Genomic DNA, 569,760 nt, shown 5'->3' on the forward strand with positions numbered 1-569,760 from the left:
TTTGTATTTTTTTCCTTTTTTCTGGTTCCCTCGTCTCAGAGTTTTGGTAGTTTTTTTAGTTAAAAATCTGAAATAAGCTGAAGCTGAAGATATTTACACATTTTGTTTCCCTCGTCTTTATGTATGAGTGTTGTTTTCATAGGTTATCGGTTAAATGAATGAAATAAGGTCTGTGTTTACCAGTTTTACAAGTGTCTAAATGAGACTACAGAGGTCGTCGGGGACATTAAACGTGTCGTGGTTAACAAGGTCACTGAAGGACTCGCCGTCGAAGACCACAAAGGCCTTCAGAGGAGGCAGAAACATCCTAAAAAAAATTGGAGGTTTCAAGCCATCGAGTTACAGAAACGTTGCGGTTAGCAGGGACTGAAGGTTACACACCTACACGAGTGAATCCCAGTACAACGCTACAAGATGCTGCACATACAATCCTAAAAACTGGCATGGCAAATATTTTATCGGAGGAAGGAAACACACTGTGCAGGTTTCTGAGCGAGCAAACAACAAACGCAGGAAAAGCGTTGAAACATCGTTCACAACCAAAAGAGTCAGAACAACAGTCAGTAGACAAATTCAGCTTTATTAACAAGTACAGTAGTGTTGATTGATACAAGGCAGGAGCTAGGGGGAAGCTCAAAACAGTGCATAACTCAGATACAAAAAACCGTAATAGAGTAGTTTTTTTTTCCTACTGGATTTGTATTTTGGATAACCCTTTAAGTTTTTCCTTTTGAAAAGATGGAATAAAAAGTTTAGTTAAAAATGGAGCAGACTCAAGCCCCCCTGATGAGAGCGAACATGTAAACCCAGTTGTTGTTGTTGTTGTTGTTTTTTTTTGTTCGTTTTGTGTTTTTTAAACTTTTACTTCATATACAGTACAAAACATGCATCCCATGTTAATCCACAACTATCAGTCTTACGATGTACATCGATTGCACACAACCAATAAAAATCATAAAAACAAAATAACACACAAACTTTATACATCTGTCACTGACGCTAACACGCAAGACATACTTGGCTATTCCTATTTTTCTCCGACACTGAAAAAAAAAATGCCGATTTCAAGCTACCATTTAATTTATACACCACATAGTACTGTGCTCTGACTACTGGGCTGCTCTCAGAACAGCCTGAGGTAAGCTTTAGCACATGAGACAGAGCTCAATTTCAAAAGGCTAAAAAGATTTGAATTAAAATGTGACATAATGCCAGAAATCCTTCAACATCAACTTTCACAAAGAAGACAAAAGATTTTTTTCCCTAAAACGAAAATAAAAATAAATAAACAACAAAAACCAAAAAAAAAACCAGCCAATGTTGCGCGTTGTTCCTCCGATTATTAAGTTGTAAACAAATTCATCAACAAAGTGCCAAAGTACTTCTGATCCCTTTAGCTGGCCGAATTTCGACTTGAGTAACCGTTACGTAGTGCAACACAACTTCCAACAAATGAAATGATTACAATGACAGAGAAATAAAAAGGCAAAAACCCAGAAAAAGGCAAGAAAGGGGTACAAAGACCGCTCAGTGTTCCCTTTTCTGCTTCCGGCCGATGTCGACCTCGTCCAGGCCCGTGGCCGATCTGGACTGCTGCATTTCCCGGAGCTGAGCGTGCGTGCGAGGCGCCTGCTTCTTCAGCTTCTCCAGGTGAACGTCAATGGGGTCCAGTTCCGGCTCGGCGGCGGGGACGGGCAGGTAACCGCCGTCCCTCGGCAGGCACATACACCAGCCGGCGCCGGCCAGGTCCAGCTCGCTGTAATCGACCTCCGCCTTCTTCAGCTTGAAGTCCACCATGTCCGCCGACTCGCTCATGTCCACCAGCAGGTTCCAGAAGACGCAGCTCAGGATGATGCCCAGCAGCTGCAGGGAGACGTCGGGCCTCGTTAATACAAATACTCCGAGTTCAGATCTTTTCATTATTGATATTTTTTGATTACTTGCTTAATTTTTCCATCAACATGCCATCCTGTCTTTACTGAACTCGGCTGTTCGGTCTATTTCAGCCTGTTGCAGCAGAACCACCCTAAAGTTAGCGAGATAATTAGCTCGTCTTCGCTCTGTCAGAAGGAAAATGTGTGTAAAATTATTGAACCTCTTCACATTTGAGAGTTTATTTTGTTCATTCATTAGACTTATACAGCACACATCTCCCAACACACACCTGATATCTCTCTGCTCTCTTAATCATCAGCACAGAACTGTGTAAAAACACTCAGATAGCAACACAAAGTCGCTCTCAGCAGATAAAATTAAGATAATTACGCCTGTATACACTGAATGTTGGTGTTTTTCTGCTGATCTGCTCGCTACTGTTCTGCATGTGTGTCCATCCTGGGAGAGAGATTCATTTTATGTTGCTCTTCTTGGTCAAAAAAATCCAAATCAAACTTTAAATGAAACTTGAAAATGTGATTCTGCATCGTGGGCTTGCAGAGTACGAAACAACCCAACAAACAAACAAACAAACAAACAAACAAACATCTCCACCACGCCGATAAAAGACTTTCTACCTGGGGGAGTTTTTCATATCTGTCCTCTGAGTGTGATGACAGGAGGTGTGTTACACCGACATGATGCGCTCTCATTTGAGGGGAGGGTGGCTGGACCTGGTACCCTGACCTCCTGTCACAGCCAGTGGAATGAAAACTCAGGCTGGAGTCACTCTGGAGCGATGGAACTGCCTGATCCGAGGTGTAATTCAAGCTTTTTCTATATCTCCACTAACCAGGCTGCTGTTGTGTATAGAAACTAGTTTGTTTAGGGGTTTGAATCAAAGAATAACTCAACCACACCTCAACAAATTATATTAGATTATCGTTCCACCACAAGGATTTATTCCAGGAGTAGTGACTAAAGCTCAAACTGTCACTGAAACGATAATCGAAAAGAACCAAAAGAAATTAAACCTAAAGTCTGAAAGCCAGTTTAACAAGTTTATTTACAACAAAAACTCAAATGAAAGGCTGTTAGCCAGGTGATGATGTGGATTAGCAGAGAATAAAAACAGGACACTGTGGTGTCAGGACGCCTTTAACTGCAGGATGGGTGTTTATTCTTCTTAACTGGATTACATTTCCTGCACCTCGTGTGAGCTACATTTAATCCTAAAGCAGTGACGCCAGAAAGAACCAGTTTTGTTTTTCTGTTGTTTTTTTTTGTTTTTATTTATGCAGCTGTTTTAGAAAAGTAATTATTGTAATTACTCTCCTCTCTGTGGAGGCTGCGACAAGTCTGAATGTATGCATGAGAAGATTTGTGGACACTGCGGTGCGGAGGATTCAGATTTACTGCAAAAAATAAAAAAAAGGTGTAAAATACTGAAAGTTAAAGTAAAAACTGCAGTCAGCTCAGTTTGTTTTGAAGAATTCTGGCAGGTTTTAACGTGAATCATTTGGGGGGGAAAATGAAAATGTGAATTAACTTTCAGAAACTTTCACAGGAAGTCTACAGTTCAATCAGCACTAGGAGTCGGAGAGGTGCATTTGGCTGGAAAAAGGGCTTTAAAGCCAGTTCGGTTTCAGTGAGTCGGCGCTGTGAGTTTTCAATTACCTGAGGCAGCCCGATGGCGCAGCAGAGTGCGATGGTTATTCCAATGTTGTCACTCATCCAGAGGTTGACTGCATGGATGCAGCCTCGCACGTGGATCGTATCGTGCAGGGTTTCACGCTGATACACAGACCGGGAGGAGGACGACAAGAGGAAAGTCTCAGTTTTAAACTCAAAACAAAAAAACAATAGTCTCTCTAAAAATGTTGACGCTGGAGGATGTAAAAACGGGCAGAAATAGTCAATGAGCATCACAGAATCTGCAACAACACAGCAGGGCTGTAAAGGTTTGAGGATCAAAACTCTGTGAATTAGATCGTTTGGATTAATTCTCTTGAGAGAGGAAAACGTGAGGTCAGGGCAGGAAACGGGATAATAGAAAAACTTCAACTTCAACTGTGATCATCAGCTGTGAACTGTAGTCTTTATATTCCTTTACTGCCAATAACACAATGAAAACATCAGCATCACAGAGCAGTGACGCTACTGTCAAACAGATCAATTAATCCCTGAAGATTAATTACCATACACCGAGAAGTCTGTTTATGTCAGTATTTGATTAACACAGAGACACAAAGACTGTTGCATTATGGGTTGTGTGTAGCCTTGATGTTGCTACGCTGGCGAGTTTCCAGTCGGTTTAAAGTGTTACCTCGTGCCCTGATGGCTGAAAATGAGCTAAAAGCCTCGTGTGTCATCTTGACTGTAAAAAAAAAAAACAAAAAAAAAACAGACCGGGTGCGAATCAGCTGTCAAGCTGCCAACAAATAATGGTGTCACTGAATGTCATGAAGAGGAGCTCAGACAGTCTGACAAGCCAGAGAAAATCATTATGACTATTCAAAAAAAAAAAAAAGGCGTGATGGGAGAGTGAGTGAATATGTGACAGACGGATAAACTGCACGAATATTAAATTAACGTTCTGCTTCAATAAAAAAAATGTATTTCTTGTTTTAACAAAAGCCTTCAGGAGACCGAGACTCTCCTCTCTTTGTGTCTTTAGTCGGTTCAGTGGAGAGAGTGACTTCCTTTTCATTCCCCGTTTAAGTCCCATTAATCTTTATTTTAGAAATACAGTCACTCTGTGTTTTTATAGGACTTTGCTTTGCATCAGTGAAACTAATGTGCTTTCATTTGTCAGACATTTCACTGACTGGATTAGCAAGAAACATCCCATCTGGTTATTTGATCTTCGAAGACTTCAGGAATTAGAATTTGCAAGAATTAAAATCCCGTGTGATGCGTTCGAGGCCGTGTGAGGAGTCTGGAGACTAAAATGTGTCTTGTTGTTCGTCTTACCTCTTTTTCCAGAGTCTTGTAACCGCACAGAGTGTTGACGACCTCTCCCACCTGCGCAAAGAGTCGAGATTCAGAGAGTCAGAGATGAGATTGTTAACCGAGCTGAGGTGAACGCCGCCTGCACCGTGGGGACGTGTGTGACACTCCTGACAGGGGGGTGTGTTCCTGTCCGCTGCCCGCCGGAGCGTGAACTTACAGGCACTTACAAAATGGCTGCAGCCCTGACAGGTGGACAGTGATAACAGCAGGCGCCCAGCAAATGCTCAACTTTTTTCTAATCAACTCCTCCATCTCTGGTGTGTGTCTGAGTGTGAGTGCTGGAGGATGCTGCCATAAATTCTTCCTCCAGCTCAGCTCCACTGCTTCCAGGAACAGCCTCAGTGCTTTGAGCTGGGGGGGGTGACGCCATGAGGGAACAGCATTTAATTTGAAGAGAGAAACCTTTCAGAGATCATGTACTTCTGAATCACAACATATCTTCTGCTAGCAGGACGAGACACTTCTCTCACACGATCAGTTTATGTCTCTGGTGCAGAGAGAGTCGCTGTCTTTTCACTCCATAATTAAGAGGGAGGCATCACAAAGTCTGCGGATGGCTGTTGGATCGGACCCATCGATCACCAGGGACAAGAATCATTAAACAAGATGGCCGTCTACAGGCAGCAGGCCCAGTTCTGGATCAAGTGGTACCAATACTTGCCAAGTAACTTTAAGAACTGAACTCTGAAAAGAGCCTAATGGAGCAGAAAGTACAAACAGAGGCAGGAAAATTTAATCTATTTACAGAATTAAACATTTAAAATGTTCTTAGTTGAGACGTCAGTTTATGTTTCATGACGTTTAACGTTTTTATCTGCTTTAGTCGTTTCAGGTGGTTTCTCCTGTTTGTAACTCTGGTGTGTTTTCCTGTTTGGTTCGGCTCAATTAGACTCGATGTTAAGCAACATCGAGGAAAACAAACTCTGGTGTTGTGCAGAATTTAATTCTCCTGTTTTGTCTGAATGATGGCAGTGAATTTAGCACCTGTCTAGAGTTTGTAGTCAAGAATAAAAACCTTGTGACAGAACAACGAGTACCAACAGATCACAGCAAAGTAAGGCAGGAGCCGGCACTCACCTTGCGACGGACACAACAGGTATATGGAACCCCGCAGGCTAGTGGACCAGTACCATTGCAAAAATGGTACTGGTTGACACCCCAGTCCTTGTACTCGTCCCCTCCACAACATGAAAACTGGAAAACGAAAGACAGCAAAGCAGGGTCATCTCAAAATGTGAAACAACGACACACGACAAGTTCAAACTAAGCTACAGCTTCTGCAGCGCGACTCACACCTCTGTGCTGTCACCATCACACCACACTCAACGTGGGATGTCATGTCTCCACATGCGAGCATGTGGAGACTGCAGAGTTTCTGACAATCAATTAAAGGCTCACATTTCAATGTACCGCACAGAGAAAATTCAATATAAGGTCCAGTGTGCTGAGACCTTTCCGACACCTCGTGGGACACCTGTGCCTCTCGTGATCACCTGACTTAAGCTGCATGCTGTGGGGGGAGAAAACAAACAAAAGACCGGCCACAAGATGAGAAAAGGATTTATTGCCCTCCCCATTGGTGGAGGTGATGGAGACACAGCGGGTGTCCCCTCGAAGAAAAAGGCTTCAAGCTGTGAGAATTGTAGGCGAGAGGCTGGACTGTGTTCTGAGCTCGTGGTCGAAGGTTACTGTAAACACACATTACTGCAAATTTGTTTTCTAGTTCGAGTTCGAAGGCACTGAACCCAGTCAGCGCTCGCCGCAGTGGAGCTGAACTGATGTCAGTTCTGCTGCTTCCTATTCAGATAAAATATGTGTCTGAAAGAGTGAGACATTTCCAAACTACCCACCTGCAGCATTAATCTATTATTCATTTCTTCTCCTAATAGATTCAGAAGCTTCAGCAAACTACTTTTTAAAACTGAGACTGACCGGAGAGAACGTAATACAGAGGGCAACTTGTTAATCATTAAACGCAGACTGACTAACCCAACAATGAAACTGAGAATTAAAGTAAATAAAAGTGAAATCAGGAATCTTGTCAGCTGTGAGATGCAACGAGCAGCGTGGTATTTTAACCTACTGGATTAAAATGCAGGAAAACAAACCTGTGTGACCAACAGAGAAAAACAAATAACAGTAAAGCTCTGAATAAATACAACATATCAAACAACCGTCACATGCATACCGTCTAATATTTTCTAGATCATTTCTCACGATACCTTTTGTTGCACGTAGTCCAGGATATTTTTGAAGTCCAGGTCGTCGTAGTAGTGTTTGATTCCTTCTCGTATACTGCTCTGAAACAAGGCCGACGTCTGGGGAGGATAGCGAGAGGAAGAAAAGACAGGTGAGAGGTGCGTCGCTGTTATCATACAGGTGTGCGCGTGACCCGAAATATCACAAACGTACCTTCTTTTCAAAGATGAGAGCCAAGGTGAGGGCGATCGCCTGGAGAAGCAGCAGCACGCAGAGAACACAGAGGAACTGCAGGTGGAGGAAGATGGAGGATTAAAACATTGCTGTGTAAACGGTAAGTGGTGCAACAACAGCAACAACAACTGAAGACTGATTTCTAGGGCCAGAATGTTTTTCATGGATCAGTTTCGGTTAAAATAAACCCAATCAAACGCTGATCGTTTCGTTACTGCACTGTAAAACTGTAGTCTACAGTGGGATGTGAAGTTTTGCTGCATATGCAAGAGAAATGATGAGATATTCCTCTTTACTCCCTGAGGATAAAACATCCTACGTGATCACTGACTTCAGTGTTTTATGATCCGCTGCTGCTGAACACATATTTCTCAGGTTTGACGTGTATAATTTGTAAACCAGTGTGACCAGTGCCTGCTGGTTCTAAATGTGGGCAGTGCTGTGTGGTCAGATTGCCGAGTTGCAGCTCGTTGGAGTTGTTTGGTTGCGCCAGTCGAGCCTCACCACTCAGAACGAAGATGCAAATCTGTTCTGCCACCGGAAAGAAATGCTTAATTCGTTCCTTCGCTTGCATAGATGTGAAACCGTGCGATTATTCAACATTACTCTCTCATTTGTAACATCTTACATTGTGCAAAACTGGGAAACTATAATATACAAAACACACAACATGCACCGACATCCTCTCCTCCTCCTCTTCTTCTTCGTCCATTCTCACCATGTGCAGCAGGGTCTTGTTGTCCCGGAGGGATCCGACCATGCCCACCACTGACACTGTAAACATCACCAGGCCCAGCAGGATGAGCACCACAGCAGGAGCCAGGAAAAGGCCCTCCAGGGTTCGATTCTTCTGCCTCTCCACTTCGGCATACACCCCGACACACAGCACACACAGACCCATCAGCTGCAGGTGGAAAGATTAAGACAGAGAGAAAATTCATGAGACAAAAACCTCCAAAAGTCTCTGAATGAAGTACAAAAAAATGGTGTTGAGAAATTGTGTTTTGGTGTCGTGGAGTTCTTCTTCTCCTGCTGCTGCTTCCTGCTTTATGAATGATAAGTATGATCCCGTCAGTTCGTCTCTCTCCCGTTTGAAAATGAAACTTCAAATCTCATAGATGCATCTGGTTCAATAAATACTGCTAAATAAAATGGAACAGCTGGTTTCAGGAGGAAATGAACAGACTTTAAAGGGTTTGGATGTAGCTGATAAGATTTCCTAATCTACAATCAGATTAGCAGCCAAACAACGGTGCGACAAACAAGCTTTAAAAGCTGATACGGTGAGTTTTATTTTGAAGATAAAAGCCAAAACATAACCTTCAATACAGGTTTTGGTTTCCCCTCAGAAATGTATCTTTATCAGTGTGGAAAAGTCTCAAAAAGAAAAGATAAGACATCAAAATGCTTCATTAAAATCCAGACTAATGAGATTCTTTTAAGTGGATTTGCTGCGTCTTAAAGCAGCATGAGACTTCGGTCCAAATGAACCGCGACTACGTCCACTTAGTGAAATTACATAATGGATGAAGAGGACGGGGCCGGCTCTCCCTCATGGTGGGATGGAGACGGTGCAAGTCTAAAGATGCCTGACTGGATGTGGCACAGGATTTTAATATCATTTATTTATGATATCAGTTTTTCTGAGAAGTGGGAGGAATGTTTAATAAAAAGCAGCGATGAGTTAAAGACTGTTGCTTAATCGTCGCTTCTCGACTTTACGCCTGGTGTGTTTGGTTCAACGACATCAGCATTCAGACGTGGAAGGCAAAGACGTCAGCACATCATACACAGACTTTCTGTTTCTTCTGTCATTCTTTTATCAGTTTAAACCAACACAGAAGAATTGTTCTGTCTGGTTATTTTGGGTCCTCATTATTATCCAAAACTTCTGACCATGCGCTGACCGTACAGCTAATATCCTGCCTCGTTCGAGCAATGATTATTATCATTCTCACCACGTCACAGCTTCTTTCCACAAGAATTCCTGAAATAAGGGACATTTTGCTCCCGGGGTCACAATCCTCACATCACCCACAAGCTGCCCTGAGTGCTCACACCGCGTCGCGTAAAGCCTGCAAAATGCGAAAAGGTGACCGGGGCACAGGAACAGAAATATATGTGTTGTTGGTGTAATGTGATCGGATCGTAAACAACCGTGATCAGCTCCAAAGTGCCCGCAGTGCAAAGCATCAATCATCTAACACACAGAGGAAGAAATACTCAGATGATTATTATTATCATTATTGTTATTATATAACAACGCTATTAGATTGTTAATATTAAGGCTGCTCTCTACAAGTTGCCGTCTCCCATCATCAGTCTTAGATGTTCCTGATTCGAATCCAGGCACTTTTGTTGTTTTAGCTGCGTCATGTCCACAGAACAATGCAGAAACAGCAGCATGACAGCCTGTAAACTTCACAGATCGAGTGTCAAAATGAGCGCAGAGCACAAACTGTGATGTGGCAGCAGAGAACGGTAAAACACACGGAGGGCGGCATGAAGCAGGGCAGCGTGACTCCGGTCTGCCTGGATGCTCTCTGCTCCGGTGACGACTGTCAGAGAAGTTGACCGAACTACTTTTTTTTTTTTAGAAACCAGGCAGTGGTACAACTTCTTCTTCTTGTCGTCCGCTGTGATCGACTCCTCGGCTGACAGGCGCCTGGCAGCAGAGACACTCTGAGGACCGCCGGGATTTTCTGAGCAGGACACACTTTTTACTTTCTCTGTCTGGAAATCTGATGTCTTGTCTGTCACCATGATGAGGAAAAGGCATTAAAACGAGTCTTTACAAATAAAACACGACACTCCTGAAGACTCCTGTTGATTATAAGAGAGTTTCTATGAAACAGTCTTTCACTTGGATACCAGCATTGGATGATGCCTTTCGAACTGACATGATAATATCCACATTGAAGCTTTAGGGAGCGTTATTAAATTAAATGTATTCAATTTTAGATGATAATATTACAACCATAACTTCATTCTGTGGACATTTCAATTTAGAGGAGCTTTCATTTTAGTGCCTTGAAGTTCAATTCACTGATATTTTTTTATTTAAAAGGCTTTTGGTTTAAGTCAGTCAATCAAAAACTCTTTCTCGAGTCCCCTCTTTTCTTTCTTTCTTCTTTCTTTGGTTCAGCCATTTCATCACCAACTTCACTCTTGGGATTGTTTTACCCGAGAACTCAACTGTGTAGATTTCAAATAAGGGCGATTTACTAAAATCGATTGCAGAAATTGAAGCGGACCGCAGCTCGACAATCAGCACAGAGCAGATCGAGTACTTGACTACAGGACTTGAGTAAATGTACTTGGTTACTTTCCACCCCTGCATCTAGCTGTGCAGTGTTTTATACTCACAGTGAATTACTGTCATGAAGAACATTATGTTAAAATGATTAGCGAGACTAACGGAGTGAAGCCCTCAGTGCCCGCAGCAAGCTGTAAAATAACTTCAGAGCACCTCATCAGATTTGTGAAAGGCAGCGTGTCGCCCACATTTACATCTAACTAATGCATATGCCAAAAAAAAAAACACGAGAGAGACGTTACGCACAGCGTTTGCCTCCCTCTTATTGATTTTCAATTGGGAAACGGAGGCAATCTACCTTAAGAGCAGGGTCCATCTACTTCCAACTCCATTTACCGCTCACAACCCTCCATAAAGCATTGGCAGATACATTTGGCTTGGTTCCCACATCCAATGTCAGCCTTTTCTACCCACCCTGCTGCAGTCATGAAGATAAGAATGAGTAACACACTTTGTAGAGAGGGATCTGATATCATCACGGAGGGAATAAAAAAAAAGATAGACAATAGCTGGAATTGCTAGCAGGATATCAGTCATCGCAGGATATTGGAAAAGGACGGGATGCTTTGCAGACAAGTGGTCTGAAAGATACCGAAGAGTTCTGACAAACGGTACTGAACGGTGATAAAAACCTTGAACTATTATTGTTAAAGTCTATAAACGTCAGCTGCAACCGCACAACTGCTCAATGAATTCTTTATAAAGCATTTCATAAATTGTTAACAGCTAAATAACGATTAACTTGAGCTACATTAACGCTCTAAACCGTATCATTTATTTATGACAGTTATTATAAAGTATCGTGGGACAGTTCTGGTGTGATTGTAACTAACCTTGAGTAACACGTACTAAATAAAAACCAGACATGCTCATATTCACTGGATGAGGAAGGAGTAATCCCCACTGGACTCCTGCAATCATGAGAATGCAGCTTAAATTGCATTAGCAAAGCTAATATTACAACTACAAGGAGAAAACTTTAATTAAGTTTAAGCGTTCAGCTTTGGGCTAAAAGAGCTTTTGTCTGCCGAGCCGAGCCAACACTGTCCTAAATCACAGCAGTAAAAGAGAGAAATGGTAGCGGGGACAGACGGATCATATGAAAAGGGACTCTGGAGCGCTAATGGAATCAAACTACTGATGTTTTGGAGTCATATTCAATAACGTGCCTCAGGGTGTTTAACTACAACAAACACAAACAGCCGGGCAGAATGGCGACGGTGTTGGTGGTGGTGCAATCTGAACATCATTCTGCAAATTTACCTCGAAATGAAAGTGATGTTAGGGTCAGATGGAGGAAGCATGAATCCAGACTCAAAACACAAGGGATTGTAGGCATTATTTCAGGGTTTTTTTAATATGTGTCTGGCATGCAAAATATTCTTGTTTAGGCCTGCATTTTAAATGATATTTATATATAAATAAGAACCACATTTGTGCAATGACTCTGCATTATTTTGCATGTGACATAACCCAGAATGCACTTAACCTGCCAGGTGTGTCTTCAAACTGAGTGTTGGAATAATAATCTCTCTTTACAAGGAAGCTTAATCTGTTTACAATGGGTAAGATAGCATTTCAGAGAGGTATAACAACACGAACTGTCAAAACACAGCTGACCTTACGTACATTGTTTATTTAAAACCATAATATGAATGTAATTAGGTTGTATGTTCAATAAAACCGCCTCTCAAGGATGCTCCTATTTTCTGTCGCCGACACTATTTACCCCCACCAGCGTCCCTTTAACTGGATCCAACGCCCTGCACCACCGAGCTGTTTGCTAGCCGGTGATGGCTCTGCATTGTTTCACTATCACATGTTATTATTAATACTTCTGTATATAATAATTATTTCTAAATGGCCCACAATATATAATTTTTTTTGTATTAACGATATATTAACATGTAGCTGGACGCGAGGTGTCTGAAATAGCTAGCATCGATCTTGTAAGCTAACCATTCAGCAGCTAGCTAGGAATTCCACACCGAATCCCGTTAGGAAATATGGCAATTCAATATGGCATTGTTCAACAACATATACACGTAGTTATCATCCAATGTATAATTACTTTTCAGGTTATTATATCCTTCTAAAGAATTCGGCAAATGTCCCATCAAACACACGGCGATTTATTTCAATTAAATCTCACATATACCCCGCTTCATGATGTAACGGTATTCAGATGGAGGTTCACGAGAATTTGACACGTATCCGTGTTTAAAAATGAAACTGTTATAACAACAGGTCCGGTAGTTGTTTCGGGTGTATGCCGAATTGTACTACAAGTTGTACAGATTCGTAATAGCCCTTCAATTGTGTTTTATAAAGCGTATATTTATGTACATATGTTTGTAGATGCTACATGCAGGTGTTCCTAATGGAGTTCGGAGTGAGCCCCGCAGATGCTACTGAGTGTTTCGAGCCTACTACAATTAGCTGAAACTGTCGCTGCTCGGGCGAGTTTACGATGGCACACGGGATGCCGATTTCATTAAAAGGACCAGAAACTTACCGAGAAGAGCATTGAGTAGATATTTAGGGTAAATTTGATGAAGTAGTAGAAGTGGTTGGTTCTCCTCAGCTCAGAGTAGGGCGGCATGGCTGCGAAGCTAGCTAACAAGCTAGCTAGCTATCCCTTCGTTTGGTTCTGGCGATATGAAAATAATACGGATGAATAATAAGATATTCGTCATGAAATTAAAAATGCTTTTAAGAGAGCCAGCTCAATTTTAAACACGTAGCAGCCCTCATTTCTCACATTACTATTGTGGGTAGCCACCGAAACAGAACCACTTCCGTGCGGCCGGTCCACGCTTTGTTTTGACTACATTCTTAAAGGGACAGTACACAAAGTCTTCATTAGCTAATTGGATTAATCTGCTACATTTAATGTTTGACATCATTCTGTGTTGAGTTTACACTATTACGTCATGTGTTACAATCATTTTTTCAACGGTTATATTACTGAAATAATGAATGTAAATAACAGTTTGGCAGTAAAAACAAACGTAAACATTAAATTGTGGTCGATATTTTGACATTTTGACAAAAATCTACCTATTAAAAACGAAAAAAAATGTTTATTTTTTTTATAAACAACATGGGTTGGAAGTAAAATGAACCCCATAAGTAAAAAATAAAAAAGAATATGTGCCAGTGATGCTTGTTAAAGTAATATAAGTGAATTGACTGTTAAAAAGAGGTTAAAAATGACTTCTACCAGATTATTTACAGAAGTAAAAACATTCTTAATGGTAGAAAATCATGCAAAGTAAATATACATATGTGTTGCTCAGAGTTACTGTGATGCACGACTTCTGCACTGAGGACAGAGTTAATCCCTCTTGCTTCAAGTTGCATCAGTTGTTGCCGCCACTCGTTGGATATATTTGGCGCTGACCCTACTGATGCATTCACAAATAGGTTTATGTACTTGCAAAGCTGGCCATGTGTTCGCTCAGGTGATTATCAGCAGAGGTGTTTACTCGTCTGTCGTTGCCAACATCGCAAGATGGTTTGTGATGTTATTTTTTTTTTATTATTATTTATTATTTGTGTGAAATCAGTCATTTCACTTCCTCTTGGTTTGTTCAGGCCCGGGTAGAGGACGAACACGAGTAAGCTGTGAGTCATCGGGTTACATTTAATCAATTCCTGGAGTCCTTCAACCAGCGTTACGCAAACATACACATTTATTACGTCTCCTCGAGGAACATACTGTTTGTTGACCTCTGACTTTAACAATGGAGTATGAAGAAGTGAATTTTCCCATCAAGGATCAATTTCATGTTATCTTGCACTGCGTTCTGAACGAAGGCGAGTGTTTATCTGATTGACCCTGGGACTGCAAACGAGTCCCATATGACCATTAACAGGAATACATGTGCAAACAAGGAAATGAATGATAATGCACTGCGATGAAAGATCTGCGTGGAAAAAAGCTAATCTTTCCCAAGGCTGTACGGAATCATCAACATACGCATTGATCGTTGCAGAAATGAATTCAATCGTCAGACCTCGTGCACTCGCTCAAGGTCATCAGATTGGCAGCAGCTCGTCAGTGGCGACACGCAAAGTCTCACGTTTTTGACAAATAATTGATTCAGATTTTTCAGTGGGTGGTGAAGGAACATTCAGGTCAGGAAGTCAGTCAATCAAAAGGTCAGAGATAACAGTTAGAATTTAAAAAATGTTTTAATGTCCCTGAGCACAAACATGTCTGCAAGACGTCAATTCAACGTCTTTCACGATGGAGAAAGTCTTTCTGACGTTCAGTATCGATGTCAAAGTGACACAGGTGCACAGATGTTCAAAATGAAAGATTTTACCATCAAGCTTTTTACCATCAGCTTTGTGTCTGTAACCCCAAATCACAATCACATCGCCTCAGTGGGCTTCACAAACTCTACAGTCAAAGGACTTCCTCTGTCGTTACAGACGTCTGAAGGACGATGTTTTTATGACGGCCAAATTTGACTTATTTTACAATAACTGAAACTACAGGGACAATCTGAACACCAGGCCTCGACTTCAGTAACCTGCGTAAGTGAAAAGAAAAAACTTTAACCGCAAGAATTTCTTTTATACGTCTGTAACTGAAGTTGAAAAGGTGTCATGACTGAATGTTGACAGGAAAACTTTCACTCTGTCTGTTTTAAAGTCTTTTCCATGTCGTCACGGACGCTGAATTCACCTTTTCCGGATATATTTTTTGCTCGATGGGTCCCGTGGGATCAAGGACTCGACCTGGAGACAGTTTGCATGAAATGAATGGAGTTTAAATTCAGAAACTCAGCTCATTTCTTGTGTTAAGTCATCTGAATCCGGCTTTTCCTCCTGCCAGAATCCTCCACACTGCAAACCACACACACACACAGAACCACAGTTATTTATGTACACCATAAGCTGTGAGGGACATTTCTAATTTCTACTGAAGTCTCATTAAAACCATTTGAGCACTAACGAGTATATTTCTTCTGTTTTAGAGTGGTGGATCTCTTTTTCACGGTCACAGACAGCCGTGTGGAAACGTTCACCACCCTGTGATGACTCCTGTCCGTCATGACTTACGATCTGTGAGATGAATTTTCATCCCCACCTGAGATGAGATGCACGTAATTCACTGCAGTTGTGGGAAAGTGCCAAAAAAACATATCTGGGGGGAGTTTTTTACAGGCCAGAGTGGCACCGACAGTCAATTATTCACTGGTCGCAGGAGAGCTGCTGCTGACGTAGTTTATTACTCATCTCCTAAATTGTTTCAGTGCGTACGATTGCTTTTTTTATCTACTCTTTAAACATACACTACAGTCATGTCTCACAGAGATGATAGTGGAGATGATCAGACAGTCTGCGGCCGCTCTCAGCAGCCGCCAGGTTGGACTAGGTGGTATTTTTTGGGGGGGTGTTTTTCAGCCATCATGATGCTCTGCAGGACGAGCGCCCAGCAGGGCCTCTAAAAGTCTCATCTTTACTGGTATGTGGTGACCCATCCACCCCTCAGAGTGTTGCAAAACTAACAAAATATACCTGAAAAAGTCAAAAGTGAAGATGTTGTGTTCAAGTATTTTTTTTGGGGTGACAGCGAAAGTCATTCAAACGAATAAAAGTCTAAAAGTGTCTGAAATTAAATCTACTTACCTGTGAAAAGCAATGTTCTGGCAAAACTAAAAAAGAATAGAAAGTTTAAATAACATTAAATAATATGTATATTTTTACTGTGGGTTGACAGATTATTAACTACTCAGCATTTTCTGCATTTTCTTTTGTTTCATGTTTTTATTTTTCATTTGATTGCTGATAAAATAAATGTATGTGAGCTGAAAAGTGCGTTATAACTAAGGAAATCAAATAAATGTGTCTTAAGAAGCACAACATTTAAACATTAAACAGAGAAGAGAAGAGAAAACCGGTTGACACATATTCCTCTGCTTCATTCACATATTTAATTCTGCTAACCGCTGTCATTAGCCCTTTTTGTTGCTGTTGTTAGTTTCTGCCCTCATTTGTTTATGATATAATTTTGCACCTCGGCAGCACATTTTAAATGTAACGCCACTGAACTGAACCGATATAAACTAACGGGGAGCCACAGTCCTCGAAAAGCCTGAAATTAAAAGCCGAGTTCAGTCTGTAATTTTCACATTAGCCTCAGTTATACTGTCAAGTGGATACAGGCTGCAAATAAACATTTTGACAGACAATTAATTCACAATATTTGAGCTGGAGATGGTTCAGTCCACTCCTGCAGGGGCTGATCACATCCTGTAGTGTGAGGCTGAATACATACAAACCATACAATACATACAATAATACAATACATACAATAATACAATGCATACAATTCACAGTGATGATTCTTAGTGATGAAACACAATGACTGACGGCCATTTTGCAGCAACAGCATCGTCATTATGAGCTAAAGCGCAGCAGAGCGATGATGCATTTTTTTTAAGCATCTTACTACTTACTGTGGGACATTTAATGATGGAGAACAAAACATGTAAATACCTGCAGCCTGCGGTGAGAGAGGTATCAGTCACACTCGTCTATAAACAGACTTTTCTTTTCTTTAACTTTATATTATTTATATTATAAATGGCTGCATCCCTCTCAGCGGTCTGAGCGTCGGCTGATTGGGTTGGATTACATCATCAGGAAAGGTGAAGTAAACAACTTCTCATCACGGTAATCATTCTCGTATCCATCACCTCAGACTGACTTGTTTTTCTGTTGGCTGTGATTGGATCTTTTCAAACCCATTAAAGTGACGGGAATCATCACGCAGCAGCGATAAAGCTCTCGAAAAATCAGATTAATATCATAATATCATACTTTGCATGTAATTTGTATTCAACTCATCTTAGATAATATAATATATTCGCATGCATTCAAGCCCCAATAATCTAAATGTGTTTGTTTTAATTGTATATCTCCATTTCTATCTTAAATACTCTGCAGCCAAACATGAAAATGAAAGGAAAATGAAACCTGGACCGCCGATCATGTCCAGACATGTAGCACCAATCTGACTGAGATGATTCCAATTAAATAACTGATACAGTGTGTCAATATGCGGCCGTTTGCAGGAGATGGGACGTAGAATTGATTTGACCTCAGTATAATTTGGTCTCACTCGCGCCGACCTTGCAGGAAAAGATTGCTGTGTTTGCAGTTAATACATGTGACGGATAACAGACGGATTGCGAGTGGCGTGTTGATCGAGTGAGGAGAAGATGGACGTCTTGTTTGGGCAGTTTGAGAGAGGAGAGGAAGCAAATACATCGTCTGATACGCAGATAGTTATTTAAAGAATAACGTAACCAAGTTTGTTTTTTAAGGTAGTTGTCTCTGAGGAGAACTGTGCATGACGGCCGTCTTGTCCTGGTCTGACGCGCAGGCTTCACCCGGTAACCACCTGAGATCCTGTGAATGAATCTGGGAAGGTTATATCATGTCAAGTCTCTCTTGATCCAGCTTGTTTCGCCTGTCGTCACTGTCTAACAAAGACAGCAACACTTCTCTCAATCAGATGTCAGTCGAGAGAGAAACTCTCTCTTCGTGTCGGCCTTCCTGTAGACCGGGACAAGGTTCATTCATTTATGATTTTACAACACAGGGTTGTGAAAACAACATGCCAGCCGTCCCTCAGTGCTGCTCACAAACAAAAATCATTTAACAAAGCTGCTCTGTAGCCGATACTTCAGTATTTTTAGCCAAACGGCAGCAGGGTGAACAGACTGTGGCTGGGTGGGAGATCACTGATGCTCTGTTGACTGATTCCAGTGATGCTCTGGGTTGTTTAAAGGTTTATTTTGTGAGGAAAAGTTGATTTAATTTAACTCAAACATTGACGACCGACTCAACCTTAAATCCCAAAGCATCAGTATTTGACATCCTCGCCCTCAGATGTCCCTTCTCCTTTGGTGACGTTATGATCTCGGAGAAAGTAGGCAGGAAGAGAAGGAACACGGATCGTCCATTAAGTGCAACAGCTTCATCTTGGATGTTGTGATGTCGCCACGTCTCTGTAACAGGCTCTGATTTCCTCTTACTAGATTTTGTTTCAGCCATTTTTTCCCCCTCCTCTCTTATTTGCGGGATCTCGGTGCTCGCAGTGGTGTTCGGTCTTGTTGTGCTGCATTTAATCTGATATCTCCTGAATCATGATAAACCTTGATGATCCCCTCACTTTTCATATCCGCCATCACCTGCTCAAGACTTTTTTATCAGCCCAGCACTCTGGTTCATGTTTACCTGCAAAACAAACGACTGAATGTTTACATGCTAACGAGCTTAATCAAGTAAAACATTGCAAACATTATATCTGAGAACACTGGCATGTTAACATGGCTGCACAAGGAACAGCTACAACTGAATCCATTTTGTGGTGAGAGTGTATTTCAATGCACTCTGTGAGCAAATGTAGTGGAATCAGCGTCTCATGATGCCTGGATAGCATCGACGTGTGCGGGTAATGTGGATGACCCGGTCATTTCACGGCTCGAGCTGTGCAGTGCAGCGGGGACTCTGCTGGAAATAGGATGAAATGAGTGGGAATGTCTGTTTATGTGAGGCTGGAGGAGGCCGGTGTCACTCACCTCTTTTAGTTTCACCCTCCAAGCAGCGTGGACGCCAGCATGAGGCTCTGACAGACGTGATGGAGGGGATGGACGGACCGGAGTGGATCGAAGCAGCTCCCAGGAGAGAAGAAGTGTCCTTGTGCTGCAGGAACGTGACTGGACACCGTCTATAATTTAATTATCTCTTGGAAGGGGGGGCAACATTTTTTTTTTGGGTGAATGTGTTGCTGAAGAACCTGACGAGCCATTTCACCAAGGACAAGGAGACATTTGCATGAAATTACAGGCCGACAGTTTCTTAAGATGGGTGAAACTGTTGTCTCGGCGCAGAAGCCTCCTGACACTTTGTTCACACAGCCACAGAAATGTCTGCCAGACTCGTGAGCACATGCTATAATTACAGAGGGTTCGGTGGGTTAGACTGAAAACCGCAGAGTTCATGGACGATTTTCAACGAGGTTTTATCTGGTAGAATTGTCAGTAGATTCACCAAGGGGTCATTTCGAAGGGAAAAAATGGAAATTACATGAAATTTCACAGCAATCTGGTGAAGAGATGTCCAGATATTTTTCTCTGGCCCACAGCGTTCGACAGACGGAGGGAAGGAAGGATCAGCCGCAGTAATCACACATAAAATTGCATGTCTTTCATTCTTCATGTCGCCTTGGTCAGAACGTCGACCTACAAAGTGTCTTCCGAGACGTTCACGATGTTCCGGGTACTTAACGAGTCAGCGTGAAAGCAGAAGCCTGCAGTGCAACAAACAAAAGAGCTGTGACGAGAGGAAGAGAATACTTTACTCGCATAATTGCATGTTTTTTTTTCTGCACTCTGTGAGTTTGATGTTATAAATGACGGCATGACAAAAAGCCTCTGTTCTTCTATTCCAACAGAGAAAGTGTGTGATTACAGCGCAGCTGCAGTGAATCTATAGTGACCTTCTCTCCTCTGTGTGGGTTTTATTAGTTGTTATGGCTCTGTAACCTTGTAATGTAGCAACCTCATTAATATATTCATGAGAATATGTTTCTGCTGAGATCGGGGAAGAAAACTCAGCTCTAAATGATGAATAGAGACTTTTTACATCTGGAAGACAACCACATTTTGCCCTCGTGATGCAGGAAAGTCATTATCATATACAGCTCATGAGTATCTCACAGAGTGAGAGACTGACCATCTGCTGAAGACTGAAGCCTCATTCAGGGAAAAAGAAAACATACAACAATCTATATTTTATTCAAAGCATGCAAAAAAATAAAGACTTAATATTCAGTGTGGCGATCTAGACGGGAGTGATGACATCTAGTTAGTTAAAGTGTGAGACGTAAATTTTAAGCTGGTGATGGAGCAAGATTAAAAGTCAGGGGTCACATTACAGTTGATCCTGAGGAGGGACATTTATATACTCTGTTAGAGGAAACCTCAGGGGAACAGTAAAGTCCAAAGGATTCATCCTCTGGGGAGCGTGAATGTCTGTACAAGATTTACTGCAAATCCATCGGCTAGATGTCCTGGTGTCAGTACACGAGAAATCAGATCACCAAAGTCTGAATTCATCCTGTGTCAAAGTCAGTGAAGATCTTATTAATCAGTTGTTGATTAATCAGATATGAATAACAATGATGCCAAACAACATGAAACCTGTCGCTGTAAACTGCACTGACAGGAGAGTTCTAGTCTTTCGGTGGTGTTGACGGTCCAGCGGCGAGCCTGGAAGCCCGTTTAATGACCTCATCCATCCTCTAACACACTACTCTCCTGGGCAGAGCCAAACACACACACACACACACACACACACACACACACACGAAGAACTGGAGGCTGGAACAAAAAGGTCTGACAGAACAAACAGAGCTCGGTGCTGTAAACAATAAGAGCGTCGCCTCCTGAGGAAAATATCCTGTTGTTCAGTCTTATCACTTCAAACCAGCTCACTGCATCATATCATGATGTCATTGTTATTTAAATATTGCATCACTGGGTGTGAAGGTATGAGGACTTTTACTGTGAAGCATGTTATACACACACACACACACACACACACACACACACACACACACACACACACACACACACACACACACACACACACACGGTCCAGACTTTGACTCCACAAGAGGGGGGCAGTGAGTGGAGAGTCATCAGTCAGCGGGACACCTCCACACATTACACATTCAGGTGCATCTGGAGATTAATTATTAAAACGGGCATCAACAACCCCACTGCTGCTACACACCACCACACAACCTAAATATATGATCCTTTAACAGTTTATGTACCACCATCATCATTAATATCACCATCGTTATGTCTGACTTCCATTCATTCTCCTGCTCTCCATGTTTGTGTTTGTTTACAAGAGGAATTACGAGCAAATGAAATCAGATCAGAGGTGTTCAGGCATGAGGATCCTGTTGCCTCCTCCCGTGCTCGCCGCGGTATGAGCCGGATGGAATGAATCACTTACCTGGACTCATCCATAGTCATAATTATAGAGGCTGCCTATTGGATACGGGTGCGCAGAGGCTCGCTCCACATGCTGCCGTACAGCCGCTCAGTTTGAGCAGAGGAGCGCTGGAGGAGAGAGAGAGAGAGAGAGAGAGAGAGAGAGAGAGAGAGAGGGAGAGACAGAGAGGAGCAGACAGAGGAGCAGAGAGCTCAGATACGTGTGAGCTGTGCCGGGAGCGCAGACCCGTTCCGTTTCTAGCTGCGCGTAAAAGGCGCGTTCTCGTTTTTACGCACAGCGAAAAGTGCCAACGGACGAACAGCAAGTAATCGACTGTCATCAGAATATCCACGTGAATTCTGAGACTGAATTTCTGAGATCAAACATCCCAAATACAGCGGAGTGTCTGACTGCACGTCCCGCAGACAAAACGTGCGGTAGTGTGCGTGTGCTGTGCCGTGGGGACGCGTTTCTTAAACTTTTGTCTACTTTGCATTCGGCACCAGTATCTTTAACTTTGTCATGTGTTGAGTTAAGCTTTACGTGTCGTTTTACAGTCTTGAACAGCAGAATGGATCCTTTATTCAACACCACCGACGTGCCAAATTTGACCACCGGCTCCAACAACAGTATCAACGACACGCTGCAGTGGAACCAGTTCGTGCAGCCGGTCTGGAGAATCGTCCTCTGGGCGATCGCGTACAGCGGTATAGTTGTCGTGTCCGTGGTGGGCAACATTACGGTGATCTGGATTATCATGGCGCATAAACGCATGAGGACCGTCACCAACTATTTTCTCCTCAACCTGGCGTTCGCGGAAGCCTCGATGTCCGCCTTCAACACGGTGATCAACTTCATCTACGCCGTGCACAACGAGTGGTACTTCGGACTGGTGTACTGCCGCTTCCACAACTTCTTTCCCATCGCGGCTGTCTTCGCCAGCATCTACTCGATGACTGCCATCGCTCTGGACAGGTGAGCTTTTAGGAACAAGCGCGCAGTAAACCAATATAGAGAGGCTATATATTGAGCCAATAAACGGATATTATGTTATGGCGCTGCCGCCGAATATAAAACAATCTGATGTGAGACTTAAAAAACCTGTTGAATTCCCTCTTTGCCCGCTCACAAGGTCCCTGAGCAATATTTTTTTCTGAAAACGATACTGATATCTCAGAGGAGTTTGGTGCTGGCTGCCTCTTAATTCCCTGCAGGTGATGTCGAACAGGCGGCGATATTAGATTTCTTCTCTGGTTTATTGAGGCTCTTGAGTCTTTACGCATTTCTCCATGCTGAGCTGACAGTTCCAGTCGAGTAAGTGTTATTCACTGAAGCCCAACATCACACGGATCAGCACTGATCACACTCCCTGGTTGAGAAATCACTCCATGAATTTTTGCTCCATGGTTTCATCCACACTGACCTCTGGTTGTCTGGAAAAGTGGCCTCGGCATTGAGCAACAAACAAAGGACATGGTTAAAGGTTAAAACGACTGAATTCTCACTGACGCTGACTTTAGTTATTTATTTAAAAAAAAAAAAAAAAATGGAGGTGAAGAAGATGGTTCACACTCTGTGACCCATCACACCCCTGCATTAATATCCCGCTTCCTAATTTTCATTCAGCAGGCGAATAGGGGCAAAACTGCAGGATGTGTTCAGGGGTGACGCAGCTTCTCTCTATCGGAAGACGTCTTGTTATGTTGAAGGACGCTGTGTGTAGTGGAACAAACACAGGCACATCCTGTGAGAGATAAAACCAATGACTGTGACATTTGGTTTTATTGGCTCGTTGTGGTGCCTGCTGGGAAAAAAAAAAAAAAAGAAAGGTGGTGTTTGGGAGATTTATCTGTTTGTATTGACGACTCCTCCCACTGTCAATGAACCCTTCATCAGCGGTGTGACTGAGGCTGGAAATGGAAATCAGGTGCAGAGAAATGTGTGTGTGTGTGTGTGTGTGTGTGTGTGTGTGTGTGAGGTGTGAGGTCATGTGTGTCTCCATGCACATTTGCACAGCGCAGTGTGTACGAGTGTGTGCATGTATGTTTATTTTACGTGTGTGTGCATGTCTGTGAGTATGTGCATTGTTTTATTTATAAGATGTGTTTGCATAAGTTATCATTATTCTGTGTGTGTGTGTGTGTGTGTGTGTGTCCAGTGCGACTCTACAACCACTTCATCAAACAGGTGATAATTACATTAATGAAAACGATCCATCCCGACCAGCTGACCAGCCCTTTTTTTAAATTCTCAATTTCCTCTCGGTCAGCGCTCATTTTTCTCTCGCTGGTGTTGTGATTTGTGTTTTTTTTTTTCCTGCGGCTGGTTTGTAAAACAGCTGGCGGAGCTGTTGTGAAGTCTGCAGTGTCTTTGGGCAAACTGTCTGGGTGGTGGCCACAGCGGTCCGCTCTACCTGACGAGCCCGGAGACACTCCTGCAGCCAAGAGTAGATCCAGAGGACGAGTGACACCGAGTGGAGCTGGACCCGGGCTGAAGGAGTCGGCTGCAGCTCGTAGGCCACCGTATCAGAGTAACAAACATCACCGCTGCGTGAGTTAATAGTTTTACAGGCGGAGCACGACTGGTCTCGTCTGTCACGTGATGATGGTGCAACCAAAATACACACCTGATGAATGATCGGTTGTTCACTAGTCCCTCGTGGGGTCAAGGGATCTGAAAGTAGGCGTGAGATGTTTCCCCATCTGGGTCATAAAACAATATGTGACCACAGGAGGAGGGATATCAGAAGCAGAGAGGGAGAAATCCTCCTCATACACCTCCGACATTTTGCACCCAGGCTGGATCCATCCGGCCAGAACCTTCTCACAACCGCACCGAGAGAGCGAACTGCTTGTTATTCCTCTGTGCAGTCGCTCTTTCAGCAGGAGAGCCATGAACTCGTCCTCTTTCCAATATGAACCTCACGACACAAATCCACTCCGCTCATTGTGAGTTTGCTATTCACGCCTTTCATACTGTAAACGGCGGCAGTAAGAAGAGGTTTTTTTTTTTTAGTTATTCCTGGAAAATGCGGAGACCCACTGTGACCCATCACGCGGCGACATTTCACTTCTTAATTTTTCATTCGCCACCTCCTGCGCGAGCTGAGGAGTTTCCATTAGTTGCCAGACGTGATATAATTTTAGGCAAATAGGGCAAAACTGCAGGATCTCCTCGGGGGGGATGGAGCAAAGTGCTGCAGTTGATAAGACCCTTTTTTTCTTTTCATTTTTAATCATTGCTTCAATCCTTCCTGCGGCGTCCAGCCATAGATCAAGAGCTCAGCTGAACTTTGATGCCAGTGTGATGCTGTTTGTTAGAAAGAAGTTGAGAAGCATCCAAGCTCATCAGGTCGCTGCTGATTGAGATCATTTTAATATTTCTTTCCCCCTCGGATTTTAATTTTAACAAGATTTGGGTTTTTATTGAACCGCTCGCTTGTCTTTTTCTTGCATAAAATCCCTGTCAAACGTAGCAGAGAAAAGATTTAACAGAGCAACAAAGTGAAAAAAAGTTGTTTCATTAATTAAGATAATCAGATCCTCTAGCCTCAGGGTGATTATAGCGCTCGTTTGTTCTCGACTTACCATAGTTTCACTCCTTTTTTTATGAAGAGGAAATGTGAAGATCGCCAAAATAAAGCTGCTTAGTATGAGCTTGATCTTGCTAATACGATTAAGAGTATAACAATCGATTCTGATTGGCAGCAGGGCGTCATTCTCTTCTGAAGAAATGGACACCTTCGGAACTAACTAGCCTTATAGTTATTATTTACAACACAGACTGAAATCCTCCAATCGTCTAATTACAACACGTAACTAGCCCACGTAGCTAAATTACGCATTATTTTGTTAAATGTAATTGATTATTATTAATCCGATGTTTGTGTGTGAGGTCAGACGTGGCGACTAAAAAATACTCTGACATATTTAAAATGGATTTGCTGTCTAAGAATGGCAGCTGGTTCGCTCCGTCGACAGTGCTGCCGACTGAACAGCTGGTAAAACCTGAGACAGGAGCTCTTGCTGCGTCTTCCTCGGGTGACTCGAGTGAAATGAAAAGCTCTGAATTGCTCGTACAGCGCGCGATCGTCCAGAATGACAGAATGTGTTGTACCTGCGATCGACCGCTCACCCGTATGTTTCCCGTACGTCTCACCTGAAGCATCCGATGAAAATCTCCAAAACAGAGTGACAGACAGTGTATCAGTAAGATACACTGTGTGACAGACAGTGTATCAGTGTGCTCGCTGCAGTGTGCAAGATGCGACTGGATTTTGCATCCGTCTCATGCAGTGAGAATTATTTCCCCTCCATTTAGTTCTGGTTTTCCATTTGGCTGCCGCTGGTTCGCTGTGAATCACTGGTGATCATTTTCCCTCATGGGTCAGGGTTTTTTTTTAGCAGCGCTTGAATTAATCAATTTCTGGTCTACTCACAGGCGAAGCTCTGAAAATTACAGGTACTGATCATTTAAAAATGAGCCTGTTGGGGAGGTAGAAGAGTGCATGTTTCAAGTGGCAATCTGTGTAAATCTACTCTTGATGAGGCTGATTGGACTGAATGAGACAAATGCAGATCAGCGTATCTCATGTACTGCCTATGCAGTGCAGGGACATTTTAGCATAATGTTCTCCAGTCTTAAAAACAGCAACGTTTGGATTAGTTAAAAGTTATTCAGTGGAATGAGTCGACAGCGCTGCTCCAGGCTCATATATCCTGCAGCTCCGGTTGGTTCTGTAGTTTGTGTTCAAGGTTTTCATTCAAGTGTGAAAAGGCAGCAGGAAAGTTTGTTAAGTTCGTGGTTGATGGAGGAGACCCAGAGTTTGCTTTAACACGTACAAGAAAGTCACAACACCGCAGGGTAAAAAGAAGTCAGCCAAAACCTAAATGACATAAAAAAAAAAAAAATAATAATCCCATCAGATTAAAGCTCGTCTTTGAAGATGTTCCCGTTCAACTTACACGTCAGCAAGAACCGGCGGTGGCTGTTATGTCCTTTCAAAGGATGCTTGAGGGAAGCTGTGTAAGCCACCACAGTTTTGACAGACCGTAGAAATGAAAAGTTACTGCGCAACAATCAAACCCCTGTTGGCATTTGCTGGATTTTCCAACTGCAGCAATAAAATACGCCGACATAATCACAGCTTCAAAACGAGGCGCCACGCTGAGTCAGGCAGCGATGTCCTGTCATTTCATTTGCCTGTTTTCTAGGTTTTCCTCTGCTCCTCACCGCCCTTGTGTCTGTTTTATTAACCCAACACATAAGGAAGTCACTAGAGAAGACAACAGGGTACATCACCGCGTACCAAAGGCTTAAAACACCGACACACTGACGAGGGGACGAGGGACAGGTGAGGAGAGAGAGGAGCGAAGAGGACAGGTGAGATAATGAGGGCACAGAGGAGAAAGCATGGAGGAAACAATACCGACAGACAGAGGGAGACAAACATGCAAAGAGGAAGAGGAAAAGACAGAGAGGAGAACAGAGGAGACACTGAAAAGACACAAGACAAAACACAAAGACGCCACGAGAAGACATGGATCCTGAATCACGACCACATATCTACCTGTGTGAACTTCATGCCTCCGGAAAATGGAAGAAAACACCTCAGAGAGAAGCAACTGATTTGTAAGTGCAGTGTCATCAGCGTAAGTGAGTCGGAGCTGCTGCGTCTGATCAGGATGTTATCAGCCCCGTCAGTCATCTGGGTTGGAGATCAGTGGTGGAGCTGCTCATCAGCAGTCAAACAGTGTCGATATGTCTCTGACCTCCTGTGTCCCAGCATGATTCAGGACCTGATATAGTAACGAATGAAAGAGTGATTGGCTGAGACTTAAGTTTATTCCAGTGCTGGACCATTTATATTCACCTACTGTAGCTGTAGTGCAGCTTAGCACAATCAGACTTGGGTCACGGCAGCAGATGGGCTTTCTGCGCAGCATATGAATGAGAGCTTACTGTACCGTCTCCAGCCTTCCTCCAATTTCCACTTCCTCCTCCTCTTCCTCCCTTCTCCTGTCTGATGTCCCCAGAGGGGTCATCATTGGCTTTGCTTCTGTCTGGATCTATTTGTGATTCATGCTCTGTGCATGGAAAAAAGGATTAGGTGACAGGAATATGTGGACTTCCAGTCAGACCAGGAACATTTCTGCTGTGAGGGAGATTCTCAGTTTCAGCTTTCAGGTTTTCCTCAGTTAACCTCCAAATCATAAACATTTTAATTCTGTATGTGTGTAATAAGTTTGCAACTAACGAACCTGAGCGTTGTTCCCGTGAGAGTTAAAGATGATCGACAAATGTTCAAAATCAATAAAGCAAAAACCCAGAGATATCTGTCTTTATATTCCACGCAGTCGTCTTTATCTTTCAAAAACTGTTGCCTACATTACCCACGATGCAAGTTAGACACTAATGTTGTGTTCAGCTCAAACACAAGGCAAATTATTTGTGCGTCTATTAAACTCAAGCGAGGATTCAACATGGCGCTGTGTCATGAAAGCCAAACGTCGTCATGGCGTTAACGTCGCCGATGTCCGTCTGCAGACACCCAGAGCTGCACGACAACACGTCCACTCGTAGCGAGAAAAGTGACAGAAGAAGGAGCCGACATGGAGGAAAGTGGGCGAGGAAGTCTGGCTACCTGTCACGGAGAGACGCCTCAGCACAGATCGATCCAAACTCCCTTCAGAGAACAAGCATTTTGAAAGTTGTCTGCTTGTCGTCTAGCCGACAGACCCGACGAATCACGAGTTCAGGCTGACAGGCGCCCGGCGGCCTCAGGTGGCGCTGGACGCTGCAGCTCGGTCGCAGCTCCAGAAGGTCCCGGGTTCGATAAATGTTGTTGAGACATAACAACATGTGGTTCAGTGTCTGTTTGGTGTGTCACTGCACAAACAGCACACGAGGAGTTACGTTAGGACTTATCGCCCTGAAGCGAGCAGGAACGCATCGGAAATCACACCAATAATTCCACTCCGAGGCTTTTTTTTTTGGAAAAAGACGGCAGCGGTGCTTCTATAAATCCACATCCATTAGAGTAAGTGTCACACACTTAGATAATTTTGAAGCGCAGCCTCGGAGCGACGCTCACCCCTGAATGAATAAACAACACTCCAATCAACACTTGTCGTCTCCTGTCAGCGAAAAATCAACTCCGATTAGAGCTTGAAAAAACGGCTTTCAGGGCCTCTTCTATCTTGGTTAAAGGCACTTATCAGACTGGTGGACATGTGACAGACAACACAGTGTCATGTGGCGGACCCTGCCACCTTTCTAGCTTCAAACAGCGCTCTGGGACCTTATTTTCCTCTGAGAACAGCTTGTTTATTCACCTCTGGAAACCTAATGTTCACATAATGTTATGCAGCATCTGAATTATGCATTCAAGAGTGTTAAAAGTCTGATCCCATATTTACACGTGTCATCTAAATGATGATTAACTACGTATCGGATACGTTGACGGCATTAATCTGCACAGGTGCTGGTTCAGAGCTATTAGGGCTGAATTATTAATGTGATATGAATCAAGTGACTCAGCTAGAAGAGAAGAAACGTCACTGTGTTGATTTCTTAAACCTTTAGCAGAGTCCAGACAGCAGAGAGGACAAACAGCAGCCAGCAGCCGAGTCTGATTTCGTCCCGTCGTCAAAGGACTAACGTTACCGAGCGACTGGTGATACGAACATTTTACATATTTTAACTGTTGTAGGCGTCAATCAGTGCCAACTTAACACAAGAAGCACTTCTTCTTCTTCTCCTTTTTCTTCGTCCTTCTTCTTCTTCTTCTTCTTCCTCTCAGGCCCAGACTGTTTCTGCCTCTGTTTGATTTCACTCCAGAACATCTCCAGGTGGGAGTCAAAATGGCTGGCTACACATTTATTTTAATTCATATGAAAAATATGCATACATACATATAATAAGTGTGACGCCCTCAGTAGCACAGCTCCATCCTCAGCAGGGGGGATGGATGGAGGGGGAGAGAGTAGGTGGACGGACAGACAGACACTGAGTGAACCCAGTTTGTCAGGGTTCTGATGGAGTTCTGGAGCAGAACCTATAGCAGCGGGGCTGTTTTGTACCTTACAGTCGGGCGTGACCGCTACATCAACACCTCTTGTTTAACGTCGTCCTTCTTCTTCTTCCTCTTCCTCCTCCTCATCCTTCTTCCTTTGTCCTTCTTCGTCTTCTTCTTCTCGAGCACAGACAGTTTCTACCTCAAGATTAGCCTTCTTCTTCTGTGTACACACAATCTGTACCAAAAGAATTTCTATATCTATACATAACACACACACACACACACACACAATGTCAGGCAGGAGGTGAAGCAGGCGTGTGCAGGTGGATATTGGTTTTGTACAGGACATAGGAGTGTTTTCTGGTTGCCGTTGAGACTGAGGCGGCTCAAGGACTTTTATGCATGTGGACAATAATGGAAACCACAGTGACAATCCATCACTCTCTCACACACACACACACACACACACACACACACACACACACACACACCAGCCTATCTCCTCTCCTCCGCTGCTGATGGAGTTGAACGTCACCTTCCCTCAAAACAACAACAACAACGCCCCGAGAGACCGATAAACCAGATGAAACAAATTCTTGATCAAATTACCACAACCTGCTTTCAAATACGATTTGAGGAGGGAAAAAAAAAAAAAAAAAAAAAAAAAAGTCACCAGCATGCTTGAAGGCAGGCAATTTCATCTGTCGCTTCGGCTGCTTCCTTCTTAATCACTTATGTCTCCTCTGGAAAACACTGCAGCAGCCTCATGGTGTTTATATCGAACCGCAGCATTGCCGTGGCAGTTTAGCTGCTCGTTGTGGATAATTGGAGGTGTATGTCACCCATGCAATCCAGTGCCGGCTGCCAACGCTGTGAGAAGGTATCCCGCCGAGCCAAATCAGATATCGCCAACATATTTGGAGTTCAGTCTCAAAGGTGGAATAAAGGGCAGGAGAACAGCGGCGAGCAGAGCTCCACTGATAAATCCATAAAAATGAAATAGCTCTCAGCTGCAGCCGGGCCTGTTGGGGCACTGCAGCGCAGACGCTGACGTTTTTTTTGTTTTTTGATTGAGGCGAATGAAACATTAAATAAAAAGATGATCATACTGAGCAACACTGGAGGAGCAAGACTATAAATTATACTCTATTTGCAGGCAGAAGAGCTAATCAAACTGAACTAATGGACTCAGTGGGGAAGAGTTTGAATGTGCACAGCAGACGTCAGACACAAAGCGTTTGGAATAATAATACCAAGTGTTTGTTACGGCGAACTGAAAGCTTTTGTGAGCTGGGGATGAGTTCCCACTGTCCTCAGCCCTCAGGCACTAAAAAGTTCAAGTTTCCAGTCCAATTGGGCCGAACAACACTTAACAGAGAGAGGGAAGACTCTGATGACAGTGAACTGGTTTGTTTGCTTCGTTGTTTCGAGTCCCCGGCTGCTTCAGTTGTCTCGGAGAACGTGAGAAGATAGTGACGGGATTTATTACTTTATTCCCCAAACGTGACGTCGAGGCTCCAACGTTTCAGAAGCAGAGCATCTGTTCCTCAGCAGCCACATTACTTACGTAGTTTAGAGTTGATTTGCCCGATTTCTGCATGTGTTACGAGAATAAATACACATTTACAGCTCACTGAGATCCAGTAACAGGCGCTCTGTGACTGTACTTGCATGGTAACCCCATGTTGCTCCTAACTGCAACCGACTGTTCGACATATTATGAATTTCTTCTGAATCTCGTGTGTCTGCAGTGACATTACCGACCGTATTTCCAGAAGCACAGACGCCCTCAGCGATGCGATCGTGAAATCCGATGACGGTGCTTTCATGCGTGCCAGCAGGCGTGATGACGGGCCGGGGCATGTGGAGCGAGGGCGCCGCTGTCCTCTGCAGGTGTGTGTTTGATTCTGACATCAACAACACGACTGTGACTCACCTGCACCAAGAAGAAGAAGGAAAAAAAAAAAAGCCACACGGCTGCCAGCGGCGTTTGAAGCACAGCCAAAGTAAAGCCGAGGCTGTGATCTCCCATTTTTTTCCTCGGCGGACCACTGGGAGCGTTTGATTTTCAAAGACCTCCTCTTGCCACTGATATAATTAGAGGGAGAGCATCCATTTAGCAGATTCATTTAGGTTATTAGCGGGATTAAGCCTTTAATTAGGCCTCTTTGTGCTGAGGAAGGCATTCCACCGGAGAGCTTTGCTTTAAGAGGGAGCCAAAAAAATATAATCACGCCGATGTTAATTATTTGTAGACATCAGAGTGATGGTTCGGGTCTTTAGTGTTACCTGTCGCCGGCCCGGTTCTGCTTTGCATTTCCACCACGACTGAGCTTGACGGTGCAGCACTCGTCTGTTTTCAGCAGCAGATGTTTGAGAGAACAAACCGGACGAGAGACGCTGAAGAGATTCAGTCTGAAGCTGCAGAAACACTGAGAGCGTTTAGAAACGTCTTCTCTCGGGTTTCCTGCACGGACACGAGTTCAGTATCGGTCGCAGTCGTCGTCGCCACAGTTTGCTCGCATAGTGTCACGATGTTGTTTCAGACATTATGTGACTGTAGCTTCACTTTACGGTCGGACCATCCAGTTTGCTGATTCTACCTCGGAAGTCGCTGTTGTGTCTCAGTGTGACCTCGGTGTAATGTGGTTGTGGTTTTTCTATTAAAGCTGCTGTCAGACTGAAGTTTAAATGCTTTATAATAACCACGTCAGAGTCATGAGACTTTAGTAAGAACAACTAATGTTTGAGGGATTTAAATGAAAGTGAATCAGCGGAGAGAAGCAAATGATTTTCTGCACACACCCTGATGTATTGTATTCTGACCGAGGGGAAATGGATCCTGCCTGCAAAAGTCTTTTAAACCAATTTCCTGCGGAGGCTCAGTGTTAACGATGCACAAGGTCATTTTAAGTTATTCATGCGCTGCGTCGTACTCTCTGATTAGGAGCGTGATTATGACAATGTGGAATGATTACTCCGCCGCCGAGGAGGGAATCGTTCGACTAGGATCTGACATCAGCGGCAGACAGACGGTCTCCATGATGTGTTTCTGTTGTTGGCTTTCTCCCATCATCCATCTTTTAAAAACCAGTATGACTTTTGTCTCTCTTGTGTTGTTTGACCCGAGCTCGTCTAATCCTCCTGAATGTGTCACATGCCGCTGCGTGGGCGAGTGTGTGTGTGTGTGTGTGAATAACGACTTCCTGCAGCTCGTAGTTTGTTTTCAGCCTTCACAAACTCTATTTTGAGTTCGTGACTCCGACACAAAGGAGCATTTCTGACACTTAAGGACCGAAATAACCTGCGATCACACACTGAACACTGAATCCATCTGTGCAACTCCTGACATTTTCCATTTTCTGCCACCGTCTCCGTCCACTCCTCCACGTTTTAAAGATAAATGTCCTTTTTTATCTGCTGCTGTCACGTCACGTCTGAACTTCAGGTCATGTTTCACTGTGCTGTCCAGCTCTCATCTTGTCTCAGATGTCTTTACTGTCCTCGTGATCGTCTGCTCCTCCCTGATATGTCTCCCGTGTGTCTAATTATCCCTCCATTGTCTTCTCCTCTAGTTCGTCTTCGCCCTTCGTCGGTCCGGCGTTTTCCTCACAACCCTGTTTTTGGACCTGACTTCCGTCTCTGCCTGATCCCTTCTTGTGCTTGTTTGCCACGTTGGCTGCCTTGTTTTAGTTTTTTGTAAAAACCTGTGTATTTGCGTCTACTGTCTGTTGTGTCTGATCTTGTCAACAAGTATTTTTTTCTGTGGCCTTTTTATTTGATAGGACGTCTCGATGATAAAGCAGGAAACGGGATGACATGCAGCGAATGGCTAAAAGGATAAAATCTGCATATTTTTCTGGTCTTTTTTTTCCCCCTCAGCTGAAGCGCCATTATCATACCGCTCATGGTTTGTGCCCTCTCCCCTGCAGGTACATGGCCATCATCCACCCTCTGAAGCAGCGCATGTCGTCGACGGAGACCAAGGTGGTGGTGGGGGTGATCTGGGTTCTGGCTCTGCTCCTGGCCTTCCCTCAGTACTACTACTCCACCACGGACCAGCTCCCCGACCGGGTGGTGTGCTACATCGACTGGCCCGATTACGAAGTGTGCGACTTCAAAAAGATGTGAGTGTCTCTGCGGAGAAAAAACAAAAACAAAACAGCTATTCCAAAAACAGTCAACAAGCGCCGTTAATTACTTTTGAATTGACGGCAGATGCAGGAATGAGGAGGCTGGTTATCGGGTGTAGATGAGCGAGCGCGGAGGGAAAGCACGGACGCTTCTCTGTGCTTTGTAGTGACTAAATTGAAGGAACATCACAGGGGATTTATGTTCTTTCTCTCACCAAGAGGAAGCGAATGGAGTCGGACTGAAGAAAAGAAATTTGATTTGATTAAAGCCACCGTTTGTTTCCCATTAATGATTCCACTCAGCTACCTTCACCAGCCGCTAACAGTGGATCCACCTCGGCCCATTTACATAACAACTACGATTCTGAGTTATTCAGCCTCTCTTCACTCGTGTCCATGGCCTTCACTCTCGCACATCGCAAGCTGAATAAATGTAATTTCTATGAAAAGGACAGAGACCTTTGGCCGACTTCAGTTGTTTGTCAAACTCACAGCAGATTAGAGATGTGTGCTCGACTTCATCAATCAAAGAACCTCTTTCACAATCCCCTCGAAAAGTCAAAAGCGATCTTGTGCTTTGTGTCGCAGGTTTGGAGAGCTCTGCACAGAATGCAGATGTCTAATCTATACGAAGCTTTCACAGGGTTTTTAAAGCCTGAGGCGACCGAGCGAGTCGTGGAGGTCAGACTCCGATCTGCTCCTGCTTACTGTTCGATTTCTTCTTTTGTTTTTGTTTTTTCCTCATGCAGCAAAGCCTGTATTTCTATGATCCGTCTTCTTTATGGGCCTTTTAGAAGAAACATCTGAAGCAACACAGTACAGAACAATATTATAATTATAATTTCAGGTATGTTTTGCCTTGAGAGAAGAGAAGAGAAGCGTCCAGACATCACAAGTCTTCAGAGCTTCCCTCCAGAGTTGGTGTGATTTATATCACCATGTGTTTTTTTCCCCACAAAATCGAAGAAAAAGCTAATTTTGTCTTTCCAAAAGTGAGTTTAAAGAGTTCAGGCTGCAGATTTACTTATCTTTAAAGGGACTTTGAAGGGTTTATCTTATATTATAATACCTGGTTATGTCACATCAAACCTTTGTGGAAACGTCCCGCAGGCTCGTGACAACTGTCCAGTGATGTAGCCACAAACACAGCTGGAAACTGTCCAGATGTTTCATTAACAGCAGCGGCTTGGCAGCTTTGTCGCCCAGCAGGAACACCAACGTGATCCGCCTTGCGTCCTGATACTAAAACTATGCACTATGTAGCTCTGGAGAAGAAATTCAAACTCCAAATTTCAATATTTACAGTATTAATGAGGTAATAAAACAAACTTTTGTTCTCCATCAGTGAATAAACAAGCTGTTCTCGGAGGAAGATGGACAGGTGGCAGGGTCCGCCACATCTAAACAAAGTAAAACTGTATGAAATTGTGTCTTTTATTCAGTTTTATTCAGTCGTGAAAACAAAGAGGGACAATTTCTTCCCCCCAAAACTACGTATTCAGGGTGCGTGTGAGTGCTGCCTCTCATATCCTGCGTCTGTTTGAAGCATCTGTTGTGCACGTTTCTCAAAAATTAACATTTCACGTACACAAGATGCGATATGTTCATGGACCACCAGGGTCAGGACGTCGAGCTAACGTGTGAACATGTTCATTAAGCAGCCGGTTGTCTGCGTGTACGTGCGAGTGAATCTCCAGCCTGAGTTGAGCGAAGAGAAACTTTCCTCCTTCAGACAAGAAAAGCTGAAAACCAGCCTCTCCTGTCAAACCCTGCACAGGTATTATTCTGCACAGTGGAGCTGAACATCCACTCTGCATATCGTTTTAATCTGTTAGTGCCGCTGAGGTTTGGCGAGAGGCTTCCCTGACACCGCATGAATAACTGTGATGCTGCAGGGTTAAAAACAAGCACCGAGAATGATTTGCAGGCATTAAATCACGCTGCTGCTCCGGGTGCTTGGTGACAGTCAGGGTCGACTACAGTCACCTCTCCTCCAGATATCATCTTTCCTCCAGCTGCTAAAATAGAACGGGAGGCTTTTCATATCACATCACAGCAGTGACGTTACATTAATGTGATTTATTTGATTGTATTTTGTATAGTTTGCTTGAGCAGACGGGGAAATAGCTAAAAGCTGTCCTTGCTGCCAAAGAGCACCAATTTCATCCTCCCTTCTCTGATCTACAATCAAAGCGAAGGCGCGTAATGTCGCGCACGTGGTTAATCTTCCCCGTGCACACACAAACTTCTGAGGAGCACAATAAGCGTCGCACCACCCCAGTGACCTTCCATTTCTTACATTTTGTTCCCCTTTGTAATCCCACTGGCAAGAACTGGGCGACACACATGACGGCACAAACAAACAAACACAGGTACACGCTGCCACAAATGCACACACAATGCTGGAGTACGCCCACGCAGGCACACGGAGCGCGGCTCTGCTGATGGCAACCTTTCAGCTCATCAGCCGCAGTGTTTACCCCGCTGCCTCTGCCAACACGCCGCCGCCGCCGCCGCCACCGCCCCCCCGCTGCCTCTGTCACATTTCTCCATGGAAATATAGTTTGTTATGAACAGAGCAGCGGCAATTTAATTCTTCATGAGGTGACGCCTGCTGCACTTATTACTCTTTTATTTAAATGAAACTGGAGTCAGTGACACATCAGAGCCGAGCGAGAGACGCCGGAATCTTTCAGATCAGCTGCTGAAGCTGTAAATGACACGTGTGATTAAGGCTGACCCCGGGTCAGTTCCCACATGCCCCTTTGTTTCCGGGCGCCGCCACCGCTGCCACAGTCTACACCCCGTCTGCTGCCTTCACAGTCAGTGGGAATTAGTCAGCGAGGTCTCATAGGAGAGTATTAATAGATGACAGTGGCTGTGAATGCTGCTTACATGGATAGCTGTTCTATGTTTACACACACACACACACACACACACACACACACACACACACCTACACAGCGAGCAGAGGTGTCACCTTCAGCAGCGACTTCATTTCCACATTTGATCTTTTGCATGTAAGCTGATTACTTAGACGGATGTAATATTATTTTTGAAAATGACATGATCACAGGTTTGATCACAGCCAAAGAGTCGCTGCGCTGTGTGTGTGTGTGTGTGTGTGGAAGGAAGCTCTTCTTAGACAAACATGTGAGACGCTGGGAGAAGTAATCAGCCATCAGCAGCAACACAGCGCCGTCCGGTTGTGAAGATCGGCTGCTGGTTTCACCGCACGATGGACATTTCAGCCCTTTGTGGTTTTTTAGGACGTAACATTCAAATCCGGAACATGAGAGTGTTTTGGAAAACCGTCACGAATCACACACGAGATGTTTGTCAGTGTAAAAGATCGTTTTCAAAGTCAATAAAGTTTGTTGTAATTTAAGTAAAATCTCATGTAGTTTTGTGTTTAACCGCTCAGTGAACATCATCGTCTCGCTCAACACCAACACGAAGCCAACTGAGCTCAGAAAAAAAAACTTAAAAAAGGTGAAAATCACAATAAATCTGCTCTTACTAACGATATATATGTCGGTTCTGGTTCAGTTCTGTGAGCTGCTGATATACAGAAGCAAGAGACGACGTCACTAACAACACTGTCGGCTGCGTCGCCTTTATAATGACGAACTTTCAGGCTGATATTTCATTAGTTTGATGACAAACTGAGATTTTATTGGATTGGAAATTATATTTTTTAACTGACGAACATCGTGTGTGTGACTCACAACTCAACTCAAACCGGGTCGATTAAATATTTGTCTCTCTTTGTTCATTACCTGCTTGACTAGAAATTAAATGATTTAATCTCGCGGCTCTTCTAGACGTTCCCAGTTTTATTGGACCGAATGGCGACAGTCCAACGAGTCGTTCTGTGGTGGGTTGTGACGCAAAAAAAAAAAAAAAAAAAAAGTTGTCCACCATTTTACAGCCGCTTCTTTTTAAATGTTAGCTCACAGAAAAGTCTAACCCTGGCGCTCTTCCTGAGGGTTTGTTTTAACTCCCATCCTGACCTGCAACCGTCATCCAAACTCCAGTTTTAACAGTGAACCAGTGAAATCAGTGAGAATCAACAAAACAAACTCATGTCACCATCTCCTCCTCCTCTCCTCTCCCTCCGACAAGAACAGAAACACCTGAACACCGTGTTCTCTCTGACGACTCTACACTTAATTAGGCTTTGCACAGCCGTGAGATCGGAGCCGGTGAGGCGGCGTGGAGCGAGGCGTCCCGTTACCGCCGCCGTTCTCCTGCTTCTGCTGGCAGGCGAAGTCAGACGAACAGCTGCCCTCCCTCCCAACACACACACACACACACACACACGCTCATTAATAATGAATGCTGATACAAACACCCACATGTTTGAATAACAGGCTGCATATATTGATAGAGTAAATCTGAGTGTGTGACGCTGAGCTGAGTGTGAGTTCAGCCTGTGTTTGTTGCCACACGTTAAATATTTGCTTGACATGCTCGCTCGCTTCTGTATTCACACACACACACACACACACACACACACACAGAGTCTGTGCAGTGAGGTTTTATTAATCCAGCCCATACGACAGCGAGCTGACACAGACCAGCTTCTATCAGTCCATCAGTGGGAGCTAAGGGGTCCGCCGGAGGCCCTGAGAAATGGATCGCAACCTTTTTACTCGAGTACTGCACCACGTCCTGCTTTTAACCACCTTACCTCTGCAATAGTTTCTATTCAAAACATTTCCGTGTCTCATCAGTCTTCAGGTCATGCTTTTTTGGCTTTTAGTCATCTCCTGTTTTTTTTATTTTGGTGTTTAAATTTGTCTCCAAATGCCCGGTGCTTCGCCACACTTGCAGACTCTGCGGATGCGTATCGAGGAAGTTTCGATCGATCCATCGGGGCTCTCAGGCGGACAAGAGTCCACTTGTGCTGCAGACTTCAGTGATTTACTTTCCCACAGTTCATTGCGATAAGGACCAGATGTCACATCATGATACAGAAACATGTAGAAGTAAAGGTTATCAAATTGATTTTATGACTGTAGTCTTCAGGGGTTTGTATCAGCGGCTTATATTTGCCGTATACCGTCTCACGACTTGAGGTGATGACAGTGAACACATCACGTTACGTATGAAGTCTGGAGGATGGAGGTTTGGATGCAGCCTCTCATTTCTGCCTCTGTGTGATCGTCCTCCCCTCCTGGATGTGTTACACCTTATTATCTCCTCCTCCCCTGAGTATTTAGTCTGAGTGCTCTCCGTCTTCTCTGACAGCTCATCTTTGTCTCCTCGTAGCGAGCGTCCCAGCGTGCCTCCTCCTGATAGCCTTTCTCGTGATTGGCCCCTGATTTTGCCTCAGCGTGATGCCTTTTATCTACGTTTGCTCCGCTGACTGATCTCATGTGCACCGAGGCTGATTCGAGTGAAGATTTTTACACTAATGCAGACAGGAATCACCTCGTCGCGCCCTCGCAGCTCTTCGTTATATTCAGTATCTTGATTAAATCTCTGTGACATCGCCGCGCTCCTGACGACAAAACCGTGTCGTTCCTCTCCACTTTGTCACCTTTAATGATAAAATACACGTTTAATCTGAATCCCTGAGATTAGATAAAGATCTTGAAATGTGAAAACTGATGCTGCTACTTCACAGATCTTGTTAATTCCAGATCCACGTCAGTTTCTTTTTAGGAAATCACAGGAAGAAATGAAACCAGCAGCATAAAATGATGCGATGAGCTCATCTTCCACCAGCTGCTACGATAAAATGCAGCATTAAGATGTAATAGTAGATGTTTCACTCTCGGGATGCATTTATCTGTAATGATTTGATACTTTAGAAAGTGTCACTGCTACTTTTACAGAAGTAAAGAATATAAATACTTCCTCTCTGGATGTAATAATATATTTTATGTACAATGAATACAAACGCTGCTGCTGTTTTCTTTCTGTTTGGATGTCTGAAGAACAAAATCATTTCATTACAACATGAATCTGATGCAAACAGGATGATGTATTTCAGTAAGATGTTTTCAGGAGCTTCAGTTTGCTCCGGCCAAGTAACAATTAAATCTCCGTCTGTCTGTCCGTCTGCGGCTCGCGGTGCTTCCAGGCTTCGACACCCTGCAGAGATTTTTTTTCGTAAACAAGCAAAGTTTCTGTTGGAGGAACTTTTTCCCACCAGAAACAAAGTGTGAGAGCTCTAACAAACATGCTGAACGCACTGCCCACCTTGTTTACACCCCAGCCTTCTTCTTCCTGGTCTCGGCGGCCATATTGTCTGTCTGCACCTCACCGCTGCCAGACGTCTCAGTGGCGACTTGACGGATGACGTGTGTGAGGGTCACGATCTGTCGATCAGTCTGCATGATGGCTCGTCTAGTTTTACTGTAAGAAGCACAGACACAAACTGAAGACCTGCACGAAGCCAACCTTTCAAAATATGAGATCATATTAAAGGAGCACTCTGTTGTTTTAGGGAAGAATTTTTAATAGGAAGAGAACAAAACGAATCAAAACACCTGCTGAAACAAACTTTCTTTGTTTTCATGACTGGGGTCACGTCGGTGTTTCAGCCGGGTGATGAAGCTGCCACTGTTGGAGACATTTCCAAGAGTGAAACTGATATTTCTCACAAGACGTCGGGACAGTTTCAAGCCATGTTTGTGGCTGCAGCAGTGAAAACCTTCGACAAGCCTTCGGGACATTTCCAGAAAGTTTTGAGGTGACAAAAGCCAAAACAGGATGTTTTCTGAACTCAGTGGGTTTTGTGCTAAACTTAACCAGAGCGTGACCATAAAATTGAAGATTTAAGTGAAAAGAAAGTTTTTAGCAATGTAAAGTTTCTGTGGTTTGCAGAAAAAGCCAAGATTCATTCCGGTGATCGGTTTGTGTTTTCCACGAAACATGAAACATGAAACATGACTGCAGTCGACAGTTTCCACCCTCTCAGAGGTTTTATGGTTAATTGTTATACAACATTGAATCAAAGTAGATTTAATGGGGTTCTGCTCTCAGTCTGTGCTGCACCACCTACAAAGCCACTTTAATCATGCAAATAAGATCTGCAAATGAATCAGTCGACTCTTTTAGCATGATTTACACTCGTGCTTCATGACTCAGTGTCTGGGGAGTCGGCAGGAAGGAGCACTTCAGGACGAGACACCATCTGGAGTCATGAGAGTCATTCACAGCGAGGTGGTCGTGTTTGGTGTCACAGTGACTTCGGAGGTCGCAGAGAAGTGGCTGTTCAGCAGTGTTGACACACAGTGGGAGTCGACCCGACAACATATTTAACCCACAGCCTGATCCACAGTCTGATCCACAGTCTGATCCACAGTCTGATCCACAGTCTGATCCACAGTCAGATCCACAGTCAGATCCACAACCTGATCCACAACCTGATCCACAGTCTGATCCACAGTCAGATCCACAGTCTGATCCACAGTCAGATCCACAGTCTGATTCACAGTCTGATCCACAGTCTGATTCACAGTCTGATCAAGTCTGGCAACCTGATCCTGGCAACCTCACACAGACCGGATGTCTGACTTCTTCAAGGGGAAGGAAGCAGATGTGCAAATTACAAGATGCCCGAGAGCTGAGAAACAACACGGGAGCTGAGAATGGAAGTATGGGGCTGATGGCTTTTCTGCTTCCATATCTTCTTCTATATCTTCTTCTTCTACTTCTTTGTCTTCTTCTTCTGTCTTCTTCTTCATCATTTATGTCTTCTTCTGCCTTCTTCCTCTGTCTTCTTTTTCTTTGTCTTCTTCGTCTTCCTCTATGTCTTCATCATTTTCTTCTTCTACGTCTTCTTCTTCTTCAAACATTACCCAGCCCTCCCTTCTCCTCCTCCACGAGGCAACACATTTATCTCAGGTATCGCTGCTCACTTACACATGTTGACATTCTGCTGCCCTTTATATTGAGCCATGTAAGGGAATTAGCAGGCTGCTAAAAGCAATTTCACACCTCTCTGCCGACAAATCCATTGAAGGGTTTCAAAGACAGGAAGCAAAAGATGAATTCAACATTTGCTTAAAAAACTTCACCGTGACAGATGTGATGTGCAGCGCGTGGTTTACAACACACAAACACACAAACAAGAAGCTTCACTCCAGAGTTTGTCTTTAAGCTCATTACTCCTCTGGGCTCTCCTGCGCCTACAAATCAATTCCTGCTTTCTGCTAATTTCATTGCAGCAGCTTCCGTCTTTTTTTTTTCCCTCTGAATTGATTCCTCCTCAGCCTCGCGGTAAACGAGCGGCGTCTCCTGCACGCGTTGCCTTTGGTTAACACTTTTAATAGCGCTGGTGTGGCAGAATGCTTGACTTCTTGGTTTAATTAAAGACGAGATTAGATTTTTTTTTTTTTTCACTGCATTTCTCCTCAGCGCTCATGTGAGGAAAAGTGGGTGAAAGAAGCGCAGGTGTCACTAATAACATTAGCGACGGCTCGTTCTGCCGAGCCGTGTCAGCGACCGTAGCTGCGTCCCACTTACATGCTAATTAAGCACATTTTGGAGGACACGGTGGAGAAGAGACAAAACTACAACCACTAGAAATGATGAGGTTGCATGTTTAATAAATGTTCTTGCTATTTGAGGCTGCTGCTGAGTCGGTGCACTGAGGAAACAGCTGCAAAACATTCAAAACTGATTGCAAATTGTGGTGAGAAGAAAGATAAAGATGAAATATTTGACTATTTGTGAGGTGTGATTGATGTTCGTGCACATATTGTTCAACTTCCTGCAAGTCAAAATGAAAATGTAGTATAATCATTGCATCCTCATGAGACTAAAGAAGGTTGGTAAACTAGCTCCTGTGATATGATTTATTAAAAACAATTAGCAATAACGCTGCAACTAAGTGCGTCATTTCATGTGACGGTCACAATGTTGAGATCTGTGGGTTTTATTAAACGTTTTTCCATGTTAATGTTTCGTGATTGAGCTCCTGACCCATAATGCATCTTGTAGAGCGACAAAAACAGTTTTTTCCCTCTATATTATATCACACAGTCACCATCAGTAGACTCTCCAAAGACTCTGAGGAGGGACGACCGGGTCGTGGTGACAGTAAACAGCAGCCGCCTGATTCTCAGATTGTAACCAGCACAAACCAGATTATGAGCAGACAACAGACAGACTCTGCATGTTGGACCTCTCTGTGTTACCTGAAGGATTACCTGTAGAGGTGTTCTTGTTTCTCTATCTCATTACTGTGTTTGAAAATCCCTTCAGGCTGAAGACTGAACCTGACGGAGCGCTTCAGGCTCTGAGATGAGCCGTCTACGTTTTGTTTTGGGTTTTTTTCTCCCTGGATGAATGATTTACTTTCTGAGGTGTGTGTGTGTGTGTGTGTGTGTGTGTGTGTGTAGGATTTTCGTTCTAAATGGATTATATCCCACAAGAGGAGAAGTTTCTGAGTTTGGTCAATAAAATGATCCAACAGAAAAGCATAAAGTTAACCTGCAAACTTCTGCAAAAGACCAAGCTAGCAGCCAACTTAAAGTCAAGGGAACCAGGGCAATGCTAACACGCTAACACGCTAGCTTCTCCTCACCTCCCTGTTCGTTTGAGAATTGATTTGAAGATTTTGCTGATTACTTCTCAAGCTCGTCTGGGTCTTTCATGTGAGCCTCTTCGCAGCCTTAGAAACTAAAAGCTGACGGCACTTTTACCGTCCGAGCGCCTCGACGTCGAGCGACCTACCTCAGACTTCTCAAAAACAACTTTTATAGACTTTCATCATTCTTACTCTGTAATCCTTTTACTGCTCTTAATCTGTTTAATTCCTCTCAGTCTTACTGTTTTAATTTGTTTACTCAGAATCTATTTTTCATCCTTTATTCTTCTTACTGCTCTCAATCTTTTTATCCGTTCTTAATTCCTCTGACGTGATGTCGTCTCCTTATCCTCCCTTATTGACTTTGTTTCTTTCTTTCTGTCTTTCTTTGCATAACTTCTCTACTTCTGATTCTTTTACTTGTAATTTCTCACACTGACCTTCTTGTTTTAACTCCAGACTCGGCTTTGTTTTGTTTGGCTTGACGTTATTAGAGTTTCCTGCTTTTGTTTGTTTTAAAGACACTTCGTAGACTCCGTTTTTAAATATGCATAAATCCGTCATCCTTGCGGCGATGACATCATCTTGTCTTTAACGAACCAGGCGTGATGGAAAGTGACGAGCAGCCGAAACACAAAAGGGAAAATGTTCGTTTTGCAGAATATCTACATACGTGTGAACGCAGCCTCGGCGTGTGTGTGTGTGTGTGTGTGTGTGTGTGTGTGTGTGGTCATTTTTCCTCTGATGAAAGCTCGCGTGCTCCTGGGTATTCAATGGGATTAACATAATTGAAGTTAATTGCCGAGGAAATGGCCTGCGAGGCTCGGCAGCGGCGTCCGCCGAGGGGAAAACAGATCGTCCCCTCCGCGGACGCTGGAGTCAGGGGGTCTTCCCTCTCTGAGGACGGTTAAACACAAAACAAACACTCTGCACAGCTCCCAGTGATATAATGGACTTTAATGCACACACACACACACACACACACACACACACACACTAAACAGGGGAATTAACAGGATCACACACTGTGTCTGTGAGAGATTACCAAATCATTAGCTAAATACTGAAACTGTCATATTTAATTATTTCCTCGAGGGTTGAAACTCGTCGGAGCGGAGGTCTGACTGCTGCCCTCCACATCTTTAATTGTGTTAACGAAGCGCAATAATTTCTCCGTCCTCCAGTGATGATTGATTCGGCCACAGGCAGAGTTCACAGGGAGGCAGGACAACAGCTGAGTCCAAGAGATATACATGAGAATATTTACGTGATTCAATGAAATGAGATGTGAGAAATGAATCTGATCTGTGAGTGAGTCTGTTTCAGTTTCAAGAGTACAAGCAACCCGACGGCGTTAATTTGGGCCGAAACAAACTGATATTTCACTTTTAACAAACTTTTACTTCTTAATCGTTGTGTCTTCTTCTTCGTCATCCTTGTGTCTTCTTCCTCTTCTTCATCTTGGTGAACACAGAAGTATGGAATAAACAAGCTGCTCTCAGAGGAAAATAAGGCCCCAGAACACTGTTTGAAGCTAGAGAGGTGGCAGGGTCCGCCACAAGTATGAAACTGTGTCGTCCTTTAAGGTCGGTTTGTTTACTCAGTCAAGAGAGTTTGTTCATTTATTCTGATCATGTTATATCTGTTCATTCTGATTTAAAACGTCTTCCCCAAAACTACATAACGCACCTTTAATTGCACATTTCTACATTAATGCCGAATCACTTCAGAGAGAAAAGTCGTACGTTTTAACCGACAGTGACTGGTTACCTTGGCAACCACCTCTCATCCGTCTTCAGGTCGTGCTTTCCGTATTTTCCTGTCTTATTTTAACAGCTAAGTCCAAAACTGTCCGGACTTCTCTGCCGTCTTCTAACATTTTTCTATATTTTGGGTCAGGAGTAACAGTCTCGATGGTGTCTTGCAGATATTTTGTGTGCGTGGCCGTCCTGCTGTACTTCCTGCCTCTGCTGGTGATGGGTTGTGCTTATCTGGTGGTGGGACTGACGCTCTGGGCCAGCGAGATCCCAGGAGACTCTTCTGACCGCTACAAGGAGCAGCTGACCGCCAAACGCAAGGTAACCTGCACCTGAGACAGCTGTAATCAGATTACTCCGCTGTATTGTTCCCCCTCCTGTGATGGATTTATCGCCACAGCACCATGAACCTGAATCTCAACCTCTCTCCCTCCTTTTCATCTGCTCTTCTTCGGTGTTTTTTCCAGTCCACCTGTCGTCTTCTCCTCCTCCGGTTTCGCTCCTCCTCTACCTGTTTGTTTGTCGTCCTGTCATCTCTCCTGGCCCGTGCTTGTCAGGTGTGTTCACAGCTTCGGTGTTGCATTTCTACAGAGGATACTCTCCTGATGAAGACGGTTGCAGGGACTCGCCTCCCTGAATCTAGAACACGAGATGTGAATCCTTGGAGACTTTGCGCTCACATATTTACTGAGGAGCTGCTGCACGGCTGAGATCTGTCATGTCAGACTGAACATTTAGTTTAGCTGCGTTCCAGCAGCAGGAACTTTCCCCGGGGACGAGGAAACCTTTGGAGGTGTTTCCACTGCAGGGACCCGCGTCTAAATTAAGTTCTGGGTAAATTATTCTACCCCCCATAAAAGTCTCCGCTTGAGGTTTTGCAGCACTGAACATTTTGGTAGTTTGAGTGTAATCAGCAGGTTCAGGGTCTTTTCTTTTAATCGATTTACTCGGCTCGAGGGAAGTTTTATAAATATGTAACCCCCCATCGATCCATAAAAAATCATATTACATTTGCTTTTCATTTTGCAATTTCCACACCAGCGACACGAGGCTGCAGCTGCTCTTCATCCACAGATTCAGAGTCTCACCTCTTTTTTTTTGTGACGTGGCTCTTGGCACAGATAGACCTGGCTTCTCTGCTCATATGCATCCATTCATATCAGTTAATTCAGCCAGTTAATAAAACACCTGCTCTCGGCATTGTATGCTGCTCCAGAGTGCCCAGAATGCACTCTGCTTCTCCGAGACTGTTGTGCTCTGAAGACCACAGGTTATATTCCAGCAGTGGCCCAAAATGTACAGCATGGTCGTGTTTTCTTCTCTTCTCTTGGCCATCGACGACTGTGATGGAGACTTGTACACGGGGAAAAGGGTCATTTATGACATTTCTTGGAGGCTGTGGCGGGTAAATTTCAAAACAACTGCAAAACACCAAGAAGAAGAAGAGGAGGACACGACAAAGATGATAACAAGAAGAAGACACGAAGAAGAAGATGAAGACGATACGAAGAAGATGCAAAGAAGAAGATAAAGAAGAAGACACGAAGAAGAAGAAGAAGAAGCTCTAATTGTCTTTTTCTTGTCTTTAACTTGTCTTCAGCCTCAGTGTTTGCAGACGTTTCTTGATCCGGCCCCTCTGCAGGACGCCGGTCCTCCTCCCACACTAACGATGCAGCCTCGTGGATCTGTTACGCCCGTCTGAGTGTCCGTGCACATTATTTTCAGTTCATTGCCGGGTGAGCGCTGTCTGTTGACAGCGGCTAATGATGTGCCATATGTGCGTTTGATTTACATTTTGGCAGGCAGTGAGCGACTGAGCTTCTTTCCTGGCCTGACAGATTTGTCGCCACTTGTTCGGCCCAGAGAGAAGCTTGTTAGGGAAAGAGGAGGAGGAGGAGGACGCTCGGCGCAGCGTGCCTCATCATCAAAAGATTACAAAAAAGCAAGCGCCAAACAGACGACCTGCGGGGACGGCGTTAGGGTTTGACATGTCACCGCGGCATCTTTATTCAACTGTCACGTGTCCGACAGGTGGTGAAGATGATGATCGTGGTGGTGTGCACGTTTGCCATCTGCTGGCTGCCGTTCCACGTCTACTTCCTGCTGCACCAGTTCTTCCCCGACATGTTCGTGGAGAGGTTCATCCAGCAGGTGTACCTGGCCATCATGTGGCTGGCGATGAGCTCCACCATGTACAACCCCATCATCTACTGCTGCCTCAACGACAGGTGAGTCAGCACACGGTACACGGCCTCACGCTCACCTTAACTGGAGCTGCTGCTCGTCTAACCCTCACAATAACCGGACCCGAGGTAGTCCAAAGCTCTCGAGCAGAACACCATGAGTGGGGCATTTTTTTTTTGTTTAGTGTGTGTTTTACACGTGCCCCACCTTTTGTTTTTGGAATAAAAGTTGTAGATGTAGAAGTTTTGCACACTGTAAGATCAACAGGTGCGTAGAAGTAGAACAAAGGCAGACAAAATCCAGAAAAAGACTCCGGCACACCGTCCACTTCACATGCAGTGAAGTTTAATCCTTAAAACTTAATTGCATGTGAAGTGGACAGTGTGTAAAAAGTCTCTTGTCCTGGAAATGGAAAAAAAAACCAGAATGAGTTCAGACCAGCTAATTTTTAAACATCAATTTGCAAGCAATCACCCTGACAAAAAAAAAAAGAGGTAGCAGTCCAATCTGTTAGTTTGTTCTGGGACAAAATAACTTTCTTTGTGAGGGAAAATGACATCTCTTCAGGGAGGAGAAAGGTTATTTTCTTGTTTACCAGAACTCATATTGTCTTGCACACACACACACACACACACACACACACACACACACACACCTGCAGGTACAATAACAGCATCCCGTCCTCTGCTGAGTGACAGGCAGTTGAAAACCCAGCCGTCGCCGTGGAAAGAGGCTGCTTGTGCTCACGAGAAGCTTCACGATTTCGCACACGGACTGATGTTGAATAAAACTTAAACACGTCTCTTGAAACGAGCTGAATCCCTCCGTGCACATCGACAGCTTTACTCTCCGGACTCTTTGACGTTATCAGAGAGTCTGCCTGTCAAGGAAAAAAATGTGAGTGAATCTAAAAAAGATTGCCGTCGGGTCAAAACGGAGACAGATGGTCGGGTCCGCTCGCCGTCTTTCATCAATCTTCCCGCCCCCATTGTCTTCAGAGCCACCTGCTAATTGTCTCTGTGCTGGCGGAGAAATGAGATTTCACACTTGGCTGTTTTTTCGCCTCTGCTCGGAAGTTCATTAAGTCCTAAAAAATGAAAATATGTGGGTTGGACCGCTCAGTCATTATTATGTACGGGATATCAAGCGGCTTTTGTTTCCATCATCTCTCAGCTCCCAATTTAAATTCAAATGTGTCCCCTTGTTTTCCATCAGTCTCTGCTCATCTCTCTCTCTGGCTCTCTCAGTGATTGGCATTTTCCTTCCTTCATCTCTCTCTCTCTCTCTCTGTTTGGGCTCCGTATGTAAAACGTATGTGTTTGGTCTTATTTCTGTCATTTCTCCTCCTGTGACTTTTGGCATTTGTGTTAAACATTTAAAACTGTTTGTAGAATCAAAAAACGAATATTAAAATGCTTCACTCACACACACACCTTTATTTTTGTGACTGTGCATCTTTTTTTAGTTGATGTGCATCCTAGGAGTAGCAGATTTTCTCCCCTGGATGATTATCGGGGTTATTATATTATCGGCCTCTGAGATCTTTGTCTGAATGTGCATGAACATGGACTAATCAATCAATCAATAACACCGATCTTTGCTTCTCTCACACAGGTTTCGCGCTGGTTTCAAACAAGCCTTCCACTGCTGCCCCTGCATCCCTCGAGGCTCCTACGAGGGCCTGGAACTCAAGTCCACTCGCTACCTTCAGACCCAGACGAGCGTTTACAAGGCCAGCCGGATGGAGACCAGCGTGTCCACCGTCCTCCAGAGTGGGGACGACATGGAGCATCCCAAGGTCAAGGCGACGGCAGGTCCGGGCCCCGGCGGGGCGGCGGTCGGAACCTGCTCCTCCCTGGACCTCACCTCAAACGGATCATCGTCACGGAGCGTCTCCAAGACAGTATCGGAGACGTCCAGCTTCTACTCCAGTAACAACCTGCAGGAATAGGACTCACAGGGACACGGGGGACATTGTGCAGGACGGCTGGAGAGAGAGAGTGAGTTGACTGTTCACATTGCTGCTTTTGCCGCCGTGTATTCGTGCAAAAGAACAGCGTGAATGTGTGAGTTTGTCTGCCGGTGACTGTGGCTGTGGTGAATACATTTCCAGCGTGCCTACTGGAATATTATCATGTGAGCTAATTTGCAAGTGAGACGAAGCCTCTGGTCACTGAGCCGCTGTCTTCACCCACGATGCTCTTTGTGTAAAGTACTCACGCCGCTCACAGTTAATGATCAACTGCCATTACAGAGGCTCGCTCGGCGCCCGAAAAAGTGTTGATGAGCACTTCATACAACACGAGCACATTCCAGTTCAAAAGCCAAACCGAAGCAGACGCTAACGCCTCCGATCCTCGCAGCCTCTGCTTGTCACACCAACACGCTCTCGTTGCAGAATGAAGGATCACACATCCGCAGATCACACAAAGCTGCGTGACTTCACGCCGTCTATTTTGGAGCGGAGTGCTTTAACATGAGACCGGCATGCAGCGAAAAAAAAAAAAACAACAACACACAGCAGCTCCTCGTTTTGACAGGGATTTCTCTTGGAGGTATCAGGCTTTTTGCAGAAAGTTCTCCGCCTGGTTTTTGCAGGAACTCTCTCTCTCCCCAGAAGATACATGTTGAAAACACAGGCAGATGTGTGGTTTCAGCTGAAAGGTTCTCCCTGAAGTGAGCTTATGGAGAGAAGGAAAACAACACAGCACAAACTCTGAACTTGTGTGAGCGAGTGTTTGCATGTGTGTGTCTGTGTTGCAAGCTGATCTGGATGCCAACTCCGTCTCCCTGAGCAGGACTCGAGTGCCTGTCTGGCTGAAGGATCGCTCGAAGCATCTCCTGCAGGTGCTGCTGAGAATTCCTGGCAATCACCTGAAACGCTGGCAAGCATGTAGTTCAGCTTTCATCGTCATCAGCTGGGAGCATCTTCTCTGAAACGGAGAGGTGCTTCAAATGCTGAAGAGGCGAGAGCAAAGCTCAAGTGAAGAGTAAAAACCTAAAACTGCCCAATTATGAGACCTCCATCCCGGATTTAGCTGTCCGTGATTCCACTAAACCCCCCGAAACAACACTGGTGTGTAGCTCAGAGATCAATCTGCAGTGGAAAGAAGACGAAACACTCAAATTTTCTTCATATTTCACCGTAATAGCCGTAATAAACGTCCCCTCAGCATGTCAGTGTAACCTGCTCCCCCTCCTCCAGACTAATGACACCGGCTCACCATCTGAATGCAACGCGCTGCTTTCAAACTGTGAAATATTTATGTAACTCTCATTAGCTGCTCTTCTCGTCCGCCTGCCACTAACATGCACTCTGTGTCTTAATGAGATTTGCGCTGGATTACATTTATACCTCGCCAGTCATACGACATGCGTGTTGTTATCAAGGTTTAAAAAAAAAAAAAAAAGAAAGGGCTCTGTGGACGCCGAAAACCTTCGAATGTGCACAGGCAGCCTCCGTTAGCTGCAGCGACGTGCCTTGCTGCGTAGCATAATGTCTGTAACACGGCGACGGGCGCAGAGACGCTGCTCACTCTGCTGGTTCGGCTGCAGGGGCTACGGAAGCCCGCTGGGACAAACTGTCTTCACCGCTCACAGTTGTAAACACACAACATTATAAGCAACAGGAGGCAAACAGTTTTATTCAACAGATTCCACTTTACATGACGATAATCCGACTTCTTTAAAGATCTTCACTCTCCGAGTTCCAGTTGGACGACTTCACACATTGTTTTATTTATTTATTTTTCCTTTTGTTTTTTCGATGATGAATTTCTTGAAGCGAGTCGAGTCGATTAATGGAAATCCAGAATGTTTTTACTGCAAATATCCTGCAGTGAGCTTAATGACTAAATCCTGAAGATTTACATACATATTTGCCAGGTGCACAAACAAACACACACACACACACACACACACACACACAAACACACACACAGGCGTTAACGACACACATCCACCAAACAGTGCAGCGCATCTTAATCAGTCATAGAAAACACTTGTTGTGCGTTGGAAATCAACACAAAAGTCTCACAATTATCACGTTATCAGTTTGGAAAGAGGATGACTCCTCTGTGAAATCATGTCACGAGATGCAGTGCACCCACACACAAACACAAACACACACAAACACAAACACAAACACACTTCACACACGGAGAGTGATCACCTGTTGACAGCCGTCATTCTGCTTTCACGGCTCCCCGTCCTCGCTGCTGGTTTATTCTCAGCCACACAAAAGCTGTTGTTTTAAATTCCAGAGTCAGCTGACGTGAAACTGAGAAGTGGATGTGAAGCAGCGCGACACACCGGAATCATGATCTGTGTTTATATATATATATATATATATATATATATATATATATATATATATATATATATATATATATATATATAAATCGCCGTGTTCCCCCACGGAGCACAAAGCTAATGAAACAAAGCGTATATGAGACTACGTAAAGAGAGCAAAGAACAAACAGATGTTGGACAAGTATGGTTCCACTTCTCCACTGAGGCCGGAATATAAATGTAAATACTCCTGCAGAGATGAACGTCTCGGCCGGATCATCGGCTCGATGATGAGAACTACAATATCACCTCATTGAATCACATTATGTCTCATTAAGCTTTAAGATTTATTATTGGATATAGATTTTGAATGTCACGCGGTCAACACAGTGATGTCCATGTGTGTGTGTGTGTGTGTTCATGACGGTGAAGCAGCTCCTGTAAACACAAGATGAAGTGTGTGTGTTCGTGTGCACAGAGACTCTTGATCGTTCCGTCTGATCTTCGTGCATTTATAAAGAAAATTTACAATAGACGCACAATCGTCACTCGAGCGGTAATTGCTTGTCGGCCGTCCTTCTCAAATCTACTTTGTATTCTGTCTCAACGTGCAGAAGAAACCTGAAGGAACAACAAGCACCTCCTGTCTGCTCTGGCAGCCATTTAAAAGGGCAAATCCAACACATTAAAAGCTGTTTACAGGTCTGCATGACAACTCAGTGGCTAAGTTGGATTGTGGGTAATGTAGGCAGCAGGGTTTTTTTAAAAAGCACTTTAACACTGTTGGATGTATTATGGACAGTTTAAAAACAAAAGAATAGAGATAGCATGTTTGTTATTCCACGCATTCTTCTTCCTTTATCAAAACCCTCAGCCTACATTACCCACAATGCAACTCAGCCACTGAGAGTCTCATTTTATCAGACTTCCATGCAGCTTCGCCTGGAGCCACAAAAGGCTCTGCGCTTTTAGTTACCCTTTAAAGTTACACATTTAAAATCTTTTAGGATATTCAGCCAAATAAAATGCCAAGAAAAATGTGATTTAAAAAACAAATGTGTCCATAGAGCTCATTTTCTTCATGCAGGCTGCTAGTAAGAGCAAAGTGAGTGAGTTTATACCTGCTTTCCATCTTTCCCAGCGGACGTTTCCACCAGCGACAGCCTGAGAGTAAAGACCTGATAAACACAATCTGACCTCATGCTATTCTCCAGCGTGACTCCGTGAATGCAGGTCTGATGGTTTCTAAAGGAATGCAGTCATGTGTCCAAATATGGGCAACAAGATGCTTCGTCTGTCATCTGTGTGTTAAGAAACAGGACCGGCCTCGCTGACCTGTTATGAAGTCTGGAAAATGCATGGACGCATGCTGAAGTGTTGGCAGTAAGCCCGCTAGCGTCCAACACCAGACTTATTTCCATTAAAAACAGCATATGGTACGTGTCAAAGTGTCGACTCTACCTCAACAGGATCAGGATGTGCGTGCTGCACTCGAGCCTCAATTATTCCAACGTTTCACAGAAGACGTTGTTTTCCTGCAGACCTTGGATTTTTTTTTTAAAATATCCAAAATCCAGTCAAACATCCAGTTGAAAGCATGAAAACAAATGAAATCGTCGCCTCTCCTCACACTCCACTTTGTCCCTTTTTTTGTTTTTCTAAACATTCAGAGATTCATTTCAGCCTCAAACGATATTGATAACGAGACGCTGGGTCGAGACGGAGCCGACCTTCATCACAGTTCAGCCTCAGAGAGCGAGCCGGGAGAGAGCGAGAACATTACGGTTGATGTCATTAGAACGTTGTTATCTGATTACGGTATGAACGAGACCTGCACCCTTGATGCCTCCTGCCCTGATGTGGTGATTTGGAGTCAGTGAGCTGGAGAAAGGGAAATGCTTCATGTCTGCGAGCGCATTAGCTCAAACAGTAAACGTACAGGAGGGTGAACGAGGCTGCGTTTCCTCCCGAGGACCGACAGAGAACAAACCCTGCGCCAGTATTAAAAAACTGATGTGTCACGGCCAATCACAGCAGCAACAGCCTCAGCTACCAGGTGAAGACTGATCACAGCGACCGCCACGAGCTAACACGAACCATCGGCTTCTCACGACGGCTACAGAGTCACAAAACCTTCACGGTCGATGGAAATGGCTGCTGTCGGAGGTTTACCCTGCTGGGGTCTAGTTTCTGATTGGTCAGTTGGGTGATATTCATTTGTTTTCATGTCAGGTGCACAAAGAGGCCGACCCTCGTGGGGTTACAAGAAACCAAAAGAACATTTGCAGAGGTCAAGAAATGTCATTTCAAATGTAAAGGTTATTTTTGCAGGCTCGGTCTTAAAGGGGCCCTGTTACCCCTTTTCAACCAAGGCAGTTCAGGTGCTGGTTCTGAGCCAGTGCCTTTTCTGGAAGCAGTTCTTTGGGTTACAACAGCAAAAGAACTGGAACAACAGAATTCTGCTGGGCTGAGGGCGGGGCTATCGTGACTAAAACCACAGATGAAGCAAGAGCTGTGGCAGGGTCCGCCACATATAAACAAAGTTAAGCAGGATAAACTATGTCGTCCTTAAAGGTCAGTTTGTTTATTCAGTCATGAAAAAAAAGAGAGGTTCATTACTGACAGAAAGGAATCAATCAGTGAGGTTATTTTTCTCTTCTGATTAAATTTTCTTCTCCAAAACTACGGAGTGCTCCTTTAAACAAAATATTCTGTCTTCTCTTTCTCAAGTCTGGCGAACTAAATCTGCTACACAATAAAAAAAAAAAAAAAGGGTCTGAAGCACAACTAAAGCTGTTCATAATGATGCTTTACATGCGTCCTCGTGTAGAGGACAGATCGCACAAAGTCGAATTATAGCTCCTATCGGCTCTTAAACAAAGTGTCGAGAGCGGTGAAGTGTTTTATTTACAGTCAGAAGAGGCACATTTGGTGCGTCCATGGCAACAGTTGTCTTTTAGCCCGTCGACAGAGGCCACGCAGACGTAAGCAAGTGAAAAGAGTCTCGACGAGGTTGAAAGATCCTGTAAAATGTGATTCTCAGCCCGTTATATGTAATTATAGAGGGGGGAAATGACAGCCTGTTATGTAACATATCCAGACTCCGACTCCATCTTTACCTACATCATCATCATCATCATCATCATCCTTGAAACCTTTTTTTCTTATAATTGATTTTTTAATTTGAACACGGTGCCCTAATCCAAAACCCTGCTGTCTGAACACAGAGTACGTTCATGTTCATCCGCCCCGTCACTTGCTCGGGTCAAGTGGAGCTGCTGAACGAGAGGCTGGGGGCTTTAATGAATGTGTAATCAACTTTGTTGAGCGAGTGCTCCTTAAATGAGCGTTCGACACACACACACACACACACACACACACACACACACACACACACACACTCGATGATGAGAGCTGTAGCGTTGGAGACAAAAGATGCTTGGCTTGTTGCCGAGGAGAGGCGCCAGGCAGGCTCCACAGCAGGGTGAATAGCCTCATCAGCACCATCTCTTCCTGTGTTTCTATCCATCCCCTCGCTCTCCAATCATGTTAATTACAGCCGAGACGTGAAGAGGACAACCAGCCCAACATACGCCGGAGCATGCAGGCGCGCACACACACACACACACACACATACACACACGGATGTTTGCGTGCATCCTTGCATGTGTGTGTGTGTGTGTGATTAATCATCAGATCAGTGACCTGAGTAGTTTTGAGAGTGCAACCAGTAGCTCAACATTCACGAGTGCATCAGTGTCTTTTATACAGCAAGAATGTGCACACGGATGATGCTTCATCACTGTGCGCCCATATATATATATATATATATATATATATATATATATATATATATATATATATATATATATATATATATATATACAGATAAATTGTCTCAGCTGCAGGGTCGAACCCACAGCACCCTGCAGAAAACAGCCTCTGCCATGTGAACGGTGATCAGTGTAAAGACGTGCGTTGCTGCAGTTAGACTCGATATTGTTGCTTGTGACTTTCTCTACTCTGTGTTTTTTTTCCTTCCTCGTGCTCAGATGCCAGTGGTCTCCTCTTTGTGAATCTGCTGTATCTTTTTTGAATGTGAGCTGAGCAGAGAACTAACTCTGAGCTGAACCATGATATAGAAGATCGTCTGTATCTGTGTCGTGTTTGTGAATTTAATGAATCCATGGAAAGATGTTACTGTGCAGTATCGCGTGTCGAGTGGACTCGTGGGCGGGGGGGGGGATGCTGACTCTGTGCCATGAAGAGACATCTTCTTACTGTAGTGCCTGTTCTAGTACAAATGATCATGTACCTCTGCTTCATCTTGATCATGGCTGCGTCTGAAAACTGAGCACCGCTGCTTTTACTGACAGGACGATCCTCTTTACTTTCACCGGCCTCTGCATCGATGTACATCAGCCTGACTTTCACCTCGGTGCAGCGGCATTTAGCAGCCAGACTGGCTTCATCATGGTTCGACCTTTCATCGGCATTTATGTTCCTAAATTCAATCAGCAGACTGAGAGTCAAACTGTTTGGTTTTTCGCTCTGTGACCCTGTTAATTCAAGTTAAAGGACGAGGGCTAACGGATCGTCATTGTTTACATTTTCAATCAGCCTGAGATCGTGTTTTTGTTGATTCTAATTTGTTTTGCACTTAAAAATCAGTGTGAGCAACATATAAATAATCATTTTCTATATTTTTATAGCAGTTTTTTATCCATTAAAATGCGTACAGTCGTCAAAGATAAGAGACAAATACATTCTGGATCCTGTATGAATTGTGTCACGAATCACACACGATGTACGAAACGTCGGCACAGAAAAAAAAAGTACTAACAAAAGATGAAAATCACAACAAATCTGCTCATATTAACAACTGCAGCTCTGTAAAGAAGGAGTTTGTGAGCAGCTCGACAACGAGACTGTGTCGTCTTTATAACCGCGTATCTTCACAGTCTGATGATTGACTCGGGAAATCATTCGTGTGATTCATGACGCAACTCTAACAGGATCAATAAATTATCTGTCTGTTATGAAAGAAGGTCGCATGACGGAATCCAGCAGGGGCGTCAGTCCTGCAGACATCATTTTTTTTAGTCGACAGCGAAGCTTTCATGAATAAAATACTGATTTGAGAGTCGTTAACACTGTCGGCCGACTGACTACAATCAGCACAGTTCAGCTGATCTCGTCTCTGTTGCCATTTTTAGTCGATATTCCTCATTAACTGGCTCGACGTGGCGCCCGTCCAATCAAGTCTGTCAGGTTTTCGGTGTTCGAGACTTTTGATTAAAACTTACAGGATCAAATTCGTGTCATTCCAGGTTTCTTGTCACACTCCCCCCCAAAAAAAGAGGAGTTTCTTTAATCCAACCTGAGCATCCAAACTTCAGCCTCCGTGTTTCATTTAAAGTCAAATGAACACTGAACACGATATGAATCTGAATCTTACACTGAGCGGTTATCAGGCACTTTTCAGACACAGCCATGTTTATCTGGCTGCTTTTCTGTATCGATGTTTTACTTGTTTCTTATCACGCTTTATGTGTTCCTGAAGTATTTGAAGATGTTTCTGTTTCTCTTATTCAGTCATGCTTTTTGCCATTTGAAGTGGGGGAAAAAAAAAAGAAGAAGAGGAGTTCATGATGTTCATGATGTGAATCTTTTCAATGCTGCTCTAAAAAAGGTGACTGTGTATCTGTTACTGCCTCCGTTTGTTAAACTGCCATTTGTGGAGTCACATTTACTGTACGGTGGGTGTTTTTATCTGTGCTCTTTGCAGAAAATGTCAATTTTAATGTACTGAAGAAGAAAAAAAAAAAAGGAGTAATTACAGTATTGACAATTCACCACTCTGGCTCTGTGATCATTTCAAGCTACAACAACAGGTGTGTGTGTGTGTGTGTGTGTGTGTGTGTTCCTTCTCTTTTGTCCAGATCAAAGTACAGGTGTGAGAGGTACAGAGTGTCTCCAGTAACAATCAGAGAGAGAGCGGGTCAGAAAACTATTTATTCTGTGTCTGTGCAGCAGCTCTCAGTCAGTCTTTGTGAATCCTGACCTGCGAGTGAGGGCGAGCAGAGATGAGACGGACAGAGGAAGAAGGAGAAGGAGCGAGTGTGATGTTAGAGTAAGATAAAAAAAAATATATATATATAAATAAAAAAAACATGTCCTGTGCCACTGTGATATCACTCATTGTTCCGTGGACGACCTCTTTGAGGTTTGGCATTATGCTCGTCTCCATCTTTTTTTTGTTTGTTTTTTTTTTTGAGCCAGAAGGTTTCGAGTTTAAAAGAAGATCCTGATTGGATCGGACTGACAGCTGAGACTGAGTGGTAGTCGATCATAAAAGACAACACACCCTGCTTTATCGTCTATTTGACTCTGAATTGGACGATGTTTTACAGAATAAACATCGCGCTGTGTTGAAGACGACCAAATACTCAGCAGGAAATCAAGCTGAGATCCAATCGAGTGGCTCCCTGCTGATCATTAGAGAGAGTGGGCTTCATATCTACGTGTTGTGGCGTCTTAATGATTCATACTTAACATCTTTGACTGCGATCGTTGCAACGTAACCCTCTAGGGACAACTCCAACTGTCCACAATTGCTTGTTAACATTATGGAAATTATTCCCTCCTTTTGTTGTTGCATTCGATAAAAAAACAAGTTTCGTTTGATTTGAAATCTCCCTCTGAGATCTCTACAGGTGATTTGTTGCAGGAGTCTGGAGTTTATCTACAGTTGTCTCTTCGGTCTGAAAGGCTGAATATTTAACTGACTCTGCAAATCTAGACGAGGCGACAACCCGAATGACTCACCAGCATTTTGCACCAGTAGTTTTTACACAAATCAGAGTTTTTTAAATGTCAGATTCTTTAGATTTAACAAATAGTTCTCCTCAACATGAAACTGGAGCCAGTAGATGATTAGCTTAGCTTAGCTTAGCTTAGCATAAAGACATCTGCATCTCACCAGTCAACAAGACTCACTGTGGGGCAGCGACGCCTCAAACTGTTTGTCGACGCAGTTAACATCAGTGGCGACTCTGTTTCCCGCCTCTGTTTTGGTCTTTTGGCTAAAAGCGAAAGCTAACAGGCAGGCACTTTAACCGATTAATCATCTCGAGCGTAGCAATCGAAAACACACACTGAAATATCTAAAACTCTGCAGCATTCTTTAAAAACTACTGTCAGCGATCATGGCAGCTGAGCAGCTCAGTAAGTTAAGCTGCTGATTCATTTTATGTTCGTCTGATATGATTTTTAGCTTCTCATCGTGTTGTTATCTGCAGGACAGAAACCAGGTTCAGACGCCCTCAGGACTGCAGGCAGCAGCTCATCAGGACACGATGACGAGACGTTTCTCCTGCAGGTTTTTATGGACAGTAATGATGAGCAGATATGCCCTCTCCTGACCGGTGGATGAGGGAGGAATAAAACACAGCCAGCGTGTGATTTTTATTTATTTATTTTTAATAGAAGGTCGTATTGATCAGGTCGGCCGTCAGCCTGTGGGAAGCTCTGCCCTGCACCGCATCTGCTTCCTGTCATTTTCCAAACCAGTGGAGAGAGATTCAGCGAGCGAGCTCCTGTCAGCCGAGCCAGAACCGCTGGGCAGCACCATCTGTGCTCCTCCTCAAGTCTTCTTACCTCTTCATCCTGAGTCCACATTTAACTCTTTACTCTAGGAGCTGGGGATAATTGGGACCAACGCCAAAGTATGGTGATCACGGTTATCAGTGTTGGATGTTCGATGGGATGTTTAGCCAACAACTGTCATGAGTATTAGTTCATTTTTTGAATGGATGATACTAAAATCCTGCGCACCACTTCAGTACAGCCAGATGAGAGCAAACTGGTACCAAACTGAGACTTTATGTGCTGCTGCCATCATGTAAAGATGATTTCTACCCGTCAGCGATCGATATCCGCTCACATCCGGATCTCTGACGCTCATTTAAATGTATTTTTTACTGCTGTTATCAAAAAGTTACATTCTTCTGTGGTTATCTGGTGAAAAAAAATAGAAAAATGTGTCTGTAAAAATATTAATTACTATCCAAAACCCTTGGAGTAAGTACAGTCGAACACTGTGGACATCACCCGACCCTGCTGCATTCATCAACACTGAACAGCATTTAGACAGAGGACTGACGTCTGTCTGCGGGCGAAGGCTGCAGAGGAAATACACTTGATTCAGACAGAAGGACATCAAAACAAGATGACGGCAGCAGACCCAAACTATTATCAACAACGTGAAGCTCAACAGGAGATCGAAGGACTGAGAGGTGAGAAAAACGGGGGGGATAGTAGAGGAAAAATGACTGGGGGCAAAAAAAGAGAGAGTGGGAGTTGGTTGAAGGGGACATGAGAGAGAAATATTGTGGGAGGAAGATGATAGCTTAGAGAATCGAGACAAAAGGGAAGAAAGAGAGAGAGAGAGAGAGAGAGAGAGAGAGAGACAGAGAGAGACAGAGAGAGAGAGACAGAGAGAGAGACAGAGAGAGAGACAGAGAGAGAGAGAGAGGTGTTGGGAACGAGGGAGGAAGGAAGGGAAGGGGGGAGAAAATGAGCCTGGGGAGGTTTCATGGCTGAGGCTGATTATCACGTCTCAGGTGCTCCATCAGTCCCTGGGGAGCACCTGCAGCCCACCAGCCGATGATAATACCTCCATCAGTCCTCCTCTACACTCGGTAAGGTGTGTCAGAGCGGGGGCAGGTTTGATTGAAGCAGGAAAACAGCCGGCACCTGACCGGCACCGGGAGGACGGATGTGTTTCGCTGCCATTACCTCTGGTCGGCGTGACTCGTCTCACATCTACGAGTCGGTGTCACGTCTCGTCTGAACTTTGCCCGTTTTGTTTTGGAATCTAACCCTCGCCTTGTTTCAGACCTGCCGTCAGTAAAGACTGCCTCCGCGCACACCTGAACTGTCTCATGAGTTGTGCATTTGAGTGTCGACAGCTGCTGCATCAGATTCTTGTCAGGCCTCATTTTCTGCTCTGTGCACATAAAAAATACCTACATCAGTGGAACATTCATGTATAACATTTGCCGAATTTACAAGAAGCCCCAAATGATTAAGAATTAGTCATTGACAGCATTTCATAAATTTTATAAAGTATCTCGTAACTCAACAACTCACTAAGTGTGGCATTTTTTTGAGGGAGTCTGGTGACTTTCTCCAGAAGTAGCCTACTGTTTCGTGTATTTGTAGAATTTGACATGTTTAGCATCAATAAAATGTTGTCTTCTTTCATAAATTGAGTGTAAATGGTGAAATCAGTGTGTTCAAACAGCTGCTAGACACAGAAGCAGACAGCCAGCTACAAACTGAAGCTCTTCACAATAAAAGAAAATATTAACTCCATTTATTTTTTACCCTGAATTTACAAGAAGGCTCCAATATTTCATGATCTGAGTTACAATTTTGCATAACTGAAGTTGCTCCCTCTTTTTCATAGCCTCATGCTGGTCCCTCGAGCCGTCTCTCTTCATTTGTCAGGCATTTTATTTCATGAGTTAAACACTTTAAATATCTTCCGGTGTCACTGAGCGCCGAAGCGACCGGAGCCTGATGGTTCATTCAAACGGGGGACAAGAAATTACAAATCTGTGCACACGCATCCACGTTCACATGAGATCAACAAGTCTGTCAGTGCATTAATGTTTCGGCATGAGTGTGTTAATAACTGTGAGTAAGTGATTGTGTGTGTGTGTGTGTGTGTGAGCAGGTGCTGGAGAGCTGAGCGGAGGCTTGAGTCCTGGGAGGCGACTCTCCAGAGACGAACTGAAGGACTATCATTTCACTCCACTGTCATCAGCATCGCCGCCTCGCACGTCGAGGACATAATAACCAGCCAGGAGCACGAGCACACACACACACACACACACACACACACACACACACACAGTTCCCACAACAATATATCTTCATTTTCACTGATACTATTTTTTTATCCGCCGTCGGCGCTGCCCACCTCGTACATGATGGAAGTTCACTCCAGTCTGACGTGGAGGATTGCACCTCACCGCCTGATGAATCTGCAGTGTCACCTGCCTCACTTCTAATAAATGTGGTGCTTCTTCACTGCTGTGAAATTTAGCACTGACATTCATGAACCCTAGAAGATGAATCCAGCTTTAACGATTCCCTGACTTCACCTCGGTGACGACTGTTAGATGGATTGGTACGAGCTGTGGTACAGAATCATGGTTTGCAGGCGATCATTTTTAATAAAACCTCTCGTATTAAACACACACAACTTCCTGTCTCCTACTAACATGTCACCAAAACAACCAACCAACCAGGAGCCAGCTTTAGGACTCTGTTTAGACACACTCGCTTGTTTTTACGTTGTTATGAATTCATCTACCTGCTCGTCAACGCCAGCGACAGAACAAGTCTGCAGCCTTGCCTTGCTACACGTCTGCCATTTACTCTGCCACCGATGAGCAGATTCAATCAATCCAATCACTGTCACTCAGTAATTCGGCTGCTAAATCTAATTACGTGTGTTCATGCCGGCTGACTCCCGTCAGCTCATTAAGTTAATTGAGACTGTCAGGTACCGGTGATGTAGAAGTGTCAGATAAAACTCCACCAGACGCAGGAGAACACGACAGCAGCGTGCAGTGTAACAACAAATGTATTGCATTAAAAGGACTCAGACATAAAGAACGAATGAATCTGGTCTCAGAACACTGTTTGAAGCTAGAAAAAGGTGGCAGGGTCCGCCACAAAGTATATATGCAGTGGTGCTGGCAGTTAAATACATACAAATCAGCCTGACCCACATAAATACAGAGACAAAAAATGGGGGGATGACAAAAGTCTCTTCAGAGGATAATAATGAAACTGCAACCTGCTTTTATAATCTCTCCAGTCCTCAGTGGAATAAAATGGGAAAAGTGAAGGTGTGTAGAGGGGCTCCGGTTTCAAGAGGTCCAGTTAAGATACTGTCCTGACAGAACCAGTCTGACCCGGGTGCATAGGGCCGTCATCACACCCTGATTGGCTGAGAGGGGAACGAACCAAGCCGCTCTCACTCATTAATTAGGAGCCGGTCTGCACCAGCCTGCACACAGCTGATCTGAATCCACTGTGATCAATACAGAGGGGGTTAAAAAGAGCTCTCTCTTTCTCTACATACTGAACCTTTAACAGAATTTAAACTACCAGTTCAGTCCATGTCCACACGTACCAAAACAATCCTTTTCCCCCCGTCTCCCCTCGGCATCATTTCAAGAATATCTGAGTCCAAACAGATCCAATATACTCAAATAATCCTTTTCTGCTCAGTGTAGTAACAGAGGAGCAGAATATTTTGCCCTACTAACTCTAACAGGCTCAATATCTTCTGCGGCATGAACACAAGCACGTAGTCCACCGTTGTTGTTGTGAGTATGCAGTATTCGCTGTCCACACGAGAACGCAAGGGTGGAGTTTTCACATTTCTCCACCCTGAGACCAGGTTTTAAAAAAGGATCCGTGAAGTCGATCGGCCAACACGATGCAAAACACACTGCGTTTACACACAAAAGTGTTTCCATGTGGATGAACCCTCAGTTCACCCGCGAGCCTCGACGACACGTTTTAACAAATGTCTCAAACACATTATGGTCCATGAGGAGAAGAAGTGTTGGGAGGTAACACAGCTTCTTTTTATTTTGTCCACCAATAAACAGGTGCATCTCAAAAAGTTATATCAGACCGTCATGGAGGCGTGATAGAAGCCCGGGTTGCTTTAATTACAGCCTTCAGCTCGTCCGTACTGTTGGTCTGTGCTCTCTCAGCCTCCTCTGGACAATACTGCATAGATTTTCTATCTAAGTGCACACATGAGGCGCTACTACACGCTGCTAATCACGCAGTATGTTGTCCAGGACTGATCATGATCAAGTCTGCAGTCCGCAGCCTAATGCACACTGGAGTGGATGAGATCTCCGTCCTTCGCTTGGAGACAATCCCATCACGCACCAGCTCTACCTCTCCATGATCTATTGTTTACTACACAAAGAATCCATTAAAGTCCTCGTTATAGAAACAACTGCATGCGTTTAATCATCCACGGTGAAGGTTTTGGTAGGAGGGACGGGGCAAACAGCAGCTGTCCCTCTCGATACCATTATAAATTCATAAAAAAAGTGCAGCGACTGAAGCCGAGCAAATTATATTAATCAGAAGCTTTCAGTGGATTTATGGAAATGCATCGCGCCTGCTGACAGGTGCCGCTGTGACTAATGTGACGCAGCACTTAACTGTGCAGCGCTGCCTGAGAAGAGGTCCATCCACCGCTGCTGTGCCACGCGGAGCCCACGCGCCTCACATTGTGGGTATCCGTTTGTTCATTTGCATCGTAACTCCAGGGGATTACGCGGCGCAGGCCCGCGTGCAAGAGGCCGATCGCAGATGTGTGTTCAGCAGAAGCATTTCTCTTAAAGAAGTCGAACTCCGTGGCTCTTATTAGCTTCTTCACTTTGAGCGTTTAACACTTCGGAGCACTTGGGTGGATTTTAATCTAAACGTATGGCGCGACAGTGAAGGTCAAATCTGGTGCCTCGATCAGGAGAAGCGATAAACCTGCCCACCTCGCCTCCACCGGGCACGTCCGGGGAGGAAGAAGTCCTCCGACTGTGCAGGCAGCCAGGACTTCATCAGTCATTTCACAGCATGTTGCTCATAAAAAAACACTCTTCTCACTGCGTGTGATTTACACTGTCATAACATCAGATTTGTCAGCCGGGCTATAACGTCAAACAAACGGAACGCTCTTAATCCCCTGTTGTAAATATTTAATAAATATTTCTACGCTGGCCTCGGTACAGGCTCTTAGCATTCGCTTCTCTGCTACTGTGAGCCGGAGAGTAATCCAGCAGTAAACATCCCGGCCTGCATGTCAAGATGTGCGACGAACAACAAGAAAAAAACAGGTTTCTCCGTCTGTCGTGATGCCTCTCAAACCTCGTATGGAACCTTTATTGACATGCTTACATGTACCGTATGAAAAAGATTCAGTGTCTTTGTGTTATGTTTTCTGTTTCATTTTGTCTCCGTGCCCCTTACCTGTCGTTTCCCTCCCTCTCTCACCTCACCTGTTCCTGATCCCTCGTTAGTGCGTCTGTATTTAATCTGTTGCTGAGTCTCAGTTCAGGCTCTGCATCCTTCAGAGGAGCATTTGAAGGCCAATTATGTCACAACGCCACGCGAAGGCTGTCCCAATCAGAAGGCTCCTTCTTTCCCTGTTTGTGGAGGAGGATGCACCGCTACAATCCTATGTGGCCTCACATATCCCACGATTCTTTGTGTGCCTAAAAAAGACAAAAGAAAGAGAGAAAATGGCGACATCGCGTGGCGTAGATCGTCACTTTCACAGGCCTGGGCTGCAGAAATCGCGACGTAAGGGTAAAACATCTGGTGACGCAACCAGGAACTGCTCCAAAGGCTCGACCGTCACATTTAACACCGGCTGACGAGGTTAACAAGGTCTCTGAAGGACTCGCCGGGTCCTTCAGAGGATGCAGACCCTGAACTGAGACTCAGCATGTGTTCTCCCTGCACTCCTTGTCATTTTGTCTTGCCCTCCGTGATGTTCCCCGCTACTCCGTCAGTCCGTCTTTTCCTGGTCTTCGTCCCATTTGGGATGTTTTGGTTTCTTTCTTCTCGCTTTGATTTGCACTTTGTCTTTGTTTTTGTTTAGTCTTTTCAGCTGCTACTTTGTATTTAGTCCTTTCTGACTAGTTTTTGTGTCTTGCTGCTGTTTGTTTTTGTACTTTTGTAAGATTAAAGCTCGCTTTTTGTTTTGTTTCCTCACATTTCCTGCCTCCTGTGTATGTGTCTGCAGTTTGGTACTAAAACAAAACCTCACCGTAACATTTTGTTTCTTGAACCAAACCGAACCGTAAAACAGACCTGGGGAAAAAAAAAACAGGAAATAATCAGTCAAAGAAGGACCAAGCATTCTTTTATGTAATTGTTTCTAAGTGTATGTCGCAGAATGAGACCACCTTGTTTTCCTGAAAAACAGGGCATCAGTCTCAACCAGCCCTCTGAATACATACAGGTAACACCAGTGACAGGAGAGCTCAGGACGGTTGATGATCATTCATGTTTTAAATGGAAAATAAATCAATAAATGCATCAGATGTTGGGCAATATTGGCAGCAGCTGGCAGAACTCATCCACCAACTTCCACTTTTTTACTTCTTTTCAAAGTTGCCTCAGACTGAGAAGAATGAAGATGTATTCATGCAGCAGAGCTTTTGGCAGCCGCTCTGTTTGAAGACACGACAGTCTTGGTTTTTGGCGTCCACGCTCTGCTGGGAGAGGGACGGCGGGGGAGTCGCGGGGGCACAAAGCCGAGCAGCCAACTTTTAAAAAAAGGGGAATAACAGAGCGAGAGACGGGGAGAGTGAAGCCACATGGCTGCTGACTCTCACCCATCATACGTCCTCTTGTCGTGTCCTTGTTTTCCAACCACGTCCCTCCATCCGCGAGCTCGGAGGCGAGGGGGCTCTGCCTGCCGCCAGATGCCTGCCAGACAGTGACGGATGCAAATTTTCCTTTCTTTTTGTGAGAAGAAGCCGCTCCAGTAATCTGTGCTCAGATTTTTCCGCACGTCTCCCCCTCTTTTCAGAATTCAGAGAGCATCTGTTGAGAACATGGCGTCTCTTGGCTGCGGAGCGAGTTAAACCTCCCCTGGAAGCCCTGTCAAAACACCAGCTTTCATTGTTTCTCATCGCTTTAAATTTCCCTTTTGTTCCAGTTGCTTCTTCTTTGTCACCAGACGAGCAGCTGCCTCCAAATGTCGAGTGTTTTGTACGATATGATTTGAAATCGACTCCATTCGCAGAGGGAAAGCACACAGTTTGTTAATCAACCCGTTCGAATATTCCAATTGAGATTTCCTGATTTAGAAGCTCAGGTAGGATCATGTCCACGTCGTCGTGAAGTCGTCCAGAACGGACGGATACACTCCGGAGACCGAGGTCATTATTTCTGTCCAGATGAACGCAGGGGTTTTATAATTCATGCATCATTTACACTACATTGATTATTCATATAGTTCAGGCTCAGGGGAGCATCGTGGCCTTTGTTCAAATGATGTGACTAATAGAGAGGCGAAGTCATCAGACTAATGAAATATCATGTCAACGTCACAGCCGACAGTCTCGTTAGTGACGTCGTCTTCTGTTCGTCAGCAGCTCACAGAACTGAACCAGAACCAGCGTCTCCGTCCACGAGCAGACTGACTGTTCACTCTTCTCGGACATGTTGGTGTTGGTGACGTGTGTCGAGTGAAACCAGATGATATTTGACTTTAATGAGGACAAACTGAGACTTGACGGATTATCTTGATTGATCTTAACTGACTGTGTGTAATAAAAGTTGCAGTTTATCATCATTAAAGTAAAATATCATCTAGTTTTATCATCTTTAATGAAGTCATGCTGACAAAGAGCACGTTTACAGACACATTTACATTAATATATACTTATGAAATAATTAAACAGACGTTAATTCATGGTGTGTTGGACTAACGACCGTAGAAATGCAAATAATATACGAGCACGCGTCACCAGATATACTTTAACCTGGAACCTGTTGGACAAGCAGCACCAGCAGCAACATGGATTCTGGAATAAGGTCCCACGAGGGAAACGAGACTTCAGCTGTCTATGAATGTTTAATGATGTGACATGTGGAGCGGTCCAGAACATCAGAATTTCTTCCTGCTGCACTAACCAGATTGTGTGAAACACTTTGTGAGCAGGTGATTGTTGCTTCCCATCACGTATGAAACACACCGGGAACTGGTTTCCAGTCTGGCTCCGTCTGCTTCTGTCTCGGCCAACCTGTTTTCATGCCAAACCAATTAAATCATCAGTGTTTTCTGGAGACAGTTAGACCGTATTAAAACTTAACATTGTTTATCGCCTTTAAGAATCCAACCTTTCTCTCAGTGCTTGAATGACAGCTTTGTTATTAAAGAAACACCTCGGCTCGGGAGTTTCTGTGGCACTGTGCTGTGTCAGGTGAGCCCAAACGTAAGACACGAGCTGGATGAGGAGCGAGCTTTAATAACGAGGCGAAATCCAAAATACAAAGTACAACCAAAGTTACAAATCAGGAAAATAAAAGAATGAAAGCCAGAAACAGAAAGTCCACGAGGAGACACGGGAAGACGCGGAGGAACGAAGCAGGTCTTCGTCGGAGAGCGAACAGATCTTCACACAGGGCTGATTGATTAACGAGATGTTTCTCCTGATCTGTGGAGACTCGCAAACAGGCCCAGTTAGTCATGTGATGTATTCATCTTTGCACAACTGTATCTTCCACACTCTGAATCGCCGTCAAGTCGAGTGAGTTATGAAATGAATTTATTCAAAGTCCGTCTTAAATCAAGACGAACGACCTCATTGAAAATGGATCCTGATCGTGATTTCTCTTCGTCTCGCTCGTTGCGTTCGCATGAAAAGATGGACGTTCCCTCAGTCATTAAAGGACGTTTCCCCGCCAGCGATCAACCTTTCCAATCAAAGCACGAGATGTTTTAGTAGTTGAGCAACAGACATGTAATATTCAGCGTAATGATTTGTGTTAATCTATGGAGCCGAGCAGCCCTCCTGCTGCTGCCGACTCCCCTCTGAGAAACATCCTCCTCAACCTGCCAGCTCAAAGAAGAGTTAATGATTTCAGAGTCACTGAGAAGCCTTTTGTCTGTTTGCCTATTATTAGCGTTTTATCAGCTGCGCATCGAGTGTCGATCTGCTTCAGCACACACGTATCGTCTCATCAGAAAATGAGTTTGGGTTTTTTTTTGTGCGTCTGTGAAAGCTGAACAAGGCCGAGCTTCTGAAGAACGCCGAGACGGATTAAAATAAAGGACTGGGATTAATTAAATCGATCTGGAGTTAGAGAAAGTGAGAGCGGATTTCAGGACTTTCGATTGTTAATTTTGCACAAACGAGATATAAACAAAGATAACAAAGCGTAGTTTGCATTCACGCCTGCACACCTCGCTCAGGAAATCTGCTCAGATGAGCCAAGAAAAGCAATTAATAGCACGTCAGTCGGTCGTCAGCGGCAATTTATTAAGACAATAAAAGTGTTTTCTACAACCTTTCCACCGTTTCAAAACAATGCATTTAATTTATGGATCGAATCTATTCCCCCGCTGAAAACACGTCCACTCAGCTAATTAAGGAGAAACGTTTTAAATTTGCAGCGACTGGAGGGGCGGACGGCTGTTTACATTAGAATAAACATACTATCTTATGCAAATGTGTCTGTAAACACCAGGACATCAATTTGTGGGACTGTGATTGCGACACATTTTATTTTCAGCTGCCATTTCTTCTTTCTCGTTCTCTTGCTGTGGTGCAAACACACACACACACACACACACACACACCATGCAGGCTGCACACATGGACGGAAGACACTTCTATATTCATCCCAGTCGATGAGCTGGTGTCAGTTCAGTCACGTCCGTCTCCATCTCTGACTCACATGTTTGTTGTGAATCTACAAAAACAAAAAGAAGATACAGAGAAGAAAAACAGAGATGGTTTTTTTTGTGGCTTTAAAGAATTTCCAGGGTCCAAATAAGTCAGTATGTGCACGTTAAATGATCGTGTAAATATTTAAATTCAAGGTTACTGATTAGAGGTTTTGGCTTCTGTTTGAAAATCAAAAATCAAAATTATTCATAACGGCCAGAAATCACAATCTCGTCCGTCTCACTGGGCTTCCAAGTGAGGAGGATCCGTCTCGCAGGACGGAGAGACGTGCGATCGATGTCGCATGTAAACAAAGTCACAGCTTACATAATTCATCTAAAGAAGGTCTGATACGAGTGAATCACATGAATTATATCTGAAGAGTGTTGATCCAGGAGGACGAGTGAGCAGGACCGAGGCGTCAGAATGTAAAACAAGATTTGGATTTTACAGACGTACAGATACAACGAGATAAAACTAAAGTCAGGAGACAATTTGCATCCAGTGACAGTGATTCGCATCCTCCGTCCCGGCTGTTTCACCTCCCCGTGTTGATGTTTCTGGCTTTTCGTTTCCTGATTCCTCCACGTTATTCCTGTTTCGTACTTCTGCCTTTTGATTTGTTTCTTTGTTTTTAGCTTCTGTGTTTGGTCCTCGCCTTTTTGTATTTCACGGATTTTGATTTTTCTTATTAAAAGCTCGCTTTTCGTTCAGTTTCTTGTCCCCCTGTGTGTTGTGCACTTGGGTTCCCTGTTTTTGTTATTTCCTTGAGAAATTAATATAAATAACAAAAAAACAAAAACAAAACACAGCGTTAGAGAAAGTGAGGAAACATTCCCTCTCGTCCTGAACCGCACCAGAAGTTAACTGGGTCCATTCTGGGCTGATACATTTAAAGTTTCTGGGAATCTTTTTTAGGATTTTTGTGTAATCCTGTTGACAAACCAACCAACGAACAAACACGAGTGAAAACAAAGAAATTCATGTTGATATGTATCATATCATGACGTTTTAAAAACGTTCTCCTGATCATTATGATTTCGTGCAGCTCCCTGGTTCATTTTCTCCATCTGCCGCTAACGAGACTCAGCTGAAATGCGAGCTGGTATTATTTTTCTCTCGAGTATTGTTCATGCAAAACTGACCTTTGCATATTTCAAGCAGCTGATTATAAAAACAGCAGAATGTGCAACCGACTACGAACGCCACCTCTCAAACTCAGTATTTATGGAACGTCTTGTTTCAAAATATATGTTTTCATGAAGAAGATGTTATAAATGAAACGATCGTGCCGAGCCCGCTGCGCCGGTGTTTTGTATCAACCTGAGTGTTTGGTTTGATGATTGTAAAATCCTGCTGAGTGTATACCAATTATGTAAATGAATTAATTCATGCCATTAAAGGCTTATTGTCTCCTGATCCACTGCAGATGTTCCCAGCTGTCAAAATCAGTTAAGCACACTGTCAGATATCCATACGGCCACCTGAGTCATTCTCCTCTGTTGTGGCTTTTTGGTCACGTCGGCAGCAGAACGAGCTGTAAAAACAACATCGGCAGAGACGATTCTGTGTTAAACTTTCTGCGTATTTACACATCAAGCAGACGCAGACAAACATCAGCTCCCGGCAGACGATATGTTCCAGCCACCTGATGAACGTTAGCAGTATTTACTCTCTCTCAGCTGTTCGTGGTCCATTTTATTCCCGCCACTGTGCCCGTCTGGCCTTCGCTAGCTGGACACGTAGCAGCACCGGCTTGATTCAACATTTGGTTTTGCTGGAGATGGCAGCTGTGTCTGGAAAACTGTACAAGTCACATATAAATGTACGAGCCTATCAAATGTATGATTAGGGTGTCGTTACCAGCAGCCCATTAACGCTGGAGCGGACTAGAGCAATACCATGCTTTGTCCCTTCTGTCTCTAGTGGAGGTTTAATTGTTGGTTGGTGAAGATAATCATTCATCCAACTGCTGCATCGTCTTTCTCGTAGACGCCTCACGTCTCAACTGGAGGGGAGCTGCAGGGTTTTAAACCCGGTGTGAGAGTCCTTGAGGACACGTTTGGGTTGTTGACCCGACCGACCTTCATGTGGGTCATTACAGCTCAGTGGGTCCAGGTGTGAATGGTTGTTCAGGTGTCTGGGGAGAAAACTCAGTGCTACGTTGTAGGCGGGAGATCAATAATGTGTTAGGCCACCTCCTCTGTACAAAGATGGCCGCTCCAGTTTGACATAGATGGATTCTTTTACTCCTCCTTTAAACTGTTGTCCTCAAATGACAGAGTGGTCGTCCTGTGGCAACACACTGAGGAAGAACCTCACGACAAAACTCAGCACACACTGCTGAAACAAAACAGCCTCTCAGGGAACCAGAGTCGAAACGTCAGGAATCTGAGACACGTCCAGCCGCCAACGATATCTCACTAATTGTTTCGCTTACTATGGCTTCAGTTGCAGCGCCAATGCAAACGCTAACGCCGGTCGATAAAAGACACGTGTCAGGTCGCTGCATGTTGTACATTTTTCCTGTTGTGCAGATACTCAGCAGGAGACACGATGACACTGTGCTGGAGTTCGGGTTCATCGGCCTGTCGTTTATCGTTCCACAGACGATCTGAGGAAAGTTTGGGTTCGTTAATCTTTCACTCGAGCACTTCCCCATTTTTCAGGGTTGTCCAGACACAGTTACTGATCTGAGCAATGACAGTTAGCCAAAACATTAACGTTGCCAAAAATAATAACAAGCTGACGGATATTAAAATGGTCTGTGTAACATTTACGGGGTTGTTCTCTGTGGGCTGTGTTTAGTAATTCAACTGTTGTTAAAGGTCTTATAAACATATTTCCTCCATCAACCTCTTCACCAACATATTATCTTCTAAAGTTTACTGTAACTTTTAAGTCTCTCCAGTAATCTGAGCCCCTGCTTAACTTTATATCGCATATTCACACCAAGCCGGAGCCATTTAATCACATTAACCGTTGGCCGCAGACCAGCTTGCACTGTACGAACTGAGGGGGGATAAGCACTCTGCTCAAGGGCACCTTAGCACCATCGCACTCACCCAGAATTCACTCCGGGGATTCAGAAAACATCCGACCATCTTTACATGTGCATTTAACGTTTGACACATTACAAGGAGATGCACTGACATGTGAAATTGCATGTGCAGATGCAGCGGTGCAAAAACAGGAACTCTGGACTTCTTGAAGCCTCCCACACTTGATTTATTCCACCGGGGAACTGACTGAAACACTCTGAAAGCAGCTTCCAGGGAAACATGTCGCTGAGGAGTGAAATGCAACAGGAGGAAAGAGTCACGTACGGACTGTGTTCGCTTGGTCAGGCCGGGAGAGGCGCGTCGTGATTGACTGTGACCTTTTTCCAATCAAGGAAATGCCTCCTGATGTGAAAAGTGACGGAGAGATTTGAATTTCAAAAGACGCTGAACACTAAAAACTGACTTCTTAATAATGATTGTCGATTTTTAATGTGGCAGCAGGCGACTTTCCCAAAGTAGACTGTTGGGCTGCAACGTCAAGAAGTGTCGAGATTAGATCTGGATGAGCCGTGTGGAGCCATGACGCTGCTTAGAGTCTCTATTTTCTCCTGCACGCTGTGAGCAGTTTTTTATTTGACATCTGATTTGTAGGATCGTGAGGATATTGTGTGGTCAGTGATTAGTTTTTGTATTTGTCAATCACGCGGCCTTATAAAGTACCAGTGCCTGCTGTTCTCCTCTCTTTACCTCTCAGCTTCTCGTCTTCTTCGAGCTGTTCAAATATAAGCAATCACAAACCCACAATCTCAAATCAGCGTCGTCTTTCCACTGACTTTACCTCTCTGATCGCACGTTTAGACTCCGACTGACACTCGACATTTGTCTCCTTTCAAACTCCATCTCGACGTTTCATGACATCCACGCTCAGCCAGCGTTGAAGTGGTTTAAAGTTGTTGTTTTTTTTAAATACCTTTTCCTTTTCTTTCATCATAAAAGATAGGAATAAGTGTGTGCTGAATGTTACAGATTGCAGAGTACATACTTGAAAGAATAGACAGTCAGAACACGTGGACAGATTTAAAGTAAAATCTGCAATCAGTACCTGTACAATCAGTCCTGTATCCACTATTAATAATCAGGAGCTGTCACCTCTTTAACATTCATTTCTGTCACCGTATTAGCAGCCAGCCAGCGAGTATTAGCTTTTTTATCGGGGTGTATTAGTACTGAGTGCTGCTTTGCAATCTTCTCCCTCGGTACAAATCAAGCCTGTCAGAAATGAAATGCTGTGGGGCGGCCATCTTTAGCCAGCTCCCCTCCCACCAAACAGCTCTCTCAAGACTTCTTCAGTTATGAGTTATGTGGCTGGTGGAAAAGCAGCGCGATGGGGAAACTCTCAGAGGGACCTGGGCGCATCAAATACTGTTTTTGTGTGAATATGAATGTGAGTCCTTCGAGTGAGAGCCGGCAGAGAAGCATCCTCAGGTCCGATCTCAGCCAAACATGTAAACACGGGGAGCGTAGAGAAGTCTGTGATCAGCTGAGGCCTTCTGCAAAATATCCTGCTCGACTGGTGCAAAGATGGAAGTTAAATATCGGTGGACTTAAAGTTCAGCCAGACATTATCTACTCAACCCCCTGCAGACGGAGAGTCGGCTGAAGTTTCGCAGTCCGCGAGAAATTAATGGAGCGTCACGGAAAACAGCCAAACAGCGATGCAGCATTCTCATGAACAGATTAAGCTGATGGGAACTTGTTTCAAAACATTTAAAAATGCTGAAAAATGTAAAAAATGTGTTTATCTGTCAGGAGTCTGGACAGAAGTCTCAACAAAAACAACTCAAAGGAGCTCATCTTGTGTAATCCAAGTCCCCAGAAGCCCCGAGATCCCCCAGATCTGTTTCCAGGCTTTTGATAGATAAACACATTTTCTTTGGCTGAGGAAACTTTCACACAGCAGCTCAGGCGTCACAGTCATGACGTGACAGATTGTCCTGCAGTTACCTCGTGTTTCTTCTGTGTTTCTGTATAAGAAGTAATGTGATCGCAACATTTGCAGAATAAAAACATGCGCACACAAACAGCCCGGCGACCAAAACAAAGAACGGAGAAGCGTCGATAACAACACACAACAGAAGAGTGACTTTATTCTCTGTCATTACTCTACTATATCTTTGTCGAGGAAATAATTATAAAACTCACGCATTGAAGCTTTTCAGGTGCATTATGTAGTTTTAAAATTCAGAAGAGAAAGATCTTCAATGGATAATTTCTTTATCTGCCTAAACAAACAAAATAATCAAACTCTCTTGATTCTGAATAAACAAGCTGACCTTGAAGAACGACACAGTTTAGACTGTTTTACTTTGTTTGCATGTGGCGGACCCTGCCACCTTTCTAGCTTCAAACTGTGCTCTGGGCTTAGCGTGTTTATTCAGTTATGAATTTAATTATTTTTTTTCTATTATTACCTCATTAATATTGTTCGAATGTCTTTTTCCAAAACATTTCTTTACCCTACATCCATATAATTCATATAACATCTCTTACTCCCTTACAACAGAAGGAAGAAACACATAATTAACCTGTATATGTTGGTCTCAGTCTGTTTCTGGCTGTCTTCCAACGAGAAGGGAAACAAAAGGGGGGGAATGTCCTCTCATCAGCGTTAGTGACATTCTTGCATTGTTCGTCGAGAGTAGCGGCGGATTGTTGTTGGGAAATGGAAAGGATGAAATGTCTCATTGATTTATGTGCAGAGGGCACGTCGCCAACATCATTTCCTGGCAGCGGTGGCCAACAGCTGCACTTTGATGATGAAATTCATGCAAATACGTGTACTGATCAGTACAACAGCAAACACGTGTGGAAGCAGAGCAGCTGTGTGAAGGGTTAGGTGGACAATCAAACTCAAGTGTGCCAAATGGTCAGTATTAATGTATCGTTCTCTCATTATTTACAAATGTTTAAAGATATATCTGACACAGGAAGCAACAGAGACGCTGTTGATGCTAACTGTGACCAGAGGAAAGGTGGAAGTCAGGAAACTATATTCTTAAAATATATTAAATGTTAACAGTGAAGTGCAGGCGGTCAGGATGGAGGAGACAGATGTTTGTTCTCTTTCTCCATCAACCAAAGTCGTATTTTAACCCAAAGCATAAAAAGTGTCTCTTGTCAGTCTTTCATCAGCTCAGCTCAGCTGATATTTGCTGCCAATTTTCAGTCTTTAAAGCTGTTGTCAGGACACCTCAAACTACAAAAAAGAAGGTGCTGGATTTGTAGAACTTCTGCAAAGTCTCGACAAACTAATTATTTTACGTACGGGACATTGTCCAGATGAAAAGTCTGTGAGCGTGCAGGCTGGGTCGAGAGGTGAGACACTAATGTGTACGCACGATGGGGCTGAGGCGAACTGGCAAGAGAGAAAAAGCCTTTTTGGCTCGTGTTCCGCTACTTTGACTGGAATGAATGAGGATCAGACCTTTGAATCTGGTATCTAACACAGAAGCACGAGACTGTTTTATCATCCAGCTCCTTGTGAAGTTTTGATCCCCTTGTATCGTGTTTTTTCATGCCTGGGAGAAGATCACAGCTGGTGAACGATAACCTCACAGCTATGACAAACTCAGACGCTTTCCCTTCAGGTCACGACAGACCAGTCACGTTCACACAGCCTCAAACATGCCTGGAAGACAGAGCAGCCATTTTCCCTTTTTTATTTCTCATCAGAGCTGAATGGAGAACACGCTGCGTAACTATCACCTCCAGTGATATCGTCGTGGCGGGGTTTACTCTCCGTGGCATTCAGTGCACCAGTGATTATGATGACGAGCTGCGTCGGAGGGTAAACAACCTCCGCACGTGCACACGAACCCCCCTGTGACTCGAGATGTCACCAAAGCCCTGCCAGTCATTATCCATCAGCACGCTGAAGTTAATTGCCCCAGCTCTGCAGGCTTCTGCTTAATGAGGGGAGGCTCTCCGGGCCCACATGGAGCACCAGGTCAGCTGACCAGGTGGAGGCAGAGCTTATCAAACAGTGATGGGGATGACAGGGTGGGGGTTGATGCATTTCTTACAGGCATGGTGTCAGAACATGGCTGTGATGCGTACGTGTGTCTGAATTAGACGTGTGTGTCCAGATTCAAAAGGAAAATTGCAGGTTTTTACAGGGACATCGTTCCTGTCAGTTCTGATTAGAGTTTAATCACATCCTTCAAATTATAGTATAATACAGCTCATAGTTTTAAAAAGATTTCAGGTTCAACACGAGACAAATAACACACATCATTTTCAAGCAAGTTAAACCTGCGACAAGTCATTTTCTCTCTCGTGATGTGATGTTTCCCTCTCCATTCAGCAGGCAAATTAAACCTGAAGTAGGCAACATTATGGTGGTTTTCAGCAAGTCGATGTCACAAGGTTGAGGGAAACAGGAGGTGGACCCAAACGCAGTTAGTCTCCGGAGGCAGGATCAGGGGAAACAAAGGACGAGCTTTATTGAAACCAAAGCTGCACTAGTGCAACAAACAAAGGGAGCAAAACTGGAAAAGGACAAGCAAAGTAGCAACAAAGCTAAAACAGCTAAACAAAGTGCAAAGAAAAAAGGCAAAGTACAAATCAGAAAGCAGAGTTAAAATCAAACAATCAAACCAGAAATCTGAATCAGAGAAACACACACCAATGGAGACAGAAGGAAGTCGGGAAGAACATCACACATCAGAAGGAACACGAGACAGAAGCAATGAACTGACAGAGACTGAGGCGGAAACAAAGACTTAAATACAGAGACACACTGATGAGAGGACGAGGAGCAGGTGAGGAGAGAGAGGAGGGAGGAGGCCAGGTGAGGTAACGAGGGGGGAGGAACAGAGGAGAAAACACTGACAGACAGAGGGAGACAAACTGCAACAAGGGGAAAACACAGGAGACACTGAGAGGACAAGAGACGCAACACAAAGACACTGAGCTTTAATAAGATTAACACAATACAGAAATAAAGACAAAACATTTGCATATCAATCTCCAGCTCCGCCCTCTTTTCCAAATATGGTGACTTCTGGTTCTAAAAATCAAGACGGCAGCGCTCGTGATGCCAAAAGCCTTAAAACCGGTCGTCCTCAAACCAACAGATGACGTCACAGTTCACCAAAAACTGGTCTGATGAGTTTTGTTTGTCTGTCACTAGATTTCCTTGTTCCCTCCCCTTCAGATCTACAGTCTGTGGATGGGCGTAACTGAGCTGACAGGTTTCATTCGCTGCACAAACACTTCCTGTTCAGGTCAGAGCTCAGACTAGTTGCAGTTATCAGGAAGTGAAACTCAGACGGTCGTTGACACTGAGAGGTGAAATGGCGCAGAAAGCAGTTCAGCTGGACCAAGAGACTTTCTCTTGTTCCGTCTGTTTGGATCTACTGAAGGATCCGGTGACGACTCCCTGTGGACACAGCTACTGCAAGAACTGTATTAAAGACCACTGGGACACAGAGCATGAGAAGAGGATCTACAGCTGCCCTCAGTGCAGGAAGAGCTTCACACCGAGGCCTGAGCTGCTGACACACACCATGTTAGCAGCTTTAGTGGAGCAGCTGAAGAAGACTGGACTCCAAGCTGCTCCTGCTGATCTCTGCTATGCTGGAGCTGAAGATGTGGCCTGTGATGTCTGCACTGGGAGGAAACTGAGAGCTGTCAAGTCCTGTTTATCCTGTCCAGCCTCTTACTGTGAGAAACACCTCCAGCCTCATTATGAAGCAGCTCCTTTAAAGAAACACAAGCTGGTGGAGCCGTCAGAGAAGCTCCAGGAGAACATCTGCTCTCGTCACGATGAGGTGATGAAGATGTTCTGCCGTACTGATCAGCAGTGTATCTGTATTTTGTGCTCCATGGACGAACATAAAGGCCACGACACAGTGTCAGCTGCAGCAGAGAGGACTGAGAGGCAGAGAGAGCTGGAGGGGAGTCGACACAACATCCAGCAGAGAATCCAGGACAGAGAGGAAGATGTGAAGCTGCTTCAGCAGGAGGTGGAGGCCATCAATGGCTCTGCTGATAAAGCAGTGGAGCACAGTGAGAAGATCTTCACCCAGCTGATCCGTCTCATGGAGGAAAGACGCTCTGATGTGAAGCAGCAGGTCAGATCCCAGCAGGAAACTGAAGTGAGTCGAGTCAAAGAGCTTCAGGAGAAGCTGGAGCAGGAGATCACTGAGCTGAAGAGGAAAGACGCTGAGCTGAAGAAGCTCTCACACACAGAGGATCACAACCAGTTTCTACACAACTACCCCTCACTGTCAGCACTCAGTGAGTCTACACACTCATCCAGCATCAACATCCGTCCTCTCAACTACTTTGAGGATGTGACAGCAGCTGTGTCAGAGCTCAGAGACAAACTACAGGACGTCCTGAGAGACACATGGACCAACATCTCACTGACAGTGATGAAAGTGGATGTTTTACTGTCAAACCCACAACCAGAGCCGAAGACCAGAGCTGACTTCTTAAGATATTCACGTGAAATCACACTGGATCCAAACACAGCATACAGACAGCTGTTATTATCTGAGGGGAACAGAAAAGCAACACACACGAGTCAACAACAGTCTTATTCTGATCATCCAGACAGATTCACTGGGTGGCTTCAGGTCCTGAGTAGAGAGAGTCTGACTGGACGTTGTTACTGGGAGGTGGAGAGGAGAGGAACAGTTTATGTAGCAGTCGCATACAAGAATATCAGCAGAGCAGGGAGGTCAGATGAATGTGGATTTGGATTCAATGACAAATCTTGGATGTTATATTGTTCCACAGACAGTTATAACTTTTATCACAACACAGTCAAAACTCCTGTCTCAGGTCCTCAGTCCTCCAGAGTTGGAGTGTACCTGGATCACAGTGCAGGTATTCTGTCCTTCTACAGCGTCTCTGACACCATGACTCTCCTCCACAGAGTCCAGACCACATTCACTCAGCCGCTCTGTGCTGGAGTTTATGTTTATTCTGAATCCTCTGCTGAGTTCAGTAAACTCAAATAGACTGAAGTCATTTCAGGGTCAGTGGGTTAAATTGTGTGTTTCATTCCTTCAGACTTGTTGTGTTTCCATCATTGTTGCTGAGAGCTGATTGTTGTGGCATTTCTTCACTGCACACAGATCAACCTGTCAATCAAACATTGTGGGCGGTACTTTGACGCCTTCTTGTTGTTCTGTAAATGTTGGACTTTCTTCAGGCGGCGCTCCTTCCTGTGTCTGTTCAGCCACGGAGGCTCTCGCTGCTCCTGATGACTTCACTTCACATGATCATAATCAATAAGGAGATGCTTCATTATTTGCTTGTACATAGCTGAGATTCTGCTCCAACACACTGACTGTGTGGATGAAGTGAATCTGATCATGAAATCACTGAACAAGAGCGGTTTAACAGACTTTACTGACGGGACGTGTGAACAAACTGAAGCTTTAAATCATGAATAAACAAACATGAACAAAGTCTTTTCTCCTCGTCTTCATTCAGGGTTTCATACAGAGCTGACGGAGAACATGTCAAACTAACATGAGAGTTCATAACTAGAAGAATATGTTTTACTCATGATACAAAATGATCCTGACTTCATGTTATAAAACAATAAGAGCAATAAAATATAAGATAAAACATTCAGAAATCAATGATCTGGTTGGACTCGTGCTCCACTAGCTCGTCATTTACATTTTTATTGGCAGCCAGAGAGTCAAAGATAATAAGACACAATCAACTTAATCATAGTTACCAATACATTTTTCAGTTCATATAAAGTAAAAGTGATAAAACAACAACAAAAAAAAAACCTGGCAAAACCTAAATAAACATAAAACAAACACATACAGAGGCGATCAGTCTGGGTTACATATACAATAAATCAATGAATTTAGTGGGGAAGGAAAACGAGAACAAAAAGATGAACAAAAAAAAACAGTGTGGTGATGTACAGAAATCATCTGTATCTCAGCAGCTCAATGGGAGCCGATACAATCTGTAAACAGTTACACAGCAGGCGTGTACAGGCTGACTGAACTCAAACCCAACCAGAAGCTTCAGGATCTTTCAGGGTCGTCTGGAAAGAGGGTAACCTGCGTATCATGTTAATTATTTCTCTCCATAAGAGACAATGTTCCTCATTACACCTTTCCAGAAGATTAGCAGCAGCTCCCTCCATAGCAATTGTCTCTAGGAACGTTTGCAGCCATCTTCCTTTTTCTGGTGGTCCGCGTCCTTCCAGTTAGTAGCCACGAGTCTTTTGGCCGTCATACATCCGGTTATTATAATTTGTTTGTTATATTTGGGCCATGCTCCCTTGTCCATGTAGCTCAGTAGACATCATGTCTACTGGCAGAGAGATGGATATTTTCAAAAGATGGAAAGACAGAAAAGCTGAAGAGGGCTGAAAGAGTTTAACAAGTTGAACATTTTCAAAGCTGAACATGAAGCGGAATGTTTAAAGGAGTTGAAAAGGCAGAAAGATGAACATCTTAAAAGGCTAAAAAGGTCACGAGCAAGAGTGCAGAAAGAGGTTAAAAATGTGAAAAAAGACTGGAACGGTGGAAAGTTAAAAGCAGAAAAGATTAAAAAGGTGAAAAAACACTGAAACAGTTGAAAGTTAAAGGCAGAAAGAGCTTAAAATGGCTGCATCGTCTATGTAAAGTAAAAGATGCTGGATTCAAATCCGGCTGAAGAGAGAATTCTCTCTCCAGTGTTTCAGCTGCTCTCCAATCAGGTGATTGTGTCACTCACTCTAGCTGACGCAATACACACGCATTCTACAGATACACACACTGTCCCCATAAGAATGAATGGGAAAATGCCTCACAAAACCCTGCGATATTACAAAAAACGTTAATAGTTAGGGTCAAAACATCTATATGGTGAGTGAGAGGAGATATTGCTGATCTCGGTCATCTGGTTTTTATTACTGGAAAGTGAGAAATGAGGGCAAGAACGAGAGAGACAAATCAGGTACCGTCTGCTGTCCTCTAGAAATTTAGGCTCCAAATTAACATTGCGGCTTATGGGGCAGCTGCTTCACTTCTTGTTGCTCCAGGGCTTCCACATCCAAAACTGTAACTCGTACATCTAAAATGAGACCATCATCTGAAAGCCAACAAGTTTTCCTACATTTCTATGTATACATTGTCTATGTTGAGTAAAAGGTTTGGGATCTAAATCAAGCTGAAGATAATTTTTTTCTTGAGTGGATCCAGCTGCTCTACACTCTAGCGATGATGTCACGCACTCTAGGCGATGCAATACACACCCATTATAAAGTCAGAAGACGGGCTAAAAGTTCTTCAAACTAAAACTGTGATTAGTCCAAAATCGTACAATATCTTTAAAAACTGAACACAAGCCCAATAGTTCAAGGTTGGGTGACTCTTTTAAAGTTGGAGTGGTGTCTCTAGCTCAAAGCATGAGGGAGAAGAAGAGGTTGAAAGTCGAGGATTTTTGAAGAGGATTTGAAGATTTTCCCATTTGTGGCAATGTTAAATTCCATCCATCCATCCATCATCTGTACATATTCTATGTACGCCGCTTAATCCTCTGCAGGGTCGCGGGGGGGCTGGAGCCTATCCCAGCTGACTTAGGGCGAAGGCAGGGGACACCCTGGACAGGTCGCCAGTCCATCGCAGGGCCACACATAGAGACGAACACTCTCACACACTCTCATTCACACCTACGGACAATTTAGAATGATCAATTAACCTCAGTATGTTTTTGGACTGTGGGAGGAAGCCGGAGTACCCGGTGAAAACCCACGCTTGCACAGGGAGAGCAATGTTAAATTTTTTTCATAAAAAGCTGAATTCATGAAAAAGTTGAAAAGTTGAAAAGCTGAAAAGCACAAGGCTGAAAGAGCTTAAAAAGCTGAACGGTTTCAATAGCTGAACGTATGCTGAAGTTATAGCTGAATGAAATTTGAAAAAATCCCCATAAGGATGAATGGGAAAAATTTTGCATAAAAAGCTTAATATTTCCAAAATTATGAAAGGTAAAAAAAAGAAAAGTACACACGATGATGTCCTAAAAAAGCTGCACAATTTGAAGGTTGAATTTTTTCAATAGCACAAAGTTTGTAGGAGGAGAAGCGTGCCAAAAAGTGTACGGGATGCCTTCGGCATTCACACTAAATACATAAATGAAGACAAAACATTTGCATATCAATCTCCAGCTCCGCCCTCTTTTCCAAATATGGTGACTTCTGGTTCTAAAAATCAAGATGGCAGCGCTCGTGATGCCAAAAGCCTTAAAAACGGTCGTCCTCAAACCAACAGATGACGTCACAGTTCACCAAAAACTGGTCTGATGAGTTTTGTTTCGACACGTCTGAAGCTTGAAATGCTGCTTTGGCTCAGGATGAGATTCTGACGCTCAGCTGTTTTGTCACGAATGCTTCAAAGTTGATCATTAACTGTGTGAGACGACTATTATACAGCAGCTTGAATCTTTATGAGAGTTCAGTTTGATCACTCCCGACTGTCGCTCAGCTGTTTTTAACCAGGAGAAGAAAAGTGAACAGAATCAGAGAAATATCAGCAAAGCCTGAGGAGCCAAGAGATATTTGACAACTACAAACTTTGATGTTTTCAAGAGTGGAGCAGGTTTTAACTGAGGCTCTGTTGTAAAAGAGGAGACAAAGTTCAGGTTGACAGAGCTGCTCCTCGTCCTGGAGGGAGTCACAGCTCCATCAGCCCTCCCTCTTCTTCCTCCTCTCACACAGCAGCTCCACTCTGTCACTAGATTTCCTTGTTCCCTCCCCTTCAGATCTACAGTCTGTGGATGGGCGTAACTGAGCTGACAGGTTTCATTCGCTGCACAAACACTTCCTGTTCAGGTCAGAGTTCAGACTAGTTGCAGTTATCGGGAAGTGAAACTCAGACGGTCGTTGACACTGAGAGGTAAAATGGCGCAGAAAGCAGTTCAGCTGGACCGAGAGACTTTCTCTTGTTCCGTCTGTTTGGATCTACTGAAGGATCCGGTGACGACTCCCTGTGGACACAGCTACTGCAAGAACTGTATTAAAGACCACTGGGACAAAGAGGATGAGAGGAGGATCTACAGCTGCCCTCAGTGCAGGAAGAGCTTCACACCGAGGCCTGAGCTGCTGACAAACACCATGTTAGCAGCTTTAGTGGAGCAGCTGAAGAAGACTGGACTCCAAGCTGCTGCTGCTGATCTCTGCTATGCTGGAGCTGAAGATGTGGCCTGTGATGTCTGCACTGGGAGGAAACTGAGAGCTGTCAAGTCCTGTTTATCCTGTCCAGCCTCTTACTGTGAGAAACACCTCCAGCCTCATTATGAAGCAGTTCCTTTAAAGAAACACAAGCTGATGGAGCCGTCAGAGAAGCTCCAGGAGAACATCTGCTCTCGTCACGATGAGGTGATGAAGATGTTCTGCCGTACTGATCAGCAGTGTATCTGTTATCTCTGCTCCATGGACGAACATAAAGGCCACGACACAGTGTCAGCTGCAGCAGAGAGGACTGAGAGGCAGAGAGAGCTGGAGGGGAGTCGACACAACATCCAGCAGAGAATCCAGGACAGAGAGGAAGAAGTGAAGCTGCTTCAACAGGAGGTGGAGGCCATCAATGGCTCTGCTGATAAAGCAGTGGAGCACAGTGAGAAGATCTTCACCCAGCTGATCCGTCTCATGGAGAAAAGACGCTCTGATGTGAAGCAGCAGGTCAGATCCCAGCAGGAAACTGAAGTGAGTCGAGTCAAAGAGCTTCAGGAGAAGCTGGAGCAGGAGATCACTGAGCTGAAGAGGAAAGACGCTGAGCTGAAGAAGCTCTCACACACAGAGGATCACAACCAGTTTCTACACAACTACCCCTCACTGTCAGCACTCAGTGAGTCTACACACTCATCCAGCATCAACATCCGTCCTCTCAAGTACTTTGAGGATGTGACAGCAGCTGTGTCAGAGCTCAGAGACAAACTACAGGACGTCCTGAGAGACACATGGACCAACATCTCACTGACAGTGATGAAAGTGGATGTTTTACTGTCAAACCCACAACCAGAGCCGAAGACCAGAGCTGACTTCTTAAGATATTCACGTGAAATCACACTGGATCCAAACACAGCATACAGACAGCTGTTATTATCTGAGGGGAACAGAAAAGCAACACACACGAGTCAACAACAGTCTTATTCTGATCATCCAGACAGATTCACCGAGTGGTGGCAGGTCCTGAGTAGAGAGACTCTGACTGGACGTTGTTACTGGGAGGTGGAGTGGAGAGGAGAAGTTGGTGCAGCAGTCGCATACAAGAATATCAGCAGAGCAGGGGACTCAGATGAATGTGGATTTGGATTCAATGACAAATCTTGGATGTTAGATTGTTCCACAGACAGTTATAAGTTTTATCACAACAAAGTCCAAACTCTCGTCTCAGGTCCTCAGTCCTCCAGAGTTGGAGTGTACCTGGATCACAGTGCAGGTATTCTGTCCTTCTACAGCGTCTCTGACACCATGACTCTCCTCCACAGAGTCCAGACCACATTCACTCAGCCGCTCTGTGCTGGAGTTTCGGTTTATTCTGAATCCTCTGCTGAGTTCAGTAAACTCAAATAGTCTGAAGTCATTTCAGGGTCAGTGGGTTAAATTGTGTGTTTCATTCCTTCAGACTTGTTGTGTTTCCATCATTGTTGCTGAGAGCTGATTGTTGTGGCATTTCTTCACTGCACACAGATCAACCTGTCAATCAAACACTGTGGGCGGTACTTTGACGCCTTCTTGTTGTTCTGTAAATGTTGGACTTTGTTCAGGCGGCGCTCCTTCCTGTGTCTGTTCAGCCACGGAGGCTCTCGCTGCTCCTGATGACTTCACTTCACATGATCATAATCAATAAGGAGATGCTTCATTATTTGCTTGTACATAGCTGAGATTCTGCTCCAACACACTGACTGTGTGGATGAAGTGAATCTGATCATGAAATCACTGAACAAGAGCGGTTTAACAGACTTTACTGACGGGACGTGTGAACAAACTGAAGCTTTAAATCATGAATAAACAAACATGAACAAAGTCTTTTCTCCTCGTCTTCATTCAGGGTTTCATACAGAGCTGACGGAGAACATGTCAAACTAACATGAGAGTTCATAACTAGAAGAATATGTTTTACTCATGATACAAAATGATCCTGACTTCATGTTATAAAACAATAAGAGCAATAAAATATAAGATAAAACATTCAGAAATCAATGATCTGGTTCGTCATTTCAATTTTTATTGGCAGCCAGAGAGTCAAAGATAATAAGACACAATCAACTTAATCATAGTTACCAATACATTTTTCAGTTCATATAAAGTAAAAGTGATAAAACAACAACAACAAAAAAACCTGGCAAAACCTAAATAAACATAAAACAAACACATACAGAGGCGATCAGTCTGGGTTACATATACAATAAATCAATGAATTTAGTGGGGAAGGAAAACGAGAACAAAAAGATGAACAAAAAAAAACAGTGTGGTGATGTACAGAAATCATCTGTATCTCAGCAGCTCAATGGGAGCCGATACAATCTGTAAACAGTTACACAGCAGGCGTGTACAGGCTGATTGAACTCAAACCCAACCAGAAGCTTCAGGATCTTTCAGGGTCGTCTGGAAAGAGGGTAACCTGCGTATCATGTTAATTATTTCTCTCCATAAGAGACAATGTTCCTCATTACACCTTTCCAGAGGATTAGCAGCAGCTCCCTCCATAGAAATTGTCTCTAGGAACGTTTGCAGCCATCTTCCTTTTTCTGGTGGTCCGCGTCCTTCCAGTTAGTAGCCACGAGTCTTTTGGCCGTCATACATCCGGTTATTATAATTTGTTTGTTATATTTGGGCCATGCTCCCTTGTCCATGTAGCTCAGTAGACATCATGTCTACTGGCAGAGAGATGGATATTTTCAAAAGATGGAAAGACAGAAAAGCTGAAGAGGGCTGAAAGAGTTTAACAAGTTGAACATTTTCAAAGCTGAACATGAAGCGGAATGTTTAAAGGAGTTGAAAAGGCAGAAAGATGAACATCTTAAAAGGCTAAAAAGGTCACGAGCAAGAGTGCAGAAAGAGGTTAAAAATGTGAAAAAAGACTGGAACGGTGGAAAGTTAAAAGCAGAAAAGATTAAAAAGGTGAAAAAACACTGAAACAGTTGAAAGTTAAAGGCAGAAAGAGCTTAAAATGGCTGCATCGTCTATGTAAAGTAAAAGATGCTGGATTCAAATCCGGCTGAAGAGAATTCTCTCTCCAGTGTTTCAGCTGCTCTCCAATCAGGTGATTGTGTCACTCACTCTAGCTGACGCAATACACACGCATTCTACAGATACACACACTGTCCCCATAAGAATGAATGGGAAAATGCCTCACAAAACCCTGCGATATTACAAAAAACGTTAATAGTTAGGGTCAAAACATCTATATGGTGAGTGAGAGGAGATATTGCTGATCTCGGTCATCTGGTTTTTATTACTGGAAAGTGAGAAATGAGGGCAAGAACGAGAGAGACAAATCAGGTACCGTCTGCTGTCCTCTAGAAATTTAGGCTCCAAATTAACATTGCGGCTTATGGGGCAGCTGCTTCACTTCTTGTTGCTCCAGGGCTTCCACATCCAAAACTGTAACTCGTACATCTAAAATGAGACCATCATCTGAAAGCCAAAAAGTTTTCCTACATTTCTATGTATACATTGTCTATGTTGAGTAAAAGGTTTGGGATCTAAATCAAGCTGAAGATAATTTTTTTCTTGAGTGGATCCAGCTGCTCTACACTCTAGCGATGATGTCACGCACTCTAGGCGATGCAATACACACCCATTATAAAGTCAGAAGACGGGCTAAAAGTTCTTCAAACTAAAACTGTGATTAGTCCAAAATCGTACAATATCTTTAAAAACTGAATACAAGCCCAATAGTTCAAGGTTGGGTGACTCTTTTAAAGTTGGAGTGGTGTCTCTAGCTCAAAGCATGAGGGAGAAGAAGAGGTTGAAAGTCGAGGATTTTTGAAGAGGATTTGAAGATTTTCCCATTTGTGGCAATGTTAAATTCCATCCATCCATCCATCATCTGTACATATTCTATGTACGCCGCTTAATCCTCTGCAGGGTCGCGGGGGGGCTGGAGCCTATCCCAGCTGACTTAGGGCGAAGGCAGGGGACACCCTGGACAGGTCGCCAGTCCATCGCAGGGCCACACATAGAGACAAACACTCTCACACACTCTCATTCACACCTACGGACAATTTAGAATGATCAATTAACCTCAGTATGTTTTTGGACTGTGGGAGGAAGCCGGAGTACCCGGTGAAAACCCACGCTTGCACAGGGAGAGCAATGTTAAATTTTTTTCATAAAAAGCTGAATTCATGAAAAAGTTGAAAAGTTGAAAAGCTGAAAAGCACAAGGCTGAAAGAGCTTAAAAAGCTGAACGGTTTCAATAGCTGAACGTATGCTGAAGTTATAGCTGAATGAAATTTGAAAAAATCCCCATAAGGATGAATGGGAAAAATTTTGCATAAAAAGCTTAATATTTCCAAAATTATGAAAGGTAAAAAAAAGAAAAGTACACACGATGATGTCCTAAAAAAGCTGCACAATTTGATGGTTGAATGATTTCAATAGCACAAAGTTTGTAGGAGGAGAAGCGTGCCAAAAAGTGTACGGGATGCCTTCGGCATTCACACTAAATACATAAATAAAGACAAAACATTTGCATATCAATCTCCAGCTCCGCCCTCTTTTCCAAATATGGTGACTTCTGGTTCTAAAAATCAAGATGGCAGCGCTCGTGATGCCAAAAGCCTTAAAAACGGTCGTCCTCAAACCAACAGATGACGTCACAGTTCACCAAAAACTGGTCTGATGAGCTTTGTTTCGACACGTCTGAAGCTTGAAATGCTGCTTTGGCTCAGGATGAGATTCTGACGCTCAGCTGTTTTGTCACGAATGCTTCAAAGTTGATCATTAACTGTGTGAGACGACTATTATACAGCAGCTTGAATCTTTATGAGAGTTCAGTTTGATCACTCCCGACTGTCGCTCAGCTGTTTTTAACCAGGAGAAGATAAGTGAACAGAATCAGAGAAATATCAGCAAAGCCTGAGGAGCCAAGAGATATTTGACAACTACAAACTTTGATGTTTTCAAGAGTGGAGCAGGTTTTAACTGAGGCTCTGTTGTAAAAGAGGAGACAAAGTTCAGGTTGACAGAGCTGCTCCTCGTCCTGGAGGGAGTCACAGCTCCATCAGCCCTCCCTCTTCTTCCTCCTCTCACACAGCAGCTCCACTCTGTCACTAGATTTCCTTGTTCCCTCCCCTTCAGATCTACAGTCTGTGGATGGGCGTAACTGAGCTGACAGGTTTCATTCGCTGCACAAACACTTCCTGTTCAGGTCAGAGTTCAGACTAGTTGCAGTTATCGGGAAGTGAAACTCAGACGGTCGTTGACACTGAGAGGTAAAATGGCGCAGAAAGCAGTTCAGCTGGACCGAGAGACTTTCTCTTGTTCCGTCTGTTTGGATCTACTGAAGGATCCGGTGACGACTCCCTGTGGACACAGCTACTGCAAGAACTGTATTAAAGACCACTGGGACAAAGAGGATGAGAGGAGGATCTACAGCTGCCCTCAGTGCAGGAAGAGCTTCACACCGAGGCCTGAGCTGCTGAAAAACACCATGTTAGCAGCTTTAGTGGAGCAGCTGAAGAAGCCTGGACTCCAAGCTGCTCCTGCTGATCACTGCTATGCTGGAGCTGAAGATGTGGCCTGTGATGTCTGCACTGGGAGGAAACTGAGAGCAGTCAAGTCCTGTTTATCCTGTCCAGCCTCTTACTGTGAGAAACACCTCCAGCCTCATTATGAAGCAGTTCCTTTAAAGAAACACAAGCTGATGGAGCCGTCAGAGAAGCTCCAGGAGAACATCTGCTCTCGTCACGATGAGGTGATGAAGATGTTCTGCCGTACTGATCAGCAGTGTATCTGTTATCTCTGCTCTGTGGACGAACATAAAGGCCACGACACAGTGTCAGCTGCAGCAGAGAGGACTGAGAGGCAGAGAGAGCTGGAGGGGAGTCGACACAACATCCAGCAGAGAATCCAGGACAGAGAGGAAGATGTGAAGCTGCTTCAACAGGAGGTGGAGGCCATCAATGGCTCTGCTGATAAAGCAGTGGAGCACAGTGAGAAGATCTTCAGAAAGCTGATCCGTCTCATGGAGAAAAGACGCTCTGATGTGAAGCAGCAGGTCAGATCCCAGCAGGAAACTGAAGTGAGTCGAGTCAAAGAGCTTCAGGAGAAGCTGGAGCAGGAGATCACTGAGCTGAAGAGGAAAGACGCTGAGCTGAAGAAGCTCTCACACACAGAGGATCACAACCAGTTTCTACACAACTACCCCTCACTGTCAGCACTCAGTGAGTCTACACACTCATCCAGCATCAACATCCGTCCTCTCAAGAACTTTGAGGATGTGACAGCAGCTGTGTCAGAGCTCAGAGACAAACTACAGGACGTCCTGAGAGACACATGGACCAACATCTCACTGACAGTGATGAAAGTGGATGTTTTACTGTCAAACCCACAACCAGAGCCGAAGACCAGAGCTGACTTCTTAAGATATTCACGTGAAATCACACTGGATCCAAACACAGCATACAGACAGCTGTTATTATCTGAGGGGAACAGAAAAGCAACACACACGAGTCAACAACAGTCTTATTCTGATCATCCAGACAGATTCACCGAGTGGTGGCAGGTCCTGAGTAGAGAGACTCTGACTGGACGTTGTTACTGGGAGGTGGAGTGGAGAGGAGAAGTTGGTGCAGCAGTCGCATACAAGAATATCAGCAGAGCAGGGGACTCAGATGAATGTGGATTTGGATTCAATGACAAATCTTGGATGTTAGATTGTTCCACAGACAGTTATAAGTTTTATCACAACAAAGTCCAAACTCTCGTCTCAGGTCCTCAGTCCTCCAGAGTTGGAGTGTACCTGGATCACAGTGCAGGTATTCTGTCCTTCTACAGCGTCTCTGACACCATGACTCTCCTCCACAGAGTCCAGACCACATTCACTCAGCCGCTCTGTGCTGGAGTTTCGGTTTATTCTGAATCCTCTGCTGAGTTCAGTAAACTCAAATAGTCTGAAGTCATTTCAGGGTCAGTGGGTTAAATTGTGTGTTTCATTCCTTCAGACTTGTTGTGTTTCCATCATTGTTGCTGAGAGCTGATTGTTGTGGCATTTCTTCACTGCACACAGATCAACCTGTCAATCAAACACTGTGGGCGGTACTTTGACGCCTTCTTGTTGTTCTGTAAATGTTGGACTTTGTTCAGGCGGCGCTCCTTCCTGTGTCTGTTCAGCCACGGAGGCTCTCGCTGCTCCTGATGACTTCACTTCACATGATCATAATCAATAAGGAGATGCTTCATTATTTGCTTGTACATAGCTGAGATTCTGCTCCAACACACTGACTGTGTGGATGAAGTGAATCTGATCATGAAATCACTGAACAAGAGCGGTTTAACAGACTTTACTGACGGGACGTGTGAACAAACTGAAGCTTTAAATCATGAATAAACAAACATGAACAAAGTCTTTTCTCCTCGTCTTCATTCAGGGTTTCATACAGAGCTGACGGAGAACATGTCAAACTAACATGAGAGTTCATAACTAGAAGAATATGTTTTACTCATGATACAAAATGATCCTGACTTCATGTTATAAAACAATAAGAGCAATAAAATATAAGATAAAACATTCAGAAATCAATGATCTGGTTCGTCATTTCAATTTTTATTGGCAGCCAGAGAGTCAAAGATAATAAGACACAATCAACTTAATCATAGTTACCAATACATTTTTCAGTTCATATAAAGTAAAAGTGATAAAACAACAACAACAAAAAAACCTGGCAAAACCTAAATAAACATAAAACAAACACATACAGAGGCGATCAGTCTGGGTTACATATACAATAAATCAATGAATTTAGTGGGGAAGGAAAACGAGAACAAAAAGATGAACAAAAAAAAACAGTGTGGTGATGTACAGAAATCATCTGTATCTCAGCAGCTCAATGGGAGCCGATACAATCTGTAAACAGTTACACAGCAGGCGTGTACAGGCTGACTGAACTCAAACCCAACCAGAAGCTTCAGGATCTTTCAGGGTCGTCTGGAAAGAGGGTAACCTGCGTATCATGTTAATTATTTCTCTCCATAAGAGACAATGTTCCTCATTACACCTTTCCAGAGGATTAGCAGCAGCTCCCTCCATAGAAATTGTCTCTAGGAACGTTTGCAGCCATCTTCCTTTTTCTGGTGGTCCGCGTCCTTCCAGTTAGTAGCCACGAGTCTTTTGGCCGTCATACATCCGGTTATTATAATTTGTTTGTTATATTTGGGCCATGCTCCCTTGTCCATGTAGCTCAGTAGACATCATGTCTACTGGCAGAGAGATGGATATTTTCAAAAGATGGAAAGACAGAAAAGCTGAAGAGGGCTGAAAGAGTTTAACAAGTTGAACATTTTCAAAGCTGAACATGAAGCGGAATGTTTAAAGGAGTTGAAAAGGCAGAAAGATGAACATCTTAAAAGGCTAAAAAGGTCACGAGCAAGAGTGCAGAAAGAGGTTAAAAATGTGAAAAAAGACTGGAACGGTGGAAAGTTAAAAGCAGAAAAGATTAAAAAGGTGAAAAAACACTGAAACAGTTGAAAGTTAAAGGCAGAAAGAGCTTAAAATGGCTGCATCGTCTATGTAAAGTAAAAGATGCTGGATTCAAATCCGGCTGAAGAGAATTCTCTCTCCAGTGTTTCAGCTGCTCTCCAATCAGGTGATTGTGTCACTCACTCTAGCTGACGCAATACACACGCATTCTACAGATACACACACTGTCCCCATAAGAATGAATGGGAAAATGCCTCACAAAACCCTGCGATATTACAAAAAACGTTAATAGTTAGGGTCAAAACATCTATATGGTGAGTGAGAGGAGATATTGCTGATCTCGGTCATCTGGTTTTTATTACTGGAAAGTGAGAAATGAGGGCAAGAACGAGAGAGACAAATCAGGTACCGTCTGCTGTCCTCTAGAAATTTAGGCTCCAAATTAACATTGCGGCTTATGGGGCAGCTGCTTCACTTCTTGTTGCTCCAGGGCTTCCACATCCAAAACTGTAACTCGTACATCTAAAATGAGACCATCATCTGAAAGCCAAAAAGTTTTCCTACATTTCTATGTATACATTGTCTATGTTGAGTAAAAGGTTTGGGATCTAAATCAAGCTGAAGATAATTTTTTTCTTGAGTGGATCCAGCTGCTCTACACTCTAGCGATGATGTCACGCACTCTAGGCGATGCAATACACACCCATTATAAAGTCAGAAGACGGGCTAAAAGTTCTTCAAACTAAAACTGTGATTAGTCCAAAATCGTACAATATCTTTAAAAACTGAATACAAGCCCAATAGTTCAAGGTTGGGTGACTCTTTTAAAGTTGGAGTGGTGTCTCTAGCTCAAAGCATGAGGGAGAAGAAGAGGTTGAAAGTCGAGGATTTTTGAAGAGGATTTGAAGATTTTCCCATTTGTGGCAATGTTAAATTCCATCCATCCATCCATCATCTGTACATATTCTATGTACGCCGCTTAATCCTCTGCAGGGTCGCGGGGGGGCTGGAGCCTATCCCAGCTGACTTAGGGCGAAGGCAGGGGACACCCTGGACAGGTCGCCAGTCCATCGCAGGGCCACACATAGAGACAAACACTCTCACACACTCTCATTCACACCTACGGACAATTTAGAATGATCAATTAACCTCAGTATGTTTTTGGACTGTGGGAGGAAGCCGGAGTACCCGGTGAAAACCCACGCTTGCACAGGGAGAGCAATGTTAAATTTTTTTCATAAAAAGCTGAATTCATGAAAAAGTTGAAAAGTTGAAAAGCTGAAAAGCACAAGGCTGAAAGAGCTTAAAAAGCTGAACGGTTTCAATAGCTGAACGTATGCTGAAGTTATAGCTGAATGAAATTTGAAAAAATCCCCATAAGGATGAATGGGAAAAATTTTGCATAAAAAGCTTAATATTTCCAAAATTATGAAAGGTAAAAAAAAGAAAAGTACACACGATGATGTCCTAAAAAAGCTGCACAATTTGATGGTTGAATGATTTCAATAGCACAAAGTTTGTAGGAGGAGAAGCGTGCCAAAAAGTGTACGGGATGCCTTCGGCATTCACACTAAATACATAAATAAAGACAAAACATTTGCATATCAATCTCCAGCTCCGCCCTCTTTTCCAAATATGGTGACTTCTGGTTCTAAAAATCAAGATGGCAGCGCTCGTGATGCCAAAAGCCTTAAAAACGGTCGTCCTCAAACCAACAGATGACGTCACAGTTCACCAAAAACTGGTCTGATGAGCTTTGTTTCGACACGTCTGAAGCTTGAAATGCTGCTTTGGCTCAGGATGAGATTCTGACGCTCAGCTGTTTTGTCACGAATGCTTCAAAGTTGATCATTAACTGTGTGAGACGACTATTATACAGCAGCTTGAATCTTTATGAGAGTTCAGTTTGATCACTCCCGACTGTCGCTCAGCTGTTTTTAACCAGGAGAAGATAAGTGAACAGAATCAGAGAAATATCAGCAAAGCCTGAGGAGCCAAGAGATATTTGACAACTACAAACTTTGATGTTTTCAAGAGTGGAGCAGGTTTTAACTGAGGCTCTGTTGTAAAAGAGGAGACAAAGTTCAGGTTGACAGAGCTGCTCCTCGTCCTGGAGGGAGTCACAGCTCCATCAGCCCTCCCTCTTCTTCCTCCTCTCACACAGCAGCTCCACTCTGTCACTAGATTTCCTTGTTCCCTCCCCTTCAGATCTACAGTCTGTGGATGGGCGTAACTGAGCTGACAGGTTTCATTCGCTGCACAAACACTTCCTGTTCAGGTCAGAGTTCAGACTAGTTGCAGTTATCGGGAAGTGAAACTCAGACGGTCGTTGACACTGAGAGGTAAAATGGCGCAGAAAGCAGTTCAGCTGGACCGAGAGACTTTCTCTTGTTCCGTCTGTTTGGATCTACTGAAGGATCCGGTGACGACTCCCTGTGGACACAGCTACTGCAAGAACTGTATTAAAGACCACTGGGACAAAGAGGATGAGAGGAGGATCTACAGCTGCCCTCAGTGCAGGAAGAGCTTCACACCGAGGCCTGAGCTGCTGAAAAACACCATGTTAGCAGCTTTAGTGGAGCAGCTGAAGAAGCCTGGACTCCAAGCTGCTCCTGCTGATCACTGCTATGCTGGAGCTGAAGATGTGGCCTGTGATGTCTGCACTGGGAGGAAACTGAGAGCAGTCAAGTCCTGTTTATCCTGTCCAGCCTCTTACTGTGAGAAACACCTCCAGCCTCATTATGAAGCAGTTCCTTTAAAGAAACACAAGCTGATGGAGCCGTCAGAGAAGCTCCAGGAGAACATCTGCTCTCGTCACGATGAGGTGATGAAGATGTTCTGCCGTACTGATCAGCAGTGTATCTGTTATCTCTGCTCTGTGGACGAACATAAAGGCCACGACACAGTGTCAGCTGCAGCAGAGAGGACTGAGAGGCAGAGAGAGCTGGAGGGGAGTCGACACAACATCCAGCAGAGAATCCAGGACAGAGAGGAAGATGTGAAGCTGCTTCAACAGGAGGTGGAGGCCATCAATGGCTCTGCTGATAAAGCAGTGGAGCACAGTGAGAAGATCTTCAGAAAGCTGATCCGTCTCATGGAGAAAAGACGCTCTGATGTGAAGCAGCAGGTCAGATCCCAGCAGGAAACTGAAGTGAGTCGAGTCAAAGAGCTTCAGGAGAAGCTGGAGCAGGAGATCACTGAGCTGAAGAGGAAAGACGCTGAGCTGAAGAAGCTCTCACACACAGAGGATCACAACCAGTTTCTACACAACTACCCCTCACTGTCAGCACTCAGTGAGTCTACACACTCATCCAGCATCAACATCCGTCCTCTCAAGAACTTTGAGGATGTGACAGCAGCTGTGTCAGAGCTCAGAGACAAACTACAGGACGTCCTGAGAGACACATGGACCAACATCTCACTGACAGTGATGAAAGTGGATGTTTTACTGTCAAACCCACAACCAGAGCCGAAGACCAGAGCTGACTTCTTAAGATATTCACGTGAAATCACACTGGATCCAAACACAGCATACAGACAGCTGTTATTATCTGAGGGGAACAGAAAAGCAACACACACGAGTCAACAACAGTCTTATTCTGATCATCCAGACAGATTCACCGAGTGGTGGCAGGTCCTGAGTAGAGAGACTCTGACTGGACGTTGTTACTGGGAGGTGGAGTGGAGAGGAGAAGTTGGTGCAGCAGTCGCATACAAGAATATCAGCAGAGCAGGGGACTCAGATGAATGTGGATTTGGATTCAATGACAAATCTTGGATGTTAGATTGTTCCACAGACAGTTATAAGTTTTATCACAACAAAGTCCAAACTCTCGTCTCAGGTCCTCAGTCCTCCAGAGTTGGAGTGTACCTGGATCACAGTGCAGGTATTCTGTCCTTCTACAGCGTCTCTGACACCATGACTCTCCTCCACAGAGTCCAGACCACATTCACTCAGCCGCTCTGTGCTGGAGTTTCGGTTTATTCTGAATCCTCTGCTGAGTTCAGTAAACTCAAATAGTCTGAAGTCATTTCAGGGTCAGTGGGTTAAATTGTGTGTTTCATTCCTTCAGACTTGTTGTGTTTCCATCATTGTTGCTGAGAGCTGATTGTTGTGGCATTTCTTCACTGCACACAGATCAACCTGTCAATCAAACACTGTGGGCGGTACTTTGACGCCTTCTTGTTGTTCGGTAAATGTTGGACTTTGTTCAGGCGGCGCTCCTTCCTGTGTCTGTTCAGCCACGGAGGCTCTCACTGCTCCTGATGACTTCACTTCACATGATCATAATCAATAAGGAGATGCTTCATTATTTGCTTGTACATAGCTGAGATTCTGCTCCAACACACTGACTGTGTGGATGAAGTGAATCTGATCATGAAATCACTGAACAAGAGCGGTTTAACAGACTTTACTGACGGGACGTGTGAACAAACTGAAGCTTTAAATCATGAATAAACAAACATGAACAAAGTCTTTTCTCCTCGTCTTCATTCAGGGTTTCATACAGAGCTGACGGAGAACATGTCAAACTAACATGAGAGTTCATAACTAGAAGAATATGTTTTACTCATGATACAAAATGATCCTGACTTCATGTTATAAAACAATAAGAGCAATAAAATATAAGATAAAACATTCAGAAATCAATGATCTGGTTCGTCATTTCAATTTTTATTGGCAGCCAGAGAGTCAAAGATAATAAGACACAATCAACTTAATCATAGTTACCAATACATTTTTCAGTTCATATAAAGTAAAAGTGATAAAACAACAACAACAAAAAAACCTGGCAAAACCTAAATAAACATAAAACAAACACATACAGAGGCGATCAGTCTGGGTTACATATACAATAAATCAATGAATTTAGTGGGGAAGGAAAACGAGAACAAAAAGATGAACAAAAAAAAACAGTGTGGTGATGTACAGAAATCATCTGTATCTCAGCAGCTCAATGGGAGCCGATACAATCTGTAAACAGTTACACAGCAGGCGTGTACAGGCTGATTGAACTCAAACCCAACCAGAAGCTTCAGGATCTTTCAGGGTCGTCTGGAAAGAGGGTAACCTGCGTATCATGTTAATTATTTCTCTCCATAAGAGACAATGTTCCTCATTACACCTTTCCAGAAGATTAGCAGCAGCTCCCTCCATAGAAATTGTCTCTAGGAACGTTTGCAGCCATCTTCCTTTTTCTGGTGGTCCGCGTCCTTCCAGTTAGTAGCCACGAGTCTTTTGGCCGTCATACATCCGGTTATTATAATTTGTTTGTTATATTTGGGCCATGCTCCCTTGTCCATGTAGCTCAGTAGACATCATGTCTACTGGCAGAGAGATGGATATTTTCAAAAGATGGAAAGACAGAAAAGCTGAAGAGGGCTGAAAGAGTTTAACAAGTTGAACATTTTCAAAGCTGAACATGAAGCGGAATGTTTAAAGGAGTTGAAAAGGCAGAAAGATGAACATCTTAAAAGGCTAAAAAGGTCACGAGCAAGAGTGCAGAAAGAGGTTAAAAATGTGAAAAAAGACTGGAACGGTGGAAAGTTAAAAGCAGAAAAGATTAAAAAGGTGAAAAAACACTGAAACAGTTGAAAGTTAAAGGCAGAAAGAGCTTAAAATGGCTGCATCGTCTATGTAAAGTAAAAGATGCTGGATTCAAATCCAGCTGAAGAGAATTCTCTCTCCAGTGTTTCAGCTGCTCTCCAATCAGGTGATTGTGTCACTCACTCTAGCTGACGCAATACACACGCATTCTACAGATACACACACTGTCCCCATAAGAATGAATGGGAAAATGCCTCACAAACCCCTGCGATATTACAAAAAACGTTAATAGTTAGGGTCAAAACATCTATATGGTGAGTGAGAGGAGATATTGCTGATCTCGGTCATCTGGTTTTTATTACTGGAAAGTGAGAAATGAGGGCAAGAACGAGAGAGACAAATCAGGTACCGTCTGCTGTCCTCTAGAAATTTAGGCTCCAAATTAACATTGCGGCTTATGGGGCAGCTGCTTCACTTCTTGTTGCTCCAGGGCTTCCACATCCAAAACTGTAACTCGTACATCTAAAATGAGACCATCATCTGAAAGCCAACAAGTTTTCCTACATTTCTATGTATACATTGTCTATGTTGAGTAAAAGGTTTGGGATCTAAATCAAGCTGAAGATAATTTTTTTCTTGAGTGGATCCAGCTGCTCTACACTCTAGCGATGATGTCACGCACTCTAGGCGATGCAATACACACCCATTATAAAGTCAGAAGACGGGCTAAAAGTTCTTCAAACTAAAACTGTGATTAGTCCAAAAGCGTACAATATCTTTAAAAACTGAACACAAGCCCAATAGTTCAAGGTTGGGTGACTCTTTTAAAGTTGGAGTGGTGTCTCTAGCTCAAAGCATGAGGGAGAAGAAGAGGTTGAAAGTCGAGGATTTTTGAAGAGGATTTGAAGATTTTCCCATTTGTGGCAATGTTAAATTCCATCCATCCATCCATCATCTGTACATATTCTATGTACGCCGCTTAATCCTCTGCAGGGTCGCGGGGGGGCTGGAGCCTATCCCAGCTGACTTAGGGCGAAGGCAGGGGACACCCTGGACAGGTCGCCAGTCCATCGCAGGGCCACACATAGAGACGAACACTCTCACACACTCTCATTCACACCTACGGACAATTTAGAATGATCAATTAACCTCAGTATGTTTTTGGACTGTGGGAGGAAGCCGGAGTACCCGGTGAAAACCCACGCTTGCACAGGGAGAGCAATGTTAAATTTTTTTCATAAAAAGCTGAATTCATGAAAAAGTTGAAAAGTTGAAAAGCTGAAAAGCACAAGGCTGAAAGAGCTTAAAAAGCTGAACGGTTTCAATAGCTGAACGTATGCTGAAGTTATAGCTGAATGAAATTTGAAAAAATCCCCATAAGGATGAATGGGAAAAATTTTGCATAAAAAGCTTAATATTTCCAAAATTATGAAAGGTAAAAAAAAGAAAAGTACACACGATGATGTCCTAAAAAAGCTGCACAATTTGATGGTTGAATGATTTCAATAGCACAAAGTTTGTAGGAGGAGAAGCGTGCCAAAAAGTGTACGGGATGCCTTCGGCATTCACACTAAATACATAAATAAAGACAAAACATTTGCATATCAATCTCCAGCTCCGCCCTCTTTTCCAAATATGGTGACTTCTGGTTCTAAAAATCAAGATGGCAGCGCTCGTGATGCCAAAAGCCTTAAAAACGGTCGTCCTCAAACCAACAGATGACGTCACAGTTCACCAAAAACTGGTCTGATGAGCTTTGTTTCGACACGTCTGAAGCTTGAAATGCTGCTTTGGCTCAGGATGAGATTCTGACGCTCAGCTGTTTTGTCACGAATGCTTCAAAGTTGATCATTAACTGTGTGAGACGACTATTATACAGCAGCTTGAATCTTTATGAGAGTTCAGTTTGATCACTCCCGACTGTCGCTCAGCTGTTTTTAACCAGGAGAAGATAAGTGAACAGAATCAGAGAAATATCAGCAAAGCCTGAGGAGCCAAGAGATATTTGACAACTACAAACTTTGATGTTTTCAAGAGTGGAGCAGGTTTTAACTGAGGCTCTGTTGTAAAAGAGGAGACAAAGTTCAGGTTGACAGAGCTGCTCCTCATCCTGGAGGGAGTCACAGCTCCATCAGCCCTCCCTCTTCTTCCTCCTCTCACACAGCAGCTCCACTCTGTCACTAGATTTCCTTGTTCCCTCCCCTTCAGATCTACAGTCTGTGGATGGGCGTAACTGAGCTGACAGGTTTCATTCGCTGCACAAACACTTCCTGTTCAGGTCAGAGTTCAGACTAGTTGCAGTTATCGGGAAGTGAAACTCAGACGGTCGTTGACACTGAGAGGTAAAATGGCGCAGAAAGCAGTTCAGCTGGACCGAGAGACTTTCTCTTGTTCCGTCTGTTTGGATCTACTGAAGGATCCGGTGACGACTCCCTGTGGACACAGCTACTGCAAGAACTGTATTAAAGACCACTGGGACAAAGAGGATGAGAGGAGGATCTACAGCTGCCCTCAGTGCAGGAAGAGCTTCACACCGAGGCCTGAGCTGCTGAAAAACACCATGTTAGCAGCTTTAGTGGAGCAGCTGAAGAAGCCTGGACTCCAAGCTGCTGCTGCTGATCTCTGCTATGCTGGAGCTGAAGATGTGGCCTGTGATGTCTGCACTGGGAGGAAACTGAGAGCAGTCAAGTCCTGTTTATCCTGTCCAGCCTCTTACTGTGAGAAACACCTCCAGCCTCATTATGAAGCAGTTCCTTTAAAGAAACACAAGCTGATGGAGCCGTCAGAGAAGCTCCAGGAGAACATCTGCTCTCGTCACGATGAGGTGATGAAGATGTTCTGCCGTACTGATCAGCAGTGTATCTGTTATCTCTGCTCTGTGGACGAACATAAAGGCCACGACACAGTGTCAGCTGCAGCAGAGAGGACTGAGAGGCAGAGAGAGCTGGAGGGGAGTCGACACAACATCCAGCAGAGAATCCAGGACAGAGAGGAAGAAGTGAAGCTGCTTCAACAGGAGGTGGAGGCCATCAATGGCTCTGCTGATAAAGCAGTGGAGCACAGTGAGAAGATCTTCAGAAAGCTGATCCGTCTCATGGAGAAAAGACGCTCTGATGTGAAGCAGCAGGTCAGATCCCAGCAGGAAACTGAAGTGAGTCGAGTCAAAGAGCTTCAGGAGAAGCTGGAGCAGGAGATCACTGAGCTGAAGAGGAAAGACGCTGAGCTGAAGAAGCTCTCACACACAGAGGATCACAACCAGTTTCTACACAACTACCCCTCACTGTCAGCACTCAGTGAGTCTACACACTCATCCAGCATCAACATCCGTCCTCTCAAGAACTTTGAGGATGTGACAGCAGCTGTGTCAGAGCTCAGAGACAAACTACAGGACGTCCTGAGAGACACATGGACCAACATCTCACTGACAGTGATGAAAGTGGATGTTTTACTGTCAAACCCACAACCAGAGCCGAAGACCAGAGCTGACTTCTTAAGATATTCACGTGAAATCACACTGGATCCAAACACAGCAAACACACAGCTGTTATTATCTGAGGGGAACAGAAAAGCAACACACACGAGTCAACAACAGTCTTATTCTGATCATCCAGACAGATTCACCGAGTGGTGGCAGGTCCTGAGTAGAGAGACTCTGACTGGACGTTGTTACTGGGAGGTGGAGTGGAGAGGACAAGTTGGTGTAGCAGTCGCATACAAGAATATCAGCAGAGCAGGGGACTCAGATGAATGTGGATTTGGATTCAATGACAAATCTTGGATGTTAGATTGTTCCACAGACAGTTATAAGTTTTATCACAACAAAGTCCAAACTCCCGTCTCAGGTCCTCAGTCCTCCAGAGTTGGAGTGTACCTGGATCACAGTGCAGGTATTCTGTCCTTCTACAGCGTCTCTGACACCATGACTCTCCTCCACAGAGTCCAGACCACATTCACTCAGCCGCTCTGTGCTGGAGTTTCGGTTTATTCTGAATCCTCTGCTGAGTTCAGTAAACTCAAATAGTCTGAAGTCATTTCAGGGTCAGTGGGTTAAATTGTGTGTTTCATTCCTTCAGACTTGTTGTGTTTCCATCATTGTTGCTGAGAGCTGATTGTTGTGGCATTTCTTCACTGCACACAGATCAACCTGTCAATCAAACACTGTGGGCGGTACTTTGACGCCTTCTTGTTGTTCTGTAAATGTTGGACTTTCTTCAGGCGGCGCTCCTTCCTGTGTCTGTTCAGCCACGGAGGCTCTCGCTGCTCCTGATGACTTCACTTCACATGATCATAATCAATAAGGAGATGCTTCATTATTTGCTTGTACATAGCTGAGATTCTGCTCCAACACACTGACTGTGTGGATGAAGTGAATCTGATCATGAAATCACTGAACAAGAGCGGTTTAACAGACTTTACTGACGGGACGTGTGAACAAACTGAAGCTTTAAATCATGAATAAACAAACATGAACAAAGTCTTTTCTCCTCGTCTTCATTCAGGGTTTCATACAGAGCTGACGGAGAACATGTCAAACTAACATGAGAGTTCATAACTAGAAGAATATGTTTTACTCATGATACAAAATGATCCTGACTTCATGTTATAAAACAATAAGAGCAATAAAATATAAGATAAAACATTCAGAAATCAATGATCTGGTTGGACTCGTGCTCCACTAGCTCATCATTTACATTTTTATTGGCAGCCAGAGAGTCAAAGATAATAAGACACAATCAACTTAATCATAGTTACCAATACATTTTTCAGTTCATATAAAGTAAAAGTGATAGAACAACCACAACAACAAAAAAACATGAAACAAACACATACAGAGGCGATCAGTCTGGGTTACATATACAATAAATCAATGAATTTAGTGGGGAAGGAAAACGAGAACAAAAAAAAAACGTTCATTTTTATAGTCTATTCAACCCCAGATAGTCAGTGGGAGGATTTTACACCTTTCCATATGTACCTTGATGTCATTAATTAGGTTTTTCGAATGATTTCCAAGTTACACCAAGATAACACATTCCCTCAGGAGACCATTTGAATGGCAAACCAATAATCTGTGATTTAAGGCAGCAAACATTTAAAGGTTGCGCTTCAGATTTGTCCCAGTTCACCTTATAACCTGAAATGGAGCCAAAATCTTCCACCGTGTCCAAAATACATCTAAGAGAGGTGGGTGGGTCAGATACTGTCAACAATATGTCATCTGCAAAAACACTTAGATTTAATTCTGTTACGGGGCTGGAACACCTTTAATATTATGGTTATTTCTGATTGAAATGGCCAGAGGTTCTAATAATAAGATAAACAGCAAAGAGCTCAAATTACACCCTTGCTGGGTCCCACGGTTAAGATGAAATTGATTCAAAATTATACTTAATGAAGTCGGGACCAAATCCAAGTTCATACCGTGTTTTGAACAGATAGGGCCATTCAATGTGGTCGAACACTTTTTTGATGTCCAACGATACCACAACAGCTAGAGTGACCGATGAGTTGGCAAAGTACATTATATGAAATAACTCACGCATGGTATCTGCAATTTGCCTTCATTTTACAAATCCAATTTGATCTGTGTGAATAAGTTTAGAAATAATTCCCTTGAACCATAAAGGCTCCTTATTTGTTTCGACACGTCTGAAGCTTGAAATGCTGCTTTGGCTCAGGATGAGATTCTGACGCTCAGCTGTTTTGTCACGAATGCTTCAAAGTTGATCATTAACTGTGTGAGACGACTATTATACAGCAGCTTGAATCTTTATGAGAGTTCAGTTTGATCACTCCCGACTGTCCGTCAGCTGTTTTTAACAGAATCAGAGAAATATCAGCAAAGCCTGAGGAGCCAAGAGATATTTGACAACTACAAACTTTGATGTTTTCAAGAGTGGAGCAGGTTTTAACTGAGGCTCTGTTGTAAAAGAGGAGACAAAGTTCAGGTTGACAGAGCTGCTCCTCGTCCTGGAGGGAGTCACAGCTCCATCAGCCCTCCCTCTTCTTCCTCCTCTCACACAGCAGCTCCACTCTGTCACTAGATTTCCTTGTTCCCTCCCCTTCAGATCTACAGTCTGTGGATGGGCGTAACTGAGCTGACAGGTTTCATTCGCTGCACAAACACTTCCTGTTCAGATCAGAGCTCAGACTAGTTGCAGTTATCAGGAAGTGAAACTCAGACGGTCGTTGACACTGAGAGGTGAAATGGAGCAGAAAGCAGTTCAGCTGGACCGAGAGACTTTCTCTTGTTCCGTCTGTTTGGATCTACTGAAGGATCCGGTGACGACTCCCTGTGGACACAGCTACTGCAAGAACTGTATTAAAGACCACTGGGACACAGAGGATGAGAGGAGGATCTACAGCTGCCCTCAGTGCAGGAAGAGCTTCACACCGAGGCCTGAGCTGCTGAAAAACACCATGTTAGCAGCTTTAGTGGAACAGCTGAAGAAAACTGGACTCCAAGCTGCTGCTGCTGATCTCTGCTATGCTGGAGCTGAAGATGTGGCCTGTGATGTCTGCACTGGGAGGAAACTGAGAGCTGTCAAGTCCTGTCTGTTCTGTATGATTTCTTTCTGTGAGAAACACATCCAGCCTCACTTTGAAATCCCTGCTTATGGAAAACACAAGCTGGTGGAGCCGTCAGAGAAGCTCCAGGAGAACATCTGCTCTCGTCACGATGAGGTGATGAAGATTTTCTGCCGTACTGATCAGCAGTGTATCTGTATTTTGTGCTCCATGGACGAACATAAAGGCCACGACACAGTGTCAGCTGCAGCAGAGAGGACTGAGAGGCAGAGAGAGCTGGAGGGGAGTCGACACAACATCCAGCAGAGAATCCAGGACAGAGAGGAAGATGTGAAGCTGCTTCAACAGGAGGTGGAGGCCATCAATGGCTCTGCTGATAAAGCAGTGGAGCACAGTGAGAAGATCTTCACCCAGCTGATCCGTCTCATGGAGGAAAGACGCTCTGATGTGAAGCAGCAGGTCAGATCCCAGCAGGAAACTGAAGTGAGTCGAGTCAAAGAGCTTCAGGAGAAGCTGGAGCAGGAGATCACTGAGCTGAAGAGGAAAGACGCTGAGCTGAAGAAGCTCTCACACACAGAGGATCACAACCAGTTTCTACACAACTACCCCTCACTGTCAGCACTCAGTGAGTCTACACACTCATCCAGCATCAACATCCGTCCTCTCAAGTACTTTGAGGATGTGACAGCAGCTGTGTCAGAGCTCAGAGACAAACTACAGGACGTCCTGAAAGACACATGGACCAACATCTCACTGACAGTGATGAAAGTGGATGTTTTACTGTCAAACCCACAACCAGAGCCGAAGACCAGAGCTGACTTCTTAAGATATTCACGTGAAATCACACTGGATCCAAACACAGCAAACACACAGCTGTTATTATCTGAGGGGAACAGAAAAGCAACATACACGAGACAACAACAGTCTTATTCTGATCATCCAGACAGATTCACTTGGTGGCTTCAGGTCCTGAGTAGAGAGAGTCTGACTGGACGTTGTTACTGGGAGGTGGAGAGGAGAGGAGAAGTTTATGTAGCAGTCGCATACAAGAATATCAGCAGAGCAGGGGACTCAGATGAATGTAGATTTGGATACAATGACAAATCTTGGAGGTTAGATTGTTACACAGACAGTTATAAGTTTTATCACAACAAAGTCCAAACTCCCGTCTCAGGTCGTCGGTCCTCCAGAGTTGGAGTGTACCTGGATCACAGTGCAGGTATTCTGTCCTTCTACAGCGTCTCTGACACCATGACTCTCCTCCACAGAGTCCAGACCACATTCACTCAGCCGCTCTGTGCTGGACTTCAGTTTGGATGGTTTTCTGAATCCGCTGTGTTCAGTAAACTCAAATAGTCTGAAGTCATTTCAGGGTCAGTGGGTTAAATTGTGTGTTTCATTCCTTCAGACTTGTTGTGTTTCCATCATTGTTGCTGAGAGCTGATTGTTGTGGCATTTCTTCACTGCACACAGATCAACCTGTCAATCAAACACTGTGGGCGGTACTTTGACGCCTTCTTGTTGTTCTGTAAATGTTGGACTTTCTTCAGGCGGCGCTCCTTCCTGTGTCTGTTCAGCCACGGAGGCTCTCGCTGCTCCTGATGACTTCACTTCACATGATCATAATCAATAAGGAGATGCTTCATTATTTGCTTGTACATAGCTGAGATTCTGCTCCAACACACTGACTGTGTGGATGAAGTGAATCTGATCATGAAATCACTGAACAAGAGCGGTTTAACAGACTTTACTGACGGGACGTGTGAACAAACTGAAGCTTTAAATCATGAATAAACAAACATGAACAAAGTCTTTTCTCCTCGTCTTCATTCAGGGTTTCATACAGAGCTGACGGAGAACATGTCAAACTAACATGAGAGTTCATAACTAGAAGAATATGTTTTACTCATGATACAAAATGATCCTGACTTCATGTTATAAAACAATAAGAGCAATAAAATATAAGATAAAACATTCAGAAATCAATGATCTGGTTCGTCATTTCAATTTTTATTGGCAGCCAGAGAGTCAAAGATAATAAGACACAATCAACTTAATCATAGTTACCAATACATTTTTCAGTTCATATAAAGTAAAAGTGATAAAACAACAACAACAAAAAAACCTGGCAAAACCTAAATAAACATAAAACAAACACATACAGAGGCGATCAGTCTGGGTTACATATACAATAAATCAATGAATTTAGTGGGGAAGGAAAACGAGAACAAAAAGATGAACAAAAAAAAACAGTGTGGTGATGTACAGAAATCATCTGTATCTCAGCAGCTCAATGGGAGCCGATACAATCTGTAAACAGTTACACAGCAGGCGTGTACAGGCTGATTGAACTCAAACCCAACCAGAAGCTTCAGGATCTTTCAGGGTCGTCTGGAGAGAGGGTAACCTGCGTATCATGTTAATTATTTCTCTCCATAAGAGACAATGTTCCTCATTACACCTTTCCAGAAGATTAGCAGCAGCTCCCTCCATAGAAATTGTCTCTAGGAACGTTTGCAGCCATCTTCCTTTTTCTGGTGGTCCGCGTCCTTCCAGTTAGTAGCCACGAGTCTTTTGGCCGTCATACATCCGGTTATTATAATTTGTTTGTTATATTTGGGCCATGCTCCCTTGTCCATGTAGCTCAGTAGACATCATGTCTACTGGCAGAGAGATGGATATTTTCAAAAGATGGAAAGACAGAAAAGCTGAAGAGGGCTGAAAGAGTTTAACAAGTTGAACATTTTCAAAGCTGAACATGAAGCGGAATGTTTAAAGGAGTTGAAAAGGCAGAAAGATGAACATCTTAAAAGGCTAAAAAGGTCACGAGCAAGAGTGCAGAAAGAGGTTAAAAATGTGAAAAAAGACTGGAACGGTGGAAAGTTAAAAGCAGAAAAGATTAAAAAGGTGAAAAAACACTGAAACAGTTGAAAGTTAAAGGCAGAAAGAGCTTAAAATGGCTGCATCGTCTATGTAAAGTAAAAGATGCTGGATTCAAATCCGGCTGAAGAGAGAATTCTCTCTCCAGTGTTTCAGCTGCTCTCCAATCAGGTGATTGTGTCACTCACTCTAGCTGACGCAATACACACGCATTCTACAGATACACACACTGTCCCCATAAGAATGAATGGGAAAATGCCTCACAAACCCCTGCGATATTACAAAAAACGTTAATAGTTAGGGTCAAAACATCTATATGGTGAGTGAGAGGAGATATTGCTGATCTCGGTCATCTGGTTTTTATTACTGGAAAGTGAGAAATGAGGGCAAGAACGAGAGAGACAAATCAGGTACCGTCTGCTGTCCTCTAGAAATTTAGGCTCCAAATTAACATTGCGGCTTATGGGGCAGCTGCTTCACTTCTTGTTGCTCCAGGGCTTCCACATCCAAAACTGTAACTCGTACATCTAAAATGAGACCATCATCTGAAAGCCAACAAGTTTTCCTACATTTCTATGTATACATTGTCTATGTTGAGTAAAAGGTTTGGGATCTAAATCAAGCTGAAGATAATTTTTTTCTTGAGTGGATCCAGCTGCTCTACACTCTAGCGATGATGTCACGCACTCTAGGCGATGCAATACACACCCATTATAAAGTCAGAAGACGGGCTAAAAGTTCTTCAAACTAAAACTGTGATTAGTCCAAAATCGTACAATATCTTTAAAAACTGAACACAAGCCCAATAGTTCAAGGTTGGGTGACTCTTTTAAAGTTGGAGTGGTGTCTCTAGCTCAAAGCATGAGGGAGAAGAAGAGGTTGAAAGTCGAGGATTTTTGAAGAGGATTTGAAGATTTTCCCATTTGTGGCAATGTTAAATTTTTTTCATAAAAAGCTGAATTCATGAAAAAGTTGAAAAGTTGAAAAGCTGAAAAGCACAAGGCTGAAAGAGCTTAAAAAGCTGAACGGTTTCAATAGCTGAACGTATGCTGAAGTTATAGCTGAATGAAATTTGAAAAAATCCCCATAAGGATGAATGGGAAAAATTTTGCATAAAAAGCTTAATATTTCCAAAATTGTGAAAGGTAAAAAAAAGAAAAGTACACACGATGATGTCCTAAAAAAGCTGCACAATTTGAAGGTTGAATTTTTTCAATAGCACAAAGTTTGTAGGAGGAGAAGCGTGCCAAAAAGTGTACGGGATGCCTTCGGCATTCACACTAAATACATAAATAAAGACAAAACATTTGCATATCAATCTCCAGCTCCGCCCTCTTTTCCAAATATGGTGACTTCTGGTTCTAAAAATCAAGATGGCAGCGCTCGTGATGCCAAAAGCCTTAAAAACGGTCGTCCTCAAACCAACAGATGACGTCACAGTTCACCAAAAACTGGTCTGATGAGTTTTGTTTCGACACGTCTGAAGCTTGAAATGCTGCTTTGGCTCAGGATGAGATTCTGACGCTCAGCTGTTTTGTCACGAATGCTTCAAAGTTGATCATTAACTGTGTGAGACGACTATTATACAGCAGCTTGAATCTTTATGAGAGTTCAGTTTGATCACTCCCGACTGTCGCTCAGCTGTTTTTAACCAGGAGAAGAAAAGTGAACAGAATCAGAGAAATATCAGCAAAGCCTGAGGAGCCAAGAGATATTTGACAACTACAAACTTTGATGTTTTCAAGAGTGGAGCAGGTTTTAACTGAGGCTCTGTTGTAAAAGAGGAGACAAAGTTCAGGTTGACAGAGCTGCTCCTCGTCCTGGAGGGAGTCACAGCTCCATCAGCCCTCCCTCTTCTTCCTCCTCTCACACAGCAGCTCCACTCTGTCACTAGATTTCCTTGTTCCCTCCCCTTCAGATCTACAGTCTGTGGATGGGCGTAACTGAGCTGACAGGTTTCATTCGCTGCACAAACACTTCCTGTTCAGGTCAGAGTTCAGACTAGTTGCAGTTATCGGGAAGTGAAACTCAGACGGTCGTTGACACTGAGAGGTAAAATGGCGCAGAAAGCAGTTCAGCTGGACCGAGAGACTTTCTCTTGTTCCGTCTGTTTGGATCTACTGAAGGATCCGGTGACGACTCCCTGTGGACACAGCTACTGCAAGAACTGTATTAAAGACCACTGGGACAAAGAGGATGAGAGGAGGATCTACAGCTGCCCTCAGTGCAGGAAGAGCTTCACACCGAGGCCTGAGCTGCTGACAAACACCATGTTAGCAGCTTTAGTGGAGCAGCTGAAGAAGACTGGACTCCAAGCTGCTGCTGCTGATCTCTGCTATGCTGGAGCTGAAGATGTGGCCTGTGATGTCTGCACTGGGAGGAAACTGAGAGCTGTCAAGTCCTGTTTATCCTGTCCAGCCTCTTACTGTGAGAAACACCTCCAGCCTCATTATGAAGCAGTTCCTTTAAAGAAACACAAGCTGATGGAGCCGTCAGAGAAGCTCCAGGAGAACATCTGCTCTCGTCACGATGAGGTGATGAAGATGTTCTGCCGTACTGATCAGCAGTGTATCTGTTATCTCTGCTCCATGGACGAACATAAAGGCCACGACACAGTGTCAGCTGCAGCAGAGAGGACTGAGAGGCAGAGAGAGCTGGAGGGGAGTCGACACAACATCCAGCAGAGAATCCAGGACAGAGAGGAAGAAGTGAAGCTGCTTCAACAGGAGGTGGAGGCCATCAATGGCTCTGCTGATAAAGCAGTGGAGCACAGTGAGAAGATCTTCACCCAGCTGATCCGTCTCATGGAGAAAAGACGCTCTGATGTGAAGCAGCAGGTCAGATCCCAGCAGGAAACTGAAGTGAGTAGAGTCAAAGAGCTTCAGGAGAAGCTGGAGCAGGAGATCACTGAGCTGAAGAGGAAAGACGCTGAGCTGAAGAAGCTCTCACACACAGAGGATCACAACCAGTTTCTACACAACTACCCCTCACTGTCAGCACTCAGTGAGTCTACACACTCATCCAGCATCAACATCCGTCCTCTCAAGTACTTTGAGGATGTGACAGCAGCTGTGTCAGAGCTCAGAGACAAACTACAGGACGTCCTGAGAGACACATGGACCAACATCTCACTGACAGTGATGAAAGTGGATGTTTTACTGTCAAACCCACAACCAGAGCCGAAGACCAGAGCTGACTTCTTAAGATATTCACGTGAAATCACACTGGATCCAAACACAGCATACAGACAGCTGTTATTATCTGAGGGGAACAGAAAAGCAACACACACGAGTCAACAACAGTCTTATTCTGATCATCCAGACAGATTCACCGAGTGGTGGCAGGTCCTGAGTAGAGAGACTCTGACTGGACGTTGTTACTGGGAGGTGGAGTGGAGAGGAGAAGTTGGTGCAGCAGTCGCATACAAGAATATCAGCAGAGCAGGGGACTCAGATGAATGTGGATTTGGATTCAATGACAAATCTTGGATGTTAGATTGTTCCACAGACAGTTATAAGTTTTATCACAACAAAGTCCAAACTCCCGTCTCAGGTCCTCAGTCCTCCAGAGTTGGAGTGTACCTGGATCACAGTGCAGGTATTCTGTCCTTCTACAGCGTCTCTGACACCATGACTCTCCTCCACAGAGTCCAGACCACATTCACTCAGCCGCTCTGTGCTGGAGTTTCGGTTTATTCTGAATCCTCTGCTGAGTTCAGTAAACTCAAATAGTCTGAAGTCATTTCAGGGTCAGTGGGTTAAATTGTGTGTTTCATTCCTTCAGACTTGTTGTGTTTCCATCATTGTTGCTGAGAGCTGATTGTTGTGGCATTTCTTCACTGCACACAGATCCACCTGTCAATCAAACACTGTGGGCGGTACTTTGACGCCTTCTTGTTGTTCTGTAAATGTTGGACTTTGTTCAGGCGGCGCTCCTTCCTGTGTCTGTTCAGCCACGGAGGCTCTCGCTGCTCCTGATGACTTCACTTCACATGATCATAATCAATAAGGAGATGCTTCATTATTTGCTTGTACATAGCTGAGATTCTGCTCCAACACACTGACTGTGTGGATGAAGTGAATCTGATCATGAAATCACTGAACAAGAGCGGTTTAACAGACTTTAGTGACGGGACGTGTGAACAAACTGAAGCTTTAAATCATGAATAAACAAACATGAACAAAGTCTTTTCTCCTCGTCTTCATTCAGGGTTTCATACAGAGCTGACGGAGAACATGTCAAACTAACATGAGAGTTCATAACTAGAAGAATATGTTTTACTCATGATACAAAATGATCCTGACTTCATGTTATAAAACAATAAGAGCAATAAAATATAAGATAAAACATTCAGAAATCAATGATCTGGTTCGTCATTTCAATTTTTATTGGCAGCCAGAGAGTCAAAGATAATAAGACACAATCAACTTAATCATAGTTACCAATACATTTTTCAGTTCATATAAAGTAAAAGTGATAAAACAACAACAACAAAAAAACCTGGCAAAACCTAAATAAACATAAAACAAACCCATACAGAGGCGATCAGTCTGGGTTACATATACAATAAATCAATGAATTTAGTGGGGAAGGAAAACGAGAACAAAAAGATGAACAAAAAAAAACAGTGTGGTGATGTACAGAAATCATCTGTATCTCAGCAGCTCAATGGGAGCCGATACAATCTGTAAACAGTTACACAGCAGGCGTGTACAGGCTGATTGAACTCAAACCCAACCAGAAGCTTCAGGATCTTTCAGGGTCGTCTGGAAAGAGGGTAACCTGCGTATCATGTTAATTATTTCTCTCCATAAGAGACAATGTTCCTCATTACACCTTTCCAGAAGATTAGCAGCAGCTCCCTCCATAGAAATTGTCTCTAGGAACGTTTGCAGCCATCTTCCTTTTTCTGGTGGTCCGCGTCCTTCCAGTTAGTAGCCACGAGTCTTTTGGCCGTCATACATCCGGTTATTATAATTTGTTTGTTATATTTGGGCCATGCTCCCTTGTCCATGTAGCTCAGTAGACATCATGTCTACTGGCAGAGAGATGGATATTTTCAAAAGATGGAAAGACAGAAAAGCTGAAGAGGGCTGAAAGAGTTTAACAAGTTGAACATTTTCAAAGCTGAACATGAAGCGGAATGTTTAAAGGAGTTGAAAAGGCAGAAAGATGAACATCTCAAAAGGCTAAAAAGGTCACGAGCAAGAGTGCAGAAAGAGGTTAAAAATGTGAAAAAAGACTGGAACGGTGGAAAGTTAAAAGCAGAAAAGATTAAAAAGGTGAAAAAACACTGAAACAGTTGAAAGTTAAAGGCAGAAAGAGCTTAAAATGGCTGCATCGTCTATGTAAAGTAAAAGATGCTGGATTCAAATCCGGCTGAAGAGAGAATTCTCTCTCCAGTGTTCCAGCTGCTCTCCAATCAGGTGATTGTGTCACTCACTCTAGCTGACGCAATACACACGCATTCTACAGATACACACACTGTCCCCATAAGAATGAATGGGAAAATGCCTCACAAACCCCTGCGATATTACAAAAAACGTTAATAGTTAGGGTCAAAACATCTATATGGTGAGTGAGAGGAGATATTGCTGATCTCGGTCATCTGGTTTTTATTACTGGAAAGTGAGAAATGAGGGCAAGAACGAGAGAGACAAATCAGGTACCGTCTGCTGTCCTCTAGAAATTTAGGCTCCAAATTAACATTGCGGCTTATGGGGCAGCTGCTTCACTTCTTGTTGCTCCAGGGCTTCCACATCCAAAACTGTAACTCGTACATCTAAAATGAGACCATCATCTGAAAGCCAACAAGTTTTCCTACATTTCTATGTATACATTGTCTATGTTGAGTAAAAGGTTTGGGATCTAAATCAAGCTGAAGATAATTTTTTTCTTGAGTGGATCCAGCTGCTCTACACTCTAGCGATGATGTCACGCACTCTAGGCGATGCAATACACACCCATTATAAAGTCAGAAGACGGGCTAAAAGTTCTTCAAACTAAAACTGTGATTAGTCCAAAAGCGTACAATATCTTTAAAAACTGAACACAAGCCCAATAGTTCAAGGTTGGGTGACTCTTTTAAAGTTGGAGTGGTGTCTCTAGCTCAAAGCATGAGGGAGAAGAAGAGGTTGAAAGTCGAGGATTTTTGAAGAGGATTTGAAGATTTTCCCATTTGTGGCAATGTTAAATTCCATCCATCCATCCATCATCTGTACATATTCTATGTACGCCGCTTAATCCTCTGCAGGGTCGCGGGGGGGCTGGAGCCTATCCCAGCTGACTTAGGGCGAAGGCAGGGGACACCCTGGACAGGTCGCCAGTCCATCGCAGGGCCACACATAGAGACAAACACTCTCACACACTGTCATTCACACCTACGGACAATTTAGAATGATCAATTAACCTCAGTATGTTTTTGGACTGTGGGAGGAAGCCGGAGTACCCGGTGAAAACCCACGCTTGCACAGGGAGAGCAATGTTAAATTTTTTTCATAAAAAGCTGAATTCATGAAAAAGTTGAAAAGTTGAAAAGCTGAAAAGCACAAGGCTGAAAGAGCTTAAAAAACTGAACGGTTTCAATAGCTGAACGTATGCTGAAGTTATAGCTGAATGAAATTTGAAAAAATCCCCATAAGGATGAATGGGAAAAATTTTGCATAAAAAGCTTAATATTTCCAAAATTATGAAAGGTAAAAAAAAGAAAAGTACACACGATGATGTCCTAAAAAAGCTGCACAATTTGATGGTTGAATGATTTCAATAGCACAAAGTTTGTAGGAGGAGAAGCGTGCCAAAAAGTGTACGGGATGCCTTCGGCATTCACACTAAATACATAAATAAAGACAAAACATTTGCATATCAATCTCCAGCTCCGCCCTCTTTTCCAAATATGCTGACTTCTGGTTCTAAAAATCAAGATGGCAGCGCTCGTGATGCCAAAAGCCTTAAAAACGGTCGTCCTCAAACCAACAGATGACGTCACAGTTCACCAAAAACTGGTCTGATGAGTTTTGTTTCGACACGTCTGAAGCTTGAAATGCTGCTTTGGCTCAGGATGAGATTCTGACGCTCAGCTGTTTTGTCACGAATGCTTCAAAGTTGATCATTAACTGTGTGAGACGACTATTATACAGCAGCTTGAATCTTTATGAGAGTTCAGTTTGATCACTCCCGACTGTCGCTCAGCTGTTTTTAACCAGGAGAAGATAAGTGAACAGAATCAGAGAAATATCAGCAAAGCCTGAGGAGCCAAGAGATATTTGACAACTACAAACTTTGATGTTTTCAAGAGTGGAGCAGGTTTTAACTGAGGCTCTGTTGTAAAAGAGGAGACAAAGTTCAGGTTGACAGAGCTGCTCCTCGTCCTGGAGGGAGTCACAGCTCCATCAGCCCTCCCTCTTCTTCCTCCTCTCACACAGCAGCTCCACTCTGTCACTAGATTTCCTTGTTCCCTCCCCTTCAGATCTACAGTCTGTGGATGGGCGTAACTGAGCTGACAGGTTTCATTCGCTGCACAAACACTTCCTGTTCAGGTCAGAGTTCAGACTAGTTGCAGTTATCGGGAAGTGAAACTCAGACGGTCGTTGACACTGAGAGGTAAAATGGCGCAGAAAGCAGTTCAGCTGGACCGAGAGACTTTCTCTTGTTCCGTCTGTTTGGATCTACTGAAGGATCCGGTGACGACTCCCTGTGGACACAGCTACTGCAAGAACTGTATTAAAGACCACTGGGACAAAGAGGATGAGAGGAGGATCTACAGCTGCCCTCAGTGCAGGAAGAGCTTCACACCGAGGCCTGAGCTGCTGAAAAACACCATGTTAGCAGCTTTAGTGGAGCAGCTGAAGAAGACTGGACTCCAAGCTGCTCCTGCTGATCTCTGCTATGCTGGAGCTGAAGATGTGGCCTGTGATGTCTGCACTGGGAGGAAACTGAGAGCTGTCAAGTCCTGTTTATCCTGTCCAGCCTCTTACTGTGAGAAACACCTCCAGCCTCATTATGAAGCAGTTCCTTTAAAGAAACACAAGCTGATGGAGCCGTCAGAGAAGCTCCAGGAGAACATCTGCTCTCGTCACGATGAGGTGATGAAGATGTTCTGCCGTACTGATCAGCAGTGTATCTGTTATCTCTGCTCCGTGGACGAACATAAAGGCCACGACACAGTGTCAGCTGCAGCAGAGAGGACTGAGAGGCAGAGAGAGCTGGAGGGGAGTCGACACAACATCCAGCAGAGAATCCAGGACAGAGAGGAAGATGTGAAGCTGCTTCAACAGGAGGTGGAGGCCATCAATGGCTCTGCTGATAAAGCAGTGGAGCACAGTGAGAAGATCTTCAGAAAGCTGATCCGTCTCATGGAGAAAAGACGCTCTGATGTGAAGCAGCAGGTCAGATCCCAGCAGGAAACTGAAGTGAGTCGAGTCAAAGAGCTTCAGGAGAAGCTGGAGCAGGAGATCACTGAGCTGAAGAGGAAAGACGCTGAGCTGAAGAAGCTCTCACACACAGAGGATCACAACCAGTTTCTACACAACTACCCCTCACTGTCAGCACTCAGTGAGTCTACACACTCATCCAGCATCAACATCCGTCCTCTCAAGAACTTTGAGGATGTGACAGCAGCTGTGTCAGAGCTCAGAGACAAACTACAGGACGTCCTGAGAGACACATGGACCAACATCTCACTGACAGTGATGAAAGTGGATGTTTTACTGTCAAACCCACAACCAGAGCCGAAGACCAGAGCTGACTTCTTAAGATATTCACGTGAAATCACACTGGATCCAAACACAGCAAACACACAGCTGTTATTATCTGAGGGGAACAGAAAAGCAACACGCACGAGTCAACAACAGTCTTATTCTGATCATCCAGACAGATTCACCGAGTGGTGGCAGGTCCTGAGTAGAGAGAGTCTGACTGGACGTTGTTACTGGGAGGTGGAGTGGAGAGGACAAGTTGGTGTAGCAGTCGCATACAAGAATATCAGCAGAGCAGGGGACTCAGATGAATGTGGATTTGGATTCAATGACAAATCTTGGATGTTAGATTGTTCCACAGACAGTTATAAGTTTTATCACAACAAAGTCCAAACTCCCGTCTCAGGTCCTCAGTCCTCCAGAGTTGGAGTGTACCTGGATCACAGTGCAGGTATTCTGTCCTTCTACAGCGTCTCTGACACCATGACTCTCCTCCACAGAGTCCAGACCACATTCACTCAGCCGCTCTGTGCTGGAGTTTCGGTTTATTATGAATCCTCTGCTGAGTTCAGTAAACTCAAATAGTCTGAAGTCATTTCAGGGTCAGTGGGTTAAATTGTGTGTTTCATTCCTTCAGACTTGTTGTGTTTCCATCATTGTTGCTGAGAGCTGATTGTTGTGGCATTTCTTCACTGCACACAGATCAACCTGTCAATCAAACCCTGTGGGCGGTACTTTGACGCCTTCTTGTTGTTCTGTAAATGTTGGACTTTGTTCAGGCGGCGCTCCTTCCTGTGTCTGTTCAGCCACGGAGGCTCTCGCTGCTCCTGATGACTTCACTTCATATGATCATAATCAATAAGGAGATGCTTCATTATTTGCTTGTACATAGCTGAGATTCTGCTCCAACACACTGACTGTGTGGATGAAGTGAATCTGATCATGAAATCACTGAACAAGAGCGGTTTAACAGACTTTACTGACGGGACGTGTGAACAAACTGAAGCTTTAAATCATGAATAAACAAACATGAACAAAGTCTTTTCTCCTCGTCTTCATTCAGGGTTTCATACAGAGCTGACGGAGAACATGTCAAACTAACATGAGAGTTCATAACTAGAAGAATATGTTTTACTCATGATACAAAATGATCCTGACTTCATGTTATAAAACAATAAGAGCAATAAAATATAAGATAAAACATTCAGAAATCAATGATCTGGTTGGACTCGTGCTCCACTAGCTCATCATTTACATTTTTATTGGCAGCCAGAGAGTCAAAGATAATAAGACACAATCAACTTAATCATAGTTACCAATACATTTTTCAGTTCATATAAAGTAAAAGTGATAGAACAACCACAACAACAAAAAAACATGAAACAAACACATACAGAGGCGATCAGTCTGGGTTACATATACAATAAATCAATGAATTTAGTGGGGAAGGAAAACGAGAACAAAAAAAAAACGTTCATTTTTATAGAGTCTATTCAACCCCAGATAGTCAGTGGGAGGATTTTACACCTTTCCATATGTACCTTGATGTCATTAATTAGGTTTTTCAAATGATTTCAAAGTTACACCAAGATAACACATTCCCTCAGGAGACCATTTGAATGGCAAACCAATAATCTGTGATTTAAGGCAGCAAACATTTAAAGGTTGCGCTTCAGATTTGTCCCAGTTCACCTTATAACCTGAAATGGAGCCAAAATCTTCCACCGTGTCCAAAATACATCTAAGAGAGGTGGGTGGGTCAGATACTGTCAACAATATGTCATCTGCAAAAACACTTAGATTTAATTCTGTTACGGGGCTGGAACACCTTTAATATTATGGTTATTTCTGATTGAAATGGCCAGAGGTTCTAATAATAAGATAAACAGCAAAGAGCTCAAATTACACCCTTGCTGGGTCCCACGGTTAAGATGAAATTGATTCGAAATTATACTTAATGAAGTCGGGACCAAATCCAAGTTCATACCGTGTTTTGAACAGATAGGGCCATTCAATGTGGTCGAACACTTTTTTGATGTCCAACGATACCACAACAGCTAGAGTGACCGATGAGTTGGCAAAGTACATTATATGAAATAACTCACGCATGGTATCTGCAATTTGCCTTCATTTTACAAATCCAATTTGATCTGTGTGAATAAGTTTAGAAATAATTCCCTTGAACCATAAAGGCTCCTTATTTGTTTCGACACGTCTGAAGCTTGAAATGCTGCTTTGGCTCAGGATGAGATTCTGACGCTCAGCTGTTTTGTCACGAATGCTTCAAAGTTGATCATTAACTGTGTGAGACGACTATTATACAGCAGCTTGAATCTTTATGAGAGTTCAGTTTGATCACTCCCGACTGTCCGTCAGCTGTTTTTAACAGAATCAGAGAAATATCAGCAAAGCCTGAGGAGCCAAGAGATATTTGACAACTACAAACTTTGATGTTTTCAAGAGTGGAGCAGGTTTTAACTGAGGCTCTGTTGTAAAAGAGGAGACAAAGTTCAGGTTGACAGAGCTGCTCCTCGTCCTGGAGGGAGTCACAGCTCCATCAGCCCTCCCTCTTCTTCCTCCTCTCACACAGCAGCTCCACTCTGTCACTAGATTTCCTTGTTCCCTCCCCTTCAGATCTACAGTCTGTGGATGGGCGTAACTGAGCTGACAGGTTTCATTCGCTGCACAAACACTTCCTGTTCAGATCAGAGCTCAGACTAGTTGCAGTTATCAGGAAGTGAAACTCAGACGGTCGTTGACACTGAGAGGTGAAATGGAGCAGAAAGCAGTTCAGCTGGACCGAGAGACTTTCTCTTGTTCCGTCTGTTTGGATCTACTGAAGGATCCGGTGGCGACTCCCTGTGGACACAGCTACTGCAAGAACTGTATTAAAGACCACTGGGACACAGAGGATGAGAAGAGGATCTACAGCTGCCCTCAGTGCAGGAAGAGCTTCACACCGAGGCCTGAGCTGCTGAAAAACACCATGTTAGCAGCTTTAGTGGAGCAGCTGAAGAAGACTGAACTCCAAGCTGCTGCTGCTGATCTCTGCTATGCTGGAGCTGAAGATGTGGCCTGTGATGTCTGCACTGGGAGGAAACTGAGAGCTGTCAAGTCCTGTCTGTTCTGTATGATTTCCTTCTGTGAGAAACACATCCAGCCTCACTTTGAAATCGCTGCTTATGGAAAACACAAGCTGGTGGAGCCGTCAGAGAAGCTCCAGGAGAACATCTGCTCTCGTCACGATGAGGTGATGAAGATTTTCTGCCGTACTGATCAGCAGTGTATCTGTATTTTGTGCTCCATGGACGAACATAAAGGCCACGACACAGTGTCAGCTGCAGCAGAGAGGACTGAGAGGCAGAGAGAGCTGGAGGGGAGTCAACACAACATCCAGCAGAGAATCCAGGACAGAGAGGAAGATGTGAAGCTGCTTCAACAGGAGGTGGAGGCCATCAATGGCTCTGCTGATAAAGCAGTGGAGCACAGTGAGAAGATCTTCACCCAGCTGATCCGTCTCATGGAGGAAAGACGCTCTGATGTGAAGCAGCAGGTCAGATCCCAGCAGGAAACTGAAGTGAGTCGAGTCAAAGAGCTTCAGGAGAAGCTGGAGCAGGAGATCACTGAGCTGAAGAGGAAAGACGCTGAGCTGAAGAAGCTCTCACACACAGAGGATCACAACCAGTTTCTACACAACTACCCCTCACTGTCAGCACTCAGTGAGTCTACACACTCATCCAGCATCAACATCCGTCCTCTCAAGTACTTTGAGGATGTGACAGCAGCTGTGTCAGAGCTCAGAGACAAACTACAGGACGTCCTGAGAGACACATGGACCAACATCTCACTGACAGTGATGAAAGTGGATGTTTTACTGTCAAACCCACAACCAGAGCCGAAGACCAGAGCTGACTTCTTAAGATATTCACGTGAAATCACACTGGATCCAAACACAGCAAACACACAGCTGTTATTATCTGAGGGGAACAGAAAAGCAACACACACGAGTCAACAACAGTCTTATTCTGATCATCCAGACAGATTCACTGGGTGGTGGCAGGTCCTGAGTAGAGAGAGTCTGACTGGACGTTGTTACTGGGAGGTGGAGAGGAGAGGAACAGTTTATGTAGCAGTCGCATACAAGAATATCAGCAGAGCAGGGGACTCAGATGAATGTGGATTTGGATTCAATGACAAATCTTGGAGGTTAGATTGTTACACAGACAGTTATAACTTTTATCACAACAAAGTCCAAACTCCCGTCTCAGGTCCTCAGTCCTCCAGAGTTGGAGTGTACCTGGATCACAGTGCAGGTATTCTGTCCTTCTACAGCGTCTCTGACACCATGACTCTCCTCCACAGAGTCCAGACCACATTCACTCAGCCGCTCTGTGCTGGACTTCAGTTTGGATGGTTTTCTGAATCCTCTGCTGTGTTCAGTAAACTCAAATAGTCTGAAGTCATTTCAGGGTCAGTGGGTTAAATTGTGTGTTTCATTCCTTCAGACTTGTTGTGTTTCCATCATTGTTGCTGAGAGCTGATTGTTGTGGCATTTCTTCACTGCACACAGATCAACCTGTCAATCAAACACTGTGGGCGGTACTTTGACGCCTTCTTGTTGTTCTGTAAATGTTGGACTTTGTTCAGGCGGCGCTCCTTCCTGTGTCTGTTCAGCCACGGAGGCTCTCGCTGCTCCTGATGACTTCACTTCACATGATCATAATCAATAAGGAGATGCTTCATTATTTGCTTGTACATAGCTGAGATTCTGCTCCAACACACTGACTGTGTGGATGAAGTGAATCTGATCATGAAATCACTGAACAAGAGCGGTTTAACAGACTTTACTGACGGGACGTGTGAACAAACTGAAGCTTTAAATCATGAATAAACAAACATGAACAAAGTCTTTTCTCCTCGTCTTCATTCAGGGTTTCATACAGAGCTGACGGAGAACATGTCAAACTAACATGAGAGTTCATTAGCTGAAGTTTGGGTGCAGTACTTAGTATTTTACTGGAGTATTTCCATTTTCTGCTCTGTTGTACTTCCACTCCACCACATTCTGGGGTCAGATATGGAACCTTTTACCAACTTAAGTTACTAGTTACTTTGCAGATTACATGCAAAAAAGTTGAATGTCGATCATTTTGAGTTGACATTGTTTACATTTACATAGATAGAAATGTTATTTATTTCACTTATATTTTTGATACTTATTTAGTTTAATATCAGACTTTTACTTTAATCTGGCATCTGTAAGTTTGGAAACCCGTCATGTAAACATGCTGTAAAGTCGGACACCTCAGCACAGGTGTTAACAGGATAGTCTTGTTTTTGGAGCCTCATGTGGCCATTTTAGGAACTGCAATAAGGTCGAATTGGATCCTAATGACTTCAGTGATCACCAGACTTTCCTCGACATCCACCAGCTGGTCAACAATTCACTTTTTCTGTTAAGTATTTAAACTCCTCCTGAGCTGAATGTGGTGCTCGAGTGAAATGTCTTAAAATGTGTGGCAGGTGTGACTGTTAGCACCCAGACCAACTGCCTGGTTACCCTGTACAGTATAAGTGGAAATCTTAGGTTTCATAAGTCTATTTCTCTCTTCAGTATCATTTTTGTTTTCGCACATGATAGTTAAAAAAGATTATTTGTTTCCTGTTAGTCGTCTCTCTAAAACTTGTGTAGAAGAGCTCACTTTTGCAGCGCACCTCTCAAGAGCAGGTCGGGCAGGCCATGAAATGAAGTGCCTGTTAATTACATCTTCACTCACCCGAGGCGAGACTGAAGCACACGGAGCCCAGCAAATGTCGATGCAATTGACTTGAGGTCGAGGGGCTAACGCGAGATGAGTGATGGAGCGGCAGGGCCACAATCTACACCGCACAGAAACGCAGCAGCACAAAGATTAACAACACTCGGTCGCTGTGTGGCTGAGGATGGATCTGGTTGTTGAGTCAGTGGGCGGATGTGCTGCATTGTTCGGCCCCGCGAGTCATTTACTGCAGTTCAAAGAGAAATAGGATCGAGGGTGTTTTCAGTTGGGTGCAAGTGTGTGGAGTCTTCTTAAGTGTGGTGTTGTTTGCTGGTTCGTTCATCTTGGAGCAAAAGTTAAAAACTAAGCCTGCGTGACTAACGGAAACATTTAGCCACGCAAGCTCAGCAAGCAGACTGAAGTGTAGAGGAACGACCAAAAACCACAAAATAAGAATCCTTTCTTTGTATATTTAACATGATATTGGCTTATGTTTAAGGTAAACTGATGTATGAACTATTTACTTACTAACTCAGGTATTTCAGCTGCAGCACAGGAAGATATTTGTGCATCAATAACTGTATATATTTCTCTGATTTGTGCAGCAAGGAGCAGTTTACTGGTTTTCCCTCCCCTGTGTCGTGAGTAGATTCATCTCTCACACATCACACAATGCTAAAACAGTGCTGTATTCTGAATATGTTCATGATGTGGTTGAAGGATTTGCTTCCTAGAAGGTGAGAGACGGAGGACGGCTGTCAGTGAACTGGACTGATGGACTCAAGGACAGCTTGACTCGAATCTCGTTGCTTTTGGGAGACGCAGCACAAAGCTGAGCTCCTGTCAAGGACACAGTTCACTGGAGTTTTTACCGGCAAAAGCTCAGGTGGAACCAATAACACTCGTCAAGGTGATGTTATTCTTATCACAAATGTTCCTCGAGGGGCTTTAAAATCTGCACAGCGTACTACCTCCTCTATCCTCAGGCCCTGGATCCAGATAAAGAAACCAACAAACAGAAACCTCTTGAAGGAGGAAAAAAGCTCAGAGAGAGCAGCTGAGGAGGGATTCATCTCCAGAATTAACCCTTGTAGTAAAATTACAGTACGATCGTTCATAGATTTTACACATATTAATCTTGGAGCACTTTAAGCAACAAGTGCCACTAATGACAGCTCAGTTTTAGTCAGATGAGTATTTTTGTAGATACGTCTTCTTTCACAAGGATCACATCATGTCAGTTCGAGTCATTTTAACCAGTCCAACATATAAACTCGCTCACAGAAATGACTCTTCTTTCACATTAAAGCTGTCAGTATGGAGAGATTTGTTGAGACTTTTTCTTTTCCAAGTTGACGCCCACGTTGGTGTTAGTGATGTAAATCTGTTCACCCAAAACTAGATGGTATTTAATATTTTTACAACAAACTCTGACTTTCTTAACTTGCAAAATTACCTCTTATCTGTTGTCACACATATGTGTAAATCATGACACCTTTGAAATGTCATCAAAAATGTGTTTCTCTCACCATTAACAGCCGTACATATTTGTTTTAGTGCTCTCTGTGCCTCAGGGAAAGGTTATCTATTTCTGCTTTAAAGTCAGAATCACATAGATAAAAAAACGACACTATCCTCACAGGAAATTAATGTCCCTTTATAATCCTGTCTGAAGTTTATTCATGCAGTTTAATCACTAATGAAAATCAGTCCGTCAAGGCTTTTCTCTTGAGATTTAAACGTCTTCCCGAGAAACAACAACAACGACTGATTCCTGGAGCTAAATGAATGTATTTAAACTGAAAAAAAAAGTTTGCAATCCAATTTTATTCGTTTAAGGAAGCTAAATGAGAGTGTCATAGATCAGGAAAATGTTATTGAAATGCTCAAACAAACTCAAACACCAGTCAGTCAAAGATGAACATGTGACGACGAAGATGAAGCTACAGCCTGGATCTCAGCGTGGGACGTTATCTGGATCTGAGCTTTATCCTCGCTGGCCGGGCTGTGAGTAGAATCTAGGTGATGAACAGAGACGGAGAGAAATGGACGCCTGGAGATGAATAACGTGACAACCGGCCTTAACATGCTGTAAAATCATTGATAGCTTCACCTGCATATTCAGCTTCCTGGAATTTGTCGTGATGTGAATGAGAGTTTTGAGCGTGATGGTATCGACAAGAACAGTTTTTTGTGAGTACAAAGACGCTAAAAACGATGCTAGCTGGGGCTACATGAAATGTTTCAGCAGCTTCTCAATCGTGTTTAATGCAAAAAAGAAGAATAATTCAGTTTTCTCATCGCGTATCTTGACTGCCACAAATAAAATTACCAGGATTTTCCTTTCATTATATGATTTTTTTTTTAAATAAAGTGTCAATACCAGCCCGATAGGTGATGTATCAGTCTGGCCTATAGCGCGCGGCTGCTGGCCACAGCAAGCTTAAATCCTTCAGAGGAGATCAATGAACATGAGTAGGGGACGCAATTATATGATGCTCCATCATACGAGACACGAGTGGGCTCCTTCATTTCATGGTGGGAGGCCGGTATCTCGCCTGTAACTCAGAGGACGTGATGCGACTGTAAGCCGAGCCTTAAAGAGTTTTCCACTGATAATAAGAAGAAGTCCCAGACAGATGTGCACAATAACAGCATCCCATAAGTGCCGAGGAGAGGCTCGGCGACAAGGAGGGAGGAAAAAAGGAAACCGTGATGGATAACGATTTTGTTTTCTCTAAGCCTGTTTAAATGTCAGAAGGGAGGGGCGCAGTACCCTCCAATTAATAAACTGGAGCACAGTGTGTATCTGCTGAACACTGATAAATGGAGGGAACAGACAGTAAAGAGGCAGTTAAACACCAGGAGGATTACATGGCGAAGAACGTATGAACAACATTTACACTTTCACAGTAATGAAGCCAGTCAGACTCACTGAGAAGACGTTTTTTTATTTTTTTTTATGTTAACTTTACTGCTGCAGGTGGATGGAGAGGGAGCAGCTCCACCGGAGCAGCGAGGTGGTCCGGGCTCCTCGTGGCAATTTTTAGCTGCAGTTGATGAGAAAGTGTGGAGCTCCCGTGGTTCACTTCCAGCCACTTCCAGTCTCCTGTTAATGCTCGGGGTTAATAAGTGTTTGAGAGAGTTTCTTTCAAATATAACAGTCGATGAATATCAAATGCTCTGATGAACCAAAGAGAAAAATAAACCAAGTATCTATCTATTAAAGGCTTTTAATAACCTCATCCAGCCGTCTGATTTGCTAATGTTCGATGTCTTGAGGTGGTGGACTGTGGTAAGCGATGAAGATGATGCTTAAATATGAGTGGTAACAATCGTTCAGGTGCTAACCAAGTAGCACGAAGCACACTGTCCCTGAACCATAGAACGTCTGCAACATCTGCAGCAGCTAGTGTTAGCACAAAGCACGCTGTTGCTTCTTTAACTATTTCGTGGACTAAAAAGCTAAGAGAGCTCATTGAACACAGTCCCAGCTGGCCGGCAAGAGCCACTACAATCTTAATCTGGCATTTAGGCTACTTTTAAAGTGAAACTCTCGTCAAAATGCAACCTAGGCTTTTTTTTTTTTTTTTTAGTGAATGTATATTTGTCAAACCTTTGTGTAAATGCATATTTTCGTTTTCGGGCTAAACTCATTTTCAATGGGAGTGCTATGGGCACTTTTACGATAACAAAAGGTGGAACGCTCCTAAAATTTAGTTCCATATAAATGCGGATAATTTGTTGTTTTGTTGTTAGCAAAAAACAGGATTGACCTTGAAGTTGAAAAAGGGCTACTAAAATCAAAAGCCGGAAAAGTCGTGTGAGATCTGGCGTGGATAGTTGTTGCTGGAAGACAGTAGTTCCACCTTAACTGTCCTCCAGGTTACGTCACATTCAGAGATCGACACTTCTCCACTGGCAGGACGGCGGCGAGCGGAACAAGCTACTGCTAATGTGAGTTTTCACTTCAAGTCTCTCGCTGCTCTCCAATCCTGAGTCCACGCAGGTGTTCAGGTCAGTTTTATGACCTCGCTCTTGCACAGTTGCTCTAAATCTTTAAGTGCATCTCGCTGACTGGCAGATAATTAATCTGCAGTGCCGTCTGGAGGCCTGTTAAAATCCCCTTTCCTTTCGTCTCCTGGCTGCTCACAGAACAATGCGAAACAAAGAGTGACGGCCTGCTATCAAATATAAAGAAGGTCAGCCACTTGCATATTCACCCGCTCCCGCCTGTAATCACTCCACTTGTCTCTGCACCAGTGCTGCTCTTGATTTTTTCATGGTGCTCCCACGGTCCTCTGAGAGCCTGTTAGAGCAGCCGACAGTCTGACAGCCAGTGAGGATTGTTCTCACCTGATTCAGCCCCCAAATGCACCGATGTATCCCAATATATTATTCTCCAAGAGCACTGGAAAGTTTCCTCTCCAGACATCATCAGAAAGTGTGATGGGGTGATCAGATCGATCCCAAAATATCAATAGTACCAATATGATACAAAGGGACGACAACCTCTGTAGTCTCATTCAGACACTTGTTAGCAACTGCTGCCAGACAAAACTGGTAATCACAGACGTTATTTCAGTAATATAACCGACAACCTTTAAAAAAAAACTCTCAGACTTTGAGAGGACAGAACTGACAACACCACACACTCATTTAAAATACATGAAAACACAAGAAAGAGAAACTCGGAGCTGCAGCAAAGAAGAGTGGATGAGGAGGGAAATGTCTCATCAGCATCCAGAGAGAGGCAGAGGATGTACAGTGAAACTGATTCACATACTAATTAGTATTACTTGGTATTATTAAATCAAAATTGATTGACAGATATAACAGTGAGAGTGAGATATGCAGAATATTTTTCCCTCCAATCATCAAAAAACCCTCAAAAGTGCCTCATTCAAGATCCTGAATCTGCAGCTGGAACGTGATGAACATATTATTCTATCAGGTGGTCCTAATTAATTTTATTTGAAATCAATTAAAACGTTCTGGACATGAATGTCTCCGAGGCTTATGACCATATTCTCTTTACATCAGGAAATGTGTTTGCTGCAGTTCTGCTCAAATGGTGACAAAAACCCTGATTAATTCAAAGATTTGATCTTCCACTTTATTTAGAAGCTGTAAAAAGAATCGTTCGACACACAAGAGGACTGATAACTTTCTCATGTCTGTGCGGTAAATATTAAGATGGGGTCAGGGGACTTCTACGTCTACATCGTCTGACTTCTGATGGGGAAAAGCCTCCAGAAAATGAAAGCATGTTGTGACGTCCGACTGATTTATGCTGATGTGACTGCAGATATACTGCAAACAGGAGCCTTTCCTGCACACAAACAACGTGTAGATCAAAATAAATCAGCGGTTGATCTACTCCTTTAAGGCTCCTCTTTCTTTCAGAAGTCGAACCACGTAGATAAGTTGGGTATGAGTGTGTTTCTCCATTTGTCTCCCGTTCACTTCAATATAAATGTCACCACAGTCTGGTAATGACCCTTCCTTCTTGGATGGTTAGCCTAGCTTAGCATAAAGACTGGAAACACAAAGGAAACAGAATCCTTCGATCTTTCAGGCGACACTGCAGCCGTGATTGTTTAAAGGATGTTACTGCATGGACTCAGGAACACGGCTGTCCATAAACGAAGTTCATCACTAATTAAGACTTAATCGCTTAATTAAGACTCTGCCGGGGCGCCGCATAGCTCAGTTGGTAGCGCGCGTGACCCATGTGCCGAAGGCTCTGCAGCGGACCCAGGTTCGACTCCCGGCCCGGGTCCCTTTGCTGCATGTCACTCCCCATCTCTTACCCTGCTTCCTGTCCAAACTCTTCAGCTACTCTGTCAATAAAGCCGAAAAAGGCCAAAAAAATATACTTTAAAAAAATAAAATAAAAAAAAAAAAAAAAAGACTCTGCCAAAGTAAAGAATATGGAGTCAGATATCAACAACATCTAGAGGAGCTGTCGACTTCTTCTTGTCTGGCAAACCACGAGTTATTAGCATCTATCCCGAGTGATCTGATGACACCGCATGAACATACATCTCATGTGCGACACAAACAAATAAAGAAATATATTCATGTAGAACATTTGCTGAATTAACAAGAAGCTCCAAATAGTTCAGAATTTGTTGTAGAAAATGTTTCACAACATTTATAAAGTGTCTCTGAACTCCACAACTCACAAAATTGAGCATTTTTTAAGGGAGTCTGGTGACTTTTTTCACAGACGTTGCCTGTGTTCGTTGCTGTTGACTGCTGTCAGTATATTAAAAACTTGACATGTTTGCCATTGATATAATATCGCCTTCTTCTTTTATGAAATGTGTGTAAATGATCAGTCTAATAGCTCTTCATCAGTCGAAGTGTACCTCAACTTTCAAAACTGGGATTTTAGCTTTACTGCAGAGACTTGACTACTATATGGCACCAACTGCTTAGAAATGAAGCACACATGACACACATATTTATTTAAATAGTAGTGCTGTATTTCATGTTTTATGATAAGACACATTTGCAGAATTGTTGTGAATTTTGCTCAAACGGTTGGATTTATTTTTGCCCTTATCGTCGTCTTTGAAGCTGTTTCATTGTTGAAGGACCAGATAAATGAAATTGCTTTTCATTGCTCTGTTATTTTTTTCCACCCGAGCTTGACAAACAGGTTCAGACACTGACTGAAACTAACATGTCATCATCTAATGACCGTGGCCACACGGGTCCAAAAACAAAACACCACCTTCCCCCCTTTCTCCACCGTACTGGCCTGTCACTGCACCGCTCATGTTCAGCTTCGTCTCTTCGCCGATTATTGTCATTTAATTTATTTCCACTTTTCTCTCCCAGCTGGCCTTGTACTGTGGCTCGTGTTCTCCCTCCTCCCACAATCCTATCTGCCCAAAAAATACCAACATCTGCCCCCTGACAGAGGCCAGATTAGCCCTCTACATCCGTGATTAGAGGGGAACATACAGGGAGACGCAGCCACACCAGTAGAATTAAGTGCACGCTTGGCTTCATCAGCGGATGATGCATTTTTGTGGCGCGGGGGGGGTTGATGTGTGAAGTCTCACCGTGGGTGGTTGCTTTATTCCTGCGGGACAAATCGTGTTGTGGAAGATGAATGGGATAAATGTCCTGAAGAGGTTTCTAACAGCTTCCTGTGGCGAGAGGCTGCACACAAACCCTCTGTTCTGCTCTCTCTCTGCATCATTTCCTCTAAGACACTGGCTGTAGCGCTCCTCTTTATCTCCCTCCTGCTTCTTCTGATGTGAAATTGTGGATGCTTCATCGCCGGCCTATCCTGCACACTCATGGAAATGGGATGGCCTTTATTCATCTTGCTCTGTTGCCTGGGAACTGAATCTTCTAAACCCTCTGTAAGTGTGTCGCATTGACGGAAGACCTCCACAGCAGCTGTAATTTACCTTCTTTTTATTCTTTACGCTTGAGGCCTTTTTCCCTATACCTCCTTTTCAGAGTGACCATAAGTACCTCCTATGATAGAACAAGCCTGATTCACATAATGACAACAAAGCGCGGGGCACATTTCTGAAGCACGAGCCGGGATGGAGGTACTTAGATGTGGAGCACATGCCTTCCATCACACACTCCCGAAGGAAAGACTAATGACATCACCAATAATTTCCATGCAGCATTGGCCCGACGTGCAGAGTTTCATGACGCCCTCAGAGGTGCCACTGATCCTAACGCGATGGCTGTCGTGATAATCGACCGTGCCGACAGTCGGTTCTCCCCGGCGGAGTCGATACAGGAGAAACCTTGAGCTGACAGCAAATGAGTTTCTGTCAGTCTTGCTAATCACATTTTTTTTTTTTAAACCTCTAATCAGTAAATCCAAGAAATCAAATCAATATTTGGACTCCCACCAGCTGCTTTTTCCTCATATGAGCCATCAGTATTCATGGAAACACTTTGGGGTTATTCAGATGTAGGTGATTGAAGTGTAAGGAGCCGTTACAGAGTGGGCTCGATTTATCTCCAACTTCCCTTTGGTGTGCAGCAAAAATATTTGAAAGGATGGTTTGAATCAGGTAGAAGTCATTTAAATTTTTCATGGATTGGGGCTGCCTGCAAGTAAACACTGCGTGAATACTATTAGCAAAATATATCGCACGTGCTGTGAGCACAAATATGTGCCGGAGTCCTGTGGCTCTCTGTGAAAGTGTAAGAGGAAGACAGACGGACAGACAGTTTGTTCTCACTTCTTCTTCTTCTTCATCTCCTCATCGTCATCCACCTCCTTCTTTCTTCTTCTTCTTCTTTGAAGTGTGTCGCTGCTCTTGCCAAGTCAGTGAGGGCAGTTTGACTTTGTGATCTAATATAACTCATAGATAGATAACTGATAATATAAATTTCCCATCATGGGGCCAGTAATTCATCATCTGTACAGATATATAAGATGTATGTTATTCCCTGTGACCATCCCTCGACCTGAGTCTCCAGCTGACGTCTCCGGCATGTTTAAACAAACGGTCAGCGCTCCACACTTTGACCCGGTCTGCTGCTCCAGTCTGTCCTTGTTTTAACAGCCCTGTGTACCCGTTTACAGCACTCCTCTGCTCTGTAATTTCATTAAAAGCACTGGACCGATGCAGTCCATATTTCTCCTTCACTGGCGTGGACCTCGGCCCGTCTTCGCCTCTGCCACAATCCAGCAAAGGCTCTGCCTACTGTCAGAGTGAGCTGAGAGTAAAGTGCCTCGTTAACCGTGAGAACAAGAGCGTAGACCTCCTGAGCTTGTTTACCAGGAGTTAGACCAAGATGAACACGAGCTAATCAAGCTTCATTGTTAAAAAAAAGCTCCAGACAAGAAGTGTTCAGCACTGATAACTAGGAAATGTTATTTTCAGAGAAGCAGATAGGACAGAGAAAGATTGAGTCATTTAATAATCCTCATCATCTCCCGTCAACGACCAGACAGGAGAAATCAATCAGATGGCTACGACTGGTGGAGACGAGCTGAGGTTTCTTCTGCTGAGGAGATAAATGCTTTTCATTTGTTCGGCACCGATGCACTTTAAAATGAATGTGTGTGTGTGTTCTCATGTCTGTAGATATGTGGTTTCAATTCACCCCACACACACAGTGTCTTTTCAGTTTTAATGCCATAACCATGAAGTGCTTTTCTTGAAGTGCATCTGAGATTTTAATCAGACACACGACCTGTGTTTTAGTTCAAACCACAATCCTCGACCGATCACTGCCACCCTCCTCCACCGGCTGATGAAGAGAGTGTGAATCACTTTGTTAAACATACACCAGAGAGGTATTTCTTCCTGCTCTCGCTGCTCAGGAGGAACATAAAGAGCTGCTCACAGTGGCGTCAGAGGATGCACATTCATCACTTCAGTCCCAGGAGCTTTGAAACACAGAGGTCCAGTCGAAGGTCTTCATCGGTCTCTGGCTCCGTGGTGTTAGAAGTCAGATTAAAAACAAATGAAACCAAGTAAAGCTGCAGTTTGTACTCGACAGTGAAGTGGAGAAGATGGTTGAGACTTTTTCAGATGTACGAGAGATTTTATAGTTTATGTGATGATAATTGTCTGGAAGGATGAATATCATGTTTTGTTTGATTTTGCCAAAATCCTTTTTTTCGTTAGTCGTCCATCTCTGTTTAAACATTTAAACACTTCCTGTTATCGCAGACTGATAAACCAAAGATTTTATCTGTGCTAGGAACATGTTGAGTAACGCTGTGCCTGAAAAACGGTCCCTTTTGACAGCGGGTCAGTTTATAGAAAGCACAGATCTTGAAGACATTCTCATTTCTGTTTTTTTTTGGTCTGTGTAGAAGTCATCACCTGGGCTTACAGCCTGGATCCTGACATGACCGAGCCAGACAGCCACCAGGCTGAATCAAAGAGTTCAAAATGGCCCAAACTGTAACCTGTTGGAGTCGGAGTCTTACTGTTTACTGCCATCTAGTGAGCAGATGTCGCCGTTTCATTGATGTCAACTTGTCCTCTGAACTCCACACAGCTGGCACCAGTTTCAGGAAGCTGAGGAACACATTCGTCAGCACAATTTTAACAGATTTTATCCCTAAAACCAAGAAAAAGTAGGACTTCATACTGTCATTTCAGTCTGTAATTATTATTATTATTACTACAACAGTATTCAGAGACGTCATCTTACTACTATTTAGAGAGACTAACATCTGCAGCTGCCATAATCCATTTAAATTGATTAAAGGTGAATGAATCTTGTTAACAGGAACAATCAGTCCCATAAAAGATGCTAGATGAGCCTGTGGTGTGTATTGATGTGTGTATTGATCTAAAAAGAAAACAACCTTAATGAAAGAAAAGTCATTCTGCTTGACATCAGAGTGACAGACGATGCTTACAAAAGCAAATGCAAGTGAACTGTCGGTGGATTTCCATTTTGATATATTCAAAATGACACTGAATGCCAGATGTTTGGTTGTTAGTCTGCTCTGACTCGTCTCGGGGGCAGTTTTGATGAAGCGTGGTGTCTCACTTGTTTGTTCTAGTGTGATATGAACTGCAGCTTTTTTAAGTTTAAAGAAATTCACAGCTAAGTGCCTCCAGTGAGGGAGACAACCGCTCAAACAATCTCTCACTGATCATGAACCGTTTCTTGCTTTTCACTCAAAAGAATCAAGAGGTGAGAGGAAATGTGCACGCAGATTAGGCTGTTGTGTAACAGCGAGACAATGTGAGTATCAAGTGTTCACAAGTGCTATCAACAATTTTGTGCAAGAGCAGCTGCAGCAACAAAACACTGAAGTGTGAGTGTATTTTCAGCCGAGTCACATTCAGCACTGGTGACACCAAAACACTGAGCAGAGTCTAAGGGCCAGTCATTGTGGTTTAAAGGGATAGTTTGGGTTTTTTGAAGTGGGGTCATATAAAGTACACATCTATAGTCGATCTGTTCCCTACCATAATCACCGATCAGCGCAGCCTCAGTTTGGAGAAGCAGAGATCTTTTTCTCCTTCTGTCTTTCAGCTGCTGTGTTAATGTCTTCATGTTTTAGTTTTTATTAATTTCTCTGTCTCTGAATGGTTCTATAGAAATAAACTTGCCTAAGTGAGGTTTTATTTGACTGACGATTTTTAGATCTCAACCTTTAGATCTCTAAACCTTGTTTTAAAACTGAGTTCTTACTAATATAAAATATAAAAAAAAGAACCTGAAATAAATCCAAAAGGCATTTTAGTCAAGTTTATTTTTGCTCCTTCTTGCTCGAGTCATTCCTCTTGGAGTGGGCGTGTCTTGACGTCATGACGTATGTGGGTGTTACGTAAACCGTTCGGCGCAAAAATTCAAACGCTGAGCAGGAAGAATAGCTGCAGCCTGCTCTGTTTCTCTACGGCCATATTACAACTTATAACCGGCCGAAAGACAGCAACTCCAGATTTTAGACCCTGTGAGTACCGGTGAGTGAACAAAGGAAGATTTGTTGTGCAGCTCTTGTGTGTCAGTGTGCCGGCCAGCTAACAGTGATAGTGAAAACACGTTGAGGATAGCTAATGCTAACCGTTGTTATGCTAGGTTGTATGTATACGTAGCGAACGTAGACAGCTCGCTGAGCTCCACAAATGTCTGTCTGTTGGTTTTGTTTGGTTAGCTTGAAAAACAAGCCATGTTAAATTGAGGTTTTACCCTCTCAAGAAGTGCGAGTGTGTTAGCGAGAACTTCAGGTACTTTTTTTAAGCTAATGTAGCTACTTTCTGGTGCGGGATCTCTTGTTTATAACAATGTCGTTCTAGCTAATATTCAGCTAACGTTACCTTAAATCAGAAATTACAAGTGGCTTGAGGTAAAGGAGGTAATATGTTACTGTGTGTGTGTGTGTGTGTAAACAAACTGTAATATGTATTTTACAGGTCACCAGTGAATTTCAGTTTTCGTCTTGTGCATCCTTTCAGTAAGCGGTTTATGGGGTGTATACGTGTTTTTCTTAATGTAGCTTTCATGATAACTTCTTTGAAAGTCATGATTCATCTCATATGAGGGTTTCTTAATTGATTCCTTGTGTTTTCATACTGTGCTGTATGTCAGCTCACTGAGGAGTGAAGGCTGTCAAACTTTAAAGTCCAGATGGAGAGTAAAAGCTAAAAATCTGCAGATTTCTCAGACTAGTTGTCTCTCACACAACAAACAATTTTATACATGCATTCAAAGAACTTTTCATCCTGTTAAGGATGCACGTTATGGATTATTTCAGCTATACCATACCTGACCTATTTGATATTCTATAGCTGTGTGAAATACTGCTACCTTACCCGTTTTCTCTCTTTCTAAACACTGAAACATGATCCCAGATATTTTTTCCTGAGAGTAAAGCTTGGACTTGCGTCAACATGTAGCTTCTGTGTTTGTTTGTGTATTTGTCTCCAGCTAAGATGAGTGCAGCCTCTACTCCGGTCTCCCGGGTACGTCAAGGATGGACGTCATCCTCCTTGAAGAACAAGGGTCTGTCCCCTGCAGCCTGCAGCACCCCGCTCCTGGCAGCCTTCCCCGGCAACGATGATGAGCAGGAGCGACGTCAGCGCCGAAGGTCAAGAGTCATTGACCTTCAAACGGCCACTGACTCATCCTTCAACGACTCTGCATCTCATAGGTAAGCTGTGGAGACAGAGTTTTTAGACTGACTTTGTTGACAGGTTGTTCTGTGAAGCTTTTAGTGCACATTTTAGCTGACAACATTTAAATTGTGGCTCAAACAGACAGTGTTCAATGTGTCCTGCTTGTCGGTAACTTGAAAGCATAAAGATGATCTCATTTTTGTATGCAGTGCTGCAGGGACTCCTGCCGCTGTGCCCAAGCTGTCAAATGCACAGATCTCCGAGCATTACTCCACCTGCATCAAACTCTCCACCGAGAATGTAAGTTCTGAAGTGTCACAATAAAAACCCTGGGAACAGAATGACTTTTCTCTTTGTCTTTTACATTTTCAGCGTATTTAAGATGTTTATCGATCATATTATTAATTCTGTTATGCTTTTTAAATAGAAAGTGTGAAGAGCTAAAAGGAAATTTAATAAATGCTTTCGCTGTTTCTTTTTTGCAGAAAATCACCACCAAAAATGCCTTTGGTCTGCATCTGATTGATTATATGGCTGATATTCTCAAACAGAAGGACTCTGAGCTCACAAACTTCAAGGTTTTTTCTTCCTTCTACGTCTACTGATTATAATTATTTCCCAGATTGTTATTATTCTAAAATGATATAAACAGAGTTGTTCCAGGTCAGTGCAGTATGAAGAAGTCTGATTTATTTTACAGGCAGTGTGTGTATTCTTTGTGTGCGTCCTAAAGGTGGCAGCTGGAACGTTGGATGCGAGTACAAAGATATATGCTGTTAGGGTGGATGCTGTTCATGCTGATGCCTACAGGGTGCTGGGTGGCCTCGGGGCAGAGACCAAACCTGGAGAGGGTGAGCACCTCAGCAGTGTGATTCATTTATTTCATATTTCATATTGGTCTACCTGTATTGTTCCATTATTTTAACATTTTGGGGGGGGTTTTCTGCTTCTTCTTTTCTCTCCCTGTTTTCTACGTGGATCAGGCCACGGAGCAGACCAGCAGGAAGGGGATGGAGGTGCTGGAGACGGTGAAGTGACTGCTAAGCAGCCGAGAAAAAAGAGGCCTCCTAAGAAGACAGTAGAGCAGAACCTGAGTAACATCAACAGTGCTGAGTCGGAGAGGAAGTGCGAGGTACTGGGTCATCCTTTAAAAATAATACAAGTTCAAATGACATAATCTTCTGTGTCATTAAATATTTGTTCCTGAAGGACTCTGGGACTCAACCTGTGTCCCGATCGGACGAACGTGGGAGTAAATTTAGTTCCTGACACAAAGAGTTCCCTTACTTTTGAGTTGCAGAAGCCTCTGTGAGAGAGAGGGATGCTGATTAGAGATCGATGTAAATGAAAAGGAGAAACTTTATTTAATGGTTATGTTGTAATGCAAAAGATTAACCAACAAACACTCAGCAGATTATCAACTCTGTAGGTCAGGAACTCTCGAGTTTCAGTCTCCTTTTCCACTGCTATGTTTTACCTTTTTATCCGTTCATTACATCCTACTCAAACATTCAAGTCATGCAACAACAACAATAATAAATATATTTTTAAATTAGCATATGAACGGCCACCATCATTTCTAAATCATTGCGTGTCTGATTTTCCTGATCCTCACTGTTCTTCAGATGCAGTAGACACGAACAGAATACACAGAAGGTTTATTTACTGAGTTTAGTTTCTCTGGTTACTTTTACTCACTCTCCATTATTACTGCATCTCCTCTCATATCCAGCTGATATAACATTAACATCTTACGCTGAGTTCTGTTTCAGTGAATTGTATAGGTTGTTTTCTTGTTTACCTCTGTGTCATAATAAGTCAGTGAGGATGATCATCTGTTCTCACCCACCCAGGTGGACCCCATGTTTCAGAGGATGGCCTCATCCTTCGATGAGAGCAGCACGGCAGGCGTCTTTCTGTCAGTTCTCTTCAGCGAGGACAGTCGCTGCGAGCTGCTGTTTCCCTCCAACATGACCCTCCTGAAGTCCAGACCGTCTTACTCTCCTCCACCTCCACAGGGAGTCCCTGCTTCCCCATTTATGGGTAAGAGACCTTAGCAAAACCCAAAATAAGTGTTTTGTCATTTACATGAATTGTTATGTGGCCGTGAAACACTGAACCACTGTTCCACCTAGCTGTGTCTCAATACGGATGCTAAACCCAAACTTTCTGTGTTGTGTTTCTGCCAGCTGGACTGCAGCGTTCCCAGGAGAAGAGCTCCATCTGCCCCTCGCTGCAGGACTTCTCCTTCACTAGCTGGAACCCCGAGCAGGTCAGAGAAACCACAAAACCTGATCTCAATGATGAATCTGATGAAATTCTTTAATTTTTTCATTTAAGTATAAAGATTAATGTTGACATAAGATGTATTTTCTCTACATTCACACAGTAATCACTGTAATGATGTGAGTCCTCTCTTATAGTTACCAGTTTTGATATATTTGAGTGGTTCTTTAAGATTATGTGACCATGTTAGCAGCAGCATAGAGTGAAAAATCTGTCGCATTGAAGCATTTTTATATTGTTATTTACAGATCTTCCTGTACTGTACAGTTTAGGATCCACTACCTTATACGTCAGTGGTGGTAAATCATTTATACTTTTTGTCTTCTATCAGACTATGAATCAGCTCCTGGAGAAGATGAAGCAGGGCGAACACGTGTTTGATGTAAACGCTGAGCCCGAGCCCGAACCTGAGGAAGACGACTGCCCTGACTTCGACGCTGACTACGAGGAGGGAATGGGCGAGTGTGAGGAAAGATCCAAGGAGCATAAGGAGGGTTGTGAGGCCTCTGGCTCTGGCAAAGGAAGGTAAGATCGTGGGTTTGAAGGCAGTCGAACCGTGATGTTTGTCTTCTGCGTCGAGGTAGAGAATTTAATCTTTTACCACAGAGTGTCTCTAAAGTCTCAGGGGAAGTTGGCGAGAGTTTCTAGAGAGAGAGAGAGTTTCTTTTTCTCCTTGAACTCTTTAAGTACACTTGAGGCTATTATGATGTAAAACAGCCTCCATTAAGTTCTGTACCTGGAAAATGAATGTTCTTAATGCCTGTGTAAGCTTTCAGTCCATAATGCATTACTTATGTAATCATCTGCTAAGTAATTGCATTGCCTATTATCACCAGGAGAGGTATTGAACTCGTTAGAAAATATTGAATAGGTCTGTCTCTGCCCGTATTAATAAAAGGCTGTTGTGTGTCTGCGTGTGTGCTCGTCTGAATGGTTTCTCATTGCTGGTGTGATGGTGGTACAGGGATGTGATTCCAATTGGAGAGGGAGACATTGCCACCATGTGTCTGCAGCTGTCCTCTGAGCCCAGGGAGTACTCGTACTTCAGCCCCAGGACCATGGCCACATGGGCTGGACCCGGCTACTGGCAGTTCAAGCCGAAGCACAAACGTGAGTGAAATTCACAATTACAGATGAAGATTAGTTAGAGGTTGGAGTACTTTGTACATCATTTTCTATTATGTGTCCCTGTACTTAGATAAATGTAGGCAGACTAATGCAATAACACTGTAACAGAACACATGCTCTTTGTTTATTATGATGAGAGTTTATACAGTCTCAACCAGTCGCAGTTCATCTTTTTGCATAATGTACAAACATTAGGCTCATGTTTGTGTTTGAGGCATTAAGGGGATAATGGTTGTCCTCCCCTGCTGAATGTGTGCAGAGTAACACTCGTCTGTCTGTCTGTTTTCATGGACTTCATCTTCTATAGTGGACCATTTGCCCGACAAGGAGCCACGTAAAAGAAAGCCCAAGAAGACCTTCGAGATAGACTTTGGTGATGATGTCAATTTTGACACATACTTCCGCACCACAAGAGTAAGAACCCTCACTGCTTTTGTTGTTCCATACACGGCATATTCTCTTTTGGATAAATATGTTGTTATCTGGAGTTAATTAGAGCTGCAAAGATTAATTGATTAGTCAGAACTGTTGATTTAATCACCCAAGTATTTCAATAATTGAGTTTCTCTGATTCCAGCGTCTTAAATGTGAATGTTTTCACACCTCTGTTATGGTAAACTTGTTGGTTGTGGACAGAATGAGACATCCGAGAACGTGAAGAGAGAAACACTGATTTACATTTTCTGACAATTTTATAGATAAAACAACGAATCAATGAATCAAGAAAATAACTGACAGATAAATCAGCAAAGAAAATAATCTGTAGTTGCTGCCATAGTACAGCTGTTACCTAATGATTAGTGTTTAAGGAATAGTGCGACATATGGAGAAGCCTACACTGCTTTTATGGATGTTTTGACAGCTTTTAGTAGGCAGAACGAGCAGATAAATATGCTCTGATACGCCAAACTGAGGGTGTTGGAGGGCTTGGTAGCTGCCAGAACTATTCGCATGTGTGTGTATATATGCAAGAGGAGGGAGAGAAAATAGCCCAGAACAAATAAAGGTGCTTTCACATTAGAGACCTGGCCCCAGATTCACTCACCCCCAAGGTCCACTTGGTTGTATTACAGTAAACATCAGTGTTCTGTAGTCGGGCAAAGTTCGTGATCCAGCTGCAGCCCGTCTGTCTACCTAACAAGCTGAAGAATCGGAAAGAGCCTGAAGAGGTCGGTGTGTTTACATCGCAAAACTGCACCTCAAAATCCTCCGAGAACAGACATTTCCAGGGTGCATCCTGTAAAAAGTAGAGTGCGATTCATGACGCAGCTGCTGTTTCTTCTTTTTAGTGTATATTGGTGGATCTCAAATCAACTACATGCATACCTCACCCTCTGTATCTACATATATGCAAAGGATGTTTTACTACGAGCATTAAGGTTTCGGCTCATGTCTGTTAATTGGAAAAGCTGCGGGTGGTAATGACAGTAAATCATCTCCTCAGAATGACTAACAAAAATGGCAGTTAATTCAGTTTCTGAAAGTGTTTTGAAATGCTGTATTTTTTTTATTTTTATTTTTTTAACTTTTATAGAAAGACCAGCCTAAATCCTGCCCGCCTGCAAAAGCCCATTTTACTCAGCACAACGCTGCCCGGGGCTTTGACATCTAACAACAGAGTCAGAGCTGGTCTGTCTCCTGTCGCAGCGTTCGAAATGTGGAGACCTTAAGGCCATAACGTAGCACTTTTTTGGTGCGGTAACCATAGCAACACGGCATACAGCACTCTGGGAAATCTGATCCGACATCCTTTTTCCCTTCACAGGCCGCCACGACCATCACCAAGTCTGCCCTCAGTGCCAGCAATAAGAAAACGACTCTACCAGCAGACTTCCAGTTTCCACCAGAGACGCTCTCGCAGCTCAGCCTCAAACCCTCCAGCTCGGTGAGTCTTCTCACTCCGGTCAGCTGACGGGGTGGGTGGGCGGGAAAAGGGTTCAAAGTAGAGACGTGCAAACACAGACGTAGTATTTGTTTGTGGAATCGGTCAGAGTTCAGTCATTTTTTTCTGGATGTAACTGACACTGTTCCCTTCAGTCCTGTAGAGGTCACACCTAGAAAACAGTTTGGATGACTGATTATTTACAGGTTAGATGTTGTTAGACTGAAGTATCTTCAATCTTTTTCACTACTGAAACCACGTATTAATCAGATGTTGGTTGAAGTGAGACGTCATTATCGATTCAGTCCCCACAAACATCAGAACGTGTTGGCACACTTATAGTGAATTACACTTTCACAGCTGAAGAGCTGCTGCCGTCACCTTTCAATGCACCCTGAGTTTCTATTGTATTATTATTGCTTTTGTTTGTTCTAGCTGAGTCAAGAAGGCCAGAGGAGGCTGTCCGGAGAGCTCGGAGAAGGCATCGGAGACTACGACTACAACAACGCCAACGACACAGCCAACTTCTGTCCTGGTCTTGAGGTCGGTTCTTTTCCTTCTGCATCGTGTTAGATTAACTTCTGTTGATTTTATTTGTATTTTGATAGACTTTCTTTATCTAAAAAGTAGAAATGAGCGATAGAGGCTAAGAATAATATTATGCTGCAGTGTATTCTAGTCAGTGTTGCTCTGACGCTGATCTGTAAGCACTTCATTTTCATCTTTTTAACGTTTTTTTGTCCACCTTCGTCTTCAGGGTGGCGACAGCGACGATGATGCTGAAGGGTTTGCCGGTTCAGATGACACGCAGCCCTCAGGTGATAGTATACCTCCGCCCTCACAAGATCTAGAGGGCATCTCAACATATGGGGAGGATGATCTGGTACCTGAGCCACACAGGGTGAGTGACCCCGGGACTTTTGTTCAAGACGAACTGTACGTGGGTCTGTTCAGGGGCCACATCTCTCCGACACTAGAGTTTTACTTACATGAACTTGCTTTTTTCTGTTTTTGTAGGTCAACAAGATTGAGATCAACTACGCTAAGACGGCAAAGAAAATGGACATGAAGAGACTGAAGACCAGCATGTGGACTCTTCTTACTGAAAGCCCAGAAAAACCCACAGAGGTAAATGACACAGAGAGAAGAGCCACATATCCGCTTTGTTTATGTCCGCAGGTATATAAAGTGGTACATTCGCTCTGGTCTTGGGTCATTAGTGAGCAGACATGCAGCCAGTCAGAGATGTTAGCTGTGTTTATCTGTTATAACACAAGTGTTTGATGATGTTAATGTTCCCTACAGGAGCCGCCGACTGTGGAGAAACCAGAGGTGTGTGGGGAGAAAGTCTTCAGTCAGACCACAAAGACGCTGCTTCAAAGGTACCAGCAGAGCGGACCTCCTGCCATGACACGGCACTAATGAGGATGAATAACGGCTGAAAGGGCAGCGCATGCAAATATATGTGTCTTTGTGTTGGGTTTGACCTGTCTCACAGATATAGAAACCTTCTTTACTAATGCGTCTCTTTTTATATATATTTCAAGTTACATTTTGTCAGTAAAATCATCAATGTTGCAGTGAATCAATGAGCAGAAGAGCTAAAAGCTACTGCTGCTTCTTTAAAGGCTTTAAGATTGAACAGCGTGACCAACTGAATGGAAAAGTAATAGTTTTTGTCCTCTTCTCCTCCTCCAGGTTGCCGAACACGATGGCTCAGAACCTGTCGGTGCCGCTGGCGTTTGTCGCTCTGCTTCATCTCGCCAATGAAAAGGTGAGTTCTGTTTTTAAAATCAGTTGTTTTAAATGAACTTTATGGCAGGAAGAAAAAAAAATATGTACGCATAACAGGGTTTGAAATGTGAAACTAAAACTAATTCAACATTTTGTGAATCGTGTTTAACCATTTTCCATTTTTAAATGGCAACCAAGAGATGAGGAAGGTCTTATTTTTCATATTATCTTGTAATCTGCTCACATGGCCAATAAGAAAAGTGTTATAAACATGAAGTTTGCTACACACGGATACATGAAGCCCCTTAGCAATTTATTTTCTTGCTATTGTGAATCAACTCGTCATCTTATCTAATATCTTTCTCTGTGTTTGACATTTCGATTATACGCTGTTTAGTTATAAAATCAACATAATATCCACCAGAACAGGTCATGTATGATCTGCTGGTTGGTTTGTTTTAAAGTTATGCATTAATATAGATCAAGACAACAGATGAACCACTGATTCAAGACTCTGAATCGTACTTTTAACTGCAGGTTCTTCACCTTTTTAATGTGTCTTTTTTCCCATGGCAGTAATGTAAAACACCTAAAAATGATAATAGAGAGAGGAAGAGTTTACTTACCTCTTAAACCTGGAATGATCTTACTCCAACATGTGACCACACATAGTATTTATGTCTTATTTCTTATGTTTTGTTTTTAACAGAATCTGGAGCTGGTGAAGGTCGACGACATGTCAGACATCATCATACGACAAGGCCTCTGAGGAGAAGTAAAGGACCGGCTGTTTTCTGGAGGATCTGTTATTCTTTCACGCTGTTCTCCAACTTTTTTTCATCTCTTTACTTTGTATAATATCTGATGTTTCTCTCTGTTTAGATTTGATGTTTTTATTTGTTTTCTAGTACACACAGTAATGTAATCTTTCCTGCAAAGTCAAATCTGGCACAACATTTCTCTTTGCTTTTATTCTGAGCTATTGATGCGTATCTGTGTCGATAATTTAACTGCTCCACCTCCGCACAAAAATGTATATTGTCCCAAAAAATAAAAGCTTCTTTTTTTCTAAAAAAAAAAAAAAAAAAGTGTTGTTTAGGTGGTTTCCAAAACATTACCTGTAATTTTCTCCATTATTCCCCATTTCACAGAACGAGACAGACAGTATTTTTAGCACTCTAGCTAATGCCTGCCGGGGAGATCGTTATCTAAAGTGGACATAATAGGCTGGATTATTTTTAGCTGCTTGAGATTGGGAGCCGCCTGAGGCAGCGCTCTGACATGACAGCAGGTAATGATCAGCAGTTAGGCGTCGCCGCTGCCTTCCTAGATAAAGGTGAAACCGGTTGGTCGGGGCTGGTGCTGCTGGCCGGGGCGTGACCCGGTATGACGTCAGTGTGTCACGCAGCTGCAGAGATGGGAGGATACCAAGGGCCCAACAGCTCTGTGGAGCTTCTGGTTGTTGCAGTCGATGCAGAGTTACTGAGTTGTCGTGTTAAGGAACAAGTTGTGACACTTCTCAATCCAGAGGAAGAAGTTAAAGAGTGATTAAGGCTTTTCCCAGTAATGGAAGTCAAGTACATGATGAACCAAACTGCTGCTTCAGAGAGGATTTTTCTTACTGGTGATCAGTGATTAATGATAATTAGATGTACATGATGTAATGTGACTGTTGAAACGTTTAACCACAGGCAGGAGTGAGGCTGTAATGGCCGTCTGGAGACGTGGATGTTGCAGAACACGGTGTGGTTAATTTGTAATGTTTAGCCACGTTAAAGGAGCACTCCGTAGTTTTGGGGAAGAAATGTTAATGAGAAGAGAAAGATTTTCATTGGTGGTGGCGGACCCTGCCACCTTTCTAGCTTCAAACAGCGTTCTGGGGCCTCATTTATTTATTAAAGGATAAAATGAATATTTCTGATGTGTGTTATTACCTCAGTTTGATTTCTTCTCCAAAACTACATTCTGCCACTTTGATTTAAAAAACAAAAAAGCCATAATGAAATCACACGTTCTTGTTATCCTCACTTCTGATTTCTGTTTTGTTGACAACATTCTTGAAAATATGATAAATATTGTATAAATGTGAGCATAAAGCTGGGAATTCAAATGCCAGTGTTGTAAGAAAGAAACTCACTTCCTGTTTCCAATTTAATAACTTTTGTGTTGCTTAAAGGGGCATTAAGTAGTTTAAAACAACAACAAAACTCAATTTTAATATTTATAATTAATGTAGTAATCAGATGAACAGCAATATTTTAACTCAGAAATCTGCTGCTCGCTGGTCGTCAGTAAGATCCCAGAAGACTGTTTGAAGCTGGAGAGGTGGCAGGGTCCGCCACATATAAACAAAGTAAAACACAATGAAATTGTCATTTATTCAGATTTATTCAGTCATGAACACAAAGAGTTGTTATGTATAGTGTGTTTAGGCAGAAATAGATCTTTCTCTTCTGATTAACATTTCATCCCTGAAACTACATAAAGGCCTCTGTCCTTTTGTTTGACCATAAACACGAGAGGTGACAACACCCACCTGAGCTCTGAGCTCAGCTGAGAGGAAAACAATGTGTTGTGAAACTGACTGATGGGTTTATTCAGTGATTCAGTCATGAGGCCCGCAGCCAACATGAACATGATGGAAACACCTCGGTGTGACGCCATCATGAGGACAGAGGAGGGACAGCAGCAGCAGCATGCTTCAGCACACAACGACGAGGAAATCAAGGGGGAGAGCCTTCAAAATAAAAGCATGCAATTGTTTGTCATGATATATATATATATATATATATATATATATATATATATATATATATATATATATATATATATATATATATATATATATATACTTAGATTATTTTTATTATACAAAAAAAACAATATAAGTTATTTGATTTCATTTTTTAAAACTTACAACCAACAGTAAGATTTTAAAAAATAACAGAAAAATAAAAATAAAAACCTAACCAAATTTACCCCATCATGGAAACATTAGTTATACCTGTTATACTTTTACTTCTTATCTAGGGTTAGGGTTATGTCATGATTTTTATGAACCCATTCTGTTTATTCATTTCTTGTATCTGTTTGTTTCCTCTTCTTTGCAATAATGTAAATAAAGACTGAATGAATTGATGACAAAAGTTATTTTATTTTATTTCATTTATATTGAACTTAATATGTTGCTTTACTTACTTTACCAAATTCAAAAATTTAAAAGATTGAAAAAATATAATAAAACTAAAAACTGAAAAAATAGAAAAATTAACAAGTGGGGAAAAAAAATAAAAACAGAAAAATGTAAAAAATGTAAAACCTGACCCAAATATTATTCACAGTGGCAACTTTATTGAGTAGAGATCTTTAAAAAAAATGTTTTACCTATTCTATACCTGATATATTTTTAAACTGCCCATGAAACTGTTGATGAAACTTTGCCAAATGTCCAAGTACTTTGAATTAAGCATTTTATTTTGAAAGGGTAATCCGGAAGCAGTGGTTGTGTAATCACGTACTTGACACCTGAAGCGAAGGAATTCAGTTTGAAGGAAAAAAAACAACAACCAGGAAGTTGAAGCGAGGAGGAAACGAAGTCCGTGTGGAGGAGCATCAAACTCTGAGGAGGTTTTAATCCGCTTATAAAGTCCAGTTCCAGTCCGGAGGAACCAGGTTCGGCGGGTTCGGCTGACAAAGAGGACTGCTTCCAACAAAATGGACATTGATCCGGTAGGTGATCCGGCAGTTCTGTGCGTGTGTGTGTGTGTGTGCGCGCGCGCGCGCGCGTGTGACTCGACGTGCAACAGGTGGATCCGCACACGGAACAAGTTGTATTTAACTGTCGAACCGAGCCTGGACCTGAGCTGCAGGCTGTGTGTGAGGCTTTAACTCCGCTCTGCTGGGAGAGGAAGTCCAACAGGCTCCGAACATAAATGGCCTGAAGTTGTTCTCCCCCGCTGCTGCTGCTCAAAGCATCCGAACAGAGCGGAACCGAACCGAACCGAACAGAACCGGTGTTTTTTCATCAAGATCACGCCATTAACTTTAGATTAAGTGACGTCAGACACCTTATATTTGAGTTTTCAGGGTTTTATTTCAGTTTAAAAGTTGATTCCTGCTGACGCCTCCATTAAAGGGCCAGTCTGTAGTTTTCAGACTCCAGAATTGTAATATTTACATTATTAATGACGTCACAAGACAAACTCAGGTATATCTGTGATTCCTATCAAACATAAAGAAGAACGATAAGGTCCACGGATGGAGGAGCCGACTGACGCGACTCTTTCAGCGCCGAAAGCGTTTTTTTGTTTTTGTTTTTTTTTTAAAGCAACAAGACTGAAAACTGATGTTTGAGATCGATAAAGATTTAGAGACTGATCTGTTGTCAGTAGTCGCTCTGCCTCTGCCTCTACCCGATGCTAGAAAGGTGGCAGGGTCCGCCACGTATAAACAAAGTAAAACAATATGAAATTGCGTGGTCCTTTTTTTAAGGTCAGTTTATTCATTTAGTCGTTAAAACAAAGAGAGTTATTCTCCTCTGATAACGTTTCTTCCCCCAAAACTACAGACTGCTCCTTTAAAAGAGTGACACTAACTGACTTTAACAACTGTTGGAGAAGAAACCCGACCCAGAAAACCACATGGCGTTTAATTAACTGACGCATGTCTCTGTTATGAGCCTTATTAAGCCTCTGGTGGAAAATGTGTGAGTTTACTGCTTGCTAGCTTCCGTTACAGAGGACCGCTGGCCTTATTCTGACACACATAAGGCACAAAATGGAGGTCACACGTCGTATTAACAAATGTGTGTTGAGAGAAGAGAAGTTATAATACGACGCCGTGCTTCATTCATGTTTAAACTGAACTGAAAAGACACTTATGATAACTTACTTTTACACCTGTCAGACATTTTAAATGATGCCTGAGATTGTTGTCTTTGGTGATGTGGCTGAATATTTTTTTAACTTTAGGTCATTCAGAGACTCCCAGGATGTCCCAGGAAAATCTAAAAATACTTAGATTTTATTTATGCAAGAGATGGTACAAGCCTGGAGTCCCGGTTCACAGGACGAGGGTTCCTGGGGTCTGATGTGGATCTGTCAGAGGTCACTGACATGAACATGAACTTTGCTTCCTCTGCTGACCGGTTTTTAAAAAAAAACTGACTTCTGTGGTTTTGAAACTTTCCTTTCCTTCTCTCTGAAACGTTCTCCAGCTTCACCGCCAGGCTAAACCAACAAGCATTGTTTTCCTGCAGCCTGCAGCGTTTCCTCGTGTCACTTTTCACGTCAGCGTTTGTCAGACGGTTCTCTGCTGGTCTGCCATCAGCTCGTGGACTAAAAATCTTCCCATGTGCACTCACAGATTCAGGGATTTTCACATTTGACTAGATAAGGACGAGACCGTGAAGACAAATTAAATCCATCTTTTTGCATTTACAGCAGTGGTTAAACATTTGAATCTCATTTACTATCGAGCGTCCTCTTGTATCAGCTCAATGTTTACAGGATACCTCATCTGACGAGTTTTACAGGACGACTGAAGTCACGCTGCTTTGGTTTGATACAGCCAACAGCGCAGGAACATCTTGTACTTGTCATATTTTGGCCTCTCTCATTCTGCAAGTGTCGATACTTGATATCCGTCAGCCATGAGTGGGTCTAACTGACCTACTAACTACAGGAAAGGCAGGGAGAGTTAAAAACCTGGTTTGATAGCACGTAAACAAAGACGCACGTCAAGACATCTGATGAAACGTGGACGTGTGAGTTAACGTGGAGATAAAGAACAGAACATGTGTGAAATTAAAATGCAACAGTTGCATAAACCGGCAGCTCCAGAGGGAAATATGAAGAGTGAAGGATGACGGAGAAACATGAACCGAGACAACAATAAAGGAAGAAAGATAATGGACAGCAAGACGGGAAACAATGGATGGAAGGCAGGCGGGGATAGAGAGAGAGAGAGAGAGAGAGAGAAAGAAGGGGAGGGAGCATGACGCTGCAGAACCTGCTCTGTTTCCTGGAGACGGTTTTGTTTACAGTCTGGTCCTGACTCATGGGACGTGGGAGTCACCGTACGCAGACTCACACAAACATCACACTGCATTTCACATACATGCGTTTAGAAATCACACCTACAAACAGTCGTTGGACAGCCGGCAGCTGTCGCAGGCAGCAGCCTGAGAGACTGAGAGGACTCTCAGAACCAGCACCAGCTGTCACGCTCATTGTTGTCGACCGAAAACAGATCATTTGAAATCAAGTAGACTGAACTTGGGACCGATATTCATCTGCAGGAAGAGAGGCTTAGTGTCAAAATGTTGTGCAACCCGTGATGAAACAAACTAAAGTACATTTTACTCAAGTACTGTTCAAGTACACTAAAAAGTGTGTTCAGGCGGAAGCTACAGTCTGTACACAGTGTCGACGGCTGGATTAAGAACTGTGCAACATGAGCATTTAATAAAATTACTAATCACGATCACAATAAAACATCATTCTGTCAGCTTAAACTTTTACTTTATTCAAACTAAAGGATAAGTAGGATTGTATTTCCACTGGCATGTCTTGCTCTTCAACTAAATCTCCTGAATTGTTTGTTTTTCTGTCCGGTCTCAGGAGCGAGGAGAGGCGGCGGAGCCGGTGCCGAAGGACAAGGTGCAAACGTTGAGGGATCAGGTAGACGGAGTGAAGAACATCATGACGGAGAACGTGGACCGGATCCTGGCCCGCGGAGAGAGACTGGACGACCTCATGGACAAGTCGGAGGACCTGCAAGCAGGGGTCAGTCTCACCTCAGGGGTCGATCGTTTTACTGGTGTGAAAGTGGGTTGAGATGTTGTGTGATCGACACAGTGTTTTGTGGTTCATGTTTGTTTTTATCTGACACCGGGACATCAGAGTGAGGAAGATGCTGGCGCTCAGGAATAAACGTTATGTGGACTAATGGTTCAGTTTAAACAACTTTTATAAGACATATATTAGGCTGAAAATTACACACAAAAGCATCATTTTACCTGAGACACGCTGCCAGACGGTCTCTGTCACAGTAATCGTTCTCGGTCGAGTGGCACTTTTCTTGCCCGACCTTGAATTAAGCTCTGTTCAGGCAGCTGCGCCTCGATCGCTGATTGAGATCTTTAACCCAACGACCTTTTGTCTGAGGTTCAAACGAATCACTGTGCAGACTTTATAGTTCCTCTTCATGGCAGACATTTTGATTTGTCGGAGCAGGAAAGACACGGGTGGAACTGATGATGTTAACGGAGGCTCTGCTCCACCGATGTGTCCGGGGAAGACGTATTAATCAGCCAGGACTCTGAAACAGGCGAAGATGAGTTGAATGCTGTTATTATTAATGGCTTTAAGCACACCTGTGCTTTATCTGCAGTGATACTGTGGATCAAACCTTCCCTCTCAGTCTGTTTTCATTATCTGAAGCATGACTTCCTCACCTGCTGTATCAAATGACATTCATAATGGCTCCGTTCCATTTAACTGTGCCAGTGAACCAGCAAGTACGACACCTGGCGTGAACAAAGGAGTCATTATCAGTCCACCATGATGGAGCTGGTAGCAAAGACTCACCTCAACCTGCCACACAGAACGTAGCCACCATTAAGCTAACAGCAGCTAACGTAACTCCGTCCAACGAGAACAAAATCAGCTCATCTCCACTGACTTAAAGTGTCCCATCGAGATGTTATATATGAATTAGTCAACTTATTTTGATGTAGTGTATCTTGTTTGTAGATTCTGGTTCAGTGAAAACTGGTCTCAAAGCCTGGCGCTCTTCCTGGGGGCCTGGTGAATATGTCACCTTGGACTGAACCAGTTTAACCATTTCCTGCACTCCCTGTCTTTATGCTAAGCTAAGTTACTAGTCTCGTTCACACTGCTGTTTGGATGCGGGGATCCTGCGCCAATTCTCCACCTCCGTCTCTGTGTGAATCAGGTAGAATCAGAGGTGCAGTATTGGAGAACGGATAAGCCGGCTGTGCGTATCGAGGGCGCTTCGATTGGACAGTCTGACAACTACAGAGGTCCTTCACCAACTAAACAGTGAGAGTGACAATTGATTAGTTTAGAGCAACTAGTGGTTAAAATGCTCATATCCGCTTATTCATACTTTGCTTTTTTAAAGCAAGAATTCACATTGAGAATGAAAAAAAATAACCCTTTGTGGTGTTAGGAAGTAATTTGTGAATTACTTCCTGTTTCTACTTTTTATTCACTTTCAAACCTCTCAGCTCTGCGTCCCTGATTTTCCCACATCCTCTTTTTTGCATGTGTGCAACTTTGGATACAGATTTAAGTGAACGCAGCACATCAGTGTGCCAACTGATGTTCTGAATCAATCATGCAGCTACTATCTAACAATCGTGATGTCTCGGTTGGGTTCTGTCGGATGCTGTTGTGTTTGGCATGAAAGTGCCACCGACTGAATCGAAATAAAGAAACGTTACAGGAACAAACAACAGTAACGTAGTAACTGTAGCTGTCTTTGGCAACTTATATGAGAAAAAAATACCACAGATATACGTGGAGAAGTGTCCGTCCTGCTGTCTGTCCTCCTGTCTGTCCTGCTGTCTGTCCTCCTGTCTGTCCTAACACAGCGTTTGTGTTGAAATAAATCACGGTGATGATCAGCCCTCCAGACTTCACTGAACTTTCCCCCAGTAAACAGCTTCCATCCCCGCGAGTGAGTCAGACAGCATCCAGTTTACTGATGGCGATTATGTAATTATGTAATATAGCACAAAAAACTTAACTTCGTCACTTTTCAGGATGTTTGGTGGAGCAGGATCTCAGTCACAACATATTATAACAGCATCCATATGATTGTAAACTGTCCGCGGGTTTAGATTGACAGGGGGGGAAACACCTTGAAAACACACCGAGGTCATCATCATGACGTGCATCGTCACGCCTCTTTAGGAATTACACAGCGGTTCGTCTTTAAGGCAGAGCTGCTTCGCTCTGTGTGAATGACCAGCGGCGGAGAATTGGCGATAATGCTGCTTCTCTGTGTGAGAGGAGCTTCTGACTGCTAGCTCCAGCTGTATATCTACAGCACAGACAAGAGAGTGAATAATCCTAAAGCACCAAGGCAGTGTCCAAACAACAGGTCTGATCTGAGTTGGACTCACTGATCAGGTCAGATTCTTGTGTCGGGGAATCATCGGCCCGGTGTTGTGAACCACTTTATCAGAAACACACGATCTTGTGGCTGCAGCTGATCGTCTCTTCTCGTCTCGTCTCTCTCCCCACTCAGGCTCAGCACTTCAAGCAGACGTCTCAGAAAGTGGCTCGCTCCTACTGGTGGAAGAACGTCAAGCTGGTCGTGGTCATCGTGGTGGTCGTCCTCATCATCGTCCTCATCATCATCCTGCTGGCCACCGGAGTCATCCCCACCAGCGCCCCTGTGCCTCCTATAGTCCCTCCCACCCCCAAGACTAGTCCATAAACACACACACATGATGCACATATAGACGTAATTAAATCACAAACAAACGCATTCCTTTTTGCACAGAATACAAAGTAATATATAGACTCGAGCATATCACTGCTGTCGGGTGAAACCTCTGTCTTAGTTTATCGGAGGTCAAGGACTTCATGCTTTGGTTGAAGGAACTTTAATAACAATTTTGAAATCATTTTTAAACGCACAAATCAGCGTAGCCATTTTATGATTTGGGTCTGCAGACAGTCTGAGGCGTTCACCTGACAGCAGCATGAAAACACTCACTGTTCATCACGTTGTTTCACCACCAGCGGTTCAGTTCGTCACTTCAGCGTGTGCGTGGATGGAAACGATGAATTTGAATGAGATATGCACCTTTTTTTTTTTTTTTTTTTACCATGGATTGTTTGTGTAGTTAAAAAAAAAAAAAAGAAGAAGGAGAAGAAATTTGTTGCTGACAATGGACGAATCTGTAACAGTTTTTAGGTCACGAGATATTTAACAAAAGATTTGTTACCATTTGTGTCACTTTTCAAAGTGCCTGCAGTTACTTCAAAGAAGACAATCTAGAAAAAAAAATATCATTCTGTTGGATTTTTTGTTTAAATGTCGCTGGTGTTGAGGCCTTGTGTTGTGTTGATGTCGGTACGAAGGTGTTAACGACTCAGCATTTGCAGTTACAGTTTTTTCTACTCGACAACAGAACCGCTTAGTAAAACACAAAATTTGTAGATTTGTACATCTGTGCTGTGCAGCACCATCGATCATGTTCACTTTTCCCTCACTGTGTTGAACTCTTCCGCAGTTTAAATGTGTGTCTTTGGTGTTTTGGATTCAGCTGTTAAAGGTCGCCTGGTGTCGGAGGATCAGACTCTTCCAGCCAACCAGCTGAGAGCGAAATCATTTCCAGCCCCTCCGGTTCCTCCTGCAGGGTTCAGCTCGACCCTCACAGCTTATTCCTAGAAAAAAATGTTCCCCTGTCCACCTTTTCTCTGCTGTTACATTAGCAGTTCAGCTTAAACGGGGTCAAAATCATTCCCATGATGAAATGTAAATACATCCTCTCCTTTGTGTATATTTGCAGCAACCAGCGTGTTGAAGTTCTTTTTAGAGGATATTTATTTAACGCTTAACGTCGGTCCTGTTCTCTTTCTTTCTTTTTTTCTAATCACTCATCCACACTGATTTATTATGAAGAGATGGTACAGATCAATCACTCTGCTGTGAATCATTTTCTAGAAGGACGGTTAGAAAACTGTTCTCTCTCTCACACTGACCTGATCAGTGCAGCGTGAGATGTCTTCAACTCGAATTCCTGCTAATTTCTGATTAACAGAACTCTGGAAGCTTCTTTTTTCCTGATTGTTTTGTGGTATTTAGCGGTTTTAACTGTCTGATATGAAATAAATAGTATTTACCTTCAGCTCTGTTGTGATTTCGCTTCTTTTGTTAAAGTGCCACAAGATGGCGGCAGAGAGGCTTTACCCAGATCAGTCTTAACGTTCAGTTCTCCAACTCAGATCAGTTTATTCACAGTTTCCTAACAAGCAGCTAATCAATAGCAGGAAGTTAAAACACTGTGAGTGTGATAACATCTATTACCTGCCTCTTTATTATGTTTGTACAGAATGCTGCGAGCACCTCAGACACTGAGGATGGACTTCACAGTGAAGAAGAAGACATCTAGTGTATTTATAATGAGGGAGAAGGAGCAGGTGTCATTTTAAGGGCTTTAATGTTTTAGTAATAGAGTAATAAATAGAATTATCATGTATGTGATGTGTTAAACATGTTGAGGGGATCTTTAGATGGGCAGGGTTGTTGAAAGGAGTCTGATGACTACACTGGTTTTGTTACACCTTCCAGGAAAATTGCTTTCCAGGATGTTCAAGTGTACATGTGATGGCAGCTTCAGATGTGTTAGAGTCGTGACAGGTTTGGCACGGACGCAGCAGGAGACGAGACGGACATGGTGAGTTAACAGTCATCTTGTGTTTCTAGGCTTTTATAAAGATTAGAGAGAGACGGATGGAGAGCAAAGGATTGTTGTTGTTTTATTTTGATAGGATGATATTTCAGGTTTAACAAACAGCTCAAACCCTTCAGAGGACACAAGACACTTTATTTGTTATTGTAGACAAACATTAAATTATGTGTATGATAATTCAGAACAGAAGCAACAAAAAAGATTCAGATTTAAAGTAAATGAACAAGATGGATCTGATGAAGCGCCGCACATTTTCACTTGCTTCAGTTCTGCTATAGTTTTTATGTCCTGCAGGGAAGTTTAATCTGTTGCTAACCTATGCACCAAACTTTAAAAGGAAGAAGTAAAATTAAGTACAAATGTAAAAGTAACAAGTAACCACAGCTGTCAGATAAATGTCATGTAATAGAGTAAAAGTATGAAGCAACATTCCAGCACAATAACCCAGAACTTTCCGTCACAGTCTGTAAATTAAATGTTACTCTGAAGTGTAGACGTGCCGCTGGCTGAACCTGACAGTCACTCTTTCATCACTTTAACTTGGTTCTGGTACCCCGGCCCAGGAGCCAGCAGGAGTGGACTCAGAGCCGGCACCACAGAGCAGGATGCAGGAGCTGAACCATCAGATAGATGAAGTCGTGGACACAATGAAGAGGAACGTGATACAAATCTCACAGCGAGGCGATAACCTGGTCAAACTCGAGAACAAGACAGAGAAAATGGAAGAAGGGGTCAGTATCAAAGTGGATTCTTATTCACTTATTCACTCAGAACTGAAATGAACCTGATCTAAACTTTAAGCACGTTTTCATGAAGGCGTTGTTCCAGCTGCGCCTCGTTTGGTGATTAAGCTCATTAACTTTCTGCACAGCTGATGAAGTTCCTGCTTTCTGTCCAACCTGTTGTTCAAGTTTGATTCATTCCGGTAAACTTGACTCTTTCAGTAAAAGCATGTTTTCATCAGGGTTTCATCAGAGGTACTTCCTGCAGAACAACTTCCTGCTAACAGTTTGATTCATCGTAGCAGGAAAACAGGCCACTGATATTAATCATTGTGATGTTCCATTTAACTTTGCAAGTGAGACAACAATCAAGGTTTTAATGGTCGCGTAGTTAGTTAGTTCTCTTCAGGGACATGTTGATGAGTTTGGGGTCTGTTTTCTATGTGTTGCTTCACCAGTTTGTCTCATCGTTCTCAGGCAAAACTGTTCAAAAAGACGTCTCAGACAGTGGCTCGCTCCTACTGGTGGAAGAACGCCAAGCTGATCGTGGTCATCGTGGTGGTCGTCCTCATCGTCGTCCTCATCATCGTCCTGCTGGCCACCGGAGTCATCCCCACCAGCGCCCCCAGGACTCCCATAGCCCCTCTCACCACCGCAACGCCATGAACACACACAAACATACACTTAACGTACATTATATATCACAATGTTAGTTTAAAGTAGATTATAAATCAAACAGGAGCGAGGACAGAACCCTGTGGTTCCCCTCAGTGATTAAAACGCAGATTGATTTGCGACAATTTGGTCTGCAAATGTCAGTAATCCACAAAAAACCCGTATGATTCTAACTGTGGTTCTGTTCTGAGAGCCCACTGGAGGATTAGTGAGCAGCACTGGGTCCAGTTTCTTTAAATAAACATCACGATGATCCAGTTTTCAGACTCCAGCTCGGAGACGGTGTTCCCGCTGCTGTGAAGCTGCTGCGATGGAAAACAAGCGGGACTCTGGGAGGCACAAGACCTTCACACTTTAACATGTGGCTCTGGTTCTTATAATCAATAAACACACGGCCCGGGTCAGCTGGGCCAGGTCAGCTTTCAGGTCCACGTCTGTTCCCACACTTCTTACTCCTCTGGAGGATCAGCTGAGAGAGATCACTGACAGAACCGCTGTGATTCCTGCTGTCGGACCTCAGAGTTACAGATTATAACTAAATATTCAGATTAATTAATGTCACCACCTGCATTCACTCGATCATGATTGGATGACACCTGTCGCCAGGTTTATAAAATGCTTGTTCGATCATTGTCCTCCATTTTGTGTCCTCATAAAGACCTTCAAACCCTCGTTTATTTGGTTTCTTTTATCGTTCTGTATTTTTCTATGTTCTGAATAAATGCTTTTCAATCTGATTCAAGTGTTTTTGTTCCTGCTCCACACACGAGTGCACAATGTTCCTCCTGTGTGTTTATGCTTCTCTACAAGAGTTTGACAATATAAAGACAGTCCTTGAACACACCACTGCCAAGATACTTATTCGACGCAATATTCATGTACTGCTGCAGCAGGTCTCTCCGTGTGTGGAAGGTTTGTTTTGTTTCTGTTCGATTAGCAGAATTTATGAGAGACATGTTCAGTTTTTTAATGTACTTTAATATTTCAGTGCTCCATAAAATAAAAGGTGTTTAGTTTTTCTTCTTTGCTGTTTGTCGAGCTGACACAAGATGGAGACAGAGACACAGACTCTCCTCCTCAGCTCTCCAGGGATTCCCCCTGCAGCTCCTCTGTTCGTTCCTGGTTTCTGTTTTAGTTCAGTCACAGGCGTTAAAGCAATACCAGCACTAAATGCCACAACCACATTTTTGTGTTCACCTCATTGAGAAGGACTTAACCTCGAGAGACACGAAAAACAAAAGTGGGTCACATTAGTTTGAGTACTGTGAAGAATGTGGTGAAAAAAAAGGGGGTATATTACAAATCAGGCCCAGCTGGTGAGGCGAGCTGCCAGAATGCCTTCTTGGTGCGAACATCTGTTGAGGATAGTTGAAACGTTTACCATCTCTTGACTGATTTATCTGTTGTTGGGTTTTTATCAAATATTTCTTCACATTTTTTTTTAAATCTAAGAAATATCCTAACTGCAGCTCCCTCTGAGTGACAATATGGTGAATTATCCCTTTAAATTCATTTTTTTTTTTCCCCCAGTATCTTCAGAGACAAATCACATCAAACATTCCAGACTGCATTCAGACCAAACTGTAACCTGCAGAGGAGCGGCGGTGAGTGAAAAACAGGCTGTTGAACAGGTCGTAACAGGCTCACCTCGCTGTCGACTCAACAGCAGTGAACCTCTTTGTGTCCTGTTGCATTCAATGTGCTGTTGTGTCAACAAGTGGTGACTAAAATATTAATGTTTTACATCCCCGTGACAAAAGTCCTGATGGGTTTTTGGAACAACAGCCTCTTAGAAAAACACAAACAAGAATCCAGTGAAAGCTCATTTGTTAGTGATGGGAAGTGAGCCTGGACTCAGACGGCTGCAGTCATGCGGATGTGAGCCTGCCGTCCATGGACGAGTTGTTGGACGACGAAGTGGAGCGAGGCTGGTCCAGCATGGTCAATGTGCTCTTTGTTTCCGAGCTGCTTTTCCCAGAAGAAGGCTTTTGTGTTGAGCTCTGACCTGACAAAGTCTCATGTGCTGCCTCTGTCACAAAATGACAAATACTCCATGATGACATGCAGATGTGTAACAGGGAGTTATGAGCACTTTGATGATGCAACAGTGAGATGAATGTGAATCTAAAGTAACAGCTGATGAAGGTCAACACTCACTTATCTTATACTATAGTATAGTATGGTATAATATAATATACTGTACTATATTAAATAACATAATATAGTATACTATACTATAATTATATTATTTAGTATGTACACTAGACTATACTATATGATACTATACGATACTATTCTATTCTATGCTATACTGACTATACTTATACTATACTTTAATATGTTATACTATCCTAAACAATTCTATTCTGTACAACACTTTGCTTTACTAATAGTTTCCTAATTAACACTATAGTAACAAAATACTTTACTATCTTATCCTATACTTTACTGTACTTTGCTATGCTATGCTATACTTTCTATACTCCAGTCTACTACACTAAAACTAATACTATCCAATACATAACCAACATTATACTATACTATGATATACTCTCCTATACTATACTATGTTATATTTTGTTATGCTATGCTATGCTATGCTATGCTATGCTATGCTAGGCTATACTTTTCTACGCTATGTTATACTATGACATGCTATGCTATGCTAAATTATACTTTGCTATGTTACACTATACTATGCTATGCTTTGCTGTGCTATGCTTTGCTATGCTATACTATACTTTACAATACTATACTGTATTATACTATGCTATGCCATACTATATTGGATAATTTACTAAGGCATTAAACGATCCTCATGTTACAGCAGTATCAGCAGTTCTAGTCATAATGGTTGTAGAAGTAATAAAAGCAGTGTAAGTGTAATGTGAGTGTGATAAATGATGATGTGTCTTTTTCTGACTTCAGTGAATATGTCATCACTCCAAACTCCCTGATTTTGATACGGCGTCTGTAATCCAAGCTTTGGCTCAGACAGAAACACATGTTGCAGGAAACAGAAGCAGTTAAAGGACCGGGCTCCTTCCTGCTTCCCTTCGATAACAGCACATTATCAGGAGTGTTAAATGTGTTTTTTTAGACAAGTGTGTTTACTCAAGGTTCATTTCGCCTTAGTGGAGCACCACCCTGCTCTTCAACCTTCACCATGAAAGAGCGATATCACCAAACTTCACACAATTAGTGAGTGAATAATATTTACTTTTAATAATACAGGTCGAATAAAAACAGTTGAGAGGAAAATCCACTTTACACATCCAATCACACGCTGTCACCACAGCACTTACATGTCACATAATCTAGTTTTGGATTGGGTTTCATATCCCCGCTGGGCTCACCCCATTCGCTGCCCAGCATCCCAGTGCTCCCAATGGGGTGAAGTTTAACCTCAAAACAACATATGTGGCTAAAACAGTAGAGAGTGGGGGGCAAAGAACATGATTCAAAATCTCCCAAGGACGAGTGAGAATTGATTAGTTTAGAGCAACTAGAGTTTAAAACGCTCATATCCACTTATTCATACTCTGGGGATTTTACTTTTTAAAATGAGAATTCACATTAAGAATTTAAAAAAATAACCCTTTGTAGTGTAAGGAGGTAATTTGTGAATTACTTCCTGTTTCTAGTTTTTATTCACTTTCAAACCTCTCAGCTCTGCATCCCTGATTTTCCCACATCCTCTTTTTTTTGTGCGTGCGTGTGCAACTTTGGATACAGATTCAAGTGAACGCAGCACATCAGTGTGCCAACTGATGTTCTGAATCAATCATGCAGCTACTATCTAATAATCGTGATGTCTCGGTTATGTTCAGGTCTTTTCCTAATCAGAGGCGGTTAATGGGTTCTGTCGGATGGTGTTGGGTTTGGCATGAAAGTGCCACCGAATGAATCGAAACACTGTCGGAAAGAATTTTAATTGCCCCTGCGAGTGACGCAGTTTGAGCCACAATGGAGTTATGTTGTCTGCCTGTCAGCTCCTTATCATAACGCAGCACTCATGATTAAGTCTGCACTGCCGTTCAGTCAAAGTAACTGACGGCCTGCTGTCCTTCAAAAAGAAACCCACTGGTCTCCGTACCTCATTATGTAGAACTGTATCATGAAGGAGTCTGTGGCAAGACAAGGACGCCATTGTTCTGTTTTCAATTAAAGTAAACCACAGTTACAGGATAGGCCTGCGATACAGACATAAAGAATAAAGATTATATGACAGAATTCTGTTGCAGGACAATAAGGTCATTTCACTTTTTAGTGCCACAGACTCACTGTCAGTCCCAGTGAGGATATTATGTGACTATTACACATGTTTCTCACAAGGGTGGACCAGCAGCCACCTTCTTATAATCTCAAGCAGGGAACACCCATCAGTGACCGAACGGCACACATTGCTCTGACTAGAAATGGACCGGTTGAGTGCTCGGGTAGAGCGCAGAGAGAGGATGAGTCCGGAAGTACTTCCAGACTGTCACCATCAGCATAAAGACATCAGGATGTTTGTGATGCGCCTGTTGAGCAGCTCCTTCCACTTTCCCTGCTGGATGAAGGAGATAAGGAAATGTTCACTGGAGGGTCTGAGTGCTGCTGCGTTCAGGGGCCCCTGATAATTTTAACACATATTTTTTTATGATTAAAATATGACACTTAGAACCTAAATTATTATTATTATTATTTTGAGGTTAGTAAGACACTATTTTGAAATAAGTCATTACGTTGATGTACGTTATCGTCTCAGTCAATACAAACATCAGGATAAGTGTTCACAGGGACGTCATGAGAGTTCAAGGGGAAGTTATAGATGTTTATAGGGACGTTATAGATGTTCGTATGGACATCATGAGAGTTCACAGGAACTTTACAGGAGTTCATAGATTTTAAAGATGTTTAAAGAAAATTAAAGGAGTTCATATATACGTTATAGGTGTTTATAGTGGCATTAAAGGTGTTTTTACGGACATTATAGGTGTTTAAGGGGACATTATAGGTGTTCATAGTGCTGTGAAAGGTGTTCACATGGACGTTAAAGGTGTTTATAGTGATGTTAAAGGTGTTTATGGTGACGTTAGGTGTTCACAGGTACGTTATAGGTGTTTATGATGACATTATGTGTGTCTATAGTGACGTTATAGGTGTTCACGGTTCATGGGGACGTTATAGGTGCTCATAGGTATTTTATAGGTGTTCATAGAGACATTAAAGGTGTTCATAGGGACGTTACAGGTGTCCTCTGGGACGGTATAGGTGTTATTTGGGATGTTAACGGTGTTCACGATGTCACGTTGCAAACGGACGTTGTAGGCGTTCACTGTGACGTCAGAAGAGGTCACGGGGAAATGTGCGGACTTTCTGTGAGCCTACACTGTGGTCACGTGCTCACCTTTTTGTAATTGAGAGGTTTCCGGGAATCCCTTGAACGCCTCGCTCGCTCAGAGAGCTCTGTGGATCCAACAGAGAGGGCAGAACCGCTCCAGAGAAGTGAAAGTGACAGGACCGTTCACAGCCGAGCTCACACACTCACACACTCACACACGCAGACACACACACACACACACACAGACAGACACGACGGAACCGCAGAAGTTTGCGGTGGTTTTGTCGCAGCTGTAGCACCGTGGAGCTGCTCTGCTGTGTTTCCTGTTTCTAAAGTTCACTGGAGTCGCTCTATAAATGCATTGGATCCGGTGACAGCCTCGACACGAACAGCACCAGACGACACAGACATGGTGAGTCAATATCAAAGTCCTCCGAACAGATCGATAAGATCAGAGTTACAGAGAGTCTGTGAGGAGCTTGACACTGCGGGGTAAAGTCCCATCTGAAGACTTCTCTGCACCAAGTTTAACATACCAAGTCTGTTTTTATTTAGTTTACAACGAGCTGCTCAGGTGTCAGGAGGAAATACAGCGAGACGACTCTCATATACATGATATAAACTTGTGTAGTTATATTCTAAAACAGAAGCACAAACACAGATAAGTGTTGGAATAGAATGTGTCTAATCATTAGTTATAAGTGTAGTTATTAGTTTGAGATAAGTAAGTTATTATTATGGAATTAATAAGTCGTTACTGTGGGATATGTCAGTGTTTTGGGGATAAGTCATGTGATCATCAAATAAATCATAGAACTGATCAACTTTTGCAGAAGTGTTAGTATGAATATTAATTGTAATATTGTAATAAAATGTTGAGGTTTAAATGTGAGAGCAGCAGGTTAGAGGTGAGAGATGTGTGGAAATAAATTAATAACATAATAATACAAAAAAAAAACCTTAATAAACATAAATATGACAGATGAGCTCTTCTGGCTGCTCTCTGCTCAAGTTTATTCCATTAAGTCACGAATCAAGAATTCATACTTGGCGCTGGACTGCAGCCGACAGCCCTTCGTGCACTTCTTGAACATGAATAAACTCTGTGTGGCGTTTTTTAATTTAAGTATTAAGAGGAAACAGCAGAGTAACACTCGACGCTGAGAGCACCACGCTGCTACATGTGGGTGGGGTTTCCCTGGATGTGCCAGGTACATTAATGCGGGCAGGAGGGAGGGAGGGAGGGAAGGAAGGAAGGAAGCAAGGAGGGGAACTGGAATGGGCAGCATTTCCTGTGTTGAGATGTCGCAGTCGGCTGAATTTTCAACACAGACTATTGTTCACCTACATTTGGCTGGTCCAAAGTGAGAGAACTGGACTCGCAGGGCATCAATAAGTCTGCTCTCCTCAGCCGGCTGAGAGCATGTGTACAGTAAACACGCAGTAACAGGAAGTGACATTGAGTTATAAGATGGAGATACTGAGCGCGACCTTGTTTTGTTCTGTCTGTTGGTTTTCTGTGTCTTGACGACTTCTGAGATGGTTCACTTCCTGTCGCGGCTCAGAGAGTGAAGGTGGAGATGAGAACCTGTCAGGAGACGGATCGCTCTGAGGTCAAACTGGGCTCTCAGCGTTCTGCTGCAGGGTTCTTGTTTACTGTCCCGGCCCAGCTGAGCAGCCACAGAGACGATGGTGTAAACAGCTGCTGCTGGAAAACTTTCTGCATGAAGTGGAAAAACCTGTTTTTAGGACTTCCAAGTAGTTCCTGTTTTCTACGTCAGAGTGAAGTTTCAGTGCTTCGGCCGACTTGAACATGTCAGTAGGATGACTTGTTCTGCTGATACCTGCTCGCAGGACGGTTGTGTTTATAAAACAGTCTCGAACTGTATCAGACAGACACAGTTTGAGCTTTTCTGTCCAGGCAACAAGATCTTTAGAGATATTCTGACAATGGGTCGACTATTATTCTGATGTGATTATTTAAAATCAAGGAGACTGAAAACTGGTATATGAACTGATAAATAAAAACTCCATGAACCCAGTTTTTGAGGCAGGCCTGAGCTGAGATGTTTGTTTTGTTGTCAGACATGATGAAACTCCCTCCAGAGCCTCAGGCGACATCCACGGTGGCGTAGTGGTTAGCGTTCACGTTGATCCTCGAGTCAGCTCCCCTGACCGACAGCGCTGGCTGAGATCTGGAATTGGTCTCCGGGCACGAACGCGACGCCCACTTCTCCCTCGAGATGCAGAGTACCAGTTTCACAATGTTGCATGATGTGTTTGAATAAACAGCAAGTTCACTCTCTCAGAAGGATTCACTGCGTATAGCAGTGGCATTAAATAGGTGGAATTGTGCAGAAAAATCTTCTCAAGCTCAAGAAGAATAAAATATTGCAGCTACTTTAAATCTTTTCCAAAGCAGCCTACAGTCAGTGCATTTGAAGTGCCGTAACCATAATCCTCTGATCAGATATTCAACAGGTCCTACTCTGAAAAATGAGCGTGGTAACTACCTGTGCTCACCCAAAACAAAAAAATGTGTCACTTCCTGTCTCTCTGGATATTTTCCCGAGATATTCCCGAGAAACAAACAGCCGGCACTGGGAGTTTACCACCAGGTTGTCTTTCTTTCTCTAAAGGAAAATTCAAACAATGTGAATATACAAATTCCTGTGAATAATAAAAAAAAAATCCCCAATGACTGGATTTACCCACATCGTGTCTCACTATATTGTTCTGTGTGTTGACTGGACAGGAGAATGGGAAGAGCCGCCTGCAGCAGGCCCAGGAGGACGTGGAGGAGGTGACGATCATCATGGTGGACAACCTGAACAAGGCCGAAGAGAGATCCGGCAAACTGGACGACTTGGAGGACCGAGCAGACGAGCTGCTGGAAAAGGTAACGAACGCTCGCTCTGTGTGGAAGTTTCTGGTGAAAGACCGGGAAGCAAACAGCACACGGACTCTCTTTTCCACAGGCGTCTGGGGATTAAAGCGAGGAAATGTCATATTGATGTCTATAAATACACCTTAGGTGGAGCTGGAGAGAAAAACAAATGTACAATTTACATCCTGATTGTGTTTTATGGTGCTATTTTTAGAGAGGTATTTCCTATTGTTTTCCTAAGATGAATGAAAGGAGCTGGTCTCCCTGGGTACGACAGAGTGAGTCCAGGACGTGCCACGAGGCAAATGTCCGTCCGGGGGTCAACAAGTGGGTCACATCGTTCCCACATTTCCCCCCCGTCTGCCCGTGTTACATCACACAGTTCTCAGAGAGGCGAAGGAGCAAAAAACAGGCGGACGACAAGAAGAAGAAGTGTTTATAGTGAAGTGTTTACAGTGTAGTGTGGTAAGAAGCTTCGAGGTGATGTTGAGTTTAGATTTTGCAATGAGTCGGAATCCTTTTCGGAAGCAGAACCAAATTTCCTGGTTAGATGTCACGACGCAGCACTGTATCGTCTCTACAGCAGCAAGTCTGGACCAGCTAACGTTAACTTCCCAACATCCCCCAAAACATCTGGTCTACTTCAACCGTATGTTAAATATTACAGCCTCATTAGACGACGGATGGGACGGAGACGTCAGTGGAGAAACTGGCTACAAACTGGAGAAGCTTAGTATCATGTAGTGCTGAACAGCTGATCATCTCTGACGGAGATGTGTTTTTCAGCTAGTGTCGTAAATCTGTCACAAAACATTTGGTTTCATTGCTGAAGTCTGTAAAAACACTTTGTGTCCTGCTCACGACGAGCTTTTGGTAGCTTTTGACATTTAAAACATGTTTTACAAGATCAGCTCGTGGACCACAGGCGGGGGAGGTTCTTGTGGACCACTTTGAGAAAGTCTGCTTGGAAGTGTCGCAGCAGTTTGGCTGATGAATCTGTCCGTCTGGGATTTTGACTGTCAAACACTCAAACACAACAACACAGAGTCACATCTCGTCTTTCTCTGTGTTTTCTCCTCCAGAGTAAATCATTTGAAAAAACGGCCAACCAGGTGAAGCAGAAGAAGAGATGGGAGCACAATAAGATGAAGGTGGTGTTCATCGGCGTCGGCGTGGCGGCTGCAGTCATCATCATTATACTTATAATCGTCGCCATCGTCAACAGCAGCGGAGGAGCGTAGCTCCTCGTCCTGATGGAAGGAGAAAAGACATCTGAGAGACACGAAGTGGACGAGGACGAACGATCCAGAAGAAGAAGAAGAGTGCAAAGCTGCTGTCTCTCCTGATCTGCTCAGGCTGTGGTCTTTCTGTGTTTTAGGGATATTTATGGGCCTTCTGGTCTCACTCTTCATTAGTCTTCAGTTGATATGGTACCGTTGATCGCTCAGCTGCTTCACTGCGTTTTTTTGTTTTCTTCTCAAAGGTCATGTCTCCGTCCGGCCTGCGTCAGGACGACACACAACTCTTCATGATGATTAGATGTAAATAAAAAAAAACTATTAATTAATAATTTTAACTAAAACGTCATTAGGCTGCTGCTTTTGTACTATTCGCTTGTACACAGTGGTTCACGTTCAAGAGCAGCACTCAGAGAAAAAAAGCCATCACTGAACTCACGAGAATTAATGTCACTTCAGTTTTGGGTGAGAGTCAGTGAGGAAACAGAAGAGAAACTGGACAATTGTGCAGCTGCATATTGCTTCAAATAGGAAAGAATGAACTGATGTAAATGAGAATGTCATGTGCCAAAAGTGAAACTGCCCCAAAAGTTGTGTTTGAATTAAAATGTGTGTGTTTAAAATGGCCTCTGTATCACCACATGTCTGTACGTCTCTATAAGTTGTGCAAAGAAAAACAGTCGTTTGTTTTGAACTGATCATATTTTGATCATGTTTTACTTGAACAACCAGTCTGAAGATCAGATCCAACACACCAACACATGATACAATCACACGCAGAAGAGTTTTCATTTCATCTACATGGAACCTGAATATTGTCAGTGATCCTTTAGAGGCACAGAGACAGTTCGAGTCTGGAGCTGTGGGCAGTAGATGAACATATTCATATTTAATTGCAGTTAATCTGCTGTTAATGTAAAGAATATTACAGAAAAGTGACCCCTGCTGGCCACAATTATACTTTACATCTGCAGAGGAAAACGTTTAACCAGACATCAGTTTACTTCAGTCAACCGTGGACTCTTAATATCTATTAAAATGCTTAATGACAGTTTGTGAAAGCCTTTAAAATCAGTCTCATTGTGTTGGACTTTCTAGATTTTTTAATTTAGAGTGAATTTTAACCTTCTCTGTATTGATTACTGTGGATTCAGATCAGCTGTGTGCAGACCGGCTCCAGATTAGTGAGTGGAAGCAGCTTCGTTTGTTCCCCTCTCAGCCAATCAGGGTGTGACGACGCCCTTTTTGTGAAAGCTTAAGAGAGGCGGGGACCGACACTCGGGTCAGACTGGTTCTGATTCTGTCCTTGACTCACTGCAGACGTCATCCTAACAGACTGTCAGCCAGAAACTCTGATCTCCTGATCCTGGTAGCTGAGGGAGGTTGTGTGTGTTAAACTAGTCGAGCTGCATCAGTGTCGTGCTGATGTACCAGTGTGTTGCTCACGTTTTGAACAGCCTGCAGGTTTTCTTTTAACCTTATTTTAACTGGACCTCTTGAAGCCCGAGCTCCTCTACACACATTCAGTTGTCCCATTTTATCTCATTGTGGACTTGAGAGGTTGTCAAAGCAGATTGTTAAATGTGACGGTCGAGCCTTTGGAGCATTTCCTGGTTGCGTCACCAGATGTTTTACCCTTACGTCACGATTTCTGTCGTCCAGGCCCACTAAAGTGATGATCTACACCACGCAATGTCGCCATTTTCTCTCTTTCTTTATTCTTTTTCGGCCGCGCAAAGAATTTTGGGATATGTGAGGCCATGGAGGATGGTAGTGGTGCATCTGGAGGAGCCTTCGCGTGGCGTTGTGACATAATTGGCCTTCAAATGCTCCTCTGAAGGATGCAGAGCCTGAACTGAGACACGGCAACAGTTTTTGTTTATATCTTCATGTGGGTTGGAGCTGGTCTCAGGCAGGGTGTAGTAACCACAGAAGAAGAAAAAGTGTCTTTCAGCTGTAAAAACAGAGACTGTAATGCTTCCATCACCCCCCGAATCACATCCTCATGATTTTCATTGTAATTTTTTTTTCCAAATGAAAGTTATGATACAAAAAATATAATTCCTGTTGGTCTTAGAAGTTTTTAGAAAATGTATTATTGGGTGAATATATTAAGGGCCAGTGCACCTAGTAGTAGTCTGTAGGTAGTTTGGAGCCCTGTGAATTAACAGTGCAGCCATCAATCATCTGCTCGCACCTGAAATTTGCACTGAAGAACTTTTTAAAACATGTCTGATGATACAAATGCACCTTTAAACTCATTTAATCTGTTACACATCGTACGTAACGGAATACAATAGCATAAAGATGACTTTGGTGTCCATCCATGTCGAAGCTGTAACAGCTTCACTGATGCTTCTCTCTCCAACAGTTTGCCTGTTTAGTTTTCCAACAGTGTGCTGAGAGAATCGAAAGAGGTCAATGTGTGTGAGCTGCCAGCTGATTCACATGGTCAGCTGGCAAAAACACATCCAGCTTTTCAGACAACAGCTCCCCCTGCTGCCACAGGTTCAGAAAGCCCTGACAGGATGACGTCACATCGAAAGTGTCTCTCTTCACCGAGGTGGTTTTAGGAGCTCCTGCAGATCCCCCTGCGGTGCCAGCTGGTGGGGCAGCTGCAGCCTGTTGTTCAGCTGGCTGCAGAGAGCTGGACATTTCTCCAGGAGCAGCTGACACACCTCCTCATGACCTCGTTCTGCAGCCTGCTCGATTTAACACAGCAACACACCCATGTAAATGATTAGCAGAGTGTCTCTGTGGAGGGTTTGATCATCTTATTGCTGGCAGCTCTGTACCTTATGTAAAGGGGATGAACCGTCGTCGTCACAGAGCGTCGGGTCTGCTCTGTGCTGCAGCAGGAGGCGAACCACGTTCAGATGACCACAGTAAGCAGAGCGATGGAGCGGTGTGGCTCCGCCTGGCGTCTGGGGAGACGCACAAGCGCCGCTCTCAAGAAGAACCCGGCACACGGCCAGATGACCTCCGCGACTTGCATAGTGCTGAGACAAAACACACACACGACACACGACACAGACAGAGGACAGCAAAGACAAGAGACAGGCCGTGTTTAAATGACATGAATGTAACGTTCACTCCTATAGGAACAGTTCATCCCAAAATTAAAGTCCAGTCATCCTGATCCTAACCCTCAGGGAAAGTTTTGTAGTCTGCAAAACATTTCTGGAGCAAAAACCATAAAATGTCTCCTTACAAAAATGATTTCAAGCATTATTTCCATCCACAAACACAAAGTCAAGGTTGTGCACCCCGACACTTTTATCTTAGCAACTACAGTGAAGATTTCAGCTTAACAAAGAGTGTAAATAAGGTAATTACACATCAGTTTGGAATCTCTGGGCCTCTGGAGACTTCAGCTCTTTAGAAGAATGCTGTAAATGTTTTTCTGTGAAGCACCAGAAATGTTCTGTGGACAACGAGACTTTATCAGCACGAGGGGAAGAAATGATGAGTGGATTTTAAACTTCTCCTTTAGGGTCAAACTGTCATATCAGTTTGCATTGCCATGTGTATATTCAAATTACTTGTACTGTACTTAAAAAAAACATTTTCTCATGCCAGAACTATTTTTAATATTTGCAAATATTTGTGTTTTGTGACAAGACACTTTGTGATGTATTCGTGTCCATGTCAGTTCCCAGTAAACTCACCAGAGCTGTGTATCCAGCCGAGTCTCTCAGGTTCGGGTCTGTGCCCTTCTGCAGTAAAGATGTGACTCTCTGCAGGTCTCCATCCATCGCAGCAGACCAGATACCTGCACAGATGGATGACACACAGCATCATCACTGGACCACACTGATATGGATCAGTCAAATCAGGTCGGATAACGACAGAAAAAAACATGCACCATTTTGATTCTGGAGGAGAACTATAAGACTCATAGTTTATGTCTGACACATGAGTGCAAACCTCGTTCAAAATCCATCTCAGTCAGTGTCTGGTGAACACTGGGAGAAGCGGCAGGCAGGGAGCAGCACGCACAGCTGTGTCCGTCAGACGACATTATGTTAAATGGAATAAAAAATATAGATCAATTCCAGTTCCAGTTTGATTCAAAACTCGAGCTGAACACTAGTTGTTATGAATAATCATCATTATCATCCGACACTTCCGTGTTTCTTCTTCTTCGGTGGCAAAAAAGAGTAGTCGACAACTTGGCGGTGCATTCACGTACCACCACCAACAGGACTAACTCAGCACACAAGTTAATAAATAAAGTTAATAAGCTGATGAGTCTTTAACCGAATGTTAAATAATAATTCATGTAAAGGCTTAAATGTCTGAAATGGACGATTTTTCTCAGCTAAACGACAAAACTTCCGGATGGTTAAACCGTTTTTCGCCAGACCTCTTCATTACGTATGCGGCTATACGTGCTTACGTAGGAACGCTTCGACCAATTGCAGAGCTGCTGTCATGAGGCACCATTCAGGGACTGTCAGATTTATGGATTTTATGTCCCAGATTTGTTTGAGGGAAACGAGCGACAGTATATAACTGTGTGCTCTGAGCGGAACATTATTTATAAAAACTGAAATTAGCCTCTGCTGCAACGTATTATTTAATTTACATAAATATATGATATAAAACCTGCTCATCGCTCTCTTTTTTTTCTTTTTTTTAACATATTATTGCTAACCGTTATTTTCACACATTACTATTAGTACACTTATGTAAATGATACGCTGGTGATAGAAATAATTAAAACTGTAATTGTGTTTGTGACCAAAGGGTTAAGATATCACATTTTAAACATACGCACGTGTGTATGCAAGTCAGCATTAACTGTTTTTTCCTGATTGCCACTGAAGGCGTCTTCTCGTCTCGTGTTGTTGTCTGACGCAGCTAGCTAGCTAACGGTAGCCAGCTGGAATCGATAGACGAGTGTTAGCTAGCTGGCAGGCGTCTCTTATTAGTTACTGTAGCAGAGCACTTCCAACCAAAGCGCCTAAAGAATGAGAAGAGTTACCTTATTTATTAACGGGACGTCTAAAAATGGCAAGGTGGGTAAAAAAAAAAAAGAAAGAAAGAAAAAAGAACAAGAAAAGCTGCTCAGTTTGGGAGCCCGGGCCGCAGAATGACTGGATTTTTCCACTGAACATACGTGTTTGATTAAAGCTAACACTAATCCCCCACTGTAGCTGTTACATTACAACCTTTATTATGTTATTAATAATACTGATGTGATGTAAGTGTCAGACTTTGTGGTATTTTTTACACGTTAGCTGGAATGGGCTCATCAATCATGTATGGTTTCAGACTGCAGTGACCTATTTATGTTTCAGGCTGAATCCACTGATGTGCGGTGTTTCCCTCTCTCTCAGGTTGTAGCAGTGTACGGGACCTTGTCAGATTTATTATCTGTAGCGAGCAATAAGTTAGGAATCAAAGCCTCCTGTTTGTACAACGGGAAGGGTGGCCTCATAGATGACATTGCACTTATAAGGTGAGCTCACAGCACAGTCATGAATGTTGGTGGCTGCTGTCATGAAGCCTGTCCTCTCTCATCCTGTGACCTGTTTGTTTGTGCTGTTTCTGCAGAGATGATGACGTGTTGTATGTGTCAGAGGGAGATCCATTCATTGGTGAGTGATGTCATGCAAAGGAAAGTTTTATTTAATACAGAGCGAGGTCACAAAGTCCTCGACAGGGAAAATCAATCATAACATCGACTCCTGCAGGAATATCAGCCTCTGTCATCGCTGACCGCTGTGGTTTTATCAGGACTAATAGCAGCACTGATTATAAGTTATCGAGGAGATCAATACCTGATATACATTTGCAGTAAAACTTATTATATTAGTGTCAAAATTTAGAATAATCAGTAGGATTGTAACGTAGGTTCAGGACAATATTAGATAACATCGAATATCCTGTTACTTTCTGTCACACTGCTGTGATTTAGTTTTTAATTTTAATCAACTACAGAGTTATTTCTCACCTGGCTGAGGACCAGAGACAGACTTGCCGTTGCACCTGATATTGTTGGCTGTCATGTCATGTTTTTAATTCATTCTTTGCAATAGAGTTTCAGTTTAAAGGTTTTATTTAACACAGCAGTTTTCACAGAGTGAGGTAACAAAGTGCTCATCTAGGAAAATCAATTATAACATCGACTCCTGCAGGAATATCAGCTGCTGTGGTTTTATCAGGACTAATACTGATACTGATATTAGATATTATCGAATATTGCGATATTTTCTGTCACACTGTTAACCACAGTGTTATTTCTTACCTATTGTAATATTGTAGTCTGTCATGTTTGCAGTTCTTTCTTTGCACTAAAGTTTCAGTTTACATGTTTTCATTTAATTCTATTTTTGTTGCATACATGTTGTATGTGTTTCTGTAAAGGGAGAAGTTAAGAAACAAACAACACATCAGCCCCTCATCCTTTATTTATTTCTAGTATTCTTACGACTAATCAACATCAAATACAAACTGTATTGAATATTGTATTAATTATGTATTATAATATGTATGTATCTATCTATCGATGGTTAGACATCGGCCAGGATCTGATTATTTCCAGGGTTAATCAATTAATAGTTGACTTTATACAAAGACGACAAACAAATCTTGATATTTGAGAGGCTCCAAACAGCAAGGACATTTGGACATTTTTGTCTAATATAATGTCTGAAACGGTCAAATCAACTAATTATCATCTTTTTTTTTTTTTTTTTACATCACAGACCCTCAGAATGAAGCCAGGGTTACATCCGATCAGCACGGCGCTCACACCGATTGGCTGACCCTCAATATCGGTGGTCGTCCGTTCACCACCACCAGGTATCTGTGGTCCTGAATGAGTAGTTCAGGGGTTTTTAGGCGGGGTTCTGTTAGATTCTTATCCAGAGTCAGTTCAGTGTTGCGGTGGACCAGCAACCTCCGTGTTCTGTGAGGCAAAATGAGTCCGGTGGATTTGAAGAAAGTGGTATAATGGCTGTCAGGCAGCAGCAAGTGGTGAAAATATAGCAAAATTTAAGCAAAATACATTTCTCTGTCCTCAGAAGTAAATTAGTGCTTGATTGAGACTTCGTACTTCATACAGCCCCACTTAAAATACCTGAAGTATCTTTAATTCTGTTTTTTACACTGTCAGCATAGCACAGAAGAAGTTTTAATTTAATCCATCGTCTTCTTTGCTGAATGTGTCTGTTTTTGTGTTCAGGAGCACTTTGGTCAGCAAAGAGCCGGAGAGTATGCTCGCTCACATGTTCAGAGAGAAAGGTGAGTCGTGGCTGCAGAAACAGCAAACAGTCGGGACGCAGTTCCTCATTCTTTCATGTGAGCCGTCGCTCTGAACGGGGTTTGTTATTAACTCCTCATTAACTTCTGCGTTCGCTTCAGATGTGTGGGGGAACAAGCGGGACGAGCACGGAGCTTACCTGATCGATCGCAGCCCCGAATACTTTGAGCCCATCCTCAACTACCTGAGACACGGCCAGCTCATTATCAATGAAGGCATAAATATACGAGGTGAGGAATCCAAAATAGGATCATCTGCGAAGAAGATTAGTAAATAAAATGTCATCAGCATTTGAAAAAACAAAGATTGGTATCGTTGTCCTGAATGTCTTCCAGGTGTCCTCGAGGAAGCTCGGTTCTTTGGAATTGAGCAGCTGGCTGAACAGCTGGAAGTAGCAATCAAGGTAAGATGATTTGTGGAAGGAAAATAGTTTCACTTCCATCAGTTTTGGTCGCACAAAGCACCCAGGAAGAAATAACTGACTGAAAGCATTATTAATATTGCAAGACTGCAGCTCACCGTGAGGTTGCTGTTGCACATGAGACGTACAAACAGCAACACTGTGGCCTGAACAGCATTTTAGACTTAAAGAGTAAAGATACAGCGGCGATAATAAATGAGAATAAGTGTCACATTTTTATTTAACTGACTTAATAAACAGAGAAGTATACAGCACAGCAGTTTGAACAGTTTTTTACTTATTAATCAGGGAAAGCTCCCAGACTGATGTGCAAACATATGACAGGATTTGACATAAATTCACCGCCTGTAAGCAACAGATGGATTATAAGATCTCTTCCTGAGCCTCACAGATCTCTGGTTGCTCTCCAGTCTGGAAGCAGAACGAGACCGACCTTTTCAAGCGGTCTCAGTCCTGTTGTTCGGGCCACACCAGGGTTTGCTTGACATCTTTCACACCAGCCGTTTTAACTGAACTGAGCAGGATTAAGTGTGAACCGCCCGCAGTAATGTGATCAGTTGCTTGACCAGGTTCTTTCTCTGTGAACAGAACTCACAGCCTCCGGAGGACCACTCTCCCATCTCCCGCAAAGAGTTTGTCCGTTTTCTTCTGGCCACACCCACGAAGTCCGAGCTGCGCTGTCAGGTACGTCTGAGTCACAGTGTTTTCATTCACCGTCATCACCCGACCACATTAAATTAAACTTTTCCTCTCTTTCTCTTTGTGACGTCAGGGTCTTAACTTCAGCGGCGCTGATCTGTCCCGCCTTGATTTGCGTTACATCAACTTCAAGATGGCCAATCTGAGCCGCTGCAACCTGACGCACGCCAACCTGTGCTGCTCTAACCTGGAGCGGGCCGATCTCTCCGGAGCCAACCTGGACGTGAGTCTGAAAAACAGTTTTCTTGTCGTCACTTGAGTGATTCATGTGCACGTACAGTATCAGCAGACTGCACTCGACACGTCTCACAGTGGGGAAGTGAACATTTCCTTCTTCTGTTTATATTGTTTGTGGTGTTTTTGTGTTATTTTCCTTCCTGCTGCTGAACAAAAGACTTTTAGATTTAGTGTGTTTTTTTTTTTTGGTCACTTCGCACCAGCTGCCCCCTCAGTTGTGTGGAGGACGGACCCTTCTGTTCTTAAACATGTGTGCCAATCACACACACCTACACTCACTTTCACTCATTAAAGAAATGAACAGGCAGCCTGTTCTTCCCTGAGTTTAGTAACTTTGCATACTTGTCTTGTAGAGTGTCGCTAGATATCCTCATAACTTGCGATCTTTGCGTTATCTCTCGAAGGGTGCAAACCTACAAGGGGTGAAGATGCTCTGCTCCAACGCCGAGGGAGCTTCTCTCAAAGGATGCAACTTTGAAGACCCGTCTGGACTGAAGGCCAACCTGGAAGGTAAATCCATCACACTCGAAGAAGAGGGAGCGTCACCACTTTGTGTGTGTCATGTTGTAACTAAATGTTTGTGTAATCAGGTGCTAATCTGAAAGGCGTTGACATGGAAGGAAGCCAGATGACGGGCATCAACCTGCGTGTGGCCACTCTGAAAAATGCAAAGCTGAAGAATTGTAACCTGCGGGGAGCCACTTTAGCAGGGACGGATCTGGAGGTGAGTCACGGCTGACGGAGGGGATAATCTGCACCAGACAGTCAACAGTCTATTTTTGACTGAAGCACCATCAAGCTGCACAGAGCAGAGAAGTCAGACACAGGAAGGGCATCAAAATAAAACACCCTGATCGTGTGTCACATCAGATCAGATACTGTTTCTCTTTGTCATCCTGCAGTCTCTTTTCTGTACCTCCATGAAGTAAAATACATTTCCCTCCACTCAGAAGTCAAATAAGAGAATTACAGGAAGTTACAGTGGATGTTTTTGCACCTCAGTGGCTCGTTACGCCAGGCGAAAGTGAAAATATATCCAGTTTTTAACCCTCCTCCCGATCTCGCTGACTCCAGTAGCTGCCTGTTAACACTAACAGAGTCGCTCATTTATCCAAAATCCGGCCTCTGTCCTCCTCTGTGGTCTTTAAGTGCAGTTGACTGCACAGAAAGACACATAGATAGAGACAAAAAACATTCATGTTTTGTGGGGATTGACTCCCTTCTGACGCCTCGAGCGACCATTCGAGGAACTGCAGTTTCTCGGTACTTCTGCTTGAGTGGAACGAAGTGGTAATCAGTTCTCCAGGAACCATTTTAACGGACACGTGTCTGACTGTTTTGTCTCTGCTGCAGAACTGTGACCTGTCCGGCTGCGATCTTCAGGAAGCCAACCTGAGAGGCTCCAACGTGAAAGGAGCCATTTTTGAGGAGATGCTGACGCCGCTGCACATGTCGCAGAGCGTCAGATAACTGACCGCACAGCTGCCGGTCCCGTGTGGACCACAGCTGGCTCCTCCATCCTCCAGCCTCTTCTTCCGTATACTCTCCTACTTTCGATCTCTCTTTACCTGTCTGCAGCGCAGGTAGTCGTATGCACATCCCTGGCATTCCACCTGTATTATGTTAGCTTTAAATACCTTGCACTAGAATCTCTTCAGGGTTGTCTCTCTGTGTGTTCGTACGGTAGGATTGATCCTAAATGTTCCGCTGCGTATACCACCAAAACAAAATAATGTTCCTCGTGTTATGTACATGTGTGACTATACTCCATTTCATGTTTGACATAATTTATATTCACTTTATATTACTTGACATGTTAATGGGAGTCAGATAATCAGACGATCTGTGCGCAGTGAAGTTCAGGCGGCTGAGCTTCGCTGGATGCTGCTGTAGCAGAAGTAGAAAGGTCACTTACAGTAACTGTGTTGTTCTATATTCCTCTTTAAATATGTAATTTAAATTTGCTGGATTCAACGTGTTTATAAAGAAGCAATGCAAGCCAAAGCCATAACGATAGCACAGCCTGAAAGGCTAAAAGTGCTGTTAGTGCACCAATAGAACTATGCGACAGGCTAGTTTTAAACACAGCTTGGGTATGCAATACATGATTTACAGCTGTGACGTTTCCTTTTCCTACTTTTGAATTGTCGTGTACGTCAGAAGCTTTCCTTGTGTTGCGCTCTGTGAATCTACCTCTTTTTTTAATCCGGTGTGTGAGTGATCCACGATTGCATGCGTTGGACTGTGGCACTGCATATTGTGATGTTTATGTGTTGTCATTTTATTATTCTACAGATTTCCATCGTGAGAAAAGAATCCAATGTGGTGGTGATGTGCGTTTAAAGGTGCAACATGTGAGAGATGGCCAGATTTTCAGTTTCAGACAGTCAAAGAACAAACGTGTGAAGAAACAAACGTGTTGACTTTAAAGACGTCTGCTGAAGTTAGCGTGCTAACCAGCTAGCTGCGACCCGTCCTGTCTCCTGAAGCCACTTTGTAGCTCAACAGGTGAGGAGTGACGGCCCCGTAGTTTCAGCTGGGAGACGTTAAAGTGCCGAGTTCCTTCTTAGTCTAAGTCAACAAAATAACGTACAAAATGTCAAGAAAGGAAATGATTTCACACCTGTTTTTCTTACTAAACAGAAGAATACAATCATACACCGTCTGAATTCAAGATTGTCTCAAACGTAGCTCATCTTAAAACAAAGTTAATTTAAACTCAACATTAGAGCCCAACAGATATATCATCCTATCACTGAAACATCTGGATTGTGGCGTATTTGTTGTCCGATGTGCCCTGATATAGAAAAACAAGCCCCGGGTAGTTTGTAATTATAAAACTCTAAGTGAAGTTCAATGTTTTTGTGCACTGATGTCAGAACTTCAGGGTGAAGTTCTCTAAAATCTCCTGCCACGGTTACGTACGTAAATCGTATCCTTGTTACAGGTGATTGAAAAAAAAGAATAGATAACAAAATATTTTTACTCCAAAACAGTCTTTGTTTTTCCACAGTCACCTCGTGGTTTTGTCCAAATAATCAAAACAATCTCTTGCCCTGTGTGTCGAGGGTTTACAGAAGTTAAAATACGTTTGACTTTTCTGCACGAGGCGTGTCGTCGCTCAGCTTTTCCCATCAGTTACATCTGATGCCTGGATTCTCACGCAGCTCCACCGGTGCATCGCGCTGCTTTAATAAAAACATGTTTTTCTGAGCTGTTTTTGAAGCGACCGAGTCTGTTCGACGAGCCACTGCGTGATCAGCTGATGTCGTCTCGCTAACTGAGCTACTGCCAAAGATAGCAGCAGAATGAGGTGAGCAGCAGGTAGCGGTGACGCTGCCCCCCTACAGCTCTGGAGCTTTGACTTCTGGCCATGTCTTTACGGATTACACCTTTAACTCGAAGCCACTTTCACGTGTCATTCACGTGGGTTTGCCTGGAAAATACTTTCATGTATCTAAGTATATCACTTAATCATGCTTTGAACTTGTATGCACAATTTATATGTTATCCTGTAAACATGTTGTACCTTTTCACCAAAAAAAAAAAAACTTGTTTGGTGCTTGTGATCTTCTGTAAATCAAATCCGGTTGTTTCCAAAACTACCAAAAGAGTTCCTTGTTAGAGTAGGCCGGTGTCGTCAGCTGTCACCTCTTCTGTCTTTTGCATGTGTGAAGAGTTTCCTCGTCTTCGAACGGTGAAGTTTCTCTAGCTGTAGCTCAAAGCTGCTCTGATGCAATACTATTCAATAGTAGGTACCCAGCCTGTGAGAGTGAATGATGAAGGCAATCATGTTGCGTGTTTTTCCCCCTCGAGGGTGAAAATCAGCAGAAGAGCTCTGGTTATTTATTTTGATACATCTCGCTGAATGCAATATGGCGCAAACGTTGGTTTGTGTCTGAGACGGGGAGTCGTGTCGGTCTCCCTCTCTGTGATTATTGCACTCGACCGTGGAAATTTATTTCCATAAATGACTGTTATAAATAAACTGCTATGAAGAAGAAGAAGAAAAGGTCGTTGTTGTCTTTATTTTTGAATTACAGTACACACAAAATACAACCACCTGGTTAGAAAAAGAACCTGGTTCAGCTTTAAATACTTGTTCTGGTCACCACGATCACAGAACAAGATGGTTCGGCTTAATGTGGAAAATAACTAAATACTAAATCCTTTAAATTGATGCTCCTCACATGTGCAGAACCTGCCTGAGAAACATCATGTTTTAAAGTTTTCTTCAGTGTCACAGTGATCCAGTGACAGTTCTAACTGTTCTAACAGTTCACTGCTAACAGGAAGTGCTAACAGCTAATTCGGCAAAGTTTAAATGTAGTTTCAGAGAATTTTATTACATTTTTTTGGTTGTTCTTCCCTTTTTAAACAAGTCTGCAGCTGATTCAGTTGTTCAGCAGAACGCTGCACCTCTGTTTGACTGTGAAGCTCCAGAAATGTTCTGTGGACGACAACTTTATATCATCAGGAGGAGGAGAGGAGGACTAGATTTTCATTTTGGGGTGATATATTTCAAGTAAATATCATTATTTCTAAAATTGTCAGTGTTTTTTACCATATTTTCAACTCATTTGATGGGTATCTACATGACAGTAAAGGCAGAGTTAGGGTTATATAAAATGATATAACATGGACAGAATTGAATTAAAAAAGTCCCAAAGAAGATCAGAAAAACTCAAAATATGGTAATAATCACTAGTTTGGGTTAACTGTCCTGCTGATCAGTTGTTCTGTGCTGCTTTTGTTACATCTTGAATATGAAAAGGGGTAAAAGGTTGAGAACAGCGACAGAGTCCGTCCACTCTTCTGTCTGACTGGCGGCTTCATAAACTCAAAATACCTTGTTAAAGGAAACAAAACTCCAGGTGTGATCTCTACTCAGCCCTGCAGGTCGCCAGTAAGTGTTTCTTTAATCCCACTTTGTGACCCCCTGTGGTGAAGGAGAGTCGGGACAGAGAGGAGAATCGGCTCAGGCTTATAAAAACCCTGGAAAACCAGCAAGCAGCAGGATTCACAGAGGGACCGCAGGCGAGAAAACACCTGAAACAAACAGGTAAGCTCTTGTTTTAAGTGTGTGAATTGTGAGCCATGACAGTGAAATGTAAAGTAACATTGTTCTAACGTGAAGCTCTCGTTCCCTCAGAATGGCTCCACAGACCTCAAACCTCTGGATGCTGCTGCTGCTGGTGGTGATGATGATGATGATGTCACGGGGCTGCTGTCAGCACTGGTCCTATGGACTGAGTCCAGGAGGGAAGAGAGACCTGGGCAGCCTGTCGGACACGCTGGGCAACGTGAGCATTCTTTTAATTATAAAGCTCAAAAATCACATTTCATCAGTGGAACTGAAAAAGACGCGGGTGCACGAGCATGCTAACACTGTTAGCTCAGCAGCTACAGTGAAGATTTCAGCTTTAAAAAGTGTTTTTTCACACAGATTCACTGAGATGTTTTGTTCCTTCCGCAGATTATCGAGCGTTTTCCTCACGTCGACTCTCCCTGCAGCGTCCTGGGCTGCGCTGAGGAGCCACATTTCCCCAAAATGTACAGAATGAAAGGATTCATTGTAAGTTTCTTTGCTTGTTATGTTTCCATTGATGCATCAGTCCAGTTCATCAGGGTTTTTATTTTTATCTTTAACCTGAAAGTTCTTGTAGAGTTTTAAATTCGAGGTTGAAACTCTTCTTCTCTTTCAGGGCAGCGACCGGGACAACGGACACAGAACGTACAAGAAATGATGATTATCTGATTCTACAATAAATGATTATATTAGCATAATGCACGTTTTGTGGTTTACTGTGTGAGACTTTTTTACTAAATGTTTTTTTTGTTAAAGGTTTAATATCTGGGAGGATTTGAACTCTTAATGGGAGACAGTAGAAATGTTTCCACAGAGCAGGAAAATAAACGTGTCGCCTCTAAAGATCCTTTTCTCTGTCAGTGGTGGAGAAATTAAAATAGTTTAATGTGAGAATGAGAATTAAGGATATTTAAAAGCCACATGTACGACAATGTAGTGAGCAGGGAGTGTATAATAGTGCATTTGAACGTGTAATAATTAGAATTTTATATAATTTAGAGACTAAAACATGATCAGCTTTAAGTTTAAACACTTTGCTGATGGACCTCTGCCACTGTTGTGTTGCTGACACATGATCACTAACAGGCACACAATCAAAAATATACATATTTTTAGTCCTTTTTGCAGTTTAACATCAAGCAGAAAGAAGCTCGTTCACGTTCTTTAATCAAAAGTCGGCTGCTTTAACAATCGATTATCCATTAATCCTTCATTTTTCTTTAGAAAAAGATCTGTGCTTTGTAAAATCACAGTCGGCCACATGAGGAACTAAAAGATAAAAAACAGATAAAGTCAACTTAAAGTTATTAAATGTTAAATTAAATAACACAAAATAATGAATGATTTTAACGATGGAGCGTCTGTCTGTTGCTGTTCAACAACTGAATGGCTGAAATGTCACAATATCACTTCATGTAAAACGTATTTTTTGTAATTTTTTAGATGACAAAATACTTTTGTGTTTTGTTTGGATATATTTTGTAAAATACATTTTTACTGTATCTGTGCTTCTGATCGTCGATTAACACATTTATAATCGGTTAAATTCTTAACAGCTGAAATACTTATTTAAGTTACTCCAGTAAAAGTAACTGAAGTTACAGAAGTAACAAAGTTATTTTAACCCGACGATTTCTTGAATGTGAAATTTTAGATTTTATGTGATTATTATTATTATTATTATTATTTGTTCTGTGTTTCTGTGTCTGCAGTTCAGAGAAAGACCAGATGCATGATGGTCTTAAACGCAACTTGACAATACAGATGATGATGATGATGATGATGATTAATCAATTACATTATTGATTATTGAGCGTTAATGTGCCTTTGAGTAAAAGTTCTATTTACTGGAAATCCACTATGATGAGAAGTTGAGATGCAGCAGCCGGCTGTTGGCAGCAGAACTTTTCTCACAGCCGACCCGTTGTGACTTGTCAGAGCAGGAAATGCTCGGCTGAGACAAATCCAGTTAATGACGGTTCTGTTCGTGTGCCAGTGAGCAGCAGAACGGGCTCAGCTGAATCCAACGCCCCTCGTTATTTTCATGTCGTTTTCCTGCTATGACAGGTCGAAAAGGTCGACTTCAAATATAAAATCAGACTTAATCTGAGATCTTAAATGAGTTTAAGAACTTTGTGTCTCTTTGGGATTAAATGTACATGTTTTCTTTTAGTAGAAGCTGAAAAACATTTGGGTCGTTTTCACCCGGACGGCTCTGATGAGGTGCTCGGTGTTTCTCCACCAGGTGGCCTCAGAACTTTCTTCTCCTCCACCTGCTGCCTGCCTGCCTCCATCAGCCACAACCATCCGTATTTTTAGACTCTGGATAATCTCTGCTGCTCAGATTTTAACAGTAGATTTTCTGTAAGAAAAAAAAAAAGAAGTCCGGATCAGATCCCGTAAATGATTGAGTGTGATTTAGTGTTCTTTATTGTGTTTGTCCAGAACACGAGAACACGTGTCTGAAGCCAATTGTATTCTAATATCTCACCGCTTGCTTGACTTGCTGCCCTCCACAATCTGCCACGGATTATAAAAGGTCTTAATCATGGACGGATAAGCAACATGAACATTATTTGAGCAGGTGTGTGTGTGTGTGTGTGTGTGTGTGTGTGTGTGTGTGTGTGTGTGTGTGTTTGCTGACAGCGTATGGAATTTAAACAGCCTGAATAACAAATCGAAGTTAATTCATCACAGACATCTGACAGCCTGTAATATCCTGCTGACAGCCGTGTGTGTGTGTGTGTGTGTGTGTGTGTGTGTGTGGCTCTTATCTCCAGTGGAAAGTGTGTTTTTGCTGTTACTCAGCAAACACACGGGTCACAGAATCACTTCCGTCGGGTTTCATCTCGTCGACAAGATTGTGGCGACTTGTGTTGAACATCCAGCCGACACCATATGGGTCAAGTATTGTCCTTTATTGGAAGTGATTGATAAGAGGATGGATGTACCGAAAGGGAGCCAGCACAGCAGGAAATAAAATATTTACTCGAGATCAATAACGTGTGAACAATAACGCCCCGTGCTCTTCTACCCTCCATGTCTAAACCGAAGACGTCATCTCTCAGGCATTCGAAGCAGCTCCGACTTAAAGACGAGGAGAGCGGAGCAGCACCGTCATCAAGAAAAGACCCGACACAGATCCTGCTGAGCCGGTCCTCCCACAGCTGCAGGTCCACAGGTTCCTTCTAATTAGTCTCTCTGAGACCGGCCTGAAACTGACTCAACTAATAAAAGTGAACCGGGGGTCTGATGGAGGCCACTGATGGCGCTGGCTGCCATGCAAGGTGCCGACCAGCACATCAGGAGCAGTTCGGGGTTCAGTATCTCGCCCGAGGACACTTCCACACGTGGACCAGGGGAATCAAACCAGCGGCCTTCTGATAACAAGACGCTAGCTCTATCCCAGAGACTCAGGGGTACTTTACATGCTGGTCGAGAGTTGGACAAGTCGATTGTGCAGCTTCGTTAGTGTCATTCTGTCCAAAGGGTTTGCAAGTATTTAATAAAGGTGTTGCACACTGATTCCATTTGCATTTTACTTGTTTGACCTCAGGACGTTTCAGCCCACAGACTTTCCTCAAGACCTGAACCAGTGATCTCTTATCGAAGCTAAGCTAGGCTAACCGTTTGCCCTCATCTTTACATTAAGTGAAGCTAAACGGCTGCAGGCTGGAGCTGCTGTATTCATCTACTCATCTGATTTTCAACAAGAAAATGAAAACCCAAAAAAAAAAAAAATCTGAAAATGTCAAGATCACTTCCTTAGCTGGTTAGCTTAGCATTCAGACTGGAAACAGACAATAAAAGCTACCTGGCTTCATCCAAAAGTAACAGAAACCCACTGAACAGCCTCGTTAAAGCTAAGACAGCATTCACACTGGTACCATTTTAAGTGGGCTGACCTGAACTTTGACCTATGGCGCTTGCAGGCTCTTCTCTGGAGTCGGGTCAGTCATGAGTTTGTGGGGTTAACCCATGAAAATCAACAACAAGCATGTCTCAGAGGTGCCAGTGTGAAGCCGGGCTGAACCAGACAGAGTAATCACACAACAGCAGTGTATGACAACATTAGCCTTTTACCCAGAGCTAACAGAAATACAGCGTGGATCGTTTAGTCTCGGGCTTTGGTCAACAACCCGTGAGTGATCCCGGTCGTCCCAGGATCGACTCTCAGCCTCGAGCGAAGGATAGCTCAGAATATACGCAGCGTGATAAAAGAGCTGACTAATGACGGGGCTTTAGATTTTGTTACGTTCAGACAGCCGCCTCAAACTGTTGACTGTGTTTACACCAAACATTTTACTTATCGAGCCGCCAAAATATAAAGAAAGACATTGTTCGTATAATAATGCACTGAAAAATCAGCCGTCTGTGGAAACACGTCTGCTGCACAGACATCAGAGTGAGACACATCTACAAAGCCTACAAGCTTGTATATGTTTTGTCCTTGTAAGTCATCACAGTGGATCAGCGTGCATGTAAAATGGAGCTCGTTATCAATTAGTTTCCCTCCTAAAAGTCCCAGACAAACCAGGAGGGAAAGTCCCGTACGTGTCACCAGGCGTCCCCCCAGCAATAAATATCACATCTCACTTTCTTTGTTGTCTTTTCTTTCTCATGCAGAGTGAACCATCTGACTGCATCAAACCACGGCGGCATCTCCGCTGTCAGTGTTTAATAAAGTGCCTCTAATAGCTCGGTGCCACGTGTCGGCTCGAAGGAGACCCACTGAAACCCCCGAGGAAACTGTAACCAGGCAACTAAAGCCGGCCGAGGCCTATTTCTTTTTTTTTTTCCTCTTGACCGAAGGAAATGGAAGGTCAGACGCTGAGGCCGCCTCCTAAATTGCCAGGGCGAGATTAAAGACATGAAAGCGTTTCTGTCTCTCTTATCCATCCATCCATCTATTTGTCTCTGTCTGTCTGTCTGAATCTTATTTTCTGATCACATGTCAAGACTGCACATGCACACGACACAAAACCAATCCCCAGGAAAAAGCTGTCACCAATCAAGCGGCTGCGATTCCCGCCTGTCAAGTCTGCTTCTGTTATGCAAGACAAAACAGTGTGTGTGTGTGTGTGTGTGTGTGTGTGTGTGTGTGTGTGTGTGTGTGTGTGTGTGTGTGCATGTGTGTGTGTTATGGATTCTTACAGGAAAAGTAGGCCCAGATATATCTTCCAGTATTCGATGGATGTTTCTCGTCTTAATTCAAAAATATCAGAGAGCTCCGCCGGACTGTTTCTGTGTTTTTGTGTTTCTTTCTTGCTGTTCTGCAGATAAAGCCGTGACACGCTCCCTGAAACAAACCCTCCCTCGCACGTCAGATGATTCAGGAAGCGGCCGATCCGAGGCGGAACCATTAGGGCAATTCAATAGAAAGATAAGAAAACGAGGAATTATTGACGGAGCTCATCTCGTGTTTGACCCTGACATGAGCTACCTGTCGGTTTGGATGCGTCCTGCAGATGTTAGCATGTATAATAACACGGTGATTAGGATTCCAGAGGCAGCGGGCCGACTCCCTCTGACCTTTTCATCTGCCAAAACATAGATTAGTGCCTGTTCACGAGGGAGCAAAGGGGGCACGATGCCCTTTGTCTGACATCGCCGAGTACAAGATTTGCAACTAAAACATGATCGTGCAGCGAGTCTTTATGTTAACATCTTATATAACTGCAGCAGGAGGGAGCAAGAGAAAGCAGCAGCTCAGATCTGGAATAGGTTTTGCTGCATCACATCTGATTGCCTCAGACACAGAGGACATTACAGGCCGACTCTTGTAACTCCCGTGGACGGGTCAGACACAGATCAGAACCATTTCAAACCCAGTCTCCAGAATAAACGCTGGGCCAGTGTTCCCCTCCGGAAACCATCTATGAACCATGAACTTTCTCCTCCTCGCAGCTTCAGAACAGCTTTGTTACTTTAGTTCAATGAATCTGAGCTGAATTCTGGATTCTTGTTATTTCCCAACATCAGCAGACTGATGTGGACCAATCAGACGCAGCGAGACGAGACGAAGACGTAAAAGCCGTAAGAAGCCGTAAACAGACAGAGAGGGAGGCTGGAATGTGGAGAAAAGGCGTGTTAGTGTCTCGTATCTGCAGAGAGTTTCTGATTTTCTCTCTTTGTTGCTGCTCGGGACGCTTTACCAACCCAACATGTGTCTATTTGACGTCCTGGGAATGAGACTCAACAATCAACTGTCTTTGTGGTGCGTTCAGGAACAGCTGGGACAAATCCTACTGATTCTACCTTTAACTTTAATAGTCTGTGAATTCTATTAATATGACGTGAGCTTCAGTTAGCTTTGACTTTGAGACTTTTTACTCTGATACTCTGAGTCCATGTCAGAGCCTGAACTCTGTTACTGTACTGGAGGAAACAAGCTGGATCAGAACTTCTACTGTCACCACAGTCTGTTTTTAAACAAGTCTGCAGCTACTTCAGTTGCTCAGCAAGATTCTGCAGCAATGTTTTACTGCAAAGCTCCAGAAATGTGTTGTGGACTACGAAACGTGTCATTACTAACACTAGAAAACAAAATCAAAATCAAACTTGTTGTGACTTTGAACCTGTCGAACTGTTTTGTCTTTAATGGGATGTGAATGCCCTTTTTCTGGCGGCAGGATCAAGGCAGGAAAAAAAAAAGCCTTCAAACGCTCAGAACGACAGCTTGGGAAACATCCCGGCCAACTATGCAGTTCACGTTGTTCCTGTGATTGCTGTGGTTATATGTGAATCTCTCTAAATTAAAATGCAGAGAGCCGAGATGCTAATCTTTCTGGAACTGCTCCACTGACAAAGCAGAGTCTGGCCCCCGTGTGCTCATTAAGTTTGTCTCCGGCTGAGCTTCGTTTCGTAGTGCAGTAAAGTGCCCGCAGCCCCCCGAACAGCTACTCGGCTAACAACGTAACACGGCATCATTTTAAGTTCCCCTCTCATTGTCGAGAATAGTCGCTGGAGTACGTCAGCACCTCCGGCATCTCGGGTGCTTTATTTCTCTCCAAAAATGAACACTGCAGCTTCATTCAGTGGCGTTTCAGAAAGGTTAGAAGGAGGGAGAAGAGGAGGAGGCAGTCTGAGGAGGTCGGCTCAGGACAAAAACAGTAGAAGCACACAGTCAATTATGTCGCCGAGGACCCCTGAGAGCTGTCTGAAGGGCTCGACAACAGCTTGAGATGCTGCGAGAGTCGAAAAAACAGATTCGACTTCCTTCCTTTGAGGTGTGTGAAAACATCCGACACCTGACCTCCTGACATCATCCTCCCCTGACAGGAACCATCTTTAACCTCCTCACTGATGAGGGACGCCGTTTAACATCCATGCCGACGAACGCGACGCTGATTTATTCAAACGCTACAAGGCGCATCTGAGATGTGCTGTGATCTCAGACTTTCCCCCCTGAATAATGCACACGGAGGCGGCGCACCGAGTTTGACCTCAGACAGAATTTTTTAAACGTCGTCTGTTCTGCAGAAGCTTCTTTTTTTTCCACGTAGTAGAACAAGAGACTGACAAGAGTGTCGACTGACTCATGTGTTGACACTTCATCTGTGGGGAATCAGGATCCCACACGGTTTGGAGACGCTGCAGTCTGGTCTCTCTCTTTCGTTTTGTCTGGAAAAGGTAACATATGTTCACGGATCAACGAATCAGGCTTCCTGAGCAACAAATGTGCAGTTATTTATCCGCTGATCCACGTCACTGATCGCCCGGCTAAAGCAACGGATGCCTGAAGAAGTTTCTGGAGCGTCTTTACAGATCAATTTGGGATCCAGAGACTTCAGAATTCATTCATCACACATTCATCTAAACATTGTTTTGGCACTTTTAAGATACATGACTTTCACTTGTAACAGAGTGTTTCTACTGGGAAAGGTTTGATGTTGCGATATTCACGATAACTCCGACACACGATGATGTCGCGTTTGATTGCAAGCGTTTCTGTCTTCAAGTTTCAATAGATATTACGCTATTATCATCTGAATGATCCAGCAGAGATGTTCGGCCTCGTGCATCTTTTGTTTTACGAGTTCACCTGTTAAAATTTCACAATAAAAGAGACAACACACACAGAAAACACAGCTGAGGACAGACTTGATTGCTGGAGTGGCGCTAGAATCGTTAAAAGCCGAGAGCGACGTGGATGAAACGACCTGCAAAGATGACAGTGAGATACAAATTCTTGACATGAGGTAAAATAGAACAAAACAACAGTGAGAATCTCAACATTAAAGATAATAGTAAATATTTTAATTCAGTTGAATACCACAAGAGAAGTGACCGACAACAGGAGATATCTGCTACGCTACACGGTGCTCGTCGTTCCCGTACACACGCTCATAAACTAATAACTGAGTCACAGGTTTTACAGGCCAGACATGTAGTAAGTAATGTTATATACAGCAGCTGTGAGACCTTTACTGCCACTTTGTTTTATGGCACTTGATATATGGTTATTGTATGGCACATTGAATGAGAAGAAATTCACCCCACACGCACTATATACTGCAGCGTGGACCCTGGCAGGCGGCGTGAAATGTTTACAGCCTCTCGCCAAGGTTGTTCTGTAAAGGATCATTACATCGTTTGTGTTGGATTCAGGTAATAAGAAACACATTATGATGATGCTTCTGAGGGAACGCCTGCAGTCACAGCTGATGCACTAATGTCCTCTCCTTCAGGTTATGTATTAAACTGCTCTGCTTATAATCATTAACACGTCACAGTTCACAATCCGTTTTTTTTTTTTTTAATCATATCTAAGAAAACAATAAAACAGCAACCAGAAACCGTCCGTCCCTCATCGCTCCTCTGCTGCTGCTGCTGCTGCTTCCAAAGGTTAAAAGTATGAAAGCAAAATGTTAAACAGCTCTGAGTCGATCCCGCTGCTTCAGAGAAAACACGACAGGTTATATCAGGTAAATGCTGCCTCTTCATTCGCGACTACAGATGCAAAAAAAAAAAAAAGTGCTCATGTAAAGTGCCTTCAGTTAAACCTGTCCAACCTTTGTCCCATCATCGTGTTATCTACTTCCTCTTACATGTTGAATCGAGGGCACCGTGCCGAGCCCGTTAAGTGTCTTCGGTCGACTCCCTCCGGACTGCTATTGTGAGGTTTATAACATTGTTAACGTCAACCTTGCTTTTAGGACGCAGCCAAGCAAGAAAAGCTCCAAAGGATGACACAGTGAGGCCGGAAGAGGCCCCAGTAGGTTCTTTGTCTCTGACTGAAAAGCCTGGGATCTAAGTATTGATGCTGATGGACCCGTTGCTGAGGATCGACCCCTTGGTGACCTCGGTGCTGACGGTGGACAGCGGGACGGTCTCGTACCTCTCCGCCACCCCCCAGCAGCGACAGCGCAGCAGCGTGGACTTCAGCTGTTTCTGGAAATTGCTGTTGAGGAAGCCGTAGATGATGGGGTTGACGCAGGTGGACGCCATCGCCGTGAGGTGGCAGAATGAGAAGATGACGTCGTGGCCACAGCGCGGGATGGCCTCGTGGTTCCAGTCGAACACCGTGTTGAAGACGTTGAGAGGGAGCCAGGAGATGGCGAACACCACCACTATGGCGATCAGCATGGCGTTGATCCTCGCGGAGCCCTTGTTTTTCTTTTGCGTGGCGTTCCTGCCGCGCTCCACCATGTCCTTCCTCCTCCTGAGGCGCAGGTAGACGTGCAGGTAGCACACCATGATGAGGGCGAGAGGGAGGATGTACTGGAAGACGAGCAGGGAGGTGGTGTAAGCTCGCCGCTCTTCATTAGACGGCCAGTGCTCCATGCAGATAATATGGTCTGGGAAGGGGACGCTCAGGTTCTGGAAAGGCATGGTGAGAACGCTGTAGGACAGGAAAGGCACCGAGATGAGGCAGGCCACGATCCAGGTGACAGCCACGGCCAAGTAGGACTGAGCCACCACTGGCTTCCATCCGGTCGGGTGGACAATGAGCTGGTAGCGCTCCATGGCGATGAGGACGAGGGAGAAGATGGAGACGGTGACAGATATACACATGATGAACGGCGTGAGCTTACAGAGAGCGTCTCCGAGGATCCAGCGGTCCATCAGAGTGTAGATAATCGTGACCGGCAGGCACACGATACACATGAGGATGTCAGAGCAGGACAGGTTGACGATGAAGATGTTGGTGACGTTGTGCATCTCCTTGTGCCGCGTGATCACGAACACGAGGCAGGAGTTCCCGACGAGGCCGACCGCCATCACGGCGCTGTAGGCGATGATGAGGAAAGTGGTGCCGCTCACCGACAGCGAGCACTCCCCCGGGAAGTCCTCCTTCCACATGGCCTGGTTGTAGTTGGTGCTGACCTGCAGCTCCATGATGTTTTTTTTCCTTTTTCTCACTTCAGAGGGACTTAATGAACTAATCTGTCGGGTCACACCTGCTGTAATTACTTCATGAATAATATTTGCATTCACAGCTTTCCCTCGTCCTTAATCTTCCTCACAGCCGTCTTCATTTGCAGCCTGAAAAACAAGAAAAAGGAAAAATTAACAACCGGAGACAAACTTCCACTTCTGAAGAAAGTTTTGAACCATGGAGACATTAGGAGGTTGGTTTGAAGGCGACGTTTTGCATTTTTAACCGGACAACTTGAAAAGCTATTTGGAAATAATTATTCTAGAATGATTGGGGTGAGTGCATGTCGTCAAACAACCAAAATAGGTCGGTAACCGCGTGTTTTCGAGCGCCTCTTTGCCCCTCAGGGCAAAGTTACGAGGGGTTAGTTGTACGACCCTTAATAACCCTCGTACATCATCAGAAGTCATCAATGGCGTTTCTGTATTTAGACGCGGCCGGACAATTTCTGACACGGCTTCTTCAGCTGTGGCGATATCTTGTGATTTTGTGTGACTGTGGCGAGAACAGAGGGCGAGGGCGAAGTGGTCAAGGGGAGGAAACAAGGAGGATTGCAACTAGTGGTTCCCTGTGCATACAGAGCCAAGACCGGGTGAAGTCTCGTAGTCCACAAAACATCTCTGGAGCTTCAAAACAAAATGGAGTTGCAGTAATCTGCAAAACAACTGAGAAAAAACTGCTAAAATCGCTTCATACTGCTTGTTCTACAAAGACAAAATCTTTTCACTGTAGCTCCTAAGCTCACAGTGTTTGTGTGGTCGAGGGTGTAAAAAACATCTTGAGGCTTTAGACATCGATTACAACGTGTAGTCAAGTCTGCAGCTGCTTCAGTTGTTTAGCAAATGCTGCGACGCTGTTTTATTGCAAAGCTCCAGATCTATTTATCCATCTATCTATCCATCTATCTATCCATCCATCTATCTATCTATCTATCCATCCATCTATCCATCTATCTATCTATCTATCTATCTATCCATCTATCTATCCATCTATCTATCCATCTATCTATCTATCTATCTATCTAGCTGGCAGAATTTGCTTGCAGATAAGTCAAAAGAGTTGTGGCATGACCTGACTGAGTCAATCTGCCTCCGACACATCTTGAATGTGACTATTGCAGCTTGCGATGTCGATGCTGAAACAGTTTTCTGTTTTGGCCCTCGGTGGTTTATGGCTCAAATTGAAATGTCGCTCCACTGCAGCATAAAAATAAATGGACCCTCAGCTCGATGTAAAACAGAAGCAGAGACTGAATCTCTTCTGAATTCTCGTCACGCCTGGATGTAATTCCACAGGTGAAGTTTGTGGTCCACTTAACCTTTGCCCACCCTGACGGTGGCTTCACTGCTAGAAAAACATTTTTAGATTCATGAAGGGAATAATTAATGCCGGCGTGCAGAGATCACAAGGCTGATCCTCTGTCTCCTCGAGGACCGGCTGTAAGAATAAATGATACGCTGATGGCACATCATCAAGAGCGCGGCACAGATCCACTCTTCGTGGCATCGCCGTAATGGCATGCTGATTTGAATTTCCATCACAATAACGGCGATAATGACTGCTCCTTCAGAGACAATCATTCCCTCGCACTGTTCTTCTCTCCTTCATGACGGCGGGAACTGATTCTGTTTGTGTCCATAAAGGAGCAGACGCCTCTCGTCATCAGTAAGCAGTCACAAATAGCTCCTGGGAAACCTGAAGCGCATGTGGTCCGGACAAATTCCAACAAATTAATGGTCTGGAAAACAAAACAGAAATGCTATTTTGTTCCACTACGAGCGTATGAATAGTGCACGCGCACGTGTGTGCAGCACTGATTAACCGAGATGCTTCGGCCCGCGGCTCAATCCCAGGGAAATTAGTTTTGGAACAGTCGGCTCCGCGAACAGAATGAAATCTACGGGATTTAAAGGATTCATCTTTTTTAATTGAGGATTCCTTAACGATGATAAACGCCGACACATTAATTGCTTCGGGCTGTCTTTATTATGAGCAGAAAATCCCTGTTATGATGTCTCATCCGTGGTGATTAATAACTAAGACGGAGTATTCATAACACACGTCAACACTTGTAGCTGCAGTACAGTAACATCACTTCAGCCCCTCCGCTGCACCGAGTCGTCTCTGATCGGGATAATCAATCCTGACCGGACACATCGGTCCGACACAAGCTGCGGCCTTGATGCTGATTATTTATGGCACACTTAGAAGTGACGAATAAAACCATTTACAGAGGACATCATTAACCCTTCGATGCATGAACTGATAAACCTCTCACAGACAAACTCGCATTCAGGGTCGATACTAATTCTGATTATTAGAAATTAAGCGGACTGAAAATCCATATTTGGGACCGAGATACATTTACAGTAAAATTCAAACTCTTTGTGTCAAAATTTTTAACAACCAGTGATGAAATAAATCAGAACAATTCACTGACGTACTGTTCTTAACCCGAGGACTTCCTGTGCTTCCTCTCTACTCCACTAGTTACTATGCAGATGCAGATTACTCCGCGTTGATAGGATGCTGACTGTGACGTGTTAACGATCAGATAGCGTTGTGGGCGGGACATTTTTATATCTGCGATTTGATTAACTGATGGTCCAAATACAAGAACTTTGTTTTTGTCCTGAACTCGACGCAGACGCATGAAGATGCTTCAGTTCATTCGTTTATTATCCTGAAAAATTCTCAATGAGGTTTAATGTTTCCTGTCAAACTGTAAAATTTCCTTCCTCCGTCACGTATGTATCTTTCCTCAAAGGTGTTTAATGAACACATCTGAGGCAGTGTTTCCCACACATACACTTCACCTGGGCTGGCCCATTCCTGCATTTTATTGGCTGTTTTTATTGTTTTATTGCGACCGCAATAACAAAACATCCCGTCTGCTGTCAGTCAGCGAGCTCTGCAGACAGACGGAGACGCTCTGCGGTGTTACATCCCTCCTGGAAACACACCGACTGCGACGCGACTGCTCTCTCTACAAACTGTTAAGTGCACCTTGTTGATCGGCTACATAATTAACAAGAAGTTTCCTCCACACACAACAGAATTATGGGTGCTAAGTGGACCCATATTTAGATGTCTGTTTAATCAAACTGCTCAAATGTTAATTATTTTGTAATTTTCAGATGAAATAAAACACAATATGGCAGATCTAATATGAGCTTTAGTAGCGTAACATCCGCTGGACGTGTTTTCAGTGACACACAGCCGATACTGAAGCAAAAACAAAACAATTGATTCATCAGCCAAATCAAATATGTCTATAATCACATATTCTGCAAAACTGTAAACTTAACTAAATAATCCCAGGCTTCTGTTTTCTGCTTTTTAATCGCTAAAAAAAGATCTGACTGGTTTATAACAGGCATAGTATGCGCTGATATCAATAAATCTGTGATGTGCTGATATCAGCCGACTGATTTATCGGTCGAGCTCTAATTGGAACGCTGTGCTTCACCTTAAATGGTGATAAATCTTGCCAGCTGTGCATGACAGTGTTAATATCTGAGAGGAGCCTTAACAATGTCCTGCAGGAATTACATTAAAAAAAAAACACTATAAGAGAAAAACCAGACAAAGATGTGACAGCTCGTCTCACTTCAGTCACTGACACACTTCAACACAAGTCCACATCCACTCATGCACAATGAGGGGATGGAAAGTGTGTGTCCTCACCTCGGTCTCTGCAGCTGCTGTGTGTCTGTCGGACCTCCTCAGCTCCGGACAGGTGGAGCAGATCCTCCGTCCTCCGGTGCAGCAGCGTGTTGTGAGCTCACTGCTCACACTGCTCCGGACGTTCCTCCACCGCCGCGCAGCACTTTCACCTGCAGACACAAGTCAGAAGACCCGACTGTGACTTCCTCCACCACGGCAGCACTTCAAAACACTGACGAGTGAGATCAGGTCATCAAACTCACTGTCCGCACCTGGAGGAGCTTCAGACACTCACACAGGAACAAAATTAAAAAATAAAATAAAAAAAATCGACTTCTCACTTTCAGGAAATCCTCAAAAAAAGAGTTAAGAGCTGTTACATGAAATGTTATAATTCAACCAGCTGTTTTCTCACCGAGATGCTGCCTGCTGCTGGAGTCCGCGCTGCTCCTCATCAGGTGAGACACAGAGTTTTAGGAGCAGGAGGAGGTGGAGGAGGAGGAAGAGGAGGAGGAGGAGGTGGAGGAGGAGGAGGAGGAGGAAGAGGAGGAGGAGGAGGTGGAGGAGGAGGAGGAGGAGGAAGAGGAGGTGGAGGAGGAGGTGGAGGAGGAGGTGGAGGAGGAGGAGGTGGGAGGTGTCCTGCCAGGAGCGCTGACAGCAGCTGAGATATCTCTTAAAGCGACCTTCTGCCTCGGACTCGGGCTGGGATGTGACTGGGAACACGTTACATAATAAAATTCTCCCTCGCCTCGCATGCACGAGTGCACGCGCGCGCGCCTGCTTGAGTGTGTGCGCGCGCAGGCAACGCGTTTCCCCCACAGGAGTTATTTGAATTTTTCTTCTTTGTACACGTGCTGCTTCACCCCACACACACACACACACACACACACACACACACACCACCAGCACCAGATGTGTTCTGACATGACGAGGCTTCACATAATGAAATCTTACAGAAATGTAATATTAGCATGTGATATTATTCTAGTGACATGTTTAAAAATGTACACAGGTTGTATTGAATTATTATATTATATTATATTATATTATATTATATTATATTATATTATATTATATTATATTATATTATATTATATATGCACGTGTTTAAATCAAGCTGCTGTGTAATGTGCAGGTGGTTGAGGCACTCACAGCTTGTACTTAAAGGGTAACTACACCAATTTTCCACATTACAGGTCTCCATAATTATTATTATGGATGATTAGATTTCATCATGTGTAAAGTACATGTTACATACATTTAGTTGTACATATATTCAACAGGTATTGCGATGTAATTCTCGATTATTACGGATGGTTACATTTTACACATTTTATCACTATGTATTTTTACTGTGATTGAAAAACTAGTAAAACCATGATAGTGTGGCAGCTAACATGATTTATTACATGTAGAGAAGAAGCATGGTGGGCCAGACCTTTACAAAATAATTGCTATTTTGATTTTTTGCAACTAATTGCGGAGCCCTACAGCAGATGTGGAAACAGTTGTGTGAAACCTTCTGTGGCTCCAGAGGAAGCTGCATGTAATCTGATAAACTGTAACGTTACTTTTCAAAGTAATTACGCCACAAGATTACTGCCATTAAAAAGTAAATTGTTACTGCGTTATCTTACTGGGAAAAGTAAAGCGTTAGAATGACAAAAGATTATGGTAAAACTCTGCAGACACAATATGACATTTACAGCTCTTTATTTTATCATAACAATCTGACAGTGAGCTGTGCAGAGGCAGACACTTCCAACACAACAAGCACTTATCCTCCAGGCACAACTTGTGCTTCACCGTGATGTTGTTTTTGACCTTTTCAGCCCCAAATTCAAAATAATGGGAATATTTCCACCTCGCTACATTGAATTAACTCGATATGCATGAGCACTGACACACCTGTAGCCATACAAAACAATTTCAGTTTATGATGTGCATTAAAACCACTTGTACCAACTAAAGATACAAAACAATGTGTTTTTAAGTTTTAAAGATTGGTTTCGCCCCCTCCGTTTGCCTCAAAGTGGTTCGTTCCGCTGCCTACCAACCTGCACCTCCACACATTGGCGCAGGTACTTGTGTCTGTGGAGACGTCTCTGGGAGTGTGTTGGTGGTGGAGGCTGACCTGTTACTTTGCAGAAGTTAACTTGAAAGAGAAGCTGAAACTCAACCAGCAGAATAAATTTTGGCACGTTTCTCCATGTTAGAGTTTTGGCAAAAAAACAAAAAACAAAAACCTGTTTTAGCCCCAAAAACTTGGCACTAGTTGTCCTGAATGCACCTTAGAAATATCCAGCGGTGTCACCTTTACAAATGTTGGAACACCCAACATACAGAGTGGGTGATATACAACCGGGTCATTGTTCTGCAGTGTCCTGGTTGACTTCAATGTCTAGACAGGATGGCGCCAGGATCCAGACCCAGGCTGTGGTCCCTCAAATCACCCACTGACTGTTGTCCCTCTTCAAATATAAAGACATGGCTGGTATTTTTATTCACTCATAGCAACTAAATCGAACAAAACACATTTAAAGTATAACCAGGCTGCATTTGGTTCGGTCCATTTCCTCACGGTTGAATCTTGAGCATCAACACAGCCACAGTATTGATACTTATGCAGCTGAATCTATTAACATGCTGGTGCAACTCTGAAGTTATTAAATAGTAGAAACCAGTGTTTCTTTTATAACAGTACATTTGGCAGCAGGAATTGTTTTATTATCCCCCTCAACACTGAAATTAAATATCTGCCCTTTCCCACGAGGCCGACCAACCGGCTCTGATGCAGCATAAAACCTGCAAATAACTTGTTATGGAAATTAGCAAATAAACAATTTTTGCCTCCAAAATTTAGTGGAGAGGAAGAGAAAATGTGTGTTAAAATTGTGCTTTAAGTGCCGCTTAAGTAAATGTACTTAATTACTTTCCTCCCCTGAGGATAAACAGAAACAACGCTGTGCAGAGAACTTCACATATAACAGATTTTGTTATATTCTCGCATCCTGTGAAAGTCTGTGGGCGCACAGCTCATAGTGTGTGTTGACGAAGACAAACACAGACTGTCAGCAACAGAGGACATAAATCATCTTGTGCTCCGTTCATTAATTATATTTTGTCACCCAAAAACACTCCGATGCATAAATCTGAACAAAAAAAAAAAATCCAAAATCGTTTGCTGCTGCCTGAGCTCAATAATAAATATTGATGGATACGAGCGAGCACGCTGACTTCTCTCTCTGCTGTAAAGATCGATACCTTGTCGCTGAGTATTAATGGATCACAGCGATCAGTAACCAAAAACTACACATGTGCCACGTTCTCCGGAGGTGCAGCGTGTTCCTTTCTGCATAATGTTCGTATGGTTCATACGAGCTACAACATCACGATAAACCTCGTCCCGATCACTCCGCAGTTCACACCTCAGACTATTTTAAACCCCGTTTTTGCACCTCTCATGCTCGAGCACCAGATTGTTAGCTGCTTCTTCACACTGTCCCCCACACACTCCTGTTTCGAGTGGAGGCTGCATGAGAGAACAGTAATAGCTGTTTGTCTGAGAGGCAGAGCGGCGCGATGACTTGCCACCAACAACAACGGCTCTGTGGGTGTTTTCGTTGAGACAGGGTGTCAAGTCACTCAAGACACTCTCTGTACATATTCCTCAGAGAAAGGCAGGATTGCTGACAGAGGCTGGTGAACTGTACTGCAGGGTTTGTGAGTCTTTGCCCCTCATGAGGAGCTATATTGAGAGTCAGAGACGCTGAATGGTTGTTGTACCTCTTCCATTCTGCAATCTCCACATCTGTCACTCACATTTTGATTGTTTCTTTCAGCGGGAAGGACAGAGAGAGAGAAAACAATTTTTAAGGGTCAGGCTTAAATGCATTTCCAATTTGAGCCCTAGCCTTTGTTTTTTAAGTGCCTCCTCGCCCCTCAGAGCAGAGTCACAAAGAACTGGCTGTTGAAATCTCCTCCGATGAAGTGAGACAAACCTTCAAGACCCTCGTGCATCTTCAGTAGTCGCTGATGCGTAAACAGACGTGACTGGACATTTCAAATATGTCGTCTACAGCTGCGGTGATTTGTCTTGCATTTCTGTGGAAATCCGGGATTATCGCAATGTAATTTACAATTAATCTGAAGGAGACAGAAAACATGTAGACACTCGCAATTAGTTCACAATTTCTCGTCATCACCTTCTTTACCTGGACACCAGCCATGCTTTCTAGGCTGTTATTAGTATCTGTGTGGTATTAGAGAAGTGACACCAAGTGCAGCAACTTCACTGCAAATCTTAAGGTAAATTTCAGACATCATTTGCCATCAAAATGTGGGAATATGCCAATAAAATACCTAAAAATGCAGCTTACTGTGGCCATTTTTGTGTTTCTTGTTCGACAGCAGCTTCTAGTGGCCGCAGTTATTATTGTGTCAGCAAAGGAGGAAGTCAGGTGAAGTAGTAGAAAGCAGAGGTGGTCCACACATTGTTTCCTCCAGTACAAGTTCAGATACTTGCGTAAAAACACACTTTGGTAAAAGTAGAAGCACCGATTCAGCTTATAATATAAAGTAAAGAAATAGAGTTCAGGCTCTGACATGTACTCAGAGTGTCAGAGTAAAAAGTCTCCCTCTGAAGGACATTTGTGGTCAAAGTTCACTGGAGCTCACGTCATATTAATAGAATTCAAAGACTATTAAAGTTAAAGGTAGAATCAATAGGATTTGTCCCATTTTGTTTTGGAAACAGTGATATATATGTCAACCTGGGAGTCGCTGGCAGTTCAACCTTTCCAGTTGTTTATGAGGATGTGTTGGTCTTACATAAATAAGGAATATGTAATAATGATAGCCCATCACATTGGAGGTGTAGGGCTCAGCTTCAGGGGATACGTTGGCACTCTTAAATGTCTAGACGAGTGGGCACGATGGTGACATGACGGGGAAGGTGGGGGGTTCTTCTTCTGACAGCTTATCAAGCAGTTTATTTGTGATTGATAAGCTACTCGAGGACATTTGGCACCATCGAGTGTGTTCAGAGAAGCTTGTTGAACCCTGTCATGGAAGAAGGAGCACATTTCTGTCACGGAGCTGCACGTACTGTGAATAACCAAACACAGATCAGACGAGTTTCTGTTCCTGTCTTCGGTGATAACGTGGAATGAGACCAGATAACATGTTCCAAAACATTTTCCCAAACATTATCTGGCTGTCACATGAAATATTTGATCGTGCTTTGATCACTTCTTTTATTTAGGACACTCTATCACTTGTTTAGACTCACATCCTGTGTCCATTTACACAATACATAATGTAACCTGATTCAAATATATGACCATATTAGGATTCAGAGACTCAGAGACTCAGAGACTCATGTTATGTGAGACTTTTGCTCTTGTGGGAAAATTGTTCATAGTTTTATGTGTCACTGCCAGAGTAAATCAATATAGTACGGTGCCCCAATTAACAAGGAACTGTTCCCCTGCTGTAAATCCACATATTCATGCATATTTGAAGAGTGAATTTTTTTTTTAAGTGTATGCCCTGTTTCTTTGTGATTGATTCTTGTTGGCACAAAACTCCTTCTTTAACAGACCTTTAGTAACCTCGGCTGTGTGGATCAGCAAAGCAAAACAAAGAAAGAAATCGTGACTTTGTGTGACTTCACACTTTGCTTAGTCGTGTTTCAAAGGACGTGAAGCAGAAAGAAATTGTAAGGAAAATAAAACACGCAAGAAAAACATGTCATGATGTGCCCATGAAACATTTGTGAGATATTTTCAGACTGCAAGAGGAGTTTTAATAATGGGGGGAAAAACAAACACTTGTAAGCGTGTTGTAAATCAATACTTCATGCCGCTGTGAGAGGAGCAGTAATGTTATGTGAAAAAATAGCAATTCGAGTACTCAATGTGTTCTTCATTGAAATAGATAAGGGCAGAACTGAATTTATTCATTGTTCCTTTTGTAAAAGCCTTTTTCACAACATAAAGGAGATTTAAAAGGTATCTGAGGTCTGTGAGGGTTTTCTTTGGCAAAGTCAAAACATTGCGAACGGACCGTGGGCAGCCATCCACATGACCTGAGGAATTTGCTGATCTAAACTTACAACTTGCCAGTGTTGAGTAAATTTCTTGCAGTTTCAGGGTCTGCACATAAATTGTGATGGCAGAAAAGAAAGCAGAAAGAAAAGAGGGAGTCTGTAAAGAGACAAAATTGAAAAAATTCAAGACAGTTTCCCTAAACCACACAACAACAAACACAGACTTTGTAGATAAATTAATAAAAAAAAAAAACGATCAAGTTCGAAGAATTAAACTTATCATGGTGAAGTGTTGATGATGAATTTAGAATTTAATTTATCTTTTCCATAAACAGATATTTACCCCCTTCATTTAAAAAAAAAAATGCTTTTCACACAACCTTTATTTTTCAAAATATTTCCATGCACACGAGAGCACAAAAAACGATTACCAATGCATGCCAGCAGGTGGCGATAAAGTCTACATCGCCAATACATCAAATACCAGAGAACGACATTGTCAACATGTGCTGATTAGTAGCTAACAGCTTTCTGGCACACTGAAGAGGTGCTGCGGGGAAACTGAAAATAAAAGGGGATTCACGAGTCGACAAGTGAGACATCATCATTTCCCTAAACATTTTACTTAAAGAAACACTGAAACCAAAGTAGTTGAAGCACTTTTGAGGACGTTTTAAAGAATCTGAGTTTGATGAACTGAAATGCTGTTTGTGTTTGTGGACGAGAGGCCAAGAAGTTCAGGAAAATGTTGTTTTGCGAAATCTGAGGAAGGCAGCTGCTCTGAAGTGATGAAATGAAATTGCTCTGTTCTGTGACCCTAGAGCTTTTTCTTTTCTTTTCTTTTTGCTGTGGCACAGAGAGAGGTATTGACTTTCTTCTTTCAAAGTTTAAAATGAAAAGTAAACAAACCATTCATGTCCGAGTGTTGATGATGAGTTGAGGAGCGAAGCTTCAGGAGTAAAGCTGCTGTCTAGTCTGGTGGTACGGCAGCAGATACTTGTGTGTCTGTTGTCAGACGGCAGCAGGGTGAACAGACTGTGGATGGGTGGGTGTTAACTTTCAGTATCTTTGTCACTGATGCTCCGTTGATGGTACCAGTGATGTTCTGGGTGGTTTTAATCATGCGTTGTAGAGACTTCCTGTCCTGGGCCGTGATGAACCATGCCACTTTGTCATGTTTCCAGTCAGGATGCTTTCTACTGCTCCTTGGTGAAAGATGATCAGAGTGTTTAGATTTCCATTCAGCTTCATGGCTGAGTTGCATGCTGAGCTGAAGTCAACAAACAGAATCCTGATGTAGCTGTTCTTAATCTCCAGGTGTTTGCAGCCTGAGGAAAGGGCAGTGGATATGGCATCCTCTGTGGGTCTGTTGGTTCTGACAGCATACTGGTGCGGGTCAAAGCCGGCAGGGACGTTGTCTTTGATGTGCCGGAGAACCAGTTTATCAAAGCACTTCATCAGGATGGGGGCGAGAACCACAGAGCTGTAGTCTGTACTACTGCTGCAGTATTAATAAATATGGGCTACAAAGGGAGTTACGTAACATAAAATCTTGTAAAAAGCATCGAAATTACAATTTTTGAGTCCCTACAGCAATCGGTAGTAAGGTAAATCATAACACAGGCTGCCATGTTTGTATGTAAATTCCCCATGCTCCCATATACAGCTACTCTATATATGGTGTCAGTATAGAATACCATAATGAAGAGATTTACAACCTTACACAACCATTATGCTGTTTGAAATATACTACTAAATGGTGCTAGCCATAAATTAGTTACATAAATCCCACATGTCAGGCAGAGATAAGGATCTTTATTCATATATGTGTATATTAAAATGCAGATTGAATAAAGCAGGGAGCAAAGGAAAAGCTGCAGATGTTATGTTTCCTTATACAATACATATACAAGTAACCTTGTACAGGAGCGTTTTGAGACAGGAGAAGCTGATCTTTCTCTTTCTTTTCAATGTTTACTGTTATGTGTAACTGAATGTGTGTGTGATTTATGGCTTTATATGTGATGTTGGTTTTGAATGCAACATGTATTATGTAGTCTTAACATGATGTTTTACGATATACAAAAGAAAAACTCAAAGAACATGATCATTTTTATTCACTTTTGATTCGTCTGCTGTCCACACAGCACTCATATCAGCAGCAAATGTACTCTTCAAGCTAACAATAAAAAAGCTGAACATGTCTAAAGTCTAATTCATCATCTAAATCAAACACAGAATATCGATCATGAGGCTTGATTATTCCCTCCAGGCCGCTGTCATTACAACCCTACAGTAAATCCATATGCATTGTGTGTAGGGGGCTACTCATTGAGCAAAGGACAATCTCCCCTGCAGTGTTATAGCCCCCCTTACAAGAAGCGAGCTGATCCTTGACACCGCTATTGCAACGCACTCCTATAAATCCCCCCGAGGCTTTAAATAACCCCAGCCAAGAACAAATGCCACAATGCCTCAGGTACGTGTGGGTGACCAACAACCCCCATCATCTGCACAGATCACATCTGACACAGAAGCTCACCCCAGTGCTCTTCTGTTTAAACGTGACTTTTGGAAGCGGCACACACTGGTGGGCATTAAAGAAAAGCACGGATCATGTAATCAGTGACAAACCCACAGAGAAATATCAGCCCTCGACTCCATGCAGATTATAACATCTATCTATCAGCTCATTGTATTGGATTTCTGGCTGTGTTTTCACCTGCACTACAGACTGCTGTTTGGTGGTTTGGCAGGCTGGCAGCTAAAACAAGCAACTAGTGGGTGAATGTAGCAGATAAAGAGCCAGATAGTTCCCTCAGGAATTAGTGGAGACAAATAATGGCACTAAAAGGAGAGTTAATATTGAACTAACATTCAATAAACACATGCTCGTGTTGCTCCATAGCTGCTAGATGTGGCGCTAATAGGCCAACTGTCTGCTAACACGTTCTCCTAACAGGCAGGGGATCTCTCAGGCATAACAAAACGATGTTTGCTGAGTGCGGGGAGGGCCGGGTGGAGCAGAGAGGCAGAGGAGGAGGTGCAGAGCCAGACCTCCTGGAGGAATAAACACTAAGAGTCCCATCAGATTCTGCTCGGATCAACTTCTGGGATTTATCTTCACTCCCAGCATGGTTAAGGAGAGTGTCAGGTGCAGAGCTAGACCGCTTGGAGGAATAAACACCCAGAGTCGCGTCAGACTCTGATCCGGAGTGATTATTGACAGAAGAATGTTATGTTACATTTTTAGCTTTTATATTTATACTTTAATATTTTTCTAACATTATTTTTGTGTTTATAATGTTTTAGTTTTTTATTTGACACTCAGTCACTGTTTCCTCAGCTTCTTGTCTCTCTAGCTGCTGTAACAAGTGAATTTCCTTGCACAAGATCAATACATTTTATCTTATCTTATTTTATAACCCTCCAGATTGTCTCCCCATTCGTTACAAATGTGTTTTCCACAAGCAAAATGTAAACCCTTGGACCCTGAAGTCTGCCACAGCCTGGAACGAAGCAAAGCTAAAAATAAACAGATTTCAATTTTTGTACGTGCCGCCTCAAGAAGATCAATTAAGTTAGGTCGAATAAACTGATTTGAAGGAGGGCTAAAGAGAAAAAAGCAATAAAGAGAGAAAGAAGAAAAAGAGAAATTGAGATTGGGGTTTATTAAAACACAATTGCATTAGCAGACCGAAAGGTAGAATCAATCCAGTGTGCATTAGACCTGCTGACCGTCCTCCCTTAATTCATATAAATGTTCTGCATGTCCGTTCTGCTTTTTTAAAGCCACAGAAGTATTCGGCCGAGCTGCAGTCACATCTGTGTGCAGCGCAGACACTGCCTTCTTACCACCTCGCTTTTGTGTCGGCGTATGATTCAGAGTTTACACCAACATTGTCACAGCGAATAAGACGGTGGATGTCACACCCCAAAATAGCCCTTATCCCAACAGCAAGAGGCAGAAAACTGAATTCAGAGGCGGCGTAACGTGATAGAGGGAGGGAGGCAAGCTGCTATTGATCCACTGAAGCCTCGTTCAATATGAGCCCATATCCACTGACACATGGCAGATATGACCAACCGCCCACTCGGGTTCTTGGCCACTGTTTAGATTTATCCCAATTAAAATTTGATCCACCATCAGTCTCATTTGGCATCATCACAAGTGTTGGAAAGATGGACGTTACCAGGGTTACTGTACATGGCCATGTCTCCTGAATCACAGAGGAAGTATACTGATCATGTAAATTAATTGTTTTTTAAAAAAAAAACAAGACACTTAAAGCTTTTTCCTATTATTCCATTAGCATTGTGAGCAAACTGTTCATGACGCAGAGTAAAGCTCTCCTCTGAGAGCAGCTGTCAGCCCACAGTTCAGCTGAGATATCTGCTATCAAGTCTCTGCTTGCTGTCTTGTTGAATACGTTCCCCCGGAGATGCAGCTTCCCTCCGCGAGTGGACGATGCAAGAAAAACATGCCCTGATCCAACCTCTGCCTTTCTGTACAAGTTGTCGTCTTTGTACAGTCTTTAAAGGAGATCTTTTTTTTTCCTTTCCTTCACTGTTTTATATTCTTGTGCAAATAAGAGGTCTGTAACTTCCAGGACTTTTGCCGCTTTACCACCAAAATTAACGGGTCTTCTCTAACAGGGGTCAACCGACCAAAGAATGCCAATTGATCTTATCCCCACTTCCCACAGGCAAGGCCGGGATGTTTATCTGAAGCATTACGTTGTCACGTTACGAGCAGGTAGTATGGAGGCCAGTGATGATGTGGCGTTGATCACCAGTTTGTACACTTTACTTCAGTATCTTTATTTAAGCACAACCAGCAGATGTTGATAACGCGTCATCACATCGCACGGCGGGAAACATGTCAGAATCCCGTGTCTACTGCAGAGTCAAGTGACATCATCCTCCATCGCCATGCCGCGTATTTGTATATTTAACGTTAATGGTTTGTTTATTTTTAGGTTGGAAGAAAGAAGGTATTGATTAGTTTTTAATATATATCTCCAAAGTCACTGGTGGGTGAAATGTGGTCTACATGAGACCCAGTATTGCAATGCACTATCACTATCTTTATTGCTGAATGTCTAAACCCCTCTGGACTGACTGGAGTCGACTCAGATCACCTGGTGTGTGCAGGGTGTGAAGACCGACTCCTAATTAATGATCGAGAGCAGCTTGGATTATTCCCCTCGCAGCCAATCAGGGTGTGATGACGCCTTTTGGTGAAGGCTTAAGAGAGGTGGGGAATGACACCTGAGTGATCGTGATTCTGTCCTTGACTCACCAACACAGACCTCATCCGAACAGATTGTCAGCCAGAGACTCTGCTCTGTTGACATTTCTCTGCTGTCTTATTCTTTCTGATTAAGGGAAGTTTTTAGTATTCTGCATCAGAACCGGGCCGTGCTCAGGTTTCTTTTATCTTCACTGAACCCCTTTATTGTAATTCCTCCCTTGTGATGTCTTTCTGTCTTTTTCTCTCGCCATCCTTTCCTGCTTTTATTCATTATTTTTATCCCGTCTAATCTTTTTATTTGTTCTCATTGCAGTTATTCCTTTTACATGTGATGACTCAGACTTTTTTGTTTCAGCATTTTCTGCCTTCTTGTTTTAACTGACCTTAGACGAGGCTTCCTCGTGTTTGTCTGACTTATGAGTGTTTGTTCTGTAACACTGTCTTCCTGAGTTTCCTGTTTCGTGCTTGTTTGTCAAAGCACTTTAAAATAAAGTTTATTATTATTATGTTGCAGGCCTGTCGTTTGTTTTCCATTTCTTTTCATTGGGCAAACTTTAAAAGATGGAAAAATGAAGTAATGCAGTTTCATGTTCCCCGAAGAGGCATTTTTGTCATTATTACTGAGGTATTGCAAGAGCTGTGACTCCCCATAGATACGTTTCTGTTGTTCTGTTTTTGTTTTATGTAGTTCGGGACAGGTTCTTCGGCGTTTCCCTCCCAGCACCACCACAGGCTGACTTAACTCCACGTTTTCATCTTTATATAACCACCAAGTGACGATCCTTGCATCTTGAGGAGCAGCTCACTCTGTTGGGATGCTTAAATATTTCAGCATCGTGGGGTTTGTTTTCTTTAAGTCTCCAGCGAGCCAAAAGCAATGACTCTGACCTCAAACCCGAGAATGAAAGAGACACTCCTCGAGCTGACTTGGGAATTGCCATCATTGTCGAACAATAAATGTCAGTATTTTCCCATGTAATTTTGATTAGTCTGATCTGACTGGCTGCATAGTAAAACTGCACTTCTTCCCACTGCTGTGCCATTGTAATTTCTAACAAAATGACTCATGATCCCATCAAAATAAACTGAGGCAGATCCGTCCAAATCCTGCAGCAGTGTAAGTGACCCCCCGCTGTGAGGGAAGAGTCAGTTGGCAGGCTTCATCAAACAGCGGCGCGGAAAGTTGTTGTTACAGGATTTTTGGTCTGGAGGAAAATTGATTACTCGCCACACAATCTCGGAGCAGCCTCAGCAAAATTGCACCTGCCAGAGCCGCACCTCCATCACTTTACAACCATCCATTCAGCTTATGGATCGCAGAGCAGGGTGGTGTGTATAATACAGAAGACACAGTTCATTTCACACCTCTCCCATATACTTCACAAACTGTCCAATTTTTTAATTTTGACAGGGCGCACTCCGAGGTCGAGCAAGTAAACAATTTTAGGTTCCTGTGAATCCACGTCACAGAGGAGCTGTTGTGGTCTTCACACATCTCCACCTGGCTGAATAAAGCACAGAAAAAAAACTTTACTTCTCCAGTAAACTTAAGAAGGATAAATTCTGCTCCCAGTTTCTAGTTAACTTTTCCAGAGAATAGAACAGAAAGTATCCAAACTGGAAACATCACAAACTGGCACTCATCGTGGCCCAGGACAGGACGGCTCCACAGCAGGTGATTAAAACCACCCAGAACATCACTGGTACCATCAACAGAGCATCAGTGACAAAGATACTAAAAGACAACATCCACCCAGCCACAGTCTGTTCACGCTGCTGCCATCTGTCAACAGATACAGAAGTATCTGCTGCCATACCACCAGACCAGACAGCAGCTTCACTCCTGAAGCTTTGCTCCACTACTCATCATCAGTGCTCGGACATGATTGGTTTTGTTTTTATTTAACAGAAAAAACTCAATACCTCTTCAAATCACAACGCAAGACGCAAAAAATGTCTGTTTTCCATAATACAGGAAAAAAAGAAGTTATTGGGACACAAAATATGACAAAACAATCACATATAAAAGATACTTTCAACTTATTATTTCATTTTAGTCCCACACCAGGGAAAGCACAATAAAAAATCTGTTGTAAGAACAATATAAAGAATGTAAACAAGACATAAGCAGTGACTGAATTTTCACCATTGCACACAGGATTGTGGAAAGTGTACAGCTGAAAGTTTGCTGGCGGTTCTCATTAACTGCATCTGATGGCACCTTGTTGTTTTCGTGCTGCTCCTGTGTGGTTGGGACTCTGGTACGTAGAAAATTACACCAGCAACGTATTTATAATCTTGTGCTGCGTAATGACAATTAAATTGATCTTGGTTGTTGAACCTCGCTCCTGTTATGTAACATATTGTATTACAGGCTGTAAATAAGATCCCAGCGCTTCACAGATGAGATTTATTCAATTTTTCTTTTATGTATTTTTTTTTTTTCCACACTTTGTCAAATCTCCAGTGTCACAGGAAAGATGGCAGGTAGTTGGCATGGAAACCATCTTAGACGTGGTGCAGGCAGAATAAATGGCACCGGTGGAGCTCTGCTGTCCCAAACTAATCAGTCGTGTTGTCGGCTGCTCTGCCAGTGGCAATGGCTGCTGCTTTTGTTTGTTCCAGCCAACCTGCTGCACTGCACCTTCCCTTGTTAGTGCCTATTGTGTCCAGAGCAAACAGCCCCCCGCCTCCCTTATTCTCCAGTCCCTCACCCCCCTCATCACAATCAGTAATGGCACCATGAAATGATCTCCTTCAGTGATAATCTCAGTGAAGGTTAAGTGATTTGTGTAACAGCTCAAGGTCAGCCTCTTCCATGTCTTAGTCACGGCCGCAGCCAACATTTCTTCTCATAGTCTGATTGTAGTATAAATTGACAGTTAATTCTGTAAAAGCAGCCCACTTTGTTTTCATTTCTTTGTCAGATCTTCGTCCAGCCCTCGGCTCGCCTGCTGCTCAGCCTTTTCCTGATGAGAGAGGACGGTTGGCTGCTAATGTACCGCAATGCCTCTCTTTCAATAATGGCACAACCAGGCAACTCTGTGACCTCCAGGAGGGTCGAGTAAAAAAATAAAAACCATGCTTTTAGTCCCTGACAGTGACTGACATCACAACAAGAGCGCTCGCACAATCCTCTTATTTGCATTAGTGACTGAGTACCTGTGATTATGTCAACCTAATTAGCAAGTAAGGTGTAAAAAATATTTTGAATTAATGCTGAACAGGTGACATCTGCATCTGTGTCTGATGACGAGCCGCCAGCTCAGCCCAGCACTTGATATTCACCTCTGGGTTTATATGGAGGACTGTAGCAGCCAAATCAAAAGTAAATAGATGAAAATGTCATAAAATGTATCAAAGATGATTGTTTTTTCAATTTTTAAAAATGTATTCATTTTTACTTGCTTTTTTCATTTGCTATTTATTGACTCTACTATCTAATTGTAGCTTTTGTAATTTATTCATTTTTCAAATTTATGTCTGGATTCTTTTCCTGCTGCGTTTTCTCGCCTTTAATGCACAAACTTACCACCTCAACAAAGGAGGTTATTTTCAAACTGCGTTCATTGGTTTGTTAGGTTTGTCAGCAGGATTACACAAAAAAAAAACTCTTCGACTGAAATTTGGATAGAGGATGATTCTCAGCCGAGAATAAAGCCTGTTAACTTTTGGTGTGGATCTTGATAAAAAAAGCTGATCTAGGAATATTTTTCTCACTTTCTTTAATATTACAAGATTCAGATGTAGCAACTTTAAATATGTTTTATTCAAAATTGGAAGAGACTTGATTGAATTGAATGGGACTCTTGGACATTGGCGGAGGTATGCGCTCTACAGAGTGCCATTAAAAGTTTTGTTCTGTATTTTCTTTTCACATTTTTTGTGCACGTCTGCGTCACAATGCAAATGAGGGGGCTGATGAATCACAATCATTTATCATTATTGATTTTTGATTTGGACAGTTTCAGCCCTCCATACTGTGACATCTACTGTTCACAGTAGAATCATTTCAAAATAAAGTCATCAGTCATCAGGATTTTTTTTTTCTTGTAAAGAAACAGTAAAAAATGGTTGCCGTTAGCAACCTGAGATGGAACAAACGGTGACATAACCTTCATCATCTGAGGCTAATGAGCGGTGCATTTCTCTGGGCTGTGACACTGTACCCTCGTTTTTCTGTCAGTACAGTGATACATGACCAAGATTGTGACGAGGGTTATGACGATTATTTCATTATGGATTGAACCTTTGAACTCTGCCACAGAAATGGTTCACCTGTGCCTTTATTTGTATTTTCTTTTCTTTCTTTTTTTTTGGCTTATTGTGATGCCATTTGTTATTCTATACATAATGACATCATCATGAGCAGCTGTAGATTTCTGCTGCACGAGAAAGACTCATGCTTTTGGGGTTGTTATATTTTAGACAGATTTTAAAGAAGATACATGCAAAAATAAATCTTGAGGCTGCCGCCAGGAGGTTCATCGTCACTGGGTTCATTTGCTTTATGACTTTTTTCCCCTTTACACTGTCTATAAAATGGCAGAAAGTCGTGGGGAATGTCCAAAACAATTTCCTGAAGCCTCAGGTGATGTCATTACATTGATTGTATTTGTCAAACCAAGCCTCCAAAAGACCTAAATATATCCACTGTGAGGGATGAGACAAATTTTCACTTAAAAATGATGTCACCGATTACTCGATTATCAAAAAAGCCGCAGCTTAATTTCCTGGAGACCAATTAATCAAAGGCGTGATATCTAAGAAAGGGTGTCAGTCACATCATGCATGTTCTCTATCAGCGCTGTGCATGTTTGCTGTCCAGGGAGCTGAAATAGGCTTCATTACTGTCGGGAACTTTCGAAAGGCATTTCCTCAGCCACATGACAGATACAGCCGGGGTGTCAGGGGGAAAAGTTATTGCTATATGAAAAGGGCATTTCTGCACCCAAAGCCAGGGGAGCGCTCTCCCCTGTGCACCCCTGCTGCAATGTATGTGAGACTGGAAAATAAATCAAGTGATGGATTATTCCAACAGGGTTTTTTTTTTCTTTTTTTCTCCCAAGTGGAAAAATCTCTACTCTTCGCGTCAGGAAATGATCTATGCAAATTGAACCCTCTGCAGAAGATGAACGAGGCTGTAAAACCTGAGCAATATGGAAGCCTCAGTTTTTATGAAAAAAAAAAAAAAATAGTAATAATAGAAAAATAAAATGAGTGCGATGACTGGCTGCCTGAGGAAATCTGTGTGGCAGCTCATGCAGTTATCAAACAGCGGAAAAATCAATCTGGAAAGCGTTTGATCAGATGGAGACCAAGCATTGGGGAGGCGAAAAAAATTATAAATACCAGTCAGCGAGAATGACGGAAAATCATATTAGTCTTGGCACATCAAAGACCTTCCTCTTATCATCATGATATTATCTGAGGTTCTTGTGTTATGTAAAAGTGTCATTTAAACACAAAGAAATATTGTGTATTTCTAGTTTAAATAAACTTTTGATAAAAGGGGAGACAGAAAATGATAAATTGAACTCCTTTTACCAGTAAAAGCCCTCTGGTTAAAGGAGCATTGTGTAGTTTTGAGGAGGGAATTTTAATCAGAAGAGAAATATATTCACTGACTGAGTTTTGTTTTTTAAAACAAACTTCATTATCAAACTCTCTCTGTTTTCACAACTTATTGACAGAAAACACAATTTATATTGTTTTACTTAGTTATTTGTGGCGGACCCTGCCACCTTTCAGTGTCCCGGGGACCTTATTTCCCTCTCAGAACAGCTTGTTTGTTCAGTTGTGGGGACAAGTTTGTATTATTATCTCATTAATATCGTAAATACTAAAAGTATGAGTTTGAATTTAGTTTCCAACATGACACAGTGCCTCTTTAAGCTGTTTCTAAATCTTTAAATATCTATGCAGTGATGTGTATGAATTATTTTAATGTAGCTGGTTCAGAAGGCCAAACAATGACACCAGAAGACTTATAATGCATATAATAAGTGACTGCATTAGTACTGACCCATTTTAGAGTGACTGACCTGATTCAACAAGGGTCCAGATGTGCGAGCCTGATTGAGACCTTCCACACAAACTCAGTGCTGTGACTGCAGCTAAAGGTGCATCTACTAAATACTGACTCGAATGGTTATTTTACATGATATAGTCTACATTTGGTGACATCACACTGTTTTCTTTTTTCCCCAGTAAAAATAATCATGATTTTTTAAAAAAAAAAATGTATTGGCTGTGTACCTCACAGCAGGGCGGTTATTAACAGGAAACAGCTCCCTCTTGTGTTCAACCGACAGAGTCACAACATCCAAACATTTGTTTCACTTAAGAATAACCATCAATATAAATAAAATCTCGATTTAAAAAAAAGAATTTCAAGGCAAATCCTGCATAATATAAACGTACTTTTATTTTGAAAGAAAAACACTTTTATTTAACGGCATTAGGACAAACGCCTCTGATTGGATCATTATTAGTCACTGGGCGGGACAATGCGGCAGCAGCGACCAATAGTGTTTGAGCTCACCGCCCCACATCAGAAAGTAAACAGTCTTGTTTTGACCTGTCAAAAAAAAAAAAAAAAAAAAAAAAACACAGCTGACTGAACGGCTCGTTACACCGGCGGTGAGCGAACTGTCCGACACTTTCTGTTTGACGAACATAGACGATACTTTCGCTTTGTCGTTTTGTTTCACTTTACACATATCTTGCTTTCTGGTTGTTTTTTTTTTCATTAGTGCGTTTCATGAGCCAGCAGGCGAACAAGCTGTAAGCTAGCTCGCTAGCTGAGGTTGTTGTTATTTACCGTTTAACTAACTAAACATTAGCTGGCGGGTTTGCAGCGAGGTGGCAGCTTGCAGCGGGTCGACGGTTCGACGAATGTATGTAACTATAAACTTTCACTTGTTTCTATCAGCTGTGTAGATGAAGCTATGGTGTGTGTAACTTACACTGACTGTGCTGTGACATTTCAAGACAACCATAACCACCTTCTGTAGCTTCTAAGCTAGCTGCCCAGCCCATTCCTTCACTTCCTGTCTGTCTCTGCTCGTCTTCTTCCATTGCTGCTGACATTAATAACAAATATGTGAACACTCAGGATGAAATAAAAAAAACAGATCGAGGTGATGAAGCCTGAACGTCAGTGTCCTGCCATGGCTGAGGATGGGGAGGTGAGTCCAGTAGGGGGACGTGCTGGATCATCGGGCCGTCCGGGCCGTCAGACCTACACAAGCTCGGCCCATTTCCGCAGCCTGCTGGACGGACTGCTGGCTCTGCGACAGAGTGGCATCCTGTACGATGTGGTGCTGCTGGTGGAGGGTCGACCCATCCAGGCCCACCGGATACTTCTGGCAGCCTCCTGCGATTACTTCAGGTAAAAATCCCAGCAGGTGTGCAGGATGCTTTACTTCCGGTTTCTCCATTTTTCTTGTAGTTAATTTTGTTTTTGTCACAGCGTCATAATTATCCAACCTGTGCTACTTGTTTTTCCGCCCATGCATGACTCATTGACGCTTTGTATTTTGTGATTATTCATGGTCCCCAAAAATCATGCAACACATTTGTTACATATCCATGTTTTATTTGTGTTTTGTTTACAGACTCATGGCTCAGAGCTTGAATGAATGAATTAATGAGTCGTGTAAAAACCCATCCTGTATGTAGAAGGAGCAGAGCTCAGTGTTCAGGGAGGAGTATCTTGGATATTATCGACTGTGGCCAGATGGCTTGAGTTCTTGTTATTGCAGAACCGGTTGTGTTTCCTACTTACACAATAGCACATTCAGTCCTACCATTGAGGGCGTCTGTCTCTAGATACAATATGTCACAAGACACAGCCAAGACTCGGTGCATACTCCAGTGTAAACAAATGTGTGTCCCCTGCAGCTTATCAGTATCTGTCTTATGATCAGCTGTGGTGTACCCGTTTTAGCTTCACTGTGCAGCGTGTGTTTACTTGTCTGTAGATTGTTTTGTTCTGGCCTACTGCTGCTTTCTCCAGTCTGTCAGATGAGCAGAGCCGTGTTCACGACAACTTTTGTCATTCATAAAAGCGGCATCTTGTGTGTGACGTTCATAAATAACTAATACAACTTTGTAAATACAAAGAAACATTTGTAGAGTCCTGCCGTGGTTTGTATTTTCCAGCTGTGCCTCATCTCTCCTCGCTCATTTTAAGAATTGAGACATGATATCCTTCAGTGTATCAAATCTCATTCACCAGTTGACCCGTTTGACACTGTGTCGCTCCACCAGGGGAATGTTTGCTGGAGGTCTTCGGGAGACGCAACAACAGGAAATCCCAATTCATGGCGTCTCTTACATGGCCATGAAAAAGATCCTCGACTACATCTACACGTCGGAGATCGAGTTAGATCTGGAGTGTGTGCAGGAAGTCCTGACAGCTGCCACGCTAGTACAGGTGAGCTCCTTGTTGTTGTTTTGCTGCGTCGCTCGTGTGTTCATTGTTCTGTTTTCTTTCAGCTCATTCGTGTCCTTTTGTGTTTTAAAGCTTGAGATTGTCATGGGCTTCTGCTGTGATTTCCTTTTCTCCTGGCTGGACGAGAGCAACATCTTAGAGGTGCATCATCTCGCCGACGTCTATGGACTGCAGCAGCTCAACACCCGGGTCCACTCCTACATCCTCAGGAACATCCAGACTCTGTCTCGAACCGATGTGTACCGACAGCTCCCCGAGGAGGAAGTGTTCCGAGCGCTGAGCAGCAACGAGCTGCAGGTGAACAACGAGAACGAGGTGTACGAGGCGGCTCTTCACTACCACTTCAGTCCAGAGCAGGTGGAGACTGACCAGGTGTACTTGCAGGTCAGTCCTAAGGTGTGTCTGCATTTTCATCTCTCCTGCTTCATCACATACACACTAAATACTGAGCAAGAAGAATCATTGAGTCCTGTTCAGACCTGATGTTAACATCCGTCCTGAGTAATAGATCACATATGTTAACAGTGTGTACGTACACGCTAAAGGACTGTCTACTCAGACGTCCTCTGGAGAAGAAGAAGAAGAAGATGAAAGAAGATTTGACTTCCTTTTGAGTTTTCCCCCATGAAAGTCAGAGCCAATAACAGTATTAATGTCACTGGAGATGCATGTCAGTACCAGGTGTGAACAGCCTCTTTATCATTAGCTCCCTGATCAGTTGTACTCACACTTTGTTGAAGCTTTATCCGCCTGAATTGCACTCAACTAATCTTTAACCATTTTAGGACAATCTCAAGATGCTCGACGCCGTCCGTTTCTGTCTGATGGAGAAACAGGTGTTGCAGAGGCTGCACGGCAGACTGAACCAGTGTCCGCTGAAGGACTCTGTGTCCGCCGCCCTGCGGTACCACGAGCAGGAGCTGTGGCAGCCCGTCCAGCAGACTCCTCTCACCCAGCCTCGCTCCACCTTCGACTGTATTCTGGGTTTTGGAGGGATGTTCAGCACCAACTCCCTCGCAGACAGCGAGCAGTTATTTCAGGTGTTCCACCCGACCTGGGGGGAGTGGAGGACTCTGACTGCATCTCACGCCCCCCGAATGTCCAACCAGGGCATCGCCGTGCTCAACAACTTTGTTTATCTTATCGGAGGAGACATGAACAGCAATGGGTTTCGTGCCGAGAGTCGCTGCTGGAGGTGAGATCACATCCCATTTGTTCGGTGTAACAGAGTGCACACCTGGACTTTTAAACTGTGTTCAACTTAAGACAGCAACTTATTTTCTTTAAAGACTAATCTGTTGCTTATTTTTCTCAAATGTTCATTTCAGCTGTAAAAGAAAAACTAAAATGTTAAGTGTTTCCCAAAGCCGAAGGTGACGTCCTCAGGCAAAGTCCACAGTCCACAAAGATATTCAGTGTGACAGATGAGGAAAAAAAACAGAAAATGATTTCAAACGATCTCTGCTCGACAAAGTGTGGCAACTTCCAACATATCTGTGGTATCTCTTGTTCTTTCTTTTGCTGATACAGACGTATTTGCAATAAGCTAATATTAACTGACGTGTAAGACCATGTGACTTTCAGTTTCACATGTTCTGAGATTGTTTGCTTTGTCTGACCAACAGTTCAAACTTGAGGGAATTCAGTTTACGCTGATCCAGCAAAATCCTCATGTTTGAAAAGCTGGAAACGGTTTAAATGTGTGACATGCAGCCTGACGAGGAGAGTTTCATGACAACTCACCCAGAATTCAGACATTTCGACATTCAGTGATTTGTTTAAAATTCCAAAAAGATATGTACGAAAGCTATGAAGGGCAACTGTCCCCAGTGACAATATAATCTTATCTCTACAAGTGTTATTTATCTGTGAAAACACTGTGTATGGATCCAAATGATTTTTCCCCCGCGACAAATGTTTCTTCATGTGTGAAACTGAGTGGAAAGAAAAATGTTTGTTTGTGTAATACTCACTCTGACCACACGAGGGCGACACGCGTCACTACCTCGTGTTCTAAACAGGACTAGAGGCATCCAGAGGTTCCTCCAGAAGAGTTTTGATTTTTAACCAAAAATATATCCTAGAAAAAAAGTGTCACGTGTTTTCAGAAATGGAAAAACTATTTAGACTTCAAAAATTGCTTCTCAGGGCTTCTGTGAATATGTGTGTTGATCTGAGGATCTGGACTCACGGAACAGGACGAGATCATCTAGTGTGTAAGAAAACAAGCTGTGGCTTCAAAAATGTCCTGATCCCAGTGAGAAAAACAGGCGCAGTAGGTATGAAATAAAACCCCTGAATGTCATGTTGCAGCCTGTGGAAATTAAAACTATTAATGAATAAGAGATAAATAATGTCAAAACTTTAGATTTTCTGTAAAACAAACATGAAATTTTAGAAATGACAGAACTGTTTTTATTCTTTTTCTCCAGATACGATCCGCGTCACAACAGCTGGTGCTCCATACAGTCTCTGCAGAAGCGGCACGCTGACCACTGTGTGTGTGTGCTGGGCGGCCATATTTATGCCGTCGGAGGGCGGGACTACAGCAACGAGCTGGACTCGGTGGAGCGCTACGACCCTCAGACCAACACCTGGGAGTTTGTCTCACCCCTGAGGAGAGAGGTGAGATGAGAAGACTGCTTGTAATACTGCGTCCATCCACATGATGGTGCTACCTCCTCACCTGTGTGTTGGTCAGAGTTTTCAGATGTTCACCTTTCGTCGACTTTCCTTTAACCTCCCCTCCAGGTTTACGCTCACGCAGGGACGGTGCTGGATGGGAAGATGTACATCACCTCTGGGCGCAGAGGGGGTGCGTACCTCAGAGAGACCTACTGCTTCGACCCAGCGGCCAATAGTTGGACGGCGTGCGCTGACGGGCCGGTGGAGCGGGCGTGGCACGGCATGGCGGCCGTTAACGGGCGCATTTACGTGATCGGTGGAAGCAACGATAAGGGCAGTTGTCGGAGCGACGTCCTGAAGGTACTCGGTCACAAGTTGGCAGTGGTGTCCAGTGTGACACAAACAGGTTTCAGAGACAAGTGTGTGACGTTCCACGAGCTTCAGAGCAAATCACAGTTTGTCATTATGATGTATCATAAGTTGTCAAAAAGAATAGTCACAGTATAATTTCTTTGTACAGCATTCAGCACCTCTTATGAAACAAGAGTAATTCATATCCCTTTTTTAAATCATTTTTCAGGTGGGTTGTTTCGACCCTGAAGCCAACACGTGGTCTTTGGTGAGCCCCCTCCCCGCTGGACACGGGGAACCAGGCATAGCTGTGCTGGACAGTCGCATCTTCGTGCTGGGAGGACGATCTCACGACAAAGGCAACCGGATGAAATACGTCCACGTGTACAACAGCGACACAGACGAGTGGGAGAGCGGTACGGACTTCAAGGAGCGCGTCTCCGGCCTGGCAGCCTGCGTCGTCCTCATGCCCCTCGCCGTGATGGCCGAGGCCCGGAGCTGGGAGCAGCGCACCAAGGCATCGTGGGAAGAGATGGACATGGACAACTCGGACGACTCTAGCGAGGACTGAAGCAGCCTCGCCGAACTGAATGTGTGAGCACCGGACACCAACGAGCACTTTTCATACGCAGCATGTTGAGATTCGGTACCTTTTTGTTTTTGTTTTATCATGAAAGCATCGCGTTCTTTCTGCACGGCGAACACTTTGAGTGCCTCTGAACCAAAGTGTCATTCGGGAACTGCTTACTTTGAAAATATCATCTTGAGCTCTGATTGGACCTGAGAGGTCGACCACAGGTGAACAGCTCTACAGGTGCAGGTGTGAAGAGGTGGTGCACACTGAGGGACCGAAGAAGAAGAAGAAGAAGAAGAAGAAGAAGACACAACAGGCAGAATGGATCTGGTCTTTGTGTCACTGTGATGTAAATGACATGTCTGCTCTCTCCTCACCTGCAGATGTTCACGGCAGATGTTTGTGAACAACAACTGTAAATGTTGCCATGTTTGGCTGAAACAAATACAGTAAACATTAACCAAAATAGGAAACTTCTCCCTTAAAAAAACGCTCAGTTTTGTGAGTTGCTTTATGAGGAGAAACTTTGTAAACTTTCTGAATCGCTGTCTCTTCATATTTTGTGAATTCTTTCTTTTATTCATAAAAACATCATGTCAGAGCTGACAGACGTAGAGCTGTATACTTGTGATCAGAAGTTTAATGACACCCGCTCCAAACGGCTCCGATTTATAAAATTACTGGTACCTCCGTGATGCCTCTGGAGAAAGTCACCAGACTCCCTTAAAAAATCGCTCAGTTTAGTGAGTTGTTGAGTTTGTAGGAACTTTATCAACTTTGTTAATCACTATCTCTGACAAATTCTTAATTATCTGGGTCTTCTTGTAAATTCGGCAAATAATCTGAATCAAGTTTTTTCTTTTTTGTGTGTGAAAGACATGTCTGGACTGATGGACTCAGAGTGGTCCACCCCAGGATTGGATGATAACACGAGTTCTGGTCAGAGCTGTAGATAATCTCTCTTCTTCCATGAATCGCTGCCTGCTCACATGCTAACGCTACTGTTTCTCAACACTCCCTCATCATTATTTCCTGTCACTGTAGCTGCTCCTGCAACAGAAAGGTGACGAGTCCTGGCTATGCAATAACACTGTAATGTGGAGAGTTCTCTGCTAAATTGTTCACTTTCTTAGAATTAACGCACATCGTTGACTTTTTACTTATAGTTTAAGTTCTCCACCCCAGCGTCATGTCCTTGTTCGGTTTGAAGGTCGTGCCTTGTTTTTGTGGAACCATCCTGAGCTTTTTTTTGCCATGGATTGTGTTTTTATGTTCCAGGTGGAGGTGAGCCTTAGTTATTGTGCCTCTGATGTGAAGTGATGAGGCGCTGGTTCTGCAGGTTGTAGACAGAAGCTCCTGATATTCATGTGGTGAAACTCAAACCGTAGTTCTCGTTCTTTGTGTTCTTTTCTCATCGATCTTTGTTATTATATAAATTATTCCACGGCTTGATCCAAAGAGAATAATGAGAGTAGTGACGGAGGATTTCTGAGCCTTTCTTCCTGCTTCTGCTTGTCGCCTGCGTTCATTGTTCTGCTGCTCAGTAGAAACATTTAAGACGTTTAACGACACCCACTCTCCTGTGTGTCCTTTTTTATTTTCTCTGTGGTTGAAGTCGAGGTTTAAAATGTGCTTTTCTGGTTCATATAATGAGATTTGTGTCTTGCACTGTAGTTGAACACACTGTTACCATAAGATATGCAAATTTAGTCTCCAGTTCATGAGATAAGTTTTGAAATTTAATAAATATAGTAATATCATTCTTCTGTCATGTCTGTTTGTTGGTCCCACTGAGGACGCCGAGGTCACACTGCTGTATTTATCTGTGAACTTAAATGTTTGAGGCCTTTATTGCCTAAATCTTTAAACCTACCGCTGAACCTGATTCTATGGAAGCCCTGAAGGACAAATTTAATCTTCTTCTTTTTTTCAATCTTTGAAAACATGTAAAATAGAGTAATCTGGAGAATTCTTTTTTTTGTTTGTTTTATCTTTGAAAACAGGAAAAATAGAATTATCAGAGATAAAACAGATCAAATAAAATAATTGGGAGAATTTTTTTACATACATTTTTTAAATTTTAGAATGAGTAAAATGGAATTATCAGGAGATTTTTTTACCTGGAAAAATGTAAAATGTAATAATTGGGAGACATTTTTTTTCAAGCTGTGAAAACAAAATAAAATAATTGGGAAATTTTTTTAATCTGCGGAACCAGGTAAAATAATAATCGAGAAAGTTTCAGCAGAAGGAAAACAAAATTTGTGTTTGTTTTTGTAATACTCATTTTGACCACAGGGGGCTGAAGGGAGCCACGACCTCCTGTCACACATCAGACTTCCTCCTTTTCTTCCAGCTGAGTTTTACTGAACATGAGCATCTTGTGTCCAATCAAGCAGGAACATTTAACACAGGAGAGAAAATATTCATTTCAATCTTAAAAAAATTTCCTCTCTTGTCCCTCCGGGCTTCCGTACACATGAGACTCATCTATTATCAAATTTAAAAATTCAAAGACAGAAACTAATAGATAATGTTTGAAATAAGATGATTGATCTCATGTTTTCAGCAAACATTTTACGATCTCGTTGAGCTCAGACGGTTTTCTCCGTGTGACTCTTGACGTTCTTCCTGTGGCTGAACTTCAGGTCGAGAACTTGTTGATGCATTTTTTTCAACACAGTTTTGTAAAAGTGTTGGAAACATCTCAGAATCAGGTTTATTGTTTTATTCACATGGAAGGAATCTGCTTCAGTTTTTGGTGCATTGCAGGAAAGTTCAAACCTGAAGATGTTGAGCATGTTTGAACTTCAGTCTCCTGCAGTTCCTCTCCATTTGTCCCTTCACTCCCACCAGCTTTATGAAGGCCTGACTGCTGCTTTCCTCTTCCAGGCTGTTTCATCTACATCTGTCACCTCCTCTTTGTTTCACACCGCTGTGCCGCCCCCAGTCTGCTGACACCAGCTCTGGACGTCCAGGATCAACAATCTGCTGCTTTATGTTGCTCTCCCCTCTTTTCTCTTTTTCATTCTGCGGCTACAGAATCACCCTGTGGGACACTTGAGACATGTGTCGCCCACTTAAAGGCTCCTGAGTTCGGGTCGAACGGCTGCTCTTAACGCCGCCGTTATCAGAGCAGTTAAAGAAGGCCCAAACCAGCCATTGATGTAGAGCTATGCAGATTAAACCCAGGGGAGCTGTGGATGAGTGTGTCAGGGGATTTTTACTAAGTGCTCACTTTCATTTTTTTTTTTGTTAGAGAGGAGGAGGTCCTCTGCAGTAAAAGTCAATATAGAACAAAGAAATCACCTGCGGATGAGATGTGGACTCAGAGCAGCACTTTGTCTTCAAACCACAGCACATTTTAAAGGGACAGTTCACCCAAAAATCCCACACTGATTCTATCTGACTCCAGAATCAGACGACCTCATGAAACAGATCCGCTCAGTCATCACGAAGAAGCTGTAATTGTATTCTGTAATGTCATATTTTGCAGCATAAACTCTCTGTGATTCACTCTCTCTGTGATTCTCCCTCTGATGCAGCCGCTGACTGTTTGTTTCATCCAAGTTTAACCAACCAGTTTAGTCTGATAATCCGACCAGATTATATATTTTTCTCCCCTCCAGAAAACGGCTGGTATGTTGGAGGAGACTCAGTGATCTGGACCCATCAGCTGATGTTGTTCTCACCGTTTCTGCATCTTTAAGTCAGAATTTAACCTCCAATTGTTCCTGCAACTTAAAATGCATGTTATGATCTTTATTTTGATCTGTTGTGCGCTGACAGATATCTGAGTTCATTCTGCAGGATGAGCTGATAAATCACTCATGTTTTGTTGTGTGTGATCCTCATCGATGTTCTGCTGCTGAAGCTCACACCAGGATTTTATTTTTCTATTTTATGACAATTAATTTATGTTTTCTGGGTTTAATTTAAACCAAACTGTCTCCTGGGAGCAAAGATCTCCTCATATCTGTATCTATATATTTGACCTTCTCAGGCTCACTCCTCATTAAAGGGAGTGAATGAACTCTGAGAAACATCCAGCTGAGGAAGTCTGAGGTTCAAGAAGCCTCTGAGATAATGAATCACACTGAATTAAATCCACACCAGAGCCAGAGAAGCTCCCCCGTCCTCCCTTCCTCCTCCCGCTGGACTTTACAACAGTCATTAGCGGCTCATTTCCACCCCCATGGGTGGAGGCGACGGGTGCAGCCTGTGTTTTTCAGTCATGAAAAGGAGCCAACGGCCCTCGTTGTCGTGCTTCTTAAGGCTCATTGAGCTGGAGAACGAGGGTCGTGCACGTGCTTTATGAACCTCAGCAGGTGAGCTGCAGTCTCAGTAACGCAGCGTCTTTAATGCATGCTGGGCCGTCGAGACAGCAGAGTGCCGCTCATTAGACCCACAAAGAGCAAATCCAAACAAACAGCAGCAGAGGACGAGCCGCTGATCAGAGCAGGACGCTGCAGAGCTGCTGCTGTTCAGACAAACTGATGTTAAACTGATGTCTGCAGAGAGAAATCAGAGCGAAGATACGAGCAGTCTGCTGCTGTCTGACACACAGGTATCCAGACCTCCTTCAGTTCTCTGACCTGTTTGTCTGGACACAGTGTGAATCCCTTCACTGAACATTTACACAGCGTCAAACATCTCTGAACAAATTTCTGACGTCACCTCAGCCAAACTTTTTTGAAAAAGGACTGTTTGATGTCAGAAATGTAGTTCAGTGAAGGGATTCACATCACGTCCAGAAAACAAACCGAACCTTCACAAGATGTAACCTGCACATCTCCAGAGCCCGACGAAAAACAGTCCGGCTCAATATGTATCAGACAGAAACAGCACAAATATCTACTGATGAAATAAAACCACTGAACCAGATTACAGCCAGTGAAAGTCAAACATTAAGCTAAAATAATGATGGAGTGAAAACATCTGTGGACTTTTCATATTAACACACTATCGTCACTTTCATACTTACGTTTTGGAAATGAAAATAATCCATGTTGTAAAATGTGAAGTCAAATTAACTGAAAGTGTTTCAGCTCTGAAGATATTTAACGCGATCTGTGACACTCTGGAGGTGACAGAACAACCGATACCACACAGAACCAGAACTTTTTCAAAAAATGGAAAACTATTGATGATAGGAAGTTCTGACAGAGATTCTTTGTGGTTAAATTATTTCCTGTTAATTTGACTGTAACATTCAGCAACAGCTCTTTAAATAAATGTTCAGAACACATTTCAACCCAGTCAAGAGACAAATGAGTGATTTGAGGTTCAGAACCAATTCAGAACAAAGCTCAGAGACCCAAACTTAAAAAGATCAGAACCTCAAGTATTTAGTAAGGACCCATCAACTTAAAGAAAGTTTACACATTAATTTTCTTTCTCCATTAACTCAGAACTAGATTTTGAGGTGAGTCGATGCAGAATGATCCAGTAAAAAAAACATCCGAACGTGTTGCTTTTGTTTTTTATTTCCAGATCACGTCACAATTCACAGACATTGCACACTTTTATTTAACATTCTTATTCAGCCAGGAACTCTTAATTCTTTCTCTTTTTATACAAAAATAATCTTTTTTTTTCACTTGGAGTCGAGATGAAATACAAAATAAATAGACGATTGGACGATAAAACACGAGGCGGCGTGAAGCGGCGGCTCCTCGGCGGTCATGCATCCTGTCAGCTGCGGCGGAGTTAAAGTCTCAGTCCGTCACGTTCACCAGCAGGAATACGAGAACAGCGGGTACTGGCTCCACTCGGCCACGTTGCCATGGTGATAACCGTGGTGAACAGCTTGTGCGGTGTAGTCGGCGGTCAGGTGGTGAGGAGGCGGGGGGTACTGGGCCGGACCGGGCCCGCTCCACTGACCCAGAGGCTGCTCGGCGCTGTACGGGCTGTAGATGTGGTGGCCGATCACTCCCGGTTTGCCGGCGGGGGCCATGGTCATGTTGAGGACCCCGGTGTAGTCCTGAGGGCCCGGGAGGTGCTGCGGGCCGCAGGAGGACGGGCCGACCTCGTGCGGGCGCTGCTTCGAAGAGTCGTGGTCGGGAACGGTGGCGACGTCGGGGACTCTGGACTCGAAGCTGCTGCGTCCAGATCCACTGTTGGTGCTGCCGATGCTGGAGGACGGGGAGGGAGACTTCCCGTACTCGTGAGCCCTGAAGAGTGAGAAGATGAAGAGTTTTACATTCATCTCATTTATCTTCAGCAGTCCATCTTATAAATGCACACTCAGACTGTAGGAGGACGTCTTTGGTTCTGGTTCATCTCTCACCTGTACGGCTGGTATGAAGCTGCAGCAGGAACCAGCTGCTCTGTGTTGTACAGGTCTCTCGGGTCGGCACCAGCAGGAGACTCGGTCCTCACTCTGTGATCCCGGTCAGCGGCCCACGGGGAGTAACGCTCCTCTTTGACGGAGTCGCCTTCTTTCCTCTTGGGCGGTTCTGCTTCTTCTCCGTCGTAACCTTCATACGACGACCTGCAGAAGTCTGAGAGGACACAAACCATCAGAACAGTGACGTGAAATAAAAACAGCAAATTAAAAACTCTACCTGCAGCGTCTCTGCTCAACTCTGTTTACTTTGATTATTGACCACTAAGAATATGATTTGGATTTCTTTCTGTAAAAAGATTTTTTTTTTCCTTTTGTATTACATGTAAATATTTTAAGAAGCTACCTGGTGGACTGTCCTCCTCAGAGTCTCGGCTCAAAATGTCCGACATCCTGGCTCGTTTCTCCAGACAGGCCGGGTTCTTGTTCGCACGTCTGCAGAGGAACATCAGGGTCATTATTAAACATTTTTTACATTTTGTTTCCCATCTCTGGGCTCAAAATCTCAACATATTAAAACGGCAACATATAAATCATGAAATACAAATTACTTCATAATCATAATGATCATGAAAGGAACACGACACCCCAAAATGAAAAAGTCAGGTGAAGTCTTGTAGTCCACAAAACATTTCTGGAGCTTCACAGCAGAACAGTTGTTCAGGAGCAGTATTCTGCTAAACTGTATAACTTTCCATCAGCATTTAAATGTGTTGGGTCAACTTTTCCTTTAAGGGTTCTTATCACTGGAGGAAATCTGGATGCAAACTAAGAACCTGCGTGCGACACCTACCTCTTTTTATTCGTGCCTTCATCTCGGAAACCTTTTGCGAACGGGTTGTGATCGATCTTCAGCTTTGTGATCTGCAGGAGGAGAAATTAAAATCAGTTAAAATCTCAGTAACGTGGGTAGATTTGGTGTCCTAGCAGCCGTGTGAGGAGACGGAAACCCACCTTGGTGTTCTGGTAGGCTGTGACGGCCGTGAAGGAAGTCTCAGGGAAGGTGAAGGTCTGGAAAACACTCCAGCGGACGCTGAACATGTCGTCAGCCTGGACGATGTGGAAGCGCGGGTGGTAGCGATGCATGGAGTGCAAAATGATCTGCAGGCGGGAGGAGGGAGATTCAGTCAGAAGCTGCTTTTACAAACAGACACTTCTGGGTGAAGTCTGTATTTGTGCATGAAGGACAGTTCTTCTTCTCTACTTACATGTCCGTGCTGGTCCAGCGTGTTGTTGGTGAGCTTGAGCTTGAGGAAGGAGACCGACTGCTTCATCCAGTGGCTCCCCGGGGCCGGAGAGTCGGGGTGCAGGTAGGTCCTGCAGGGCGGCTGGGGCTCCGCTTTGCCGGCCACCTCCCATCTCTCTTTATTCCACTGTAGGAAGGAGACAGACAGTCAGTCAGTCAGTCAGTCAGTCAGTCAGTCACAGAGATTTACAGAATCATCTTCCCACAGTGAGAGTGGACTGACTGCTGGCCTGCACCACCCACAGAGACAGGGGTGCTACAGTGGGCTCCCAGCAGGGGATAGAAAAACAGGAAGAGATAGCAGCCTTTGATGTAGCATGTTGGGAGGTGGTGGGGGGTGATAAACGGGGAGGGGGGGGGGGGTCTGTCTGGAGACACCGGTGAGGACCGAAGACACCAAGAAGAATCAACGCAATCAGATTTTACATCCTAAACTCTGAGCGCCTGGAACTCTTTTTAATGAACCGTTCTGCACACAGACGCTCGACAATAAAAAACATTTCTGTTCTGTGAAATTCATAAAAACAAATCCCAGCTGTCTCACCTTGTACCTGAATCCGTCCTCGGGGACCATGTCCACCAGTAAGATGTACTTGGCACATGGAATCAGACCGGAGAGATTCACTTTGCAGTGTGGAAACATCCGCCTGGAGCACAGAGGGGAACACGAGGACGCGTCAGCAAACACACTCAGAATAAATCAAGTTCTAACTGCACAGAAATGAAAAAATACTTGAGACATGAACTGAAATATGAGATAAATCATCTTGTTTTAAAAGTTAATTACTTGTTTCTATCTTTGAATTCATAAATTGACCGTTAATGTGTCTTTTGTGCTTCAGTCATTCTTTGCATTTGTGTAAAAATGTTAAAAAAAGCACTAATGCTGCAGCACATAAATGCACTGAATATGTATTATTTTTACTTATTATCATTTCAGGTCTTTGACTATCAGAGCTTCTTGTTTCCAGACGGGAAAAAAAAAAATAAGATTTCTTGTCAAGTTAAATTTGAATAATTTGATTGAAAGTATTAAGTTATTCTTTCCTCACATTCAGAGTTTGTTCTTTCTGCTTTATTTCACTTTCCTTTGTCGCAGCGAATGTAAAATCACATTTAATGCAAAGTTTTTCTCACAAATTGAGAAAAGATCTAAATCTATGCAGAGTTACACATTAAACCTTTGTGTCTATTTAGTTATTTCATGTAACATTTATGAATTTTAATGTGTTTTACAACCCCACACAAACTCAAAATCTGAGTATATTCAAAATCTCTTTTTACACTTTATATAAACAAGTGACACAATCATCTAACATCTCATGGAGATACAGAGATGTAATTAAGAAACCTTTGAGCAGAGTTTTTGTTTCTTATCTTTTAAGAGGAATCATTTGAGTGTCAAACGTAAAAGTGATACATTTGAAATAGTTTTTCTGTAATAAATCACACATCCGGTTATTTAGTTCAAACACTAAAAGTTCACTCAAATCAACTGTCTTAGATGCAGAATTAAAAGCGCATGTCTGTCGTCTCACCTGCCCGGCTTGGTGATGATCATCTCTGTTCCTATCCCGTGGAAGGTCTTCCACAGGTCGGGGTCCTCCAGAGTCATCCTGATGTTGCCCTGGAGATACGCGTCAGGGCCGGCAGCCATGGAGGACGGAGGAGGGCCGCTGAAGTTTGGCTTCAAGTCTGGAAGGAAAAAGAAAGTCATCACAGCTGAAGTCAGACGTCAGGAGGGAGGAAAGCGTGGAGGCTGAAAACCTCGTCGGGGACACTCACCTCTGATGGACTGCATGCTTCAGGTTCTGCAGCACAAAGCTTGTTCATACACCGAGGGGCCAATAACAATCCACGAGTGCGAGATATCCTCAGTAGTTTACTCCGGCTTGTTCTCCTGCCTCAGGAGGGATAAAAAGAAGAAATCCAGCAGCTCAGAGAGTCAGAGGGTCAATCAGCCGTGCTGTGGTGGATCACTCAGAGGTCTGGAGTCCTGCAGACGGAGGTGACCGTGACTTTTAAGGGGAGCGGTGGAGTAGGTGGGGTCAGGAGAGCCATTCCCAGGCTTTGAAGTGGCACAATGATGAGTCAGTGACCTGCTGTGATTGGAGGAGGCTGGAAATCAAAGAGACTTAACAGAGCCTTGATACCGTCCCCACAGGAAGAGGGACGGAGGAAACGCATCTTTATTAACTGCTAAGAGACTTTAAAACAAATATGGATGCACTTCCACGCTGCAGCGGCTCCACGACCCGAGCAAATATCACACACACACACACACACCCGCTGCTCAGTGTGTGTGTGTGTGTGTGTGTGTAACCTGGTAAATACTCAAACTGATAGAAATACAGTGAAAAAGTTTATTTCCATCTTCTGCTCCTTCTCACTTCCACTCAAGACAAATATTGTATTTTTACTCGACTACATTTATTTGGTAACTTTAGTTACAACTTACTTTGCAGATTAAGTTATTAATAAAATCAAATAAACTGTGAATCTTTATCTGTAATTTAACATTACAATCATTAACTACCTGCAGATTAACTACACAGACCAGCTTCAACATGACAGTAAAACATCAGTAATTAGGATCCAATCGTCTAACATATTTTTGCAAAATGAGTACTTTTATTTTGGTAGGACACGTCAGCTGCGTCCATGAGCGGTTCTGAATGATTCTGTTGTTTCTGCAGCATAAATCCTCTTTGTAATGAGTTTATCTCAGATATATCAGATAATTAGAGTGATTCTTTTCACACAGCAGACAGGATCAGAATCGTTCATGCTGTCTTTGATCATTCAGTTAAACAAGGGAGAAATACATAAAAAGTGTGTTTTGGTTCATGTTTGTGAAAAACCAGGAAGTCTTTTTTTCATAATGATGTTCCCGACCATCTGTCTTGATTCCATATTCTTTGTCTATATGATGTGACACAAATCTGACCTGCGCTCAGTTTGTATAAATATTCTAGGGTATAAAAATCTGCGTCACTTTGGCTCTGATGCAGCAGGAAATCTGCCAAGTTACTAGAAACCAAGTTATCAAATAAACGTGGTGGAGTAAAAAAAAAGTACAATGTTTCCTTCCAAACTGCAGGAGTGGAAGTACGAAGCAGCAGAACATGCAAATACTCAGGTGAAGTACCTGAGAACTGCTCTGAAGAACTGGACTTGAGTGAATGTTACCTCCCATCAGAGGGCTCAGGTAAGCGTAGGAAGCTGCGTCTGATTGGTGGAGCCAAGTTTAAAGGTTAACATGTGAGTCCTCCATCACAGAGACGAGGCAGTGGGAGGGAAACTGTGTGTAAACCCATAATGACGTGATGACAACATGAACTCTTCCTCCAGGTAACTTCTACCTGAGGGCGTCCTGTGACGCCTGCAGCGCCGGAGGCAGTGGAGGTAGAGGTGAAGGTGGAGGTGGCTGGTGGCTGGTGGGGGTGGGGTTGTGTATTGGGTGTCTAGACAGGCCCACTGCTCTGATAGATAATCTCATTAGGCCAGTTTCCCTTGAAGAGGCGGTTTCTGCATGTGGAGAAAGGCCGGCGGTAAAGGCCGGCAATTAACAGCCAGTTAGCACCACGAGCCCAAGTCAGGCCTGAATGGGGACGAGAGGCTCTGACAATAAAGACCTGCAGACCACAACAACAAGCCGCCGTCCTCCAAACATCCACCTCCAGGAGAAACACTCCTCGTGTCTGCGTTCAGAGCGGCAGCGTTAGCATAGAGGGGCTGCGCTCCGCCGCTGACAGGAGGATTCAAATCGAGGCGACTCTCACGTCTGTTTTCTAACACGCACGCATCACTTCCACCTTCATCCCTCTTTGTATTCTCATGTCTGCTGCTGCATACAGTCACACTCTGCTCACAGTGCTCCTGTCAGCTCAACACCCCAAACACAACTTTGTTTATTAGCTCTCTGAGTAACTGTGTGTGTGAGAGCCAAAGCCAAAGCTAGATACATAGATGTGATTTTACTTTTAGTGAAGATATTTGTACTTTTATTTATTTATATTTATACTATTATTTGTACTATTGCTGTGTTTCAATTCAGGCTCTGCATCCTTCAGAGGCATTTGAAGGCCAATTATGTCACAACGCCACGCGAAGTCTGTCCCAATCTGAAGACTCTTTGTTTTTGGAGGATGCAGCACTACGATCCTTCATGGCCTCACATATCCCAAGATTCTTTGCGGGCCTGAAAAAAACGAAAGAAAAAGAGAAAATGGCGACATTGCATTGCATAGATCGTGACGTAAGAGTAAAACATCTGGTGATGCAACCAGGAAATGCTCCAAAGGCTCGACGGTCACATTTAACAGCTGCTGACGAGGTTAACAAGGTCTCTGAAGGACTCGCCTTCACAGACCACAAAGGCCGAGTCCTTCAGAGGACGCAGACCTGAACTGAGACACAGCAAATATACACACACACAACTTATACGACAGATATTTATAGCTGGACAGATACAACTTCGTACTTCGTCCAGCTCCGTATCATTTTCATGGCGACGTGTAGAAACAGCTTCGGCCTGTGGAATCAGCAGTAACGCGTCCATAAAGAGACGTCGCTTGTTAGAAACTGTGAGAATATTGACGAGCCTCTTTCAGGCTTCTTCGTGCGGTCGATGCAGAATAAAAGCACGATGACACTCAACTTGTAATGATGCACTTAAAGAGACGTTAAACGCTCTGATGCAGGACTCTCAGCACCTCCTCCTCCTCCTCTGTGGATCAACATTGGCCTTAAGGAAGTGCGATGTGGTTTTATCCTCCTTATGTGAAGCCAATTGTTGAGGAGGAGTTATTAATCACAGGTTCAGCGTGGCTCTCCTCACTTCGCACTTAGTCAGCTCCTCCGAGCCGCAACAGGGATTCCCTCAAACTGTTTCACGGGGCGAAGAGGTCACGTGGCTCTGAGGAGGAAAATGTCACGAGAGATCTTGAGATTTTGACGGCAAATTCTCTCCGCAGCAGAGTGTGTGAGTGTTGGAGCTGAGGTGTACAATTCAGCAGCGACAGTGTCAATCCCATTACTCAGTGAGTCTGGAGGTGACAGGCGTGACCGGTGAAGGCCTCAGTACTCGGCCTGGAGGCACGACGGGGAGCTCTGCCTTACGTAACAGCAGCCTGGAGGGCGACACGTCAGGGAGTTCATCTGGAGGAGACGCTGCTCTCCTCCAGTAGAAGTTCAGAAGTGCAAAAACAGAGTCTGGTAAAAGTGGAAGTACTGATCCAGCTTGTTTCCTCCAGTACAGTAACAGAGTTCAGGCTCTGACATGGACTCAGAGTATCAGAGTAAAAAGTCTCCATCTGAAGCTCACGTCATATTAATAGAATTCAAAGACTATTAAAGTTAAAGGTAGAATCAGCAGGATTTGTTCCAGCTGTTCCTGAATGCACCACAAGGACAGTTGACTGTTGAGTTCTCAGGATGTTCGTCTTGAAAATGTGAGGAGGAGAAAGTTCAGATATTTATATTTTACTTGAGTATTTCTTTGACTTTCTCTCTCTACATCTGAACACAGACACCTGAAGAAGCATCTGCACATTGTTTCATTCCGCCTCTGCTTTTACTTTGCTGCTACTTCATTATTCTCCTCCAGGACGTCATCTTGCGGTCGTTGGGAGATTCAGACGAGGTTCCTGCTAATGCTTTTAGTTTATTAGCTACAGTGACGATTTCATGTCTCGTATGGAGCCATTTTAAATGTTTTGGTGGCTGCAGCTTCTTCAGTTGCTTAACAGAATGCTGCAACTCTCTTTTACTGTGAAACTTCACCTGACTTTTCATCATGGTGGAGGTGAACTACTCCTTTAAAACTTCACTTCACATTTTCTGTGCGTCCATCAGAACTGATCCTATGTCCAGCTCCCGTCTGACTCCTCTGTGTTCAGCTCCTGCTGCAGGGCTCTTCCTCCTCCTCCCAGGTGTCAGCCGCTCTTCAGCCATTTGCTTTAACTGCACAGATCCCCTTGTGCTCGACAGTTAACAGCTGCCAATATACAGCCAGGGCCCGGAGGATCAGACGGCTCTCTAGCAGCCCAATAAAGAGCCCCCGGAGTGGACTGACGAGAAATCTCACACCTTTCGCCCACATTAGCCATGCAGCATGCCCTTTTGATGCTTAATTGGCCACTTTGAGGGGTTTGTAGAGAAACAACACGATGCCACAGGAGGCCCGACAGCCTCGCGTGGAGGAAGCATTTACAGAGCAGACGGAGGAGTTAGACCACGATATCGACGAGGACGTTTGATCGGAGGGCTTATTGATTTTAGATGCAGCTGTTTACCAGAACACGATTTCATTCTTATATTTATATTTTACACCTGACACATTTAAACACTTTAAACACTAATAATGCAGTTTTATTGTCAGGCTATTTCTGTAACACGTTTTTTACTAAATTTGTTCTTCTATTATATTTTTTATACTTTACAATGCATTTTGTCATAGTTTATTTAAATATGGCCACATTTTGGTCTCAAAATGACTTCCTGATTAAAATAAAATTGTACTCTAAAGACCTAAAGTTGTAGCGCTCTTCTATAGTTTCTATTTTATTCTACTCGTATTAGTATTTAATGTATTTATAATACAATTATTTTGTAGGTTTCTCTGTTTATCTGAACTTATTCCATTCTTTGTGATTCTTACAAACACATGTTACTTTTGCCTCCAAAGTTTTAGTGTTTGAAGTGACAGAAAATGGAAATACTCAAGTTAAAGTACATCAAACTTGTACTTGAGTAAATGTACAGTTAAGTTTGATCACTGCTGACTGATGAGTCAGATTTATCAGGGTTAAAGGCCAATTTCTCTTTTTCCTGACGCTCTCAAAACAAACTGTGTTCACTGTGAACGAAGGCAGAAAACAGTTTGTTCCTGTCTGACGTCGGCGTCCTAAACTGACGATGGGCCGGCCCGGCTCACATTTGGTCGAGCACATAAGAAAACAAACTTCAGATCGAGCTTGCCTGGCAAAGGGGGCAAATGACAACTTCACAGCACTTCATAAGAAACTCCTGGAAGTTGCTAATGAAGACTAATGACTTCCCTCGTGTCGGAGACTTCACACCAGCGTGTACGAGCCCTTTGACCACAGAGGCAGTGTGGTCAGCGGGGTGGTCCGCTGCCGGCCGAGTCGCAGCTCCTTTACACAAGATAACTTTTCATTTCAGGCTCAGTTTAGATCAGAAAGATCGCAGAAACTCTTAAACCTCTATCATTATAAACCCTGAGAGGAAAAAGCCTTCAATAGAAAAAAAGACGGGCTGGTTGTTGTCATGAACAGATCTGAGGACAACTTGTGATTCATTATTTTAGGCTATATAAATAAAATACACCTAAATTGAGAATCCTGCTGTTTGGTTTTGAAATCACATTATATAAAGTTCATCACCACACACACACACACACAAACACACACAGTGAGAATAAACTTGACTGTCACCATCACTGTTAAAATGTTTTGTGGCCTCGCTGGTGACAGAAGTGACTGCTGTGTGTTTTAGTGAGTCACCGTCACCTTCACGACTTCAGGAGAACGTTGAAGCGACGCGGACGTTGAAGCGACGCGGACGTCTCGGCTCGATCATCCGACAGCTTCCTGACAATGTACATGAAACAAATATAATGATTGTTAAAAACCAAACCTCATCAGGCAGCTTTTATCCTCAGTAGTGAAAATAAAAGGAAGTTGTTTAGCATAAAGGATATCCTGTCAGAGTATTTGTGTGTAAGTGTTGTATTTTTGGTTGTTTTGTGCTGCTTAGATACAGTAAAATTAATCAAATCTATTCAGACTGCATAAAAAGCTACTAAAGCACTAAAAAGTCCTGGTTTATATTAAGACTAAAATGGATTCATTTAATCAAGTTGTGCAGATAAAAACCTGTTTCCCTGTTAATGTTCTTGTTTTGAGTCCTAAAACACACATCGCACTTATGTATATTGTATTGATGCTGTGAATTTGCACATTATACAACTTCTCTTATTTTTAATTGTTTCTTTTATTGTATTTTCAGCTTTATACTTTGGGTTTTATTGTGAAAGGGCATGTTTTTGTTGTTTGTAAGGATGACAGCCCAACGTGTGGAGCTTATAGGAGACCCACTAATATTCAAAATGCATTCATAATTCATTATAACATCACTTCTCGTCTGCTGATGCATTTTATCATCATTCATAACACGAACATGATAAAACTTTGTGTGAATGTTCAATAAACTGCTGATAGAGAGAAAACCTGCAGTGGAGCAGGGATTTTGCTGAAGCTTCAAACATGCCACGAACTTTTATAAAAGCTCGCAGGACGTGTGAATGATGAGTTGTTACTGTACTCACCGAGACAGACGCGTCCTCTAATAAACCTCAGATGTGTTGCTACAGTCGGCGGCTCCTCGGGTACTTGACCTTTATCTCAAAAAGACCAGGAGGCCCGAGCTCTTATCTGATGTGAGGAACCCTGTGGAGGACATTTTTCTGCAGACCTGGACGGTAAATTTGAAGTAGCACACAGAACAAATATGTGTTTCTCAAATATATTTTTGGTTTGACATCTATAATGCATTCAGTCCAGACAGAGAGAACAGTTCCCCTCCAGCAGCCTCTCCGGCTGTGGCACATTCCCCGAAGCTCAGCAGAACAATAGAAAAAAAACTATCTTACAGCAAAAGAAATGAAATACAAAAAACTGTTTTCTTTAATATCAAGGGTGATTGTTTACAATTATTCATTTGTGATTTCTTTTTTTTTAAAAAGTTTTTTTTTTGACAGCTTTCAAGAAACACAATCAGTAAATATCTCTCTGTTTTTTTTATAGAAAACAATCTGTAAAAAACATTCGGTTGTCTTCCTCTGAGTTAAGCTAGAACGGTGACAAATTTACCAAAATGGTTTCACTGGAAAGGCATCTGTATTAGAAAGGCTTCCTCCACGTGTATTTCAACTCCACTCAGCTTGGGAACGATGACGTCTGTTAGCGCCGAGTCGTCTCCTGAGCGAGCCTCACTTTAATGTTTACACTCACGCATGCACACACTTCTCCAGCTTAAAGGGCCGTCCACACCGAGAACATGACTGTAACTGTGATGATAGAGACGGCAGCATCTTACGGATCAAACTGTTCACTCCAGCTCCACTCCAAAATAAAGGGCAGTTCACAGAATTTACAAGAAGGTCCAAATATTTAAGAATGAGTCAGAGACAGAGTTTATAAAATGTCTCCAACTCAACAACTCACTAAACTGAGTGTTTTTTAAAGGGAGTCTGGGCAGCAAAGAAGTCGCCTATATTGTTCCTGTTTAGTGTCTTTGTAACATGTGACATGTTTAGATCAATAACATGTTTCTTCTTTCATAAATGGAGTGTAAATGGTGAAATCAGTGTAAACAGTGTGTTCAAACAGCTGATCAACGTTGGCAGGTAAGACTTTAGCACTTTAGACACAGAAGCAGACAGGCTGGTACAGACATGCTGCCACAAACTGACACTTTTTTGTAGATTCAGCATTAAATCAGAACATGAAGTTGTTCGTCTCCTTGTAAAAAGTGTCAATGATGCAGAATTTCTTGCAGCAGGGGAGCCTGGTGACGCCTGGGTTACTCATTCAGTGAATCTCTTCTTCTCAGACCAACTCTGAATGTTCTCTGAGTGACTGGATGTCAAATATGTCATCAACAACGTGTGTGATTGGATCACTCAGGGTGAATATTGATAATAAGCACTCGTGTCACATTATTTTACAGAATAATCAAGCTAATTGAAGTCTCTGGAAACTTTCAGAGCGATCTGATGAAGGACAGCTGATTAAAATCCAGTTGAATTTACAAATATATATTTTCTGTTTCTACAGTCGTGGAGCGTTTTTAACAACATTGTATTTCAAGTGTTCGTTCTAGGTGAGGACGGCCCTTCACACTCGATGCATTAAAGCCAAACACATTGGAAAGATACTTGGATTGTGACATTATGATATGTACAAAAGCTAATTCATAACAACTGAAACCCCTCATTCAGATCAGTGCTGGTGACAGGACGTCTTCCTGGTTAGAACTGTTCCTCTTAGCTACAAATGCACACCGAAGAAAAAAAAAAAATATATATATATATATATCAGACAAAATATTACAAGAAATACAGTGAGTACAAAAATAGCACACAGTCGAGTGCCAACTGAAAATCATCCCGAATGTTCAGTGTAAACATTTCCAATCTGCTACGGGTTGTGAGGCTGTGTGGCTCCACGGATGAATGCAGCCGATTGTCCTGATCTCACCTTTGTGTTCATTGAAATATATCGTGTACTGATGCGATGCGTCTTCTCATGCCAAAACAGAAATGATCGAGGACAGCAGGTGCAACCTCAGATGGACCGGTTCTCAGGTTTAGCTGCAGCTCGGAGGTACAGGCAGCACACGACATTAAAAATAAAAAAAAAAAATAGATGCATAAACACGAGACTGGAAGGCTGTTGAAGGCTGAAAGTCTTTGTTGCCAGATCCAGAGTGCAGGTGGTTGCAGGAGAGCTCCATAAGCTGAAGTGTGATATGCATAAATGGCACAAAATTTACAGACATGCTGTGAGACTGAAGCCTCCTGTCAAGAGCACCGTCAGTGACGTGACAGACGATGACAATACTGCATTTCTTTCAGTCTGGGAGTGCGTGAGAGGGAAAAGACAGCTGCAGGGACATGTACCATTCATTTTATTTAAGACAGGTGCACAGGTTTGGCAGAGTGAGGCCCTGCTGCGACAGAAGGCCCGGTCTCGTTCAGTCTGAGCGTGCACGCGAGGTCTCAGATGTCCATGTAATCGTCCTCCTCCTCGTCCGACTCGCTCTCCAGTGACGACTCCTGGCTCGATGTCTCCTGCACCTCCAGCGCCGGCTGGCTCAGAGTGTCCTTCTTCACCGTGGCTGCAGACTGAGACGACAGGATGACGTTCTGCACAAGAGGAGACAGCAGGGGGCGCTGTTGAATGTTAGAGTTTGAACAGATACATGTACTTCATGGTTAATGGGCACTCGCACAGACACAGACGCTGTTCAGACCAAGCATTAACAGTGTCTGAGTGACCACTTGTGATTGATTAAATGCAAATAAACTGGGGACAAACAAAATGTTTTTCACTCGAAGAAATAAAGAACTTCATGTTGAGTTTACAAGAAGGACCAAATAATGAAGAACTTTTCAGAATCTCACAAAGTTTATGAAGTTTCTCCTGACTCACAAACTGACAAAATTTAGCGATTTTTCAAGGGAGTCTGGGGACTTTCTACACGAGCAACAATGAGTGTGTCAGTTTGTGGCAGCATGTCTGTACCAGCCTGTCTGCTTCTGTGTCTAAAGTGCTAAAGTCTTACCTGCCAACATTGATCAGCTGTTTGAACACACTGTTTACACTGATTTCACCATTTACACTCCATTTATGAAAGAAGAAACATGTTATTGATCTGAACATGTCACATGTTACAAAGACACTAAACAGGAACAATATAGGCGACTTCTTTGTCTCCGTGGAGAAAGTCCCCAGACTCCCTTAACAAATGTGTCAGTTTAGTGAGTTGTTGAGTTGGAGACACTTTATAAACTCTGTGAAACTGTCTGATAATTCTTCACTATTATGGTCTTCTTGTTAATTCAGCAAATGTTCTACATGAAGATATTTTCTGTCTTTGTGTAAAAAACATCCAGTCTGTTCGTCCGAATGATAAATGTGCACAGGAGTGACATCTGATGACAAGTGATCACTCAGGACGGATGTTAACACGACGTCTGCAAAGCTGCACACTGACAGAATCGTGTATTTAGAGGCAAACTGCACACCTTAAGTCTTTGTTTGGTTTCCTCTGAGATGCTGCCTTTCGGGGAGAGGAGCGTGGGTGTCGGAGGTGTTACTGTGATTTCTGGAGGGAACTTGGTGACGGTTGACGGGATGAAAAGCTTTGGCATGTTGGGCGGGACACGGGAGCGGATCCGGTTGGGGTCTGGAAGCTTTGACTGCTCGTTGCTGGCATACTGCTGCTGGTCTGTGAGACGAGAAGAGGAACGATTCTCAATATTTGAACATTTTCAAGTCAGAAGAAGTCAAAATTCCATCTATGCATCCTGCTGTGACCTTTCCCGTCTCGCCTCGGGTTCAGAGGTTCTGACCTGGGCATGGTTGTGCGGTGCTACATGTGGCAGTTTCCTCCTGGAACCAGCCTGCTGCTGACTCCTGCCCCTGGGAAACTGTGGCGAGTTTCATCTGTTGACAGAGGTGCGACTCCTGCTGTCGGTATGAAAGTCCCTCTGAGGGCTCCTCCCGCTCCTCTGTGGACAAAAACAACACGACAACAAAATTCTATCAGCAGAGTATTTAGAGGTTTTACAATCCTTGAAAGAATAACAGCACAGCTCTAAAAACATGAGCAACACACACAAGAATCAAAAGACACAAAACTCCGACACTCACTGATAACTCTTCACGTTTAAACATGTTTACGTCACCATCAGCAGGATCCAAAACAATATTTCTTCAACCTGATAGTTACGTTTGACTCTCTATTTATGTCCATGCAAACAGAAATCATTCTAAAGTGATTCGGTAAGTGTGTGCCTGCTGTGTGCTGGATATATGACAGAGAAACAGGATGATCGTGTCATGGGAACAATACTTGTTGTTTCAGGTTCAGCAGATTCCAGCGTTGTTGGTTTTTCCAAACACTTGTTGGTCAAAAGACTCAAAACGGGCTGTGCCACAAATTTTTTAAACAAAATATTAATAAGCCTATATGTTTCGACGGCTTCTCCATGAGTTTATAAGTTAATTTCACTTTTTACTCGTCCATAAATCTCCAACAGAAAAGTTGTATCTGTACAGACGAGCTCTGTTTATCCATCTCAAGTGTCTATATGCTTATAAAAGGTGCCGATGTGTTCATATTGAACAGCTCATTAAAGGTTTACTCCACCTCACGATACTTTGCTGCAGGCCAACTGCGATAAGAATCAAGTGTGACTGACTGAGGGAAGAAGACGAGTTGTCTGTGAGAGCTGGAGTTCTGTCTTTTTCAGTTTTATAACATTTGTAGTTAATCAGCACCTCAGTAAGGAGCTAAATTGAATCATTTGCCACCAGCAACTTTATCCCCTTCAACAGGTAGAAAACTCACATTTCTAGACAGTTTATCGTGTTATTTATCGTGGACGCCAGCGAGAATGACTCAACATTAACATTTCTGCGCACGTCGTCTGTAAGATTACGGATAATTCTGTTTGATGAGACTCTGAAGATCCCTGTTGACGTCTCTCTGAAACATGAGAACTATCTGCAGCTCAGACACACAAATGAAAACAAAAAATGATCCAACGCTCTTTTCAGGCTTACCCACTGATGTTGCCTTGGAAACCATTATATAATACACAGTGCTGCAGTGAGGTGTGTGTGTGTGTGTGTGTGTGTGTGTGTGTGTGTGTGTGTGTGTGTGTGTGTGCATGCAAATCTGTGCATGTGTGTTCCAGCAACACCTTCAAAGTTCATCCAACTTTAATAAGTTGAGAAAATCTTTTTTGAAAGATTCACATGAATTGATAAACTGCAGCTGCTGGTTCTAGACGCATGGACTGAGTGATGCAATCAGAGTCCACACAGGAAACATTTTGTCTTCCTGATGACGTGAGGCCGTCAGGTTTTTACCATCGTGTCCATTCAATAGGTGATAAACTCTCTACACATTTAAGGCCTTTCATAACCTCGTTCCTCTGCATCTTCCTGCACACATCGTCCTGCTCGCTCAGATCCACCGCACCATCCGCCCACTTGACTACTGTGCACTCTGCCTCCCACCTTTGGAGCTCTCTCACACAAAAAGTTCACAAAATTGACTCTTCCTCGACCTTTAAACACTTTGTCACACTGGCATGCTCTGATTCTGACTCTACTGGTCAGACTCGCTCAGTTTTGCACTCTTGATTTTATAACTAATTATTGTTATTGTGATTTAAGGATGCACATTAATAATCACCTGCCTCTGACCGTCCATACCGATAAGATTCCTAACCTGTAGTTTATGAACACACTGAGGGTAGAAAAGGCGAAGAAGTAGGAAGCAAAGACGGGTTTAAAGATTCATAACTCGCACCAAGTTAAAACTGGTCACAGCTCTTTGAATCATCACAGAGAAGTGTTGCAATTTACAATTTCTTCCTCTCAAACTGTAAAAAAAAAAAAAAGTGCCACACTGTGTGGCTCTACACAGCTGATTCTTCTCCCTCTCTGTTAATTGGTGGATTGCAAACTTTAAAGAAAGGTGCATACCACAACCTTCTGTATCTGAGTGTGTACCTGATGCGCTTGTTAAGCCAATGACAGCAATCTGGCTTCATTCTTATTGGCTAGAGTTTAACAGATAACATCTAATAGTGGTTAATATAAATGTCCCAATATCAGGCCAGTCATTTCTCAAGATGATATGTATCCTGCATCGCTCCCTTTTAAAAAATTGTATTGATGTTTTTTCTCTAGTATTTCAGGGAGGTTTCCTTTAATTGTTCTGACAGGTGACGTTAAACAACATGTAAACAAATGTATTACGATCAAGTGTGAAGTTTGCTGTCAAGCAACATTGTGGATTTTGAAGACGGGACAAAAACAGATGAATGTCGAGATGCTGCTCTGCCTGACTGGTGTTTAATTGAAAGATTTCACTTGGGGAGGGGGTTCTTACTCACAAATATCCAAGAATAGAATCTGCTCAAAATTCTCACAATGGAAGAAAGAAAGAAAAAAAAAAGGTTTTTGCCTTTTCTCCAGCCTGCAGCCTCGTGTGTAGAAGCAGCCATTAGAATCAGGATCAATTGGCTGCAACCACTAGAACCAAAACTGAGACCAACAGAGGTAGAAACAAAAATCACCTCCTGCCATCACTGCTGCAAAACAATCTCAGAGGAAACACTGACATTTATATAAGTGTGTAACAAAACGAGCTGTTTGAATGAAGGAGAACCATCGAAACAAACAGAGCAGATTTATGAGTGAAGTCCTTCTAATAAAACGTTCTTCAAGGGTTATCTAAAAGTGTGTGAAGTTTGATCTGTGCAGATATCTTGCAGGTAACAAAGAGGTCAAATGAAGCTCAGGTGTCACAGACTGCAGTAATGACCATTAGCTGAAAACGAGTGAAAACAAAAGAGCCGTCTGGATGAGAACCAAATGAGTTAATTAGCACTTTATGACTGAAGACAATCCTCCAGCTTTCATTTATTTTCTGTGTCCCAGAAAGCTGTTTTACTGCCCTTGAATGGCTCTTGGGTTAAAAAACAAGATTACTACATATATGTGATTAATGCTCACAGGTTGAGTTCAGGCTGCAGACCGTGGGTGAAGGAATTACATCTTTCTATAATTATATTAAAACATGAGTTAAATGCAAATGTATCCAGCTGAATATTCATCATGTGGATGAGCGATGATTACGCCAAACCCGCTCCTGAAGCTCATGTAGGCAGACACAGAGTCACAATCTGGAGGACACTGATTTCTAAAACTCTTGTTGGGGGACAGACAAAACCCAGAAGGCAAAATATAACCAGGCCAGAGTTATGTAACAGATCTCTGCAGGTCCACAGGCGCCCCCTGCTGCTCAAACAGACTAAAACACTTTACCTCAGCAGTAGTTTCACACTTCTAGACAACAAGAAAAGGACTTTGTATCGGCACGAGTTATTAAACTTTCTGGTCGTAGGAAAAGTTTAGAGACGTTGTGTAGATATACGGGTGTGATGTGCTGGCGTGCAGCCCGTCGTACCTGTGTGTGGTAAGAAGGCCATGGCTGCTGCAGGGTGGGCGGCCGCTCTCCTGTGCTGCGTCTGATCGTGGAAGCTGGAGGTCTGAGGTCTGGACAGCTTGCTCAGGGGCTCGTACACCACCTTAGCTTGGCCGTCCTGCGTGGACAGCGGGTGGCAGGCGGTGTGGCTGAGCAGGACTGGCGTTGGCAGGGAGGCGGGGAAGAAGAGGTCTCGGTGCTCCTTGGTGTACTTGGGTGTGGTCGGGGCATCGCCTGCAGACTGTTGGAGACAGAAGAAGAGTGGCGGTCGTGAGGAGGAGTGACTGACCTTGGGGATCCATCTGCAGCATTAACCCCTCCTCTGCTTAGGTAGATTTCTGAACATGCTGAAGACAGACTCGGTGCCAGACAAGCAAAAATACTCAGTCGACACCACTGCACTTTTCAAAAACAACACACACCAGCAGTATTAAAGTCTTAAAGTCATGAAATCCTTCAGAGAGCTGCGACGGCGTCCCCCAGGGGTTCAGAGGCTCACCTGGGTGCTGCACTCTGTGCTGGGTGCTCGGCTCTACGTCGCTCTGAATCCCTCTGAGCCACTTTCCTGTGTGTCCTTTTGAGGACCACTTCTAAACACAAGAGCTGCACAAACAACCGGTGACAACAGCCGCCCTGCTCCCACAGCTGCTGTCATGGCAACACAGAGCAGCACAGTCAAAAAGATATGAACACACCTTCCCTAGTTTTTCTATTTAAAATGGATGAAAAGTTAAATGAAATCTAGACTGTAACCCGGCTCCTCAGTCTCCCGTATGAACCGTGGAAAGATTCAACAAGCTGAAGAAAAAGTTCAGTAGACGGCTGCACAGATATGTACTGTGTTAATGATGGAAGCATGTTAGACAGTAAATTACTTTATATTTGAATATTTTATTAAGATATCAATACAGAGAAAGAGCCACATCGCAGAGGACACACTTTTTTGATGCATATCTTGTTCTCCAGATATTTTCTTGCATAATCAAGATTGTTTTTGGGAAATAATTAATATCATGATGCAGAAAGCATCGTCCCACTACACTCCTATCACAGCTGTATAGAGAATGGGAGGGATGACTGGGAGTGACAAAAAGCCTGTGGGACACAATACTTGTTCAAGGATAAGTCTCGCTCTGAAATCTTTTGAGAGGTGAGATGTTGCAGGAACGTGACAGAGAGAGGGATTTAAAGTTTGACTTGAGGAACTATCGACAAGAATTAATTTCCAAAGTTTCTGATAAATCTTTGTGACAAAAACTGCAAGTTAACAACTCACCTCGTGAGATTTCAGAGCGAGACGTCTCCTTGAACGAGACTTGTGTTTCTAGTTGCAAAACTGAACTCATGATTTAACAAAAAAAGGTCTCTGTGGGAAACATTTCTGTAATGAAACCAAGAACGACAACCTCAGCCTGTCGGTGACAAAAACAAGCATTTTTAGCGGATGTAATTTTGACAGTGTGAATCATTTACAAACCAAAACATGTAAATACAGGGCTGCGGTATACTAATGCTGGAATTCCCCTTTAATCACACACCTCGTCTGAGCAATCTAACCAAAAACCCATTCAAAGAAAATCCACTGACTTTGAGAAGAGGGGAACAGGTGGTGCAAAAATGCTTACTCATGTTCAGGTTTTAGGACTCAATCCAGCAGCACTTAGATCTGTCAAAATAACCGCAATATGATTTTAAAAATTTGTTTTACCATATCCAGCAGCTCTACTTCATATCTGCCACACCGAACAGCTTCTGTCTCAGAGGCATCTTTGATTATTAAATGTGTAACGGTTGTCAAGAAGAGCCTGGAGGCAGCGTTCAGGGCCACGCTACGCTGAGTCGTGATGAGCGGGCTTTGACAGATACAGTATGTTAGCACAACATAATTTGGCAATAACAGAATAACAGCGCTCTCATGCCATTTTCTCCAGCTCTCTGTCGGGAGTTGAAGTCAGATTGTCCTCTGAATCAGAGCTGTGTATGATGAAGCTCCCTACGGGATTCACACAGCAGCGCAGAGGCAGTTCAAACAGAGTGGCTCTTCCAAATGCTCAGACGGCAACCTAGAGCTCGCTGCAGCAGCTTCAAGCATGCAGCAGCTCCGTAGCCAGGCTTTGATGATTCATATGTCATGAATTAAACATCGCCAACAAGGACACCAACAAGTCAGCTGGACCGTGAGCATTAGAAAAACACTGTACCTGAGAAAATTGCAGCACGTAGCGTGCAGCCGGGCTGTGGGCTCCTCCAGTGTTTGCTGGGTGGTGAGAGTGGGCTGCTGGCAGCCGAACTGAGGTCCCCACAATTTGAATTGAAAGATGGTTCTTTGCAATTATCGAGATTGGGCTTTAAATCAGATTAGAGCAGCTGTAGATGGTTCGGTCATCTTTCCAACACAATTGAAAGAGCGGCCAACTGAACATTTTAATTAAATTGCCTGCTCAAATGGGACTGACACCGAGGCTCCTTTGTGAAGCAAATGTCCTTATTCTTTGATGAGTAAAACCTCAATATCCTTCCAAAGTGGGGTTGACGGCAGTGTTTTAATTAAGTACAGAGTCTCTTAAAAAGCTGCGCCATCTCCCCGAATAGAGAAGGGTAAAAAACAAAAACATAATGAAAACGTATCATGCATTCGCTGAGCGACAGACACAAAGAGCACAGGTCGTAAAGCCCTGACACGTGTTCCTCAGTGTGGCATCAAACCGGCGGAGCCAACGATACACAGCGCACGACACACAGCCTGTTCTGCAGCTCGGCACTTCACCTCAGATCGTGCTCTGCACTTGTGGGGGCTTGAAGGAATGTGTGAATCTGTGTAAGAAGCAAGAATTTTTCATGTCCTCGAGCTGCGAACTCCGTGGTGCCTACTCACATTCTCCACCACATACAAACGCAAACCACGACGTGAGCTGCTGGCACAACAAACAACCGACTGCAGAACAAGCTAGTTTGTGCAGAATCGTCTTATTTGCATCAACACCACAAACCACAAAACGTGGGCTCAGGATCAGAATATTCACCAGGTTAATCCTGTCACATACAGCTGACAACTCTATACACAGAGCTCAACAATTAATGTAGTCATCATCAAAAACACAATGATTAAGTGCAATATCTGAGGTCCAATGTGTCACAACCTTATCAATTAATTATTATGGTGCCACAGAGATGCTGAGTTCAACAATTTATATCATATTATTCAGATGTCAGGATGTTGAAATGACCACTGCCTCAAAAATCACCCTAAAAAATAATATTGTTCAGCCCTAAATGTACATTTTTAAACTTTATTTAAATATGATATACATCATAGTAACAGCAATGACTCCCTGCAGCCAGAGGTCTATCAAAACAAATCAAAAGATGTTTTGCTGATTGTTGTGCGGGGAGGGTCAGGTGCAGATCCAGACCTTCTGGAGGAATAAACACCCGGAGAGTCAAAACAGATTCGGCTCTGCCGACGGGACGAGAGCTCAGAGATAGCTTTTTAACTTTTGGGATTTAAAAACCGGATTTATTTTGACTCCTGTTCATCAACGTGACATCAGCATTGATCCTGTGTTTAAACTTGCTTAGCTGGTAGCGAACATAACATCAACCAACCACAAATGCTGATTAAAAAAACCCAAATATTTACAGACGAGGATGTTTTTGAAAGTTTTATTCATGAAACGCACCCTCACCTTGAATAAAATCACAGATTTCTCTGGGTTTGGATATCGAGTTGTGTTCTTAAGGTTCCTGTAACGTGTCCTTAAACAAAAAGGTCAAAACTAAAATATAAAGTATAAAATCATTTTATCAATTTTTGATAGCTGATGAGTTTAAAGTTGGCATGTTCCTAATATGCCAGTAATCACAGTAATAGTATTAATAATACAACTTGTATAGCCTTTTTTAGCACCGATGCATAACTAAATCAACAATGCTGCACTGTTTGTTGTGCGTGTTTCTATTCTTACTTATTCCTTGTGGGTTCGTTGTTATCTGGACCGCTCTACCTGCCTCTGCAGATCCCCCTCAGGGACTAACACAAGAGAACTGGATTGAATAATAACTTAATTGACTTCATTTGCAGACATTTCAACTGCAAAGAGGTTCGCTTCAGGCATCTTGTGATTCTTCTTCATTGCCACCAATTTCATGCAAGTTAAACATAATTTAGTTTGATTAATAAAATAAGGTCTACCAATTTTTTTTAAAAAAAACAGGAGTTCAGGATGTGGCATGCTGCAGGATTTCATGTAAAGAAACAAAAGCTAGATTTCATAAAAGGTGCCCACACAGAGTCAAAAGATTCTGATTCCAACCATCTTTTAACACTTTTGAGAAATGATGCTCGTCTCCTCTGCACCATCGTCTCTCTGTCGGGTGTCTATGTGAGCACATTAGTCAAACAAACGCACAGACAAAAATGAACAATGGCAACAAAAAGACTCATGCAGAAAATATGATGATAGGATCAGTGAACTAAGCAAGAAAGAGAGATTTATTTTGCCCACAGCTACTTCTCATGAGCCTGAGGTTTGGGGAACATCACCGTGACAACAGGATGTGGGCAGAGAGACCCTTGTTGACTGTGTGGGCAGGAGGAGGGATGTGAGGAAGAGGGAGTAACCGACACAGGATGAGGCAGAGCAACTAATAATTCGATGAGGAATTTGAGCTCTGAAGACAAAGCTGCCGAGTTAATAGTTGGTTTAGATTTACCACAATTAGACAGACATATTAAATGTAGTCAGACAGTCCTGTCACTTCCCTTGAAAAATCATATGACTGTGCAAATTAGCAACATGCACACCAGAGCTCAGATGAAACCGATGACAAGTTTGGCAGCGACTGTGTGAGGGGACAACAGGGAGCATTCGCGCCACACTTTGGGCTATATTTAGTGTTGGCAGGCTGGAGCAGGAGAGACTCAAATAAGTGTGGGAATTACCAGGCTACTTATCATTTTAGCACATCTTACTACAGATGCCACATTTTACCTCATCGTACATAAGAACAGCAAAATAGCAATCCTTCAAAATTGACACTTTGAGCAAAATAACAGACCAGTGAAATCAGCATTTAAACTGTTTGGATTGGCAGATGGGGAACATCACAACAACTCAGATGGATCATTTTAGCACGGCTGCTGGAGCATACGTTTGGTGGAGGCAGACTAAAATTTTTTGATATGTTGATTCTGAATAGTGGAAACATTTTCCAAAGCGTACATACAGCAGCACCAGGGGTCTTAAAAACACAGCCTCCGAGACCGACTGAGGTCAGGTCAGGACAAGGGGATACAGTACTGAGGTGATTTACAGCGACTCGGATCGGGACTATGACTCCAGGGATGAGGAGTCGAGGCAGGCGGGGACAGGAGGGGGAGAGAGAGTCGGCATGTAGAGCCAGAACATATTTACATCTTACTCTGTGAACTGAGGATTTATTTGGACCAAACCGGAGGTGATTGTGGAGGCAAACTAAGAGAGTTTGTATAACCAGTTTGAATGAGGTGTGTTTCATGATGAGTTAACGAGGCGATTAAGCTCTTCTTGAATTTCTGCGGTGTACGATTGTATTTTTCTGTTGAATTAAGAAATAGGTGTAAATGCTTTTCTGTTCTTGATACTTTTGCGAGTTTATTTTGTTACGTATCAGACAATGTAGTGAACTTGCTAGTATACATCAGCCGATCACTTCCCGAGGTACAAAGTGGTATTAGGGGACAGGACAGGCCGGTGCTAGCTGGTTAGCATGCTAACTTCAGCAGACATCTCTGCAGCACCATACAAAGACGTCTCTGACAACGTTGACACTGTTTTTCAGACTCTGTTGATATGTTAGTTCATTTTCTGAACATTTTGAACATAAAATTCTGGTGATATCTTAAAAATGTTCCAGTTGGCAGAGCCTCCGCAACTGGATTTGGTTACAGCAGTGCTTACAAAACACGAAATGATTTAGCAAAGCGTCTGATGGACTGACACACGGACCTTTGTAAAGGATTTTAAGAACGAGAAAGAAGATGTTTTACCTGTCTTTGGGCAGAAGTGGCCAACTGTATCTGGCAGAACTTCACAGCTTGGTCCAGAGCTACATCCTCATCGACCTGAGAACGGAGAACAGGCAGAACATCAGGGCAGAGCAACGTGTCTTCAGATGCTCAAGGTTATATTCCACACTGTCAAATCTTTTCACACATCTTTCTGCTTAGTAAATCCTCCTCATGCAACACTGGAGCTGTGAGTATACTACTGCAAATTCATTGTGCATTTCCGAGGCGACCTGTCCTTTGTACAGAGCAGGTTAATTACTCTCTCTGTCTACACAACAACAACAAATTCTTCTGATTCAGTCTGTGAGCCGGCAGGATTTCTTCTGAGTAAAGGCTCACATTAAGGTCCAGCACAGCTCACGGATGTGTGGGAGTTGGCAAAGCTTAGCTGCAGCCCAACATCGTACACTTAGCAGTAATCTTGTTCACACAGCTGTTATGTTCCCTCCAGCAGCCCGTTGTACCAAACAGTTCAGGGACACCCAAAAGGAGGGATTTTTTACAGCAGCCTCATTCTGCTTCTCAAACGATGCCAATTGTTAAATGAGCTGAGAGAAGCTTCGGTGCATCACAGAGGACAGGGCCTCTGCTTTCAATTCATGTCTGACTGACAGCAAACCTTCCTTGTGAAACCGCATTCAGCTATTAGCAACGGCTCACCAATATCTGATAAGTGATATCATCTGAACGTGTACAAGTCAACAAGGCATCTATTACATGAATAAAACCCAAGGTGACAATTTCCATACCTGAACATAAATACTTGAGTAAAGGTAATTATTTATATTTTATCTATCTGATGTGTAAGTATATTCATTTTCTGATGGCAGAGAAATGCTTTCTACATGTCTAGAAACATGCGATTCAGAGGTTCTTGGAAATTTACCATCTTACCACTGAACTGAAAGAAAGAAATATATCTGACCGAAATACGTGGAGGTGAAAAGAAAAACCAAAACAAGATGCAAAGTACAGATCTAAACTGTGACTACATGCAGCTGTACCCTGCAGTGCAGCAGACCATAAAACCACAAAGTGCTGCAGTTTGTGCAAGTAGGTGCACAATCAGAAGATGCTTCTGGAAAATGTCCAGGCATAATAATTATATAACTCATTTGGTGACAGGAAACATGCCGCGGCTGGTCGTGGCTACTTTCTCTGATGGGTGTGTCTGAGGAAATATACTCTTCACGGTTTTATAAAGCGCAAAAGGAAAATCGTGCAACACAAGCACCTAAAGAGAAAAGGGAAAAAACAAAACTGCTGAAACTGATTTCTTCATCCGTCCCTCGCCTACTGCCCTCCCACTACAGCTACAGCTCTCTTGCACTACACAGCCAATGACAAGTCTGTTTCTGTAGGGCCAGCATTGATCGTCAGCTCAATATGGCGATACAAGCTGATGTGGGTTGAACTGCTATGACATCATTAATGCCATACAAAGCCCTGAAGCTGGACTAACTTTCAGCACCTGAGGAACACTGGCTGTGGAGAAATGTCTCGCTGCTCTGAGAAATCTCCTGCGCAGGAGAAGTTTGATACATAAATCATAAGGTCTCTGACTCATTAATTATAATAAGACATACTGATTAATAGGAAAAAAAGCCTTGGGCTGCAACTAAATTAGTTTCATTGTCATTTAATTTATCAAGTATTTTCTCAATTGATTGATAGTTGTTTGGTCTATAAATGTCAGAAAATGGTGAAAAATGTTGATCAGAGTTTTCAGAATGTTCCAGATGACATCCTCAGATGTCTTGTTTTGTCCACAACACAAAGATATTCAGTTTACCGTCACAGAGGATGAAAGAAACCAGAAAATATTAACACTTGAGAGGCTGGAATCAGGGAAATTCGACCTTTGATTCTCTTGAAATTAACTTTTGCTTCCTCAATTCATCAAATGTTGTAGTCAGTTTGCCTCTGTGATGGCACTAAGCTACCACACGTTTCCACTTGTTTGCACCATTCATAAACCGGCTTAAAGACAGTAGAAAATCATCAGTGCACAGACAGAAAATTAGTTGCCACAAATTTTGATAGCTGATTCATTGTTAGACATTTTTCAAGCAAAACTGTAAACATTTGCTGGTTCCAGTTTCTTAAATGTGAGAATTTACTGCTTTTCTTTGTCATTTATGAAGTAAAGTAAAAGAACAGTTTCTGTTTTGCTTCTTTCGTCCTTCTTTTGACATTGCTTTGGGCTCTGGGGAATTGTGATGAGAAATTTTAGACATTTCATGAACCAAATGATTCATCAGCTAATCATGAAAATAATTGTTGGTTGAAGTCCTATTGCTTACATCAAAAGTCATAAAATAATAATCTCATAATACAGTCAGACTTGTGTCTGTGCTGTTACTACACATCCATTAAATACAAGTCTTTAACCACTCAGCAGTCGCTGAAGCATAAACTGGACAACAGTAGGAAACAGCTGCACTGACTGCCGGGTTGAAACTTCTTACCAACTGTTTTGATAATATTCATTTATGAGGCAGAAATGTCAAACAGTTGCTGCTTTTCTTTGTCATTTATCAAAGAAAATGAAAAGTCACTTTGGTTTTGGACTGTTGGTTGGACAAAGGGAGGAATAAGAAGCGGTCACTTTGGGCTAAACATTTTTTTGCACCATTTTACACAAAGACAATTAAATCGATAATGAATATAATTGTTGTAACACAAATCCTACATTATTTTCCATTGGTGCTGTGTTTAAATGAAACCTGGGGCCAAACACTGCCACTCAAAAAGTGTGTGATTGCAGTGATTCGATGCATCAACTGAAAAAATAAAAAAAGAAAGAAAATCCCAGCTCCTCTAAAAAAAAAATGCCCCACAGAGCTAATTTTAGAACAGCAACTAGTTTCAGGAGTAGCAGCAGAAAGTTACAAAAGATTGAATTTTGGTAAAAAGACGACCACACTTTGTGAGCTGGATGTGTCGAAGTGTTTGAAATCTGAAAGAGGGAAAGTCCCTCTTCTACAGTGGGCGTTGTGTTACTAGTTCAGTTAGAAGAGGGGTTTCCCAAGGCCACTTTATTTTATCTTTTTAGGGGGTTCCTATGCATGATGCATGAATTTGATAAAAAAAATAAAAAGTGCACACACTCACAACAACAGTGTTATCTAATTGTGCACAGCAGAGGTAATTGTGTGGAGCATCTTGATGAGTATTACCTGTTTCATCAGCATGTAAGTCTCTGACATGATCTTCTCAATGCGTCCCAGGTCGTAGGTCATGACTTTCTGACCTTGCTGCCACACTCTGTAGGCATCAAGCAGTAAGGTTTTCCCCGACTCCACATCCTCGAGGAGCTTCCTCTTCCTGTTTGGCCTCCGTAGTGACCCCTGATCAGTCCCACTGGCTGCCACGGTGACCTTGGGTGCCGCGGCTTGAAGCTGCTGCTGCCTGGAACTGATACTCAGCTCCTCTAGAGACAGCTCTGGTGTCCGGCTGCTGTCAGTCACTTTCTGTTGTGGCTCCACGACACTCAGGGAGGTCTCGGCGTCCTTTTGGTTGACCTGAGATTCTGTGTTAGTAGGAGGCCTCCTCCAGGTGCCAGTTTCAAGCTCCATGGGCTCCTCTGGCCCCGCTTTGTGCTCCTCATTCCCAGGTATCTCCACCTTCCCAGGGAAGCTCTCTTGAACCTTACTCCCTTTATCTATGGATGGCGTTGGTGGGGTGAGTTGAGCCTGTGAGGCTTCCCTGGGCCCTGCATCCGTGGCACAGGCTCCCTCTGTGAGCCCAGACTTCTTAGGCAGCACATGTTTACTGTCCTCTGAACTGGGCCTGTTGGATGCGTCCGTTGTGGTCATCTCACCCATGGAGGGCCCAGGCGCTTTTGGAAGCTGCTCCGACACCTGAAAGAGAGCAGAGCCTGTCAAAACATGAAGCGGGTGCATGCCAGAGGTCTGAAACACCAAGCGTCTCTCAGCTCTTTGTGTGTGTGTGTGTGTGTGTGTGTGTGTGTGTGTGTGTGGTGATTTGTGCTTCCTTACCCCTGTGAGACTGTTCAGATTGTCCTCCAGGACTTTTACAGTTAGGAAAAATGCTCTCTTGGCCAAAACCTGGCGATCAACATCCCGTAAATACTTCCTTCATGGAGGAGAAAGAAGCAAGAAAGGGTGTCATGGAAGAAATAACATAATACAAATCACAAAGAGCGGCATCATTCAAAGAGGGTCCTTACTTTCCCTGGTCAGGGGTTCTCTGCAGCATGAAAGAGACTTTCACCAGAGTGTCGTGATCCTTAAGCTGAGACAGCACCTCCAACAAGAGGACAATGGATCGGTTCATATGAGATGCAAAACTTCCCGGTCGGTCAATCTCATCTACTGGAATACGCCAGATGCCCTGAAGGGAACGAGGAGAGAATAAAAGAGAAGCAGAAGAGTTGAGTTTGACTGTATTGCAACAATAATAAAAAAAAAACATTATGTTTTCAGCCATCTGCCAGTGGAACATGGCACAGACGAACTTATGGACGAGGAGGCCAACTGTTGTCCGGGAGGAGCCGCTTTCACATTTGACTGGACAACAAGCCAGCAGGCTAATTGGAGAAATTCTGAAAGTTTATGTTTTGAGCCTGCTCTCTGCTACGACTCCAGGTTTTCAAAAGCACACGGAAACAATTAAAGACATGGAAAAACTGACAGGAAAGAAAGTTGAAAGTAGAAGAATTAATGGCAGTTAAAACCATGGCATTCAAAGAAGAAAGCCCTAATGAGGGGATGGAAAGGCTGCAGGAGAGATCTTGCGGACTGGCTGGCCATGTAGGAGGTTGGAAGGGAGAGATGGGGGGCTTTCTCTCTGGGCACACATGATAGGAAGCCTCATTAGCGCTCAGCTCTGTCCAAGCAATTCAATTCACTAGCAGACTGGCTGCAAACCAACAAACAGTCCTCCTTTGCAGAAAGCGTGATGATTTATATTTTTCCTTTTTTTGTGATGGACGAGTCCACCTTTTCAGTGAGCACATGTCCTCCCAGCAGGTGAGGCGAGGCAAGGTTCTGCACTCTGAAGCTACTGATGCGAGTGCAGATGGTGGCCTAGGCTGTGCTCAGTCATAAGGACACATGGCACAGAGTCGAGAGCTTCTGGCCTCACAAAATGTGTGCGAGACAAAACAAAGATGACCATATCAGGATGGAACAAAACAAACGAGATGGCTCCATCAGCTGCTGAAGGCACCGGGGAGCGCGGCACTCCTCCTCACAGACAGATTGTCAGATGACATTTTCAAAGCCACCAGAGAGGAACAAGAAAGGAGCGAGAGGCAAATGAACCAAATCACATTCCTGAGGATGGATTTAACGCCTACTCACTGAGGAAGTGTGGCAATCCAAAAATGCAATCTAAATTGACTCGTCAACAATTTAATTAACAATCAACTACTTTGATATTAATTGGTCTGAGTAATTTGAAGTCTGAATTCAATCACCGCTTCTCAAATGTGAATATTTTTTGGTTTCCTCTATGACAGTAAACTGAACATGTTATGGACAAAACAAGACATCTCGAGGACGTTGTGATACACGGATCGACATTTTTCAACATTTCATTAAACAAACGACTAAAAGATTAAATCAAGAAAGCAGACTAATCCACAAAGAAAACAATCATTAGTCACAGCCCTAATTAAACACATCCAAGAGCTGTCAAAAATGTTGATATATTAGCTGCAGAGATTCTGAATATTTAAAAACACCATCAATAATCACAATCATTTATCACGGTTGTTTACCAGCTGCGTCTCACTCTCCTCTCCAACAGCAAGCCGACACATTTACTGCCACCTCGTTTAGAAGTAAATCAACTTTGATGTTCTTGTTCTTAACACAGTACATAAAAAACAGTGTAATTTTTCTCTATTTTATGTCTTTAAATATTCAATGCTTAATTTTCATCGACAGTGATATTTCAAAGGTAGTGTATCAAAGTTAGAGATTTCAGATTTTGTGACACTGCCTCCTTTGAAAATCCTTGCTTCACTTTGCATTTTCATTTATTTTCAACAGAGTTTTTGTTTGCTGGCATCTGTTAAGAATTAATTCAGGAATCAATCTCATCTGCTCAGATGGCTCATTAATTATATCAATTATGATGTTCTGGAGCCAATTTAACTGGTAAAAATGATCCCATTTCAACAAATAACCTCTGAACAGCAAGCGTACATGTGAAAATGAGAAATATATAAAAATATCATATGATGCAATCATGCAGGGCTTGGGGAGGTTTCAACCTTTCAATGCACAGATTACCAAAAGCCTCCAACAGAGCGGGACAAGTACGATGAGGGGGTGGGCTCTGATCACTTATTAAAAAAAAAAAAAAAAAGCATGTCTAATGGAGGAGAGTTGTTCCTCATCAGAGAACCATCCAACCACAGCAAATCTGTTTTGGGAGAGCAGAGCCATGGCTTTACACAGATTATGCTGTAGCACAACAGCTAAAGCAGATTTGTAAGAATTTAACTGCAATGATTTTAAGCATCTTTTTCCCCCTCTTTTTTTTTTTTTTGGTGAGAGAAAATATGAGCACTGCTTGATATCTGGAGCGACAGCTCCGGCACAGATGTTGCCGATACATCACGCGAAAAACCAGACGGATTAAGATGCATAGCAGATGAGAGAAGACCAAGGGATGAATCCTTTGGTTCGAACCACGTTTATGTTCAAAATGGTTGTTTTGGTTGTAAACGACTGGGATAAAGACAGACAGCACACATGTGACTTTATAAAGTAATTCTAGTTAGTTGCTTATGAATGTTTTAAAGAATGGCAACTTTACGAAGGTCTGTTGCAGCACGACAATAAAAGGGCAGAAAACTGCTGCTGAACACCAGACTACAGAGGAACTTATTCCTCAAGCTGTCAGACTCTCATTTATCAAGTTTTCAATCTTGTATCCAAAATGACAATTAAATTCATCTTGAATCTTTAAGAAACATTATGAGACTTTAAGAGACTTAAAACTAGATTCCGACCAAAAATACTGACATTAAAAGTCTTCATATTGACAATATATACGCCAATAAAGATATATTCTAAATAAAAGCAGATACTAACTTCCAACCAATCGGGTTCGACAAACACTAATTTTGAGATCTCATTGAAGGATGCAAAATTCACTCTCCATCCATTCCTTCACCTGAATGTACCTGCGAGTACCTCTGTTCTCCAGGAAGCTCTTCAATGACACATTACCTCAAATCTTTCAAAACTGTACAGCATAAACCTCGACAAGTCTTTGGCTGAGAAGTAACCGGTGAGACTGTTCTTTTGTGTCGAAATCATAATTTATTCATCTTCAATGCAAAGATACAACCCACTGCCGTCCTTGTTGACCATAGAACAAACTGCCCCTCGTCTCCAAACTTCCTCATGTGAAATTTAGCCAAAACAAAATGCTCGCTGTCTGCTACACAACATCTGGGGGAAAACCCTCAGCCTGTGGTCTTATGTATGTCACCCTCTCATGAATAACATGCCGTCAGTGACAGAACGGGCACAGGCCCAAAATATGACCCCATAGTAGAACTTTATAACTGCCTGGAGTGTCTTTCAGCAACCAGCAGTTCATTTTGCAGCTTAGTGATAAAAATTGCACCATTTTACCAGCCAAATACAACTTCAGGTTACCTTGTTACCTTCTAATACTAGCAGCATTTGGTGGGTGGGTGGTGTAATTTAACAGCGGTCATACATCGCTGTACCCTGCCATGCACAATTAAGACTTTCTTCTGCAGTTCTCTGCCTTTAACACAAGAGTAGCACCAATTTAAAAACACTACATCACTCTGGTATGACACAAACTCTCACAAAACGACACAGGAACTCGGCTCACACAAAAATCAACACCAACTTATTCTCGATTTTGTAAAAGTCAGAGTCAAACAGAGAAAGCCACTCACCATCACCAAAGAAAGCTACTCCACGGCGCCTGTGTTTGTATGCTTTTGGATAGTTTCCCGCTGGCGGTAGCAGCACCAGCAGCCCTGGCAGCGCCTCTACCCTGAAAGAGGCTCACGCAGAGGGAGCAGGGGGTGGGCTGCATTTGGGTGCTAGGGCAGCGAAGCACAGCTGCACACGGCAGAGCAGGAGCAGATGAAGAAGAAGAGGAGGGTGGCAGCTTCTCTGGCGAGAGGAGAATTGGGGCTGGAGTCAGGGCCTATGAGCTCAGTGTGCCACTGACAGACAAGCCGACTCGTTCCTCTCCTGGTTTCAAACCCTGCCATCTCAAAACAAAAACACCCACGCACTCTATCTCCGCTCTCCCCTGACCCCAGCCTGCTGGAGTTCTCTGCCCCCCCTCCTTCCTTCCCTTCTCTCGCACTATACACAGCGTACAACCAATCCTCGTAGGCCTTTGCCAGCCAATCGGAGGCCAGCAGAGAAACTCCCGCCCATTAGTGCACACCCACACAATACACACACAAACAGAGGAGTGTGAGAGAGAGAGTAATGAGGAAGCAGAGCGAGTGCAACAGAGAGAGGAGATGAGTAGAGCGAATAAGAGCGAGGGGGAGGGGTAGAGCGTGATTACCCTGAAGACAGAGCAACAGGAAAAGAACAAGAGAACATAAACTGACTGAAAAATTACCTCAACGCTACCACATCCGTGTATAGGGAGGCACCACACCAGTAGTGACAAAAACAGAGCAAGAAAAGTGAAAAGAAGGTCAGGTTTGTGCAAGTGTAGCCCCTCATTAACCACAGAAACCACAGGTTGGAGATCAGTAATGTCTGAGCACAGGACTGTGTTACCCACACGCAAAACACAGTCACACACTCGCAGTATTTCCTCAGCTCAGCAGCCCTCACCTTCTTCCGCTCCTCTATGTCAACTCTGCTCGTGCCTCTCCTGCTGGTCACCATAAACATATTAAGTAAACACACCTTGTTTTTCTTCCTTCCTGATGTGTGAGTGAGGCAAGAAAAATAAAAAATACTTGCTGAAAAATGTCAACTGAAGACACAGCAGAAGAAGAAGGCAACTGAAAACATACTGGCAGTAATCCTCCAACATGCAAATCAAAATATCAACTTCTACAAGATGCATTCATTGGGCCAACACTCCTCCCCGAAGAAGAAGAAAAAAAAAAAAAAACAAGGTTCTCCTGAGTGGAGCTCCACCTCCAGCACAGCTGAACACACAAATGTTTGAGTCATACATCAAACCGAGGCAAGAAACACAAGTGTAACTGTTCCCCAGAAGACTACCCCGACCTAATACAACAAGACACTGAGGCTTACCTATAAGCAAAGTTACAGTCAAATCAAACACGAAATGCTCGTTTCTGACAAGACAGCATCGGCTCAAAATAAGTTACAACGCTGGGATGGATTTTTTTTTTTTTTTTTCCCTTAAAAAGCAGCAACGACGACAATTTTTCTCTGGAGCTTCGCAGAGAGTGAACGTGAGAGTGGGTGGAAGAATATGTAAGCAGAATATGCGTGTGGTGTGTAGAGTCGGGGGCGAGGAGGGAGGAGGTAACACCGAGCCTGAGCAAACACACGGGGACTCCTCACCATCGCAGTAGTCCCAACAGCCAGGGGCCTCGCATTTCTGCAGCACGACGACCAATATCATGAGAGTCAGCCTGGATACGCTGTTACGAGAGCCGGGAGTAATTTATAACAATTATGTTTCCACAACACAAAGTGATTCTGTGGTCTTTGTTGCAGCATAATATCTGTGATTAAAGCGGAAGATAAACCTCTGTAATGCAGTAAATAAACCAGCTTTTTGAGGAATTACTCAGCTATTTTAGAGAGTTTTCATACAAGTAGCTGAAATGAAATGATGAGTAGACTAGTCAGAGTCTGAGCGACAAGCATACTAGACACTTCAACACTTCTGCTCTAGTGTCACAACCCCGAGAATCACAATACAAATGGCAGCACATTAATAATGGATTGCCAAAGCCTGACACATGACATAAAGAGCCGCAACTATTATCATATTACTATTATTTTCATTGCACAATCGGATATCGCCGTGTTATTGTTGTTCCGGGAACATCATAATTAATGTTTGTCTCGGGCGTTCCCTGCAACTGAGCAATCATGTTCTTGTAATGTCACTGCTCAGAGACTCCGGATGAAGACTGGAAAGATATGCACAGAAGATGTTTCTTTCAATTGTGTGTTTAAGGTTTTGAAAGCTTATATATTTTAACCAAAGCCATGTCTTTCTAAACCTCAACTAAATTTAGTGTTCTGTTGCCTCAACTTATTTGAACAGGGACAGAAAACTAAAAAAAAGGAACAGAAAATAAAAACTGAATTTAAGTATACAAGTATAATATAATGTTCCAAGAGGGATCTGAACCTGCTTTCCTGTGTGACAGTTCAATACTGAACCCATTCATGTCAGCTTACTCTACACAGAATCTGGAACTTGTTCTCGAGGAAGGGTTGTGGTGGAAAAACATCAATTATTAATAATATTATGCTAATGTATAAATTGGACTAAGGCTGACCAAACAACCAGCAATCAGACTGTTTGGTCCACAACTTTACAGAAACCTGTACCCACCACAAAACCTTGGATCAAGCTGTTGCACTGAACGGGCGGACCCTTGTTCTGGACGGACAGACACACTAAAAGTTGGACAGTGTTTACCAGATATCCGACATTTAATGAGAAGGTGCCTACCATATCATCATCGTCATGGCCCTAAGACATCACTTATCACCCACTTGCAATCCTGTACTGAGTTCTCCAGACAGCTTAACAACCATTCACACCTGGGCTCACCTAGCACTAGCAACCTACATGAAGGCCGGTTTGACCAACAACCCAGAAATTCAGAGTGCACATGTGTCGACTCTTAACGACTCTGTAAGGACACTCCCACACAGAGTTCGTTAGAGCTGAGGCAGCCTCTTCGATGAGAGGAAAACCGAAACATCTTCAAGAAACTGAAACAAGTCCAGTTGCCTACGATACAGCACTTCGATCTATCGTGACCTGGATGACTGAGAACCTTCATCAACATATCACCACCAACTTGTTGCTGCCGGGAAATTGTTGTGATTCATCTTTGATTTGACAAGTTTTTAACATTTTACACACTAAACAGTTTACCTATTAATACTAAAATAATCTGCAGATTATTTGATGATGAAAATAATTAAGACCTACTTAACTGACTAATCCCTACAGCTGTGATGACATATCACGAATAAAAACTATTTGTCTCAAGTCTGTGAACCTAGAAATATTAACCTAGACATAATTTACATTTAAAATTAGTAATTACTACATAATTATTGGGTTATTTTTAGTTTAAAAAGTGAGCTGGCCCCCTTAGAAAGCACTCATGCTGACAACCACACCAATAAATTATGCAACACAAGCTCATCTGGATCATTTCTAAACACCAGTATATAGGTTACTTTATGCAGGCCCTAGTTAATGCAACCGAGCCAAAGCAGGGAGGAAAAGTAGGGCATCATGACCTACATTAGGAAACTCAGTGTTCACCAACAAGTTCACCGAGGTGCGTCCTCAACTCAGAGTCAAGTCTCCTTGACATTAGAATCCCTCAATCATGCCATATGTTTAATGTAATCAGCGCTCTGTCAATTTATGGCTCTGGTGCACACAAACACATCACAAACACATGGCCTTGATTAAAGTTTACAGGTAGAGGCGCCGACACTGGCTGACAGTTGTTCTCTCTCACACGACACAGGTGGCTTGAGGTATCGGCCTTGGTTGCCGCAAGTTATTTGATGTCGGTTTTGTGCATCTTTTAAGAGCTGCCATGGAAGAATTCTGGTTCAAAAACCACTTCCACTTGGCACAAACTGGCGTCTGAACAATTCCTTCTCTATCCACCTACATCTGAAGAGTCGTTGCTCTCATGAAGAAGACAAAGTTGAGGACTAAAGTACACGCCATTACTGCGTTCTGGCAACTTTTAATCAATGATCTAGCTGCCAAAAGCTGATAGACTCAATGAAAACAAGCATGTTTGATCAATATTTAGAAATGTATGCATTGTCCTATGGCAAAGAGAGAGGGCTTCATTTGAAAGGCACAGTAAAGCCCAAACAGTTGGTATGCCAGGGTGGCAGGTTTCCCTCCAGAAGGGGCTCTGTGAGAACCCAGTGGGAGCCAGAGCATTGCAGAGCTCTCCTCCAGCTCAGACCTGGCCCACATCGCTTCTACAGTCTGTTATCGAAGCCTTCGGGAGTCAGTCTTTGACTCTTCACAACACAGCATCGACTATGTCCAAAACGGTGTTTGCAACAAAAATATGGTCCAACAACTGACTGATGTGAGGTGCTGACATGATGTGACATTTGGCTTGTTTTTATCTGCTCTGTAACAAAAAGTGGGAGCATTTAGGTTTTGACAAATCAAGCCAGGAACAGATCGAGAGGTGAGCCAAATTCTGCACACACTGAAAAGACATAATATCTGGTTCAAGAGAAGAGAGGTAAATGAACTGACATGCAGAACAGATGACAGTTTCAGACTGTAATCTCCTCCACTGGAACCCAACAGAGGCCTTGTAATTCTGAGAGGCAGATAATTCAACAATCTCCCACTGAGACTCCATTTATAGCAGCACTTGTATCTACTGATCCATATTTAGGGATGATTTTTTCTTTTTTTTTGGTGAATCAAATTGAATTATCTGAATAATGTGTGTGAAAAGGGTAAACCTCAGTGTAGTACGCCAATCATTCGCTCAGCATACACGCAGACAGCTCATTAGTCACAAACGTGAGGACGCACCTCAGAGCTTCACTCACTCTGGGAGTCTCCATTAGCTCGTCAACAAGTATTTTACAGTCAGGTAGATTATTGTATCAACAGTGCTTCTGTTATTCTGGCTACTGCAGGCCAACATACCATAACCACATCCTATTCTTAGTCTTTCAAAATATATAATATGCAACATTTCAGCAATTAAGATGTGGACTTGCTACGGATGGGACTTTATATTTTATTGCAGATCCTGATAAAACTACATCTTTCTTTTTGATGTTTTTGCCCCTAGTAACATTCCTCACACAGCTACTGTTCAACTGATAAGTAACCAACAGAAATACACCATATATTCAAGCAAAACTGACCTTGAGAAACGTCAACAACTATCTTTATGTCACAGCTCAGTCAAGGGAAATGTGTTCTGCCGCTTCCGTTAATGACCTCTGAACAATTTAATGTGTTACTGTAATAGAGTGGCAATTAATCAAGCGATGACAGGGGACAACAAAATGTGTTATGCAGCATGTGGCGACATAATGACATGCAGGCATGCTCAACTATGACTTACATTGAACAGGTTTGTCTTGTTTCTTTCACAGAAAAGTCCTTGTGCTGGCATGTGCTTCAGCTGTTGCCATGGGACACTGCTTCCTAGCAACACGTCTCGGGCCCACTGTAGGTTCTGTGGGGAGAAATAAATAAATAAATAAATAAATGAAACATACATGTGTATGTACATTTTTGTATAAGCACAACAGACATTTGGAGGAAAGAAAAACAAACAAGAGGGCAGTCCTCCATCAGAACAGATCGACAGAAGTGATAAACAAATTTTATAATCGGTTATAAAAGAAACAGCAGAAATATTTGCTGTTTGCAATCAGGAAAAAGCAGAGCTCCTTTTACAGTGTGATGACTCACAAATCAGTGTCTACACCAGTGCTGTTGGAAAAGATAGCAAGCAAATGCCACTTCATGTTATCTTTGACAAACACAGAAGCCTATAGCGTGAAATAATGGGCGCCCTCTGCCTCCATCTTGTGAGGATAAAGCTGACCAGTCAATGCAAGACTTCTAAAGCTGGATGTGTCGGGTTGTGAGGGCAACTTAGCAACCTGTCTGAACACAATCACGTCAACTGACTGTCGCTGGCCCTGTTCAGTCCTCGTATTAACCAGCGGACAGCTCTCAGTACAGGTGTGAATGCCCAAAAGACACACTGAGGTTGCATCTGAGATCTGATCACTCAGACCACATTACGAGCTGGTCTGGGCTGCATGCAACCATGTTGTTTTAGCAGCATTAAAATGCAAATCAAGAAGTTGTTTGTTTCCTTGTATAAAGTGTCAGTTCGTGGCAGCATGGCTGTACAAGCCTGCTCGCTTCTGTGTCTAAAGTGCATCACTCACGGCCAGTATTGATAATAATTTCACTTTTTTTTTGTTTTAAAAATAAGGTTCATATCGTGTAGTTTATGCAAACGTGAGGGTAAAAAGGCTAAACACACACCTGGGTGATTTATTATTCATCTCAAGTAAGATTTATTGTGTTAAACTCAGACTTTTTTTTCCCTCCTCAAACACTTGCGGAACATGTACTGCAAGTTACATTTGTGTTGTCTTCTTCTGAACTTGAACAACAACGGCCACTCCAGCGACGACATGTGTGGCTTGAACATTGTGTGGTGCAGCAACTCTACCTCATGAAAAGCATCAACAGCATTGTTGTCGTTCTTCTTCTTTCTTCTTTGTGTTTATTGGCAGCTAACAAACCAACATTAAAAAGGTGCATACCGCCTGTGTGTAAATACTGCAATTGTTAGGTCAACTAAAGCGATTTTGCTTTGTATTATTTTTTTTTTAGATTTTAATTCCAGGTGTGAACTGCCTGAATTAGTGCACACCACTTGTGTTAACATCTGTCAAAAGTCTGAACTGGCCGGGTGCTTTTCTTTTTCTTCAGGCTGCTGATAACTTGACTGGAGACAAGAACTGAAGGAAACCTTCCCACCTGGTTGAGCTTTACTAAAGGTTATTCTACATTTACTGAGCCTCAGTATAATTATCATGACTGGTCTTAAAATATTAAACTTAAAAATTAGTTGTAGTGTTTGACTGTTATAAGTAATATCATAAAATAAAGACAAAAATGAAAGACTCCTCAATGATCCTCAGTCTTGTTTGCAGATTAGGAATACAATTTCCTTTGGGAGCCATTAAACCACAATGCTGCACACTGGGGTCAAAAAAATCATATCACAAAACATGAAATATAAAAAGCTAGGACCTTTTAATGGCCAATTCACCCTTTTTGCGTAGGGACAAAGGCTGCAATAAAAGGGCTCGACAAACCGAGTGCTGACAGAAGGATGCCGCCACAGTAAAGCTCAACGGTAACTCCCTGTGCCAAACTGGCTGAGAGAGCACTGTGCTACCACCCACACACACCTCTGCCCACAGAGCCTCACAGCCAACACAGGCTGTTTCAGCAAGTCGTGTTTCACTGCTGAGCTCACAGACCCACAAGAAAATCCAAGGGGAAAAAAAAACCCGAAAAAGAAAGAAAATAGCCTCTGCAGCTTGTGACTTTTGAGGAAATTGTAGGAATTCTTAGCAAGCCCCATCGTCTGTAAATGTCACCGTTAATGACAGTGGACACTGATTATTAGGTGTATGGAAGGATTTAATGGATGACTTGGCCTTTGATATGCAATGAGAAGTGCATCAGTTAACAGGGGAGGACTGACCTGGTGGGTCTTGCTGTTGCTGTAGAAGAAAGCCAGGCGGTAGAGACTCTTGTAGTGCTGAGGGAAGCGTCCGAGGCAGAGGAAGAGAGCACGGACGCACATGTCCAGCAGCATTCGTCTCTGCTCGCCACGCTCTGCAGGCAGAGCTTTGGGCACCTCAATCACCTCAGCGGGCGGCTCGGGCTTCTTCTTCCCCTCACTGGCTGGGGTTTGAGGAGCGGTCTGCTGAGAGGAGGCTGGTTTTGGAGGGGTGGTTGGGACAGGCAGCGGATGAGGACAAGTGTCCACAGAGACCTTAGGAGCTGACGCCTCGGGGAGCGTCACCACCACAGATTCAATGACTTCCTGGATGACTTTTTCATCCGTCTGGATGCCAGAATGTTCTCCATGACAGACTAGAGTGGGATTTAAGTAAAAAGACGTCAGAATTTTAATACAGCATGTATTCAAGCAACACTTTAAAAATGCTTGTCTGATTTTAAACATCTTAATTAGAAGTCTTCATTATATTTTTTAAACCACAATACTTCCTTTTGTTAATTCAGCGCCAAAATGATAATTAAAACTAACAAAAAATTGGGGTCAAAGCATAGTTCATTTAACAAATTAAATAAAGTGAGAATATCTGTTATGCAGCTGTTGTGCCCTGAAGGATCAAATGTATTTTGGGTGAGCTAGCTATAATTTATAAAGATGAAAAAAGAAGACCAGACCAGTAACACTGAATTTCACCACTAGATGTCACATAGGACTCAGCTGCTCTATTAACAGCGTAAAGCAGCAACAGACAACAAAAACAGTGTGTAACGCTGATGAGCTGCAGCATAACCTGCACTAACTTGCGGACTTCAGTCTGAGTAGAAAAGTGACAATGACACACAACTCTCATCTCTGGTACAACATAACAACATAATAACATACAAGCTGCACTGCCTGTGGATCTGAGCTAATTGGCTCCTGCTAACTAGTCACATCCTGCCATTTCCCTCCACCTGAAATCACACCTGAAAAATGTAGGTTCAACTGGTTGGTACAAAGTCAAACCTGTTGAAGCTCGTTCACCGGACCTGCAAAACCAAAATCAAACCCAACCTTACCACACGATGCTGCTGGTTGAACAACCAACACCTAATTCACCGCTGTTATGAATTCGGACATTATAGTCCTTTTTATGAGCCTTTATAGATATAAAACTGTGATGATTTAAACTGTAGTTAAAAGTAACTGGTTTGTGTACTGTCATAATGAAATGTCTTCATTCAACTAAAACAATGCAATGAAACAAGTAAACACAGAGAGAAAAGATCCAACATTTCAGTCCCAGTGTACCTGTGTCCTCAGAGACCAACTGCCCGTCCTTCACCGGCGTTGTGCTTTCTGATGATGATGAACTTGCTTTCACAGAGGCGGGTTTGTGGTTGCTATCCTGTGAGCTGGCGGGATCTGTGAAGGCGTCCTGCGTGGAGTTGGAGTCGGAGAGCATCACCACCTCGCTGTCCTGACTGCGCTCTGCCAAAACAAAAAGCAAACATCACGGGTCATGCCACCAGTTGCATGGACCCAGATCAAGACAACTGCTGGATAAATGCACATAAATAAGTTGTTTCCTTTCCAAAAAGCAGGTTTTATGAAATTAACAAAAAGTTATCATACTGTCATTTGGGACAATCTTAATTTAGATTAGTATACATTTCAACCAATTATCCAAAACATGTACTTGTGTAGGCTTTTCTTAAGCTGTTGATTTGTTTTTTTAAATGTCAAACATTCCCTGTAGTAATGTGGGTAAAAAAATAAATAAATACAGTTATGAAACAAAAATAGGTCACGAGCCAAATTCCTTATTAGTGCATCCCTAATGACACACTGCTATAAAAGGAGAGAAGGTTTGTTTTTGTAAGTGGTCCAAATCCAAAATGCCAGCAATCCTCTTAATTGCCATGTTGTGCTGCCTCAGCAAAAAGAAAAAAAAAGTCCTTGGCAGAGAAATGTAAAACAGTCAGAGGGGCAACAAGCTTTTGCTATTTCAGTGAGTAATGCACACGAGGGACTTTTCACAAGAATCACAGTAGTGAGGTAACGGCACAGTTACTATTGTACTGTAAGAGTTGTGTAGAGCTGACAGTAAACAGTGCTTCCTTTAAGATTAACAATACAGCCTCTTATAGAGTTTGGTGGGTTTGAGGAGCAGTACCATTCAGGGAAGCCAGCCACATTGAAGACCTGGGCAGGCAGTAATCATGGTCAAACCCTGGTGAGGCTGTTGAAGATACGGGGAGCTGGTTTTAAAATATATTCAAGAAAAGCTGTATCTCTGAATTTATATATATATTTTCTTACAATTCTTCATAAATCAAATCATTTACCTTTCTTGACAGCAGATTTACAGATTTACTCCGCGAGAGAAAGTAGGACCTGATTCAGACACAATCATCTTTGAAGCCACATGACATGAGAAGTGTTTGGATATGAAATCAACGGTCTTACAAATGTTGTTATTTCTGAAAATCTAAATTTCCCTTCTAAACTAAACAAAGTCCTGGGACATGAATGGATGCATTTAGGACACATAACTGATCCCCTATTTTACTGCCAATAGAGCAGCAACCTCAAGAGAACAACAGAGCCTGAGTGATTCATCAGGCAGCCGATATTGATCCGTATTGGCGTATATGTCGTCCGATATGATATCACAATATTTTTAAGATTCGTAGGCACTTCATAGAGGATTGCACTGGCCAACAAACTATTCTTGAAATCAATATTGTGACTTTTGGTAATTACTACTACAAGTAGAACAGTTTGACACATCAGTTTACTGTAATGCAACCTTTAAAAAAGAAAAAGGGTACAATCATCACATTGCCTCCTAGCAAAAGTTAACACTGTTACTGAGCTACTGTGCTAAATAACACAAAGATATTATAATTTAATATTCTATGAATTCTTGAAATGCCAAAAATGTGTTTTGTGGGGTCAGAGTGATGTTGATATCTGACCTAATGTAATCAGTTCATTCTCAAGCTGAAGTGGAAACTTCCAAACTCCCTCAAAGCGTTCTTGAGATTTCATATCTGGACAATGAGATAACAAAATACCTCCGGCCACATTTTTTACCAGTGCAGAGGTATAAAAAGATGCTTGGGTTGATTTATAACAATCAAATTCCTAGAGAAGTTCACAGTTTCAGTCCACTGATGACATTTATGGATGAAAAAACTGCGAAGTATCGTGCCCTTATTACATATCTTTAAATATATATTAGGTTATATATTATACAGAAAGTTTTATACTGTCTTATATCTGTATCGGCTGCAAAAAAATCAGTCAGGTTCTATAAAACACATGAAAATCAGAAATCATACTTCTAAGTTGTAGAAGATGATCATAAGAGATGATGAGGGATCCCAACAGGAGCTTTTTCTAAGATAATGATTTGACAAAGTCGTGTCTGAATCAGGTCCCACAGTCTCGTTCACCCAGATGTGCTTTAAGCAGAAGCCAGAAACACTGGACACCGACAAGCAAACATGTGCATGGTGGGGTATTTCCTGACTTGTGTGCCAATAACAGGCCAGCCACATTCTGACTTGACATTTTCACACTAATTGGCCATAATTGGGAAATTATATCCAATTAGTGAAAAACAGCAAACACATGATTCACGCGAGGTTCTGAAATATCTCCGGGGAGTTTGACTCTGTCAAATTAAGCCCACACCAAACTCAAATAAAATGTGACCACATGATACACCAGACAGTTTAGTGGATTGTGACAGAGGACTGACGTCGTCCAGTCGTGAAGACATTCACCCCATTAGAACTACATGCATATAAATGGCAAAGCAGGTGGTAAAAAGCAAGCAGGCAAAGAAGTAGCAGGCAGGTAGGTAGGTAGGAAGGAATCTGGAAAGGGTGACAAAACTGGCAACATGGGCAATATGGCTGCGTTATTTGCACATTCAAGCTAAACATGAACACATGGGGTGGGTGAACGAATGTCACTGGTTTTTGTCATGTGAGAGAAAGACCAGGACTATTTTCTCCAAACTATGTTACAGCCTCTGGTTCAGAATCCCCAGCACAGAGTTACAACTCATGAAAATGTTTAAACCAATATCCAAAATTGAAATTCTGGCTCCTTTAACTCTGCCACATACTCAGCGTGTTAAGTATGTGGCTGTGTTTTTTTTTGGTGTTGTGTTAATTCTGACATCTCGGTTACACATAAAAAAAATGCCACACGAACTTTCTCAGACAAACACACAGAAATTCTCTGAGATTCAAGCAAAGACGACCACAGAACTGCAGGACCAGAAGCTCCTGTACATTAAAGATGGTTAATGCACATGAACCAGAGAGATCACTTGTAATGTTCATTGTACACATTGTACTGCACGTACGACACTGAGAGCAATAACATACATCTAACACATTAGAGCGCACAACTCAAGCCTGTTTATCAAAAACAGGAAATTCTCTATATGAAACCCCCAAATCAATTTTATGATTAACAATCCAATACCATCGATGCAAAGAGAAGACATCTATACAGATCATTAGGAGATGCCTTCATTTTGACATTCCCATGAACAAAAAACAAGATATTTACTCCCCTCTTAGGACAAAATCAGCATATTTAAATTTCAGGCAAACTAAGCGTCTGTTTCTCTCACTAAGACAATATCGGACGATCTTTTTCAACAATTATATGTGGAATGAAAACACACATGGAGGCTGAAATTCAACCACGATGCTCAATTGGGAGATACAGTGACGCAGGCCAGCAGTGAGAAAGAAAAAGTATAAATCGATTTTAAGTGTAATTTGTTAAGCTATGAGCAGAGGAAAAAGTTGTCTAACTCATAAAAGGTGATTGGCAAAAAAATATTGTTCTGTCTTCTTCACAGTTAAACCTTTTTTTTTTATTCTTTATGCTAGAAGTTCTTGTTAAGAAAGAAAAAATAACGTAACCACTGACTTGATCCAAGTTTGGTGGAACATCAGAGTCGGCTACATTAACGGAAGACTCGAATGATAAAGTAACGCAAAACAAAAACAAGTGACCCGTCTGTCACTCGTCAACAAAACAGTTTCTGTTGCATCTGTAACCATCGCTCAATGTTGGCAAATACATTTTAAAAATCAGCAATTAATTGATTGATTAATCCCTAGATGTTATTTTACTTCTGGAACTAATTGTGTTAAATAATATGATATCATTTCCTATCGATCATAGGCCCCTGACTTAAATCGATCAAAATTGTAAATTGAAATTATATCCGTGATCAGATGGATGATTTACTCCTCAATTCAATTCTTAGTGATTGATCAGGATCACTAAGTATTCCCGATCTGACTGAGGCTAAAAAAAAAAAACCACACAGATGTCTCTCCAGGATGTTTCAGGCTTAGGAAATCACAACAAAGGAAAACAAAATATTAGGAGAGGCAAGATGATTGTTGAGGAGAGAAATAAGTCCAGCAATAAAGCAGCGACTAGAAATGGATGTTATTTCAGCAGCTCTCACACAAACACAAACAAACACGCAGGCCTTCATGCTCTCTGCAAAACTCAATCTCCATTTGTTTCAACACTGCTGCTTTGTCAGGCATAGCAAATTAGTCAAATAATCAGCAGCCATATTGCCCATTTCACCACATCCCAATCACCCAGTGCATGGGGATCATTGTAAACTGAAACCAAAGCCATTAAGCATGGTGATTAGCAATCTGAGCACTCCCCAGTGGGCTTCCTGTCCCAGTGCAGAAAGGGCAGAGAGCCCAACCCCAGAGACAGTGTCTAGGACTGGGACTGTACCATCAGCCTGCTGCTCCTCATGCCGCTGCTGCTGCCACTGCTGCCGTCGGAGTGTTTTGCGTTTGGCGTAATCGTGGTCAAACGGCGTGGCCACGTAAGGAGGGGATGTGAGACCTGGGGTGGCAGCTGATGGAAGGGAGGAGCTGTGGGTGTTTCCTACGCAAACTGACGAGCAAGTAAAGTCCTCATCCATCATGGAGGGGGGTTTCTCCCTGCGATCAATCAGGAGAGTAAGAGTGAATGTTCAGACATAAAATAGAAAGCTTTACTGTCATAATTCCTGCTGGATTATACATCTGTATCTTACTTTTCATGGGACCTAGGCATGCTTGGCATACTCTTCTCTTCCCCTCTGGCAAATGGCCCGGTTGCAGCCTCAACCAGCAAAGTGAACAAGGGCTCGTGTTCCAGATCGGGTTCATTAGCTTCCAGTAGCTTTAGGATGGTGGCACTGAGACGGAAATGCAACTAGAGGAAAGAGTGAGACGTTTAATGGTCCGCAGGTATGTGGACAACGTCTCTAAATGTTAATGCTTTCAAGCCGTTATCTTACATAACACAATCAATGTGACACAGCAGGAAACTATTTGAGCTACCAGCCACAGGTAGCTTACCTCCAGGGCCTCCATGGCCAGGTCAGGAGGATTATGGTAATGGATTTTCCGGGGGTACCTGGCAGCTTCTTCATGCAGATAGTGCGCCGCCTATAAATAGAAAGAGGAGAGAATCACCAATCCAACACAATCACATGGCAATACAAATTAACAGGTAAAATGGGGGGAAGGAGTGCAGTAATGAGCAGAAATCAGTCATACTGCGTTCACACTACCCCCCCATACGCTCTTGACCTACATGACACTTCGTTTGATCCAAGCTCATCTGCCTCCACTGATCTAATCAGAACAGCAGAGCTATGACTAACGCCATACATTGATGTCTCTGGTGGAAAACATCTTGTGAGGGTGGAAGGGCAGAGATCTTTGTTACCGTAGGAGGATTATGAAACAAGTCCAGGGAGAGAAAAGAAAAATGTCTTGATACAGAAGGAGTGCTTTAGATTTTTATCACTGAAACTACTCTCCAATATAGATATTACTCAATTTGAAAGTCTAACAATGTATGCGTATCACATTGGTGTGTGCTTTATATCCTTGGGGTGCAGACAGGCATATATATCAAAGAACTAGCTGCGACAAAGGAAAAGGTTGCATCGACTCTCGTTGCCTGTGTCTAGGCCAAAAAGATGCACTTGAACACAACAGGTGACGGTCAACAAGCTGGTACTTTTAAGCGCCGAGCTGAGCAGAAATAACTCTCCATGCGCTCACTGACAGCCCGACATCGGCTGATTGTCCGCCTGAGATGTCAGGATGCTCAGAACATCATAAATCACCTTCAAAGCTTGAGCCCGGTGCTTTCCCTGTAACTCTAACTTAAATCAGTCGTCAGAATGGTACAAAACAATCAAATTAAAGCCTATAAAGTTTGAAATTACTGGAAAAAATCATTTAACTGCAGTTCCAACTAATATACTTAATTATTTAACACCTTGGGTGTCAAAAAAAATCATTCTAAAACCTGAGGGATTTCTGTAAAACTTCTGTTCTGATGCAATCACAATGCATTTCTTCAGCCACACAACTTGAGGGTGTCAATGTCAATAAAAAAAGCGCTCATGTCACATTAGACTGTATTGGGAGGAACATGCAAATGTTGCATCTGGTCATAATGGGTCAACCATGGATTAATTTATAGCCTGAAGCATTTACCTTCTTGTAAAGCTGCAGATAATCCAGTGGAGTCTGTTTGCGTTTCTCTGCGATCTTCCCCAGCATGTAGTGAATGAGCCACTCTTCTTCATCACTGTCACACTCACAACGGGCAGCACCCTGGAAACACTGGAAGGCTGTCTCCAACATGGAGTCTCTCCTTTCTTCCATCTGAAAACAACACAGGCGCTCAGTGGAGCCGGCATGAGTAACTCCGCTCGAGGAGACACATCAATTAACTCCACGATGAATTCACATGTGGAAGCAGAAGTGACAGGATGCGTTTGGTTCACACATGGGAGTCCGACATATATTCTGATAGCGAATAGAGATGAGCAACAAGAAAACTCCCCTCACCTGTTTCACCACCTCCGGGGGGAGCTCGTTGCGCCACTGTTTCAGCTGCCGCGAAGCGAACGAATGCAGCGCGTATGAAATGGTCCCGTACTCAATCCACAGAGAGAGGTTGGAGCTGTCTATCTCCAGGGCCCTCTTAAAGCAGTTCAGCACGGCCTGCGAGTGTTTCCATATGGGAACGTCACTTTTCAGCTCGTTGGAGTTGAGCTTTTCCTGAATACGGCTGGCTCGAGCTAGAGCCATACCTGCCCAGGAGTCAAACCTGAGGAAACACACGGTTCATCTTTTAAGTAAAGTGACTGAACTTGTAATGTAAAATACATTACAATGTTTGGTTACGTGCAGCAGAAGCGCAGACAGATGAGCTACCTGTTGGGACAAACACATATGTCGTGCATATAGAACTTGATGGCTTTGGACTGCTCCTTGTTCTTGAAATGATAATCAGCCAGCAGGTAGTAGATCTCATCAACGATTGGTGGAGCAGGAGCGCTGCCCTCGGGAGGACACGGGGCCTTCAAGAGATCAAAAATTAACATGTCTTTAATAATCGGGAGAGTCTCAGCTTGCATGCGTTATTAGGTTATGAAGACTTCAAACTTGAGAGCGTTTAGCATATCTGACTCACTGGTGTTGCTCACATTCAGTGTGCGCCCACCGACTGACCTTTTCCGTCATGCCCTCGATGTAGGCTGCCACTTCATCCATGGTGAGGATGGGGGTGTCACTCGTGGGGGCGATGCCAGCAAACCTCCTCAGCAGGTTGGCCAACTCCGCAGACACCGTGCTCGTCTTGTAGCTGTCAAACTCGGGCAGCGACTTTGGTTTGAAGTACTGGAACATGAAGTGGGCATCTGACCACAGCAGCTCCACCTGCAGAACAGATTCATTACACGGGAAACATTAGCGTCAGAACTCTGTGTTAGAGTTTAACACACTGCGCCAGAGCAATTCAGTCCCATCAAGCACTCCCGGGGGTGCTCCACTTACACTGTAGTATTAATGCCAGTCATCTTAATGCACTGATTAACAGTTGTGGGAATGACACCCACCTGGTGGCTGAATATGAGCATTACAAAAATATGAGAGCGAGGGGGCAGTCTCCACACAGCTTTCCAGAGCCATGAGTCACTCTACTGGGTTGATTCTCACAATGATATTAGAGTTATATAGATATAAATACTGGATTCAACCAAGTGAAATCCTCATTGAGGTTAAAATGAGTGACTTGACCATAAAGGCAACACAAATATACAGATGTAAATGTCACACACTAAAAATGAGTGAACATAATCTCCAGATAAATACAAGGACAAAAAACTCTTGATGCCATCATATTATTGAGAAACATTGAGAATGAAAGAAACTAAAACACCGAATAAGCTGCTGCAGATCTGGCTGCGCAGGTATGTTGTTTGTGGTTGATCCAACCACATTCACATGTCTCACTCAGTGAATTAACGCCATTAACGGCGTTTCACGGCTTCCATTTATTTTAATGACACTAACATGTGTACCCGGCATGCTGACAAACAACATTAACGGTGAAAGCTGACTTCGTGTGTTGTGAGGGTCGATGAGGCCGCTACATTTGCGTCACTGGCATTCTGCTCGCTGTCAAACACTGTTTATGCAAGTTTCCCAATACAGGTGAGAAATGATACCAATTACTCAAAGCCTTGAGGCTGTTTCACCACCTCCTCACTATTTCACCGCCTCTTCAACAGCATTTAGCTATTAACTAAATATCAGCTCAAGCACAGTTTGGGTCTTCGGTTTCATATTTTCAATATAATGTATAATATATGGTTAAGTTTGACTTTTGTACTATGTAATACGAATCCTCTGACCTGCGGAGACGAATGGTCCTCAAGGTAGCGGGACTTGCTCTTCTTACTCGGGTAGCCGTACAGGCAGAAGAAACACTGTTCCAAAGCCATCTCCAGCTCCTCTTTATATGGATGAGCGGTAGTTTTGGAAGAGGCTGCAAGCTCTTTTTCCAAAACTTTAACCTATAGCAAACATGAAAATAAGGCTGTCAAACAGTCCACAAAATTTAAGAAACAAGCAGTCATACTGATTATAAAAACGCAAATATGCACACTGTACATTATGTAAACTTACATAGAACTTGAGGAATGAACCATCTGAGTTGCAGCACAAGGAGCGACGACCAAGATACTCATGCGCTGTGTTCAGGAGCATCAGCGAGGAGGGCAGCATGGGAGTGTCTGAGTCATCTGAAAGCGAGACTTGACAGGGTCACTCAGTGTAAAAACTGCCGTGGCACGAACACCAAAGGGGAAACCGAAGGCATGAAAATAAGAAGTCAACAAACCTTCATCATCCCCGACAGACATATGCTGTCGGAGCATGCAGTCGAAAGCAGCCTCCTCGTGTTTGATAACACGATACAGGATGATCCAAGGCAGAACCGAGAAGAAATAAGGCTCCTTGGGATCGTCGGAAACGCTCATGCTCAGATCAATCAGCTGAAAACACAACAGCGACCGCACAACACATCAAAATCTCATCAGTGCCTTATCATATTGTCACTTTAAGAAACGTGTCATTTGTTAGAAATGGCCAGCATTTAAAAAAAGGCAGCACTAGAAACTACAGCTTACTGGTGCTCACTGTTCTTTTTGCTGGAGCGTCTAGCTGCCGTTAGCAATTTGCTCAGTTAGCAGTGGCGTTAAGTGGCCCTATTAGCTAAAGGGGGTATTTGCCCACTGCAACCTTGGAGTTACAACAGACATTGCTGAACATACAAGTCTGGCAATATTCTATAAATTGCCCCTTTAGCTGTTGCTTTATGTAAACCAGTGCTGACTTTAGTTCCCTTCTTACCTGAATGAGGTTGTTTGCCAGTCGAGCCATGCTAGAGAACTGGGGGACTTTGCTGAGAAGCTTAGACTCTTTGGTGAAGCAGACCTCGGTGCCTTCCAGCAACTTTCCAATGGTGCTGACCCACTCCTCCTTACTCGGGGGAGAGTTGTTGTTTGAAGCAGAGTTGAGCTGCTGCAAGGCTTCATTCAGCGCCAGCTCGCTGCACTCCAAACACTGCTGGTAGTCCTCCCTCTTCAACAGCGAGTTCTACACCAGAGAGTTCAAATCATAAGTGTCATACCATGCATTCAGAATGATATCTATGTATATTTAATCTATACTTTTGTAGCATATCTAACCTGCAGAAGCATGAGCTGAGCCGGCCGCTCTGGTGCTGAGCTCACAAACTCAAGAGGTTTACTCCTGCCACCGTAATTAAGAGTGGGCTGCAGCAGACGCACAACAGACTCAAAGTCTGCAGACTCAAAGAGACGCTGGATCTCCTCCAGAGACTGACAACGCTCCAGAGACTTCAGCCTCTTGTCAATCTGTCCATGGGGATAAATGAAAGCCAAGAGAAATGCTCAGACAAAACAATTAGAAACTCTTAGAGGGACTTGTTCACAGTTGGGTTTTTTAAAAATAGATTACTATTGTGCTGAAAAATGTAAGACGTAAGACTCAGTCAGCACTAACCTCCTCCACAGAGATTGCTGCATCTACACGCAGATTTGGCAGGTTGATGGTGTAATGTTTCCCTTCTGAGGTCTTTGGTTTGCTCTGCAGTAGGCCGATACAGACATCATAGCTCTCCAGGGCCAACTCCATGTCTCCCTGACAGAGGAGAAGAAAGAAAGTCACATCTGGCCGAGCTATAGTCAAAAGTCCCATAAAACAAAATAAACTACATTTTTACCTGCAGTGCCAGAAATCGTGCTTTGAGCCAGTAGACCCGCACCATGACATCCAGCCAACCATCCTCGAAAAGGTCCTTCTGAGAGGAACCTAAGGCCAGTAGCAACAAATCACCCTGGAAGTGCTGCTCAGGAGACTCTGAGTCAGCTGCATCACTGCCAGGACCGATGCTGCTCCTTCTTAGAGGCCCTAGACAAGGAAAGAAAAATATATATATATACACACCAAGCCAAATGTAAACATGTGGTTCCCTATAAATTACTTTAGAGCTGTGACTACAGTGCCCCCTTGAGGACATTTATCTACTTAAAAGGTAAACATTTGTACATTACTGCTTGAGATGTGACATAACGCTGGCATCAATAAACCACGTTAGGTTAAAATGCAGAAATGACGAAGGTTAGCTCACTGGTACTTACCCGTCTTCCCTTTGTTATGTGACCATTGCTCCAACTGCAACTCCATACACGCCAGGCTCATTGCCAACATGTCCTGCAAATGTCGCAGATACAAAAATGTATTAGAGAAAATGAGCCTCATTCTGATCAATAACTAATGTTACATCCCTTGTTTCAATTTAAGAAAAAAAATTTATTTGACCTCAGACACTCCATGATGTTCTCAAAACTGGACCCAGAGTGAGCCTAGACATATCAGAAGTGTCTGGGACAACACCAATAGTTTCATTTTATCACAAAAAAAAAAATCTTTGATGGGCCATTCAGCCCGTCAAACAACTTCAGATTGATCAGGCAGCATTCTTTGCATAAATGTATTTACTCAGGCCCCTCTTAAATAAATAAAACGGTATTCAAATCTCCTAAGGAGCTGGGTTAGAGACCAGTTCATCCAAACTGTGGACTATAACGCAAATCACCTCTGGTTGACCTCACCCTTTGGCGTACAGTTTCAGACTTCTCAACTTGCCATAGACAACAAGAGGCTGCCCGAAAAAACAGTGACTGATCGACTAGGCCAGCGAGGCTTGTGAACGAAGAGTATTTTGGTCTGAGGAAGAAACTATTGCAATTCTCCAGATGTGGAGCAAAGAACACACAAAACAGCAACTGTTGATAAAGCACAAAAACACAAGTTTTCCCTCCAAATATCTGTTCATACAAAACCAATTCACTAAAAAAGCAAAAAGACGTCAATAGTGGAGGGTCCTCTGCCATCTTGTTCCAAATGAAAAAGTACAAATGAAGCAAAGCAATCTGAGTCTCAAAGGATACAGAATGTAAACAGAAAGATAACTGAAGGCCCATCAGAGCTAAAGTGGACCAGAAACAGAACGGAGTCGTTCAATGAACTAATAACATGACCACAAAAAGAACTAAGTCCCTTTTCCGTTAATTATTTTAAAATAAGATAATGAGGTGCCTAATAAAGATTTATCATTTCATATTCCACCACAGTAAACCTATTGGAATACTTGAGGAATCCTTCACAAGGTGCAGTGACTGATATTTTCTGTGTCTCTGTTGATAAAATGAAGCAGTTTTCCTTTTGTTTACCCGGATGTGTTGGTTGCTGCAGTCCCGAAGCAGAGGATTAGGAAGACCACTGCTGTGCTTCCTCCAGGTCTGATAGACCTCCAGCACCACGGCAGCCAGCCCCCGAGGCCACTCCTCCAGGAACTTCTGACCCACTGCCTTCAGATAGCGCATCAGCAGGTCCAGTATCCCTCCATTGGTCATATTGTTTAGCAGGAAGTTGTGGACATCCTGTTGCTCTACAGAAGGGAACAACTAGTTAGCATGACAAAACAGCAACAAGGCACGACAGTGTATTTAAGAACATATCCACCACACACTACATACCAGATTCCATGTATTCAACTGAGTCAACCGGCAAGCAGCTGCCATGTAGAGTCTGCATGTCCTCTTTCCCATCGCACTGTGTCTCCATATTACTCAGACTCTCATCATCATTATCAGGATCAAATTTCTTTAACCTGAGACAAACCAAAAACAGAGTTTTTAAATCAAAAGCACAACAACAATGTATGTAGTCATTTATTGTACACTAAGTTTAGAGTGACATACCGAGAAGGAAGGTATTTAAAAAGCAGCTCCTGGAAATCTATCTTCTCTTCCTTCTTGCATTTTGTGTTTCGAACACGTGCCGAGCGTCGCTTGGCCGTCTCTCCGCTATCTTCCACCACACGTTTCCTCTTTGGAGCTTTCTTAACTTTATCAGTCAGAGACACTTCCATTGCTGTAACTGTGAAAGATGTATTTAAAGATGTAACATTAAATATTAGACAATATTACATAAACTGCTGTTAAGGAAGCAAATAGGTCTTTATCATCATATGTTGGCAGGTGAAAACTACATTTCTCCGGACAAACAACTAACCAGCAGGGGGAGCAGAGGTGGTGACCTCCACGGTGGTATGGCTGGGGGTAATCTGAGGTTGAATGCTGGGTTGGGGCAGAACTGCTGGCTCAGGGAGGACCACGGGTGGCAGGGATGAGCTGGGGCTGCTGCTCAGCACTGTGGTCTGGCCCATACTCACAGGGCTGCTGGGCTGGGGGAGGTTCTGGAGGAAGTTTTGGTCACGGTACTCTGACAAGTCGATTCTGCGCCCAAGACTTGGCCGCGGGGGCTCACATGTGGTCTGATGTCGGTACATTGCAAGAAAGCATTCACCAACGTGCTTCCATCTGGGATACAAAAGCAGAATGTTAAATGTTAGCTTAAAATAATGGTCTTTAAAAAGGAAACGTCACTGATTCGCAGCAAAGACAAAAACCACACTTGACAACAATCAGGCAATTGTCAACCAGCACGCAGTCAGGAAAAACAAAACACTTGACAGAGACTCACGAGAGGCAGCGGATGGGCTGAATCAGGACAAGATCCGGTGTTTGTTCACGGCGTGAAAGCGCCTGCCTGCGCTTCCGCATGTCCAGCGCCTCTTCCACGATGGAGTCTCGTTCCTCTTTCTCCACTTCCACATAGTGGATGGACATATCACTGCAAATGACACACAACACAGCACAGAGGCTCTTCAGTGATGTGAGCTGCTAGGGATCCAGGATACATAATTTCTTTGCTACATTAAGATAACCAACAATTTGCCATCTTCCTGAAATTCAGGAATTAAAAGTGAGGTGGCTTCACCATTTCAAGAACATCTGCATGGTGTCCCTCTTCAGACAGGGCTGCTCCTCAAAGATCTTCTCCTTCAGCACGAGGCCTTTAGTGTAACAGTGATCCCTCTCCAGGGCTTTGGCAATAAAGTACAAACAGCCTAGAAAAGTGTGCAGATGACAGTTCAGCTCCTGCACTGGTTATGAGCGGAAAGCTTACGATGATGCATCACTTACAAGTGTAGTCACTAAGTGTGTAGAGAATAGTGATGAGGTTGTCCAGGCAGGGCCAGTGGTCTGGGTTACAGTTCAATCCCTCCTCAAAGGCATGTCGAGCCAGAGGAATGCGCATGAGTCGCACAGCCACCTGACCAATTTTGTACCACATGTTTACGTCAGTGGAGTCCAAAATAACTGCCTGAGAAAGGAAGAGAGCAGAAAATACGACATGTCACTCACCAGTGTTCATTTATGTGTAAGATGTGTTTAATCGCACAGTTTTTATAGACTTTTTTTTATTGTTTTACCTCCAAATAAAACTCCATGGCAGTCTCCAGGTCATCTCGCGTTGCAGACATACTCGCCAAGTTTTTAAAAGTAGAATATTTCAACATCAGTCCGGGATGCTTGAGACCCACTCTCTGGTCGTCTGAGGGCATTGCCTAAAATATTAGAGGATACGTTAAATGTGACACCAAACACAGAGTGATGCAGATTAACCTCTGCTGCACACAGGCTGGATTACAGCGAATGTTACACATACACATTTTGTTATTGATGAAGATAAAGTAGATTACCATTTCTTGATATCGTGCAAGATTAAAAGTGATCATCCTCAATGACTAAATTAGGTATTTTGGGGTGGATATTTGAAACACACAGCACCACATTAGTATTTTGAGTGGACTGGATGCAGTTAGATATTTTACCTCTTTGAGCAGAGGAGTTCTGAGAAGCTCATGATAAGCTTTGGCAGACTCCTCAAACTTGTCATGTTTCTGCAGATCTAACGCTTTGTGATACAAAGCAAATGCCTCGGCTTCCTGTGGACAGAGATGAAAAAAAAAGAAAAATCAGTTTAGATCCACATTAGTAGGCAGAACCGATACTGCTGATTCATCTGCATCTGGGCTGTACCTGAGCCTCTTTGGTCTGACTTTTGCTACTTCGCAGCGGATCTTGAGACTCATCTGCAGCTGTCGAAGCAGCGTTCAGTGCTGCTATGCGGATCTGTGAACAGCAGCACAGGAAAAGAGGGAGACAAACTCCTTCAGCAAGCAGATTCATAACCCAGGAATAATCTGCACGATCACAAGGTGCTTTTTAAACAAACAGCACGTTTTTAGAAGCCTTACCATTTTGATATGTAGAAAGCAGCCTGGCCGCCTTCACGGTTAAAGAGGATCTAGAGAAATAATGAGGGAGATTTAAAGCAGGCAACACCACAAACATTAAGACAAACCCTGTTGTGGCACGTCTTACAGACCAATGTCAGCCAACTTCTCAGCGTTCAAAAACTTCGCTTCTCAGTGTAATCTGTGTCACGTTGAGTGTATATGTGAAAGGCAAACCGGTGAAGTCAAGTTTGCACACTTGCTAATTGAGAGGACGTTGAGATCGATTAGCTAACCTTTCACAAAATGCCATTCATAACTTAGCTTGGTTAGCTTAGCCTTGCATTTTGGTATCGATGCAGTTTTCCCCAGACTACGTCTTCACACACAACCAGAACCACAGCAGGCGGTTATAATATCACCCTGACGGGCTCGATAACTCACTTTACAGCTCTCGGTTAGCTAACATTAGCAAACATTATTAAGCTAACGCTAGCTTGTGTTTCACCGGGTGACCATCACTCACAAAGTCGGACGTCCTACCGTTCATTTCCGCTTTAACTGCTCTTGTAACGCTGCTGGTAAATCAACGAGGCAGCGAAGTGTAAAAAAAACACACCGCGGTCATGAGTGAACACGAAGCTCGAAGCAAGTTTCAAACTTCATTTATTCTCCATCCTTTGTTGTTGTTAGCGTTGCAGCCGTTTGCGTCACAGCGCGACATTTGCTACCCGCCACTTAGTAAAGACGACGCTCATTGGTCAATACGCTGAGGGTGTATTCATGTGACCAATCAAATATTAGCATATTAGGCGATACCCTACGTCATCACGCACAGTGCTAAAATGGAATATATGTCACTAGTAAATACTTTTATGTTGCTAATTATACTAAAATAAGTGATATTAACATAATTACTTGAAATATTTAGACAGAATAAACAATCTAACATCATTTTGTTCGCGCTTATAGGTGACAGCTCTGAAAATACGTTTTAAAAACCGTTTAAATTGTGTTTAAACTTACTTTAAAGTGAAGATAATAGCATGCATTAATTTGGGGATATTGTTTAAAATGGTGAAAATCCACTTTGCCACAAAATGTAGTGATAATTGGGAAAGCACAATTTTCACTTTCCTTCTCTTTCTGCACCTTGAAAACAGCCTTCTTACAAACTAAACCCTAAACAACTTTATTTATTCAATTAATTATTTATATCATGTCAGAGCATGTGCTTAGCCTACACCATTTACCCCGTTTGACACAGCCTTGCTCTTCTCTCTTGAGGCATGAGCTCTATAAAATATGCACTCTATGCAGAACAGATTAGGGAATAACATGGAAAGGAACATCTAAATAATTTCTTGTGCCAGATAATTATGTTATATCAGTGTAATATGTCTCAGACATTTACAGTCAGCATGTTTAATTTTCAGCCTGCGTGGTGAACAGACAACCACTAGAGGGCAAGCCTTCATTTCCTAATGGTGTAAAATGTTTCTCTCTCAGACTGACGTGGTATTTTTTTAATCACAGGATCTTCAGAACACTTTGATCTTCAGATGATTTGCTTCGCTTCATGGATCACAGTAATATTGTCATTAATATTCTCTGTAACTCAGCAGACAGATGAGACAAAACAGTGCAAAGCTGTGTCATCTTTTACAAAAGGATGCTGTTTCTCCTCCCCATCTGCCATCAGGCAGCTTTTCAGGAGTTTGCACAGCTACAAGGCAGACACATTATATCTTACTCAGGATTTATGTTGGCAAATTGTCACAACTTCTGCAGTTTTTAAGAGTAACAGTATACTGTTTTTGTCCTCAGTGACCCTGTCTGTTGCAGTCCCCGGTTGCTCCACTGCTTATCCCCGCCTCCTCCACCCCCCCACTCCCTTTCCATCTCTGCCTTGGCTGAAGCTGGCTGGCTGGCACTATTATCAATTCCTTCTGTCAGCATGCCGGCAAAAAAATTGCTTACGTCATAGTCATTACTGGCTCTATAAAAGCCGGGGTAATGCAGATTCTCAGTGCAGTCAGCCCAGCTACATTCCTAGACGTAGTGCAGCCCGTCTCTCAAGCCATGACTTCCATCGGCTTTGACCCTTACTTCCCATCGTCTTACAAGAGGAGAGTAGTCGTGCGTAATGTAGGATATGGAGCAGGTGGAGGAATAGGATCTAGGTCTGCTTACTCAACCCATTCTGCTCCAATAACTTCTTATGCATCTTCACGCAGAAGTTATCCCACACACGCCCGGGCTGTTTCCAGCTACTCCTCCGTGCTCTCTGCTCCAGTGTCTGCAGCTGCCACTGAGCTACGCTTGGACCAAGCAGCCCAGGTCAGCTCCGAGTTTAAATCAATCAGGACCCAGGAGAAGGCTGAGCTGCAGGACCTGAATGATCGCTTTGCAAGCTTCATCGAGAGGGTCCATGAGCTGGAGCAGCAGAACAAGCTGCTGGAGACTGAGCTCCTGCTGCTCAGGCAGAGGCAGACGGAGCCATCCAACATCCGGGCCCTGTACGAGCATGAGATCCGCCAGCTCCGTGCCGCTGTAGAAGAGGCCCGCCATGAGAAGCAGGCAGCCCAGGATCACAGGGATGAGATGGAAAATGTGTTGAGGAACATGCAGAAGCGCTATGAGGATGAAGTGCTTGGCAGAGAGGAAGCAGAGGGCCGGCTCATGGATGCCAGGAAGGAAGCCGACGAGGCTGAACTGGGCCAGGCTGAGCTGGAGAAAAGGGTCGGGACCCTGCTGGATGAGCTGGCCTTCCTGAAGCGCCTCTGTGAGAGTGAGATCGCAGAGCTGCAGGCCCAAATACAGTACAGCGCCGATGTATCAGTGGAGATGGAGATCACCAAGCCCGACCTGTCTGCTGCTCTCCGTGACATCCGAGTCCAGTACGAGAAGCTGGCGCAACAAAACCTTCAAGCGGCCGAAGACTGGTTCTGCAGCAAGATGAATGTGATGACAGTCAGCGCCACTCGCAACACAGATAGTGCACGTTCTGCCAAAGATGAGGCTGGAGATTACCGCCGGCTCCTCAAGTCCAAGACGCTGGAGATCGACGCCTGCCGCGAGATGAATCACGCACTGGAAAACCAACTGCAGGAAGTGGAGGCGAAGCAGAGCGCTGAGATCTCTGCACTGCAGGTGAGGAATAGGCCGCAAACTTCTCAGTGTGCTTTGTATGATGAAATCATTTCTCTATATTTCTATGTTTATGGCAATTAAGAGAAGTCTGACTGCCAGTTAGTTCACTCGCAGTGACCCCACAGATAAACTGTCAGTTCTGTTCCACTAACATGTTCATGTATCTTCTGCCTACAGGATACAATCGGTCAGCTGGAGGATGAGCTGAGAGCAAACAAGAACGACATGGCTCGTTACTTGAAAGATTATCAGGACCTCTTGAATGTGAAGATGGCCTTGGATATTGAAATCGCAGCCTACCGGTGAGTGTTTTCTAAAACTGTGTGATTTAAATGATTCCCACCAAAATTGAGCATCTCTTTTCCTTGCGATATGTGTCTTATTTTGTTAGGAAACTCCTGGAAGGAGAGGAGAATCGCTTGAATGTGGCAGCACCGGGATCTTTCATGTACGCTGCTCCGTCCTATGGAAGATCACAGTTCTCCTTCCAGTCTCAGCTGAGCTCTGCAGCTCCGTACCTGCTGAGCAGTCGCCTGTACACTTCATCGCTCTCCACAGAGGAGACAATATCCGCAAGCAAAGCACAGCAGGCGGAGGCCAGCCCTCCTAAAGAGGAGGAGCAGGAGGAGGAAGAAGAGCAGGTCGAAGAGGAAGAGAAGGAGGAAGAGGAGCAGGGAGAAGAAGAGGAGGCAGAGGCACAGGCAGAGGAGGATCAGGGAGAAGAGGGGGAAGAAGAGGAGGCTGAGGCGGAAGAAAAAGAGGAGGAAAAAGAAGAGGGAGAGGAAGAGGCAGAAGGAGAAGGTTAGTGTGGTCAAATTTGTTGAATTGATTTGTGTGTGGTGGTAAACTAATTCTAACTTTTCTCCATCCTCACATGAAGAAGGTGAGGCAGAGGCTGGAGAGAAAGAAGAGGCTGGAGAGAAAGGAGACGAGGGGGACGGAGGAGAGGAGGGAGAGGCTCAAGAAGAGGAGGACGCTGAGAAGAAAGAGGACGAGGGTGATGACGAGGGTGAGAAGGTGGAGGAAGAACCTGACAAAGAAGAAGAGGGGGAGGCTAAAGAGAAAGATGGAAAAAAGACAGATAAGAAAGTTTAAATATGAGTGCTTTAAAAATAACCTGCTAGCTCTGTAGCTGAAGGATGTCTTCTCTGGTGCTCTCAGAGATGTTTGTCACATTCAAACCAAACGAAAAGCTCTTGAAATCAGAAGACAACATGTCGGTGAATAAATCGCCTGAGTGACTCACAGCATGTACGCTCACTCTACCAGCAAAGAAAACAAACAGCTAATCAGTAAATTGATGAAGACAGAATGTGACAAGTGTCGCAGGTAGAAATTCTGCTTTGTGGAGATTTGTTTGCAAACACCTTTGTGCTTTACTGTCACCAACACATGCCTGAACAACTGTCTGTGTGTGCAATAACCCAGTTTGAAATGCCTTACTAAGTCCTCACTGAGTGCTTTAAATAAGTCTTTAAATGTGCTGCGTTGAGCCTGAATAAAGCCTTGTCAACCTGGAGCTGGCGTCTGGCTTTTTCACGTCTACTTGGAACTGTTCTAATGACTGTCAGTCACATTAAGCATGAATAAACACATTGGCAGAAAAACATATTTCATGTCCAAACTCAAGCAGGATATATATAGTTCTTACTTGCTAATCGGCCGAGGCTCCATTTCAGACGGAGTTAAAAACAAAAATGTTCTTTTCTCACTAGGATGTTAATGGAAACAGCACATAGATGGCAGCCAGACAGCCCTTATTGATAAATCACACCACAATTAAGTACAGTGGGGAAAAAAAACATCACGTCAAATAGTATAAAGCTTCACATTTTCTACATGATGGCCAATAAAGTATACCAGAAGTTTGGTGTAGAAGAAATGAGTTACAGTAGCGTTTCTGTCTTTATCTGAAGTCAGCAGGTCGTCTCTGTCCTGTGTGTGTGATCAGCGAGCTGACGCCGGTGTTTTTCCTGCTGCCTCACCCTCGTCCACATCACTGTCCATAAATCAGGGTGCACTGAAACCTTTATGACTCAGCCGGTCTGCTGCACCAAAGAACCTGGCTAAGTGTCAAATCACGCAGGACAGCAACAGAGAGCGAGGAAGAGGAAGAGCAATTTCATTATTTCAATGGGGAGAGAGGGAGAGAGTGAGAGAGACAGAGAGAGATTAAGGAGGAATCAGAGAGAGAGAGAGAGAAAAGACTCACTGCACTAAACCTTGACAGAGGACGGGCTGTTATTTACCCAGTAAAGAGGCTCAGAGTCCAGAGGCGTCCTCGAGGCATCAGCAGAGATGCAATCCCAATCACACAGATGAACCCTGAACACACACACACACACACACACACACACACACACACACACACACACACACCATATCTCAGATACACAAACACACACAGGAGTGGATGTGGCGCGTGAGGATCTGTTTGATGTTTCTGAAACACACTTTGAAATATTGCATCAACCTTTAATTAAGTATTCACATAATGACTCTTTGCGCACGCGTCACGTACGAGCACATCTTGTGTGTGGCAGAGAAAATGCCCCAGTCTTTATTCAACCTCCTTCTCCTCTCCCTCTCCCTCTCCATCCTCCTTGTCCTCGGTTTACCTCCGCCCCGAGCTAAACTGCACCACCCTCCTCCTTCTGTTGCTCTCCGTCGCTACAGAAGGAGCCATTCCAGAGGAGCACTCAATTTAATCATCCTAAATTATACTTTGCAATGGATTTGGCCTTGCTCAGACACACCTCTGAGCACTCAAAGAGACAGCAATACTGTTAATGTTTTATTATTGATTAAAGGTACGGTCACAATGTAGTATTGGTTGGATCTTAAAGGAACAGTTTGCAGAAAACGAAAGACGTGTGGAAAAGGCATTCTGGAGTTTCACAGCAAAGGCGACGTGGCATTCTCCCGAGTCTCCAGCTGCTTCAGTTGTTTAGCTGAAAGCTGCAACTCAACTCTGCTGTGGAGCTCCAGAAATGTTTTGTGGACTACGACACTTTACCCGAAGTGCAGAAAAAGTAAAGTAAATCACTTTTGGTGAAGTTTTCCTTTAATGCACTCACCACCTTGCAGACAGGATGATTAAGTCATGATTGAGCTCCTCTCAACAGTTACAGTAAACCACAGCAGGATATATAAAACTTCTTCATGGTGCTCATGTGTATCATCCATCTTGTTGCACACAGCTACGGGAGGCTTTCAAGGCTGTGTGTGTGCGTTTGTACAGTGTTTGTGTGTGTGTGTGTGTGTGTGTGTGTGTGTGTGTGTGTGTGTGTGTGTGTGCGTGTGTGTGTGTATGAACACTGTGTGTGTGCATCTCAGGGCATGATGGGACACAGATCTCCTGTAAAGGTGGCATATCAAAGCAAAGCCGCATTATTTTTACCACATTTCATCGCTCAGATATTGAGTTTCATCCTTCATTTCATCCGTCACATTCGGGACGGGAACAGACCGGGATATAAATCTTATAACTCCCTCTCCCTGTTGTGGGCCTACACTGTGTCAGACGGAGAGAGAACCATCAGCGAGGCCCGCCGAGACCTCCCAAACGCTCCATCCTTTGATGAAAAACAAAGAGCTGAAGATGCAGCGCGAGACATCGGCAGCAGATGGTTTCCTCTGAAAAAAGAAAGACGAATAAGCACCAATACAGTAACCCAAAATAGAGATATCTAGTCTGTGTGTTTGACATCTACATTCAGGTTATTATAGCATTACAGGAAACCTCATGCAGTACAAGACTGTGTCATTACATTTCAACACAATCACCAGAATAAATGTTGGGAGCGGATGTTTCTGCAAACCACAGATATGTTGAGACTTTACATGTCTTCACGCTTTATCTTGTGACATGCTGCTATTGGTTTGAGCTAACTGCGATCTCTAGACCTCCCGATATGAGAGCAAGGGTGTAAACATGTGAACGCGTCAGTGGTTTGCAGAAACGTAAACTGACAACATTTTATTCCGTGACTAGGCTGTGAAATCTTTGTTGTTATTACTGACGCTACATGCACACAAAATAACAAACAATAGACAATAATTGATAAATAATCATCAGTTTTTGGGTGAGAGAAAAGCTCTTCATGGTTGAGAGTTCAGGAGTCTCACAGCCTGTCCGGCCGTCTGGCAGCAGGGTGAGCAGACTGTGGCTGGGTGGATGTTGTCTTTCAGTATCCTTTGTGCTCTGTGCAGGCGTCTTACTGCAGATCAAATCATATTAGTTTTATTCAAATAGCCCTGAAATCACGATCACGTTGGCTCAGCAGTTTGAATCACCAGCTGTAGAGACTTCCTGCCAGACCAGCAGACTACAGAGCAGCTTCTGTCCTCAGGCTGAGACTCCTGAACTCATCCTCGACATCCCATCATCAATATCTTCTTTTTTTTTGCTTGTGTGCATGTTGCTTTGACATTTCTAATATGTGTCACAATATATCTTAATGACCTGACTTTCATCTGAGGAAGCAGAAGAGGTGGTGGAGGAGTTACAGACGAGAAGTATGAAACCACTGGATATTTAAAAAAAAAAAAAAAAAAAAAAAACAGATCTCTGGACGATTTCCAGTTGTTGTGGCGACCAGAAGGAAGTACTTTAAGTCGAAACGATGTTTTCCGAACCCCAACCAAGAGGTTTTTGTGCCTGAACCTGACTAAAACAAAAGCACAGCGCCGTCCCAACATAAAATACAAAAGGAAACACAAAGAAATCTAAAGTTTCAGCATATCTGTGGTTTGCAGAAAAGTACAATCACATTTGTTCTGGCGATTGGGTTGCAAACGAGCCGTTCCAGGCTGAGATGTTTCCCAGGATGCTTTTTGTTGCTCCACTTCAAAAGCTGACAAAAACTTGGAACAGGACTTTAGCTTTCTTAAATTTCCCTAAGAAGAAGAGATTTTTCTCTCACACTTATTTCACAAATGCTGGGGAGGAAAAAGGACCAGTCGGCCCCGCTGACCTTCAACTCCTCCTAGATTTTAACAGCACATTGTGTAAAGTGTGTCTTCGTCATGAGTCATGAATCAATGAATCATAGTCTACACAGAGAAAATAATACTCCATCACAACAAAGACATATTACATTTCACGAGGACGGAGGATACAGCCATGTTCTGTTCTTCAAACCAGAGCTGCACTGCGCGGCATCGCTGGTTGTTATTTGGTTCTGTGCTCAGACTGCGTGATAACCTTGACAACCAAATTGATGCTGAGGTGAAACGCTGCACCAGAATGCATCTGTAATCCAAAAAACATTTTGCATAATGAAAACTGGAGGGAAATGTTTTCCATGTCTTTGGAAAGAAGATGATTCACCTTCTCCTCCTGTCGCGTCCTGATTATGTTATGTTATTATGTTGTTTTTTTTTCCAGGTTTGAGGTGGATATGCTCGCTCTTCTCAGACAGCTCAGGCTGCAGTCCAGACAGCGAGGGTGGTCACGCTGCAGTCTGTCTGTTTGGTCGTCGCACAGCCACGCTTTTGTCTCCACAAAGAAAAGGACGTCTCAGATAAGAGCTGTGGCTCCCTCTGCTGATCTGGGAGAATCACCTAATTAAAAAGGCTGTGCTGAATGAGCCTTCACATTTGCCTGGAAGACAGCAGACAGAGCCTATTTCATTTAGAGATGTGGCACTCTGGCTCTAAAAATAGACGTTCGCTTTCTCCTGGTGTACACATAGCTACAGTTTTCAGATGGCCTTTTGTACCCGCTACAGGGGCACAAAGGATGCTTCACTGAGTCATATGGAGACAAATGCAGGAGCCTCAGGCCACATCCACGGCCGTGAATCACAACCTGGAAATGAGATGTTAGACTTGTGGGTATAATATGCTCACCCTGACTCACCTGAGGACCGTGATCATATCAAACAAAAATTCAAAGTCATTATCTGCTCACCCCTGTGCCGATGGAAGGTCGGCTGAAGTTCTACGGGCCACGACACATCTCTGGAGCCCTGCTGCGAAAACAGCGTTGCAGCTTTCTGCTAAACAACTGAGATTAAATGTAATCCAAGTCTCTTGAAATTCAGACATTTCAAATTGATTTGATAAGAACTTATTTACGCCATCAACACACTTTCGAGCTCTTGCACCCACTTCAAACAAGGTGCACTAATGCTTTTAACTTAGCAGCTTCAGTGAAGAGTTTAGCTTAAAAAGGCAGCGTAAATACCGTCTCCTCAAATCAGTTTGGGTTCTCTGGGTTTACAGGGACTTGGATTGTGCCTGACAAGCTGAATGGTACCATTTAAAACTCAACAGACATTTTAAAGTCATCATCTGCTTTACGCTGCAACGTAGTTTTGCCGTGAAGCAAGTAGATTATCAAACTTCCCCTGTCTTTTGAATTTTAATTTTTGTGCGAACTGTTACTTTAACGCTACACATTTGCTGCTGTCGTGTCTGTATTTTTCTTCAGACTGAGCTTTAGAGTTTACCTATTATAGATCACGTGCAGCCTGTACCTTTTATCAAATCAATGACGGATCACTGGCAGAGTAAACACACTGGAGTCCACGTAGGTGTCAATATTAGCATGGACACGTGACGACTGCGAGCTCGTATCCTCACACTGTGTCCATGGCGACGGGCAGACAGAGGCGCTGAGGAAACATATATTCTGTAAATGTAGAGAAGTCCTGATACGAGTGCACCAACACTGCATATCAGATTCTGCCCCAGGACACTGAGCTCTTGTGCATTGACCTGGCTGCTACAGCACTGCAGGCCCGGACGATTACCTGATTCTGCTGCCAGGCAGCCAGGTGGATGCTGAGGCCCAATTTGCCTGTGGCGTCATGTGGTCCTGGCAGCGGACCCATAAATCCATTAGGCCTTTTGTCTGCTTTTGTCTCAGGACTTGAACGCCTCAGCGGGGGCTACAACCAGCATTTAGAGGCCGACCACACTGAGGTCTCTGAAGCATTACACTCCCTCACATCACAGAAATCACAGCTCACCAACTTTGGTTTTAACGCCGGCCTCTGAACATCAGCCGAGTCAAACCAGGTCAGTGCTACAGTTCATACATATGGATGCTCAATGTTCTGAAACACACATGTGCACTCGAGCACACAAACTGATCCGAGGCTGCAGAGTGTGAGGAAGTGGATGGAAGATATTATTCTTTCAAGTGTCGATCACACTGAACATTAATTCATGATGAGCCTGTTTGGCATCACGCTGAGAAGCCCCGAGGCAAAGTAAACAGGACGGAGAGGATTCCCTACTTTTGGGACAATAGCTTCATCTTCTTCTTTATCTAAACTAACGACAGCCAGCTCGCACCACAACACTCCCTCGCTTTCATGCACAACACCAGAGCGGTCCGTCTTCACGTGAACCAGTTTAATCCCACACGTCTGCATGTATTTTTTATTACCGTCGCTTCGATGCTGCTTTACTTTTAATGGTTGGATGTCAGAGGCTTAACGTGATATGATCTCATTGAGAAAATGAGATCCCCTGTGAAGACTCAGCCCGTCGACTCCTATCGCTTACAGAGCCTTCAACTCAGGATGAACTCAAGGGTTTGGACCCCGTTTGCATGTCGAGATGTTTAACGCACTAATGCAAGACACGCACGCAAACTAACCTCGACCGGCACTCCACCAGCTGAACTAGATTAACTTAAAGATTCTCAGCTGTAGCTGCATCGGAGCAGATATCTAACACACCATGTCAGAACTTAATGTGACCTGATCTGGAGGTTTTATCGGGGTGTTTCTCCTGTATGCAATAGCACAAAGCAGTCAGTTGATGGCAATATTGTATTCCTTTTTGTAGATTTGATTGTTTTCTCACTTTTTTGAACTATCAACTCTTCACATTTGAGCTGACGTGCAGGAGGGATGAGGAGAGTCAGCGGTGAGAAGGGCAGCAGCAGATTTACAGTAAATTCAGATACTCAGCACCTGCAGCTCCGACGGAAATAGGTCAGAATAATCATGTGTAACAGCTCGAGTTATAAGTGGATATTCTACCTATAGCTGTGAGATACGTCTCTACTTTACTCCTCGGGATGAACTCAGTCATTTTGTTTGAATCCTTGAGCTGTGTGACTTTTTGTTAACCTCACAGCTGAAAGGAAAAAAATGTACGTCTTGGTCTGAAAAACAAGAAAACACTCCTCATATGTACACTTCTAACTTTGTGAAAAGGGATTATTAAATTCATCTTCTCTTGATTATATAGTTTTGGCGGGTAAACAGCCTCTCACAACGCTGTTCTGCAGTTGCCATATGTTCAATAGATTCCACATAATAAGATCCAATAATAGCCTTCAATCAGACCGCGTCCTGTCGGTACTAATTCACCACAAGCTGTGTTTTAGAGGCAGCCGCATCACAATAGACATCACGCTCTCAAAGGGAACGCACAAAAGCGCTGGATGTTCGAACGTTATTGACAGCAACAGTTGGCTGACCGGAGGCAGCGGGAGGGGAAAAAAAACACACATGATGGGCAAACAAAAGGCTAAGTGGACGACCAGATCTCAGCCAGCAGCTGTAAATTACTTCACAGGGCAGGGAAGGAGGGAGGAGAGCGCCATTTGGGAAACACCAGCCCTGTTGGAATGACATTTAAAGGGACAGTTCACCCCCAGAATCATAAATACATATTTGTCAATCTTAGCTAGAGTCATTTATCCGACCTCGATCGAGGGGGGGAAGAACAAACCTTTTGCCTTGGAGAGCCGAGGCTGAAATGTAATGGTGGGTCACGACCCCAAAAAGAAACCACATGTCGTCATGGGTCAAGATGCAAAATGGTTCCAGGACCCCAAAGACTTCCTGTGCAAAGTGACTGTCGACCATGTTGAGATGATGGAAAATGATTAAAGAACACTTGATTGAATTAATTCTTTGTTTTTTCTGACTCTGGACTGTTTTGGTGTGAGTTGTGGAGTTTAGGAGACATCAGCTGTCACAGACGTCGGCCTGTTCTTCAATATAATGAAACTACAGATGGCGCTCGGCTTGTTGGTGCTCGAGGGGCCAAATAAATATATTCGAAGAGCTCAACAGCCGTGTTTCTTTCCAGAAATCATGACCCGGTTACTCCACTCTGTGACAAACAACACGTTTGTGATGCGAACAGGTTCTGCAGCTTTTGTTCATCAAGATAATCATCACAGCTGAACACCGCCTGTGTAAATTAACTGTGTGGCAGTAAGAAGCTAATGCTAGGCTACAAACAGACGACATCACGGTCACATGACTTCAACATCTCCACCACTAAGAGTCTTACTGCACAATTACTATCCAGGTTTTCTGTAAACTGATCAGTGTACAAGTTGTAAAGTCAGAGTTAGAACAGTGTGGAACTGAAGTGGCCTGTAGAGACGGACTAGTGAGCAGACGAGTCTCCGTGTTCGCTGTGAGGACGTTTAAGTATTCTGAGTTGGAATTTCTTCTACAAAACTACGTAATGCTCCTTTAAGCGACAGAACGAACCATTTAATGGTCATTAAATCTGCAACAGGAAGTAGTTTCTGGCAGAGTAACTCAATATGTACTGCATTTATAAATCAGAAGTGAGGATAACAAGAATGTGTAATTTTATTATGATTTTTTTTAAATTAAAGGGGCAGTATGTAGTTTTGGATTAGAAATTCAAACTCAGAATTTTGTTATTTACAATATTAATGAGGTGATAATAGACTTTTTTTCCCCCCATTAATGAATAAACAAGTTGTTCTCAGTGGAAAGCAAGGTCCCCGAACTCTGTTTGAAGCTAGGTAGGTGGCAGGGTCCGCCACATGTAAACAAAAGTATGAAGTTGTGTTGTCCTTTACGGTCAGTTTTGTTTTATTCGGTCATGAGAAACAAAGAGAGTTGGATTATTTAGTTTGTTCAAAAAAAAAAAAAAAGGGGGGAAAAAAAAGTTTCATCCTGTTCTACTTTGTTTTGTGTGGCGGACCCTGCCACCTCCCCAGCTGCACACAGAGTTCTGGGATCTTGTTTTCCTCTGAGAACGGCTGGTTTATTCACTCATGACGTCACTGTCAACATTAAACTTGTGAGTTTGGATTCCTGCACACTGCTGCTTTAATGTGCCGGCAGCTGGTGAGGTGAAGTGAGTCCCTGACGCGCGACGGTTCCGACCCATTTCATCTTCCAGGACTGGATCTGAGCTCTGCTGTGAAGTTCTGCTGCAGGTACCGGCTGTGTTGTTCTTCTTCAGGTCTTCCCTGATGGACTCACTGTGCTGCTGGTTGTTCAGGACGCTGCTGGTTCACGCCTCGTCCTCTCCTCCCTGCTCCCGGCCGTGTGCGCCCTCCTGCTCCTCCTCCTTCCCCACCTCCCCGTTTACAAGTCATGATGGCGGAACTGTAGACTTCGGGACGTGCAGGAGTCCACCGCCCGTCCTCGTTTAGCGTTTTGTATATAGTTATTTATGTATTGAAGCCGGTCCCGCGCTCTGCTCCGCCATGACCCGTTGGATCCCCACTAAGAAGGAGAAGTACGGAGTCGGTAAGTCCTCCGGTTCGGCGCTGCGTGCGCGTTTACTCGCCGAGTGAAACTCCCTGAAAGTTGGGAAACACTGTGTTGTTGTTGTGGGTGGTGTTGGTGCGTGTCGGGTCCGCCACACGAACACACCAGCCCGGGGGGGGAGGATCAGGAACTTTTGCAGTGTTGTGGATGAGTCGCTGTGGAGCCGCCTGGTCCTGGTCCTGGTCCTGGTCCTGGGTCGGAGCTGGATGTTCACTTGTTGCAGTAAATGACTTGTGTAACTGTCTGAGGATCAGTGGAGAGCAGCCAAGAGTTCAATGAGCATACCAGCCATTCTGCTGCTTAATCTGACCGAGCGGACTCGTTGGGAGTTCACAGGGGGACTTTACTGGATCCTGGCTTTGCTGGAGGGTCCCCTGAAGCCCCCCCTCCTGGAGAGGACCCCCTGTGGGGCCCCACATGGAGCCCGAGCTGAGCACATGTCAGATAAGAGGGCAGGATCTGAGTGTCTGTCAGAGCCCAGCAGAGAGAACCGAGTCCCCCAGAGACCAGCAGGCTCTCTGAGGTCCCTGGGACTCCACAGGGTTGTAATCCGGACTGCAGTGAGGTGTGGCCCCCCGTCTGCTGGGGTGTAACTCAGTACTTTTACTCAAAATACTTCCCAAAAGAGCTCATGTTCAGATTTCACCTCAGGGAAAGTTGGATCTGTTATTCAGCAGCCATGTTTGTGTTGTTGTTGTTTTTAATCTGATATCTGATCAGATTCATTTAAAGATGAGCTGCTTTGGCTCTGATGCAGCATGTAATCTGCAAAGTAACTAAAAGTTACTAATGCAGCAGCGTGTAAAGAAGCAGACGAGAAGTATTTAGTATTTCTATCTTCTGCTACTTTATACTTCCACTCTGCTACATTTAATTAATAACTTCCGCTACTAAAATAATGAAATTTACTCAATAACTGTGCTGGATTACAATTTTACTTTGCCACTTTATACTTCCTAGTAACTAAAGTTATCAAATACAAAAAGTACAATATCTGCCGCCGAAGTGTCAGTGAGTGGAAGTACACAGGAGCAGAAAATGGAAATACTGAAGAACTTAAACTGAGTACAAGTACCTCAAATGTGCTCCTAAGTACAGTTCTTGAGTAAATATACTTAGTTACATTCCATCAGCGTTTATAGAGTAACTGTGTGTGTGTGTGTGTGTGTGTGTGTGTGTGTGTGTGTGTGTTATCTCCTCCACACCCTTGGGGTAAATCAGCACAGCCAGTCGAGCTCTGTGAGAAATTCTTTCCAGGTTTAGTGAGAGGACTTTACAGGTCGGTGTGTCGGCCGGCTGGTCGCTGGCTCCCTCCCTGACTCGCCGCTCTGCTCTTAAAGCGACACGCGCTCCAGCAGACGGTCGTTTCCTGGTGTGCATCAGATGTGTTACACATGAGGTTCAACATCTGCATCAACACAGTCTGTCTGCAGCGTGTGTGTGTGTGTGTGTGTGTGAATCAGAAGCTGAGAACAGGGCAGCAACTACAAGATTATTATTTTGTTTTATTATTTATTAATCTGCAGATTATTTCTCATGATTCATCTTTCTTTCTTTTTTTTTGTTTTTTTTCACGTCGAGATGAGAGGTTCTGGAAATGTTGCGCCCCAAGGCCAGAATCTGAAGACACGCCTGTATTCATCAGTGCAGGAAGAGCCTCTTAAACGTTGTTATCTAATCGCTTTGTACACGTTTATTTTTGGTTCCCTGGAGGGTTCTCAAGGATTTTCTCGGGGTGTATGATTTGCTTCTGTGTTGGGAAAATGAATGTGGACAAATTTAGTAAATCCAACAACTCATTCACTTCTTGTTTGTAACAAGTCGTCACAGTTTCCCAGAGCCCACAGTGACGTCTTCAGACTGCTACAGAGTACAAGTACTTCATTACTGTACCTGAGTACATGTTTCATGTATCTGTACTCTACTCGAGTATCTGTGAATCCTCCTCACTACATCTGAACACAAACATCACAACTCGCAGCTTCAGAACAGCCTCGTTACTTTAGTTTGATGCATCTGAGGTGAATTCTGGATTCTTGTTATTTCCCAACATCAGCAGACTGATGTCGACGTATCAGAGCACAAAGAGACGAGACGAAGCCGTAAGAAGCCGTAAACAGACAGAGAGGGAGGCTGGAATGTGGAGAAAAGGCGTGTTAGTGTCTCGTATCTGCAGAGAGTTTCTGATTTTCTCTCTTTGTTGCTGCTCGGGACGCTTTACCAACCCAACATGTGTCTCTTTGACGTCCTGGGAATGAGACTCAACAATCAACTGTCTTTGTGGTGCGTTCAGGAACAGCTGGGAACAAATCCTACTGATTCTACCTTTAACTTTAATAGTCTTTGAATTCTATTAATATGACGTGAGCTTCAGTTAGCTTTGAGCACAAATGTCCTTCAGAGGGAGACTTTTTACTCTGATACTCTGAGTCCATGTCAGAGCCTGAACTCTGTTACTGTACTGGAGGAAACAAGCTGGATCAGAACTTCTACTGTCACCACAGTCTGTATCTGAACGTCTCCTGGAGGGCAGGACGTGAGGACTTTATGCTGCCTCTGCTGCTTTGCAGTACAAAACCCCCCAAAACTTACCATTTACAATCAGAAATGAAAAAGAAAAAGCAAATCGTCACATTTAGGACACTGGAACTAATCACAATACTTTGCTTTGGCTGATAGTTGCAGCTCTGACTGAAAATACCTCGTCTCCTCTCTCCGTCTTATCTCCGGCGTTAAAGCTCGGCTGCTGTTGTGACTATAAACATTTGGACCCCACAGATTCAGGAGTGCCCTGCAGCACCAACACGCCCCCTCGCAGCTCTGTGCGACCTTGTTATAACGGCCGACGTGGAGAAATGTTTTGTGTTAATCCTTTTCGATCCCTGTGCGACGTTCAAAACTGTTGCTCTGCGTGATCGTGCAGATGCTGCCGTCTTCCTGATACTCGCCTCACAGACGGGGCAGGAGTCACCAACACTGCACGTAATCCTCAAAATGCCATCGGACGCTATACAAGGTCTTACATTTTTAATCCGATTAGCGAACCCTCGGCTGTGCCCAAATACAGGCGACTACATTCTGAGATGAAAGAGGGGATCCTAAGGTTTCTGATAATATCAGCAACATCATGTTAGCTGACAGGGAAATGTGGATAATATGGAGCTTAAGATATCACAATCTTTAACGCCCAAATGTGTGACATCGTCATAATGGGATCGCTTCTTAATTCAACATCCTGAAGAGAAGCAGAGCGCCACAGACGCAAGTGAGGCGTTGAAATCAGCGGGCGAACAACACGTGCACTCGCTTGTTCAGATTAATTTACTGCATCTCTAATGTCACCCCAAGGCTTCAGAGGTTTGAGGGCAAAGTCTCCTTCAAGGAAGAGTTCACGCAAAAACAAACCTTTTATATTCAGTCATTATCTCCTCGTCCTCATGCTGATGGAAAGTTCAGTGACGTTTCATCGCACACAAAACATCTCTGGAGCCTCAAACAGCAAAGCAGCGCTGCAGCATTCACAAATATTCTTATTGCCCACACATCGCAAGTGTGTGACCTGTTATCAGTTATCATCACATCTTCTATCAAGATGCATCAGGAAACTCCACACCTCTGTTGTAAATCATCAGTCCTGTGTTTGCCTCACTGTTCCTCTTTAAAGGCACAAACACAGCCTTGTTCTTCAGCTTTAATTGGCACCAGAGGTTGTGACGGAGCTGAATCGACGTCTGTATAAAGGTTGACACGCTGTTACCTGTGCCTGAACACCAGCATGCTCTCTAAATCCTCACACTTGAGCTGCATCATGCTGGCTTTGTTTGGGGGGAAAAGCAAAGTAATGGTGACGGGAAAAGACTCTGCAGCAGCACGACTCTACACAAGAAGTTCAATAACTAGTTCAAGATTCTGCTTCGTCTCCCTCCGTTCATTTCTCTGAATATGCAAATATGTTTCATTTAAAGAGACGATGTGTCTTTTGCCTTCGTCTCGCTGCGTGACTTTCAAAGATCGCCATCTGTTCACACAACACAACTTTCTGCCCTGTAATCTGCAGCCTCGCAGTCGTTATGGTTTTGCACAGAACACGACTGATCAGAGACCAGCAGACGCACGTCACAACATCACACAGGCAGGACGTGACACGGGATGAACGCGGCCCAGGATCTTTGGGCCCTGATTTAAAGTGAAAACACAAGGAAATACTGTCTGACAGAAGCTAAAGGCTGTTATTGTTCTCGCTCTGCACAAGTAAATGCACGATTAAGGGTTGCTGGGTTGCGTGGATGACGGCACAGGAGAGCGGGAGACGGTACAGGAATGTCTGCTCTGATTGGCTGTCGCTCGTTCCGTCTTTCTACTTTTACTCTTTGGAAGGTTATTTCCTTCAGAAGGGGGAAGGACGTACTGTAGCGTGCAGTGTGAGTTCAGTCGTTACCTACTGCTTTGTCATGACGGAGCTCCTTGAACTTTCACCCCGCTGCCTCTATATCCGTCGCAGCCTTGGCATGAAATTGTGCAGTGCAAAGAAAAGGTTCCTACACTTGAATGTGCCTTCATCCGTCTGTGAGCTGTCTCAGCTCTCTCAGCTCTGTTTGTATTTACACAACACACGGTGACATATGTGACAGTCGTGGGTCAGAAAAGCCAGAAAAACATGCTGGCTGCACACTGTGAACTGTGACTGGGTGCAGAAGGACATCCTGCATTACACATATTTCTTACAGGGACATAATTAATATTTTCTTGGCATACAGAGAGTGTGGCAGTGCAGCTTTTACAACGCAGGGTTAGTCTGTTAGATATCCAGCAGCGAGCAGCTCCTGAGCTCCTGGACCACATGTCGATCGTTGTTCACACACAGGAGAGTGTTCAATCTTCAAAGACCATAGGTGAGTTGAAGATCAGGGCTAAAAGCCTGTAGAGTGAACTTCTCTGTACGCTGTGCACTGGAGGTATCAGGTGTCACACCTGAGATAGTTGCATATCAGGTTATGATTGGCTTTTGAACAGGTTGTGATGTCACAAATCATGCTCAGATGTAACCTGTGAAAAGTCCGATTTAAGGTGTTTCCCCCTCATCAGGTGTGAGAACAGTTTTCTAGGAGTAGAAGTTCAGACACTTGTGTAAAAACAGACTCTGGTCAAAGTACTTTACTCCAGTACAGTAACAGAGTTCAGGCTCTGACATGGACTCAGAGTATCAGAGTAAAAAGTCTCCCTCTGAAGGACATTTGTGCTCAAAGCTAACTGAAGCTCACGTCATATTAATAGAATTCACAGACTATTAAAGTTAAAGGTAGAATCAGTAGGATTTGTTCCCAGCTGTTCCTGAACGCACCACAAAGACAGTTGATAGTTGAGTCTCATTCCCAGGACGTCAAATAGACACATGTTGGGTTGGTAAAGCGTCCCGAGCAGCAACAAAGAGAGAAAATCAGAAACTCTCTGCAGATACGAGACACTAACACGCCTTTTCTCCACATTCCAGCCTCCCTCTCTGTCTGTTTACGGCTTCTTACGGCTTTTACGTCTTTGTCTCGTCTCTTTGTGCTCTGATACGTCGACATCAGTCTGCTGATGATGGGAAATAACAAAAATCTAGAATTCACCTCAGATGCATCAAACTAAAGTAACGAGGCTGTTCTGAAGAAAGTTCAGATGTTTGTGCTCAGGTGTGTCTCAGAGATAGTCAGCTATAACTCTTGCAGCAGACCTCTGGAGGTCACTTGCTGTGTGTTGGTGTGTGTATGTTGTATTCCTAATGACTGTAATGTCGTGCAGGTGCTCACTCCTTCCTGTAATCACCTCGAGCTTTTCTTTAGGGATCGACCATTTAAGCCTCTGCACTCATAAAAGCTGACTAATGCTCTCTGCACTCAGCGGCTTCGAGTACGCAGGCACGACTTCTGCTCTCTAAAAATTATGCAATAACTACAAATAAAATGATGAATCACTTGCAGTTGTTTGTTCTGCAGGTGTTTCACTGTGTGTGTGTGTGTGTGTGTGTGTGTGTGTGTGTGTGTGTGTGTGGGAGTCTTTTATATTTGCAAAACAAATGTAAAGCTGTTGAGATTTACAGCCTCCGCTGATCACATCAGTACATCCTCGTTTGTTCACCTCTCAGCTGACCGGACGGATCGTCAGTCGTTTACAAGACGTTGTTTCAGAGTAATTCTTGGAGAACTTGGAGAAAGTGCTTTTCTCTCCTTCAGATGAGTCCGGTGTAATTTTCTTTCTGTTAAATGCTGCAGCAGGTTTTTAACTGGATTAAAAGATGAGCCCTCACTGCTCTATTTTCTACATTTTTTTTTTTCAGTGAACCTGAGAATTAACTGGCTGATTTATGGATAACCTATAAGGACTTATTAGCTGGGGCAGAGTTTAAAGAGCTACAGATCGTTTCTGGCTGTCTAGACAGAAGACGGCAGGCAAAAGGACTTCTCTACCTTTATGTTTTGAAATGTCTGGCCTGAGGAGATTTGGCTCAAAAATAACCTTTAATAGACTTTCTTTTACAGTTACAGAGACTGAACCGCTCCCTCTTCAGTAGCACTTGATCTTAGTGTGCTGGAGTTTTTATAAGAGACACAAGGTTAGAATCCAGAGAGTTCAGGTCATGGACTTGTATTAAACTCTTAATACTTATTTAGTTATGCTTTTTTAAGGTTTGGCCCCTCGGAGCTAAATTTTCTTCATCGTTTTCACCAGCTGCCAATATTTCATCGGATCAGGCTGAAGTTTGTGCTCAACAACCCAGAAACCCTCAGGATCCTCTGCAACATGTATAAAGCAGAACACTGCTGGATTTTCAGGGCCGATGCCGATACAAATATCAGGGAGCAAAAAAAAAAGAACACAGGGCTGCAAAATGACAGAACATATGTACATATTCCATAGACTTTGAGGTCCGCCGGCTCAGAACATGATATCTGCCCGTACTGATACCGTGCTGAGACGCTGAGGTGGAGACGGGACATTTAAAGATCCGGCTGACGTTTGTGCTGAACAACCCAGAAACCCTCAGGATCCTCTGCATCCCTGATATTTGTATCGGCGTCGGCCCTGAAAATCCAGCAGTGTTCGGCTTTATACATGTTGCAGAAGCTCCTGAGGGTTTCTGGGTTGTTCAGCACAAACGTCAGCCGGATCTGGTGAAACATCGGTAGCTGGTGAAAATAATGAAGAAAATTTAGCTCTGAGGGGCCAAACCTTAAAAAAGCATCACTAAATAAGTATTAGGAGTTAGGGAAACTATTAGGAGTTTTCGTAACATTAGTTATATATGAGTCCTCACTCAAGTAATATGATAATGCAGTTTAAAAAATAAACTTGTGTTGTTTTATTGTCACAACAGAGCAGAGGAACATCACAATATATTAAAGTTCTGATCAATAAAATGTATAAAAATACAATCTTAAGACATGAAACTCAAAGTCCTTTGAACAAAAACACAGTAACAACAAAAAAAACAAGAACACTCATAACATGGTTGAAGGGTGTTTCATCTGTTTTTATTTTATTTTTTAAATATTCATTTATCTGTCATTATAAATGCAGATACCGATAGTTTGGAAAATGCTTGATATCAGCAGGACGATATCGGCCCGCAGATAAACCGGTCGGGCTCCACGTGTAAATGATCTTTGGGGGACAAATTTCCACCCAGTCCGGTGAAAATAAGACGTTAGTGAGAACAAACATGTACTCAGTCGCCTTTAAACCAAAATCTTTCCTTTTTAATTATGAAGATATGTATTTTTTATAGTCTTGAGAGTGAGTGCGGCTACATGGGACTGGTCTCTGCACCGTCTCTGCTTTATTGCTTCATTTCTTCTCCCCTCGAGAATCAGAACAAATTCGTTGGACCAGTTTTCTGCACTGCTGAATGTTTCAGGGCCGGTTGCTAAGCTGTTTGTTCTGTTTGTCTGTGAGCGCTGTGAATGCCATACGTTGGAGTAGTTGTCGACGTGTTGGCGAGAACAATATTCTCTTTTGAATCGTGTTAAGTTTGATGAGCTGCCAGCAGCCGCTCAAACTGTTCAGCCGTGTGCTCCTTTAATTGTTTTCTAATCTACTTCTTTGATAAATCGTTGAGGGCGAACAAGCCAAGACTTTGATTTTAAATTACAGTGTACAGCCGCGCAGATAGACGCTTTACATCAGCAGCTCCGGGCTCGACGTCCAAGGTTAAAGAAGCAGATCTGGGTTCAGTTGAGGCCCAGACTGTTGCCTTTAGTTTGGACAGTGTGGCATCACAACAGGCTCAGCTGGGCTCCTGACACGGGCTCATCGCCGCGCTGCTGCCAGGCCCGGACACTGTGTCAAGCTGCTGAATGGGCCATTGTCACTCTCGGCGTGACCAGAGGCAGTTCTCATTTTTTCCAGGCACGTTTCATTCGACATTTGTTCTGGCTGCACAGAAAGAAATCCTGCTGAAACAAATCCTCCTTCCTTTTTAAAGAGAACTCACATCACGGCAACCAGACAGTATTTTAGTCAGCGAGTTCAAAAGAACTGGACTTTCTGTTCACAACACTCCGAGTTGTTTTTGTACCAAAAGTGTGATGTGAGGAAATTCCTACTTTGATTTGAAGGAGGGGAAAAATAAGGAAGTGAGGAGTGTGTTCGGTATCGACAGAGTTTTAGAACCTCAGCGGGTGAAAAAGCCTTCAGATCCTTCAGTTTAACGTCCGACATGCTGGGTCTCAATTTAACACTGATGCCTCTGCGTGACCTACATACAGTAAGCAAACAGGGCCGTCAGCGAGAAGACTCCTTCTCTTGTAGGCTAGTTTAATCATACTCTATAAAATCATCGTGTCGGTAGCGTGGCTGTCCTGTGAGAACCGTGTTTATCTGAAAAGTTTAAAAATTTTTCATGTTTCAGACAAACTCAGACAGCTTCGTGTTGACGAGTTTTGCTGCTAATTAAAGAGGGTTTTTAAAGAGTTTAGGTATTAAACTGTGTACTTCTGCTTCACTACATCTCAGAGGAAGATATTGTGCATGTGTGTGGCAGCTTTAGTTACTAGTTACCAGTCAAAACCACATCAGATGTGTGGGTTTTGAATGATTGTTATAAAAATGTCCCTCCTTATTTCTTAAAGGAGCAGTTCACCCCAAAATGTAAATCCAGTCTTTTCCCACTAAACATTTCTGGAGCTTCACAGCATAGAAATGTTGTGGCTCCATACAGCTTGTCTGGTTTAATCAAAGTCTTCTGAGGCCCTGAGATCCCAGATTAATTTTTAAAACACTTTATCTACACCCTCGACTTGCGTTTGAGCTCCTGCGCTGTCACACTTTTCGCAGCTACTGTAAAGATTTCATTTTTAAGAAGGAGGTTCAGCTCAGAGCTTCTGGAGACGTGGATTACATCAGACGAGCTGTACGGAGCCATTTCATGTTCTCTGCTTGTTTGTTTTCCTTTTTAAAACAAGTCTCCCGCTTTTCAGTTGTCAGATGTGCAGAACCTGCCTTAGAAAAATCAAGTTTTTAAGTTTTCTTCAGTATCACAGTAATCCAGTGGTAGCTGTCTGCACATCCACACGTTCACTGCAAACAGGAAGTGCTAATAGATAATTCGGCAGGGTTGAAATTTTATTGTAAGCCTCAGGCTATTTCACTTGGTTAGGAGAAATCAACACGTGGAGATAAAGTTGTTTTTGCTAGACACGAAGTAGATGCAAACTTGTAATCCTGAAAGAAACGAGTAACTCAAGCTGCCAGACAAATGTGGTGGAGTAAAAAGTACAACATCGATATCTAAGATGTAATAGACTGGACAAAATGGAAATCCTCAAGTAAAGTACATTAGTAATCGAGTAAATGTCCAGAGTTTCATTCTGGCAGTGCTGAACCCTTTCGAGTGTCGGCTCTGGGTTTTTTTGTCTGGATAAGCGGATCTCACAGGAAAGTGTCGAGCGCAGGTGATATCTCAACGACACAGCCTACATGTGTCTAACCTAATATAAAGAGAAGACACGAGCTGCATACACAAACACGGTCTCGGACGAAGAAACAGATTCCCCGTGGAGATGTTTTTGTCTGAGCAAATGTGTTTTGTGGAAAGCCGGAAAATATCTCTGAGTGGGGAGGAAGTCGTGGAAGGGAGAGAGGGCTAGTCGGATTCAGTCATGTCAAGTTTTGGTATTCAGACTGAGGTGTGATAAGCTGAGCCAGTTGAAGCGTGCTGTGAAATCTAGCCTCCAGCAACGAGCATTATCGCCATGCAAGTCAGGGCAAGGCTGTGGTTCCTCTATCTCACTGTGAGAACGAGTGGCTGCGCGCTTTTTCAGCTCCCTCAAGTTGTTACAAAGACCTTTGCTACACAACTGTTTGCCAAGGTTTCTCTTTTGCAACACCATCTGGTTTACTGTGTGTGTGGGTGTGTGTGCGCGCAGACGTACCCGCGTGTGATCCCTCCCATATGTGTCCTGGTTAGAGAGGTGCAAAGGAAAGAGTGAGCCGCCTCCAGGAAAGCTGTTCGGTTAATAAACTGAGTGAAGGTGGGGCAGAGCCACACAGGTGAGCCAGCTGGCAGACACACAAACCTGCATGTGTAACTACTGACCAAAAGGCCTCGGCGGTGAGATGACATCAGAAATAAAAAGGGATGTGATGCCATCGCCTTTGAGGCTTCCCGCTCCTGCAGCCCGGCCCCATTAACTGGAACGTTAAACGCAGCCTCGGGGCATCCGTTTCAATTAAGAATCGTCGAAATGCATTAAAGGTCTGAGTCACGCGGTTCTGCTGCGCAAACACACAGCCTGCCGGTAGAGAGAGCCAAGGAATAAATCGAAGATCAAGATCGTCTGAAGTTCTGCAACAAGGGGGGTGAATTGGTTTCCTTTTCCTGGGAGAAAGCTCTGCAAACCTCTGATCCAGAACTTTTTTAAAAAACAGACTCGCTCCTCTGTGCAATGAGTGATTGGAAAGGGATTTGGGTTTTTCTTTTCTTTTTTTTCTTTTTTTCTTTAATCCAGTGGACCTTGTGGAGGAACAAAACTCATCAGTCAAACTGTCGGCTGAAGTCTTTCGTTAAAGGAGCAGATGGACTCACCGGCGCTGATATAAATATCGACGCGCATCGATTTTGAATATCGGAAGCGGTTTCGTTTTGTGAAGTACCAAAGTCAAAAGTACCAGCAGTGCCTGTTCACACACAGCATTTCTAAAAGGTCTAAAGAACAACAAAAACCTGTTTCTAAAATAGATTTCAATTTAACACAGTCAGTCTGCGGTTCTCAGCTGCAGGCCAAGAAAAGAGAAGTCACTCCTCGTTGTCATGTTGTAGCCTGAGTGTGTGTGTGTGTGTGTGTGTGTAATAGTGTTGTAATGATGTGATGACATGTCGCCCGGCGCTGCAGAGATGGTCTCTAAGTCATATTTATCTTTGAATCAAGATAAAATCATTTCATAGCTTCATAGTTTTTCTGTGATTTAGAAACAATTTTAACAAATATTTATATTTTTTAAGGTATTTTATGATGATGACACTGCTGCTGTCACAGTCAGCTGAAGTGTCGTCATCCACAGAACAGTTCTGCTGAAGAACTGAAGCAGCTGGAGATCCAAAAAAACAAAACTCGTCTGCTGCGATCACAGCCTGATCTGATCTGATCTGACCCTCCATGTGCAACCTCGCTTTTATATTTAGCAGCTACAGTGAAGAAAAAAACAAACAAACTGTGAATCACTGTCTTTTTAAATAATCCTATCTGTCACTACAGCGCGTCTTCCACAGATTAGATCAAATAAAAGACATGAAATATATGATCCTATTACACGAGTGGTGGAAAGTAACTAAACACACTTCCTGTACTTTTACACATTTTACTCTACTACATTTACTGCAAAGTTACTTCCATTTAACTTGAGTTTTAACATTTTCTGCTACGTTATACTCCAGGATGTCATCTAGATGCCTAATGCTTTTATCTCAGCAGCTACAGTGAAGATTTCAGTTTTAAAAAGGATGTTAATGACTTTTTTTTAAAAATCAGTTTGGGTTCTTGAGTTTCTGGAGAGTTCCCTGCACACTTTGTATTGAATGTTGTTTCCCCCCCGTCTAATGAGACGCTCCTGTTTTGTCCCCTCAGCGATCTACAACTATGAGCCCCGTGGCGAGCAGGAGCTGCGTCTACAGGTGGGCGACACCGTGCACATACTTGAGAAACTGGAAGGTGAGTGAGCCGAACAGGCCCTGACACGTCCCTCCTCCTCCTGCTCTGAAGCAAGCTGCCACAGGAGCTTCAGTGAAATGCTGAACTAAGCGGCGCTCAATATGCTATGCATAGTAATGTAAACAGGTCCAACACAATGTCCTCCTGCCCGTCATCACTCCTCCTCCTCCTCTTCCTCCTTCTCACTCCAACATGTTCTCTATTAATTTCTCTCCTCAGGCTGGTACAGAGGCTACACGCTGCGTAAGAAGTCACAAAAGGTGAGCGCATCATTAGCACTGTATTATCCCTGGAAACAATCCTCTGATCTATACGTACTGATTACCTCTTTGTTTCCTGCAGGGCATTTTCCCCGCTTCATACATCCACCTGAAGGAGGCGGCGGTCGAGGGGATAGGGTGAGATCACATATCAGCGAACGAACATGAAGATGAAGCGCTTTGATTTTAGCTCGCGGTCCTCCTGTCATTATCATAAGTGAGGATTCAGTAATGCTTTTCTTGGCCGTGCAGGGGAGACCACCCAACTATTTATCATTTATAGAAATGTTGTGTCTGTCCAAGTGAAATGACATGATGTGTGAGTGATGAGCCACTTTGCCAATAACTTATTTTTCCCTCTTGGTGGCTGGTAGCCAGCAGGAAATAATTATCCCAGCAGATATACCGCTGGTGCAGGAGCTGGGGGCCACTCTGAGGGAATGGGCGCAGATATGGCACAAGTTCTTCGTGGTATGTTTTCTGATCACCGCTCTGTTTTTTAATTCAGTATGTTTTATTTGTGCAGGATGTGTTGTCACGAGTGTGTTCGTCTGACAGGCAAACAAAACCACCCAGTTCAGGAGTCTGCAGCAGATGGCCTACAGCCTCATCGAGTATCGATCTCAGATAGTGTCGGGAACGCTGCCGAAGGATGACCTTGTGGAGCTCAAAAAGAAAGTCACAGCCAAGATTGATTATGGAAACCGGTATGAGTCCTTCTTCCTTCTTTTACTGTAATAAATTGCCTCATATCATAAACGCCATTGTAAAGTTTTATTGGCCTGAGTCATTTCTGTAAGAGGCTGTTGGGAGATGGTATTAACATCTGTCCTCAGTGATCCGATCACAAGCGGACAGCTCTGCGTCTGTCGGTGATAAACATGTACATCACTGGGACGAAGACGCCGTGTTTCTACAGGAAGAACTTCATGTAGAACATCTGCTGAATGAACAAGACGGCCAGAATAATTAAGAATTTGTCAGCGCTGTCACTTCACAACATTTATAAAGTTTCTCTAAACTCAACAACTCACTAAACTGAGACGTTTTTAAAGGGAGTCTGGCGACTTTCCCCACAAGTAGCCTGTAGTAGTTACATTACAGGGTTAGGGTTAGTCATCCATTCTGCCTGCTGCTGTGTCTTCTTCTTCTTCTTCTTCCGTCTCCTCCTCCTCTTCTTCTTCTTCCCCTTTTTCCTCTTCTTCTTCTTCCTTTTCCCTTTCTTCTTCTTGTTCATCTTCCTCTTCTTTCTACTTATCTTCCTTTTCCTCCTCTTCTTTATCTTCTTTTTATTCCCCTTTCTTCCTCTTCTTCTTCTTCTTCTTCTTCTTCTTCCTCAGTGTTTCCACCTGTGTTCGGATCATCAGGACGGATGTTGAAACCAGGTCTGAACCGGGTCTGACACTGTCTCTGTTTGCTGCTCAGGATTCTGGGTTTGGACCTGGTGGTGCGGGACGAAGCAGGAAACACTCTGGATCCTGATTGGACGAGTACGGTCAGCCTGTTCCGGGCTCACGAGACCGCCTCCCGCAGCGTGGACGACAGGATACAAGAAGAGAAGGCAGGACTTCACATTTAAACCTGCTTCATCCAGCCATATAATTCATAGTCCGGCTAATGATGCCAACAAATTCTATCTCGGCGCCGCTGAGTTATCCTCTCTGTAATTTACATTCAGTCACCTCACACGTACCTGTTACTGTTTGCTCTTTCTACCTGATTTCATTTTAATTTGTCCCCAGAGTTAATGGGTGTGTAATAAACCTGCCTGAATGATCACCGGAGGAACGTTTTGTTGACATTAATATTAAGACGGGCTGTGAATCACAAAGCCGGATGCGTCCGTGCAACCATAACTCTTAATACGGCACCAGAACTGAGCTAATTTTTTCCTACAAGTCACTTTTTTTTCTCGACAGTAGCCGTCCATTTCCAATAACGTCTGTGTCTTTTGTGCAGACGCGGCTTCAAAACCTGGAAATGAGGCGTCAGACGCTGTTCAGCACCGTGCACACCTACAGTCTGCTCATGAACCTGAGGAACTTCGTCTGCAACATCGGGGAAGACGCCGAGCTGCTCATGTCTCTGTACGACCCGGACCAGTCCGAATTCATCAGGTCCGCTTTGCACTTTTCTCTTAATTCCACATTTAAGTATCAGGCTGAGGTATTTGTCATTTTGGGCTCATTAAATTTCTGCCAGAAAGTCGTTTCAGTGCCTGTTATTGTTCATCCCGTTGCATCGGTCCGCTGGGCCTAAAAATGTCAAACTCTTTGAGGAGTCTCGGGGCGCAGAATTACATTTTTGGACCCAGCGGGCTGAAAATGTTTAAACTGTGGAGTCACAACGTCCACTGTGAGACAGATCATCGGGCTCCTTCATTATTGCTTCTCTACAATCTTCTTGCCTCTGTGTTTTATCTGAGAATAATGCAGAGTTTTTATCTTAAGTTTTCTGTATTTCCTCCTGACGCCTGACACAATGTGATATCTAACTGTGATTCATATTTGAATTCATGCAGCGAGAACTTCCTGGTGCGCTGGGACAGTATGGGGATGCCTAAAGAAATTGAAAAACTCAACAACCTGCCAGCACTATTCACGGTAACTGAATCCCTGCCCGCCGACTGTATTCCCTCCGCTTCGGATTAAAACAATCCAAACCGCTGCCTGAAATCTGTGACAAAAGAAGACAATTTGCTCCTGGAAGCTTTCTAATTTACTGAAAGTTTTTCACACACATTCACTGCACGTCTTTTTGAAAATGTGAATACATTTGCCTCCATTATAAGGCTGCAGTTTATGTTAACGACAGAGTCAGCAGCTCCCCGCAAACAAGTCGTCGTGTTAATCGGCCTGTGAGCGCTTCATCGAGGCAAAGAGCTGCAAGTTTAAAGTCGTATTTGCCTCCTCAGAGCACACAAGTGGAGGCCTCGCTCTGCTTCAGTCACATAAAGATGATAGAAAGGTGATGCGTCTGAGGGTTTTACTGCCGCTTTCATCCTGTATTCACCATCTGGCTCTGCAGCTTTCGGCCATATGATTGTTCTGCGCCTTATCGCTCAGCACGACACCGTAAATCACCTTTTGTTTGTTGTCCTCTGCGTCCAGGACCTGAGCAGCAGCGACCTGATGAGGCAGCGGCTCTTCCTGGTGTGTCAGATCATCAGAGTGGGCAGCATGGAGCTCAAAGAGGGCAAGAAACACACAGGAGGGCTGCGGAGGCCGTTCGGTGTGGCTGGTGAGCTACTTTTCAGATTTGTTGTAACCCCCCACCCTCGTTTCTGCAGCTTTAGGTGCATGAATAGTTCTGCTGGGGCGTAAAAACGAAGGATCCATGTGCTGAATGAAATGGGAACACCTGCTTCATGACCTAGAAAAATGCCTCCACTCTGCCTTGGCAAAGGGAGTCGGTGGGAAATTGGTTTAGCGCCCGTCTTTTTTGTTTTTGGCCAGATGATTAGTGGGTTTGATGAGAAATGGTTCCCTCTGCTGTTCCAGCAAATGGACTGAAACCAGAGTCAGAGGGAGCGTTTAACTCAGAAGCCACATTTTTTTCGTAGCCAGGAAAAAACAAAAATACACATTTTATTGGGGGAAAAGAAAGAGAGATGAGTGGAATGAACGCTTCAGAGCAGGGCTTAAAATAATACTGTGATATTTTTAGGTAACATCACGTTACGCGACACATATCTGGATGTTTTTAAAGCTCCTCAGAAGCAAACGTCCGAATCAGTATTAATCGGCACCTTCAAAACATATCAGCACCCTGAGATGTCTGATAAACGATGACGGGGTGCTCGAGGTGCCGGAGAGGTCAGCGTCTGACAGATGTTAGTCAGGTTTGTGAGTCAGAAGTGAAGTTAGTCAGCAGCAGGCAGGACTGAAGCAACGAGCGGGGAAACAAACACAACCCTCAGAGAGACCAACCCAAAGACAGTAAACACAAGTGAACCGCTGAGTCTCCGTGTGAGCGTTGGTATTCTCTCCCTGTTGAAAGCCGTGAGGTCAGTTCGTGTTTTGGCGTTGGATTATTTCAAACCTGTGGCCGTTAACGGTAACAGACGACTGAGCGTCTCCTTCACTGCCGTCCAGTGTGTAACTTATTTCCTTTTGGGCAACAACCAAAAACACACTCACTTCTATAAATGAGAGATTTATAAAAATGCCCAATTTTACTTTGCAGCCATCTTATTTTCCTTCTGAGCAAATGTTTCCACAGCTGGTTTGTGTAACGAGAACAGAGGATTACACAACACGTAATAAGACAAATGATTTCAGAAGATCTCAGTCAAAAGCAATTCAGATTAGTGTTGATGATGATCATCAGTAACACACAGCTGCCAACATGTTTAGTCTCATATCATGACAACACTATAATTTCAACAGCTCAGCCCTCAATCAGCAAGTTTTACAACAGTTGATGCTGTTTACCAGAGCCGGAGATATTGATTGTTGTATTATGATTATATCCACTGAGAATGGATCCAACATCGGGAGGGTCGCTGAATATTAATAACTCGGCATCTGGCCGGCTGAGAAATTAACATTTAAATATATTTAATATCTCGTCAGAAGCTTCATCAAAAACTTCTCGTACAGAAACAGAAGCAGCATTTTATAGAAACAACCGTTTGTGCTCTGGATGTATCAGTCGCTACAGTACACACCTTTGTGTATTTATGATAAAGTGGGCTGGTCTTCACTGGCAGGGAGCTGTAATGATCACGTGTATTGATTTATTGATAAAGCCCTTGTTGGAAGCTGTAGCGAGCACCTCGTCTATCAATGCTGCTGGACTGTAATCTCCAATCTGAGGCTGACACACCCAACAATCCATCCATCCATTGTCCTGACCCACCATCACACAGTGTTGTTTGAGTTGTAAATGAGACGCTAAAACCATTTTTCTCCAACAAATAGAGTTGTTCCGATTCCAACACCAGGATCTGAAATACTGCAGGATACAGAATCAGGACATTAACGTTACACACCGGAAATCAATTCCTCTTCGCTGCTCTGAAAGCCAACACTGTCAGCTACTGATTTTAAAGCAGCGAAGAAGAAGTTGTGTGTTGCCAGTTTCAACATCAGAAACCTTACAAAGCATCTGAAGACACATCGTGCGGTGAAACTGCTCTACTCAAACTCTACGAGACAGTCAGGGAACATGTAGGCTGAAAGACGTGCAGGCGGTCAGCTTTAATACTGACGTTAGCCACAGGGAATCATGTATTCAGAGATTTCCTCGTGTTTTTTGGTTGCGACCGTCTGTCAAAATAGAGAATAAAAGAATGTTATATGGCAGTCAGTCTCTGCAAGGTGAGCGATACAACAATGATAGCGATCATATCACATCCACACAGGTTAGCACTGGTATCAGATCGGTACTCGTTATCGGCCGAAACCCAAAAACCCAGCTATCGAATATCAGGAAGGAAAAAAAGGTATTGCAACGTCTTTACTCACAAACAGGTCGTTTAAATGAAAGTGTGAAACATTTCTGTCCACCAGGCAACAGGTGAGTGAGAGCCAACACCAGAACATCCCTGTTCTGCTGCTTCCTGCGTTGTTGCGTCTGTTAAATGAGCTTATCTTTGACGACAGTCTGCAGCCTCACTGATGTTCTCTGTGTCACTGCAGTGATGGACATTACAGATGTCGCCCACGGCAAAACAGACGACGAGGACAAACAGCATTTCATCCCTTTTCAGCAGTGAGTCTTTTGATGCTGTCACACTTCTTCTTCTGCTGTTTACATGCTCAACCTTGGGTTGTTTTTTTTTTTTTTTTCAGCTACACAATTGGGCAGAAATAATGGGAAACATTTGGAATAGGACACTTGTGCTGCTGTATTTGCTTACTGCGTTCCCTCGCGTCTGTTCTCAAGGATGCACTTCGAATATTTCCTCCGGTGCTGCATCTCAAGGACAAATATGAAAACCTTTTTTTTTCTTTTTGCAATACCGAGTGTTAGCTTTTCGTCAAAGGCAGGCTTCAAGGCCACGTTTTTCACAGCACCTGCTCACCGGGGGGGGAAGAGGACGATAATGCAGGATTCTAGATGGAGGAACCCCTAAAAATATCTCGATTGAGTCTTGACATCCAAACTAAATTTTCTCTGAGGTTTAACTCTCTTTGTCTCTTGTCACTGTGTCACAGTTTCACTCAGGGAGAGACGAGAACATGTTTTTGTGGGATTTCTGTTCAAATGTTTGGATGATTATTTTAAATATTAAAAGTGGATTTTTACGACACTTTTCTAACCTGACATAAGAAGTGTTTTGCGTTTCTGTATCTGGAGGGTATTTGTACTAAATCCAGACTTCAGGCACACTTTTGTCTGACGTTCCCTCCGTGGAAGTGACTAAAACATTCCTGGATATGCAATTTTCTGCTCTCCAGTGCGTTTTCTTTTACGAAAGACAAATGAACCACAGAACGAGCTTTCCAGCCTTGACAAATTAATTTATATTTCATTAACGGAGTGACTTATTTCCCGCTGGATAATTGCAAATTAATGACAAAAAGGTCACACTTAATGAATTTTCCAATGAACAATGAACAGTGTATACTTTGTAACAAGTGTATATTTCTCAGCTTGAACTAACAAAAGAAAACTGATATTTTCATTCAGCAGTGTTTCTGAAACTCTGTTGCAGCTCATAAAACATTCAGTGCAATCATCACGTCAATCCACACAAACGCTGTCTGACTCTTAATTTGTCTTCCAAAAAAGCCGTCAGAGTATTTTACTGGAGAGTCAGAAGTAAATATCATCAGTGGATTCATCGCTGCCCCCAAAATGACACGTTGTCTTTGTCCCGTTTCTGGTGATTATCTGAGAAGCTGTGGCATCAAAGTCTGCTGACATTTCCTTTTCCTGTGTTTATGTCTCATTCAGACGTCAAACAAAATAGTCCAGTGTTCACGGCAGCCTCGACTCAAATCAAACGCCAGTTTCATCTAATCATCTGCAGCGTTGACCCTCGTTCACAGAAACACTCAGTCGTGTGAAATACAACCAACGAATGATCTGGACGACACGTGGTTCACTGTAATGGAGATGACATGTTAGGCAGGGTTAGGTCCCCTACTGACAACAACAACACCAGACTCCATTAACAAATGTAGTGATTTAAAGAGTCGTTTCATGAGGAGAAACTGAACCAACTTTGTGAAACTTATTTGTGATTAATTCTAAATAACTGAGTCCTTGTAAATTCAGCATTGAATGTAACACATGAAGCTGACCAGACTCCCTTAACAAATCAGCCAATTTTAGGAGTTGTTGAGTAGCATAAAACTTTATAGACATTATGAAATTGTGTCTCTGACAGATTCTGACTCATTGTGTCCTTGTTGTAAATTCAGCATTAAACCAGAAGCTGAAGTTGTTTGTCTCCTTGTAAAAAGTGTCAGTTTGTGGCAGCATGTCTGTACCAGCCTGTCTGCTTCTGTGTCTAAAGTGCTAAAGTCTTACCTGCCAACACTGATCAGCTGTTTGAACACACTGTTTACACTGATTTCACCATTTACACTCCATTTATGAAAGAAGAAACATGTTATTGATCTAAACATGTCACATGTTACAAAGACACTAAACAGGAACAATATAGGCGACTTCTTTGTCCCCGTGGAGAAAGTCCCCAGACTCCCTTAACAAATGTGTCAGTTTAGTGAGTTGTTGAGTTGGAGACATTTTATAAACTCTGTGAAACTCTGTCTCTGACTCATTCTGCAAATCTTTTATATTAAGTTCTTCCTTTTTTTTGCATAATCACGAGTGATCGCATGTAACTGCAGATATTTTGTGATACATATTCTTGTTTGGATTATTGTGCTCATACAGTGCATTTGAATTCTGCACGAAAGCAACAAGACATGCGTTTACTGTCGGGGGAAGAAATGAAGTGCAGCTTTGAGGACTGCACACCGTTTGAGAGTCACGATTTCCATCCGACAGAAAGAAACTGAGAACATCCAACATGAGTCTTTGATCAAATTTAGCCACTTCTGATTACACACATGAGCACTTTATAAAGCTCAGCGAGGCACTCACACTGTGTTACTTTGCTCTCTGGTAGTCACTCGAGGTAAATTGGGATGTGGGGAGGCATAATGGTGCTTCTGTTAAGAGATTCAGAAAAGCCTCACGTCGCCTTTGCTGCTCTTCTGTCCATTTGTCTGTCACCTGTCAGGGGCCAGCGGCTGATATTGTCTTCCTCTCTTCCCGATGTTTCTCTCCCAGGATAGCCATGGAAACGTACATCCGTCAGAGGCAGCTCATCATGTCTCCACTCATCCCGTCTCGAGTCATCGGAGAGAACGAGCCGCTCACTGCTGTCTTCAACAAAGTCATTGCTACGCGGGAGGTCAATCACAAAGGCCAGGGTAAAATGAAGCGTTCGCAGACAGTCTGTTCCCCTGCGATCTCCGAGGGTCTCTCTAAATTGACCTTTGTTGTTTTGAGGGAAATAAATGATGTGTGAGAAGTCTCCAGGCTGCGTCCTCACGGTGTCTGCCTCATTGAATTTCGTTGCATGTTTGCTTGCAGGGCTGTTCGTGACCCTGAAGCTCCTCCCGGGAGACCTCGCCCAAGTCAGGAAGGACTACCCCCACTTTGTAGACCGCAGCACGGCTATCGTCAGGAAGATGGGCTTTCCAGAAATCATCCTCCCAGGTGGATTAAAGTCTTTGTTGCTAGGCATTGCTCTACATACGCCTTGGCCATGTTCATTTTAATTGCTCGCAAAACCGTGAGAGGCGTTCATAAGATCTGAGAGCATTCACACGACGGTGTATTGTTCTTCCCACAGGAAACGTGAGGAATGATATTTACGTGACCTTGCTGCAGGGGGAGTTTGACCGTGGCAAGAAGAAGACCCCGAAAAATGTTGAGGTCATACTGAGTGTGCATGATGATGAGGGAAATCCAATGGAGGTAAAAAAAATAAATAAAAAAAAGACCAGAACATACAACAAATTATCTGTATTCTTTCTAAGGTCATCTAACGTTACTAAATGTGCAACCATCTTCCAACCAAATGTGACATGTGAAATTTACATTCCAAAAACCACGAGTCTCAGAATGCTTCACACGTGAAACTGCGTGAACAACATCCGACAGAAACCTAACATGAAACATCTGACGAAAACACATGTACAACGTCCCAAAAACACACGTGAAATGTCCAAAAAATCACATGTGAAACGTCCAATCAGTGCACCTCCAAATATTTCACGTGTGAAAATCTAAAATCAGAAGCTTCTGAATGCTTCACATCAGAGAACTTCAAAGAAAGAAATTTACTTCTGATTTTCTTCAAACTTTAATGATCTAAAACAACGTGTGCCTCTGAATGTCTCGAAACGTCCAGAAACTTGGAGCCGAAACCAAAGATAAACACTAAAACCATGAAATCATAATAAATCAACACTATATAAGCCAGACTGAATCAATGGGTTTTTTAGTTTAAGTTTAAAAATAGAATAATTTCTAGCTCTTCTTAGATCCACTGTGAGGATGTTCCTCAGGCTGGATGGTGACGGCTGAAAGCAGCATCACTAAATGTTTTAGTTCTGCTTTTTGAAAAAGCTAAAGGAGAAGTGAAGATCTAGGAGGCCGTCGTGCTTCATAAAGCAAACGCATTTCTGAGACTGTCTGCTGCGAGGCCATGTCGTGCTTTATATACAAATAAAGGAATTTAAAATCAATACAGCTTTTTTGCTCAAAGAGCTTATTCTTCTGAGACTGACTGCTAGCATCATCTTTGTATGCTGAGACCGAGGTGCCTTTATGTCCGAGCTACAAACATCTCAAAGGGCAAATATATATTTTGTTCCTATCATATTAACTAACCTCCTTCCTTCACTTTTGACAGAAAGCGATATTTCCTGGAGCCGGCTACGACGGCATCACCGAGTACAAGTCTGTCATTTACTACCAGGTGAAGCAGCCGTGTTGGAATGAGACAGTGAAGGTAAGCGAATGTCAAGGACCCACGTGTGCAGCCCTGTGCAGCCAGCACCACATCTCATGTTCCCTAATTAGTTTTCTCAACTGGATTTACTGTAGCTCAATGCAATGAAATAATCTTGTGCGGAATACATCAGCACAGAATGTGCAACTCATACAAATCTCCCAGCTGATAGCATTTCCTCCGTACGTATAATCCTGTATTCACTGCCCATAATTCCCCTGACTTTTCTTTGCTCCCCGCAAGGTGACAATCCCCATTGAAGACGTGTGTCGGTGTCACCTGAGGGTGATGTTCCGACACAGATCCTCCCAGGACTGTGAGTGACTGCGCCTTATTTGTATGACTAACACCCGCATGTAATCCCGCCACCGTGTTAAATACAGTTCATCCTCTCGTGTGCATCCTTCAGCCCGGGACAAATCGGAGAAGCCGTTCGGTATGGCCTTCGTCCGGCTAATGAGAGGAGACGGGACCACGCTAAAAGATGGCAGGCATGAACTTATCGTCTATAAGGTACTGATGCAAGACTGTGGTGTGGTGTTTTTATTTTGTACCAAACCTAATTCACTTATCTTTAGAATAAGGAGATTGTTTTTATCTAATTACACAAAAAAATATGTCTTGAGTAGCTGACAGTGGCTAGATGGATTATGCATGAGTCTCTCCCCAATCAATAAATATGAAATTAGATCTCAGTCGATCAATACGCTCCATGATTTATTCCCCATTTTATGAATTTCCTAGGTGGATGTGAAGAAGGCGGAGGATGCAAAGGTTTATCTCACCTTGCCGGCGACTTGGGCTGAGGTGGAGGAGAAGGAGAGACAAACAGGGAAGCAGTTCCACCATTCGGGGGTGATTCCTGTGACTAAAGACAGCTTCCAGCTCGCCACGCTCACCTGCTCCACCAAGCTCACGCAGAACGGTAACACAGGGCGCCGTTTCCATTGTTCCCAGTCTGTGATAAAGGAAAAGACGTCCCGTCACCAGTCAGCTTTAAGAAATGAAACGGTGCCACCATCGCTTCCTCCCCCAAAGATTGCTGGGAAATTAATTAAACCGATCTGTGTTGCTAATATTTTGCTGATGTGTTGATGTTGATTGATGTAGATCTATTTAGGTTTATATTGAAATTTCAGACGTTTAACGCAATTATCTTCACAGAGGCCACGCTGCTGCCACTGAGTGTATACTGATGTGCACGGGCATGTGTTGAACTTTAAGGTTGGGAGATCACAACGTAAACATCCAGAGGAAATTCATAGTGTATAAAACATCTGCACAATATTGAATAATCAGGATGCCAGCAGGTGCATCATATCCCGATTTATACCTTTAATGAGACATGGAATACTGCAAGAATTAGAAACCAAACCTATAAAACCAGATACAGATTCCAGCAATTTCTCGAGGGATTAAGTTAGTGTTTGCCGAAAACTGAATACAATCTGCTTTTTTGGTAAAAATGACTAGACTGGTTAGAATCTACAGAGAGCAAGTAAAATGATGCATAGTCATAAAGATAACTTCTAAATAAAACATGCATTTATTTTAACCTTTAACCCCTCAATATATAATGTTAATAGCAGTCTAATTTCCACATCAGGGTTCACATGACATGATTTCAGTCCCGATCTCGCTGTTCCCGGTGGCTTTTAGAGAAAACGCCCCAAACTGGGTCAGATCGGCAACCAACCCTATGAAGTGTTTTCAAGGCATTCATGCGTCTCGGCTGTCTGACCCCCTGTTGCTCGTCAGTCATGTAGCGTGCAAACCACAGCGACTGTAAGAGTTCAGATTACAGGGCAGAAACTTAGAGTCCTGGTGAATCCAGAGCTCCATCAGAGCTGTCTAAAAAATGGTTAACCTCAGAAGCTGAAAATTGGATTGTGTTTCCTCCTTAGATTATTAGTTCTGTGTTATTATAAAGGTAATTGATAATATTTAGTTGAGTGAACCCTCTGAACCAACTTGTGTCTGCGCTGATGTTTCTCCAGTGGATTTACTGGGCCTGTTGAACTGGAGGTCGAACCCTGAAGATCTGGACCAGAGCCTGCAGAGGCTGATGGAGGTTGAGGGAGGGGAGATTGTCAAAGTGAGTGCTCTTGGCATCACAAATGCTGCGCTAAATATGTAATGAGCTGCAATATTTGATGGATGTTGTATAACGTCCTCTTTAATGCCACTTTTCTTCTGTTCTCTGCAGTTTCTCCAGGACACCCTGGACGCCCTGTTCAACATTATGATGGAGACCTCAGAGAAGGACACCTACGACACGCTGGTGTTCAACGCCTTGGTGAGTCTGTTTTCAGGCCACAGTGTCAATGCGAGATAGCTTTAACCATGAAGTGAAGGACTGTCAACATTCAGAAACAGACAATATTCAACTTCGTCTATCACCTTTCAGTTGTACAACCAAGTGCAACACTATGAAAGCCTCCCAGGAGAGACTTCCTGGTAATGTGCGCTGCGACACTCATATTTAACAATCTCTCTGTCTCGATGATGTCTGAACTCAACCTTCAAGTGTCGTTTGAGGCGACTGTGTACGTGGTCAGACGTCATGTTGTAATAGAGCACAAGCTAGGTCTTTTCTCGCACAACCTGACCCAGAATAGAGGTGAACACTGCACAACAAACCAACAATGTAAAGCTTTGTCACATTTACTTACATTTTCAAGGTGAGGACTGACTTATGTAAACTAAATATCTTTGAATATATGAAATGAAACAATCCCGTCATCATATTTGTCACATTAACAAAGTTCCTGTGGCTGTAAAGCAATAATTTATGATCTTTTTAACTTGCAAAATAAAAAAAAGGCCTTAATTTTGTTCCCCCTTCTCGTTTCTAATCAGGTATTTATAATCACGCTCATTGGTGACATCAAGTTCCAGCACTTCAACCCAGTCCTGGAAACCTACATCAACAAGCACTTCAGTGCCACTCTGGCTTACATGTGAGTCTCCGCTCTGCGTTTCTCACCTTTGATTGCTTCACACTGTAAATTACCAGCAGACCTCCATGTCTGACTCATTCACTTTCTCAGGAAGCTAACCCGGGTCCTCAACTACTACGTGGGCCACGCCGAGGAGCCCGTCCTGACCGAGAGGCTCTACACTGCGCTCAAAGCTCTCAAGTACCTGTTCAGGTTTATTGTGCAGTCTCGGGTGCTCTATCTCAGGTACGCTGCCACGCAACTACCAGCGCCTCACTCTCAGGTTCTGAGCATGAGTAGCTTTGATGCAGTCTTGGCCTTGTTTTTCAGATTCTATGGGAACAGTGAGGACGGGGACGCTTTCTTCAACTCCATTCGAACCCTGTTCCTGTCCTTCAACACTCTGATGGACAGACCTCTGGATGAGGGGGTGAAGATAAAGGTAAGCTTGTTTCCGGTAGCTGTTTTTTGATTAGCTTGTTTCCTGTTATATAACTAGTGAAATCAGTCTGTTCAGATCTTTGTGTCTTCTTCATGCAGCTTTCTTGAGAACCACTCATCTAAACTACTTCACACTCGACACTGACTGTGTTATCAAAACACAAAACTCAAATTAGAAGCTGCTTCGTTAGCTCGAACAGGCACCATGGAGGAGGAGCGTCAACCTTCTCTCTACACGGCTCTGGCACCTAATAATGACCCAGACATTATTAAAGCATTACTCCATGAATGAAAGTTAATTTACCATAAATTAATGACAAAAACTTCTCTCATCGATGTTACAATGTTAATAATCAATAATCTAATCAACGTAATCCAATTTATGCGACTGTGTTTTGAAAACAGTCCCTGTTATTCAGGTGCCTGATCATCAGATAACAAAGATTGCTGCGACACATTAATTGAAGGTTTTCTCTGAGCTGGATAATCAACAGTTCACCCGATGATGAAAATTTCAGTCCTCATCTCTTCCCTCCACGCTGATGGAAAGTCAGGTGAAGTTTAAAGCGTCACAGCGAAACAACAACAAAAAAAATCAACATAATGTGGCTCCATACGGCTCGTCAAGTGGTGAAATCCAAGTCTCCAGAAGCCCCGAGATCCCGACCTGATTAGAGAAGATGTTATTTACACCCTCGACGTGAGGCCGACCCACTTCAGACGGGATGCCGGCTCACACAGCTTAGCATTTAAAGTGAAGGTTTCGGCTTAAAAATGGCGTAAATAACATCTTTTCAAATCAATTAGGGAACTCAGGCCGCCTGAAGCCTCACCCCCGCTGCTGCTCAGAGCTGCTCGCTTGTTTATTCAAAGTTTATTAATACTGAATGTTTCATGCATCCAAATTACATCAAAATCAAAACTGCACTGTGGGGCTGCACAATTAAAGGTGCACATTGTGGTTTAGGAAAATAAATTCTGACTATAATTACAAGATTTTAGTAATACAACTGAAAAATAACTAAAACAATCTGCCATCAGAGGAGAATAAGGTCCCGACAACAATGTCTGAAGCTGGAAATGATGCTACTTGGTCCCCAAACCTACTGAATGCACCTTTAATCAATAATGATATGGTCAATATCCAAAATGCAAGAAGCTGCATGTTGTTTTTGCTGAGGGTAAAATGTGACAAACATCATTATAATGTTTGTAAAATATTTGTAGAGCTGCACAGATGTGAGAAAACATGTTTGTCTGACCCCAACAAATGTGACAAACGTCTCTTCATCGGGATTTTAATTGTCGTTTCAGTAAAAATTAAAATTATGATGCAAAAAAAAAAAGATCATTCTCACAGACCCTGACTCGAACCACAGTCGTATAATCTGTCAAAGTACATGTTCTGCTGAACGCCCTTGGGCCCGCGGCAACACGTCCGCCAAGTGTGGAGTAGATCAGATGAGAGCAGTTTCTGAGATATGCAAAGGACGACAGAGGAGATTTCTTCCTTTGTAGTCGGATTGAACTGAAAATCATGTGAAAACATTTTTGAATTTCGCAAATTGATGATCATCTCCCGGCTTGAAAGTAAAAGTAAAAAAAAAAAAGCATCTGCTGTGTGAAGATGCTGCTTTTTATTTCCAGTCTTGGTATTTGTGAGCGACTGCAGTGGTCCTGCTGTGAAAATTAGTTACGCTGTTATGGAAGTTTTTACAGTATAAAGGTCTACAAATGAACTGCAAAGTGAGTGTGTTCTCCCTGTTGGCCGTCTCAGGAAGGTGAAGAACTGCTCTGCTCAAAAGCTTTCTCTGTGCTGAAGTATAAAAACCATCCCCACGCTGCAGCCTGATGATTCTTTGCCTTTACAGGGAGCAATATTGAAATACCTCCCCAGCATCATTAATGACATCCAGACGGTGTTTGATCCCGTGGAGCTCAGGTAACTCTCCAGTGGGTTTGCACTGCAGGAAATGATAATTGCCTGTCTCAGAGCAAATTATCATATTTACTTCTGAGCAAAGGAGGCTTTATTCTCAATTCTTGCTGCTGTAAAATCAACCTGTAACATGTTCCTCTCATTAGCCTCCGTGGCAATAATTACCAGATGTGAGTTATGAAGAGCAAGAGTAAGATTATCACAGCTGCTCTCTTCTTTCATTATGTTCTCAGCGTTCTCCTCACCAAGTTCATCGAGAGCATTCCCGACTCTCAGCTCGTGCGTCAGAAGCTGGGCTGCATGTGTAAGATGGTGGAGAGTGACCTTTTCAGGCAGCCAGGTAGGAGTCCTCCAGGCTTTAAAATCACATAATGACTTTTTACACAAGATGACGGAGAGGGGGTGGGAAAAAAAAAGCTCTAGCATCACTCCAACACACACGTCTGTCAGGTCAGGTCCATTAAAAGGAAATGTGCTTTGTGATCCAGTGAGCGTTTCTCTGCTCTGTCGCCGCAGACTGTCGAGATGTGCTGCTGCCGCTCGTCACCGACCAGCTGAGCGGACAGCTGGACGACCACTCGTGCAAACCCGACCACGAGGCCTGCGTGCAGCTGCTCAGCACCGTGCTGGACAACCTGGACCGCAAGGATGTGGTGAGGAGTCGAGTTCACGCAGATTATAAATTAAATGTTGGTCCGTGCACACAAAAACAATAACATCTAGTCTGAAAGAAACTGTGGATCTGAGCAGCTGAAATGATTTTCCTTTAAGGGCTCAGACATCCGTAGAGACCCCGGAGTAAAAGTGCTGCTGCTTTGCATTAAAAGGAGCCAGTTGAGGTGATCCTGAGCCTCTATTTAGAAGTTTTATGGGCATGTCCGACTGGAAGGAAGCCCGGGGGCAGACCCAGAGCGTGCTGGAGGGATTACATATCCCCATCTGGCCTGGTAGCATCTAGTTGTCTTCCCCCTGTAGGAGCTGGAGGATGTAGCTAAAGAGAGGAGAGACTGAGCTTTCACCGTGACCAACACCCCGAAACACGCCTCAGACTGAACGGATGGATGGATATTTGGAACATCGAGTCACGCAGACAGTGTGGGGTTTATTTATCAAGGTTTCCGCTAACGCCCAAACACAATGGATGTGAACGGAATTCATGTGTGACGCTCACAGCAATTCAAAAACTGACAGCAACAGGATGAAATTCTCACAATGATCACAGAGCTCGAGGTGAAATCTTTTCTGTCTGAATGACAGTACGAGATATCAAAGTAACGTGAATAATATGTGAGTTAATGAGGAGCGAGTGAGGAATCGAACTACTCGATAAGTAATTACTCATTAATGAATGACTACACATTAGATAATGACGAGTTACTAGAACAGACAGGGAAATACTTTATTAATAATCATTAGCTAATGATTAGTTCATTAATATCTGTGAATCAATTAAATATATATACTGTTATGTTACTATAATTCTGATTATTTTGAACACTGAATGTAAACAGATGATGTTCAGCTGTGTAAACCCTTCGTCCACGACTATGTTTGTATCGATCAATAGTGAAAATCTAAAAGAGCTCAAAGAGCCGCTGACGTCAGGAGCTGGAGGCGAAGTTATCTGGACCAACAACCAACTAAAACCTCACAACACCATTTTTAACCACCACAGCTGGTGTCGCGTGTTCTGATCCACTAAAGAATAAAAACAAAAGATTTTCAGCTTGGACACCAAATTGAATCCAGTCGGCCATGGTGGTTCTGTTGGGAATCTGGACAAACGTAAACAGTGACCGAGCGATGTGACTCTGCTCTGTTAGACGGCCGGTTCTTAAACGGTTCTTGGTTCAGCCACCTCTGAATCAGCACCAGCACCAGCCGGGAACCTGTACGTGGCTCGCTTTGGTTTAAAAATGCGGTAGATAATCCCTCGCCAGTTCTTTGGCTGTCGAAACTCAAAGATCTTTTTTGAGAAAAGTCAGCGGCTCTGAACCAGCCGCCAAACTGCTTTGGTGGAAGCGAAATGTTTGTTATCAAAATAGTTCCTGATTTCTATCAAATAACCCAAAACTGAATGGACTAATTGTTTCAGCTGTAGTTTGTACATTTGTTCCACTGAAGACAACTGTATTTTTAATCCACAGTAACTGGAACAGCGTCTCTAAAAGACTCAGAGCTGCTGAATTTTTTAAAATCTACTTTCAAAACTGAGAGCGCCACACAAGAAAGTCCTTCCAACTCCTCTGTGTAACACTGAGAGAGAAACCTCGGGACAGAGTATCTCAAAGCAAAAACAATCCCCAGAGAACAGGGGGGGAAATGATGATAATGTTGTAACGCGGGTGACCCGGGTCTCTGCAGCGTCTGTGTATCAGCTGGTGTTTGTGCCTGAGGCGGTTCTGTCTCTGCAGGGTCCAACCAGAGGCCACGTTCAGCTGATAATGGAGCGGCTTCTTCGCAGGGTTAATCGCACCGTCATCAGCATGGACAGATCGTCCCCGCTCATCGTAAGACACGCTCACACCCTCAGCGCTTGTGTCAATATCAACACTAACACATTAAATGCAGTTCTGTCTTTCAGCTAAACACAAATATACAAGGAATATGAGCTGTAAATGCATCTTTTTTTCTGTCCAGTGAATTAATTTGAGTAATGGCGTCTCCTCTGCTGCAGGGTCACTATCTCGCCTGCATGACGGCCATCCTGAAGCAAATGGATGACATGCATTACGCCCACTACATCAGCACCTTCAAGACGAGACAGGATATCATTGTAAGTGTCCCAGTTCCTGCGCTGTTGGCTACATCTTGTCCCGAAACATCTCATCAATAACAGGCATAAAAACCAGCCGGGCCACTTACGGCTCCTTAAGAGAATATTGATTATAGACATTTCATGCAGCGGGCTGGACGGACATGATGAGGATGTCAGCGGGCCTCCATCAGGCGTGTCTGACGTGCAGCAGCGCAGCCCAGGATTTGCTGAGTTTGGTTAAAATGTGGGTCTTACTACAGTATTATTATATTTGGGTCGGTCCGTGTCAACTCACAATTCAGAACTTTTTTTTTTCCCCGTTAACGTCGAGGATTCTCTCCTCTTTGAAGTTTGGCCCTCTGAGATAAATTTCATCATTTTATGTGATTTCTGAAAATAAGTGGTTTCATTCCAGTCACTTCTTTTTTTTTTTTTCTTTCTTCACTTGATTGGGTTGAAATGTGTCTTGAACATCGAGGAGACCCTGGGGAAGGTTTCCAGCACACATTCATTTCACTCTAGCTGTCAGAAAGTTTGAAATGGTGAAATAATATATGTGTGTACTGAGCTAAAGAGCTGAAATGAAACCGGCTAGTTCCCAGAAAAGGCTCATCGGGTATCACACAAAAGATAGAAAACCTCGAAGTCACAGGACAAAAATCTACATGTGAAATAAAACCACTGGATCTAATATGACAGCCAGTGATAAGAATAAAAAATAAGCTTCACCAGCTGCTTCTGTTTCACTGGATTGGGTTAAAATGTGTCCTGAACGTTCAAGAAACACAGAGGATCATTTACAAAAATGAACTGAGCAAAACAGACACTAGAGATGGCTCGTTTGTGAACGAATCAGTTTGAAGGAACGACTCTTTAACGTGAACGAACTGACCTGACTCAACGTTTCACTTCTCTCTCGTCGGTTCGTTCGTTCTCACAGACGAGTCGCTGTGATGTTCACTGTTTAGTTATCAGAGCAGTGAAGAGGTGCATAATCATGAAGTTGCAGCGATGTGTTTGTCTTGAACTACAGTGTGACGTTGACCGTTGGCATGATCGTTTGGGAACGAGGAGCTGAGAACTTTGCGTTACATGATTCACCGCAAAACGACATCGTACCGAAAACGCGACTGAACGAACGAACAACATGAACGATTCCGTCAGGAACTAAATCTCAACATCAAACAATGAAATCCACCTCTGAGAGACACTGACCCTTAAATTTCACATATGGAGGATCACAACAAATACTGTAACTATAAACGTGTTTGACGTACAGCTGCAGGCTAGTTAAGGTCCCATGCATTAGATGAAGTTTTTTATCATTTTTTCATGAAAATCAACATTAAGTGGGAGCGCCTCAGTGGGATTACATGTGATGACCCATTTCTTAGAAGTGCCAGTGTGCAGTAAATATTTAACTCTTCTTCTTCGTCCACCCTCAGGACTTCCTGATGGAGACGTTCATCATGTTTAAGGACCTCATGGGTAACGTGTTCCCGGCTGACTGGATGATCATGAACCTGGTGCAGATGCAGGTCTTCCTCAGGGCCATCAACCAGTACTCGGACGTCCTCAACATGTATTTTCTGGACCAGGCGCATTTTGAGCTCCAGGTGCGTCTCCCCCACTCGTCACCTCGGTAGAGGTCACATTTCTTATTAATCACAAAATCAAAAGCCTGTGTTATGAGAAGGTAATTAGGGTATTAATATTTGAAAACCCTGCTCCCCTCGCAGCTGTGGAATAACTACTTTCATTTGACTGTGGCGTTCCTCACCCACAAGACACTGCAGCTGGAATCGTTCTCTCAAGAGAAACGGAATAAGATTCTGAACAAGTGAGATCATTTACAATTCATCAGAAAGATTATTTAAAGAGGGAGAACTTCATTTAACACGTCTTTGATTGTACGTTTACCGCAGATACGGCGACATGAGGAAGACTGTCGGGTTTAAGATCAGAGACATGTGGTACAATCTGGGTGAGTGCTCTGCAGCATGTGATAACGCCGCCGCTATCAGAGAAGCTTGTGGGATAGTTTATTCAGTGCCTTCCAGTAATGCGAGGGGAATAACAAGACAATATTTTATATTGTCCAGTTTCACGGAGTCTTGTTGTTTTGTTTACCACATTATTAGATTTGTCCTCTGTTTGTTGAGAAATGAAGAGGCAGCTTATTGCCTTCTCAAATCAGACTCCGATATTTCTGTGTGATAATGTTTTGTTGTCCCTCAGGCCCCCACAAAATGAAGTTCATCCCGGCCATGGTCGGGCCCATTCTGGAGGTCACGCTGGTGCCGGAGCCGGAGCTGAGGAAAGCCACCATCCCCATCTTCTTTGATATGATGCAGTGTGAGCACAACTTCAGCTCCGGACGCACATTTGAAACGGTAAATTTAAAAAAAAAAAAATCGATTTCAGAACTTCACTGCACTTCAGTGTTTTTTGTTTTGAGTCAGCTGAAGCAGCTCCCGGCTAAATATGACATTTGAGATGCGTATGATGGTGTGATTTTTAATTCCCGTCTTATCTCTTTGCAGTTTGAGAACGAACTGATAACAAAATTGGATCAAGAGGTAGAAGGAGGCCGAGGGGATGAGCAGTACAAAGTCCTCCTGGAGAAAACGTAAGGCGGAGGAGCGGATCAAACGGAAAACATTTCTTTTATTCTGAGAGATGTTTAAGTATTACAGCGTGCCGATGAAAAATCCATCGACTCTGTGTGATAGGGAATTCACGGAGGACGGCTTCTAAAACACAACAAAGGTCTTTAAGATTGTGTTTTTGAAGAAGTCCTCGAGGAGCCAGAAGGACACGAAAGTCTGTTAGAATCTTAAGCAACCTGTAATCAATAGAAACCCCTCAGGGGAGGAATATACCGTCCCAAACTATCTCAAAAACAGATTTTAATGGTCTGACTTTGGCAAACTGATAAACTTTACAGCTAAAGAGCAGTCTGTGATTGAAGTTTGTTTGTATGTGCAGCTTACTGGAGCACTGCAGGCGCCACAGATACCTGTCACAGTCGGGAGAGGAGCTGGCTGTGCTGCTGAGCAGCCTGCTGGAGAATCTGCTGGCGTACCGCACCATCACACACGACGAAAGTCCGGAGCACCGCATGAGCTGCACCGTCAACGTGCTGGTACGCCCCGCGCCTATATGGGCCGGCGCTGTTTGTGTGTGTGTGTGTGTGTGCATAAATCATCACCCGGGCCGGTTCTGGGAAGTGCTCGAGGAAAATATGTGTTTTTTGTAATATGCAATTATTCTGTTTCAGAATTTCTACAAAGAAAAAAAGAGGGAGGACATTTACATCCGGTGAGTCACACACTCACACACACACACACACACACACACACACACACACACACACACTAATGGTGTTTGGAGGGGCTCACTGTGTGTAACCGATGTGCTCTTGTGCTCAGGTACCTGTACAAGCTGCGAGATTTGCACCTGGACTGTGAGAACTACACGGAGGCGGCCTACACTCTGCTGCTGCACGCTGAGCTGCTGGAGGTTTCTGACTCTTCAAAGCAGATTTTTAAAAAAATAAATATTTGAGCTCTTGAGATCTTTTCTAAGAACCGCCGTGCTTCTCAGTGTTTACCTGCATGTTGATTTCTCCTTCACAGTGGTCGGACAAACCCTGCGCACCTCATCTGATCCCCAGAGACGGGGATCACGTGTGGACCCAGCAGGAGCTGAAGGAGAGGCTCTTCCAGGAGATCATCTGCTATCTGGACAAAGGAAAGGTGAGCGTTAGCTGCTGGGCGACATGTCCTAAAATTAAAGAAGGGATAGTGCAATGAAACATGATTCAGAGGAAACATCTTAAAGATAAGGACTCTGACGCCTCTATATGATGATCTCAGTGAGAAGATCAGATCCAGTTTTTCTGAACACCTTCTGCCGGCACGGCCTGCAGACTGTGTTTACATGATCCCAGGTGACGCTACAGTATGTTAGCCTGTTGAAAAGAAGCAGGAGGTGTTTGGGTTGTTTTTTTGTTTTTTTTAATATTTTTTTTATATTTTGTCGTGTTGAACGCGGAAACACCAATTTTGTCCACGGACGGCCTCCAAAATCAACCAGCAGCGTATCAACAGAGTAACCGCTACCTGCTGCTAACGGTAGCTGCTGTTAGCCAGTTAGCTCAGTTAGCTCAGCAGCTAGTGTTCCGGACTGGGGATCAGGACGGTGCTGGTTTTGTTTACACCGCTGTGACGTTTGCTTTGGACCACCAGGAGGTTGCTAGCAAGAAGGAGTAGCACCAAAACATAATTTTACTTTAGTTATGATAAGAATTTAAGATGGAAAAAAGATTTATGTGAATGTAATGCCTGCCTGAAGATGTTGGTAAATTAGTAAATGTAATGTGATGAATTCCCTGAGTTAGACAAAGAGAAGGACTCAACATCTCACCAGCATTTTATTTGGAGGAAAGTATATTTACTGCAGTACGAACGGAACAGAGTTCAACTCAGAACACGTCTATCAAGTACATTTACATTCAGCAGCAACACTTACTGATGAGGATCACAGAGCAGGAGGAGCTTCAGTGTAACGTTAACAACACAGCCAGGTTGTGTTGCAGTGTTAAGCAGGTCTGCACAATAAAGAACGTGAACAGTTTCTCATATCGAACCGACCGCTCTGGTTGTATAATCAGCTTCAGATGAGGCTCAACGTTGCGTGAGCGATACGTTAGCTGGGGAACGAGTGAGAGCGAAATAAAAAGTCAAGCAACAAAACTAAATCACAGGTTCCAAGTCTGAACTAACGATCCATCCTCTCCTTTCTTAAGTTGTTGCCCCCAAACAATTTATCAGACGTAAACGAGACGCACCTGATGTTAACCTTTGACAACATTCCCATCTAAATCATCAATCAAGTCTTTTCCTCTTCAGTGTGTATTTACTGCTCCATGATGTTAAGAATAAACCCCTGTGAGAGCAGCAGAACTCTCTGGTGTTTCTCCTCTTATTCTCAAACTGGATTTAACTCGTCTCAGATTGATTTATACTTCTGCTCCTTAGTTCTCCCTCAGGGGGCGTTTTCAGGAGAAGCAGGTCAGAATTCAGCGATCGCCAAATAAAGAGATGATTTATTTCTGATAAAACAAATAAAACAAAACTCCGAGAGGCCAACGAGTGAAACAAAATAACTGCTTTTCTTAGTTTCTGCTGTCGTTCTCGTACCGGACGGGATAATTTGTCTCAGATGAATCTCGTCTCCTGCTCCGTCCTTTTCTTTATTTCTCCTGAGGAAGATGATTTATTGTCTTTGATGAGACAAAAATTGCAATTGTGAGAAATTTCCCTCTTGGATCGTTCCTTTAATTTAATGTAGCTGGCCCTCATTGAGAACGCAGCCCAAAGTGAAATATGTTTAGCGCAAAAATATATATAAGAGGCACAATTCAATCAGAGCTACAGTAAATCCAGCGGGTCTTCACCTCCTCTGATGGAGAAAGTGGTCTTTATCTTTTGTTCAAGGAGTGAGAGGACAACAGAATCACTTGCTGTGTCTCAGTTCAGGCTCTGCATCCTTCAGAGGAGCATTTGAAGAACAATTACATCACAACGCTGCGTGAAGGCTGGTCCAATCAGAAGGCTCCTTCTTCTCCCTGTTTTTGGAGGATGCACCAGTACGATCCTTCGTGGCCTCACATATCCCAAGACTCTTTGCGCGCCCGAAAAAGAAGAAAGAAAGAGAGAAAATGGCGACATCGCGTGGAGTAGATCGTCACTTTCACAGGCCTGGGCGGCAGAAACCGTGACATCAGGGTAAAACATCTGGTGACGCAGCCAGGAAATGCTCCAGAGGCGAGACAACGACCACAAAGACCGGGTCCTTCAGAGGAGGCAGACCCTGAACTGAGACACTGCAACTGTATCCTGCTCAATGACTCCTTTGTCTCCAGTGTGCAAGGTGTCGGTGCGCAACAACGGATTAAGAAAACACACACACACAAAAAAGACTTGGTGTGCAAAGGTTACTAGATGTAACTCCAGGTCTATGATTACATTTTCAGCCCTCTAACTGCCCCTGAAACACATCAGATGCACAACATTCAGTCCGTGTTGGGCAGATCTAACGCCGGTGATGAAGCCAGGATCCCGCCGCCCACCTCGAACTGCTCTGCATGTGAGCTCAGGGCAAAGTTACACAAAGTTATACCTTCATATATCACGCAAAGAATTCTCTGAAATCTGCCCTCTGAGTCGGTATTTTGAAATTCGAGGGGAAGTTGCTTAAGCTGGCGTACCAGCCGCAGGTTTCTTTGTTGTGTCGGTACTCAGATCTCTCGCCGGCTGCAAATGTTTTCCCTCTAAGCCGTCTGGGTGGGGGTTTCACCGAGGACAGCCGCGGCAGCCAGATGGCAGAAGTCTAGCTTGTGCTCCTGTGTTTTTTTTTTTTTTATGTCGTTGCTTTATGTCCCCCCTTTTTTAACCGAGCGATGCACTTTGTCTTCTCAGATGTGGGAGAAGGCCATCGAGCTGGGAAAGCAGCTGGCCAAGATGCATGAGAGCCACATGTTTGACTTCATGGAGCTGAGCCAGCTGCTGGTGAGAGGACACATGCAGTTTAACTCAGCTGTAAACACAATCACACACACACACACACACTTAAAAACCTGCGACGACGGCAGCTTTACTGACCGACGTGAGCCTGAATGTACATGGTTTGTGTCGTTTAGACTATTGATGGCCTGATTGTGGACAAGAATTGAGCACAATAAGCTGGAAAACAATTTGCAGAAGATGCAGAAGAGATAATCGCGTGTCGACCTGTTCATCGACTCGTTTCCGCCCACACTGTGTTTCCTGATGTTTCCTGAGTTTGAAAGAATCTATTTATAAAGTCTCTCAGCGGTCGTACTTAAGTCTGATTATGCTCCAATAATCTTTTTCTCATAATTGCATAAAAGAAAATGGGAGCAATCACATTTCTTTCTTTCTTTCTTTTTTTTTTTGAAGATGTCATTGAAATTAATTTATTTTCAACGATTTCATTCTGCGGCAACAAAGAGACTAATTACACGGCGGTGTGTACGTGCTGCAGCCTCACCATCCTCTTTGTCCTCTGCCGCAGAAAAAACAAGCCAAGTTCTACGAGAACATAATGCATGCCATGCGGCCGCAGCCGGAGTACTTTGCTGTGGGATATTACGGCCTCGGATTCCCTTCTTTCCTCAGGGTAAGAAAATAATTACCTATTTCAATAAATATGGACATCATCATGCACCGAGCTTACGCAACGAGCTGCTTCTTTAAACATTTCTCAGGGCAATGTGCAATAATGCCGATAAAGGTTATTGGCTTTTCTGATGACACGAGGGAATGCTGGACTGGAGAAATTGACTTCATGGCGTTGCTCGAGCTCACCTCTAATGCATTATGGGGGGAAATAAGCTCCATCACGATTCAAGCCTTTTATTGAGTTTAATTTGTTTATTCTCCGCTGCAGAACAAGATGTTCATCTACCGAGGGAAGGAGTACGAGTGGCTGGAGGACTTCAGCTTGAAGCTGCTCTCTCAGTTCCCCAACGCAACGCGCATGACCAGCACAGCGCCCCCTGGTGACAACATCAGCAACTCGCCTGCACAGTGTATCCTTACATGATCGTCAGCCACGCTAAGGCTTTTAGTTTAGCAAGAGTTTTAGCTACGTTAGCAGCGCGTCTCTAGAGATGCTGGTTGGAATCTCTGGCTCCTCCGGAGACACTGAACCTCCTGATGAGCAGTTGGCACCTGTTGTAAAACTTTCTGTTTCTAATTTAACGTAAATATTGTTTATTTTTTTCTATATTTATACTGTACTTGTTATTTTTCTCTCCCAGTTTTAATCTGGTTGGTATCAAAGTACCTTCAACTCTCTTTCTATAAAACTCGTCTAATTCCTGTTGAAGTTTGTCTAATTGTGGAGGGAGATTATTATCTTCTGATCTCTGACATGACGTTTGAAACATGCTGTATTATCGGTTCTTGACTTCCCAGTTATTGTTTCACAGAAAATGAAAACGTCCCACAGGGTCCAAAAAGATTTTTTGATCTCTTTATTAAATTCTCTTTTAGAAAACAGTGAACTATTAAATTTACAATGGTGAGGAACCATTTTAACTTTCATTTTAAAGTCTGAAAGATGTATTTTTAATAAGTCATTCAGGCACATATGAGGGCATCTTCTTTATCTGACAGAACAGAACCGATCGTCACTAACAGCTCTCACTGGCCATGTTAGATGTGTTAGCGGCTAGTCTCAACACAGGAATAAAAGCTACCTGGTCCAGCAGGTGTAGCTCACTGCTAAAGGTGTGTGCTTTGTGCTAACTGGGTTAGCTGCTGCAGAGGTTGTATATTGTTGTCATTATCATCTTTATTCAGTTGTGTCTCCATAACATTATCATATATGTCTGTTGTTAGGACTCACAGCTGTCAAGCTAACATGTTAGCATTGGGAAATTTAGCACTTTCTCTGCTATGCATGCGCTACTAGCATGCTAATAGCCTTAGCAATGCGTCCGCCTAGCCACATGAAAGAGTCACAGACAGGAAGTGTTTCTTACCGTTTTTCTCTTATTTGTTAGAGAATGTATTGAATTCTTTCTGAAAGAGATTTTCTACAAATATATAATTTATTAACACCAGCTTTAACTTCTCATACAGGGTCATCATCAGGTCAACATTCAAATCTGTCTGATGCTTTATGACTAAATCTAAAAAAAGAACAAAAATGGCATTAGCATCAGCTGCACATTGTGTTAATTGTTAATCAGCAAATGTTAGCATGCTAATCAGCTGCACACTAATGGTGATGGTGGTAAACACACCTGCTGAACACGAACCCGTCAGCTCTGACTCTCTGGGCGCTGTGATGTCAGACTTGACATCAGTTCAGCCTCGCAGAGCTGCAGCGCCGCTAAGGACTCCTGACAATTACAGATTTAAAAATAATCTGATTCAATAAAACTTTGCTTTGTCTTCTCCTCCACATAATCTCGCTCTTATCCTTAGCTGAACTTCAGACATCCAGAGCTTCACAGTCAAGCCTGTTCTCACCGTGCCGCACCAGTTTAAAGACAAGGGGGTTCCAGAGCAGATATTAAAGTGCGTAACAGAACACTTAAAGGCTGATTTATTTTCTCGTGAACACCCTGGGATTTATAGTTCTCTGGTCAAACCGCTAACTCACCGCTGTCCTTCCCTGTTCCCTCTCGCAGCTATTACAGAACCAATGAAGTGGACCAGTTCCAGTATTCCCGGCCCTTCAGGAAAGGTGAAAAGGACCCAGACAATGAATTTGCGGTGAGCACTTTTTAAACTTACTCTAAAGCACCCGGCTCATATATGTAAGCACACGGCCATTAATCCACACAGAAAAGCATAAACAAGCCCGTCTCTGCTCACACCCCCCTCTGAAGATTAACGACGACACTAAAATGTCACCCTTTTATATTTTATTGGTATCAATTCTGCCCTGCAGACCATGTGGATCGAGAGAACGACTTACATCACCGCCTATCGCTTCCCCGGGATCCTGAAGTGGTTCGAGGTCAAATCTGTCTCAGTGGTAAGAAGCAGCCTCGACGTTTAAACGGCGTGCTTCTCGTTTCCTTCACGTCCTTAAAGTGATTGCTGTCGTCGCTCTCTCGATGCACAGGAGGAGATCAGTCCTCTGCAGAATGCCGTAGAGACCATGGAGATGACCAATGAGAAGCTGAGTAACCTCGTGCAGCAGCAGGCCTGCGATCGCTCTCTGTCCATCAACCCTCTGTCCATGATGCTCAGCGGCATCGTTGACCCCGCTGTCATGGGCGGCTTCTCCAACTACGAGAAGGTTTGTCAGTTTTTTTTTTATTTTATGCACAGTAAGGCAATTTTTCCAGCCGAGCGCGCTGATCGCTCAGCTGGTCGAATAGGCAGCCCACGAACCGGAGGCAGCGGCCAGGGTTTGAATCTGACCTTTGACCCCTCGCTGCATGTGTCCCTTCCCCTGTTTCATGTCACTCTCTAAGCTGCTCTGTCAAATAAAGCCTAGAAGCCCCAAAGAAATCATCTTAAACCAGATCAATACTCAGTCATTGTTGCCAGTAACAACATTAATGAGTAGCTAATCAGCTCTGAACTCAAAGTGCTGCTAAGTAGAGCAACAAGGCTAATTGTTGGATATTTCTTTATGTTATATATCTTTGGATTGTGGATGAAACAAGACATTCCAGGAAGTCATCGTGAGCTCTAATTTTCAGACCTCACTAATAGATTAATCGAGAGAATGATCGACAGATTAATTGACAGTGAAAATATTCATCAGGTGCAGCAGGACAGAAGAGGCTGATGCTTCTCGTGAAACTAGAAGAAAAGTCAGTAGGATTCATCCTCTGAGAAACAGTCTTTAGTGACTGAGATGTTTTTCATCTGGACCACAGAGTTCGAGAAACAGATGGTCTATAGAGCCGACTGGTACCGGTCAGATCCACTGTGAAGGACAAATGCAAAATTGAGTCCACTACCTGCAGGACCAGGCACAGAATGTGTTAGATTTTAGCTTTTGGTTCAACAGTGACAGATTTAAAAAAGAATATCCTGCTGTCGAGTGAATGCTGTAGATCCAAGATGAATGGATTCAGAGAGAGAAAGATGAAAACTGAAAGAGGTCAAGTTAGACAAACGTTTCTCCGAGCAGAAGTCCAGAACATCATCATATCTAACCTGCGTTATGACTCAGAGCCATGAAACATATTTTATCTCTTCCCCCCTCAGTTCTGTTTGAGTCTGTATGTTTGTGTTCGGCGCCCCACACTGTCGCTTTTAATAATCTCCACAGTCTCAGATATGATTCATACTGATTTTGAACCGCCTGTGGGAAGAAGGAACACGGAGGAATCTGTTCTTGATTAAAAGCTGTTAATGTATCTGTCGGCTGTAACGACTCAGCAGCACCGTGTGAGTGACGGACGACACATGTGAAGTGTCGTACACATGGAGGCTGCAGAGCGCTGGCACGTTGAGTTGGACACATTTTGGTCATTTGCTTACTGCTGCTATAGAGCAAACAACACAACAACAGATGGGCCTGAAACATACAACTGCAATATTAATATGAATCTGTAAGTCCTTTGTTCACCAACACGAGTTAAACTGGCCTCGAGTCTGTTCTCAGTTAGATTTGTTCATGAGGGGACCGTCCGGCCTCTCTGTCAGCCTGTGGAAACCTGTTCGTTTGGTTCTTGCAGCTATATTTTAAAGCAAGCTGCCCAACTCTCCTCCTGTTTTTATCCTCTGCAGGCGTTCTTTACGGACACCTACATCCAAAAGCACCCAGAGGACTGCGAGCGCATCGAGGTCCTCAAACACCTCATCGCCCTGCAGGTGAGTCCCTCCGCCGTCACTGTCACCGACACCGGCCTCAAAGCACAGCGAGCTTCGTAACACTTGAGCGCTCGTCTTCCCCCTCCAGATCCCTCTCCTGGCAGATGGGATTCGCATCCACGGGGAGAAGACGACGGAGCAGCTGAAGCCCTTACACAACCGTCTGGTGACTTGCTTCGCAGACCTCCGGGAGAAAGTGGAGAAGCATTATGGCGTCATAACCTTGGTGCGTTGCCAACCGCAAAACTCAATTCAATGTAAGAGGGTGCCAACTTAAGCTATTGGCCCTCTTGCCTTCCTATCAAACGCTTCTCATTCAAAGCAGTATACATTATATTAGCGCAGGACCATAAATCTTCCTTTAGCCGGTCCGTCGCAAACCCGAGTACAGCCTGTCATTGTGCTCCTCCCCTGCCAAGACTCCCCCGATGATGCTTAATCCCATTTGTGTGTCCCAGCCCTGCTCTCTCACTGAGAGGAAGAAGAGTCGCGTTGGCTCCGTGGTGATGCCCTACATCCTGTCCTCCACCCTGCGTCGCATGTCCACCGTCTCAACCCTCTCCAACGCCTCCTCAGGCCTCTCCAGCGGCTCCGCATCCTCAGATGGACCCTCCTGCATTTCCTCCCAAGAGTCAGTCTTCCCTCCTCTCCTGCTTGCCCTCGTTCTTCCTCTCCCACCGTCTGCTGTTGTGTTGCCATCACTTCACAGGCTGCTGTCTTTCGTCCTTTTGCTCAAATCAGAAGCACTAGCTGTTGTCATGATTACACATCTTTCTGTTTCATCTTTCTCCCCCTTTTTCCCCTCCTGATTATTCACAAACAGTTCCTTGTTGTCCCGTCCCAGCGATCGCAGGACCTCCATGTTGTCCCGCTCGGAGGAGGACAACAGGATCGCCAGAAAGAACAGGAAAGAGTGGAGCGTGAGCAAATCCCAGGTGCTGCTGGAGAGGCCGTCAGACGCCGATGAGGTACGTTCTCATCTTCAGGTGATACTTTCATAAACTGTATATCCTCAAGGTTCCTGGGGAGGCAACTGGGTGAATACTGAGCTTCCTGGTTGAAAACTGACCCACAGGAGGAACTCTGAAGGCTTCAGAAGCATTAGCTAAGTAGGTTAAGTTATAATAACAGTGTTTGTAGTATTCACTAGAGAAAGTTGTAAACTTCTTCAAGAATGAATCAAACGCTGCACTAATGGCTCTAAAAACGCACAATTAGCACAAAGTATCACAGGAACTGGGAACAAGGTCGAAGTGTTCGGCCATTTTCATTTCTGTGTACAAGGACGGGATGTAACCAAGTACGTTTTCTCAATACTTTCCCATTTTCTGCTACTTCATACTTCCTCTTCACTACATTTTAGAGGCAAATATTGTACTTTTCACTCCACTGCTTTCACTTGTAGTAGTTACTGTTAGTTTGCAGATTATCTGCTGCATCAGACTTGAAGTAAAGCATTTTTTAAATTACTTAACTTTCTCCAACAATGAGTTTTTATTTGAAAAAAGCTTAAAAGATTATGATATCCAGACAAGTGATAAATACAACATGATTATTGGCTTACCCATCAGATAATTGTAACTATTTGTATTATTTACTTTTGCTTTTGATAATTAAAGTTCCTATGAAGTGGCTGCTGGAGTGTTATCTGCATGTTCACGTGTTTCTTGTGAAAACAGGCAGTTAGTGAGGAACTCGTCGTGGTTATTGATTGATTGATGACGACTGTCGTGTTTTTCTATTCCTATATTTCTGACAACACATCTAGCTGTGCTAACCAGATGCACCAGTAACAGTTAGCGGTTAACTTCAGCAACCAAGCTACCAGTATCAGGAAACTCGATTGATACCATCAGCACCAAAACTGTCTGCTAGCAGTTTCCCCGTTTCCAGTCAATATGCTAAGCTAAGCTAACCGGCTGCTGGCTCCAGGTACAAATCAACAAACATGAGAATGAACTCGATCTTCTCATCCAAGCAAACGTCCCAAAAAGTCAAACTTCCCTCTTTGAATAACTCTAAACACTGTACGGTACAAACAGAAATGCTAAACCCGATTGGTCCCATCAGCACCAAAACTGTCTGCGTACGGTTCCGGTCAGGAGGTTTTAGCAGCAGTGAGCAGATACGTTAGCTGCAGGTGAAGCTTTCTGTCCAGAGTCGACGACCGCGGGACGACTTCAGAGGGAGAATCAGAACCTCCGCTTTCACCCAAATCAGTGCATAAAGTTCTAAAGTTGTTTTTGGTTTTGGAAATCCACGAGAACTGGCCTCCAGAAACACTCCGCTGCTGATGACTCATCCGGAGTGCAGAATGAGTCATCAACATGATTTTTAAAAGGTTTTACAGAAAAATACAAAGTCTGAAATTCTTACAAAACTTTTTTTTTTTTTGCCATCGTTGCGCCTGACTCTGGTTTATAGGTGAGATATACATGAAGGCAAATGTAATAAATACACTCTAACATCAGGTTTGACTTCATGGAATCTTCTGTGTCTGTGTGTAACATCCTAATTCAGGTGATCATATGAGCTGTTTACACGAGTGCGTCATACTAATATTGGGATCCTGTTGTTCAGGTGCGTATTGGGAGTGGCTCCATTATGCATGACTGTTTAACATGGAAGCCTGTGTCTTTGTTTTTGCATCCAGACTCCTCCTGAGAAGCAGCAGAGGCCCAAGAGTTTACAGTTAGGAGACCGGCGGCTCACCCTCTCCCTGTTCCAGGGTGTTTCATCCCAGCTCAGCCTGTCCAATCCCCTCAGCCCGCTACCTGCCTCTCCACACACACCTCGCACACCGCGCAGCTCCAGTAAGTCATCTGACAAACACGCCGCGCTGCATGTCATCACTTCATTTCCTCTCACAAAGCTCCATCTCACACAACGGACGCCTGCTCACCCAAATCAGGTCACACACACACACGTATATTCACTGACGCCTCTGTTCTGTCTCCTGTGGCAGGTTATTCATCGCTTCTCAGTGACAATGATGTCAATACCGTTGACACCCCAGGGACCCCCCCACCGATGCCTCCGAAGAAACACCCGCACGAGATTGACAACGCCGGGTTCCCTTCAGAGGTACGTCTCCTGGCAGGAACCAGCACCCCCTCACTAATGCATATTTAAACACATGTAAACGTTAAAATATTCTGTTTTTATTTTGCATTTGAAATCCTAACGTGAAACTCTCCGCGCTCTTTCCACCACAGTTCACTCCGCCGCTGCCGATGAAAATCGAGAGCAAGCCTCCGCCGCCGCCCCCGAAAACCCGGAAGTCGATGTTGCCGTCGTACGAACACCCCCACTGAGGCTACACCTACACAACGCTCCACTAATTCTCTGATTTGGCTGCGATGAGAGCACAGTTTCATTTGTGGCACCAGCTACGAGGGACACTTCTCTGCAGGAGAAAAGAAATTATGATGCAAGCTACGAATAACTCCGGGCAGTCCTTTTGTTCTCAACTCGTAGCTGTTGTTTTGTATTTAAGCCTTGAGGAACAATATGTGAGGGGTTACAATCGTAAGAGGGTAAGTATATATGATTCTGGGTACGTACGGTCGCTTTTTAAGAGGTAATGAAACAGCGATCAGATGCTTCATTCTTGAAGAAAAAGTCAGTGTGTTGTACAGATTTTATCACTCGCAGGGAAAAAAGGAACGACTGATGCTGCAATGTAATAATTTTGCTTTTATGTGTTGGAGCGACACTGGATGATTTATTCCCGCCGAGCTGTTTACCGCCATTTCATACCGACATTTCCATACAGGAAACACACACACACACACACAAAAAAAGCTGCATTAGATTCATGTTGAACTTGATCAAACTTGAGCAGGGAATAAATGTACAGAATGTAACTGTTTGTTGGAAATGTTTAGTTTATTTGTGCTTCAGTAATATTATGATCAAATGCATTTTTTCTTTTCCTAAAGCGCAATATCTTCCGAGACACTGGATGGCATTATTGAATGTGCAGCAGATTATATTTGTCTTGATGTTTGTGATGAACTGAATACTGTAACTGGTGCCTCCAAAACTGCAGGGGAAGTAAATGTTTCCTTAAAGGAACTGGTTGACTTTTTGGGAAAAATGCAAAAGATCCGAACCACTCTCGTGTCGGAGCGATAAGATGTGTGGGTTTCACACGAGGCAGGTTAGCTTAGCATTAAAACTGGAAAAACGAGGGGAAACAGTTAGCTTATGTCTTCTCAAAGCTAACAGAGCCACCAGCAACTAAGTTTTCTCATCAACACTTTATAATTTGTCCGTTTTGTTTGGAAAACTTAAAGGAAGACTGAAGTCTCGTCTAAAACAGAGTTGCAGAATTCTACGAAACAACAGACGAAGTTGAGGACGACTGATAACAACATGACATTGCTGCATTTGTTATCATTTGTTAGTATTCACTCGCGCAGCGACTGCAGATGGAAACTAGCTCGGAGCCTGGTACAAAGCATCTGTTCTCATTTGTGAGGCTAATAAATCAGGTGCGCGGTCCCTGATTTAAATAGATTTAATAATCTAAATGATTTGTGCTTTAATAAGTGGTTATTTGTCCGACTATGGAGACCTGGATTACACCAGTTTTGCTGTGAAGCTCCAGAAATGTTTCATGGTCTATGAAACATCACCTGAGTTTCCATCAGCACGGAGGGAGGAGATAATGACTGGATTTCATTTTTTGGATGAACTGTTCCTTGTGTAAAAATAACAACTTATGGTTTTAAGAAGGGTTATGTGGGTGCAGAACAGGACGTCCTCTGATCACGGCTGAATTAGCGGCAAAAAAAAATATAAATCCTTGGATAAAAGTGCTGTTTACCATTTTCTCCAGCCAACAGAAAGTGTGATGAATAACATCTATAAAACACCAAATTGCTCAGATGATTAAATGAATTTACATCAGGGGCTGTGCACAAAATGTATCACAGAAGTAGCCAAATGAGAAAAGCAGTGCTCATTTTTACATTTTGGCTTTTCTAAAAACTTTAATATGTTTATTAGAGAGTTTACATGTGCTGGTAGGACGGTTGTGCAGCTTTCACACAAAGCCAGGCTAGCTGATTCCCCTTGTTTCCAGTCTTTATGCTAAGCTAAGCTAAGCTAAGCTAAGCTAAGCTAAGCGGCTGCTTGCTCCAGGTACAAATCCACAAACACGAGAATGAACTCGATCTTTTCATCAGAGCAAAATCCGAAAAAGTCGAACTTCCTCCTTTGAATAACTCTAAACGCTGTACGGTACAAACAGAAATGCCTTTTGAAGTTCACTTTAGTTTTTATATTTCAGGTGTTGGTCAGTTTTCTTTTCTTTTTTTTATTGATTATTGAATTTTAAATTATTGCTTTTCGTTGAATCTTCAACATTTCCACGGTTTTGCACACTCAGTGTGAACAGACGGTTTATTTTTACGCGTTGATTGAATTTAATTTCGACACACTGCTTCACTGCGCGCTGTTTGAATCTTATAAAAAGAAGCAATATATTTCATGTGCCTTCAGAGAGATGAATCTATGCATGTAAGCTTTTTTTTTTAAATAATCAGAAATGGAATTGATACGTGTCAGTATGTGAGTTTATTTCTAGGTTTTAAATGTCTTTACAAGGGATCGACTTGTTTTTTTTGTACTTTTCCTAACAAGCATCAAAGAGATTTTATACGAACAATGCCTTCAGAGATATATAATGATCTTTTTTTTATGAACAAACTGTTGTTGACTGAACAAAAATAAAGACTGATTGAAAGAACAACAAAAAAAGAAACTAACTGATTATTTTCAGGCGTCTCGTGACTACGATGGCGTCGACATGGTGAATACGGAGCTGCTGCTCGCTCTCAGCCGTTTGGAGGTCGATGATAGCTTGAAAAATGACCCTTTCGAGCTGAAAACACCTAACAAACTGGTGATTTGTGTATTTCAGATACAATTAGAGAGAATGATGCCTCTGCAGTCGATGCCGGAGCTAAAGATGATCACGGGAGGGCGTCTGCAGGGAGGAGTTTATGGGATGTTTATGGGAGCTGTGCGGCGGGTGCTGGTCCTGCTAATCTGGATTGCTAACGGCCTGTTCCTTCCTGTCAGATAGAGAAGTGAGGGATATCACTCTGCCTGCGACTCTCAGGAGCTACGACTAAACTGTGAAGCGATGTTCAGCCATGCAGCGACTCAACTGCCACATTTAGCTGAACGCCCTGAGGAGCTACGGAGGACCGAAGCTGCCAGAATCAAAAAATAAATAAACGGCTCAATTAATTACGGTCGTTCTCGACACATTCTGCCGACTGACACACACACACACACACACATTTCCCTCGACTACAAACACAATTTTGCTGTCTTCCAAACTGTTCCAATGTCACTGACTTAAGTCATCACAGCTGCGGCTCAATTAACACACCGTCCCTCACGTCAAGGTTGTTCACACACCTGTCTGAACATCAGGATGGAGAACGGCGGCTCAGAAACAAACCACGACTCAGCAGCATCTTTCTACCTGCCTACTCTCCCTTCCTGAACCCTAACTATGTCATCTGCGCTGTCACTTCTTAAACAAAGCAGTCTAAAGAATAATGAGGTGAATAATTTGGAGCCATATTAGCCACTATTTTATAACACTGCTGCTGTCATTCCAAACCAAACTCCTCCAACAGAGAGAGGAGGACAGGAGGGATAAAAGCCGAGGCCTTGGTGCGACTTAACTCTGCATCAAAGGAAGATCTGGCCTTTCTTACTTTGTCCATTTAGCAGCTGGAGGGATCTGAGCCGTCTGTGTGTGCAGCGGGATTAGCTGCACTATTGTATCTCGGCTTTGAACCTCACTAGGTGGTGCCAGAGGGTGTGAACTAATGGAGCATTGCAAAGAGGTCTGCAGATTTTTTTTTTTTTCTAACCTCTGTTTACTCGGCGTAGGTTCACTGGGCATGAGTGCACTGCTTAGGAACGCCCAGCTTCACACACACACGCACACACACACACACACACACACACACAGCCACACTTACACACAATGACACCTGGGAGCTGTCGAGTACGAGCGCACACACTTGCTCGTTCAGGGCCAACGAACAGACACACCGGAGAGGATGGGGATTTTTAAGCGGTTTTTCCCCCCTTCATCTTTATTTTTATCTCCCCAAACTGGCACAGGAAGTTGGACTGGGCATCCTTCCAGTTACACGCAGGCTGCTGTTGTCACCGACTGCAGCTTAAAAACTGTCTGAGGAAGAAAAAAAACTCTCAAAACCTCTGCAATGAAAGAACGCAAAGAATTCAGGTTGTGCATACTTTGTTGTTTTATTAATATGCTCTGTACTCTCACCACAGTCACATGTATTTTTTAACATTTTTAGATGGGTTCCGAGTTACATCATGTCCAGGCAACCATGCTTGGGGATCTATTTAACAGACGGACTATTATTTGTCCCAATGAAATATTAATTCGTAGGTACAGTCGGTCTACAGAGCTTGTGATTTGGATGGAAAGGAGGTTACCTGGCTGCTGTGATCTGTGAAAAGCTCTACACTTCCCTCCCTGCTCAGGCTCAGCACAGCTGAATAGATGAAATTATAAGAAATGGTGCTGCAGCAGGACAGCAGTCATTACTGAAATTGCTAAAACTAAAGATAAAAGAATAAGTTCTGTCCAAGTTTTTAATAAATTCAGACAATGACCAATTGATTTCAGCACAAAGACCTCTGCTGTGCAGCAAATTGGCTTCTCAGTTTTTAACTTTTGATGGGGTGCTGGGTTGAGCTTTTTTTTCAGGCACCTTCAGACAAGACAAACACGGATATTCATCCAGGCAGACGTTGTACTCGTGTATCAGAGCTTTCCAAAAAGTCTTCTTCCCGTAGATGAGCACCATGGCGGTGGTGGTGGTGTAGATGGACGTGAAGAAGAATGTGAGCATGATGATGTTCTCGTGGTTCACGGCGATCTCGTACTGGACGTACAGGTCGACCACCAGGAAGACGATGAAGACGACCACCAGAGATAAAGACATCTTGATCACCCTCATCTGAGAGCCCAGCTTCGGCTGGTGCGCTCCGTTGGTGCTTTGTTTCATGTGACGGAGGTGGATGGCGAGGTGGACGGAGATGGAGATGCAGCATTTCATCATGAGCACACCTGGCAGAACGTCAGCGAGCAGCAGGTACACGGCCTCGTAGATCTGTCCGGGGCGGGTGTCGGGTATCAAAACCCCGCAGTCTTGGTTCCCTGTGGTGGTGTTGCTGTGGTGGAACACCACCATCATCGGCATGCAGGTGGCGAGGCCGCAGAGAGGGATGAGAAGCACAGCCAAGGTGACGTGTTTGAGGATGGTGGCCTGGATCTGAGAGTAGCAGTGGTTGGGGGTGTTCACCAGCTTGGTGCTGTAGTAGAACGTGAGGAAGCTGGTGTCCCACATGATGGTGAACTTGAGGCTGAAGATCAGCAGTAGGATGACGGTGTAGGACGTGTGGTTGACGTAGCAGTTGCCATCAACTTCGTCCATGGTCATCCAGAAGTAACAGACGAGCTGGTGAGCCACGTCGGCCAGCGACAGAGCCACGATGATGGTCTCACTGGGACTCCACTGCTTCTTCTGCTTGTAGTTCCACAGACTCGTCAGCAGGATGTAGACGTTGAAGAAGACGGTGGTGACGGCCAACAGGCCCGTCATCACCCACAGCGTGAATTTAACGGCCTCTTGCATAATGATCTTTACCCCAAAAACTTCTGCTGCCGATGAGAATAATCTCTGTGCTTCAGTCTGTGTGGGGTTTGAAGTGTTTTGTTTCTGCTGTGTTCAAAGAGATGACGAGAAGTCACACACACACCCAAACCAGACGCTTCTTCATTTGTGCCACAGGATGGAATCCGTCACAGTTTGTCAGAGCAGCCTGAGGAAAAGAGTCACACATTCAGCTTCTGAATCCACACAATGGGTGGCTCATTTAAAACTCTTCAATTACACTTAAAAATAAATGTGAAATCTGCAGTTTGGGCGGCCGTATGCACAATGAAGCGAGGCGTAGCTGGGGTAAGAAGGTTAGAGCAATTAGAGTCAGACACATCTTCCATTTCTGCTTCAAACAAAGCTCCCATGGGCTGATGAGGCCTTTCATCACGGAATCTTCTTAGTCGTCACAATATATTGTCTGAGTCAATACCTGTGGCTGCAGCTGAAGGATCTTTTATTTTGTTTTGTGTTTATCCGAGCAGTAATCCTCACCGGGAGTCGTCTGCAGGAGGCACACAGCAAGGTGAAGTCCTTGGATTTAAGTGTTCCTTGACTGGGATTTATACGGGAGCTTTAGGTGTGATTTGCATCAGTTATGACCACAGGAAGTGGTGATGGAATATTTGCATTAACAGGCTGTGCAGGAGATGTGCTCGTTATGAATATCCTGCGACTTTACTGTACGTCCATCAGTGCGGCACGACAGCTCGGCCGATCCGCAGACCGCCAACAGCCGGAGACGGCATGCAAATTGCTTGGCCACATATTTACACCTAACCACACGCACACACACACACACACACCTATTTACCTGATAAGAAAAGCAAAATCACCTTTGAATCACCTTCAGGAGCTAATGCAACACCTTATCACTGTAGTTTGGCCCGTGGAGACTTTTAAAGGGACAGTGCACAACAAACAAAATAAGAACTACATATCTGTGGTCTGTATACACGCGCGCGAGTCTACTTTGGGTTTTACTTGGAGTTTTTTCCTTGTCACACATTGTCCCTCACACCTGTGGTGTATTGGAGATATCAGACGTAGAGATGTCGGCCTTCTCTCTGATTTAATGTTCAAATAACTCAGCAGCAATGTCTCATTCCAGAACTCATGACTCAAGATCAACCACAGACCTTGTTGTGAGCAGTTTCATGTAGGAATGATTTACTTTCTGCATCACTGTGAACTTAAAACTTGGCACTCAACAAAATAAGTGTATTATTCTCGCATCGATACACATGGAAATCTATAGTCTGCCTCGTAAGACGTTTCTAAGAAGTTTTCCTGAAAGTGTTTAAGAAGTCAAAGCATGCTGGACAAATATTTCTTGCAGAGGACTTCGATTAGAAATGTTTCTGTCCGTTGGTTGGTTGGTTGGTTGGTTGGTCAGCAGGATAACACAAACGATATTTAACAGATTTTCACCAAACATGGATGGAGGACGGTTCTCAGCTCAGATTAAACCCCACTAACACTTGTTGTGGATTGATTGAGTTTTTCCTCACTATATTTGTCATTGTGAGATGGGCATTTTTTTGCATTTTGTTAATTTCTCAGGGAAATAATGTGGATCTTGATGAAAATCTGCCACATTTATTTTCATAAAGATTACTCTTGTTTCAGCTGCTATACAGTAATAAATAGGATATTGGATTAGACTTGATTGAATTAAAGAGGACTGTTGGGCCTTGGCGCTCCGCTGAGTGCCATTCTAGCACTTTAACTACATTTTGCTGCTAATGCTTCAGACTGCAGAGGAAAAATATTTTATTATATACAACCATACAGCGTACAACGTAATGAAACTGGTTCTCTGCATTTAACCCCATCAAGGTGACTTATCTATGAGTGATGAGGGTCTTTACACTGTTTCCAGGTATAGAATATTTCCAGTTTTCAGTCACAACATAGTTCAGGTTTAACAGTTTAGGTTAAGGATTAAAGATTGTATGTTTAGTCGGCCGCCTTCCCAAAATTTTGCTATTTTTTGAGTTGGGAACTCTTACAAATTCGAAGCTTCACTTTGGTGTCACACGGGACACGAACAGCACAAAGGAAAATAATAAAATCATCACTGTTTAAACGTATAAGTGGCAGGACTCCAAATGCAGGCATCCAACCAGGGGAAAATCCAAGTTTTTAGAGAGATCCATGGTCAAGAGGCTAGCTAACCGAGCTAACCGAGCTAACTGAGTTAACTGAGCAAACTAAGCTAACTAGGCATTGTGTACATTTTTTCTTGAGTAACCGGGTCGTGATATCTGGACACTGCTGTTGAGTTTGTTGGACATCACATTAGAAAGAAGGCTGACATCTCTAAGGCTGATATATCCAAGACTCGGGACGGATAAATAACTACAGATAGGAAGAAACTTTTTTTTTTAATTTTGGTCCTTCTTTTAGTCGCTTGTTTTAATTCTAAATACTTCTCCTTCAATCCGCTCGCTGCACAAAGGATCCGAAATGCCGAGGTCGTGAGCCCTGCTCTTATTAATGGAAAGCAACTGAACTCAGTTAAATCAATCACGTTAATGAATCGTCGATTTTGTACAAAACAACCTAATTTCAAGGGCAGATTTTGCCTTATTGCACAACAACATTAGAAAAAGCTCTTTGAAACGGAGGGTGATGGAAGAACACTGCTTTTCTTTGCTTTTTTCTTTTTTTTTTTTCAAAGAAAAATAATTACTAACCCCGTTAGAAGTTCTGACCTCTGTGAAAGTTATTATGAACAGCAGAGATAACGGGGTTTCTGGGTGAGGTTGCCAGGAAATTACATGTAATGAATTATTTTATCTATTTCCACAGTTCAAGCACAGATCGAGGGACAGACTTCAACTCACAACTGATTCTGTACACAGAGAAATGCTTCCTCAAATATACAAGACGCGAGCACGACGGCTGTCAGTTGTGTCGATGTTGGAAGCAAACCAGTCAGACACACTGCAGAGGCACACGACAAACACGTTTTATGAGTTTGTGTGTGCTGTGTGTCTGCTGTGTGTGTGTGTGTGTGTGTGTGTGTGTGTGTGTGTGTGTGTGTGTGTGCTCTGTGTGCTGTGTGCGATCGGGGGATGGGGAGGAGGGAAATGCAAACTAAAGTGCTGCTGGTTAAATTTCCAAGAAAGGCTCATTTAAAAGTGAGAGAAGCGTGTCTGAAATGGAAAGTGTAATTCTGATGCGTTTTATTTCTGATCATCTGAAAGTGTAAAACAGTTTCTAAACAAATGCCTTCACAGATTAGAGCTGAGAGGCCCCCTTGGCAGAATTTATTACCAAGGGTCCTCGTCAGCCCTCACCACTTCTTCAAGCTCTTATTAATTCAACACGCACCTTTTGAAGAGGGGATCAGGCCGATACAGGCGAGAGTTGGTGCCGCTGGCTCAGTGCTGACTCTGGATTCTGAAAGTGGCAGCTGCAGGTTACAGCCTCCGTTACAGCACTAGTTGTTAGATTAATAACTAGCTTAGTGGCTGCTTTGCAAAAAAAAATTGGAGCAACACAACACAAACAAGGCAATTTTGCAGCGGCTTTGGTCTGCAAATGAAAATTCTTCCAGGAGGCAAACACACAAAGAGGACGAGAGGCTAAATCAACTTCACTGTCTCACAATTGTCTGACTCACCAGCAGCTCCAAAGATCTGAATTTGTATTGATCCACCAACAGCCCTGAAACTAGCCCGTCTATAATCAGCGGGCTACGAAACAGACAGATTGTTTGTCTGACTGTGTTTATGCACAGATCAGAATTTTCAACAGCTTGTTTTGCATCATAATGATCCTCTCAAAGATAATTGACTGCTTTAATATAATCACATCTAATTCTGCAGGTCCAAACAGAATACGTGAGTCCATTAAGATGCTAAAATATATCACATTCAATTAGAGGAGCAGCAACTGACACTTCCACACTGCAGAGGAAGTACGTGTTTCCTTAAAGGAATAGTTTGAGGTTTTGGGAAATGTGGTCTCCAGAGAAAGACGTGAAGGTCCATAACACTCTCATGTTGGTGCAGTAAATATGAAGCTGAATCAACAGGCAGCTTAGCTTAGCATAACATCTGGAAACATGGGAAGCAACTTGCTTGCGTCCACAACAGAATGAACCAGCACTTAAGTTCACTAATCAACACTTAACATTGTTTTTTATTAGGGATATAAATGAGGTGACGTTTCATTTCTGGAGCTTCACCGTAAAACAACGCTGCAGCATTATCCTAAACAACTGAAGTAGCTGGGGATGGAAAAAAACAACCAAAACTACATTTAAACTCTGCTGAATTATCTTTTAGTACTTCCTGTTTGCAGGACCTGTGGATGTACAGACAGCTATGACTGGATTACTTTCATACTGAAGAAAACTTAAAAACATGATTTTTCTAAGGCAGGTTCTCCGCATATGAGCAGCGTCTTTTTTTAAAGGATTTCTAAGCAGATTTAAGGAGTCTTCATCTCCTCCCTCCATGCTGATGGAAAGTCAGGTGAAGTTTCATAGTCCACAAAACATTTCTGGAGACTTGTTTTAAAATGGAAAACAACCAAAACAACATATAAAACGGCTGCACACAGCTCATCCGGTTTAATCCAAGTCTCCAGAAGCCCTGAGATCCCAAATTAGCTCTGCAACTACAGTAGCAACAAGCACATGACAACTATGATTAACCTGGTGCACTGATCTTTTACAGGAAAAGACGCTCACCGTCTGTAGAGCACCGTGCTAATTTACTTCAAATGCTAACATTTCCTGCAGCTGCAGCTTCAAATTAAAAGCATCTACCTGGTGAAACAGGAGCTGGCTTTTATTTTGAAGTAGGCTAGTCACAGAAAATGCTTTGTAGTTGGTACAACAGATGCATTTACAGAGAAAAACTATCAGTCCAGATATCATCGAGCAAAGGATGAAGCGTTCACTATCAGTTAAAAATGTTTTTAATTGTAGTCATATGTTAAAAAAGTCATACACTGATTGAGCTACATGTGTCATAGAAAAAAAAGCAGCAGTAAAAATACAAATTCTTTGCTATTTACATTTTAAATAAAGTTTAAGCATAATCAGTGTAATAATGACTGAATCCTGAGAGGACGTTGTGTCGCAGTGCATCATGGAAGTCAGCCAGGTGAACACTGAGTCTCCTGAGCTGACGTGAGATTTAATGTGTTGAATACCAGCACCAGCACTCCCATAATTGTCCGATTAAATATGTTCTATTGCACCATTTGTCACATACAAACTTTTACCAGCTTAGTCAACAAAATGAAGCGTTGGGATTATATGTTTCTGCAAACCACGTCTGCGTAGATTTATATGTTTAATATGTATCCGAGCATGAACTCACTTGATGTTTTTAACGAGGCATCAGGTTGTTTTCCAGCCGCGCTTGTGGCAACAGAACTAAAGCCAAAACACGATGTAGGAATGAGGATATAAATAAGAAGGCAACGCCTGCACACTCACTGCCACAGAGGTTTAATAAAGGTGTTTCGATTCCCCTTGGATCAAACTGTTTCAGCTGTTTGAGCGATCCAACCCTACTGAAATGGATTGAAATGTTTTCTTTACCGAACGTCTGTGGTGTGGAGTGCAGTTGTAACCATCTTTCCTAAACCTCACCAGATCATTAACCACAACACAACGCTGAACATTAAATATAATGAACACATCGGTGGATTTACAGAAACGTACACTGCCAACGCCTATTCTAGAGATTGGGTTGTACTTCAAGAGACTATTCTTTACAAAGAGTCTTGTTTTCTTCAGAGGGCGTAGTTTTATATAAAAAATAAACACTAGGTGTTCTGACTGTAGTTACACAGGGTATCCATATTCATGGTCATACTTGAGGGGAGCAGATTTGTCCCCGACAGGAGAGGACACGTTACTGCCCCCTGTGTAGATGGCACTGCGACCTGACGCCCTGGCATTGGGCATGTGGTTCCTCACGGAGCTGTAGTGCACCCCGGGGTGGGTCCGGTACCCCAACACTGAACGGAAACTGGAGTTTCTGCTGGTGGGTCGGCTCTGTGGGGCCTGGGCGTCCTCCCTGAGGAAACAAGTCACACTCGTCTCAAACACGTTCTTATTTCATGGATGTTGGAAAATCCTCTCCAGCTCTGAAACCTTATTATATACCTTATTTCATTGGCGATCTCTTTCTGATATTTGCGCTTGTGGCAGCAGCAGATGAGGAGCCAGATGAGGAGCAGGAGGAGGAGCAGCAGCAGGAGGGCTCCAATCACCGCTCCTGCTATGACACCCGCCTTGTTGGTAGCTGAAGGAGAGGACATGGTCTGTGGTCATGAATTCCAGCTTTAAGAGGCTTACATGTGGAAATATTTGGCAAGGTAAGGTTCCTTTAGGGCACAAAAGTGTTAAATACTTAAGAGTAAAATGAGATGATAATATCATGGACTTACGGTTATATGCACGCAGTGCATATTTACACTGAGCTTTGCCGACAGCGTTTTTCGCCTCACAAACATAACTCCCAACGTTGCTGTCGGTGTGGTTCTTTATCAACAGCTCCCCCGTCTGTGGGTCTTAATGAAAGAAGACAACGTTCAGTACAAATACGGCATCATGAATGTAAAACAGAAAAGCCTTTTTGTCCGCTGAGTTGCTTCTTCACCTTGGACTGCAGTGGATGGTATTGAACCTCCAGTCTCTCTCATCCACACATAGCTGAGAGGAGTGGATCCCTGAGAGGACTTGCAGCGGAGGGAGACCGGGCCACCTTTCTCCTCAGCTCCCTCCACCCAACACTTGGGCGCTGTCGGGGGAACTAGTGACGGGAAAAAAATAAAAAACGTTTTCAGAGTCAGGCCTCAGTGCTTTGGCTCATCATGGTGAAGGGTGTGAGAGGAGAACAATCTCAATTTTGGCTGCAGAGAAGGGTGTGTTCACTGACTGAGACTGGAGCAGAAAAACTCTCTACATTCCATGTGAATGAGAACAGCTTTTGAAAGATGAATGAGACGACTGTGAAAATGAACAGGTAAAACCGGTAGAAAGGAAGTCTTCCTCACCCATCACTACCAGAGTGAGTTTTCTTGTGTCAACACCCGGCGCCTTCTTGACTTTACACTGGTATGTTGCTGTGTCTGAGACCCTCACATCAGAGATAGAGATGGAGGCATCGCCCAGCTTGGGGTCCCCTGTGAACTTCAGCCGGCTGGAGACGCTGGGATCGCCGTATCGGTGCGTCTGACCTCCAGTGAACGATAAGATCTGACATGCCGAGATGGCGGTGAGTGATGTCACTTCGTCAAAGCAGGTTTTTCAACCAACAGAGCCCAGAGGGAAAAGATATCCCCCTCTCTAACATGTTTATCAGGTCTGTCCTCAAACCTACCAGTTTGTCCTTCTGTGTCATGTCAGGGCTGACGTTGGACCACTCAATGTCCAGCTCTCCTGTGTCCTCAGGGCTGGGTGTGTAGGTGCATCCAAGGTTCACTGTCTCCCCCTGGGCCTTCTGAGTAGTCTGTGGCCCTGAGGATGTCACCACCATCGCTTTTGTCACATCTGAAGGGTTAGAAAAATTCAAACTTGTTTCATTCATCTGAGAATTCAGACACTAATTTACTTCTTTACTGAAGTAAAAGTACAAAAACCACATTGTGAAAATACTCCACTACAAGTCCTGCATTCAGAAAAAAGTATTATCAGCAAAAATGTGTTTGGATCAATACCACTGCTGCATTTAAGTGCTTTATATACTGCTGGCTCGTTTAATCGACAGTAATGCATCATATTCTGTAAGATCATCGTATGTTTGCGGCACAGCTGTTCTGTGACAACCAGGTTTCTCTAAGAGGTTTTATGTCAGAAGAACAGCCTGTATTCAGCTAATCCAAGAGGCTTCTTCAGTCTTTACTTTGTTTAAAATGAGCTCCATATAACAATTTGTAGCAATTTGCGAGTAATAATCATTTTTTTATTGGCCATATGTGAGCAGATTATAAGGTGATGTGAAAATGAAACCTTCCCCATCTCTCTTGGTTACTGCTGCTGAGCGTGGGTTTCTTTGTGAAAGACTCAGGTCAGATTTTGAGCAATTTATTCACTTTCTCAAAAGCCGATGACGGAGACCAACAGTGGCTAACATTAGTTTAGAAATGACTTTAGATTCTGCCTTCCAACACCACACAGAAGTTCCACGGAGACCCTTTAATAAGGAGAGTTTTCTCAACACATAATCCTTCAGTTCATTCCTAAACATTCAAAAAGCAATCAATCTGGAGATGCATGCCTTTTACTGGACACTGAAGCTGCAGAAGCAGAGAGCATAAAATGTAAATGTGGCCCTGGTAACCGGCCTCACACTTCGAAGTATGATGCAGTAATTGCCCCTCTACCATCAGTTCTGGAAGCGCCCCTGCAGCGCAGTAGAGCGAGAAAACTCAGAAAAGACGGAGGGTGGTTGGACGGGTCATTTCTACGTAGGGCTACATATCAACATTGAAACTTTTATGGCACAGACAGAATCCTGGCTTGTCATTCGATACCAAATTTGAATACCTGAGGAGTTAATCTCATCATCGTCAGTAAACCGATAAGCATGCAACATGCTTGTTGTGCCAAGATCTGATAGTGCTGGAGACTGGCTGTCTCGAGGCATGCAGTAAAAAGAGTTCACCACACGTATGTAAGATGTTATCTTTTGTTAAAACAGATATCATTCAACAGTTTCATTCAGCAACCGTATAAAAGTAAACTAAAAAATGTTAACGATACCCAGCCTTACACCCAGGACTGGGGCTTGAATCCCGACCAGGTACCAGGATTGATTTGTTTCACACAAGTAAGATAATTTATGTAACTGTATGTAATGTACACAACGTGACCCAACTACACACATATATTAGCGTTGGTATTTTAACTTAAAAGTACTATCTTCTCCCTAACCACACCCAAACTGTTTTACATCACGGCTAAAATTCATAATGTTTATCCACAAGCTTCATTTTGAAAAAGTCTAACTGGATGTTGCATAGTTATTATTGGTAACTTGTGCACGGAGCCCTTCACCTGCAAAACTGACACTAGAGGGGTCGGTAGAGCGTCATAGTTCGAAGCTTAAGGCCACTGACCAAGCTCTCGTATTCGACACACTCATGGTGGACAATTTAAGAAAACAGGATTAAAATTAATGCTGCAAATCCATGAATATCTCCTCATGGGGGTGGGTGTGTTAAGCTAGTAACGCTAATGTAGCCTGGAGCTGATAACCACTGCAGAGATGAAGGGCAGCTCACTTCTTTCTGACTCCAGCCCACCAATTCTTTTTCTGTTTTCAGACTTGCAGTCTTCAGCCCCAAGTGACAGTTTATCAGACTTCATGCAGCTCCCTCTGGAGCCACAAAACACTTTATACAAGTACTTGCACCAAGACCTGTAAACAGTCTATGATGTGTAAAATTGGTGCAGTTCTCCAAACAGTATACTCCTTGACTTAATGCATTTTGTCCACCACAGATTTCATCCTCCAATCCTTCTCCCTCCGATTTTCATAATCATCCATCCGGGCCAAAAGACAAACAGAAAGAAAAGACAGAAAGAACTTTCTCTCTCTCAAACACATTAATATCTTCTCCTCTTAATAACATTCAAGCTCTGGGCCGGAGCTGGTAAACAGTCTCCGAGAGGAGTAGGTGCTGATCTGAGACTAATTGGCCTCTTAAGCCAAACGGAGGAGGATTTACAGCCGGAATAAAAGTGAAAGAGGTATTTTTGTGAAAATGAGTTACATATTAATTTAAAAACTCTTGAGGCTCATTAGTTGTCAGGAATATATTAGTAAATGATGATGAAAACTGAATGGATGAGCAAACATGAAAAATGCACTTGACAAGTGGCAGTTAAAAGCTGCCTCTGAGTTGACACACACCCTGCTGACTCACTGTTTATGGCCACAGATTTTAATTAATGCTGATAGCTTGACGTTTGTAAAAGGAACACAACGCGATTATTATCATCACGTGAAAAGGCTTTTTTCAACAGATTCATCCCATTTAGTTATTCTTGTAACGCTGTCATTCAATTTCTCTGCAGCAAATTTCTTTTCACCATTTCCACATTAAGATGTTAAACATTCACTAAATATCTTAATGGAGCCTATTGATAAATCAAATCAGCCTCTCTTTTGACAGCACTCATCATTAAATTCACTATAGCACTCAGAAAGCACTTCAATTCCGCTGCAACAAAACAAACATGTCGGAGGTTTTAATGAAGGCGTTTAAATGGCAGATGTGATGTATTGAGTCCGACAAAACCTCAAATTAGTCACTCAAATGTTTACCACGCTAGAGCCCTCTTGGGTTAAATGCTGCAAAGGGATGGTGTGTTTTTTGTGTAGAACTCAGTCACTAAACTTCCCACAAATAGCTGCAGTTATTCAAATCCTGTGCACTTCCTCATCAGCACTTACAATAAGAGCTCAGATATCACTTCCCGCTCAAAAAGGTGTCATTTGTATGAAATGGCCAGAATTCAAAAGGTATCTGAGGAACTGTAGGTGGGCAGCATAACCGATTCCTGCTGCTAAAGATCCTCTTTGCCCTCGCTATTTTTAGCTATCATTAGCAAGAAGGTTTTCATTGCAAGCTTGGACGATGACGCAGGGAGTCATTGAAGTCAACACCGCTCAGCAATCACTGCAGACTGGGACTGAACGCAGTCTCTGAGACCGACGGACCTCCGTTTGAGACAGGGGATACAGTATGGAGGCGATTTACGACAGCTCTGACGAGGATTTTGATTTTGACGGTCGGGGACGGGAGAGGCATGAAGCGGCAGAGAGAAGAGTGTCGGACATCAGCAACTGGTGAAAACAGCGTGTAGAGTCGGAATATTTTCATATCTTACTCTGTGAACTGAGGATTTATTTGGACCAAACCAGAAGTGATTGTGGAAACAAGCCAACACTGTTTGAGATTCGTTTTATTTTGCTTATGTCAAGTGTGTGTTACGATGAGTTAACAAGGCTATTAAGTGCTTCTTAGCTCGGTAAAAGTAAGAGAGTTGACTTCAGATGGTTTGGTGAGGAAAATACTGTGAAAATATTTCCTTTTGTGAGTTTTTTTAAAAACTGACACAGTACATGGACATGTACAACATAACACTGTTGTTTCTCCACATTCTGTTGATACTGTTTTAAATTAGTATTCTGGACCTATCTTAGGTTCCCCTTCTATGTTTCCCTTTTGTGCTTGTTTGTTTACATCTGCTCTGTATGTACAATGCTTGCTCTCCCTCAGCTGCATGCATTCAGTTTGACTGTACTTCTGTTTATGATGTTTGTGTAATATAACAGGCAGCTTAGATGGAGGCCAGGGACTAATTCCTCCACTGGGGACAATAAAGGCTGTCAGGGTCATACTTTTGAAAATGCACAATCCAGTTTGACCATGAACATGGGAAAAGAAAATAAAGAAACTATGAATGTTATGCAGTGCATCTTCCAGCCACCCTCATTATATGTACATGGTTGATTTATTGGCTGCAATGCAATTCATCTAGTGGTATTACTGCCGGATCATCAGCTAAGAGCATGTCAGACTGCCCAGCATGTAGTATGAATCACAATCAGACCCAGAGAAAACACCTGTACTGTTAGAGATCATATATTCTCCACTCTCTGGGATCATAATATTGAAGCCTGCTTGTAAACACGGCAGTCAGTGGATGAAATAGTACATTCAGGAACATGTCAGATGTATTTACTCTGGCTGCACTAAACCTAAAACACAATATCAAGAGAAGGAAAAAATATCAGACTCACCTGTATTGAGCTGAGTGGTTAACAGAAACAACAGAGCCACCTTTAGCCCCACTCTCCCGAACACAGGCTCCATTAAAAACCCTGAGAGAAACACACAGCGAAGAAATGATTCAGGCACTGCAGAATATCTTTGAATGCTTGTATGCTGTCTCTAATTTAATTTAATGGAAATGGAAAGACCTCAGCTGAGCTGTTGTCCTCCACCTCTCTTTAACAGTTGTTATTCATCTTAAATCGAACGTTCACCTTGGAACGAAAGAACTGCTGCCTATCGTTTTATTTTTACCTCTGAGGTTCAGAATGAATGTGGATATAAATGTAGACAAGCAGAGGCAAAAAAAAAGTAAAACTCTCACTCTTCAGTACAATCAAACAAAGAAGAATCAAAGAGCTCTGACATACCTTAAAGTTAAAGAATAATCCAAAGTAAAAGTGCGTCCTCTCAGGCTCGGCAGTGCGTCAGGACTGGTGAGCTTATTTTGTTCTCGGGTGAAACTCAGCTGCAGTTACAACGGCCACACCCACTTGGTCCATAGTGCACCTGCAGGCCACACCTAGAGCTGGAAACATTTCATCACTTGTCAAAACACCTTCTTCTTTTTTTAGTTTCTGTTCAATTATTTACCATGATAATACAAAAAACAAGATTCAGAATCCAGGAAAAAGAGTTAGGTGTCAGTTGTGCTGTCGGCATTTGTTTTCTAACCACAGATTTATGGACAGTAGCTCATGACAGAGATTAATGATTACCTGAAACTGCTGAGTAGTTCAACAAATATGTTGCTGCACCGCTTTTAAAAAAGGGACCATATGTAAGATATGGCAACAGATTTAGATTAAAACATTTAGAAAATTAACATCAGATCAGAATGAGAAGAAACAACGGTGCTGACATTATTTCCACACAATTTCTTTACTTTTTCTATTCATACAGATCAACAAACCATTTACCTTATGCTCTTTAACAGTCATTTAAATGATCATATTATTTTCTCTATTCTCTCTATAGATAGTATAAGGTGGTGGTCACAGTTAAACAATGTTTTGAAATGTAAAAGTATTTCAACAGTCAGATGACAACAAACTAATAAACACAAAAACAAAAATAAGAGTCATGAGATGACAGAAGGCATTTTACATTTAACATTTGAGTTTCCTTACCTGCAAAATCCACCAGGACACCTGTGGGACATGTGCAGGTAGGCAGGGTGAAGATAAAATTAAATAAATACCGTGAGAATCGAAGATCCAGCTTTTGATTATGATGACTGAAATGGAATGCTCATTTCAATAAAAGTTTTTATTATCTATTTATAACTAGACTTGAAAAATGGAACCGTACATCTCCTGAATTCAAATTTCTCATTTACTGAGCTAAGATGACTCAGCGCAAAACATGATTTCTTCAAACTCAACAGAAGCGATTAAAACTCACCAAACTCTTGATTTATCGTTCCACAATCACCTCTGGTTTGGTCCAAATACATTCTCAAACCACACAGTTTGTATGTAGTTCTTCTCTCATTTAGTTTAACAACTGAAGTAGATGGGAGTTGATTAAAATGTCAAACAGCTACAGTGCAGATTTTGGGTGTAAATAACATCTTTTTTTACTCAGTTTATAACCTCAAGGCTTCTGGAAATTTGGTTTTCACCAGACGAGCTGTATGGAGGAAAACATACATACGTCTCCAGCTGCTTCCGCTGATTAAGAGAAAGCTGCAATGTTTTTTTTTTACTGTGAAGCTCCAGAAATCTTTTGTGGACAACAAAACTTCCCATGATTTTCCTTCAGCATGACTGAATTTTTCATCTTCGGGTGAACTTATCCGGTAAGTCTGAACAGGTCTTCCCCGACACACCCGTGCAACACACCTATAAAAACACTCTCGTTGTTGTTGACAGACGGCGCACAGGACGTGTTGATTTGTATTTCGTTGCCAAAACAGTGACGGCGGTGCAAGCTGCGGAGCAGCTCCAGCATCTGCTGTGGTTCTCAGGCTGTAAATAAAGCCTTTATTAGATCATCAGTAATTTGAAACTGTTAGAGCTGCTGTATGTGAACCGGCCGACAGTATCACAGCTTCCTATCAGCTGTAAATGATTTACCAAAATGAAGAGTTATTACAGTTTATGTAATCCGTTTTAATGTACCAAGTCTCACTGTGGCTGATGATCCAAAAAATGAAAAGAAAGACATGTTCAATGAAGTTGGATGGGCAGTGAAATGATTCCATATTGATCGTATGAGAGTCTACAGTATGTGATGTGAGCATGGAGCATGACGCTGGCCATTAGGAAACTTAAGTGCTGGGTTAATGCAATCCTGCCAATAACGTTCATTAAGAAGATGAACAAATTAGTGACGCTCTGCATGAAACATGATCAGAAAGCAAATCTGAAATCCGCCCCAAACCCCCCTTCTCTGTTGTTGTACGCTGTGTGTTTGCAAGCCATACACCTGGGCTTCACGCAGCGACTGTGACTGACACCTGATCTATAAATCTGTGCAGCAAAGTGTTCGTGAGTGATCCTGAAAATGTCAGGGTGTGTGTGAAGCTTTGCCGTGTGGCTGTTTAACCAGCAGGTGGTTAATTGCCCCACTCCCTCCCCCTAGTGATAGAGGAGGTTCTGGCACCGGAGCGCTGTGCTGAACAGACTGTATGACAGGACAAGGCGGGACCAAAACAGACAGCACCGGGACAGACCACCATTAACACTGCAGTAGAGAGAGTGTGAACAAGCACGATGAATACATTTGTGACCAGAGCGGCCTTTTTGTCACTCAGTGATTTCTTAATTATCCAACTTAACTTTGGGGGGAAGAAGCTAAACTCCCTTGCTATAAGGCAGGCACTTTCTCTAACCCTGTCTATTTTCCTAGAATTGGCAAAGGTAGCCTAATCACACCACAGGGTAGCAAACAAACCACCTTGACAGATGTCCAAATTACAAGTAAACAACCGAGCATGGGAGGCAAACAAATGACCAAAGAAGGGAGGGGAGAGGCTCCAGAAAGGCTGGGCTTGCCAGCAGCCATACTGAAATAGCACAGCAGCGTGAGTCACGGCGTGTCAATGTCAGGGAGCCAGTTGGGCACATATATTCGTCTTTTTAAGGTGGAACACCACTGGGACAAGGATGGCGCTTCTGGCAGAGGGAGGCAGTCACTCAGCCCCTCAAAGAGCTACGTGAGTGGAATACAGCCAGCACACCATATTCATGACCCCTGAATCTCTGCAATTAAACGACCGCTCCGACAGTGAAATTGATTTTTTTTGCCTCCTTTACAACAATCAGTCATTATTCACAGATGTCCTGCCCATCATAAACACACAGCGTGGATGGTGTTGGTTACAGCACGCAATAATGAGAACATATATGGCAAGTGTGGCCGGTCATCGTCCAGGTCTGACTGTTGTCTTGTTATACTGTGAAACTGGTCGTATTAGTTTCTCTCTCCAAGCAGGGTGCATTTTTTCGGCTGCTCCTGCCCTGCATGCTTCCATGTGTCATGCTGCAGAATAAATAATAAAAGGGGCAACCGCAAAGATTCCTCCCAGCCTCTATGATTCTTTATCTCAGTGAGTAACCCACTGAAGGAAAAGGGCACATCTACCATCAAAGCATGCATGAGCGATGCTGGACACAGCAGGACAAAAATCTCATTTGGTTGCATCCTATGTCTCATCCTCGAGTATTAATGATATTAAAAGTCATGCACCTGAAGGCGGTATTATCATGACTATACATAGGAATTCATAATATGGATTTTTTTCAGTTGATACTGAAAACAGCTAACTGATAATTCAACATTTTAGTTTCTCAAAAAGAAGTTGATAACCTGTAGTTTATTCACACCTGAGGCAGAGAAACACTCAGATGTAGGGAGCAAAGATGGATGATTTAATATTTCTCATCTGATAAGATTTGTTGTCTTAAAACTTCTAGACTTTATGCCTGCCTGAGCTCCTGCAGAAAATGTGTTTAGAATTGCTGACTTTCAAGGTTCAAACAGCCACCGACTGCAGCAGAGGTTGTAAATGATGTGCTTGTTAAGCCAGTGAACTCTGTTTGGCTTCATATTAGTGGTTCTATTAATGGTTACAAGTTTTACCAGTACTAGGGCTGCAAAATACTAACAGATCTATTCTATTTCTTACCTTTTTAATTATACTGTTTATTTTTGCTATTGGTTTTGTCTTTTGAAATATTCTGTCATTTGGCTGCTAGGACAAACAAATTTCCCCGTCTGTGGGACATTAAAGGATTTCTGATTCTGATTCCCTGTAAAAAAAAAAAAAATAAATATGAACAATAATTGCAACATGTATATATATATATATATAGACACGTCAGAAAAGACAGCACATTTCTGCAGATGACTTCATGAGCTACATTGTGCCTCTGAGCGTGTTTTCCAATAATCAGCAGCTCCCTGAGCTAATGTTAGATACAGTTTTGCAAGTATTGAAAGTAAACATTGAAGGTTTAGTGTTCGATCAAAACTTTTGCGCGTCACTTGATTACCATCCTTGCTCCTGGCAGACAAAAACAAAAGCTTTATTACCTCGGCTTGTATCATGTCTGATTTTAGTCGATCATTAACACATCGGGTGTGGAGTTAATCTGCATGGTCAGATGGCCTGCAGCAGACCAGCTGAGTGTTGTCTTTAGCCGAGCAGTTTGCTGAAAGTGCCTTTACTACGTAGCGATGCATTTTATTAGGTATGCGTGATATGGATTTTTTTCAGCCGATAAAATAACCGATAACCTGACTCTCATAGCTGTGATAAGATTTTCTCTTATTGTGTGTAAAGTTCCTCATGTAAAAAAGAACAGTAATGACATGTATGTCTCATGTCTACGTTGCGTGGCTCTACACAGGCGCAGCAGTTTGACGTTATGAGTATGACATCAGCGTGTTTGTTGTTGTTGTTCTCTCTTTTCATTGGCTGCTCACAAAACAACTCTAAAAGGCGCATAACACCACCGACTGTGTGAAGATGCTGCACTTGTTAAGTCATAAAACTATTAATTGCCAATAACCAAGTATTTATTGTGCATCCCTACAGTGCAGCTTATTAATTGCCAAGACTGCTTTACTTGACATTGCACTTCCTGCCATGTGAAATACTGAGCAGCCCTTACCAGTACCAAAAAGTAACAACAATATCAGGCTGACATACATCATGCATCCCGTTTTCCTTTTTTTTTTTCTCCATTCACATAATTGACAGAGTATATAAGAGCAGACGTGGACAAAAAGGGGAAGATTACCTCTCACCCAAAAAATACAATCTCATCCCACACTGCCCAGGCTGAAATGTGTGAAGGGTGAGCAGGGTCACTACATGGAACGGGCACTGAGGTCACAAATTGTACTTTTTTGCTCCAGAAAATCACATCCACTGTGAATCTCTGTGGACAGTTATGGAGAGGGGTGTCTGTACATCTGACCAAGAATGTGTGCCAAAACCTTATCCTGTGCATGCAGACAAAAGACTTCCTGAGGACGGAAATTAAACAGATGCAAGAACCAGAAAAGCTTGAAGGTCTTGTTTCAATGACAGCAGGCTGCTCCTCACGACTGCTTCAACTTCTAACCTCCAAACATGAAAAGGCAGAAATTCTGCATATGAAATAGGAGAGTAAACGGGAATTCATCTTGTATTTACTACTCCATCCCTCCCTCGGTTCACAAGCTGCCCACCCACATATCCCCCTGCACACTCACACTCACACACACTCACAGAGCCTTGAGCAATATGAGCATGGTGGACCCCATAATCCAATAAGTTGTGCTTCTTGTGCTAAACCCAGTGAAATCTGGCACACACAGTGAGACCATGGAGAGTGCGGTCCCTTAAGCCTCGCTAGCAGGAGCGGGATGGAAACTGTATTCTCTGAAAAAGAATCGTCAGATCTCTCTTCCCCTCTCCGCCTCTACGATTGCTCAGATCCCCCCACACACACACACACTGGGGAGTTATGATGTAAAGATGTATTTAATGCCCTATTCTCTTTTTATGACAATATGAATTAAGAGAAATATTCCTTTTCGTACTAGCCTGTTTCATCAACTGGAAACATGACTGCTCTTTTTCGTCAGTCAATAAAAAAAACAAAAAAAAAAACAAACACGTTCATTTGGAGTGGAATAATTTCTGCAGGATTGATGCTCAGTCGAATAAATTCGCATACATTCTTGGCCAAGCTTGAAAGCAAACATAATAATTCATAGAGTAACGGCAATTTCCATCAAAACCCTCACAATAGTTTATGGGGGAAAATTTGCATTCTTTTGATGCTCTTTGTCTTTGTTGTCTGTCGCAGCAACAAATTAGCGAACTCTGTCGTAGTCACACAGTTAAAGTGAACGCCGGGCAGTAATACTAACATGACGCTGTGTTGCAAACAGGAGACACATCAGTGTAATTAAAGACAACACTCATGCTATCAGACAGTTAGGGAGGACACCCCATACACTGTTGTCATAACACAAAGCTGCGTATCTGCACTCTGTTCTTAAATGTAACACAAACCAACATTTTGGGGAAAGCGCTTACTCGCTGTCGAGGTATAAAAACAAGTAACTTGGTCACTTGAGAGAAGAACATCATCAAGCTGTCTGTAGTTGACATTTTCATCAACGTATTGATCTGCTTCAGCCCCCACATCTTCTTTTTATTTGCTCCATTTCCAGGTTTGTCCTACTCCTCCTCCACTTGTTATTGCTGGCTTTAGTAAAAAGAAGTACAAGTATTAGTCCTAATCGCTTCGCACAGCTTCAAAGGTTTGTGAGATTTTTACTCCTTCGCACGTTCAAGGAAAGATCAAGGTTTCAGTTAAATTGATCAGTCCAGTGAGATGGTTCACAGGTCTGGTGTTACCAGCGAGACTTTGGGATGAACCAGTATCTGCCTGGCAGATTATCAAGGCCAATATTCAGCATCTTCTATTATTGTTATCAGCATTTTGTGTGAGAGTGCAGATAAAAATACATTTTAAAATGCAAAACTTTGCCTCTGAAGCAGCACCATTTCTCTTTCTTGTAGTCAACACTCTGTGGCCACAACACTAATTGGTCACACGTCACAAGTACCAGTTATCAATACTGAGTAACCTGCAAAGTAACTAGTAACTAGTAAAGTTAAGAGTGGAAGTAACAAGTAGCATACAACTGAAATACTTAAGCAAAGTCCTTGAGTAAATTGTATTTAAATTGTTACATTCATCACTGCTTATTCAAAATTTTGAGAGGATATTTATTTTTACTTATATATACATATAATGTTTCTGCATATTATCCATCTCCTTGGTTATTAATGATAAGCATCGGCCCTAAAATAAAAATTAACGTATCAGTCGATCACTAATCGAGATACTCTACCTTTCTGCACATATTTGGATAAGCTGAACTCTTCCTGTCTTTATTTCATCCATGACTGAACATACTTCATCCAACTATGTACTATTTACATATTTTGTTGAAAATATGAGCAGGAATTATTAATTTGTGACACTACAATAAGCCAATGTTACAGAAACTGGATGGTAAAAGTATAGCAGAGCTGGAGCAACATTGGCACAAACTCATGTTTGTGTCACCTGCTGAATTTAAGTCCAATATTCACTCATCTTGTGGCTCTGTTAAGTCTCCATCAACTCCCAAAGGAAATATCTGGCTCCGTAGCAGCTTAATGCTGCAACATATTCATCTTCATCTGTCTGGTTTTTATTTGTTTTTTGGAGCTTTATCGCAGAAAACAGCTGCTCATTGCAGATGGAGACTTGATTGACAAGAGTGGGTAGACTGCACCACAGCAGTTAAAAAGGGAATTCCAAATTCTTTTTTAAACTCCTTTAAAAAATAGAGGAACTGTCAGGATGAATGAATTTCCAAAGTCACAGCTGAATATTTCACTGATTTTGACAATCTAGATGAGACAACATCTGTAGCAGCTTACCTCTTGAGATTTCAGAGCAAGACGTCTCTTTGAACAAGACTTGTGTTCCTGGTTACAAAAACAATATTATTTAACAAGAGCTCTATCTGAAGAAACTGTTTCAGTAATGTTGTCAGGCACATAAAAAAAACCTCAGCTTGTCAGTGACAAAAACAAGCACTTTAAATGGACATAACTTTAACAGTTGTCTCTAAGGATTACATTGAAGCCATTGCAGCTGTGCTGAGGCGATCCACTGAACCAGTTCCAAAGCTTTTGGTGAGCATTTATCACTTACACACCAAAACATGTAAATACAGGGTCCAGACTTAAACATACAGAATTTCCCTTTAATTTGAGAGCCATTTTAAATCAAAACAATGAGCTGTAAGACACTAAAAAGCTTCATACAACTACTAAGAATGATCTGCAGGTGATAACTGTCTCTGTGGGTTTGTCATTGTGAGCGACCTTTCACATTAAACAAAGTCATCTGATTCATTGTTTGTACAGAAATATTAATTAAACATATTATTAACCGCAGGCTAATCCTGACTGACTTTAAATCAAACTGCCAAGCCCAGACTATCTTGTTAAGAAGCAAGAATGAGCCCGAAGACATTAAAGTGACCTTACATAATACTCTGAAGGTCTGAAACTTCTATCCCTCCCTCTCTCACACACACACACTGTCTCTCCAGATGAATGGCTGGTGTGGGTGGATTGGTCGCTCTGAATTGAGCCGACCATTTGAACTGGAAAGAAAAGAGTTTTGACACAAGTCTGGTAGGATAAAGTGAGAGAACTCGAACAGAAAAACTTGATGCTTTTCATCTGTGATTCTGCTGAAGTGAACTGTGAACCTGAACCAGAGAAGTTCCCGCTTCCCTCCACTTAAGTCGGACAGATGGTGAATAACACACAGCTCAGTGAGAACAAGGTGGGCAGGACCATCCCGTCTGTGCTTTCTCCTCCACTGTTCAGATGAATATTTAGAAACGATAACACAAGCTTGGACAATAGGTGACACAGACAACATCCCTCTTTTTTTAGTTTGCAAAATGTTTGAGGCTTCTCAAAAGCACCATGTACAAAATAACCGTGCAGATGCAGTGGCTGGTAGCTCCTTCACATTTCTTTTTCTGCTTTAATGCTAATGTAGTATGATGATAGGTAATGCATTCATCAACATTAGAGAAGAAAGTACAGGTTTTGGATTAGGAGCTATGGACTTTGAGACGATCTCTGCCCACGGCATCCTTTTTTTTTTTTTTTAATCTAGTTTTATACCTCTTTTTTAAACTTGATAAGCTGCTGGAAATCCAATTTCCTTGTGGGAATCATCCGAAAAGGATCAATAAAGAGAAGTCTAAGTCCAGTCTAAGTCCTTTAACTGTCCAACACAACTAGCCAGACAGCTCCACCAAATAATCCCAGGACATATTTACAGAGACCTGTCTCCACCACATCACCCCAGAACATATTTACAGAGACCTGTCTCCACCACATCACCCCAGAACATATGTACAGAGACCTGTCTCCACCACATCACCCCAGGACATATTTACAGAGACCTGTCTCCACCACATCACACCAGAACATATTTACAAAGACCTGTCTACACCACAATGTCCCAGAACGTCTTTACAGAGACTTGTTCCTTTCGTTGTGATGTGAAGATGTCAACCATATCACCATCTTGTTGCTGCGCTTTACATATACCCCGATTTAACTTCAATAAAATCTACGTATATAAATCACTGTATATATGTTCTATACGTTTGCGCAGTATCAAAGAGTTCACAAACATTCCTGTCGTTATGCAACCCTGTGCTGTATAATGACAAATAAATCTTGAAATGAAATAATCATGTCTTAAAATAAAAAAAAAAAAACAGTCACAGGAAACTCATGAGAGACAAACAAACCATCTCTGCATCAATAATACATTTATATTAAGTTGTCAGTTGGAAAAAAAATGTGGTCTTCTGTTAATAGATTTTGATGCTTTAAGGTTATATAAGACGATAAGATCCTCATCAGAGACATTATTTTCTCTGGCATGACACATCAGATTAAATTAGATAATTAAGCTGTATGTCTTGGATTTGTTCATGAGTGGGGATAAATAGAGCAGGCGGCTGTGAAAAGGACATGTGGTCTCATTTGTTATGTTGCAGTTGAAGCATTGTTCAAGTAAAGTTCAATATCCTGAGCGTGTATGTGGGACAGGGTACTGTATGCTCGTGCATGGGTCAATCTTCATCAAGGCCTTTAATGAGTGTTTTAACGACTCACTGGGCAAATTAGCTCAGAGGATTTTATAAGGTTACAGACACACTGAGATGTCAAGCTGTTTCTTTTAATCTTTAACTATTTATTTGCTATTTTATGTTTTGTTTTTAATCTTTTATTTCCAATGTATTTCTATGCCCCTGTGAAGCACCTTGTTATACCTTGTGTCTGAATGTCGCTGCATAAATAAACTTGCCTTCAATCTGCAGTGTTAGACGGGGTATCTTATTGATAAATGTTTGATTCTCCATTTGAAGTTTCATCAATATAAATATGATGCATTGTTACGATGCATTATACAGTCATCCATATTGTCTATTAATGATTAAAAATACCCAAAAGTCATTCCTGAGCAAAACGAAAGCCTTCGTGTTAAATATTATTTTGGTAAACACAAAATCATCCATAAAAATCATACATGGGTGAAAGTCTTAAAGTTTTTTAGATTAAATGCCATCTTAGTATCAAAAGTACATGATGCCTCTTTTTTTTATCATCTAGCAGTGATTGATCACTGATGTGGCAGATTATCAGATCTGATTTTCAGCATTTTTCTGATGATTGAAATCAGTGTTTTGTTTTTTTTGTAACCCAATTCTCATAAAAACATACTATTTGGCTCTGATGCATCATGACATCTGTGTGGTTGCTGGTAGCCAAAAATATCAAATAAATAGGGAGTATAAATATAAAGAATCAGAAAATGGAAATACTCTACTTTTCACCAGGAACAAATTCTTCTTCATTCCTCTAGAATGATGAGGGTGATTTTGTAGGGGAGTGCATTTTATCAAACAATCAAAGCAGGGCCTGCCTTGATTGATCGATTGAACAAGATGGTTCTGATTGCTGCACGCAGAGCCTGTATGCCACAAACAATAACCTCCATCATTTATCCAAGAGCCCTTAAATCAGACTAATATGAAACACAGAGTAGTTTGTTTTCGTATCAAGCAGCAAAAATGTACTGTCATGATGTGAGTTTGCCTTACTTGACATCGCACAGCCTGTGGTGCACCTTTTGTCATGCGCACACGGCGATGAGATGCTGAAACAGTAAACTATTCAGCCCTGACAAGTACTTCAAAATTGTACTTAGAACTGGAGCATAATGGTGGGCCGCACTCCAAAAGCAAACACCTATTGTGTCATGTTACGATGCAAAAATGTAACTAGAATCCTTCACTGACTGACATCGTGCTCGAAGTGTTGCTCAGCCTGCCATGCTCAGATTATGATAATGAATAATTAACGATCCTAAACATCAAAAGAGCCTTTTTACCTCACAAAAAATGACACAAACTTAATTTATATTACAACATTTTTACATTCATAAAACATTTTTTTCCATCCAAAACATCTGCTGAGCCAAAATAAACCTTACGGTGGGCCACATTTGAAAGACAAACATGGGCACTCGATCCCACAACCCTGCTGCCTGAAACACTCACCAAGTATGAGGTGGATATATTATTATCACTGTTAATTATTTAAACTGATTTAAACAGTGTTCAACAGATTAACTACAGTGACCAGCTGTTTCAGGCCTTTTAAAAGATTCAGGTCTTCAGTTGGGACCAGTTGCCTCAGGGCTAAGAACTACTAACAGGCTGTGAAGCTGAAAAGTTCTGAGAGAAAAACTTTAACAAGAGCGGCCTTTGGACTTTTAATGGCATTTGTTAACAATATCAAAAACATCACCTTAAAAAATATATTAAAGGAAAAACAATCCCCTATTTTTTAACAGGTGATGAATAACAACATTATACTGCTGTGAATGTGCACTTCAGTACAACTGCTAATGAATAATATGAATTATTACATGAGCATGTTCTATTCATTCATCTCTCTGTTTTGCAATTTAAATGCACATTCTCTATGTTGTGTACAGATGATGGGATGTTAAAACATCTCTGGTATTTTCTATAACTCTCTGACCAATTAGTGTCCCAGACATGTCAAACGCACACGTCCCAGATGAAAACCCCCACTGTTGCTGAGTAATTTCAGCCTTCTTGCTGTTCTGCCAAGCGTGCATGAATTTTACCATTCATGGAATAAAGCAAATAAATAAATAAAATCTGTTTAAAACGTTAAAATGTCTTTCTAGTCTAACCAGGCAAAGCAATTTACCACGACAACACTCGTTTCACATGACTACACAAATTATCATAACATTATAGAGAGGACTGCATTAAGGAAAGTGTGCATGAATATTACTGTAATGTATTTAAATTATTAAAAATTTACATGTTGCATAAGATATTAAAATGGAAATCATGCTAATTGTTCCAAAATAAAATTATTAAATATATATACCCAACAGTGATGAATGTTATTGTGTTTTGAGAGCAATCAGGGAACTTGAGTACACAAAGAAAGTCTCATCAGCTAGCCTCTAATTAATTAGCTCAATATTTCTATCTGCAGTAATCACTGCATTGATGAAGATCTGCAGAAGCCCACTTCTATCCCTGTGAAGCACAATGCTAAAGGTATTTCAGGCTGACCGTTATTCATAAATGTCATGAGTTATAGATTAGACTGGGGAAATACAGAGCACTCATTACTTCACCCAATAAATGAGTTATTGAACTGGATGTAAATATAGCAATGAGATGTGGAGAGGTAATTGTAATCTATAGATGACACATCATACAAGGAGCATTTCTCACTCTGGCTTGTTGTTTTGAAAGAGAAAAGGCTGGATGATAATCACTGTTATCAAACCGTCACTGCCACTCTCAACACAAGACACATTCTCATACAGAGACTTAAAAATCAAACGTTCTGCTCTTAAAGTTTCAAGTTCACAAAGCACTTCAGCTTCATAGCAAAGCAGCGTTACAGCATATTAAGCCGAAATCTTCCCTGCAGCCACTATGCTAAAAGAATCAGCACACTTGATCGTGTGTCAAAGGTATAAATAACGTCTTTTCAAATCAAGTTGGCATCTCAAGCTGAAACGACAGTCTCGATACCTCCAACACGTGCCCAAGCTTGTGTGTGCTGATGCTTTTAGCTTAGCAGCTAGAGTGAAGACTACAGTTTAAGCAAGTGTGTAAATAACTTAACTTTCAAATCAGTTTGGGATCTATGGCGTTTGGACTCTTGGACAAACTGAATGGAGCCATTTTCCGTTTTTAAAACAAGTCCGCAGATACTTCAGTTCCAATGCTGTTTTGCTGTGAAGCTCCAGAGATGTTTTGTTGACTACAAAACTTCACCTGACTTACAAATCAGCATGGGGGGAAGTAGATAAAATGACTGAATTTGCTTCTTTTCCCACACCTGTTCCTCTAAAATGACAAGAGCAGACAGTTTCAATGAGCCGTGGGGATGCAGGTCCGTAGCTACAGTAGTTGGCATGAATGATGATAGGGAGTTTTTGGACAGTCACACCGTGGACTTCAATCATGTCAGTACAGGACTGTTTGTCAACTGAGATGATGTGTCAACAAGTGAGCGTTGGGCTGTCCCATAGGCAAAACTGAGCGATACATTTCATTTCAATTTCAATTTCAGTTGGAACTGTGAAAGATGGAGGTAGGACCCAGATATTTGACATGTCAAGCCCCAAAAAAGGCCAAATGACCAAGCAGCATTGTAATGGCACTACTGTAAAATGTGACGTAAACCTACTTGTGCTGATGCATCGCTGCTCGAATTAGCAAACAAGCTCTGCTGAAAATGTGGTTTTATTATTTATGCCATAGTGTGAGCTGTGCCAGACTGATGCTGATGTTGCCACAGTTCTTTGGTTGCCAATAGAAGTCAATAGATGCTAAAGATTACTTAACACCACTTAACAAACAGCAGAGGAAGAATCTGCGGCAGAGACAGAGCCCTGCAGGCACAATCCCAGCTGACACGAGGTTCAACTTGTTAAAGGAAGTCAAACCTCAGTGATCCACCAGAAATCCGCCATCTCTTTTTTCCTCTACTGTGTAACAGCATTGGCTGTGTAGTCCCTGTGGTAATAAAGATGGGTTTTTATCTTTGTCAGGATGTTTCAGGGCACTGTGGATGCCTCTGCATGCTTCTGCAGCACTAATGCCACCATCATTCATGCAGTAACAGAGAAGCCCACAGCGCTGAGCCTGAGGGAACTTCTGTCAGAAGGAGGTCTCAATGCAGAAAAAACTTAATAAGAGCAATACATTAGAGCCGTTTATAATGGCAGTGTTTGTGGCTCTGCTGTTACATGCAGTACGTCGGAATAAATACATTTAGAGGCGGAGAGCGAATTCGACAAAGACAATCAGGGAGGTTAAAGGGAACCAGCACAGGCGCCAATTCATTGGGTTGCCAAGCTCATTATAAGTCGCTTAGTTGCTGGTGATGTTTTTTTGGGCCTGTCTCTCATTGCTTCCTTCGGCTTGCTCCCATATCTTCTGTCTCTCGTATTAATACAGCCAACAAAACACCTAGTTTGTCCTGTTCTGGGAGCCGTCTACAACCCTGTTCTCTTCCATTCAACCATACAGCATAAAAACATGGCTGATATTATAAATCAAATAGCGAGATTGATGGAGTTTTTCAGCTACTATTAATGCAATGCCAGGCACGAAGTCAGTGATAAATGGGTAAAAAATACTTAAAGTTTGATCAAGGACTGGATTTGAAATCAAGAGGAGGTTTGTTCAAAGGCACTCTGCAGATGATGCATGCGCAAAAGTGCAAAGATGTTCTTCAACATGACAGCTTACACGGATGACAATCCTGTCCTTAATATAGCGAGAGGAACGATGTCGAAAATCCCTAGAGTTTGGTTTATAAAACTGCTACTTTGTAAAGTAATACATATTGATATCCCCCCAACATGGGAGTCAAAAACATGGACGCTAACTGCAAACGGGTGTTTGAATGTTAAGTCTTTGAACTTTCAAGCACTGACGGCAGCAGATATGACAGTTAACGGCACTTAACACAAAAAGGCAGGAAGGGTCGGCCCCAACACATATTCTCAAACAGTACGTTTACATGCACAGCTTAGTCAGATTACAGCCATAGTTCGACTACGCTACTCAATCAGACAACTGCAATTGTCTGAGTATACATACTGGTGAGAAAATCGAATTACTGGCCAAAGTATGTGTTACCACAGTACGATAGGTGGCGCTGTACCCATTTCAACTAGTGGTAATAGAGCCACCTCCAGCCAACCTTTTTCCTTACCAGCAACAGCAAACTCTGCCTCAGCATTCAAGAAAGATGGCGTACGAGGAGCGAGACAAAGCTACATCTTTTCTATAGGGTGTATATGATAATTACACAGACTAGATGCACAATTGCACTCTTGCTTGCAGTGATTTCGAAGGAAAGACGCCGCCATCCTTCTAATCTATAAGAAAAAAATCTCGAGCCTGCGCAGAACGCAAAATCCTAATCCAATGTGATGGAATGTAAACATGCAAGAGTAATGTGACTATCAATCAAATAATCTTGGTATTTTAATCTGACTATGAGAAATCCGATCCGGTCCGATTTTAGTCAGACTAAGGTGTATATATGCATCTTAAATATCCGATCATAGTCGGACTAACCCAGTAATTTGGTTTTCTTGAGTGTCATGTAAACAGACTGAAAGTCTTCTATTGAGCACAGATTAACTGAATTAAAGTGAAAATGACAACAACAAATTGCATTTACTGCACATTTCACAAACACCTGGAAATGGAGCACACTATTAGTTCAACACATTTCTCCTAACAGAAACGTATTCATACATACAACTGGCAATATGACTGACTGACATGCTTACAAACAAAAAACAGTTGATCTGAGGCCAAACAATCCGCACAACATGCATGAAGTGATGATAAATCAAATCTATTACACCATCTCAATAACTTATCAGAAGTCAAGAGCCACCAATAAAACTCAAATACAGGCCCATACATGCTTTAAAAGAACCAAAGACACTTTCAGCATGCCAAAGAGCAGGTAGATGTGAAAGCCTACTTGAGCAGATGAGGTAAATAAAAGCCACGTCCACTATTCGAGGAAATACGTAAACCACCGAGCCACAGAACGGACTTTCAAAATAAAACAACTGGCTCTACAGTGATGTCAAAACGTACTTCTTCAACAACTGATACTCAGTCGTATCACTGCTCACATCCAAGCACCACTGTTACCTCAAATATTAGATAACATGACAATGTTATATTTCTAACGGCATGCTAACGCACAGGCATGCTAGCTAGCTAGACGTGAAAGGGCGCGCCATGAACCGCAAGTCAGGCAAACTTTAGCTATACATATATATATCTTTTCGCATACACTTAACACAAACAACTTTTTAAAACAGTCAAGGTAAAAAAGCAACGTTTAAGTGTATTAAATTAACTTAATAGCTACTTACATAACTCCAGTTTACAGTGGACGTGAAGACGTGTAGCACAGCAAGCTAGCAAGCGAGACTTCAGCTAACGTCAAGGTTGGGAGATGGTATGGTCCGGCGTAGGGGTGTCTGAAATCATATTGCGATGTTTTTTTCCGGCATAAATATGAGCGATATGGTTGTTGATATTTAAGAATAGGGTGAGGAATTATAAATACATGTTTCCACTCCTCCAAGCTGTTGTTTTAACTTATTTTGTTGGTCCAAGTCTTAATTAAGGGAGACAGAGCCCCCCCCCCCACCATCCCCTCTGGTTTTAAGGGTATAAATATGTGATGTTTTGTTCCAGAGTCAAGTGTTCCTGCCTCCCAGTGATCCATCAGACTACATCTGATTTCTGCTCCTCTTGATTTGAAAATCAGAAAAAAATGACAGTGGGAAGAATCTGACAGGGTTTCTTCCTATTTCACATATTTTATTTATTATGATTGTTATTATTTTCTTTTGTTCCAGTTTTGTCAAGTCAGCATCATGTCAGTCACACAGGCAGCTGTCAAACCACTGCAGTGTCTTTGAAATGTGCTTGTGTGTGTGTGTGTGCATGTGCATGTACTGGTGTGTGAGGCGACCGAGGCGAGGACATTTGTTCTTTATTTCCTTCCACAGAGCTGCACTGACTTTCCTGTTTTTACCTGTAAAGTGGATCCTCCGTGGACACTGGCACACTCTCTTTAGTGATGTTTTATTACTCAGGAAACAGCAATATGACAAAGGTGCACTGCTTATAAATCTTATACATTTAATTGTTATTTGCCTTTTGGTTGATTTCCCCGGCGTGGGAAGCAGAGTCCACCGAAGAATCAGGGGAAATAAATCACAGAGACAATGAAACAATGAGGTAACATCTCTAAAGAAAGCATTATATTACTCTTACATCATTCAGTGTGTCATGTACAGCATGTTTTAGATACAAGATACAGACTTAATCTAAGTTCTAAATTTGTGGCTACAAATATAAATATTACATTAGGCTGTAAGTGTAGCAGACATTCTGTCAGAGGAAGTAAAAATGCAGCTAAAAAGGTCAAGCTGTTAACTGGGTTTATGCTGAAAATGATTTCGTGATGTTAATTAAATCAAAACCGGCTCTGGGATCTGCTGTTATGGGTGAAGAAGTAACGCATAAAATACACTATATTACAGTAGATTGTGGAATAAATCTTTCCATTTTTGGTGTGTATGATATCTAATATAGGATTTTACTGTAAAGTGTTTTCATTGTGAAAAACATTACAGGAATAGAAAGAAAAGAAAATGTTTTTTCTGTCTACGACTGCTTTTTAACATGAACGCAGAGCACTCATCTTTCTTCTCATTAAGCGACCCTGTATATATTGAAGTTTCCAGTGGGTAATGAATTGGAAAGATGAATATGAATGTACGAATATGTTATAGTACAAAATCGTTTTCTTGGAAGCTATTTGAGAACTCTGTGTGGTGGCACTCTAAGTAATGTCTCCTTGTTGGAGCAATGATGTTATTCAAAAGACAGTTTGCTCTCACCGCACACTGTAAGGTCTTTCTTACCATCGACGTGAACAAAGCAGCACAGAGCAATTTTTTCTCCTTTGAAGGTCCACTGGGACAAGTGACAAAAGCTGCAAAGCATTAGTATTCAAATGAATTTTTCAGGTGACATACAGTGCACAAAAGGTGGAGTAACAAAGAAATCCTGTTTGGGGAGCAGAGGAGACAGTGCAACTTTTCCCCGGACCAAACTGTGACCACTGTCTTTGAATGCTTTCATACTTGACTGACTCTATTTTCGGCTGACGCTAATTTTGAATTTAACAGCCTGGAACTCATTATTTTGACTAGCTAGCTCAAAGCTACTAGGACTACATGCACATCCTTAAATTCATAAGAGGGTGGATGTGATTCTAGTAGTTGTCGTTGCAGACAGACAGAAAGAAAGAAAGAAAGAAAGAAAGAAAGAAAGAAAGAAAGAAAGAAAGAAAGAAAGAAAGAAAGAAAGAAAGACAGAAAGAAAGAAAGAAAGAAAGAAAGACCCTGTTCTGTCTGGTGAGCTCATTTTGTCCTATTTAAGAGCTCTCTGGCTCAATGATCCTTGAAGAGATCCCTTCGAGTGGTTGGTAGGCTGTAAAGTACAAACATTACAGCGAGTGTTTTAATGAAATATGCTCACAGAGACGAGCAATGAGCATTTATGGAACATGACAGACAGGAACTGTTCCCAATATGTGGGAAGTATGCTAATTATCTTTCTTGCTCTGAGTTAGATGAAACAATTGATACGACTCTCGTGTCTGCGCTGCTTAGATCAAGCCAATAAAGTGTGTGCTTTGTTTTTGTCTGACAAATGTTACTTGTTGCTGGGTGTTTTTTTATGTCAGAGCATTTCACTTGTTTCAAGCTATTTTGTCCTTAGTCCTCCTCAAAAAATTTTTACCCATGATTATTATGTAATACAAGCTTGTATAATGAAACAACAACCAAATACATGAATGAATTTTCATTTTTTGGTGAACCGTTCCCTTAAATTCTGCACAGACGTGATGATATCGACCTCCTCGTGTTACCTCAGCAAGAAGAGTTTCAGAGCTCTGAACTACTCACCTCCTAAATGGAAATCAAGCTGCAAGATGGAATTAATATATATATATGTTTGAGGTCTACTGACAATAAAACCATGAGCAACAGTGTTGAAATGTCCTCTCCCTTTTTAAATCTCAGGCATAACCTTTGGCAAAGAGGAGCAGAGCGTTGCACACATGTTACCTTCAAATAGTTTCCCCCAGTGAGGGATGGGAATCAAAATTTCATGCCTGTCAGTGAGAGTTGAACAAGTTACCCCTCAAAGTGAGTATTTACAGGAAGCACAGGGAAAACATGCTGTATTTCTGGATGTTTCCAGGCACGATGCTTCTGATTCTGTTTTTGGCTTTGCTCATCTGCTCAGAGTGCCTCGTGGTAGAAGCTACCGTGGTAAACTCAAAAAGACATTTTCTTTCAGCGTCTCGGCGCATTAGGCTGTGCTGCTGTTTCAGATTCTGCAGGTCGAGTGTGGTTCTATTTGTGCATTGTTACACTAAGTCGATGCTGATCTCCCCCCAACATTTTTCATCTGAACAAACATCCCCAGTAATGATCTGCAGACCAGAGTTCCCTCATCAGCATTCTCCCTTTTCTCAGCTGTACAACAGCGAAAGATTACGAAACACGGGCAACTGCTTTTCATCAGTCACGATATGACAAATCAAACACTAATTACAATATCTGCCAAAATTAGATCAACAAATCATTTGTTCTGTACATATTACATTTTTCGTCCGGCCTCCGAGATTTTTCCATTGGCTGTTGGAAGAAATTCATCATAAGACCTGAAATATATGGATATGAATTCAGCTGGCAGCGTGCCTCCACGCCTGCCTGCAGGCTAAAGAAAGCCTGACTCATGTTTAGAAAGTGAATTATGGGAGATCATAAATTCTTATCTGAACAACCTTTGACCGGTGAGAAACTTTACTCGCACAGCACACGAGATGTATGAACATGCTAATGGCTGACAACAAGGAGAAGGAGTTAAATTCACCTCAGCACAGGTCTGAGAACAGCAGCTGTGGGGAAAGACTGAAGCAAGCAATAGATTATTGTTTTCAGACGAGAGCTACACGGGAAGAGAAAAAACACCTTTTTTTAAAGCTGTAGCACCAGCACTGCCTAATCCTCACTGGCTTAACTCATGCACATATGTCCCCTGGCGTAGGTTAATTTTCTCTCCTCAGTGAGCAAGGCGGAAAAAATGAGGCAGGGAGAAAAGCAAAGGAGAGGAGAGGACAGGAAGAAGACAGACTGAGGTGGGCTGATATCTTCTTAATAGCGTAACTGCTTTGACCTGAAACACCTTCTGTCCCTCAGCAGCCTGCTTCTATTCTCCCTTTTCCTTTCACCACACATGAGGAGAGTAGAGTCGGAGAATTCATGTTTATATAAAAGGGAGACTCTTAAAGGGACAGTTCAACCCAAAGAAAAATGACAATTCACTCATTATCTGCTCACTGAATAATGAAATTCTTGTGGTTCATGAAACATTCCTGGAGCCCTGCAGCAAAACAGAGCTGTAGCATTCTCCTACACAACTGAAGAAGTACAAAACGACCGAAAATGGTGACAAAATATACCTTTTTGTGAAGTGAAATCTTCACTGTAGCTGCTAAACTAGAAGTGTCAGCAGGCGCCCCGTCTGAAGTGTGTGCACAACATGTTTTCAGATCAGCGTGGGCCTTCTGGAGGCCCAGACTGGGCCAACTGTATCCAGCTATTTTGTTTTTGGTTGTTTGGTTGCCAACACAATCATCAAAATAAATGAATATGCATTTCTGTTGCAACTTGTGTTTGTTGAGATTAAATTTTCTTTTCGTTCATTCAGTTTTGTCACCTCCCAGTGTGACAGTCAGGTCTTAAACCTGTAATTGCCAGAATGTTACCCAGACGGTCCACGAGCTTGTTCACACACAACATTCGCAATAAAAAACATTTCTAATCAATCTGGGATTTGACTTGGATTACCCCAAACGATGTAACCAACAAAATGTCTCCGTTCCATTTCAACTTTCCATCGGCACTGGAGCAAGTAAGAATTATCATTTCTGTTTGAACTGTTCCTTTACTATGTATGCATGTATGTTATTAAGTATGAAATATTAAGTGTTAGCTGGTGGATTTAAGTGCTGGTAGATTCTGTCAGCTTTGAGCAACACGAGCCTTCTGCTCCCGCTGCATGTTTATTGTACAGAGTCACCAGAGATTGGTTTGGATCTTCACGTCTCACTCAAGAGCATATTCCCTCTGAACGCCAACATTAATGTGATGCAGTGTGGAGGCACCAATTACAGTATTCAGTTCAACATAAGCACCAAAGAAATATATGTATATATTATCTGCTTCAAATGATTTAATGTCATCCAGCGTCTCTGAAATATCTTGTGTACTATGAAACTTCACCGTCTTCCCATCAGCGTATGGATGAGCAGCTAATGACTGAGTTGTCATTTGTGGATGAACTGTTTCAGGGACTTTCATGTTATTCTTCACCATCGTGGACGAGCACAGAAATGGCGTCGCCTGCACGTGCTCCACATGCACTAAAAGCAAAAACCCACAGGAGAAAGAAGGAACAAAACTTGGCGTCTCCACGGCGGCTCTGTTGGGTCCCAGGGACCGAAGTGAGCCACCAACACCGAGTCGGACGTGTGTAACCCAGATACAATCAATACCGCTGTCAATACCGTCGTGCCACGAGGGGATAGAAGAGACAAGAGCCAGAAAATGAGACGACATGATGGAAAATATGTCAGCTCCCCCTCGCACGCAGCAGCAAATCCAATGAAATGTATAACATCAGGAGCACAATGCCTGGATTTAGAGAGGGGATTTCTCTCCATGTGAAGCTCCAGTCATCGATATTCTCATCACACACACACACACACACACACACACACACACACACACACACACACACAAACCTTCTCGTCAGTTCTCAGTGTTTCTTTTAATTACACAGTCATAATCACATAGAATGCCTAGTACCCATACTGTCATGTCTTTACACAAACAATGCATAATCATAATGATAGTAATAATCGATACAAAAGTCTTTATGAAAACCGACAGCATTATTTTTGACACACCAAGGCCTTCGTTAGACCTGACAGATTTATTTTTTTTTTCTGTTGTTTTTTTTTTTACAGCTTGGAAAATATCAGTCCTGAGATTAGACTCGTGTGTTTTAAAGGAACAGTTCACCAAGAGTTTAAAATTCAGTCACCATCTCCTCCCCCCACTTCCGGATTGGGCCTGAGGCGTTCTGTCATTTCTTTTTGTTTTTTACGTCACGACCCGACTCGACAAAGTTAATGTAAGCTGCAGCCTGTCATACGGTCGTTACCATAGTTACAGTAGTACAGATGTTTACCCTGATTACAGACGTGTACAGCGTAGGCGATCCTTAAAGCTATATTGTGTCTTAAAAGCTGATGTGAGTGAATCTGAACCTTCCCTTGACATTGTTTTTAGGGTTTTTTATATACATACATATATCTGGGGGGTTTTCATGGCTTTATTGTGATGGTACAGCCAAAGATAGATAGGAAATGGGATGAGGAAGAGGAGATGATGTGGAGCATTAAGGCCACAGGTCGGATTTAAACCCCGGGCCACTGCCGCGAGGACTCGACCACCATCTGAGCAACCAGGGCCATCTGCTTCTAATGTGCTCAGGTCGGGTGTCCGCGCTCTGGTCAGGAGCCATTTTACACATTACTGTCGTTTTCAACGTTTTAAAACAAGTCTCCAGCTACTTCAGCTGTTAAATGAGTTTTCTTTGTGTTGTTGTTTTGTTTTGTGGACTACGAAACTTTGCTTTCCATCAGCGTGGGCGGAGGAGATGATGACTGAATTCTAAAAAATTCACCTGAACTGTGCCCGTAAGAACAGTTTGTTTGTTGGGCTTTTTCCACAATGAACTGAAATACATCAATTAGAGCTGATGGTTTGATAAAAGACAGAAGCATCTGCAGGAGGGAGGATGAATTCATGCAACAGATCTCAGGACGAGATGCCCTCTCTGCCATTGCTCACTTCATTTATTTATTTATTTATTTATTTATTTATTTATTTTTTAGCAGAAGTGCTCCTTCTAATTGCTGCACCATGTGCCGAATGCAGAAACAGTTTGATGGGACCAATCTGTATCTGTGAGGAAGAAAAAGTGCTGCATCTCTTCCAACCAGCAGTCAGTAAGATTCAGGAGATCACCCCCACAACACGCTCACACACACATACACTCAAAGACGCACACACATCCTATATTTGTCCACAAGCTACATGATAAAAAAAAAAAACAGAACTAGCATGTAAAAAGTGGCCTTGTTGGTTGGTTTGTTCTATGGCGATATAGTTAGACTAAGGTCAGCCTCTGTACAGAGCTGACGTCTACTGTAGCAGAGATCCAGTCTTTAGATTACACGCAGCTAACCTGGCTGACCCCGCCACTGTTCCCGTGTCAGTCAGGGTGACAATTAGCTCCAAATATACCTCCGCAATCCAGTCTTGTTTTCTGTGCACATAATTATATTATACGATGTCCCGAAGTGTTTCCCCCAGAGCTGCAGAATCCGTCACCTCACATTAGAGATAAAGCCACTTAATCTGCTGGAAAAACCATTTACCTCTGCTTCACAAATTGCAGTTCTAGTCTCTTAAGGTGGACCTCAGACCTCGCACTCTATGGATCCCGATATGGTGCACGTGCACGGCCTCTCGTTCACCAAAGTGTCCATCGTCTCAGAGTTCGAGTGGTAGCTCAGATAGTACTCTTGCAGCTGAGAGTTAAGGTCCTGCTCCTGCTTGCGGGCCTTTTTCCTGCGTTTATGGTTGACTGAGTGCTGCTGCAGCTGCCTCATGGTGTTGGGGTAGCGCCTCCACGACACATAAATAACCAGAAGGATCAATGACACTGACAGGAACAGGGCTACGCTGCCCGCAATGATTTTATGGAAAGCCATATGTTCGAACTGTAGCTCTGGGGTAAACGATGTCGGGGGTTCAAGGGAGACGGCTGATATGGAGCTCACGGTCGTCGTCTTCCTGCCTGCTGCGGTCGGACGGACAGACAGCGGGGTTAATCCCTGCACAGGTGAGTCGGTCTGATCCAGGTGTGTGGCAGCGGAGGGAGAGAGGTAATCTGTGATGTTCACAGCCTGGGTTGATGTGAGAATGAAGAAGAGGGCAGTCGTTGATAACACATCTGACAAGTCGCCACAGGTCGAGTGATTCCTCACCACGTCCACCACCCTCTCGCCCTGCACAGACTTGGGGCTGCTGCAGATCATGCTGATGTCTTTGGGGTCCTTAAAGTTTCTGAGCCAGCCCATGAGCGGGCAGATGCTGGGGCTGCAGTCCCAGGCGTTACCTGCCAGGCTGATGGCGGTGAGCGACGTCCACGCCGCCACAGCTTCCACAGGCACGCTGCTCAGCTTGTTGGATTCGAGGTTGAGCGTCTGTAAGTTCGGCATGCACTGGAAAACCGCCGGGTCCAGGATCTGGATTTCATTCCCTGACAGGTCCAGTTTCTGTAGTTTCTGCCAGGTCCAAGGCACGCCCTGATTGATGGATCGAATGCGGTTCCACTGCAAGTAAAGAGCCTGCAGGTTGGTGAGGCGTGGGAAAATGAAGAAGTTAATCCTGGAAAACTGGTTGTGCTCCAAGTGAAGTTCCTTCAGCTTGTACAGTCCTAAGAAGGTGGTGCGGGTGAGGCTCCGCAAGCGATTATAACCAAGGTCCAGAAACTCCAGGCTGCGGCACTCCAGAAAGGTACGAATGAGGATCTGTCTCAGTCCGTTGGATCGAAGGTGGAGGTTCTGAAGCTTTCGCAGCCCATAAAAATGTCCTGGCTGCAGAGACTGCAGCTTATTATAGGATAGGTCCAAGTTCCTCAGGTTTGGTATGGCTCTGAATGTTTTATTGTGCAGATGGGAGATTTTATTGGAGCTGAGGATCAGTTCCTTGAGCCTGCGCACACCGTGGAAGGCTAACGCATCTATATCGTTGATGGAGTTGTGGTCCAAGTAGAGCCAGATGAGCTGATTGAGATGAGCGAACTGGTACGGCAGCAGAACCAGCAGGTTGTTATAGCGCAGAGACAGACCCTGGCATCCCGTGGTGATGTTCGCCGGGATGTCTTGGAAGATGCCCGACTCGCAGTAAACAATCTTCCCTTCGCAGCGACAACTGGAGGGGCACATCCTCTCCCCCTCGCTGAGCAGCAGCAGAGCAGCTGCCTGCAGAAGAAGACACGATAACCTCCAGTCCAACATCCCAGAACCTGTTGGGGGCAGATAGGGAGACACAGGCAGTCAAAGGGGGGGGGGGGGGAGTTTGTTTGAGCAAACTGCGTCTGAACAGAGGAGAAACGAATTCTTCTGAGAGCAGATCATGTAGTGAGGAGCAGCTGGAGGTCTGAGGCAGCAGACCTGCCTCATGAACAATTAATCACAGTCTGATGTTTTTCTACTTTTAAGATGTAAAAGCAAATATTCACTTGCAGAAAACATGCAGAGATAGAAGACACACACACACACACAAAATCTTTCATGCTACAGCAGATCTGATTTTTTCTTTCTTCAGATGTAATAAATTCAGTTTAGAACTCATAAATCTGCCACAGCTGAGAAATGTAAGGAAGAAAACTGCTCATCAAGACTTACCCATCGTTACTGAGGGAAGGAGTAATCCTCTGAAACAAGCGGATAAAGAGCACATTAAACTGCTCTCACGGGAGAAACATCGCAGCCTCACAGTCGCTCAGCATCACTCACGTCTTCTCAAATCTCAAGAAGAGAGAAAAAAAAAACTGAGAAAAGGATGCAAGTTGTCCGGCAGAGAGAGGACGAGCTGCACACTTCAGCCTGCTGTGTGCGCAATAACCCATCTGAGCGCCAGTAGACTGATGCACAGCCCTCCTCTCCATGCAGCCCCTCTCTCTCTCCATCCATCCTCTATGTCTCCCCCTCCCTCTCCCTCCTGCTCTCTCTGAGGCGGAGGCGTCTTTAAGCACACACATAAGCCTCTAATATAACACTATATTTATCAGGCGTGTATAATCAGCTGTCAGTGGATTATCTGTTGGAGTGTGATGTCTTGTTTTCATTGTTGTGCTCGTGTTATAGGTTAAATAACATCTGTGTGTGTGTGTGTGTGTGTGTGTGTGTGTGTGTGTTGTATGTAAAGGACCTCTCAGCAGGAGGGTAATATGAATTATTAATAACAACAAAAAAGAAAGTCAAATACCGGTAAATGTTGGCATAAAATCTCCTGCATTCACAGCAGACAAAATATATTTTTAATATTTAATTCAAATTTTAATCAGAGGAATAAGGGATTATAAACATGGTCCTGTAATGAAAACACTGAAATGATGTTTCCTTCCTTCAAAATAAGAGCGGCAGCATGATCCAAATCTGACATTCATTCATCAATAATTAAAAAATGTACAGGAAATCTGATAATCTGGGTCTTTTTGTTCCACATGTGTAGCTTCTTAAAATGATAATTATGTTTTGTATTCAGCTGTTAACTGAATGTTCCTGGTAGGTGTCTCACAGTGGCGGACTCGGGATGTTTGAGGGTCCGGGGTGAAAATGATTTTTTTTAAAAAGGGCAGCAGAGCGCAGAAAGTTTTGAAGAGAGGTCACTTCACCACGTGCTGACCACCCTGAAGTGTGCTTCAAAATAATAATTAATATGTATTTTTTAAAGCTGCTTTAAGAGGATCATAAACACAAAGTTAAGATGAAGACATAGCAGCTCAAGTAATGTTTCCTTCCTTCAAAATAAGAGCGGTAGCATGATCCAAATGAGACATTACCTGTCTCTCGCTTGTTAAAACGATGATCGTGACAACATCCAGCTGCTGAGCTGAAATCTTGTTTTTCTTTCATGTTCTGTTTAAATCTGTGTGAAATAGGACAATGACTGCTGTGATGTGAGCTCGGCTGTATTTACGCGGCCCAGCAGGGGGCAACATGGCATTTATGTGTTTGATTTATTTTTCTTGTGATGTGAAATGATGTGCGTTTAATCAGAGGCGACACGGCGACTAAAGTAACATTGACTGTTCAGAATTAAGGGGCAGCATGATCCAGATCCTCCAGTCATTCATTAACCATTTCAGGTATTCGTCAAACTGAAAAAATCGGGTGATTATGTTATATATTCAGCTGTCAAATAAATATAATGTCTTGTTTTAATTCACTTTCTGTTAGATGTTGTGCTCAGTGATGTTCTTCACCCTCATTTGTCCACTGGAAGGGCACGTTGTCATGTTTTATCTACCTGAGAGGGATCGACGAGGGCTAAAAGTTATCAGCAGAATGTGATGAAATGACAGTTTTGAAGTTGATGTTCTGTGCTGGAGAGATATCTGCTGACAACAAGAAAAGCCTCTTTCTCCCAGAAGTCAAAGCTCCTGCTAGAGGTGTAAACACACCTCTGCTCCCTTCAGGAGTCTGGCTAGCTGCACGGCTAACTGAGCTAACAAGCTAACAATGGCTACTGTCATGGATGTATAAACAGAATACAGTTCCACTGGCGTGTGAATTTAAAGAGCTCTGCAGTTAAAATACCTTACCTTACCTAACTATGATATTTCTTAATTTAATTTAAAAAATGATGTCAGTTTATGTTCTTCTGATCAACGACGTGCAACATGTCAGTGTAATAACATCCTGCTGGTGACACTGATGAGGACGATGATGACAGCGCAACTAAAATAATGTTCCCTCAAAATATGGAGGTGGCATAATTTATTTATGATGTGTTCATTTAAAATTGACAGGAAATTAAAGGAAGTCTGGTGATCGGGATTTTTGGCCCCAGTCTGTATTTCTTGTTAAAATGATAATGACGGGGATGATTTTCTCTTTAATGTCATGTTACTTGTTAAATTTATTGGATTAAAAATAGGTTTATGAATGCTGTGATGTAAATTAAGCTACATTTTCCTCCTGTCATTTTAATTTGCTCTTAGTCTCAGGTCAGTTATAATAAACGCTGCTGAATATGACTCACGACTCAAGACAACTGTAATCATAAAGAAAAAGAATAAATTAACAAAGATAAAATTGTTCCTTAGAATAAAATAGGAACAACACTTATATCGGCACAAATCAGAAAAATAAACAGATATTGCAGGTATTGACACAGTGTCGTCTGACGTATGATGGAGATGATGATGTTCAGAATAAAGGGGTGCACGATCCTAATCCACCGTTCATTCATGAATAATTTGAACCATTCATTAGAAAAAATGAAATAACAGGAAGTGTGGTAATTAGGGTTTCTGGTCCTCATCAGCAGCTTGTTAAATGATAATTATAGAGACAGTTTAGGTGTGAAGACAAGCAGCAGCTCCGATCCGACCGAGGCAACAGGAGGAGTCCTGCAGATAAAGAGTTAACACCTCCTGGTGTCTGGAGATGCTGCTGAAGACGTGGCAACAGGAGGATTATTGGTATTCAAATTAATGGGCCTCATGAAGAGAGGAGACAGCAGCCGGAGGAGGGAGGTGAAGAAAAACACAGGAGATGAAGGGGAAACTGTCATTCTGTGGTCATTTCATGCTCATTTTTCACACGTTGCTTTGTCTGCTCTGAGCAGACATCCATCAGATGTTTCCAGCTGTGTGGACGGTGTGTTTCTGACTGCTCAGCCTGGAGAGTCCGAGTTGTTCTGTGTGGTAACAGCAACCCCTTGTGCATGCGGAAAGAAATGTCCCGTTGAAAGAGCAGCTGAATGTGAGCTTCAAGCAGGGGGAAGCTTCAGACCCTTTGTGTAAACGCATGTTTGCATTGTTTTGGCCGATCGTCCACGTGGATCCTGTAAACACGCTTTTTTTAAACCTGGTCTCAGGCTGAAAAAATTGAAAATGCCACCCTTGCGCTCTCGTGTGGACAGCGAACCTGTATACGTTATGTATCGATGAAGCCATCGCCCCGCCCCTCGACCTCTGAACCCCGCAACGTCTCAAAACAACAACAAGAACAATGGCGGACTACATGCTTGTGTTCATGCTGCAGAAGATATGGAGCCTATTAGAGTTACTAGGCAGAATACTCTGCTGCTCTGCCACTACGCTGAGTGAAAAAGTATGATCGTCTTCCTGCTGTGTTCGGTTTCTCCGTCTACTGTCTGCTTGTATACAGCACACAAGCTTTATGTACATGCTCCATCTCTTCTTCTCCATTTTCAATCAAATTCAACACCTAGACCTGGAATATGAACTAAAGCCTGTTGAGTTGTTTACAATGGATCTGTTTGGATGCAAATATACTTGAAACGACGCAGCGGAAGACGGAGGAAAATTATTGTTTTGGTTCGTGTGTTCATGGACTTAGCAACCCACATGAAGGTGAAGTGGGTCTAACGACTCTGACACCCAGAGCTCACAACGACTCTGTGAGGTCACTTCCTCTCGGATGAGAGGTGAAACATCTTCAAGAAACTGAAACACCTCCAGTTGCCTACGATACAGCGCTTAGACTTTCACTGTGTCGTATGATCGTGTGTCTTCTTCTAATAATACTTCATCACAATTAGAAGCGCTGCATGAAAAATGCTCCTTCAGAAGAAGAACACAAGCACTGACAGCAAAATGTTGTAAAGATCCTTGTAGTACGTTTAAGAAAACTCATCTAAAGATTGAACTGTGCTGTTGTTGATTTAATTTACATAAAACCTGTGGTGGAAACTGTTGTAAATACTACGAACCACACAATCAATCGATTAGTGGACAAAACAATCAGCAGATTAATCCAAAATGAAAATAAGCATCATCGTCCTCCCACTACCAGAGGCAAATCCTGCTAGGAACATTTGTTTACTTTTACTGTAAGAATAGTTCTTGATTGCTGAATTACTTTCCACTACTGTCTGCAAATACACGCCTACTGCCAAGAGAGAAACCAGCCTCCAGATCACTCGTGGTTTAAAGAAATGAGTTAATGAATTCACTCCAATGTTTGTCTGGGAGTGGTAATATTCCTCTTCAAACATGATTTCCTGCGATGCCTGTGGTGGATTGTACCGAGAGGAAGTGATTCTGTGAGATTTGCTCCACGAACAGCACAGGAGGGAGGAAATCTGAGAGGTAGTAGAGACAATGAGCCATTTTCTTAAGATAATACCTCTCAGAGTCCTGGCGGCACACTCTGCAGCTGAAACGTGGAACAAAATCTGCTTTTCAAAGGCTGCCTCACACACACGTCTCAGGAGATCACATGTCATTCAAGAAGTGTGGACATGAAGAGCGGGATAAAAAAAATAATAAAATGTGCTGCTCGGTAATGATGCTGCAGCTGCGCAACAGAAGAACGCTGCACCGACTGTCAGTGATCAGGAGACTGCTGCACCAGAACCTATGTGAAAATAACCTGCCGGATCTTTGAATAATCATCTCCAGAAAGGTGGCAGCTATTATCTTCTAACTGACAATTACAGGCGACATATAGAGAAGGAAAAAAGGAAGGAAAAGTGGATAATAATTCACACTTTGATGCACAATTATCCTGTTTCAAACCCATCCAGAAAGATTGATTGTCCAGCTTCCATTATGTTAAACTGCACGACCTTTAGGAAGTTACAACAAGTGGAACTTTGGCTGTACATGTTGTGTAGCGCACATGTGAACTCACATGTTAAAGGCCTGCTGTGCTGGGTGCTATCTACACAACACACACCAAACTGGATCTGAAGTTTCTCCTCAACACACACACAGACAGATGGCCGGACAGATGGATGGATAGATTTATTCCTCCATTCCGCCATCTTTCACGGACTTCTTACCCCTCTCACCGAGTCATATTTTCTAAAGGTGAAGACGTGTCGACAAACTAAAACCAGTGTTGATGCAAAACAGCAGATTATGGCCAAATCTTAAATTCTCTTTTATATGATAGGACAGAAAAAGGATATGATAGGAAAACGATAAGTTAAGATAGGATAGGATAAGGAAAACAACGAGATAATACGTGAAGTACGAGTGACTCAAATTGTACAGTAGTTGTGTAAATGTACTTAGTTACATTCCATCACTGCGACTAACCCAGTGCAGTATAACATAGAAATAAAGTATAATACAAGGTGCAATATAGTGATACAGTACGACCCAGTGAACATAACGGCCAGATGTCACGTCTGAGTAAAAATAAGATATCGTCATGAAAGATGAAAAGTAAAAATATCTGATGTTAAATACACTTTAGTTTCAGAAGTACAAGTAAAAGTAACTTATCCAAACATGTACCTGTGTGTGTATATATAAATATATTTACATAATCAGTACTGCTATTAAACAGAATCACTACTTTTGCTCTGATGCATCACGTGATCGTCAAAGTAACTGAAGGTGTTAAATAAATGTAGTGGAGTGAAAAAGACAATATGTGCCTCAGGTGAGTGCAACAGGTGCAGTCAGTTAGAGAGAGATGTCCGCCTGTTTGCATCATGTTGTTCTGATATATGACAGCTGTTTCTCTGCAGTTTCTAATCTTACGAATGTTTGAAATGTTCAGTATTTTAATGTTATCAACACGGTACAACGACTTTAACTGAGAGCCTGAGGACCCATTAATCTACCGACAGAGTGAAGGGGCTTCAGAACATCATGCAAATACACGACTACGAGTTAAACTCAGGTGCTTCATTAGATTTTCAGCTCATTAATTTCATTCGGCACGTAAAAAAAAAACAAAAAAAAACAAGGCGGAACAAACTGAACGGCAGCCTGACGAACCGAAGGGGAATGAAAAAACGATGCTGAACGAGTGGAAGTTGAGTTATTTAGAAGATAAATTATAATTAAAAAATAAAAAAGACGTGTTGTTGTTGTTGTTGTTTCTGTGTGATAACATCCGAGGGAGGCGACGCACTTCACAGAGTCACAAATTAAAAAAAAGGGATGTTTAATGGAATTATAGTCGGCTGTAATTATAAGTGCGTGGCGATAAAAGATACGTAATGTCACACAGTTTGAATGATGGATGAATATAATCTCATTAAACTGCCCTTTTTAAAAAAAAATGTAATGACTCAAAGGAGAAAAGATTGTCAGTTTAGGCTCTCAGGAAGTCTCAGATTTAATAACTCTGCCAATATAATATCACACTTCATTGTTTATATATATTAATAAACAACAAAGTGTTGTATAATTGTATCACGGAACAAGCGGGAGCATCTTTGCTGACAGTAACATGTTGTCCTCCGCTGCAGTATCATGAAAGCACGTCTGGAAGGTTGCGTCACTCTTCTGTGTGTTTACGTTTGTGCACACACACACATCAGACAGGAACACATCACCTGCACATCTAAACACACACTTCTGCTCTCACCTGCACTGCATCTGGATGTATGTCTGCCTTCTCTACAGTGTAATTGAACCAGATAACACTCAGCATGCAGAGCTCAAAGTGTCAAAAAACCCCACAATATCTCCTTACAGAAACCATGAGCTAGTTCCTGGAGATAATCCACAGAGCTTGGTGTTGTTTTATTCGCTGTGCAGGAGGAAGTGTGGATCCACTCAGTTAGCGAGAGACTAGCTCACCAAGCTACAGCGAAGACGAGGAGGACGCCATCGGTGTTTATGTCCCGTGCCGTCATGATCAAGAGCCTCCTGAGAGCCTCGTGTCATTCCTATATCATTTCTAGTGTTGGGCAGCAGCACATTACGCAGTCATATATCACTGTCAGTCATTCATTAGCCGTAACCACTTATCTTTTACGGCAGCTCTCTTCAACTAGCAGCACTTTAACAACCTCATTCTGGCCCTTTGTCTGCGTCCAGGCACAAAAATACAATATTTTTTATTAAAAGGTGTTTTGTTTTTCACAGTTTTACAGCCCAGACGAGGTGAAAGTTCAGAGCTGTGGGACTTTACTTTTGTCTGGCTAAGAATCGTTGAATATGCCTGATTTACAGTCCATAGTTCATCACAAGGTCAAGACAAGGACTACATCTTCAAATTCAGAAATATTACAATTAATATATCAAGTAATGCAGCTGTACTGCTTTGCCAAATTGCTGTAGGCTGAATTATGACGGCGTGTATGCGCGGCACGTCAGGCTAAAGGCTAAAAGTCGGAAGATGAGGGAGGCAGGAATGTCTCAGTCAAACACAAAGAAGAGTGCAGTCTGTGGCAAACTTTGTGCAAACAGCAAAAAGATTTACGAGAATACGACGTGTGAATCACTGAAGCTTCTGACACGACAGCACAGTGATGTGAAGAAGCTCGTTTCTGGGTTTGTTACGTCATGGACGAGATGTCACGTACGTAAAACTAATGTAGTAATATAACAAGTAACGTAACTAAGTAAAGGGAAACTTCCTACTTGTGCCCAACACTGAACATTTCCCAATATTACAACACATTTCCAGTTTTTATCGGGTGACTTTTGTTCATTCATCTGTATATTTTTTGATGTAAAGCTCTTTCTAACTGTGTGTTTGATGAAGAGCTTTAGACATGAAGTTTGACTCGTTCTCCGTCCGTCTCTGACCTGCTGCCCCTCATGGTTCGTTTGATATTCTGGTTTAGAAAAGTCTTTTTTTTCTGCATGTAGGTCCTCGATCTCATCGCCCCCCACACACACACACACACACACACACACACACACACACACACACATCTAGGACTGTGTGATGCAGGATTTAAATGCAGAGGGCCATTATCATCATCTGTATAATGCATCACTAACAGATCCCCACAGACTTCAATGCAGAAGTGTGTTTTCTTATGCATGAGTGTGAAAAGGTAGGCGAGAGTTTTGAATCATCATCATCCGTCGAACGTTTCTGAAGAGCAGCGCGTTAACCTTTAAACCAGGCGCGTTTTTAAAGCACCTTTTTTTCCTCCCAAACCTCGTGGAGAACCGTGCAAAGAAAAAACAGTTCTCTGAAAAATAAAACTGAATCTGAAATGGGGTCAGAGGAACAACTTCTAAGTTTGCAATCTGAAAACTTCAGGAGTCCTCTCAGCTCTCTGAGCATCCTCCAACTTTAAAAATGGAGCATGCACGACACGATCGATTGAGCCGTTGTGAGATGAGGATCAATTTTAAGGACATCGCTTCATACATATAATCAGAGCAGAGTCAATATTCAGCGCCGAGTATATTACCAGACAAAAAGACAGAGAAGTGTGTGCAGTGCTTTTCTTTTTTTTTTTTGTGCCTCATTTGAAGTGGAGACGCAGCGGGGGATGAAGCGCCAGATGTTTCGGGACGAGCCCTCTGTCTCAGAAATGTTTACCTTCTGCTCGCTAGTGTTGTGTGTAATTCGCCGGATAATTGAAGTAACACATTTAGAAGTGAGGGTCAGAGAATGAAGAGATCCTTTGATGCTGTTTTGTGCTGATTATTTCACTTTTTTAAAAAAAAAAATACATTTCCACAGTGTGTTTCAGTGGGATTCATTATGCTTCAAGAAAGAAGCAGGTCCTTCCCTTGCTCTATTATTCAGGGCTCAGTCAGTCACAGACAGTCATTAAAGTTTCATAGGAAGCAATTTGGAGGCTGAGTTATTTGCAAAGCGAGGTGAGTGCATACGGTGGTGCCATACCTTTGTTTTACGGCTGTGGCTTCATGCTTTTCATGTCAACAGTCTGCTCTCTCGCAGGGTTTCATTTTGACTTGAGGGAACTTTGTCGAGAGCTACAGAGTCACAGAAGCACAAGTCATTTTATCTGAAGGATGTTTTGACACCCGGCAGCTGTGAGATAAAAAGCAGGAAAACATTAGAGTGGAAAATAATTTTTTAAAAAAATAAAAAATACAGTTAATACTGTGATATTCCTTCCAGTGTTGGGAGTTACACTATTAATATACTGTGAAACTTAATTATTGATCCGTGCAAAAGCAAATAACCCCCCAGAAAAAAGAAGCCAGATGAAATGTGAAAGTGGGTCATGTCAGATTTGTTCAACAGTATAAAGCAGAATTGATGAACAGGCCAGATTTTAAGAGGACGCAGCACAACAGATAACTGCACAGCAGCGTGATGTTAAAGACGGGTACAACATGAGAACAAGACAGAAGAGTCTCTGGCTGCCCATTACTGTGTATCGAAAATAGATCTGACAAAATACACAGATGGAAATGACTCTGAGCTGCAGATAAAGAGGAAACAGGGGCAGGTCCAGCAGGGAGGCCCGGGGTGGCAGGAACCTCAGCTCAAGATATCCAAAGATTTACTCAATCTATCATCACAACCAGAAGAAATAACAGTTCTCACATCTTACACCACAGGGATATCTATTGAAGTTAGCATGCTAACCAACTAGCCTCCAGCCACATCCAGAGATGGTATAATGATATTAAACACCAAACGCTGGCTGTGCTATTAAAGTGAGAACGAAACAGTCTGTGGTTCCTCTGATGATTATAAATGACCTGCGAAAAGACGGCTGTTAATTATACCTGTGCTGAGGTCCGATCACATATATCACACATTAAAGGGACGTTCCATTGTAAGTTTAATACATGGTCTAACACACTGTGACACTCGAGAGATCAAGTTTGCAGACCGCTAGTTTATGTTGCAACCTCAGAAATGACCACACGATAACAACACACTGCAGTATACGCCTCCAACAAGAAACTACTGTCAAAAAGCCACAAATAATACTCAGAACAGCACCAAACCTCAGCAACAGTACAAACAGGGTCTTAGCACATAGTTCAAGGCATCATGTGTCTGCTAGCTTAGCCGGATTGCTATTGTAAAGAGAACACAGCTCACCACTCTCCTGCAGCAGCTTCCTGTTGTGGGGAAGCCCTGACGAGTCGATTACCGAGTGTAGTAAAGTTCTGCAGCTCAAGGATGAAAATGTATGATTATTACTCCATGGAAATGCAATCAGAGTTCATATGTGTCTGACCTACCAGTTTTAAACAGTTATTATCGAGAGCTGACAGGGAAAAGAATGGAATTGATCATTTCAGTGCTCTTGGTAATCGATTACTGCTCGATGCTAACTTGATCTCTCGGGGGCTCTTTCTCAGTGTCACGGTGTGTTAGACGATGGATAAAATTTACCCCAGAATATCCCTTTAAATCACATACGAACGCATCGCATATCTCACTGTGATCCAACCGCGCTGGTGTCGTACAGCTTTTGTCCGAAAACTAAAAGTTCCTCGTTGTCACTTTAAAGGAGGCCACTAGCTAACAGCAGCTACAGTTAGCATCACTGACAGTCCTTCCTTACTTTAAAGAACAAAACAGGAGCTTTATATTATATATCTTATAATCCTGCCCTGTTGTGTTGTGATTGGCAGGTCTATTACCTTTGAAGCATCAGCTGAGTGGATTTAACGTCACGTAAAGAAATTAGAAATGTTTCTCACCACAGTACAAAAAGTTTGCATTTCATCTCTGAAGCAGGTTTGGATGAATGTGCCGAATGGTTTAAAATGTTTGCACTTGAGATAGAAAGAAGAATTCAGACTTCGCGTCATCAGAGTTTTGGTTTATGATCCTTCAGTGCACAGTAAGTAATTTCTGCCACTTGGTGTCTCTCAATCATAACAAAACAAAAGGTCTCAAGGGAATCATGGGAGCTGTTTTCCTCGCTGTTTAACAGCCGCCATGACTGATGACTCAGACAGTGATGCTCACAGACGAGGTGAAAACCAACAGTTGACTTGATTAAAACCACAGATTTCTCAGGGTTTGAACATTGTTGGAAACATTTATGTAATGATGAACTTTTGCATTGAGAAAGTTGACTGATGGAAGACTTAATTAAAGCAGTAAGCACAGCAAGAGAGCTAAACTTTTCTTTCTAAATACTGCAAAACCAAGGCGGTACTCTCACAGTGGTAAAAAAGAAATACATGTACAGAAACGTGTTGTGTTACTGTCCATTGTGATGATCTGGTCTAATTAATGTTTTGTGTTTTTTATCATTTGAGTCTGACACAGATTTAGTGAATGAAACACACTCTGTTAATGTCGCAGTCGGTTTGAAAGCTTCGTCTCTGTGAGTGTGAAGTCGTTCAGTGAAGGATGCTGCTGTGCACAGAGTATTGGGTACTGTAATTGCCATTATACCAGTCACCTTGGTGTGTGTGTGTGTGTGTGTGTGTGTGTGTGTGTGTAGTTCCCTGCCCCGTCCTTCAACTCCAGTTAGCGGATTGATCCAGCAGTGAAAATTAAATCAAGGACTGCTGCTGAAGTGCGAGATGCATCAGTTTTATTTTTGTGTTTCGATTTCTTTGTCACAAACTATCTGCGATCGGCGGTCAAACGTTCATTAATGTCCATCAGCGTTAATTACGTAACCCATTAAGCACAGCGGCAGAGGGAGCCATTAGAAGTGACGACTTTGACCTCGACTCAAAGTCCCATCACGAGGCCGGAGCACTTTGTTTACAATGACGAGACAGAATTCAGTTTTACTGACGCAGATTAAAAAATATTTTTATATTTATCACCAAATAAGTGAGATAAAAAATAACCACACGCTGCACGTTGAACCTGCAACATCTTAGTGTTTCTGGTTAAAGGAACAGTTCATCCAAAATGTAAACTCTGACGATATATTCTGATGATATATATTCATCCTCTCTTCCTCCTGATCATATAAATTCATCCTCTCCTCCTCCTGATGATATAAACAGTTCTGGAGCTTCACAGTAAAACAGAGTTGCAGCTTTCTGCTAAACAACTGAAGCAGCTGCAGACCAAAAAAAGAAACATCAGATGTCAGAAGTCCGGTCTCGTCTCTGGAAGAGATCCAAGACTGATTTGAAAAGATTGTTGTGCTACAGCGAAGCAACTGGACCAAAAATCTTCCAGCTGGTAAGCTAACAATGTTAACATGCACCCGGTGTGAGGCGGGACAACACATTCCCAACCTGTGATCTACGGGTCAGTTCTGTACATGAGGGGCTTGCTGACAAACAGTCGGCATGCTGTGACGTTTTATAAATGTTGGACTGTTTTTAACGTTGTCAAACATTCACAGTTTGGTTAAGTTTAGGAAAAGATCATATTTGAGGTCACAAGAACTACGATGAGTCTCTGTAACTTGACTGAGGTGAGCATGTTACTCATCCCACCGTCACCGACACTCATCATTTATGTACATTTAACTTACTTGAAGACTTGGTTTACGTTGGATGTCCTCAGCTACAACACTGTGCTTTCCATCAGTGTGGAGGATTACTGAATTTGTGTGAACTGCTCTTTTAAATTTCAAACAGTGGGCTTATTACACATCAGAAACTACAAGAAACTAATAAGCGAACGTAGAAATGTTTGAGTGTTTTACTGTATAAAGGCCGACATCTGGATCCTGTAGATACAATAAGAGACGCTGAACATTGTGTTTCCGGCTCGTTAGTGTTCCTCAGGTGACACAAACTGGCCCTTAACGAGCTGACCTTCTCACTGTAGGTCCTCCTGCCTGTGAAGCTCTAATTAAGACTCGTATTTAAACCACTGGGAGGTCTTCTGAGGTCAGCAGGGGGGCTGCAGTGCGACTCAGAGCAGGAGCAGCGTGATCAGACACAACACGGCTGCTGCTGATCCTGGGTCAGGCGACAGAACACCACGTCAACGCTGTGAACTGCAGGAACAACAACAGAACTGATGTCTAATCAGGCTTAATTACCTCTGACAGGACTTCTGTTACACAGTTTCTCCTACTTTGTTTCCGTTCAGGTAATTATTGTACTTTTTTTTTTACTTCACTACATTAAATTGAAATCTTTACTTACAAGTAACTTCAAAGGTTTAAGACAATCATACAGAATATAACCAACAAGTAAAATATGATGTGATTTTAACTGTAAACTGATTAAATTGCAGGATACAAAAGTTCCTGATGATGCAACAGTAAAAATACTCTGATGATACAGCTTTGTAAAAAGTACCAACACTGAAAAGTACTTGAGTAAAATCTGATGGTAAATGATCCTTTATTACCTTTCTTCACATGTTTGTATAGTTTGTATACGATGACGTGAACAATTATCAGAGTTTTTTCTGTTTCTGGCTGATGGAATAAATTCATGTTAAAATGTTTTCAAGTAATCTGCAAAGTAACGAGTAACTAAAGCTGCCAAATAAATTAGGAAGGAAAACTGTTAAGTTAGAGAGTAAAGAGAACAACATTTGCCTACAAGTAACTGAGTACTTAGTTACTTAGTTACCTTAGTCCCATAACTGCACACATACAGACCGAATACATGACCTCTCCTCTTTCCTCCCTCCTCTCCTCTCCTCTCCTTCCTCTTCCCTCCTCTCCTCCCTCCTCTCCTCTCTCCTCTCCTCTCCTCTCCTCTCTCCTCTCTCCTCTCTTCCCTCCTCTCCTTCCTCTTCCCTCCTCTCCTCTCTCCTCTCCTCTCTTCCCTCCTCTCCTTCCTCCTCTTTCCTCCCTCCTCTCTCTTCTCCTCTAGCCTCTCTCCCCTCCTCTCTCCTCTCCTCTCTTCCCTCCTCTGCTCTCTCCTCTTTCCTCCCTCCTCTCTCTTCTCCTCTAGCCTCTCTCCTCTCTCCTCTCCTCTCTTCCCTCCTCTCCTTCCTCCTCCCTCCTCTCTCCTCTCTGGCCAGCAGAGGGCGTCCTGTCCTGAGACGCGCCGCTGCGCTCAGTAATCCTCCTCCAGCTTCATTCCTGTTGCTATACAACTCATTTATTCTTGATGCCGCGGTCAGCAGCTCTGATCCTCGGCACACTGCGCCTCCTCTGCTCCGCTCTCCTCAGCTCCTCCGGGGGGGACAACTTGTCGGATTTCGAGGACAGTTTCTCCTCCTCTCAGATTTCTTTTTCAGTCTCTTTTCCGCCACTTCACCTGCGTTTGAAATGTGCGTGAAAGGCTCCAGGAGCGCGCTGCTCTGAGCGGTGTCATTCTGCCTCAACCAAGGGCTTTTTTTTTTTTTTTTTTTTTTTTTTTTTAAATAAAGGTGGCGGTCTGACGTGAAGCCTCCAGCTGATGTTGCGCGGTAACACAGGAAACTACAGGCAAGAGGTTGATGCACACCTTCTGGAGCCGCTCACATCTCCGACAGGTGTGCGGCCGTGCGCAAAGCGGATCCCGAGGAAGTGCGTACATTCCCCGTGAAGGCAGGCGGGCGTCCCCCCCGGTGCGTGTCCAGCTGTGCGTCTAAACATGTGGACCCGGGATGAGTGCACCGGAGAGCCCTGAGACATGAGGAGAAGCCGACACCGCGCAAACATGGGTACGTATGTTCCGAGCTCCGGTTCTGTGCGCAAAGTGTCTCTGCTGCATGAAGGATGACTGTCTGCAGGCTGGAGGAAGGTTTGTCTCTCCACTACTGTTTGACAATGAAGCCTGATGCATGTGGAGATTAATCCCCTTTCAGTGTGTCCAGAGCATCACTGAGATTCATTACCACAGTCAAAGTGTGTGTGTGTGTGTGTGTGTGTGTGTGTGTGTGTGTGTGTGTGTGAGGAACAGAGGGATGCAAATGAAGGAGGCTGTGAATAACCTCCTCTGTTGACACATCAGAGCTCAGTGTGGCTTCTCATGTTTGGCTCCAGCCTGTGTCTAATGCTCCCGGTGTGATTTCCTGTCACTTTCCCCCGTGTCTGCAGGACTCCTCGTGCTTTTCTTCCGATGGCTCGTGTTCACGGTGGTGGTGCCCGCCTGGCTGCTCGCCGCTCCAAGCGCCATCCGTGAGCGTCCCTGCCCTCAGAGCTGCAGATGCGATGGGAAAATAATATACTGCGAGTCCAACGCTTTCCGTGACGTGCCAAGCAACGTGTCTGTGGGCACTCAGGGCCTCTCCCTGCGCTACAACAGCCTGGCCAACCTCAGAGCTCACCAGTTTGCAGGCCTGAGTCAACTGGTTTGGCTTTACCTCGACCATAATTACATCAGTGCCGTGGATGGAAAGGCTTTCCACGGCATCAGGAGGCTCAAAGAACTGATCCTGAGCTCCAACAAGATCACGCTGCTGAAGAACAACACTTTCCACGACGTCCCCAATTTACGTAATCTTGACCTTTCCTACAACAAACTGCAGGTTCTGCAGCCCAACCAGTTTGTGGGTCTGAGGAAACTCCTCAGTTTGCACTTGAGGTCGAACTCGTTAAAAACCGTCCCAATGAGAGTTTTCCTCGACTGTCGTAATCTGGAGTTTCTCGACATCGGCTACAACCGGCTGCGGAGCCTCACGAGGAACGCCTTCGCAGGACTCCTGAAGCTCATCGAGCTCCACCTGGAGCACAACCAGTTCTCAAAGATCAACTTTGGTCATTTCCCGCGCCTGACCAACCTCAGGGCGCTCTACCTGCAGTGGAACCGGATCCGACTGCTGACCCAGGGCCTGCCTTGGATGTGGACTTCCTTGCAGAAGCTGGACCTGTCAGGAAACGAGCTCCAAATGTTGGACCCGAGTACATTTCAGTGCCTCCCCAATCTGCAGACTCTGAACCTGGACTCCAACAAACTGAGCAATGTGTCTCAGCAGACGGTGGAGGCTTGGATCTCCCTCACCACCATCAGTCTGGCTGGTAATCTGTGGTACTGTAACCCCAACATATGTCCCCTGGTGGCCTGGCTCCAGGCCTTTAAGGGGAACAAGGAAACCACCATGATTTGTGCCGGCCCAAAGGAGGCGCAAGGGGAGAAAGTGACAGATGTAGTGGAGACTTACAACATCTGTACCGCCACGCCGAGCCCCATCCCCTCAACCACGTCACCCCCCCTCACTCCTGCGTTTCCACCTGAGCTGCTGCCGCTGCCCACGCAGTCTGTGGTGGATAAGAAGCTGATCTGGAACAGGACAGCCTCCCCCACGCCCTCCCTGGCCTCCCCCACCATCCCCCTGCCAGACACCGAGTATGTGTCCTTCCACAAGATCATAGCAGGTAGCGTTGCCCTCCTCTTATCCGTGGCCATAATTCTGCTGGTGATCTACGTGTCGTGGAGGCGCTACCCCAGCAGCATCAAACAGCTCCAGCAGCGCTCGGCGGTTAAAAAGCGCCAGAAAAAGGCTCGTGAGACCGAGCGCTCCCTTAACTCGCCGCTGCAAGAGTACTATGTGGACTACAAGCCGTCACACTCAGAGACTATGGATGTGCTGGTTAATGGGACAGGACCTTACACATACACCATCACAGGCTCCAGGGAATGTGAGGTATGACCGTTGCCCTCCAAAAATCCATTTCCACAGCGAGGCATGAGAGGTAAATTTTCTAACAACCTGCGGAGAAAAAAGTACCCGTGTTTTCTCCTGTGCTCTTGTCTGTGTGGGGATAAGGAAGCCAAAGGTCGGTGCATGGTGACTTGAGTCTGCTCGGTTCTGTGTGATTACCCGGCTGTTGTTCTGACTCGTGCACCCTCATTGCTCAAATATGATTCCCATTAGCTCAGACTGCAGCAGCAGCTCCAGATAACTCACACACAGTAAGATGCACGATAGACAAAATAGGTTCATCCTTCATCTCTGACATAAAAGAGCTGCCTGATGAATCTTTGTATCATCATCCAGTCTGTTATTTATCCACAAATGGCCGGCTGTCCGCGCCGTAATGAGCAGAATGAATTGGATCAAGTCACTGTGCAGGTGGTCGTCTCCTATCCTGTGTGTTTGCTACGTCAGCTGTAGCAAACACACCAGTCATGTGAGTCTTGATGTGCGTGTGTGTGTGTCTATGTGTGTGTGTTGCTGTTTTAAACATGTTAATACTTACAATCAGCTGATCGTGCTGCACATTCTCCATTTCTGCCTCCAGCGATTGTGCACTTAATATCTTACTCATTAGTTTAATTCGGGTTCAAACAGTCGCCGAACAAAAACGGCCTGCAGCCAAACAAAAGATGAATTATACATTTGGGCTCACTTCCTGTCCGGTTCTGTTGTGTTGGACTGCAGGAATAAAAACTGCTCCTCTGCTACTTTATCTTCTTCTCACTGGTGTAGAGGAAATATTAGGCGACACGAGATGGAACCTGGACTCCTCCACATCACCGTGCAGCCGAGGAGTCGTGCTGATCCAAGCTGTCTGGGCACCTGCTCCACCAGATTTATCGTTTCTGGAATTTTTTATATTACAAATCAAACATATGCTTCTAATTATGTCATAGATTATGGATGGCAGGACATCATCAATATTTGGATATCCTCAGTAGTGACTCGTTCAGCTTGATTTCGTACAGTTTGGTAATTACTTCCTGATTTATTTTGAAAAGCCACAATGCTCGTTTAGATGTCTGTAGAGACTTTGGACTGAGAGATGATGCCCACCGTTTATTTAGACTTAATTATATGCAGGGAGACCTCATGATTTATGATTCCTCAGCTCAGATTGTTCATTTTCCACCAAACAGGTTGTTCTCAGAGGAAAGATGTGTGTCCTGTGATCTGTGATGCAATGAAAAATAAGTGTTTACTCAGGAAAATATTGATTATAACAAACATTTCTGCAGGATAAACTATACAAATAAGAGTAAAGATGCTGCAGTGCATTCTGGGTGTTGTAGGATTTCTACCTTGTGAACAAAAGAGCTCCTTTTTCCTCTGTCTTCTCTGCTCATCCATCAACTTCTTTCTATTTATTCTATTTTCACGTCTATCCAGCGGTGAAATGCTTCTTTATTTGCATTTAGGAGAGTTTTCTTTGCAGGACATTTGGCTAAAGACCAGCTGAAGTTGACCATCCCAGTCGTTCAGCCCTCTGGCTCGCTAGCTAGCCGTGACTTGTGATTAATGGCCGTTGCTGTGGAGGCAGAGAGGACACAGGAAGTGGAGAGAGTTTTAAAGATGGTCATGATGACGGTCTCCTCTCTCTCTGTCACTGTGTCATGTCAGCACTCCTGCTGCTTCTCTGCATTGTGTTTAGAAAGTACAGTTATTACCACGCTGGCAGCCGACGAGCTGTCGACATGAATGTGGCTTTTTAATGTGAGTTTATCCCACCGTAAAATGTTTGGATGAATCCTGCCAGTCTTTTAATAGACGCGTCAAACTGCTTCATTATCAGTGTGTTTCCTGGAGGAGGTCCACGCGCTGCCCGGCTGTACAGCACAGACGGCCTCGACAGAAAGACTAATCAATCCACTCCAGCTTGATTAGGCACTTTTTTTGCCCCCCTCCCTCTTTTTTTCCTCCTAATGCTTCACATCCGTCATCCGTCCAGCAGCTGACTTTCTTTTTGTACATATATATGCATTTGGCAGCATTTTTAAGTGTAATTACCAGAACATGTGGTGTTTTGGGAAGATGTTGTGTTGCTGGACTCTCTGCTGCAGCCTCCTGTCCAACATGCTGTGGAGAGCCGGAGACATCTTCCATCTTCATTGCATCTGACAGGCCGAGAACCAGGTTTTTATCTCAAACTGCCACACAGCTCATTTCCTATATTCTGCGTGGAGCCTATAAATCATTTGATAATATGCCTTAAGTCAGTGGATCGCACCGTGGCAGCACTCACACTCCTGTTGTGTCCTTCGCTGAGAGGCTGTAGCACCGATACGTTCATTGTTTCCTGTAATGTCACATATACGAGCTACACAGGAAGCTACATCAGCTCTTTGTCAGATTATCTGCGGCGGAGCATTTCTCAGACGCGAGAGGAGCTGGAGGTGAGACGGTCGGCTTATCAATCTTGTAGCTTTCATGTGAGAATGTGGCACGGGAGCATTAAATGGCCGACCTAATGGGGCTTCTGCTAGCTAGAATAACTAATAACCCATCAGAGGTAAGGAGCCGAGACTTCCCTCTGCTTTTGTTATTCCTCACCCTCCACAGCTCAGGAGAGCAGCCCGAGCAGTTCAGATGTGATGGGATCGTGTGTGTGTGTGTGTGTGTGTGTGTGTGTGTGTGTGTGTGTGTGTGTGTGAGGCGTTGGCCCAAACACAGTAATGCATAGTAAGAAACACATTTCACAGCAGGGAGACTCCAACCAACAGATTTTTTTTAATGCGCCGGTGCTCTCACACTTCTTCCAAACCGTTTCAAACGGCCGCATTATTTCATCTGAAACAGTTTATTGTTTATTAAGTGTGTATCCTGCAGCACAAGAAGCCCACGCTGTGCAGGGACAGAGTCGAGGACTATTTGCATCACAATGCAGACACGAGAAGACGTTTGTAGTTTTATTTAAAGCTGAGTCGGAAGGATTGGAGAAGAGAGCGAGCTGGATTTTGAAAGTAGGTTTGTGCATCTCTCCCTCATCAGAAGATTCGATACACATCTAGATACCTGAGCAACGATACGATTCAGGGACAACATCCTTTTAATACAGAACGATTTGGTGCGATTCGATATGATGCAATGTGATACAGTTCTTGATATTTGTTTAATGTAGACAATTATTTTCCATTATAGATTAAGATAAGCAATTCTATTGAAGCGGCAGACCTTACATATAGCCAGACTTTTGTCCAAACGTCCCTCCTTTTTACAAAATCCAAATCTCTTCTAAAGATTAGATTTCAGATTAGCTGGTGCAGTGTAAACAGTGTCGGAGGTGTCGGACATGTTGTTCTTGTTGTTTTGGTTTTTCCCTCGGATATGCTAACGTTACTCTGACGAGAATCTCGCGATGACCTTTAACCTTTTTACGTGAGTTGAGAGACGCTCTGCAGAATTAGCAGCAAAGCTTCAGTCAGCTGATACGTAACTTCAGAATCAGGTCATCGACCGGTTAATGTTAGATTTATATCCATACAGGGGTCTGCGTATCGATGTAGTCGCATCTTTAACATTAAAAACCGATACTGATTTGTATCAGTGAATCTTTAAACCCCCAGTATGAAGCCCGACTCCACCAGCACCACCCGTCCTGCAGATCTTCCATCAGTGGGAGACGTCAGATGATCCAGACAAAGACTTCATCAGTAATGTTTTGAATAAGGATGGAAGAAGCTAAAGAGCGAGACGACTGCTGCCTGGACGACGAGGCGTCGGTCGTGACATCACAAACGGCGGTGACTCGTTTAAGACCCGTTTACATTCGTCACTCTGCGCCGGCTGGACGTATTCGAGCTGCTTCAACAGAAACGGATGGAAGAGTATTAATGTAGATGTGAAGTTTAAACATTCACACTGGAGACAAAAGCCAGCAGATGTTGGAGGGTGTTTTTGTCCGGAGTGAAAGAGTCGACCCAGATAGAAAAACTGTTGCAGCTCAGATCTGGCGACCAGAATCGGACCGCCAAGGTGCCGTCATTCTGAATGAACCTGTCTCGTACAATTTTGCTATCTGGAATGAACTTTTTGTCCTGACTGAAAAACGGACTCTCTCTGACATTGTTGTGCCACGAGCTCATTAACAGTCGAAGAGAACCATCTCTGGCCCAGCTTCGTAGAAGATTCTGGTCCTGTGCAACAAGCGTTTGATCAGGTAGACTGTCTGATCAGAGGTTTATTAAAGACCTGCGACAGCCATCAGATCTGTTCACAACATTTGATTTATCGATTGCTCTCTGGATGTTAAGAGATTTTCTTTTTCTTTTCTTTTTTAATCCAAGCATCTTTACTAAGGGATACAAAGGCAAAAGATAAGAACAGTATGAACAAACATCCCATTTTTCACTGACAGTATAGAAAGTGAGAAAATGAAGATAAAGAAAAATACAACAACAACAAACCGAGAAGAAAAACTCACCCAGGGGCCGAAGCGGTCGGCTGGTTGGTTGTGTAGGTGCTTGTTTGGGGAGAACTGTCAGTCTGTCAGAATGTTAGAGGGTCCAAAACTGTGCAGAACCTTTTATTTCATCCTTTAAGGAGAATATTGTGTAAGTGGTTATAATCCCAGAGGCTTGAGGAAGCTTCAGTCAGTCAAATATTCTCAAATTATTCAGGCTGCAAATGAAAAAAAACATTTTTTTTTTCTCTACACTTAAAGTAATTTTAATATCATCTCCAAATGTCGTCCTTCCACAGATCAGTTGCCTCGTTCAAAATCTTAAATATTGATGTCTAAAAAAATCCCTCAGACTTTCTGCAAATACTACGAAAAAAAAAGCTGCTTAAATAACTTCCCATCCCGCTTTAATGGCACGCAGCAGAGAGAGTCGGGGAGTAAAGATATCTGGTCTGCTCCAGGGTTCAAACTCACAGCTGGAGGCAGATTGTAAATGCCCCCGTCAGCCCCCTGAACGTTCCCCCAGCCGTCCCCCGATAGTGAGCACTTAAGCTATTAGCTGCATTTTCAATTAGGAGAAAAAGCTTTGTAATTGAAGCCCGTTATCTTCTGCACATGCCCAGACCGACTCCACTCGGAGTGCATGTTCCTCCAGCCCGGCTCAGCAGGGCGGCTGCAAACTCAACTGTGAATGTTGATGAAACACTTTGAACCGAGCGGGTCACGTGATCGTCACCGCGGCACGTTATTAAGAAAAGCCCTCGCTCGCCCCCCTCAGATCGTCTCCCTGCAAAGTTCGCTCAGACGACATTAAGGTGGAAATCCCTCCGTCTTAACCAGAGGCCGTTCTTCTTCTGTTCTCGGGCAGCGTTTGCTCACATTAATAAGGTGAGGAGATCCTGCTCACAGATAATTAAAGTGGGCTGTGAGAGGGCAGATGAAGTGAGGAGACAGGAAGTTGTGCCACCGCCGCCACCGCCGCCACTGCTGCTGCTGCTGCTGCTGCGTCTACCTGACTGGTACAAATGCGTCCTGCAAGAGTCGACTAAAAATAATTACAATATTCAACTTAACTCATTTTTCAAGCTGACAGGGTCAGAAGCATTGTGATGTTAACACTCTGACGAGCAACCCAGTTTCTCAAGCAACTATTTAGGCCAGCTCGAGCTTTAATCATGCAGGAAGTTGTTTTCCAGCGCGGCCCGATTAAAACCTAATGGCTCCTATGCATCCGATCGGTGTTGACTCCGAGCAGATCCTGCAGCCGTTGGGAACATTTGATTCACCAAACATTTGTTTAAAGTTTAAGGCTCCAGAATATCCGTCTTTAAGATGTCAGGAGTGAGAAACGAAGACGAGCAGCGATCAAAGTGTTTCAGCCTTCCAACGCGGCAGCTTGCAGCTCATCTGTGCGTAGATGCACAGAAGGCGGGATTCCACCGCGTGACGGGATGTTTGACAGTTTTCAATATTTGTTGTTCACTTGCCAAATAAAAGTCAGACACATGAGGGAAGGTAGCCGCTAAGAAAAGATGTCTTTTTGTGACAACACGCCGAGCTGAGTGACTAATTCATGTTTTTAACCATTTGATAAATAATCCACATCACATGCCATTAATCCTCATTTCTCGTGGTCGTCTTTCCCAAAAATTACTGTAGCTGCATGAGTGGATGGCAACAGTCCATGGCACCACAGAAGAAGACTACTTAGCGTTTATCATACCTGATGATTTTGTGAAAAATGGGCTCTGCTTAACTCCATTTAAACTCGGCTGCAGCAGAATGTGGAGAGAAACAGCCTTTTAAGTGGATTGGCTGGAACGGCTCTCACACAACATCATTTTTTAGTGTCACGTATCACTTCTCATTCTGTAAGTGGTGATATAAAAATATCACTGTGATGGATTTTTGTGTGAAATCAAAGCGCACACTGGGGACCTGTTGGAAATGTGACTGTGTTTTGGTTTATTTTGTTATATTTTCTTTTTCTCATTTGAAGTTTTAAGTTCATTTTGGTTTTTTTTCTCTGCAGTCACATAAAAACAGCACAGCAGCAGACTCGGTGTCTCTGATTCGTATTTTAGAAACTAAATCACTCTCGAAATGACTTTGTCATCGCTCCAAAAACAAGATGGCTGCGAGACGTGTACCAGACGTGGTTTACTTCAAAACAGCCAAGTTAGTTACGCTAAGTTACGTGCATGACGTTAGTAAGTTGAAATAACTCACTGCCGGACGTGAACGGCCCCCTGCGACCCTGAAAAGGATGATCGGTTCTCAGATAACGGACGGAAGTAACGATCACATCATCCTCAGTGGACTTTAGGATCTGTGCTCCGTCCTCAGACCCTCATTCAAGTGAAGAAACAGTATTAACAGATAAAAAAGGTGAAATGACGGATGATGGTGGACATGAAGAAGAAGAGACACGTCACCTTCGAGTCCAGCATGATTTATTTTTTTGTGCTTTTGTTTTGCCGTCACTCTGAACCACCACGCCGGGACATCCAGATGACTGACAGCTGTTGTGATGCAGTCGGAGAATCTAAATAGTGAAACACGATCAGTTGCCCTTTTTCCTGCCGTCGTTGTCATCGACAGGCCTGATGAGGGGCGCAGCGAGGAGAAGGTCGAACAGACGCCTGATTGAGATTTATAAAACAAGGATCTGACGTATGCACGGCTCTATAAACCTGACAGAAACAATGACGGTGCATATTTCTGTCGCTGTGCCTCGTGGGTCTGCACACAGTTTTATGCGTTTGGCCCTGAGTCGAGCGTCATGTCGTGCCAGCTCCGGCCCGTGGGCTTCACTCTGGACCGCCCGGCTCTGTACTGACTGTACACTAACCTCTAACAGAGAGACTGTAAAATGTATCTGAAACTGGATTTATATTTGATTCAACCTGTGAATTCCTGCCGAGTGAAAACCTTGCAGGGGGAATCATTAACAGAAGTGCACATTATCAGAACTTAGACCCGTCTGTGGTGTGAAGCACCTCTCCGGCTGCTCGGTGCGTGGGGGGGAAGATCTCCTCCACACAAACACACTCTGGGATATGTGCGATTTCTGGCGTTTGACAGATGTTCCTCTCGGAGGTGTGATGTCTGCTCTGCTGAGGAGGTGGAATACATTGAGCACAGCGAGCAGCAGGGAGAAGCAGTCAGCACAGTCATACTCTGTAATCTAACACGCCGTGTTAAAACAAATACTGCAGTTCTGTTGTTTCACAGTAATTAATCTTAGCATCTCTTCTTTCATCCGATTGATGTCTTCATGATTTTATTACTCTCATTAGGATGTACTAATAGCACATGTCCCCGCCTGCTAATAGCTTAATCTGGCACAAGCGGAAAATATGATGTTCCTCCTCCACGCTCCAACACAGTCAATATTGAATTCCGCTCTGCGTAAGCTGCACTTATTTACAGAACGTATATAACGAAGTGCCGTCGGTGCGTCTGACTGATCAGCTCAGACTCTCGCAGGAGCCCCAGAAGTCCGACGGCTGGTAGCTGTAGGCGGATCTCTGAGAAAACGTTCAGCCAAATGAAAGTCGTCGCTTTGTTGAGCCGCAAACCTCGACTTTAAATTGAGGTCAGTTTTGATTGACAGCATTATTAACTCTGAAATGCACTCGGTATTACACAATAACTCAGTCCTTCACTTAAGCCCAGGATCAAATTAACTTGTCTGTTATAAACAAATCAGGCGGCTCAGTCTGTGTTAGGACAATATTATACCATAAAATGTTACAAGAAGGAGATTTTAGAGGGCCCAGATTCACTCAGAATAATTTGGGTCCAAATGAAAAAGACCGCAGAGATAAATGAGGCTGATTCATCGTCTCCCCATCACGCTCGTCTCCAGCGGTCGTCCCCTCCTGCAGCCACACACAAACCGCGATGAATAATTAAAGTGATATTAAACTTCCCTCTATTGTGTTTCAAGGCCGCTTTGTTCAGCTGGTGGTGAAGCAGCTAAAGCCAATTTTGTGTTAATTAGAAGTGTGTTTTGATCTGATGAGGATCTCACACCCCGTTACTGAAAACACATCCTGTCGACAATCAGCTGGACGCGTTACTGGAAAACAAAGGATCGAGCAACAACGACTCAAATGAGCAGAAGAGTCAATCCGGAGAGGAAAATATTCACTGTGATGTTTTTATTGGTGTATAATCACCTGAAGCTGACGATAAGTGTGTTTTTGTGACCGCTTGCTATCTCTGCGGAGTGAAGAAGTCATCTTAGGAGCATTTTTATTTGTCGATCAGTATAATTAACTCATCCCAGAGGAGCAGCGGGCGGGAGACAATCTCCACATCTTAGCCAGCGTCGTGGTCAAGGACACTGAGCGGAGAGTCAGCGCATGTAAACTCCACACATTACACCGGCAGGGAATCGAACCCACGACCCTCTAACTGTGTGGCTACGAACTAAAGGACCTGTGTTGCACAACTTCACTGTGAGACACAAGAAATCATACAAACTGGACCCTCAAAGGTTCGATTGTAAGATAGACGGGATCTAGTTGGATCCACGTCGTTATTTGGAACGAGAACTATGACCGTCGGTACCTTGTTGAGATATTTCTGGCCCAAAATGTTGAAACAACCATCCAAGATCCTGAGAAAAAGTCAGGCGTCACGTCTCTGTGATGGAGTCACACCGCCAACTTCTTGACTTCGCATCCAAGTTCAGACTTTTCCTGGATTTGTCTGTGAAGACCTGATAATAATCTGATTGAACTTTAACAGCAGATGAAACTTTTAAACAATGCTAGCGGCTAATATTCGAGAGTCGTGAACATGGTGCCAGAAAACCGTGTTGACTGTAAAGTGAATACTGAAGCTACAGGTGTGCTAACGGCGTCACGCTCATCGCTGATGAAGGGACAGAAAATTAGAGAGCGAACGACGCACCAGAGAAAACAGACGAACTCCCTCGCGAGGACGCAACAGATGTTTGATGATCTTCAGGTGAAAGTGAAGAAGCACTCAGCTGTATTTAACAGGCAGCTGATGATGAAACATCGCAGCATTATCTCCAAACGCCTGAAGGCTGAATGAATCATCGGAGACGCTTTCAGACGGATACGAGATTGATTCGGCCACTTCTCTGATCTCGGTGTCTTAATGAGATTGGAGAGCGCCGGATGACAGATGTGAGTCGTGTTGACTCCATGCTAACGGTCATTTGTATAATTCCATGTATTTGTGTTGAGTGTCAGAGTCACAGACCACAGCTATGTTCAAGACGAGGGAGCGACTGAGGTTCAAAGAAACAAACACGGCGTCCTGACTCACTGATGCTGTTGTTTTTTATCGACACTCTCAAGTGTAATACTGTCAATTTTCCATTCTTATCTGAGTAATTAATACAATTGCCTTGAAGGAATTACTCCATCGAGCTGCGGTGAAACTTCTCTGGGCTGATTTTTGCTGTGTGGAGATGAAATATCTCGTCCACGGCAACATTTTCCACTCGGCCCGTATAACTTGAGGGGTGAACATCTACCTTTTGGTGTCGTACGCTCTGAAAGATTGGCTCCCAATTTCTCACTGGCATTCAACAATCCATCATAAAAGAGAAATGCATTATAGAAGAGGCCCGGAAAGCAATTTCTCCTCTGACAGCGGCCTCGGCAGACCACAATGCAATGATATCCTGATACGCTGTGGTTTGAGTGACTCTTTTGACTTGCCAGGCCGTCACCGCTTCATATATGAGCACGTAGATGTGAACGCAACAACAGTTGTTGAAAAAAAAAGAAAGGCATTCAGGAGATCATTGAGTGAAGCTGAAGCAGATGTGGCCAGGCGAGAGAAGCTGGGCACCCAGAATTCGTGCCGCCTCGATGCTAAATCAGCGCTGGCGTGCTGCGAGCCCCACAGATTGATGATAGATAACAGTGTAAGAGTATCCGACGGTGGATTTTTCCATTAAGTCTTCAGTCTGAGTTACAGCCAGGGAACAAAAGGAACAGTTCCAAATGTCGGAGAGTCCAGACGAGAGTTTCCTCTTGAATTTCTGCAAACTTCCCCCCGTCCCAAAAAAAAAAAAAAATCAGATTCCCAAATTGAGCGTCCTATTATTACAGCAGTATCTATCAATCAGTAATCACTTGGCCTGGATTCCCTCAGTTTAAGCGTCTGCTCACTCAATCAGTGACACTCGGCAGCCGTAATGGGATTTGACGGCTTATCTGGCGCTTTATGAAAAGTCGTGTGCCGCAGACAGAACGAGTGATGTAACGTGAACCCTGTCAGACACAACACATCGGGCTGTTTTATGGTCACGGCAGCCTCGTTGTTTTGTTCTCCTCAGTTTGAAGCAGTTGCTGCCTATTTATCCCTTCATTTTTTTATTATGATTCATTTAATTAGGGTTATTAAGCTAATCAGACGGCGATGCTGAAGTTGTGCCGACTGTGTCACTTTCGCTTCGCTGTTGGAAGTTGAAAGTGAGACTGAAGTGTCGACTTGGCACATCACCACGTGTCCTACTAAGTCGGAAGGACTGCAGTTTGTTTCTGCGTCCTCCTCTGCATAACGACAGGACGTTCTCTTTTATCTTTCATCCCTCTCTCTCCGCTGGGACGGAGTTTGATGTACTGGTGAAGTCTTACCTCAAGAATAGTATTGTGATTTCCCCAGAAACTAAAAACCCCTTCATCATGTGGCTGCAGCGTCTCCGTCTGTCTGATGGGACAAAGTGGTGAGTCAGTCCGCACAAACTGAGAGTGATGCAGCATCTCTGCCAGCTTCTGCTTCTTCTGGCTTATTATATAATGCTGTCAGGCAGCTGGATGTGTGGGGAGGAGATGTCCCCAGAATAAGCTTAACCTGGCACATTTCTGTTTCTTACTATCTGGCAGAGTTCTTACTTTTTTTTTTTTTTTTAATAGTAGCCTGTTTATATTCACTGCTGACACAGAACCAGAAATCCGACCCAACAGGAGGGAAGCTGAACAAGAGTCAGACTTTATTCAGACTGCAGGCAAACCGTCTGCAAAAAGTCATCCGATCTGGTTTGTGCGTCTGTACATCACCAACCTGTCTGCACCGGTTGCTGTGGCGACGATGTAGGCCTCGGTTGTCATCGGCAACACAGATGCTACTCAAGTACGAGTAAAAGTACTCTGGCTGGAAATGTACTCAGTTGAAAGTCAGATGATGAGGTCTAACACAGATTTCAGCTCAGGCTGTTAGAAATGCTAATGGAGCTAATTAATCCAAACTGTAAGTACAGCTGAGACTAATGTAAAAGAGCAGGTCACCCAAAAATATTAATTTAGTCCTCCTCTCCTCCTCCTGAGGATATAAAGTCCTCCTCTCCTCCTCCTGAGGATATAAAGTCCTCCTCTGCTCCTCCTGAGGATATAAAGTCCTCCTCTGCTCCTCCTGAGGATATAAAGTCCTCCTCTCCTCCTCCTGATGATATAAAGTCCTCCTCTCCTCCTGATGATGATATAAAGTCCTCCTCTCCTCCTCCTGATGATATAAAGTCCTCCTCTCCTCCTCCTGAGGATATAAAGTCCTCCTCTCCTCCTCCTGAGGATATAAAGTCCTCCTCTGCTCCTCCTGAGGATATAAAGTCCTCCTCTCCTCCTCCTGAGGATATAAAGTTCTCCTCTCCTCCTCCTGATGATATAAAGTCCTCCTCTCCTCCTCCTGATGATATAAAAACATATAACAAATTTAAAAACATGACTTTTCTAAGGCAGGTTCTGCACATGTAAGAGCATCATTCCTCATGTTTTTCTTGGTCAGTACTTTGTTTAGCTTTTGTGTTTCAGCTTTGTATTTTTATCTGTATTTTTTTCAGATCTTTTGTTATTTAAAACTCACTTCTAGTTCTTTACACAGCGTTGTGTGTTTGGGTCAAATATCCAACCATCAGGATGAAGTTTCACTCTGGGGACGTGAATGTTTCCACCACACGTCATGTCGATGCATCAGACAGTTGACGAGATGTGTCACTCAAAGTGTAAAAACTGCCGACCTCTGGATTCATCTGCTGGGGACCTGAACGCCTACAGAACAACACATTTAGTCCAGTATTGAATCTTTGCTGGCGTGTATAATTTGTTGTGACATGCGTTGTGCACAGGTGGAGGGAAGAGGAGGGATTCATCTCTGCGTTCTCCCTCCGGGTGCCAATCTAACCTTTTCAAATCAAACAAATGGGTCAGCCCTTTTGTTCTGGCAGAATATTTTTACTTGGCCTGTCAGAGAGGCGTGTAATACACTCTGATCAGCGAGGTGTTTCATCTGAAAAGCTTTCAGCTGTGAGTGAGTAGACATCCGGCAGATATTAACCAAAAAAAAAAACTTTCACAGATGACAGATCCAGGCAGAATGACAGCACATGTGGTCACTCACAGAAGAAGAAAAGACAACCACGCGGTACAGTATGTGGGCTGGAGCATCCTGTTGGATCAAACAGAACCCCGGATGATTTAAGGCTTTCTTTCCCCTTCACTTCTTCGTTCCCCACCTACCATCCTCCATGTTTTGTTTTTTTTTTTACCCCAAACGTCCTCTTTGTTTCCTCCGTCAGTGGGAAACAAATAATCAGGCAGAAAAAGTAGGCGACCTGCAGCGAGGAGAGAAACACACAGAGCGCCGCCACCTGCAGAATCTCAGATTGAAGCTTTTCTTGAGAGCTCTCCAGCACTTTTGGACCTGTTCTGGTCAGGAAGAACAAATCTGTGGGATTTTAAGTGCAAGAAATCATAACGGGGAGCTGGAAGGAGCAGACGGATCGGCCGCTCTCTCCTGCCTTTACACTCGCTAATCAAATTAACTCCAGAGTGACATATTGAGATGAAACGTCCATTTTGGTTTTTTAATGTTGGTCGATGGCCAAGATTAAATTGAGGATCTGTAGAGCCGGGTGTGGAGGGAGCTTGTTATGGAGGTGAAATGATCGTTGAGGCAGGTCATCCATCTTCTCCCTCCCATCAGAATGATCCAGTGCACAGAAACAAATCAGCCTGAAGTGATCACCGACATCCATTCTGAGGATCTCACGCTGGTGACGTCTCGCTCGGTAGAAGCATCGGAGACTTAAACACCAAACTGGTTTCAGTGTGGTTTTGTTCAGGCGGCTGTGGATGAAACAACCAGGTGGAGGCAGGAGTGACATGTGAGTTGGAAGGTGCCATACGGAGGAAACTGGACTTGCTTAAGTCTCCTGAAGATCTTCTACGATCTTAGTTGAAGGATCATGAAGGTGATTAAAGACGTTATCTTGCACAGAAACATATTCTTGTTTTTGTCTGCACAGACTCTGAGTTTCTCTTCTTCCAATCACTACGGTCTGTTATGTTTTTATGGAACAGTGTTTTTTAGTTGTCAGTCTGTTTGTAGAGTGTTTTGTTCTCTGTGTACAAGATGTCAAACCCTTTTTACAAAACAACATCTCTTCACAAAGAGAAGACTTTCAACAACCTGAGAGCAGGACAGACTTGTTCTCTTTTCTTTTTGTTGTCATATTGGTATAAAAATGGTCAATTTGGAGTCTAATAATACTGATGAAGCTCATAATCAAAACATAAATATAGGTCTTGTAGGTTCCCTGTGGTTCTGTTCAGCTTCATGTTTAAAGTTCTGGGTTCGACTGTCTCGTCCTCCTCTTTGATCGCAGCTTCCAAAACGACCCGTTAAGCTGTTTCCTGTTTGCATGATGTCACCTGTCAGCAGCTGATGAATGGACGCGTTGTGACCAAGCAGACAATAACGTTTTATCCTCCGGTCTCTGATCTGTCGGGTCGACACTCATTGTTGTGTAGAAAATGGAGGAGCCTCTCCAACCAGCAGGCGGCTGCGACTGAACAAACCCTCCAGCGTGTTTATGGCAACGTATTCTTTACAGTCCATCAGTCGCAGCTGCTGGCAGACGTGGCTGTGATCCAGCTCCCTGAGCGAGGTCAGGACCCGGGGGGAGATAACTGCAGCGTTAATGTTGGGAAAAGCCTCATTTGGTGACAATTATCTACTTTCTCGTGGACATGAAGGCCAGCGACAACATCTGTGTTTACATGGAAAGCTTACATTACACTAATAATCAGAATATTACGAATAAAAGTGCCTCGTGTAACCACGTCGGTCTGAAGAGAGCGATCCAGTCTGATGGAGACGGATGGTGTTAACCTTTGATAATCCATACAGCAGGAAAATATGTTATTCTGATTGTTTCTCGGAGGTTGGATTAAACATGTTCTCTCGTGTGGGCGTAACATCAGGTGGCGTCGCTGGTCTGCGGCTGATTAAACTTTTTTTTTGTTGGAGATTTTAAAAGATTGAACAGCTAAAGGTCAAAGTGGCTCAGTCCAGATTGTGAGAGGCTAACGGTCTTCTTCGGTTTAGATTAGATGTTTCACAGCAGGAGGAAACATCCTGATTAAATGCTTTTCGGGGGATGTAACGAGACACATTTAATGGATCCATTTATTTAGAGTCCATGTGAACAATAAACCTGCGCACCAACGTCCTGAGCCGCGGCGCAGGTCGTAGCATCGCGCAGGAAAAGAGGTGTTGTGTTTCAGTTACAGCCGACGGCGCCGGAGCTGAGCCATTCGACCTGGGAGAGACTGCAGATTGAACTCCACACTCTGTTTTTTGTTCGGTGTAAAAGGGGATCTCGTTGAGAGCGAACGCAGTCATGATGTAACAATACAGCAAGCGAGGATTCACACGGAGAAGAGAAAATATTCCGACTACACTCCGGTCCAGGTTGGATCCTTCAGTGCATTTCTTGGACGACCCTAAATATCAGTTACTCTACAGGTACACCCAAGTTGTCTCGGGTTCATGAAGCCGAGTACCAGCAGAACAATGCGACTCCACAGCACTGACTCACACACTCACAGGTATTAATACACACCGTGTTAGTCTGGACGCTGGAAATGAGGCCGACTGATAAAGAGACGACGTTTCAACGTCTGTAAGCATCACGACACAACATGGTTTTGAAGGAGACTTGGTGACGATTCCCAGCTGTGATTGTGGCGACAAAAAGTGGATTATTTTTGAGTTCGAACATTTCCTGCCTTGTTTGTGCCGGAAAAAAAAAACAAAAAAACAGGTTTTTGTGATGAGCAGCCGGGACACCTGCTGCGTCTGTGGCGACATAATCTGGGGATTTTGATGGGAAGCCGGGACGTCTTCCGATGAGTTTGCGGTGAAAAAAACAGGGACGTTAACAAGTTTCCTCTCCCTGACCTCAGTGGTTTTTAGTGCCTAAACCCTCGCTGTTACATACTCGAAAGAAAATGGGAAATTGAAGCGAAAGAAACGTAAAGTTAAATGATGAAGATGTGAAAACATTCAACATATCTGACGTTTGCAGAAAAGCACAAGTTTGCTTATGTTTGGAGCAGAAGATATATCTGTATTCCCTCCAGACTGAAGGTTAGTCCACGTTTTTCAGCATTAAGAATAAGAAACATCATGTCAGTCTCCCACATGGACTGCATGTGATATTTTCTGTTTGATTTGCTGTAACTGTGGCGTGACGTGGATCTGGAGTGGAGGGATACTCCATGTTCTGCAGAGCACCACAGATAAATCAGTGGGTGAGATTATCCCCGGAGCCTGGCAGGAGAGGCATTTCATCAATTGGAGATCAGGACTTGGTATTGATCTGGCGGCGCGTGCCGTGCGTGTTTGACATTACTGAAACCTCCCTGTTTTTCGGTGACTCCGGGCTCTCAGTCAATCCCCATTTCCATGGAGCACAGAGGTGTGAGCTCTCTGCGGCGGCTGCACTGAGAGGTCGTGTTATTCTGCTGCTCCTGAGCTGGTGTTTTCTTCTTCTTCTTCTTCTTCCACCCACCTGTCAACTGTTTGTTTTTGCTGTGTTAGTTTAACCGTGTTGCAGAGACGCCGTCCTCAAAATGCACTGGATTTCTTTTTTTACCAACCTGGTGTTTGTCTTGGAAAAGCAAATGTTTCCTTTTCCATTAAAGCAGCTTAATTCAGGCTGTAATATCTTCCTAAAATATTAGAGAAGCAGCTATTTTCCCCTGCAGAGCTTTTTATTGCCCACAGTGCATTTTTTTTTTTTTAGTGGTAATGGTTTTTTTTCCAACCACAGTGACACAGCAGCACAGTGAGTAAAATATCTCTGTGTTTTTCGGTGCCACAGCACACATGAAGCAGACGATAACGGGGCTTCAGTGAGCAGAAAACAAGGCGGCTGATATGAATCGTCATCATGAGCTGCAGCGTTTACTTCAATCTGCGATACGTCAAGCCACAAGTCATCAAGACGCACGTTAACACCACACTCTGCTGAAGTCACGCATGGCTTCACACACACACACATACACACACACACTGACGCAAACATCCATCACCACAGCGCCGTGTGAAGTGAACATGTGTGGCGGTTACGTCTGACGGCAAAGTGAGGGCGGCGAGTTCTTTCTCTCATCGTGGAAATGATGGATAAATCCTTCGTCGCCTGGTGTTTGTCAGCAGTTTGAGAGGCAGGCGGGCAGCAGGCGGTGGCTTTTTTCCAATTTGGTGACAATTGCCGCAACAGATACTGGAAAACCCATGACGAGGGCCCTAAAGCAGCCCCTAAAGCTGTGTGTGTGTGTGTGTGTGTGTGTGTGTGTGTGGGGGGAAAGAGGCGAGCTGACACCCCGTCATGTTCCTGTTAATGTACTTGAAAGATGCTGAATGGAGAGATTTTACAGCCTCATGAATTTCTCTGGTGGTTAGCTGTGTGTTTTTGTATTACTACTGGTTGCAGTGAGATTACACTCAGCGCAGCCAGAGGCCGCTTCATGCTGGAATACGTTTAGCGATAACAACTCTTAATTTTGCATAATCCACTGGATTTAAAGGGGCAGGTTGTAGGAGATGGACAGAATTTTTATGTAAAACGTTAGAATAAATGAACATTATGAGCAGAGTGTGAGGAAACACCAGTGTGCATGTGCTGTGCTGCAGAGTTAGCATGCTAACAAGCTAGCACCACTCTGTAGCTCCTGAGGTAGCTTCAGGGATTAAAGTGAGTGTTTGTTTGAAGTTCCTCTGAGGCCTCTAGCATTACTTTCACATGTTCAGGTATTTCCCTCCACACCTGCCCTGCATCACCTTTATAAGCCCCGCCCTCGTCCCAGTGTTTTTCCTTTGATTCCCCTCACCTGTGTTTCTCCTCCTCTCTCCACCTGCACCTCGTCCTCTCGTTAGTTTAGTTTGTATTGAAGTCCAGTCTTTAGTTCACTCATCTGTTGTGTTTCTACCTGTTCCTGCATTTGGCTCCACCTTCTTCTACTCTAGTTTTCGAGTTTACTAGTTTTACATACTAGTTTTGATGCATTGGGAGTGAGAGCGGGCTGCAGAGTCATAGTTCTGGTCAGATTAGCTGTGAATCACCTCTGTACTGTCTTCTCATGGGCTGTGCTCAGTCCCAGTCGTCAGCTAGTAGCTCCGCGGCTAACTGAGCTGAGCTAGTCACAACCGCCAAAGGTAACGACAGCAAAGAGCAGGTGACCAGCAGTTTTAGAGCTGCCTTTTTACACACTACACATTTAATTATGTCCTAAACTCATGACTAACTATAAGGACAAGAAAAACTTGAAATCAGGGAAAAGTAAATCTTCCTGGCATCTCAAAATTACCTCCATTAATCATGGCTTACGTGGAGGTTGAAAACCACAGGCTGTGTTTACAGGAATCAGCGGTGCGGGTTATCGAGCTCTGAGAAAGCCTCCGCCGGCCCTCGCTTCACGGCGCAGCAGCCACAGGACACTGGGCTCCGTTCAGACCAGTGAACTTCTCACCCTGTTATGCAAAGCGAGCCGAGCCGCTGTGTGAAGGAATCTCATTTGGCTGCTGGAGTCGGTAATAACGACGTCTCAGGCTCATAGCTGAGGGCTGGAACAGCGATCAGCCAGTGAATCTGGAGCTTTGCTCCTCAGCCCGGCTATTTCTTTAAGTATTAACCAAGTCATTCTAGTTGCCTTAACAACCGCGTACCTCTCGCTTCTCTGCAACAGAGCCTGCTTTTATTACAAGAGGAGAGAAATGTAAAAGATATCTGTGGATTGTGAAACCTTTTTATTGTTGAGCCACTCTCACTTTGGTGTCGATATGCGATTCAGTTTCTGTGGAGATTCAAGAGAATCAGCAACAAAAAGGGATTTGAGCAGGGACGGGATGAATGTTTGTACTCTAACAGTGGACTAAACTGTGGCCTTTACTTACAGTTACCAGTTACCATACAGTTCGTCATGTCTGAACATAACAGTGAAAAAGAGAGAAAATCTGATGCGAGTCCAGCAGCTGCAGAGCTCAGACGAGCGCTGTCACAGTTTTATTGATGTTACGTTTTGTCACGTTCGCCGACTTCTTTCTGCACCCTGACGTGTCGTCAATCAATCAATCTTTATTATACATCACCTGTCAAACAAATCAAGATGCAATTCAAAGAGATGAAACAGAAAACAACAATAGATTGAGGGACACAAACAGCACACCACCCGAAATAAAATGAGTATTTAGAATAATAAAAGATGAAGAATTAAAGACAGGCAGTAAAAATATAGAATATTACGCCCAAAAAATGGATTTAAAAATGTTAAAACAATTAAATATGTGATAACACTAAAATATACTAAGTTGCAGACAACTTACTGATCATTTACTGACACAAGAGGTCGTGTAAGGAACTGGTGTCATGATGATGTAATCAGGTATCGTGTAGGACTGATGCACACCTGTCAGCTCACTTCTCATCGGCTGTAATAGAAACCCTAAACACTAACACCAATTCTGATCCCAGTCAGTCGTGAATCATCGGCACATCAGGCGAACGCTTACAAAACGGATATTCTGCAGCAAGATGTAACACGGAGCGTTGAGGAACTGTGAGCAGAGCAGAGATCAAATTACTCAGCTGTTATTTTAATCTTTGTTTTAACGTCTGAGGATCACAGTGTGATATACTTTTAATTGAAGGCTCAGGCGTATGAAACACAAACAGATCTGTAGCTAACGAACGTCACTTCTTCTCTGCCTTTTTGTTTCTGTCCACGGAACAACGAGCACATCGCCTGATTCAAGAATGTAGATTAAAGCGACTTCATCATCGGGCTCGTTCCAGTCACACAGAGACCGAACACAGAACTTTTAGGCTCGGCTGTGTTAAACCTAAAGTAGCTGGCACCAACTAACCAATGAGGAGACTGTGCTTCCGTTTAGTGCCGGCAGGTGAACATGGCTGCTGGAGGTTCTGGTGATGTCAGCGGGATGTTTCTAACCTCCGGAGCGCTCGTTAGCCAGCAGGAACAACCCAAGGGTTGCAAACATGTCGTGATTGTCTGCTGGACACGAGATCGAGACGTCGAGACGTGTGAGTGACACGTGTTACAGAAGTTCCTCAGGGACACTTTACAGTTTAGGTTGCTGCTTCCTGAGAGTTTGCAGCTCTCTGGTATTTCTCTGTGATTGATTGTTCTGTGGCGGCCCTGTTTAATGTGTCACAGGACCTGAACGCACCACACGCCGAGGAAGCTGCTGTTTGAAAACTGATGCAAGTGACTAAACTCAACAAAAACAGGGAGGGGCGAATCCACCAGAGAACAAAGACAAGAACGAAATCCAAAAAGAAGTTCAAACCGGAAGCTCTGGGAATCGAGCAAGAGGTGCAGGAGGCAGGTGGAAGTGATCAGGACGCATGTTTCACAGAGTATTTTAATCTCAGTGTATTTAAACAGAGTTGTGTTGAAACAGCAGGGTGGTTATGGCACATCTGACAGATGACTTTTACATTCTGCACCCACGCAAGGAAAAAAAAAAGAGATTTCACCTCCACTGGACTCATCCCTGTGTTCATCCGCCTGTTTGTGGACGGGGTTTGTGTGGGTATTACTGCACCTCCACCTGTGTTTGACTCACTGTCTGATCAGCGCAGATAAGAACATTAACAGGAGAGCAAACAGCGGAGCTTCATCCGCCGCGCTGGCTCTCCACTTTGTTCTCCCTCGGCCGTCCACATGCAGCTGTTAGTGTTCATCGTTATATAAACAGACGTCACGCTGAATATTAACAAACGGCGTTCTTGTTTTTCAGCGATGCACGACAACATGAATGATTCTCATAGACGCACAAAAACACCCACACAGTCACCGACATCGAGCCAGGCGACTCGAAATCACCCGTACTGTAGGTGTGTGTGTGTGTGTGTGTGTGTGTGTGTGTGTGTGTGTGTGTGTGCAGTAAACCCTGAGGCCCGTCCACTGGGACCGGCTCCAGCCATTGGACATGGATGAGACTTAGACCGCGGTACAATGAAAACAGATGTTTACTGTTATTGTGGAACGGTTCTACTGTCCAAGTGCATTTGCATGTTGAGAAGTGAAGCACAGAAATAAGTGGGAGCAGCGCCGGCTGCTGAATTTAACGAGATGAATGCATCTGAATACGTTCCTGAATGGCTTCATAAGGATTCAGGTGATTTTGTGAGCGTCATTAGAAATGAAAGCTCAGTTTGTCCTCCGCCTAACGAGGCTGTAACGACAGCCGTCCTCCTCTGACGGTGTCGTTCACCTCCTGTCGTCCACGCTGACTCACAGCTCCGTCATGCAAGTGAGAAACGCTCAGTGTTTCTTTATAAAGGAAACACGGACGTCTTGGACTCATCGAACACTGTTGACTGTTGTGTGGTGAATCCTTCCTGTGCCGTGCAGACGGAACCCAAAGAGAAGCCAGCAGAGAAGAGGCCGCCTGCACCTTCTCCAGGTGACGGTGCTTCACATCATGAAGGCGACTTTTACTGAAATAATAAAATAAATAAAACACAAGGTTGTGTTCGCTGTTCCCATTTATTTTGCAACACTGGGTGGATATTTGGATTGTTAATAAGTCGGGGATAATAACCTGTTTGTATGTTAGTTTATAAATAAAATTGAGAATTTGTTGAAATAATTGGAGTTGAAAGAAGAGAAGTGAGAAAAGAAGACGGGATGTTTGGTTCAGTTAGCTGACAATCGCTGCAACAAAACACTTGTTCTTCTTTCATTTTGGTGGATGTTGTCAATCGTCCAGGTCGAGGTAAACTCTACCCAGAATGCATCTGTTTGTGTCACATGCGTGCTGAACAGTGAAGTTTACAAAGAAGTGAGAAGTCTTACAGGTGTACGATTCCTGTAGATCCAACAGATGAAGCTCAGGACGCCTTCACAATGCAACTGCAATTCAATTTTGGAGCGATGTTGAACGGAAATTCCTGCCATTCTGCTCGCGTCCTTCGGTTGAGACATTTGAGTGGAAACCAAATATTTCGACCTCGTTGTGGTTCTGAAGGTTTTAAGTCATTCGATCACCGCAGAAAAAAATAGTTTCTCTTTCAGAGACGATGAATGTTGGTACAAAATGTCACAGCGTTCCGTCTCACAGCGGACCAGCCCGCCCACTCTGCCGTCCTTGGCCCCTCGTTTGTATTAAGGCAAAAATCAAATCATCTCCACTTCTTCTGTGTTTCTATAACAACATGTTCCAGCTCGTGTCTGCGCTGCTTCTGGGAAAAAAAAAAAGTCCCGTTGAGAACAAAACGTTTCATCATCGACAAAAACAATTAGCCGAGTCTCTGCACAGCTCGCAGGAAGAAATCCTGTAGTGACTCCACTGAGGAAGTGTTTCTTCACGGACACCAGAGTCTGATCCCGTCACCGCAGAGAAGATTCACATCTTTTGTACTTTTCACCTTTGCTGATTACACTGTAGCTCGGAGAGCTGCCAGGACCACATGGCTAATTAGTCCTCCTGAGGTGATTCACATCAAGGACGGACACATGCCAAATGAGTAAACCTGTGACGAGTCGGGATCGAGCCTTGAAGCTTTCAGAATTGTTTTCAGAGTAGAAAATGTCAGATTCTCTGTCAGAGGAATGTTTGAGTCCTTGATGACGGACAGGACTGTCTTCATTATGAGCCACACTGTGGGAGTAATTGCACGAAGAGAATCATTCTGAGAATCCTTGAGGAGAATCTGAAGGTTTAAATGATCCGACCCTCAAACAAGAATCTCTGCTTATATAAAATTGTAAATGTTCTTTTTTTTTTTTAATGTGAAAGCATCATTTTCATCGCTTGAGTGAGTCGTCCTGCTTCCACAGTCTGGTGTTCGTTCAGGTACTCTTCTGATCCCTTCAGCTCTTTCTGCTCCTTCGCAGTGCGTTTTTACGCTTTCTGTTCATAAACTTTATTATTGCGGCTGGTTTGTGCCGCTTGCTTCTCTCCGAGGGGGAGAGTGACACGCCTCGCTGTTGTTGTTGTGCACTTCAATCCTTTCAGACTGAAGAAAGGCACCTGTTGCTCCGCGGCGTTGGCGTCCAGCTCGATGCGTTCCCCCGCCATCCGCCGTGTTCACCCGCCTGCTCACAGGGATGTTTTTCATCGTCGTGTGCTGCTCAGAAATCAGCCAGACCGGCTCTCCAGAAAGTGGATTCTCTTCTCCTCCTCTGTGTTTTCTAACCTCGAGACTTAGACCTCTTGCACCAAGTCCCTCGTACCCCTCAGGCAGCTGCTGATACAGTTCATGTTTTTCTAACTTTCACTGCAAACATTCGACCGACCTCAGCTCATATACGATGTCTATTATACACATTTTTTGTCCTAAACGTGTTGTAAATCAGCGTTGGTCTTCTTCATGACGGTTCACAGCTCTGTTAGTTAGCGAGCTTTGTCAGTCGGCGTTGTTTCTCAGTACGTCTTCCAGATGTTAGCAACAAAAATCCAGGCAGAGTTAAAGCTGGAGATCTCCATCTTGAAGCTCTGTGATCCAAATCAGTGCCGAGTCGCAAAGAAAAAAAAAAAAGCGAACACAGATTCGAGAGCAGACGCGTGTGTGTGAACAGGAAACAGTTACTGAAGGTTCGGTTTGTTGCACACCAGATTGATGTAATCTTGTTCTGTGTGTCTGGACAGAAATATGCAGCCCGGCTCCTCGGCTCACTACACACATTATTCCACAACATCAAACTTTTTTTTGAACTAATTTCTGACGTGGAATCACATCAGTGCGACTCTACAGGTACGCTGTTATTTTCAGACTCACACTGGGGAGATACGACATGTATTAAAGTGCTGCCACAAAAAAAAAAAACAAAAAACCCTTGTGCACACGGGGGAAATTATTGAATCCTGTCAGCTTTGAATAGTTGATGGATGCTTGATGGTATTCTGCTTCTCATCACTGAGTCACTGCGTCCTGTGATGTAAAGGATTTCTTCTTCCATACATGTGCTCATCGCTTCTATTAGGTATATTCCCCCCGAAAACACTGATCAGCAACAGAACACGGCTGCTTTATCTCATCATCTGAAGGGTTTATATTTCTACATATTCCTCTATTAATTGCTCTGGCAGGCTGAAGAATCACTCTCATCTACATCTAAATGTGAGCAGAGGCTCACTGTGGTGAACTTTGTTGTTATCAGGAATCCTCTGGAAACTGTAACGTGTCTCCTTCAGCTGTCATTGTATCGCTGCTATATTTAGTAACTCCAGCAGCGGCTGTGAACGCAGCCCATCACAGGTTACACCTCCATGTGAACGGCTTCATTAGTTCAACACAACGCTCGGCTTTGTCCCTTCTCCTCCCCGAGTCTCCAAATGTTTTATTTCAGATGAGAAAATGTAGTGAAGCTTCATTAACTCTTTCACTGATGAATCCACCTCTGATCATCTCGTGTGGCTTTAAGACAAGAATATGCAAACAGTCGTACAGTTAAACGTGCCGCTCCAGCAGAACGTGTCCCGGACGTCTCCTGCAGTCATTCAGACTATTGAATTTTCAATCTGTTCTTAATGTGCGTCGAGTGTTTCTACATCTGCTTTCCTCGGTCCGAAATCCCCATCCGGTTGTAATTTGATTGTTCAAGATGCATGACAACACAAATGGAGTCAACATTGAACTGGGTAGACGGCAGAACCAGTTCACTTCCCAGTCAATACTGTGTGGAGTGAGACTCCGGCAGAATAATTAAGACTTGCACACTCTGAAAGGTCGAGGGTCGTCACGATCAATGAGTTTCTGTCCTTGTGAGCTGTTATGCTGTTATGTCTTGAGAACAGTGTGTCGGTCAGGGACAAAGATGATCAACGTTTGCAGAAAGAAATAACTACAAATAGTAAATTGTTTGCTGAGAGATTCATCTTGATTCATCCAGTCCAAGTATCTCCATGATGATCGATCTCTGCTCTCCGTCTCACCCTCACACTTTGAGATTGTCTTGTAATTAACCTCGGACGATGGCACATGTCCACGATGTCTGTGTAGGCAGCCTTGCAATGCATTCTGGTAGCTGTGCATTGTGTTGCGGGAGGCGTGGCGTTGCGTTACCCGCTTTTGATTTGCATAACATTATATTCTGGCTACTTGATGCAAATCAGAGGCTTCAGACACGACGAGCCGCTTCTGGAAACTCCTGAAAAACATTGTTGGGTTTAAATTAATCTGCAGCTGCTCGGCTTCTTTCTCATCTAAAATGTCTTCAGAAACACATTCTGCTGAGCTATTTTTGTAATATAAGAGGAAGAAATGATGCTGTGGACGCGCAGCTTCAGGCTTGTCACAGTCGGTGGTCGGACGTACTCGGACCAGCCTTCTTCAAAGTAGAAGTAAACTCATGTTTCACCAGTTAAGTGTGAGAAAACACAGCGCTCTGCAGACACTGAGCAGCTTTTCTTGTACAAAGCTGGCTCACCGGGTGTTACTGGTGTCGTCTCAGCTCAATTTAAAACATTTTCACTCCAGGTTCTGCAAAATTCATTCAGTATTCTGTTTCATTTCTAAACCATTTCTAAGATTCCTCCATGTGCCACTACACACACAAGATAGACACACAATAGGTTTTATTTCCAGATTCATGATGTTTGAGATAAACACACAAATGGATCCCCTGCTGTCCAATTAGGTTTCTCCCTGTCTGTCTGTCTGTTATAAGATTTCCTAAATTCAGGTATTTTAATAAAACGTTTGATGAAAAAGAATCAGAAGCTGCCTTCATCTCGCCCGTCGTCACTCCCTGATTTTGGTAGCTATTTATGCCCTTCAATTTCCTATTTTTATCCTCTTTTAACGGGTTTACTGAGGTTCAGAGGCGTGCAGTAAACACCGCAGAGCCCCTTGTTGCCTGGGTACATACAAACCATCTCATTGCCCCATAAAATGAGATCTGCACCCACTTATTTGCACCGAGGTCCTGTGGCTGCATCGCTCCCACAATGGGAGAAAACGGCCACGAGGCTGGCAGATCTCGTCCACGGGCAGGAGGTTCAATTACTTCAGTTGTCATGGAGCAATAAATGACAAATTAAGTGGCTGGCACCGAACACTGCTTGAAGGAGGCTGCATCAGAATACTAATGTCAGCTGTGTCTGTCAGCGGGTAAAGAGGAAAAAAAAGCCTGAAGTTTTGGGAGAAGCAAACAGAGAAGTTTTGTTTTGCAGCAGGATGTGTTCTCTCCTCCTTGACCTCGATTCAGAATAATTAGGCCTGTTGGTGCATGAACGATAGTACAGCGATGTTTAAATTGCTATTTTAAAGAACACCTTCTTGTTATTTATAGATGTAATAAAGAGCTTGCGTGTCGTTCGTTCGGTGGTTTTTATTCTTCCCAGTGGTTCAGGATCTTTTGCTGGGACAGACTGGAGCAGGCGCTGTAATCCTGTAATTAGCAGAGTATGCACACAGAATGTAGACTCGGGCTAATGAAAGTGCTCCGTCGTGACGATTTTCATCATCTTAAAAAGCTCAAATTCTTTATCCAAACCAGCGACCCTGCGAGGCTTTAATGCTCGTTACAGAAAAAAAAGGAGAATTTTGCTCCTTAACCAGATATATTTAGTCTGACCTGATGGTGGCGACACAGGAAACTCCATGTTCCTACTGAAACCAAATGAGGTTATCCACTGAGATGCAGACTCAGAAGATGTGAGACAGTCAGAGAGTGAGGAGGGAAGTTGGAGAACAAGGCAAACTTAATTACTTAAAATATTTCCGCCTTTGTTGAGGATCATTCGTCCCCCAAAACAGCCAGATTACTTCACTGTAAATAGCCACTAAATTAGCAATAACAGGATCGAGGATTTGATCCATTTGTATTCAGGTGAAGCTCTGACTGACTTCAGCCGAGACTCGAGGTTTCTTCCCCTCCAGGTCCAGTCAGCAGTCGACACCCGACAGTGGAGGTCCGGTCCGGATCACTGCTGCAGTCAGGCTGATCAACAGGACTGAAGAGAAATCACCTTTTTTAATCCCAGAAGTTACAAAGTCGTCTCTGAGCTCTCCTCCCGTCTGGGATCGTCTCAGAATCTGACTTGGATCTCCACCAGAACCTTATATTTGTGTCTTTGTCTTGATGAAACAGAGGATCGTCTTTATCTTCTGCGACTGAGTGAAACTGAATAAACTTGGCAGGGATTTGGTAAATACAGCCGCTTGAAATGGAGCTGAAGAGGACTGCTGATCTCCACCCACACCTCCCGACCTGCCTCACCCGCCTTATTAGATCAGGAGGAGGAAGGGAACGGGAGAATAAATAGAATAAAATAACGAAGGCCTCAACCACAAATATAAACAGATTTCTTGCAAACACACTCCTCCTCCCGCGTTAACTCTGACTCACAAGCCATCAAACGCAGTTTTATATGATGTGAGGGGTTTGAACCGTCGCCACACATCACAATTAATTGGATAAATGTATGTACGCTGCAGAGCTCCAGATACATCTTCGGTATCTCGCAGTTTCAGTTTTTATGAGAAGGCAGACGAGATTCAGACATACGTTTGACTTGTTTAGCAACAGGAGTTAAATGATAAACTGCAGATTTGTGAACATTTAAACACGGTAAAGTTTGGATGTGTTGTCTCTGACCGTTTTCACCATTTTCTGATGTTTATACACCAAACAAGTAATCGATGGATTGAGAAAATGACTGACAGACGACACAGGTGAGCTCAGAAGAAGGAACAACACACCTGACACACGAGGGCAAAACGACCAAATAACACGAAATCAGAGAATCTCCGTCCATCCTTGTCGATTTAAAAAAAAAACAGTCAATCTGTAGCCAAACAACTCAGCAGACTTCAGGCTGGACCGACACATCAGCAAACCGGTTCTGCCGTCCCTGCAGGGCGGCTAACGTGAGATAGAGTTAATGTGATTGCTGAGAATAGCAGATTAACAGTCAACCATTAATCTGCTTTTTGCTCATTTTGATCTAAATGATCAAACCGGAGCCTGTAATCGTTCTCCGACTTGCTCCTGCAGGGCTTAAAGAACAGATGCAGGGTTGTGCTTCTGTCCTAAATCACTGCGGGACACCGGCAGACCTCCCCGACATCTTCTCCACCGCCGACCCTTCATCATATCAGTGAATTTTAAACGCGTGTTGTTGGGAAAACATCGAGGTTGCTGACCTCCACTCCTCTGCTCCCTTCATTCCCCCCGCTTGTTTTTCCTACGTGATTTATGACTGTACATTCTGCCGGGTACATTGCACCCTGTGCAGCAGACAGACAGTGTAACTGAGTCATGCTGCAGCAGTTTTGTCAGGGTAACAAAACGTTTTTTTGCACCGGGACTCTGAACTTTCATCCTCCCCCCCAACTGAAGGTGACCTCCAGGGAGAGATCCCGTCAGGCCGGCCAAGGTGACAGCTGAGCACCTGAAGAGCCGCCGTGCAGATTCTGCAGCGAAATGAAAGGCAGGCGTCACGCGGATAAGATTCATTCATCTTAATAAAGTTGACCATCAAACTGATGTGGCTGCAGAGCTGTTAGTTAGACAGAGCGAGGAGAGGAGGCAGGCGGACGGGCCATGGGAAAGGCTCCTCTGCTGTAAACACAATGTTCTGTTCCAGCTCCAGAACAGAACCCGTCTACCTGTTGGCAACAACCTGGTAGAAAAAAAAAAAAAAAAAGCTCATTTTGTAGAAACTGCTGTGAAGCACATTTTAATTTGGCTCCCTAATGCCTGGCAGTACAATTATTCTTTAAAGTAAAAAAAGAAAAAAAAAATCTGTCACACGTTCACATAAATAACCCTGTTTCTGCTCCTCTTCGTCGCTGGCTGACACTCTGCAGCACGACGGTGATTCAAAGGCGAGTCTCTTCACGGAGGCTGCTACATCCCCCGATATAAACACCCACCGTCTCTGAGGTCTTTTCGGATGAGATATCTTCTGCCACACGGGGAATGATGCATTTTATGTTGCCAGCAGTGCGTCTGTAATAAATACTGTGTAGTTAGCACAAGCACTGAACAAACAAGGACAATGGTGCCACCCACAGATGTTCAGATCTCATCAAGTTCAGGCGGAAACACCGGCGGTGAAAACATTGTTGTTGTTCCAGCCCACTGTGAGATATTCTGAATGCAGATTCCTCCAAAAGGATTCATTTGTGTTGAATGATACATTTTAAGGAACAGCTCATTCTGCACACTGCCAGCCAGCAGGATGGCAGTGTGTATGGAGAGGTCAGTGTGTGTGTGCAGAGAAGCTGAATAGAAGTCATAATGTATAAATAAATGGCAGGTGCATCGTCACCTTGACTTCACTGAACACTGATGGTCAGTTCTTGTAAAGGCTGTTGTAATACTGGTAGCACTGAAGGCTGTAGTGTCTATAGTAACAGCAGTGGTTCAGTAATAGTAGTAAGAGTTTGGCTGATATTTTGAAAATTACAAGAGTTCTAACAAAAGTGGATCCAAGCAGCTTCTCCTGACAGAAGAGAACATTGTGATGTCTGAACGGTTTGTGTAGCTCAAAGAATGATTCAGCAGTCATCCTAATTAGTGTAGGCTGTCTGCTGACAGTCGGCTTCTTCTTCTTCTTCTTCCTCTTCACATCAGACTGCCTCATGATGAAATGGACTGTGATCTGTTATATCGCTGTCCACTCTGCAATAATCCTTTCAAACCTGTCTTTAGGTGTGACTAACTCTGACTGACTGTAGCTTTATTGTTTTTAATGCCACTGGTCGATGATGCATTGAGCTCAGGAAGGAAGTTAATATTTTTGCCAGACACGGGGAACCAGATGACACCGGTGGTTTTTCATGCGAGAGCGAAGTTATTCAAAAAAAAAAAAGAAAAGAAAAGAAAAAGGAGCACAGCAACCTGAACCTGATGCAACCGGCTGCTCCCTCTGATCTCACAGAAAGGACCAACATGTCTGTAGAAGGAGAGCGATTTTTGAGGAAGCAGTTAGTCTCTGACCTTGGTGACTAGCTACTTCACAGTAAAAACCTTTCAGGTGCTCGCCACAAGTGGCAGGGGGGAAAAGCGTATCAGGCATGGAGAGCAGGTGCACAAAGTGTTCAGGCTGCATTAACAGCAGAGCGCCGGGCAGAAACATCGGCGGTGCAGCTGCACATGGACGGACCTGTGAGGGGCAGAGGTGGGATAAAGTAAGGCTAAAGTGGGCTAAAGTAGAGACGCCTTGCCGCTCACTTACAAGTCACCTAATCAGATATAACTGCAGGAAAAGCCTCTCAAATTCCAGATTTTTAAAAAATACAATTGCCGAAATTCTTCATGCCAACTCAGAGAGAAAGAGAATAAGAAGATAAGAACATGTTTATACAAAAATACAATCTGGAAAAATGTAATAATAATCTGTGCAGCAAAACAGGACACATTAAATGAGTCGAACATAGGAAGCTTCAGCATAGTAATAAATCAGCTGCCTCTTAAGAGCCCCTAAATGCAGCATTTACTGTTAAAGAGGACGACCAAGACCAGACACGAGAGCCAGCGAGGCTCAAGTGCTGGGAAAGTAAAACAATATGCTTCAAAAAGGTCTCTTCATTAAAACGGTTAAATCAAATTAAATGGTCTGAGCTTACTGAGGCTTGATGTACCCTCGCTCTCAGCAGAGGGGATCTTTTTTATTTTACTTAAAGAAAAGTTCTTCGCTCGTGTTCGGGCTCTCTGTGGACTGAAAATGAGGCCAGCGGAGCTGACGGGCCGCCTGCAGCGCCTTGTTGTGCATCTCAGATACCAGAAGATCAAACGTGAGCGACCTCCTTTTAATACCGACAGGCGGAGGATCGCTGAAGATCCACGACCCGGCCCACCTCCGCCCTCAGTGTGTGTGTGTGGGTGTGTGTGTGTGTGTGTTCATGGATGTTGTAAAGATATTTGAGGATGTATTTTGGTTGATAACAAAAGACGGATGATGCTTTTTGGATCTACGATAAATAATTGGACAGATGTGAACAATATTGCTTTTTTTGGGCTGATACCGATTATTGGAAATATTGGAAAATATCTGGAGCTGAAAATCTTTGTGTTAGAATTTATTACAATTCACTCATGAGCTGTTTTTTGGGATCTCAGAGCTTTTCGGACATTCGGATGTCACCGGATGAAACACGTCTCCAGCTCCTTCTGTTGTTAAGAAGATGCTGTGAAACTTCTTCTTGACTTTCCATTGGATTATATAATAACTGAATTTATATTGTCGGGCAAACTGTTTCTATAAGGTGTCCTGCATATCAGGTAAATGTCATGAGCAGCACCAGTGTCGCCATATTCAAATAAATCTTGCATCTGAGTGCCGTGGACAGTTTGAGTCTCTTCAAAGTGGGGCAACACGTTCCATCAACATCAGTCCTTTTATTTTGGCGGGGAAGAATGACAAGATAATGTATGGCTCCACGCAGCAGCTATTGTATCACAGCTCTGGCCGCGTGCCATTTCATTTCAGCTGTATATTATCCTTCTGCAGTATTCACCTCTCATCGCTGCAGGTGAGTCTTCGGCCTTCAGTATCATCTCGATCCCTTCCAGCGCAGATCGTTCCCCTCTGTGGAAATATCACGGGAGGCCAACAGCTGGCTGCGGTTCATCTCTTGTCGCCTCACATTTTCAGCCACATCAATATTGGACAAGCCCGGTCAAGTTCAGAGGCTGTTTGAGACTGTAGCACTTAAACAGATGGCCGTCCTCTCGGCCTCTCTGGAAGGAAGAAGACAAACAGACGGGGGATAAACTAAATCTGATTTTTTTGGTTTTTTTTTTTTCATTCCTGCCGTTCATTGTCTCGAATAGTTTTCTTTTTTTTTCAGCAATCAGTGCTTTCCTCGGAAAATATGTCGTCTCTCAGACCAATCATGAGGGTAGAGATCAAATCTAGAGCAGGACAACTACATGTGTGTGTGTGTGCGTGTGTGCGTGTGTGTGTGTGTGTGTGTGTGTGTGTGTGTGTGTGTGTGTGTGTGTGTGTGTGTGTGTGTGTGTGTGTTCTGGTCAACATCCGGAAAGATTTAATATCAGAGTGGAAACTAAAAGGGATATTCACGTAATGAAAGAGCATATAAAATATCATGGGGCACACACACACACACACACACACACACACACACACACACAGCCTTCCACAGCATTCAGACATACAGCCTATTCTTTAGAGTTATCACCATGGAAACTGGACAGGAGTTACAAGCCTGTACTACGGCGGATGGAGCGATGGCACAACAGCATGCTGGATCCTCCTCTGTGACATCAACATGAAGTGTTTCACTGCAGAGTATAATCTTAATCTGTCATCTGAGATGTTAAATGCTCAGATTGTTTTAGCTGCCGTTGACTTTTCTTCCTGCTTTGCCTCGTTCGCCTCTGTAAGACGTTTGAGGCCGATAAGAGTATAATGGAAATCCCCTTATTTCAATATTCGGTTATACATCATCAGCCAAACTGGGTTCTCGTGTTGCTTCAGTCCTGAGCCCTCTGATGGATTAAAGGTATTACTGAACCTCCGTCATGCTCCACAAAGTCAGCCTCTCTCAGAGTGGTCTAAAACATCCCCTGCAGACAGGTTTCACTGTAGGTGGTATAAAGATTCTGGGATTTAATGAATAATTTCCTCCGTGTGAGCGATGCATGTGTGTTACCTGGAAGGTGTCGTTCATAGTGATGTACCCACAGAAAAGTTTTTTACAGCCCACATCTTCTCTGTTTCTGTGTGCAGCAGGCTGATAGATGTGCCTAACCTTCAGTACACCCTTATAGTTTGCAGGTTTTTTGCTTTTGCAGTTACATTTTGAGCAGGTTGGTGTGGAAGCAGAGAATACCTCCCCCTGTTTGGATATGCTAAGAACGCGATGATGCTGCAGCAGGAGAGAATCGCAGACTGCAGGGCGAGCGGAGTGGAGAGACAACAGCTGGAGGTGTTGGGTGTGCGGACATGTTTGTTTGAGTGTTGAATACGACGACGAGGGAACAACAACAGTGGACAGAAATGTTACTGTCTGCAAGCAGCGCTTGACTCGTCCCGCCTACACGAGTGGAAACACTTCAAACATGAGAACACATCTGCACCGCCACCACCCAGAAAACAGCAGCCGCCAGAAATGTTGAAGGAAATTTGTTGATGCTTAGAAGCGAAAATAAAGGAGGAAATTAAGGATTGTTTAAATTCTCCTTGCACAACCGTGATTCAAATACTGAGGTACGTTTCGACCCGTGGACTAGCTGGGAACCAACAGAGAGAGAGAGGTGTGTCCCTCAGGAGCTGCTGAGACCAAAGCAGAGCTAAAAATAAAGAGTGTGTTGTCACACTGAAAGCAAACGAGGTGGAACCAAGCGCAGGCAGATCGGGTTTATTCCACTATAAACCACGAGAACGGGTTAACTGACCGGCAGGAACAGACAGCTCAACAAAGAGTGACTGGATTAAAATACTGAGGAGGGGATGAGGTGCAGGTGGAGACAGGTGGAGAATCACAGGTGAGGGGAACACGGCCGGGCTAACGAGGCTGATGAAAGACAGCTGACGAGGGAAGGAGACGGAAAACAGGTGAGCAGGAAAAAGGGTGTAAAGACAGGAAGTGGAAAGTCACAGCAAGACCCATGAGGACACAACTACAAATCTACCATAACTAAACCAAAAGCCTAACAGGACCATGAGCGCTGATGTCGTGAGGATCAACTGGTGACAAGTTAAGCTCAGATCACACGGCAGGATTTGATCCCTGATCTTCCACTTGTCACCTGTGTCACAGATCAGAGGCAGATCATAACCAGCTCATGATCACCGTGTGAGAAACTGTTCAAAGACGCCATCCTGTCTGCTAAATATCTGGTTGAGTCGCAGACGGATCGACACTCCTCTCCCTCTCTGCTCCGTGAACACGGTCTTATCACGTATATATATCTGTACAGCGTGGGCACGACGACAGCAATACACTCCAGCTTCTCTGTGTTTGTAACAGCATCGTCCTCGCTGAACCACGATATGAACAGATTTAATCCTTGCTGCTCGTGCTTCCTAATCCGTCCTCTCACACACGTCTTCTTTCTTTTTGCAAATCAGCAATTTGGTTCTCCGTCCTGTGTGACATCTCTGACGCCTCCTCTCGCTCAAATCGCAACCACGACAACTGCAAGACTCTCGATAACAAGACAGGAAGTCGGCTGGTTGTGAGACGATGTGTTTACAGCTCGTTCAGTGTGCTAACAATCAAGTTCATGCAGGTTTAAGGTCTTTGGCTTTTGTTCTTTGGTTTGAGGCTGGAGGAGAGTCGAGCCGGTCAAACTCAACCATGGCTGCTGCTGCTTCGTCCTCTCCGTCCTCAACCACACCACTCATTTCCCAATTTAGGATTTTATATTTCCCGTAACTGTCGAAGTAGGATAAACGTTTCAAAACCAAAAGCAAACTGGAAAACATCCTTCAGCCGCGGACTGATTTCTGGCACACAGTGAAGAAAACTGTGTGGAGCAACTTAAACTTCAGAATGATTCAAATGCAGAACTTTTTTCTTCATCTTCTTCTTCTTCTAAATATAGGTCTGGAGAGGAAATGTAACCGGGGAACAGTTTGCACTTGACTAATTAGTGAACCTGCACTAGGTGCTGTTCAGGTATTTGTCAGAGTCCTCCTTAATTAGCACACAGCTTGTTAGCTTGACTGCTTCGTGTTTTTGTGTCTCGCCAACACAACAAAAGGGAAAAGAGTGGAAGGAAACCAGAAAGTTGCGGTGAAAAGGCCGGCGGGAGGATTACAGCAGCCTGATGAAGCCCCCACAGCTGAGTTTAGGTTTATCCCAACCCCATCCTAATCCTAAACCCCGTCCCCAATCCTCCCTCTATTTTTTACCCTTAATCCTCAAATTAACCCCAAACTTGCACTGATCCTTTGCACATAATATTTAGTAATGAACTGACTTGTTACTGACAAACACAATCACTTTAATTGGACGATTTAAATAAGCCGTGTGGTGCAAATTAGCATATCCGTGATGCACAGGAGCTCCTGCGTGTCGGCAGCGTTTCCTCAGAAGTCTCCAACTCTTCACCGTCTGTAAAAATCTTCCCATCAAACAAACACACCGCCAAACTTTCCCTGAATCAGTCAGCCACACAATCAGTGAGCATTCAGTCTGAACCGAGGTGATTGTATCATTACCATATCCATTAAACACGTCTGTCAGTCTATTCTTTCATATCTTTTTTCAGAAACCTATACTTCTTAAATTTTCTGTGATGTGCAACATTAGCTCAGGATCTCATCTGGACCACAGTGAGGCTGATAAACTCCAGAGATCCATTAGAGGATGAAATAGATTGAAACGGGCACACTGAGTTCCTTTAAGTCTTTTCTTTTTAGAGTGACTGAGTTTAGCTCTGCGAGAAACTTCTCTCATTGTGGTGAGAAAGTAGAAGAATAAGTCCAGGAAATACCTCAGACGTCTTTATATATCTTCTACTATGAATTGTTTATGCAACTATTTATATTAAACCAATTAGACATGGCAGAGAAATCTACAAACACAACACTGACATTTTCGCCCTGGAGTCATGAGACTTGCTTATTTATCAGCAGCAACATTAGCCGAGTAGTTCAGAGTCCTGTTTGTTTTAATTCTATTCCTGGTTTCTACTCGCTCCTGAGGGAAACACTCGGCTCTTTAGCTCTTGATTTGTAACCACCATCGGCAGCGAGTCTCTGACTGAGGCTGTCTGCAGTTCGGTGATTGGAAAAAAAAAAAGTTTTTACTGGGAAAAGTTTTTCTTTGAGTGGGACGAGAATAAACCAAACATGAATAGTCCAAAGACCAGAACAATGAACAGATGCTGAAAAGCTCCGTCGAGCTGACGGGATCTGCAGAGGAGGCTGATCATTTAGATATTTTTATGAGTATTATTTGATAAAAATATGTAGTGTGTTGTAGATAGTAGACAGTCACAGTTTACAGTCGTACTGAGGTGGTTAGAAGAGTTTGAATCCCTTTTCACAGAGCTGTGACGGTAAAAAAAAACGGCAATTTTAAATACATTTTAAACACTTTGAGAAGTGAAGACATAGTTCGCTTTGCAAGATAGTCGAATACTTCCAACTGAAGTTAGTGGACATTCATAAATTGTTCAGTCCTCTGACATAACACAATGCAACATAAAGTAACGCAATGTAAAGTAATACAATGCAAAGTAACACAACGTAATGTAATGTAATGCAATGTGACATAACATAAAATAAGAGTGAACTATTAACTAAAGTAGAAAAAAGGTCATATTGGCTGTGATATTATCATATCATCAGAAGTAATATGGATCAGCGCGATCAATCACATGACGGTAAACGTTATATCATATATGATGTAACAATAGTGCAAAATAATGAAGTGAAGTTTGTCTGGTTCCCTCATCTGTGGACTTTTACTCTAACATACAAACAAACAGTCGTGTGATTTATTTTAAACATTAAAATATAGATTACAGTGAATGAACTTTGAGTGTGTTTTAACAGCCCAGATGACGTCAACGACACTCAGTCGAGTTCGTACAGATGAGCTGCAACGTTTTCTGATCATTAACACTGAAAGTAATTTTCATAGCTGAGACTTTGTTGGACAATTAAAGGCCAAAAACACATAATTATATCCGTCCCTTAGAAGCAGAGTTGGTTTAATGTCCCGTTAGATGGAGCCCCATTTGTTCCTATAAAAGCAGCTCAGTGGTGCTTGAAACCCCAAAAAGTTCGACTTTCTGAGTTTAAACTTGTCTGAATCTTCCGAGTCGTTCGGCCCACAAAGCGTGAAAACTTAAATAGAGATGCATTTATTTAATCTTGCAGCTCTTCCAGACTTTATTGGACCTGCGTCTCGTCTTACATCGTGACAGCTGCCGCTGTATGATCCACACCGCCCATCGTCCACATGTGATGCTTCTCACATGATCTCATGGGGAAGCAGACGTAAACAAACAGGAGACTTGTGTGGTGCATCAACCTGCTGCAGTGAGAAATAAACAAAAGCAGAAGGTCAGCGCAGGTTTGATTTCCTCCAGAGAGAACTGGAGGTGACATTTTAAGTTTCTGTCAGCAGTAGTGTGTTAGCTAACGTTAGCCTCGAGGGCTCGACTGTGTGCCGCTGCTCAGCAGCTCCGGGACGCGTTACCAAAATATTGTAGATAATTTTCATAGCTGAATCTTTGTTGGACAATTCAAGGCCAAAAAAACACATAATAACATCCGTCCCTTTGAAGCAGAGCTGGTTTAATGTCACCAAATCAATAAAACCGGCATGTTGATTCATAGATAACAAAAAAAGGGAGAGAAGATGAATCCATACGTTACATGTTGTACATCATGTCAGTGGAACATCTGGCAGTCTGTCAGATTGGATTATATCCGTGTCTGAATGCTGAAGATTTATTTCTCTAGTCGTGAAGATTATCGAGGACAGAGACATTCAGACCTTCAGTACGATGCATGTAACAGAGCTCTTCTGCTTATCGTGTGTGCGTTGTGTGTTACGTGAATTAACTGTGAAGCTTAAAAATAAATGTGAAAGAGCGATAGAAGCGCGATGATACCGTCGCAGCTACGAGTAAACAACGGTGACCTTCCAAACCATGTATTTTTCGTTTTTTCCGGATTGAGGCATTTAATGACTGTTTTGACAAGCAGCCTCAGCACATAGTCACTCTGTGTGTGTGTGTGTGTGTGTGTGTGTGTGTGTGTGTGTGTGTGTGTGTGTGTGTGTGCGCACTCAGGAATGTGTGTGGGAGTGTAAAGAGAAAAACAGTCAGCAAGGGAGAATGAAACCAAACACAGTAGCTCACATTTTACTGTACGTGCCTCCCGTTGAATCAGGATTAATCTATGCGTCCATATTTCTTGGCGTCCGTATTCGGGGCACTTATATCTCTATACATCAGGAGAGACTCCATAGCGACTCATAAATTGTCCGTCCAGTAAATAACAGTAAATCTCAGCGTGCTCTGCCAACATTGATGAGCAGAAAATGGGATGAGCAGCATTAGGAGGAGATAAATCCCCACATCTGAAGGATTATGGTTATTTTGACAAATGCGAGGCGCTTTTCAAATAGAAATGTAATTACATGGTGAATATTAAAGTCAGCAGAAGATCATCTTTCTGGAATTCCAGCACATGCAGTGTTGAGGATATATACAACTTATGCTTTCCTTACAGATGGATGTCAATTATTTTCCTCTGCTGGATGTTAAAGCCTCACAGGGACGACGCTCGTGGTCCGCTGTCTGTTAAATTGGCTGTGTGATTTATTAAATATTATGTTTTATTGTGAAGACATCCTTCTCAAGAACATCTAGGGACGCCTCTTGTCCCTCCTCATGGACGTATCATGAAACCTGGGCTCAGTGTTGGAGATGGAGCTCTGTTTGTCCCATGAAAAGTTCGACTTTCTGAGTTTAAACTTGTCTGAATCTTCCGAGTCGTTCGGCCCACAAAGCGTGAAAACTTAAATAGAGATGCATTTATTTAATCTTGCAGCTCTTCCAGACTTTATTGGACCTGCGTCTCGTGTTATATCGTGACAGCTGCCGCTGTATGATCCACACCGCCCATCGTCCACATGTGATGCTTCTCACATGATCTCATGGGGAAGCAGACGTAAACAAACAGGAGACTTGTGTGGTGCATCAACCTGCTGCAGTGAGAAATAAACAAAAGCAGAAGGTCAGCGCAGGTTTGATTTCCTCCAGAGAGAACTGGAGGTGACATTTTAAGTTTCTGTCAGCAGTAGTGTGTTAGCTAACGTTAGCCTCGAGGGCTCGACTGTGTATGGTTGCTTGGCAGCACATCAGCAGCTCCGGGACGCCTCTGACACCGGTTGTTGTGGATCATCCTGATTTTAAATCATCGTCAAAATATTTGACACTATCAGGCTGTGAGCCGTTCAGCAGGCTTCAGACCGGATCTGTGAACTCCTCACATCACCAGATGAGCCGTGCTGAACAGCGTGTTTTGAAAAGGCAGCGCAGCAGCCAGAATCATGCCGCGGTGCTGTCGTTTCTGTGTGCTTTCAGGGGTTTGTCTCTGTCTCCACACCTGCTCTGCATTTCCTTCATCAGCCCGGCCATGTTCACAGTGTTGTTCCCAGCCTATCAGCTCCGGTCCTGCTCTCTTGCTTCCCCCTCTCATTACCCTCACCTGTGTTCCTCCACCTCTCTCCACCTGCACCTCATTATATTAGTCTGTATTTAAGTCCAGTCTTTGTGTTTGCCTGAGCCTGCTGTTCATTTATCCTCTTCTGAGGCTTGAAGGGTTGTCCTGTGTCATGGGGGGAGATTTCAACCTCTGTATCTCTGTTCAGATGGACACGAGTGCTAGAAATGTAAAAACTGGGAACCAGCTTGAGCCTGACAACATTCATAATACCGAACATGGACACTACACAATATGTGAATGTGTTTTTCTCCCACGGTTTGCTCTCAATTAATTAAGTTTACTGCTTGATTGTTTTTTTTCCAGCGTTGTGTCCGTGTCAATCACCCCAAAGTCATTTTTCAATTTATCCCCTCTGAGCAACAATCAGGGCCGGGGGTCTGCGGCCATTAGCATGCCGTTCAGCATCTCCATGAGTGTGTAGCCTAATAGACAGCGATGATAATGGAGGCTTGTCTCTGCTCTCTCGCCGCAGCGTTGACCACTGAGTGAATTATCCAGCTGACAGAGAGCAGCAGCACAGCTTCGGAGGCGGAGGATGTTGTTAATATGCCAATGAGAGCTCGTGGCTCCCATGCCAGTCTGAGGCACGCTGGCATGGTGCAGCTGCCTATCACCTAATTGGGAATCATTTAGCAGCAGCTTGACCTACATTCAGAGCAGAGCGGAGGGGGGACCACCTATGTGGATGTTTTTCATTAGCAATCCAAAGCTAATAGCTCGGGCGTCGGAATGAATTGCCGCGTGATGTGTCACAAGAGTTGTGTGTCATTGTTCCCTTCAGCAGAGGGTTTAATTGAATCTTTGTTATAAAACACTGAATTTGCCAGAGAGCTCGTTGCATGTGACAAGTGAAAGTTTCAGATATTAAAGGAGCGTTTTGACATCGGATGAGGACTCTTGAGGGGATAAATTAGAGCGGGAGAAAAATCACATCAAGATACAATCTGACATATTTACTGAGGGATTATTTTAAAACTTCAGTCAGTAATCTCCCTCTTTATACCAGGGTTAATACCTTTTTTTATAAAGAGATTTGATTTGTGCCGTTATTGAAAGTGACGTCTTCACTTCACTCGCTCCTACGCTCACTACATCAGAAGACTCAACATGAAATGATCATAACCACATAGAAAATATAACAGCAGTGAATATATAAATGAGAAAATCTAGATATCAACAGACGTTCATGACATTCAGCCCTCATTTAACCACATTAATACGACTGCAATCACGGATCTCTTTAAAAAGAGAACATGGTAGCGTTCAAAATATTAATAAACATCAAATTTGGAGATGTTTTTAATACCTTTTAATACCCAGTATTAATACATAAGTAGCTGTGGTTTTGACAGTGAGTTGTAGAGCTGCACACTTAGTCCCGAAATAAGTGAAATCTAAAGAACTGCAGTTATTTTTCTGCAGGTACGATGTGTCTGCAGCGCTGCAGAGATGCTCTGGTCCACACAGCTTCCTCTCCACATGTAATAAAAGATGTTTTTGGGGGCAGAGCTGGGAGAAACACCACTAGTTTTTCAATGACACTGAATTATATTGTCAATATCTGTCAAAATAGCAGCTGGAGTGTAGCGCCCACATGCTTCTGCCTGCTCCAGACGTAAAAATGAACTTTTGTTGTTAGAATACAGTGTGCAAGCCTTCCTATATTTATCTTTTGATACAAACCTAAAGTTGTGTGCCCTCAATGTTGGCTCAGTTTTTCCACTGTGTTATGGAAAATGGTATTGAATGTCGATATTATTCAAAAAAGTCCAGCATCAGACAAATGAAACAGAAAACATGCAGACAACACTGACTCAATGGATTTCACAAAAGCTAAAACATTGTTCGGTGGTCTTTCAGTTCAGTCTGTAGATTGCAGAGCTGTTCCGTCCATATTTCAAGTTTAAAAAGAGATGAACAGTAAACAGGACGTCTCTCAGCAGCAGCTTTGTAAAGAAAAACACGTCGGTGCACCGAAAGCAAAGCATCAATACTCAGTGATGAGTAAGAGAACGGCAGTCTGTAGTGAAACTCGCCATCCAGCAAGTGAAGACGATGAGCAGAGGCACTCAGATACAACACATCTCCATAATCAATAACAGACAAGGCAGGTTTATTTACACGGCACCATTCAGACACGAGGCGGCTTCACCGAGACACGAGGACGCGTCAGAGTGAGACGTTAGGACGTCAAGCAAATGTTCCAAGTCCATTTAAAAGACAACAAAGCAAAACCAGTCAGAGATAACAAACGCTTACGGATTAAAGAGAATTATGAGTCCTCTTATTTGGAAGAAACAACAAAGCAGAAAACTGAGACTTGTTTCAGTATTAAAGTCTTTATAATAACAAGCTGGAGACAATCAGCTCACAGTTTCTGAAGTAAGTCTGGTTTCATCTGCAGTCAGTACGAGCTGCAGCACCACCGTCACGACTTCACAGTAAATATGAAGCTCCAGCAACAGTCACAGTTGCCTCACTTAGCTTAGCTTAGCTTAGCTTAGCTTAGCATAAAGACTGACAACAGGGGGAAATACTAGCCTGGATTTATCCAGCAATTAAGCTTATGTCAGGACGGGTCTCAGCACAGAACAGAACCCGGTTAATGTTCCAGATGAAGGGACGGGTCCAGGAGACGGGACAGAATAACGTATTGATGTTGTTGATAGAGATGAGACGTACTCGTCTGTGAGCGAGCACAGTCTGATGCAGAAGTCTGAAGTTATGGTGGGTAATTACAGATGGTTCAGTTCAGAGCCACACAGGGCTGTTAATATTGTTATTTAATTAGCAGTGATTGAAATAAAGGAGAGTGGTGGGCCTGGGTGGACGGATGCACTCGACTGGAGACTTTCTAGTTTATTTATTTATTCTAATAAACACATTAATGCATCTGTTCATATGTCACCACCACCACTATTACTCTGTACTTCCTTTTGTTTGATTTTTCTTTATTTTGTACTCAATGTTTCACTTGTTAATGAGACCTTAATCTCACTGTGACTTCCCGAGTTAATGAAGTATTATAAAAATACTGATCAGCGTTGAAATTAAAGACGGGGACGCAGAGAGAGAAAAGTGAGAATGAAAGCAAAGATGTGGTGTTAATGTTCTAATGAGCCTATTTTGTTGGTACTGATGTGTTTTGCACTGTTGGGTGTGTGTGTGTGTGTGTGTGTGTCTGGTTTTGTGCCACACTCTCCAGTGTTGGACAGAAAAGGCCACCAGAGCTGCTGGTGAATAATTTGTCGTGTTGCCTGGGGTGAGGATTTCAGTGCTCATGTTTTGCTGAGGGGAAACTCAAAAGTGCATGAAAACCACACTCTCACGTCGCCCGGGAAATGTCTGCCTCTGCACCCGAGCTCGCCTGATTTAACTCGCCATGTTGGTGTCATTTACATGACGCATATGAGTTTTTTTGTTTGTTATCAGCGCCCGGACAACTAAACTGTAATGAAATAACTTAAGAAAAACAACAAAGATCTCTTCTGTTTGTGCTCATGACTCGTTCCCACACGAAGCTTAAAACCAGTCAGGATCATTTCTAACAGTTTGGACTCGCTGATAAACAATGAGTCACTGGAGCTGAGAGGAAGATGCAGATAACCTCAGCAGGACACACGTGTAATAGAGAACACCACCTGTAATAGCGGTGTAGTTTCCACAGGTAGCAGCCGGTGTTCAAGGACAATCTTCATTTTAAATTGACTTCAGGGTAAACAGCAATAGTTTAAACCGTTAACATAACGTGAAGACAAGATCGGGCCGATGCCAGATGCTCGCTTTATTGCCTTGGCCAGCAGCCAGCGACTCGCTGAATAACGACTCACTCTTGTCAGGAGGAAGCGAAGCTATTCTGAGGTAGCTATTGTAATCAAGGGATTTTGAATTCTTCTTATATTTCTGCGGTTGCGTCGTGCACAGCTGGTTTGGAGAGGCCTTCCCGAGCTGTTAAAGTTGAGGTGGGATGGTGATCGCGCCTCAGGCTGTGTGTATGCAGCGATCGGCTCTAAGCGGCTCTGCTGGCAGCTCTCCAAGCTATGCTAGCCAATGAGTCACCTCTCTGAGAGCTGCGACCATAACAGCCAACGTTTCCTCAATATTCCTGATTAAACCTGAGCGCTCGCTCGCTCTGCTCGCTCTGCTCGCTCTGCTCGCTTGGCCAGAGAGGCTTTCATTCTTTTCTTCTGTGCTAAGACGTGAAACTGATCCTGTTTTTGTTTGCGGCTTCAGAGACGCCGATATTAAAACCTGATCTGATTCATGAAGAGCGGAGAGAAGGCGGCTTTAAAATGCAAGAAGGTGTTTTTGTTGACCTGCTGCAGAATATGGAAAACATTTATTCTGATGAAATGACTCTCACCTGAATCAAGACTTCATTTCCTTTACAAAGAGAGCCGACATTAACTTAATTGACTTCGTGTTGATATGTTGAATGTTGTGTTGTAGTAATTAGGAAGTGTTTTTTATCCAGAGAGCCCATCAGTGGATCAGAAAAGCTGTTTAGTGTTTCCACCTCAAAAGAAATAAACAAGACACAGTCATTTACCAGCTAATTGAAAGACATTATGAAGCTGTAGGAATTAAAAATGTTGTTAAAATGCAACACGAGATTGTTTAATGGCATTTCTGTCATAATTTCCGCGACTGCTACAGAATAATGAATAAATAATAAAGTCACAGAAAGCAGAAGCAGCTCTGGCTGTTCGGCAGAGGATTCACAAGATGTTGATCTCCTGACTTCTCCTGATTTGTCCCAAACTTTGGATCTTTTGGAAACATAAAATCTGCAGAGCTGGTGACGTCCACATGAGCCTCAGCTGGACTTCGTGTTGAGAGCTAATTAGAAAATGTTGACAACTTACAAGCCAACCTAAGATGTTGAACACGGTGAACTTTACACCAGCTGCACATGTTAGTTTTGTCATTATGAGGTTGTTAGCATGCATTAGCATTTAACTCAAAGCCAACAGAGAGTTGCAGGGACGACACGTTGTCGTAGGTTAACCCTGAAGTTAGCATCGACCCGGTTCTCCTCCCAAAAGTCTGCAGGATCTTTGAATTGGATTTTGGCGAACTGAAAACTCTTCGACACGAGGGAGCCAGAAGTACAAGTCAAAACAGCCCACAGTCACATTCCCTCAGTGGGCTTTACAATCTGCACAGTGAACGACATCCTCCGTTGTCATTTTGAGCACGTTAGCATGGTAGCATTAGCGTCTAACTCAGAGCACTGGGCTCACAGGGCCTCTAGCATGTGTTGAGACAGACTGCTAACCTCTGCATGATAGAAAATCCTTCGCTTGATTGAGGTTAATCTGGCAAAGCAGCAGGGTGCCGACGCAGCCGAGGGTCGTCCATCCGCAAAATACCGTTCACACCCACGCTGCACATCATCTGCAGGACCGTCATCACAACTAAATCATGATATGATGGATGTTAGACGAACTGCACGTCCTTCCCACAGGTCTTGAATATTCTATATGATGGTGAGCCAGCAGACATGACTTTACATTCATACTGTAAGTGTGAGATCCCAGTTTCCACCGCTTCACACTTTCACTGCCCACGACTTCGCTCGCTGTTCAACTGGTGTCTCACTCCCACTTTAATTAATTCACAGAATTAATTAGGACGGCAACTAACAAGTATTTTCATAATCAATTAATTTGAACAAACAAAGCTTATTCTCGTCTTCTCGTGCTCTTTCAGACAGCTTGGCGAAGGCGAGTGCAGCCGGGGCCAGCTCAGTGAAAGCACAGGAAGAGAAATAATTAAAGTATATTTGATCAGATATTTGCTCGAAGTTTCTGTTGTGAAGAAATAAAGGAGGATTCACTGTAGGCGGTCTCCGACTAACCACGTTAAGTATCTTCCATCTTCAGCAGTTTTGTGTCTTGTCTTGACAGACAAATGTCTGGCAGGCTGAACAAATGTAATGGACAGAAATACCTTCTGTCTGTTTTCTCTCCATGTTGTGATGGATTCATGTCGCCAGGCCCCGGACGTCCACAGCAGCAGGATTAAGTTAGAAACGTCTGATCGTGTTGTTTTTCTTTACCTCCATCATATTTCAAATACTAACTCCTGAGACAATGAGACAAACTATGACAACACTGGAAGCTCAGTCATTATCTGCAGACCTCAGGTGAAGTTTTGAACTGGAGCTTCACATCAAAACTGCTTTGCTGTAGAAGCTGGAGACAAGTCAAGATGCTTTTTCCACCCTTGACGTGCAGTCGAGGTCGTGCACCCTCCTCAGATGTGGTTAAAGCTACAGCTACAAGATTTGCGCCTACAAAAGGACGACTTTTCAGATCAATTTGTTATCTTGTGGCTTCCAGAGATTTGGATTACACCCGGATGAGACATCTTGGAACCTCATTTTGGGTAGTATGTTATTTACACCCTTTTTAAAATGGACATCTTGAAACCCATCAAAATCGACCGCACGTATATAATGTTTTTGGAAGTCAGTTTGGACTCTCTGGGACTTGGACAGCTGACGAGCTGTATGAAGCCATTTTATGTTTTTGTTAAGGTTGTTTTGTAAGTTTTAAAACAAGTGTGATTTATCATCGGAAGAAACAGAACGTGACTCGACATCGAGCGAATACCCGTCTGTTCGCTCTTGTGTTAGCTCAGTTTGTCTCCTGTAGTTCAGCCATCACCGGGGGATAATGACCGGCGGAAACAAGGTCACGTACTTCCTTCAAGTTGTATTTTGTCCCCAGATTTTTGTTGGAAGAGTCGAGTCTGGTGTCAGGCTGAATATCGCCGTGACAGCGAGGTTTACAGGAAGCTGCTCCATCAGTAGTTACTCCAGAATGATGAGTGAAAAAAGCAACAAAAAAAAAGTTGTCTGTCGCCAGTTTGACGATAAATCATTTGCCACATGTAATAGTATAAAAAGGTGCAAATCCCAGTGAAATGGAAAATGTAAATTTCTGCTTCACTTCTACTTTATTACGTTTAAGAGAGAAAAGCAGCAGATATTCCACCGTCAGCGCTCGATGAAAAGATACTGAGGGAGGCCTTACTAAAAATTAAAGACCCAATGAAACAGGAATTAGAATTTATTTCATGGTAAGCGGCTCCATGTGAATAAAAATGTCGGCCTTACTTAGTGAGCCGCGAGCTGAGGGGGCTCTCTGTGTGAGGCGCAGTCGCTCCTCAGGCGAAGAGCTGGAAAAACGCAGAAGTTGACTTAAGTGTTTGAGGAGGAGGCAATAAAATCACAGAATGAGGTGGTTGTTTTTAACAAACATTAACACCAAACCTGCTGTGGGGGATCGACTGTGTGTGTGTGTGTGTGTGTCTATACACTTCATCTGCTTTCTGATTGGGAGCATAAAAATCAGTTGGACTTAAACATTTGCATACGTGCATACATTTTGGAAAATTGAAATGCATCGGAGAATCATCCAAAGTCCAAGCCTGGCCTGGAGCAGCGGAATGAGCTCGACGTCGAGCCTCTGCTGCGTCGTTCTGTCAGACTCATGGATAATGTGAGCGTTTGGGTTTAGAAGGAGGTCTGATTCTTAAAAACAGTAAATCGTCGTCACAGACAGAAACTTTGACGCTGATGCATTATTCGCCGCAGACTGAGCGTAATGATAAAAAATGAGCCGCTGCTTGTGTCAGGCTCTCTGAGAGGGATTAAATCAATCGGCACAGTGACGGTGAGCAGCGTAAAGTATTCCTCGACACAGCAAACAAGCAGTCGCTCTCACAGTTTAACTATTTTATGTTCCTCTGACTGACACAGATACTTCAGAAACACTAAATGTTACACACACTCTTAACGTTTTAAAGTCTCTTTATGCCATCTGAACTATTCACAGTGTTTATCGTGAGAAAACCTTCACAGCGAACGCCTCTTACTCTTCTAAAAGATCTATTTGTTCATGTGTTTACAGATCTGTGGAGGTAGAGTAAAAAAAAAAGAAAAAGAAAGAAAAAGAAAGAGAAGACTTTTACGGTCTCCGTTACTGCGGCTGGGTTTATTTTATGGCACCTTTTGGATCTGAGCCGGGATAAACTGGCAACGTGGAAGTTTAACAGAGGAGCTGCTGCAGAGACAAAGGCTGCGACCGCTCTGCCAACTATCACTGTACACAGAGAGCGAGAGGGAGCCGACCAACCAAGTCTATATTGACTTCACCACTTACATGTTTGACTTCTTACTATTGCGATAATTGGAGAAAACAAGCCCAGCGTGTAGCCTTTCCCCCTGATAATTTTGTGCAGAGAACTCCCAGATCCAGACGGCCGCGCTCGCTCATTTGCTCATTTTGCATTCGGAGCGTTGTTGTTCATGAATTTTTTATCAAGTCCTCCGAAGTGAAGCGAGCAAAGTTCAGCTGCTGGATTTGACAATAGAGTGTTTTTCCGCTAATCTTCCTATTACAGCAAAGAGCAAAAACTGAGCCGGACGGTTTCCCTGATAGGAAAACATGACCTTCTGTGAGCTGCGATTTTAGAGTTAAGGGTCTGAATGGTGATAGCGCCACTAAGCCTGACCTCATCACACAGAGTGATGAAATACATCTCTGCATCAAATCAAGCCTTTTGTGATCCAATAAAACAACAGCAACAGGTTCTGCACACATAGCAGCCAGTTTGCTACGTTCAACAAGCTCTGTTAGCTGTTTGACAGAAATAAATACCACAAGCATGTTAATACGAGCAACACAGCCGACACAAACGTCCCTCAGTTACTGCTGTGGGTGTGTGCTTTGTGCTAACTGGGTTAGCCGCTAAACACGCCTGTTGCTGCTGCAGCGATCCTGTTCTGTGGCTCAGGGACTTTGTGCCAAGACGTATGAAAGCTTACAGTGTGAAAGCAGCTGCTGTAAAATGGTGGCGTCACAACCCTCGCCTCCTGAAATGACTCGTTTCATTTTCATAATTTGAGTGTTTTGGTCCAGTAACATTAGGAAAAGTCTAGAAGAGCACAATTATATAACTCATACTCCCTGTTTTAGCTTCATGCGCCACTGAGCAGAGTTCTCAGGAGTGAACGGTTCTCCGCCTCCAATGTTGTACCGAGACTGTAATTGCTGGATCCATGCTGTGTGCTTTGTGCTACTCGCTAACGTGCTAATGTACAAAAACACAACTAAAACATTATCATAATGAACGTAAACAAAGAACGTGGCTATTGTTGATACTCACCACCGTCAAGCTAGCATGTTAGTCCGTCCATCTCTGCTGTTTTTGTGTGAGCAGCTCACTAATTGCTTTAGAATAAACCCTCCTATCCTTGTGGAGGACGTGTATAATGAGCACTTGGCAGTGTTGCCAGATGAGAAATGTTGAATTATTGCACCAGAGCCTAAGAATTATTCTATTTTGGGGGAATATCATCGTATTTATTTACCTCGTATTCAAAACAGAGTCCATGTATCCACCAGTCTGACATTTCTACCCAGAGTTATTAAATAACCACCTTTTTTTGTTATTTGCTGTTTTTTTATATTGTTTCATTGTGTTGTTTTGCACTTCAGTACAGTGACAGTGAAGTATCTCTGAATCATGAATATCCTAATAAAACTTAATAAAATGATGAGCCTGTTCGTATTCTGCATGAAAACCTTTTAATGCTGTGAGCTAAGCTAACTGATTAAATTACTGGACAACATCTTGGACAATTATCATACATCCCGGCATCGCTGATGGTACAGAGGGTGAATTACTGGCCACAGATGTTTCATTTTTACCTGTGAAAATATTTGATTTATTGATTGCTGTTTGAACGTCATGAGATTTTCTACAAATATAACAAGAAGTGCTTCAGAACGACCTTCCAACCCGACCTTTAACAGCCGTTCATCACGCTGCATCAGTTAATGAAGAATGTGCAGAATAAATCTCTGTGTGGATGCTGAAGTTGACTGAAGTGCATTCGAGTGCTGCATGTGCGTCATCCCACATGAATGTTTTCTTCACACCGCATTGCTGTTGCTTGCTGCATTCGAAGACGCATGAGTGCATCCGTATCATGCGCGAAGGCATTAACAGTCATCAGAATATTAATATCAATATCGCACAGACCACGACGCAGCTTTATGCCTTTTAATTGACATAATTCAGATCACACTAGCACATAAAACTAAGAGAGGTCTTTGAATCAGCAAAGTGCTTGTAATGTAATAAGCACTCTCTTCTAAATGGAGCCTTGACTCCATTTAAAAGAGGGCAGAAAATATGTGTGCACTCTTGCTTAAGGCTTTCATCTTGCATATAAATCACTCCGGCTGAAAGTGGGTGTTTGAGCGCCACAGATTTGAGGTCTTGGGGCGAACACACTATAGCAGCAGCCAAGGCTGCATTAATGGCAGCACTGTGCCACGACTGCATGAAGTAAATTAAGCCAATTCCAAATATTCTGAGTGAATAAAATGTTTGTTTTTTGGGGCTGATTTAAAAGGTTTAAGCGTGCTTCTCTTCTTCTCTCCTCTCCCTCCTCTGCTTCCTGCTTGTGTCTAGATTCCGCGGCAGCTGAGTGCTCTGGCGTTGTACAGGTGTGAGCCGTCGGTTCTGGATTACTGCCATGCCCACCTGTCACTGCGCCTCGACATGGGCATGGAGCCCCCAACTCAGGCGCCGAGAGCTCCGGGGCCGGCCAAATACCACCCGGGGCTAATGGCCGCCCTCCCCTCTGAGCCTGTGCTGCCCTGCCCCCAGACCCACTCCTTTCACCAGTGAGCTGGAGGACACTGTGAGGCTCCGTGTCCAAATTACTGTACTGTATGTCTGCTGCACAGAACCGGTGGAGCACTCAGATGAAAAAAGGAGGCTATGTGGGAGGAAAGTGGGTCTGGTAAAGAAGCAAAAGAGACAATTAATCCACTGCAGAGCGTCCTGGAGCCAGCGTAATGAAAATGAAAATATTTCTCGGTGGAAAGAAAAAGGGGGCGCAGCAGTATTGATTAGCGAGCTTCTGACCTACCTGACCCACAGTGTCCTCAATTAGAGAAGGAGGCTGAACAGCAGCATGACTCTCCACGTTCTGCTCTGCCTCCCGAGGAGTATTAAGGATAATAATTTAATAATTCTTTTTTTTTTTTAATCTTATTAAACATTTTTCCTCGACTTCTCCTCATCTGAGGCACCCCTCTGCTGCGTCAGGTAAAGTAATCAAATGCAAAATGCTATTAACAGAGCAGGGGAACAGCATGATAAGCAACTGAGTGGCAGAACAAATGAGAGATCAGCCAAGCTAAAAGGTTTTCTGCTGCTTTTTTCTTTTAATCACGCCGTCAGCCAGAGGTTTAGTCTCTAGCTCGAGTCCCGCCAGAGGTTTCCATCTCAAGAAAAGAGTCCCACCAAATGAAATTACCCACGACGAGAGAAACGAGTCAGAAAATAAGTAATTGTGGTATAAAATGTACAGCCTACACATCTCGCCGGCAGTAAGTATAATTTACATGGTGACTTTTGATTTCCTGAATGATTTGTGATGTTTATCACGTAATTAATTTAACGGAGCTGCAGAGATAAACAGATGAAGAATAAACACATCTCGGTGCGCTGGGAGTGCAGATACTTACTTTTCACCATCCATTGAAATCTCTCCTGTACTTAATGGTTTCTGTTTTTAACTGTGTTCTTCAACAAATTATCAGACTGTGCACTCATATATCTACATGTGTGTGTGCTTTTTACAAGATGTTACATTATAATATATGGTAAATAAAACTGTGGTAAATGACCAGTGACGGTGTCATTCATCAGTGTGAGTGGTATCAACTCAAACAACTGTCTGCTGTATTTAGAAGAAGCTGCGTAGGTGGTCGAGACTGAAAAAGCGCTGAAGGCAAGTCTGGTTCAAAATCATATGTCTGGTTTTCACCTTAGTGATCGAGACCCTGAAGGCAACACTCACTGTTCCTTCTTCTTCTGCTTCATTACTGTAGCTGTGTCTCAATTCAGGGTCTGCATCCTTCGGAGGAGCATTTGAAGGCCAGTTACGTAACAACGCTGTGTGAAGGTCGTCCCAGTCAGAAGGCTCCTCTAAACGCAGCCCACAAATGCTCCTTCTTTTCCATGTTTTTGGAGGATGCACCGCTACGATCCTTCGTCGCCTCACATATCCCAAGATTCTTTGCGCTGCAGACATGATAATGACAATAATGATAACATTACTGCGGGTTCAACTAACGGGTTTAGCTCTCCATGTTGCTCTCGTAACCAGAAATATACCAGGGAGACCGCTTCTCCTCTTCCTCCAGAATCAGCAGGATTCAAAAGAAAATCAAAAATTGCTCGAGGTAAAATATTTTTCTTTTCACACTTAATTTCGCGGGCCTGGGTTGCAGAAATCATGATGTAAGGGTAAAGGCGGGAACATCTGGTGACGCAACCAGGGAACGCTCCGAAGACTCGACCGTCCCATTTACAGGACGCAGCCTTCGAAGGATGCCGCCCCTGAATTGTCCGATATTGTGACGTCGCAATCGACCGTCTGAAACTCTGAAGGTCCTTCATGTGACTCAGGAGAGAAAAAAACCTTGAGTATGAAACAAAACCCAGTTAAGATCCTGGATATTAATAGACAGCAGCTCCATTTTGTACCGTGAAAATAGTGAAAGCTAAATGTGATATAATTGGAATGTCTGTCAGCTGGGAATATACCGTTAGAGCAGCAATCGTCAAATCATATTTTAGCAGCTCGGTGCACGGCGAGGCTGTCGAGCTTCAGTGCTGAAACGCCGCGCTGGAGGAGAAAATACTGTGAATGTAAAGAGTCGGGAGGGTCGTGTCTCTCTGCTCGGTCTGTCCAACAACACAAACACAAGAGCAGAGGTGTGAGAACTGGATCAAACTCTCTTTATCTGCTCCTTGTTTTTGAACAGCGAGGTCGACAAACAGCATGAACTTCAGATGTCAAACCCTTTAACGTCCACATCAGGAAGGTCGCAGTCGGAGTTTCGACTGGATCAACAACATTTCACGCACATTAACTATTCATGACTTGACTTTGCCACCCGAGGAAAAAAAAAGAAAAATGCCAGTAACAGTAACGGTTTTATATCTGATGTCGCCGTGTTGGTTCTGATCCTCGAACATAATAGATAACGTTGCTTTAAACTTTAATCTTTGTTTTGCGGCGCGGTCTGCACCTGAGAGGGGTGGGAGGCTTGTTTAGGTTGAAATGGACCCTTTGAAAACGTTAAACACACGCTTTAAAGAATAATCTCTCTAATGTCTGTGTTTTTCTGTCTTTTCATTCTCCTGAGCTTCAAAGCTGTGACATTGTGAAAACAGGATCCATCAGCTGGAATTACGGTGCCGGAGCAACATAATTACGATGTTGTCGGAACGACACGGCGACATCAAAACGCGCAAAGTGGTTGATTGTTTTGCATTCCATCAGTGAACTACATGTTCTGAGGTCACAGGTCACGGAGACAACATCGATTTTCAGCTGCTGAGGATGCCGAGGTTTCACCTGGCTCGATGTTTTAGTGCGACATGATGTAGGCTGTGTTTTACGATCGCCATCAAATTAATGTTTACAGTATGAAGAGTAAAAAGTCTGGACAGGGACGAGGATGAAGATGGTCTGCTGGATAAAAGCTCAGGAGACGAGTGTGCAGTGTGAAACCAAAAGACAACGCTGACTTCTTTTCTCTTAACACGTGCAAACAATTAAAATAGGAGTGTTTGTAACTGAGGTCATTAACGTAGTTACTTCAACACAAAACTACAATGTTTTCCTGAGCTTAACCAAACTGCAAACATGCAACGGAGGTCTGGTGCGCTGCGACGGTCGTGTTGTTTTGGGAATTTTCCGTTTACGGAGTCAATCAAAGAGTAAACGGACGTAGTTTCAGCTGCGAATATTAACAGAAACGAGAAGCGTTTTATGTGTAAAACTCTCTGAAATCAAGAAATATGTAAATCGAAGTGGTAAGTTGTGCCTGGTATCACTGGATAGTTCTGTGTGAGAATGGAGAGCTTTGATCATGTTTTGTGATGTGAAATTACAAACTGTGTTTATTATATATGTGTGTGTGTATATATTCCTTTTTTTTAAAAAAAAAACAAGGAAATACAAGAAAAATAACATTTTTCCTTGTACTCCCTTGTTTTTTCATAGGAATGTCCAGTATCTGTGAGATTTTCCAGATTAAAGCAGATTATATAAAATCAGTGTGATATCGTGGTTGCTGGTGAGTGATGCGTTGATCGTTTGCACACTTTTCTACGATTCCTCAGCAGCAGACATCTTGTAAACGCTCCACCTGGTGCTTTTCCTCCAGTGCTGAGGATATATCTGATTATGACATGTGACAGATTCACGCTGCCGGAGGATTTACCGCTCTGCGGCCGCACACATGAAGCAGTTTAACGATGATAGATCGCACGTACTGCGCTCACTTCAAGAGTTGAGGAGGGTTTGGTGAGAGAAATCAGGACGGGGAGGAGCGGAAATGTTGAGGAACGGCATCTTGACTTACGAGTTCACATGCATTTACACCAACAGGCCGATGACTCACGATGCTTCACTTGATAAGCACTTGTGGGGAACGACTGTCTCTAACAGCATTAGCACACAAACTTGGAAAATAATTATCACCCAGAGCACGTCTCGAATCTGCTGTGTGACTCACAGAAACACCAGAGAAGCTCGAGATATTTCCATCATGGAGGGCTGCTCGCTGATTTTACAGGTGGTGAGATGATCTGCGGTGGTGGGAAAAACCTTGAAATCATTCACAAAAATATATAACTGTTGACAATTTAGTGCCGGCTCAGGCATGTCGGAGGGTCACTGGGGAAAATCACTTTTTAAAGCACCATGTCGAAGCCTGCACGGTGCAGAACAACAGGCTCTGGGCTCTTTTATTTATATCCAGTTCTATCACAGGCTTAATTTTCAGAGATGAAAAGTGTCAAGGTAATGGCAAGAGATGTTTTGTTTGGCTTGTTATTCACTTGACATTTTATCTGTTTGGACAACACACCGGTCTTTCTGACAATCTGTTGGCACTTTCTCTCAGAAAGCAGACACAAGCTATTTCCTCGCTCCTCAGAGCTGTCAGCGTCAGCCAGGAAGTGAAACACTTTATATTTTGCAGGCTTAAAAATCCTCTCATCCCTCATTCTGTTCCATTGATTTCATCCAGTGATCTTATTTATCTGTGGGATTTGGGGGCCGGGGGACGCCACCGAGGGAGCCGTCTACATTTACAAGACTCATAAAAGCACAATAAAGTGTGTAGAGGTGCAAAAAGTCATGATGGCTTCTCCACTTTTCTGTGCTTCTTAACGCCTGTGTGATTCAAAAACAAGTAACTGTGCACACTTGTTTACTTAAATCATCCAAAATCCAATAAAAAATCAGAGCCAGATGTGTTTCGCTCTTGGCGGAGTCGAACCGATAATATTCCTCCTGTGGACGCAGCGCGGTCGGCGTAAACACACAACAAGTGGGAATATTTACCTGCTCAGAACCGACAGATGTACGGCTCGTCTCAGACTCGCAGGGTGAAAGGTAGATGTGCTTTCATGTTCGGCTGCACTTCAGGCAGCGGTGTTTTTATCTGGAAACACGCGGCTTTGTCTCACCCACAAGTTCCTGGAGTATTTGAAGTATTTCGATTTAAGTTTGAGCTCAAAGTTTCTGTCTGTCTGTCTTCGTCCGCCGGCGCGCTGCCCTGTCATTTTAGAGTTGTGTTGCCACTGCTGGCGGGCAGGGCAGCTGTGAAAGCTCTTGATTTCCCCTGAGAGCTCCACCGCTGCTATGCCCACACTTTAAGATTACCTTTACCATCTCGCAGGCTCGCTGTGACACGGCGGTGCTGCTAAGGTTATTTTTAAACTGCCTCCTGAATCACGAGGCCATCGACTGCTTTCCTGATGCATCTCAGGGTCAAAAGGTGTGCAGCCGCTTTTTAATTCTTCCAAACACTCGACTGTTTGTCTTGTTTTAAGTTGATTTACTCTGACGTCTATAACTCCCACACTGTTGTTCAGTTACATAATCCCCCATTTACAAATGTAATCATCCGAGTGTGGGACATTATTTAGCAACGTGATGAGAAGGGACATCTATCCCTGTACAGCCCAGAGATCAGCTCAGTCTCACTGGTCAGGGACTTCACAGAAAGATAAAGGTGGTGTTTCACTGGCAACGTTAAATGTGTAAACTATATATTTAAACACACAATACTGCGTGTAATCTCCAGCTAAACAAAATTAAGGAGTCAAATCAGATCCTGCTGTGACCGACGGGAGGACAGAAAGGTGATTTATCCTCAGTCCTGTTGATCAGCCCGACTGCAGCAGTGATCCAGAGCTGACCTCTGGAGGGGAAATGGACTTTACTTGATGAACGTAACACTAAAGAACCAGAGTCTCGTGTGCTGAGTTCATTTTCAAAACACTAAGAAGTTTTTGGACAACTCACGTCAGCAGCTGCTCGTTCTACTCCCAGCCGTCATGGCAGCCCAGGTGTGTCGATCCCAGGATGGTGGCTAGCAGAACAAGCTACTGCTAACGTGAGATGTTCAAAAACTTTCTTTTCAGTAACTCTGTGTACACAAACAATGTTCTCAGTGCTGGTGTTCATGTGTAGAGACCCTGGTGATGCTACCAGCAAAGTTTCATGTTGTGTCGAGTCTTCTTACTGTTTTAAAAACAGAGATTTGGATGCTATCGTAAAAGTGCCCGTAGCACTCCCACTGAAAATGAGTTTGAACCGAAAACAGAAATATGGTAAATCTTAAAAGGGATGACAGTCAGTTGTTTTCTTGCCGAAACCCAACAAACTGCGACCGTACGATAAAGTTCTGCTGCTCCTGTCGCTGCTATGCTGCAGCAGTAATTCATGTTGTTCTGAGAGTCATTGGCAGTCGACCCGTTCAGTGGTTCAGGTTGGAGGATGTGTGGAGGAAAAGCAATCAGGCTGTTTGGTGGTGAGAAACTACTCATAATCAATAATAAACACAAATGAACTGCAATCAGTGTCGCTGCAGCTCAACATGATATACATGAACGGTCCGGTCGGTTTTCAAAACATTTTAAAGCAGAATTCTTACATTTAGTCTCTTTAATACGTGAGTTTCACCTCTGGTGTGAGCCACAGCGAGCACATGAAGAAACTCCTGACGCAGACGGAGCTGTTGTCCTCGAGGGAAGAAGTTTAACCCACTTCAGCTGCCTCAGAGACGAGCTGACAGACTGCAGGAAAAGGAAATGACTAACGTTTGTGTGTTTTCATCACACTCAAACAATACACACTGACATCCTCTTAAATAACCTCCCATCGTTAGCACCTAATCCAGCACAGGCTGGGAATAAAAAAAGGGGCGGTGGGCGACCGACTGCGTGTAGGCAGGATTCACAATGAGACTGTAAATATCACAGAAGGAAGGAGGTGAGGCTGTCTGATACTGGGTTATTTGTTTTGTATTCACAGTCATTTAACTTCTGTGATACTTCTGTCTTACATGCAGTTTCTGCCCCCTCCTCTGTTTCCCAGTCTGCTCTGGATTATGTCCTGATGAGCGGAGGTTATTTAAGAGGATCTGAGTCCCCGGGCTCATCTCATTTCTTTATTTTGTTCCCTCCTCATCTCCTCGCTCCTTTTGTCCTTCTGCCAGAGACCCGGGGATCGGTCTCAGCGGGGGCCAGAGTTGAGGATGTCTCAATTTTCCTTGAATGCTTCTTGAGCAGAGAGGAGTCTTGCTGGAGCGAGGACGCACAGGTGTTTCCTTTGTGGAAGTCGGCTGAATTAAAAGTAAACATATAAGTTGTAAGTTCAGACGGGTGACGCCGCTGAGCGAACGCGTCACATTTAATTGACGCTGCTCTGAAGCGCCGGCGTCTCATTTAGTTAAATGTGCGTTTCCTCGTCTCCTCTCGTGTTCCCTTCCTGCGTCCTCTCTTCACATCTCACGTGGGAGACACTCGAGGAGGAGAAGAGGAGGCGAGGAGAGGAAACGAGAACAAACGGACACAGAAATCAGAAGTGTGGTTTGACTCTGACACGTTTATAAAGAACAAAGTTTATGTTGTGAATCAGGTTGCTCCGGTCTCTCCTGAGCCGGGAGTCGTCTTTCTGACAGTCCACATTTGAAATCCTGCTCTCCTGAGAAAACTCTGACCCGACCTTGAACCACGACGACTCCCTCTTTTTCTCCCCCTCCTCCTAATCGCTCTCCCACAGTCCCTCCCTCATTGTCATCTGGTAATGAAGAAACAAAATCCTAACAAAAAAAACACGTATTCATCACTTGAAACAATAAGAAGCAATTCACATGTGGCTGTCAGCTTTACTGGATGAAGGTTTTAATATCTAAATCCAACATGTGATTCCACAGATTTCCTGCGCAGAATGAGGCTTCGACGAGACGACGACAGGGAGAAGACATGTTGAGGCGATAATAACACGGTTCAAGCAGGATGAGTCTCGAGTGAAAGCACATTTGGTGTCTGTGCTGAAAGGAAATTTGCGGCTTCCTTTAAAAACCTGTTAGGAAACAATGAAATTAAGTTTAAAAACGCCACAGCTGTTCCAGCCACCGTCTCTGCTCTCGAGGAGGAGCCTGAGAGTCGGGGTGATGCATTGTCAATAGCTGCTGTTTAAATAGTTTCAGAAACCATCTCCCTCAATGCCACATTCACTGTGGAAAATGCAAATCAATTATGGTAAACAGAGACGCGGTTAAGCCGGTATTGTGCTGTGTGGTTTGTATTTAAGGCTGAATGCCACTCACTTTATCAGACACTTGCTCCCTGCAGGATTACAGCAGCAGTATGTGCTATATAATGTGAAAAGTCTCCATCCGGCTCCATCAGCGGTTAATCTAGTTTCACATTTAGAGCAGCTGCAGTTGAGATGAAAGGCCGTCGGATCGGCTCGCTCAAGGAGTTCCACTAAATTCATTCCTTACCGGAGGCGTCGGCGCTGACTCACAGATCTGACTTTGTTAAAACGCAGCATTAAGGTAAAAAACAGAGTTGTTCGCAGCCTCGTGATACCTGCAAGTTTGACTTCAAGTTATTTGTTTCACTCAGCGAGTCAGCGGTCTCTACAGGTGTCCTCCTCATGTTCACACAGAGAGTTTAGGCTTCTAGAGTTTAATTAAAAAGGATTGCAGTAGTGAAAACCACAAAACTGTAAGAAGAAATATGGAAATACAGTAAAATACAAATACCACACCGCGACAGTACTCATATAAATGAATAAATTGCTCCTGATGAGCAGTTGTCACCCTGCATGGCAGCTTCCACCATCAGTGTGTGACTGTGTGTGTGAATTAGTGAATGTTGCAAGTGTTATAGAGTGATCAGAAGACTGGAAAAGTGCTGTAGAAAGTCCATTTACCATGTGTTTGTAATTTATTACTGAAATATCAATATTCTGACAAACACACCATTTGTTCCCATGTGCTTCAGGTTTAAATATGTGACACGAGACGCTTCATGATACTCAAAATGACATTTCTATGCCGACCCACGAGTTCAAGTTGCAACAGTGATAAAGAATCTGACAACAGCACGTCAGTCATGTAAGATATAACAGACTCGGAAGAACAGCTTTTGTTTCTAAAAGCCGACAGAGGCGAGGATTTTATATTATTTCAGCTCGATGGTTAATTCAGCTACAAACTCCTGAACTCTTGAACAATGTCGGGGACGTCTGTGGTCCGGATTTTTGCAAGGGGTCGCACGCCGTTGCTACTAGTCGGCACTCGTGCAGCTTTTTGATTGATTGAGCATATTCAGTATTCAGTGGTGGAGCCCGTCGGGTCAGAGAAATCGCTCTGACTGGCTGTTCAGCAAAGGGAATCGCTGCACGAGAAGAGAAACAGAAACAGAAAGGGAAAGCTCCTTGAACCTGTCTTCACCAGTGCTGCTTGTATGTCCAGATCTGAGTCTTCACCTGGTGGTACGGAGAGTCATGTAGGGCAGAACGTAGGAGCTAGTTTACCGTCGTCTGCGGTCTTTGGCTGTGTCTCAATTCAGTGTCTGCATCCTTCAGAGGAGCATTTGAAGGCCGATTACGTCACAACGCCGCACAAAGGCTCCTCCAGATGTCCCTGTTTCTGGAGGATGCACTGCTACAATCCTTCGCAGATTCCCATATCCCAAGATTCTTTGCGCACCCGAAAAAGAAGAAAGAAAGCGAGAAAATGGCGACATCATGTGGCGTAGATCGTCACTTTCGCGGGCCTGGGCAGCAGAAATCGCGATGTAAGGGTAAAACATCTGGTGACACAACCAGGAAATGCTCCAAAGGCTCGAGCGTCACATTTAACAACGGCTGACGCTGTTAACAAGGTCTCTGAAGGACTCGCCTTCAACCGGGTCCTTCAAAGGATGCAGACCCTGAGCTGAGACACAGCCACTGTGGTGTGTTCAAGTAAACTGGCTGGCGTGTCAGGGCCCTGAAGTGTCATCGTTCCTCAAAAGGAAACAAAGTAAGTGAATAAAGAGGGGGACACCTGTAGCATGCTGCTAACGCTCGCAGACGTCTCCTCAATAAAAGGAATAGGTCAGCCCCATAATTCAGCGTGTGAATAACCTGTACAGACATTTAACCGCCATAACCGGGAACACTCAGAACAATCAGTCATCATTGTCCTCGCTACATGTTTAACGAGTGCTGTTTTTGTCCTCATGGATTTCTGTACACTGATTATAAAAGATCGTTACATTTCTGTTCGGCTTCCTTTGCATAATAATTACGCCGGTCACCTCGCACTGCTCGGTGCACAGATTGGGTTTTTTGCTGGGAGTAAAAAGGTTGCTAGGCAATCCATTGAGATCTAAGAAAAGGTCCGTATGAGATGTGCAGAAGACAGAGCTGGCAGTTGCTGGGTAAATTGTGAGCAGACAATCAAAGTCGAGTCGCACTGAGCTGGAAAACAGAACCGAGCCGTTTCTTTTTTTTAACTTCCCGTCCTCAAAACTGCTGCAGCCGGTGGATGATATCAACAGACAACATGCGCTCTGAATTCATCTGTGATTGATTATTTTCTTGTTGGCTTAACAATTAATCAGGATATTACACTGCTCTCATACACTGTGTGTGTGTGTGTGTGTGTGTGTGTGTGTGTGTGTGACTGGTGCTGGCTGAGGATGTGGATGTGAGCGAGCTTCTTTGATTTTGAGTGGGACGAGTGAAGGAGGAGGAATAATTGGGTTCACATTCAGTGAGTGACTGAGTGACTCCCTCCCTCCCCCATCCTCCCTCATGAGAACCTGAGGGAAGGAAAAAAGAAAAAAAAAAAAAACTACCCAGAATAAATAATGGGCTGTTGATGAAACAGCACAAATGTCTTACAACCGACCAAGTTCACTCCCTGACACGGCACGACGGGGCAGATTGAATTTAACTGCCTTTCAGCTTAATACACAGGTGTGTCTGTGTGCCCTGCAGAGTGCAGGGAGGGGGGATTTATGGCCGGGAAGACTGTAGCTGTCATGTCCCTGCAGCAGCACCACCACTGCTCAGCATCTCTGCCAAGGCGCAGTTTACTCTGCCAGCACTGCCCTTGCATCCCAATGAGCTGCGTGCAGGAAACAGCTAATGTTACAGCCTCTCATCATGTATCCAGGGATATGAGCTCAATTAACTCAACATAAGCGCTGTCAATGGGGATCAAAACAGATACAAGCCCGGCATTCAGCTGTGTCCATAATTACTCTTTACGTAACAAACTCTGAGCTGCAAAAAAAAAAAAAAAAAATGAAAAGCAGAATTGGACCCGTGTGATTGATGGCTCTGATGTTGAATTTCTTTGTTTCACACCTCACATTTTTTTGCCTGTAATCCATCTTTTAGTGTCTGCATGCACCAGCTGGGGGCACGAAGGGGTGAGCCGGGGAATAAAAACCAAGAGGATGCTCCATCAATTTTAGCTCGCTACTCTGATTTACATCTCTGTGGCAGAGGGCAATTCATGACATGCAGGAAATCCAGCATTTTCCCCCCCTGTTTTTCCACTTGACTGAGAATACAATATGGCAGATCTAATCAAGAACGTCAAAGAAAAGTGCGTCTGGAAGGCTTACGTTTAATCAGAGCGCTTGTATATTTAATCAGAAATGAATTGGAGTAGCGAAGGCTCGTTAAGTAGCAGGAGGATCTGAGCTGAACTGATGAGGGTCAGAGGAGCGGCAGCATGCAGGGCTCTCTGTGACTGGCAGGGCTTCACTCTGGAGTTATCATTTCAGGTGACACGCACACATACACACCTGGCAGGAAATCCATTAGAGGGATCCGAGGTGGGTGAGCTCCACTCGTGTCTCTGTGATCGTATCGCTGCGAGCTGGTCGATGAGGCGCTTTTGACGCTTTGAAATCAGTTCCATTTTTATGTTCTTTGTGTATTCATAACAGGTCGATGACACATTTCATAACTCATTCAGAGATGAATAATGGATTTCCAGCATTCTCTCTTCACAGATTCATTTTTACTGTCATGTTGTTAACATTAGCGGAGGGGCTGCACGGCACAGTTCACCATGAAAGGATCTGGAAATAAAGCTAATAAATAAAAGAGGAAGGTTTGTATTTACGTTGGCGCTCTCGTGATGATAAAGATGTAATGATAAAGCTGGTACATACAATTACTGTTCTTTTATAGAGGGATGATCAGCCTGCACTCAGTGTGTAAAAGGAGCAGTTCACTCAAAACATGTGAGTCAGTATCTCCTCCTCCTCCTCCTCCTCACGCTGATGGAAAGTTGTAGTCCTCAAAAATATTTCTGGAGCTTCACAGCGTTCGACTAAAAACCTGAACAAGCCGGGAACGTTTTAAAACACACAAAACAAACAAAAAAACATAAAGTGGGTCCATACAGCGTCCATCAGGAGCCCAGGCTGATTTTAAAAGATGTTATTTACATCCTGAAATCTTCCACGTAGCTGCTAAGCTAACAGTGTTAGCTTGCGGGTCTTGTATGTGTCTTCAATGTATATTCATATATATTTATGAGCATTTGCATCTTACTCCTGCTGTTTCTGTTCCCACTCCCTTGCTTTATACCTCTACTGCCTGCTTCATGATACTATTCTTGATTTATTTCCTGATTTATTTCATTTACATATGAACAAAACTGTTTCTGTTGCAAAGTCTCTCAGTACCAGAGTGTACTTACTGCAAACAGCGCGCCAATAAACATCTTGAATCTGAATCTCGATGTTCGAGTGAGCGAACTCACTCAATGTGCTCAACAAGAACTTGTAATCTCAGTGTTTACCTGCTAACTGGAAGCAGACAGAGCTCTGCTGAAGTCTCTGTAACAGCTAACATTTCATTTTACCTCTTTGATCTCATGTCATCAGCAGCTCCAGGGTGAAAATAACGTCTTTTCACATCACTTTGGGATCTCAGGGGCCCTCTGGAGACCTGGATTACAACAGACCCGTTGATTAGGAGAACGCTACGATGCTGTTTTGCTGTGAAGCTCCAGAAATGTTTCATGGACTACGAAACTTCACCCGACTTTCCATCATCGTGAGGCCGAGAAGATAATTTATTTTGAATGACTGAATATGTGTAGCCAGAAACCACGGTTTGATTTGAGAACACGAGGCTGTTCTAACTATGTTTACTCACTAAATTAATCTCCAGCTAATGTCCTGTTGTCTTTATTAGGTTGTACAATTAATTCAAAATCACTTAAAACATATGAAACGAGCAAACGCCGGAGGAAATTAGGCTTTTAATTGCTGTCTTGCCATTACAGCTATTGGTTTATATTTCTTCAGCACCGTCGCAGGAATACAAATGTTGTGGTGAGCTGTGGAGTGTGAACCAGCTTTCCTTTAAAGAGACTGTTTAATACTTGTTTCCTCATCTGTCTCGCGGAGTCTCGGAGCATGTTGTCTGCGTGTGAGGCCGATGGGGCCGTCGTGTGCGCTGCGATGAACTGATTTATTAAATTGTTTGCCTCACAGCAGCCACAAATATCCCCCATATTACAGGCGAGCTGGAGACTGTTGACTGGTGCATCGGTGCCGCAAAATGATAAATTACATCACGAGCAGCCAGGAGAGACACACACACACACAAACACACACACGAACAAAAACACTGCAGACACACACACACCGCCGTACAAACAGGACTTTAAGAGTGTCTGATGTAATACTCTCACAAACACGGGGGACAATTTTGTCATTAATGTGATTTAGTTTTACTAATGATGCTTCAGCACTTGTACTGAAAAGCGACATTTTTTTTATTGCAGCTGTATTTCTACTATAACATGAATGAAGGATGTAAACACTACTTTCATTAACACAAGTGCAGAACCTGAAGTTAAGCACAGATCATCTCATGTGTGACGGCCGTCTGCTAATATCAAACATGTTATGATATTGACAATTTAATTTTCTGGATGGTACCTGGTTCTTTCGGTGAGAGCGGCACCCTGTATACTACTGTTGACAACAACTTAAAATGTCACCTCCAGTTCTGTCTGAAGCACAGAAACACTGTGTTGATGTTGTGGTTAACAAAATACAGACCCAGACACACAAGACACACAAAGGCAAGCCGGGTTCAAACATGTCCAACATCCAGAAAATCCCAAAACAAAAATACAAGCAACAGAAACTCGATGGAGCAACTCCAACAGAAACCAAAGAGAAATATAAAAACTAACCAAAGTACAGAGCAGAAACTCAGAGAACACAGGAAGGAATCAAAAAGACAACACAGAGACACCAGGAACGAAACAGATGACCTGACGAAGACAGAAGGAAACACGAGGATGTAAATACACGAGGGAGAGAAGAAGAGAAGTGAAAACCAAAACCATGACAGTCGACCACTTTTCGTCAGACTTTAACTTAACATGTCACCACACTAATCTACATTTTGTTTATGTCTGCTTCCCCACGGAACCACCTGAGAGGGATCACATGTGGGCCGACTTCAGTCTGCAGAGTCCCTGAAGCCAGAGCGCTGAAGCCACGCCCCCCTGCTGCTGCTGCTGCTGCTGCTGCTGCTGCTGCTGCACAAAATGTTTTAATACCAAACATGCCGATCGTCCAAATCGCACCAAATCCAACACTGCACTTCAATCGGTCCTCAGAAACAAACCTGTCAGGTGTGAAGTCGATCGAATGAACGGTTCTCCAGATGAGTGAATAACAGACAGACATACAGAGACTCTTTGTTTTATACTGTCGTTAGATTTGGCCTAGGCCTTCAGATGTTCCGCCGTTGTTTTCTTTGTGTTGCATTGTGGGACGATTATGTCCGTCAACAGCACACTCAAAAGTCAGGATTATTTTTTAGTGTTCTTGTGGTTTGAGTTAACTAAATCCTCCTTTTCCAGGGCAAATACTCTAAATATCTAAGTTGTGTGAATTTGGGTCACACTCGTCAACACTATGTCCGTGTTTTGGTTCTGGCCTCTTCACATCTGGGACCCATTAACACCAACACAGGATTACATGGAGATGGAGCAGTAATCTTTAAAATGGGATTTGGCCCCATACTTGTTTTCATGATTCAGTTTCAGGAAGGATTAAAATGTAGTAATCACTGACACTTTCAGACACGAAGCTGTTATTTGTAGCTCGTCACTAGTGGAGCCCCGTCACTAGTGGAGCCCCGTCACTAGTGGAGACTGTACTGACTCATATGGTGACGGTGAAACGAGTCGTGTCTCTGGGCTTTGACGCTCCAAAAAACGTATCCACCGTTTCACAGCTGCTTCTTTCACAATATAAGCTGATGGGGGAAAAGTATTTTTGGGCTGCAGGGCGTCACACCGGTGCTGAATTTACACGATTCTGCCTCAAACCCCGACCCACTTCCTGGAGGCTCAGAGGTGAATAGCTGCTCTTAGCAAGTTCTGTAGCCCGGAGTTTGAAGACCGGAGATCCAGGACGGAGATGATGTGAGCAGGACGGAGAGTCCGAGAGAGTCGGACATCAGCAGTGGGTGAAGATGGAACATTTTTTATCATCTGGACCTATTTTGGACCGAACCAGAGGTGACTGTGGAGAAAAACCAACACTGTTTTGTTAAGTTTACATCCAGTTTGAATGAAGTGTGTTAATCGATGAGCTAATGGCGCGATTAAACTCGTCTGAGTTCAGTTAAAGACAGAAACTTGAATTCAGAGAGTGAACGGTTGGATGTTTCTGTTTAGTAAGAATAAACAGATGTGAAAATATTTCCTTTACTGACATTCTGTAAGTTTATTTTGGTTACTTGTTACACCAAATAGCGAGCCAGGGCTAGCTGGTTAGCATGCTATCTTCAGTAGACATCTCTGCACAGCACATGTTAATACTGTCGCTTCTTCACAATTTGATTTTTTTAAATGTTTTAAACAAAAATTCAGGTCGTAATTTACAAACTGTTTTTTAACATACTTCACATATTTGTTATCAATCATTAGTTTATAACAAGTGATAATAAAGTGCTTGACTTGAATTAAACCCTCCGGTAAAAGAGAAGAACCAGAGAAAGAGCGCCACCTACGGAGAGCCAGACTTTGGCAACAGAACGTGGATGTGCAGAGCATAAACACGACGATGACTCAGTTTCAAAGATGTTGCTGAATCTGAAGGATTACCGCCGTGTGTCGGCACCGAACCCAATAACTGTGAAACGCTTTGATGTTTGTTCAGGTGGCTGTTAAAACACTGCGCTGTTCTCACACCGGTCGGCTTCTCTGCCAGCGTGGAGCTGAAAAAGTTGGCTGTGTAATTGAACTTTTCCCCTAAACTTCAGGAAACATTTCTCCGAAAAATGAATACAAAAATCAAACGGTCTGCTCCAAAGTGCTCTGAGAGAAAATGGATGCTTTTTTAGAGAACAAATCTAGATTATGCAAGATGTTTACCAGCCTTTTTTTCTGTCTAGACACACAGCGGTGCATCTTCAAATTTCACAGCTGTTAAAGCAACGTTACGTAACGAGATTTAGATCATTTTAATGGGACAGGGACTCGTAACAGGGCTAAAAGGTGTCTCTGTCTCAGCCACTCCACCCAGCTTACAGTTGATTCTGTGATACGTAACATCACACACACACAACACGGTGGTTAAACTGGACTTTTGGATTTACACAGTTTCCTGAAAACAACCTGTAATTACCAGGTAGTGTAACCATGAGTTATCTCTGTTAGCTGACTGTGCACGGGGCACCGTCGGGCCGTGTTTTGGACCACTGGGCGGAGGAGGAGGTTCTCGGGTCAGGGACCGGAATTGGAACCAGAACTGGAGTCGAGTGAGCCGGTAATGAAACTGAGCTCAGCAGCCACAACAAAGACAAAAAGAAAAAAAGAGACAGGAGTAAATCTCAGACCGGCTTTTTAGTCTTTTAGACATCTCTGTAAATAAAAAGCTGCAGACAGTCGCTTGCTGAGTTAAATGTCTGGTGTTGTTGTTGCACGCAGCTTTGCTTCAGTCTCCAGGATACAATGTTGGAGGAGCACAGATACGTCCGAGCTTGACATGATGACATAACTAAACCTGGCATATCATGTCCACATTATATGCTCATTAGCCACCTTCCACCTCAGCAGGTGAAGGCGAAGGTGACGTCGTTATTACCGAGCGTGTCACACCACTGGACATCTGAAGGACACCTGCAGATATATTTTTCCAGCAGGCCTCGATCGCGACAGAAAAAGATTTTATCTGTTCGCAGGAAGTCAGCACACAGTTGCAACGTAAAGAAAACGTCAGTTTCATTTGTCCAGAAAATACAAACCCCTGCAACATTTTCTTTTAAGGTGCTCCCACGTTTGTTTCGCACGTTCTCGAGTTTAGAAAATGAGTCGAGCGAACAGAAAACTACCGACCGGCCTCCAGCACAACACACACACACACACACACACACACACACACACACACACACATAAGTGTCCACTCCGTTAAGGAAAATGCATTCTCGTCTCAGGATGTAAATTGTCAGTCTCTTTGAGCGCCGTTACACGGTGTCATCCCGTATCTATTAAAAACTGTTCCTACACAGGCTGCAGAGAACCTCTCACACCTGTCAGCGCCAGAGATCACCCACACAATCTCTGCGTTTGTCTGTCTGCCCCGAGTAACAGCTCATCAGCTGCCAGGCTCTGTGGACGACTACACCTCACTCACACACACACACACACACACACACACACACACACACACACACACACACTCACAGATTCACCGCCTCCACTGCCACCCAGACCTGTGCACATCCATCATAATTATGCACAGCAGGAATTTCAAATAGCTCCTCGTACTTCAGAGCAGAGGAACATTGCACCAATTTCCCCTCCACATTATACAGCGCAAACAAAACAGAGAACACCAAGAATGAAGACAAAAAAAGAATAAAAAATCTATTTTGGTTGTTTCTGTTTACCGACTATATGACTTTTTGGAAGTGCTTCAGTTAATTCAGCAGAAATCTGAAACAAACGTCTATTCGTTGCTTCTTGTGGCTGTTTTTCATCCATCACATGAAAAAAAAAGTTTGCTGCACAGAAAGTGTGAGAGTAGCTGGAGGCTGAATGGAGTTACTATGCAAACCCATCAGAACCTGTGCAGGATGTGTCGGCTTTTCTGTGACATTTTTCACTCATCTAAAGGACGAATTCCAGCTGTGCCTTCCTGCCAGAGTCGAATCCACTTTCTCAATTGCATCTGAGGGCTGAGTTGACCTATGGGCAGGGTACATAAATCTCCACGCCAGCGTTGTGTGGCCTCTCACGGGTTTATGAGGGTAAAAGGTAAAGAAAAAAATAAAGAAAAGAGGAGAGAGGCGGATACAGAAAGAGAGGAGATGGAGAGCGGAGGATGTTGTGGTGGATCAGCATTGCTGTGCAGGAAAAACAGGCTGTCTGTTCTGAAGCCAGCGAGTCTGTTTCTGTTTAACAATTTCTTTCCGAATCCATTTACTTAATTATATCCCCTTGAAGTAATATCATTTGGAACGAAAACGAACAAATGATTTGATTTACAGGCTTCACAGACCGCAATCTCCAGCTGTGTGAGGACCCCGCTGCTCTGTGTGTGTGTGTGTGTGTGTGTGTGTGTGTGTGTGTGTGTGTGTGTGTGTGTGTGTGTGGTCGCATATGTGTCCTCTTTGTATTTCATGTGTGTCGTCCGCGGCCTTGAATAATATACAGTGCCGTTTGGTGCAGAGGCTAACAGGATCAGGCACGTCGTGTCGACTAAATGCAGCTCTGTGAAATTAAATCAGCTGTTTATGAGCAGCGGTTACAGTTCTGTGGGTGACAGATCTGGTCAAGAGGCCTCACACACACACAGAAAGATGGGATTATTTTCCTTCAGATTGGATTATTCGCTATTAAATTTACTGCTAATCCATTTCTTTTTTTTTTTTTTTTCTTTTCCAAGCGTTGCATGACATGTAAGATTCAGTAATCAAGAATGTTTCCATTCGGGTCAGATCATTCGCTTCTGCGTTGCAGTCTTTATATGATAAAAGGAAAAATGCACGCTGGATGTCACCTTAGGGACGGAGGAGGAAGGGAAGATGAGAATCGTAAATCGCAAATCGTAAAGTTTTAACTCCTTCAAAGTGGAAGGTTGGATGAAACTCGGGGGAGATTAAGTGAGATTAAAAATGCTTAATACCTGGCAGCTCATCATTGGGCAGCTTTCCATGAAGCAGTGACACGAAAGGTGACTTTGACACAAAGAGGAGAGCGGTGGATGACACTCTGCCGGATGGGAGAGGGCTCTTTTTTTACAATATCAGTGCAAAAACTGCTAATAAGCTGCAAAGAGCTGCTGTCACTGAGCTGCTCTCCTACATGGGTCCTAAATTCTTTGTTGATACATTATTTGGTTTATTAATACTCATCCTGTGATGTCATCTCTCCCGTTTAAAAGGCATGTCCCAGACATTACAGGTTATTATTTAATGAAAGGGTAACTCCATCAAGTTAACACATCAGAGCGTGTTTGAGGAGAAAACAAAGGTACTATGAGGCCTTTCATGGCTGCAGAGGAAACTGCCACAAGTGATGTCATGTACTGGCTGAGTTGCATCGTGGGTAATGTAGGCCACAGGTACTGAAAAACTGTCGGAGAGAAGAGACGTGTTAAACGCATAAGGAGCTGCTTGGAACGTATTTACCAAGTTCCTCCTTTGCTGCCATAAAAAAAACAACTTGTGGTCGCCACCTGACAGCAAACGTCAACATGAGTCAAAAACCTGCCGCCTACACTACCCACAATGCAACTCAGCCATCGTAACTGAACTGAACTGAACCGTAAACAAACTTTAATGTGTAAAACTGGTGGAGTCGCCCTTTAAACTTGGAATTGTTTTTATTAAAGCAGTTATTACTCCGCGTGGACGAAGTCATTCTTTATTTTTGTTTGTTTTTTAAATGTCGATTGGAAACTATAATAGCAGCGATACATTAGAGCTGTCAGCTATCAGAGAGCGCTTCCACACTCTGTAATGCCGACTCTATATCTTAAAGTCTCATTGACTCGGCTGCAGCCGGTCCATGTTCAATTTCCCCCCCCCACAGTAATGTTCCCCCTGAATTAAATGGGTTTGTGAAATTGCGAATATAGGAAACCACTTTGGAGAGATAAAATTATTTTGGTACAGTGAGAGCAAAGTGTGTATCCTCTTTCTAAGTGATTTCAGGGGGTACAAAAATCAATAGCTCTCTCGTTGCATTCCTGCCAAGTTGATGGAGGTGGCGGAGTACAGGTGCAAAGATAGATCAAGTCGGAAATCAATCAAATCCGAAACATTCCATTTGAAAGGCGAGAAATGTAGGGCACTGGAGTGAGCAGGAGTCAATTTTGGAGCTCAGAAGGTTCAGTCATGTTGGAAAAGGCAGACAGCGAACCGTCTGAGAGGCAGAGAAAGTTCATTTTCAAGTGTCACAGGTTCAATTACCTTAAACCGGAGTGGTGTCACCCGGCCGCTTCCCTCAAACTCCACGAAATGATGTGTGTGTGTTAATGACTCGCCTGTAGAAAATGTTAAATTAAAGCATCTTTTTAAGACTGTAATACATTTAATCTTCCTTAATCTACTTAACTGGTTGGGTAGGTATTACAGTGCTTGAAGAGTGTGTAATTTAACATCCCTCTGCACTTAAACTGTCTCAAGTGGAAACGGAAGCCTTTTCTTTTAATCTGACGAGTCGTGTTTCCTTCCTCCCCCCGTTTGTTTTGATGTGTTTCAGATGAGGATGAAGGCGTACGGCGAGCTGATTCCCTCCATCACAGGACGCGACCTTTCAGGTGGTTTTGAGGGGGGGAAAAAAAAAAAAAAAGATCAACACTTACCTGTGAAATGTCACAGAACCGTCCTGGATGATGTCTGTGTGATTGTTTTGGGGGGGAAAGAGAGAAAAACAAAACAGAGACCAAAGAAAACAAAGTGTGTGAAGTACAGAGGTGGAGAGTCGCAGGGTGACATCTCGTGTGTGTGATCATGTGCAAACACCGACTCACAGCGTCGTGTTTCAGGCTGCTCACACAGATTCTGAGGATATTATCTCGTCAGACCCCGGAGGCATCATGAAACTTTTATTTCTGTGTCTCCTTCATGTAATCTCTGGAGGAAACGTACTTTTCATTTTGTGTATTGAGCTTCCTGCGCTGCTCTTTGTTTTAAAGGAGACACTAACGCTTTAAATAAAGGCGACACAAAGACGTTGCTGTTCTGGGGTTTTGATAAAAAAAAAAAAAAAATTGCAGTTTTTCTTAACAGTCACAAGTTCTTCTGAAATGAATCTAAGTCATATACGTTGATAATTCACCGGGAACTCATTTTTACTCTTTTAATAAATCCAAGACACAAACAAACAACCATCATGGGAATAAAACTGCCACAGGGTTTCATTTGGCAGCTGATTTACATTTAGTCTTCGTCTTTAGTTAAATTTTTATCCTTCATGGTTCTCGTCTGAATGTTTTCTCTCTTTAGACTCATTCAGTTGGACCAGTTGGCCTCGACATGATCCGCAGCTCCGTGTATCAGAGACAGTTTGATCAGTTAGTTGTAGTCGCACTCGACCGTGGAGCTGAGACATCGTACACTAATATCTTATATATAAACTGCCGTGTCACGCTGTTGTCACTCACTCGCCATCGGTCAGACAGCATCGCTGAGACTCTGGGAATCTGCACTCGTCAGGATTTGACAGACCAGACGCACGACGTCTGTCCGACAGCTCAACGACGGTCTTGTCAGAGAACGGATCAAACATTTGATATGAAACTAATGACTGTATATATAAATATGGACGACCGACTCTACTTTTCGTGCTTGAAGCTGAAATATCGCAGATATGACTGCTGCCATATTGTGCTGCGGCGTCACCTGGAGCCAGATTCTGGTGCTGGAGCCTCAGAATTGAAGTTACTCCCCAATTTTATTGCATCAAATATCTAATTAAAACCAAAATTATCAACTGACGGAAACTATCTTTGGGAAAATCCTATTTGACTTTGACTTTGTGTCGTTGTTGTTGCTGTTGTTGTGGCTCGTGTCACACCAGCGTCATTAGCAGCAGTTCTGCTTCAGTCTGGTTCACCGGGTCAGAGACCGGACTAGATCCTGTCTGGGTTGTATGAATTACTCTAAATGAAATGATTTAAGTTGTTTGGACAATTTCCTTAAACTTAGAATAGAGGAATAAATCTTCCGGCGCTCTGCAGCAGATGTTGGGCTCCGGCTCTTATCTCCCCGAGGTCAGAGGAGAGGGGCAGGTACGTACATGACAAGTACGAATAGGTGTTTGTGTGAGTAGCTATAATCGCACCGATAGGAGCCATTACCTGTCCTTCCCAGGTGAGATTATCGAGGCAATGGTGTTGAACTAATGACCAGAACATTGAGCCCGGGCCGCTGAGAGGGGCTCGGAGTCTGAGTGGCAGAGAGGGAATCTGTCTGAGATGAAGCACCAATCAGCCTCTTAACGGCGTCTTACAGGACGAATTAGTGGAATTTGTAAGAGCAGATAGAGAAGAGTGAGTGAATTCAAGTTTAAAGGATGTGGGATGTGTTTTCATGAACCCACTTTAATGAAATATATCTGTGTCTGTCAGCTAACTGTTTTGGTTGTAAAGCTGCGATGCTCCTGTTTTAATTCACTCTTTATTCAGAGGTCATCAGCAAAAAAATCACCGTAGGTCAACTGTTCAACTCCAAGACACAAAGGTAGAGACGAGCTGGTGAACAAAGTCATTTATAACACATTCCTGTGCTCATCCGACGGCCCAGAGTCGAGTCTTTGTGGGTTACAGCTCGTAAAGACGTTGCTCTAAATAATGTAGGTCGCTCTGCACGGACAGAAAGTAGCATAGCAATATTTAAATTCATTAAAAAAAAAGTTTCCTACCATCAATCAAACTGAATTTACTTTCATCCAACATGTTTCTGCATGTCAGACGTCAAAGTCAGCGAGTGTTGTCTCTGTTCCAACCTGAGGGCACGTTCGTGTCAGCCAGGAGCTCATTTTTCCAATTATTCCAACAGCACATGAACATGACGTGTGCCATTAGCCACTGAGGAGCCAGATGTTGCCTTCAGGGGTTGGTGGAGAACAAACAGAAATAAATATAGTGAATATACAATTAAGAAAATGTTAGCTTCCAAATCTGCTTTTGAAGTTTATAGAGTGATATTGAGCCAGTGTTTCCTGTTTTATTTTGTAAGGTTCATGTTGTGTTACTTCCTGTATTTGTTAGTTTTACGTGTCTCTGATTGGTCTCCTGTGTATATAACTCTCCCCTCCTCTCTCCCTTCTTCATTTTTGATGATTGCACCTCCCTCAACTAAAAAAAAAGTTATTATCCAGGTGTACTAATAATACTAATAATGCTAATTATAAAGCTTAATCCTTTGTAAAGTCTCAAACTCCTTTTAGTCTCAGAGGAACAATGTGGTTATAAAATTCACAGCACAACCAGGTTCATAATGTCAGAATTTTTCCAGACAGACACCTCCGGTTCCCTCACCTGTACCACAGTCAGCCAGCAGGAGTGATAGAGGTATTCTGCTGTCATATCCATCACTGGCTTCCATGCTAATACCCAGCGTCAGGATTAGTGGAAGGAAAAGGCCTCTAGCGTTGATTTAACGCAGGTAAAATGGCACTCTCAAAGTCCACGAAACGTAACGCTGATGTGGAAAACCACCTCTTTAATGATGAATGGACTGATAAGTACGCGTTCATCGTGTCATCTTTTAGAAATGCAACACCTGTATGCCTCATTTGCAGTGAAACACTTGCTGTTGCTAAAGAATATAATCCGCGGTGTCACTACAACACGAAGCGTGCAAGTTTCAAGGAGTCCTGAGCAGTCAGAGGACCGTCAGGGAAACATGGCCACGTTGAAATCTGCCTGGGAGGGTAACGTGTGCATCTCTTCAGGCTGCATGGGTGCTTTTCAAACATAACAGGCCATTTACTGAAGCTGAGGTTTTGTCACTGTTCTGGAGGAACTTGCCCCCGACAAATCCATGGAATCACAGAATTATTGCAGCTGTTAAACAGAAACCTCTGTCTGCTTCAACTGCTGCACGTCGTGTCCACGTCTTGGCAGAGGGTGTCCAGCAACTTGTTACTGACGGGATCAAGGAAGCCAACTACGTAACTCTGACTTTTGATGAGTCCACTGACAACACTGATATTTCACAGTTGTGCGTTTTTGTCAGATATTTTGATGGCAAAGATTTCCAAGAGGAGCTGCTGACATTGCTTCCACTGGAAGACAACACCACTGGTGACATTATCTTTGGAAAACTGGAGGACTTTTTAAAAAAGCATGGACTGTCCATGGATAAAGTCAACGTGACTGTGATCAGATGGTGCACCGGCCATGACTGGCGAACACAGGGGTGTGGTGAGCAGAAGGCACTTCACTGTATGATCCATCAAAGGGTGGAAATGTAATTTCTTCCATTAAGCACGTGTGAGCAGCCTGTTTCAGCCTCGTGATTTAAAATCACTCGTCTAGCCTTGTGTTGTTCTGTTACTACAGTACTCACCATGCCCTTTAAGTTATACCAGCTGTTTTATCTTCTTCTCTTTTTGTTCCGAGAAGTTAGTTTGAAGGTTGTTGTTGAGACTCTGAAATAAAAACAAATGTTAAGTAAGGACATGTGGAAAAATGATGTAAGAACAATATGTAAAACAATAAATGATGAACAGTGCAGCGAGTTTGTCTCATTTTGGAATGTAAAAAATAAAATATTTTAGTCTCACTTGTTTTTTTGTTGTTCTTGTTGCTTTAATTGCAGGGACCACAGTCCAGTCGCGGCTGATGATCACTGGTTTAGTGGTTTGTTGGCATTTTATCCATAATCTTCTCTAAACCTACGACTAAAAAACATAGAAGCTAATGAATTAGCCAATAAAAAGGAGGAAAATTAAACTCTGCTGCTCACAGACTGTTTGTCAAACTGCTGTTATATCAAGATAATCATGAAAATGTGTGTTTCCCTTGAAGAAAATATTGCCCTTCATTGTAATATCCCTAAATAACCTCCTCTTACGCCTGAGCAGTAACTCTTTACGATCCGTCTCAACAAAGCCATCATCCCGTCTGCTGCGCGTGTTTTATGTCGGCGTCCTCGGCCGGATTAGACGGATGATGAGATGATACAAAAGAGCAGCTTTTGTATCCGGTAAGGTTTTAATAGCACCACATCTGCTCACCTGAAAGAAAGAGCGAAACCATAATCTCACACCTGCTGTTGGCTTTCGCTCAGCTGCACCGACAGATAAATCTTGTGGACTGACACACACACACACACACACACACACACACACACACACACACACACACACACACACACTGTCAGCGTGAATCCAAACGTCTGAGGCTGAACATCTGGAACTAACACTCAAGGAGAGACTCTGATTTTATTGAGTAATTCTCCTTCCAGTAAGAACTCTATCTGGTCAACACTTCAGAGAGGCGAATGTTAAACCGGCATCTGCGGCACGAAGCAGAAAACACACCAAGTGTAGCCGTCCTGTTTCTGAAGGGCTGAAATTTCCACATCACGTTTCCACAGCGATCCTGTTAGCACTGTCTAATCCGACTCAGACTGGCAGACTTGAAGGAGGCCTCAGAAACAGTTTGAGGATTACCCAGCTTCAGTTTTATTGACACCACACTTGGCTGCGACCGAGGAGGCATATTCAGGGGAAAAAAACACAATCGGGAGGAACTGCAGCCGTGCAAACTGTACAAACCACGGCTGTTAAAAACCAAGAAGACAACAGACCACAGCAATAAACTGAACATCTGAATAAAGGAAGACATTTATTTTAACAGCTGTGAGGGAAAGAAATCAGAAATAATAAAGTCAGTAATAATGTGGTGCATCAAATAACATAACACTTTCCCAGTGGGTTCCTCTTCTTCTTCATCTTCTTCTTCTTCTACTTCTTCCTCTTCTTCTTTTTCTACTACTACTTTCTCCTTCTTCTATGCGTAGAGAGGATGTACAGTGTATATTGCTGTGTTGAGTACAGACGTGTTTTAATAAAGGTGGTTAAAAAGTCCTAAAAGTCTCCATGGAACGGACTCTATTTTAGTATTATTTGTGTCGCCTTTGATTTTATCAGTTTTTTATGGGAATTATTAAAGGCCATGAAACAGCAGTTACAGAGTCAGACCATCGTACTTCTGGTCGTACTACACTCCATCTTCTTCATCATCTTATTCTCTTCCTTCTTCTTCTTCTTCTTCTCCTTTTTTCTTCTCCTTCCTCTACTAGTACTATCAGTAAATAGTCAGAGTGACTTGACGATTTAAGCTGAAACATCTAACAGTAGATCCAGGGCTTTTATTGTGAAAGGGAGCAGAGGGAGTAAATGTTTGCAGTCTTGGTTCAGACTACAGACCCTTGCATTATTATTTTTCCATCTTTATATGTAAAGGTGTAAAGATTTGAACTCTGGTTTGCAACAGTTACCAACAGAACCGAGTTGACCTTCCTCCTGCATGCTGCTGCAGCTGGATGTGCTTCAGTAACAATCAGTCCCTCCCCCAGGAAGTTAAAATGTCACAATCATGGCAATTAAAGCAAATTCTGTTGATTTGGTGTGACCTTGCAATTTTTCTGCAAACGAGACAAATCATGGTAGTTTCCAGTGACAATCAGTTAACATTAATATTCTTCCCCTCTCACTTCCTCATTTCTGGTTGTGAAGATGATGTTTGTTTCGGCGAAACACAGACACATCGACTTTATATCGACGTTACTGAGATTCACATGTCTTATCACGTTACATGTTTATGACCTGACTGTCGTGTCAGGAGACGCTGGTGGAATCACAACCAAGACGACTTCCAAGTGACCACAGCGTGAGACACGAGGGAGGGCTGGCAGTAATTGGGAGGTTGCTGGTTTGATGCTGACATGGGTGAATGTGACAAGCGTTTCAAAAAGCTCCGAGTGGTCAGTAGACTGGAAAAGCGCTGCAGAAATGCAAAGTCCATTTAACATTTTATCTTTGTAAATGTGACATGCACCACTGGATGTTTTTTTAAGGAGACCTCAGATCTCCAGATGAGTTTGTAGGGACAACAGTATATATTCTTGAGGAGCAGTCAGGATGGTTAAAACAGAAACAGGTATTTTAAGACAAAACATGATATTTTTCTGACAATAACCAAGTGGTTTGTGTGCACAGCTTTGTCTCAAACTAAACCTAAAGCAAGTTTCAACATGGTGGTTTGCAGAAACGTACATCGACAGCATTTATTCTGGTCATACAGCGTCACACTTCCCAACAAAGATTGCTGCTAAAGGGAATAAATACCCTGATGTTCTGCACAGAACCGGGATAAACATGTCGGTGCCGCATGCAACTTTTTGGTAGAACACAAACAAATGTCATCAGTTGGCATATAGCTGCTTTAAATTGCAAAAAGAAATGCTTTAAAACATCCGAACACGCATTGAAACTGTTTAGAAATGCTGCTCTGGAATCTGTCTTTAAGGTCGCAACAATCCCAGAAAACCCCTGAAGGGACGGACGTCTGTGGTCAGTGACATTCTCCAACTAAAAATGTCCGCTGTTGTCAAACACACACATTAAAGACCGAACTGACGGAGAAAGAAGCAAAATAGCGGCGACAGAGAACTGAATACAGCACAAGCAGCACGCGCCTTCCAATTGTAGTCGACACTCGGGGGGCCGCGGCCTCACACGGCTTCTGAAGGCTGTCAGTGTTTGATATTTACCAGCATATCTACATCTGTTCCTCTTGTCTGTGCGGGTATTAGAAGTTTTTTGTGCCGCAGCTCTGCTTCACTTCTCATTTAGCCGACGCTGCCAACACGTCTCTCTGTCTGGTCTTTCTGCTGTCCGTTCAGCCGCCCAGAGGAGGGGAACGCTAAATCTTTCAGGCAGCGGTCTATATCATGTCCGAGGTTAACACACACAGAGAGGGAAGAACGAAGAAACTAAAAGGAAGTCCTCCAGCACTGCTGAACATCGCAACTTAAAGTCATTATAGGTAAAACGCGGCAGATAAATGACTTTCTCCCTCATCCACTTACACAGCATTCATCAGAGAGTAGAATACAGTAAAGCTAATTGAGCATTTTTGCCATTTGGGCTGTATTAATTGAAAAGCCATCACTGCCAGCCATGCACCAAATGACCACATTAACTGTCAACATTATGTTTGACATCCGACTAGATGAAGTAGTGCTCGGGGAGCTCTCAGAAACACCAGGCGAGAGCGAGAGAGCGGGAGAGGGAGGGAGAGGAGTCGTGCTAAGCTAGTGTGTAGGTGGTCGGGCCTAAAGTCAGAGAACAAATTGCCGTCTCTTTGCGTCACTGGTGCTAATCAGCGATGGATGGATTTGCCGTGTCATCCAGGATTTGTGTCTGCCGGGACGAAGCCGCACAAACTTTTCATGGTGCGTTGTGGGTTCAGACGGAAGCGACACAGAAAATAGAAAAACGAGCCCCGCAGTCTATTTAGAGACGAGCGCTTACAAGCTGTTTTCTTCTATTTGCTCCTCGTCTCTGTTTGGAGAGCATCTATCATGTCATATCTTCTGCCTGCAAGATATTTTCACCCTCGTCGCTCGGCGGGTCTCACCCTGCTCGAGTTCATGAGCTTGTGTCTCACAGTGGGGAATAAAAATGCAGATTCCTGTCTCCTTTGGTGCTCGCTGCACTCAGTCATGCGCAGCCCTGTGCTGTGGGTTTTCTTGTAAGATGACAGCGGTATTTAATTTTAACATAAAGGTATGTGCCAGATCCCCTCAGATATTCTCTGACTCGTGCCTTTGCTCGAGGATTATGTGGCATTGTGCTGTGCAGAGAGCACCGCAGGGAGGAAATAGCTGAAACAATACATTTAGAATCGCTCAGATGTTTTGAAAAAGGGGAATCTCGACGAACAAACGAACCAGACGAGATTTTACTAACATGGACAGACGAGCAAATAAACACAGCACACGACAGAACGAGGGTTCATCCTTCCAAATCCACATCGCCACACGTTTCACTGGTTATATCCTTTTGTGTGTTGCTGTAATATAAGAATATAGAAACATCTGAAACAGTTAAATGCATTTGAATATGATATATTGAATGATAGATGAGGAGTTAGTCGTATATTCAAACCACAGCATGTGCAGCTCTGTGCAAATGTGTCCCTGGTGTGGTGAAAAAAAAAAAAGTTTTCTTTATTCCCAGCTCGAGGACGCTCTCCAAGCTGCCGGCTCTCCAGAGGATTCCTTCATCTGGAGACACGAGTTCACGCCTCTGATGAGACTTCCTCCACAGACTCTCATTTCCATTTTGGCTTCACTGCTAATAGAGAAAATACAGTGACGGGTGGAGACAGGATGGGGTGCTAATCTGGTGAACGAAGGTGGTGGTGCATCTTTGTTATTGTTGTGGGTGGAGGCCAGGGCACACGGGTAAAAAGGTTTGGATTAGCAGGAATTAATTATCATAAATTATCAGCGGGTGAGTCAGCGGATGGAGAGAAAATCATGTCCAATCCTTTCATCTGTTTTAAACGCAGAGCTTTTCCCACTGAGACACACTGAGGGTCTGTTAACGGGCTGAAGAGTCCAGAGGAAACCTGTGATGTCTTTATTCAGAGGCTCCATGCTGTATAATGTGAGACTTCATGTCTTTTTATCATAAAGAAGGTGTCTGGTGTATAAACGCTGTGACAGTATCAAAACACTCAAAGCGACCGAGCCGTGAGGACTTCAGTGAGGTTGTCAGCTCCGTTCACACCAATGGACCATTTATTCACAGCGATGGTGGATCATAGAGCCGCTCGATAGCTCCTGGAAGTTAGCTGCCAGTGCTAGCAGTGCTTTAGCATTCCAGCAGAACATTTACACATTTATTGACCACTAATTACCAAAATTTGCTGTTCTGTCTCTGCAAATCCAAGTACTCAAATTGTCGGCCACAAGCTTCCTGGGACTGTCTGACGTTTACCTGAATCACGTGACGATTGGCTCCCATATTTATTATTTGTATTTAAAATCTGTGTATAAAAACATGCTGTTAGAGCAGACCGGGCTTTTCAGGAGGCGGGTCAGAGGGTGAACAGAGGTGCTGCAATGTTTTTTAAATTAAAGCATGAAAACCTACGAACGTGAGGGCGAGCATGTGTTTCTGGACATATTAAAGTCCAGCCGTCAGCATTTCCTCATTTGCAGTTATTAGACGTTTGCAGCGTGATTCATATAAAAAATGTATCGAAGAACTCTGCAGGCTGTCTTTACTTTTTAAAACTGCTCTAATCAATATTTTTATATCAATAATGAATCATACAGCTGTGAATAATGTGAAGCTGCACAACCCACTGAGAATTTGCTCCTGACGCTGCAGCTCTTAGTCGCCCGATATTTGGGAGTAAAGCTGCTGTCGTAATGAAATAAAGCAAACAAAGTTCTACCCCGAGTCCGCAGACAACACCAGCTGAAATGTGTCCCTGATTAGACTAAAACAAGAGATAATATGTTCTTTATGAGACGGTAAAATCAATAATACCCTAAATATAAACCATAAATCATGCTGTAATTACAAAACTGCATGTAATGCCTCATTAGACCGTAAATTAAGTATAATAAGACACTATCAAACTATATTATACTCTCATTAGAAACTAAACAGGAGATGCTAATACACTCCTGCACGCTCTTATAGGAAAGCATGCATTATATATCAAATACAAAACAAATATTCAGGAGGTGGTTGTTGAATATAGTACTTTAAATTCTTCAACGTTACATTCACTAACCACAGATTAATAACCTCACAGCTCAAAGATCGTCCCTGAGTTCATTAGTGAATATTACACTCATGCTAAAAAGGTTTAAGGTACATGATAAGTTGTTTGTTTAAAAGACAGATTAAGCCGTGGTATAAAAAACATGAGGATGCCATCAGGGGCTAATAGACCTGCTCAGACCTGCAGGAACACGCAGGTCCACAGACAATTTTCCAACAGCCAGATTGTAATCCTGTTATAACAGGCACTCCGCTCAGACAAATGAAATCATCTGCTGCTACTGGAGGGAGGCCAAGTTTACATAAATAAATTAGGAAACAGATTCACTTCTACCCCCTTCAGTGATTGCACCTGGATTCCCTGAACAGAAAAACAGCATAATTGAACTGATAAGGGCCTCTAAATAAATTGCACTCAAATCGCATTTGATTCAAACGGGTCGTCATGTTTTTGGTCCTGTAGAATTTGTAGTCTATTGTTGACCGTACGCAGACTGATGATTCCTGCAAAGAGCACGAGGAACACGCTCTGAACCGTAAACAGATTCATTCGGCAGTCGAACGGGAGCATCGCATTATCGTTCTGCCATCAGGAGGAAAAAGAAATGCTCGGGCTTCTTTGTATTTCTTGAAATGAATCGCAATCGTGTCGGGCAGCAAAATGCTCAGGCTGCAGCAACAATAGTGTTGGAAGGAGCTGGTTTTGATGAGCCCTGGTATGATAATGGTTCTCCTCAAAGCTAAATGACTGAATGGGTTGATTGCCAGTATCTCCCACAACACAACAACAACATGTGTCACCAGTCCGAAAAACAAAAACACCATCTCAGCGAACCAGCGACAGGCGAACTGGACCTCTGCTGCACGGTCGTCGTTTGAGGAGGTCACGGAAACTGTTTAGGTAAAAACAACTTTATTTATATGTGATATACATGACAACATTAGTTATAATAACTCACTGTTTACATCTTGTTTCTTACTGGACGTGAACCGCGATCTCGTCAGTGAAGGTCCTGAGCTTCAATTTACCATCCCTGACCTCCCTGTAAGGCCTTTTCTTCTCTTTATCCTACGTCTTCTTTAGGCCATCAGCGACCCACGAGTGGCCTTAGCAACTCTGAAACTCAGAGCTCACATGTTCCTCTGTAAGGTCACTCCCACACAGAGGTTAAAGGCTGCAGCAGTTTTATAAATGCGGGTACATCTGCTGAAAATCGCGTATTGACCCCATTCCCTGTTCCCACGAGCAACGCAGCCCGTCTGTGATTTGTATCTGAAGCGTTGTGCTGGAAACAGTTTTAACTAAAGAGAAAATAACAACAGAGCCATCGTGAAACAGACGTCACAATTCCCCGGAGACACGACTTGTTTCACTGTCAAAATTTGAGCCATTCTGTCCAGTAACATTTGGAAAGTCGAGGAGAGCAACACAATTCAGTTATTTTATGCCCCTTCAAGTTAGCAATAAACCGGAAGTTCCAGGTATTTCCACACCACGAGCAGCTTTCACAGGAATGAACTGGGCTCCACCTCCAACACTGTGTCCAGCAACACGTCCTTGAATCGACCACATCCTAAACTTCTTCCTTATTTAAGCACCTCCACCATCTTCCCTCTGTGTTTCCCTTCGTTACCTCACCTGTCCTCTTCCCTCCTCACCTGTTCCTCGTCTTGTCATTAGTGTGTCTGTATAGTCTTCGTCCTCCCTCTTGTCTTGTTGTTCCTCGTTACTCCGTCTTGGTCTGTCGTTCCTGGAGTCTCTCTTTTGGTGTGCTTTTGGTTTTGGGTCCTTACTCACTCGTTCTTTGGTTTTTTCTTTGCACTTTGTTTGAGCTCTTAGTTGCTACTTTGTTTTTGTCCTCTCAACTCATTTTGGGGTTTTTTTTCTAACTCCCCTGGTTTTTGTACTTTTCCAGCTTGTTAAAATAAAGCTTGCCTTTTGTTTCCCCCCATTTCCTGCCTCCTGTGTGTGTGTGTCTACATTTGGGTCCTACAGCATAACCTCACCATAACACGATCTCAGTGGGTTTAAGTGATATTTCTGACCAGTTGAAAAGGGGTATCATGAACGAGTGTTGCAGTCACAACTCTGAGGAAAACAGACACGATCCACTTGTCTTTACGTCGTCTAAGTCAGAAAATGAAAGATATCTTAGTTAAGTGTGGCGTCTGACAGCCTGAGGACGGAAGCTGCTCTCCAGTCTGATGACGCGTCACTCAGAACAAAACTTTGCTTCGCCCTCGTCAGGAGCCACCAGAATAAATCAGAAATAAAAAGTTCCTCGTAGCTTTGAAAAAAAACCATCCAGTTTGAAAGGAGTTCAAGTGAACCTGATGGGTGGTGTAAATGGAGACCTTGAATACAAAAAAGGACCCATGTTGATAGCATGGCGGTGGTAATCACACGTGCATGCTCCTGCACGCGCAGCGTAAAGACGGAGTACATAACAAAAAGTTAATGAGGTTGAGCTTGAAGGCAGCGGCCCGTCTCCACAGGGAGCAGCAGAGCACAGACTCTTACAGAGTGAATGGATGGGGCTGTTTGATCGCTTGTTATCCAGGTGCGCTGCTCCAAGGTTGTTGTGTTATTGCATCTTGCCCAATTATATAAAGTCAATACCAAAGTGTTTTCACATCTGAATTCATTAGACCTGGCAAGGACCTTTTCCCCCGCTGCTACAGTCACTGCAGCTAAACTATGAAAGTCCTGGGACTTCATTACGATCCGTGCACTCAGTTAAAGGCCCTGTCACCGTCCGGCCTTAACACCAGGCTCTCTGAGCAGCTCCGGGCAGAACATAAACTTCACTCTGGTCATTTTGTGTGCACGTGTTTTGAGGGGTAACTAAGTGAGCGATGACAGCCGCTGTTTCCTGAAATAGTTTAATTCCCCCCCCCAATTTAGCAATGATAGATGGGTGCAATTTTAATTTAAAAATCCCTAAAAGGGGGAAGAATACCCAGCTAAACATTTCATTATCCTGGTCCTGCAGAAATGATATGATGAATTAAAAAACAGGAATTGAAATGAGGACTTCACTGACACCGAGAATTCCCATTAGTGGCCAAGAAAATGAAAGATCTTTCATCAAAGGCCGAGCTGACAGCAGCGTATCATTCACATGGAGCAGCTGGAGGAGCCTTTTATCTGCACCACCCTCAGATTAATGCTTATCTGTACCTCTACATTGTAATACTTGAGTTTTTCCCTCTATTTAATCTGATTATTTAGTGCATCCGTGGAGAACAATCTTCAACAGTGAAGAGGAGAAACAGCCCGTCCTCCTTCTAGCAGCTCAATCCACTGAGAGGTTGTTCTGCTGATTTCAGAAGTGGATTTGTAAAAACACCACTCACACTGATGCTGCCTGCTTTTACTTCTTTGTGCTGCAACACGCAGCTATGTCAAATGCGAAGTAATGATCCCGAGTGTATCACATTTTAATGGTGTTATTACAGCATACGAGTACAATTAGTCCATCGGCCGAAAGAGGAGATAATTTCCAGCGGCTCAGCTCCGTTTAATGGCCGTCTCAGGGATGCTGGCGCAGCAGAATGAGAGCGTGCAGCAGACGACTGCAACGCCGGGTGACATTTAGACCATAAACAGCTTCTCATAAGTTGTGATTGTGTCGGTAATTTACCTGACGAGCCGCTGTACTTAAGACTGGCTGCTTTTGCTCACGGGGGGGAATGTATGAAATATGCCAAAATCACTTGAATTTAATGTATATTTAACGGCATAATTCAGTTTCTGCAGACTGGATTAATTCTGACGCTGTTGCTTTATATTATCCTGTGATGTAGTGTCATGAAAAAATTTCAAAAAAAAATTAAAAAAAGGTCATTTGGTGGAGATGAGATGATGTGCAGCTCCAGCAACATGACATCAATTATTCTCTGACAGCTTCACGGTTGTCGGGCCACACGTAATGATGTCCGATGGGTCAGCTGGAGATTGGACAGGTGAGACGGTATGTCATCCTGACGTAAGGACAACAGGAGCAGCAGGAGCGCTGATGGACGGAGAAATTGATTGAGGGGCATTTTTACAACATTTCCAACCGGCGTGAAGATCATGCTAATAAAATCCACAGGAGGGGAACATTGGGACACATGGTACATGAAAAACAGGTGACATGCAGTTCATTCTTGCTTGTATAAAGTCTGAATTAATGGTCGGGAAGGTGATTCTGGAGAAAGGCAGTTGATTGTTGAGTCTCAGATCATCAAATACTGCGTCGGATTTTTGACAACCTGCAAAAAAGCGTCAACAATCACCTTCCCAACCATCAAACAGGTAAAAACTGTCTTAAAACAAGTCAAATTATCTCACTGAATCACTACTTTGTCTTCTATCAGGTTTAATTGGATGTTGAATTAGAAATAAGATATACACTCGGTAAGATTTTGAGTTTTGCGGTTCATTTCACAAGTGATTGAGTTTTTTGTAAAGCAGTCTCCAAAAAGAAGAAAACCCTGAGAGGAAAAGAGACGAAGTAAAGTCTGGACTGTTTTTACTCTCCTGAGTTTATGACTTAAGAACAGAAGAAATGAATAAATGGTTTTCTAAGATCATTCTTACAAAGTTAATTTCATTTCGACTGTGAAAAACGGTGGGAAGAAGAGAGCCGGCCGGTCGCCAGGACGAAATGTTGGCAGGTATCGTTGTGCAGAACAGTAAGTTAGCAGTTCTGCAGGTCTGTTGGGTCCAAACAGCATATTGACAGTGAGGAGACAGGAAACAAGGTTGGCAAGCCAGTGACCACAGTTCAAGACTGAGTTTCAGTATTCTTAAAGGTTGGGAGAGGGATGGCTGATCATTCAGTCTCATGGTTGAATACTGACCCAAAATCTCTGAATATGATGACCTGAGACTTCAGAACCTCCGACCTTTTAAAGACTCAAACCAACGGCCAGCTGTCGTTATCCGACCACTCCGTTACCTCTCGTCTGACCCGTTCGGCAGAAAAGTTGCATTGAAACACGAAGCGCACACAGTATTGGCTCAGTATCTGTTTGACCAGAGAAGACGTTTGTGGAACACAATACTTGGTATTACATGAAAGATCATCATGGCCGAGCTGACGGTCGCGTTTTCTGCTCTCAGGCTCGTTATTATACGAAGACGTCGCAGGAGGAAAAAAGTGGTTTGTTCATCATCATCACTTCCACCTCTCTCACACACCGCGCTGATTCGCTAGCACACCGCCAATCAAAATGGTCACTGAACAGACAACCAATCAGAGTATCCGATGGTGTCCCAAACTCATCCGAGTCTCGCCAAACGTTTCAGACGTCCAGCGTTTGGGCCGGTGTGTTCCTGCCTAAGTGTGAAGCCACTGGATATTTGTGACCAGGGAAGTTTCCACTGGTATAAACACAACATCACTGGACGTGAAGGAGCGCTCGAGACAGTTTTTCCAACAAAAACCAACACAAGATAATGAGGTTTTCGAGGAGAAGTCAGGAAATCTCCAGCTGTGCTCGAGGTGACAAATCCAGATGTTTCTGATGAGACGTCGAGACAATTCACAGCCAACAAGTCCAAATGTGTTCAGCTATAACATGTAGTTTTCCCAAAACGTCCAACCTAAGCAGACATGAAGTCGAACATTCGTACCAAAGAAATTTAACATATCGGTGGTTTGCAGATGCAAACAATGCCAGTAGTCGTTTCTCTTTACTTTCTCTCTCTTTTTTCTTCAATTCATATTTCAAAGGAATCCAGAAGAGGCGAACCAGGTGAAGGACGAGTGGGCGACCTTCACCTGCAAATAAAAACACCTCAGTTAAGATAACAGTTGTCACAACGGACCGACCCAAACACAGAAACACTCGGGAGGCTTCAGGAACCAAGGGCGAGTTTCATCAGACAAAAAGTGAATGACACAAAAGAAAAAACAAGAATCCAGGAAAAACCGAACATGACAGAAAAAAACACAAAGTAGCAACAAAAGAGCTGGAATAAAAAAAAAAGTACAAATCAACGAAAGTACAAGGAACAAAATTAATCATGAGGTGAACCAGAGAAACACTAGAATGACACTGGAGAAACAGGAAGGAAACAACGATCTGACAAAGACACGACACATGAGGTCACAGTTTCAAAATAAAACAGGAAATAACAAAAAAACAAGATCATGACAACGATAAAGTCTTTAGATTTGAAGACATCATGAAGCTTCTTTCAGTGTACGTAGATCCATATCTGTTGGATTGTATCTGATTTCTTTGAGTATATTTTTATTTTTTACTCTTCTCAGTTTTATTGTTTCTCTGAAGGAATTTGTATCTTGCGTTGCTACTTGTTATTAGCAGCCCTTTTAAATGGGTTAGGTATCTGAAACTTGACATGAAGCATGAAGTTGGGCGTGAACAGTGAAGCAGGTCAAATTTGTCTTCAAAATAAGAGCTTTACATTGCACCCCGTTGGAGTTCAGAACTGGGTTCTTATCGGGGGGCTTTTAATTTGAAAGTAGCGACCGTTAGCTTGCTGCTACAACAACAAGCGGACAGTGAAGACAGCTACAGAGACGAGGAGACGCTGCAGCTGCTCGTCTTGACGTCTGTGGATGAAGTGATGGACTGACTGCTGTGATCAGCTGCTTCCTGGTTTTTAAACTCCCCGGCTGTGAGTCGCACAACAGTGCAGGTCATCGACACCTCCGCACATCTCACGCAGGGGCCGGCACGTTTTGGACGACCACATTGGCGACTTGCTGCCCGTTATAAAAACAGCTTCTGTTGACAGACTGTCTGTTGACTTGTGCTGCAGTCAAATTGAATTTCTCCTGTGAGGGATGAATAAAGATTCATCTCATCTCAACAAACAGTTGGAACAAATTTTGCAACAGGAAACAGATGAAACACAAAATGTTTCCTCCTTTTTTCACAGAAGGAAAGAAAAATGTTCCCATTTATTTAACCCAGCTGGCGATTAATGTTCCTTAAACTTGATTTAATCATTAAAACAATTAATTAAGTTGTTGTTAGGTCAAAACTGAACACCAGAATCAACGTTTCAGTTGTTTCTCTGCAGGTTTTCTGGTTTTCTTCCACTGGAGGAGGATCGTGTTTGTACACAACATGAACCTCCATGTCTGGATATAACGCAGCACAAAAGTTGGATGTGTTATGAATGTGTGTTCTGAATAAAGACCTTTGAAAGCCTCAGTCTCTCTGAAAACAGTCGCACTTCTTCCCTGAGAGAGATAACCGGCGATGCCCGGGTTGCCATGGCTGCGTGGCGAGGAGCCCTGATGTTTATTTCCCCCCGCTGCTTTTAAAAACTGCAGGACGGGAGCCGACTAATCAGACGCAAAGTTCCTCCGTCGCCACAGCGAATCATGAAGCCTCTGCTGCCGCTGTTGCTGCTGCTGCCTCGTTCCTGTCAGTCCTGTGAAATGATAAATGATTTTGCAATGTATTAAATAAATTACCTTGAGCGTTGCACGACGAGGAGAGTGCTGCAGATCTGTGGGTGGGAGCTGATAAAGGTGTCCTTGAGGTATTTTTCATGCTCGGATAAATTCGCGGTGGATTAAAACAAACTCAGACGACGGCAAATATCTCCGTTCTGTGGAGCTGAGAGCTTCTGACGACGAGCAGTTACAGCCACCGCACGGAAACACGTCGGTGTCGAAGGCTTCAAACTGTAGACGTGAAGTTATTGTTCGTTCATGTGATGCATTTTAACTGAGAGGAGGATAATTGTTCCGTTGTTCAATGATACGGTGAGAGAAAAACATCCTCCGTCCATCTGTGACTCACTGCGTTCATCCTCCTCACAATCATGTTGTTCTGGTGAGATGATCAACACAGACGTGAGGTCACAAGTCAGATGTGGTGATAAAATATCACTATTTCACAAGTAAAACAAGTTTAAATCTGCCGTCCAGATTTGTATTTCACCACCAGCCCACTAAATCCAGTCAAGATCCGTTTATCATTCACTCGGAAATCAAGACAAACGTCACAGAAATCATCTTGCAATGTTACAGAAAGTCCTGGATCTTTTCTCTGGATCGGCACCAGAACTTCACGAGGACTATTCTGGGCTGAGACTCATCCTCCATCCAAGTTTCGGGGGAAATCTGTTTGGTAGTTTTTGTGTAATCCTGCTCACAATCCAACAAAACCAACAAACACACGGACACGAGCGAAAACACGACCACACGTCACGTTCATGAAGCAGCAGAAAATACACAATAAACACGAAACACACTCTGTTCAAGATTTAACTCATGCGAACGAAACGACGGCGCGCAGGCAGACTTTAAAACCCGCGTTATTTCTGCTGGTTGCAAAAAGAAGTCCTATTGTAGGCTTATGAGAAAATGACCCTTTATCTCACGTGATTTAAAAGCTCAATAAACAAACTTCTGATGAGTTCATGGTCTGAGTCTGGAGCGTCAGGTCTTCTTCAACACAGCCTGATGTTCATTCTGTAAATTATCTTCCCATTTAGAGTAAATTAGACGAGACGCTTTAGAACGTGTCCGCCCTGTAAATGACCTGCTGCTGCCACAGTTCACCTGCGAGCGCCGAACGTTAAGTTTTCTATTCAACACTCAGCAGGTTGTTAATACACGAACATGTGTTTCTCTGACTGAAGACAAAAAAACACATTTATATCCAGTGTTTTTAGTCATCAGAGGTCCTGAAGACGTACGTTTCCAATCAGCTCCTCACTGTGAGAATCACATGAACACATCACAGAGACGACACGGAGGTCTGCGCTCACATCGTCTCCATCATCATCGTCGCCTCGCCGGTTTACAAGAGTTGATGTCGGCTGTCGCTCAGACGCCCACGCAGCGCTGACGAAGCACATTTACTGACTTTTCAAGGGTTAAACGGTTTAAACGGTATTTTTTTTAAAACTGTTGCTTGTTTTCATCTGTGAATATTTAATGTGGCAGGGAAAAATATTTAAGGATTCGAGTCGAGGTTTTAACGGTTCGTTTGCAGAGAATCAACAGAAAACTGCAAATGTGTTTTAATAAATATTTGCTCCTTCGGTTGCTGTCTCAGATTATTGTCTATATTCCTACAGACGAAACTTGATTTTAAGACTTTATGTAAGACGCTGAATGGATCAGCGACCTCGTCCTGGAACTAAACACTGTGAGGTCTGTGTTATATTGTGTTCAGGCTTTTTCTCAGTTTATGGCTCCGTCACGAAACAGCAGCAACAGCTTCAAGAAAAAAACCACCCACTCAGTCTCACACACACACACACACACACAGAAATAAACAGGCTCAACAAACTAAACACATCTCCCAGAGACAGAAATCCACAAACACACAAACAAACAAACTGACTGACTGTTTCTGAGACTTCACTCTGTTCTAACTTCAGCACCGCGGACGGAGGAAGTCATGGACGCGTTCAAGGTCCATTCAAAGAGACTGGACCCCCTGCAGAGAGGCGCAAGTGTGTGTGTGTGTGTGTGTGTGTGTGTGTGTGTGTGTGTGTGTGTGTCCTCTCACCTACAGGTCAACCAGCTTCAGGTCGGGGTTATTTGTGTTTTCTTTCCCAAAATCCATTAAGTTTTCAAAATCCAGGCTTCGGTCGGATGGAGACAAAACAAGACAAAGTTTCCAGAAAGAGAAAAAAATAGTTCAGACACTTTTCCTGGAACAGGTTCTGAGACCTTCACGTTCCAGCCAGTACCGACCCGATACCAGTGTGTTACAGATATATAACATGTTTAACATTTCCCATGTAAATGTTAAATTGGTACGTTTCATACATAGTATTTGAACATCTCACACAATCTGATTACGACGACGAGAGGCAACTGTCTGAGATCACGTCAACACAAACTGGAAGTTACTGGATGTTTTTCATGAGACGTTTTCCAGCTTCGTCAGTGAAAACAAAACCGTGAGGACACACAAACTGACACACGTGTGACTGGTTCAGTAACAAGTCTGCATGGAATAAATGTTCCTCAGGTTTAATTTAGCATTTTTACCTTGTGACTGCAGTGCTAATGCTCCGGTTAGGTACATGAACACCTGGTTCTGGTTCTGTTGCCACAAGCTGCTGGTGACCAGAGTTAAAGACGCGGGACGACTTCCAGCTGCGGGAACAAAACCACTGATATCTTTGAGGTGAAGTCGACGTCTGTTAATTGTCCTGAATTCTCCTTAAAAACATCCAGCGGTGTGACGCTTCTCACCTGTAGCTCCATCACCTCGACATAAACATGTAATGTGACTGTGTTTGGTTCTCACCTGTCCGTCACCGTCCTCGTCTTCTTGTGTAACCTGAACATTTCTGTGGCTGCAGAAATGTCAAATCCCAACATTTCACTCTGCAGATGTGTCGGTGGCATGTGGAGGCATCAGAGTCCAGTTTCTAATAAACAGATGAGATCTCGGTTCGGTCCGTGGACTCACAGACGTCCTGACGAGAAAAGATCTCTGCACAGTGAAGGCACGAAGACGTCGATACGTGTGGAGGTGCTCTTAATTTCTGCAGCTCGTAGGCTATAAATCGCAGTTCTAAAAAGATAATATTCGCTCCGGAGTCGGTGGAATATATATTTTCATTCACTCTCCTCAATGTGTTATTAATGTACAAGTGAAACAGCCCCGAGGAGCCGCAGAGGGCACGGCCATATCTGAGATGAGAAAGGAGAGCGAGAGAGAGAGAGTTGCAATAAAACCAAAGTAAATCCCCGTGATGCCATTTGGCAGCCGGTTGCTTGATATACCTCAGGCTGGATATTAAAAATCTCAGATGGGCTGTCCGACTGACAACTTAATCCATTTAGAGACACTGAGTAAGCAGCAGGAAGCTGAGTCAGGGTCAGCGAGCACACAGGTCTGTCATTCCACACACCGGGCACGATGCGTTTATCTCAGGTAATCTATATTCCAGACGCTTAAAGAGTCGGACGCAAACAGCAGAGAAACGCAATCATCGATGTGAAGCAGGCCGAGGTTCACACGAGGAGAACAAACGGTTCAGAGAGAGAGACGCTGCGAGAGGACGTCGTGGGTTTTTGTGTAAAAATCCTTGAATGCTGAAGGGCGGAGGAAATGACCTTCTTTGAGAACGGAGCAGTTCAATATGTTAATTAATAAGGCCGTGTTCCTCAGGTACAGGCTGACTGGCCGCAGGGCTCGCAGCGCTCACTCACTCTCATATTAGCATCCGCAGAAAGATAGAAGGAGAAATTTGATCCAAACGGTTCAGAACAAAGTCACACTGACGGTCGGAAAGTGAAGCAGCAGCTGGAGAGAGATGATTCAAGTTAACTTCCAGATATTACAGGAAAACTTTAAAAAGTAGCTCCACCGTTTCTGGCTGAGAAACAGCAGCTAGTTAGCTTAGCTTAGCTTAGCATAGAGCTATCATGAGGTCAGATTTTCATTCACTAGATTACTAAATGATGTTTTTAGCACAGATAATTAAAGTCCTCACTTCCCGTCCTCCAGGAGAACTTCAGATAATACGTCATATTAATAGAATTCAAAGACTATTACAGTTAAAGGTAGAATCAGTAGGATTTGTCCCAGCTGTTCCTGAACGCACCAGAAAGACAGTTGATTGTTGAGTCTCATTCCCAGGACGTCAAATAGACACATGTTGGGTTGGTAAAGCGTCCCGAGCAGCAACAAAGAGAGAAAATCAGAAACTCTCTGCAGATACGAGACACTAACACGCCTTTTCTCCACATTCCAGCCTCCCTCTCTGTCTGTTTACGGCTTCTTACAGCTTTTACGTCTTTGTCTCGTCTCGTCTCGCTGCGAAAACTTCAACCAGCACGTCTGAAGCTCATATTTACACTTTGTTTGTGTAAAAGTGTGTTGAGCACTGAGCTGTATGACCTGAGAATCGTCTTCATGCTAAGCTAAGCTAACATGCAGGCGTGACAGTGGTGTTCACATCCGACTCTGAGGAGAAATCAGATGATTTTTTTTTTTTTTCAAAAATCTCAAACTGTTAATGGAGGAACGACTCGTGTTGGGTTTCTGGCTCTGCTGGTCGGAGCAGAAACAGTCCAGACGGTGTTCATGACGTCGTTTTGTGTTTCAGGGTCTCTGATTCAACATCCTGCACTAAAGAAGTGACAGCAGGAAACAGAAATAAATACTGACTGCTGGGGTCCTCAGACAAACCTTAGATAGATAGATAGATAGATAGATAGATAGATAGATAGATAGATAGATAGATAGAGAGATAGACAGACGTCAAACTCTCGTTATCTTTCGCTCACGAAGCCGGCGACGGTTTCTCAGATAAGACACACGAGTTTGTTTGTTCTGACTGTGGATATGAAACCTCACAGCCGGTTCTGTTAGCTGACGGTGACTCATGTGTTGAGAGAAGAATTTACAGTCGGTGGATCGGAGCTCCGGCTCTGACAGGTGTCAGTGTGCTGCTGACTTCACCTCAGCCACAGACAGAGAGGCTGATGGAGGCTGATGGAGGCTGATGGAGGAGGTGGAGGAGGTGGAGGAGGTGGAGGGGCCACACTGTCCCTCTCACATGGTTCTGATGAGATCAGATTCTGGACCCCACTGTACGAGCTGCTGCTTCAACACTGCCATCTACTGGAGACAGTGCTCTCAGATCAGAGCTGTCACTTTAAAAAACTTTGAGTTGGAGGCACATCAACAAAAAGACGTTTAAAAACTGCTGCTGGTGTTTTTTTCTCTTTTGTAGTTTTTGATTATTAAAGTTTGAATTCTTGTTTTCAGACATGATCCTGACCAGAGTTGACATGTTTTCAGACTTTTATCTGCCACAAATTCTCAGAACGGAAGTGAATCTTAAACTGAATATAAGATGAAGCGACAGCTCTAATGTCTGAGAGCTGATCTGGGACCAGCTGAGCTCTGCTCCAGAACCACCAGGTGACCGACCTGTGGTTAGAATCAGACAGAACTCTCTGCATGGCTCCCTGCAGCTTCAGCCATCTGCTAATTGAGTCAGTAAATTATTAGGAACATGTTACTCTGTATCTGCAATACACCTGTCTGAACTGGGCTTTAACCAAACCTGCTCAGGTCTGTTAGTGATCATATTACACCTGGTGACAAAAATCTAAGGACTCACCTGCTGTTCAACAAACTGAACAGTTTTTGTTTTTGTTTCTTATTTATATTGTTTATGTTTTTTCTGCTGTTCTTTTCCTGATATTTTGATTTGTTATATATTATTATTATATGACTTATAAAATACTATATCAATTTTCATACTGATATATATTTTATTTTGAAAGAGCTTACCGGATATTGTGGGTGCTGTAGTGTCTGCATTGACGCTAACTTGCCTGAGAGTATTTACGCTTTAGTGCCCTCTGCTGGTCACAACGTGTGACTGCATCTGTAGTTATAACACCAGAGTCGGTGAGAACTTCCTCACTAAACGTTGAGATGAACTCGTGATATTTGCTTCAGTTTTGACATCATAAGAAAGTAAAACCATCTGTGTTAATAATTTAATAAAAGTTTAAAAATATGGAGTTGTAGTTATAAAGTGTGGCCACCAGAGGGCGGTGTGCAGCCGCCATGCTGCCACTGTCAAGACAGACACTGTAGCATAAAGTCTTTTCCGGTTTTGACCTTCAAAATAAAAATGTTTCTACTCTGACAGGAAACACTTTTTCTCTCCACACAAACTGTTTCTGACAACAAGCACAAAATATCCTCTTCAGAAGTTTATCGTCGTTACGTTCACGTCTCTGTTGTCGTTGATGTAGTTGTTGTTGCTGTTCTCTCGGTTTTGTTTTAAGCGCGAAAATAAAGTTTAACGTGTATATATATATTAAAAAAAAAAAAAAAAAAGTCCCGTCCGTTGATGACGTATATTTCAGGGGACGGATGGAGGGCGGTTTGAACGCGAAGAGGCAACTTTTGTCAACATGTTAGAAATAAACCAAAAAAAAAAACCTGACACGAGAGAAGAAAGCGTTCACTGTCAGTGAGACACGTTATCAGTAAGTCGACGCAGAATACTCGTTTATATAATTTAGCCTTTTTCGCAGGACTTTACCGTTTATTTAACTCGATGCTAGCTAGCTGCCGTTAGCTGCCTGTTGGACTGCTGGCAGCTCTCTCTCACTTTTCTCTCCGCTGAGTGTTGGACGATATTGGGGTTAAAATGGCGAGTGTGCACGAAAGTCTGTACTTCAACCCCATGATGACGAACGGGGTGGTCCATGCGAACGTGTTCGGCATCAAAGACTGGGTCACCCCGTACAAGATCTCCGTCCTGGCGCTGCTGTACGACATGACCGCGACCAAGATCACTTTACCGGAGAGGAGACGCCTCAACAAGCTGATCCTGCCGCTGCAGCAGGTGAAGGATCTGTGTGTGTGTGTGTGTGTGTGTGTGTGTGTGTGTGTGTGTGTGTGTGTGTGTGTGTGTGTGTGTGTGTGGCCACTGCTGTGCTGGAGTCTGTGTTCACCTTGTGTTGATGTGCTGTTGTCAGGGTCCAGATCTGACTCTGGGTCAGTTCCTGAAGACTGTGGAGGAGTGCTGCCCTCAGGCTGCTTATGCTGTCAAACTCAGGTACACGCTTCAGTCTCACACGTCACTGTCAGAAAGCCTTCTGTCACCTACTGACCTGTTGATCTGGTAGGGTTACACATGATGCAATAAATCAGAGTGAAATCATGATGGATAATATATCTGCATCTCCTCTAAAGCACTTCACAAAGGCTCAATCCAACTGACATGGTTTAGATATTCGTATATATTCCTAGAGTCTCACCAACACTCGATTATCGTCGGTATTAGTGAAAGAAACATGACGGTGTGTTTTGACAGCAAGTTTTCAAACAGAAACAGAGATGTAAACGTCGCCCAGAATTAAATATTTATAAATTACTCTGAGCATCTTTTCCTTCGTCATAATCTCCCAGAAGTTTCCGCAGCAGCACAGACTGGATAAAATCCCGATACTGTGATAGATTAATATCAGCCAGCTGACACGTCGGTTGAGCTCTCCGATACTCTTTTTATACTGTTGATGAATCCATCATATGTGTGTTCACACAGACACAGACGGGTTCTATGCAGCAGCACTTTGGTGCTTGTTGGACTTCTGTCATGATATTTTTGACCAAATACCTCAAAATCAATATTCAAACAATATTTGTTGGATGACTGTCGGCACTTTCACTCAATGTTAATGCAGTTTTTGATCAATAATCATCAGTGATGTAAAGATACGTAGATAAATCCTTTGTTGTCGTGGTACGGTAAATAAAAAGGACATTTAATAGTTTGTTTAGCTGCAAGAAGTAGTCAGTTAATCAGCAACTCAATTAGTGGTTTGAGATCAGATTCTGTGATTCTTCAGCTTCTTGACTGTGAATGTTTCCTGGTTTCTTTCCTCTGTGACACTAAACTGAATATCTTTGGGTTGTGGACTAAACAAGACGAATTATAGATCAAATAACTCCAGAAATATAATCGCTAATGAAATGAATGATTAGTTGCAGCTCTGATGACTCAGTGGATAAAGACACCAGATAACGATATCCAAAAGGAGAAACATGAAAAAATACATACTGACACTGATACAACACCTCACTGATGCTGACATGTAGTTTCTGTTTCTTCTTCCAAGGCTTCATGAAATGGCCGACGGAGAGCTGAAGGACATGGAGTACTTCTTCTCCACCCTCCCCACACCTTTCACTGCCTTCGACTCTGAGGCCTATAAGACCAGTGTTGTAGGTGAGTGTTACAGTGTGCTGAAACATTCATGTTACTGTCATCATTAAGAAGATTTACATCCAGCTCCGCCTCACGTCTTCTTCAGGTCTGTTTATGAGACACATGCTGCTGGCCTACAACAAGCTGTCCTTCAGTCAGGTCTACAAGCTGTACAAGTCCCTGCAGCACTACTACCACAGTCACTACGCCAAGCCGACAGACGCACAGGCGGGGCTGCCGGCGCTGGCCGCTGATGACTCCGACATGGACCTCACCAGCACCGAGGACACCGTCGGGGACAGAATGGACAAAGAGGAACTGGACGGCCCGCTGCACGAGTCAGAGCTCCGGTTAGTGATTCACTGTGATGAGAAAGACGTGTTTGTGTTCTCTTAACTTGCAAAAATGAGCAGCTGATGTTGTGACCACAACATCACCAGACTCCATCAACAAACGTAGTGATTTTAAGAGTTGTTTCATGAGGAGAAACTGAACAGATGTTGTGAAACAACTACGGCAGATTCTAAATCATTGGCACCTTCTTGTAAATTCTCTTGTAAACTCACCAGATTCCATTAACAAATCAGCTAATTTTAGGAGTTGTTGAGTAGCATAAAACTTAATGAAACATTATGAAACTGTGTCTCTGACAGATTCTGACTCATTGTGTCCTTGTTGTAAATTCAGCATTAAATGTTTCAGCTTGTTTGTTGTTTGTCTCCTTGTAAAAAGTGTCAGTTTGTGGCAGCATGTCTGTACCAGCCTGTCTGCTTCTGTGTCTAAAGTGCTAAAGTCTTACCTGCCAACACTGATCAGCTGTTTGAACACACTGTTTACACTGATTTCACCATTTACACTCCATTTATGAAAGAAGAAACATGTTATTGATCTGAACATGTCACATGTTACAAAGACACTAAACAGGAACAATATAGGCGACTTCTTTGTCCCCGTGGAGAAAGTCACCAGACTCCCTTAACAAATGTGTCAGTTTAGTGAGTTGTTGAGTTGGAGACACTTTATAAACTCTGTGAAACTCTGTCTCTGACTCATTCTGCATTATTTGGATCTTTTTGTTAATTCAGCAAATATTCTACATGAACTTCTTTCTGTCTTTGTGTAAAAAACATGGTGTGTGTTTGTCCCAGTGATGAACATGTCGTGTTCCCATTCTAGAAATGACAATAATCCCAGCAGAGGTCCGCTGTCGCAGAAACAAGCAGAGTACTTTCTTGCAAGACAGGTGAGTGTTTAAACCACCAGGTGTGCTGCTGCATCACTGATGGGCTCGTACAGTTTTTGAATCCGTCTCTGTGCAGGCGTATCTTCTGAAGAACGATGAGAACAAAGCTCTGAAGCCGGCCGCGCTGCAGGAAGAGCTCAACAACATGCTGAAGTTTAATCCAGATTTTGCTGAAGCGGTGAGATTCATGAACGTAACTTCTCCAGACTGCATCAACAGGTGTGTCGGAGGTGGATCACTTCTTCATCAGCTCTGTGGTTTTCTCTCTCTCCTCAGCATTACCTGAACTACCTGAACAGCATGAGGGTCCAGGACATCTTCCTGTCGGCCCACAGCCTCTTACATTATTTCGACCGACTCATCTTGTCTGGAAACGAGGGGAAGAGTAACGGGGACGAGGGCTACGGCCGGAGTCTCCGCTACGCTGCTCTCAACCTGGCGAGCCTGCACTGTCGCTTCGGACACTAGTGAGTACAACAACTGCTGGAGTCCAACGACCTGGACATGTTCCTTCTGTATGAAGCCCAGATTACACAGCAGCTTTCTCCTCCCTCAGTCAGCAGGCTGACCTGGCGCTGCAGGAGGCGATCCGCATCGCCCAGGAGTCCAACGATCACGTGTGCCTGCAGCACTGTCTGGTAAAACACTTCCCCTCCTCTGATCGTCTGACTTCATGTCGCTCCTGCCGCAGGATGGATGGTTCATTATGCCCCTGTCTGTTTGTGTCCCACGTCAGAGTTGGCTCTACACTCTGGAACAGATGAGGGGATCTGACAGCACTGTGTTAACTGAGGATTCGGTGAAGATGGCCGCACATTTCTGCCTGCCAGTGAGTGCAACATGAGCTCATGAATAGAAATGCCTGCATTAACGCAGCTGTGGCACCTCATGATTCTTTAATTACTTTTGGAGCACGTTTCACTTCAAGAAAAGCTGATTTTGACCTCAAACCTCACAAAGAAATCAAAGTATTAAAGTAAAACACGACCTCGTCTGTCCGCCAGCTGCTCTGTGACTTCATCTTATTATTGAAATAGAACAATAACAGTTGATTTAATGAATTTTCCATTTTAAAAGATCAATCTGGCAGCATTTTGTGGAAAAGATTACAGATCACATTTTTTAAAAACTTTGTACAACTTGATTATCACTTCCTGTTACTGCGTCGTTGGTTTAAGCTTTTGTTCTGAAATTTTGGCTTCAAAGCCGCAACAAACTAAACTAAACTCCAGACCTGCCTGACTGTCACTGTTCCTGCTCCATATTAACCACAAAGCTGCCAAACCTCAGAGGATTCAGTCCACGGCAGGTTTATGATCTAAAACACATGAAATATAATGATGCTAATTCACACGACTGTAACAAACAGTGAACTCAACGGTTTGACAGCAATCAAAAGGAAATCAGTTGTTTTTTTTTACCTTTAAGGTGCCAGAAATGCTTGAAAACACCAGAGTCACGGAGATAATTAAACTTGTGTAATGAGCTCGCTGCATCCTGATGACTCAGCGTGAGATTTTAGACTTCTGCCTTTTCAAACTGTTGTAAAAACAGAACGACAGAGATGAAACACGACCTCACAGGTGTTCAGAGCTCCAGACTGCCAACATTCAGTCTCATTAGCTGATGAATCGTAAACCTTAGAAAGTGTTTCTACGACTTCACACGCTGCCTCTCTTTTTCTCTCTGTCACCTGCAGAGTTCAGTACATTTAAACATCATTAGATTAATAATCTGGCAAACTTCTGTATTGTAGTTGGCAGATCTTCTTCATATTTAAAACCTTTAAACAAATCACACATCATTTTGTACAAATTTCCGGCAAGTGCAACAACTTGAAAATCTTCTTTTTAAAACATAATAAATGGAAACAATGAATGTCTCCCAGTAAGAGAGGAAACAGTGTAGCTTTAATGTTATTCAAACACAATTTAAATGTTTTATCAGTTAATGATTTATGTAATATTTCTGTTTTTTAGAGGAGCTGCAGTCACAGAAAATGACTTTCTCCTAAAGATTTTGTTGTTCCTCTAAATTGTTCAGTAAAAATAATATAATTTAATCAGTGTATTGTGATTTGTGACGATTTAAAGCAACAAGATGTAACTTCTCATGTGCTTTTTGTTGCTTTAAGTGGTTCTCTTACATTTTGTGCTGGTGCTCCTAAATATTCCAGGAGGAAAACGATATTTAATTTCGTAATATTTGTGTTCTGGCGCACGTTGTTTGTCTTTAAGTCAGTAATTCTTCATTAAATAACTGACAGGAATACACAGAAGTCTTACAATAAAAAGAGGGATCAATGATTGAAACATTGCCTGCTACACACACACACACACACACACACACACTTGACATATTAGCATATTTTGTCTCATGTCCTCCTCCTGCTGATTAATCCTCCTCTCTGCTGCAGTACTTGGCCTCTCTGGGCATTCAGTCTCTGGTCCAGCAGGGGGCGACACAGGGCAAGACAGCCCACAAACTGATGGACGCCCTGAAGGACACGGACATCCTGCACTGGAAGCACAGTCTGTCGGAGCTGATCGAGATCAGCCTCGCTCAGACGACGTCCATCTGGAGGATGTACGGGAAGAGGTGAGTCTCAGCCGGCTGCTGTTCACCTGACACACGCTCATCACTTCTGTTCTGTACTGAAAGCAGACGGCTCGTCACAACTCGGGCTTCCTCTCAGTCACAGAACATCAGCTCTGTGAAACACGCTCACTATGAGTCGGAAAAGTTTGTAAGATGCTTTAAGGGCTAGTTCACCACAAATACTTCAGTTGTTTAGCAGAATGCCTCGATATTTGAAATGAAACCATCCCGACCTCGTGTCTTTTTTCATCTCCTGGCTTCAAAATTAACAAGAATTTAATAATCGTAATCAAATCATACAGTCAGAGTTCATAGTTACTTTAGATGTTTTGATAAAAGCCCCAAAGTTTTCAGGTTTTACTCTTAAAAAGCTGCAGGAACGCTGTTTAACATTTCAGATGTCTAACACAAGATAAAGTGTGTGTGAGACAGTCGGTCCTTCATGTCTCCCTGCCTGTGTGTCCTGCAGCACCATGGCTCTGCAGCAGGCCCAGCTGCTGCTCAACATGAGCAGTCTGGAGCCGGTCAACTTCGGGGTCCAGCAGAACAACACCGAGGCGTTCGCTGTGGCTCTGTGCCACCTGGCCGAGCTACACGCTGAGCAGGTAACACATTTTTGATTTGATCTCGCCCGTCTGCTTTCTGCCCCGCTGTTGCATATCCATAAGTGATTTGGCCCGGCATCGCAGGAGGGTAATAAACATCGACTGGGTCTTCTCTCCAGCTCCAGCCGAGTTAAACACCTCACTCTTTGTCCCGTGTCCGTTTGGCTTCTGTTGCAGGGTCTGTACAGCGCAGTGTCAGAGATTCTCCTGCATCTGAAGGAACAGTTTCCTCCTCACTCACAGCATGCCAAGGTGTGTTCTCTCAACCACGATGTATCATTCAGAGCTGAGCAGCGAAGACAGAGAGCCTCTCTGCAGAAACACTGGAGTTCTAGAAAACAGGAGGTCAAAGTTTGTGGGCTGGATGTCTAACTCTTTTAAACAGACGCTGAAATTTTAGGCCCGTTTGTTCTGTTTCTTTAATACAATCTGAACATATTTATGCTTTAAATGTAGATAAACTGAATCAAACCACATGAATCCAAACGAGTCAAAAGCTGAGATGGAAGGTGATGCTACTCTGCTAAGCTAACACAGGCAGAAATACAGAATATAGTTAGCTTTTAGCTTTAGCTGAGTCTAGCCATGGCTAGCACCCCAGTTAGCCTTCAGTTGATAAAGCCCTCTTAACTGTTCTGGGCTGTCTCACTGTGGTTTCCAACTTCAGGTCTCATCCCCCTGTAGGGGGCGCTAAAACCTGTACAGTGGCTGCAGAGAGTGTAAGACAACTTCTTGTAAAATGTACAGTCGGTCTGTATCTCAGCATCTCATCTTCTCCATCTTATCCGGTTTGTTTGGAATAACTGATGTCAGAAAGTCAGAGTTTGATCTTTAGTCAGTGTGATTCGATGCAGCAGAACTCATGAGAGGAAAAAAATGTACAAACTGTTGTTGTTCTCTGTTTCAGCTGTGGATGCTGTGTGATCTGAAAATCCAGTTTGAGAGACACATGAACGAAGGAAAATACCATCTGGCAGAGCCGCTGGTCACCGCCATCTCCGCCTTAAACAAAACAGAAGGCCTCTACAGGTAACCCAGCTGCCTCATAAACACACGTGTGGTTTGTGTTGAAGCTGTAACAGTGTGTGTCTGCCGACAGGAAAGCTCAAGTTCTGAAGGCTCTGAACCGCAGCACCGAGGCGTACAGCATCCTGCAGCGTCTGCAGGCGCACTGTGAGAAGACTAAATGCACAGAGGTGGTCATCAGGTACGATCTGTGAGCCGTGATAACCTGCTTCTGTAGACGAGAGCCAACACAGCTGAACTTTGTCTTTTTATTTGTGGAACTGAATGAGTCACCTTTTGTAGAGCTTCCATAAATATTTAATGTGTTCTGTTCACATTATGAATCCTCTTTGGACACACCGACTGTATTTTAAAGAGACTAAAGAACAAACATGAAAAGCATTTCCCAAAATATCGTTCTATTCCTGGTGTGTTCATGTGTCACACAGAGTGATGCTCTCCACCGCCGAGCTCCACTGGGAGTCATCTGGCTTCTCCACCGCTCTTCCTCTCCTCCTGCAGGCCTTGGCTCTGGCGAGACAGCACCACCTCCAGTCTCTGGCCTCAGAGAGCATCCTTCATCTGGCCTTCACTCAGGTCAGCAGTGAACCACGCTTCATTCAGGCACTCTTGCTGTTCCCATAAATGCAAATCAGTAAAGGAAATTATGCAAAATAAAAGCAGGATGCAGGCTGTGTCTAAAATTAACTTCTTGCCTCAGTTAGTTGACTGGTAGATGAAAAAAAACCTGGATGATGAACAGCTTCTTTTGTGTTGCCTGTTCTTCATGTCAGTACATTTCATCAACATGATCCATTATAATGTTCAATGCAAGTCTGAATATTTATCAACGGTTGATCAATTTAAGCCTGAATGAATCTCAGAAGACTTCAAGATCAACTGAAACCACCTGATCAGACTCCTCGTGTCAGGAAAAACAACATGCTCGGGTTAAATTAATTTATAAATTATCTTCTTCAGTTCTGATGTTGCCGAATCCAAATGTCTGGACTTCAGATGTCAGTCGAACATCTTGTGATGTGTTCACTGTCACTACGTCGAGTCTACGAGGGCGTGAGGATGCAGGCTGATGTAAGCTGCTAATAGACGAACTTAAAGACTCATTACTTCTATAGCCTCTGTATCAAAATGTGGTTGTTTTACACATTCATAATAAGCTCTACAGAGTAATGTCTGTATTGCAATGAAGCATGCAGAAATTCTCCTGGTGCGTCCGTGTGGTCTGGATGAATTCTGGGTTTGGACCGGTCTCAGCTGCAGACGCCTCGTCTCTGTAGTCTGCTTCAAACTCCCCTGCTGCGCTATTATCCGACGGATTACACGTCACTAGTTACAACCTGTCGACTCTGACAGCTGCTGTGTCAGAGGCTGAGCTGTGGTGAGACAAAGTCACAGGAAACATCAAAATCTTGTGATTTATTTCTTTGATGACAACCACATTCAGTTTCTCCAGTTACATCTCTGAAGATGTTCCACGTCACAGCTGACAGGATTTCACTACACGGAGGCAAAAGCAGCTTTAAAATCTGTCGCTCGTCCTTCAGCCAAACACAGAGCACATCAGTAAAACTGTATTTCACACCATGATATTCAATTTTTCATTTAATCCACCGTTCATATGAGTGTTGTACTGAGGAGGGAACAGACAGCAGGGGACAGAACCGGTGCTGATACATAAACAGAACGTCATCATCAGACTCTCAGCTCGTGTCGTCACCGTGCTGGAGTCTGTGACATCGACACAGCACCTTAAAACAAGCAGATCAATATTTGATGCCATTTCTTTATTTGACTCTCTTGGTGCGAACGTTTCCCTGCAGGTGTCGTGTAGCCTGCAGACATTTACACTCTGACTTGATGTGTTTCTTCTCCGTCCTGCAGTTGATGTTGGGGGTCCCTGAACAGGCTCTGAGCGTTCTCCATGAAGCCATCGAGCCGGTCCTGGCTCACGGATCTGTCATGGACAAAGGCCGAGCTCTGCTGCTGGCGGCCCGCTGTCAGATGGCGGTGGCTGGTTTCAGGCCAAACGGACAAGGGCAAGCAGGTACCAGCACCGCCCCCCACCCACACACTGATCTCTGTAACACTGTGTGGTGTCGTACATCCTCTATTTACACACTGCTGCTCATTGTCTCCCTGCAGATTTGCATTTGGCGGGTTTGGCTGTTGACACTCTAAAGGAGGCTACAGCGTACTTCTCCAAGCTGAGCTGTAAGGAGCGTCTGCGGGACGTCCACTACCTGCAGGCTCAGCTCCACCACGCGCTGGGACAAACCTCGCAGCGCAACAGAAGCGCCATGCTCTTCCGTTTGCGTGACCAGGAGCTGCAGTCGCCGGCACCACCGGTTTCCATGCGGCTCTGAGGAGTTCTTCGGGATACAACTCCTGCTCTGACTGTTCAGCTGAGTCACTGCTGCTCACCACTAGATGGTGATAAAGATCTGTTCTGCTCTCTTGGCTCTGAAGCATTTCATGTATAAATATTTTGAACAAATGGCATCTGTGGACGTGTTTGCGTGCAGTGCGAGGCCAATAATCAGAGAGGACAATGTCTGCAGTCATAAACAAGCCTGAGCGATAAGGTCAATTATCAGTCTATCCCCTGTGGTCAGGTTCACATTTGAATGATCGCCTGATGACAAATAGAACACGTGCTTTAACAGCTTCCAGCACAGCAGGAGTCCAGTTTTATCAGACAGGCCAAACACGCCAGACGCCGGTGTGGTAGAAATGTCCAGAGTTTATCAGGAGCTGTCACGGCGGCGCTGATTTACCCGCCGCTTTGTGATGAATGAGGGTAATATCACAGTTAGCTGCAAGATGAATGTGTTTCTGTGGCCTGGATGATTCATATTTCGCCAGGAGAATACTGATGAAGCTGGAATCCGGAGGAGGAAATCGTGATCACATTTATAATACGACAGCAGAAACCGTCTCTGTGTTCCACTTACGCTCTGACACAATTTGTGAGAACAGTTTCAGCGGATAACGTTACATTTAGGTGTCCCGACGGGCGCGTCATCCATTACGTACTGCACCTCTTTCAAGGAAATAAACGACCAGTTTCATCTCTCATAGTTTTCAGTTAATCAGCCACAAGTACAGGAATTATTGTGAGGGGAATTCATCCACAGCGGGAATATCTCAGTTTCAGTGATATTTAAAGTTTGTAGCTCTGGTGTCTGTGTCGACCCCCACAAAGCTCCTGCTGGGAGAGTTCAAGTGTCATGTTTGGCTTCATGTCCTGTAAAGCAGAAACAGACGGGCTGCAGCGGTCGGTCTGAGCAGCAGGCCTGTTTTTTATGTAAATATTTCACATGTGAGGCCGCCGGCTCTTTTACGGTTGCTGGTTGTGTTTTGGCTTCAGGCGCAGGAACGTATTTAGATCCTGTATTTACATGTTTGTTGTGATAAAGAGAGGAGTGCTGGTCCACCTGGAGCGTTCAGGATGAACTGATGCTATTAAGGAAGGAGTGTGTGTGTTCACAAAGAGCCGCGTCTGTTTGTGCCTTTAGCCAAAGAGTCTTAAAGGGACAGTTCGTGAAATGCATGTTTCCTCTCACCTGAAGTGTTATTTACCCGTCTAGGTTGCCAGAGAGATATCTGCTCTCTCTCTCCTATATAATGCAACTAGATGGCGTCAAAAAATACATTTGAAAAGCTCAACAGCAGTGTGTCTTTCCAGAAATCATGACCCTGTTAATCAAGACGATCCACAGACCTTGTTGAGAGCAGTTTTATGTAGGAACTGTTTTCTTAACGTGTCATAAAGCAAAACAGAGTGCATCAGCTCACAGACAAGAGAAATGTACTAGAGGTAAGATCGGGCCTAAAAAATCCAGCCCGACCCGACCCAGGCCCGCAGGCATTAAAGCCCGACCCAGCCCGAGCCCGACCAATTAACTTGATTTGCAGGCCCGAGCCCGAAGCAAACCCGAAATTTCAAGATTACGTTCACGAAATGTCCGCAAAGCCGTGCGCAAAGCGTGCTCTTGCTCTGCACCTCCTGTTTAGTAGTAGTTATATAGCAATTACCTTACAGCGCCGCCTTCTCTGTTTTATCCAAATTATTTATTTACAACAAGTATTCCTTAGTTTAGTGTCCACACATCGTTTTAGTATACATTTTTATAAACATATATTTATTTAAAAAAAAGTCAGCGAGAGAGAAGCCCGAGCCCGACCCGACCCGAACGTAATGATTGACATTTTAGGCCCGACCCGAATTTCGGGCCGGGTCGGGCTCGGGCTCGGGCTAAAGTTCTTACCTCTAAAATGTACCCAAAAAATGTAAATCCAGTCGTCCTCTCCTCCCTCCATGATGATAAAAACAGGAAGTGTCGCAGTCCACAGAACATTCTGGAGCTTCACAGTAAAACAGAGTTGCATCTAATCCAAGTCTGGAGAAGCCCTGAGATCCCAAATTGATTTGAAAAGACGTTATTCACCCCGTCTCTGTGTCGGACCCGTTAGAGTAGCTGCTGAGCTAACAGCGTTAGCTCGCTCTCTGTCAGTCGCTGTCAAACGCTGCAACTCTGTTTTACTGTGAAGCTCCAGAAGTGTTCTGTGGACTACAGCAGGTCATGTGTTCATCCTCATGGAGGGAGATGATGACTGAATTTTCTTTTTTTTGGAGAACTTGCCTCTAATGTTTACATCCCCGTCATGAGCGCACGCCTCTGGTCCATCAGTACGTCCTGACTTTTTTTTTTCTTTTTTTTTGTAGGAAAATTGTTCATACATGAAACTGGGTCATGATTTCAGTAAAGAGACGCAGCTGTTGAGTTTTTCAAAAGGTTTTTTTGTGTGTGTGTGTTTGCCACGTTGAGCACCACACGCTGAGTGCCATCTAGTTCCATTATATTGGCGAGAAAGTACCAAACAGTCTGAGTGGATAAATAGTCCACTACAGGAAAATCTGGATTTCTGATTTTGGGGGAATTGTTTTCCATCAGGCTGTGCAGAAAGCTTAATGTTCAGATGAAATGCTGCTGGTTACTGAGTGGTTTTAATGCAGCAGAGAAACTTACACAAGCAGAGGGATGTTTTAAAAACCTGATGAAAAGAAGCTAAGACGATATTTTTACCTTCTGAAAGTCATGAATGACAAACAGCTGACATTTCTCAGATTGAGCCTTTTACCCAAAGGCAAACAGACGTTCTCATTGTGACTGCTACTTGGTGTTTCATTTGCTCAAAGAGCACACATGAGTGGAGATATTTACTGAATGCTGATTGAAACTCAGTGGACGGTGAAAGACTCTTCAGGGGTCCTGAGTCCTGCACAGGTTCTGTTTACCTCATTCGACCGTGACTGAACCCTCGTCCTCAAAAACTTTGTTCACTGTGAATGTTCAGGTGCTAAAAAACGTGAGTGGATGAATCCATTTAAAGTCATTAACTGAGCAAAAATGCCAGAACCTTTAAATAAAAGATGCGATTAAGTGATTTTGTGCCAAATATTCCAGCACAGAAGCAGCACAGAAATACCCAGAGGGTCCGTCTGGTAAAATATAACATCTTTGTTCAAAATGTTTAATAACAAGCATGGCAACAAAACATGGCATAAGAACAATGCATGTTTAGAAAAATATATCTGCAAATGTATTTTTCAGAACACACTATACATTCACTGAACCTCTACTCGATATTAAACATTTACAGTTCAAAAGTAATCGTTTGAATAAAGAGTGACGGTAGAAAACAGCACAGTTCCTGTTGAGTCATCAGGAGAGAGATGTGAGGAGACGATCAGGTGGGACAGGCAAACGACCTGAGGTGTCCTTGTGTTCGTGGTTCTACCTGCCTTCACGTCTACTTAGAATTAATTAATGGTTTGACATTAAAACGACCCCCCCCCCCACACACACACACACACACACACACACACACACACTGCAGTTTTCAGACAAATTGTCCAATTATTCACAATCTTTTTTCCTTCGACAATAAAAGAAATGAAAATACTAAACGGACGTCCTACAACCACTCAGATTCTTACCTAGAACATTTATTCATTTTGACATGATCATTGGCCATTATTATTATTATTATTATTATTATTATTATTATTATTATTATTATTATTATTATTATTATTGGTACTTACTTGTTGTTTTCAGTGTGTTTGGCACTGTGTGGTACATAAAATAGGGTTATTAAATAAAGCAGATCATCACCGTCCTGACCGGTTCCCAGTAGTGATGATACACGAGTCAAACTAGGTGCAACCTCTCAGTTTACTTCAAAACTCAAAAAATAATTCCAAAACAAGAAGTACTGCTGTAAAATTGAGTTTGAGTAAAAAGAGGTTCTGTGATGAGTCGTTTGAGATTCATCTCGCCGAGTCTCTTAGCTTAAACACTGCTGGAGTCTTCAGTGCAGACTTTGTGTCGCCGCTCCGTCCGAGTGTCTTCGAGGAGACTGTCCAGACGGAGAGCGGCGGAGGAGGACCTGAGGTCAGTATCCCGCTGGATAGCCTCCTTTCCTGGGGTCGGACTCGGCACAGAGCCGCTCTCCCTGCCGCACCACCGCTTGGACCACGGAGTCCGGAGTCCGCAGCAGCTGTGTTACGTGGTTCTTCTGGACCAGACCCTCCAGGACGCTCTGCCGAGGTTTCATCAAGACACAAACACAGGAGAGGAGTCTTGTGCAGGTAAAGGTGTAACTGGTCTTCATACACGGAAACAACAGATTCTGGATATTTATTATCTGAACTGTGACAACAACATTTCTGGCTGCTGTTTTCTTGTGTGTCGTCCCTGTCAGGAAGCTAAAACACTTCAACAGTTGTGGACAGACTGATCATCAGCCTGGACTGTTATCAGGCCCATATTCAGCATCAGTATCTGGGATTTTTCTGTCAGATTGCCTGTAAAATAAACTCATTAAATACTGTACAAGCCCCACCCACAGCACTGATAAAATAATCTGAATCTGCAAAGTAACCGGTAACTGGAGGAAGTTTACAGTTGCAGTGCTGAGCTTCACTTCATCACTTTTGACACTGAGATTAAAACTTTTGCAGTAAATGTGCAGTTTATTGGTTCCAAATATTGTTTATCGCTCTGCTTGATTTCTAATAAGCTGTGGCAGTATTGATGAATTAATTATTAGGGATCCTACATATTTAAAGCACATTGCATGTTTTTGATTTCAGGGTGAATTTTCCCTTTAATGCGATCTCAGAGGCTAAAGAAAAAGAAATGCTGGATTTGTTTTTGTTGCAGGTATTTTTGCAAACTGATTTTCAAACTGATTGAAATAAACAAGCACAAGGCATGCTGGGTAAGGTAGTGTAAGTTTGTAGTGGAATGAGTCAAACTAGCAGCATCAGACACTGATGTTGTTGTTGTCGTCGTCTGCATCCCTCCAGGTGTGACTCACCTTTTCGAAGCCCTGCTCCACTACTGTCATATTTGGGTTGAGCTGATTGTGAACTCGCGGCTCCGTCACAGCTTTCTTTAGGTCGTAGTTGAAGAACAAGGAGTTCAGGATGACCTGGTTCAGTCAGACAAAAGGAAAGAGTTTCAAATCACTGACTGAGCGTCTGCAGGTCGGAGATGTGACCGAGTCACACTTACTAAAGCGGTGGCCGTGGTGATTTTCGTGCCGCCGGACGCTCCGACGACCATTTTCACTCTGTTTTCTTTGTCGAAGATGATTGTAGGACACATGGAAGACAGCGGCCTCTTGCCTGCAACAGATACACAAAATGTGGCTGCCACTGCTTATAATGATAATAATGACGACACATTTTATTTATGCAGCATCTTTCTTTCAGTCACAAAGTCCTGAACAAGAAAATAAGACCAGACGAGGCGGATTAGATGTAAATCAATCTGGACCAATGGGAGACGTTCAGCAGGAGGCCTGGCTCACATCCCGGTACACAGCTTTACCAAGTCAAGCTGAGAGCAGATACAAGTATGTTCAACTCTCTGCAAATTCACCAGTGATTAAAAGAAATGACACATTTTCTAGATCATCTTGAGCTGGAGGGAACAAGATTGAAACATTTGTTACTCGGTCATCGACGCTCAGGCCTGTAGTTTTATCCTCCTCTGTCTTGTAAAATGGACTTTGCTTGACTGCATCATGTGCAGCAGACGGAATGATCTCAGAGTTGTCATCGTTAAATTTAAGAACATTCTGAGTGTTTCCCTCAGAACGGCTGTGGTCTTACAATGAGACTCAGATTTCTTTCTTCAGAATCGCTTCACGTTAGTGAAATTCTCCGCCTGTATGCGAGCACGCTGCTCTGCCTCGCCTTCCTGTTTCCGTCTCCACCAGCAGCGTTATCTGGTTTCTTCCTCTTCATGTGGCAGAAGCTTGTTGCTAATTATGTAGCTGATAAAAAAAAAATAATAATAAAATAACGTGCACCGAATGACATCAGGACAACCAGGTGCCTCGGGCAACATGGAGCCTACATTAAGCAGGAGAGGTCACATCACGGTCAGTGTAGTTGAAGGAAGGATTTAATACCAGTGAGCTTCTGGCTCTCTGCAGAGCCTGTGTGACTGACAGGAGACGAGGGGGACAGAATGAGGGCTGATAGTCAGTTGTCACTCATGTCAGACGGATAAAGTATAAAATCCTAAAATGGTTCATGAAATATACACGGGCAATGATTATTTGACAGCTCAAACACTGATAATTCTGGATAAACTGGCCGAGAGACGGCGTGTTTATGGAAAACAGAAAGGGTCAAAGAACGGAGCCTTGAGGGACGCCACAGCTCCCGAGGAAGCAACCCAACAGAACACAGAACAGTTCTGTTGGAGAGGCTGATGGTACGCTTGACACCTACACAAGTCGAGTCTCTACGTGATGTCGGAGGATACTAATCCGTCTGAAGTCAGCAGTACGTCGGTAGAATGGAGAAACATTTAGTCTCCAAGCAGCATGTTAGGCTAAAAAAACTGCCACATTAATTGAACATGTATTTGAAATGACTCCAAACAAACCAAAGAACAACAGGAGAGGTTGGAAATCGACTCTTCTCAGACCTCCTGACAGTGACGGATGCAGGAACAAGTGAAAGGCTGGTGAGATCATCACCTCTGCCTCCAGATAAACCGTCCAACAACATCCTCTTTGTGTTTGTGGAAACAGACCTCTCCCATCCATCAACACAGGCGTGTGTCCACAAAGTCTAAACCTAAACTCGGGGTCGGAGGAGAACGAGTGTGATCATTCAGTCCAGACACACCTGGTTGGATGAAATTGTTCGGTGAAGGAGGGATTCCAAACCCGTTGGTCATGTACGGAGAGCTGAAGTCGTCCATTTCATCGTTGAAAATGATCCCAGTCGATCGAGACATGACTTTGGAGCCAAAGCTGGAGAAATGAAACAGCTTTGTAATGAGTGAGTCACAGATAATAATCGCCACAGCTCAGGAAAATCATGTTCAGCTCTGAAGGAAGGCGTAAAGCTTCTCACTATAGGTTGATGGTGCTGGTGGCCGCCACGGCGCTCCCGTCCTCCGCTATGACCGACAGGTGAGCCGTCCCGTGGTTGTCTGGGACGAAATAGTCTGGCTCGTAGTAGCTGTCCGGATGAGTGGTGTCGTCTGTAATTTTACTTCTTATGCCGTCCGCAAAGTAGTCTGAGGTCATGTTGTGGATGAGCTGAGGAGAAGAAAACAAGTGTGTCAGACAGCGTGTCACGTTCTGGCTTCTGTAAAAACACTGTGAAGGCTCAGTTATTACCTCCGCCAAGCTGGTTGTGTTTGCAACAGTGTCTGTTTGTTGGTTTGTCGGCAGGATTACACAAAAACTTTCACAGATTTCCACCAAACTTGGATGGAGGACGAGTCTCGGCCCAGAATAGAGCCCATTAACTTCTGGTGTGGATCCAGATAAACGGGACGGATCCAGGACGGTTTCTCACCTTCCAGGATCCAGATACTGAATTATGCTTGATTAGATTAAAGGGGACTGTTCGGCTTTTGATTAACAGAGTGTATCTCTTCAACTACAAGGACTACTGGTGTTATAATGAAGGAACACTCTTCATTATCTGTTCAGATGTGTAAGTTTATATCTCACTGGGTCTGAGTGAACGAAGTTGGCATGCAGCTTAAATGAAAGATTTGATTTCCGCCAAAAAATAATTCAATTTTGGAATGAATATCCCCGAGGAACGACGCAGCTGCAGCTCCAGATCTCTGGCAAACAATCGCAAAACATCCGAACGTTACCTCCGCCAACGTTTCTGCTAATAAAGTGGATCAGAGCAAAATGAAAAAGAGGTTTTTTAGTACAGAGCGCTCAGGAGGAATCTCCAAATGTGCAGTTTAAAATTTCTCAGGTGCCAAACTAGATAATTCACTTGTATGTTGAGGATTATTTTCCCAGTGACATGAGGTCAGTTCACCTCATTATCTGTTGATAAACTGTTTGTTTTGTCTCGATAACGCAATAATTAACTCGACCTTTCAAGATGGCGGCTTTATAAGCTGAAAACAGATTTGAAGAACATCAGATGGAATTTAAAGTGAATGTCTGCACAGTTTTGCATCCTGACAACTAAGTTTAAACACTGCCTCTACAGAACTGAGCAGCAGCCAGCAGGAAATGTCTGATCATCCTGAGTGAAGTGAAGCTGGACATGCTCCAAAATAAAAGTGTGAAGGATGATAATAAGAAGAAGAGTTACATCAGTGATGTTGAGATATCGTGGGTCCCCCAGTCGGCTCCTCTTGGCGTAAGCAAATCGAAAAGCCTCGACGATGCGATGGTACGTCAGAGTCTTCTTCTCTGCTGTCGACACGCTCGTGCCTGTGAAGTTGTATCCTGCAAAACATCCACAGGAGAAAAAAAGAAAACAATTAGAAAATCTTGTCTGGAGTAAATTAAGAATCACATTTTCTTGGCCTAATGAGTCTTCTCCATCATCGTGCTAAAAGCCCCTCTCTCAGCCAGAGACGGGTCATTAAACTGCCCGAACCGCAAACCGGATAACAACATGAAGCCTCTCAGCAGTTTGAATATGTGATCATACATGAACACATTAAGTCTCAGCCTTCATTTGAAGTTAATGATGCTGCTTTTTATTTAAAGCATGACTAAACACGCCCTGGCTGAACAGATGGGCTGCTGAGGGTGAATTTAATTTGGCGAGCAGAGTTGCAGCTCCGTGTTCTCGTCCAAAATCAGGCGGAGAGACATTCAAGGGACGACCTGGGGAAACCTGACATCCTTTTCTTCTGCACGGCTGCACAAGCACTTGGCCGGCCTGCTCACCATCCACTATGTTGAGTATGAGCGCCAGCACGGGGCCGCTGGAGGGGGCGTCTGGGACGTGCATGGTGTATTCCCCAACGTTCAGCCTCAGAGGGTTTTCATTGAGCACAGGCTGGTACTCCAACAAATCATCAGGGGTGATGATGCCACCTGGGACGAGCACACATGTCAGAGTGAGTTTAAAACCAGGGGAAAAATGCTCAAATGTGGCAGTGGTGAGTGATTTTATTCTATCTGTAAAGAAAAACAACACACGACCTGCCGCCTGGATGTCCTCCACGATGCTCTGTGCCATCGAGCCGTTATAAAACACATCCGGTCCCTCGTCTGCTATTCTTTGGTACGTGTCGGCCAGCTTTGGAAATTTAACAATGTCGTTTTCCTTCAGGATGTTTCTCTGAGAATCACAGAACACCTCGCTGACGAGAAAAACAAAAGAGAAGACAACAAGTAAACTGTAGAAAACTGCCTGTGGAAAATTACAGACGATACTGTGTGAGTGGAGGGTGAACTTGTCTGTTGTTGGCGCCTTCAAAGACCCAACTGTCACTTCGGTTAACGTTTGACTGGAGAGCTAAGCTAACCATCTGCTCGCTGTAGCTTCACATCTCATGTCCGGATGTGACGAGCGTGTACACCGGTCACAAAAATAGAAAAAGCTGCAGATTCATGGCAGCCGTATGTTCTGCCTTTGACTCGTCTTCCTCACCACATGTTGGCGTCTCTTTGAATGGAATCTTTGCTCTTGAAGATGGCGTGAGCCAACGCTTTTCCTATCGGGAAACCGTCGCGAGCCAAGGCGATGCTGGGCTCGAACAGGTCCTTCCACGGCAGCCGGCCATGCCTCTTGTGTGCCATCTCATACCCGCGGATCTCCCCGGGGATGGCTATGGACAGTCCACCTGTTATGAAACACTACTGTGAATTTCAGGAGGACTAAGAGACAAAATAAAGTGTACTGCACACACAGATTTAGTGATTTATTGTGACGCAGCCAGCAGCAGATGCGAGGGAAGACACACAAAGGTTGTTAAGCATGATGAAACATCCAAGAGGGCCTGGATTTGATAGATTTAGGATTATTTATCCCCTTTAAATCCCTCTCGCTCTGTTCCAACAATAGAGAGACGTGTTGCAGGAGCTGCAACAGCTTTCCAGGCCACAATCAGTCAGATCAGCACTGAGTGAACTCGTGCCCGGGAAATCCTCCAGCAGCTCGTACCTGTACGAGAGAGCTTGGTGTTGTTGCCAAACATGTCTTCAGTGGCGTTCATGGGCGCCGTCTCCCTCGCATCGATGGTTTCCACCCTCCCTGTTCAGCAGAGATGAGGGCAGATGGATGATTGTGTTTTTGCTCAGTTAACTGTGTTGAGAAGTCATGACGCACACTCACCCGTGGTTGCGTTGTAGATGACAAAGAAGAGCCCTCCTCCGATGCCCATGCTGTGAGCGTTCAGAAGGCCGACACACAGCAGGGCAGCGATGGAAGCATCCACGGCCGAACCGTTTTTCTTCAGAATGTCCCTGAAAACACGAGAATACACTTAGTGAAGCCGGCACACATTCAGAGACGGGAGCGACGTGTCAGAGTCCTCTTACCTCCCCACTTCTGAACACTTTCCAGCATCAGCAGCCACAGCAGCCTTTGAGTAGAAGTGGTCCGAGGGGGGAGGAGTGTTTTTCTTCCCCAGGCCCATGAACACCCCCAGGAACAGGCTCACCGCAGCCACCAGAAGGACCACCAGACCAGCAATCAGGGACTTCCCAACCATTTTCCTGTGAACATCAACACACGGACGTCAGACTGGATCCCCTCAGCTCAGAAACGAGAGTCTTCATCTGTCAAATCCAGAGCGGCAGTCAAACGTGCACATGACAAAATACATAAATATCATAAGAAGCAGGAAAGTCACTCACCCACAGATAGACGGAAAATATCAGACGGACAGAGACAGAAGAGGAGAGCAGACCGTCAGTGTGTCAGTGGTAATGCCAAGGTGTTCTGTCTGACCCGCTTCAGACTGCTGAGGGAACACGATGTGTCATCTTTGTTATTCAGGTGTGACGCTGATGAGCACTGGTTTCTGGATAATAAGCATGTTCCCATATTTGTGTGTGTTTTTGAAAAGTACAGAGAGAAAGAGAGGAACACTGAACCACCTCCAGGATAAAGTCATGCACTCCTCTGAAATTTCCTTCAGTCGTGCTGGGACGGCAGCCGCGAGGCCGTCGCATGTTCTCAGTCCTGGCTTCTCTCGTTGGCTCCATGTCGGATTTTGAAATAATTTCTAAAGGAAATCCAGTCATCTTCTCCTCCTCCTGATGATATAAAGTCATCCAGTTTTTGAATAAACTGATCATTATCATGATGGAGGAAGATCAGTGACGCATTCTTGTGTCACTGCTGAATGTTTTCGAGCTCTTGGAAACTTAAAAGTTTGAAGTAATGACAGACAACCGCACATCCAGTTATTTACAGAAATCTGGATTTGTTGCCCTTCATTTGATCATTTTTTAAAATCTAGACGGGAGTTTTTCAGATGATGGATGCCTCCTTTTCCTCACTTTGAAGTGAAACTCTTGAGTTTGTCTTTTCAGTCGTTCCATAACCTTGGATTTCAGTCTGATATCAATCTGGCAGGCTTGCCAAAGTGAAGGTGAGAGTGATTTGTTAAACGCAGGCAGAGCTCAGCCCGACTCGACTCGGGGCTCCGTGTGATTGGCCCAGCCGGCGGCGTTGCCATGCTCAGCAGCCGTGTCACAGTCGATTAAATGGCTTAAATTCTGGAGGCATCGTCAGGCCGATTGAGATGCCTGAGCCTTCTCCGGGCAGCGCAGGTCCAAGCTGGCGACGTCGCTGACAGAAGCCACTCGACAGCAAACAGCCCTCTGTGGTACCTCGGCTAATCCAGCGTGCTCTCCTGTTGCTGGGCCTCACTGATGAAGCACTTTGAAAGAAGCCTGCAGGCTGCTGCTGCGGCTGCTGTTGTGATTGTGTCCAAATCTAATCACTGCTATCCTGCTCTGGATCTCCCAGGTTCAGAGCCGCCCCAGGATCAGAGTTCACTTAATGGACAGGGCTGATTTATAGCAGAGGAGGACAATTACATATCTGTTTGTTGCAGATCACAAAAGCCTTCCTTCAGCTTTTGTGCACATGTCACTGTCGTCGGAGGAGGAGGAGGAGGAGGAAGACTTCATGAAATATCAGCTGGAGCTCGGTCGTATTTTTATCCCTCAGCTGGAGGAGACACTTCACACACCTCGGGCTGTAAAGGCACGATGTCCTCCTGCTGTACTCCAGGTGACAACAAAGTTGTGACGTCAGAGGAAAATGGCCGCCGTGGGACTGCGGCCTATGTCTGTTTACTGAGCGGCAAATTAAATCACACAGTGTGGTTCCCCGGCAACAGGTGGAAACGGCCTGCAGAGACACTCAGACGGCCTCAGTGGAACAGAGGGTGATGTCACGTGTTGTGATGTGTGGCGTTTAATGGCAGGCGCTGTGTGTGCTGCTGTTAGGTCAGATTCTTCCTCCTCAGCAGGAAGGACGTGTGTTTGTAGATGTCTGGCCTGGATGGATGCAGCTGTACTGTTACAGTCAGATGCAGCAGAAGGATCCAGCAAAGGTTCCAGACCCGGCCCGAACTGGTGATCCTGCAGCGACTGAACCTCGACCCAGTTACATCCACGTCTCGCTGCTTCCTGCTGCTCTGCATGTGTGTGATGTCTTGAGAATGCTCATCTTGTTTCCACTGTCGTCTCTTCAGCGTCTCCTCACAACAACAACTAACTCAAACACATCTGGATCAGAACCGTCTGACCCAACCTGCTCTTTTCATTCCCACAGTTCCCTCAGTAGTGTGTTGACGCTGCTGTCAGACAGCAGACAGTCAGTCATGTTTGCACATATTGTTACAATGAGTTGTTCATCAGCGTTGCTCAGAGAGCCAAAGCTCTGACAAAACAAATCAGCAGCGTCGGGGATAATAGATTAAATTAAGGGCACAGACGATCATAATTACAACCTCTAGCATGAAACCCTGCCGGCTGAGCCCAGAGAGGAAACGGCAGCCAGCGACCCGACCCACTGACGAACAAGAGGAACCAGGATCACAACAATGACTGGACCCAAAAATAGAAACATCACAAGCCAAATCTAATCTGAGAGAAGTTGCCTTCATGTTTACAGGGAGAGCAGGTGTCGTCTTAAAGGAGCAGTTCACCACTCTGCTCAGCAACCAGCAGCGTGTTCACAGTCCTTTCTGTTTCTGCTCGCAGTTTAATAACATCATTTTTATGTATGTTTATATTTATTTAAAAGAGCCTGGGCCGATGGCTTATAGAGTCTTTTAAGTACATATAAATATATATAAAAATGAATGTTTTCCCCTGTTTTAAAGGAGCAATTCACCCACAACTTAAAGTTCAGTCATAATCATCTCAAAAATGTGAAGTCAGGTGACGCGTCGTCGTCCACAGAACATTTCTGGAGCTTCGCAGCTCCTCTGCTGAGCAACTGAAGCAGCTGGAGACTTGATTTAAAATGTACTTACATCCTGTTTTAGGTTGAACTCTTCACTGTAGCTGCTGAGGAACCAGGTGCAGCAGGTGACACCTTCAGCTCAGCAGCTACAGTGAAGAGTTCAGCTTTTAAAAAAGGAGCGTGAATAACAGATTTCCAGATCAGATCTCCTCACATGTGCAGAACCTGCTGAGAAAAATCATGTTTTTAAGTTGTCTTCAGTATCTCAGTGATCCAGATGTCTGTGCATCCACAGGTTCACTGCAAACAGGAAGCACTGATTGATAATTCTGCAACGTTTAAATGGAGTTTTGTGGAATTGTATTATATTTCTTTGGTTGTGCTGCAGCTCCAGAGATGTTGTGTGGACCATGAAACTCTGAAATGTTCCTTTAACTGAGATACACAATTAATGATCCTTGACAGTGATTTTGTGGATTTTCTGGTTAACTGGCACATAGAAAATTTGTGAACTTTATTTTGGAAGATTAATCTGAAGCCTCCCTAAAAAAAAAAAGAAACCAACCCTGAGTATTTGTGGTGTGTTTGTGGTTATTTCGAGGACTTGTGCATGATTTATATCAGACTGTGCTCTGCTCTCCTGCTTCCCTCTCATACTCAAAACAACACAGACATCTTTTTTTTTTTTTTTTTTTTTTCTTTTTGCATGGAGGAGGGGGAGCCGCGCAGCAGGCACCAGATGCAGGGATTGGTCGGACGCTCCACGTTGCACAAACCTAAACAGCAGCGTAAAGGAGCGCGGACGGACGGACGGCTGGAGGATGAAGCAGCCGCCGGTGCATCCTCATCATCCCAGCCAGGCGCACGTAGCCCGAGGAGGAGGAGGAGGAAGAGGAGCAGAGGGGGGGGGATCAAAACAGCTACGTGTGACGGCTGCATGAGAGGGAGGACGGCGGCGAGACTGTGGAGGGACATCGAGTGCAGCGCCAGAACAACACGGAGCAGCAAAACCGAGCTGGTCATGGGTTTGTCCTCTTGCTGATATTCTCTTGAAGCTGCAACACACAGACAGACAAAAAAAAAAAAAAAAAAATACGCGAAAAACACCACCATGGGTTCCAGACTGAGCCGGCAGAGCAGCCTGGACAATGAGAATTTCTCCAAAAAGCGACGCAAGCTTCTGGATGGCACCGGAGAGAGCGACAGAGGCAGCCGGGCCGGCGGGGACTTTCTGTTCGCCCTCATGCTGAAATCAGACAAGCTGCCGGGGATGCTGCGGAGGACCAACCACAGCCCGTACATGAGGCGGGTGGCGTGGATCAAGGAGATCCAGAAGCTGCTCCGGGACCGCAGGATCGAGCAGGCGACCGACGTGCTCAGATCTCTGAGGAAGGTAAGAAGTGCGAACCGACACCGACCTGTTTACATCCAGGAGGCTGCAGGAGGCTGCAGACACTCAGCCGCAGCAACAGATGGACCACAAGCAGCAGCTGTGTGTGTGTGTGTGTGTGTGTGTGTGTGTGTGAGATGTCCAACATCTTGCAGCACCACAGGTGTCCTCCTGCAGGCCCTGACCTCTGACCTCTGACCTCCAGCCAGGCATGCACCCTAAATCATCAGCCTGTAATGTTTCCTATCAGTCAGATTAAAGCCGATAAATGGAGGCGATAATTTGAACCAAATTTCATGCATCTGTCCGTCTTTCTGTCCGTCTGTTCCTCACACATCTCCAGAATCGTTCACCCGATCAACTTCACACTTGGCAGGTTTGTTGCTGAGGGCGAGAGGAAGCACAGTGTCGACTTTGGTGCGATTTGCACAAACTAGATATTTGATATTTAACAAGTTGATTAAATTGCGAACACCACTCAGTGCAGCAAGCGTTTAAGGTCCTATTTCTCAGAAAGTAGATTTTTGAGTCTTATTTCCAACTCAGAAATGAACTTTTCTTACAAACAGGACCTTTGATATAGTAAAGAATCACCACTGTGCAGCTTCCATGAGCAGGAAATCTTCTACAGCTACTGTTCCAGAATATCAGCATGTTTATATCTGCTGAAAAGCTGCACGTTTCAACATGGAGTCTTATGAAGATTGACTCCATTTCAGAACCTTAAGTGACTGTTCCAGCTTTGGTACTTCCTCGTTGGCTTCAGCGCTCTGCAGACTGAATCTGAACTCACACATGATCTCCATGATGAAGCGTCGTGCAACAACGTGCTGCAGTAACAAGTTGCAGTGAGAAATAAACTGAAGCAGGAGGTTAAACGAGCGTGGATCAACAGTAGTATGCTAGCTAACATTAGCCTGGAGGGCTGCAGTGTTTACTGTCGCTCTGCAGCTGCTCATATTATCAATGATGAGTCTGTGAGCCGTTCAGGAGGCTTCAGACTGGATCTGTGAATCTCACATTATCAGATCATTTGTTCTGAACAGCTTAACAAGCGAGGCGTCGACACGCTCGGTTACAAGAGGTGGTGGAATGCACCTTTAATGATGAACAAGGACAAACAAGCTGCAGAGAGACAAACATGTCTGTGTTATTTTTTTTTACAGTTTCAGAGGAAAACGACACAAAAGTCGCCAAGTTTCAACTCAACAAATCTCATCAGAGCTGTGAAACACTAAAAATCCATCACTGCTCCCTACAGCTCAGCTGTTCATAGCAGGGGCAGTTCTAGACCAGTTTTAATAGCAGGGTCAGGTTGGGGCCGGCTCTTTGTTAGGGGGCATATACAACCCGGGAAAAAAATACAAAACTCTTAAAACAGTGTTTTCAACCATTTTGATCAGGTAGTAAACTGCTGAGACATTTTATTTCCACCTTTCTCTTCAGTACAAAATCAATGCAAGAGATCTGTCATATTATTATTGATGCAGACTTCCTGTCGGGGGGGCACAGAACCGCCCCTGCTGTCTAGTGTGAATAAACTTGATCATCTTAGAATATATAAATGTGACTTTATCTCATCGTATCAGCCATGAGAAGCAGGGAAGTATCGGGACAGCTTGGGGTCCAGAGTTCAGGACCTGATACTGTAGACGCTTCTGTTTATGTCTGCAGTTCATTCTTTGCATTAAAGTTGTAGTTTGTGATTTATAGATGTTGATTGTGTCGCTGCGGAGGGAGAAGTAAAGAAGCAAACAGCAAATCAAAAGAACAGACGGTGAAAGTGTCCGTTTGCTGTATTTGGCCGGTCGATATGGTGATGTAATATTTTGGATATCGCCCAGTTCATCAGCAGCTGAAGATAATCCATATCGTGCCTGTGTACCTCTCGTCCAGCCCACCCTCACCCCTCTTCTGCCCCCCTCGTGAGTGGACTGTTGGCTCCCGTCCTCGCTGCCTCGGCCTCTTCCTCCGGCAGAAAGTAGGCCACTGGCAGAGCGTCGTACCTGTGACACACTGTTGGAGTGACTCACTCTCCGTGTGGGCAAACGTGCTCCGTGTTGACGTTTGATGTGGAAGGATAACCTGCGCTCTGTGTCGCTGCGTTACCCCACATCTAATTATCTGCACATGAGATGTGGATGTATTTCCACCAAGAGCGTACAGGAATAGAGCAGCATCGCCCCGACGCCACCATCCTCTCTACCTCGGAGCCTCACCTCTCCTCAGGCTGTTCTGACTCCCCCATTAGAGCGACCCGCCCTCCCTCCATCCCTCCATCCCTCCATCCCTCCATCCCTCCATCCTCTCTCTGTAATGGCCTGTGCTCCAGCAGCAGCAGCACTGTAAGCCCTGGAGTGATGTGTTTCACAATACAAAATATTATTCTTCTCCGGGAGGTTTTATTAACTCTCACCTCGAGGAAGAAGGTCACAGAAATGAAAATCTGGGCCGCTGCTGTTGCTTTAATATTGTTTTTCTTCCTGTCGTACACGCGCGAGTCCTTGTCAGTTTCTGGTGATTTTCACAGAAGGATTATTCTTTTCTCTTTTTTATTTTTTGCCTTTTTGGCTGATGAAAATCTGTAAAACCCAGGGGATCGTATCAGAAGAGCTGTGACATTGAGCCAGAAATAACATTTTTTTTGTATTGTTTTGAAAAAGCTTGTGATGCTGGAGGTTTGAAGGCCTTCGTCTGCTCGTGACCACCACAGTGGATACGAGCAGGTGTTGTAAGTCGATGTTGGATCTGGTTTGGAGGTTTGATTCCTCGCCTGCAGCAGGACGTGTTGCACTGAAACACGTGTCAGAGAATACAGGTGCATGGAAGATGTGACCGCAGCCCCGGTGATCTCATTTGTTTGCTCGCCCTCAGGCCCTCTTCTGTCTTTTAGCTGTCGGCCAATTCGCCGTTAATTACTGTGAAGCCTCGACACAGGAGAGAGTGGAAGCTCCTTAATCAAGCCGAGGAGATAAACTGGCGAGCCCGGGCTCCATGACAGCCTCATCACAGGGGACACGGGCTCCCTTCCTCTAAATGAGCTCCGCTTCTATTAAATAAGCTTTACTTTATCTTCTCGCAGATGTCTGAGAGATTCTGTTCTGTGAATTTAGGAAAAAAGGAGTTCGAGGCAGAGTTAATTGGTGTGTAACAGCCAGCTCTGCTCCAGATATGAGACAGATCTGAGCCGTGCTGCAGATATCCAGAGGATCCGTGTCTTCACGCCGGGCTTGTGTGTGACAGTCGATGGCGTCTAAACTCAGAAGGGAGATATATTTATACCTTGTGTGTCAGAAGGGCAGCAGCAGCGGCTTCTCTCCGCCTTGGGTTCAGTCTGTATTTACAGTTGCCCTTGTTAGAAGGGGAGCCGGTAATGTGCAGCTGCCTCCCCCTCACACTGTCTATTACAATCAATGCCGATTGTGTCGGAGAGAGAATGAATGTGCAGGTATTTGCGTCCTGTGTGTCTCAAATGTTCGCTCCTATAATTAAAGTTTCCTGGGCTGAACCAGAGCTCGTCATCATAGTTCGCCTCCTCAGGACGTGCAGGATGGACAGGATGATGTACAGTTCAGTCTGTTGGCTGCCGCTCGTCCCGTCACGCTCAGAAGGTCAGAAACCTTCCTGCTCTGCGTCGGTTTGATTTGATTTTACTGAACATCCTGTCGGACTGTCGTATCGGTGAGTAAGCTGCTGTGACAGCTGTCAGTTCTGTACTCACGTGCTGCACGAACGTTTCAATCATGTTTACTCGAAATCTGACATTTAAAGGTGCCGCTGATGGAAAGAGAGAGAGATGTGTGTTGGTGAGCAGCTGGCGGATTAAAGGAGCAGTGCAGCCAAAAATTAAATTCATGCATGATCTGTCAAAATCTGTTGAGACGACAAAACATCCAAACCATTGTCATCGTTCGACGAACATCTGGGTCCTGATGTGCCTCTCAGTCATATCAGTCTCAGTCCAGGGAGGCACCAGGGATTCATCCAGCTGCAGCAGCAGCAGTTAAAGGGACAGTTGACCCAAAAATTAAAGATGAAGTCTCATAGTCCACAAAACCGTTCTGGGGCTTCACAGTGAAACAGAGTCGCAGCGCTCTCAAGCAAAACATGTGAAAAAACAACATTTGTATTCCTCAAAAATCCAACAGTGACATTTGCAGGCAGACTAAAATATTTTGTCACAGTTCTGTTAAATCTCCTGCTCGTCAAAAATGAAATATTTTTTGCTTTCAGAGGATTTGATTTAAAAAAAAACAAAAAAAACACTAAACACTAAAAATGTCTCCAGCTGGATTTGATTTGTTTTGGTTTCAGTTTCAGGACTCGTTGGTTAAATTTGTAGAAAATAAATTGGATGCTGTTTTGATATTAGCATCCAGATGAAGGTGAATTTCCAAATAAAGGGGCTTACACACATAACGATAATCGGGCTGATTTCGCTCTGATTTTTTCGCTCTGTCTTATAAGATTATCCTAAACGATTATCCTGAGGTCTGTGGTGTGTTCAGAGTCAATTTGTCCCGATAATTTGCCCGGAAACTGGTCGCGGCCGACAATCGTAAATATTAAACTTGTTCTATACTTACAACAAGAAATCTTCATGTATGTGGGGACAGCCGACGACTCCTGAGTTACTATTCTGTGAGATGTGACGTGAAACGCAACGTAGCCAACCAGCTGACTGAGGAACACGGATGCGGACGTAAATAAAAACAGAGGCGAGATCTAATACGATCAAAGCTGATTTTTAATCTTCATGAGCTCTACGGATAAATAATCTCTTAAGATTTATAAAATCCTTATGTGTGTACCCCCATTAAGAAAATCAAAATGAAAGCTTACACATTTTTTAAAGAGCGTCCGTCACTCACCAAGTGTTTGTCTCCTTCATTGTTGTGTTGCCGTAGTTACCGTTGTCACGGTGACGGTCAGCCCTCCTGACTGACACTTCGGTTGTTGTTTTCAGTTGTAGTTTTTTTTCTAAACCCAGCTATATTTTCCGGCGTAATCCGAGTCTCGTAGACGCCACGAGACCCCAAACTGATTTGAACAGACTTTATTTAAACCCTCTGATAAAGTAAAAGTCTTCGCTTCAGACTGTGATCACACCAGACGAGCTGCATGGAGCCATTTATGCTTTTTTTTGGGTTGTTTCCGTTTTAAATTTGCTGCAACTCTGTTTTAATGTGAAGCTCCAGAAATGAAACATCACCTGACTTGACATCATCCTGAGCGAGGAGAGAATGAGTGGATTTACATTTTCGGGTGAACTGTTCCTTTAAATGTTTGTGTGTTCTGTGTAGAAACATGGCCTGAACTAATCTCCACGGTCTTCCCATCACACGAGATTTGACGGGTCCGTGCGAGGCGTCGGTGCTGAGGCATGCTGGGATGTGCGGTGCGGCCCGCTGCTGTGGCGCTGTGGTTATATATGCTCCAAACATAGTGTTCCCTGCGCCTCCCTCCAGACTCCTCTCTCCTGCAGTCGATGAAGACGCTCCTGTCTCCTTTAATGAATATTTAAAACAAAACACATCTTTTATCTCTCCATCTCCTGTCGCATCGCCCTCGACGCAGCAGGGCCTCGTTTTCCTTCCACTAACGCACTTTATTCTCAGGTCCAGAGTCTCGCTGGCAGACACTTTTAATTGAGATCACTGCACCGTTCTCTCTCCTGTTGTCTGCTCTGGTAGGATCTGGGTTTGGAAGGCACCTCTCTCAACGACATCCTGTACAAGAACGCCGCCTTCCTCAACCTGGTGGACCCGATCTCCCACGAGCTGCTGCTCAGTCTGGCTCGAGAGATGCAGTGTCCCAAGAAGGTCAGCTCGCTTCTACTGTCTTTTACAAAACACACACACGTGGAGAACAAAATCTGTAGGCCAGGACGTCTGTGCATCTGTTCTGCGTCTGTGATTTGCACCCGGTCATGCTGTGATTTGATAATATTCCTATTAATTCTGCAGCCATGTTGGAAACAAAGCCTTCTTTTTAAAAAAAAAACTCCCTGATGGTTTTCCTTTTGTTCAGCGATGAGTTCTCAAGATCAGTGAGAATCCAAATCTGAGGATGTTAGCGACCTACATTTCTGCAGACACGTGTTCCTCGTGAGCAGCTAGAAAACAGGAAGCGCTGCTCGGTATTAATCCTCAACGGCTCAACAGCACATAAAATATAAAGTCTGTGTTTGTGCACAGAAAGAAGCTGAGTGTGTTTCGACCTCCAGCAGCGAGCACTGAATCATTGTGATGTAGGTAACGACCACCAGCAGCCGCAACACGAGCGCCAGATGAACTGGATTCACCCGTGTGCACCGGCGGCTCTCCTCTCTTCTGTACTTCCTGTGGTTTTTTTCCCCTCCTCTGCTCGCTGCATGTGATTAGATTTTCTTGCTCCAGCACGGCAGCTAAATTGTGTTTTGTTCGTGAGTAGCTGAAGGCGTGAGGAATAATAACAAACCGTTTTTATTCTGTTTGTGTGAGAGATCTTACGGGTGGAGGAGTTCTAGAAGATGGAGGGGGGTTTCGCAGGACTTACAGGCTGGATGGTGGGAAATAAAGACGCTGTCTCGTGCAAACACGAGCAGAAAATCTCATGTTGGAAGCTGCTGCTTGTCTGCGTCAAACACACGTATTAAACATTAACATAGTAGTCACATACTGGCGCTTTATTAGTCATTATAAAGCAATTATTAAGGCTTTATTCACCATTAACATATTCTACAACTGCTGGGTCATTAGCCAAGACTTCTCCCTCAACATCCTCATAATTATTGCTCGATGTTTTTCTGGGATCAGCAACAAAACTGATCAATCTCGTCTTTGTAACGGCTCGAGAGAAACACTGGAATAATATGTGAACCTGAGCCATGTTCTGCTAAACCTCACCGGGTATTTTTGTTCATCAAGACCAACCAAACAGCAGAAAACTGACAAGAAATTGAAAACAGTCTGTGATTTTAATAAAAATACAGGAGACTAAAATCCTGAATGAGTCCTAAACTGAACCAACGACAGCTTGATCATATGTGGACTTATCAATACTTGTGGTTTTTATGAGGCCGTGCTGAGCAAAATATATTGTGATCAGAACTTACGCAGAACAACTTCCCGACTTACAATAAATAATCAATAATAAGGACGATACTGAAGGAAAACCTGTCAATAACCTAGTATTTTTTAGACAACATTCGTGCTGGAGAGACATTAATAATGACGAAATGCTGCCAGCGTTCATGTTAATAATCAACAAGATATTGATGAATATGTGCGTGTGAAGTGTTCTGAACTGTGTCTGTCTGTTCTGCAGGACGCCGACACCATCAAGTCCTCTGATAAGATCTGCAGACAGCTGATCTACCACCTGACTCCACACTCCAAGTGGCTGAGGCAGAGCATGTCCAGACGGAAATCCCAGGCCTGGTAAGTCCTCCTGTCCAGACATAAATCTTGAGCGAGCGGCGCTGTGGAGACTTCCTTCTCTCTGCAGCTGACATTGAAGCAGGACAGCGCTGGCCACAGGCTGACCTGACGGGGAAGCGCCATGGTTACCACGGCCGTCCATCATCTTTTCTTTTTAAGTGCTCGTGTGGGTGCGGTGGATGTGTGTCGCCACTGGCCTTTCTGTCTCTTCAAAAAGCGCCACAGCAACACATTTTTTTTCTCTCCATCTGCTGGCTGGAGAGGGCTGCGTTCACATGTGATTACACTCCTCTCCACGAGAGAGGGAATTGCTTTTGATGTGCAGATGATGAGTAAAGAATCGGCTCGTGTACAGCTCTGTTTCTGTGTGTGTGTGTGGAGGTAATCCTGTTCACGCACACAAACAGAATATCCTGATTCATTCTGGAGTTATTGCTTGTTGCACAGCTGCACAGACTGCTGCAAATAACACATTCATTGTCTAAAGGATTGAAAACAATCTCAGGGTTTGAGGACGGAGACAGTTTGAAAACACAGTGAGATGAGACAGGTTCATTACGAGTCAGTCGGAGGTCTCAACACACAGAATCAGATGTATTCTCAGAGATCTGGCAGGATCGGACTCCTCGCCATCGAACCCGGCTCTGTTGTGCTGTAGACGTTTAATTCAGCCCAGAAGACGAGCGGCACAGAGTTTAACCGACACTGACAGCAGCTCTGGAAATGTGCACATACGTCCGACAGCTGAAGGGGTTGTTTTCATTTTTATTTTTTTTTTATTTTTTATCTTAGTCATGTTCTTGGCTTCATAAACATGCAGAGAGCGAGAGAGACGGTCTGACACCGGCTGAGACAGCAGGAGCAACATGAATCATTAAAACACGAATCCACCCTAAAGCTGAATATTAATACAGTGACTGCTGAGAGCTCTGACAGCTTCACCTGCCGCCGTGCTCCTGAACAAATACCTGTCGGAGCTGGAGGGAGACAGACAGGGCCAGCCTGCCGCTCACCATGAATACTTCATTTTTTTTTTTTAATTTTAAAAAAACCCTTTCTGGGTCATAAAAGCAGCAACAGTTGTGAGTCTCCGGGTGCTCAGTTAGTTTTCCATTTATTGTTATGAAAGAGAGCAGCTCAGCTCAGCCTGCAGTCTGTGGTACTGCTGTATGTTCATGTGCAGGCAGGAGGATTATTTGTGCAACAGTTCAACAATTTATCAGTTAGAGAAGATCAATAACAACTGCAAACCCCTCCTGACTTCACCCGTCGCCTCCAGTTTAACATATACATGAAGCCAGGAAAGTTCGGCCTCAGATCCACTGGTCTTCCTGGTTCAGCCCACGGCTAACTTGAATAGAGATAAAAGCTCTTCTGATCTTATTGCATCGTATAAATCAAACAAGAGAAACAAGAGATGGGCTCAACAAAATATATCCACCATTCACTTTGGGCCGTTAGGCGTCACGAGACGTAGTTAAAGTCTGACAAATCGTTTTCATTTCACCTCCTCTGGTTGATCAGAGACTGAGAAGATGCTGGAAGGTGACAGTCTGGAGGGACATTCAGCCATATTTCAAAATAAAACAACAACTTCTATAAGCCATTAGCTCACGTTAGCATTCAACTGCTTCCTAGCTAGCATTATTCTTTGTTTACATCCAGTGTGTTTTACTTTCGCTTAAATAAAAATTGTCCAAGATGTACACTGACAATTTTTAGTTTACGCCCTTCCTGTTGTAATGTGTCACACAGTGTTAGCTACCAAGTGGTTGAATGCTAACATGTATAGCAGCCTACAGCATGTAAACTTCTGAAATCCTTACAGTGGTGTTCATCTGTGAAGATTATCTTTAACTAAACATGTGGAAAGGATAAACTCATTTCATCCACAGAGATTATTTTGCCTGCAATAATCCAAAATCAAATTTAAAAATCCTTTAGGCTTTTTGAGAGAAACCAGGGCAACGCTAACTTCTCGGGTTATCCTACAAAAGATACACCGTCCCAGTTTCTCTGTATGTACTGGACGATAAATATACAACCAGCAGATGGTTAGCGTAGCTTAGCATAAACAGTGAAAACACAGGGAAACATCCTGGCTCTGTCTAAAGGTAACGATACCTGTCCGCTCTGCAGCACCTTTAAAGCTGAATAATAAAATAACACATTATGTCTTGTTTTAGTGCACATTGTTTCCACACAGTTGTTGTCATTTTCACATATTGATTAATGGAAGAAACATAAAAACAAACTTTATTAAGTACACTGCTGAGGTTTAGAGGTGCTGTAAAGCAGATTTTCCACTTTAAGTCAGATCCAGGCTCGATGTTTCCCCTGTCTGCAGTCTTTATGCTAAGCTAAACTAAGTGTCTCCGTAACAATGATATTAAATATATTTTCGGGTGGATTTTTGTTTCTCTTTAGCGAGCGTCTTTGTTCGGCTGCAGGCAGAATGCCCTCGTCTGTACAACAGTCTCACTTGTGAGCAGTTTCTCTGAGCTCGGAGGAAACAGAGACGGCTCAGTCGGCTGTAATGCTTCGGATCGTTCATCCCTTCATTATCCAGCATTAGCTCTGCACACTGCTCGCTCTAAATACTGTACTCGCATTTGTGACTGAAATGCCACACTGAATTAATGTCTGAATCTCGCTAATCCTGTTAATCTATCTAACTAGTTTATTTGAGATTTTTTTTACTGAAAGAGCTCAACAATAAGCGCGACGGAGGCCAGAAAAAGCAGCGAAGGTGCCTCCACCTCAAGGGTGGAAACACTCTTGTGACCTTTTCTCTCTTCAGCTTTCACACCTTTATCTTGTTGTTCCATCAGGCGTATCTGGCCTCACCATCACAGCTGTCAGCCCGACGCTCTCACAGAAACAAAAACCACCATTTAGTGGCCTCTTTCAGTCTCCACGTCACTTTATCTCCACCGCAACGTGAAATTACCAGCTTTCCGTCTGTTCTCCGCTGAGCATTATGTGGTGCGTTGTAGCGTACGGTGCACATCGAAGCTTCCTCAAAGACCCATCAGTCATTTTTACTGATTACTTCTGTCGGCTATTTGCAGAATAAGAGGCTGTTCAAGGGCCGGTGTCAACATTCCTCCTGAGTGATCCGATCACGAGCAGACAGCTTTAAGTGCCAGTGTGTACGACACCGAGACGCACTGAGGGCAAATATATATGTAAGCATTCAGACCACATTCAGAGGAAGGAGGAGGAGAAAAAGTTCCTTTAACAGAGTGATTTTAAGAATTGTTTCATGAGGAGAAACTGAACAAACTTGTCAAAAAGCTACAACAGATTCTATCTCATTGTGTCTTTCTTGTAAATTCAGCCTTAAATCAGAACCTGAAGTTGTTTGTCTCCTTGTAAAAAGTGTCAGTAACCAACACAGGCTACTTCTTTGTCCCCCGTGGAGAAAGTCCCCAGACTCCCTTGAAAATTAGCTCAATTTAGTGAGTTTTTGAGTTAGAAGATGGGTTATAGATATTGTGAAGTGCTATCAATGACAAATTCTTAATTACCTGAGCCTTCTTGTTAATTCGGCAAATGTTTTATCTGTAGATATTTCTTTGTTTGTGTTTGTCCCAGTGATGTAGCCTGTGTCTCAGTGAGTCTGATCCAATATGGTTACTCCAGACGCATGTCAACGAATTTATAGCCATGCACTGATGATGGGATCACTCAGGACTGATGGTAAAAACAGGTATGAACAGATGGAACCCTCACAAACGGGACAAAGTGGTCAGATCAGCTGCTCGGCACCGATTCTTGACCTAAACATCGATCAGACGAGAAGATACGGAGGTGATAAAACCGTCTGGACTGGGAACTGTGAGGCTGGATTCCCTGCACCATGAAGGACAATGCAGTGGTGTGTGTGTGTGTGTGTGTGTGTGTGTGTGTGTGTGTGTGAGTCCTATCCACGTGTATGACACAACAGAAAATGAGTTGGAAAGTGAAATGTCAGGCAGCAGATGTGATCAGACTGCTCATCTCGGCTCTCTCGTGCAGTTCAGATGGTTGAAATGAATAACGGAGCCGAGCTTCGGCATAAATGACTCTGCAGAAAAACAAACCGGTGTGAGCGACGCAGTAATAAACCCCCGAGAGGAGCGAGGAGCAGACGAACTCCTGGAAAATACTTAGAGTTGAAATAAAATGAGATTTTCATGACAGCTGTAATCATCCGCCTGCTTGTTAACACATGAATTTTAAATGTTTTGAAAAGTGCTCCCATGTTTTTATTAATTAGCATCTCAATTAGCATCAGCTAACACTCCAAACTTGAATATTTATGTTAATAAATCATAAGTATGATTTGATTAACGCTGACTCATTGTATTAAATCGACGTCTGCAGGAGACTGATCTGCCTTCTCACTGTTTTAGTGGGAATATTTAATAGCTGGCTTCATTAAATAATGTTAATTTAATTGATTACTTAATTGTGTAGCGGATGTTTATTAGATTACTTATCTGTGTGTGCAGACTGGTGAGCATCCACTTTTATTTGTCTTATTTCTGGCTTCAAATCACGGAGGGATTATTTGCTCTCTGCCTGCTGCTTAAAGGAACAGTTCACCCAAAAAAGAAAATTCAGTCATAATTTAAAGTCAGGAGACGTGTCATAGTCCACAAAACGTTTCTGGAGCTCCACAGTAAAACAGAGTTGATTTACTATGTGAAGCACAACCAAAAAATGATCAAAAACTACATTTAACTATTGCTGAATTGTCTGTTAGCACTTCCTGTTAGCAGTGAACCTGTGGATGTTCAGATGACTATCACTGGATCACTGTGATACCAAAGAAAACTTAAAAACGTGACTTTTCTAAGGCAATTCTGCACATGTGAGGAGCATCTTTTCTAAGCTAGATTTATGGACCACGCTGATGAAAGGCCAGGTGAAGTCTTGTAGTCCACAAAACATTTCTGGAGCTTCACAGTTAAACTCGTCCGGCTTAATCCAAGTCTCCAGAAGCCACAAGATCCCAAATCGATCAGAAAATATGTTATTTACAACCTTTAAACGTGACATTTCTTCAGATCAGTCTCATCATCTTCGTTTGTGGGGTGAACGGTTTCTTTAAGACATCTGCGCAGCAACAAATATAAAGTGTGATTTGACTCACAGTCAAGAATCAGATTTTTTACTTGTCATTTCACCGTGTTATCGGAGCTCTTATGGATGTAAAGACGACAGCGAGCCGTCGGCCACACAGTTATCGGTGACATGGCTGTTCTCTGTATCTGATGGATCTGGAGGCTCAGACACCTATTTTGTGGCTCCTGAGCTCAACAAGACGAGTCTGTCTGAAAAAAGCCAGATAAAGAAGTTGTGATCAGAGAAGCATCTGTACCAGGCTGCAGAGAGGGAGGACGTCACGGACTCACAGCAGCCCTGACCGATGAGTTCCACCTGAACACATACAGGTCATTCAGTAACCAGCAGAACAGCAGGTGATAAACACAGACAGGTGAGCAGTGAGTCACTGCTGGATCTTTAAACCACCGTGGGATTCTTCTTTGTGCTCAGTTTTGTTATGCTTATTTGTCGTCATTCCTTTTTTTTCCTCTTTCCTTTGTTGAGTTTTAAGAAGTCTTTTTAAGACCCTGTCCAGGGGACAACGATGGAAAATAGCCTTTTGGCAAAATAATGGCATTTATCCGGTCCATTCATAGATAAACTAAACTTCACTGATGCCTTAAATAAGATATTCTTTATAAGTACAAATGTTATAAGGAGATTGTAAGTCCTAAAGAAATGTATAGTAACATTAATCCGTCTTTTTAAGCATTAATAATACAAAATAAACAGTTTATTGTCAATTATAAGACATTTACAAGCACTTAACATTTTATAGACACTTAAAAATATTATTTGAAGCCTCATGAGTTCTTTATAATTGTTTATATTATTTGTTGAATTTAGCAAACTTACAGTTATTGTCATTGTTAAACCTTTACTGATCTTCTGTTGTTGTTTAACCAGGCTGGAATAATAACATAATACTTTATTGTACATTTATCAACAGTCAGCTGGGCATTTTGCAAAGATTAGTTTGAGTAAGTGTTTTGTCTTCAGAACAATAGCAGAAGATGGTTGTTAATAAATGCGTAATAAGAAATTTAACATCCCTAACAAGATGTTGTTCCTGCTGGCAGCTGTGTAAAACATAGTTAACTGTTAATCAGTGCATATTAAAGTATTTATTATTATTAATTAAGGAACATAAATGTCTGGGGAGGGTCATATAATGACGTTACTCAATTAATGTTTATAATTCTGTTATCAACAAATATACAAACTCATGAGACTGTTATTACCTGTTATAAAGTGTTTATTATGGTTTATTAACACTTATATATCTTTTAAATGTTAATAAGCATCTTTGAAGGGCTTTAAAAGGCCTTGATATCTATAAAGTAACATTTATTACGAGATCTTAAAGGAATATTCTGGTGTTTTCAGACCTGTGCTTCTGTATTTACATGTTTAAGTGAGTAAAAGTTTTGTGAATCGCTCTCGTGGATCACCTCAGTGGGCTCCTTTGTGTCTGACAACAAGAAATAAGATCTGTTGTGAAACCAGAAACACAAATGACTCTGACAATAAATTCTTTGAAATAAGCTCCAAACTCTTCTCTTCACCTCTGACATCACGTTTCCACCGTCGTCTTCCTGCAACAACTCACTTCTGATTAGATTTCAGAGCGAGACTCGTCCGTGAGCGATATTTGTGTTTCTGGTTACAAAAAGGATCTTAATCAACTAACTTATCAAACACTTAGAGAAACGACCTCCGTCCGTCGGTGACGAACACAAAGTGCTCGTAGCTTCGACAGCTGCGGTTGCCCCAAAGGATTTCCACTGCAGCTGACAGCTGAGGAGATCTACTGGACCGATCCCAGAACTTTCAGTAAACATGAATCATTAACGCACAAAAACATGGAAATACAGAGCCCAGGTTTAAAAATACTCCCCTTTAATATAAAGTTTTACTAACATCAAACTTCCTTTTGAATCTGTGTTTTTGAGCAGTTTATACTATTTTTTTGCGATTAATACGGACGCTGACCTTTCTGCTCATCACCTGCTGCTGAAAAGAAGCCTCTCAGGGCACGTACATTTTCAACGTGACCAAAAAGACACTTTAAAGCATCACTAGTGACAGGTACTGCAGTGGATGTCACAGGAAGTCAGCGGGCGCCGGAGGATGCAATAATTCACTCTGACACCGAATCAGCGTTACAGGCCACTTCAGTTACGGCTCGAGTTAAACACACCGCATCCTCAGGGGGGGAAACAGGCCACCAGGAAATGTTACCGACTGCAGACAAAAGGCCACAGGAGGGTGTGTGAGTAATGCACAAATACACTCAGCAGCATCGTGAAGTAAAAGCTCGATGCTACGGAGAATCACGTATGTTCAGATTCTGCCTCAAATCCTGCTCGTGTTACACAACATCCTGAAACGGCTTAAAGGTTTTCAGAAGCTGCTGCTGAGAGTCTGTGCAGCAGAACAGACAGATACTCTGCTCAGAGTCCTCCCACACAGAGAACCAGACGTCTTTCACTTTGTATAAATCACCTTAATATACCGAACAAAAAAAAAAAAAATCACAGAGAGCTCAAGCAGCCATTTTCAAACACAGCTTCAATAAGGGGACAGAACAGACGAGTCGTGATGAGGCTGAGCGTGAGGCGACTCTGTTAGAGGTCAAAGAAGTCTGAAACGTCTGCAGCAGGAAAATGACACAAACACACGAATGCAGCAGGAATATTAATCCAGAGAACATCTGATATAAGAGGGAGACGTTTCACTGCAACATCAGAACTTGATTGTTGCTTCATGTATCTGTATTTACTCTGAGTCTCTGTGTGACTTCTCCTCTCTACACCTGAACTTTCTCCTCCTCACATCTTCACAACAACCTCGTTACTTTAGTTTGATGCATCTGAGGTGAATTCTGGATTCTTGTTATTTCCCAACATCAGCAGACTGATGTGGACCAATCAGACGCAGCGAGACGAGACAAAGACGTAAAAGCCGTAAGAAGCCGTAAACAGACAGAGAGGGAGGCTGGAATGTGGAGAAAAGACGTGTTAGTGTCTCGTATCTGCAGAGAGTTTCTGATTTTCTCTCTTTGTTGCTGCTCGGGACGCTTTACCAACCCAACATGTGTCTATTTGACGTCCTGGGAATGAGACTCAACAATCAACTGTCTCTGTGGTGCGTTCAGGAACAGCTGGGACAAATCCTGCTGATTCTACCTTTAACTTTAATAGTCTAATTCTATTAACATGACGTGAGCTTCAGTTAGCTTTGAGCACAAATGTCCTTCAGAGGGAGACTTTTTACTCTGATACTCTGAGTCCATGTCAGAGCCTGAACTCTGTTACTGTGCTGGAGGAAACAAGCTGGATCAGAACTTCTACTGTCTCCAGAGTTTTTAAACAAGTATCTGAACTTCTGCTTGAGGAGAGGATGTGAAGACGCTGGACACCTCTGATAGTGTGTTGTTAGGAACATATCTCACATCTCTATTGCTTGTAGTGAGTCTAATTCTAAATATGAATATAGTTATCACATATTATAGTTTAATGCACACAGTTTATGTTATATTTTAAGCTTGTATCTTTAATTTTTGCTGTCTCTATTTTGTTATCGTCCTCTCATTTCCCCTCGAGGATCATTGACGTATTTATGATTCTGATTCTTCTTTCCCTGTTTGGGAAATGTTACAATTAAACAATATAAATAGTAATATCCAGTCAAGTAAGTGCAGTCGTTGGCTAGAAAAATCCTGAAAAGGCTCAAAAGTACCTGATTTAGAAACGTCAGGAAAATCAGCTCTCTACCCAATTCCAACCAAATCTTTCATCGTGTGTTGAGAAACATTTTTCTGACTTCTGACTGTGAAACCATTGGCCACGTATCTCTGTTCCAGTTTTATCTTTCCTAAAAACACGTGAGCGTTTATCTTTCCAGCAGCAGTGAACTCCTCTGGCTCCTCTGTGCTGTAAGAAGCTCCTGGCTGTCAGAGCTTTAAGCTCGAGCCGCAGCCTCGTTCGGATGTTTTGGCTCCTCTGTTTACACGAGTAAATCCTCATGCTGGAGTCTCTGTGTCAGCCTTCCGCTGCACGCCGGCCCGGTCACCCCCTCCTTTATACAACACAGGAAACACAACAGGGCCTTCACACAGATCCTGTCGCCCTCCAGCTCCAACCGATGCCAGTTTCATGTTAAAGAGTCGTCTAAATGATCTCCTCTCTTTGCTCTTTCTCCCAACAGTCTGAAGACAACCCTACAGAAGAAGCTCTCCAGTGACTCAGTCGATCTATCCGGCATCCCCTTGTCCACCCGGGACGTCCGTCAAGTCGCCTTCTACCTCCAGAACAACAGAGACAGCGTGGTGGCTGTAGACATCAGCTTCACCGAACTCCAGGACGACAACTTGATGATCCTCCTGCCTCTCCTCGCCTCGCTGCCCAAACTCAGCACCCTGGCTCTGAACGGCAACCGCCTCACCCTGGCTATCCTCAAAGACCTCACCGAGATGCTCAAAGACCCCAAGATGTTCCCCAACCTGGCCTGGATCGACCTGGGCAACAACGTGGACATCTTCACCATGCCTCAGCCGCTGCTGGTCGCTCTGCGTCGGCGCTGCAGCCTGAAGAGCAGCTTGCCGACGATCTACGAGTACACCGAGGGTCAGCCCTACTGCTACCACCTGGAGACGTCTATCGAGGAGCCCAGCCACTACGAGGAGGAAGAGGAGGAGGAGGAAGAGGTGGAGGATGACGAGGACGACATGGGGAACAAGTTTGTGCTGGAGCCGTGGGCCTCAGGAGAGAAGCAGCTGTCCAAAGACTTCACCCTCCAGTACTGCGAGAGGTGATGGGGCCTTCTCTCTGCGAGGCTCTTTCAACCGTGGTTGAAATGTCGTCCCACGACACTCTGTTACTTCCTTCGCCCTTTCGCCCTCACACCACGAGCCCAGTCACCCTTTGAGGCACGAGGGAGACCGCTGCCCACATTGTGAACTTCTCGTCCCGACACGGCTAACAAAGCTAACCCTAACCATCTCTGAGTTAACCCACACAAGACGACGGCGAGGCGACGGTGGACTTACTGTGTTGGTGGATGGTGCTCTTGGGAACGAGGTGCGGTTTCATTGGAGGGGGGCTGGAAGAGTCAACGAACCGGTGCTCTCTCTCTCTCTCTCCCCCTCTATCTCTCTCTCTCTCTCTCTCTCTTTCTCTCTCTCTCCGACAGCTGAAGAGCCAATCCCAAGGAGATTCAGATCAGTTGGTTGGATGGAGGAGCAGCATCCCGGCGGTAGCTGAAGTGGAGTTAGTTTGGAAAACAGAGGGACCGTGTGGGTTCTCTACCAGGACTGAGACTCTCTCTGGCAGGCAGGGCCTAGCTCCACATTGTGTGTTCTCTGTTAATCTCTCAACAAAAGCTATGACACAAGTTCAACAGACTATACAGCCGACGACCCGTCACGTGACGCCGGCAAAACTGCTAGGTCAAGACTTTTTGCGTTTTCCCCCCCTTTCCAAATGTCCACTTGTGAATGCCCACGCTGCCCCTGTGTAGATGTAAATGAGGACACAAAACACGGCTCTGTTGTCCATTTTTGTGCACTTTTGGTGAACAAAGCAATCTTAGAAGACAACAGGTAGGACTCAACAATGGGTAGCTGTCACTGATTGTTGTTGAACTTGCCTAAATGCTGGTTTTCACCTCTCTTTGTAATTACTGAGCTGTTGTAGTCGTCACCACAGTGTTTCAGTGTATTTACGACACTACAGCCGACTCGTCTGAGCGGTCGTCCCACTGCCGTTTGTCTCCACAGATGTGTTGTCGTCTCCATTTATCGATGTGGATGCCACGACTGTTACCGGTCGGTTAGAGTCCGTCTGCTGTAGCACATAATGATCAAGTTAGACCGACCGAAACACTGCAGTGCACTTTAAGGCCACTAGATTTTTATATTTCAGTTTGTCCACACCTCAGACGCTCTGTGTGCATCGTTTATAACCACTTACTGACAGAAGTGAAGCTGAATGCAGCTTTACACTGAGGTCCTTGTAATGAGTGTTAATTAATATGTTAAGACCCTTTTAGGTTGGATCAGATGGTTATTAACATCAATAAGACTTTATAAGTGTTAATAATAGTATAATAAAATGCTTATTGTCAATTATAAGACCTGTATGAGCACTTAACAGTTTTTAGATGCTTAAACATTATTAAAAGCTTTTTGTAATTTTTTTATAACAGCATACCAACATTTATTGAGTTTAACTGACTTAACTTTTATGTTGTTATTAATGGTTTTCCGTTGCGTTATTACGATTAATATGTGCTTTATTATGCACCTATTAACAGTTAAATAACCTTTTTTGCAGCAATGGGACCCAAAGTGAGAACACTGCCTAATTAAAGTTGTTAAATTCTCTATTATTTACAACTTTCACTAATATTAGAATTATTGGCTTTTGTTTTTAGTACAACAGATTTAAAAACCCTGACAAGTCGTCGACTTTGCATCAGATCCGTAGCTGCACTGAACTGCTAACAAATGCATAATGAAGTATGTTTGATCGAACTAAAAAGCAGGAATCTGTCTGTTTGTACTTCATATATCTTGAGAACCGATCATCCGAATTAATTCAAACTTTGCAGGTTTGTTGCCGACAGCTGAAGGAGGTGCAGTGTAGAATTGTTGCATTTTTGACTCCTGACATTTTCGATATCAATACACTGTGAATTATCAGCAAACTAGGCTTGATGCAGCTGCAGGGGCGTGGCTTCAACACCTTGAAGTCATCTATTGGGGAAGCAGACATAAACAAAATAGAAATCAGAGTAGTGCAACAACTGGTGCGGGAAACTGTAGTGTGCTAGCTAACGTTAGCCTCCAGAGTTTCAACAAGCTACTCCAGGATTCCTCAGAAAGCACAGATGTATTTATCCAGATTCCAAATATCAAACGTATTTAATATCATCTGTGAGCAGTTCAGGAGGCTGAGACTGGATCTGTGAACTGCTCACGTTACCGTGACAAACACCAGTAACGCCGGTGTTACAGTTATCTATCTTTACCAACACAATACATCCGTTCGTTAAGTCCCTGCTGTTCTATATAACCACTAACTCTACTATGACATTCACTGCCGCCAATACAAAGAAAACAGCATCCGAACACAAACTGCCCAGCAGACTCTGATCACACTGTACAATCAGGCAGAGCGGATCAAATACGAATCAACGTTTTGTTGCTGCAGAGCACCGCGACGCTGCATCTGTCACGTCACATGTCTGATTAATGTTATTAAGCATTTATACAGACTCATAAGAGCCTTATAACACATTAACTAACGCGTATCACAAGGACCTTGATGCAAAGCGTCACCGATGGTTACCTCTTTAAGATAAATGATGACCAAACGGCTCATGATTGTTAGAAGGCTCATTTAAAACCAACGTACCTGCGTCACCTGATATATAATCAATGTTTAAGTGTGTGTTTTAACGTGTTTGTGACAGTAAAACGTCTGATTACTGCTGTAATTATTTGTTTTTGGTGTTTTGTCATTTTGTCCAGTTGTGTGATTATAATAACGACTGTAATGAAACCGAGCGCGGTGGCCTCCCTGCGTGGAGCGCGAGCAGTAAACAAGAAGGGACGTGACCCATGAGATTACACAATAACAACAGGAAGTAGTTGAGTCAGTGTACAAACACCTTTAATGTCAGACGTTTGACCCGAGTGACGGAGAGCACTGTCCCTTTGGTTCGTAGATTCTGTTCCGTGTGTCGATGTCCTCGTAGTCCTCGTGTACTCGTCTCATGCCAAACTCTGACTGCCAATAAAAGAACCAAACTGAGGAGTGCTGCGTGTTTTATTTTGGAGTGCTGCAAACATCTGGGTCAGGAGCAGAACCCGGAGCTGCTCACACTATCAGATTTATTTATGCTGATTAATCTGTAGAAATGGGTCGATAAAAGCGGCCGGCTCGGCCCGTGCTGTTCAGGATTGCTCGCTGGAGAGTCGCTGGCTTGTTTCTGAGCCAGCGGATCATCTGTGCCGCTGCCTGCTGTCAGGGAAACGCCTGAGCTGCTGCAGTTTGCCAGGGGAAAGCAGGGTGGTCGCCGCATGAGGTCCTACCCATGATCCTCTCCTGGAAACTTTTTGTTCCTGCTGCCAGACATGGTAATGTGGCATTTGCAACAGGTGGCTCCTATAAGGTCAGGGCACAGTGTGACTGTCACACCCCCGAGGTCCCAACACCATGTGACAGGGCGACGGCGCCCACCCCAGAAACCAGCAGGGTTTTATTATTTGACCTTTTCCCTTCAGGACTGATTTATTTCCCTGGATGATGAGCTCAGAAATCCATTCGTCTTTTTGCTTTTCATGAAGTGTTTTCATGTCTCTGCACAAACTTTCCTCTCCTGTCGATGTGACTCACCCTTCTGATCCGAGCATCATGCTCCAGCTGCTGCAGGCTGAAAATGAAATAAAGAATGATTTATGAAAAGGCAGCAGAGAAAGTGCTGCAGGTTGTTCAGAACACATCTCAGGCTCAGAGTGGATCGACCGGGCTGTGACCTCGGGTCAGAGGGGTCGACCTTTTGGCTGACGGTCACTTTGATGCATCCAGAAACAAAAGCCCGTCTCTTCTCTGGATGTTTGTCAAAGATTGCGACTGGATTTATTTTGTTGTTTGTTTTGGGTTTGTAGTTGTATTTCTTTATGTATTTGACCCTGAATTCATTTTTTAACAGCTTTATTGTGACAAACACATGAAGCACTTCACTTATCACGCGTGTTGAACACAAAACTGGTTTCAGACGACTTCTGACTTCACACATTTCTTACAAGAGAATTAAAATAACTTGTATTCATTAAAGTACATCAGACAAAAATAAGCAACATTTTATTTGAATATTACAAATAATTCCATATTTCTTTCACTTTATATATCAACTGAAGAGAAACAAAACAACGATGAAAGATTAACTTGAGCACTGAGAGTGAGAACAAGATGATAACAGCTTTAAACAGACTGATTGAAAGCAACATTATGTAACTATTTTACCTTCAATATCGTTTTAATGCCCTCCGTCACCTGTTCCTGACTATCAGTGATTATGGTGAAACTGGATAATATTTTCTGGTTTTCGCTCTGCCTGAACTCGATTTGAGATTGAGATTGATCTGAAATCAATCAGTGAAACTTCATCTGTACCCGAGGGATCGCTGAGAGGTGACGCACGTTTACAACGAAATCGAGTCAAATAAAACAACTTAAAGAGGCAACATAATGACAAGAACAGCGATAAAAACATGTAAAATAACATTCAGTTCTATAAAGAACTCTGAAAACTATGCAGCTACACCAGATAATGTTTCAGATACAACAACATAATTGAAACTATGAATGATTTTATTTCGTCTGCTGACCTCATTGAGACTCAAAGCCAAACCTTCTTTAAACCAATCACAGTCGTCCTGAGCTCCCAGGACAGTTTGTGTGGGAGAACAACATGAATCTCGCGGGTCAAACGTGAGTCTGGATTAGGATAGTGACGTTTGCCCTACGAGGAATCTTCTCATGGTCTCTGCAACCTAGATACTCAAATCTACCGTAGATGTGTCTACAGAACAGATGTCTGACTAACCGAGCCAAGGTGAAGATAAATAAGTCAGAGACATTTAGATAAATCGAAGGCCTCCTTACGAAAACAGTTGGCTTTGCTAAGACTTTAACGTCTGTACGAGATACGTATGAGCTGCTATCGTACGGAGACGGAACGACCCGGGAGAATCAGATGTTTCTCCCACAGCCTGGAGCTGATCGCTGACACTGAAGTTATTTAATCCCCACAAAGGAAAACAATGAAAAGACTTGTGCTGTTAGCAGACAGGTAGTCTGAGACTAACCCACATGTTTCAGCATGTAGATGAATAACTTGGAGGCTGTAACTCTGAAAACAGAACGTGTAGAAGGCAGCAGGACGGGAGGAACAGGAACATCTGGCCTCAGGTGAAGCTCTTCTTTTTCCACGTGATGCTTGTCCACACTTTGACTGCCACGTGGATAAAAATGCCTGAGTTTACTTTAAGACATACGGTTTTTTTTTTTCAGATATAAAGTTAAGGCGTGACGCAACATTTCATTTCAGTTGCTGCAGAAACCTGGAATTCACTGTCACATTAAGAGACCGACGATGCTTTTTTGTTTTCCACTCCTTTAGTGTTAAAAAAGGTTCTTGAGCATTTAAAATGTCTTAAACAGCCCAACAGAAGCTCCTCACTGCTCCTCGAACGCATCGTCAGTAGTCCCGCCTTTACTTCTGTGACTTTGTGACATCACATTACGTCACCAGATCACATCTTTGCATAACTAACGTTTATATTCACAGTAGAAGTGACACTAAGACAATGACAGCAGACCAGGAGATGAAACAGAGTGTGATGATGTCAGTAGCCAGCGGCCTCGCCCAGCTTCCTGGCGTCCGACACGGCGCAGATGCAGCCGTCCTGCTTCTCCACAGCGTTGACCACGTTGAAGAAATGTTTGGCAGTTCCCTGTTTGTGTCCCAGAGCCACCAGAGCCTCGATCACATCCTGGAGGGAGAGAGGAGATGAAGCTCGGGCCGGAGGAAACCTGATGTGATGCTTTAGTAAATAAAGTGTGTTTCGTGCGTCACCTTATCAAATCTGGGTTCAAACTTCGCTGTGTTTTCAGAGTCGACAAACACGACGGGAGCAGCGATCGCCTCCTTCAGGCTCTTTCCAAACCAGAGGTGGTTCACGAGCGCCTGGAAGAGGAACAGAACAGAACAATTCAATCCGTCTGACGATGATTACTGAGCGGATGATGGACACGCGGAAGACTCCGGAGAGGGCGCCTCCTGCTATGACAACAGTGAGGGGCATTAGTCTGCAGCAATTATCTTGATGGCACTTAGTGTGATTTCCCTGGGTACGCACCGAGGCCAGCCCGGTCGTGATCATGCTCCCACCAGTCGATCCAATCACCAGCGTCTTCGACGGGGCCTTGAGCACAGTGGGGGCCATGGAGGAGGGAGGCTGCTCCCCTGCAAACACAACAAAAGGCTTGAGTGACAGGCCAGACGGCTCCAGACTTCATCAATGAAAAGAACGAGGAGAAGATGATTATAAATGCTTCTGAACGACGGCTGAAGGGCGTTTGTTCAGACAGACGTGTGATTTCTACCTTTGTTCAATCAGACAGCAGCGAATGTTTCGTCCCACATGAACAAATGAACATCCGACTTTTCAGTTCTATAAATTGTGCTTCTACATTTTGGGAATGAAACTAGAAACTCTTCTGTTAACGCGTCATTTCTGCCACTGGAGGTCTCAGAATTAAAGCAAATCAAAGGAGTCCTTTGATTTGTCCTTTGAAAGGATGTTGAACGTTTTAATGCAGAAGTGTTCACAGTTATGTTTCAACTTGTTCTCTGACTTCCTTTTTATCGCATCAGGTGAACAAATCAAACGCACCGTTACCCTGAAACGATGAGCACCACGCGACAAAATATATGACAAAGGTCTTGTTGTTTTTAGACTTTTAACTGCAGAAATCTTTCAATAAATCACTTTATTCTCCGTCATTTCAGTCTGACTGTGTTTTTGGGGCATTTCCTCCACGGCCTCATTTTCTCTCCACATCTGCTCTGCATCAGCCTCGTTAGCTCCGCCCTGTTCGCCGTCTTCCCTCCAGCCTATCAGCTCCTTTCCTGCTCTCATTTCCCTCCACCTGCACCTCTTCCCCTCCTCAGTTTAGTTTGTATGTCTTTGTCTGTAACGTGACTGTGATGTGCACAAAAGTGATGTAACGTCACTGATTCCTCCTCCAAAACAGATATTTTATATCTGTTGTCACGTGTTCGATCAGCTTCCTGACCTGACGACGGATGTAAGTCGTCGTTCTCAAAGAGTTTGTAGTAAAAAACAAACTCTGCTCTCCACCTGTTCACTGTCAGAGCCACCATCTTTGGGAAGTGGAGAATCTCAAGACGGTGGGTGAGTTCAGCAAAATAATCAGTTGTGTTGTTTTTATTCTGATCGTCTGATGTTTGTATGTTTGTTTCTCTGCGTTTTTCGTACTCGCCTTAACAGTTTCAGTCACTGAAGACGAAGCTTACAGCAAACTCTGAAACTGTTTTCAGTGTTTTCGTCTGGACAGGCAGAAATCTAAGTTCTCCTTCCTGATAATCAATATGTATTCAAACGAATGTTGTAAGAGCAATCCTGGTAAATGAGGAGCAGCAACTTGCTCTGACTCGCGCTTGTATTCCAGGAGTGTGAAATGAAAGTGGAGGATGGTGTCGTGCTGATCTGATTACCGGGGAACATCTTATCGACCCGCCCGCAGAAGTCAGACAGCTCGTTGTTCAGGATGATTCCGGTTCTGGGAGAGAAGATCTTTGAGCCGAATCTGTGAGAACATGCATCAAAAAGAATCAAATCTATTCTAGTGCATTTTAAAATAGAGGAGTGGATCTTAGACACTGTACACGGTGCTGTTAGAGGAAGCCTTTGGACTGGAGTATTTTCAGCTTTTACAAAAACACTTTAAAACTGACAGCCGTGTTTGAAGCTGTGATCTGTCGCTGTGCAGCAGGATGAGTCAGATACTGACATGTGGTTGATGGTGCTGGTGACAGACACAGCGGATCCGTCCTCCGCCAGCACCGACACGTGTGTGGTGCCCACGCCGTCCACAGACCCGGTCATGTTGTAGAACTCGGGGTCGAGCGCCCTGTCGTCTCTGATCAGACTCCGGACGTGGTCGGCGAAGCTGTCCGTTGTGAATTTCTTGGCCATCTGGGAGAGAAAAATGTGTTTAAAATCACAAATATACATTTTACAGGTTCCATATGACTCTGTTTAAAGGGACACAATGTAGTTTTGAAGGAAAACATTCAAAAATTCAATAAAGGAGCTGTTCTCAGAGGAAAATAAGGCCCCAGAACACTGTCTGAAGGTAGAAAGGTGGCAGGGTCCGCCACATGTAAACAAGTTTATTTGCTTAGGCGGACAAATATTAGTCAGTGAAGATTGTTCTCTGCTCATTAACATTTCTTCAACAAAACTACAGACTGCTCCTTTAAAGGGGAAAAGAAAAAAACTGAATAATAAAAGTCATTGTGGTAAACGTGATTTCACAGGTAATAATACAAAATATATATTAACATTATTCAGAAGCTGCAAGTAATCTGATAAATTGCCTCCAGTGATGTCACTCAGTGGCTCAGATGCATTGTGGGTAATGTAGGTTCCAGACGGCAGCAAACAGTTTAAAAACAAATGAAATCGATACAGCAGGACCAGAAATGTCGCCTTTTTTCATTCCACACATTCTGCTTCATGTTCAAAAGCTGGAGCCTACATTACCCACGATGCAACTGAATCATCAACACTGGAGGCAGTTTCTCAGATTACACGCAGCTTCCTGTGGAGCCACAAAAGGCTTCACACTTCTTTTTTCCTGTGCGACCTGTAAAGAGTTAATGGGAACAATGGGAACGGGAACAATGTGAGAAATCAGCTGAAACTCACTTCTTCTGAGCCGAACTTTGAATCTCGGATGTGTTTCTTCAACCCGTTGGCAAACTTGAACGCTTCGATGTAACGATGGTAGGCCTGAGTCTTCTGCTCGCCGCTCAGAGAGGCTGAACTCAGGTGATATCCTGTAAATAAACACCAGGACGAGGAGTAAGAAGACACACCTTCACTCCATCGCTCAGAGTCCTCGTTAACCTCCAAGAGCATGAATTTGTCACAGTATGCTCATTAGAGACTTCAGCTCTGCTGTGTGTGTGTGTGTGTGTGTGTGTGTGTGTGCCTTTCAGGATGTTCAGGATGAGGCTGAGGATGATGCCTCCTGCGGGGGGCGGGGGGATGTACATCTGGTACTCTCCCAGAGGAACGACCCACGCATCAGTCACCGTTACAGCGTACTCTGCCAGGTCCTGCGCCGTCAGTGTTCCTCCTGAGCACAAACACATTGAAACAAATGGTTCTGCTGAGCAAAGCTGACCGAAAAGGCATCTCGGCTCCACATAATCAGGACTTTTAATGGATCCGGGCGGCTCACTGTGGAGTCTGAGAGCGATGGCTGCAGAGCTCCACAGGCCCAATTGATTTGTTCATGTGTAATAAGATCATTGTGGCAGCAGAGATAGAAAATGGGTCAGGAAGGAAGAGCCCGTCTCACAATACCTGCCTCCTGTATGTCGCTGATTAGATCCTCAGCTATTCTTCCAGTGTAAAATCTGTCTGCTCCCTTCACTGCGATCTCCTCCAGAGTGTCAGCGAGCTTCTCAAACTTCACGATGTCCCCGACCTTCAGCAGGTTCCCGTTCTGATCTGAAAACAGCTCTCTGACAGACACACACACACACACAGAAAGTCAAACGCAGACAGGTGACATGTTGCTCACTGTGGTTTCCAGATCGAGCCGTGGAGTCGTTGGTACCGTAGTTTCTGGGTCGCGTTTGAATCGATGTACTGGATGTAGCGACCTTGGACTGGAGGGACAGGAAATCCCTCTCTGGCCAGTTTGATGGTCGGCTGGAAGAGCTCGGCCCACGGCAGCTTCCCGAACATCTTGTGAGCCGTTTCATAACCCCGAATCTCACCTGGGACTCCGATCCAGTGACTACCTGGAGGACAGGATGGATGTAGGAAGTTAAGTCACTATCTATAAAACTCTGCTCTGATGTGGAGATGATCTGATCTCTAAATCTAGACTCGACATAAACAATTCTCCTGCTGGTCAGATTGAGGTACTGCAGATTGGGACTCATTACAATCCTGTAGTGAACCTTTAATGTGCAGCAGCGACTCACTTCCAAGCTGCGTGTTTGTTTCCACTGAATAAAACATGCAGCCTGCTTCAAAAAGTTAGATTTTATATAAGAGTGAGTTATAAAGCAGGTGTCCTCATGAGATTTATACGTCACATGTGTGTCAGTTACAAACAGGATTCTTAAAATCTGCTTATAAAATGTTTTTATGCTCCGGCATCTTTTTCTGGATCGAAGTGGGAAATAATCTCAAGAGCGATTATGAGCTGCTTGTGTTAACTTTACTTTACACCAGTTTTGCTCTGCTGCATTCATGTGAACTCTGAAGTTACTCGTTTCTTTTGTATCTGCAACAAACTCCTGGAAAACTGCAGGTCTGCTCCAGCTCGCCTCGTCTAACTGAAGGCTTTCTGTTCGCTGCTGCTTTCACTGAAGCACTTTCACAGTTTTGACTTGTTCACTGCACCGTGACTCTCATAACTTCCATTAATGGTTTGTTCCCTGATGTCGTCCTACTTGTTTTAAACGTATTTTAAATGTTTCATTTGTAAAGCACTCTGAGTTGCCTTGTGTCTGACTTGTGCTGAACAAATAATCTCTCCTTACCTGACCTACGATACCTGAGCGTGTTTGACGAGTTGGGAATGAGACTGAACAAACTATCGTACCAACAGAAGCTTAACTTCAATCAACAACAACTCCGACCTGCTGTTCCACGTTCATTCATCAATAATAAAGCTGACAGCTGATTCTGTACTTCTGGACTTTCACTGAGAAAGATGATGATAAACATCATATTACAGAGTTTATGTTTCTTCATCTGTGTGATCCTGACTGTGTCACATCTGGACAACATGTCACAAAAAGACCAGCAGCTGCTCCAGGACTCCTGCTCCTCTCAGTGTGTGTGTGGTCTTGGCTGAGAGCTCGGCTCCTGGTCTGAGTCAGTGTCAGGACCGTCGGGCCCCCGGTGTGTTTACAGTCAGACTCACTGCAGTGGCAGCTCGTAGACGACATTATCTCCAGGCGGAGTCATGAATCTTCCAGCGCTGTGCCCTTATGTGGTGAGCAGTTCTCCAGTAAACCATGAAGGAGCGAGTATGATAGAAAAGGCAAAATATTGAGGCTTATCTGTGCTTCCTCCAGCGTGATGAGTCTGGAGTTGCCTCATACTGAAGAGACAGAACAAGACAAACAAGAAGGGCTCCTGCACAAGAATGAGGAAGGAAAGGAAAGAGGTGATGATGTGATCTGTACCTGCCATCATCTGGAAGGATTTGGGACACGACTGCAGCAGGTCGCTTTTAAAGTTCCTGGGCACAGTCTCTCTGGAGTTGATGATCTTCACTTTACCTTCAGACACATGAGAGATCATCATTAACAGTGTCTCCTCAGGGAGAGCTCTGTTAGTTCTGACTGGACGTGTCTGATACCTGAGCTGTCCATCACTGTGAAGATGGACCCTCCTCCGATGCCCATGCTCTGCGGGTTCATGATGGAGGTGCACAGCAGCGCAGCGATGGCGCCATCTACCGCCGAGCCTCCTCTCTGAAGGATGTCCCTGAAAGAGTTCATGGTCAGAGTCGTGCGTTACGATGCAGCCAGAGCACGGAGAGGTTTGTGTTTGGCGACATGCAGGCAAAGAGGGGAAACAGTTGGGATGTTGTTGTAAACCGCAGAGTTGTTTCTGATCCGGTTCATCACGTTCTTAGAGATACAATGAACCTGCCCCCGGGCACACAGCACATATGATCATGTTCACTGATGCAAAACATGATACCTGGTTAGTTTGATGGGAACAAACACAACATACAAGCACGAACAGGAACAACTTTCACATGCGGATGCTACTTTGCAGCGACCGTCCCTGAAAAAGCTTTAATGAGGAAAAGAAGATAAAAGTGACGAGAAAACACAGTAAATACAATAAAGAAACACCGTTAAAGGCATTTTATTTACGACATGAGAACAGGTCTGTGGCTGAGTTAACCTGGATCTGTTGGCTCTCTCTCCAACTGCACCGAAGTGATCGAGTGTGCCGCAAATTCCAACTGAACTCGAGGAATTTCACAAAAGCGTCTGTTCGAGCAGACGATCTTTGACGGTTCACATAATGAAAATCAACCAAATCTGATCACTTTGAATCTTGTATTTACTTAAAAAAAATATGACAATGGTGGAAACTTTTACCTGCTTTTAGTCCGAGACTTATCAGAGAGTTGACTGAGCTCTGAGGCAGTTTAACCTCAGGACGGATGTGAGAATATATTTGAGTTTCTAATCAGCAAGAAACAGTTAAACTCAAGCGATTTCCAGCAGTTTAACGGAACTTTGTAACTTGTTACGTAAAGAACATCCAGTTTCCTTGTTTGTGCAATGTTCTGGATTTGTTTTAATGAGGATTATTCGTCCGAATTTAAGTTTCCAGCTCCGCACTGAGGTCTTTCATATTGTAATAGGAGTAGTAAGTTCTGTAGGTGTACCGGCAGGATTATACAAACAGGTTGTTGATCATTCGGGATCAGAAAGAAAGTTTTACTGTGTTCTAAACTATGTGCGTAAAAAAAAAACAGACGGTGCGTAATTTGTGCGTAAAATGAAATCTGCCGCTTCCAGTCGAAGGAAAAGTGTAAAGTTTTTCTCACCGTCCGATCTGTGAACATCTCCCAGAGTCTGCGGCCACAGCAGCCCGTGAGAAAGTGTCATCTGGACACTGCACAGGAGACACCTTCGTGAGAACAGCGATACACACGATGACAGACACCACGCAGAGCAGCATCAGCGCGCAGCACGCGTACACCTTCGCCTTTGACCTCGCCATGGCTGATCTGATCCGACGGCTCCGCGGGGATCATCAGAGCTTCATCTCAACAGAGCAGAGCTGAAATATTCAAACTTCACTGTCTCACTGGATCACTGGGGCCCAGTTACTCCATCTGAGGGGGCGTGGCCTATCCGCCTGGCCCCACCCACCGCCTGAAGCGCACGAGGGGGAGAGAGAGAGAGAGGGAGGGGGGGGAGAGGGGGGGGGAGTGGGCAATAACCGCTGAGTCATGATGGAGAAGGTTCCACATCAAAACACTGTGTCGACCTCCCACAGTGATACTGATCCAGTACTGTACGTCAGACGGTTCCGATACCTCCATGTTCTGCCTCTTCTACACTGCAGAGGAAAATATTCGGACTTTTTACTCAACAACATTTATGTAATAACTTTAGTTACCAGTGGACCAGAAGGGCCTCTGACCTGCTGAACCGTGATGGAATGTAACTAAGTACATATTGAAGGCAGATATTTTACTTTTTACTCCACCACATTCATCTGTTGACTTGAGTTACTAGTTAAAGTCACATCCTGAAAGTAATCTATTTAATCAGCAGGCAGATGAGAACAAGCAGTTCTATTCAAGGTGATGTACTTCATCCCGTCTGTTACTCTGTTACTTCTGACACTTAAATAAGTATAATAAGTAAGTGACTTTAAGAGTTTTACTCAAGTTCTGTTCAGATAAGTAACTTTTCTAGAAATAGTCAAGTAATGTGCTGATACCACAAAAGTACTCGAGTAAATGTACTTAGTTACTTTCCATCACTGGGTATAACACAGGTGTAAATATCTGTATGATTTGCTTTTGAGTCTGAAGTGTGACAAACATTCAGACCAACTCATCTGCAGATGGACAGTTTTCACTGGACAGGGACGTGAAGCGGATTGTGATCTGCAGAGTAACTAAAGATATCAAAGAGTAAAACTAAACAAAATGGCTTCAGGTGTCTGTGGAACTGATGTCAACCTCACAGCTGACATCAGACACACCTGTCAGCTGATCATCATGAAAGCATTGACATCACTGATGATGTCATGATGTCAGGAGCCAGGTGAAGAGTTCAGACGAGGAGGAAGAGGAGGAGGAGGAGGAAGAGGAGCATGAGGCGCACACTGCCTGCTGAGCTGCTGTGAGTGCAACCCTGGGGAGCCGCAGTGCATCATGGGAAATGCTGTCTGCAGTCGTATCAAACAGCTCGTCGATGGGCGAGCCGAGAGACATGCGGAAGAGGGAGGTTCTGCTCTGAGCTGAGTGAAGGCAGCAGAGGAGACCTGATCAATACCGGATATAAGGTGAAGCTGCCTTCACAATAAAAGACGTGGCTGCAGAAATGCAAGGCAATTTATTTTGTTAAGAAGTTGAATTAATCGCTTTGTGTGCATAATGCCAAAAAATAATAGTAAGAAATACTCAGAGTTGATGTTAAATAGCTTGGTTCAACAGTCCAATCAAATCAGACAGAAATTCAGTTTGATCTCTTAAAGGAACAGTTCACCCAAAACTAATTTTGAGACACAAACACAAGAATCTTACGTCCTTTCAAACATCAGTGACTGTATGGATCAAACACCAGATCAAGACTGAAGATTAATGGCTGAATGTTCAGTTTGGGTTGAACTGTTCCTTTAAAACACGGAGCAAAGTGACATGATTAATCCAAGATCCCAAACTGATCTTGGATTTTAAAAAGATACAATCAACACCCTTTTTAAGACAAAGAGGATCAAGTTAAGATCCTGAATTGTTTCATGGACGACAACAAATTCCCCAGACTTTCCACTGAATTTCAGTTTTTGAGGTGAACTGTTCCTTTAATCTCTGGCATCGTCATGGTGTGGCTCAAACTTATATTGTGTCACTCCCTGGAGAGGAAAGGTGTGAAAAAAAATCATAATCTGAGAAGTATCTGCTGTCAGACAGAAATGGAAACACTTAAAGTACGAGTATCTCCAATGTGTGTTTTAAAACAGTGTTGTAAAACAGTGAGTTTAAACGTGACCTACAAGAACAGTTCTTGAGTAAAAGTCTTGTTGTGTCTGATATTATAGTTCGGAGCTTTATTTTGGAGGGTCAGACCGGACGTGTGGCGGTGAGTTCCTGTGCGCTCTTGGCGCGGGGAGTCTTCCCTGGTGGAGCTTCAGTATTTACAACAATATTGTGGGAACAGCTCCTTTGTGACGCTGCTGTCGGCTCCAGACAGACAGACAGGCGGACGGACCGCCGCCGGTTCGGCTCTCTGCTCGGTTCAGTTCCCTGCTGGTCTCTCCAGGTTTCGTCATGGCGCACGGCTCCGGTTAGGACTTCTTCTGGAGGCATTTCGGAGAGATTTCCTATAATGTTGGCGACTGATGCCCGTCTACCTTGTGCACTGCAGTGGTGCGCAGCTTCGCCTGGAGAAACACCTGTGCGCCTCTTCGTCTCCAGCGGCCACAGGCATGAATGTTGAGTAGGTATGGAAACAAAAACCCGACGCACCAAAACACGCAGGAAGCTGGAGAGCGTCGCGAGCGGGTGTAGTGAGGTCTGCTTGTTTATTGATCGGCAGTGTTTGTGTGGTGGAGGGAGGCAGAGGTTGGACGGAACCAGTGGAGGAGTGTTGGTGGAACAAGGCAGGGTGTGTGTGTGTGTGTGTGTGTGTGGATGGTTTGATTTTGATGGTCAGTGCGTCCTGAAGGCAGCGGGGAGTGTGCGGGGGATGCGTGCGGGGTGGATGTGTGCGGGGGATGCGTGCGGGGTGGATGTGTGCGGGGGGGATGTGGGGGCCTCTTGGTGCTGTCAGACAGGATGTAGGGGAGGAGGAGGATCCATCGGAGCAGGATCACCCGACCATTTTTGGTGAGGGAGCATCGTGGAGTTCTGATCACAGTTGACGCATTGCACTCGTCTGGTCCATTAACATTATATAATCACACTCATGTAATCCGGGTTTCCTTTTTGGACTCAAGCAGAATACGATTACCCAGACTACAGCTCGCCCCGCACCATCCATCCCTGCCTCCCCATCTCCCCCTCGAGGATCCATGTATGCAGCTCCTGCCATGAATGCCAATTATAAATGTGGGTGGGAATCAACACTGCTTAAGTTTTTCTTCTTCTTTTGTTTTTTTTGTTTTTACATAATTCACTGCTCAGTGCGCCTGTGTGAGTGCCTGGTGCGCAAACATATGAAAGAGATTTGTGTTAAATGCAGCAATGTGCCCATGACTCATGGTTTTACACAGTGCAGTACAAGGGTGTGTGTGTGTGTGAGTGTGTGTGTGTGTGTGTGTGTGTGTGTGTGTGTGTGTGTGTGTGTGTGTGTGTGTGTGTGGAGAGAGCTGGAATCCAAAGTGTGTGTGTGTGTGTGTGTGTGTGTGTGTGTGTGTGTGTGTGGGGTGCGTGGGTGAGTTTCAGCAGGTGTGTTCACCATGAAGGCAGCTCTGCTGTCAGAGTGCAGCCGCACCTGAACTCCTCCTGCATGCGTTAACACAAACAGAGTTCTGAGCATCAAATCAATGGCAGCCAGTCAGTTACAGTATCCTCCTCCTCTTCCTCTCCTCCTCCTTCTCCTCATCCCCTCTTTCTTCTCCTTCTGTCTTTGTTTTTCAGAGAACAGATTACCCTAAGGCGCGGTGTGTCTGTCTGCATTTGTCTGAGAGGAACGAGAGAGGGAGCTGCACAAATGCCGCACAGCCAGACGTCATGCGAGCCGAGACCTTCCCTCGCTGCAGAGTGCTGAAATGATAGGACTGACGAGCCGGTGTGTCAGATCTGTTTACACTAGGGGCGGCGATAAGAGCCGCTTGACTCCAGACTCTCTAAAGGCCTGCGTGTGGTTTACGGCCCCTTTCAATCACCATCAAGAAAAGACGTGTTAACTGATCTCTCCTCAGCACTTTTTTCCGCCAGATTCAGCAGTCCGGTAACGAGCCGAGATGGAGTGGTCGCTAGAGAATGTGAGGGAGATGGTGGCTGGAGGGATGCAGTCTATAAGGGAGTGTGAGATCTGTGCTTTCGCCATAGCCATGTGTGTGCTGCTGCTGTTTATGTGGTACTGCTACAGGGTGGGCCGGGAGCACGGCTCCAGCCCTCTGCATAGGAGGTACCTGGCTGGGCCCGGCCGGATCGGAGGGGTGGTGGGGGGCTTCATGAGTTCAGACTGCCGCGGCCGGGGGAAAGGGAAGCACGGATCGATGCTAGAAGAGCAGAACGGCTTCGCTTTCTGCCAGTCGTCCGAGTGTTTCCGTTGCACCAGCGCCGGAGAGAGTCTGAACCAGAGGCTCTATCACAGCCTGCAGGATTACGCCAAGCGCTACACCTGGTCAGGTATGGGCAGGGTGCATAAAGGAGTCCGCGATCAAGGCCGATACCTTAACAGCCGACCCACCATCCAGCGGCCGGAGGTCTTCTTCCTCCCTGACCTCCCCTCAGCCCCGTTCTTCTCGAGGGAAGTGCAGAGACACGACGTGGAGCTGCTGGAGCAGAGCTTCCCCGCCCTTCTGGCCGAGTTCGAGAGCATCTACCACCAGCCTCCGGCCCGCAGCGGCTCCTCCCTCCCACCGGGGTGGAAGGCCAACAACACTCCTCGTGGGCAGTGGTGGACCTACTACCTGGTCAACCAAGGCACCCCACTGGTTCTCAACGTCAGGAGGTGTCCACGTGCCTGGAGGGTGCTGGGCCAGCTGCGCACCTTCATCGCCAACAACGTGTTCGGAAACGCCTGCTTCTCTGTGCTGACGCCCGGAGCTCTGATCACTGAGCATTACGGTCCAACAAATGTCAGGCTGCGCTGCCACCTGGGTAAGAGAGTGAAGTGTGTAGTGAGCTGAAACTGATTGAATCATGGGATGTCTGAGGCTCGGGGAGAATTCAGCTTGACACAACAATTAGCATATTTAGACTAGAGAGGTCGAGCAACCCTGTGAATCAGTAGCTGTATGTAAGTCCTTGTACTAAGTGTTAGATAATACATTTTTAAAAAAGTCCTATTAAATGCTTAACGACAAAAATTAAAGCCTTGCAGTTCCTCTTATTGTCCGGCCGTCCATGTTGTTCCACTTGTTTGGAGGTTGGGTCGTAGCAGCAGGCTTTTCAGGGTATTCCAGACATCCCTCACCCGGGCAACACTTTCCAGCTCCTCCCAGGGGATCCCGAGGTTTTCCTTGGCCAGATGAGATGTGTAATCCCTCCTGCAAGTTCTGGGTCTCCTCCCAGTTGGTTGTGCTGGAAAACCCTGAAAGGGATTCACCCCCGAGGCATCCGAATCAGAAGCCAGAACCACCTCAGCTGCCTCCTTTCCATGCCAAGGAGCAGCAGCTCTACTCCGAGCTCCGTTACGTTTTGTCTGAGCTCCTCAGCCTATTCCTAAGATTGTTTTCACATTAGGAACGATTGTTTCATATCACGTCAGAGTATGATTGCCTCCCATCTCCCCCGCCAAATCTCCCGTACCAGATCTCTGTCGGTTCTGCCAAATTTCCCAAAGAAAAAAAAAGCCAACACCTTTCCAAACGGACCTGGGTAATGATCGCAAACCATGCCGGAGTATAGTAGACTAGTGGGGGGTCAAGTGTGCTCAGATCTGGGCCTTTGTCGTTCGTGTGAAGCAGCCTCAGGCTAATCCCCAGCAACCTTACAGAGGGAACTCTTTCCAGTTGATTATATCTGCGTCCTCAGTCTTTTGGTCAGTACACAAAGCTTGTGACCGGCGCCGAGGGCTGGAACGCAGATCAACTGGTAAATCGAAAGCATCAACTTCCATGTTTGATATCTAGATTTAATATCTGGACGATTAAATCGATACCTACCTAGATGGACCACAACAACCACTGAGAGAGGCGTCCTGGAGCTCTTGAGGCTAACATTAGCTAGCATGCTACTATTGACCGAAACTTGAAATCTCACCTCCACTTCTCTCGTGTTGACCGCGTCTCCTGACTCATCCATCTGTTTAACCCTCTGCATCTGTTTCCACTGTTACAGAAAGTTGTTGCACCTCGCTAATTTCTATTTTGTTTACGTCTGCTTCCCCATAAAACCACCTGAGAGAGATCGCACATGAGTCCAGATTCGGGGGTACAATCACACAAATGCCAAAATCAACAGTGGTGAATATTTACTTCAGTCCTTTGCGAGTGAAGAATCTTTACAACTTTGAATCTCGGCTTCACGTGGAGTTCAACTTTGGTGAACTTTGTTCGGCACCGACCAAAAGCAGAAGTTAAAAATTAACACTGCACGTCCTTCGTTCCTCGGCAAGTGTGAAGTAGATCGGATGAACTGTTCTGCAGATACATGAATAACAGGCAGACAGAAGTACCTTGCTTTTAGCATCTTTAAGGGATTTATCACCAATTAACTAACATTTATTACAAGGACTTTAATATAAAAAACAGAAATCTGACCCTCCTGGGTTATGATGGCTAAAATGTGGGTGCACATGCTATAATTTTTAATTGTTTTCATAGCAGCTGAGCTTCTGTTAACACAGAACCCTGAGAGATGACTATAAATAGTCATGTTTATTGTTGTGTTGGCTGTGTCTCTCGTAATATGCTTGAAAGCAGCGTGCTGTAATAAAACAGGGCTCTCTAGGAACAGGGCATCACTGTCTGGGAAGTGTCACCTGGGAGATTGTTTAGTGCCACAAAATGCTTTTATTTTGTAAGTCCCATGATGACGCATGAATGTCCCGGTTCTTCTTCCCTGGCAGGTCTCAGAGTGCCCCCCTCCTGTGAGCTCGTTGTTGGTGGAGAGCCACAGTGCTGGTCTGAGGGCAGCTGTCTGCTCTTTGATGACTCCTTCCTCCACCGGGCTTTCCACGAGGGTAAGCAGGGATTAAAATTTAATCTGTTACTGCACTCTGTCCCTTTTTATTTATTCCTTCAAGGAGGATTGAGCTAAAAGTGCTAATCCAATACAGCTAAAGAAAATTGAGAGTCTTTTTAAAGCGAGTCGGATCAAGATAATAAATAAATGCGGTGCTTTAATGTCCGCTGACCGTGTTTTCTTCTGTGTGCAGGCGGTGCAGACGACGGCCCCAGGGTGGTGTTCATGGTGGACCTGTGGCACCCCAACGTGGCCGCCGCTGAGAGACAAGCCTTGGACTACATTTTTACTCCAGGCCGCTTAGACGACAAGGAAGGGAAATAGGTGTGAGTGAGAAAACCATGTCCGACCGAGAGACAGATGGTGTTTAGGAAAGTGTCTGATTGGGGGGAGCGACTCTTTTTTTCTGCCTCCAGACCAGCTCTCACACTCGCTGTGTACATATTCTCCGTCTCATGCAGCATCAGTCATAACTCTTCTTAGCAGAAGACCAAACATTGGGCCTCTTTTATCAGTCGGGATCATGTTTTTCCGCCTGTGTAGTCGAGAACAGCCTCGCTTGAAAGCATGAGGACTGCGATTGTTCATGCAGCCATTTTATTTTTAACACCATGGCGGGGACGCTTTTTATTTTGAATCGTCGAATGTTCCTAGATGAATGATATTTGCACCAAATTCAGTTTTTCACATTTAGTTTTGGGCCAATTCTAGAGCACAATTACTGTATTTCTATCTGAGATTATATGTACGGCTCATATTGGTTTATTTTACTATAACAGGGTGATAACGGCCTCAGTGGAGACGGTACAGGGGAAAACTCTTATTCTAGAGGAAAGAAAACATCCCAAAATAAACATTTAGGGGTTTATTTTAGAGTCATTGAATAAAACAGCTGTTCTCAGAGGACAATCAGGTCTGAAGCTAGAAAGGTGGCAGGGTCCGCCACATATAAACAGAGTTAAACGGTATTAAATTGTGTTGTCCTGTTAAGCTCAGTTTGTTTGTTCAGTCGTGAAAACAAAGAAAGCTTCTTTATTTAGTTTTGTTTATCACAGGCTTGTTAACATTTATTCAACTAAACTACAGACTGCTCCTTAAATGATAAGCATAAAAAACATCAGAAAACATGTAAAACAAAAGAATAAGTGTCTTAATATAAGTGATCTACAGAGGAAGTGTCATGGTGCATGGAACAGTGTTGTTTTGGTGATTTATATCATTTTAATGTAATGAGCCTTTAAAACCAGGAAGTACAGCAAATCATTTAATATAATGATCATGTTGTAAAGAAAGTATCCAAACATCATAATTGAGTAAAAGTAAAGATACCTTGTTAAAATATTACTTTGGTAAAACAAATGAAAGTCACTCATGTGAATGGTGCTGGAGTAAAAGTATTAAAGTACTTTAAAACTATTAAAACTACTTCCACTCTCTCTCTAACACCTTCATACATTTCTGCTAAGGGCTAAAAAAAACAAATTGTGATCATCGACTTTTCATATCACTCGACAGATCCAGTCAGACGTTTGTCACGACGGCCACAAGTTCTGCAGAACGGTGACACGTTTACAGAGATGGTAGTTTTTATTCTACGGAAGCCCGGAGAGGCAATCAGATGTATCCAGTAATCAGTTTTCTAGGTCTGATGAAATTGTTTCTCTGCTGTGTTGAAGCTTAAAAAAAACAAACTGAATGTAAAACAGTTTGAAGAGATCAACCCACAGTGTCGCAGTGATCCGTTAGCGTTAGCTTTAGCTTTATTAAATAACACAGAATCCTTGAGAGGCAGAAAGGAACAAATAGATTAAGTGAAAAGTCTGAGTGAAGTTTTTTCTCTGCTGTGTTTATGTTTATGTATATTTCAGAGATGAAAGACATATTTAGAAAAATGACACTGACAAAAAAATGTACCTGTTTCAAAGATGAAAAATATATTATTGACAAAATAAAGAGAAAATGTCTTATTTATTTAAAAAAAAAAAAAAAGAAAGAAAGAAAACATTGCTGATACAAAAGTAAGTGTTGTAATATAAGTAAGCAACTGGAGTAGTATAAATGTGACCATGGTATCCTGGTAAATAAATGAATAATCCCACCTGGAATTTAAAGTTATTACCCTTGAAAAAAAACATTTTTCATCTGTTTTTCAGTAATAAACACAAGAAAGAAAATTATTTCAATCAAACATTTCTTTGCCTCTCAGGGTTTCCGTATTATTTACATGCAACAAGGGCTGTCATCGGAGTTTATATACAGGATTATTTTGGCCAAATGAATTATAGCGATAGTGATGTTATAATGAGACAAGAGAGTCTGAAACCATCACTGTAAAAATCAACAAATAACATCAACTAATCAGTTAGTGATGGAAAAACAACCAGATGAACAAACAAACAGAAGATGCACAAGAACATCTCATCTGGCTTATTCACATGATGTCATATTGATAACATGATATCAATATTTAATTGTTTTAATATCACAGGCTAAATTAAAGCTAAAGCTAACAGATCTTTGCTACACTGCTGGTTGATTTGAGGCCAAACTGCTGTTATAAAAACATGAAGCTATAAAAAAAAAGCTGTTGTTACATCCTGGCTTTATTAGTTCACACTGACTCATGAGAAATCCGCCACATCAGTGTCGTTCTGTCAGTCTAATTCTAGCTGAGACACTTCCAGGAAGCACAATTAGGTGTTTGTGACTAATCTGTCAAATGTTTGATTAGATGTCTAAACTAAAAATATTGCAGGAAGTCTGACAACGTTTCTCGTGTCGTCCCGTCGTTATCGTTCTGTCTTCTGATATCTGAGGTCCAATGTTGATCGCGACATGAATGTTTACAGACGCAGCTAATGTCTCTGTCGCGACTCGCGCCGGCGTGGTAGTTTATCGTGCTCCCCTGTTGTCTCGAGACACGGTTAGATAAGCACATTTGGGCGGTCGGATGGTGTGAGTCTGTGCTGTAACGCTGGAGCTGAACTGTTTTTGGTAAATTTACTAAACTCTTGTAACTTGGTTGTATTTGATATCAGGTTTGTATTTCTGTAAATACGGTCGAGGTTAAAAAAGAAACAACAAAACAAAGAAACTGAGCGGTCGGAGATGTTTTGAGATGATTGTCTTCAATGCTAATAACTATTGTGTTGTCTTGATTTACAGCTAAACGCGACTTCACGTCATCCTCCGTTCTCAGAAAGTCATTTTGATAGATTAACTTTGTAGATTCTGTAAAATGTTTATGAAGTACTATCTCTGTTGTTCTGTGATGTATTCCTTATTTTATTATTATTTATTTTGATTTTTGATTTTTGCGACGCCCACATTGGTTCCCATGATTAAAGCCACAATCCTTAAAACAGCACTTCATGGATATATGTGCACAGTCTAAAAGGTAGTGAAAATTTTAATCTCCCGCAGCTTCACAGGTCCATCGCAGTTCAATTCTAATGTTTACAGAGGTTTGATTATTTACGAGCTGTTTACAACATCGGACGACGCCGACACTCACATTGAGCTGTCCATAATTAGAAAAAAATCAAGACTGCTGTTAATTAATCCACTTCAGAGTATGAAAACTGTCATTCTCAAAGCATTTGCTTAACACATACGGTATGGTGGGGCAACCATTTTGTTTACATTTGATGAAGGATTTGTCCTTTAAACACATCCTTGTGTGGATTTTGAACAGTATTTCTGTACATTTAATAAATGGTCCAGTATCTTATTTAACCAGCCAGTGTCAGACGTGTCACTTTTACGCAGATATCACATGAAAACACGACTTCACGCCATTTTAACATGTTTTGCTTCACCTCAGCTAATTCCATTCACTCATCCTCACATCTCGCTCGTGTTTGTGGTGTTTTTGAATGAAAATGTCAGACAAATAATGTCCTTCTGTGCCGTTAATTGGACTGACAGACGGGAGGGGAGGGACAGTTCAGTGTTTTGAATTGACAAATGACTCTGTGAGCGTCTGACAGCTGTTTTCAGCATTTGAGTGACAAGGAAGAACAAAGGAAGTGATACAAAGACTTTACAATACATAATTTTAGAAGTTTGTTACCATCAACCCAGTGTTTTCTTACGTCCACCATGTTTCAGCGTCATATAACTTCAACTTCGGCAGTCAGAAAAAGTTTGTTTTTCTAGATTTATTTTCACACCTGCTTCTCTTCTCTTCAGTGGCAACAATACTGTGATGTTATTTAACTGCTTAATGGAGGGCAGTGTACTTTACTTAATAAACCTAAAGAGAGGAGACAGGAAAAAGAAAAGACTCTGCAGGATAACAGAAACAGAAAGAAACAGTGTTTGTGTCTCAGTTCAGGGTCTGCATCCTTTACGGTCTTCGAAGGCGAGTCCTTCAGAGACCTTGTTAACCTGGTTAGCCGTTGTTAAATGTGACGGTCGAGCCTTTGGAGCATTTCCTGGTTGCGTCACCAGATGTTTTACCCTTACGTCACGATTTCTGCTGCCCAGGCCCACGAGTGGCAATCTACGCCACGCGATGTCGCCATTTTCTCTCTTTGTTCTTTTTCCGGCGCACTAAGAATCTTGGGATACGTGAGGCCACGAAGGATCGTAGCAGTGCATCCTCCAAAACCAGGGAAAAGAAGGACGTATTTGTGGGCTGCATCTGGAGGAGCTTTCAGATTGCGACAGGCTTTGCGCAGCGATGTGACGTAATTGGCCTTCAAATGCTCCTCTGAAGGATGCAGACCTGAACTGAGACACAGCCAGAGTCTCTGGTGAGTGCTGACTTCAGTCGGAGACGAAGCTGAACACACAAACACACACCTGCTGTTCCAGGTGTTGCTGTTCTCGCCTTCTTGCGGCTAATATTCAGTCTGTTTGTGGCAAATAAACCTGCAAAATCTAAATTATTAGCTTCAGATAGCTTCTCAGCCTGTTAGCTTGGTAACTTCCAGCGAGGCTCACATCAGCTCCACATCTTCAACCATCTTAGACTAGCCAGGAGTTAGCTGGAGCTCCAGAAAACCTCTGGCTCTGTCCACTGTTTCACACAGTGTGCACGCTGTTTCATCTGTTCCTGCTGAATCAAACCTTTTATTAATTACTCCTCTGTGTCTGACACTGAATCTCGAGTACAGACTGCAGGCGCTGAGTAGGTCACTGCCAGGGAAGGATTGAATGCTCTGCAGAAAACTGCCATGCTGGTATTTGTACCCGACCCTGGAGGAGGAGACGAGGAGAAAAAAGAAGATGGATGATGTTTGTAAAAACACTCTTCAATCTGAAACAAGAGGACAGAATAAAAAGTGCAGGTGCAGTTTTGCAGTTGAGTCACTGGGAGGCGAAAGCGTGCAGTGATCAGACCTGTGCTGCCTCTGGAGGACATGGAGCGCTATAACACTGGATAACAACTTGTTTAAGGAACAGTTCACACAAACATGAACATTCAATACAACTAATTTACTCTGCAGAGTCAGAATATTATAATACAACTATAATAATCACTTATACAGTAATTGAATCAGCTCCCGCTGTAAAAGCTGCAATATGAAACATGAAAACACATATTTATACTGTGATATCTGCACTGTATACGACAAACTGCTCAAATGAAACTTGTTGGCGGATCGAAGTCAGAATAATGATTTAGAAACATATTTCCAAACCTTACTGTAGTGAAATGTAAAGTGAGGCTGTATTATTTAGTCAGCTTAAATCAACTAGAAGCTTTTTTATCTGTAGAAAATGTTAAAACAGTAAATGATGTGGAGAAGCTTCACTTCAGGTCAGTAGTTGGTGTTAGAGCTCCACCTGCTGGAAGAAACACTGTCAACACCTCAAACACTGCTGCAGATCACTGGAAACTGAAAGGAAACAAGGACTGTTTTCTCCAAATCCTGAGCCTAGAAAAGCACCAGGTGTGGGATTACATTTGTGTCGGGATAAAATGTCTTCGGAAACCACTCTTATGGTTCCACATGACAAAATAAGACCTGTCACACACGTAAATCCTCATTTTTCAAATAAAAAAAAAAATCCTAAAAGAGCAGTGTGTTGAGGAGAAAATCATAAACAAGGAGACGTGTTGATCAGAGTATCAGTGATGACAGTCGTGGTGCAGAATAAAGATCACATGCTTCATAACACAGTGAGAGAGTTCATGTAGCCGACCGCACAACTGATGTGTTTCCAGTTATCAATCTTTATTTATGTGGCACATTTCAAACCAATCACAATGCAGCACATAGTAAATAAAGACAACAGATGGATATGGAGAGCAGCTCACCAACAGCAGTAAAATACGAGTCATTAAAAGATGAAACAAAAAGATGGTAAATAAAATACAACACAAACAAACAAACAGTAAAATATCCATACAACAGAATAAATAATAAATAGTTGTGTAATTGTTGAACAGGTGCCCCCTCCCCCCAGGTGCCCCCACATGATAATAACGTGGCTCCGCCCCTGTCGGCTACATCAATGGAAAGGTGACGCGCTCCGCAGCGCGTGTGTTCCCCTCTGTTGCGCCGTCTGCGCGCGCTCCGGCCGCGCTGCCGCACACCAATCAGCTGCTGGATGGAGCCGAACTCACGCGGGCAGCTCTGCCGTGCTATGGGTCCATCATGGAGAGAAGACGGGGACTGATGTCGACGATGAGCCCGACAGATCCGCAGCGATGAGCTCCTCCTTTCCAAAATCGGAATCCACGACATCCTTGCTGAAATCCTCCTCGGCGGCGAGGAGACCCGCACACCTGCCAGACCGCACCGCAGACAGCCGGAGAAGTCAGCACCACCATCAGCACCAGCACCAGCACCAGAACCAGCACCAGAACCAGCACCAGCACCACCACCGTCCCGCCGCACTCCAGAGCAGCAGCAGCAGAGCGGAGGAGTCCTTCTGGTCGGCCGAGTGCGACATCAGCGCCCGGAGACCCCTGTGCCACCCGTCGCTCCTCGGCAGCCAGGACAGTCACAATGCAGCCACACGGGGCAAGTGCAAGTCACACGCCCCTCACAGCCAAGTTCCCGACCCGCCCGAGCCGAACGGCGACGCGGGCCGAGGTGTGAGGGAGCGGTGCCGGTCCTCCAAACCCACACACCGGCACCACCACCGCCGGAAGACCCACCGGGAGGAGCGCCCGCCGGCGGCGGCAGGACCTCCTGTACCCGAGCATCCCCGGCGATCCCGCCCGGTCCCCAGGGTGCCCTCTCTGTCGGACAGCACCGACGACCGGGCTCCCCTCTGCGAGCCGAGGGACCACAAAGGGGCCAGCCTGGCTCACAGCGGGGGTCAGGGCAGCAGTCCGTCCCCGTCCTCATGCTCCCTGGTGCCGCTGTCCAGCAGGTCCTCCAGGCGCTCCCGGAGGTCCAGCGCTGCCTCCTCCGCCTCGGACATCAACTTACGCACCATCCTCAACTCGCTGTTCGGACAGGTAAGGCCCGGACACACGCGGCTGACGAGCTGTGATCTGTGTTTCATGTGAGGCTTCATGTGAGAGTCTGACCTGGGATCAGATGTGAGTAGCAGAGGTTTAACTGTGGCTCCTCTGACGTCCTGTTTACAATCACACAGCTGATGTGCTGTGTGATGCAGCCTGACAGGTCTGGACGGACTATAGAGGGAAACACTTCCTCTACACATTCATTTTTCTTATGTAAGTTGTAAATACAGCAGCACCTCCTACAGACCTCCTCAATCAGCCTCACCGGAGTGCATGAAATGTTGTACTACACACACACGCACACACACACACACACAGCAGATCTGTGATGTGCTAATGTGCAGCTGAAGATGTGTCTTCATGTTTCCTGCATGATTGAATCAGGAGATCACTTTGGTGTTCCTGCTGCTGATGGAGTTTTCTATTCTGGGCCTGAAACATATTTACATAAAAGACAAAGAGGCTCAGGTGGACGTGCTCGCTGTGATTTAGATAAAAACTGTCTGCGTTTGGGAACATCGTCCTCCTTGTTTCCCCCAGAGAGAGAATCCTTTTCTGCACTTGTAGTATTAAAAGTCCGGTCTACAAATAACCTGTGAGTCAGAGCGACGGCCCGGCAGCTCTGTGGAAACATTAGCGTGACCTGAAGAAGGAGGTCTGCGATGAGACGGCGAGATGGAGACGAGTTCAGAGACGATGTAGTGCGAGTAGTAGTGAGGGTGGAAGGGAGCAGGTGGTGATCAGGTGGAGGAGAATCACTGGAGGTCTTCTCGCCTCACTAACTAGATTTCTCGGTCCTCCTCCTGCAGATATGAACATGCATGTAGACGTAGCTGTAGCAGTGACACGTGTGCAGATTCTCTACACGTCTGGAGGTCAGAGTGACCTTGTGTCTCTTGCAGAGGATGATGGGAAACAACAGCAGCAGTGCAGCCAGGATGTGAGGCTGTACCTGGTCCTGTTTGGGGGGGGGGGGCACAGCTAGAGAACCTCCTCTTCTGCTCTTCTGGATGATTTGGTTTCAGGTCTATAAGTCGAGGTCATAGATTCTCGGTCAGGTGAAGGATGGATGTTAAGCTAACCAGCTCTCTCTGCTCCTGTGGGGATCAGCCGTCACATCACCTGCCGGTTCCTGTGGTCATGTGGTGACACTGTTCTACAGATAAGATGCTCACTGACGTGCAAGAACAAGAACAGTGTCACGACTCGTCCCTGAAGAACCTCTCTGTCCATGTTGTCTCCTGGTTTGTTCACCTCTAGTCTCCGTTTACTTCCACGTCCACGTGTCACACAGAGGCCCGAGAACAGACACTTGAAGAACTCCGCGAGATTTTTGTTCATGATTGCCAGTCGACACAGAGACGTCCCCGTCCTGCAACAATGATTTGAACCGACTCAGTGTTGGTTTTCTGGTCTGACTATCAGTTTCTTCATTCAGTCCGAGCTCTGATGAAGCGCTTTAGAGGGGATTTCATAATACTGAGATATATATATCATGTGTCATGATTCATCTTAGGCAAGAAAACTACTCAGTGTAGTCGAGGAAAACGTGGTGGTTTGGGTTGAAACAACTTTGTAACTCACTGATGACATTTAGTTTCAGACTGAACACAAACAGCTTTCCGTCCTCGACCGTGGCCTTATACAGACTTTTTACTTTTATACATTTCTTCTCCTCACTTCCTCCTTTGCAGCTGTAATAATTACTACAGCCCGTCTGACAGGAAACAGAAATATGGGTCATAAAAGCTGCTACATAGGAGTTTGTCTGATGAGGACGGGCCGCTGTCACAATAAACAGGTAATGACCATAATCTTGAGATTAAAAAATGTAATATTAATATTGACTCAGTGACACACATATGATAATATTGTATTCAGCCTTTTGTTTGTTTTCCTGGTTACAGACTCTTTCCACCTCTCTACACTCGAATTTGGGTATATTTTGTTTTCCAAAAGAGAGACCAAACACAGTACGCACACTGAAAATCTGATATCATAAAGCCCTGATCATGATATAACCTAGAAATCATCAGTAAAACTCATAATTTTAAGGGTTATACATCAGCAATAGCACGTGCAGAAATACAGTGTATAAACAGGAAGTGTAATATAAGAATTAAAATCAAATCTCAAGGTTTGAACTTGATGAATCAGTCTGGTGCTGGAGTGTGAGAGTGCAGCTGAGGAGCACAGTCGGACTGGAAGTAGGTCATCACACGGTGTTCTTGTACGTTTGTCTGCTACAGAGTTTAACAGCTTAGAAAAGAACCAACGCCTCAGACTCGACCCTGAAGCTCGGGTCACCTGTCAGGTGCACATTGTTCTGCAGGAACGCTGACACGCCGCATCCCATTCTTCTGTTTATTCTTACAAAACATGCTTTTCAGCACAGAAGATCTGGTGATGTGAGGTTTTACAGATGCTCACTGACTCATCAGATGCTTAAGATGTAAAATCTAGATGATTACATCCACAACAACCAATGAGATGAGGCGTCCCGGAGCAGCTGACGGGCTAGCCCTTGCAGCTAACATTAGCTAGCATACTACTGTTGACAGAAATTTAAAAATCTCACCTTCCAGCTCTCTCTGAAACAGAAAACCTGTACTGACTTGCTGCTTTTTGTTCGCAGTACAAGAGCCAGTTGTTGCACCACGCTAATCTCCATTTTGTTTACGTCTGCTTCCCCATTTATTCAAAATGCATTAAAAATTGTGTCCTGTGTGTCCAAATTGCACTAAATTCAACACTGCACTCTCTTGGATCCTCTGCAAAGAAGCTGCCAAGTGTGAAGCAGATCAGACGAACGGTTCTCCAGATGTGTGAATAACAAACAGACAGACAGACAGACAGACAGACAGACAGACAGACAGACAGACAGACAGACAGACAGACAGAGATCTCTGGCTTTATAGTTGGATGTTTGCTGCCTGTGAATCTGTGTCAACTGTCTGCTCTGTTCACAGATAACTATAACAGTTTGGTCGGTGTGACAGTTGTGTGAAACATGTCACAGACGGAGTTGCGCCCTCTTCTCCTTTAATAGGCATATACTTCTCTTCTTCCCTCTCTCTTTAAGTTTCCCTCCCTCGTCTCACCGTCGCTTCTTTCGTTTACTCCCGACAGTTTCAGCATCGTGCACTTCACTTGTTTTTCAGCTGGCTGTAAGTTAGCATCTCGGTCTTCATGGGTCTTGCTGTAACCAGAGTTTGCACTCCTCTCAGAATCCAAACTGCAAACATAACAGCGAGAAGGTCCTCATGGTCCTTTTTGGTGCCTCTTTTCTCTTTTGGGATGGGAAACTGCTTCGACTGGCCCCTGAGGACGGTAGGATTGTTTCCACTGCGATGCAAAGTGTTTTTCTCTGAAAGTTTTCTTTATCATGTTGCATAGCTGTTCACACAAACTCACATGGAAACTCAAGAAGATTTACAACTTTCTTATCTGAAGGCTATGTGATGTTTTTGTTGGACGTGCCTGTAGAAAATATCAGTGCATGTTTCAAGTTTTGACTCTGAAGCTGCACTCCTCCTGTTAAACATGTACAGTGTGTCGGATGAGCGGCGGCAGACTTTGGCAGACCTTCAGTGTGCAAAAAAAAAAAAGGAGCTATTTTCTGATAAGCATTGCATGTCCCGCAGAACAAAACCTGCTCACATTGTCTTTATTACATAATGCAGGCTGTTCGCTGCACGCGGGCGCTTCAGCTCGTCTTTTCTCTGCGTCGGAGTGTGTTTACTGTTCCTGTGACAGTGTATAGGACTGAGCTGCCAGTCCCTACAGCGCGGCACGTAAACTGTTATGAACGATGAATGGAAAGTTGGCACCGTGCTGCTTTATTGATGCGATTACCTTTCTGGCGTGTTTTCATATTTTCAACATTGTTTCTCTCTCTCACACACACAATCACACAAGCATAATACCGTCTTAGCATGTTGATCTGTTGCTTTATGTAAGACTGTAGAACAGGGGGGTGTTTTACAAACATGGGTCCAGTATTCACATGTTTTTGTGTGTAAATGAACAACAACATTTTTGGAGTCAGTCCAGAAGATCCTCTCAGCTGGCAGCTGCAACGCGACTGCAGCATAATCGTTTTCACAAATTGATCATCCACGTTTCATCCTCTGACAGTTCCTGAAGTTCATTTCACAGTGTCTCTCACCTTTGAGCCCAAAATGATTCATTAATAATAAACCAGTTTAACGTCTCTAAAATGAAACTGGGCGTGGGCGATATGTTTCATATCAGTCAGTATCGATACTTCCTGACATACCGGCGAGCTGGCCTGTCCTCTCCATCAGGAATAATGTGTTGTGCTTGTGTTCTGCTCACGGCTGGTTTGCTAAACAAACAGTCAAGCAGCAGAGTTGATCTGGCAGATTGTGAGTCGTAGTTTCCCTGGTAATCACACCAACCACTCGCAGCTGCAGTGACTCTTGAGCGACACACATCCTGTCATCTCTACCTGCAGCAAAGAGGTCGGCGTGTAAACCAGCGAAACAACAACTCATGAAATGCCGACAGGCCGACTGCTGGTCTTTGTTTGCAACCGAGCTACACACCTGTTCAGTGACTGGCTGTTCATGCCATCAAACTATTTTCTAATTACTATGGATGACGTGTCTATCACTGATACATATTGCTATCATCTTATTGGGCAGGTCTAACTGACAGCATAAACATTATCATGATTTGGGAAATTTGTAACTCAAACTTCGGCCTGCAGGCTCGACTGCAGGCGGTCGTGATGTCGTCTACACTGTCTCCTCTCTCAGCCTGTATCTTTACACCGCTCTGCTCTGAAGCTGCTTCAGCTCTCTAACACTGTCTCTGCACCCCTCTGAAGATGCTCCAGGATGCTGAGCGGAGGTTCAGAGGGGTGCTGTCCTGTCAGGAGATGGGCCAGGCAGGGTATCTGAGGCCTTATCAGGAGTCCATTGTTTCCGTGACACAAAACTGTGTCCTCGTCACCAACATACTGGGGCAAACCTGTGTCTTCCTGAGAAATGGCATGGCCACGTGCAGGCAGGCTGTACGTAAGTCTGGACAAACATCCACTTTTATCTACATCTGTGTTTAGTACTCTGCTGTACACTCATTATCTTTTATTATTTCCACCCCTGCTGCTTTCGACTGGTGTGTTGCCAGCTGTCAGTAAGGAACACACAGGTTTGGAAAAGATGAGATACTTTGAAATAAGATGAGGCGTAAGGAGGTCGAGGGTCTTAGAGTTTTAGAAATGTTGACAGGTGGATGTTGTTACCTGACAGAGCTGCTTCCTCCCGTTTCCACTCTTTGTGCCGGTGGCTTCATATATACAAGTGGCAGTGAGGATTGATCTAACTGTCCATAAGAAAGCAAATAAGAGTTTTATCCAAACTGTCAAACAACTCACTTTATAACAATTTCTGCACAGTCCACACCCGTTTTATATGCAACCTGTCCACCACTGGGACAGACGGACTCCATGTTTTTTACAAAAGACAGAAAGAAGTTCATGTAGAACATTTGCCGAATTTACAAGAAGGTCCAGATAATGCAGAATGAGTCAGAGACAGAGTTTCACAGAGTTTATAAAGTGCCTCCAACTCAACAACTCACTAAATTCAGTGTTTTTTCAAGGGAGTCTGGGGACTTTCTCCAAGGGGACAAAGAAGTAGCCTATATTTTTACTGTTTAGTGTCTTTGTAACATGTGACATGTTTAGATCAATAACATGATCAATAACAGGCAGGTAAGACTTACAGACATGCTGCCACAAACTGACACTTTTTACAAGGAGACAAACAACTTCAGCTTCTGATTTAATGCTGAATTTACAAGAAGGACACAATGATTTAGAGGTGGTCAAATTTGTTTGTTAAGTTTCTCCTCATGAAACAACTCTTAAAATGGTGTGATTTCTTAGGGGAGTCTGGTGATGTTGTGGTTACGTGTTCTGTGTGTTTTCAGGCTCCTGCTGCTCACATTAGCAGGTTAAGATCCCAAATATGTAATTAGAGCCTTGTACTCGTCACCTCGTCACCCAGGACAGATGTTGATATCAGGTCTGAGCGCTGCACTATTATATGATCACTGATCAATTAGTAACAGTGCTGGCAGGTGATTCACCTCAGCATTATGTGCTTTGTGTAGTGATAAAGGTGTTTTGCACAGGGACCTGAGTAAATTGATCTCTCCTGGGACGTGTCAGTGTGAGAGATGGCGGCTGATGAGCTGGCAGATGTGCTGATGATGCACACATGTTGGATGGGCTGGTTCTGCTCCCCTGGGCTTCGTGTGCCTCCTGTGTTTTCCATGTCAGTGGTTCCGGTCAGACGGTTGTTCGGGCCTGACGTCAACACTCAGTGTTGTGTTTAGACTTCACACTGCTCCTGCTGTTAACCCCTGAGGGTTCTGGGATGTGTCTGCCTCTCTCTCTGCCCTTTAAAGGTTGCATTCATTGTAAGCTAACGCTGAAAAAATAGAAACAGTTGCATTCTTCTGTGAACTCTGTGGTTATGGTTCCCAGTAATGCTTCATCGGAATCAGCCTATTTATACTTGGTGTTGTTGTTGAGGAGATGTGAGATAGTTTCAGTCTCCCGTGAACATCTTGTACTGTTCAACGTTCTTAAATTCATTAGAAAGATCGTTATGGAGACGCTGGCTGATTTGGGTTTGGGCATCATGAAGGTCACGGCGCTGTCAGCGGTGTGTTTACACGTAGCTCAGACAGATTGTGTTTGTTCAGTTTGTTTGGCTGCGTTTGTCCTGACCAATGATTCAATGTTTTTTTTTTCTTAACAGGACAGAGAGCTGCGGCCAGAAGAGATGGACGGTTAGTTTGTCTTTTTTTTTAAATGAAGTTAAGAAACCAAACTTAATTTTCTGTAAATTGGTCAAACAACCGGTTTGTCAAAGTGCTTTACACAAAAAATATGAAAGTAAAATGAAATGAAAAAAACATGTAAGTAGTCACGTGTGTTTCAGTTCCTAACAATACTTTTCTTTTTGCTCGACAGAATTGCGGGACGCTTTCAAAGAGTTTGATAAGGACAAGGACGGTTTCATCAGCTGTAAAGACCTTGGAAACTGTATGAGGACGATGGGATACATGCCAACAGAGATGGAGCTGATCGAACTGAGCCAACAGATAAACATGAACTGTAAGGACTTCACTGTCTCATCTATTTAAACGATCAGACCTGATATTAACTTCCGTCCTTTAAGTAAAGCTTTGAATGTCCCAAGTACGCATTGAAGACCACATGTGAAGACATTCTTTTAGAAGTTTATACTCACATGTGTCCTGGGCCACATTTAAGGACCGCCTCCTCAACTGACATCAACACAAAGTAACCACAGTGTCACCAGCCTCCCTTTACAAAATGAGCTATTTTAGGAGTTGTTGCCTGAGGAGAAATTTTAAGAAAAAAAAATGACAGATTCTAACTCATTGTGTCCTGGTTGTAAATTCAGCATTAAACCAGAAGCTGAAGTTGTTTGTCTCCTTGTAAAAAGTGTCAGTTTGTGGCAGCATGTCTGTACCAGCCTGTCTGCTTCTGTGTCTAAAGTGCTAAAGTCTTACCTGCCAACATTGATCAGCTGTTTGAACACACTGTTTACACTGATTTCACCATTTACACTCCATTTATGAAAGAAGAAGCATGTTATTGATCTAAACATGTCACATGTTACAAAGACACTAAACAGGAACAATATAGGCGACTTCTTTGTCCCCGTGGAGAAAGTCCCCAGACTCCCTTTTAAAAAAGCTCAATTTAGTGAGTTGTTGAGTTGGAGACACTTTATAAACTCTGTGAAACTCTGTCTCTGACTCATTCTGCATTATTTGGACCTTCCTGTAAATTTGGCAACTGTTCAACAGTAAGTTCTTTCTGTCTTTGTGATAAAATCATCGTGTGTGTTTGTTCTAGTGATGGTTGAGTTTATTTGCATACAGAGGGAGGACGTGAGATCAGATCACAAGTGGCCACTTGTGGCGCACGTTGATAGCAGTTCTGAACCGGGTCTTTATGTCATGCATGTAGCTGTATCCAGTGTTTGTACTTCAGTTTATATTCTGTTTCATTATCTCTTTTCCTTCAGTGGGAGGTCATGTTGATTTTGAGGACTTCGTAGAGCTGATGGGCCCAAAACTTCTGGCTGAAACTGCAGACATGATTGGAATAAAAGAGCTAAAAGATGCATTTAGAGAGGTAAGAGATCCAAACAGATAGAACCGCCTTGTTTATCTCTGCTCATGTTGTGAAACTTTTACTTGATGTTCTTCTTTTTGCTCTCAGTTCGACACTAATGGAGACGGTGCTATAAGCACGTCTGAGCTGCGAGATGCGATGAGGAAGTTGTTGGGCCAACAGGTGAGAACTCAGATCAGACTGTGAGAACAGAACGTCTCCAGAGAATTCTTGTGTGAATGACAATCAAAAAAAACCTTTTGTTCCCAGGTGGGTCTGAAGGAAGTAGAAGATATCCTGAGGGATGTTGACTTAAATGGTGATGGGCTTGTTGACTTTGAAGGTAAGTTATCTTATAATAACTATTTATTCAAAGGATCAGTTCACCCAGAAATGCAAGTTCAGTCATTATCGACTCCCAAAACATTTCTGCACACTCTCGGTGCAAAACAGTGCTGCAGCATTCTGCAACCAAAACAAATTCTCCAAAACTTTGCAGAATGATCTATTAGCACTTACTGTTAGCAGTGAACCTGTGGATGTACAGACAGCTATCACTGGATCACTGGGATACTGAAGACAACTTAAAAACATGAGTTTTCTTAGGCAGGTTCTGCACATGTAATTTATGGTATCATCATCTCCTCCCTCCATGCTGATGGAAAGTCAGGTGAAGTTTCATAGACATAAACATGTCTTGACAGTTGCAGCATCCTCTTAAACTGAAGTAGCTGTGGACTTTAAACATCAGGCTGCAGTCTGCAAGTCTGCAGAGGCCTCAAGATCCCAAAACTGATCTGAAAAGACGTTATTTACACCCTTTTTTATAACAAAAATATTCTCTGTAGCTGCTAAACTAAAAGTGTTAGCGTGCACTCATCTGAAGTGAGTGTGCGAGCTTGACTGCATGTCGAGGGTTTAAATAACATCTTTTATAAATACATTTAGGATCTCAGTGCTGTCAGAGACTTGGACGAGCTGGTTTACTGCTGACTACCAAACTTTATCTGACTTTTCCATCAACGTGGCAGGGAGGAGCTGATGAGGTCATTTAAATGTTTTGGGTGAACTGTTCCTTTAAGCTGTGCTGTGAACTTCAGTCCGTTGTGTCATTATCTCGTCTCTTTTTACAGAGTTTGTGCGAATGATGTCTCGCTAAGATCATGAAATGATCGGCCCTGAATGTGAAGCCACGTCCTCCTCTACGAGGACACGCTACGATCTCTGAGCCACCCGAATCTGAATGACACTGGAATCAAAACTCCTTGAATGTTACGGAGCGAGGAGTCACCTCACACTTTCAAACAATAAGTGTTCTTCCTGAAAAGTCTCCAGTTCAACCGAGGCAGAATTTGCTGTAGCCTAGCGGATGATTGTCCAGCTTATGTTTTTGCACTTTAATTCTCACTAAATAACTTCCTGTGTGGATAGATCGCTGGTGTCTCGTCTCATCCTCTACATGGTAAAAAAAAAGAAGAAATAAGTGTCTAGCAAAAATGTCGCCTTTGATGTACAACAGAGTCGGGATGAAAGAGTATCTGTAGAAAAGATGTAAAAGGTCAGTGCAGTGTTGAACGTGTCGGTGTGTTGTCGCACAGTGTGTGTTATATTAGAAAGTGTTAGTGGAACGTCCTTCGTGTGACATTGGTGCTCCAACCAGGAACCCATGTGGCAATATAACACCTCCATTGTTGCTGTGTGACCATCTGTGATTCGTCACTGTGCCAGTTCAGTCCGATAAAAAGCATCAGAGTCTGACAACTACATGCAACGAAGAAAAAGAAGAAGAAGAAGAAGAGCTCAATGAAAAACATTTTGTATATGTTGTTCACTACAGACGTAGATCGAGGGTGATAATCACAGATCGACATGATGCGCAGTCATTAAAGGGGCATTTTGTAAGATTTGGCCAGACTTTAAGTACATTTAAGTCTGCTGTAATTAGCATGCAGCTAACCCCGCCTGGTTCGGTCTTGTAATACAACATTGTACTTCAAGAGGTGAGACAGCCCCCGTAGTTTCAGCTAGATGATGTAAAAGCAGCAAGTTTGCTACTCAATCTAAAATGTCAAGAATGGAAAGATGTTGACACCTTCTTTCCTCACTGAACAGAAAAATACAACCAAACACCGTCTGAATTCAAATTTCTCTCTTCTGCTGAACCTGAATTGGACAGAAATGGGATAAAATTCAACACAACAGTTTTGGTTTGAGCCTCGTCATGCCTCTCCTGTCCTGGACTGCCATGAATCCTCATCCTCAGAGACATAGTCGTCTTTGGAGCTGCTGTAAATCACCTCCATACTGTATCCCCTGTCTTCAAACTGACCTCCGTCGCTCTCCGAGGCTGCGATCGGTCCCAGCCTGAAGTCTAGCTGGGTTCACCTGGAGGCGGTTGTTGAGCTGAGCCCCCTCATCATCTGTGCTCACAGTCGTTAGCTTGCTGACTGCAGCTTGTCGCGACAGCTAACAATAGCTGGAGCAGAGTAACAGGTAGCTAGCTTCAAATTCTGGCCATTCCTTACAGATTACACCTTTAATCCACATGTCTGTTCTTAGATGATCCACATTTCCCCGTCTGAGCTCGTACAGTAGGAACAACATATGTGAAGTGTGCAGTGGTTGTTGATTATGTTGTACCTGTTCTGTTTGTCTGTATGTCACTATGATTGTAGTTGTGGTAACGTTCCACACATCTGTTCAGTCGAAGCAATTTTTATGCATGCCAAAGAGATAAACATTTATTAAATTCAGTATGCACATTTGCATTTTTGTCTAATAAAGTCAACAAAAATATTTCGCCAAGTAAATGTAGAGAAATAAAAAAGGTGTTTACATTTGAGCTCCTTTTTTCTGTGTTTTCAGTTTGTAATTAAACTAATAAATGATACTTTATCAGTTTATTTTTGCCACAGATCTGAAATTTCATGCTTTACTTCCTCATCTTTGCTGCTCCCTGTGTGAACATGTCGGGGTTATTAGTGGTGCAGCTCCGTGTGCTGTCACTGCATGTCTCGAGGACAAGCTTCCTTAGATTATCTATTATTCATGTGTGTCTCTGCTAAGACTGCAGGCTGGCTGAGCTTCACCTGCTGCAACACTGCAGAACCATCACAGTGCAGCTCATCAAATGTTCATAAATTCCTTTGATGTCATTTTTTTACTAGAGACAAATCATTTGACCTAGTTACACATATTAATGAAGACTAGGGCTGCAGGATATGGTAAAAAAAAAAAAAAAGTAGATATTATGACAGAGATTTGATTCAGGCCAGTGGGAATTATCGTTTTTGCATCACAATTTTCTATTTTTACTGAGAAAACCTCATGAGGATGTGACACGTGTTGGCGTCTGCACCAAGCAAACGTGTTTTCTTACATTTAGAGAACCACATTTGTAGGTCAGGACATCTCTGCAGCAGTTCAGTGCTTCATTATAATTCTGTTTGTCACATATTTCAAAGTGCATTATGCAAGAACTTAAAAAATTCAGGAAATAACTGAAATGATTGTGCTACTGAGACTTCTTAGACAAGTTAGCGTGCTGATCAGCAGGCCTGTCCTGTCTCTTTGATTCCCCTCTGAGCTCCCAGTTCAGACTGCTAACTGCTGCTAGCTGTCAGTGTTGTGAGTTAGCCATGCAGCTAGCAGTTACTACGGTAATATACCGATATTTGGGAAGTTCGTACATGTTGCACCTTTCACCTCAATCAGAAAACTGCAGCTTCTGTGATTTGACCACAGTTTGATTGTGATCATATTTGATTAACAGTGAGACCTAATGAAGATTAATTAGATAGAAGCAGTGGCAAACTGTGTTTACATGCTTTTCTTACATACCAAACATCTCCTATCATTTCCTGTCACTGTTGATACAGTTAAAGCTGTAACACTAAAGTAGAGACGACAGTTATGGACTCGATGTTTATTGGCTTGCTGTCAGTATTTCACACTTTAAAGTGACAGAGAGGGATTTTCTTTTTAATTTAGAAAGAATTTTAGAGATAAATCAACTTTAAAGGTCCAATTTGTAAGAAAATTATTTTTGAGACTAATTTTCAGCATGGTGGGATTGTAGGTCGGGTCAACTGCCACCAAGGAGCGTCAGAACTTGAGTTGGAAATGAGATTCAAACATCTGTTTATTTGATTACTACGGAGCCCTGAAAGGGACATTCGGGGAAAACAAAACAAAGGTTGAATACAAATGATAAACCAATGAGAAGACTGCATCATTAATGATGCCGCCTCTGAGCCACTTCTGGAGAAAACACAACAAATGTTTGCACATAATGTTCATGCAAAGTCCAGCGAGGTCCACAAGTCTATTTCTAATATGTCACATAAACCTGGAGATAATTAGAGAGTTTATCAAGGTTTCTACAGGGTCAGTGCAGGTGAAACTGCATTTATTTTTTTTTTAGGAACTGGATCAGTTGTTTCCAGACAGCCAGAGAGTTTCCACACCATCAGAAGATCAATGCATCAGGCTGAGCTCACTGAGAGACAGAAGAGAAACTTCATCACAGATTTTCAGAATCAACAGAGTAAAAAAACAACACAAGACTCCAACAGGAAGTCGTCCTGCCAGATGAAAGCTGTGTCGTGGTGTCTCAGAGGACGAGGGACAGTTTCTGAATCACTTCTCAGGAAGGAAACAAGGACAAACACTTGAGGCGGATGGAGAAACTCCAGAATTTCACAGTGGATGATGGAAAAAGTCTAATTACTGATGAACCCGAGTCACAGATATATTCGCTGCTACCTCAGAGACATGCTGCAGCCTCTGGTTTGGACCCGAGGAGTCCTGACAGTCACATCATGCTGGAATAACACCAGTCAGCACACTAACTTGTGGAGTCCTTGCCAGTTGTACAGGCCGTCATTAAAGGCAAAAACTGGGACAAAAATGGTCTGAAAACATTCAAAAATATCTCAACTCTCACACTTTTAGACCTCAGTGAGCTCGAATCACTCTGAGGTTTTCAGAACATTTATGACAAATAAGAACAAACCTTCTCCCTCCAGCTGCACGTCGGCTTCCTTTTAAGGGCAGGTGTGTGAGGTAAAAACAGCCACACAACACCTGTCATCCATTGCAGTTGCCATAGCAACTATCTTCATTCATTACTTGCCGGAGAGCGGCGGGTGCG

The 569,760-nt window shown here is 43.5% G+C and overlaps 34 protein-coding genes and 3 long non-coding RNA genes across 67 annotated transcripts in view; 24 read left to right on the top strand and 13 right to left on the bottom strand.

The window, feature by feature from the left end:
- Nucleotides 1-560: 560 nt before the first annotated feature.
- On the bottom strand, nt 561-13,517 carry zgc:110329 (uncharacterized protein LOC550500 homolog). Its single transcript, XM_037099235.1, has 9 exons — nt 13,398-13,517; nt 13,152-13,286; nt 8,039-8,224; nt 7,300-7,374; nt 7,110-7,205; nt 5,965-6,081; nt 4,849-4,899; nt 3,553-3,669; nt 561-1,863 (listed from the first exon to the last, which is right to left on the bottom strand). Exons 2-9 carry the CDS (start codon nt 13,236-13,238, stop codon nt 1,528-1,530), a joined length of 1,065 nt encoding a protein of 354 aa, XP_036955130.1. The 5' UTR covers nt 13,239-13,286; nt 13,398-13,517; the 3' UTR covers nt 561-1,527.
- An 8,385-nt stretch (nt 13,518-21,902) lies between these two features.
- Nucleotides 21,903-51,641, top strand: tacr1a (tachykinin receptor 1a). 2 transcript variants are annotated; one of them, XM_037096954.1, is made up of 5 exons: nt 21,903-22,642; nt 33,617-33,811; nt 45,292-45,442; nt 47,153-47,349; nt 48,920-51,641. In XM_037096954.1, the coding sequence occupies exons 1-5, from the start codon at nt 22,239-22,241 to the stop codon at nt 49,254-49,256; spliced, it is 1,284 nt and encodes a 427-aa protein (XP_036952849.1). In that variant the 5' UTR covers nt 21,903-22,238; the 3' UTR covers nt 49,257-51,641. The 2 variants fall into 2 exon arrangements, with proteins under 2 accessions (XP_036952849.1, XP_036952850.1); XM_037096955.1 differs by lacking the exon at nt 47,153-47,349.
- A 25,627-nt stretch (nt 51,642-77,268) lies between these two features.
- Nucleotides 77,269-79,589, top strand: LOC119020231 (tripartite motif-containing protein 16-like). The gene is made up of 2 exons (XM_037099477.1): nt 77,269-78,873; nt 78,955-79,589. The coding sequence occupies exons 1-2, from the start codon at nt 77,462-77,464 to the stop codon at nt 79,133-79,135; spliced, it is 1,593 nt and encodes a 530-aa protein (XP_036955372.1). The 5' UTR covers nt 77,269-77,461; the 3' UTR covers nt 79,136-79,589.
- Nucleotides 79,590-82,716: 3,127 nt separating this feature from the next.
- On the top strand, nt 82,717-85,159 carry LOC119020197 (tripartite motif-containing protein 16-like). The gene has a single exon (XM_037099422.1). The coding sequence runs from the start codon at nt 83,032-83,034 to the stop codon at nt 84,703-84,705; it is 1,674 nt and encodes a 557-aa protein (XP_036955317.1). The 5' UTR covers nt 82,717-83,031; the 3' UTR covers nt 84,706-85,159.
- Nucleotides 85,160-88,237: 3,078 nt separating this feature from the next.
- LOC119019285 (tripartite motif-containing protein 16-like) lies at nt 88,238-90,707 on the top strand. Its single transcript, XM_037097739.1, has one exon. The coding sequence runs from the start codon at nt 88,580-88,582 to the stop codon at nt 90,251-90,253; it is 1,674 nt and encodes a 557-aa protein (XP_036953634.1). The 5' UTR covers nt 88,238-88,579; the 3' UTR covers nt 90,254-90,707.
- A 3,104-nt stretch (nt 90,708-93,811) lies between these two features.
- LOC119019284 (tripartite motif-containing protein 16-like) lies at nt 93,812-96,255 on the top strand. Its single transcript, XM_037097738.1, has one exon. It carries the CDS (start codon nt 94,128-94,130, stop codon nt 95,799-95,801), a length of 1,674 nt encoding a protein of 557 aa, XP_036953633.1. The 5' UTR covers nt 93,812-94,127; the 3' UTR covers nt 95,802-96,255.
- A 3,246-nt stretch (nt 96,256-99,501) lies between these two features.
- On the top strand, nt 99,502-101,803 carry LOC119019283 (tripartite motif-containing protein 16-like). Its single transcript, XM_037097737.1, has one exon. It carries the CDS (start codon nt 99,676-99,678, stop codon nt 101,347-101,349), a length of 1,674 nt encoding a protein of 557 aa, XP_036953632.1. The 5' UTR covers nt 99,502-99,675; the 3' UTR covers nt 101,350-101,803.
- A 1,316-nt stretch (nt 101,804-103,119) lies between these two features.
- LOC119019282 (tripartite motif-containing protein 16-like) lies at nt 103,120-105,666 on the top strand. The gene has a single exon (XM_037097736.1). The coding sequence runs from the start codon at nt 103,536-103,538 to the stop codon at nt 105,210-105,212; it is 1,677 nt and encodes a 558-aa protein (XP_036953631.1). The 5' UTR covers nt 103,120-103,535; the 3' UTR covers nt 105,213-105,666.
- Nucleotides 105,667-108,485: 2,819 nt separating this feature from the next.
- On the top strand, nt 108,486-110,895 carry LOC119020191 (tripartite motif-containing protein 16-like). Its single transcript, XM_037099403.1, has one exon. The coding sequence runs from the start codon at nt 108,794-108,796 to the stop codon at nt 110,465-110,467; it is 1,674 nt and encodes a 557-aa protein (XP_036955298.1). The 5' UTR covers nt 108,486-108,793; the 3' UTR covers nt 110,468-110,895.
- Nucleotides 110,896-114,012: 3,117 nt separating this feature from the next.
- On the top strand, nt 114,013-116,471 carry LOC119019861 (tripartite motif-containing protein 16-like). Its single transcript, XM_037098794.1, has one exon. It carries the CDS (start codon nt 114,344-114,346, stop codon nt 116,015-116,017), a length of 1,674 nt encoding a protein of 557 aa, XP_036954689.1. The 5' UTR covers nt 114,013-114,343; the 3' UTR covers nt 116,018-116,471.
- Nucleotides 116,472-117,881: 1,410 nt separating this feature from the next.
- On the top strand, nt 117,882-120,339 carry LOC119019860 (tripartite motif-containing protein 16-like). Its single transcript, XM_037098793.1, has one exon. The coding sequence runs from the start codon at nt 118,206-118,208 to the stop codon at nt 119,883-119,885; it is 1,680 nt and encodes a 559-aa protein (XP_036954688.1). The 5' UTR covers nt 117,882-118,205; the 3' UTR covers nt 119,886-120,339.
- Nucleotides 120,340-132,458: 12,119 nt separating this feature from the next.
- Nucleotides 132,459-141,890, top strand: ncaph (non-SMC condensin I complex, subunit H). 2 transcript variants are annotated; one of them, XM_037099437.1, is made up of 18 exons: nt 132,459-132,610; nt 133,585-133,807; nt 133,982-134,072; nt 134,258-134,350; nt 134,506-134,623; nt 134,756-134,904; nt 135,626-135,815; nt 135,962-136,044; nt 136,390-136,583; nt 137,023-137,168; nt 137,494-137,600; nt 138,952-139,071; nt 139,504-139,611; nt 139,826-139,969; nt 140,086-140,196; nt 140,374-140,450; nt 140,767-140,842; nt 141,512-141,890. In XM_037099437.1, exons 1-18 carry the CDS (start codon nt 132,472-132,474, stop codon nt 141,569-141,571), a joined length of 2,229 nt encoding a protein of 742 aa, XP_036955332.1. In that variant the 5' UTR covers nt 132,459-132,471; the 3' UTR covers nt 141,572-141,890. The 2 variants fall into 2 exon arrangements, with proteins under 2 accessions (XP_036955332.1, XP_036955333.1); XM_037099438.1 differs by having other exon boundaries at nt 132,468-132,620.
- Nucleotides 141,891-144,328: 2,438 nt separating this feature from the next.
- Nucleotides 144,329-151,690, top strand: vamp8 (vesicle-associated membrane protein 8 (endobrevin)). The gene is made up of 3 exons (XM_037098782.1): nt 144,329-144,531; nt 147,423-147,587; nt 150,079-151,690. The coding sequence occupies exons 1-3, from the start codon at nt 144,517-144,519 to the stop codon at nt 150,268-150,270; spliced, it is 372 nt and encodes a 123-aa protein (XP_036954677.1). The 5' UTR covers nt 144,329-144,516; the 3' UTR covers nt 150,271-151,690.
- A 127-nt stretch (nt 151,691-151,817) lies between these two features.
- Nucleotides 151,818-154,388, top strand: LOC119019851 (vesicle-associated membrane protein 8-like). Of its 3 annotated transcripts, XM_037098783.1 has the most exons (4): nt 151,818-151,846; nt 152,134-152,239; nt 152,818-152,985; nt 153,454-154,388. In XM_037098783.1, the coding sequence occupies exons 2-4, from the start codon at nt 152,237-152,239 to the stop codon at nt 153,640-153,642; spliced, it is 360 nt and encodes a 119-aa protein (XP_036954678.1). In that variant the 5' UTR covers nt 151,818-151,846; nt 152,134-152,236; the 3' UTR covers nt 153,643-154,388. The 3 variants fall into 3 exon arrangements, 1 of the variants encoding a protein (XP_036954678.1); XR_005075169.1 differs by lacking the exons at nt 151,818-151,846; nt 152,134-152,239; nt 152,818-152,985 and adding an exon at nt 153,109-153,231 and having other exon boundaries at nt 153,454-153,595; XR_005075170.1 differs by lacking the exons at nt 151,818-151,846; nt 152,134-152,239; nt 152,818-152,985 and adding an exon at nt 153,190-153,332 and having other exon boundaries at nt 153,454-153,593.
- Nucleotides 152,299-153,180, bottom strand: LOC119019853. Its single transcript, XR_005075171.1, has 2 exons — nt 153,059-153,180; nt 152,299-152,952 (listed from the first exon to the last, which is right to left on the bottom strand). It is a non-coding gene; the product is annotated as an uncharacterized LOC119019853 (long non-coding RNA).
- A 4,662-nt stretch (nt 154,389-159,050) lies between the features above and the next one.
- On the top strand, nt 159,051-163,729 carry vamp5 (vesicle-associated membrane protein 5). 2 transcript variants are annotated; one of them, XM_037099040.1, is made up of 3 exons: nt 159,051-159,389; nt 161,724-161,876; nt 162,947-163,729. In XM_037099040.1, the coding sequence occupies exons 1-3, from the start codon at nt 159,387-159,389 to the stop codon at nt 163,103-163,105; spliced, it is 315 nt and encodes a 104-aa protein (XP_036954935.1). In that variant the 5' UTR covers nt 159,051-159,386; the 3' UTR covers nt 163,106-163,729. The 2 variants fall into 2 exon arrangements, with proteins under 2 accessions (XP_036954935.1, XP_036954936.1); XM_037099041.1 differs by having other exon boundaries at nt 159,056-159,389; nt 161,733-161,876.
- A 1,330-nt stretch (nt 163,730-165,059) lies between these two features.
- Nucleotides 165,060-167,487, bottom strand: ankrd39 (ankyrin repeat domain 39). Its single transcript, XM_037099039.1, has 4 exons — nt 167,030-167,487; nt 166,771-166,874; nt 165,898-166,101; nt 165,060-165,804 (listed from the first exon to the last, which is right to left on the bottom strand). The coding sequence occupies exons 1-4, from the start codon at nt 167,121-167,123 to the stop codon at nt 165,658-165,660; spliced, it is 549 nt and encodes a 182-aa protein (XP_036954934.1). The 5' UTR covers nt 167,124-167,487; the 3' UTR covers nt 165,060-165,657.
- A 475-nt stretch (nt 167,488-167,962) lies between these two features.
- On the top strand, nt 167,963-175,006 carry kctd9a (potassium channel tetramerization domain containing 9a). Its single transcript, XM_037099114.1, has 12 exons — nt 167,963-168,123; nt 168,445-168,566; nt 168,662-168,705; nt 169,816-169,912; nt 170,295-170,353; nt 170,474-170,602; nt 170,708-170,775; nt 171,382-171,477; nt 171,566-171,715; nt 172,134-172,239; nt 172,320-172,453; nt 173,083-175,006. Exons 1-12 carry the CDS (start codon nt 168,076-168,078, stop codon nt 173,197-173,199), a joined length of 1,170 nt encoding a protein of 389 aa, XP_036955009.1. The 5' UTR covers nt 167,963-168,075; the 3' UTR covers nt 173,200-175,006.
- Nucleotides 175,007-175,148: 142 nt separating this feature from the next.
- LOC119020041 (progonadoliberin-1) lies at nt 175,149-177,511 on the top strand. Its single transcript, XM_037099115.1, has 4 exons — nt 175,149-176,791; nt 176,882-177,032; nt 177,206-177,304; nt 177,435-177,511. Exons 2-4 carry the CDS (start codon nt 176,883-176,885, stop codon nt 177,474-177,476), a joined length of 291 nt encoding a protein of 96 aa, XP_036955010.1. The 5' UTR covers nt 175,149-176,791; nt 176,882; the 3' UTR covers nt 177,477-177,511.
- Nucleotides 177,512-185,055: 7,544 nt separating this feature from the next.
- npy8br (neuropeptide Y receptor Y8b) lies at nt 185,056-191,581 on the bottom strand. 3 transcript variants are annotated; one of them, XM_037096928.1, is made up of 3 exons: nt 191,281-191,581; nt 190,887-191,035; nt 185,056-187,306 (listed from the first exon to the last, which is right to left on the bottom strand). In XM_037096928.1, exon 3 carries the CDS (start codon nt 187,157-187,159, stop codon nt 186,071-186,073), a length of 1,089 nt encoding a protein of 362 aa, XP_036952823.1. In that variant the 5' UTR covers nt 187,160-187,306; nt 190,887-191,035; nt 191,281-191,581; the 3' UTR covers nt 185,056-186,070. The 3 variants fall into 3 exon arrangements, with proteins under 3 accessions (XP_036952823.1, XP_036952825.1, XP_036952824.1); XM_037096930.1 differs by lacking the exon at nt 191,281-191,581 and adding an exon at nt 191,138-191,253; XM_037096929.1 differs by lacking the exon at nt 191,281-191,581 and adding an exon at nt 191,129-191,245.
- A 17,166-nt stretch (nt 191,582-208,747) lies between these two features.
- On the top strand, nt 208,748-215,936 carry klhl22 (kelch-like family member 22). Of its 4 annotated transcripts, XM_037098638.1 has the most exons (9): nt 208,748-208,810; nt 208,924-209,067; nt 209,286-209,561; nt 210,443-210,608; nt 210,699-211,022; nt 211,412-211,821; nt 213,059-213,251; nt 213,378-213,611; nt 213,832-215,936. In XM_037098638.1, the coding sequence occupies exons 3-9, from the start codon at nt 209,314-209,316 to the stop codon at nt 214,171-214,173; spliced, it is 1,917 nt and encodes a 638-aa protein (XP_036954533.1). In that variant the 5' UTR covers nt 208,748-208,810; nt 208,924-209,067; nt 209,286-209,313; the 3' UTR covers nt 214,174-215,936. The 4 variants fall into 4 exon arrangements, with proteins under 4 accessions (XP_036954533.1, XP_036954534.1, XP_036954535.1 ...); XM_037098639.1 differs by lacking the exon at nt 208,924-209,067; XM_037098640.1 differs by having other exon boundaries at nt 208,750-209,067; nt 210,699-211,010.
- Nucleotides 215,937-219,644: 3,708 nt separating this feature from the next.
- On the bottom strand, nt 219,645-231,065 carry tbx16 (T-box transcription factor 16). Of its 5 annotated transcripts, none has more exons than XM_037099269.1 (11): nt 230,119-231,065; nt 229,301-229,381; nt 223,554-223,764; nt 223,307-223,463; nt 222,313-222,415; nt 221,731-221,895; nt 221,477-221,623; nt 221,316-221,386; nt 220,869-220,957; nt 220,466-220,679; nt 219,645-220,349 (listed from the first exon to the last, which is right to left on the bottom strand). In XM_037099269.1, exons 3-11 carry the CDS (start codon nt 223,567-223,569, stop codon nt 219,908-219,910), a joined length of 1,404 nt encoding a protein of 467 aa, XP_036955164.1. In that variant the 5' UTR covers nt 223,570-223,764; nt 229,301-229,381; nt 230,119-231,065; the 3' UTR covers nt 219,645-219,907. The 5 variants fall into 5 exon arrangements, with proteins under 5 accessions (XP_036955164.1, XP_036955163.1, XP_036955165.1 ...); XM_037099268.1 differs by having other exon boundaries at nt 223,554-223,870; XM_037099270.1 differs by having other exon boundaries at nt 229,301-231,065.
- Nucleotides 231,066-231,283: 218 nt separating this feature from the next.
- On the bottom strand, nt 231,284-275,950 carry cabin1 (calcineurin binding protein 1). 6 transcript variants are annotated; one of them, XM_037098602.1, is made up of 39 exons: nt 275,771-275,950; nt 275,249-275,298; nt 275,031-275,123; nt 274,823-274,936; nt 274,421-274,555; nt 274,131-274,311; nt 273,925-274,054; nt 273,628-273,777; nt 273,157-273,464; nt 272,844-273,021; nt 272,619-272,752; nt 272,313-272,530; nt 271,218-271,290; nt 270,800-270,987; nt 270,580-270,717; nt 270,243-270,431; nt 269,905-270,150; nt 269,393-269,546; nt 269,179-269,294; nt 268,905-269,066; nt 267,721-267,927; nt 267,424-267,569; nt 267,055-267,316; nt 266,698-266,868; nt 265,543-265,632; nt 265,236-265,396; nt 265,043-265,140; nt 261,303-261,368; nt 260,438-260,617; nt 259,109-259,503; nt 256,931-257,044; nt 247,823-247,986; nt 247,632-247,728; nt 246,810-247,493; nt 243,610-243,684; nt 237,564-237,822; nt 233,929-234,087; nt 233,602-233,804; nt 231,284-232,746 (listed from the first exon to the last, which is right to left on the bottom strand). In XM_037098602.1, exons 2-39 carry the CDS (start codon nt 275,249-275,251, stop codon nt 232,573-232,575), a joined length of 6,615 nt encoding a protein of 2,204 aa, XP_036954497.1. In that variant the 5' UTR covers nt 275,252-275,298; nt 275,771-275,950; the 3' UTR covers nt 231,284-232,572. The 6 variants fall into 6 exon arrangements, with proteins under 6 accessions (XP_036954497.1, XP_036954493.1, XP_036954492.1 ...); XM_037098598.1 differs by having other exon boundaries at nt 231,284-232,719; nt 264,929-265,140; XM_037098597.1 differs by having other exon boundaries at nt 264,929-265,140.
- A 117-nt stretch (nt 275,951-276,067) lies between these two features.
- neflb (neurofilament, light polypeptide b) lies at nt 276,068-279,513 on the top strand. 4 transcript variants are annotated; one of them, XM_037098606.1, is made up of 5 exons: nt 276,068-276,199; nt 276,764-276,816; nt 277,055-278,380; nt 278,558-278,682; nt 278,772-279,329. In XM_037098606.1, exons 3-5 carry the CDS (start codon nt 277,244-277,246, stop codon nt 279,184-279,186), a joined length of 1,677 nt encoding a protein of 558 aa, XP_036954501.1. In that variant the 5' UTR covers nt 276,068-276,199; nt 276,764-276,816; nt 277,055-277,243; the 3' UTR covers nt 279,187-279,329. The 4 variants fall into 4 exon arrangements, with proteins under 4 accessions (XP_036954501.1, XP_036954503.1, XP_036954505.1 ...); XM_037098608.1 differs by lacking the exon at nt 276,764-276,816 and having other exon boundaries at nt 276,088-276,199; XM_037098610.1 differs by having other exon boundaries at nt 276,105-278,380; nt 278,772-279,181; nt 279,264-279,513.
- Nucleotides 279,514-288,361: 8,848 nt separating this feature from the next.
- dock5 (dedicator of cytokinesis 5) lies at nt 288,362-336,321 on the top strand. 2 transcript variants are annotated; one of them, XM_037098604.1, is made up of 51 exons: nt 288,362-288,873; nt 300,999-301,082; nt 301,302-301,342; nt 301,425-301,480; nt 301,717-301,813; nt 301,901-302,049; nt 302,768-302,903; nt 303,302-303,459; nt 303,864-303,945; nt 304,453-304,582; nt 306,985-307,057; nt 309,593-309,735; nt 309,899-310,024; nt 310,161-310,285; nt 311,226-311,324; nt 311,568-311,640; nt 311,734-311,837; nt 312,069-312,249; nt 313,322-313,419; nt 313,531-313,620; nt 314,184-314,284; nt 314,375-314,509; nt 314,594-314,705; nt 316,576-316,646; nt 316,877-316,983; nt 317,160-317,296; nt 319,058-319,153; nt 319,321-319,419; nt 320,847-321,017; nt 321,141-321,241; nt 321,327-321,385; nt 321,640-321,794; nt 321,945-322,030; nt 322,390-322,546; nt 322,682-322,722; nt 322,833-322,923; nt 323,040-323,159; nt 325,887-325,976; nt 326,503-326,607; nt 326,878-327,019; nt 328,436-328,517; nt 328,631-328,715; nt 328,894-328,980; nt 329,071-329,247; nt 330,696-330,779; nt 330,868-331,005; nt 331,238-331,410; nt 331,603-331,747; nt 333,433-333,592; nt 333,745-333,863; nt 333,995-336,321. In XM_037098604.1, the coding sequence occupies exons 1-51, from the start codon at nt 288,831-288,833 to the stop codon at nt 334,091-334,093; spliced, it is 5,613 nt and encodes a 1,870-aa protein (XP_036954499.1). In that variant the 5' UTR covers nt 288,362-288,830; the 3' UTR covers nt 334,094-336,321. The 2 variants fall into 2 exon arrangements, with proteins under 2 accessions (XP_036954499.1, XP_036954500.1); XM_037098605.1 differs by having other exon boundaries at nt 331,624-331,747.
- Nucleotides 336,322-338,063: 1,742 nt separating this feature from the next.
- Nucleotides 338,064-342,866, bottom strand: LOC119019762 (taste receptor type 2 member 38). The gene is made up of 2 exons (XM_037098614.1): nt 342,848-342,866; nt 338,064-339,671 (listed from the first exon to the last, which is right to left on the bottom strand). The coding sequence occupies exon 2, from the start codon at nt 339,482-339,484 to the stop codon at nt 338,507-338,509; it is 978 nt and encodes a 325-aa protein (XP_036954509.1). The 5' UTR covers nt 339,485-339,671; nt 342,848-342,866; the 3' UTR covers nt 338,064-338,506.
- Nucleotides 342,867-344,425: 1,559 nt separating this feature from the next.
- vsig8b (V-set and immunoglobulin domain containing 8b) lies at nt 344,426-368,025 on the bottom strand. Of its 3 annotated transcripts, XM_037098612.1 has the most exons (10): nt 367,906-367,960; nt 352,456-352,476; nt 351,697-351,854; nt 351,295-351,375; nt 346,864-347,033; nt 346,538-346,739; nt 346,141-346,293; nt 345,929-346,051; nt 345,645-345,783; nt 344,426-345,555 (listed from the first exon to the last, which is right to left on the bottom strand). In XM_037098612.1, the coding sequence occupies exons 4-10, from the start codon at nt 351,365-351,367 to the stop codon at nt 345,321-345,323; spliced, it is 1,095 nt and encodes a 364-aa protein (XP_036954507.1). In that variant the 5' UTR covers nt 351,368-351,375; nt 351,697-351,854; nt 352,456-352,476; nt 367,906-367,960; the 3' UTR covers nt 344,426-345,320. The 3 variants fall into 3 exon arrangements, with proteins under 3 accessions (XP_036954507.1, XP_036954506.1, XP_036954508.1); XM_037098611.1 differs by lacking the exon at nt 352,456-352,476 and having other exon boundaries at nt 367,906-368,025; XM_037098613.1 differs by lacking the exons at nt 351,295-351,375; nt 351,697-351,854; nt 352,456-352,476 and having other exon boundaries at nt 367,906-368,013.
- A 5,486-nt stretch (nt 368,026-373,511) lies between these two features.
- lrrtm4l2 (leucine rich repeat transmembrane neuronal 4 like 2) lies at nt 373,512-377,365 on the bottom strand. Its single transcript, XM_037098434.1, has 2 exons — nt 377,172-377,365; nt 373,512-376,789 (listed from the first exon to the last, which is right to left on the bottom strand). Exons 1-2 carry the CDS (start codon nt 377,224-377,226, stop codon nt 375,177-375,179), a joined length of 1,668 nt encoding a protein of 555 aa, XP_036954329.1. The 5' UTR covers nt 377,227-377,365; the 3' UTR covers nt 373,512-375,176.
- Nucleotides 377,366-389,996: 12,631 nt separating this feature from the next.
- LOC119018864 (leucine-rich repeat transmembrane neuronal protein 4) lies at nt 389,997-444,257 on the top strand. The gene is made up of 4 exons (XM_037096859.1): nt 389,997-390,185; nt 391,425-391,700; nt 392,077-393,623; nt 443,041-444,257. The coding sequence occupies exons 2-4, from the start codon at nt 391,670-391,672 to the stop codon at nt 443,257-443,259; spliced, it is 1,797 nt and encodes a 598-aa protein (XP_036952754.1). The 5' UTR covers nt 389,997-390,185; nt 391,425-391,669; the 3' UTR covers nt 443,260-444,257.
- On the bottom strand, nt 431,467-432,390 carry LOC119018865. The gene is made up of 2 exons (XR_005074888.1): nt 432,138-432,390; nt 431,467-432,028 (listed from the first exon to the last, which is right to left on the bottom strand). It is a non-coding gene; the product is annotated as an uncharacterized LOC119018865 (long non-coding RNA).
- A 43,332-nt stretch (nt 444,258-487,589) lies between the features above and the next one.
- anapc5 (anaphase promoting complex subunit 5) lies at nt 487,590-497,439 on the top strand. The gene is made up of 17 exons (XM_037099203.1): nt 487,590-488,103; nt 488,237-488,316; nt 489,380-489,489; nt 489,575-489,818; nt 490,645-490,711; nt 490,788-490,889; nt 490,988-491,178; nt 491,268-491,349; nt 491,448-491,540; nt 493,128-493,309; nt 493,779-493,914; nt 494,092-494,166; nt 494,822-494,943; nt 495,014-495,121; nt 495,369-495,516; nt 496,822-496,984; nt 497,083-497,439. Exons 1-17 carry the CDS (start codon nt 487,906-487,908, stop codon nt 497,301-497,303), a joined length of 2,322 nt encoding a protein of 773 aa, XP_036955098.1. The 5' UTR covers nt 487,590-487,905; the 3' UTR covers nt 497,304-497,439.
- Nucleotides 497,440-499,572: 2,133 nt separating this feature from the next.
- Nucleotides 499,573-516,964, bottom strand: ggt1a (gamma-glutamyltransferase 1a). The gene is made up of 13 exons (XM_037099125.1): nt 516,938-516,964; nt 507,790-507,966; nt 507,584-507,714; nt 507,413-507,502; nt 506,900-507,092; nt 506,449-506,609; nt 506,191-506,340; nt 505,604-505,740; nt 504,386-504,573; nt 504,155-504,282; nt 502,524-502,636; nt 502,327-502,440; nt 499,573-501,546 (listed from the first exon to the last, which is right to left on the bottom strand). The coding sequence occupies exons 1-13, from the start codon at nt 516,955-516,957 to the stop codon at nt 501,400-501,402; spliced, it is 1,749 nt and encodes a 582-aa protein (XP_036955020.1). The 5' UTR covers nt 516,958-516,964; the 3' UTR covers nt 499,573-501,399.
- lrrc75ba (leucine rich repeat containing 75Ba) lies at nt 502,773-532,573 on the top strand. The gene is made up of 5 exons (XM_037099127.1): nt 502,773-502,866; nt 511,389-512,069; nt 517,760-517,888; nt 519,375-519,487; nt 528,791-532,573. The coding sequence occupies exons 2-5, from the start codon at nt 511,788-511,790 to the stop codon at nt 529,395-529,397; spliced, it is 1,131 nt and encodes a 376-aa protein (XP_036955022.1). The 5' UTR covers nt 502,773-502,866; nt 511,389-511,787; the 3' UTR covers nt 529,398-532,573.
- Nucleotides 532,574-533,425: 852 nt separating this feature from the next.
- Nucleotides 533,426-542,305, bottom strand: ggt5a (gamma-glutamyltransferase 5a). Its single transcript, XM_037099529.1, has 12 exons — nt 542,005-542,305; nt 540,793-540,920; nt 540,617-540,712; nt 539,029-539,215; nt 538,773-538,933; nt 538,396-538,542; nt 538,110-538,240; nt 537,190-537,374; nt 536,894-536,985; nt 535,512-535,618; nt 535,229-535,339; nt 533,426-535,145 (listed from the first exon to the last, which is right to left on the bottom strand). Exons 1-12 carry the CDS (start codon nt 542,178-542,180, stop codon nt 534,999-535,001), a joined length of 1,668 nt encoding a protein of 555 aa, XP_036955424.1. The 5' UTR covers nt 542,181-542,305; the 3' UTR covers nt 533,426-534,998.
- A 1,221-nt stretch (nt 542,306-543,526) lies between these two features.
- asphd2 (aspartate beta-hydroxylase domain containing 2) lies at nt 543,527-552,732 on the top strand. Its single transcript, XM_037098907.1, has 4 exons — nt 543,527-544,637; nt 545,776-546,966; nt 548,879-548,992; nt 549,188-552,732. Exons 2-4 carry the CDS (start codon nt 546,102-546,104, stop codon nt 549,316-549,318), a joined length of 1,110 nt encoding a protein of 369 aa, XP_036954802.1. The 5' UTR covers nt 543,527-544,637; nt 545,776-546,101; the 3' UTR covers nt 549,319-552,732.
- Nucleotides 552,733-555,252: 2,520 nt separating this feature from the next.
- Nucleotides 555,253-567,450, top strand: cabp1a (calcium binding protein 1a). Of its 6 annotated transcripts, none has more exons than XM_037099393.1 (8): nt 555,253-556,414; nt 561,276-561,461; nt 563,218-563,248; nt 563,433-563,576; nt 564,520-564,629; nt 564,717-564,791; nt 564,879-564,951; nt 565,742-567,450. In XM_037099393.1, the coding sequence occupies exons 1-8, from the start codon at nt 555,422-555,424 to the stop codon at nt 565,765-565,767; spliced, it is 1,638 nt and encodes a 545-aa protein (XP_036955288.1). In that variant the 5' UTR covers nt 555,253-555,421; the 3' UTR covers nt 565,768-567,450. The 6 variants fall into 6 exon arrangements, with proteins under 6 accessions (XP_036955288.1, XP_036955289.1, XP_036955290.1 ...); XM_037099395.1 differs by lacking the exon at nt 555,253-556,414 and adding an exon at nt 559,278-559,753; XM_037099399.1 differs by lacking the exon at nt 555,253-556,414 and adding an exon at nt 559,301-559,753 and having other exon boundaries at nt 561,276-561,465.
- Nucleotides 567,451-568,988: 1,538 nt separating this feature from the next.
- The window catches only part of LOC119019948, an 811-nt gene continuing 39 nt past the window's right edge, over nt 568,989-569,760 (bottom strand). Inside the window, exons 1-2 of the long non-coding RNA XR_005075197.1 lie at nt 569,623-569,760; nt 568,989-569,106 (exon numbers count right to left, since the gene is read on the bottom strand). The exon at nt 569,623-569,760 is cut by the window's right edge and continues 39 nt beyond it. This is a non-coding gene — a long non-coding RNA (uncharacterized LOC119019948). The remainder of the gene's footprint in view (nt 569,107-569,622) is intronic.

The sequence above is a fragment of the Acanthopagrus latus genome, chromosome 5 (genome assembly GCF_904848185.1).
Source record: "Acanthopagrus latus isolate v.2019 chromosome 5, fAcaLat1.1, whole genome shotgun sequence".
NCBI classification, from domain to species: Eukaryota; Metazoa; Chordata; class Actinopteri; order Spariformes; family Sparidae; genus Acanthopagrus; species Acanthopagrus latus.

What these genes read in the sequence shown, in the direction of transcription:
- zgc:110329 (XM_037099235.1), bottom strand. Translation starts at nt 13,238, where the DNA reads ATGCCGCCCTACTCTGAGCTGAGGAGAACCAACCACTTCTACTACTTC. An exon ending in TGGACTACGTGCAACAAAAG is followed by an intron (nt 6,082 to 7,109) that starts GTATCGTGAGAA and finishes TTCGTTTTCCAG; the next exon opens with TTTTCATGTTGTGGAGGGGA. An exon ending in GCGCCATCGGGCTGCCTCAG is followed by an intron (nt 1,864 to 3,552) that starts GTAATTGAAAAC and finishes GTCTCCCTGCAG; the next exon opens with CTGCTGGGCATCATCCTGAG.
- tacr1a (XM_037096954.1), top strand. Translation starts at nt 22,239, where the DNA reads ATGGATCCTTTATTCAACACCACCGACGTGCCAAATTTGACCACCGGC. An exon ending in GTGTGCGACTTCAAAAAGAT is followed by an intron (nt 33,812 to 45,291) that starts GTGAGTGTCTCT and finishes GGTGTCTTGCAG; the next exon opens with ATATTTTGTGTGCGTGGCCG. An exon ending in TACTGCTGCCTCAACGACAG is followed by an intron (nt 47,350 to 48,919) that starts GTGAGTCAGCAC and finishes TCTCTCACACAG; the next exon opens with GTTTCGCGCTGGTTTCAAAC.
- LOC119020231 (XM_037099477.1), top strand. Translation starts at nt 77,462, where the DNA reads ATGGCGCAGAAAGCAGTTCAGCTGGACCAAGAGACTTTCTCTTGTTCC. An exon ending in TCAGATGAATGTGGATTTGG is followed by an intron (nt 78,874 to 78,954) that starts ATTCAATGACAA and finishes AACTCCTGTCTC; the next exon opens with AGGTCCTCAGTCCTCCAGAG.
- LOC119020197 (XM_037099422.1), top strand. Translation starts at nt 83,032, where the DNA reads ATGGCGCAGAAAGCAGTTCAGCTGGACCGAGAGACTTTCTCTTGTTCC.
- LOC119019285 (XM_037097739.1), top strand. Translation starts at nt 88,580, where the DNA reads ATGGCGCAGAAAGCAGTTCAGCTGGACCGAGAGACTTTCTCTTGTTCC.
- LOC119019284 (XM_037097738.1), top strand. Translation starts at nt 94,128, where the DNA reads ATGGCGCAGAAAGCAGTTCAGCTGGACCGAGAGACTTTCTCTTGTTCC.
- LOC119019283 (XM_037097737.1), top strand. Translation starts at nt 99,676, where the DNA reads ATGGCGCAGAAAGCAGTTCAGCTGGACCGAGAGACTTTCTCTTGTTCC.
- LOC119019282 (XM_037097736.1), top strand. Translation starts at nt 103,536, where the DNA reads ATGGAGCAGAAAGCAGTTCAGCTGGACCGAGAGACTTTCTCTTGTTCC.
- LOC119020191 (XM_037099403.1), top strand. Translation starts at nt 108,794, where the DNA reads ATGGCGCAGAAAGCAGTTCAGCTGGACCGAGAGACTTTCTCTTGTTCC.
- LOC119019861 (XM_037098794.1), top strand. Translation starts at nt 114,344, where the DNA reads ATGGCGCAGAAAGCAGTTCAGCTGGACCGAGAGACTTTCTCTTGTTCC.
- LOC119019860 (XM_037098793.1), top strand. Translation starts at nt 118,206, where the DNA reads ATGGAGCAGAAAGCAGTTCAGCTGGACCGAGAGACTTTCTCTTGTTCC.
- ncaph (XM_037099437.1), top strand. Translation starts at nt 132,472, where the DNA reads ATGTGGGTGTTACGTAAACCGTTCGGCGCAAAAATTCAAACGCTGAGC. An exon ending in CTGAGCTCACAAACTTCAAG is followed by an intron (nt 134,351 to 134,505) that starts GTTTTTTCTTCC and finishes TGCGTCCTAAAG; the next exon opens with GTGGCAGCTGGAACGTTGGA. An exon ending in TGGTACCTGAGCCACACAGG is followed by an intron (nt 139,970 to 140,085) that starts GTGAGTGACCCC and finishes CTGTTTTTGTAG; the next exon opens with GTCAACAAGATTGAGATCAA.
- vamp8 (XM_037098782.1), top strand. An exon ending in CGGAGGACCTGCAAGCAGGG is followed by an intron (nt 147,588 to 150,078) that starts GTCAGTCTCACC and finishes CTCCCCACTCAG; the next exon opens with GCTCAGCACTTCAAGCAGAC.
- LOC119019851 (XM_037098783.1), top strand. An exon ending in CAGAGAAAATGGAAGAAGGG is followed by an intron (nt 152,986 to 153,453) that starts GTCAGTATCAAA and finishes CATCGTTCTCAG; the next exon opens with GCAAAACTGTTCAAAAAGAC.
- vamp5 (XM_037099040.1), top strand. An exon ending in CAGACGAGCTGCTGGAAAAG is followed by an intron (nt 161,877 to 162,946) that starts GTAACGAACGCT and finishes TTTCTCCTCCAG; the next exon opens with AGTAAATCATTTGAAAAAAC.
- ankrd39 (XM_037099039.1), bottom strand. Translation starts at nt 167,123, where the DNA reads ATGTCGTCTGACGGACACAGCTGTGCGTGCTGCTCCCTGCCTGCCGCT. An exon ending in CGGCTGGATACACAGCTCTG is followed by an intron (nt 166,102 to 166,770) that starts GTGAGTTTACTG and finishes GTTTTGTCTCAG; the next exon opens with CACTATGCAAGTCGCGGAGG. An exon ending in GTTCATCCCCTTTACATAAG is followed by an intron (nt 165,805 to 165,897) that starts GTACAGAGCTGC and finishes TAAATCGAGCAG; the next exon opens with GCTGCAGAACGAGGTCATGA.
- kctd9a (XM_037099114.1), top strand. Translation starts at nt 168,076, where the DNA reads ATGAGAAGAGTTACCTTATTTATTAACGGGACGTCTAAAAATGGCAAG. An exon ending in TCACATGTTCAGAGAGAAAG is followed by an intron (nt 170,354 to 170,473) that starts GTGAGTCGTGGC and finishes CGTTCGCTTCAG; the next exon opens with ATGTGTGGGGGAACAAGCGG. An exon ending in ACTGAAGGCCAACCTGGAAG is followed by an intron (nt 172,240 to 172,319) that starts GTAAATCCATCA and finishes TTGTGTAATCAG; the next exon opens with GTGCTAATCTGAAAGGCGTT.
- LOC119020041 (XM_037099115.1), top strand. Translation starts at nt 176,883, where the DNA reads ATGGCTCCACAGACCTCAAACCTCTGGATGCTGCTGCTGCTGGTGGTG. An exon ending in TGTCGGACACGCTGGGCAAC is followed by an intron (nt 177,033 to 177,205) that starts GTGAGCATTCTT and finishes TTCCTTCCGCAG; the next exon opens with ATTATCGAGCGTTTTCCTCA. An exon ending in ACAGAATGAAAGGATTCATT is followed by an intron (nt 177,305 to 177,434) that starts GTAAGTTTCTTT and finishes CTTCTCTTTCAG; the next exon opens with GGCAGCGACCGGGACAACGG.
- npy8br (XM_037096928.1), bottom strand. Translation starts at nt 187,159, where the DNA reads ATGGAGCTGCAGGTCAGCACCAACTACAACCAGGCCATGTGGAAGGAG.
- klhl22 (XM_037098638.1), top strand. Translation starts at nt 209,314, where the DNA reads ATGAAGCCTGAACGTCAGTGTCCTGCCATGGCTGAGGATGGGGAGGTG. An exon ending in GCCGAGAGTCGCTGCTGGAG is followed by an intron (nt 211,822 to 213,058) that starts GTGAGATCACAT and finishes CTTTTTCTCCAG; the next exon opens with ATACGATCCGCGTCACAACA. An exon ending in TCTCACCCCTGAGGAGAGAG is followed by an intron (nt 213,252 to 213,377) that starts GTGAGATGAGAA and finishes CCTCCCCTCCAG; the next exon opens with GTTTACGCTCACGCAGGGAC.
- tbx16 (XM_037099269.1), bottom strand. An exon ending in GAAGGCACGAATAAAAAGAG is followed by an intron (nt 220,958 to 221,315) that starts GTAGGTGTCGCA and finishes GTTCCTCTGCAG; the next exon opens with ACGTGCGAACAAGAACCCGG. An exon ending in GCTTCATACCAGCCGTACAG is followed by an intron (nt 220,350 to 220,465) that starts GTGAGAGATGAA and finishes CTCACTCTTCAG; the next exon opens with GGCTCACGAGTACGGGAAGT.
- cabin1 (XM_037098597.1), bottom strand. An exon ending in CACGATTTCTGGCACTGCAG is followed by an intron (nt 270,718 to 270,799) that starts GTAAAAATGTAG and finishes CTCCTCTGTCAG; the next exon opens with GGAGACATGGAGTTGGCCCT. An exon ending in CTTACATGCTGATGAAACAG is followed by an intron (nt 243,685 to 246,809) that starts GTAATACTCATC and finishes CTCCGTTCTCAG; the next exon opens with GTCGATGAGGATGTAGCTCT.
- neflb (XM_037098610.1), top strand. Translation starts at nt 277,244, where the DNA reads ATGCAGATTCTCAGTGCAGTCAGCCCAGCTACATTCCTAGACGTAGTG. An exon ending in ATTGAAATCGCAGCCTACCG is followed by an intron (nt 278,683 to 278,771) that starts GTGAGTGTTTTC and finishes TTATTTTGTTAG; the next exon opens with GAAACTCCTGGAAGGAGAGG. An exon ending in GGAAGAGGCAGAAGGAGAAG is followed by an intron (nt 279,182 to 279,263) that starts GTTAGTGTGGTC and finishes CACATGAAGAAG; the next exon opens with GTGAGGCAGAGGCTGGAGAG.
- dock5 (XM_037098604.1), top strand. Translation starts at nt 288,831, where the DNA reads ATGACCCGTTGGATCCCCACTAAGAAGGAGAAGTACGGAGTCG. An exon ending in GTTGGAATGAGACAGTGAAG is followed by an intron (nt 311,325 to 311,567) that starts GTAAGCGAATGT and finishes GCTCCCCGCAAG; the next exon opens with GTGACAATCCCCATTGAAGA. An exon ending in GGCCGTCAGACGCCGATGAG is followed by an intron (nt 331,748 to 333,432) that starts GTACGTTCTCAT and finishes TTTTGCATCCAG; the next exon opens with ACTCCTCCTGAGAAGCAGCA.
- LOC119019762 (XM_037098614.1), bottom strand. Translation starts at nt 339,484, where the DNA reads ATGCAAGAGGCCGTTAAATTCACGCTGTGGGTGATGACGGGCCTGTTG.
- vsig8b (XM_037098611.1), bottom strand. Translation starts at nt 351,367, where the DNA reads ATGGAGCCTGTGTTCGGGAGAGTGGGGCTAAAGGTGGCTCTGTTGTTT. An exon ending in ACCATCCACTGCAGTCCAAG is followed by an intron (nt 346,052 to 346,140) that starts GTGAAGAAGCAA and finishes TCTTTCATTAAG; the next exon opens with ACCCACAGACGGGGGAGCTG. An exon ending in TGCACTGCGTGCATATAACC is followed by an intron (nt 345,784 to 345,928) that starts GTAAGTCCATGA and finishes CCTCTCCTTCAG; the next exon opens with CTACCAACAAGGCGGGTGTC.
- lrrtm4l2 (XM_037098434.1), bottom strand. Translation starts at nt 377,226, where the DNA reads ATGTGCTCTTTATCCGCTTGTTTCAGAGGATTACTCCTTCCCTCAGTA. An exon ending in CCTTCCCTCAGTAACGATGG is followed by an intron (nt 376,790 to 377,171) that starts GTAAGTCTTGAT and finishes TGCCCCCAACAG; the next exon opens with GTTCTGGGATGTTGGACTGG.
- LOC119018864 (XM_037096859.1), top strand. Translation starts at nt 391,670, where the DNA reads ATGAGGAGAAGCCGACACCGCGCAAACATGG. An exon ending in CCGACACCGCGCAAACATGG is followed by an intron (nt 391,701 to 392,076) that starts GTACGTATGTTC and finishes CCGTGTCTGCAG; the next exon opens with GACTCCTCGTGCTTTTCTTC. An exon ending in CAGGCTCCAGGGAATGTGAG is followed by an intron (nt 393,624 to 443,040) that starts GTATGACCGTTG and finishes GCTTGTGTCTAG; the next exon opens with ATTCCGCGGCAGCTGAGTGC.
- anapc5 (XM_037099203.1), top strand. Translation starts at nt 487,906, where the DNA reads ATGGCGAGTGTGCACGAAAGTCTGTACTTCAACCCCATGATGACGAAC. An exon ending in TGTGCCTGCAGCACTGTCTG is followed by an intron (nt 491,350 to 491,447) that starts GTAAAACACTTC and finishes GTCCCACGTCAG; the next exon opens with AGTTGGCTCTACACTCTGGA. An exon ending in CTCACTCACAGCATGCCAAG is followed by an intron (nt 494,167 to 494,821) that starts GTGTGTTCTCTC and finishes TCTCTGTTTCAG; the next exon opens with CTGTGGATGCTGTGTGATCT.
- lrrc75ba (XM_037099127.1), top strand. Translation starts at nt 511,788, where the DNA reads ATGGGTTCCAGACTGAGCCGGCAGAGCAGCCTGGACAATGAGAATTTC. An exon ending in AGATGCAGTGTCCCAAGAAG is followed by an intron (nt 517,889 to 519,374) that starts GTCAGCTCGCTT and finishes TCTGTTCTGCAG; the next exon opens with GACGCCGACACCATCAAGTC. An exon ending in AGACGGAAATCCCAGGCCTG is followed by an intron (nt 519,488 to 528,790) that starts GTAAGTCCTCCT and finishes TTCTCCCAACAG; the next exon opens with TCTGAAGACAACCCTACAGA.
- ggt1a (XM_037099125.1), bottom strand. Translation starts at nt 516,957, where the DNA reads ATGAAGGAGACAAACACTTG. An exon ending in TCACCACGGCCACCGCTTTA is followed by an intron (nt 502,441 to 502,523) that starts GTAAGTGTGACT and finishes TGACTGAACCAG; the next exon opens with GTCATCCTGAACTCCTTGTT. An exon ending in TGGAGCAGGGCTTCGAAAAG is followed by an intron (nt 501,547 to 502,326) that starts GTGAGTCACACC and finishes AAACCTCGGCAG; the next exon opens with AGCGTCCTGGAGGGTCTGGT.
- ggt5a (XM_037099529.1), bottom strand. Translation starts at nt 542,180, where the DNA reads ATGGCGAGGTCAAAGGCGAAGGTGTACGCGTGCTGCGCGCTGATGCTG. An exon ending in AACGCGACCCAGAAACTACG is followed by an intron (nt 538,934 to 539,028) that starts GTACCAACGACT and finishes TGTGTCTGTCAG; the next exon opens with AGAGCTGTTTTCAGATCAGA. An exon ending in CATCCTGAACATCCTGAAAG is followed by an intron (nt 538,241 to 538,395) that starts GCACACACACAC and finishes GTTTATTTACAG; the next exon opens with GATATCACCTGAGTTCAGCC.
- asphd2 (XM_037098907.1), top strand. Translation starts at nt 546,102, where the DNA reads ATGGAGTGGTCGCTAGAGAATGTGAGGGAGATGGTGGCTGGAGGGATG. An exon ending in CAGGCTGCGCTGCCACCTGG is followed by an intron (nt 546,967 to 548,878) that starts GTAAGAGAGTGA and finishes CTTCCCTGGCAG; the next exon opens with GTCTCAGAGTGCCCCCCTCC. An exon ending in CCACCGGGCTTTCCACGAGG is followed by an intron (nt 548,993 to 549,187) that starts GTAAGCAGGGAT and finishes TTCTGTGTGCAG; the next exon opens with GCGGTGCAGACGACGGCCCC.
- cabp1a (XM_037099393.1), top strand. Translation starts at nt 555,422, where the DNA reads ATGATAATAACGTGGCTCCGCCCCTGTCGGCTACATCAATGGAAAGGT. An exon ending in CCAACAGATAAACATGAACT is followed by an intron (nt 563,577 to 564,519) that starts GTAAGGACTTCA and finishes CTTTTCCTTCAG; the next exon opens with TGGGAGGTCATGTTGATTTT. An exon ending in GGAAGTTGTTGGGCCAACAG is followed by an intron (nt 564,792 to 564,878) that starts GTGAGAACTCAG and finishes TTTTGTTCCCAG; the next exon opens with GTGGGTCTGAAGGAAGTAGA.